At 56.6% G+C, this 530,829-nt stretch overlaps 178 protein-coding genes and 1 non-coding gene across 179 annotated transcripts in view; 94 read left to right on the top strand and 85 right to left on the bottom strand.

The window, feature by feature from the left end:
* Positions 1–2,651: 2,651 nt before the first annotated feature.
* Positions 2,652–4,364, top strand: MFIFM68171_05451 (Developmental regulatory protein wetA; the record flags this gene model as incomplete). Its single annotated transcript, XM_071060871.1, has 1 exon — positions 2,652–4,364. The coding sequence occupies one exon, from the start codon at positions 2,652–2,654 to the stop codon at positions 4,362–4,364; it is 1,713 nt and encodes a 570-aa protein (XP_070916972.1).
* Positions 4,365–5,692: 1,328 nt separating this feature from the next.
* On the top strand, positions 5,693–6,860 carry MFIFM68171_05450 (Aflatoxin B1 aldehyde reductase member 2; the record flags this gene model as incomplete). Its single annotated transcript, XM_071060870.1, has 2 exons — positions 5,693–6,052; positions 6,165–6,860. 2 exons carry the CDS (start codon positions 5,693–5,695, stop codon positions 6,858–6,860), a joined length of 1,056 nt encoding a protein of 351 aa, XP_070916971.1.
* Positions 6,861–7,263: 403 nt separating this feature from the next.
* Positions 7,264–8,193, bottom strand: MFIFM68171_05449 (Short-chain dehydrogenase/oxidoreductase; the record flags this gene model as incomplete). The annotated part of the gene is made up of 2 exons (XM_071060869.1): positions 7,264–7,873; positions 7,976–8,193. The coding sequence occupies 2 exons, from the start codon at positions 8,191–8,193 to the stop codon at positions 7,264–7,266; spliced, it is 828 nt and encodes a 275-aa protein (XP_070916970.1).
* A 772-nt stretch (positions 8,194–8,965) lies between these two features.
* On the top strand, positions 8,966–9,691 carry MFIFM68171_05448 (Glyoxalase bleomycin resistance dioxygenase; the record flags this gene model as incomplete). Its single annotated transcript, XM_071060868.1, has 3 exons — positions 8,966–9,264; positions 9,392–9,423; positions 9,492–9,691. 3 exons carry the CDS (start codon positions 8,966–8,968, stop codon positions 9,689–9,691), a joined length of 531 nt encoding a protein of 176 aa, XP_070916969.1.
* Positions 9,692–11,262: 1,571 nt separating this feature from the next.
* Positions 11,263–12,432, top strand: MFIFM68171_05447 (Proline-rich receptor-like protein kinase PERK1; the record flags this gene model as incomplete). The annotated part of the gene is made up of 3 exons (XM_071060867.1): positions 11,263–11,515; positions 11,577–11,754; positions 11,811–12,432. The coding sequence occupies 3 exons, from the start codon at positions 11,263–11,265 to the stop codon at positions 12,430–12,432; spliced, it is 1,053 nt and encodes a 350-aa protein (XP_070916968.1).
* A 438-nt stretch (positions 12,433–12,870) lies between these two features.
* On the top strand, positions 12,871–16,557 carry MFIFM68171_05446 (Kinesin light chain 2; the record flags this gene model as incomplete). The annotated part of the gene is made up of 1 exon (XM_071060866.1): positions 12,871–16,557. The coding sequence occupies one exon, from the start codon at positions 12,871–12,873 to the stop codon at positions 16,555–16,557; it is 3,687 nt and encodes a 1,228-aa protein (XP_070916967.1).
* A 2,078-nt stretch (positions 16,558–18,635) lies between these two features.
* Positions 18,636–19,278, top strand: MFIFM68171_05445 (Tubby C-terminal-like domain-containing protein; the record flags this gene model as incomplete). Its single annotated transcript, XM_071060865.1, has 2 exons — positions 18,636–18,945; positions 19,004–19,278. 2 exons carry the CDS (start codon positions 18,636–18,638, stop codon positions 19,276–19,278), a joined length of 585 nt encoding a protein of 194 aa, XP_070916966.1.
* Positions 19,279–20,037: 759 nt separating this feature from the next.
* On the top strand, positions 20,038–21,627 carry MFIFM68171_05444 (uncharacterized protein; the record flags this gene model as incomplete). The annotated part of the gene is made up of 2 exons (XM_071060864.1): positions 20,038–20,324; positions 20,415–21,627. The coding sequence occupies 2 exons, from the start codon at positions 20,038–20,040 to the stop codon at positions 21,625–21,627; spliced, it is 1,500 nt and encodes a 499-aa protein (XP_070916965.1).
* A 1,594-nt stretch (positions 21,628–23,221) lies between these two features.
* On the top strand, positions 23,222–24,985 carry MFIFM68171_05443 (Sugar transporter STL1; the record flags this gene model as incomplete). The annotated part of the gene is made up of 3 exons (XM_071060863.1): positions 23,222–23,309; positions 23,367–23,692; positions 23,765–24,985. 3 exons carry the CDS (start codon positions 23,222–23,224, stop codon positions 24,983–24,985), a joined length of 1,635 nt encoding a protein of 544 aa, XP_070916964.1.
* Positions 24,986–28,483: 3,498 nt separating this feature from the next.
* MFIFM68171_05442 (Extracellular metalloprotease) lies at positions 28,484–29,442 on the top strand (the record flags this gene model as incomplete). The annotated part of the gene is made up of 3 exons (XM_071060862.1): positions 28,484–28,735; positions 28,787–29,310; positions 29,364–29,442. The coding sequence occupies 3 exons, from the start codon at positions 28,484–28,486 to the stop codon at positions 29,440–29,442; spliced, it is 855 nt and encodes a 284-aa protein (XP_070916963.1).
* A 1,052-nt stretch (positions 29,443–30,494) lies between these two features.
* Positions 30,495–32,556, top strand: MFIFM68171_05441 (uncharacterized protein; the record flags this gene model as incomplete). Its single annotated transcript, XM_071060861.1, has 3 exons — positions 30,495–30,610; positions 30,691–31,422; positions 31,518–32,556. 3 exons carry the CDS (start codon positions 30,495–30,497, stop codon positions 32,554–32,556), a joined length of 1,887 nt encoding a protein of 628 aa, XP_070916962.1.
* A 615-nt stretch (positions 32,557–33,171) lies between these two features.
* MFIFM68171_05440 (Intradiol ring-cleavage dioxygenases domain-containing protein) lies at positions 33,172–34,586 on the bottom strand (the record flags this gene model as incomplete). The annotated part of the gene is made up of 4 exons (XM_071060860.1): positions 33,172–33,816; positions 33,919–34,061; positions 34,126–34,274; positions 34,357–34,586. 4 exons carry the CDS (start codon positions 34,584–34,586, stop codon positions 33,172–33,174), a joined length of 1,167 nt encoding a protein of 388 aa, XP_070916961.1.
* Positions 34,587–36,239: 1,653 nt separating this feature from the next.
* Positions 36,240–36,707, bottom strand: MFIFM68171_05439 (uncharacterized protein; the record flags this gene model as incomplete). The annotated part of the gene is made up of 1 exon (XM_071060859.1): positions 36,240–36,707. One exon carries the CDS (start codon positions 36,705–36,707, stop codon positions 36,240–36,242), a length of 468 nt encoding a protein of 155 aa, XP_070916960.1.
* Positions 36,708–36,756: 49 nt separating this feature from the next.
* Positions 36,757–37,783, bottom strand: MFIFM68171_05438 (uncharacterized protein; the record flags this gene model as incomplete). The annotated part of the gene is made up of 2 exons (XM_071060858.1): positions 36,757–37,446; positions 37,505–37,783. 2 exons carry the CDS (start codon positions 37,781–37,783, stop codon positions 36,757–36,759), a joined length of 969 nt encoding a protein of 322 aa, XP_070916959.1.
* Positions 37,784–38,427: 644 nt separating this feature from the next.
* On the top strand, positions 38,428–39,098 carry MFIFM68171_05437 (Arsenical-resistance protein 2; the record flags this gene model as incomplete). Its single annotated transcript, XM_071060857.1, has 3 exons — positions 38,428–38,619; positions 38,717–38,831; positions 38,905–39,098. 3 exons carry the CDS (start codon positions 38,428–38,430, stop codon positions 39,096–39,098), a joined length of 501 nt encoding a protein of 166 aa, XP_070916958.1.
* Positions 39,099–39,174: 76 nt separating this feature from the next.
* MFIFM68171_05436 (Magnesium transport protein CorA) lies at positions 39,175–41,621 on the bottom strand (the record flags this gene model as incomplete). The annotated part of the gene is made up of 5 exons (XM_071060856.1): positions 39,175–39,456; positions 39,536–39,646; positions 39,705–40,049; positions 40,106–40,709; positions 40,774–41,621. The coding sequence occupies 5 exons, from the start codon at positions 41,619–41,621 to the stop codon at positions 39,175–39,177; spliced, it is 2,190 nt and encodes a 729-aa protein (XP_070916957.1).
* Positions 41,622–42,101: 480 nt separating this feature from the next.
* On the top strand, positions 42,102–42,824 carry MFIFM68171_05435 (Dynactin subunit 5; the record flags this gene model as incomplete). Its single annotated transcript, XM_071060855.1, has 3 exons — positions 42,102–42,140; positions 42,201–42,439; positions 42,506–42,824. 3 exons carry the CDS (start codon positions 42,102–42,104, stop codon positions 42,822–42,824), a joined length of 597 nt encoding a protein of 198 aa, XP_070916956.1.
* A 228-nt stretch (positions 42,825–43,052) lies between these two features.
* Positions 43,053–44,126, bottom strand: MFIFM68171_05434 (Aldehyde reductase 2; the record flags this gene model as incomplete). The annotated part of the gene is made up of 1 exon (XM_071060854.1): positions 43,053–44,126. The coding sequence occupies one exon, from the start codon at positions 44,124–44,126 to the stop codon at positions 43,053–43,055; it is 1,074 nt and encodes a 357-aa protein (XP_070916955.1).
* Positions 44,127–45,370: 1,244 nt separating this feature from the next.
* Positions 45,371–46,129, top strand: MFIFM68171_05433 (uncharacterized protein; the record flags this gene model as incomplete). The annotated part of the gene is made up of 1 exon (XM_071060853.1): positions 45,371–46,129. One exon carries the CDS (start codon positions 45,371–45,373, stop codon positions 46,127–46,129), a length of 759 nt encoding a protein of 252 aa, XP_070916954.1.
* Positions 46,130–46,933: 804 nt separating this feature from the next.
* MFIFM68171_05432 (Fe2OG dioxygenase domain-containing protein) lies at positions 46,934–47,791 on the bottom strand (the record flags this gene model as incomplete). Its single annotated transcript, XM_071060852.1, has 1 exon — positions 46,934–47,791. One exon carries the CDS (start codon positions 47,789–47,791, stop codon positions 46,934–46,936), a length of 858 nt encoding a protein of 285 aa, XP_070916953.1.
* Positions 47,792–50,841: 3,050 nt separating this feature from the next.
* Positions 50,842–52,827, top strand: MFIFM68171_05431 (Multicopper oxidase; the record flags this gene model as incomplete). The annotated part of the gene is made up of 3 exons (XM_071060851.1): positions 50,842–51,124; positions 51,178–51,658; positions 51,714–52,827. 3 exons carry the CDS (start codon positions 50,842–50,844, stop codon positions 52,825–52,827), a joined length of 1,878 nt encoding a protein of 625 aa, XP_070916952.1.
* Positions 52,828–54,216: 1,389 nt separating this feature from the next.
* MFIFM68171_05430 (Fucose-specific lectin) lies at positions 54,217–55,824 on the bottom strand (the record flags this gene model as incomplete). Its single annotated transcript, XM_071060850.1, has 2 exons — positions 54,217–55,049; positions 55,140–55,824. The coding sequence occupies 2 exons, from the start codon at positions 55,822–55,824 to the stop codon at positions 54,217–54,219; spliced, it is 1,518 nt and encodes a 505-aa protein (XP_070916951.1).
* A 1,477-nt stretch (positions 55,825–57,301) lies between these two features.
* On the bottom strand, positions 57,302–59,569 carry MFIFM68171_05429 (Carnosine synthase 1; the record flags this gene model as incomplete). The annotated part of the gene is made up of 2 exons (XM_071060849.1): positions 57,302–59,391; positions 59,455–59,569. 2 exons carry the CDS (start codon positions 59,567–59,569, stop codon positions 57,302–57,304), a joined length of 2,205 nt encoding a protein of 734 aa, XP_070916950.1.
* A 1,109-nt stretch (positions 59,570–60,678) lies between these two features.
* MFIFM68171_05428 (Nicotianamine synthase) lies at positions 60,679–61,771 on the top strand (the record flags this gene model as incomplete). The annotated part of the gene is made up of 2 exons (XM_071060848.1): positions 60,679–60,969; positions 61,028–61,771. 2 exons carry the CDS (start codon positions 60,679–60,681, stop codon positions 61,769–61,771), a joined length of 1,035 nt encoding a protein of 344 aa, XP_070916949.1.
* Positions 61,772–62,917: 1,146 nt separating this feature from the next.
* On the top strand, positions 62,918–63,517 carry MFIFM68171_05427 (uncharacterized protein; the record flags this gene model as incomplete). The annotated part of the gene is made up of 1 exon (XM_071060847.1): positions 62,918–63,517. One exon carries the CDS (start codon positions 62,918–62,920, stop codon positions 63,515–63,517), a length of 600 nt encoding a protein of 199 aa, XP_070916948.1.
* A 1,096-nt stretch (positions 63,518–64,613) lies between these two features.
* On the top strand, positions 64,614–66,318 carry MFIFM68171_05426 (uncharacterized protein; the record flags this gene model as incomplete). The annotated part of the gene is made up of 4 exons (XM_071060846.1): positions 64,614–65,287; positions 65,353–65,673; positions 65,811–66,040; positions 66,101–66,318. 4 exons carry the CDS (start codon positions 64,614–64,616, stop codon positions 66,316–66,318), a joined length of 1,443 nt encoding a protein of 480 aa, XP_070916947.1.
* Positions 66,319–66,370: 52 nt separating this feature from the next.
* On the top strand, positions 66,371–68,117 carry MFIFM68171_05425 (uncharacterized protein; the record flags this gene model as incomplete). Its single annotated transcript, XM_071060845.1, has 2 exons — positions 66,371–67,443; positions 67,523–68,117. 2 exons carry the CDS (start codon positions 66,371–66,373, stop codon positions 68,115–68,117), a joined length of 1,668 nt encoding a protein of 555 aa, XP_070916946.1.
* A 750-nt stretch (positions 68,118–68,867) lies between these two features.
* On the bottom strand, positions 68,868–69,404 carry MFIFM68171_05424 (Ricin B lectin; the record flags this gene model as incomplete). Its single annotated transcript, XM_071060844.1, has 1 exon — positions 68,868–69,404. One exon carries the CDS (start codon positions 69,402–69,404, stop codon positions 68,868–68,870), a length of 537 nt encoding a protein of 178 aa, XP_070916945.1.
* Positions 69,405–69,934: 530 nt separating this feature from the next.
* Positions 69,935–70,564, bottom strand: MFIFM68171_05423 (HotDog domain-containing protein; the record flags this gene model as incomplete). Its single annotated transcript, XM_071060843.1, has 1 exon — positions 69,935–70,564. One exon carries the CDS (start codon positions 70,562–70,564, stop codon positions 69,935–69,937), a length of 630 nt encoding a protein of 209 aa, XP_070916944.1.
* A 579-nt stretch (positions 70,565–71,143) lies between these two features.
* MFIFM68171_05422 (Capsule polysaccharide biosynthesis protein) lies at positions 71,144–72,234 on the bottom strand (the record flags this gene model as incomplete). Its single annotated transcript, XM_071060842.1, has 2 exons — positions 71,144–71,974; positions 72,031–72,234. 2 exons carry the CDS (start codon positions 72,232–72,234, stop codon positions 71,144–71,146), a joined length of 1,035 nt encoding a protein of 344 aa, XP_070916943.1.
* An 8,081-nt stretch (positions 72,235–80,315) lies between these two features.
* On the top strand, positions 80,316–81,139 carry MFIFM68171_05421 (Malate dehydrogenase; the record flags this gene model as incomplete). The annotated part of the gene is made up of 2 exons (XM_071060841.1): positions 80,316–80,418; positions 80,508–81,139. The coding sequence occupies 2 exons, from the start codon at positions 80,316–80,318 to the stop codon at positions 81,137–81,139; spliced, it is 735 nt and encodes a 244-aa protein (XP_070916942.1).
* Positions 81,140–82,949: 1,810 nt separating this feature from the next.
* Positions 82,950–84,483, bottom strand: tmk2 (mitogen activated protein kinase 2; the record flags this gene model as incomplete). The annotated part of the gene is made up of 5 exons (XM_071060840.1): positions 82,950–83,563; positions 83,636–83,950; positions 84,026–84,092; positions 84,162–84,294; positions 84,371–84,483. 5 exons carry the CDS (start codon positions 84,481–84,483, stop codon positions 82,950–82,952), a joined length of 1,242 nt encoding a protein of 413 aa, XP_070916941.1.
* A 1,325-nt stretch (positions 84,484–85,808) lies between these two features.
* On the bottom strand, positions 85,809–86,429 carry stp1 (Low molecular weight phosphotyrosine protein phosphatase; the record flags this gene model as incomplete). Its single annotated transcript, XM_071060839.1, has 3 exons — positions 85,809–86,078; positions 86,138–86,229; positions 86,291–86,429. 3 exons carry the CDS (start codon positions 86,427–86,429, stop codon positions 85,809–85,811), a joined length of 501 nt encoding a protein of 166 aa, XP_070916940.1.
* Positions 86,430–88,232: 1,803 nt separating this feature from the next.
* MFIFM68171_05418 (SIS domain-containing protein) lies at positions 88,233–89,606 on the top strand (the record flags this gene model as incomplete). Its single annotated transcript, XM_071060838.1, has 1 exon — positions 88,233–89,606. One exon carries the CDS (start codon positions 88,233–88,235, stop codon positions 89,604–89,606), a length of 1,374 nt encoding a protein of 457 aa, XP_070916939.1.
* A 405-nt stretch (positions 89,607–90,011) lies between these two features.
* On the bottom strand, positions 90,012–91,295 carry MFIFM68171_05417 (WKF domain-containing protein; the record flags this gene model as incomplete). The annotated part of the gene is made up of 1 exon (XM_071060837.1): positions 90,012–91,295. The coding sequence occupies one exon, from the start codon at positions 91,293–91,295 to the stop codon at positions 90,012–90,014; it is 1,284 nt and encodes a 427-aa protein (XP_070916938.1).
* Positions 91,296–91,892: 597 nt separating this feature from the next.
* SCL1 (Proteasome subunit YC7alpha/Y8 (protease yscE subunit 7)) lies at positions 91,893–92,979 on the top strand (the record flags this gene model as incomplete). Its single annotated transcript, XM_071060836.1, has 5 exons — positions 91,893–91,899; positions 91,969–92,031; positions 92,157–92,251; positions 92,309–92,521; positions 92,593–92,979. 5 exons carry the CDS (start codon positions 91,893–91,895, stop codon positions 92,977–92,979), a joined length of 765 nt encoding a protein of 254 aa, XP_070916937.1.
* A 2,148-nt stretch (positions 92,980–95,127) lies between these two features.
* MFIFM68171_05415 (Ankyrin repeat domain-containing 50 protein) lies at positions 95,128–96,036 on the top strand (the record flags this gene model as incomplete). Its single annotated transcript, XM_071060835.1, has 4 exons — positions 95,128–95,140; positions 95,312–95,549; positions 95,614–95,779; positions 95,905–96,036. The coding sequence occupies 4 exons, from the start codon at positions 95,128–95,130 to the stop codon at positions 96,034–96,036; spliced, it is 549 nt and encodes a 182-aa protein (XP_070916936.1).
* Positions 96,037–96,734: 698 nt separating this feature from the next.
* On the bottom strand, positions 96,735–97,396 carry MFIFM68171_05414 (Integral membrane protein; the record flags this gene model as incomplete). The annotated part of the gene is made up of 3 exons (XM_071060834.1): positions 96,735–96,802; positions 96,862–96,954; positions 97,108–97,396. The coding sequence occupies 3 exons, from the start codon at positions 97,394–97,396 to the stop codon at positions 96,735–96,737; spliced, it is 450 nt and encodes a 149-aa protein (XP_070916935.1).
* Positions 97,397–100,367: 2,971 nt separating this feature from the next.
* On the top strand, positions 100,368–103,607 carry MFIFM68171_05413 (Ingression protein fic1; the record flags this gene model as incomplete). Its single annotated transcript, XM_071060833.1, has 2 exons — positions 100,368–100,600; positions 100,679–103,607. 2 exons carry the CDS (start codon positions 100,368–100,370, stop codon positions 103,605–103,607), a joined length of 3,162 nt encoding a protein of 1,053 aa, XP_070916934.1.
* A 651-nt stretch (positions 103,608–104,258) lies between these two features.
* On the bottom strand, positions 104,259–105,911 carry utp15 (U3 small nucleolar RNA-associated protein 15; the record flags this gene model as incomplete). The annotated part of the gene is made up of 1 exon (XM_071060832.1): positions 104,259–105,911. One exon carries the CDS (start codon positions 105,909–105,911, stop codon positions 104,259–104,261), a length of 1,653 nt encoding a protein of 550 aa, XP_070916933.1.
* Positions 105,912–107,328: 1,417 nt separating this feature from the next.
* MFIFM68171_05411 (Zinc finger MIZ domain-containing protein 2) lies at positions 107,329–110,672 on the top strand (the record flags this gene model as incomplete). Its single annotated transcript, XM_071060831.1, has 3 exons — positions 107,329–107,531; positions 107,602–108,015; positions 108,077–110,672. 3 exons carry the CDS (start codon positions 107,329–107,331, stop codon positions 110,670–110,672), a joined length of 3,213 nt encoding a protein of 1,070 aa, XP_070916932.1.
* A 1,042-nt stretch (positions 110,673–111,714) lies between these two features.
* On the bottom strand, positions 111,715–113,493 carry MFIFM68171_05410 (Arrestin-like N-terminal domain-containing protein; the record flags this gene model as incomplete). Its single annotated transcript, XM_071060830.1, has 2 exons — positions 111,715–112,243; positions 112,298–113,493. The coding sequence occupies 2 exons, from the start codon at positions 113,491–113,493 to the stop codon at positions 111,715–111,717; spliced, it is 1,725 nt and encodes a 574-aa protein (XP_070916931.1).
* Positions 113,494–114,331: 838 nt separating this feature from the next.
* Positions 114,332–116,281, top strand: DIM1_1 (Dimethyladenosine transferase; the record flags this gene model as incomplete). Its single annotated transcript, XM_071060829.1, has 14 exons — positions 114,332–114,474; positions 114,542–114,615; positions 114,682–114,723; positions 114,786–114,812; positions 114,867–115,054; positions 115,123–115,162; positions 115,215–115,279; positions 115,331–115,379; positions 115,431–115,450; positions 115,506–115,538; positions 115,594–115,622; positions 115,680–115,752; positions 115,811–116,189; positions 116,250–116,281. The coding sequence occupies 14 exons, from the start codon at positions 114,332–114,334 to the stop codon at positions 116,279–116,281; spliced, it is 1,194 nt and encodes a 397-aa protein (XP_070916930.1).
* Positions 116,282–117,444: 1,163 nt separating this feature from the next.
* On the bottom strand, positions 117,445–120,867 carry MFIFM68171_05408 (uncharacterized protein; the record flags this gene model as incomplete). Its single annotated transcript, XM_071060828.1, has 1 exon — positions 117,445–120,867. One exon carries the CDS (start codon positions 120,865–120,867, stop codon positions 117,445–117,447), a length of 3,423 nt encoding a protein of 1,140 aa, XP_070916929.1.
* A 1,539-nt stretch (positions 120,868–122,406) lies between these two features.
* MFIFM68171_05407 (uncharacterized protein) lies at positions 122,407–124,194 on the bottom strand (the record flags this gene model as incomplete). The annotated part of the gene is made up of 1 exon (XM_071060827.1): positions 122,407–124,194. One exon carries the CDS (start codon positions 124,192–124,194, stop codon positions 122,407–122,409), a length of 1,788 nt encoding a protein of 595 aa, XP_070916928.1.
* Positions 124,195–125,834: 1,640 nt separating this feature from the next.
* On the bottom strand, positions 125,835–126,741 carry RPL10 (60S ribosomal protein uL16; the record flags this gene model as incomplete). The annotated part of the gene is made up of 3 exons (XM_071060826.1): positions 125,835–126,064; positions 126,122–126,506; positions 126,697–126,741. 3 exons carry the CDS (start codon positions 126,739–126,741, stop codon positions 125,835–125,837), a joined length of 660 nt encoding a protein of 219 aa, XP_070916927.1.
* A 383-nt stretch (positions 126,742–127,124) lies between these two features.
* Positions 127,125–127,902, top strand: RPL30 (60S ribosomal protein eL30; the record flags this gene model as incomplete). The annotated part of the gene is made up of 5 exons (XM_071060825.1): positions 127,125–127,172; positions 127,224–127,319; positions 127,377–127,414; positions 127,588–127,636; positions 127,804–127,902. 5 exons carry the CDS (start codon positions 127,125–127,127, stop codon positions 127,900–127,902), a joined length of 330 nt encoding a protein of 109 aa, XP_070916926.1.
* A 1,368-nt stretch (positions 127,903–129,270) lies between these two features.
* MFIFM68171_05404 (uncharacterized protein) lies at positions 129,271–131,366 on the top strand (the record flags this gene model as incomplete). The annotated part of the gene is made up of 2 exons (XM_071060824.1): positions 129,271–129,907; positions 129,982–131,366. 2 exons carry the CDS (start codon positions 129,271–129,273, stop codon positions 131,364–131,366), a joined length of 2,022 nt encoding a protein of 673 aa, XP_070916925.1.
* Positions 131,367–132,426: 1,060 nt separating this feature from the next.
* On the bottom strand, positions 132,427–133,386 carry MFIFM68171_05403 (uncharacterized protein; the record flags this gene model as incomplete). The annotated part of the gene is made up of 1 exon (XM_071060823.1): positions 132,427–133,386. One exon carries the CDS (start codon positions 133,384–133,386, stop codon positions 132,427–132,429), a length of 960 nt encoding a protein of 319 aa, XP_070916924.1.
* Positions 133,387–137,138: 3,752 nt separating this feature from the next.
* On the top strand, positions 137,139–139,937 carry VAC7 (Vacuolar inheritance and morphology protein; the record flags this gene model as incomplete). The annotated part of the gene is made up of 2 exons (XM_071060822.1): positions 137,139–138,309; positions 138,514–139,937. 2 exons carry the CDS (start codon positions 137,139–137,141, stop codon positions 139,935–139,937), a joined length of 2,595 nt encoding a protein of 864 aa, XP_070916923.1.
* A 1,594-nt stretch (positions 139,938–141,531) lies between these two features.
* On the bottom strand, positions 141,532–142,817 carry DES1 (sphingolipid delta-4 desaturase; the record flags this gene model as incomplete). Its single annotated transcript, XM_071060821.1, has 3 exons — positions 141,532–142,230; positions 142,288–142,566; positions 142,629–142,817. The coding sequence occupies 3 exons, from the start codon at positions 142,815–142,817 to the stop codon at positions 141,532–141,534; spliced, it is 1,167 nt and encodes a 388-aa protein (XP_070916922.1).
* Positions 142,818–144,843: 2,026 nt separating this feature from the next.
* MFIFM68171_05400 (uncharacterized protein) lies at positions 144,844–146,816 on the top strand (the record flags this gene model as incomplete). Its single annotated transcript, XM_071060820.1, has 7 exons — positions 144,844–145,250; positions 145,307–145,491; positions 145,557–146,105; positions 146,153–146,195; positions 146,249–146,325; positions 146,384–146,560; positions 146,608–146,816. 7 exons carry the CDS (start codon positions 144,844–144,846, stop codon positions 146,814–146,816), a joined length of 1,647 nt encoding a protein of 548 aa, XP_070916921.1.
* A 279-nt stretch (positions 146,817–147,095) lies between these two features.
* On the bottom strand, positions 147,096–148,103 carry MFIFM68171_05399 (uncharacterized protein; the record flags this gene model as incomplete). The annotated part of the gene is made up of 2 exons (XM_071060819.1): positions 147,096–147,265; positions 147,356–148,103. The coding sequence occupies 2 exons, from the start codon at positions 148,101–148,103 to the stop codon at positions 147,096–147,098; spliced, it is 918 nt and encodes a 305-aa protein (XP_070916920.1).
* Positions 148,104–148,779: 676 nt separating this feature from the next.
* On the top strand, positions 148,780–150,163 carry SCJ1 (DnaJ-related protein scj1; the record flags this gene model as incomplete). The annotated part of the gene is made up of 3 exons (XM_071060818.1): positions 148,780–148,857; positions 148,930–149,018; positions 149,080–150,163. 3 exons carry the CDS (start codon positions 148,780–148,782, stop codon positions 150,161–150,163), a joined length of 1,251 nt encoding a protein of 416 aa, XP_070916919.1.
* Positions 150,164–150,558: 395 nt separating this feature from the next.
* MFIFM68171_05397 (uncharacterized protein) lies at positions 150,559–154,522 on the bottom strand (the record flags this gene model as incomplete). Its single annotated transcript, XM_071060817.1, has 4 exons — positions 150,559–151,541; positions 151,641–152,057; positions 152,113–153,853; positions 153,902–154,522. The coding sequence occupies 4 exons, from the start codon at positions 154,520–154,522 to the stop codon at positions 150,559–150,561; spliced, it is 3,762 nt and encodes a 1,253-aa protein (XP_070916918.1).
* Positions 154,523–157,225: 2,703 nt separating this feature from the next.
* MFIFM68171_05396 (ribosomal protein P1) lies at positions 157,226–157,793 on the bottom strand (the record flags this gene model as incomplete). The annotated part of the gene is made up of 4 exons (XM_071060816.1): positions 157,226–157,272; positions 157,337–157,478; positions 157,567–157,644; positions 157,725–157,793. 4 exons carry the CDS (start codon positions 157,791–157,793, stop codon positions 157,226–157,228), a joined length of 336 nt encoding a protein of 111 aa, XP_070916917.1.
* A 739-nt stretch (positions 157,794–158,532) lies between these two features.
* MFIFM68171_05395 (uncharacterized protein) lies at positions 158,533–160,167 on the top strand (the record flags this gene model as incomplete). The annotated part of the gene is made up of 5 exons (XM_071060815.1): positions 158,533–158,746; positions 158,807–159,192; positions 159,245–159,411; positions 159,483–159,882; positions 159,958–160,167. 5 exons carry the CDS (start codon positions 158,533–158,535, stop codon positions 160,165–160,167), a joined length of 1,377 nt encoding a protein of 458 aa, XP_070916916.1.
* A 257-nt stretch (positions 160,168–160,424) lies between these two features.
* On the bottom strand, positions 160,425–160,955 carry MFIFM68171_05394 (uncharacterized protein; the record flags this gene model as incomplete). The annotated part of the gene is made up of 3 exons (XM_071060814.1): positions 160,425–160,475; positions 160,568–160,778; positions 160,861–160,955. The coding sequence occupies 3 exons, from the start codon at positions 160,953–160,955 to the stop codon at positions 160,425–160,427; spliced, it is 357 nt and encodes a 118-aa protein (XP_070916915.1).
* A 785-nt stretch (positions 160,956–161,740) lies between these two features.
* MFIFM68171_05393 (uncharacterized protein) lies at positions 161,741–162,856 on the bottom strand (the record flags this gene model as incomplete). Its single annotated transcript, XM_071060813.1, has 4 exons — positions 161,741–162,250; positions 162,312–162,462; positions 162,515–162,719; positions 162,772–162,856. 4 exons carry the CDS (start codon positions 162,854–162,856, stop codon positions 161,741–161,743), a joined length of 951 nt encoding a protein of 316 aa, XP_070916914.1.
* A 915-nt stretch (positions 162,857–163,771) lies between these two features.
* SCS2 (phosphatidylinositol-binding protein scs2) lies at positions 163,772–164,954 on the top strand (the record flags this gene model as incomplete). The annotated part of the gene is made up of 7 exons (XM_071060812.1): positions 163,772–163,811; positions 163,868–163,938; positions 163,994–164,016; positions 164,066–164,124; positions 164,182–164,297; positions 164,350–164,472; positions 164,535–164,954. The coding sequence occupies 7 exons, from the start codon at positions 163,772–163,774 to the stop codon at positions 164,952–164,954; spliced, it is 852 nt and encodes a 283-aa protein (XP_070916913.1).
* An 822-nt stretch (positions 164,955–165,776) lies between these two features.
* MFIFM68171_05391 (uncharacterized protein) lies at positions 165,777–167,403 on the bottom strand (the record flags this gene model as incomplete). Its single annotated transcript, XM_071060811.1, has 2 exons — positions 165,777–165,878; positions 165,946–167,403. The coding sequence occupies 2 exons, from the start codon at positions 167,401–167,403 to the stop codon at positions 165,777–165,779; spliced, it is 1,560 nt and encodes a 519-aa protein (XP_070916912.1).
* Positions 167,404–168,532: 1,129 nt separating this feature from the next.
* Positions 168,533–171,277, top strand: MFIFM68171_05390 (uncharacterized protein; the record flags this gene model as incomplete). Its single annotated transcript, XM_071060810.1, has 1 exon — positions 168,533–171,277. One exon carries the CDS (start codon positions 168,533–168,535, stop codon positions 171,275–171,277), a length of 2,745 nt encoding a protein of 914 aa, XP_070916911.1.
* Positions 171,278–171,701: 424 nt separating this feature from the next.
* Positions 171,702–173,510, top strand: MFIFM68171_05389 (uncharacterized protein; the record flags this gene model as incomplete). Its single annotated transcript, XM_071060809.1, has 4 exons — positions 171,702–171,861; positions 171,919–172,368; positions 172,427–173,280; positions 173,412–173,510. The coding sequence occupies 4 exons, from the start codon at positions 171,702–171,704 to the stop codon at positions 173,508–173,510; spliced, it is 1,563 nt and encodes a 520-aa protein (XP_070916910.1).
* A 929-nt stretch (positions 173,511–174,439) lies between these two features.
* On the bottom strand, positions 174,440–175,778 carry ecm33 (cell wall protein Ecm33; the record flags this gene model as incomplete). The annotated part of the gene is made up of 3 exons (XM_071060808.1): positions 174,440–174,752; positions 174,818–175,667; positions 175,727–175,778. The coding sequence occupies 3 exons, from the start codon at positions 175,776–175,778 to the stop codon at positions 174,440–174,442; spliced, it is 1,215 nt and encodes a 404-aa protein (XP_070916909.1).
* A 3,052-nt stretch (positions 175,779–178,830) lies between these two features.
* Positions 178,831–180,006, bottom strand: MAG1 (3-methyladenine DNA glycosylase; the record flags this gene model as incomplete). The annotated part of the gene is made up of 1 exon (XM_071060807.1): positions 178,831–180,006. One exon carries the CDS (start codon positions 180,004–180,006, stop codon positions 178,831–178,833), a length of 1,176 nt encoding a protein of 391 aa, XP_070916908.1.
* Positions 180,007–181,964: 1,958 nt separating this feature from the next.
* On the top strand, positions 181,965–183,462 carry MFIFM68171_05386 (uncharacterized protein; the record flags this gene model as incomplete). Its single annotated transcript, XM_071060806.1, has 6 exons — positions 181,965–182,137; positions 182,210–182,838; positions 182,891–182,938; positions 182,995–183,075; positions 183,130–183,264; positions 183,314–183,462. The coding sequence occupies 6 exons, from the start codon at positions 181,965–181,967 to the stop codon at positions 183,460–183,462; spliced, it is 1,215 nt and encodes a 404-aa protein (XP_070916907.1).
* A 1,043-nt stretch (positions 183,463–184,505) lies between these two features.
* On the bottom strand, positions 184,506–184,976 carry QCR7 (Cytochrome b-c1 complex subunit 7, mitochondrial; the record flags this gene model as incomplete). Its single annotated transcript, XM_071060805.1, has 2 exons — positions 184,506–184,764; positions 184,858–184,976. 2 exons carry the CDS (start codon positions 184,974–184,976, stop codon positions 184,506–184,508), a joined length of 378 nt encoding a protein of 125 aa, XP_070916906.1.
* A 1,092-nt stretch (positions 184,977–186,068) lies between these two features.
* On the top strand, positions 186,069–187,457 carry MFIFM68171_05384 (uncharacterized protein; the record flags this gene model as incomplete). The annotated part of the gene is made up of 2 exons (XM_071060804.1): positions 186,069–186,588; positions 186,649–187,457. The coding sequence occupies 2 exons, from the start codon at positions 186,069–186,071 to the stop codon at positions 187,455–187,457; spliced, it is 1,329 nt and encodes a 442-aa protein (XP_070916905.1).
* Positions 187,458–189,496: 2,039 nt separating this feature from the next.
* Positions 189,497–190,387, bottom strand: DOT5 (thioredoxin peroxidase dot5; the record flags this gene model as incomplete). Its single annotated transcript, XM_071060803.1, has 2 exons — positions 189,497–189,972; positions 190,069–190,387. The coding sequence occupies 2 exons, from the start codon at positions 190,385–190,387 to the stop codon at positions 189,497–189,499; spliced, it is 795 nt and encodes a 264-aa protein (XP_070916904.1).
* A 968-nt stretch (positions 190,388–191,355) lies between these two features.
* MFIFM68171_05382 (uncharacterized protein) lies at positions 191,356–192,099 on the top strand (the record flags this gene model as incomplete). The annotated part of the gene is made up of 3 exons (XM_071060802.1): positions 191,356–191,409; positions 191,500–192,011; positions 192,075–192,099. The coding sequence occupies 3 exons, from the start codon at positions 191,356–191,358 to the stop codon at positions 192,097–192,099; spliced, it is 591 nt and encodes a 196-aa protein (XP_070916903.1).
* Positions 192,100–192,333: 234 nt separating this feature from the next.
* On the bottom strand, positions 192,334–192,969 carry MFIFM68171_05381 (uncharacterized protein; the record flags this gene model as incomplete). Its single annotated transcript, XM_071060801.1, has 1 exon — positions 192,334–192,969. One exon carries the CDS (start codon positions 192,967–192,969, stop codon positions 192,334–192,336), a length of 636 nt encoding a protein of 211 aa, XP_070916902.1.
* A 495-nt stretch (positions 192,970–193,464) lies between these two features.
* Positions 193,465–193,554, bottom strand: MFIFM68171_t52. Its single transcript is given in 2 exon segments — positions 193,465–193,499; positions 193,519–193,554. It is a non-coding gene; the product is annotated as a tRNA-Glu (tRNA).
* Positions 193,555–193,733: 179 nt separating this feature from the next.
* Positions 193,734–194,631, bottom strand: MFIFM68171_05380 (uncharacterized protein; the record flags this gene model as incomplete). Its single annotated transcript, XM_071060800.1, has 2 exons — positions 193,734–194,530; positions 194,580–194,631. The coding sequence occupies 2 exons, from the start codon at positions 194,629–194,631 to the stop codon at positions 193,734–193,736; spliced, it is 849 nt and encodes a 282-aa protein (XP_070916901.1).
* Positions 194,632–195,153: 522 nt separating this feature from the next.
* Positions 195,154–196,011, top strand: ARD1 (N-terminal acetyltransferase A complex catalytic subunit ard1; the record flags this gene model as incomplete). The annotated part of the gene is made up of 2 exons (XM_071060799.1): positions 195,154–195,466; positions 195,566–196,011. 2 exons carry the CDS (start codon positions 195,154–195,156, stop codon positions 196,009–196,011), a joined length of 759 nt encoding a protein of 252 aa, XP_070916900.1.
* Positions 196,012–196,548: 537 nt separating this feature from the next.
* Positions 196,549–198,930, bottom strand: MFIFM68171_05378 (uncharacterized protein; the record flags this gene model as incomplete). The annotated part of the gene is made up of 1 exon (XM_071060798.1): positions 196,549–198,930. The coding sequence occupies one exon, from the start codon at positions 198,928–198,930 to the stop codon at positions 196,549–196,551; it is 2,382 nt and encodes a 793-aa protein (XP_070916899.1).
* Positions 198,931–199,555: 625 nt separating this feature from the next.
* Positions 199,556–200,945, bottom strand: GCD7 (GCD complex subunit gcd7; the record flags this gene model as incomplete). Its single annotated transcript, XM_071060797.1, has 3 exons — positions 199,556–199,649; positions 199,709–200,788; positions 200,848–200,945. The coding sequence occupies 3 exons, from the start codon at positions 200,943–200,945 to the stop codon at positions 199,556–199,558; spliced, it is 1,272 nt and encodes a 423-aa protein (XP_070916898.1).
* Positions 200,946–201,534: 589 nt separating this feature from the next.
* NHP2 (snoRNA-binding protein) lies at positions 201,535–202,476 on the top strand (the record flags this gene model as incomplete). The annotated part of the gene is made up of 2 exons (XM_071060796.1): positions 201,535–201,886; positions 201,968–202,476. The coding sequence occupies 2 exons, from the start codon at positions 201,535–201,537 to the stop codon at positions 202,474–202,476; spliced, it is 861 nt and encodes a 286-aa protein (XP_070916897.1).
* Positions 202,477–203,228: 752 nt separating this feature from the next.
* Positions 203,229–204,059, bottom strand: MFIFM68171_05375 (uncharacterized protein; the record flags this gene model as incomplete). The annotated part of the gene is made up of 3 exons (XM_071060795.1): positions 203,229–203,363; positions 203,425–203,729; positions 203,975–204,059. 3 exons carry the CDS (start codon positions 204,057–204,059, stop codon positions 203,229–203,231), a joined length of 525 nt encoding a protein of 174 aa, XP_070916896.1.
* A 1,422-nt stretch (positions 204,060–205,481) lies between these two features.
* Positions 205,482–207,114, bottom strand: NEM1 (Nuclear envelope morphology protein 1; the record flags this gene model as incomplete). The annotated part of the gene is made up of 2 exons (XM_071060794.1): positions 205,482–205,633; positions 205,695–207,114. The coding sequence occupies 2 exons, from the start codon at positions 207,112–207,114 to the stop codon at positions 205,482–205,484; spliced, it is 1,572 nt and encodes a 523-aa protein (XP_070916895.1).
* Positions 207,115–208,770: 1,656 nt separating this feature from the next.
* Positions 208,771–209,422, bottom strand: QCR8 (Cytochrome b-c1 complex subunit 8, mitochondrial; the record flags this gene model as incomplete). Its single annotated transcript, XM_071060793.1, has 4 exons — positions 208,771–208,828; positions 208,883–209,060; positions 209,213–209,238; positions 209,361–209,422. The coding sequence occupies 4 exons, from the start codon at positions 209,420–209,422 to the stop codon at positions 208,771–208,773; spliced, it is 324 nt and encodes a 107-aa protein (XP_070916894.1).
* A 358-nt stretch (positions 209,423–209,780) lies between these two features.
* Positions 209,781–210,667, top strand: PHB1 (Prohibitin-1, subunit of the prohibitin complex (Phb1p-Phb2p); the record flags this gene model as incomplete). Its single annotated transcript, XM_071060792.1, has 2 exons — positions 209,781–210,104; positions 210,161–210,667. 2 exons carry the CDS (start codon positions 209,781–209,783, stop codon positions 210,665–210,667), a joined length of 831 nt encoding a protein of 276 aa, XP_070916893.1.
* A 1,147-nt stretch (positions 210,668–211,814) lies between these two features.
* Positions 211,815–213,785, top strand: REX3 (RNA exonuclease 3; the record flags this gene model as incomplete). The annotated part of the gene is made up of 1 exon (XM_071060791.1): positions 211,815–213,785. One exon carries the CDS (start codon positions 211,815–211,817, stop codon positions 213,783–213,785), a length of 1,971 nt encoding a protein of 656 aa, XP_070916892.1.
* A 318-nt stretch (positions 213,786–214,103) lies between these two features.
* MFIFM68171_05370 (uncharacterized protein) lies at positions 214,104–215,219 on the bottom strand (the record flags this gene model as incomplete). Its single annotated transcript, XM_071060790.1, has 2 exons — positions 214,104–215,110; positions 215,183–215,219. The coding sequence occupies 2 exons, from the start codon at positions 215,217–215,219 to the stop codon at positions 214,104–214,106; spliced, it is 1,044 nt and encodes a 347-aa protein (XP_070916891.1).
* A 1,750-nt stretch (positions 215,220–216,969) lies between these two features.
* Positions 216,970–220,111, bottom strand: MFIFM68171_05369 (uncharacterized protein; the record flags this gene model as incomplete). Its single annotated transcript, XM_071060789.1, has 5 exons — positions 216,970–218,034; positions 218,089–218,251; positions 218,310–218,416; positions 218,474–219,340; positions 219,401–220,111. 5 exons carry the CDS (start codon positions 220,109–220,111, stop codon positions 216,970–216,972), a joined length of 2,913 nt encoding a protein of 970 aa, XP_070916890.1.
* Positions 220,112–220,984: 873 nt separating this feature from the next.
* Positions 220,985–223,212, bottom strand: MFIFM68171_05368 (uncharacterized protein; the record flags this gene model as incomplete). The annotated part of the gene is made up of 2 exons (XM_071060788.1): positions 220,985–223,068; positions 223,125–223,212. The coding sequence occupies 2 exons, from the start codon at positions 223,210–223,212 to the stop codon at positions 220,985–220,987; spliced, it is 2,172 nt and encodes a 723-aa protein (XP_070916889.1).
* Positions 223,213–225,810: 2,598 nt separating this feature from the next.
* MFIFM68171_05367 (uncharacterized protein) lies at positions 225,811–227,173 on the top strand (the record flags this gene model as incomplete). Its single annotated transcript, XM_071060787.1, has 7 exons — positions 225,811–225,847; positions 226,336–226,355; positions 226,450–226,484; positions 226,547–226,575; positions 226,630–226,772; positions 226,825–226,969; positions 227,025–227,173. The coding sequence occupies 7 exons, from the start codon at positions 225,811–225,813 to the stop codon at positions 227,171–227,173; spliced, it is 558 nt and encodes a 185-aa protein (XP_070916888.1).
* Positions 227,174–228,146: 973 nt separating this feature from the next.
* On the bottom strand, positions 228,147–229,789 carry MFIFM68171_05366 (uncharacterized protein; the record flags this gene model as incomplete). The annotated part of the gene is made up of 2 exons (XM_071060786.1): positions 228,147–228,426; positions 228,519–229,789. The coding sequence occupies 2 exons, from the start codon at positions 229,787–229,789 to the stop codon at positions 228,147–228,149; spliced, it is 1,551 nt and encodes a 516-aa protein (XP_070916887.1).
* Positions 229,790–231,704: 1,915 nt separating this feature from the next.
* On the top strand, positions 231,705–233,525 carry MFIFM68171_05365 (uncharacterized protein; the record flags this gene model as incomplete). The annotated part of the gene is made up of 3 exons (XM_071060785.1): positions 231,705–231,839; positions 232,001–232,586; positions 232,648–233,525. 3 exons carry the CDS (start codon positions 231,705–231,707, stop codon positions 233,523–233,525), a joined length of 1,599 nt encoding a protein of 532 aa, XP_070916886.1.
* Positions 233,526–234,654: 1,129 nt separating this feature from the next.
* Positions 234,655–241,034, top strand: ATG2 (autophagy-related protein 2; the record flags this gene model as incomplete). Its single annotated transcript, XM_071060784.1, has 3 exons — positions 234,655–234,828; positions 234,894–240,959; positions 241,017–241,034. 3 exons carry the CDS (start codon positions 234,655–234,657, stop codon positions 241,032–241,034), a joined length of 6,258 nt encoding a protein of 2,085 aa, XP_070916885.1.
* Positions 241,035–242,434: 1,400 nt separating this feature from the next.
* On the bottom strand, positions 242,435–244,171 carry MFIFM68171_05363 (uncharacterized protein; the record flags this gene model as incomplete). Its single annotated transcript, XM_071060783.1, has 3 exons — positions 242,435–243,871; positions 243,924–243,978; positions 244,041–244,171. The coding sequence occupies 3 exons, from the start codon at positions 244,169–244,171 to the stop codon at positions 242,435–242,437; spliced, it is 1,623 nt and encodes a 540-aa protein (XP_070916884.1).
* Positions 244,172–244,618: 447 nt separating this feature from the next.
* MCM2 (MCM DNA helicase complex subunit) lies at positions 244,619–247,389 on the top strand (the record flags this gene model as incomplete). Its single annotated transcript, XM_071060782.1, has 3 exons — positions 244,619–244,623; positions 244,677–247,059; positions 247,129–247,389. The coding sequence occupies 3 exons, from the start codon at positions 244,619–244,621 to the stop codon at positions 247,387–247,389; spliced, it is 2,649 nt and encodes an 882-aa protein (XP_070916883.1).
* Positions 247,390–247,654: 265 nt separating this feature from the next.
* On the bottom strand, positions 247,655–248,627 carry MFIFM68171_05361 (uncharacterized protein; the record flags this gene model as incomplete). The annotated part of the gene is made up of 2 exons (XM_071060781.1): positions 247,655–248,458; positions 248,514–248,627. The coding sequence occupies 2 exons, from the start codon at positions 248,625–248,627 to the stop codon at positions 247,655–247,657; spliced, it is 918 nt and encodes a 305-aa protein (XP_070916882.1).
* A 389-nt stretch (positions 248,628–249,016) lies between these two features.
* RPL5 (60S ribosomal protein uL18) lies at positions 249,017–250,106 on the top strand (the record flags this gene model as incomplete). The annotated part of the gene is made up of 3 exons (XM_071060780.1): positions 249,017–249,019; positions 249,150–249,187; positions 249,242–250,106. 3 exons carry the CDS (start codon positions 249,017–249,019, stop codon positions 250,104–250,106), a joined length of 906 nt encoding a protein of 301 aa, XP_070916881.1.
* Positions 250,107–251,878: 1,772 nt separating this feature from the next.
* MHP1 (Microtubules assembly and stabilization protein) lies at positions 251,879–255,653 on the top strand (the record flags this gene model as incomplete). Its single annotated transcript, XM_071060779.1, has 4 exons — positions 251,879–251,933; positions 252,053–254,096; positions 254,153–254,898; positions 254,965–255,653. 4 exons carry the CDS (start codon positions 251,879–251,881, stop codon positions 255,651–255,653), a joined length of 3,534 nt encoding a protein of 1,177 aa, XP_070916880.1.
* Positions 255,654–256,563: 910 nt separating this feature from the next.
* On the bottom strand, positions 256,564–257,885 carry MFIFM68171_05358 (uncharacterized protein; the record flags this gene model as incomplete). Its single annotated transcript, XM_071060778.1, has 2 exons — positions 256,564–257,324; positions 257,447–257,885. 2 exons carry the CDS (start codon positions 257,883–257,885, stop codon positions 256,564–256,566), a joined length of 1,200 nt encoding a protein of 399 aa, XP_070916879.1.
* An 868-nt stretch (positions 257,886–258,753) lies between these two features.
* MFIFM68171_05357 (uncharacterized protein) lies at positions 258,754–260,819 on the top strand (the record flags this gene model as incomplete). The annotated part of the gene is made up of 2 exons (XM_071060777.1): positions 258,754–259,119; positions 259,173–260,819. The coding sequence occupies 2 exons, from the start codon at positions 258,754–258,756 to the stop codon at positions 260,817–260,819; spliced, it is 2,013 nt and encodes a 670-aa protein (XP_070916878.1).
* Positions 260,820–265,235: 4,416 nt separating this feature from the next.
* SWE1 (mitosis inhibitor protein kinase swe1) lies at positions 265,236–268,822 on the top strand (the record flags this gene model as incomplete). Its single annotated transcript, XM_071060776.1, has 2 exons — positions 265,236–268,010; positions 268,067–268,822. 2 exons carry the CDS (start codon positions 265,236–265,238, stop codon positions 268,820–268,822), a joined length of 3,531 nt encoding a protein of 1,176 aa, XP_070916877.1.
* Positions 268,823–270,509: 1,687 nt separating this feature from the next.
* On the top strand, positions 270,510–271,658 carry PEX19 (Peroxisome chaperone and import receptor; the record flags this gene model as incomplete). Its single annotated transcript, XM_071060775.1, has 4 exons — positions 270,510–270,663; positions 270,720–270,895; positions 270,947–271,504; positions 271,560–271,658. The coding sequence occupies 4 exons, from the start codon at positions 270,510–270,512 to the stop codon at positions 271,656–271,658; spliced, it is 987 nt and encodes a 328-aa protein (XP_070916876.1).
* A 196-nt stretch (positions 271,659–271,854) lies between these two features.
* Positions 271,855–272,858, bottom strand: MFIFM68171_05354 (uncharacterized protein; the record flags this gene model as incomplete). The annotated part of the gene is made up of 2 exons (XM_071060774.1): positions 271,855–272,247; positions 272,424–272,858. 2 exons carry the CDS (start codon positions 272,856–272,858, stop codon positions 271,855–271,857), a joined length of 828 nt encoding a protein of 275 aa, XP_070916875.1.
* Positions 272,859–274,190: 1,332 nt separating this feature from the next.
* Positions 274,191–279,789, top strand: MFIFM68171_05353 (uncharacterized protein; the record flags this gene model as incomplete). Its single annotated transcript, XM_071060773.1, has 3 exons — positions 274,191–277,657; positions 278,359–278,414; positions 278,636–279,789. The coding sequence occupies 3 exons, from the start codon at positions 274,191–274,193 to the stop codon at positions 279,787–279,789; spliced, it is 4,677 nt and encodes a 1,558-aa protein (XP_070916874.1).
* A 307-nt stretch (positions 279,790–280,096) lies between these two features.
* LIS1_1 (Lissencephaly-1) lies at positions 280,097–281,692 on the bottom strand (the record flags this gene model as incomplete). The annotated part of the gene is made up of 4 exons (XM_071060772.1): positions 280,097–280,612; positions 280,665–281,342; positions 281,408–281,576; positions 281,655–281,692. 4 exons carry the CDS (start codon positions 281,690–281,692, stop codon positions 280,097–280,099), a joined length of 1,401 nt encoding a protein of 466 aa, XP_070916873.1.
* Positions 281,693–282,084: 392 nt separating this feature from the next.
* Positions 282,085–283,511, top strand: FMT1 (Methionyl-tRNA formyltransferase; the record flags this gene model as incomplete). The annotated part of the gene is made up of 4 exons (XM_071060771.1): positions 282,085–282,340; positions 282,391–282,461; positions 282,515–282,642; positions 282,719–283,511. 4 exons carry the CDS (start codon positions 282,085–282,087, stop codon positions 283,509–283,511), a joined length of 1,248 nt encoding a protein of 415 aa, XP_070916872.1.
* Positions 283,512–283,852: 341 nt separating this feature from the next.
* MFIFM68171_05350 (uncharacterized protein) lies at positions 283,853–284,376 on the bottom strand (the record flags this gene model as incomplete). The annotated part of the gene is made up of 2 exons (XM_071060770.1): positions 283,853–284,087; positions 284,171–284,376. 2 exons carry the CDS (start codon positions 284,374–284,376, stop codon positions 283,853–283,855), a joined length of 441 nt encoding a protein of 146 aa, XP_070916871.1.
* Positions 284,377–286,717: 2,341 nt separating this feature from the next.
* DRE2 (electron carrier) lies at positions 286,718–287,925 on the top strand (the record flags this gene model as incomplete). The annotated part of the gene is made up of 3 exons (XM_071060769.1): positions 286,718–287,550; positions 287,608–287,815; positions 287,878–287,925. 3 exons carry the CDS (start codon positions 286,718–286,720, stop codon positions 287,923–287,925), a joined length of 1,089 nt encoding a protein of 362 aa, XP_070916870.1.
* Positions 287,926–288,472: 547 nt separating this feature from the next.
* Positions 288,473–290,571, bottom strand: KEX1 (Cell death protease; the record flags this gene model as incomplete). The annotated part of the gene is made up of 3 exons (XM_071060768.1): positions 288,473–289,900; positions 289,964–290,324; positions 290,399–290,571. The coding sequence occupies 3 exons, from the start codon at positions 290,569–290,571 to the stop codon at positions 288,473–288,475; spliced, it is 1,962 nt and encodes a 653-aa protein (XP_070916869.1).
* Positions 290,572–291,448: 877 nt separating this feature from the next.
* Positions 291,449–292,283, top strand: MFIFM68171_05347 (uncharacterized protein; the record flags this gene model as incomplete). Its single annotated transcript, XM_071060767.1, has 5 exons — positions 291,449–291,767; positions 291,821–291,838; positions 291,880–291,999; positions 292,051–292,169; positions 292,227–292,283. The coding sequence occupies 5 exons, from the start codon at positions 291,449–291,451 to the stop codon at positions 292,281–292,283; spliced, it is 633 nt and encodes a 210-aa protein (XP_070916868.1).
* A 307-nt stretch (positions 292,284–292,590) lies between these two features.
* URA1 (dihydroorotate dehydrogenase) lies at positions 292,591–293,679 on the top strand (the record flags this gene model as incomplete). The annotated part of the gene is made up of 1 exon (XM_071060766.1): positions 292,591–293,679. The coding sequence occupies one exon, from the start codon at positions 292,591–292,593 to the stop codon at positions 293,677–293,679; it is 1,089 nt and encodes a 362-aa protein (XP_070916867.1).
* Positions 293,680–296,226: 2,547 nt separating this feature from the next.
* On the top strand, positions 296,227–298,512 carry MFIFM68171_05345 (uncharacterized protein; the record flags this gene model as incomplete). Its single annotated transcript, XM_071060765.1, has 1 exon — positions 296,227–298,512. One exon carries the CDS (start codon positions 296,227–296,229, stop codon positions 298,510–298,512), a length of 2,286 nt encoding a protein of 761 aa, XP_070916866.1.
* A 5,387-nt stretch (positions 298,513–303,899) lies between these two features.
* On the top strand, positions 303,900–306,903 carry MFIFM68171_05344 (uncharacterized protein; the record flags this gene model as incomplete). Its single annotated transcript, XM_071060764.1, has 6 exons — positions 303,900–304,058; positions 304,145–304,211; positions 304,268–304,538; positions 304,613–304,777; positions 304,827–305,005; positions 305,063–306,903. The coding sequence occupies 6 exons, from the start codon at positions 303,900–303,902 to the stop codon at positions 306,901–306,903; spliced, it is 2,682 nt and encodes an 893-aa protein (XP_070916865.1).
* Positions 306,904–310,063: 3,160 nt separating this feature from the next.
* Positions 310,064–313,056, top strand: MFIFM68171_05343 (uncharacterized protein; the record flags this gene model as incomplete). The annotated part of the gene is made up of 2 exons (XM_071060763.1): positions 310,064–310,369; positions 310,423–313,056. 2 exons carry the CDS (start codon positions 310,064–310,066, stop codon positions 313,054–313,056), a joined length of 2,940 nt encoding a protein of 979 aa, XP_070916864.1.
* Positions 313,057–314,086: 1,030 nt separating this feature from the next.
* Positions 314,087–316,057, bottom strand: MFIFM68171_05342 (uncharacterized protein; the record flags this gene model as incomplete). The annotated part of the gene is made up of 5 exons (XM_071060762.1): positions 314,087–315,034; positions 315,083–315,235; positions 315,285–315,350; positions 315,401–315,753; positions 315,829–316,057. The coding sequence occupies 5 exons, from the start codon at positions 316,055–316,057 to the stop codon at positions 314,087–314,089; spliced, it is 1,749 nt and encodes a 582-aa protein (XP_070916863.1).
* Positions 316,058–316,668: 611 nt separating this feature from the next.
* Positions 316,669–318,077, top strand: URA4 (dihydroorotase; the record flags this gene model as incomplete). Its single annotated transcript, XM_071060761.1, has 6 exons — positions 316,669–316,974; positions 317,025–317,318; positions 317,374–317,421; positions 317,479–317,584; positions 317,649–317,725; positions 317,823–318,077. 6 exons carry the CDS (start codon positions 316,669–316,671, stop codon positions 318,075–318,077), a joined length of 1,086 nt encoding a protein of 361 aa, XP_070916862.1.
* A 559-nt stretch (positions 318,078–318,636) lies between these two features.
* Positions 318,637–321,559, bottom strand: SPC98 (Microtubule-nucleating Tub4p (gamma-tubulin) complex component; the record flags this gene model as incomplete). Its single annotated transcript, XM_071060760.1, has 3 exons — positions 318,637–321,078; positions 321,145–321,361; positions 321,420–321,559. 3 exons carry the CDS (start codon positions 321,557–321,559, stop codon positions 318,637–318,639), a joined length of 2,799 nt encoding a protein of 932 aa, XP_070916861.1.
* Positions 321,560–322,184: 625 nt separating this feature from the next.
* On the top strand, positions 322,185–323,719 carry MFIFM68171_05339 (uncharacterized protein; the record flags this gene model as incomplete). The annotated part of the gene is made up of 4 exons (XM_071060759.1): positions 322,185–322,416; positions 322,482–322,771; positions 322,824–322,929; positions 322,983–323,719. 4 exons carry the CDS (start codon positions 322,185–322,187, stop codon positions 323,717–323,719), a joined length of 1,365 nt encoding a protein of 454 aa, XP_070916860.1.
* A 694-nt stretch (positions 323,720–324,413) lies between these two features.
* Positions 324,414–328,483, top strand: MFIFM68171_05338 (uncharacterized protein; the record flags this gene model as incomplete). The annotated part of the gene is made up of 2 exons (XM_071060758.1): positions 324,414–327,409; positions 327,463–328,483. 2 exons carry the CDS (start codon positions 324,414–324,416, stop codon positions 328,481–328,483), a joined length of 4,017 nt encoding a protein of 1,338 aa, XP_070916859.1.
* Positions 328,484–329,068: 585 nt separating this feature from the next.
* On the top strand, positions 329,069–329,772 carry hus5 (SUMO conjugating enzyme Hus5; the record flags this gene model as incomplete). Its single annotated transcript, XM_071060757.1, has 4 exons — positions 329,069–329,103; positions 329,190–329,350; positions 329,419–329,442; positions 329,519–329,772. The coding sequence occupies 4 exons, from the start codon at positions 329,069–329,071 to the stop codon at positions 329,770–329,772; spliced, it is 474 nt and encodes a 157-aa protein (XP_070916858.1).
* A 1,175-nt stretch (positions 329,773–330,947) lies between these two features.
* Positions 330,948–333,320, top strand: ASN1 (asparagine synthetase; the record flags this gene model as incomplete). The annotated part of the gene is made up of 10 exons (XM_071060756.1): positions 330,948–330,973; positions 331,129–331,179; positions 331,247–331,272; positions 331,339–331,365; positions 331,438–331,473; positions 331,528–331,676; positions 331,732–332,724; positions 332,775–333,058; positions 333,112–333,216; positions 333,281–333,320. The coding sequence occupies 10 exons, from the start codon at positions 330,948–330,950 to the stop codon at positions 333,318–333,320; spliced, it is 1,737 nt and encodes a 578-aa protein (XP_070916857.1).
* Positions 333,321–334,290: 970 nt separating this feature from the next.
* Positions 334,291–335,578, top strand: POR1 (Mitochondrial porin; the record flags this gene model as incomplete). The annotated part of the gene is made up of 5 exons (XM_071060755.1): positions 334,291–334,335; positions 334,443–334,565; positions 334,634–334,664; positions 334,860–335,362; positions 335,429–335,578. The coding sequence occupies 5 exons, from the start codon at positions 334,291–334,293 to the stop codon at positions 335,576–335,578; spliced, it is 852 nt and encodes a 283-aa protein (XP_070916856.1).
* Positions 335,579–335,971: 393 nt separating this feature from the next.
* Positions 335,972–337,058, bottom strand: MFIFM68171_05334 (uncharacterized protein; the record flags this gene model as incomplete). The annotated part of the gene is made up of 2 exons (XM_071060754.1): positions 335,972–336,797; positions 336,877–337,058. The coding sequence occupies 2 exons, from the start codon at positions 337,056–337,058 to the stop codon at positions 335,972–335,974; spliced, it is 1,008 nt and encodes a 335-aa protein (XP_070916855.1).
* Positions 337,059–337,466: 408 nt separating this feature from the next.
* On the top strand, positions 337,467–338,970 carry MAP2 (Methionine aminopeptidase 2; the record flags this gene model as incomplete). The annotated part of the gene is made up of 4 exons (XM_071060753.1): positions 337,467–337,509; positions 337,575–338,719; positions 338,775–338,861; positions 338,914–338,970. The coding sequence occupies 4 exons, from the start codon at positions 337,467–337,469 to the stop codon at positions 338,968–338,970; spliced, it is 1,332 nt and encodes a 443-aa protein (XP_070916854.1).
* A 946-nt stretch (positions 338,971–339,916) lies between these two features.
* UPS2 (Phospholipid metabolism protein) lies at positions 339,917–340,513 on the top strand (the record flags this gene model as incomplete). The annotated part of the gene is made up of 1 exon (XM_071060752.1): positions 339,917–340,513. The coding sequence occupies one exon, from the start codon at positions 339,917–339,919 to the stop codon at positions 340,511–340,513; it is 597 nt and encodes a 198-aa protein (XP_070916853.1).
* Positions 340,514–341,352: 839 nt separating this feature from the next.
* Positions 341,353–341,917, bottom strand: MFIFM68171_05331 (uncharacterized protein; the record flags this gene model as incomplete). The annotated part of the gene is made up of 2 exons (XM_071060751.1): positions 341,353–341,604; positions 341,711–341,917. 2 exons carry the CDS (start codon positions 341,915–341,917, stop codon positions 341,353–341,355), a joined length of 459 nt encoding a protein of 152 aa, XP_070916852.1.
* Positions 341,918–342,605: 688 nt separating this feature from the next.
* On the top strand, positions 342,606–343,781 carry MFIFM68171_05330 (uncharacterized protein; the record flags this gene model as incomplete). The annotated part of the gene is made up of 4 exons (XM_071060750.1): positions 342,606–342,681; positions 342,780–342,809; positions 342,860–343,207; positions 343,522–343,781. 4 exons carry the CDS (start codon positions 342,606–342,608, stop codon positions 343,779–343,781), a joined length of 714 nt encoding a protein of 237 aa, XP_070916851.1.
* Positions 343,782–345,582: 1,801 nt separating this feature from the next.
* On the top strand, positions 345,583–348,214 carry MFIFM68171_05329 (uncharacterized protein; the record flags this gene model as incomplete). Its single annotated transcript, XM_071060749.1, has 4 exons — positions 345,583–345,630; positions 345,681–345,849; positions 345,911–346,082; positions 346,135–348,214. The coding sequence occupies 4 exons, from the start codon at positions 345,583–345,585 to the stop codon at positions 348,212–348,214; spliced, it is 2,469 nt and encodes an 822-aa protein (XP_070916850.1).
* A 1,231-nt stretch (positions 348,215–349,445) lies between these two features.
* MFIFM68171_05328 (uncharacterized protein) lies at positions 349,446–349,733 on the bottom strand (the record flags this gene model as incomplete). Its single annotated transcript, XM_071060748.1, has 1 exon — positions 349,446–349,733. The coding sequence occupies one exon, from the start codon at positions 349,731–349,733 to the stop codon at positions 349,446–349,448; it is 288 nt and encodes a 95-aa protein (XP_070916849.1).
* Positions 349,734–351,058: 1,325 nt separating this feature from the next.
* AAD14_2 (Putative aryl-alcohol dehydrogenase aad14) lies at positions 351,059–352,201 on the bottom strand (the record flags this gene model as incomplete). Its single annotated transcript, XM_071060747.1, has 1 exon — positions 351,059–352,201. One exon carries the CDS (start codon positions 352,199–352,201, stop codon positions 351,059–351,061), a length of 1,143 nt encoding a protein of 380 aa, XP_070916848.1.
* A 981-nt stretch (positions 352,202–353,182) lies between these two features.
* On the top strand, positions 353,183–354,979 carry MFIFM68171_05326 (uncharacterized protein; the record flags this gene model as incomplete). Its single annotated transcript, XM_071060746.1, has 2 exons — positions 353,183–353,647; positions 353,705–354,979. 2 exons carry the CDS (start codon positions 353,183–353,185, stop codon positions 354,977–354,979), a joined length of 1,740 nt encoding a protein of 579 aa, XP_070916847.1.
* A 651-nt stretch (positions 354,980–355,630) lies between these two features.
* Positions 355,631–356,685, top strand: MFIFM68171_05325 (uncharacterized protein; the record flags this gene model as incomplete). Its single annotated transcript, XM_071060745.1, has 2 exons — positions 355,631–356,258; positions 356,333–356,685. 2 exons carry the CDS (start codon positions 355,631–355,633, stop codon positions 356,683–356,685), a joined length of 981 nt encoding a protein of 326 aa, XP_070916846.1.
* A 351-nt stretch (positions 356,686–357,036) lies between these two features.
* Positions 357,037–357,814, top strand: MFIFM68171_05324 (uncharacterized protein; the record flags this gene model as incomplete). Its single annotated transcript, XM_071060744.1, has 2 exons — positions 357,037–357,621; positions 357,731–357,814. 2 exons carry the CDS (start codon positions 357,037–357,039, stop codon positions 357,812–357,814), a joined length of 669 nt encoding a protein of 222 aa, XP_070916845.1.
* A 270-nt stretch (positions 357,815–358,084) lies between these two features.
* On the bottom strand, positions 358,085–359,607 carry MFIFM68171_05323 (uncharacterized protein; the record flags this gene model as incomplete). Its single annotated transcript, XM_071060743.1, has 4 exons — positions 358,085–358,648; positions 358,705–358,946; positions 358,996–359,475; positions 359,526–359,607. The coding sequence occupies 4 exons, from the start codon at positions 359,605–359,607 to the stop codon at positions 358,085–358,087; spliced, it is 1,368 nt and encodes a 455-aa protein (XP_070916844.1).
* Positions 359,608–361,131: 1,524 nt separating this feature from the next.
* On the top strand, positions 361,132–363,838 carry MFIFM68171_05322 (uncharacterized protein; the record flags this gene model as incomplete). The annotated part of the gene is made up of 2 exons (XM_071060742.1): positions 361,132–362,271; positions 362,324–363,838. 2 exons carry the CDS (start codon positions 361,132–361,134, stop codon positions 363,836–363,838), a joined length of 2,655 nt encoding a protein of 884 aa, XP_070916843.1.
* A 220-nt stretch (positions 363,839–364,058) lies between these two features.
* Positions 364,059–365,368, bottom strand: MFIFM68171_05321 (uncharacterized protein; the record flags this gene model as incomplete). The annotated part of the gene is made up of 3 exons (XM_071060741.1): positions 364,059–364,531; positions 364,621–365,208; positions 365,287–365,368. 3 exons carry the CDS (start codon positions 365,366–365,368, stop codon positions 364,059–364,061), a joined length of 1,143 nt encoding a protein of 380 aa, XP_070916842.1.
* Positions 365,369–366,221: 853 nt separating this feature from the next.
* Positions 366,222–367,649, bottom strand: MFIFM68171_05320 (uncharacterized protein; the record flags this gene model as incomplete). Its single annotated transcript, XM_071060740.1, has 2 exons — positions 366,222–367,395; positions 367,456–367,649. 2 exons carry the CDS (start codon positions 367,647–367,649, stop codon positions 366,222–366,224), a joined length of 1,368 nt encoding a protein of 455 aa, XP_070916841.1.
* Positions 367,650–369,688: 2,039 nt separating this feature from the next.
* MFIFM68171_05319 (uncharacterized protein) lies at positions 369,689–370,534 on the top strand (the record flags this gene model as incomplete). Its single annotated transcript, XM_071060739.1, has 2 exons — positions 369,689–369,853; positions 369,953–370,534. The coding sequence occupies 2 exons, from the start codon at positions 369,689–369,691 to the stop codon at positions 370,532–370,534; spliced, it is 747 nt and encodes a 248-aa protein (XP_070916840.1).
* Positions 370,535–371,090: 556 nt separating this feature from the next.
* Positions 371,091–372,282, bottom strand: GLE2 (RNA export factor gle2; the record flags this gene model as incomplete). The annotated part of the gene is made up of 3 exons (XM_071060738.1): positions 371,091–371,448; positions 371,509–371,960; positions 372,022–372,282. The coding sequence occupies 3 exons, from the start codon at positions 372,280–372,282 to the stop codon at positions 371,091–371,093; spliced, it is 1,071 nt and encodes a 356-aa protein (XP_070916839.1).
* A 1,245-nt stretch (positions 372,283–373,527) lies between these two features.
* MUQ1 (choline phosphate cytidylyltransferase) lies at positions 373,528–375,003 on the bottom strand (the record flags this gene model as incomplete). The annotated part of the gene is made up of 4 exons (XM_071060737.1): positions 373,528–373,875; positions 373,928–374,663; positions 374,732–374,849; positions 374,904–375,003. The coding sequence occupies 4 exons, from the start codon at positions 375,001–375,003 to the stop codon at positions 373,528–373,530; spliced, it is 1,302 nt and encodes a 433-aa protein (XP_070916838.1).
* Positions 375,004–376,072: 1,069 nt separating this feature from the next.
* Positions 376,073–377,748, top strand: MFIFM68171_05316 (uncharacterized protein; the record flags this gene model as incomplete). Its single annotated transcript, XM_071060736.1, has 2 exons — positions 376,073–376,752; positions 376,833–377,748. 2 exons carry the CDS (start codon positions 376,073–376,075, stop codon positions 377,746–377,748), a joined length of 1,596 nt encoding a protein of 531 aa, XP_070916837.1.
* Positions 377,749–378,539: 791 nt separating this feature from the next.
* MFIFM68171_05315 (uncharacterized protein) lies at positions 378,540–380,359 on the bottom strand (the record flags this gene model as incomplete). Its single annotated transcript, XM_071060735.1, has 3 exons — positions 378,540–378,750; positions 378,930–379,784; positions 379,839–380,359. 3 exons carry the CDS (start codon positions 380,357–380,359, stop codon positions 378,540–378,542), a joined length of 1,587 nt encoding a protein of 528 aa, XP_070916836.1.
* A 2,141-nt stretch (positions 380,360–382,500) lies between these two features.
* Positions 382,501–383,856, top strand: MFIFM68171_05314 (uncharacterized protein; the record flags this gene model as incomplete). Its single annotated transcript, XM_071060734.1, has 2 exons — positions 382,501–383,595; positions 383,689–383,856. The coding sequence occupies 2 exons, from the start codon at positions 382,501–382,503 to the stop codon at positions 383,854–383,856; spliced, it is 1,263 nt and encodes a 420-aa protein (XP_070916835.1).
* A 385-nt stretch (positions 383,857–384,241) lies between these two features.
* On the bottom strand, positions 384,242–385,418 carry MFIFM68171_05313 (uncharacterized protein; the record flags this gene model as incomplete). The annotated part of the gene is made up of 3 exons (XM_071060733.1): positions 384,242–384,304; positions 384,359–384,897; positions 384,968–385,418. The coding sequence occupies 3 exons, from the start codon at positions 385,416–385,418 to the stop codon at positions 384,242–384,244; spliced, it is 1,053 nt and encodes a 350-aa protein (XP_070916834.1).
* A 450-nt stretch (positions 385,419–385,868) lies between these two features.
* MFIFM68171_05312 (uncharacterized protein) lies at positions 385,869–387,230 on the bottom strand (the record flags this gene model as incomplete). Its single annotated transcript, XM_071060732.1, has 3 exons — positions 385,869–385,883; positions 386,381–386,546; positions 386,599–387,230. The coding sequence occupies 3 exons, from the start codon at positions 387,228–387,230 to the stop codon at positions 385,869–385,871; spliced, it is 813 nt and encodes a 270-aa protein (XP_070916833.1).
* An 863-nt stretch (positions 387,231–388,093) lies between these two features.
* MFIFM68171_05311 (uncharacterized protein) lies at positions 388,094–389,317 on the bottom strand (the record flags this gene model as incomplete). The annotated part of the gene is made up of 2 exons (XM_071060731.1): positions 388,094–388,843; positions 388,925–389,317. The coding sequence occupies 2 exons, from the start codon at positions 389,315–389,317 to the stop codon at positions 388,094–388,096; spliced, it is 1,143 nt and encodes a 380-aa protein (XP_070916832.1).
* Positions 389,318–390,669: 1,352 nt separating this feature from the next.
* Positions 390,670–394,007, bottom strand: NAM7 (ATP-dependent RNA helicase; the record flags this gene model as incomplete). The annotated part of the gene is made up of 2 exons (XM_071060730.1): positions 390,670–393,643; positions 393,697–394,007. The coding sequence occupies 2 exons, from the start codon at positions 394,005–394,007 to the stop codon at positions 390,670–390,672; spliced, it is 3,285 nt and encodes a 1,094-aa protein (XP_070916831.1).
* Positions 394,008–394,761: 754 nt separating this feature from the next.
* On the top strand, positions 394,762–395,908 carry IMP4 (snoRNA-binding rRNA-processing protein imp4; the record flags this gene model as incomplete). Its single annotated transcript, XM_071060729.1, has 5 exons — positions 394,762–394,767; positions 394,824–395,067; positions 395,131–395,314; positions 395,374–395,400; positions 395,479–395,908. The coding sequence occupies 5 exons, from the start codon at positions 394,762–394,764 to the stop codon at positions 395,906–395,908; spliced, it is 891 nt and encodes a 296-aa protein (XP_070916830.1).
* A 1,503-nt stretch (positions 395,909–397,411) lies between these two features.
* Positions 397,412–398,692, top strand: MFIFM68171_05308 (uncharacterized protein; the record flags this gene model as incomplete). Its single annotated transcript, XM_071060728.1, has 3 exons — positions 397,412–397,474; positions 397,627–398,253; positions 398,315–398,692. 3 exons carry the CDS (start codon positions 397,412–397,414, stop codon positions 398,690–398,692), a joined length of 1,068 nt encoding a protein of 355 aa, XP_070916829.1.
* Positions 398,693–399,843: 1,151 nt separating this feature from the next.
* On the bottom strand, positions 399,844–401,910 carry TOM70 (TOM (translocase of outer membrane) complex component; the record flags this gene model as incomplete). The annotated part of the gene is made up of 4 exons (XM_071060727.1): positions 399,844–400,091; positions 400,157–400,630; positions 400,684–401,689; positions 401,734–401,910. The coding sequence occupies 4 exons, from the start codon at positions 401,908–401,910 to the stop codon at positions 399,844–399,846; spliced, it is 1,905 nt and encodes a 634-aa protein (XP_070916828.1).
* A 747-nt stretch (positions 401,911–402,657) lies between these two features.
* ABZ2 (Aminodeoxychorismate lyase) lies at positions 402,658–403,547 on the top strand (the record flags this gene model as incomplete). Its single annotated transcript, XM_071060726.1, has 2 exons — positions 402,658–403,376; positions 403,436–403,547. The coding sequence occupies 2 exons, from the start codon at positions 402,658–402,660 to the stop codon at positions 403,545–403,547; spliced, it is 831 nt and encodes a 276-aa protein (XP_070916827.1).
* Positions 403,548–404,165: 618 nt separating this feature from the next.
* MFIFM68171_05305 (uncharacterized protein) lies at positions 404,166–405,621 on the bottom strand (the record flags this gene model as incomplete). The annotated part of the gene is made up of 4 exons (XM_071060725.1): positions 404,166–404,288; positions 404,343–404,705; positions 404,812–405,105; positions 405,229–405,621. 4 exons carry the CDS (start codon positions 405,619–405,621, stop codon positions 404,166–404,168), a joined length of 1,173 nt encoding a protein of 390 aa, XP_070916826.1.
* A 2,894-nt stretch (positions 405,622–408,515) lies between these two features.
* On the top strand, positions 408,516–410,751 carry MFIFM68171_05304 (uncharacterized protein; the record flags this gene model as incomplete). The annotated part of the gene is made up of 2 exons (XM_071060724.1): positions 408,516–409,195; positions 409,254–410,751. The coding sequence occupies 2 exons, from the start codon at positions 408,516–408,518 to the stop codon at positions 410,749–410,751; spliced, it is 2,178 nt and encodes a 725-aa protein (XP_070916825.1).
* A 1,861-nt stretch (positions 410,752–412,612) lies between these two features.
* Positions 412,613–414,229, top strand: MFIFM68171_05303 (uncharacterized protein; the record flags this gene model as incomplete). Its single annotated transcript, XM_071060723.1, has 5 exons — positions 412,613–412,694; positions 412,756–412,890; positions 412,946–412,963; positions 413,030–413,312; positions 413,368–414,229. 5 exons carry the CDS (start codon positions 412,613–412,615, stop codon positions 414,227–414,229), a joined length of 1,380 nt encoding a protein of 459 aa, XP_070916824.1.
* A 2,283-nt stretch (positions 414,230–416,512) lies between these two features.
* MFIFM68171_05302 (uncharacterized protein) lies at positions 416,513–419,105 on the top strand (the record flags this gene model as incomplete). The annotated part of the gene is made up of 2 exons (XM_071060722.1): positions 416,513–416,635; positions 416,706–419,105. 2 exons carry the CDS (start codon positions 416,513–416,515, stop codon positions 419,103–419,105), a joined length of 2,523 nt encoding a protein of 840 aa, XP_070916823.1.
* A 1,093-nt stretch (positions 419,106–420,198) lies between these two features.
* On the bottom strand, positions 420,199–421,551 carry NOP13 (Nucleolar protein 13; the record flags this gene model as incomplete). The annotated part of the gene is made up of 1 exon (XM_071060721.1): positions 420,199–421,551. One exon carries the CDS (start codon positions 421,549–421,551, stop codon positions 420,199–420,201), a length of 1,353 nt encoding a protein of 450 aa, XP_070916822.1.
* A 1,424-nt stretch (positions 421,552–422,975) lies between these two features.
* On the top strand, positions 422,976–424,035 carry STS1 (Tethering factor for nuclear proteasome sts1; the record flags this gene model as incomplete). Its single annotated transcript, XM_071060720.1, has 2 exons — positions 422,976–423,054; positions 423,194–424,035. 2 exons carry the CDS (start codon positions 422,976–422,978, stop codon positions 424,033–424,035), a joined length of 921 nt encoding a protein of 306 aa, XP_070916821.1.
* A 1,356-nt stretch (positions 424,036–425,391) lies between these two features.
* On the top strand, positions 425,392–427,247 carry RAD52 (DNA repair protein rad52; the record flags this gene model as incomplete). The annotated part of the gene is made up of 4 exons (XM_071060719.1): positions 425,392–425,399; positions 425,474–426,111; positions 426,165–426,200; positions 426,253–427,247. The coding sequence occupies 4 exons, from the start codon at positions 425,392–425,394 to the stop codon at positions 427,245–427,247; spliced, it is 1,677 nt and encodes a 558-aa protein (XP_070916820.1).
* Positions 427,248–428,552: 1,305 nt separating this feature from the next.
* On the top strand, positions 428,553–431,044 carry ACO2 (aconitate hydratase; the record flags this gene model as incomplete). Its single annotated transcript, XM_071060718.1, has 2 exons — positions 428,553–428,597; positions 428,654–431,044. The coding sequence occupies 2 exons, from the start codon at positions 428,553–428,555 to the stop codon at positions 431,042–431,044; spliced, it is 2,436 nt and encodes an 811-aa protein (XP_070916819.1).
* A 2,736-nt stretch (positions 431,045–433,780) lies between these two features.
* MFIFM68171_05297 (uncharacterized protein) lies at positions 433,781–435,613 on the bottom strand (the record flags this gene model as incomplete). Its single annotated transcript, XM_071060717.1, has 1 exon — positions 433,781–435,613. The coding sequence occupies one exon, from the start codon at positions 435,611–435,613 to the stop codon at positions 433,781–433,783; it is 1,833 nt and encodes a 610-aa protein (XP_070916818.1).
* Positions 435,614–437,439: 1,826 nt separating this feature from the next.
* Positions 437,440–440,247, top strand: CEX1 (Nuclear aminoacylation-dependent tRNA export pathway component; the record flags this gene model as incomplete). The annotated part of the gene is made up of 7 exons (XM_071060716.1): positions 437,440–437,562; positions 437,639–437,776; positions 437,833–437,943; positions 438,009–438,155; positions 438,212–438,585; positions 438,643–438,937; positions 438,994–440,247. 7 exons carry the CDS (start codon positions 437,440–437,442, stop codon positions 440,245–440,247), a joined length of 2,442 nt encoding a protein of 813 aa, XP_070916817.1.
* Positions 440,248–441,252: 1,005 nt separating this feature from the next.
* On the bottom strand, positions 441,253–442,393 carry LST8 (TOR complex subunit lst8; the record flags this gene model as incomplete). The annotated part of the gene is made up of 4 exons (XM_071060715.1): positions 441,253–441,669; positions 441,724–442,219; positions 442,290–442,311; positions 442,372–442,393. 4 exons carry the CDS (start codon positions 442,391–442,393, stop codon positions 441,253–441,255), a joined length of 957 nt encoding a protein of 318 aa, XP_070916816.1.
* Positions 442,394–449,033: 6,640 nt separating this feature from the next.
* MFIFM68171_05294 (FHA domain-containing protein) lies at positions 449,034–451,696 on the bottom strand (the record flags this gene model as incomplete). The annotated part of the gene is made up of 5 exons (XM_071060714.1): positions 449,034–450,190; positions 450,241–451,076; positions 451,131–451,318; positions 451,372–451,583; positions 451,666–451,696. 5 exons carry the CDS (start codon positions 451,694–451,696, stop codon positions 449,034–449,036), a joined length of 2,424 nt encoding a protein of 807 aa, XP_070916815.1.
* Positions 451,697–453,747: 2,051 nt separating this feature from the next.
* Positions 453,748–455,100, top strand: MFIFM68171_05293 (Interferon-related developmental regulator N-terminal domain-containing protein; the record flags this gene model as incomplete). Its single annotated transcript, XM_071060713.1, has 1 exon — positions 453,748–455,100. One exon carries the CDS (start codon positions 453,748–453,750, stop codon positions 455,098–455,100), a length of 1,353 nt encoding a protein of 450 aa, XP_070916814.1.
* A 2,254-nt stretch (positions 455,101–457,354) lies between these two features.
* Positions 457,355–462,964, top strand: MFIFM68171_05292 (Dim2-associated protein 1; the record flags this gene model as incomplete). The annotated part of the gene is made up of 3 exons (XM_071060712.1): positions 457,355–460,951; positions 461,005–462,835; positions 462,921–462,964. 3 exons carry the CDS (start codon positions 457,355–457,357, stop codon positions 462,962–462,964), a joined length of 5,472 nt encoding a protein of 1,823 aa, XP_070916813.1.
* A 1,272-nt stretch (positions 462,965–464,236) lies between these two features.
* On the top strand, positions 464,237–465,533 carry THR1_1 (Trihydroxynaphthalene reductase; the record flags this gene model as incomplete). Its single annotated transcript, XM_071060711.1, has 3 exons — positions 464,237–464,684; positions 464,826–465,124; positions 465,192–465,533. 3 exons carry the CDS (start codon positions 464,237–464,239, stop codon positions 465,531–465,533), a joined length of 1,089 nt encoding a protein of 362 aa, XP_070916812.1.
* A 1,036-nt stretch (positions 465,534–466,569) lies between these two features.
* Positions 466,570–466,973, top strand: MFIFM68171_05290 (uncharacterized protein; the record flags this gene model as incomplete). Its single annotated transcript, XM_071060710.1, has 2 exons — positions 466,570–466,784; positions 466,901–466,973. 2 exons carry the CDS (start codon positions 466,570–466,572, stop codon positions 466,971–466,973), a joined length of 288 nt encoding a protein of 95 aa, XP_070916811.1.
* Positions 466,974–467,492: 519 nt separating this feature from the next.
* Positions 467,493–468,861, bottom strand: MFIFM68171_05289 (uncharacterized protein; the record flags this gene model as incomplete). Its single annotated transcript, XM_071060709.1, has 6 exons — positions 467,493–468,092; positions 468,178–468,221; positions 468,305–468,448; positions 468,520–468,625; positions 468,721–468,747; positions 468,820–468,861. 6 exons carry the CDS (start codon positions 468,859–468,861, stop codon positions 467,493–467,495), a joined length of 963 nt encoding a protein of 320 aa, XP_070916810.1.
* A 1,417-nt stretch (positions 468,862–470,278) lies between these two features.
* On the top strand, positions 470,279–471,522 carry MFIFM68171_05288 (uncharacterized protein; the record flags this gene model as incomplete). Its single annotated transcript, XM_071060708.1, has 2 exons — positions 470,279–471,146; positions 471,200–471,522. 2 exons carry the CDS (start codon positions 470,279–470,281, stop codon positions 471,520–471,522), a joined length of 1,191 nt encoding a protein of 396 aa, XP_070916809.1.
* Positions 471,523–472,175: 653 nt separating this feature from the next.
* Positions 472,176–473,484, top strand: ARP1 (Centractin; the record flags this gene model as incomplete). Its single annotated transcript, XM_071060707.1, has 4 exons — positions 472,176–472,484; positions 472,537–472,992; positions 473,051–473,365; positions 473,422–473,484. 4 exons carry the CDS (start codon positions 472,176–472,178, stop codon positions 473,482–473,484), a joined length of 1,143 nt encoding a protein of 380 aa, XP_070916808.1.
* A 1,106-nt stretch (positions 473,485–474,590) lies between these two features.
* On the bottom strand, positions 474,591–475,055 carry MFIFM68171_05286 (uncharacterized protein; the record flags this gene model as incomplete). Its single annotated transcript, XM_071060706.1, has 1 exon — positions 474,591–475,055. One exon carries the CDS (start codon positions 475,053–475,055, stop codon positions 474,591–474,593), a length of 465 nt encoding a protein of 154 aa, XP_070916807.1.
* A 3,164-nt stretch (positions 475,056–478,219) lies between these two features.
* CHS2_1 (chitin synthase I) lies at positions 478,220–480,978 on the bottom strand (the record flags this gene model as incomplete). Its single annotated transcript, XM_071060705.1, has 3 exons — positions 478,220–478,940; positions 479,005–480,758; positions 480,826–480,978. The coding sequence occupies 3 exons, from the start codon at positions 480,976–480,978 to the stop codon at positions 478,220–478,222; spliced, it is 2,628 nt and encodes an 875-aa protein (XP_070916806.1).
* A 2,187-nt stretch (positions 480,979–483,165) lies between these two features.
* Positions 483,166–485,751, bottom strand: SLY1 (Vesicle trafficking between the ER and Golgi; the record flags this gene model as incomplete). Its single annotated transcript, XM_071060704.1, has 8 exons — positions 483,166–483,820; positions 483,872–484,313; positions 484,362–484,512; positions 484,567–484,820; positions 484,875–485,260; positions 485,313–485,386; positions 485,499–485,638; positions 485,712–485,751. The coding sequence occupies 8 exons, from the start codon at positions 485,749–485,751 to the stop codon at positions 483,166–483,168; spliced, it is 2,142 nt and encodes a 713-aa protein (XP_070916805.1).
* A 2,251-nt stretch (positions 485,752–488,002) lies between these two features.
* Positions 488,003–492,765, top strand: MFIFM68171_05283 (uncharacterized protein; the record flags this gene model as incomplete). Its single annotated transcript, XM_071060703.1, has 3 exons — positions 488,003–489,467; positions 489,527–489,579; positions 489,646–492,765. The coding sequence occupies 3 exons, from the start codon at positions 488,003–488,005 to the stop codon at positions 492,763–492,765; spliced, it is 4,638 nt and encodes a 1,545-aa protein (XP_070916804.1).
* Positions 492,766–493,335: 570 nt separating this feature from the next.
* On the bottom strand, positions 493,336–494,852 carry MFIFM68171_05282 (uncharacterized protein; the record flags this gene model as incomplete). The annotated part of the gene is made up of 11 exons (XM_071060702.1): positions 493,336–493,427; positions 493,590–493,615; positions 493,690–493,700; positions 493,764–493,889; positions 493,949–494,062; positions 494,122–494,147; positions 494,203–494,226; positions 494,302–494,312; positions 494,374–494,590; positions 494,651–494,679; positions 494,740–494,852. The coding sequence occupies 11 exons, from the start codon at positions 494,850–494,852 to the stop codon at positions 493,336–493,338; spliced, it is 789 nt and encodes a 262-aa protein (XP_070916803.1).
* Positions 494,853–495,667: 815 nt separating this feature from the next.
* On the top strand, positions 495,668–497,190 carry MFIFM68171_05281 (uncharacterized protein; the record flags this gene model as incomplete). Its single annotated transcript, XM_071060701.1, has 2 exons — positions 495,668–496,500; positions 496,596–497,190. The coding sequence occupies 2 exons, from the start codon at positions 495,668–495,670 to the stop codon at positions 497,188–497,190; spliced, it is 1,428 nt and encodes a 475-aa protein (XP_070916802.1).
* A 632-nt stretch (positions 497,191–497,822) lies between these two features.
* GYP1 (GTPase-activating protein) lies at positions 497,823–499,852 on the bottom strand (the record flags this gene model as incomplete). The annotated part of the gene is made up of 6 exons (XM_071060700.1): positions 497,823–498,080; positions 498,152–499,463; positions 499,517–499,603; positions 499,662–499,671; positions 499,739–499,757; positions 499,811–499,852. 6 exons carry the CDS (start codon positions 499,850–499,852, stop codon positions 497,823–497,825), a joined length of 1,728 nt encoding a protein of 575 aa, XP_070916801.1.
* Positions 499,853–500,437: 585 nt separating this feature from the next.
* On the top strand, positions 500,438–503,794 carry MFIFM68171_05279 (Heterogeneous nuclear ribonucleoprotein HRP1; the record flags this gene model as incomplete). The annotated part of the gene is made up of 5 exons (XM_071060699.1): positions 500,438–500,481; positions 500,535–500,846; positions 502,222–502,262; positions 502,333–502,496; positions 502,556–503,794. 5 exons carry the CDS (start codon positions 500,438–500,440, stop codon positions 503,792–503,794), a joined length of 1,800 nt encoding a protein of 599 aa, XP_070916800.1.
* Positions 503,795–504,260: 466 nt separating this feature from the next.
* On the bottom strand, positions 504,261–505,226 carry MFIFM68171_05278 (Phytanoyl-CoA dioxygenase; the record flags this gene model as incomplete). Its single annotated transcript, XM_071060698.1, has 1 exon — positions 504,261–505,226. The coding sequence occupies one exon, from the start codon at positions 505,224–505,226 to the stop codon at positions 504,261–504,263; it is 966 nt and encodes a 321-aa protein (XP_070916799.1).
* A 948-nt stretch (positions 505,227–506,174) lies between these two features.
* On the bottom strand, positions 506,175–507,677 carry MFIFM68171_05277 (Rho termination factor N-terminal domain-containing protein; the record flags this gene model as incomplete). Its single annotated transcript, XM_071060697.1, has 3 exons — positions 506,175–506,970; positions 507,100–507,318; positions 507,598–507,677. 3 exons carry the CDS (start codon positions 507,675–507,677, stop codon positions 506,175–506,177), a joined length of 1,095 nt encoding a protein of 364 aa, XP_070916798.1.
* Positions 507,678–508,337: 660 nt separating this feature from the next.
* Positions 508,338–510,445, bottom strand: MFIFM68171_05276 (Cytochrome P450 monooxygenase; the record flags this gene model as incomplete). The annotated part of the gene is made up of 4 exons (XM_071060696.1): positions 508,338–509,422; positions 509,487–510,091; positions 510,155–510,251; positions 510,322–510,445. 4 exons carry the CDS (start codon positions 510,443–510,445, stop codon positions 508,338–508,340), a joined length of 1,911 nt encoding a protein of 636 aa, XP_070916797.1.
* A 7,489-nt stretch (positions 510,446–517,934) lies between these two features.
* MFIFM68171_05275 (uncharacterized protein) lies at positions 517,935–520,828 on the bottom strand (the record flags this gene model as incomplete). Its single annotated transcript, XM_071060695.1, has 2 exons — positions 517,935–519,894; positions 520,566–520,828. 2 exons carry the CDS (start codon positions 520,826–520,828, stop codon positions 517,935–517,937), a joined length of 2,223 nt encoding a protein of 740 aa, XP_070916796.1.
* Positions 520,829–530,328: 9,500 nt separating this feature from the next.
* ICL1 (isocitrate lyase 1) overlaps positions 530,329–530,829 on the bottom strand; it is a gene marked incomplete at both ends in the record, with an annotated part of 1,972 nt that continues 1,471 nt past the window's right edge. Inside the window, one exon of the mRNA XM_071060694.1 lies at positions 530,329–530,686. Coding sequence (XP_070916795.1) covers positions 530,329–530,686 — 358 coding nt within the window. The remainder of the gene's footprint in view (positions 530,687–530,829) is intronic.

The following is a 530,829-nucleotide window of genomic DNA, read 5'->3' as shown; positions in this document are numbered from 1 at the left end:
CATTCGCGTCGAGCGAGGTGGATAGGGATGAGCAGAGATCGTGTGCACAGGCCGTCGCACCGAAAGACTGACGACCCAAGGACTTGTGCGGTGATCGAGGTCGAGCAGCCGAGTCCAGGTCCAAGAAATCCGAAACGCCCATGCCTAATCTAGAATCTGACACGGAGCAGCGCACCCCATGCCAGGCTACCTTACCAGGAGGCCTTCCGCATCGCAAATCTTTTGTGGAGTCAGCGATGAGTTCCCGGGAAGCCCTTTCTAGGTGCATGGATCGCGAAATTGGAAAGATTTCCAACCGTCAATGCTGGACAACGCACAATGGCTCAACGAAAAGAATCACACGTACACACAGAAAGGGAAAAAAAAAAAAAAAATGGAGAGAAAAATGGCTAATTACGAAAGAGGAAATGAGCATTGGGGATAAGCGGCCAGCGGATCGGGAACAGGCCCAGATCGTGGGCCAACGAGGTTACGGCCGATTCTGACGCAGACCAGCCTCCCGCAGACTGGGGACCCAAAACTCGACCTGGGAGCTCCCCGTAGCTTGACTTTCGTGCTGCATTGAACATTGAGAGGACGGATACCAGTCAATTTGAGCAGTGGAATGCTGATTTCGAGTGTCTCTTCCGATCGCTGCAACCTGAGCCGCTCGAGGGGCAAGGGGAAGCTGCAGCCGCACGGAGGTTCGCCTTCGAGTCAAGTCAACTGGTGCATGACCCATCCGGATTTCTGTGACTTACGGCGTCCATTGGCTGGCTTCTCCGTAGTCGAGCACAGTTCTTTACCCGATCGGGCCTAGAGGGCGTTGAGCTGGCCACTTGCTGCATGGATGCACAAACTGTGGCGGCTAGCAGATGGGGCAGAGGCACTAACTGTCTGGCTGCCTTGATCCACGACTCCATGTTACTTCTCGTGAACTCGACGTTAGTGACCAAAGTGAGCTAGGCTCCCCGCTTATGTCATCCGCAAAGTGTGTGAGATGCCGGCCGTCCTGATTGGTCCATGTTTTCATTCAGGCAACCCTCCCATTGCTCCGGGCGTGGCAATCCCGGCTCACACGCCATCTTCGCCTTTCTGCAGGCGTTGTTGTGCATCGGGGGGCCATTCAATCACGGTGGCCCGCTATCCGCTCGGCCATTGCTTGCGACGTGCTCCCCTGCCGCGGGCCCCTTGCCATCCACCAGTCGTTTTGCTTCCTGCTCCTCCCTGGCCCAATGTTTCTCCTCCGCCCCGCCCGCTCCTTGGTTTCCGATCCTCAATCGAGCGCAGGCCAGAAGCCTTCATCTCTTCTCGCTTCCTCCTTCCTCCTCCTCTTTTCTCTCCTTCGCATCACCAGCACACCACCCTTCCTTTTCGCCCTTTCCCTCTTCCTCCGTTCGTGGTGCCGTCTGCGCGCCGGTGCTGTCGTTGCCCATCATAATTTTTGGCTGAGGATCAGAATTCACCATCGCCGCATTCTCTCGACCTACTGCACAAAAACGCGATCAGAAAAAGAAAAAAAAAGAGATAAAAAAGGAGGAATCTGGAAAGCTCTCAAGCGAAACACATTTTAATCCTTGTATTCTATTTGCGCCATTTCCATTTCGTCGCCGCGGTCTGCGAACCTCGACCTGATCGATATTTTCGTTTTATTTTTCCATTCGATACGACACTTAATTCCCACGAGCAAACGGCCTCCCGAGCGCAGTGGAAAGGACTGCACGACAGGCTTTGTTTTGCACAACGGAGAAGAGCACTCATCGACGCAGTCCCTCGGCCGACGCGAGGAAACACCGCTGAATCGAACCGTGGAGCTTGATTCTTTGAAGGGCGAGTCGTGGTTCCCATCAGACAACACGGGATAAAGCGTGTTGAAACAAGCCCTTGTTGGTCGCAACGTCTTCTTTGACCCGCGGGCAGCACAAAGCCAAAAAAGGGCGACCTGCTTTCCCGGATCTGGGAGCTTCTACGGGAACCATATTTTTTTTTCTCTGGCTCTTGCGCTACCTCAGGCCCTTCCACGGCCCGTCAGTTCTCTGCTTCCCGGCTGATCAATCAGTCAAGGGCGGCCAGCCTGTGTCTCGCCACCCACAAAGCCTAGGTAGCAGGAAGTCGCGTCTCGCACTCCAGCGCAGCCCTCGGCTATCACCTTCCTTCGTCACACGGCCTCGACAACGAGCTCGCTCTTTCTCCTCAACATCTTCGCTCCACCCGGGTTTCGGCATTCCGCCGCTCATTCAGTCATCTACGATCTTTTGCATCCCATTGCCGACATTGTTCATACACAACCCCGGGCATTTTCACCGACTTGATCGTTTTTTTATTTTATTCTTTCTTTCCCCCGCCGTTATCCGGCTTCGGTTTCCGCGGGCAAGCATTTTCGCATCATCGTTTGAATCCTCCCAGAGAGAGACATAGACCCAGCCGCCAAAGTCGAACGTTCGAGCACGTCTTCTTTGCTGCGGCGATTTGCATCAATACTTGAATTCCTAATATTCACACGTCATTTTTCGACGAGCTTCACGTGCGGCCTCGATCGAGCGGGTACGGGCATCGACATACCACACTTCAGGATCGCCAATTCGCTATCGAGCAACGTTTGCAGCGCGTGCGCGACTCGCTGGCACCATAACAGCGCATTCCAAACCAATCTGAGTCCAGATCACGTTACTATGGACGCAGGCGGTCTCGCTCAGATGTCTCACGCTCCCTTCAATTCGGCCCACGGTATGGCAATGCCGTCCGGCCTGGCGTCTCGAAGGGGAGGCCAAAACATCAAGCCGCTTTCTTTCGATGCGATCAAGTCGCCGACGAACCAGGACAATGGCTTGCCAACTCCCCGCACCAGCCGGTCGCACTTGCTGGCCGGCCTCCGCACAGCGCCTAAGTCGGCAACGGCTTCGAGCTTTCCCAACGCCCCTGCCTCCCCCACGACTGTTGCGCCACAGGCACGGAATCGTAACTCGATGGCGCCTGGGATGTATGACAGTGCCAACTTGTACAACGGACCTAAGACGTCGATGCCGCGGTTTGCCAGCCAGCAGCAACCCCAGCAACAGGGCTACAACCCAATGATGGGTTACGGTCAGCAGTACACGGCCGACCAAGTTCTGGCGCCGCCCCAGCTCCAGCTGGACGAGACCATCAAGGAGCATATCGATCCCAACTTGCATGCCCAGCTCATGTACACCAATGCGTACTTGTCGGAACAGCAGCAGCGCTTGCAACAGCAGCTTAGGGCGCTCCAGGCCGCCGCGCAGCAGTTTCAGGGACTGAGTCTCAACGGGCAGGCCCAGATGATGCAGCAAGGCTACCCCACCATGTACCAGCAGCAGCTGCACAATGTCCAGGCCATGATGGCCCCGGCGACGTCCCAGCCGAGTGTTTATTCCGTTTTTGATCCAGTCACCGGCCAACAGACCCTGTACATGGACCAAAGCCAGGCACAGCTGAACGCTCAGCTCCTCAACCAGGCGCAGCTGGCCAACGCCTACGCAAACATGCAGCAGTCCACCGCCGCCACTCCCCGTTTCCAGGTCTCTCCCGCGCCTTCCGACGCTAACAAGACAAGCTTCCGGATCCCAAGCCCTCCGCGTCGATACGATTCTCCGAGTGAGAGCCCCACTCCTCTGCCGCCGCCGAGCGCCAACGCCTTCCGCCGGGGACATAAGAAATCCGGGTCGACGGTCAACATCAACAGCAGCAGCAGCAACACCAACAATAAGGGGCAGCTGTCGATTGCGACTGAGGAACCGCTCAAGTCAGCGGGCCTAAAGACCGCTTCCGTTCCGCCGACACCGATGACTGCTGGGTATGGGCCTGGTCAAGGACGCGCCGGCGAGCACCCTGTTCGCCAGCCCCGCAACCCTCCATCGCTGGATGAGCTCAAGTCCAAGCCGACGTCGAAGCATGAGGGTAGCAAGAACTTCGTTGCTCGCACCCGTCGCTCCGCCATCAACAATCTTGTCCGTGCCGGCCTCGAGCGGCGCAAGGAGGCTCGTAGCTCCGGAAGTATTAGTCCCATTTCCGAGAGCACCGAAGAGCTGATCGAGACGCCGATGACGGACAACGACAGCGATTCTGGCCGCAGCGGCTCTGGCGTCTTGATCGACCGCGACGACGCCGAGTGCAGCTTGCCGAGCTCTAGGACCAGCACTGGCAGCTGGGGCGCTATTGGATCTGACCGTCCGAACTCGCGCCAGAAGCGCGAGCGCGGCAGCATTGACAGCGTCCCTTCGGACAGCGAGGGCTCTCGAGAACCTGGAAGCTTTGCCAGCCTCCTCAAGAACAGCAATCGGGGAATCAATAGCGAGGCCGTCCAGGGACAGCGTAGGGCACCCAGACTCGTTCTCACCAGCGCTGAGAAGCGCAAGTTGGCTGCTTAAATAGTTGGGACTTGGAGGGCACAAAGTCGGAAAACCGCCCTTTTACGCTAATTACGATCATGCCCATGTCTTTCATTCATTGTCCGGCGAGCAGTCTCGCTGGGGGTTGGGGAGCAGCGCCTCTAACACCCCGACGGGGACCCCTCCCTGCACGGCTTTACGAAGTTATTTTTTTTCTGAACCTTCTTGGGATGACCGGAACTCGACATCAGACAATCGGTTTTCGTTCGGGGAGCTGCTTTTTCTCCTTTACGCACAATGGCTGGGTTACTTCTAGTTGCATTTCATTTTTTTGGGAACCGTGTCTTTGTCTTCGACTTCGATTCTCTACGGCATTCGATTCTTTGCCAGCTCGAACCCCCCGATATGGGGTTTTCGAAATTGATCTGCGCCGCGACACCGACCAGATCCTTCGATTCTTACAGTCCTTTACCGATTACTTGCGACAGCCAGGCCTATCTCCTATTTCGGCGACGTCGTTATGCGAGGGAACAGGCAAGGCAAACGTTCGAGCTGTGGGAGACGGTCATCAAGGAAGACATCTACGATGGGTGAGGGATGCATGGATAAGCTGGATACGGGGTTTGGGAGAATGACGATGCAGGCGCACCGTTAATGGTCTGGTCTCCAGTGTGTACAATCTGTCCGGAGAATGAAATCGGGTATCGTTGCTGGGTTTCCCACGGCATGACGAGATCCAGGAGGCTCTCGGATGTGTGGGAGACAACGACAAAGTTGATTCTCCCTGGAAATGGGTCTTGGTAATCCCATCCCATGGACCAGACGCTGCCCCGATTCGTGAGATGGGAGAAGAGCGTGGCTCAAGGTGTCGAAAGACGGCTTAGATAGCTAGCTAGCCTCCTTAGTCTACCATTCTATGTGAATTATATTCCCTGGTCCTTACATCTTTTTTTCCCTCCTCGGTTATGTTTCTCCGAAAGCATTATCTCCGAGTCAGAAAAAGTTGCCGCATGTGGCTTCCGGAAAGTTGGGTTTTGCGGTTCCGCTAACTCCGGCAAACACGGAGCTGCGTGGCGTCCACCGGTTCCTCCCAAAACCTCGGTTGCGAAGGGCTGTTGGGAGACTTTTGGTCTAAATCGAAGCGTGTCTTCCCTGGCGCCTTCATTATAATAACTTCTCGGCCTGAATACCATTCCACCAAACTCAGTCCCCTCACTTCATGCGTGATTTGTCTACATTGCCAAGAGACAAGACAATTGCGTGATTGTACGGTCAGCCCTGCATCTCGGACCAGCCTCAGTCTCTTCAGAGAAGCTAAGAGCTAGTTAGTCGATTCCAATTTCACGAACTCACAGTCCCCCGTAACCATGTCACCCCTTATGGCGCAGCCCCCCAAGGCCCGGGTCATCTTGGGTCTCATGACGTTTGGCCCCGATGAGACAACCGGCGGACGTATTACCGACATAGGCGAGTACAACAAAGTGCTCGACTTGTTCCAGTCTCGCGGGTACCATGAAGTCGACACGGCGCGCCTCTACATCGGCGGCAAGCAGGAGGCTTTCACACGCGAGGCCAAGTGGAAAGACCGCGGCCTGACTCTGGCGACCAAGATCAAGTATCCGACCCAGCCAGGAGAGAACACGCACGACAAGGTCCTCGAATCTATGGAGCTCAGTCTCAAGGAGCTAGGCACTGATTGTGTGGACATCCTTTACCTCCACGCGGCGGTACGTTTTCCGACGAAACCCCCCCCCCCCCAACACTCTTCATGATGCCCTGGTCCGAATAGGCCGGAACTCGGGACTGGTCGACTAAAGAAATACTGTACCAAACGCCCAGGACCGCGCCACTCCCTTTGCCGAAACCCTCTCGGCCATCGACAAGCTCCACAAGGCGGGCAAGTTCGTCCGCTTCGGCATCAGCAACTTCGCCGCCTTCGAGGTGGCCGAGGTGGTCATGACGTGCAAGTACAACGGCTGGGTGCGCCCGACCGTGTTCCAGGCCATGTACAACGCCATCACGCGCGGCATCGAGCCGGAGCTGGTCGCCGCCTGCCGCCGCTACGGCCTCGACGTGGTCGTGTACAACCCGCTCGCCGGCGGCTTGTTCTCGGGCAAGATCCGGTCGACAGACATGGTCCCCGCCGAGGGCCGCTTCAGCGACACGGCGGCGTCGGGCAAGCTGTACCGCAACCGGTACTTCCGCGGCGGCACCTTCCGCGCGCTGCAGGTGGTGGAGAGGGCGGTCGAGAAGGTCGGGCTGACCATGATCGAGACAGCGCTGCGGTGGGTGGTGTACCACTCGGCGCTGAAGGTCAAGGACGGGAACGATGGTGTGATTATCGGCGTGTCAAGCATTGAGCAGCTCGACGGGAACCTGACGGATCTGGAGAAGGGCCCGCTGCCGGACGAGGTTGTCAGGGCGCTAGACGAGGCGTGGGCCATCAACAAGGCGGACGCGGCGGTGTACTGGCACCACGAGCTCAAGTACGCATACGACACGCGTGAGGCTCTGTTTGCGCCGGGGGCGAAATAAGCGCATGTCCGGGGGACAAGGCAAGGATAGGGCGTCAACAGACGTGTTACTAGAACATAACGCAGGCCCCTGGACGCGAGATGGCTGCAACGCCGCAAAAAGAGTTTTGGGATAGATATGGCAGTGTTTCTCTCTATAGCCGCCCGGAGAGTCTTTATACGTTACTTTAGCCAAACCGGATGGCTTGAGCCTCAACAGTACAAACCTCTATCGGCGGTGCATACCCACCACCGACAAGCAACTACCATCATGACTTGTCATTTTTTGGACCCTTTAACGGAGTGACACGGCCGCAAACAGCCCGTGTTTCATCTGAACACCACCTTGGGACTCCCTCCCTGCCCTATTTACCCACAAAAAGCGAAGTGAGATGAGGCGAGGCGAGGCACTATAGGTCGCCCACCTAGAACTTGATCCCCTGCGCCCTCAAAGCGCTCACGAACCCGTCCCACAGCTCCTTCCGCTCAGCCTCGGCCCTCAGCAGCTTCTCGCGGTGGACGCTGTGCACCACCTCGTCGGCGTCCCCGCGGAGCAGGTCGGCCCACGTCTCGTCGGCGTACTGGTCCAGCGGGATGCCTAGCTTGTCCTGGCCCAGCCGCGCCAGGTCCTCCTGCTGCGGGTGCAGCTCCGTCTGCACCGCCGGCGGCATCAGCTCGATCACCCGGACGTGGTGCGTCGCGGGCGAGTCCGGCCCCGACAGCTGGCACCGCAGCGACCACGCCAGGCTGTGCAGCGCCGCCTTGGACGCCGAGTAGTTGGCGCAGCGCGGCATCGGGTGCACGGCCAGGCCCGACGTGACCAGGATGATGGCGGCCGGCTTGGGCCCCAGCGCGATGAGGTGCGGCAGGAAGTGGGACAGCGTGTGCAGCGGCGAGAGGTAGTTGGTTATGAGCTCCGACGTGACGGTCGGGAGGACGGGGATGGCCGAGGTGGTGGGCGAGGTGAAGGAGATGGTGCGTTGGAAGCCGGCGTTGAGGACGAGCGCGTCGAGGGTTGGGTAGGCAGTGGTTATTCTGGAGAGGGGGAGGGAGGTGAATCGCGGTTAGTAATTGTAGGATTGGAGGCAAGCGGAGGGGAGCGGAGGGGTGGGAGGAAGTGGAATGGTACTGCAGTACTTCTTTGCCCAGTCTCCGATGGCGTCGAGGTCGGTGACATCAAAGGCCTCGCCGGCTACTTTATCTGCGCCATGCTTGGCTACCAATGCATCGAGGCGCTCTTTGCGGCGGCCGACGGCGATGACAAAGATGCCGCTCGCGATCATACGCTCGGCCAGCGCGAGGCCGATACCCGATGTCGCGCCCGTGATAAGGACTGTTTTGTAGGGGAAGGGCATCGTGAACTAAGATATCGTGGCGTGTGGGGTATCTTGCAAGCGTCAGTGGGGCAGTGGTGGGGTAGTTAGCTGAATTGGCAGGGGCTCTGGCTCGGTTTCTCCTCCAGAAGAATCAATTGATCGAAGAGGGATGGAGGCTGAGATAGGAGACCGCTGGGGCTGTCCCCCGTGAGACGGGTATATCTACTTGCAGTTGCTTCCGGGATCGAATATCCGCCGATGGCAAGAGGGGTTCCGGCAGATCCGGCGAGTGCATCTCCAGCGCGCGGCAATGCACCTGGCCGTGAAAGCTGCAGAAGACCAGAGTAAAAGCGACCCGGGAAATGTGGCATTGAACCTCAGACGCCGTCCCTCGCACTCTGACGCTCTCGCCCCGAGCAGCAGCGGAGAGAATGATGACCCGCACGTCGAGACGCGCTCTCTTTCCACCCCTTGCAACGAGGAACGCCAATTCCACACGACAGCACGTGCACCCTTTGTTCTGACCACTCACAGTGACAACATGTAGCAGGGTCGTTTCCGGTCCCGGAAATCGTGGCGTTATCGTTTTCAAATGGGTAGCGGCGTTGCCCCAACAGCCGTCATGACGCTGTGCTGGGGGTTGAAAGAGCAGGGCCTGCTCCCGCTTCCGGAATCCTCTTAAACCTAGTGTCAACCCCGGATTCAACGACCAATGCATTCTCCCTTCACGTCCGGACAGCTTCCCACGCCTTTCACCTGAATCAACTCACTTCCGTGAATCAAGTAAGCCACCCCTTAAATACGCTTCAAGATGCCCCTCGGCCACGTCTCCCTGCCCACGGGGCCCTCCAATTACAAAGCGATGCGCGACTTCTACCTCGCCGCCCTCAAGCCGCTCGGCTACACGGTCTTCCTGGAAAAAGAGGGCCACGTCTGCGGCTTCCAGACCTACATCGGCCCCGACTTCTGGCTACACTGTGGCGGCGAGGATTTTACGCCTGTCAGCCCCGCCCTGTCGGCCGACGAGAACCTCAAGACACGCGGCCGGACCCATGTGGCGTTCAACGTCGCCAGCCGGAAGCAGGTCGATGAGTGGTATCGGAATGCGGTGTAAGTTTTTCTGCTCCTTTTCGTTATTTTTTTTTATTTATTTTTATTTTATTTTATTTATTTATTTATGAGACCTGGATGATGAGGGTCGAGTGCTGACTTCTTGGGGCATCGTGTACATGTCTAGCAAAGCGGGGGGTATTCCGAATGGAGAGCCCGGTGAGAGGTCATATGCCAAGGGGTATTATGCCGCGTTCGTGCTGGACCCGCTAGGGAATCGAATGGAGAGCCCGGTGAGAGGTCATATGCCAAGGGGTATTATGCCGCGTTCGTGCTGGACCCGCTAGGGAACAACGTCGAGGCTGTGCACTACAACCCGTGGTGGCTGCAGATGATGAAGGGCACGCCCAGTGTCTTGGCTATGGTGTTTGGGGCTGTTGCTAGCCACCTTGTCTGGGGGTATGCGAAGAGGACGGGGTGGGCATGATGTGTAATGGGACACTGTTTGTGAGAGTTGAGGGCTTCCCGGCCCTTGGGTTTGTTTGGCCTCTGTGAGTTCCAGATCATTTATTTTTACATGGGATCTAGGAGTTGTGGTATGTCAAGATTGATTGGAATGGGGAAGCGGCGACCAATAATTACGGTAAAGAGATAGGCTGAATTAGGTGCAGCATGAAACTTGCGTCTACATGCCCATAAAATCTAATGTACGTCAAGGAAATTATGATTTCTCCCCGGCTCCCTAACCCTTAGAACCGGTGCCAAGCCGAGTTTTCCAAGCTCGCGCTCCTAGGTTGATCCTAAGAGCACATTGCAGTCATACCTGACCTCTAGAACTCCAGAGATCAAGCCTGGTCACCTCGGCTGTAATCGGCCTGGCGGTCTCGTCCTACCTAGTTGGATCCCTGATCTGGGGAAGGCTTCGGTGGAGGCTTCGGAACATACGGTTTCTCATATGCTCCTCGCTTCTGGAGCACCTGACCAAAGCCGCGACTGGCGATAGGAGAGCGAAATTGAGCCATTGATGCTTGCCCGAAGTTTACTTTGGGATGCGACTGTGAGAGAGTGTGGGGGTAGAGGGGTGTGGGGTAGAGTTGGAGCTTGGTTTTCAGGTGTTGTCGGTGTGTTCCTTAAGCGGGTTGCTGAGTAGGAAGGAGACCGGAGGACTGTGTTGATGGTCGTTGGTCCCTGGGTCGGGGTAGAGAAGTTCGTTTAAATTTTCATACCTTTCTGTCCACGAAATACTCACGTCGCCTCCATGGGTCAATTGGACCGTTCCGATACTTACAAAGGACATAATGAAATCCATAAAGCCTTTACCGTCAACAAACGCTTATGACCATTTTGGAGAGTCTCCTTTCTATCATGAGAACAAACGTGACTGAGAAGTTCTCCGTCATAGTTGCTTGATCCCGGCTTTCGCCAGTAGTAGCTAATGTATGAACACCGTGCCGTTTCTAAGCAGCAACTTAGCAACAGCAACAAAACAAGTGCCAGAATGCGAACTCGATCACAAAGAGCAGCATTCTGTGGAGAACAGCCTAGGAATGGCATTGTTTCAATCACCCACTATGAGACAAAGATGGCAAGAAGACGGAGCAATTAGTGGAATTGATCGTCTTCAAGATATCGGGAGTAGATGTTCTGGCATTCGAGTGGATGAATCTCGCGGTGCACAGCAATGCCACAGCGCTCGCTGCCTGGCACTCCGGATCGACCGACTGATGGATTGACGGAATTGGCTCAAAGGGTTTACAGCTTTTTCCGCAGCTGAACGTGGCGTCGGAGTCAGCCGCTACGCTCATTTGATAGCAACCAATGGCCAGCAGCAGGTGGTTCTGGGAAAAGCCGCATCTGGGCGCGCCTCAGCCCTCTTTCTGTGCCCAGTGGCTGATGACAGCCATGATCAATCTCAACGCGTCGCGTTGCCCAGCTGCCTTTTTCTCTTCTCCGCTCTTTCTCGCACCCCCGTAGCTGCGATTCGGCATCTTCTCGTGCTCACGGCCATGCAAAGTCTCAACCGAGACAGCTCTGTGTAGTTTCGACTCGTTTGGCCGGATGCATCGCTTTTCGCTGTTTGTTGCTCTCTCGGCCCTTGCTGCCCCCGCAAGTGCATTCACGCCCTTGCAAAAGTTGAGCAGCAAGCCATGGACTCCAGCAGCTGAAACGGGCACCGCCGACCACCCAAATCGCCTAGGATGGAGTCACAAACCGACGGATGCGCCGCAGCCGCGGTACGGCGAGATGGAACTACTAAAGCGCGATTATACCATGGGCACTGACACCTGCGGCTTCTTCTCTGGCTACTCTTGTACGACCCCCGCTCTCCTCCTTGAGCCGCTGATACTGATGTCGGTGGCCGAGCTCCATAGCCATACCAGTGACTTGCGTCAAGCAGTCGGCTTATTGTACCCACGATGGCGCCGGAAACATGGATTGCTGCACTGGCGACTACTCGTCGTGCACCGAGACCATGTTCTCGGCTTGCTTGGATTTCTCGGCTTCGCAGAGGGGAGCCTGCGCGGGCAGAGGCCCAAGGACCATCTGCTGGTATGTTTGGCCGTGGACTGATGCCAGGGGCGGGAGTTGTGCTTACGATATCCCAGCTGGTCCGAATCACCGTCCTGTTTCACGCTGCTCTTCTCGACGACGGCGACCCCGGACAAGGTCTTCTCCATCTTCCAATGCCAAACAATAGGCGGTCCTGCCACGATCCTCGCGACACCTCCCAATTATTCTGAGACACTTCCGACCATGCCGTCTTTATCAAATACGCCCACATCAACAAGCACAAATCCGACAGAGGACGCCGGGAGTTTTACTCCCGTCGGTGCAATAGTCGGAGGTGTTGTCGGCGGCGTTGCCGTTCTAGGGCTGTTTGCATTTCTCATCGTCCTCTATGTCATTCGTAACCGGCGCCGCAACCAGCCCGTTCAATACACCCATGTGACGCAAAACCCTCAGGGAGTCCTCACGGGTCATCACCCGCAACCACAGTATCCACAATCACAACTGCTTGTTGATAAGCCGTACGACACATCACGACCACAGCAGCCATACCAAATGGTGCCGGCTCATCAGCCAGGATACAACATCGTGCCGCAAAACCCGACTTATCCTCACCAATACCCTCAGACTGGCCCTAATCCATACCCTCCACCGCACGCGAATGAGCTCCCTGTTCAGCACGCGCTTGGAACTCAGGGCCGTAGGGCTGAGCTGGATTAATCCATTTCTGTACTTCTCCACGTGTCTATGTCGGTTTTGAGGTGGTGGATTGGTTGTGGACGGGCAAGCTGGTGCATAGCGTTTCGGCGTTGGGAATCTGTGCGTCCCCTTCTAGGAACGCGGACTTCCAGGAATTTTGGTTAAATAATGTAGCTTGTATCGCTTTTACTTCCAACGTCCCGGGCTTTGCCTTGCCATTCCGTGGTCTCGCGGCCATGTTCAGGCTGCAGGGGTTTGCAGACGACCGACGTTGCAGTGGGTGGTTCTTCGCCGCGATTCGTCAGCGGTTCGCTTCTGCCGGCCCCGCCACGGCGCGTAGACGCCTGAAAGGTGGGCGGGCGTTTAGCTTCAGTTCCCAATTTCCTCCATCGAGACCATCTTGACTGTGTCAATTGCGTCTTCGCTGCTCACGGACAAGGCTCAGACTATGTCTCTAGCATGGACTCTGAGGCCGAGTCCAAGCCGCCCTCTACTCGCGACTGCTTTGAGGTCGCAATCGTCTGTGCTCTGACTCTCGAGTTCGATGCTGCTGTTCTTCTTTTGGACACAATTTGGGATGAGGATCACGGCGGGCGTCTCGGGAAAGCACCCGGTGACCTCAACACGTACGTTAACGGCCGGATCGGAAGGCACAATGTTGTCCTTGTCTGCCCTCCTAAGAGGATGGGCAAGGCTAGTGCAGCTATCGTTGCTTCCGATCTCCGTCACAGCTACCGCAGACTCCGCCTTGTCCTCCTTGTCGGCATCTGCGGTGGTATGCCGAGGGCTGGGGACATGGAGATTCTACTCGGCGACGTCGTCATCAGTGATTCCATTGTCCAATACGACTTTGGAAGGCAGTACCCGGGCGAGTTCTTGCGCAAGGACACGCCTCAGGACAACCTGAACGGCCCCAGCAAGGAAATCCAAGGGTTATTAGCCATATTCAAGACCGAATATGGGCGGAACTGGCTACACGAGAAGACCACGGCGTTCATGAGAGATGTGCAGGGCCGGAGCCCCAAATACCAATATCCAGGAGCGGTCCATGACAGGCTGTTCCAGCCTGATTACCGCCATAAACACCAGGTCTCGCCAACATGCGAATGTAAAAACCACGAGAAGCAGTCTGATGCAGTCTGCAGCGCTGCTATTGAAGCATCGTGCGAGGATCTGGGATGCGATGAAAGTTTCTTGGTGGAGAGGAGGCGGCTCAAAGAACAACGGCCGGTTACGGATGCAGGCCAAACTTTATCGGGCCCCATCATCCACATCGGCCGCGTGGCTTCCGGTGATGTGGTCATGAAGTCCGCCTTAACCCGAGACAGGATTGCAGCCAAGGAAGGTGTCATCGCCTTCGAGATGGAGGCCGCTGGTATGTGGGAGCATGTACCCTGTCTTGTTGTTAAGGGCGTCTGTGACTACGCCGACAGCCACAAGAACAAAAAGTGGCAGCACTACGCCGCAGCAACCGCCGCTTCGGTCGCGAAAGCAATGCTCATGCGGCACATCCCAGTGGAGCAGCCAACCCCCCCAGAAATGGCCAAACGCCAGTGGGTTATGCCGTTTCCTCCTGATCCCGAGTTTGTCGACCGTCCCGACATTCTGGCTTGGATCAGCGAGAAATCTAATCTGCCAGGAGCCCGCGTCGCGCTCGTTGGACTTGGAGGGATTGGGAAATCTCAGCTTGCCATACAGTTTGCACATCGAGTTCGACAGAAATCACACGTTTTCTGGATCAACGCAACCACAAGGCGATCTTTCGAGGAATCGTACCAGACTATTTCTGACAGACTAGGATTGGGAAGACCAGGAGATACAGTTGAAAGCATCCTGCGTCGCGTTTCTGGGTGGCTTTGCCGCGAAGAGAATGGTCGCTGGACGGTTGTCCTTGACAACTGTGACGACGAATCCATCTTCGACTCCAAAGGCCCACACCTGACAACCCTACTACCTCAGGCAGAAACCGGGTTTACGCTGATAACTTCCCGTTCAGTTAAAGCGGTGGAACGGCTTACCGGTAGCGCAAAGAACATATTTACCGTGCCCGCGATGAGCGAAGAAGGATCCTTGGAGCTTTTCCAAGCCAAGCTCAACGATAGCTGCACGGCCGAGGACGGCCATGAAGTGGTGAAGCTTCTAGATTATATGCCGTTGGCTATATCTCAGGCAGCAGCCTATATAAACTGCCGCGCTCCTAGAGTATCAGTGCGAGATTATGCACACCTCTTCCGAAGCAGCGATGAGAGGAAGAAAGCCCTGCTTAGCTGGGATTATCACGATACTCGGCGATATCACGACGCCTCGAATTCCACACTTAGAACATGGACGATAACGTTCGATCAGATCCAGCGGGAAAGGCCCTCAGCCATTGACCTCCTGTCCTTTATGAGTTTCTTCAACCCTCAGGCCATTCCGGAGTGGGTGTTGAAAGACTACAGACTGATCGACAAGGAAAAACCTCCTAGGTTTACATTGGGAGATGCAATATCTTGGTCTGGGTCGTCTTTTCTGTCGCGTATTATCACCCGCTCACTCGCTAATCTGGTGTTGACCAACGGGTTCACTTCTTGGTTTTGGACCCATTTTGAACAAGGCTACGGAGGGGATTGCGCGGAGAGACGAAAGAGAGAGCCTCGGTTGTCCTCCATGGCCAAGGTTTTACTAAAGGAACTGCCATCAGTGGTCTCGTCAGTCGTCTACAGACGCAAGCTCCACAAGGTTCATATAATTGAAGCTACTACCGACAACGCTGATACCGACAACGTTGATAACGCCAACAACGTCGCGTTCAACGAAGAGTACAATGAAGACCTTGATATATTGCTTGGATATTCGCTGGTAGTTACAACTGCAGAAAAGGGTGTGTTAAAGATGCACCCACTGGTACGGTACTGCACCCAAGACTGGCTTTCACGGTCGGGCAGCGCGCAGCGGTGGAAAATCCGGTTTCTCATGGTTATGGGAAGCAAGCATCCTGAATTTTGGGAGGCAGAGACCCGGCGACAATGCAGGGATCTCGCTATCCATGTTCAGCCGATTACTGAAGAAGAGCCCGAGGACCGCTATGTGGCAAGGATCTGGGCCCGCCTCTGCCTGAAAATAGCCGGAATTTGGACAAAGAGCGGACAGATCAGAGACGCGACGCAGCTTTTCCAGAGGCTTGTCTCTGTAGGGGACAGATTATTTGGAGAAAAAGATATCTTGACGCTACACGTTTTGCGTCTCCATTTCATCTATCTTATGGAGCAAGGCCAACTGGAAGAATCCGTCCGCGTAAGCAAACTTCGCTTTGATAGGGCTAGAGGTCAGAGGAGTCTAGCACACCGAGCTAAGAGGGAGCATACGAGGATCCTGAATGAATTACGCCAAAAGAAGGACACCGAGAAAGCCTTTCGGGCTCTCCTCGAGGAGAGACGGCGTACCCTAGGCGAGCATGCCGACGACACGCTCCAAAGCCTGGCTAATTACGCCGGTGTGTTGACGGGACTGCAGAGATATCAAGAGGCCACTCACATTATCCTTCAGCTACTCGAGGAAAATTGGGAGGGTAGGGGTGGCAGTAGCTACATCGAAATCATGTCCGTGGTGGCCGCCATCATAGCGGAAATGGGGTCACGGCTCCGGCGATTTGAGGTAGAACCGCTGCTACGTGAAATCCTCGAAGCCTTCGAACGAGTGTCCGACAAACTTCCTGCCTTCAAGCCCTACGATTTCGCATGCTTCTATAAGAGTCTCGCAGAGTGTCTCGAGGGCCAGGGCAAGTCGGAGGAGGCAGAGCTCGTACTGCGCAGAGGAATGCAGGTGTGGGCAGGACGGTTCCCTGGAATGACGTTTCCAATCTGGACTTTGGTATGGCTTCTGGGATGCCAGGGAAAATATGAGGAAGCGGAACACGAATATCTCGAAAGTATCAAGTCTTGGGGGCATCAGGATTTTGTGGATGAAATTGGACCTTGCCTCACTACCGGCGTTTGGGATTTTGCGCGCTGCCGCAGTGTTGAGAAAGGGACGCAGCTGCTTGAGACCGCGTACAACCGGGTGACTGAGGTTCTCGGCGAAACACACGCGGCAACGATACGAGCACGGTCGTACTACGAGCAATGGGTTAAGATGCACTGCATCCACGAGAACAATCGCCTGTAGAGGAGCGTGGAAATGTCAGGCTTAACCTGTCGACAGCAAAGCGCCCATCTAAAACTTTCTGCTATTGGGACCCTGAGCACTACTGGCCCTGAGCAGCCTAAACCCCCCTTTAGCTCTCCTAGCTGCGCAGGGATCGTTACAGAGTTCCACCGCGCATTGTGATCTGAGGCATCGTTTGCAAACGCTTGCCAGTGTCTAGTACGGGAGTTCCTTTGCCACACGCATCCTTCCATGTACGTTAATAACAGTATGTGCTCATATAGAATTTCATTGGTACTAGTGTTAATTATAAACAAGTTCATTGTCAGTTGGGCATTGTGGGTGTGTAAGACTCGCCAGCCTTCATGTTCACAAAGAACATCCCCGTTCGCTACACGTAGTCAGTTTTACTTGATATTTTTACGTTCATTCCCCGATTAAGGCCTCCATACTGTAAAATCCAACATGGAGCGTAGAGGCCAGGATCATGACGCCGTGTCACGACGGCAATCCTCCAACTTTATCAACCTCTCTAATTCGACCTTGCCTTCCCCTTCCGACCCAAGCGCTACGCTCTCTGCATTATATCACGCTGTTGAGCAAGAGCTCTCTCCCGCAACAGACTCGAGGCTTCCAAACCTCGATGAGGATCTAACTCCCCAGAAACTAGCAATCAGTCGCTGCGAGTTGGCAAAACAGCGGCTGGCCGAGGTCCATGAGGGATGGATGCTCGTGGCACAGGTGCTCTGCCGGTCAGGAGTGATCCCAAATAACGAGGACATCTCAAACAATATGAACGAGTTTGGGGAAGCTATATGTGGACGTTACGCGGCTGCTACCTTTCTCTGGGAAGTTTTGACTGATATGCCTGAAGCCGATTGGTTTGGACCAAAAGCGAAGTTTGACACCACGCTGAGGAGGCTTAAGACGTTGAAAGGATTAGAGGGGAGTGTGCTGTATTGGGGGAAGGTGGTGTTAGACATGATTGGTTTAGTTGATGAGCGGCCGGGAGAGAACTCGGAAAAGTTTTGTGAAGAGGTGATAGGGATGTTGGAGCGGTGGAGAAGAGGGTTACCTAGCCGGCCATAAGGGTCCTAAATAGAGAAGAAGCAAGAAGCGGCGAAGAATACGAGTTTCCAGTATCCATTGGAACATCCGGTCAATGCGGTGAGCTAGTTAGTGAATACCTCCAACGCAATACCCTGCGTTAACATAACATTGTGGCGCTCCGTCCCTTCTAACCACCTGCCGGTAAGGGTGCTTGGGTTTGATCCATCCTGAGTGCTCGGGTTGCTGACGTTCATGTTCATAATGCGAGCGCATTGCAAGCCGAGCTGAGAGATTACTACCTAAGGTACAAAGTTGATGGATGGGGCTCTCATTTCGTTGGCCAGGACTTCAACTAGGGTTCAATTGTACTCACGGGCTCAAATCCTACACATCAACCTGGACTGAGTGAGCGTGCATGCAGGCATCCAAAGATTGAGCATCCCGGCATGCGTCGTTCCCCATTCCTACGCACAACACTGGATATCCCCAGGTAGTTTCAAATGCGAAGCCACAGGCAACCCTGCATATTAGTGTAAAGCTGGGCCTCGGACTCGCTCAGCCCCCATAGGCGCAGCCCAATACTGGCCAACCTACTTGTACGACCCTGTCACATCAGACTGTGGAAGGATTTCAACCCTGCCTATTAATTAGGCGCGGCTCTGCCATTGGGCCTCTCTCGCACTCCGCCTCGAGCATCCCGGCGGCACTGGAAGCCCCCACTCATCTAACCTAAACTCGGATCCAACGCAGCCTTAAACGCTGGGGACACTGAAGATGTTGGGCAAAGGCTGCAGTGCACCGCCCCTGACAGATCCATGTCCTTGGATGGTCCAACGGCAGACGATCCGTCTGTGCAACAACAAAGTTCCCAGAGCATAAGACTTTAAATGGGACGCCTCACTTCGAGTCTTGCTTCTGTCCTGGGACGTCTTAACCATCCCCTTCTTTTTTTTTTAAAAAAAAAAGAAGAAAAAAAAAATTCTTTTTTATCTTGATTCTATAGCCTTGTTGTTCCTATTGTCTGATTGCAGTGTGTCCAGGATCCCAAGATGGCCTCCTACCAACTCCCGCCGCTGCCGCAAAAGCTGGCCATCTTTGATCAATTCGTCCCGAACTCAACCGTGACGCTGGTGTTGAAGGAAGGGCTGCTAAGCAAATTCGACATCAAGGCCCTGGATGGCACGCAGGTCCTGAACGTCACAGGCTCTTTCTTCTCGCTACACCGCCGGAAGACTGTGTGTGACACGGCCGGCAACCACCTCTTCGACATCACCAAGAAGCTCCTCCACATCCACACCACGTTTGCGCTTGAGGGTCCAGGTGGACAACAATTCATGGAGGTCAAGAGCAAATTTGCTCGTAAGTCACCCGCGCTTCTTCCCTGTAGTCGACTGCCCGATTCTAATGGAGATCGCAGTTGTCGGCGCCAAGATCAGGGCAACTTTCGTGAATGCAAGCACCGGCCAGCAAGTGGCGCTCTTTCTCAAGGGCAACTGGTTCGATACATCGGCCGAGATTGTTGACGAGGCCACCGGTGCCACCGTCGCCCGTATCGATCGCAAGATGCTTAATGCGAGGGAGCTTGTATTTGGCAAACAAACATACTATTTGACGGTGGCCCCGGGGGCCGATATGGCGTTGCTGGCGGCCATGTGTATCTGCCTAGACGAGAAGAAAAACGAAAGCAGCTGAAAGCGGCTGACGGCGGGCTGTGTACGGTGGTGTGATGTTGGGCCGGCTGTTGCGGTTGGAGAATCTGGCTTGTTTTGATTAATTATACCCCTGAGCCATTCCTAAGGGCCGAGAAGTTGACGTTCAGAAATACAACACTACATAAAAGACCAGACATAGGAATGCCTGCCATAGGGAAGGTCTCTGCCATAATCACCCTTAGATATTATCATCTTCAGGAGGCAGTGGATAGAGTGACGATGCGAGACGCAACCAGGCGTTGTCATGCCGTCCCCATGGGCACCGTTGTGCGGTTCGTTGTGCCCATCGCTGCTGCTAGGTAATATAATTGCAACGCCGACCCGATATCCACTTTCACTTTGTCGGTAAGTAAGGAACGTAATTCCAAACCACTCATACCTCTGACTTGATACAGAGTGCTAGGTAGCCATGGGTGGAGGTTCGAGCCCCTGCTGCTGTTGCGATCCTGAGTTCAAATGATAGATCTGTCGGTGCGCGGTTGCCACAACCACCAGAGTGTGTGACATCACAGGAAATCCGAGTCAGTTCCCAGCAACCATCGCATTACCATAGTACCTGATCGTTCCACCGCTCAAGTATCCACTCTCATCATGATGTCGTTTCTTTGTAATTACTAATGGTTGCCTTGTATCGATGACCTACCTACTTATTCATCGCCCAACCGACACCCCTAATGCCTCGATAAAGCCATCCCTCCCAACTGCACCCCCATACCCACCAGGCATTTAAGACCCAACAATGTCCCAGGGTCTCAGCGAGCGCAGCTGGCGGGAGGGGATCATCCTCCAGACCGTCACCCGGCACAGTACCAAAATCCACGAGTTCTTCGGCCTGTCACCCTCCGCAAGCCCAACCAACAGCAGCCGGAGCCTCCCAGACCACACTACGCGACAAGAGAGTTACTCATCGGCCGCCACCCGCACCCAAAACATGAAGCTCAAGGAGAAACACCCTACCTTGCGGCACACAATGCAACGCGCCTCGCGGTATCTATCAGCCCTCGTGCAAGTAATCACCCCAATCTGGTACGTTTTGCCATCCCCTCCCTCCAACCCCCCCACCCTCTCTTCCGCTTCATACGTAGGTAAACCCCACATCACTAACCCGGCACCAAGGTTCACCCCAGCAACCTCCCTAGCGACGCTCGCCCTGGCCCTCCGCCTGCTGCCGGCGGCAGGCATCGCCTTCGGCGCGGCGGTCCCGCTCTCCACGGCGCTGTACCTCGGCGCGCTGTCGCTGCACGTGCCCGTCTCGCTGGTCTTCGTGCTCCGCCTGGCGCTGTACCCGCGGCGCACGCGGCGCGCCGCCCTCCGCGAGCGCGACGCCTCCGGCCTCGAGCTGGGATACCTCGCGTCGTGGCCGGCGGGGTGGGTGCTGCTCGCCGCCTTCGCCGGGTTCGCCGCTGCCGAGGGGGGCAAGGTCGGGGCGGTGGCCCCCGCGCTCGCGCTGGCCGCCTACGCCGCGTGGTGGGCCGCCGCCGCGTGGTCCGCGGCCACCGTCCTCTTCGTGCTGGTCATGCTGTTGTCGACGCGCGTGCGCAGCACGAGTCGTACGTCCGGGGGCAGGTTCGCGCCGCTGGTGGGGCTGGTGGTCTGTTGTTCCGGGCTGGGCATGGTGGCGTTTGTCGGGGGGTTGTTGGCTTCGCTGAGGAGAGAAGGGGCTGGTGACGGCGGGGCGGGAGAGAGGATCCTCTCGGCCGGTCTGGCGGCGCCCATGGTGCTCTTCTCGTTCGGCGCCGTGGGCGCGGCGCTGTTTATGGCGGCGTTCATATACGCCGTGTTGCTGCATGAGATGATTCTTGTGACGGGATGGCCGCCGCCGGAGCAGACGGCAGCAGTGTTTTCTCTCATCGAACCGCTTGCGCAGTGTGCGGCCGCGCTGTTGGTCTTGGGACCGGTGGCTGCCACGAGGGACAGTTCCGTGGCGCCGGGCGACCAGGCTATTGCCAACGAAACCGTGATGCTTACTGGCTTGACGAGGATGTCGACGCTCGAGGTGGGGTGCGTCCTCTTTGTACTCCTGATGGGAGGGATGACGGTAGTCTGGCTGATCCTAGCTTTCTTCACCGTCTTTTACCGCCTTTCCCGAAGAGAGCTGTTCTGGAACCCCTCGTGGAACGGCATGGTCACTCCGATAACAGTCCTGGCCATTCTGTCGATATTGCTCGGCAAGGGGTTGGATTCACCATTTTTCCGCGTTAGCGGTTGTGTTCTCATCGGCTTGGGTGTTCTGCTTCTGCTTGTTAACTTGGGATTTGGCGTACGGCTTGCTGTAACGGCAAAGGCGAAGCGAGAGTTGTCGGCAACTGGGGAGATGGAGACAACTTAGATTAAAGCAACCGGCCTAGAGGGATGTGGGATAATTGATTGGCTACAGGGACTGGTCCCTGGACACTCGTTTCGGCACCTCATCTTCTCCACATGCTGATGATTCTCTCGGCGTATTGTTGTTCGGTTAGCTCCTTCAAGTAGTACCGTTCCAGGCGACCTTCGAAGATCACACGCTACGGGGTGGAAACGTATGGGCGAAAGAACATATCGCTGCGCAAGTTGCTGCTTCAGGTATATTTTGCCTTCTGGAATAAATCCACTCGGAGTATCGAACGAAGACCTCACCTCACAGAATGGCGGGGAGCCACGCTCTATATCCAAGTACGAATTATTCCAAATTATTCCAACCATCATTTCCGTATAATATAATCAGTCGTACAAAATAAACAACTGGAGGGGAATACACGCCAATAACGTACCTCCTTTTTCTTTTCTCTCTTCTCTTTTTCTTTTTCTTTCCTTTCTTTTTGTTTGTTTTCTTTTGTTTTGTTTCACCAAGACCTGTTCCGGCTGGCTTGGCCTCCCGTCCCCGACAGCACCTGGTCCCGTACCTCCGACTCGGCAAAGTACGCTCCTGTTGGGTCTCCAAAGGTCAAAGTTTTATTCACCCGGATCGGTAAACCAATCCCTACTGGGTTAACCTTGTATGGCATAGCTCGGGACGGACAGCAGGATGTAAGCGTACGGCCTAGCCTCTGGCCCCGGCGCGGGGGAGGGGGGAACAGATGTTGAATCCCATCGCTCGCCGGTCGTTTTAGAACCGCCTCTTGAATAACCGCTGCCTCGGTATTCCCGCTAGACTGCCGCTGGTCAACCCCGGGCCCTCTTATACCGGCTCGGGATACCAATTCGGGTATAGGCCCGGACATTGTAATGGTGATTGCGGTGGGGGAGCAGGCGACGATCTCTCGGCTGTCGTCATAGAAACCCCACCGGATCCGGTAGCCAGGATCCTCCGCGCTGGGACCGGCACGGGATTTCCGGAGGCAAGCCGTCCCGACGCGGGGCGGTAATAAGCGCTTGTTAGGGCCAGCGGACCATGAATTAGTAGTCTATGTCGTGTGACCGGCGGAGGGACCGAATGGCGACAGAAACGCACCAAAAAAGGAAATGGAGAGGGAGAAGAGGAAGGGAATATGAAGAGATACTAAGCGTCCAGTAGAACCCGTCAACGGCCACCATTTGATCGGGCTACCCGTCGTCTCATACTTAGACTAGTGTTCGCATCCCCTGACACACCCCATCTTCTATCTCTCCATCGACTCCCATTCAGCGAATCCGGAGCCCCTCATTCCCGCCTGTTCCTCCCGCGATCCCCACAAAACATGCGATCCCACACCCGACTGAATCCATGGGCCGTTGCATTGCAGCGTTGATCCCAGAGATTCTGCAAGGACAGTCTGACTAAGCCAGCGAGGAAGACGGCTTATGAATATCTTATTTGCCTCACACGGCAGAGATATATACGTGCCATCACCCCCTTCGTCCCGTATCCCCTAAGGTACCGGCGATTTCTGCCACTCACGCATCCTGATCCTCGGATCCGTCGTTTCCCATTCGGGTGCCACGTTACTGATAGTACAGAGGACACCATGAAGAAGTTCCTCGGGCTCAGGGGTCAAGGCCTGAACTTGGCCGTGGGCACCATTGCGGGAACCGACTTCCTTCTCTTCGGATATGGTACGATGCGCTCCAAAGCCCCTCTTGCCATCGCCTCACTAACAGGGCATGCTTCAGATCAAGGAGTCATGGGTGGTATCCTCACCCTTGATGTCTTCCTCGACGCCTTCCCCATGATCAACCCAAACGCCGGCCCCCCGGGGGAGGCAGGATTGCGCTCGACTTATCAGGGCATCGCCGTCGCGTCATACAATCTCGGGTGCTTCATTGGAGCTCTCATCACCATCTTCATTGGCAACCCCCTCGGCCGCAAGCGTGTCATCATGCTTGGCACGAGCGTCATGGTTATCGGCGCTATCCTGCAGGCCAGTGCCACAACGCTTGAGCATTTCATCATCGGGAGAATTATAACCGGGTTGGGTAATGGCGCGAATACATCAACCGTGAGTCTCGGTTCCTGGTGGCTCGGGAAGGATTAAGCACGAGGGTTAGAGTTGCTGACGTCGAAGTACTAGGTACCAACATGGCAGTCCGAGACGTCCAAAGCGCACAAGCGAGGCAAGATGGTCATGATCGAGGGGGCCCTCATTACGGGCGGCATCATGATCAGCTACTGGATTGACCTCGGCCTGAGCTTCGCCCCTGGCTCCGTAGCCTGGCGCTTCCCGCTCGCCTTCCAACTCGTTTTCTGCATCATCATCCTCATCTTCATCCCCTTTCTTCCCGAGTCTCCGCGGTGGCTAATCCTCAAGGGCCGTGAGGACGAAGCGAAGGAGGTCATCGCCGCGCTTGAGGATGCCGAAGTGACGGACCACATCGTCGAAGTCGAGTTCCTCGCCATCAAGGAGACTGTCTTGGAAATGTCAAAGGGCACCTTTGCCGACCTCTTCACTATGGACAAGAACCGCAATCTGCACAGGACCATGCTGGCCTACTTCAACCAGGTCTTCCAGCAGATATCGGGGATCAATCTAATTACATATTATGCGGCTGTTATCTACTCAGGCCTCGGAATGACTGATTTTATGTCACGGCTATTGGCTGCGCTAAATGGGACGGAATACTTCATCGCCTCCTGGCCAGCCGTCTTCCTGGTCGAGCGCGTCGGCCGCCGCAAGCTGATGCTCTTTGGCGCTGTTGGGCAGGCGGCAACCATGGCTATTCTGGCTGGTGTTAACTCGCGCACGGAGACGGGTTTCCGGATCGCCGGCATCGTCTTCCTCTTCGTCTTCAACACCTTCTTCGCCATTGGCTGGCTCGGCATGACGTGGCTGTACCCGGCAGAGATTGTGCCGCTACGCATCCGCGCTCCGGCAAACGCCCTCTCGACCTCGGCTAACTGGATCTTCAATTTCATAGTTGTCATGATCACGCCGATTGCGTTCGAGAACATTGGATACCAGACGTATATCATCTTCGCCGTCATCAACGCCTTTATGGTGCCGTGCGTCTACTTCTTTTATCCTGAGACGGCCTATCGCTCGCTCGAGGAGATGGATAACATCTTCCACAAAGTTGGTGACGGCTGGAAGGGCGTATTTAGCGTCGTACACCAGGCCAAGATTGAGCCCAAGTGGTATGGCAAGAACGGGGAGTTGTTGGTCGACTATGAGAAAACCGAGGAGCACCAGAGGCATTTGCAGCAGAAGGGAGGGGCTGTGAGGCCCCGGGGTAAAATGGACGGGTCGGGAACAGGGAGCGGGGAGATCACTCACGACGAGTACAAGCCCACTTAGATCGGAAAAAGCGAATATAGATAAGGGAGATGGTGGGGCGGAGGTTAGCAAGCCATAACTCTGTTCGAGATAGACAAGTGTAAATACTGGGTACGGGTTGTTACGCCGAGACAACATGCGCATGGCTATACGTGATTACCTGGTATTGCTGGTAACGAGGGTATTCTCCCTGTGTGTTCGGGGCAACTCTAGTAGTACAAAACAAAGCGACACTTACAGTAGACTAAGAGGCCGTCATCCTTAGGACTCGGTCGGGGCCAGTTCTTCGCTTCCAGCAGGACAGTACTACTAAAGGTCTCGCCCAAAGTCCCAACCAGAGAACGGGGTTCGCGACGCAGAACTCGTCAATCAATTGCGATTCCCTCCGGGCATGGGGAGTAATGCTTCAATCACATATCCATCGGGGACGTGACGTGGGTACTGAGTTTCCCATTGGTATCCCACGGTTCCACGTCGAAGAAAATACTGTAATTTTGCGATGCTCTACCCTTTGCGAAAGCTGACACGGTTAGAAGATCACTACCCGCTCTATGCACGCACAGTTGTGCCGAGATGTGGTTCAGGGCCAGATACGGTGCGGTTGACTAATTCAGGTACTATTTAGTAGCATATCACGCAGACAGACGTCGACCACTGCCCACCGCCAAGCTGAAGTGGCCACGGCAAACGTTCTGGCCGTTGCATGATGGAAGAACCAGCCATGTATGATGTAGATCTCAAAATAAGCGAACTGCGCCTTGAGTGGCCCCGCAATCCAAGCTTGACCCTTTCACTGACGGCCCCTTATTCAGAAGCTCAAAAGTGTTACTCGCGTCACCACCCCCAGCAAACAATTGGCGATGATAACTATTAATTATTAGCAACCCCTGTTGGCATTCCCGGAGACCTTCTTCTAGATGGTTGGCGAGTACCTCCTAGGTCTCAGCATGGGCAAGCCGGCCTGTTCCAGAACATTGCCGATGGTTTTACTTACATCGGAAACAGCAAGACCACCAACATCATAACCGGCCTGCTTGGCACATTCTCAAGATCGAGCACAACCGCACAATTGTCGACATGGAGGCGTGCGCGAACTACACCGAGCCCACGCCCTTCCGGCAGCCCCGGCACGACAACAGTGTGTATCTGATTGGCTCGATCGTGTTGACGACAGGGTCGTGGTCCTTCAATACTACTGCAGACGCTGTACTACGCGCAGCAAAGAGGACTGGGGCGCGGCCGAGCCCCTCCGAGCGCGATTCGCGGGAGACGCTCAAGGCGGGCCGCGGATGCATATCCCGGCATGTGGCATAACAGGAGCTCTATTGATGCAGTGCCGTAGGGGGACATCCTGGTGAGCAGGTCAGGGGCACGGATGGCACGAAATACCAAATCCCGCATAGTGCCCGCCTCGAGGGCTCACTGTTGCACAGGCACCGGCTCTCCAGACGACTCGTGCAAAGCCGGCACTCAACGAACAATACCCAGCCGCCTAGTTCAAACCGACGATTTGTCATTGACGAGACGGGCCGGTTCAGTCAATGTGTTGTGCGCGTTCGAGCACTTTAGAGAATGCGTTCGACAGTCAAGAGTTCAAACCTGAATTTGAGTGAGGGAAGCTGCGGTACTATATGCATACCATTACCGTTGCCAAGGAGGGTACCACTCTTCCTGCTTAGTAGGAAATCCTGGATAATATCAAAGAGAGTAATGGTTGGCTACGAACGGGCGATATATATTTGACGAGGAGAAGTTGAGGGTGAACCCGAGAATGGGAACATGGGCCTATGCAATTTGGGTTAGCCAAGGCGCTGATGGCTTGCGGAGTGACTGTTGGTTCGGCAAGACCTGCCAAAGTTGAGGCCTCGGATGAGATGCTCTCACTTCTGAACACCACACGGCCCATTGCATGTTGGATGACACCAGGCAGAAAAAGGAGGGGGCCGGGGGCGGCAGATTATTAGTTGTCAGAAACCGTCGAGGATAGCCTTGTTCAACTCCAGCCTGCTGAGTAAGTTTTAAGTTGGAGTAACCTGAAACCATGGTTTTCATGTACTTCCCCCGCATTGAAGTTTGCGCCAAAGCTCCTTTGCCACCATATCATGAGACAGCTGGACGGCTTCGCGGCCGGCGGCCGGCGGCCTGGTGTCGGCAACCCAGACGCTAACACAATCGCCACAGATGTAGCAACCTTGCGATAGAACAAACGCTAATAGATGTGTCTGGCATAGTGGGGTGCGCAAATTGAATGTGTTGATTTTCCGGTACGAGAAGGATTCGCATGGACTCGCCCCTGAATGGCAAGTACAAATCAACGTCCAGTGGCTGAGTGCTGCAAGGCCGAACGACCGTTCATCAGGATCAGCTGCTAAAGGCGGCTTGCAGCGAGAATGGGACGCTCGAGAAAGGCGCGGAAAACTCAAGATGGAAGGCGAATTACCGTGAGCGCATTTAGGTGCGTGATCAAGGGGTGTTGAGTCGAGCACCAAAGCAGCAGATTATCGATGGTCCAGGGGGATTCCGGGCGATAGGAGCGGTGAATTCCGAGGGCAACTAGCCGTCTATTACCTGAGGTGAGTGCTTCTGTGAGAAGCTGATATCTGAGTAAGCGCTGCGACCTTGGATCACATAGCCCCCCTTCCCTTAGACCCAGGGCTGCAAACCCCAGTATAACGTCGCAACAGTCTTAGAACTCCTGCCTAAATCATAGCCCAATGGCACTATGCGAACGAGAAACCGAGGCTTTATCTTGGCACTGTCATCTCGGCAGCTGCCCGATTGGGGAGGTCGTAATCGAGTGCCGTGAGGTTCCACCTAGGCTCCGTGGATTCCGGGCTTGGCGGCTCCAAGTACCGGGTAGTCACGGGCACGAAAGCCGTTTTGGTTTTGTAGAATATCCAATCCCGGCGCTGCTTAGATGTCACGTATAGGCTGCCGGGGTCGGTCTGAATTCGCTGGGCCAGCCCGAGGGGATGGCCGGCCAAGGCGCCGACCTTGGACTTTCTGGATCTCCTATTTCCCTCGGCGGTGGCGCAGTTGGACGTTATATGCGACCCAGGACCCAGGCCGAGAATCCAAATGGCCATACATCGGCGGAGAGACGGAGAAGGAAGCCAATGAGAGCGGTCTGCCCGTTGTCACGGACTCGGCCGAAGGCAGACAAACACTGGAGATCCGATCGGGAAGGAACTTGTGAAGTTGACCAAGTTGCCTCCATGGTTCACGCCGGATTGCGGCATGGCTAATCGTGACCCGGGCAGAGGGCCGCGTTCTACCTCGACCTTCCGGAATTTGCCATAGTGGCCGAGAACTCGACGATGTCAAGCTGGCCGACCTGGTCTGTCAGGGGGGTTTGATATGGAGTTGAGGAGTGAAGTAGTCGTCAGCTTGTTCATTACTATATAAGTAGGGTCCACATCCCACACTTTTGCTAGGCGGAGGTTGACAACAGCCGCTTAATCTATTCGAGTAGATTGCCCAGCCTCTCATATTGACCTGCCCTGTCCATCCCTGCTCAACATGCGCTTCACCCCGCTTGCCCTTGCCGCCGTCGCGGCCCAGTCCGTCTTTGCTGCTCCCAGGCAGTTGAGAGACTTCGGTTGTGCTGCACCGGAGCCGGATGCCGAGCACATCAAGATCTCGCAGGGCTTTGCCGCCCAGGAGGCCGCTGCCGCCGCCTCCGGCAACTTCTCCATCCAGACCACGACGACCATTGAGACCTACTTCCATGTTGTCGCCGCGTCGGACACGCTGGAAGGAGGGTACCTCACTGTAGGAGCCAACAACCTACGTCCGGCTCCATAGTTTCTGACACAACTCTAGGACGAAATGCTCACGGCGCAGCTCGAGACGCTCAACGCGGCCTATGCGCCACACGGCATCCAGTTCGACCTAAAGGGCACCACGCGCACCGTTAATGCCGACTGGGCCGCGGATGGCAACGGCTACGAGATGACAATGAAGGAGACGCTCCGCGAGGGTACCTACAGCACGCTCAACATCTACTTCCTCGCGGACATGGGCTTCAACCTAGGGTACTGCTATTTCCCGCAATCGGTCACGCCCGGGTCGACGGAATACATCCGCGACGGCTGCACAGTCCTGTACAGTACCGTGCCCGGCGGCAGCTCCACGAACTTTGACCTTGGCCACACCGCCACCCACGAGGTCGGTCATTGGTTTGGTCTCTATCACACCTTCCAGGGCGGCTGCAATGGCGACGGCGACTCCGTCTCCGACACGCCTGCCCAGGGAAGCCCCACGAGCGGCTGCCCCGTTGGCCGTGACTCGTGCCCGGAGCATGCGGGTGTCGACCCCATTCACAACTACATGGACTACTCTTGGGAGTGAGTACATCGGCGGCTTTTATTTGGCACGGATCTGCTAACTTCTGTTCCAGTTCTTGCTACGAGGAGTTCACCGTCGGCCAGCAGTCTCGCATGATGAGCTTCTACACCACCTACCGTGCCAATAATTAGGTCTCGTATATGGCCCATGATGAAGGATGATATTTACGGCATGGCATTTCGAAGGAGAAGGTGATGATGATGATTAGAGAAATGTAGTGGTGAGACATGGGGATCTTCAGGGGTGCCCAGATTTCAATCCTCTGTTAGTATATAACATTGGCACGGCTAGCGACATTGCTTTATGTATCGGGTCTAGGCAGTCTTGTCCAAGAAAGACGAATAATGACGATATAAATTCAAGATACGGCCCTTTGTTTCAAACCATGCGTGCCAGTCAATCTAAGGGGTTGGTGTCTGAGCGACGGGCAGAGTTGGGTTCAAGTGCTCACCGGTCCCCTTCATTGTCGAATAGTAATTTAACAAGAGTTGCCCTCAGAAACTTGGTTTATATTGATGAGGCTCCGATTCGCCGCGTTTTTTAACTTAGCGCAATGGGGCCGACTATCGTAGAAATACCCAGTAGTACTTATTGGGATGCCTGGGCAGAGATGGGAGCCTCTTACTCCCCTTTACATTTACAACCGTCCAACGCGGGTCGGATTTCCGCAGTCTCCAACTAAGCAGTGATATATCCCGGCGAATAGATGACGTTGTCATAATGTTGTACATGCCGGGTGTCGCAATATTGCCAACTGCTAGCGCTGGGCACAATGTCAACGGTGGCAGAGAAAGACCACTCCAGCTGTCCCTGGCAAGGTAATTAGGTGTTAATTACCCCGTCATATACAAAAAGCTATACTGATACGATAAAGTTATGCACAGTACCGTCTAACAGCACTTCTCACCCACAGTAGCCCAATGATTTTCCCCTCCTTGTAGTGTCTGGTCTGGATTGGGCCTGCTGGCGTGACCATTCCGTTTTGGTTCACGGCAACCTGCCAAGGACAGCCCTTGGGTCAGCGCCGTCCCACGCGCATCCGATAGTTCAGCCTCCGACCACTAGCGTGCTCAGTTCTGTTGACACGTCGGTGTGCCAGCCTCTGATAAACAAACCATGCGATTTCCCCAGCGGGGAAAAGAAAGACTTTTCCTCGTATCATCTGTTTGGTACCCAATTTACGATGGTTGTCATTGCTGACGGGCTGTGGTGGGATCATTCGAAGCCGCCCGTTCTCGCGGCTACATTGACCCTGCCCGTAGACTCGGGCTACCTGCTCCTTTCGGGCCTCACTTCCTCGTCACTATCGCTGGAGCAAGCGCTTGGAACATTGTTGCCTTTGCTCTTCATCACTGGAAGGCAAAAGCTGGACCTGCCAGCGCCCTCGACCTCCAGTACCAGGTTAGTCTGCGGAACTCTGCCGGTGCCGCTCGGACGATATGGGAGGTCTTCCAGATTCATCAGGCATGGTCGACAAAGCGACCGAGGCAGCTGCTGAGGCGGACGTGCTCGGCAGCGATACCAGCCTTTATAGTATCTACGTGTTTTGCCGCTGCAGCGCTTTTCACCTCGAGAGTAGCCAATAAAGCCTACGGGCCGGCTATCGCAAGAGCGCAGCCAAATAACTGTGGGATATGGGACCTGGACTTGTCCAACCCTGAGGATGTCAGCCTCTGGACAGCCAGGGTTCGCGACGATGCGATTTGGGCGTGCAACTACGTTGCCAACTTCTACTCCAATACCAGCCGCGCGACGGTCCGATCAGTGTTTGTTCAACCCAGGCTTCCCTACCGCATCGACACTTCAGCCCCTTGTCCTATTCCGGCTGCTGAGCGATGCATCCTTGGCCCTGGCAAGGCCTTCTCCGTCACCTCGGATCTCTTGGGCTCTCACCAAATGCTGGGGATCAATGCGAAATTGGAGGACCGAATCAACGTACAGCTGCGCTCGACTTGCTCCCCAGTTCGAATCAGTGACCTTGTCCGGGTGTCCAACATCTCTCAAGGCAGTCTCATCGAGATTTCCCTTGGATCTGTCCTTGATATGTCCAACATCACATACCGTTATAAAATAGCAATGGCAGACAATACAGGCATCGGTTACACGTTAAGGTATGTGGCTCCTGGGTTTTCCTCGTGTGATTCGTGGGCTGCAGACTAGAGTCATTAATTCCTGGACCTTGCTCATGCTGATAAGTAATTTTCAGGTCATTTATGGCATTCTCCAAGGGTGCTCCCGTCGTCGACACTTCGAATTGGCGGCCAATCCCAGAGTTCAGGCGGGCCGACGCGGATGTCAGCGTCCACTTCCTCAACCAAAACGACATGAGGTACTCGGCACCAATTCACGACCCATGGTTCTCGGCCAATGGGACTTATAACTACACGTATCAAGGGCTACTTTCCACGCTGGCCGACGCCTATGTCAGCACAATGGTCTGCGCAGACCAGTACGTCTGGTGCAACCCGTCAACTTCGCTGTGCACCCCTCCCGGCGGCATCTTCCATCTGACACAGCACCTCACGCAGAACACCCTGATGTACAACACGGCCCAGGCTGCTACTGCGGCACGGCTCATGGCAAACTTTGGTGCTATCAACACTTTCAATACCCTGACAAGCCTTGGCGCCGACGGGCTATGGGCGCACAAAATGGCCATCGGGAACATATCTCCAGGGCTGCCAGACAATCAGTGGCAGATCGAAGTGCTGGGTTGGTTCCAAACCAACCTCGCGAGGATGCAGGCCAACGTGGTCGAATTCGCTTCCAAGGCAGCCGGGACTGCCCCATCCTCCGGCAACACCGGCAGTCGCAGGCGGCTTACGATGATGCCCATGACCCAGGCTCAGCGCGAGCAGTGCGACAACCAGCTGGTCCAAGCCGTTGGCGAGGTGCAGAACTTCAGTCTTCTCGGAGTCTTGGTGATCGTCTGCGTCAGTGTTATCGTGGTACTAGTAGACTGCTCGCTCCAGCCAATCGTCGACTTCATCGTGCCCTTTCTTGGGCGCCGTTCAGCGTCGACCAGGGATGCGAGACAGGCGGATAGCAAGCTCCATCTTGCACGGATGGCATTGACGAGGGCTACAAAGGGTGGGAATGAGTGGGAGCTCGGCAGCTGGAGCGTTCCGGTATTGGGAGATGAAGCAATGCGGTCCAGCAGAGTGTCTACCCCGGACGGGCTCGCATACTACGTGGAGTCAGCAGAGGTAGCGGGACATCAATCACCCGCGGGTGATGCAACTTAGGGGGCGGTAACGGACGAGGGGGGGGGGAATGGACTGGGGAATCTGGAGAGTCACGTGTATGAAGTTACCCTAGCTCTAGCGCTTCTCAAGACCCTATATTCACGGCATGTCTCCGGAAGTCTCTCGAGCGTCGCTTGCGGTTACCGGGGCCAGGGGTCAAGAACAGCCCGAAGCAGCACGCTAAAGTGTGAGCGATAGAAGTGGCGTAGATGCGGTTACTTACTTTAGAGATCCTCTAAGATGAGAGGTTCCTCAGTTCCTGTTGCCGCTCCCGTCTACTCGTACCACTTGTTTTCGCTCGCATTTAGCAGCCAGGACGTAAACTGGAATCTACCCTGCCAAAGCAAGATTGGCTACAGTGATAAGAGAAGCAGACTACCTTGCATTCAGCATTTCGTCCGCAAATGGGTAACTCAATTGGCCAGCTACTAGCAACTTTGTCTCTATCCGAAGCATCTGTCCAATCTCTTGCGTTGTTTGTTCGAACCGGAGGCTTCGGGCGCCCGCTTACACACGCACACGCACAACACACATGCAAACAAAACAGTCTCTCAAGACCCAGAAACTTTGGTCTCTCCCCACCTAGTAGTCAACCTTCAGTATCCCCGCTCGGGATCACTCGGCCTCCTCCTCGGCCGCCTCCTCCACGACAGCCCTCCTCTTCTTACCACCGCCGAAGCCGGGCCAACCGCCGCCCCAACCACCGCCGCCGGGGAACCCACCGCCACCATTCATCTTGGCCACGGGGCCGTTGGGGTTCATGACGCCGCCGTTGGCGGTCCAGAAGGCGGCGGGGCTGACGGGCTTGCTGCTCTGCTGGTTGATGCCGAAGCGGATCCAGGCGAAGAGGCCCTCCTCGACCGTGTTGCCGACGAGGGCGTAGCGCACGATGGGGTCGTCGCCGTTGGCGCCCTGCATGAAGAGGAAGTCGGCCGTGTTCTGCGTGATGGCCATGCGGTTGCTGTTATAAGGCGCCGCGCGCTCCGCCGCCGTGATGAGCGACTGGTCAAAGTAGATCTGCCCGACGTGCGCCGCCCGGCCCCCCGTGATGGTGTTGTTGGGCTGCTTGGTCGCTCCGAGATACACGATGGCGTGGATGTGCGTCGCCCGCCCCTGGTAGTGGCCCGGGAACAGCGAGTCGAACGACGCCACCCCGTGGCTGTCGGTCGGCTGCACCCCGCGCAGCGTTGTGCCCTTGAGGATGGATGCGTCGTTGGGGTCACCCATGCCCGGGTAGCCCTGGACGCCGACGTAGATGCCCTGTTGTATAGTTAGCATACGTCAGGATTACTAAAGGTTGTTGTTGTTGTTGTTGTTGTTGTTTGTTGTGGAAGATGTGAGGTTGGAGGTGTTTTGACTGACAGTCGCGTTGGAGCTCCAGATGTCGACGTAGGCATTGGGGACCGTCTGACAGGTCTGGTAGTCGACGACTTGGATGGCCAGCGTCAACTTGATGCCGCGCTCGCCGTTCGTGATGTCCTTCCTAATCTCTTCTCCTTGGACGTCTGCGATACCCGTTTAGTGAACAGTGACCTTTTTGGGGGGAGCCGAATCTTCCCCGAGACTTACACAGCGGGCCCTGGTCGACTGCGGGCATCAGCATGCAAGCGCCCGAGTCGGAGAACAGCGTGCTGAGATCCATCCCCTGGGACACCGTCTTGTTGCTCTTGTGGTCGATCCTCGAGACCGAAATGTAATCTCGCGGGCTAATCTCTCGTCTGCGAAGTGGGTTTCAGTTCGTCAGCATGCTCCAATGCGTACGTATCTTCCCCACGCCCTCCCCTCCGGGTGTTGTTTTACTTCTTGGGGACCTCAAGGCCCAGATCCCGCCGCAGCCGTTGCAGTTCCCGGCCATGGATCTCGACCGTCCTCTTGATGAATTCGGGCTCGTTGAACTCCCTTTGACAGTGGCCGAGGGATTTGCGTTCTAAGGGGAGAGCGGCGTGGGCGTACACCTTTTCCTTGCCCGGATGAGCCAGGACCAGAGGTGCAGCCAGCAACAGGCTTGAGAGGATGCTTTTCAGAACCATGGCTTCAGCAGCTGTGACCCGGAATTCTGTCTCCGGCGAGATAGAATGGGAGGATATGGCGGCCAAGCCTAGACCAGAAACGGCGGCTTCAGTTGGGTATTTACGTCTTTCCCCCGGCCTCGGTTTTTGCCTAGGCCATCCTCGGCTCCCTCCTCCGAGGTTGGAGACGCTGGCTGCATACCTGATGGCACCATCAATATCCGGGTCGCATCACCGGAATTCACCCAAGGGGCCGCTGGCATCCTGCGCTAAGCCACGAGGAGCGCACAGAGTATAGCCCTGGCCCTCTGATATAGCACTCGCCTCATATCGCCCAAACACGGCGCACATGGGCACGCAACGCCGGAAGTTGTCCACGGCAAGCAATCACTGGCTTCGGATTAGTCCGCATGCCATTGCCACCGAGCAAGCCCCAGTTGCCAAGATGCTTTTCCCCGGATTTTAATCTCGGCCTGTAACAGAACGTTTCCCCCAACGAGCGAATCGGGTCGGCCGGCGAGATTTGGCTGCTAGATTGCCGGTTTAGCAGGCGGTTAAAACCAGCTGCATCCGCCGTGTCCCATGCACATTGCACCATGACGAAGTCTCACAGCTTTACCCAGATTTTCGGGGGCGACGCGTCCATATATATTAGGTTTAGTGCCACCTTCGCTTCAGTCCTTTCGGCAGTTGGGTCGTGATTTTGAATTCCTGTCCCCCTTCCACCACCCCCCTTTTCCCTTCTCTCCGCTCTTTTCTCCTTTTCTTCGGGTTTCCGCTGCCGTCCTCTCCACTACTTACATTTGTACACGTGCCATGCCGGATTCTGGCTGTGTCATATTCTGAGCTAGTACTGGTTGTAGTCTTAGGTTGTCTGGACCCCCCCCCCCCCCCCAAAACGGCTTGTGCCGGGCCAGCTTTGATCCTGTTGGGCTCGTCGTCCGACCAACTGCAATCTATCCTGGTGCTATTTTTGCGCGTCACGAGTAAGGCGGGTAAAGGCTTGGGTTCGGTTGCTTATCCGAAGCTGCAGTGTTCTGTGTTGTCTCGCCCTCGACATAGTCGGTAAGGAGGCACTATATATCTGCTGACGAGCCATATATTACCGGCGACGTGATTTGCCAGCTCGGAGGGCCAACCGAACTTCATGGTTTCTTCCATCAGACGCAGTTGGCGCCTTCATGGATCATGCAGCTCAGTGGTCTGGGCCTCTCCTTTGCCTGCCGTAACCATGCGGTGTTATCCGCCACGCAGGTTTCCAGCGGAGGGATCACGTCACCAGGTCTCCCCGTTTGGTCGAGACGCAACTTAATTTCATTACTCTAACCTATCTAGAAAGAACCCCACCGTGATGAGGAGGAGCTCTACCGGAAATCCGATGGAAGATCATTCTTATCGGCTTCTGGAATCCTCATTACCCCGACAGTTTTCCTAACGCTTGGAGGCTTATAGCGTTGCCGAGGCGAGATATCCCGGTTCCGGACTTATATTACTGAGGTTCTCAGCCAGAGGAAACCCCCTCCTAATTATACCAAACCCTTTCAAAGACATTAAAAAAAAGAAAAAAAAAAAAAAAAAAAAAAAGAGAAAAGAAAAGAAAAGAAAAAAAGAAAAGAAAAAATTTGGCTACCGATAATTCCGTTTAGCAAGACATGACTTGCCTCCGCCAGATGACTAATCCCACCAATACCGGTCCTCTATGGGGTCGTCGTCGGGAACATACTCAAATGTGCCCTTGGGGGGCTCCTGGCATTTGAGAACTTCCCAGGACTTGGAACCTTCGCCCAAGTACTTGGCAGCGGACTTCATATTCCAACCACGGCACGCATGATTGGTTCTCGGGCGGCTGTAGAACTCCCGCAGGGCCTGGCAAAACGGCGTCGGTTCCTCACAGTCTCCGGCCTCGGTATCCCACTCTTCGAACCAGGTCAGGGAGTCAATACCGTAAGACACCTCGCCGTCCCGCGACGTGAATTTCCAAAATTGCGTCGGATGACCGGCCGGGTCCGTGTCCGGCACCTGGTGGCAGAAGATTTGACCGTCGACCATGGAATGGGCCGCGTCGTCTACGATCTTCATGCTAGCCAACTTAAGCTCAGGGATCTTAGACATGGCCTGAATGCACCGCTTCGTGACGCCCATGTCCTTAAGGTAAACATGGGCGCAGCGAATCTGCTTGTGTATAGATGATTTAGACCAGCTTCTTTGCTGGTATATTCGCTGATACTAGACTCAACGTTTGCAATGCGAATCCGGTTGCAGCTTCGGCCGAGAGGTATAAGAGGCGCTCTGCCAGGGGATTACTTTCCGTTGGAGCGCCGTGGTCAAAGCAGAGCTTGAGGTGCCGCAGTGTAGGAGCGGCACGGGTCAAAGCCGCCTTCAAGTTGCTAGAGAGTTCTTCGTCAATCTCACTCGAGGGGGTCAGGCAGAGTTCAATTGACGCTAGGTGGTCGAATGCCGAAGCCGGGAACGGGCGGAGGTAGCTGACGCCAGGGAATTCGACTGCCCAATGCAGCCGAGTGACGGTCGAGTTGGGGCGACACATGGCCGGAATGAGGAAAGAGAAAAGCCCGCTGTTGGTCTGCGGCGGTGTTGACAAGTCCGTCACGCATTGATGCGACTGGAGTAGGCGCGCTTCCATCGGGTAGCCTGAGTCAGCGACGATGCGGCTGGAACACATGGGCCGCGAAACGAAGGTGTGAAGGTTTGGAAGCTTCTCGACGGCGGACTGGAAGGTGTTGTAAGACTCTGCTACTGCTTTCCGGCGTTCCAGCTCTGCAGAGTCGCGGTCGACGCCTCCAGGCCCGGGGGGGACATTGCGGAGCCAAACGCTGCTTCGGCTACATCCGGAGATGGCAACACAAGGTTTCAGTGTCGTCGTCTTCAAGTGACATATGTCGGTGACCGACGTGGGTTTGTATGCGCTCAAACAGACCCACACTGTAGGATATCTCTTGCCACTCGAGCTGCCTCACGTGTGAGGCCAGGTGCGGACTGTCGCAGATGGAGAGGAAAGACTCGCGATCCGTGTTGAGCTTGGAAATACCGATGCGGTAGAACAGACGCGTGGCGGCGAGCTGGCTGAACGAGTGGCAGGTCAGCCGCATCGCTTTCACATCGCATGGTTCGAGCGCATCGTCCCACAGGATCAAGGTCAGGATGTCAAATGGCAGAGACGTGATGGCTGCTCCAGCGGGAGCGACCTTGGTTGTCTCCATCTCCGACACGATATGACTGTGGGAAAATATTTGGGAAACAGAAACAAACAAATCATGCGAAGAGTGAGTCGGCGAGCTCACTGCCATCTTGGCAACTGCTGCCTGGTGTGAGCGTTGTGTACAGTACTCTTTGGAAAGCGCGTGGGTGGGGCCGGAGGGACCGGTGGGGTGGAGGGGCATCAGACCTTCGTCCAAACAACATTGTTCTTTTTCCTGCGATACAATAGCCTTGCGTTAGGCATCTTGCTGTTCGGGCGAGTCTTCACTTAATCGTTAGGCCTGAATCGGGCCCGAGACAAGATGGTCCGGCGGCAACGTTGGTTGTGGCTATCCAATCTCAAAACGACGTAACTTCTCGTATGTTTGCGGAACTGATTCACGGTTGTCGCTATCGCGACGTGCCGATGGCGCCTACTCAGGAAGCCACAGTTTACGCCGTCTCTATCATGGGTCTTGGCAGTACCGCAGCTGAAAGCCGAAGTGGACTCGCCGATTCCCGAACCCTTACCCACGTCAAAAGCACAGCTGGGTCGCCAGGGAACTTTTTCAGTTTTGGAGTAATGAGACATCCCAGCTTCGTTAACATCTCCCTCCTCCCGGAAAGCCTCACATCCAGCACCCCCCGGGCAGCGCACTCCCGCAAAATGGCGACCAACGCGGCATCTACGGATCCGTCCAAGGCAGACGACACGCCTGCGCCGTGGCACGCAGCGTACCCCGCTCCTAAGTCGGAGGTCACCACCATCTCGCGCGAAGAGGTGCTCGCCATGCTCAAAGCTACTCCGCTGGGCAGCAGGGATTTTGTCTTGGTTGATTTGCGGCGGAATGACTTTGACGTGAGTTGGCTCGTCCTGTCTGCCCACCATGAATCGCAGTTAGGTTTGCGTCTCACTCGAATGGTGGAAACCTCACCTGACACCGTCTTGATCCTAGGGCGGTACAATCCGCGGGTCCATCAACCTCCCGGCCCAGAGTCTTTACCCAACACTGCCCACGCTCTTCACCATGTTCAAGGCGGCGGGCATGCGCAAGATTATCTTCTACTGTGGTTCGTACCCCTCGCGGTACCCTCCTCGTCTTCTCTGAAGCTCTCTCGAGAAGTCTAACGGTTGTGAGGAAAGGATCGTCTCGCGGCCGTGGAAGTAGAGCGACGGGCTGGCTGGCCGACCACATCTCCAGCGCAGGAGACACGAGCATGCAGAGCCTCGCTCTTGCCGGGGGCATCAAGGGGTGGGCAAAAGCCGGAGGTGAGTATGTCGAGTGGATGGACGAGTACAACGCAGCAGTCTGGGAGACCAAGGGCGGATGCGAGTAGGCGCCCAGGACAAAAAAGAGGCCATGTTGCACTCGGACCGCTCCAGTTTTGAATGCCAGCTAAACACGACCCTACCCTATACACTCATCCTCATATCCTCCGAGGACGCGTGCAGCTTCTCGCCACTCTGATTTTCTTTATCAAGCGCACGCTGTCTCTTGAATCGCGCCCAGCTCTCCCTCCAGGCCGAACGCATCTCGCGATACACGGCCCCAGCAATGTCCCATCTATCGGCAAGCCAGATCAGAAGGAAGGAGAGCACATATGTGATGACGCAGACGATGATGGTGGATATCTTGAACCGATTGACCGTCTCGGCTTGCTCTTCAGCCTCAAACAACGGCGTGCCGAACAATGACTGTTTGCGTCGCAATCCATGGTCCCCCCGGTTAGCCGCTCAGCGTCTTGGGTGAAAAATTGGATCAAGGGCGACTTACCGCTGTAAAACTAGGCGGCAGATAGAGCACCGTCATAATGGTAAAGACAATAACGTAGCGGTTCATGGTCGTGGCCATGGACGCTTCGCGTAACGAGGTTGCGTTGAACAGCTGCGCCTTGGTTAGAACGTGTCTCGCCCAGCATTTGGGTTCCGATCAGGCCGCTTACCCCGTCCCGCAAACTTTTGATTTCCTCCGTCTTCTCCGCGATCCTACGTAATAGCCGATCCTCGGCCTTTTGCTGAAAGCTGGAGAGTATCTCCCAGTTCTCCCACAGCGCTTTGTCTTGGGCTGGGTCGTCTTTCAGGAAGTACCGGACGTCGAAGCCCGCGTGCCGGAAACTCCCCTGGAGAAGTCGCTCGGGGTCCATCTCCTGCAAGTCTCGGCCAGTTTCCCGGATGGTGTCGGCAAAGATACGCAGCATTTCAAGTGTCTTGAAGTACAGCCGGGATCTCACGAACGAGGTGTCGAACATGAGGTTGCTGCTTGACTCATCGCTGAGGATGTCATGGAGCTGTTTTGTCCAGTGTGAGCAACGGCTAGAGAGGAGGAGGATCGTGCCATCTTTACCTTGGTATTGACTGAGCTCTCTAACTCGTCCAAGCAGTGCGACCATTCCTTCTCCCAGTACATCAGCATGCGGTGCAAGGCAGACTGCAGGACGTGATAGCCGGCATTCTCCCCTCTCACGGTGAAATGGCGATCCTCCCAGTCTGTGAAGAGATCGTTTGATTCTTGCGTCTCGACTCTCACGGTTTGGAAGTCACCGAGAATCATCACCATGAAGCCTTGCGGGTCCTCGTGGTAGACCCAGCGGCAAACGACTGACATGCGTTGCTCCACAAAGGCCCGGGGTGACGCGCCGGGAAGGCATGGAAAGTTACCCGTCTCCCGATGACAGCGTACGTATGGTAAAAAATTCGTGTCATGATTCTTGTTGGGGGAAAAACATCGGATGGTGTGCTGATAGGCCACGTCGCTGCTGCCGGTCCATCCGCCGAATTCGCGTGCTCTCCCTCGGAGATGGAGTGGTCTCCACCCGGCACAGAACTCTTGCAGGAAATCGTGCACCGTGTCCCAGTTGTCATTATATCTCTTCATGGACACTGCGGTAATGAGGGCGAGACGATCGAGAGGCATTACTCTATCGGCCCAAATTGGCGTTGTGAGGTGCCTGCATCATTTTGTGAGCAAGCGGCAACATGGCACCAAGACCGGCGGAAAAGACGGCCGCTTACCATATCGAACCAGGGCTGCGCAAATCCGAAGTTGATATTCGTGCGGCCACCGAATTCGATTTTTGGTTCGAATCCAGGATGGCAGAGGCTGGCAGCAGCTTCCGTTCGGGGCCATAGAACAGAGGGGTAGCGCAGAGTGCGCCGTCTCGCCCTGGGTTGTTGCCGAGGATCCAACCAGAGTATCTCGGCGTCTTGTGGATCAGGCGGTCGATGTCAAACTGCAGTGGCCATTGTTGGTTCAACAGAGTGATTTCTTGGCTGGTCAAAGGAACCTTGGAGCGCGGCGTCCTCCGGTGCCAGAGCAGCACCGAGGGCCTGCTAGATCTGGCCAACGAGATGACGAGCGGGACCTGCTCGCTAGCCATGGGCATGATCTTGGCCGAGATTTCTTCCTCGAGGCCATTCTGTACTCCCTGGGGTAGGTGCGACAGCAAGACTTCGACGACTTGGTCACGGTAAGTCTCCAGGTTGGATTTGCCACGGCCAAACGCTGCATGAGCGAACTCGTCAACAAGTTGGCGGGCCTTTTCCTTCACTGCAGCCGAACTCGACGTCGATTGCAACTGAGCCTGGCTGCTACCGGACACTGGCAACGGTGGTGTTGGCGGCTCCACGGGCACAACCTCCACTGCATGACCACTGGCGGGTTCTTGCCGAGCTAGAGCTATCGCCCTCAATAAACGGTTGGTCTCCTGCAGCTCGCGGAGCAAGTCGGCGACGGATATGGGCTGGGCTTCATCGCTGGCATCAGCCGGCGGTTGGGCACTGGAGTCAGCCGCTGCCTGAGTCTTGGCTACAGGGGCATTTTGGCTGTCCCCAGTGTCTGGATCTGGCGTTGTGGTCGACATTTCTTTCTGGTCAGGGCGGTGGTGGTGGCAGAGCAGAATTTGTGTCACCAGGGCCGTAGCTGCATCTTTGACGTGACGGGAGAGCGCGACTTTGGGTATTTCGCATCATTTTCTCAGTCTGATGTTCCTACGCTAGCAATGCGCAGTGGTGGCACGGAGAAGCAGATTGGACTGTGGAGGATTCCAGGGGGCGGCGCGGCTGACTAGCAGCTTTCCATTCGGCTGGAAGGGCCAGTGAGGAGAGCGCAGGGCAGTTGAAGAACCCCTGCTGTCTCTGTGCTGTGGGGGCCAAACTGCAGCACTGGCAAGGGTGCGGGAGGGGCGGTTACTCCCGGTAATGGTTGGTGAGGACCCTCGTGCGCCGGGGCCTTGCGGCCGCGACGCGACGCAGAAAGTCCAGAAGCATCACTGCAAAAGTGTCTTGGCGAAACCGAACACTTGATCCAGTCTCTAAAACGTCCCGAATATCTGCGCAGCATCATGTCGAGAAGGCCCCCGAGAGGCGAATACATTGAAACCGTTGGTGCTCATGTCTTCCAATTAACTGGCCGAACTCAAGCTAAATCTCGTTCCGCGCAGGACACGGGCAACAAAGTGGCCCGCAAGGCCACGCTCGTCGGCACCCAGAACATCATGCTCGGCGGCAAGACGGTCATCCAGCCCGAGGTCATGATCCGCGGCGACCTCATTCGGTCGATCCAATCGTCATCCTCGTCCGCCGGCGGCGCGCCGCCTAACAACACAGCCGTCTCCATCGGACGCTACTGCTTCCTCAGCCGAGGCTGCTGTCTGCGCCCGCCCGGAAGGTTGTACAAGGGGTATGTGTCTCTTCCCACTCGGAGCGGATGGCAGCCGCGCGCTAACGTAATCCGTGTCGCGACCAGGGCCTTCACATACATGCCTCTGCGAATGGGGGACCACGTCTTCGTCGGCCCCGGCTCCGTCGTGCAGGCCGCCTCGGTTGGAAGCCATGTGCATATCGGCACCAAAGTCGCCGTCGGCGAGTTCGCCATCATCAAGGACTACGTGCGCATTCTGGATGGCAGCGTCATCCCCCCTAATATGGTGATACCGAGCTTTAGCATTGTCGCTGGCCAGCCAGCCCGCCTCATCGGCGAAGTGCCCGAGGGCGGGCACGAGGCGTTCGAACTTCGCGATCTGTACAAGACGGTGGGAAACAATCCGCAGCCGGCACCATCATGAAGGACTGTGGGGTGCTGAGAAACATATATGATGGGCGACTATGTCGGTGCCGCCTCGCCGCTCTGAGACGGAGCGCCAGCGACATATTCACAGAGCCAAAGACCGAACCGGCGATGCTGAGAACGGATGTGGCTGGTCGCCCATCAAATTGCACCTGAACCTTCAGATATGGGAGAATCGGTGTACTCGATGCGCTAAAGACTGCATGCCCCGTCACTGCGGGAGACCCTACTTCTCAAGCTCCTGAAAATGCCGTGCGTTCTCTTTCACGCTCTCCTCCAGGCTCCGCCATCCACCTTGCTGGCCCAACCTCGCGAGCAGCTCCGCACCTCTCTGGTTCGGCACTTCAGTTTGGTCCCACCCCAAGTCCTGCGGCTTCGCCATCTGGTCGGCATGATCCGGATACAGCTCCTTCAGAATCTCGGCGACTCTGAACCAACTGTACCGCGCGCCGAACCCAAAGATCCGCTCTCCATCAACCACGGGCGAGGTCCCAATCAGCGCGACATACAATCTCGCCGCATCCCGACAATCCACGAACCACTGCGGTTCTACCCTATCCAGCACGCTCACATTTTCATTCTTCCAAATCTGGTGCACCATCCCGGCACTGGACACGTACCCCTGGTTCACCGGATCCAGACACTCCCCAAGCACCGTGTCCAACAACACGGTGTTGAACGCAAACTTGGGCTTCCTTTCCTTCACCCACTCCCACACGCTCTTCTCAAGGATCGTCTTGAGCGCCATAAATCCCGTCAATCCCGGATTTTCTCCATTGGCCCCCTCCCTCGCCAACTCCACAGCCTCGTCATTCCAACAATCCTCGGTCAAGGTGACTTTCCTCTTCGCGTCTGGCGTCCACGCAGTCCACGCAGACGAAGTCCACGCGACAGCTTTCACGCTCCTCTCCCTCACCACCGCCTCGAGGAAGGGAATCTGGTACTCGAGCTCCTTGGCCACAGCAGCATCGACATCCCGGACGCGGTAGTCCACCGGGCCAATGACGTGCGCGATGCCCGACACACCCTTCAAGGCGCCATCCCACGCCCCCGAGGCGGTTACGTCGGGGACTTCGAACAGCTCGAAGCGGTTGGGGCCATGGCGGGCCTCGAACAAGTCGGTGAGGTAGGAGCAGCGCGAGGCGGAGCGCACGGTGCCCCGAACACGGTAGCCTGCGGCGAGGAGCTGGTCGACTATGTGCGAGCCGATAAGGCCGTTGGCGCCGGTTACAAGGATAAGGGAGGATGGGGGGATGAAGGGAGAAGTGATGGTGATGGGTGGGCAAAAGGTGGTAGACATGTTGAGACAGGGGGTTGGTGAACTGCAGATGGTAGATGTTGGTGAACGGATGTTGTAGGTGGATCTGGAGAGGAAGATGAGGAGGATCTTATCCGAGAGTAGCTCTCTTTAAATGCAAGTCTGAAGATGGAGTTTATCTTGGATTTGAAATCTTTCACATTGCGAGAACGGTGCAGATCGGGCGGTTCCCACCTAAACTCCGAAAATTGGTGTGGTAATCAACCGCTCCTGGCGAGGGATCTCCAAACCGCGCAATCGGTCTTAAATGCGAGGGCCCGCAACTTATTCGCTCACCATTCCCTGACCCCGGGGACTGTCCAGAGTTGTGCATGTAATAAAGGATCATACCGCGCTGCGCAGCCACGGAGATATTCCATAGTTGGCTACGGTCACAATATTGTTTGAGAAAAGTAGTGCCATCCTCTCCAATATCTCCATCCTCGTTCTCGGCGTCGTATGCATTGTGAACACTCGATGATTAGCAAGTATTTACAGTCCGGCACGTCGCCCGACGAGAATTACATTATCAATCACTCTGCCCTGCATCCACGTCTTCCTAGCTGTGGAGAAGGTTGTTTGCAATCTCTCTTTGTTCCAGTTTGCAGTTCGGCACTCAGGGCACTGCACCCACATCTCCTAGCAGTGAAGAAGGTTGTTTGAAGTCTCTCTTTGCTCCAGCTGTGCAGTCCGGCACTCAGGATTGTTACATAATCTTTAATGCCATGCCGGTTTCCAAGGAAGCTTCAGGTTGCCAGCGTCAAGAAGCTAATCCGAACAACCCGCTATTGTTCCCTAATTAGTTTGGTTGCGGAGTTGATACGAAAACGAACAGTCAGAGTTGGCCTCAGACTTACCCAGTATGTCAATCTTCAAAACAGTAACAGCGTTTACTAGTCACTACCAGCTTTGGATCTACTTGTTCTGTGCCGGGACCAGATATGCTTCATCCGGTAGAAACCTCACATCTACTACCGCACGGGTGTTACTGCTTACCATGAACAGTGTACCACCATACTCAACAACATTTCATCTGTTTGCCTCATGTTTTTCCTATTCACCAAACCGCAGCCGCCATGTGCCATAATGTCCCTGTATATATAAAGACCCTGCCCTGCCATCCAGAAGCGATAGCCCGATGGAAGAGAATACTCCTCCAAACACAACCTTCAGCATCAACACACACACACACACACACACACACACACACACACACAAACAACCAAGAACACGAAAACACGGAAACAATGTGCTGGTTTCATAGCCCTCGACACTCCTGGTGCAACTGCACCGACCCCGGAGCGCGCGATAAGAAAGGCAAGCTACTTTGCCCGCACCACATCCATCTCCGGGACGACATCGGCCCCGTCGTGGCCTTCAACTACCCCCAGAGGAAGGCGATCAAAGAAGCGGTCCGGGCCGTCCCTCCCGCGAGCGCTTCCTGGGTTCACTGCTCCTCGTACCGGAACGTGTTCGCCCAGGCCGGGTACGAAACGCTTTGCCCTAAGACCATCAGCGACGGGCCGCACGGCCACAGGACCTATTTCGAGTGTGACGGCCTCTGCGAGCACTGCTGCGAGCCCGGCCAGCCGGGCGTCGCCATGCAGCTGGTCCCTCTGCGGGAGAGGAAGGGCACCGACGCCATCGTGCTGAGCAACGCCGGCCGGGGGTGGCAGGAGGTGATCGCGCGCACCGCGTACTGCCTGCTGGACGGCAACGAGCTCGATCCGGAGCTCTACGAGAGGATCTGGCAGAGCGAGCATTCCCGCCACGGGGACGGAAAGGGGGTCTATGTGGACGTGGTGGATCGGCGCATCGGAGGCCGCTGGCAGATCGTCCCCGAGGAGTCCGTCGTCTATCTCATCCCTAGGGATGTCAGCGAGCGCCCGAAGCCGAGTTTTGTTGAGGTTACGGCCAAAGAGGCGGCGAAGGTGGCTGCGGCCGGGTGGAAGGGAATCAAGGAGCTCACCAAGGCGGCGAGCGGTTATGTCATGACCAAGCTCTGAACATGAGGTTTTCGGAGCTTGAGTTGTTATCGGGGAATCTCCATACAACCCCTATTCACAGCACATATTTCACTCCCTATTCACAGAACATATTTCTGGGGCTCGGTAAAATGAGCACGTATCTACTTCGTATGGGTTGGGGGGGCGGGGCGGCGTTTTGATGTTACGCAGGGAACAGCATACTTATCCATACTCTTTGCACCTGCATTGTCGCTCGGGAGGACTAATTTACGGCGGCTTGTCGTGACGGGTTTGCCTTCAGGCAACTACTTACCCGTTGTTCTTTAGCAAGTATGCGGGTCCGGTTATTTAAACCAGGACTAATTAATTACTAGAGCATTGATTTTCGGACTTTTGATCACCAACTTGCAATGCGCTTCTACGGTTGACTTATGAATGTGAAATGTGACAGCCCAGGTAACCTTTCGACTTGCAGATGGTGCTAGGCGTCTCTCATCCCTAGCAATTTTAAGTTGATTATCGATGAAACTTGATCGTGAATGCCTCGATCAAGTGAGACTCGGTCAACGCTAGACTTTGGTGGGTGGCTAATAAGGTTAATTAGTGACTACTTTAAAAGTTGTCACACCGGACTATGTGGCATGGTGTTTAAGTGTTGAACCTCGGCAAGATTGGAAACGAAGGGCAAATGGATAGGGGATATTGATGAGAATTCGAGCGATGGAGCCTCTGGAGAGTCGGATCACCTGACCAGGTCGTCCTATGTATAACCAGGATTGCCAACAATGATATCCATAGACCAGCAGTAAGTGGCGCATGTTGCAGTGCATAGAAGTTATCATGCTACTCCCGGCCACTCATCATCTCCTCGCGTATCCTCGCATCACACACCCCCGGATACTCACACCGGCAGCCAATCTCGTTCCCCCGCCTAACCGTGCGCATCGTAATCGAGTATCTCCCTTGTCTCTGTACCGTCTGGCCATCAATGACATCCGTCTTGCGCGGCCTGATGCCGTGCGTGTAGCCATACCGCGAAGCGCCCGTCATCAGGAGCAACGAGCGGGGCGGGAGGAGCAATTCCCACGAGGGGTGCGTCTGTTCCTCCGCTCTGTCCTCCTCTTTTTGGCTCTGCTCCGCCCCGCCACCTGTTGGTGGCGGAGAAGACCCTGATACCCTCTCGGCGGTCTCCGACGCGCCCTGCTGCACCGCCGCCGCCGACCTCTTGGGCAAGCGCATCTTGCGCGCGTCGTTCGGGCCCGACATCCGAAACACCACGGGCACTGCGCTGCCAAACGAGAGGCTATAGAGAGCCTCGCCAAACATGGAATGGGTGTCAACGTGCGGCGGGATTCCGGCCCCTGGCGGGTAGTACTGGATGGTGAACTGGTCGGGGAAATAGTCCTGTATGGGAAGCCGCGGGAGGAAGTCGGTGATGTAGGAAGGCACCGGGGTAAAATTTGTTTCTGAGGCACCAAAGGTGGTGTAGTCAAAGTGGTAGCCAAAATGTTGACTGATACGTTTCTTGCCGTTGAGCTGTGGATTCGGCTCGGCCGCGTGAAACGCTGCGATCATGGTTGCTTCTTCGAATTCAGTGATGAAGTCGTAGATCAGGGTTAGACCGATATCATCCCACCGCAGAATGTTTGGATTTGTAGTGTCAACGGTGGGAGTGGGTGGTTGTGCTTGAATGACTGCCATGGTTTGTCTAATTGATTTTACTGTTCAGATTCAGTTCTGGCTCGCGTTCATTGTATGACTCGAATCATGAGGTGGGTGAATGTAACAGGATGCTTATGTAATGATTGCCGAATGGACTTAAGGGTTAGGGGCAAAGTCCGAATAAGGTACCGTAGTGATCATAACTAATCCAGCTACGGTAGTAATAACAAGACATCTCTGCCTTTACTAGAGCCAATAATCTCCTTTGGACATGATGCAGGACGGCATAGTGAAATGGTGCAGAAACACACATCTACACCCACATACCCACCAAAAACAAGGGGGAGGGCAAAGACGGCCAAATGCCAGACAGACAAGATAGACAAGACAGGCCAGGCGACACCACCACAAATCAGGTCCCTGCAGCCTAAACAAGGTCAAAACAACATGTGCAGATAGAGCTCCCTCTGGTCAGAGGGAGACCGCTTTGTACGCAAAGAAAGCTCGTCAATTGAGCCTGCAATAGGTATGCAAAGAGTAGTGAATAGATAGTCCTGTTTAAGGGGCAATGGTCAGGACGGCCCTTAGGTACGTATGGTGCAAAAGAAAAATGGGCCTACGGCAAGTTCCAGCGCCCCGAACGCCATCCCGGTAAATGTGGCCATCAACCGGAGCAACTGCAAAGTGCAATACGTGGTGATGTCTAGCCCGGACGAAGAACATTAACTGGCGAACACCCGGCTCCGCGACCTGACGAAGCGAGGGCACGACACCCAGTTCCGCAAGGGGGTTGTCCCCTGGTTCGGTGGCGTACATGGTTGCCATGACGGCCATAAAGGCCTGGATTTAACTGAGCTTCAACTTGTGCGAGGATACAGCAGTGTGGTTAAATCGATGTGTCATGGCTGCCAGACGGCACATTGAACCAAAAGATGCATGTACTGAGCTGAGAAGCCAGGCCATGGTGCATGTTCTCCTTGAGTAATTATGAGCATCCGCCATGACTGGACCAACTTGCTACACGGCTAAGATCACTTAGATACTTCTCTCGCGGCAGCGTTGAATTTCTGCCGGGGTATGGAAACCAATATTAGGGAACAGAAAAACCAAGGTATTCGGAAAAGACGCACGGCAGCATTCATGAATGTCATCATTTAAGACAAGCGGCCAGCAGCTATCCCTGCTTTCTCACACATTTGGCGCCCAGAAAAAACTGGAAGATACCTAGGGTACCTTGTGTTCTGACTGAGTTCTCGCAGCTCACCTCGATAGAATGGACGTCGCATGCCTCCCTGCTATTACGAGCCTGCTCATCTGACAGAACCTGGGCCAGGAGACTGCGGAGAGCATCATGGAATCACCTGGACTTTCAGGGATAGGCTTCCCAGAAACTGGACACCACATCAGTCCCAATGGGAGGCATTTGTACATTTATGTGAGACACATAGCTTGACGCTCTTATACTGCTTGTTAGACATTTCACTGTGATGTCGCGTTCGGCGGATGGCACCAACATTTGTGTCAATTGGCGAATCTAGGGACTACTAATAGACTTCCCACAATCTATCACCGGCCTTATCGCCCCGGTGACGATTCTTTGATGTCTGCATGGTCATGGTGGTCCGACAAATGTTGTTACAGGCCGTCAAGCCATAAAGTGTTCCAACAGCGCCATAGAGGCAACAAGGCAGCAAACGCGTCATCATGCAAAGGAGGCAATTTCGATGCGTTGGCACGTGCTGATGGCTCGCATGGCTATCATTGGTGATCAGGACAGCCCGGTCTCGACTCAGTTTCCCCCTGCATGAACGTTTGGGGCGCCAGAGGTCACGGACAGAGATACGTCGATTGTGATATATATCGGGGATATTGCATCGGTGGCTTGCAGTTTGCGTGTCAACTAAGGCCGGGCTGGCGCATTTAAGCGCATCCTAATTTATGTGTACTTCATTTCCCCATGTTCTCAGGGGCAACCAAGCGCGGATGACGTCGTGGCTATCCCACACATCATCCTCGAGGTGAGGCCAGAAGTTGTCAGCACGGGGCATCAGTTCCTTCTGTTCCTTGACTCCCCCTTGTCTTTTTACTAGCCTCCTAGTCCTTTGTAATTATATTTTAGCTCTCCCTGATTCATCCATCTGACGCCACGCCATGTCGAAACGTTAACGTCAAGATGGTAAAGTTCCAATGTCTGTAAGTACCTCAAGTTTTCAAAGCCCATATCGCGGTTCACTCAGAGGGAGAACTGCATAATTTCATTGCTCAAGAACGAAAAAAACGGTGCCAGAACTCGGCTTCACATCTCGTGTTCGATGCTCATAAACACGCGAGACTCCTACTTACCTTCTTTCTTTTGCTGGCGCTTCCCGAAAGTTGCTCACCGACTTGGCTTGGTGTGCTTGGCGGTGCCCACATGGCTCAGCTGTTGCTCGACCGGAAAGCCGCTCTCGGACGTGATCAACTCTAGAGCGTTCAGCCCTGGAAGACTTAACCGGGATCCCTCTCCTCTTCTAGTCAAGTGCTGAGTGTACGCCCCACCGGCTGGTGCATAATTTGACGGATGCTGTGCAAGTGCCGGATCCTCCATGCTCCCCTATCCACGCTCGGCAACAACAACAGCAACAACAATAAATTTTGATCATGCGCCAATACTCGAACCCGCAGGCGCCATTAGCTATCCGAAAGGCTCCCCTATTCCTGGTGCCTCACTTGGAAATTTAAAATTGTTTCAAGCGTGCCCAGTAGCGCACAAAATTTTGTCTGTGACTTCTGGGCGTGGTGAGCCTTGGCGCAAGGATCGACAAGCCTCACTGGGGCCTATCAAACGCCACTCCGGCAAACGGGTTAGCTGAATGTGATGACACCGACTGATTGGGATCCACTTGTGAATCATCTAGCACAAGGAAGGATGATCAGCGCCAACAGGCGAGTTATTGCCCTTCTCGGAAAATACGAGAGTGGAGCCAGCACGACTTACACTTATATACTGAGGAGGTTGGGTCTCGAAGCTCTCAGTCGACCAGCCTCGCCCTCTCAGACCTCGCGTGTACCTGCAGATGATTACCTGTTCCTGAATCCAGGTACCCGGTATGCGTCACCAAGGAGCCATCCAGCGGTGGCTGGGCGTTTTGCTCGTTACTCTCGTTTCTTTCTCTCTTGCATCACCCATCATCCCGACTCGCAGTGTCCAAGCACGCAAAACCTTTGAGCTCACCCTAACCTGGGAAGTTTACGCCCCCGATGGACGGGCGCGAGAGATGATCCTGGTGAATGGCCAGTTCCCGGGCCCAACCCTCGAGATCGACCAAGGTGACGAGGTCGAAGTCATCGTGCACAACAACCTGCCGTACAACAGCACGGTGCACTTCCATGGTACGTGCTCGAATTGCTGGTGTCTTGTGATAGCCAAGCTAACACCTAGTCAGGCATCACGATGGCCCTCACCCCCTGGTCTGATGGCGTCCCTGGATTGACACAGCGCCATATCCAGCCCGGAAGGTCGTTCAACTACAAGTGGACGGCGACTCAGTACGGCAGTCACTGGTACCACGCCCACCAGCTGGGCCAGCTCGACGATGGTCTATACGGAGCCATTATCATCCACCCCAAAAACCAGCCCAAGCCGTTCAGCCTCATCACGGCGGACGAGAAGTCCCTGCGGGCTATCGAGATGGCAGCAGCGCACCCTCAGCCGCTCTTGCTCGGGGACTTCAGGCACACGACGTCCTACGAGATTCACCGGATTACCAGGGAGGCCGACATTGAGCTGACGTGCTACGACTCGATCCTGTTCAACGGAAAGGGCAGCGTCGAGTGCTGGTCGCCTGAGAAGATCAACTCGTTGCTGACGCCACAGCAAAGAGGAATTCTGCAGGCGGGCGGTGCCACAAACTTTACTCCCAAGGGGTAGGTTGTAACAAAAGAGCCCCCTCGGTCGGAGGTGATAACTGACGCGCAGTAGATGCATCCCTCCCGAGGTCATCGCCGACGTGCTTGCGGCTGGAAAGGAAACCGATGTATCAGCAATCCCACCCGAGATCTTTGACGTGTGCATTCCTAGCACGGGGCCCAAGGAGGTCATCAGCGTCAACAGGACAAAGTGCGAGAAGCGCAAATGGGTCGCCATTGAAGTCATTGGTGTCTTTGGCCTCCTAACGACCAGCTTCTCCATCGACGAGCTGCCCATGTACGTCTACGCCGTCGACGGCGAGTACATCGAGCCTCAGCTGGTGCACGCCATCACCGTGACCAACGGCGACCGGTACTCGGTGCTTATCGACCTCACCAACGCCCAGCCGGGCGACTACCCCATCCGCGCGGCCTCGGTCTCCACGGTCCAGCTGATGGCCGCCACGGCCACGCTCTCGTACCACATCGAGAATACCGACAAGGCCCCCATCACAGACACCACGCCGTACATCCTCGACAACGGTCTGGCTGCCTCCCCCGCGACGGTCTTCTTCTCTCAGCTCGCCCAGCGGCAGTTCAACCCCACCGAGACCCTCCCCCCCCCTGGCAGCTACAGCCCCGCGGCGACGTACAAGCTCATCATGCGCATCTCGGGCAACACGTACGAGTGGGCTCTCAACACCACGTCCCTGCCCTCGTATCACACCGACGCGCACACCAACAACCTCCCCGTCCTTCTCTTCGACCCCGAGCCGTACCGCATGGACAACCACACCATCACCACCACCAACAACACGTACATCGACCTGATCTTCATCTCGGCGACGGCGCAGCAGCCGGCGCACCCGATCCACAAGCACGGCAACAAGATGTTCCTGCTGGGCTACGGCGCGGGCACGTTCCCGTGGGCGTCGGTGGAGGAGGCCATGGGCGAGGTGCCCCAGGCGTTCAACCTGGTCGACCCGCCGCACCGCGACGGGTTCGCCACCCGGCCGGCGGGCACCGGCCCGCAGTGGATGGCGGTGCGGTACCACGTCTCCCAGCCGGGCGCCTGGCTGCTGCACTGCCACATCCAGGGCCATCTGCTGGGCGGCATGTCGGTCATCATCCAGGACGGCATCGACGCCTGGCCGACGGTGCCCCAGGAGTACTTGGAGTATGCATGAGTGTGGTCAACTCGCACCTAGGTGGATTGATGCCTAGCGTTTATTCTTAGTGTATAATGTTTCACTTTGGAGGGAGGGTTTTTTTTTTTTTTTTTGGCAGTTGTATTCTACATTGTGTTAAATACCCCCCTTATATTCTTAATGTGTAACACTAGGGCAGCAATGCAATTTCGGAGCGAGATATTCATCTGTTTACACGCCGGTGTCTCTTGGTATATTACTACAAAGTCCCGAACGATGTGAAACTTAGATTAGGTAGCTAACAGTCAATCAATCGTGTCCTTGCACTGGGGATTGGCATTTGAGGTCTTGAGGTGGTTGGTCTAAAGCACTACAAGAGTAACACAACTTCGAAACATTGAAAGCCCTGGGTGTCAGGTGGGGGGGACGGGAATGGGGAGTGGGGGTGGGGGAGGGGGAGGGGGAGGGAAGGGTGTTTAAGGTATATAGATAAGCTTTGGGTTGCAGGTTTCCAACAGGAACCACTACAGCGCATCGAGCAACTCTCTGTGGTGTAGTGGTTCACTCTCTGTGGTGTAGTGGTTCCGGGAGGTGCGGCTTCCGATAACCTCTGGTTGAGCGGGAATGCTCCCAGACTGTCGCCGGGGGCACCTCCCATTTTTTGGAGCCCACAGGTTCGACCCAAAGATCAAACAGCGCCCCTGATTCTTTTAGCTTCTCGCACGGCACTCATTTTCTCTCCGACGTGGTTACGACAGTAGGTTGCAGCCCACGGCCAACTTTAGGTGCAAGAGCCTCATATTGATGACTAAGGTATTGTACCTTTGGCAAGCTTCGGTACTACGTCATTAACAGTTCATTTTCCAAAATTCTCGCAGCTCTTCTCATTCGCTTCATTCTGGTTTTTTTTTTTCTTCTTTTGTTTCATTTCTATCAGTACCTATTCTCCGCCTAGAACGTCCATTGGCGTATGGTAAAAGGCTCTAGGGCAGCCAGACGGAAGTTCCAGAACTGGAATTACTCCTTGACAAATCATCACTGCTTAGGTAAGTACACCAAGTTGGTGTTGTAAAGGCTTTCACCTGCTCTTATCCAAAGATCCCCATTCATAATTAAGGCCCATCATCAGTTCCTAATGCATGATTTCGCGTAGTAGCTCCTCCTCAAACCCCAGGGGTATATTTGAACCCACAAAAAGTACTAACAAGAAGGCTGCGCCCAATGCAAAGACCGTTCAGAATCCGGGTGCCACCAGTGGCGACCCAACGTTACTCCAAGCGCGTTCCCAGCGCGTTTCATTCCAATTCCGCCCTAGATTACGGGCACTCAAGGCCTGGGTATCACAGACCGTGCTCGGTAAACACCTGAGACGGCAACCACACCATTTCCCTCAGCCCACCTACCCTAATCTACTCCTTTCTCCTCATCCTAAGGCATCTCGGGGATATTTTCATTCGTTGGCAGCTCATTCCGATCCCCAAACTCGGGCAACTCGCTCGCCCGGTTCGGGCTCCCCATCTCCCTCGGTTCCGGCGGGAGAGCCGTATCGTCGGTTTCCGTCGCCCAGTTCGCCTCGCCCATCCCGCTGCCCTTCCCGACCGATCCGTCCCGGCTCCCCAACACAGCCGAGTCCGTCGAAGAAGAAGCCGCCGCGGCTTTTCCCTCCTCGTCCTCCGCCGTCTTCTTCCTCCGGCGCAGGATCCAGAGCCCCACCGCCTCCGCAGCAATCAGCAGCACGCCGACCGAGACGCCCACCCCGATGCCCGCCTGGGCGCCCGTCGACAGGCCCGACGACGCGGTATCCCCGGCGCCCTCGTCGGCCGTCGTCGTGGTATTGGCGGCCGGCAGCGGGCCGGCGGGGTCCCAGTTGCCGTTCCGGTAGCGGGCCTCGACCAGCCGCCCGCCGCTGAGGTAGTACAGGCGGATGGCGTTCTCGCAGGGGTCGCTGGCGACGGCGAAGTCGGCGTTGGGCTCGTCGGCCAGCGGCCAGAACTCGCCGTCCTGGTCGGACTGCGCGCCCCACTCGCCCTCGGTCGCGCCCCCGGCGAAGGCCGCGACCGAGTGCGGCGCGCGGTCGGTGCCGATGTAGAAGACGTGGCGCGTCAGCCGCCCGTCGACCGCGATGCCGACCGCCTTGGCGTTGCCGTCCCAGGCCCAGAGCCGGAAGGACGGGTTGGACGAATTTAAGTTGTCGTAGGGGAGCGAGGTCGAGTTGGACAGGTTGGTGCTGTTCTTCTCCCGAAGTAGGGTTGGGAAGGTTGCTTGGAAGAGGCGGCGGCTGGGGTTAGTTTCGGTGTTCTTCATTTTGTCTCATTGCCTGGCACCCGAGGAGCCTGATAGCATCCACTTACAGATGTGCCATGCCCCGTCAGTGTTGAGGCGCATGAGCTCCATGTTGGCATCATCCTTCGGGGTGACGACTGTGATGTTCCGGACCCCCAAGGACATGGAGTGGATTGCCATGTTAGATCGGCAGGTGTCTGTCGACACGGTTCCGTCATAGGTCCAGTCCTCGATTGCGTTAAATCTGAGGGACTGGAGCCTGTTGGATCGGTCATGAAATAAGACGCGGTATCCTTCCCGCGCGCCAAGTAGGGCTACCGAGAGGCCGGTCTGAGCATGCGGGGCCGGGGTTCCAGATCGATCCGAGATAACTAGACTCTTCATATGCCAGTACCTGCCCGTCCGGAAGTCGCATGTGTAGACGGCGTTAACAATCTCATCGTTGTTGTTCTGGTAGAACAATGAGGCCCACGTGGTCATCCCGTCGAACCAGCCCGTCGCCGCCAGCGAGGTGCCAACCTTGGGCGCGTACGTGGTCTCGAAGGCGAGCGGGGGGTCGGCGGGATAGAGCGGGGTGTTGTTGCTGTGACATAGACTGTAGGTAATGAGCCCGGTTGAGGTGTTTTGCATGGCGAATGACGGGCCCATCTCGGCCCACCAAGCTGCCATGGAGCTGCACATGGACGGTGTGGGCAGCATCGATAGCATTGCCCACAGGAGCAACCACGGCCGCTGGGTTGGGGACTTGGCCATGCTGCCGGCACCGAGAATCTGCAACATCAGGCGCAGCTTAGGACGGGTGGCTCGAACGAGTACTACTGCCAAGGGACTGGAGTTAGACAGTGTTCAGTCAGAGAGTAAAGAGGTTGCAGAAGGAAGCTCACGAGGAGAAATAGCATCACCCGGTGGAAGTCTAGCTCGGCGGTAGTTTAAGTCTCGATTTTACCCCCGGGGAGGCCCATCCCGTACGGCCTCCATGTCTAGAGAGAGGGCATGAGCTGGCCGGAATATCGCAGCCTGGCCGGCCAAGACGGGTCTCAAGACTTTGTCGGCCGCGCGAATTCAACGTCGGCAGTCGTAGAGGTCGGGGGTGGCGCGCCGAGGGCTTCCCCGCTCAGGGGCCCGGCACCATCATGACCGACCACCAGCAGCATCACAAATCGGACAGAGACGCCGGCAGAAGAAGCATGGTGGGGATGAGTTGCATTGACGAGATGCCAGATTTACAGAAACACGGCGGCGGGGTCTCTGGCCATGATTGGCGCAACGATAACATGTCCCGCCACTGCGGCAAGATTTTCAAGATCTCGCAGCAGAGAGCAGTAGTAGTGACCTCCGGGGGGGTTCCGAGAGACGATCTCCTCTTCAATAGGAATACAAGTCGGTGCAACCCCCCCTTCCACCTGGCATGGACGAGAACCGTGGGTTCCGCATTAACGTCCAGAGCGGCAGCTATTCCGCGATGATCGCGACCAACAGGCGGCCGTCGAGCCTTGCTGAGAGAATCGATAATGCCCTGTCAAGCCGCCAAGCTCGCGGGAGAGGAAACGGGCCGGTGACATCCCACGCACGGAACCTTTTCTCGAAGTCGCATCGCAGCTAGAAGAGCTGTAAGCTGACTCATGCCCAACACATCTACAGGCGGTCCTACTATCGAAGCTCGGTCAGTGGGCGGCTCGCGGTGTCAGCCCCTCCTCTTTGAACCTGGTTGTGCGGAAGACGGTGAATGAGGTCGTAATTAATCAATTGAAGGCAACACTACCAATGGCCTGCACCTCACAGTGCCGGCTACTCGTTCGGCCTAATTAGTGCCCAATATACTCAGCTTCCACTTACCATTAAGAGCGAGATCCTATACAGGCTGTGGTGCTTGCCAGACGAACGCTTGGAGGGCTGTCCGGGTATCCCTTTCATCCTTTCAACGAGATGAAGACCCCGACGCGCTGATGAGAAACTGGACAGGAAAAGATAGCTTACTCCGTTGCAGTTTTTGATCGTACTATAGTTTTTCAAGTCATCATACTCGATGGGGCTTGCATACAAATCTAAACCTGAATCTATCTAAGCCCGGTACCTTCCCAGCCATTTAGAACTCCGCTACAGAGATCAGAGTGAGGAAATAATATTAGTAAACTGGCATCCATGGCCATTCAATGGCCCAGAGAACGGGAAAGAAAGAGAGAAAACATCCAACGCCACAACGCTGCAACGCTGCAACCCAAACTCCACGCTAAACTTTCGTCGCAGAAACACTCGGCTCTTCAACATTGATTATAAAACTCCGAAGCACCTCGTTCCCCACCTCGATCGCATCCCTCCTGCTCACGGTACTGCGAACCAACAGATGAGCCACATACGTCCTCGCCCCGTCGGTAAACAACGAAATGGCCTCCCCGGGCCGGCAATAATCAACGCCGAGCACGATGCTGCCAGCCAGATCCGGACGGCGGCGCTTCAGCTCCTCGCAGGGCGCCAGCCCGGACGTCCACCTCACAATCCCTTCCTTGGGCGCGGGCACATAGATAAGCCGCGACCAGTACTGGGCTCCGTGGGTCCTCTCCCCGGCACCATGATCGAACGGTCGAGCCGCCAGCCTCAGCCTGTCGGCGTCCCCGACCGCGGCAAGCATATGCACCGCGAAGAAATCGACCCCGTAGGTGTGCCTCGACGGCACGGTGACGCGGTAGCCCGGCGGGCGAGCATTGATCTCCAGCAGGCGACACGTCGGCTTCTCGGGCGGCGGCGCGGTCTCCTTCCGGACCAGGTCGATGACGCCGTCCCCCACGTCGCGGTACTCGCACCTCGAGTTGACCATCCTCGCCTCGACGTGGAAGATGCCGGTGCGGAAGCCCAATCGGACGAGGATGTCCCGCAGGGTGGACCTGGCGATCTCCTGCTCGTCGGCGGGGAGCGCGGACGGGAGGGTCAGCGCCTCGGGCGAGAAGGTATCGTCGACGGTGGCGTCACGCGAGTCGGCTCGGCACGGCGGCTCGTCGGCAATCTCGCAGAAGAGAATCTGGCCGTCCAGAAGCACAAAGTTGACGTCGATTTCCGGACCCTCGAAGAAGGGCTCGATGACGGCGGCGCTGCCGTGGCGGGAGGTGGCTTTGCGCACGGCGGCGGCGAGGTCCTCGCCGCTGGACACCTTGGAAACGCACTCGGAGCTCCAGCCCTTTGTGGGCTTGACGATCATGGGGTAAGTCGGCGTGAACGCGGGCTGTTGGTTGTTGGTTGTCGTACTGAACAGGGCTTCTAGCTCCTCAACGCTAGATACCCTTGCTGTGTGACCCGGAGAGTCTTGCAGGAGCCGAGAGCGGTATTTGTCGACGGATGTTTCGAAGGCCGATACCGGGCTGGCTGGCAGGCCCAACGCTTCGGCGACTTTCGCAACTGCAACAAAAAAGTTATCGGAAAGCGTGAAGACGCCGTGGATTGGCAGGGGGTAACTGGCAATCGAGTTGATTATGCGATCGACAACCTCATCATCCTCCGTCATGTCGGTGACGAGAAAAGCCTCCCGATGCATCCTGTTCTCTTCAGTGTCGGCCTGGAGCCAGTGGCCTTCCTCGTCGACGATTACCAGGTCTAATCCCAATGCTTTCGCTGCACGGTAGACGGGTCCACCGGCAGTGATATTGGGTCTACCTCTGATCAGCGCGACTCGCTTACGGGCAATGGGCTGCGAGATGAGCCAAGGCGCATTGTTCAGGCGGTCTCGGAGCTCGTGCGTCAGTCCCAGCAGGTGGCGCTGGAGGTCTAGAATGGATACAGAAGCATCTAGGTCGGCCCATTGCACAATGCCCGCAGCTTGATCAATTAGACTGGCTAGGCCTTCCTCGGAATTAACGACAGAATTCGATTTGAAGGCTGTGTACTTCTTTAGAGAATTGACGGATTCGTGGATCTTCGAGATGGCAAAAGGGCAGTCCTGAAGACGGAGGCGGAGGAAGTCGGAGCGACTGGCGTAGCCGTCTACGGTGGGGAGAATGGCGGTAAAGACGGAAACGCCAGCGGCAGCCCAGTTGGCAGGGCCGAGGCCGACATTGCCGAGAGCGTCGATAAGACGAGTCGGGGTTTCTGAGGCTGACCGGTGCCCAATGTTGCCGTTGATGCCGTTTGTCCCGTTGGTGCCATTTGCACCATTGGCGCCATTCACACCGTTGACACCGTCCACGCCATTGCTACCGCTAACGCCGTTGCGCGTGGGGGCCGGACCGTACGAGCTGCGCAGCGAAGACGGGAGGAGGATAACGTGGGCAATGGAGTAGAGGTCGCAGAGCCGAACAACCTCCCAGAAGAAAGGACGACAGGAGCAGCTGTCTAATAGCAGTTCACGTTAGTAACATATTCCAATCCCATATGGAAGACGTCGGTCCCGCATACCATTTAGCGGCGTGGGTGAACCCTCCCAAGAAAGCGAGATCGGATCTGAGAACGAGCCGAGGGCAACTTTCGACGACCGAGTGGTCACCTGGCCGGGAAGCACCCCCACGGCCATGGCGGGTTGAGTTATGATGATTGGGCAGTGGTCGCGGCCGTGATGGTAATCCGGAGGGATAGCGTGGGTGGCACCGTCAGCCAAGCAGGTGGTAATTGTAGGATTAGGCTGGGGGAGAGTGGGATGTCTGCTCGCGAGGTTGAGACTGTCCCCAGGAGCGATGCCCAGCACTAAGTAAGTATCCGTGAGGGATGGCAGAGGAGAAAAACGAAGTTGGGTGTGTTGGGGAAGGTTGTGAGCCGGGGACGGGCAATCTTGTCTCGCTTTGTAACTTGTAAGTTGCACGTCGCTCACCGCTTCGGGCGGGAACGGGATGGTGCAGCAGCAGGACCAGAGTGTGCGCCATCGGGACAGCCGTCTCCGGAATTAGATGACACGAGACTTGAGACGGCGGGACCTGGCGGGGATTGGCAGATGACTGGTTGATTGAGCCGGAGATTGAGAACCTTGATGGGAACCCCAGCAGATGGATCTGATAATCTGATAAAAAGACATGCCGGTCCGCTGGACCCACCGGGAGGGCCCCTGGAACCGCCCAAGGCCGCCTTTGGTCCGCTTGACCGTTTCTTTGCCTGCGGCTTCGGAAAAGAACCCTGCGGGCCAGGGAGCACCTTGATGGCCCAATACGGCCAAGCGAGCCAACAGAAGCAACAGCAAGCAGCCTTTGCGGACCCGCGAGGCCCCGCGAGGCCCCGCGCCGCAGACGAAGTCATCTCAGAAAAAAAGGGCGCGTGGCATGGAACGCAAGGCAGGGCGGAAACAAGCAATATACCAGCCCCAGATGGCCGTAACTGGCTGTAGATATAGGTAGACTGGATGTCGCTGCCAGTGTTGTTTTGCTGCCTCACTGCTGTCTCGGTGTTCGTGTTCACCTTGCTTTACCTTGGCTTACCTCGGCTTACCTTGGCTCGCCCTTTCTCGCCGTCCCGATCTGGCCTGCGCTTTCATCTGCTCGAGCTTGCCGCGTAAGCTATCTTTTACGTGTACTGTGCCGGTCTCCTGACACCTGTCCCGAGAACTCACGGCCCGAGCCCTCCCCTTCAAATACCCCGAGCCTCGAGCCTCGGCTGCCCGAGATCCAAGGCAGCCACTCTCTTGCTCTTGCTATCATGTCTCTCCTCTCTTCGTTCTTGCGCCTGGGTGGCCCTCCCAGAAAGATGGACTCTAGTCCCTGCGCTTTCCAAGATTCCCTCACCATTGTCGAAAAGGCCGATGTTGTCCAGGACCAGCTAGCCGATGCCCGGTCAGAAAAAATCCAGCGCCTTGTCCGGAGCATTGCCGATACGCATTCAGAGCTGCTCAAGCTCCCGCATTTGAGGCCGGGGAAGGCCATCAATAAACTACTGGGGAATCTTGTCTCGATATGCTCCGAGATCCACGACCGGGGTATCGTTGATAAGGTATGCAGGCTCCAAATGCTGACGGTCATGAGGGATAGCGACTAACAAATGCCGCCAGGTGCTAAGCCATGCCCGTGTCCAAGCTGTGCTCCCTTCGCTACGGCAAATCTGCGCCGAGTCAGAATCATGCCTCGAGCTGCACTGGGCAGAGCACATCCTAGACGGCGAGGGGGCTGATGAGGTCTTGAAGCGCCTCAAGAGCTTTCCATACTATGAAAACTACGAAGAACTTACACGCCTAGAGCTCTGCGCCATTCTGTCAGCGACCAAGACAGCCCCGAGGAGGGTTGCCTTCATCGGCTCGGGGCCGCTGCCGCTGACGTCGCTCTGCCTCCTGAACTCGCTGAAAAGCGATACGCTGGTCAGGAGCATGTTGCCACTGGGCTCCGACTCGGCAAAAGATGGCGTGCCAGTCGTGCTCAACGTCGACTGCGATGAGGCTGCTATCGCGGCATCGCTAAGTCTGTGCATGGCTCTGGGCGAGCCGGGGCGAGGCATGGAATTCATTTGCGCCGAGGCGACATCGTCGGCCAGAGATCTGGTGGAATTCGATGTTGTCTACATGGCCGCTCTGGTCGGCGTATCTCAGCTCGAAAAGGAAGCCATCATCCTCCACGTGGCCGAGCGAATGAGAAAAGGAGCACTGCTCGTTGTGCGGAGCAGTTGGGGTCTCAGGACGTGCCTTTACCCCGAGGTGGACTTGGCAACGGAGAATCTCTTGAAGCGCCTAGAGACGTGCGTCGTGGTGCACCCATATGGCCAAGTCGTCAACTCGGTCATTGTCGCAAGGGTTAGGGGGTAATACTGGGGATAGAGAGGGGTAGGATCAGGGTCCGGTTGCATTGCACGCCATCCAGTGATACCCATTAGCCAATTGGCTGGGTTCGGTATTGCACGGCCAGATAGATTATTCTCGTTGGCCGAAATCGGTAGTGACCTTACATCTCAATTAATTTATTCGTCATACCACTTTGCTCTCCCTGGCAACTGTATGACGGACGTCGAGTACACGGTCACGATATGGATATCCCAGACAACACGTTGCCGAGTTTGCCAAACCAATCAAGATAATCGTCTGGAAGCCTAGGGTAGGGACATATGACCCAGGATTTCTTCCTCAGCCTTATACACGTAAGCACACGGAGGAACTCGGTCAGCCGTGGGATGCTGCGAAGAGGGGTACTGGTCTTTCGGCTGTGGCCCGTCCATGGTGGTGTGCGGGCGGCTTACTGCCTTACCCTACCCTCGGAAACATCCCAACTCTAATCTGCGGGGCAGCGTCACTTTTGTCCGAGTGACCCTTAGACGGGCGGCGTTTTCTAAGAACCAACATACAAAGATTGGGTAAGATATCGACCCCCAGGAGTGCAACCGACAACAGCCGGTGCGCCGCTGAGGGTCGGTTTTTGGGGGATACGAGTTGCGGCTGGGAGAACCGCCGAATCACGGCTGGAGAAACGAGACGGAATGGGATGATATTGGTATCGTGACCATGGATCGTGCTCTGCAGCTCCGACCGTGGCGCGGATACGAGACGAACATGATCTGCGGACTACTACACCCTCACCGGAAATGGCGGCTCGCGGCTGCGTATTGAAATATCATGATAGACGCAACGTTGAATTCCGAAGTGCAAACTCACCAAGGAGGGCTCGGCCCAGCCGGATCTGTTTACTGGCGAGCCCAAGCACCAGGTAGAATCGTGTCTATTCTTAGATTATAGGAATATGTGATGCTAACGTGACTGTTGGAGATGACCGTGGGCATCTCGAGGCCAAACATATAAACCGCCGGTATCCATGGTTCCCTCCGACCTAAGTTCCCTCTCATCATCACCATCGCCAGGCTCATCAGACTTACAACCAGCGACAGAACCAAACAATCAATCGACCACCCTGCCACTTATACCATCACGAACCCGAAGACACCAAAAGAAACAACCATCAACATGATTGCCAGCCTGAAAACCCTCCTTCCGCTCCTCCTCGCTCCCTTGGCCCTCGCGGCGCCGCAACCCGAGAACCTGAACCACACCCCCCGCCAAGCCGTAGGAGAAATCCTCCCCACGCGCATCATCTCGCACGACCTCGCGTGGCAAGTCCCCAACATGTGCCTGCGCCCGGGTGCGCGGCCGTCCGCCCAGCGGCGGATCGAGTCGGGCAACGAGGCCGGCCGCTCCATCCTCTTCACCTTCACGTACCCGGCGGCAGCGGCCAGCCGGCAATGCTGGCTGGAGCTGGCCATGGTGCCGCCCACCACGGTGGTGCCCAACCCGGGCGCGCAGCTGGACGTGTTCCGGATGTGGGCCCCCGGCAGCTGCGAGGGCGGTGCCACGAGCAATAACCGGGACGTACAGCTGGGCAGGCTGAACGTGCCCGAGAGCGGGACCGCGAGCTGGGGCGTCGTGTACAATGCCCATCTGACCGGCAGGGTACCGTGCCCCGCGCCGGGGACGACCGAGAACGTGGAGATTGCGGCGGTGGGCGAGCCCGGCGAGGTTACCTTCAACGAGGGGACTGGGGCGGGGTTGAGGATTCGGTATGCTTAGCGGGGAGGAGATGTATGAGAAGAGAGAAGACTCGGAAGCGGGGAGAATTGCAAAGAGATGAAGGCTGTGAGCTTAGCACACGTGCCTAGATGGCAGAAATATTACCTAGGTACCTGATCTAGCACTCTTGAATGTTTTCTATGCCAGATCGCAGTTAATCTATCAGAACCCTTTCTTAGCTTGCTCCTCGAGCTCCTTAAGCCCTTGCCGTAAGCCGGTATTTTGACTGCCGGGCCTCTAGAACTTGGCGTGAACCGAAAGTCTAGAGTAGTAGGTAGTAGAACTGTACTTATTTAATCACTCAAAGTACCTATATTAGTACTGGTCACGGCGGAGACGGATTATGATACTAGTCTCACAGCAATACCCACCTTCCCAGTTCCCCTGGCTCGGTTGATATGGATAACAACGGGAACAAACAGTGAAAAATTACAGAGACAGATAGACATCCCATCAATCGAGTCAATTGTGGCTGGGTGGTGGCATGCTTGACGTACCTTATGTATCAGGGAATATTTACCTAGCACCTGTATCTTTTGGCCCAATTTCGTTTAACAGGGGCCAGAAAGCCACACCCCATAAAGCCCATTGTTGGTGCAATGCCTCTGCAGGCCCCCCGATCTTCTATACTATCTTCTCTATCCTGAAGTTGCAGAACTGCACTGCAAAATCAATCCAAAGTAAACGTTACAGTCTGTATAGGCACCTTAATCCTGACCTTAACCCGAAGCCCTAACCTTGAGTCTAAGGCCTGATTAACCCTAATCCTAATGCGGGGAGGCTGGCGACGGCCCTCGCATTCCCCGCGGTTTTCTTTGTGGGAGTCGTGAAGTTGGTGAGAATAAATCGGGTTCAGTGACAGGTGGCTGGACCAAGAGTTTTGGTCCGCCCCGAATAGGTGCGATCAGCGGACCTGGATAACGTCCGGTGGTGGCTGTGTAGGAGGGATGAGAAAACCGGGACCCCAGCGAAATATTCGGCGGTCAAAAGCATGCCATTCTCCCTGCAGTGCCTGCACCAAGGCTACAGCATCATACACCAACCATCCGATCACCAAGCAACGCAGGCCGCTGCATTGAAGCGCCCTCCGATAAAGATGCCGGTTGAACCGGCTGGATACGATGATGTGAACCCGTCAATCGGTGAAAGACGAGGAAGCGGGCCGGCACAACCAAACCACGGACGCCAGGAGCGCGGTAGCTTCAACGCACCAGAGCCGGCCCTTCGTTGCCCCTTTGTAGACAAGCCCCACGAAGCCGCAGTGCCACCAGTACCAGCGCCAAGGGGACTAGCACGGGGATTTAAACTACCAAGGGCAAGGATACGGCCAGGGCTCGCGGCAGCGGCAAAACCAGTGCCAGCGCAGACAGAACCAGTGCCAGGGCCGTACACCTCGATCAGCTACGATGACTCGGGCTACGGTTCTCTAGCAGCCAAGTCGGTAGCGCTGGGTACGCTCAACGCCGTTCAAGAATTGGATGAGCCGGTGCATAATGTGGCAGGTGCATCCCCCGACGCAGAAGCCCAAGATGCACGCACCGTATTCTCGGATGCTGCCAGCCTATGTCAGCACCCAGACGTAGACAAGTACATCACCGCTTTTGCCAACGAGCTCGCCTGTACTATCCCTCCAGAGTTCGATCCAAGCGACCCCAGCGGAGTCTCGCTGGTTTTCGACCGCCTTCTCAAGGAGTTTGCAGTCTGGTTCGGTCACGAGAGCTCTGGTCGTATTCAGCGGCAGTTGATGTATTTGGTCTACAGATTCAGGTGGTTTGTCGCTCAAGTACCTTTCCATGTGCGGCCGCTAATACTGACTGACCCGTCGACGAAATTAGCAAAATCATCAAACGCCTGCAATGTAAGCTGCACGCCCAAGAAGACGCCGAGTTAGAATCGGCCGCAGGGACATGTGGTGGCGACCCTTCACTCGACACAAACCCCGGCATGGGCCTCTATGAAAAAATGCGCTTGATGTGGGACAGAGAGTCAAACACGTTCGGTATCCGCAGCAACGATGACGATCATGACATGGATCAGGCGGCTCCGGATTCCCTCGATGATTTGGATGATCTGCATGATTGCGATGAGCTCGACACCTCCGAGCTTTCCATGTATCACGAGGTCCTAGCGGAGGCTCCGGCGTATCAATGGCTTCAGTCTGCCCTTCGAGTTAGGGGCTCCCTTCGAGTCCCCGGTGCGGATATTGCGGTCGGCTACCACCACATTGGAGACCAGATCATCAAGGCCGCCGGGAACCCCGGGAAATTCAGCCGGAAGGAGGCTAATGAGCTAGGCATGCTTTCATTGTCAACTGGGACCCGTCTATCTTCGCCCAGGAGCAGCAATACGACGCGCCGTTGAGCCGTGTCCTAGCGCACTCCATCACTTTAACGGGCCACGGTAACAACCTCCAGGCTGCAACGTGTGAGAATTATCTCAAGCAGACGTGGCCGGAAACAGGCCCGCAGCTTCTCTCCCTTATCCAGGAAAGTGCTACTAAAGGCGGATCCGAGCGCTGTGAAGGTAGGTTACACCCAACTTCCCCTCAAGACTTTCTAACCCAGCTAATGCGGGACAAACCAGTTCTGTTACGCGATGAAACGCAACTGACCGCGCAATTCCGAGACCACAAACTGGAACTTTACGTTACTGGAAATGTCTTCGCCGTGTCCGAGATCGCGGAGCAGATCTCCTGGATGGCCGCCGCTCTTCGCTCGTCGCCGGTCGGCGAGCAGGCCGCCTACAGCATCACCCGCATCGCTGAGCTGATCATCGGTAGGATCGTTCCTGGTCCCGGCTGAGTCACTACAAATGGCTTCTGCAAAATTGAGTTCGACATAGAAATGCTCCAGGATGCGGAACCTTGCAACGGTGGGCAAGTGCTGGCGTGGAATGTTTAGGAACCCCGTCATCGTCCGGGGCTATCCAATTCCATGCCGGGCCGCGTCCGAGGCCGACACGGGGCTCGAGATTCCGCTGGGAATGATAGCGGCACTGACAAACTGCCAGCAGGTTGTCAACTTCGCCGGCATGACATACCTCAAGGGATTCGCGGCGATGCTAGCCGCCGTCCGCGTGGTTGGCGATGTTGTGTTCTGGCACCTCTGCTACAACCCTGATGGGAAGTACATCTCGTACGAGGACAGCCGCGTCTCGAGAATAGGTGAGGCCCGGGCTCTCTCCATGGGTGCTTTGGAGGGGTGCCGTCATATTGTGGGGTGGAGCGACAATGTCAGGAACGTTGTCGGTGCTCCGGATGCGGACTACGGCATCGAATGGACGGAACTTCCGAGCCCAAACTCGACCCATGTTCTCGAGAAAGTCACCATTTCTGGCTCGGCCATTCCGTTCATCACGCCGGGCGCCAGCTTCCTCGTCGGCGTCAAAGACAAGCCGCTCCACCTGGGCTTTGGCAAGGGCGACGACTACATGGGGAACTTAATGACCATCGGCAAGCGCTACTTCGTCTTTTACGACAGCGAAGAAAGACGTGCCTGGCTTGTCGACGGAGCGAGTGCTGTTCTCCACCTCCTCCGCGCCTGTCTCAAATTCTACGCCGAGGACGACCGTATAAGCGAGTACTTCATGTGCAGCGACGGCGACATCGAAGAGGCGCGTCCTAGCGTAGCCCATACCGGAACCAAAGCTGCCTATGACGTCCTAACAAACATCAACAACCAAAACCTGCCGCTATATCCAAAGAAGTCGGTTAAGTCGGAGGAGAGGACAACCAAGCTCGGAAGCAAAGTCGATGCCGACGTCACGACAATCAAGACGACGGCTTCCAACTTCACGCTCAGAGAGCGGGTCGAGCAAATCTGCCATGTGCTGTTGCAAGCTACAGCCTACCATGACGACATAAGCACGCAGTCCGGTTTCGGGTGGCGTATCAAATCCTCTCTGCGGCACCAGGTTGAGGGGTTCGAGTATGTGTTCCACCCAAGATGCCTGAATGCCGAGAAATCCCACCCATAGTTCCAACTGTCTAACCTTTTTGCATATCAGATTCATGGATGTTGCCACCCGACACGATACCCTGTGGCCCAAGGTGGCCACCATACAGGCCATGAGCGTGGGTTGGGTCCATCTCGTGCGGGCCTTGCGCGCCGTGACGCTTTTCGGTGTCGGCTTTGGCGAGCTATTTCGGCCGGTCCGAAGAAACGGCCAACTACAGGGATGCTGCGGTCCAACCGCCTCGGTGCCCACGGGCAAGGATTTCCTGGCCGTGTACGGGGCTGACTTGCAGGATATGCTGAGGACCGGTTCCAAGCGGAGAAATCCCTGGCGCCTGGTCGGCAATGTCCACTGGCACTCACCAGACAGTGTGGCATTTGAGTCGTGCAAGTGCCAACACACCAGTGCCCAGAAATCGGAAGGTTTTGTCACGCAAGAAAGCAGCGTCGGCAGCAAGCCTAAGCTCCCCGCTAAGCCGGCGAGGTTGAAGAGGTTACGCGGGATGTTTGTACACGGCGACCAATCTAGTAATCAGAAGAGCACAGTCTTGCTGCCGCGGTGCAAGTTCTCCTACCGGCCACATTCCCCCAGCTATACGGCCGAGGTCTGCGGAGCCCGTCACACGTGGTATCCAAGGGTGCGGTGATCTTCGGCCACTGCTGGAAATTCCCTTTGCGGTGGAGCTTGACAAAAGACATCCCGCCAGTCGAAGGCGAACCAGACCCTTCCTCTGTCGACGAGGTGTCTGGTCTGATGTCCGATAGTGGAATTGGCACTAGCATTGACTCTGTCCCAACGCCGACCTCAAGATCCTTATACGGCCTGGGCAGCAATGTTGGGTTCTCCTACAGTGAAGGCTCTGAATCTCCTTTAGACGGGCATCCACAATGGTCGGATAACTCTGATAGTGAGGGGTGCTGAGCAAGCATTTCTAACAATTCCCCAAATTGGTTCCAAGAAACGGCCAATTGACCTCTCGGAAGGAGATGGGCGTGATTCTCGACCCAAGCCCAAACGTGTGGATACTAGTGGGGACACGTCGGAGTCATAGGAAAGGAATCTAAACACCACGGTGTGTGAATGGATATACCTAAATGTATTATTTAGTGAAATGGGAGAGCAATTCCCAAGAGACTTGGGGCCCCCAGCCAGAGGGCGGAACCGTTAGGGCGGCGGCGGCCCGGTTCTCAAGAGACAATCAGGGCGTCGTAAAAGTGGAACTTCATGTCCACAACACGTTTCTGAGCCTCCTGGTTGCCGAGTGCATTGACAATATAAATTCCAGTAGGATTCATGTGAAAGCGGCCTTCGTTATGTCTTCAGTGGTGCTCCAGGAGCAAGCACTGTCCCCTATTTACAGTGAACTTGTCGTCTCCTTTCCCAGACCATGATTCCCTCAACCAACCAGCCCATCGGCCAACATGGCATCAATCAGCTGGCAATGCCGGTTCGCGTTCGTCTCACTCATCTCATTGTCATAATTCAGCCCATACGGCCAAATGTGCCCGCCTCCGCAGTTGATCTTGGCGTTCGCCCCGTCCCACGACTGCAAGAGCCTCGTCGCCGAGGGCCAGTTGTTGGCCGCGCATCTGTTGTTGAAGGCCTGGGTTGTGCCGATACCGAGCGTGTGCGAGATCTCGTGGAGGGCGGTCCGCTCGTTCATGTAGGAGCGGTTCTTGCCGAACCGGATGTTGCCGTTGAAGTTCCCGTCGGCCGTGGCCACGCTGGGCACGTACTGAACCGTGACGGCCTTGTTCGCACGAGGGGTCAATCTGTTGTACCGTGCTACGGCCAATCTCATGGCGGATTCGATGCGGGCATAAGCGTCGGCTTCATCAGATGTCGGGTTCGTCGACTTTTGCATCCGCCAGGTGATGGTTGCCGAGACGAGTGTGGCGTAGACGCCGAGGAGTGCAAGAAGAAGGACGCGCATGATGGGCACGGCGCTGTGAGCCTCACAAACACGGACTGGAGCGTGAGGTCACCAGAGGCCTCTCGCATATTGCCATGGCAGGACTCACTGCGACTATATACATGCTATGTGGATACTGCGGAGTTATACTCACCGAGCACAGAATTTATCATAAAGTGACAGTATTAACTGGGTGAAATCCTGGATTCGTGGAAATTCGTTGGAGTTTCGGGTGCTTTAGGCTAATTCGGACGATGACACCTACTGGGGTAGATGGTCACTTGGCCTCGGTTCTCTCGATGCTAGATGGCTCGCGTTGGCTGGTGCTTGGGATCCTTTTTGGCGGCCATGCTGCCGACAGCAGACATTGTCTGCCGTGTTAGCTAGTGGTGGACTTGTGACGTGCCCTGGTCTACAACCCAGGAACCAGACTCCTTCCGCCAACCCTTTTATCAAACTCCCGTCTATCCTGGACCCATATCTATACAACAATAAAATCAATCAACTAAAACCTCTCCCCTACCCGCCCCTCTCTTCCCCAACTTTCCCTCTCATAGCTTCGCCTCCTTCAGCTCAATAAACAATGCGTCCGCCGTTGCCATGACGTCCCCGTCCTCACCTTCAACCCTCGCCTTAGTCCAGAACTTCCTCCCGTCCCGTTTTACCATCCCTGCCGTGACCAAGACGACCGTCGGCTTCTCCTCCGTCCCGGTCCTGACAGGCTTCAAAAACTTTGTATTTAAATACCCCGTCATGATGGGAATCTCCCGTATCAGCCCGCTGCTCTTGTTTACCGCGAACACCTGGCCCATGACCTCGTCCAGAAGCGTCACCACCATCCCGCCGTGGCAGATGCCCTCCCACCCGTTGATCATGGGGCCGAGGGCGCAGAAGGCCTTGACTTCTGTGACGAGCTCGTTGGGGTCGGCAGGCGCAGAGTAAAAGGTGATGTAGGCGGGCATGGCGTCGGGCCGGTTAAGGGTTTGCGAGATGAGCGTGTCTAATGTGCTGCCTTCGGGCTTGTGCTCGCGCGTGACGGATTGAGCAATCCTTAGGTTTGGTGATGCTGAGAGGTGAGCAGCGCACCAGGGAATGGCCAGGAAGTAGTCGACTTGGCGGGCCGAGGCCATTTCGTTGGACTTTTGCAGGTTGGTTTCCTCGTTGTTGTATTTGGGACTCATGATACTCATGATAATGGCCTATGTGTGGCTCGGGACTATGGGTGGATTTGACATGGTGAAACTTGATTAGAGTAGGTGAGTATGAGATTTATTCTGCTCGACGGCGGGTACATGCATGTGAAATTTACTTCGCTCCTCTGGTGTTCCACTTGCCATAAAAGCAGAATCCACTGGGTCCCACCGTTCCATCGTCCACGAATGCCGACATCCCCGCCGGGCCATTGCCGAGGCTGCGTCGAGTAACATTCCACAACCTGGTCATTGACCAGAGAAGTATTTATCCATGGTCATTTGTTCGCAAAATCGCTGGTTAGGTAGAGTATGAGTCGCTAATTAAAAAGAAAAGAAGAAAAATATACAAATATAAGGGACCCCTTTTCAGCTTGCTCTCTCATTGTAGGCATCATGGCTGCGGACCCAGGGCACGGGGTTATATCCCTCTTCCAAACGGACTGTCCCTTGTATACCCATTTGTATAGTGATATGCATACGGCGCGCTGCCTTGCGACGCTCAAGTCTAACTAATCCAAATGACGGGTATCACCACACCTCTAGCCATCTACTATTACGCCAAAACTTCTAGCCCAGGGGGAAGTTTCCGATCGCGCCGTCCTCCCCGCCATCGAACAACGCATTAGTGCCGTCCAGCGCAGCAAAATGCTCGGCGTACTCCATGCCCTTGCGCCGCTCAAACTCGACTCGTTTCCAGTCCCACTCACCCTCCTCATCCAGGTCGCCCAGATCCTCCGGGGTGCCAGTCCCCGTCTCCCCGCCCGTCCAGCCTTCGCCAGGCCGCTCGGGCAGCAGACCAGCAGCCTCGATAACCAGCGCTGGGTGCACCGTGAACCGACCGAGCTTGAACACGTACTTGCTCACGGCGGTGGCGATGACGTACTTGGTCCAATCCTCGACGGGCGCTCCGCTGCCGTCGGCCTTTTGCATGCGGTTACGCGTCGGACCCATGCGCTTGCCATCCCAGCTCGTCGGCCGGACCTTGCCTTTGACGACGAAGTGCGTGACAATGTACATCCACTTGCGGTCCCACGACAGGATCCGGCTCCACATCTCATAGCCCTGCAGGGGCGCAATCTCCTTGCGAAAGCTGCAGAAGACGGCGCCCAACCCGATGCCGAAAGTGCCCTTGACCAAATTCCCCTCCTTGTCGCGCACCCGCTTGTTCTTTGCGTTGTCGCCGATGATGGGCAGGCCCGGGCCGAGGAGATGCGTCACAAGATGGCTGCGGCTGACGTCGAGGTCGGCAAAGTAGGTCGAGTTGCTCTTGTGGATGTTGTAGTCCGTCTCGAGCAGCGACGTCCGGCTCGACGACAAGCTGTAATGGAACAGGGCACGCTGCGGGAGCTTCTTGGGTCGGTGGAAAACGTGGTAGATGAATGAGTGGAAGATGCGGACCTAGCGAGCAAACGGTTAGCAAGTGTGCGCAACAGACAAGAAGGCTAGAAACGCACAGTCCATGCCAGCGGCAAGCTCTTCCAGTTGAGTATCAGGAAGAAGACTAGCAAGATGCGACTCGTCCGACCCCGGCCCGTCAGGAACCGTGCCAACAGGGTGCGCCATTCGACGTAGAATGCCCGGTGACCGGCGTAGGCTAGCGACGCTACGCTCATCGGCACAAAGACCGGGTAGAACAGGGCGAGGGTACCGACAGCCATTGTGTTGGTTTTCGATGGAACAATCTAGGGCTTCTTGCCCCCTTTCGGCGCGCGACGCGCAACAGCGAAGACACGATTCCGCAAAGCGCCCAACAGGAAGACGACGAGCACAACAACCCAGAGAATGACACTGCGACCGACGCAAAAGAGTGCGCCACCGCACTTGGAAAGAAGGAATGACGAGGTATTGGGGTTCACGGCCGAGAGAGGCATCGCGCCGGATGATCCTGATTGCTTTTTATATCGACATTTCCCATTAGCGATGCGATCGTGCCGAGTCCGAGTGGGCTGGATGCGGTGGAGTGCAAGGGGCCATCTGTGGACTGTCCGGTTTGTTGGGTGCCTGAAGGGCCTGCCACAAGGCAAGCCTTGAACCGATTTATCAGCGGGGCCAACCCTGTCCTCGCAACTGTCCAATTCGGGCTGCCCACCCCTTTTGATCCGAGCCGAGGTTCGGGGTTCGACGACACCGGCGCCGGTGTCAAACCGTTCTCCGACTCCGATAGCTGTTTGATGCCATTGATGGCTCTGATGATTCTTGCCCATTTCGAGGGAGATTGTATTTCCTTTTTGCGTTGAAAACGAGGAAAGCAATTGGCATCAGCAAAAGCGCCTCGGCCTCGGGCCCCGCGAGTCAGAACCGGCAACCATTATGGAGGGTTAGGGTCATAGTTATATCCGCTTGTCAACAAACCCCTGAAGGTCTCTCTTAACCACCACCTGAACCTTGTCCGCGGTCACTCTCGATATATACAAGGGAACTGCGCAACCGATCCCTCTCGGCGCAGTCGCTTCCTGTCTAATACATTGATTGCGCCTATATAAACTCACCAGTTCAGAAAGAATTTTCTTTACTGCTTTAGCTAGTAGTCTACCCTCGGTCACCGCTGACTGGGAAGCCGAGTGTATGTTAGCACTTTGCCCGTCGCTTCACTGCCTTAGTAAATACCGTAGTTTCGTTCTCATTGGAGTGACGCATGGGTATCGTAACCCTGCTGGGGTTTTACATCCCAATCCCACAATCTAAGGTAACAATAGACAACCCATCAGTCTCCACAGCCGAATCTATTTAAATGTCCATTGAACTTAAAGAAAAGACCAAAACAAGAATACTTTCTAGATTACGAAAACTTCTTCCTGGACTGCGGGTTTATATATTCAAATGCAACCGTAACGGTGGCCCCAACTTCAAGGAATAAGGCGGCAAAGGAACGATATGAAGGGGTATTTAAAAGCAAAGATAGTGATACGAGGTCCTTTATTCTCACATTGGATACACTGTTGTTAGGACGCTAAGATAGGATTTTGCAGTATCATTCGCACATTCTTCCGAATAGAAGGACCCTTAGCCGAACGAGCCTCCGTGAGGACCTCCATGGGCGGGTCAATGACGAGCAAAGTAGCATACATTTGTTGGTTTTGGTGGTTGGCATCAACTTCTAAAAATGGTTTAGTAAATCTACATACCTCAGAATTACTCAGGCGGCAACCCCGCCCCCTCACGAAAGGAAAAGAAAAGAAAGAGAAGAAAAACATCGCGTGGAGCTTGCGCCATTAAACGCTATCTTTAGTTCCCCGCAAACCCAGATTATTCTAAATTCCGTAAACCATCCCGAGCCTGAATATCTCACACAGATGATATCGTAGCCAGGCCGTTAACTAGCCCCAATTTTTCAATCAACTGGAGAGATTTGGGGTTTGCGATACTGAACTGAACACTCTAAAGGCAGGGACCGACCCAAGCTCGGAATAAGGACGCTAATGAGTAGAGCGTACTCACTTGATTTGGGAGGGACAAACAACGAGACGGCTCAAACAATGTGTCATCTGGTTAGACTGTACATCATCACTACGGCAATATCAGGCAGCATTCCCAGCCCCAAAACGTATCAGCTTCTAGACCCTAGTGTCTGATTTGCGGTTCCAGCTACACGTAACTTTCCCAATCCACACAGAATTCCAACTTGTCCGGGTCCCGGGTTGAAATGATCCGCCCGTTAATTATAATATCTCGTCATCACAATGCAGGGGGGTTCCCACCTGACCATACTCTCGGATGTCCAGTCAATTCGCTTGACTATCCTGATTCTCCGCCCGGCCGGCGTACCGCCCTTGACCGGGTGACTGTAGACTCCCCATAACCAAAGACAGCGAAGATTCACTGTCGCGGCAAGACCATCCGTGGCGCCCAATTCCATCACACCCGTCTATCATGAGCCACATTGGTTGGCCAAGACGCCACTCATCCATACTGTGCACATGCCGCATCCAAGGCCCAGGGATAGAAGAAGCAAACATCAACTTAGCGCGTGGGAAGTCCGGTTGATACGACACCGCCACGGCTGTTGTCTCAGCCAGCAACAAGCTCAACGCCACAGCGCCATCAAGCCACCAACCAGGCAGCCGGCACGCAATCCCATCCCCATGCTATCTTTATAGAAGCCATCCACATTATCCAATGGCTTGGTTGGTGTAGTCCCTACATCGTATTTTGCATGGCGGCCATGAGACACGACCAATACCAAACCGACAATAAGCGCGGGCGAATCAGCTTGACGTTTTCAAACCCTAGTTTTGGGATACTAAAAGATGCCCACATCCTAACAGACTCCGTCTCGCCCTAGGCCGAGAAAATGGGCCAGAGTCCGCGCTGGTGGTCCCAGGATATGTGCCGAGCTCCGAATTGCGCCAGGAGCCCGCTTTTTGTCACCAACAGGCCGCAACTCAGCTAGCGTCGCCGAGGTAGATAATCAAATGGGTGTACACCCGGGCACCATGAAAGGAGGCGTTTGTGATGCCATCGGGAGCTGCCACCGGCTAGCCTTCCAAGAGGCTTGGAATCCGCTGGCCAAAGGAACTAGCCGCTGTGAATCCCGTATGCGCTTATGCAGACACTCAGCTGCATACCACCGCCGTGGCTAACCCAACGGTTCTGCAACACGTAGGATGATACTCCAGGCTCTTCTAGATGCCTTCAGACCTCCTCACTATCCTCGACATCCAGCATGGGTGCCGTCTCATCAGAGTCTGGGAGATTGTAGGGATGGCGATCCCAAGCTGTTGGAGCCATGCCATGTCATCGCTCTTACAATCTCCATTTCTCTACCAAGCTTGGAAACCAGGTGCATATGCAATGTTAAAGCGCCTGCATGGAAGGCAATCCTCCAGCATCCTGCCATCCCATGTCTTCGTCGCAGATTCAAAGTCTACTGTCTACCCTGGTCAGACAAGCCAACAACGTTTGACTCCACAGCCACAGGCCCGGGTCGCGGTTTCTCAGATAGATCCGGCCGGCGCAGCCGGAATTAAGGATAACTCAAGTAAGGTACAAGAAAGCCGGCGAGCATGGTACTGCCGGACTGGAAGTGTAAGCAGATGGGCGATCCATCCATCCCCGCTGACGTGGCTACCGGGTTTCTGGGAGGTCTCAGAGGCAGAGGCATGCACTAGTCGCAGTGTTTGCTCGCAATGCCCGTCGGATGCGTAACCGGCATGAGACCAGCGCATCAGTCCCAAGTCCCCCGCGTCGTAGTAGCATCCTGTCGTGAATCGGAAGAGTCGTGGGCTGCAGTTAGGCAGTCTTGCAGATGGTTCCTACCTTGCGTCACACGTCCGGCCGGACGAGAACAACGACAAGCCACGACAGAAAAACCGTTGGACCCGCCCTGGAGCATGAGGCTTCCCATTGGCGAACCGGCGCGAAAATCGACTATGGGAGTCCACGATAGACGATCGTCGCGGCCAACGGGCCAATCCGCGCCGGGGCCCGCGGAGGCGAAGGATCGGGAGAGACGCAGCACATGTTGCAGCGCTGCAAAAAGGCAGGACAAAGCAAGGCCCGGGAAAGACGCAACGAAGCCGTCCGCGGAAATGGGGTCGCTTGCGCGGCTGTGCGGCAAACCCTCGCCTGCGCCTTTCGGGATGGGGAAATGGACGGTGACGACAGAAGCGTACGATATTTGCAGACGAACGCGCTTCTAAGCGCCGGGCGCACAGGTTGCAATCTCCCATTGCCGCAATTGGCCGGATTTGCGCCACGGTCCCGCGGGTGGGAACGCGACCAGCCATTGAGATTCCATGCAGAGATGGAATAAAATTGATTACCTGCGCAGAGCCCTCATCTGGATTCTGGTGCTTCCGGCCATCGCGAATGTTACACTACGTTTGCGAGAAGGTCGCAGTGGAAGTCGGGGAGGTTGAAGGATCCTCCCGTGGGACTCACGCCGGTGTCGGCCAAGCTCTCTGCTCGAGTGTATTGGGTCAAGGGTCGGGAAGGTTGGTGAGCTGCTGAGGGCCCTGTGATTTCCAAAATTTCCATTCAGGAGGAACGTTGCACTGGACGGATTGAGCCGGCGCACATGGGTCCCCGGGGATACTGTCAGTGCCCAACACCATCGGATATTTCCAAGGGAACAAGAGGTCTGTGCTTCATGGGCTGTCAGGGGCGCTGAACATCACCCACAGACTTGAAACGAAACGAAACAAAGTTTGTTGATCCGGGGAAAATGTTTCGTTTCCTCACGGTGGCTGACATCGGACCCAAAACCAGCTGCCCGGGACTCTACACTATTGATATCGGGGATGCAGGGGCGAGGGCCCCGTCGCATTGGGGCGCAAACATGTTTCCGTTCGTAAGGTGGCAGAGTGATCCTCAGCCAGCAGCAGTGCTTGATGGGCTGTCCTACCCAGACGGTCACTTCCATGTGTAAAAGATTGTCGAGGCCTGCATGCAACGAAGCCAATCCGTGGCCACCACCTCTAGAGAGGCTGCAGGCTGAGTGGATGTAGTGTAAGAGCCTCGTGTTGCGCCGTGGTCATTGCGCACAGGTATCGGACCATGGCAGGCGAAATCCTGCTGCATGGGACAAGGCTTGGTGAGTACAAAAATGTTGTTACCGCAATGGATCTTCTGTGCCCGCTTCCCACAGGGGCGGGCTGCGGAGGCAGGGGTAAGCTTTCCACCTTCGGGTGTGTGTTTTCGTGCTTCATGGCTGCCACACCGGGGCAAGCGGCTCCGACATCTGACAGTGTCCGCCTCACGCGTACGATTTTCGGGGAAATGTTGGCAGGCTGGAGCCAGGGCTTTGGATGACGCCCGTCTTCTAGCTATTTTCAGTAGTGATCGTGATGATCAGAACCCGCGGCCCTGGTAACGTTAAGGTCTCACCCAGCCCAGGCCCCCCCGGGTGCGAACACCACCATCAGAGCGACCAATTCATGCGACCACGTGGTGAAGATCAGAGTCCTTGGGCTTCCTCAACACTGCTACGGCCTTGGAGAAGGGAGGATCCGGGCAGGGATCAATTGGCATGCTTGAGGGCAAGATGCAAAACTGCCAACCCGGTCTGAGTTTCTTCTCTTCCAGGAGCCTGTTCTGTCGCGCATGTGCCGTCTGCGGGGCGCTTTGGCTGCAGGGAGATCATTTCTATGAGACAGCAGCATGGTGTTCGCCCTCCAACCCCGCAGGCAAGCTGTTTCAAACCTTTTGCCGGGCCTCGACGCAGTTGAGGAATGGGTGGGAATCTCGGGCGTCAAAAGGAGAGTCAAGATTCGAGTGCTCCATCCCACAGCTGGTACGAAGCTTGGGCCTGGGTACGGAGCAAGTGTACTGCGGGAGTGGTAGCGTGGCAAGTAAGCTAAAGCTGCACGTTGGACTCCTGTCAGCAGCACGGGCCACACAGCTCCAATCCTGCAGGGCACCTCGAGCTGCAGTGTCCCCACCCGGAACACCGTCGGTTTCCTTTTCATGCCTGTCAGAGGCAGAGAAGCCTCGATTGGCCCGGTATTATCCGCAGCACCTAACTTGGAGCAACGCCAGCGCAATCATTGTGGATAAAACATCGCAAATGCTCGGGCGGCGTCGCTGGCAAGCCCCACCTCCTACATACTATGTAAGGTCGCAACTGGACGTGTAAGGGCTCGAGCGGCCAGGCGATCAGGCTATGCCGAAAGGGCACAAACCTCCCATCCTGTTTAGGCAGTTGGCCACTAAATTTCACCGGAAAAAACACGCCAAGAAGCCAAGCCAGACGGGTTAGCCGCGCAAGGTTTCAGTGGATTAGTGTAGGTCGTGGACTCCCAGTCGCTACAACGGTCCTGGCCGTGCGCTCCCAGCTTCCCACTTCGACTCCCCAAGCTCGTCCCCGCCGCCTTGGGTTAAGCTCATGTTGATAGGACATGATCTGGGGATTGCCTGAACCATCACCACTCTCCGTCGGGGCAGAGACATGTCTCGGATCCCACGTCTGGGATGCACAGCACGCCGCTGGATTTGTTGGGAACCCGTGGTGTCCATACCACAGTAGAGGTTGGTGAATGGCAGACCACGGTATACCCTACAGCTTCCATGACGCTGAATACCTGAACTTGGACACACACAACACACACACACAAACACAGAGAGACAGAGGAATTGCTCTCGGCATCTCATAGCCGAGCAAAATTCTGCGATTTATTTCTTATATATACATATATATATATTTTGGCTCGTGCTTACCGCCGTCGGCCGTCCTGTCATCTCGCTCGCCGTAAGTGGGCAGTGCCTCTGGGGCAATTGTGTGCTCCAGCGACGCCCGTCTAGGAGGCCAAGCGCCCTGCATGGTAACCCTACAATGGGCGATATTGACGGGAGATCGAAATTGCCCCGCCTTCTCGGTTCCCGTCCCAGATGCTTCTCATGACAGGTTCTTAAAACGGCCCGCTAAGCAATAGGGACAGGCATTGCGCGGGTAATGAATCTCTCGCGAGTCGCCATGGGGAAGAAGGGATGCAATATCGATTCCGCTCAGACCAAAGCCGCTTAAGCGGACGGCAAACGCACTCTCCTGTGCTTCCTCGGCCTTACACGCCCCAAGAGGCTGCAACTGAACCACAAGCAAGCAAACGCATCAGAAACGTGCGGGAGCACGGCAGGTATCGGATACTGCATACAGAGTACAGAGGGTACCGAACACTTGCATCTGGGTTGCAGTATTGAACACCCCTGCCATCCCAACCATCCCAGCCATCCTAGCCATCCTAGCCATCCCTACACGCAGCCTTCCCGCAGGACATTTGGTCGGGCAAACGACTTGTACGCCTCCAGGCTGCACGACCCCTGCCACTTCAGACGCAGCACCCCTCGACAATCTAGTGCCTTAATCAACGGCTCCCGCCTGCCGCCGCTCAAGCCTCGACACCCCTGTCGATGGACCATCTCCTCCTCCCCTCCCCAGCCAACGGGGATTGAGACCAAGAATGGCCTTGAAGTTGTTCTCAAATGTACGTATCCTCGTGCCGCCTGTACCTTTCCGCACCCTTGCGCAGTCTGCATTCCCCCACAGCGCTGCTCCGTTCAGATGGCCGTCTCTCTTTCATCCGCAATTCCGCTTCTCGATTCTCCTAAGCGAGAGTGTGTGCGTGTACGTGTACACACACCCACCGAGGTACCTGGGTCAAGGCAACGGCCAACATGGTGAGACTTGGGCCGTTTGCAAGGGTACCTGATCTTTGCTCCCGTATGCTCCTCGAGCTTTCAATTTCCTTCTTCGGCCTCAATCCTCTCCTGTTCAACTCCGCGAACGGGGAGGGATGTACCAGTGTACAAACAAAGCTATCCCTGTCAAATACCTTGCCTTGGCTTCCCTTTTTTCCTTCCTGCGCCTTTCTCCTGCCGGTTCGACCTCGCCTACCCCGGCCATCGACCTGCCTCCGTCATCTGAACCCGAGCCCCAGTCACTTGTCCACGACTGTCCCCTGCCCGTAGACGTTGAGCCACAGCCTAGCCTTGCTGGACCCCGGATCTGACCCTGCCGTCTCTCATCATCCTACCCTGCCCCGTCGAGAAGGATATAAGATCTACACCTCCCTGCCGGCTTCACCTCGACCATCCCCACTCCACATCTAGCCCATCTTCCTATATACAACTTTGCCGTCTTTTACTCTTTTTGCCTGTTTGGGTTTCTACCATCAGTCTATTTCCCTTCGACTCCTGTTCACTTCTCGACGACGTCTGCTCTGGAAGCATTTCACATCATTAATCCTTTCCCGCCTATCTTCGCCTCTCCGGTTGTGTGATCATAGCGAGGCCCTCATCAGACGCCATGGTTTCAACTAGCTCGTTCCTTGTCGCCGCATTGGTGGCTCTGGCATCCGCCTCTCCGTGCAAGCCCATCACCACGCCTACTCTCCCCAAGGTCGGAGGATGTAAGTCTGGCAGCCAATCCTGCCCTTCCCAAGTCAGGGGTAAAGGGGGGAGGAACAGCCGAGAACGTTTTTGGTTAACAGGTGTTTAGCGACCGAGCTTCCTCCGCCAGCTGCCAGCCTCACCCTAAAGAAGATCGCCCTCGGCCATGGCATCCAGAACTACACTTGTGAAAGCCCTAGCTCCAAGGTCAGCGGAACTGGCGCCGTTGCCGTTCTCTACGACGCCACGAGCTTCTATCCCGGGACAGGGAGGACGAGTTTCCAACAGAAGGTCTGGGATAAGCTGCCGGAAACGCTGCTGTGGCAGAAGCCGCTACCGCTGAACAAGCTCGCCGGAACCAGGTTCGGCGCCGACGCGACAGAGCCGTTTCCCCAGCCGTCGAAAGATCTGCATCTCAACGGCCTCCCGGGCATCAAGTTCCTTGGCTACCACTACTTCGACAACAACAGCATCCCCTTGTTCGACGTCAACACGGCGAAACTCAAAGCCAGCGTCGTCCGGCTGAACGGTGTCTCCGCGCCCGAGGGGGCTGATAAGGGCATTCTGAGAACCGGCGCAGTCGACTGGCTAGAGCTCGGAGACAGCGGCTTCGGCCTCTCCGAGGGCTTGAGCATTGTGTATCGCGTCATCACCGCCGGCGGTGCCGCCGAGCCCTGCTCCGTCGCCGGCGCCGGTGTGCAGAGCGTGCCCTACACGACATTCTACTGGTTCTACGGCTAAACCGCGTTGAAAAAGCCCTTTTTTTTTTTTTTTTTTTTTTTAATAAAAAAAAAAAAAAAAAGACCGGATTTGCCCGCACGCTGGAGCAGCATGCCAGAGCGGTGGATGATTTTGTGGAGGATCCTCTGTCCGGACCACCAGCCAAAATTGGATTTTTGGAGGCGTGCCGGCGGGATGGATTCGGCCAGCTCCTTTCCGTCCCGGTGGTTGCAACCACAGACAGATCCCGTGCTTTATTTTTAAACCAGCCACTCACGCCTCATCTTACCTTACTCATCCCGTCTTCACACATCACATCACCACCACCTTTCTCGTCCTTTTTTTTTTCTCTTCATCCACTCCTTCAACAATCCCGCCGACGCTTTGCATTAGTTTTACTTTTTCTTTCTTCTCTTGGCATGGCTCTGTCTGGCTAGGCGGGCCTTTTAGTTTTTCTTCTTTTGCTCGGATATACCCTTTCCGACGGCTTGACATTCACATGTGGGACAATATGGACGGGAGTCATGTATATGGCGGGAAAAGCCTTGGTCATTTTATATATAGACGGACATTCATTGGATTATACTTTGTATACCAACGCCATCCCGTCTCCCATCGTTGCCTTGTCGCCAATTGCCATGTAGAACGTCTACTTCCTCCACGCCTAGAGACTTAACGACATGTCGTCGACACGTAGGTGCTGGGAGTACATGGCTACTTTGGGTTTCCATTCCCCTTCAAATCCTTCAACAAGTCCCACGTTAGGTATTACGTCTCGGCCCAAATCAGCCTTGGGCTTCTTTCAAGCTTAAAGTATAAAAATACCACGCTCCCAGCTGGAAACGGTTGAACACTCACTCCACTAACCACACTCCAATCTCTTCATTTACCAGGGACGCTAAACAGAGTCCGATTATAATCCTCAAGCACCACAATTCCCCGCCACAGATTGTCCCTCCTTGCATGCCGCCAGGGTTCCCTCTTACCCTCCCACATAACGCTGAACGCCACATTCCTTCCCTTAACCCCCTTGTCCCGCACGACAGCACATTGGTGATGCGGTCTTCAGTTATCTGAGAGAAGTATTGTTCTTCTTATCGGCCAGTATTCTCCCTCTACTAGCCTTTCTCTGGGGTAGGTTTGTATACGGAGGGAGGGGGGGGGGGGAGTTTGGTTGGGAAGGCGCTGAGCTATACAAAACATTTCCACAAAATCTGCCAACAGCACCTGTGAAAGTCCTACTCAGCGAGTGGGATCCCACAATCAGAGAAGCCGTTCCAGCCAAAAGCCCATGTGTCAAAGATACCGGTTAGGATATAAAGAAGCCACTAACACTAACCGTTGAACCCAAGCTAGGGGACCCCTATTCCTTCTACCATGCCACCTAGGCGCAAAGTCTTCTGTCCCGAAAATAATATCCTATCCATTCAATTCAAACGCTTTTACTCAAACGCTCGTCCAGGGGTCCCTTAAAAGTCTTGTACGCCATGTAGGCCGCACACACATGTTCGTAGTCATTACGGCCCGTGCTGCAACTCCGCTGCTCACAGTTTCTCCTCCACTGCGAGAGATACCCGCAGTACCGCGCGTAGAGGCGCCATTTTGACTCGATCCAAGCCCTTTCCAAGCCCAACCACCGCCTCCGCTTCCGTGTCATCCCCATCTTCGTCCCCATCCTCGGCGGCTGCTCTTCCTGCTGCGGCTGCTGCTGCTGCTGCTGCTGCTGCTGCTCGTCGCGCAATCGTAGAATGTCAAGAGAGCAAACCAACTCCGGCATTCCCCCTCCCCGGCTGGCCTGCTCTACATCAGCCGCCGCTGAGGAGGCAATTCCTTATCTGCCTCCCAGTTCGGCCTCCAAGCCCTGCATCTGGTGACCGTACTCCTGGGGCCGGGGGTCTTCGGCGGTCCACTGCTTCGCGCCGCCGCCATCTGGAATGGGCACGGCAGCGTGAGGGGCCGGCGCGCCGACCTGGTGGCCCGCCGAGCCCGGCACGGTCCGGACAAACTGCCGGAAGCGGAACACTTCGTCGAGGATCATCTTGCGCATCTCGCCGACGTCCTCGACCACCTCAAAGTCAAAGTTGAACGTGTTCGGGCAGTCGGGCTCGTCGCTCGCGTCATGCCAGATGGCGAGATAGGGGTGCTCGAGGGCGGCCTCGACGCTGATGCGCCGCGAGGGGTCAAAGGCCAGCATGCGGTCGAGGAGGTCGAGCGCGTCGGGGTTGGCGTTGGGGAAGAGAGACGGGAACGACTTCTTGGCCATGAAGGGCAGGTTCCGCACGTATTCTTGCGCTCTAGGCGAGCCGATGCGGGACAGCGTCTCCTCGTTGGGCGTGCCCAGGATGTGCAGGATCTGGTTCAGCTGGTCGACGTAGTCGCGGCCCTTGAAGAAGGGCCGGCCGCCGAGGAGCTCGGCGAGAATGCAGCCCACGGACCAGACGTCGACTTTGGGGAAGAGGGTTTGGTGTTAGCATACCCGAGCGGCAGTCACGGCGGGAGAGCCGTCAAGAGACGTACTGGCTTTGGTGTAGTTCTGGAAGCTGAGCATGATTTCGGGCGCGCGGTACCACCTCGTCGCGACGTACTCGGTCATGTACCCGGCATTCTCTTCGGGGTCGATCGAGAAGCCACGCGCGAGGCCGAAATCGCAAATCTTTAGCTCGCAGTCGGCATTGACGAGCAAGTTGCCCGGCTTGAGGTCGCGGTGTAGCACATTCGCCGAGTGGATGTACTTCAGACCGCAGAGAATCTGGTAGATGAACGACTGGAAATGAGCATCGGTGAGGGGCTGGCCGGATCGGATGATAGCCGCGAGGTCGCACTCCATGAGCTCTGGCAACCGTGCTCGCGTCAGCAGGCATTTTCTCTCGACAATAAGACAAGACCAGAACAAGGGCGGTGGCGTACCTTCGTAGATGTAGGTCTCGTTGAAGTTGTCCGGTCTCGGGATATCCATGTCAAACAGGCAAGTGATCTATTCCGTTTCGGCCAGCCCAGGTCAGCATCGTGCGCGAAGAGGGAGACACAGCCTTGTCCGTCTTACGTTGCGGTGTCCCCTGAAGTGCTGCAGCAGCTTGATCTCGCGCAGGGCGCGTTTGGCCAGAATCTTCTTGCTAAAAACATTGGTGACCTTTTTGATGGCGACGCCCTCGTTGGTATGATTGTTGACGGCCGCGCTGGTGGAGGAAACGAGCCTTGGTCAGTACACGCTCTCGAACAGTGCGGACGACTCGAACGGCGGGGCAGCTATACCAGACAATACCATAAGCCCCCTGACCAAGCTCCTTGGTCACAGTATATCGCTCGTCGACGATAAAGTCTTGGTTGAAGACCTTGAAGATCTTGCGGCCCTGGAGATCAGCCATGGCGACAGTTACACACACGCTCCCTCTCTTTCTTTTTCACTCTCTTCTTTCACGAGCTCTTTGGCGGCGAGTTTCGGTGGCTAGGCCCGAAAAGTGTGGAGGCGGGGAAAAAGGAGGGGCAGATAAGGAGCTCGTTTGCGCTACGCAGCACAGAGCTGAAACTGCCAGGCAGCAGAGAGGGAAAATGGACAGGGCGGTGCAGCTACGGGAGAAAGAGGCGACCGGCTCAGAATGAAACAAGCGCAGGGTACACGGTACAATACCACAGTAGGCTGGTTCAAGGTATTTAACAGTGCAGTGTCCTTCCACCCGGGCGGTCCCCTCTGCGATGGAAAGGGAGGACACGAGCCGGGGCAGGAGGATAGAGGGGCTGAGCTTGGCGGCACGCGTTGGCGTGACAAATGGAAGCGAACGCCCCCAGGAAGACGGCAGGGCCCAGCCTGACATTCACCATCTCCACAATCGCCGGTTTGGTGGCTGTTGACTGGCCCGCTGCCCATGTCGCTCCTACAGCACCGTCTGGTATTGCCACACTTGGAGCGGCCCCCGATTGGCGGCTCCAAAGCTGACATGCAGTACTAACTCCCATCTGGCGCTTCAGTACGCGCGCGACAAGACTTGGAGCACAGCCGGCGTCCTTGGGTAAAATCAAATCCTGATCCAACGAAGATCGGCAAGCAGTAGGGATACAGCTACTACTGTCCAGGTCAGTCGAAGGCTGGGAGACGCTCATCACTGCCGCCCCACCGGCAACATCGACTGGAAAAGGGGACGCCTCGAATTCCAAATCCCTCCGCAAAACAAAAGGCTGTGTTGGCATTGGATGAGGACCGAAGTGCGACCCACATGTTGAATTCACCTAATCAGACTGGACCGTGATCAATTTACCTCGCATCGCGGATGCGCCGGGCTGCCTGCCGCTTGCGGCCCACCTACAGCAGCCGTAGGGCTAATAGTTGCTGTGGTGCAGAGCCTGGGCCATCAAGACTGGCCAAGCAGGGCATAGGCAGACCGTGCTTGTAACTATCCGGTTTTTGATATGAGTCCAACACAGAAGTGCCTCCTGAGGGCTGCCCACTGGACGACTGAACCAAGGATGGTATAAAAACTTGCTTTAACCCTCGATCCAGCCGCAGACCGTCGGAGCTACTCTGCACCCTGGAATCAGTTTCCGAGCATCCTCGTACATTCGACTTGAGCTAGACGATGGACATACGCCTGTAGCATTCCATAGAGGCAGCAAAAACCACATCTGTGTCGACCCCCTCCATACTAGCAGAGCAACGTGAATTTCGCATCCGGCAGTCTAGCATTGCTTTGATGCATCATAGCTGAGGCTCTACATCGGGGAAGACATCCTTCAGGAAGTTCATCGAAAAACGGGTCGCCTGCTCATACGCCCTCTCGAAGCCTTGGTTGCCGCCATAGTACGGATCGCTGATGACTTCGGCCTTGCCGGTTCCCGAGTACTCGCCAAAGAGCATGACCTTTGCCTTGCAACCGGGCTTGCGCTGCTGGATGCGCTTGAGGTCGTCAAGGTTGGACCTGTCCATTGCAAAGATGTAATCGAACTTGTCGAAATCGGATGCGTTGACCTTTGAGCGCCGTTAGCCTTGGCCACACCTCGCCAATTCTGAGCCGGCACCTGTCATACCTTACGTGCCGTATGTATATAGTCTGTGATTCCGTGTGTCCTGAGGGTTGCCATCGTCCGGTAGTCTGGCTCCTCACCAACGTGGTAGGCACCTAGTCGTCCAAGTGTCAGGTTCAACGAAGGATTATGCATCGGCATTCTCGAGCGACCTACCCGTCCCGCACGAATCAATCGTATCAACGAGGTCTGCGTACGGCTGTTTCCTCGCCAGCGACTGGAAAACGCCCTCGGCCATCGTCGAACGACAGATGTTGCCGAGACATACGAAGAGCACCGAGATTCTGTCGGCCATTGTGGTGTTTGAAGCGCGATTTGCGGCTGCCAAAGTAGAAAAGAGACGATGAGAGAGAATTTGTGGGAACCAGTTCCGTCAGTCCATAGTCTATCCCATCTAGAAGATCCAAGCCAAAACGCCTATTCAGAATTGCTCGACCATGACATGTCCCTGCAAAAGCGCGGGAACCCAAGCAGATGTTGGTCGGAGGCATGAAGAGGGGCAGACCCGATAACAAATCTCAGATGAGGATCAAGGGTTAGCGTTCAAAAATCCAAAATCGAGAATCCGAGGCAAGCGACTTGGACCGTGCACGTATGCAATTTTGCACACGTGCACGGTCCAACAGGCGTCTAGTATTTATTCTCGCCCATCCTCCCAGAGTCTTCCTCCTCTTCTTTTCTTTTCTTCTTCATACTTACCTTGATTGGGTACACCTGGATCAAGAAGCAGGGGTACCAGAGCGATAGGCCTGCATTGCACATCGTGGAGCCGGTCGCTTTGAATTGTCCTTCGGGGCCGTTCCGGTCGTAATTTTTGATGTCCAAACCTATTTCTCTTTTTCACTGTGTGCTCGGCGTTGTGTCGGGCCATGGAGAAGAAGTGGCTGCTTTGCTTTGTAATTCACAATTATTAAGCTCTCCGAGCTTGAACCGAACTGTCTCAGATTCGCAGGTTTCAAAGTAGATGTACCTGTGCTGCAGATCCAATGTTGGAAAGTCCCAAATCTGCAGGCTGCGAATCTCCCGGGGCTGGAAACGATTTCCAGTAGGTTACTCTTGTCAAGATCGTGTTCCACAACATCAACTCCGCAGCTTGGCTGGCACAAGCGGATATCGGCACAGCACGTAGGGATGCCATTCTCAGCGAAATCACGCAACGTTGTGCAAAGTGCTAAGGCCCCAAGCTGTCTGCGCCGGCCCTGCGTCTGCCAGACGCGTCTTGCGGGGCTGTTCGGCGTGGGCGTGGGCGTGGGCGCGGGGCGTTGGCGGCGTGCATTCGCCACCAACCCAACACCCAGAACCCCGCCATCCATCACCTTTGATTCATCAGCAAGCACTCCATCTCGACCGCCCGTAGTGGATCACGGTCGATCAATCCGAGATCAATCCGGGCCGCCTGAGGTCGCAGACAAAGCAAGCATGTCTGGGGGAACCAGACGTAGGTTAGCGCTCCCTGTTATTCGTTCAAAGGTGGTAGGTCTTGATTTGGAGGTGGGGGGCGAACCCTGGAGATCTCGGGAGCCGAAGGAGGGTTCAACCTCGACGGGTTCCTTCCGCCTCGGCTTAAGAGAGATGGAGTTGCGGTAATAAACATGCCTGCGTTCTGCCGCCGCAGTTCCCATCCTTCTGGTCCTTCTGTCTCTAGTTAATTGACCTCGTCCCGGTCCCTAGAGGCGTAACTCCTTAGGTTAGCTATCTCTTGCTCTCCTTGCCACAGTTCAACCCTCCACCTCGAATCTCTTCTCTTTCCCCTTAAACCTCTCGCGGTTCTCGAGCATCCTAGAGACAGCCAGACAGAGCTCCATAGCAGATGTGCCAGTAAACAGTTGGGGTGGGTTGTCTAGAATTTGTCTGGTTTTTGTGTGTGGCGAAAGTCTATGGGGCCCTTCTAGAAGAGAGAGAGAGAGAGAGAGAGCTCCGACCTGGTCACACCCTGCCGGCAACACCCGACCTACACTTATAATCCGAACCGCCAATCTTGGGACACGAAACTGACGACCAGACGGCCAGATTCGGCTCCACTTAACAGACACAGCCGCTGGAGCCCGGCCCGGCGGCCACGAGCGGATCAGAAAGAGACAGAAAGCGTTGCGCAAGAATGGTTGAACAGCGGGCACACCAGGGCCCTGTGCAGAACAGCGAGGTGTACGTGCTACGCCAGGTCACCCCCTTCTCGACCATCCCGCCGCTGTCTCCGCCGTCGCCCATCACCCCCGCAGAGGAAGATGACGAGTTTTGCCGCCCCATCGAGACCTTGACTCTGACCCAACCGGCCATCGCCGCCTGCGACAAGAAGCTCGCCATCGAGAAGCGCCTCTCCAGCGCCATCCACGTTCTCGCCACCGAGACGGCGGCCCTGCAGAACGTCACACAGCTCTACTCGGCCGACCGGTTCGCGCGGGAGGGGTTCAACCGCGCCGTCGACGCCATCACGCGCCGGCAGGGCGACCAAGGGCGCAACGGCAAGGTGGTGGTCATCGGCGTCGGCAAGTCGGGCCACATCGCCAAGAAGCTGGTAGCCACGTTCAACAGCCTGGCCGTCCAGGCCGTCTTCCTCCACCCCACCGAGGCGCTCCACGGCGACCTGGGCCAGATCTCGCCGCACGACACCCTCCTCCTCATCACCTTCTCGGGCAAGACGCCGGAGCTCCTCAACCTCCTCCCGCACCTGGACAAGTCGCTGCCCCTGATCCTCCTCACCGCCCACACCCGCCCGGAGACGTGCGAGCTGGTCCGCCGCCGGCCCGACACGATCCTGCTGCCGGCGCCCGTGCACGAGCTCGAGACCAAGTCGTTTGGCGTCTCGGCCCCGACCACCTCCACCACGGTCGCCCTGACCGTGGGCGACGCCCTGGCCATCGTCGCCTCGCGCGAGCTGCACGCCAGCGTCGCCTCCGTCTTCGCCCGCAACCACCCCGGCGGCGCGATCGGCGCCGCCCTGCGGGGTCCCCCGCGCGAGGACGTGCGCTCGCTGGCCGTGCCGCTGGGCGAGGTGGCCGAGCTGAGGCCCGGCGTCGACCGGCGCGTGACGGGCGCCGACGTGCTCAGGGCCGGGTATGCGAGCCCGTCTGGGTGGGTGAGGATTTTCTCTCCGTCTTCCTCTTTGTCTTCTTCTTCGTCTTCTTCGTCGTCTTCGTCTTCTTGTTCTCGAGATGGGGATGGCGGCAAGGTGATCTCGCCGAGGAAGATTAGGCGGTTGGGAAACGACGACTTGTGCCGCGGGGTGGAGGAGGAAGGGATGGCGTGGCTGGCGACGGCGACGAGCGAGTTCATCCCCGTTGCCGCCGACACGAGCGTGCAGAAGGCGGCTGAGTGGATCAGGGGCGTCAGGGGGGCCGCGGCTGCCACGGGCGCCGGCGGAGGCGGAGGCGGTAATAGCGGCGGCTATGGGGAAGATGCGATTGTTGCGGTCATGGATAGGGGGAAGTGTGTTGGTTTGTTGGAGGTGGGAAGGCTCTTTGAGGAGGTGTGATCATGTGTGCATTTAAGGAAGGGGGACGGTTGAGCTAATTCGGATTGGGAGGCAATCTCTTCGCAATTGGCATAGCATATGGTTGGCGTTATTCAGCGAGGCGTCGAAGGCGAGTCTACTCTTTTTTCCTTTTCCTCAACTTAAATTTTCAGCGAGGCAGTCGTCTTTTTATCACAACTGGGAGCACAGGGTAACAGCGAGTGTTTTTGAGAGGAGACATTGCAGCCATGAGTCTTTTAGCATTTGGCATTTTGGGGTAGCTTGGGTGGGATGATTGGTCGAGTTTGTACTCTGTTTGCTCTCCATGCTTGCTACGCAGTTCTGCAATATCGACTCGTACATACTTTGAATATTTGGCAATTACACAACGCTGCGCACGGTGTGCCGGCATCTTGACATGCGTGTTCATTCCTCATCCTCCTCGTGGTCCTCGTCCTCCTCCTCGCTGCCACTACTCCCTGATGCACTTTCTTCTTCTGACTCGGCTGCTGACTCCGAATCCGAACCTGACGAGGACGAGGACGAGGACGAGCTGCTGCTTGAGCTCGAAGACTCAGCTTGTTCCCCGTCCGGCGCTGTCTCCATCTCCTCGTCCTCGGATTCCTCGCTCGAGCTGCTGCTCCCTTCCGAGCCGCTCTCTGAAGAATCGGATTCAGACGAGCTGTCGTCATCGGTGTCGGCGCCTGTCCGTGATTTGGCGTCCCTTAATCTACGCCGCTTGGCAGGTTGCTGGGATCCTTCGCTGCGTCTGATCCTGCCGACGCGGGCTTCTTCCTGCGCGGATGAGGAAGAAGTAGATGTGGCTGTTGTCGTGTCGGCAGACGCCGTGCTCTCGCTGTCTGACAGCTCCTCCAGCACTACCTCGGCACGAATGCGTTTGAGAAGCCGCTGCTTGACTTCGGGCGTGGCGTTGCGGAGCACGTATTCTACCTCGTCGATGTTGCGCTTGCCATTGGCGTTGCTGGAACTCCCGTTCTGTCGTCTTTGTTGTTGCTGGAGGTGTTGCAGAAATCGCGATATGGTCTCCTCGTATTCCCTTTGCTTGCTCTCCTTGTCCGTGGTTGACGCGGGGAATGCGCTAGCCCCCTGCTCCATGTCTTTCTTCTTGATGTCCGCCGCCGTCTCTCGTAACCGTGCTCGCACGAATCCTTTCAGGTCTCGGATGTATTCGTAAAATACCGGAATGTCAGAGGACGGGATCTTTTCTCCGTCAAAAACGTATTTGATCAGGAGCGTCTGGTGGTTCTTGTTGAATTTCCACGAGTCCCGGGCTGTGTGCCACTGGCGGAGGTAATTGAGGGAAGGCTCAAGACTGAAGTCGGCTTTAGGCGCGTTGCTCGCCTTCTTAGCCTTCTTCTTGGTCTTCTTCTTCGCCGGCTCCGCCTTGGTGTCCTTGGTGCCGTCGGCGAACGAAACCGACTTTTTTAGTGACGACGGCGTCTGCTCCTCTCTCCGTGGCTTCTTGTTCGGGGTATGTACAGCGGCTGGCGGCTGAACCGTAGAGCTTGGGAGCTTTCTTTTGAGAGCGCTCGCCGGACTTCCGTTTACACGGGTTTGGTGGACATTAGGGACCTGCGCAGAGGGCTTTGCACTGGTGCCGCCTGAGCTAGGGATAGGCCCGTCGTCGGGTGCAGGTCCCTTGAGCTTGAGGCCCAATCGCTTCCATGCTGGGACACGCTGCGTGGACATGGCGACCAGCGAAGGGAGAGAAAGGGAGAGGGAAAGGGGGAGGCTCTCGGGAATGGAGCCACGGTTACGGGATTCCACAGAAACGGAAACCTCGGAGGGCCAAGCAGCGCGGTTCCCTTGCTCTCGAATCGTCAATAATGTCGGACGTCCCAATGGCGCTCCGGTGTCTTCTATTGGGTGTCCCCTGCTTGCTGCTTCGGCGCAATTGATGCCGCCCGCAGCAAATTTCTGCCCGGAGACCTTATCGCTACCCAATGCAGGGATGCTTGCGCCCGATAAGCGCAATCGGACAGTGGGGCATTGGGGGTGGGTGACGTGAGCGGGTGTCTTGGAAGGCTAGGGCCTGCTTGTGCGACTGGCAGCCTAACATCTGAGGCAATCAGCTTCAGCCCAGCTCCTCAGCCTGGACTCTAGGCAAACCGCAGCAACGCGTCAATCGCTAGTGGAAGCTCCCAGCCCACCAACGAAGCTCCGCCGGCTGCGCAACAGCACATTCTCTCCCCAACACATCAAACAATACGCTCAACTCTGCCAGGCCTCGGTTGCTCTGCTCTGAAGCAATACTAGAAAGGCTTCGGCAATTTATCGTCGATCAGAATGGCGGGTGCGTCTACCCCCAGCTGCCCAGGCACCTTCGAGCTCCACTTTGGCCATCGCTAACACCCATCGGCAGGTAACGCTGGCTACGACAGACACATTACCATCTTCTCGGAGCAAGGAAGATTGTTCCAAGTCGGTACGTTCGAATGCGATGGACCAAAGATACTGCGTCGGCGGTTACTGGTGGACAGGACCACCGAAGGCAGGCTGGTTGGGTGTGCTCAGGCCCATGATGCTGATGGCTGGACCTTGTCGCCGCAGAATATGCTTTCAAGGCTATCACAGCTGCGAACATCATGTCGATTGGTGTCCGGGGCAAGGACTGCGCCGTAGTTTTGTCCCAGAAGAAGGTGCCGGTACGACGTCCCTCGCATTCCGCTGCCCACCTGACGCAAGCTGACGGGCGCAACTAGGATAAACTCATCGATCCCTCCTCGGTCTCGCACATCTTTCAGATCTCGCCGTCAGTCGGCTGCGTTATGACAGGTTCCATCGCCGATGCGCGCGCCTTCTCGCAACGCGCTCAGTCCGAAGCCGCCGATTTCCGGTACAAGTTCGGTTACGAGATGCCGTGCGACGCTCTGGCAAAGCGGCTTGCCAATATCAGCCAAGTGTACACCCAGCGGGTATGGGACAAGATTGCTTCTGGTCTGGCTCATGGAAGACGGAGCTGTCATTGCTGACCATGCCTTTCCAGGCTTATATGCGTCCGTACGGCGTCGCGACGACCCTGATATCGCTCGATTCCGAATTTGGCCCTCAGCTGTTCAAGTGCGACCCCGCCGGCTACTATATTGGATACAAGGGCACCTCAGCCGGCCCGAAACAGCAAGAGGCGCTCAACCATCTCGAGAAGAAGTTGAAGAACAAGGACTGTGCGCCCGGCGATTGGAAGGATGTCGTGGAACTGGCCATCACCACCCTCAGCACGGTCCTCAGCATGGACTTCAAGAAGACTGAAATCGAGATTGGCATCGTGGGAGGGCCGCGTCCCGATGGCAAGGAGGGGACGTACCCAGGTTTCAGGACGCTGACAGAGGATGAGATCGACGAGAGATTACAGGCGATCGCGGAGAAGGACTGAGGCGGCGGGATGAAGGGAGTGCCGAGGAGATGATGGCTGGCCGGCGCGACCGATCACTAGGCTTACGATGGCCATTCATCCCGAATTGTTGAGGTCAAGGTCAAAGAAAGGGACTGCGGGAGGGAACCCGGATATCAGCTATGGTGAGGCTAATATCCCCGCATAGCACGTTGCTCGCATGTCACTGTCTGTTCCTGCCATAGAGTCAGCCTGCAGCACGCAGGTAAGAGTCTTCGAATAGATCACGCCCAACGACAGCCAAACCCAATGTTTCATCCAGCGATTGGGCCGCAAAATCTGTGTAGATGATGAGGGTATCCGCGGTTCCTGGAACTGCCATTACCTCCCAACCCGGACCCGCAGGTTGAGCGACGACTTTTTAAGTGCCAGAACGCGTGGGAAACCCCGGTACTGGCGGTCACTGGGTTGATGCTGCATAAGCTGTCCCGGTGGCTTTTCGGTTCGCACGATGTAAGGATGCACCTGAAATCGTTCCCCTCCTGCCGGTTCCAACCCATGCAAGCCGCAAAACTGGCCGACAGCCTACCCGGGACTGTGGGATCGGGTTAGACGCATGAGGCTAAGGCAGGGAATGTTCAGACGAAGAGGGGTGGGTGGACGGGTGACTCCTCAGAGGCTCGATGCGGATCGAGGAAAGGGCCCTGCGAAGCTGACATGCAGCCTCTTGGAAGCAGTCTTGGCGAGGTTGTCGATGGCCGAACGGGCACAACTTCACCGCAAAACCCCCTCGCAAAGCATTTACTGGACGAGCCCCGTTTTCCCGGCGTCCAAAACCGGGAACAAGCGCAGGATTAGCGGAGGCCGTCCAGGCTCTCTTGGAGACAAGTCGAACAGTTCCGATGCGATTCCCAAAGCGTTGTGCTCTTCAGCTCGCCCAAGAGAGCATTGGAGTTTGGTGAACCGGACAGCTCGGGCCGCTATTGGTCCCTGGCAGCCTGAGCCACACAAGCTGCCTCCACGAGTACTCCCGATTGGGGTGCTCAGTCCTCGATGGCGGCGCTGAAACGCTCGCCAAACTTGCCGTTTTGGTGACCATCCCGGTCCGAGACGCTCTCCACCTTTGCTGCACGGCGTGTCGGTGGGTGAACTAAAAGCCACGCGAGAGGCTCTTGGGGTGATACCTCCACTCCCCAGGTGCCTGCGCAGACATGCGCCTCGCTCTGATCAGCCGGGCCCCTGGATGTTCCTGGCGCTGTGTTACTCGGAAATACCAGTACGTTGCGTACGTCGCTGTCCTAAGATCAGTCCGAGTAGCATGCGCAGCCAAAAAAAAAAAAAATCCCCAATACCTTGGCGTCCTGTCGGGGCAGCCCTGCCAGTCGATATGCAAGAGACTTGCATACGTCCAGCCTGACCAGGGCCCGTTCCTCAACCCACCGTTGCAATCGTGGTCCCGTTGTCCTTCTCCCTCGTGTCTCGTGCCTGATGGCGCTCGTTATTGGACCGGGGTTGCATTCACGCTACAGCTAGGTAAGGGCCCTGCCAGGCTCTCCGCTTGCTTCGGTGGCGTCCGGCTACTCGAAGTTGACGCTATGTCTTCCTCCTAATGTGACATGGTATCCGCCCGCACGCCCCGGGGCCGGCTGATAGCTGCAGCCCGGTATGCCATTTAGCATAGATCCGCGTTGTTCTGGGTGTGTAAGTGCTGGTCCTGTCTAGAGTCGGTGATGTGGATCCAGTGGTTGCGAGGGCTCGTCAAGTTCCGTCCTCACGCTCTCCCCCATGACACGGACCGAACAGATACGTACCGCCAGGAGAACTTTGCTTCGGAGTCCTCTCTATGACATCTCCCCCCCTTCTCCCTTCAACGGTCTTGCGTTAGCCATGGCGAGCTCTACAAAAGGAGTTGGGGTTCGCCCCCCGAAGTTCGCCATCACGACCTTCAAGCCATCACTACTCCATCGGAGAACGCCAATCTCTTCTACTTTCAGCCCTGCCGTTGCTTGATACTTGCATAGATTGCATATTCCTCCCCTCCAGCTTCCCTTCTTGCCCTGTGGTATTTCGTCACTCTTTATCCACAAACCCTTTTCCTAGAGGACACTCCAAGCACCGCGACTTAGGTCATTATCTGTGTTATCTTCATAGTTGTTTCGGGTCTGCGGAATCAAAGTCGAGCAAAACACCATGGCCGACGGACGTGAGTAACAAAGCCCACCCCTCCCCTACTCTTTCACACGCCCCCTACCAGCCCTAGCCGCCCGCTGCCCTGAGACAGGCTGGCAGTTTAGTGTACTTTGTAGGGCGTTGCCCAGAGACGCCACCCTAACAGGCGGTCATCCAAGTTCGGACTAACCCAAAAGCCGGGCAGTCAATGAATACCGCACGGCGCGCGTGGCCGAGCTGCTCTCCGACTTCCGAACCCTCCAGTACTACATCGCGGCCGCGCCATGCGACCCGCCCGACATGGACGACTACTACACCGAGGGGTGGGCGGCGCTTCGGCAGTGCGCGCTCGACGGGCAGCACATCCTCAACTGCGGTGCCGACGTCACGGTGCCGTCCGCCAACGGCGGGCCGGAAGAGCAGGCGAAGGCCGAGCTGAAGCAGTGCGTTGGCAGAGTCTAGTTTCCCGCCATCGCTCCTTACCCACTAACCGTTTGGCGCCTCCAGAGTCCATCTCGATGCGTACGCCCGCCGGCACGAAGGCCAAAAGATCTATCTCCGGCAGGCGGCGGCTCAGCGCTGGATTGAGTGGCGGGACCAGATCCTCATGGGTGGCAGGCCACACTCGGGGAACCAGTCCCAACTCAGGGCGTGCGACCAGCAGCTGCGCGCTGTACGTCTCTCTATTTCCCAACCCCCCCCCCCCCCCCCCCCCCTTTTCACTGTTTTCTTTATCACGTCGCCGAAACGATGTCCGATAGAGGAGGAACCATCGTCGGCTAACAAACGTCCAAACAGGAATTGGCCAACATCACCGACGAAGCCATCTATTCCGAGCTCCAAGTCTCCGACATGAGCATGGGTCGTTGGACGGACGAAGATCCCAGCCTGCGCGCCGTGCAGCGCTGGGTGCGATCCCGGAGACGCTAGACATGACAATGACCTGACGCACCTAATTTTGCCTCTCCTATACCCGCCGGCAACAAAACAAGAAGAAGTTCGATTCTCGTTCCATCATTCGGGTAATGCATGGAATATTTCCCCCTTAATTACCACCCCTAACCTTCTGTTCTTTCGTTTCCCATTCCATCCAAGGATACCACTGCATATGCGGTACGGCGTCGTGAAAAAGCATGGGGTTTTCTTGTTTATCTAGACTTGGGTTAGTTGTGTTGGCACGGTCGAGATACCCTGGGGATCACACGCACGGAAAAGGGGAACTCGGGTATTTCTTATGTCGACTTGCGCATTCATCAGACGGCGCGGCGGGCACGCTTCTGTCGGTGTACAAATAGTTATGAGGGCGTTTGTGTTGTGTTGATACGAAGGAGCAATGGGGATATGAGCAGAAAGGAAAGGGCAGCAGCGTTCTATAGAGACTGCCTGGAGCAGGGGCCATGATGAAGGACGTGAATGCGAAATTGCGCCAAGTATATTTCCACCTAGATGGTTCGTGTATGTGTTGTACCACTCCGGTCCAAGAAGGACAATACAAAGTGAAACGCAACAACTTTCTAGGAAGGATAAGCGTGCTGGCCTGACTTGGACCAATAGCCCAAGATGCGATACCTAGCTTGGTATCCAAGATGCACGGCACGTAAAGCTTAGCCACGAGGAAACCCGCCCCCTCACGCATTCTTACTATGCACACACAAGGCAATTCCCCCAACTGATAGGACCATCCCGATCATCGTGTCTTGTTTGGGTCAGCATCAACGTATATCATCCACTTACGTCTGCGCTAGCGGCACATACCTCGACTTATAACCTTGCCCTCAACCCACCACTCCCCGACAACGGTAAACAAGAACGCCAGCGTATTCACGATCGGGACCGTAAGGCTCAGTTCTACAGTTTAAGTTCAAGGACACCCCTCTTGTCAGCAAAACGCCGCAACCCCTTACAAGGTGAGAGTAGTCGCAATCCATTCCCCCAACAACCCCCCCGGCCCGGGGACCCATAACAAACAGAGGGGGGGGGAGACAATCCAGCGTAACATACCAGCCTTGCCAATCAACAAGAAGAACCACACGCTCCCGGTGAGGTTCAGCACGAGCGGCACCGCATAGCGCGGGTTACGCAGCAGGTCGACGACGGCCAGCACGCCGGCGTAGAGCCGGCGCCTCCACCAGCTCTGCTGGACGGCGGGGCGCTCGAGGACGGGATGGGGCGGCGGGCGGTGGTCCTTGGCGGCACGCCGGATGAAGGGCGTCGTGAGGCCCCAGGCCAGCCCGACCAGCAGGAAGGACAGGATGTAGTTGATCGCTGGGGGGCGGGGCTCCGCCGGCATGGTTGTTCAATCCCACACCACCTACCTACCCAAGGTAGGTAATCCGTACCGTACCGTGCTGGGGTCTGTTGGGGGGGGAGTGGGGGGGCGAGATGGGGAGGGGGATGGGGGTGGGAACAGCGAGGTGGGCAATGTGGTGACTTTTGTTGTTGTTGTTTTTTTGCCACGGGTTTATTTTGGGGTTTTGGGGGGGGTCCTTTCGAGAGTGTCGAAAAGGGGTTTCCGGATGGGAAAATCGACGGCCTCCCGCTTCCAAAACAAAGGCGGTGAGAAAAGCACTTTTGGAGAGTGCGACGATACCTCTAAGCCGGCAATATGGAGCTGAAAAGGCAATATTGCGGGGCCCTGTTGAATATGGGTGATTGCTTTTTTCAGCCTTACGATGGGGTGAGAGAGAGAGAGAACCACGAAACGCCCTCTGTGGTCGGACGATGCGTGTCGTTTGGCTTTATCGATAAGCTCAATCCTGGCGATCGTCTAGGCTATTTTTGGGAAAGTGGGCTGCCAAATCAGGCTAACCTTCGCCAATCGAGATCTATTTTCTGGTCTCAGATCCCCAACCCAGAATATCCCATCAAGTGTCTCACTCAACAGTACTGTGCGCTGGCAGCTTGCTGAGAGTGGCACTTTCAGGCAAAACGGGCATACCGTTGCTGAACACATTCGGGAAGCGATTATAGGAGTATTTTGCCACTTAGGCTCACTCTGCATCCGACGCAGGACAGTCGGCCCGAGCCTATGGATCGGCGGTGCAAGTATAGGCTTTGCTGCTACTGCTGACATTGCCCTCGGTGATGTCCGAGATCTGGCAATGCACACCTTTCTGCGTTATCGATGCGCATCCACAGAATGCAGATTTCTATCCTATTCTGCCTTGGACTTGATGCTCGGCATATTGCGAAGATGCTAGATTTGTCAGGCATTGGTAAAGAGTGCTGGAGTCTGTATTGCGATCTTCGATGCAAGATACCTTTGTTCACAGCTGAACGGGCCAAAGGCGGCGAAGCCGTTACCAGCGGCATGCATTAGTTGACGAACGCCCAGCATCCTCTCTCTCACACTCTCTCTCTGCCTCTGGATTGTCGACCCAGCCTACAAATAACATTGGCCCCCGCAGCAATGTGTTGAGGACAGCCACCAAGGCCATTTTACGGCGTCCATGTCTGGCTTAAGATACAGCACTGCTTGTCACTTTCGTATCGGTGTTCAATATGGATGCCCTCCACTCCGCAACTTCGTGATTCTACTCTCATCCACTGGTACTTTGACAGCGAATGCTTGGCTAACGCCCAAAACGATCAGTGGGGTTTGAGGCTGCGCTTGATCTTCTTGGCATTCGTCACTTGATCCGGACGCCGATGGACAATGAACCTGATCACGATACTGATCGTTACCTTTCGAATTCGTTACACCTATGAGTTTGTTACAATCTTGGCCAGTTGCTGATCGGGAGCGGTTCCGATGAATCGGAACAGCGGGACCGTGCGACTTAGGTCCCCAGGATGAAGATCGGCTCGGAGGTTTTGCCGCTATGTCCACCCCTGCCCTATATCCTCTGGCGAGATCAGCCTTGGCAGAGAAGTCTCAGCCTCCCCTGGTGATACATGAAATCTTATATGTCTTTCCTCTTCCTTCTTTCCTTTTCACTTGCTTGGTTACTTCGAACTTGCTCTCTCCGCGGTCGGGCGCTCAAGAAACGCTGCCTCGTTTTACATGCCTCAAGGGCCTGTTGCGGAGAAGCACGGGATGGTCGCTGGTTGCTATGGCGCTACGAGCGGCTAGCGAAACAATCCAGCGTAAGCGCGAACGGCCGAGAAATAACGTGACCAAGTCCATTGAGGATTAGGTACTGTCACCTTTCCAGGGTTGGAACAGAGGTGCCTAAAGTCCGGCAACTCCACGCCTTCCGATGCGCGTAAGTGTAAACTTTGTGCCTTGGCCTTCGCTTTGCCGTCCCAAGTGGAGAAGGGAACGCCAACAGAGGTGGCTCAGCGCCCGTATGGCTCGGAACCGATTACGAGTCGCCGCGCGCCATCGATCCGCAGCACGTAAATGCACGGGAAATTGATGTTTCAGATCATTTGAGAGCTATCGCTCTTAGTGGTGTATTGCGGAGGCTGGAATATAGAGAGAGGCTATAATCGCTTGGTTGGTAGAGTACCACGCTGCACGGTGGATTGCAGGCAGGGGTAGCTAAGAATCCAGTTTCCTACTGCAACCATCTGCTGTGGAGTTTTCCCACGACATACCTCGAGCATGCTATGACTTCAAGAAGGTTCTTTTCATCCACGGAAATCCTTATCTTTTCTACAATTGGATTCGAGGAAGCAATGGCTTAGGCCGCGTTGGAGGCTCCATGGGTTGGGCGCGCCAACTGCTTCGAATACCCCACAGAACCGACCTGGAAGCCCTCGGATGCGGGGCACAGGCGCCCAGCCTCGCAGTTTTGAGCGGATTCCAGCCACCCGAACCCCGGGCCTCGATTGCGACACACGCGTGGTCCAGGGCTGGGATTGGAAACCCACCCAGCCACTGCGGACGCGAACCGAGCTAGCGGGCGGGTCGGCTGCAGCTTTGCGCACATCAATCAACAGGGAAGCAAGCAATCCCACTTGGCATGCAGCGGCCATCTCTCCCTGTGCTCCTGAGCCACTCGCAAGCCAGTTTGATTTCCATTGCTGCTCTGCTGCCCATTCTCCCTCTCTCTCTCTCTCTCACACACACACACACACACAACGCTCTCTCTAATCTCCCCTTCGCTCTTTTCGTCATTGGCGTCCATTGGGCCCATCTCTTTGTTCTTTTTGCGTGTTCTACCTTAGTGCTTCGTTTTCCATTGTCCCGCCCAACAGCTGCCGACCGCGGGGTAGCATCCCGTCAGCAAACAAAGACCAAGACCCCAAAGTAAACAAAGCCGAGTCGGCTGCGGGCGCCAGGTCATGAGAGCGCCTCGAGCAGCAACACAGCCAAAATGACGACCAAGTCAAAGACGCATCCTCTCAATGGGATGCACACGTCCGGCATCTTCTCGGACATGAGCGTTGACGGCCCTGAGGTTGGCACTCTGGTGGTGGTGGTCGACCGGGCCAAGAACCTGCCAAACCGCAAGACAATCGGCAAGCAAGATCCCTACTGCGCTGCCCGCCTGGGAAAGGAAGCAAAGAAGACGACCACCGATATCCGCGGCGGCCAGACTCCCAAATGGCAAGTTACCGACAACCACAACCCTGGAGCTCCACAAGTTTCATCAAGCTAACATCCGGGACTCGTTGCGTTGCACAGGGACCAAGAGCTCAGGTTTACCGTTCACGACTCACCGGACTACTACCAGCTCAAAGTGTCGGTGTTCAACGACGACAAGAAGACGGAACTGATCGGCGAGGCATGGATCGATCTGCGGGACATCATTGTCCCAGGGGGCGGGCAGAGCGACCAGTGGCATCAGCTCGGATGCAGGGGCAAGTACGCCGGCGAGGTTCGTATCGAGATTACATACTACGACAGCCGTCCCAAGCCCGAGAAGCCAGTCGTCAAGGCAAAACCGACGCCGACGGCTGCTGAGGCCGACGCCAAACTTGCAGCCGCGGGGCCACGGACCATGCCCAAACGCCGGCCGCTGCCTTCAGATCCAGTCACTGGCAAGGCATCCGCTACGCCTTCGCCGGCTCCGGAGCAAGCAGAGGCGCCCGCCCGACCTCAGCCGAATCCTGCACCCACACCTACCACAAGCCAGTCGTCTCTTCAGCAGGCCGAGTACAGCCCGGCTCCTGCAGCGGGCTCGCCAGCCTACTACCAACAACAGCCTGATCATTATCCGAGGCGCCAGCCAAGTGAAGAGTTTGGGGCGTCGTCCCGTCGGGTGGATGCATTGCCGCAGCAGTACCGGACCCCTGAGAAAGCTGAAAAATATCCGGTGCAGCCTGACGACCAGGGCTACAGCCAACACTACCAGCAGCCTGCTTATGATCACTACGACCCCAAGCCCCATGATCACCATGGCTTCCCGCAAGCTGATGACACGATGGGCCTCGAAGATGACAGACCGCCACCGCCCCCGGCCCATCGGAGCAGGGCCGGCAGCAATTCTGTCGTGAATGCGGCGCTCCAAAACGGGTTTGAACTTACGGCAAAGGGAACACCCCCGACGATGCGACAGGATGTCCTAAGGAGCGAAGCCCATCGGCATTCCACTTCAGGGTCTTATCCTGGCCGACCAACGTACAAGGGCTTCGACTCCGCCCCGGCGGGGCTTATCGGATACTACAATGCAGACCAGCCCTCACCCCCACGACATCACTCGTACGACTCGAGTTACGATATGCAGTCTCGGACCATGCAGGCGACGGTAGAGGATGTTCCGGAATCACCGGAATCCATGAACAACGCAATGAGGAGAAGTATGGGTCGCTTGCCCTCGTCTCAAACTCAACCTCAGTTCGACCCAGACTACGACATGGCTGCCAGTCCCGCGCCGCTCAATCTCGGAGGGAAGGGTAGCACTAGGTCGGCGCGTTACGTTCCAACCCCGCCCGATCAACCAAGGCATCAAGGTTCCAACGGGCACCAGATGGCCCCTTCCGAAAGGGAGGCGCCGGAATACCCAGCAAACTTTGGCAGGCACTCTGAGCCTGAGCTAGTATCCCATGGCTCCCAGGTGGATAGCAGAGCCTTGACGTACCGGGGCGAACCAGACGACATCTCTAATGACTTCACAGTGCCTCCAGTGCCTCCGTCGCTGGTGCCCGGCATTGACCCTAGCCTCGCTCGCCAAGTCTCGGACCGCATCAACCAGGATCGGAAGCAAGTGAATCAGACACGGCAATACGCACAGCAGGCGATCATAGAGACACCACCCAGGGGCAGATCCATGGACTATCGGTACGATCAGGATGGCTCGCAGGCAGCGTACAATGCTGCGCCGCCGTCTCACAACAGAAGCCCCGTTACCTATACCAACGGGCCATCGACCTCGAGCGTTAATGTGGTCATCAAATCCCGCGCCTTCTCTCCGAACCCTCCGATCCGCGACGCAAGCCCCACTCCGCATCACCAACACACCATCCGGCGCAAGTCTGTTAGCCCACAGCCGCCGCCGCCCGACACCCGCCGGTTATCTGGGGTGCCGTTCGGGCCTGACTCGTACGACGCACTGAACCCTTGCGTCTCGTCCACCGGAGCAAAGGACGCCGCAACCTCCCGGCCAGAGTACGACGAAATGAACGGCAAGATCATCACGCACGACGGTCGCGAAATCGACCCATCGGACCACCTGCCAATGGAGAGTTGGGCACCGGAACCCGATGCCAAAAACGCCAAGCAGGGACAATCAGTCTCCCCTTCGTCTCGCCCGTCCCTCTCTGGACCTCAGCCTCAGCCACCGGTAACCTCGGGCCGCCGCCCGCTGCGCATCGCCGGCCGACCGCAGTCCATGCTCCCCAGCTCTTCCGTCGCCGGCGGCGGATACATAGCGACAGACCATGTCGAGCAAGCAACGCCCTCCCCTCCGGCCCCGCCAACAGGCCGCAACCGCCTGCAAAAGAAGGCTGCCTACCGCACATCCACCACAGCCCTCCCTGCCCTCCCCGCCCCAAGTCCCGTGGTTCCGATGATGTCGGGCGCGAACGGTCCCGGTCCCAGTTCCAGCGCCTTCCGCCGGACTAGTGGTTCCGGCACCGGCCACGGCACTGGCATAGAACCGAAACCCCTCGCCCCGCTCCCACCGCACCAGGATAACTTCACCCCGCCCAGACAGATCACTCGCTCGGCGACGTTTGATTCCTACTCGGGCGGGAACGAGAACTACGCCCCCGCCCCGAGCATGGACGTGTACGGCCGGAGTCCCGGCAGCCTCCGTGGCGGACCTCCGATCCCGGCTAAGGTTCCGCTTGCTCTCCCCCCGCCGCCGTCGCATAACAGTGGAGGGGTTGGCACCGTGTCGGCTACGAGCGGCGCCTTGCAGTTACATAGTAGCAGCCTGGTGAGGAGGAGCGGGATGGGGATGATGGATGACGGGTATGACGGGTATGGGCATCACGGGGGTGGCGGTGGGGGCGGCGGCGGCGGGGGGTTGTCGTCGCTGGAGGAGGAGCTGAGGCAGATCGATATCGGCACGGGGAGATCGTCGCGGAGGCATCATGCTGCGGCGGTGGCGCACGGGAATGGTTATGGCGGGCATGGCGGGTATGGGTATGCGCATGCGGGGGGGTATTGAGCTGGAGCAAAGGGTAAGTTTGAGATGTCTTTCTTGAATCTTAGGGGATGATGTTTATGACGAGGATGAAGATGGAAAGGTAGGTAGGACAGGGGTTTAGGGGCTGCTGCGTTTCTATGCCCAGCCTTGTTTCTCATTTTCTGCCATTTGTGTTATACGCAGTTTACGGGGCCTGGCATGGTGTGGGTGGGCGCATTTTGATTTGAAGTTAATTTTTGTTCTCGCTTTTATCTTCTTTCTTCGGCTCGAGCTCGAACTGCTTGCTGGTACGCGCAGATACAGCGGATGGATAGGACGACGGAGATACCCAGTGTATGGATAGAATGACCATATCTGTCAATGAGAATGAAGTGATTGTTTGACTTGGATGGCCGCGGTCGTCTGAACGGTCGCTTACATACTTGTACAGAATAATGCGAAGGGACAAAGCCAGTGATTCGACGATGCATTCGACATCTATCTATGGGTGGGTGGTATCATTCCATGTGCAACCACAGACAAAACTTAGATTTTCTGCACCCTGTTGTTTTTCCCCAGACCTGAATAAACGCCGGCGCAATGCAAGTAAACATGACAAATTCCCCTCCCCTTTCCTCCCCTTTCTCCCCTTCCCGCTTCCTCCCATTACGAGACACACACACACACACACAGTTAGAGGGTCCCAAACATCAAGCTCTCCACCATCCCGTTCGTCTGGATCGCCATCTGGGCCTTCTCGACCTCCTTGGAGACCTTGCCCAGCAGGGCCTGGAACTGGCTGGCCAGCTCGGCGCTGCCGCCGACGTGCTCGCCGTAGATGTCGAGGAGGAGGAAGGCGACGTCGACGCAGATGCTCAGGTAGCGCGGGTCCGCGATGTACTTGCTCACCCAGCGGAGCAGGGGCAGGACGGTGACCTCGTCGCGGCCCTCGAGGGCCTCGCGCAGCGCGGACCGGTGGCGCAGCGCCACCAGGAGCGTGAGCGCCGTGACGGGCTGGTACTCGGCGCCCGCCATGTCGAGGACCTCGTCGACGGCGGCGGCGTAGCGGCCCTGGCGGAAGTTGCGCTGCCAGGGCTTGAGCCGGGCCCGGCGCGAGCGCCGGCCCGCCGTGTCGGTCGGGATGATGACGTCGACGCTCTCGCCGAGGAGCTCCATGGCCTTGTTGGTCACGGCGGCGCGCTTGCGCTTGGCCTTTTGCGCGTCGAGCCGGTCGAGGGCTTCGGTGCCAACGTCGCGCGCGGCTTCGACCGCGGCGCGCTCCCGCGCCTTTTCGGCGGCCGCGCCCGACAGCCGTGTGCGCAGGGAGAGCACGCCGGACTGCATGCCTACGGCCAGGTGCCTGTCTTCCTGCGAGGCGCCGGCGGCGATGACGGACAGTGACAGGATCGGGCTGGGGTATTTGGAACCGGCTACGACGTTCCAGTCCGACGTCTCGAAAACCTTGACGTGGCCGTCTAGGCTGCCGCTGACGACGCGCCGCCCGTTGGAAGCGAGCGAGAGGCTTGTGACTGTCTTTTGGTGGTTCGTGATGAGGCGCAGGGGTTTTGCGGCGACCAGGTCGAGGACGGAGATGGCGTTTCCGGCAGCGGCTAGGAGGGTCGTTCCTGGCGGCAGAGGGAGCACATCTTCGACTGGATCGGCGTGCTTGAAAGTCATGACGGAGCCACCGGGGGCTCTCGCATCCCACACCCGGACCGTCTCGTCGTAGGAACCCGAGACGAGCAGGTTGCTGTTGCCGCCGGGCATAAACGAGCCGCAGCGCACGTAATCCGAGTGCCCTGTAAACATGCGGCTAGGGTCGTTTGACGGCAGATCCCACAGCCTGACCGTCTTGTCGTCGCTGGCGCTCATAAGGGTGGTCAACTCGGTCGGGGACCACTTCGTCACCCACACAGGCTGCTTGTGCACATTCCACGTCTTGAGTATCACAGCTCTCGTGCCACCGCCCACGTCAAACACCTGCATCCTGCCCGAGTCCTCGCCGGCGACCAGCACCCTGCCATCAGCCCGGATCTCGCCGCAATGGGCCTCGCTGTCGAAGCGTCCGATGGTCTTGAGCGGCTCGCGCTTGCGTATCGAGAAGATTTCGACACGCGGGCCCGACGTCACGGCGAACAGGTCGTTGAGTTTGGTGGCTGCGACCAGCGAATTGGACATGGCCGCGCCGGCGGCGGCGGGGAAGCTGATGTGCGAGATGGGCCATGACGCCGTTGACGTGTGCGACTTTTGGCTCTTGAACGACCTCCAGTATCGCTGCTCCGCCGTCACGGGGCTGGGCCCCGAAGGCAGCTTCAACTGCGCCAGGGGGAGCACTTCTGCTGCCATGTTTCCTGCTGTTGTGCTCCGACCTTGGCGGTTGGTGTGTGGTGCCTTTTCGCTCTGCGCCGTCGCTAACTTCACCTACACTGGGGAACTTCACTTTTTTTTTTTTTTTTCTGAAAGCTGGGCTTGCAGCTCCCGGCCGAGCCCCACCTGGAAGCAGATTGCAGCCGGGCCTCATCCCATTGGATATTCGGAGAAATCTTACCCCGCCTTTCCGGGTGAGAAAGCCACCTTCAGGTACCCTTACATATGTACACTCCTACGCAGCAGGTTTATAACAAGGGAGGGAGGCAAGGGCCAGGGCGATCTTCCAGCCAGGTCCGCAGGTCGGGTCCAGAACCCGTAGGAACCAGCCCTGGGCCTTGGTCTGTGCAACATGCATCGGGATCCGTCTTCTCATTAATGATGGATGCTTGAGCCAACTGCTGCCCAAACCTCGACATAAGGCATAGGCACCATAGGTCTCAATGCGTCCACTGAACGCTCTATCCCACGGATTTGACATATTTCATCTCTCGTCCCCAGTAGATAGCATACGTGCCGCTTTCCTAGACCATTCAGGCTCCTCTCACTTCTCTGTTCTGCACCCGTGCGGCACAAGTTCCGCGAAATGGCGCGGGGGGGGGGGGGATCGATGCTGGAGCGGGAAGTGGGAACGTCTCGGGGGCCAGAGAAGCGGCGCAGCGAGGCACGTCACGTCGCAATCCTACCATAGCATAGCATAGGGCATTCACACAGGAAATTCTTGACTATTTATCTACGTCCAAGATATTGCTACAGCACCGATTGGCGGCCCTGGCGGGCGGGCGTTCGGGATGCTGCATCCCCAACCGCATGTCGACCTGGATCTGGACTTGCAACCCAACGAGGCGCGATTGGCGGGCTTGGGACCAGCCCCTGCTGTGCTGTGTCACAACGTCAACTTCACTCCCGCACCAGCATCCTCTGCGATCCCGAGTGCCAACACCCCACACGAACAAAGGGCCTGGAGATTTGCGGCTTCCTCTGGCGGTTTCGGCGGCATTACACACCATCCCATGTCTTAAGCGACCCTGGCCGCGTCCAGTGGGCTTATCCGGATCCTCTCCGGCCTTTGTTGACAGCAGCTTCCTGCTCCGCGACACTGGCCGGCGACCCTTGCCACGCCGACCGAACGCGTGCTTCTCGTCGGATATTTTTGCCTCGACTTCACCTTTCTCGATTCGCTCCCGTCCCATCTTTTCGCACGACGATCGCACAGAGTCCCCTTCAATGGTGTGTGTGTGTCTGTCTCGCTCACTCCCGCGCGCCACTCGATTCCTCCCGACGGCGCCAGCGTTTGCTGGCTGCGACTGACGATAAGTACTTTGCAGTCTCGCTTCCACATCGCCACGAGTCCCTTTGCGACCAGCAGCCCCGAAGGAGAGTAGACAAGCGTACCATGCCACCATCGCATCCTAGTGCCGGTGCGAATCCCCGTCCTGCCACTGCCGGCCAACACATCCAGATCGCTTCCTCCAATGCCACAGCGAATGCCTTCCTTGGCGGTCGTCAGCCGGCATGGATGACTGCTGGAGGCGTGAGGAAACCGCCCTCGCGCCCGGGTGCGACTCGACCACCGGCCTTACAGGCCGCCCAGCAGCAGTAGGAATATCTTCTCTCTAGTCTCCGGTCTTGGATGGAACTCGCTAACCCGGCTTCGATATATATCTAGGCCCGCACAAGCCGTTCTACCCTCACCCGCCCCGAGCGACGAGCCCAGCCCAGCCCTTTCGAGTACCCTCGATAGCCCCAATACCATCCCCGCCTCGCTCCCAGATGCGCAAAATATGACGCCTACAGCCGCCCCGTCAACTGCACTCGCACTCCCCGTCACTGAAGCTCGATTTGTTGTCGAACCAGTCACCGACGGTCCAGATGTGCAGGACATGGCGAGGTCCGGACCTGTAGGGCCAGATCCCGTCGCACACAACCATGCTCCCCCCCTCGTCAATCGCCCGCTCCAGCCTCTCAGCGATGGGATACAAGCTGGACAAGACGGAGAGCGCGGGGGTTCGAGTCTTGACGGCGCTCCGCCGCCATCCGTCGCTCGCGTATCGCTTCCTCCATTCAAACGGCGACGTACAGAGTGAGTCAACGATGCAGCCCCTACAACTTCTGCTCCTGTTCCGAGCTAACACTCCGCTTAGTCAGTCGTCGACCTCATCGCCCTCCAATCCTCTGCTCGCCGCTATCGATAGCCATGTCCAGGCTTTCGGCGGGGATCTGGCGCTCGAGCCTACCATAGAGAGACCGCGGATGATGCTTCTCCGAGAAGCGTGCAAGCATAACGACTTGTTCTTCATCGTCCTCCACCAACTGTTTTCTGTCTGGTCGCAGAACCCACAGGACGCCCATCCGGCTATTCCACAGAACCCGTTAACCATCAATACCGCTTTTGCCATCCTCGAGATGATTCTTAAGAAGAATCAAGCGGTCTCGGCGGCGCACCAGCGTTGGTTTGCTCAGTTTCCCTTTCCTATCGGGTCGGACCAGTGGAAGGCGGGGCCTGCAACCAAAGTCGATCAGGTAGCCGCGTTTCTTGGTAAGCTGGTTCGAGAGCATGAGCCTCTGAGCCTGTTGACGTTGAATCGGGGCTACCCGTATCTGGTGGACGAACTGCACACTCGTCTCGAGTGTTATTCCCCAGTCTTGCAAATGATACTCTTCACTGCCTGCCGGAGGAGGTTAGGCGTGCCAGACGGCGACCTTGGCCAACAGATCGAGCAGGCATTTCGGGACGACCAAGGCCGTCACCGCAGCGAGTTCACCGGACAACAAGTTCGTGCGCCAATCACACAGCCGGGTGAGATCGACTATCGGAATGCGAACTTGATCAACTTGTATAGGCAAATCGTCGGGACGGCGGCGTCTCGGGCTTCAGCCCGACAAAGCCTCCAGAATCCCCCTGTCCAACAAGCGAGCGTTGCTGATCGGCCCGCCTTTACCCCTTACCCCACGGCAGCACCGTTCCCAAATACATACCCGAACCCTGGGGTACAGGTTCCGTCGCACGGGACGATGCTGGCGCATCCTTACACAGCCCATCCGGGCCTGAACGGGACAGCCGCAATGCAGACGGGGTCTTCGAGCGGGCCCCAGATGCCCGCGCAATATCAAACAGTGGGAGTTGGCGGCAGCGGCGCTCAACCACCAAGCATTTTGGCACAGTACCAGGCCCAATACCAGGCATATCAGCAACAGATGATGTTCCATGCACAGCAGCTCAATCAGCAGCAGTATCTGCAGCATCCGCAGGCCATGGGAAGCTACCCCACGCAACCGGGCCACTCGGCTGCGTCACAGGCTCGGCACGGAGTGACGCAGCAACCTACTGGCCAACATATCCAGCAGATGCAGCAGATTCAACAGGTCCAGCCCACGGGATATCAACGACCTTTGCGACCTGCCCCTCGGGGGCTGGCTCCCGGGCCGCTTCAAGCCCCCAATATACCACCAGCGCCCCAAATTCACCGGGCCGTTCTTCAACCCCAAAGACTACCGCAGGTCAAGGACCCCCTGTTCCCGCCTCGAAAACACATAATCACGCGGCCCGAGTGGCCGTATGACCCATCGGACAAGAAAGCAATCATGATGTCGTTGCATCAGGCACACGTCCGTAGCCCGAAGCGGGTCATGAGGGATGGTGAGACGGAACGGTTCTACCAGGCTGTGAAATCACTTCCCGTGAAGCCGACACCTATTCCCCCGAAGAACACCATCTACGAGTTCCGTTTCGAGGTGACTGAGGAGCAGCTTGCCTTGGCCGCGGCCAAGTCGAACCAGGGCGGCCTCGTGCCCGTGATTGAGCACTTCAACGGTGCGCTTAGATGGCGTGTCAGGTGCTGCGTGGTCCGAAACTCGCCCAAGCCCCCGGCCGAAGATCAATGGGTAACACTGGACGTCAACTGGCCGTCCAACATTTTCATGACGCTCAATCAACATGCTCTGGACATCCGCAGGCAGGCGCACAATGGGAGGGACCTAGCCACAGAGATCACCGGCTTCATTGTTTGCGGCACCAATGTTCTCAAGATCGGCATACCCGAACCAAAACCCGGGGGCGCGCAGAACCGCTTTGTGGCTGTCGAGATGCTGGAGACTCTCAGTCACTCGAAGATTGTCGACATGATTTGGGCATCGGGCGTGATACCCGAAGAGGAAACGCTACGGATCATCAAAGAGCGGCTAACTAGCTCCTCCGATGACGAGGTTGCCTTTGAAGCTCCTGACCTGTCGATCGACCTGGCCGACCCATTCAGCTCAACCATCTTCAAGATCCCAGCAAGGGGGGCGCACTGCACGCACATGGAGTGCTTCGACCTCGAGATCTGGCTCAACACGCGACCGTCCAAGCCAACCATCAAGTGCCCGCACGGGCAAGTCAAATGCGACTGCAAGACGGGCGAACCCTCCAGTCCCGACAAGTGGCGCTGCCCGATCTGCTCGAAGGATGCCAGGCCGTACAGCCTGCGGATCGACGGCTTCCTCCTCAAAGTCCGCGCGCAGCTCGAGGAGGAGGAGAAGCTGCACACCAAATGCATGCACGTCAAGCCCGACGGAACGTGGTCGGTTATCCTCGAGGACGATGACGACGGCGGTAGCGATGCCGAGGAAGGGCCGCCGCCGAAGCGCAACAACGGCAAAGCGCCAGCTGGCCACCCGTCCGCTGCTAATAATACTACCGCAACCGCCGCCGCGGCCGCCGGCCGCCGGCAGGAGGTCGAGATCATCGAGATTGATTGAAAGTCGCTGATCTGTCGTCGATCCGCTACTTGGCTCGCTGGGACAAACTCATGCCTATTCTTCTTTCAACCACCACCTACGCTGCGGCCTGCTACTATTACTACTACTACTACTACTACTACTACTACTACTACTACTACTACTACTACTACTACTACTACCGCGTTTTATTAAATCGAGCCAATTCACCAACCAGGTTCGGGAAGGTTTAGCGAGGGGGAGAGAGAGAGAGTGGGAGCAAAACTAAAAGTTCTACCATCATTGCGGACGGCGTTTTATGGGATCGCATCATCACTACCCAAACCGACAGATAGATGAAGAAGCGGATTGGTTCGTGGGGATCCAGGAACCGGGGATTTCAGATCTGTTGGATTGTTGTCATGACCTGTACGGCACCCCAATTATACCCTTTGGGGGATTCTGCTGTTTTTTGTTGTTTTCTGTTTGGCGGCCTTAGCGGTGGGTTGGGGGGGGCGTTTTGGGAGCTGAGAGAGGAAAATATCGGGGCTCTGCTAGGAGTCTCTTTCTCTTTTTTTATCCTTCCTCTTTTTTAGCTAGTACCTACTGCCACCCGATATTCTGATGTTTAGCAAGCGTTTTGTATGTATCTTCGGCAAAGGAAGCCGGCGTTGCGTTAAGCGAGGATGGGGAGAGCGGGAAAGGGAGCAGCTCAACTGAGCAGAGCGGCACGGTGGCATTGATGCCTCTCAACTACCTGATTCTTTTGAGACTTGGTGGTGCCTTTTCCTCTCATCTAAGTGAGTCTGGTGAGCTGTGTGTGCATCTGTGTGGCTGATGCGCCGTCTCTAGGGTGGAGATAGATGCATTTGGCTGCTCGAGCGAGTGGTACATACCACAGTGTGTTGGGGGATGATGTCCAGCAGATGGAAGAAAATGTACGGGTATGATTTGTGTAGCTTCTAGACAACACCGACGACGGAAATAGTAGCTCAACCGGCAGCAAATTTCTATGAACACCAACTGCTCATTTACAACAGACCCCCTTTCCCCATGTCTCTCCTCTTTGAAGTAATCAGCTATCCTAGTTCTTCTCGGGCAATGTGCTCGGCGAATTCTCATTGGTCACGCCGCTATACGCCGGCCTTGCCGTAGGAGGGATCATGGGCCCCGTCATCTCCTCGGCCATGGCCTCCTCGTAAGTGGGTGGGGCATCGTCATAGGGCGCTTGTTCTTGCCCCGGTTGGAGCTGGGACGGGTAGAGTGCGTCGGAGGCCTGTTGCTGTGGTCGTTGTGTCGGACGGGGCGGTAATGCTGGTGTCTGCGTCTGCGGCCATGTTTGCGGCTGTGGTTGTTGTGCCTGCTTGGGGGGCCGGCTGGTGGTCGTCTTACCCCGACCTTGACGGATCGCTTCAACTAGGGCGGGTGGGGGTTCCATGCCGGAAAAGACTTGTATTGTGCTGAAGTGGAGAGGGAGGTGGAGTTCCTGGGGGATTTCGGAGAGGTCGACTTTCGATCTGCTTCTGTGACCGAGGAAAGATACGCTGGGGGTGCTTTGGGCGGGGGGTCTGCCCCAAGCTAGGCCGAGCTTGACTTCGAGTTGGTAATCGCGACTGTCTCAGGAGTCAGCAATCCGGATGTATCAGCGGAGCCGTGTAAAAATATACCTGAGATTGCATGTTACAAAGCTCGGCATAACCGTGTTGGGTAGAGGCATGTCGCTCCACAAGCTGTCCGGTACGACAATCTCAGTGCCGACGGCGTCTTCGGGGCGAGATAAAGGAATCGAAAGGCCCTGACGAGACATTATTACCCAACGGCTGGCTTCCGTGTTGACAAGATTCTGGCATCGGACGGTGGTCTTCCCGATGAGGTCGATTTGCATGGCAATTAGGTAGACTTCTGCGGTCGAGGCTACCAACTTCTTGGCTAACAGTCGGAGGGGTATCGGTTTGTTACATGTGAGGATGGCTGGGTGAGGGAGTCGAGCACACATCTCGACGGAAGGGGCTGATGCTGTCGCTGTCTGTGGCTGCTTACTGTCGGCGGTGCCGTCAGCCGACGGCGGGGCGAGGTTATGGGCCCCATTCACGGGGGATTGCGGCGCACTGGAGCTCTTGCTGCTGAAGAAAGAGGAGCGCTTCTTGGGTTGGGGGGCCGGGCTGGGGCTTCTCGGATGAAAAGTGAAGGGTCGCCGGGCATATGCCTCCTGGTTTGTCTTTGGCGGCCTAGGGGGCTCGATGGGTAGAAACTTGAGGCCAATCTCGTATCTCCAATTCTCCTTGAACAAGCCTGGCCGTTGTATCGTGACTTTGACGTAGTAGCGGATCTCGGCCTCTCCTGGGAATCCAGTGAAGCTGGGAGGCAGCGTCTTGGTGACATGCGAGTACATCAGTTGCCTGGTTCCGTCCATGACCCGGATGCCTCCCAGGCCGAAGAGGCCAGCTCCCGACGCAAAACCGCCAGGGTTCATGACGCCCCCAATCTTCGCCATGGCCTCCGGGTTGCCGCACGCGTTGTTGAAAGGGAACTTGAACTGGAATGGGAAGCGATGCTGGCCAGGGTTGAGGAAACAGGGCGAGGCCGGCATAGGCGTGTTCTCGTCCGGGAAGACCTGGGCGACCTTGTACAAGATCTTGTGGTTTTCGTGGAGCGTGTCGCCGTGCGGGCCGCGGTCCCTGGTCATGCCCATGCCCGGGTGTTCGGTCGGGATGGCGAGGGCAGTCTTGGACTCGCCCTCGAGCTTGACGATGATGGCGCCAACATGTTCATGGCGACTGAGGTTCAGCAGCACCTGGCCCCTGATGACGTCCAGGTTGGTGTAGAACTCGGGCGGATTGTCCAGCGCTATCCGTATCGACATTTTTGACGGGAGCTTTGAGGGGTGACTCGATTCAGCGGGGCCAGGGTTGAAGGGACGACCATGGGTGCTAACTGGGTGCCGTGAAGAGGGTGGTGGAGCGAGGATGTATCATTAATAAACAAGACCAGTTGGCTTGAGAGATGCTACAGCTAGCTGCAAGGAGCGTTCTGTCAGGACCACGAGGACAAGAACAGCAGAGGTTACCGTGCAACGCTGCCAGAGCGATTGACCAACAAAATTCGAGAAGTGCACAGGGACGTCTGATGAAGCTGTTGGATTCTGCCTTCCCTGAAGAGCTCCGCCGCAGAGCTAGCGCGGCCTGTTACGTCAGTCGAAACATGGCTCTCCGGGGCACCCTGCAGCTTCTGGCGAATGCGACATGAATTATCACCGGGCTTAGTCTTGTAGTGTATGTAAACGCGTTTCAGGTTGAACCAACTATGGGACATGATGTGCCGCGCGACGGTCCAACGTCTATTGCAGGTGCAGGCTGTGTCCCCCGTAACCACCTGGTGCTGTACTGTACGGTACTGTGCCTACTGTTTCCAGATCCGTGTTTATGCGGGGTGCCAGGCCCGCAGTGGAGGTGGACTGTTACCCCAATTCTTTGGCAGGCGGTGTGCTTTCTCGCTTATCTTATCACCACTGGCGGGGTCCCTTATTTTCTGCCATCCAAAAACCAAAAGAAGAAAAAAAAAAAAAAAAAAAAAAAGGTTGGACGTAGTGCAGAGAAGCCTCGGCGAGGGAGTGAAGAACGGTTGCAGCTATCAAGACTAATCGAAGAGACGCACTGAATCACCGGCACCTACGTAGATATTGACGAGTCGAACCCTATACCATGCCCAAGGCCGCCAAGCAGAAGCGGGCTGGGGCCAGCACCGGGCCTTACGACCGCAAGCAGTCGAAATCATCGGCCAACACAAATATTTTCCGCTTCGACAAGGACTTTGGTCAGCATATCCTCAAGAATCCAGGCATCAGGTTAGCTTGCGGGCATTAGACAAGACAAGTTTCCGCGCGGACGTTAATCATGAGCAAAATTGGCCAGCGATGCCATCGTCGAGAAAGCGTACCTCAAACCCACCGATGTCGTCGTCGAAGTCGGTCCGGGGACCGGCAACAGTGAGCAATCCCATGCCACTTTCGCCTACGGCTTGCCTATGATGGCTGACGAGGATGTCCAAACAGTCACGGTCCGCGCGCTCGAGAAGGCAAAGAAAGTGATAGCGAGTACGGCGCATCCAGCACAGCTCTCCCGGCAGGCACAGAAAGGCTGACCAGTCACACAACAGTCGAACTCGATCCTAGGATGGGTGCAGGTCCGTACAGCTTCCACGTTGGGTACCTGGAATCAATCCGCTGATGCGACTCAGAGGTCACCAAGCGCGTACAAGGCACCCCCTTGGCTAAGAAGCTCGAGGTTATACTAGGAGACGTCATCAAGATGCCCGAGATGCCGCCCTGTGACGCCCTGATCTCCAACACGCCCTACCAGATCAGCAGTCCCCTCATCTTCAAAATGCTCTCCATGCCGAACCCACCCCGCGTCGCTGTGCTCATGGTATGTGGCCGGAGAAAACCATCATACCGCGTCAGCAGTTCGGCCACTGACCGCCATCACCCACTCAGTTTCAACGAGAATTCGCCAAGAGATTAGTTGCGAGGCCGGGTATGTCCCATTGGTCAAGAAGGCGTCTAGCCGCTGCTAATTATTAGATCAGGAGATGCGCTTTATTCAAGGTTGAGCGTAAACGTAAACTTCTGGGCCACATGTAAACACATCATGGTACGGCAGAGAGCAGTATTTCCTACGGCGACAAGGGCTAACCCATTGCAGAAAGTCGGAAAGCAGAACTTCAAACCACCCCCCAAGGTAGAAAGCGATGGTGAGTTCTCAAGCGCCCTCCGCAAACGAGCAACTACTGACGACTCTGAAGTTGTTCGGATAGAGCCACTTGTATGAAGCCTACCTCTGTCAGCCTCGAGCCGGGATCCTAACCATGACTGCTCAGCTCGGTTCCGCGCGGCCAAACATTGCTTTTGAGGCACGTTTCCGGCATGATGACAAAGCCGCTTCCCACTCGCTAACAACTGATGCAGGAATTCGACGGTCTTTTACGTATCGCATTGTGCGTTGTCCAGCACTCTTTGGTCCGAGCCCTGGCGGGGACAGTGTGCTAATCCAGCGCCAGCAACCGGAAAAATAAAACCTTACGAGCCGCATTCTCGATAAAGGAGGTACTGGCAATGTGCGAGAAGGCTAGTAGCTCCCCACCTCTAGATTCCCGCATTCATAAGTCGCTCACAGTCAGAATAGAATTACAAAGTCTACTGCACCCTACACAACATCCCCATCGACGAGAGCATCATCGACGACGCCAGCGCAGAGGATGCAAACATGGGCGGTGCGGATGTTGAGATGGACGTTGACGACAACGATGAGCCTGACAAGGATGGCGACGACGGAGAAGAATGGGGCGGCATCGACGACGAAGACGAGGAAATGCCCACCTTCTTCAAGGAGCTTAACGAGGCTCAAGCTGCCAAGGAGACTGCGAAAACGCCGAGCAGGAACCCCAAGTCCAAGGTGGCGCTCGTTGTCCGCGCCAAGGTCAACAAGGTCCTTAGCAGCACGGGCCTGGGGGACAAGAGAGCCCGGCAGTGTGATCAGAATGATTTCCTCAAGCTTCTTATTGGTAGGTTGTTCAGGGCGGATTATGAGAACATGTTGGTTGCTGACGTGATTGATTCGATAGCTTTCCATGAGGAGGGTATCCATTTCTCCTGAGGTCCATTAGCATGATGAGGGTAAGGGAGGCGTTGCTGGCGTTCTGGGACTTAATCTTTCTCCAGCCATAGAACGGAAGATGGTGTCATTTCTCATACTTTGAGTGCTGGAGCCGAGACCCGTGCAGATACCAATATGATGTGATGATTGCTAAGAGGACATCCATATGCGCGACCTCGGGGATTCTGGTTCATCTGCCAGGGGCTGAGTTGTACAGTACCAGACCCTTTGACGAGCGGGACGACTCTGTTCGAGCAAATTAGTGCGCGAACCATGAGTCAACCGCTCCATTTGAAGTGTACGAAGGCTGTCGAACCGGAGAGAAACGAGATGACCGTGCCACGAGCAGCTCAGCCGTTGATCCTTTTGGTTGTGACTCACTCGTGCTGTACTGTACGGTGAGGGGTTTCTCGTGTCATATCAGATTCAGGGCTGTAGCGAAGACGAAAAGGTGGGATTGCAAGGCTCTCGTTAGGTCCTGGAAACTGAGGCTACTCTTCAGGCATGCATCGGGGTCTGAATAAGTGGTGAAGCGCATTGTCCCCATGGAACCAGCGGCAAGTGTAGACGCGGAGGAATTAAAAGGAGAAAGTATACACGGCGACGCCCTCTCAGTCGACAACCCAAAAGAAGAGCCAGTTTGGATATTTCGAGATTTATCAAACCAAGCGTCTACCATCTTTCCTGCCAGTGACTTATACAGATACTGAGATCCAGACCAGCCATCTTCTCAAGCTATTATCACACGCCATGGTCTCATCATAATACAATTACAATAAACGGCCAGCCGTACTTTCAAGTGAGATGAGAATTATTCTATCAACCCCGCAGGTAGTTGCTTAGTAGAGAGTATACGCCGCTTTCCCCAGCCCACATCCAGGCCGATACAGAAGTCGCTATCTCATCCCGCGCCATACGCCCCAAAGCCCACCCAGCCTCCCAAGCAAAACATCAGATAGATCGCTTGCTAGCCGCCCCATCCATCCATCCATCCATCCATCCATCCCGTACGAAGCCAGGCAGGCAGCGTATGTGCATGCATGCAATGCGTATATGCAACAACACCAACAATAAAAATGACAATTGAAACCAGATGAAACTATACGGAAATATCCAAAAAGAAACGAAAAAGAAAAGCATGCTGGGATGTCCCAACTTCTGTATCAACCCCATTGCGTATCCAACAACCCCCCTCCGCCCTGGGACGACCCACTCCCGGCGGTGCCATCCTCGTGAATGCGGAAACCCATCGGTTCAACGTCGCCCATCGTCACGGGCTGCTTCTGGCCCTTCCCGGCATAGGCCACTTCATCCTCGGTGGTGGGCAGCGGGATGACCTGCCAGGGGCCGGGCTTGCTGGAGTACTCGCTCGGCGCCTGGCTGCTGCTGCTCGCCTCGTCGGCATCCTCGGCGTCCCTCTGGCTCGACTGCTGGTGGTGCTGCTGGCTGGCATCCTCGTCCTCGTGGATCTCGATGTCGTCAATCTCCTGCGACGACGCCGACTGCGTCTGGGGGTCCATATTCTCCCCGTCCGACATGTGGTCCTCGATGCCCGCCCAGGGGATGTCCTCGGGCCGAGTAGGTTGGGGGGGCACCTGCATCTGGATCTGCATCTGCATCTGCGCGTGCAACAGCTGCTGTTGCTGCTGACCAAGCCCGCTCCACACCGTCCCCCCCCCACCGCCTGGCCCATCAGCATCCGTATCCACCCCATCCAGCTCATCTTCTTCCTCCTCCGCCTCCCCTTCCTCATCCTCCTCGTCCTCATCCTCATACACGTCAATATCCAAATCCGCCTCGTCCCCGTCCGTCCCGAACCCAAACGACCCATTATGTTTCTGCCTCTTCCCCCCGGCCCCATTGTACTTCCCGATATCATCGCCCGTCATCTCGCTATCGTAAGGATCCGTCGACGACCCCCTCCCCTCATCCTCATAATCGCCATCGTTCATCTCCTCGTCGTCGTCGCCGTCGCCATCTCCGTACCCGCCCGTCCGCAGCACCGCAGCGGCAGTAGGCGGCGGACCGCGGCTGCCGGCGCGGAAGTAGCCTTCGCTGTGCGGGGTGGCGTAGTAGAAGGGCGTGGTGCGGCGCTCCCGGTTGGGCGGGTCGTCGTGGTAGCCGTAGGGCCCGCCGGGCGCGAGGGAGGGGGAGCGGCTCATGCTGGTGCGGCTCCAGCGCGGGGTGTTGCGCGGCGCCAGGGACGGGGAGCGGGTGCCGAAGCGGCGCTTGGGGACCGATGTGGTTGCGGAACCGTTGAGCCGCGGGCTGGGGCGCGGCACGAACGGGGAGGAGCGTCGTTCGTAGGGGGTGGCGCTGGCGGCGTGCGACGAGACGCGCCGGCGGGATTGGGCGGGCGATAGCAAGGCGGGCGCGACGGGGGGCAGCGAGCCGGCGCGGATGTGCGGCGGCCAGGAGCCCTTGCGCTCTCGCTGGACCAGGGGCGACTGTGCGCGGGCGAAGCGCGGGCTGTTGGAGAGGATGGGCGACTGCACGCCCGTGAAGAACTGCGCCGATGGCTCTGTCGATGAGCGCCTGGATGACCGCTGCTGGTGGGATTGGCGGAGGCTCATGACAGAGCTGTTCGCGCTCGGTGGTTCGTCGAGGCGGTCGTTCCATGCCCAGCAATCTTCCATTGCGTCGGCCTCGGGGACGTCGCCTGCGCTGCTCTGAGAGTCGGGGTAAACCCTGCTGAGCTCGCGCAGCTTTTGCCAATTCCAGCCCGACTCGAAAGCGTGATAGCCCAGAGGATGGTCCTGGAGATAGGCTTCGGGCTGTGTAATGTAGAGGCGCTGCGTGCCCGTGGCTTTCATGACGACGCTGGATACGAGGAATGTAAAGTCCCACAATGCCGGCGTCGCCATCTCGGCCGGTGATAGGAATCGGAGGCGCGAGTCCTTGTGAAGCTTGCGCAGCGGCACCCAGGCTTGCCTCAGGCCGAGGAATTCAGCCAGGGGGGAGTCGGGGGCATATCCCGATCGCGCATCGAAGTTGGCCGAAATGCGCAGGACATCGTCAAAAGCGTTGTGGATGGCAAGCTGAACGCTCCGAGCATCGGGTCCCCTGACCAGAACCGTCTTGATCAGGCCACGGCTCTTTAGTCTCTGGTCGATGACGCGACCCGAGGCAAAAGCCCTCGGCAGGAGCCAGTTTGATTCCGGCCCCTGTCCCACCCATTCCATAAACTTCGGCGACTGAGGATCGGGAGTCGCTCTGCTGATTGTGTTGGGCAGCTGTGTCCACTCCTCAACAGCAGAACCGGTCGACCGGCGCTGGGTTGGGAAGTTCCGGGCCTCCATCCAGATTCCTTTGAGAGGGAACGGCAGAAACACCACCTCGAGCTGCCAAGGCTTGGTGTACGAAGGCAGCGCGGCTGCCTGCAGTTGGTTGACCTGGGCTTGCAATATCTGCAGCTGACTGTACACCTCAGCGCGGTTCGAGGCCTGGACTGTTGCGTTGGTCGAAACCGAGACGACGCTGGCCGTGGCGTCGTCGGCTGCGCCGTCATTCCGGATAGTCCGCCTGCTGCTGGCGACGCTGCCATTGTCATTCAGCATCTTCTCCACCTCTTCTACACGCGACTCGAGTTCGGTAACACGGAGGTCGGTGTGCTCATGCTTGTCATGACAGTCATCATGGCCGGCAATGGAGAACGACGCGTTCTCGAGTCTTTCGAGTCGTTGCTCGTGGGCTTCAACCGTGTCCGCTAACTTCTGATATGACCCAGCGTATGAACCCGCCATTGAACGGCCCTGCGAAGGTGAAGCTTTGGGAGTGGCATCCCCAGCGTCCCGGGCGGGAGAATCCGCGGAAGGATGTCCCAGATCCTGGATTGTCCCGGAACCACTCCCATCTTCGTTATTCCGTTCCAGAACGCGCGATTCCGCTCTGAGGGCTGAGCCACCACTTAGTGTCTGTAGCCCTTTTCCGGCAAATGGCCTGAGATACCTGGCCTGGCTAGATGCGGTAGTAGATGTCGGCTGCGACGACATTAAACATTGGGCAGGAATGGGTGGGAGCCCATTGGCGTGTCCTGGCTGGGACTGGATCAGGTCTCCCCAACTGTTAAACGTATCTGGCATTGGACTGTCCTGTGCCGGGCGGGCACCTTCAGCAGGCGAGGGATTGGCAGCCTCGATCCGAGGCACGGTCACGGAGGTCTGGAAGTCCAGCAGATTGAAATCTAGTGACGATCCAAGGCTCGCAGGCATGTGAAACGAGGCAAGGCCCTGAACGGGACTCAGAGGCTCCCGGTTAACCCTGGGTCGCTGGTTCTCCTGTCCTGCGACGCTAGTGATAGGCTGCGGCTGCGCCTGTCCAGATTGCACATCCTCATGGAAGCAGGCGTGATGCGAGCACATACAGACCTCAGCAAGAGCAGGCGTTGCGCTGTCATGCAACGTATTGTTGAGTAACGGCCGGCTCCAGAACCGGCGGCAACCACAGCGCGGCAGGGTTTGGTCTGTGTAGTTGCAAGGCCCGTTCGGCAGGGCCGGCGCGGTTGCCCGCGACGTCTGGCCATCATTATAAATGTCGAAGACGAAGGAACTGCCGGCAACGGGGGCATCGAAGGGTGTTGTAGCCATTGGCGTGTCGGGGGACCATTTCCCGGCGCGATTGAGGTTCGCCCGGGGTCGGAGTTGGGATGCGATAGTTTTGCGACGGCGACGGCGGCGACGGTGAGGACGACGGGCGGGATCGAGGCGGGCTCCGAGTGCGACCCAACACCAGGCTCGCTGGGTCGCGATCAGAGAGCAGCGGCCTTAGTACATGATACTACACGCGGTCAGTCATAAGCCGGGATATATATCAGCCGTCGCAATCGCGGCGGCACCGGCCGAGATGCTGGAGTCGCAAAAGATGCTTGCATATCGTCACGGAGCAAGAACACCGGGGGGGGAAGCTGAACAGGAAGAACGTCGACGAACTCTTTATATAAATCTTTTAAATTAACTTCGGCTCGGCGTCTGATATCGGCGGACAAGATCTGACCGAAGGGCGTGCAGTTGTAGACAGGTGCAAAACGGCGTTGCGGAGCGGTTGTCGCAAAAGAAAGTGAGGCGCAAGGCAGCACAACCGACACCGAGGCGGAGAGGTTCGCGGAGGTCCAGGTCGGGAGAATCGGGCAAGGTGCAAGGCGGGGTGCGGGAAACTGGCCATTTTCGCTGAGAGCTTGGAGGTGTGGGACAGGCATCCCTGCCCACATCCCTGCCAGAACCTGTGGGGAGCGCAATCACCTCCTACGCAGTACCGTAGGCAGTCCGCAGTAGTGTAACGAGGTCAGGCGAACGAAACGATGACTCGACCATGCGCTGCGACGTTCCCGTCGACAGGGATTGCGGGATACTCGCTTCAGTTCTTCCTTCGGTTCATCGGGCTTGCATGCAGCTCTTCTGACCCTTTTGTTTTGCCGGAGGAAGACGTTATCGCGAGACGATTGGGCGCCTGTTTCGAGGCGACGCGTTGGACCGCGCTGGACCGCGCTGGACCCGCCCGAGCTGCTGCGGAATTGGCTGACACATCCCTGTTTGTTTCGGGGCGTCGCATTGCTGGAGTCATCTCATTGGTGCAAAACCACTTTAACCCCTGCCTCTCTTGATCGCGTCGCCCATGTAGCGCGGTGAGCAGCTTCACCTCCCCCTCCACACAATCAAGCAGCAATCCAGCGAGAGCCGACTCCGGCAGTGACTTGCAGCAGCCCAGCCCCCTTGCCCACCTGGTTGTACCCTTACCAAAAACGGAGCCGGACCGAAGGGGACTGACCAAGAAGCTTGTCTGGAACAAGGCTGCCACAAATGAATGCGCCAATCCTTTGCCGCGAGAACGGCGTTCACAGCCAGTCAAGCCGCGAGGCGACACAGATGGGGCTGAAGCAAGCTTGGTATAAGTGGTGGTGCTTTCTCATGTTTCCCAAAACCCCCGCTGAGCATCTAAATCAAAACGTCTAAAATGATATGCCTGATATGCTGGTATGCTGACATGCTGATATGCTGACGTTGCTGTAATGAATATCCAGTCAACCCAAACGCCCCGCTTCCTCTGTGAATCTTGTTATGACTGTCATAATAATACAACGGCCGCTCCTCCGACGCCGTACGTCGACAGGAAACAGATGCGCCAGTCATCTAAACCTCGCCCCAGCTTCCCATCGGCCCGGTGCTTGCGATGATGCTGCCCGTCCCCACTGATCCACCAATATCCCAGTAATGGCGGGATGACGGGCGCGACGACATGCTACTCCTCCTTGCCGACCGCCGGGTACTCTGGCTGGCGCAGCTGCCGGGCGGGTGCCTCAACGCAACAGGGCTGGGCGGCACCGTCGCCTTGAAAGTCCGCCGCTCGGCAGGGCGCGATCGGTGGTACCCATGTGTGTGCGCATGGGACACAAGCGGGTGGTGTTGACGCACCCGTGCCGCCTTTGCTGCGACGTCCTGTGTGCTAGAGGTGGCGAGATGGGATGTCCCCGACGAGAACTGCGGCGAAGCCTGGCGGGACGAAGTAAACCGGGACCGCAGATAGCGAAAGACCAGCCGGATGTCAAGGTCCTGCTCCCATTCCTGCTGCGTAAAGGTTTGCAGTCCATCGCTCGGAGTCATGTCGACCGTGGACGGTGCCGAGTGCGTGGGGTGTTCCGATGGCCGCGCACCATGAATATCGGCCGACTGGGCAACCGTAGGCTTGAATTGCGGCATGGACAGGACACTGTCATTCATCCTCTGCACGCCGTCTTTTACATCGGCAGGCGCCTCTGGTATGACTGGGAGGCCGGCATACGGGAGCGGCATGTGCTGCACCCGAGCGTGGGTAGAAAAGGCACCGGGGTGCGTCGACATCTGGTGCACCAGTACGCCGAGCTCCCTAGCTATCCGCTCCAGCATATGCAGCTGCCATGCAGAGTCATTCCATGACTCCTCGTCGTACGCAGATGCGGGGGAGGATGCGTCCACCCCAGATGCCTTAGGCGTGGACGGGAGAGGCCCCTCGTCTGGAAGCGCTTCCCCGAACAGGATCGCAAGCAACTTGTCGTCGATGCCCATCAGGTCGCAAATGACCTTCCGCGCAATCCGGCTCAACAACCCGCCCTTTGCGTCGCCCGGTGACGGGCCGTCTTGGTCGTGCCAATCCGTTGCACTGACGTTGATATCTGCTGCTTCTTGGTCTGCAACGCTCTTTTCCACGGCCTCTTGCATCCTGCTGACCTCTGGCTGGTTCTTGCGAAGAGATGCTTCAGAGTACCGCCTCCGCCTCGTCTCTTTCCTAATGTCTTCTAGCAGGAGCTGGCTCTGTTCTAACCGCCATGCCTCGATCCTGCGATTCCGCTCCAACTCCTGGGCCTCTTCGTTTTCGAGTTGTAGGGTAGCCAGATCGAAACTCTCCGTCCTCCGCTTGACGCGGTTGGGGTTGAACCTTTCAAAGGCGTACAGTCGCTCCTGTGCCTCGGCGCCGATCCCCTGGGCATCGAACCTAAACGAGCCCAACCCGTCATGCCCAGGAAGTACTGGTTCCGCGTGGGCGGTTTCCGGCTGGTTGTAGGGACTCGTGGCGGTTCGAAATTCCGGAAGATGGCTGTCGAGGCTGTCGAGCTCAGCGTCTTCCTCGGCAACGCTCTCCACCAGGACTTCCGAGCGTGCGATCGAGTTGGCGGGCTGCGAGTTGAATTCGGACCGTGCGGCGGTATCCAGGCTGCCCAAATCACTAATCCTTGATCTACCCGGTGTTATTTGGCCATCCTGAGTCGAGCACAGGTATGAAGTTGTGGTTCCTGCATCGGTGCCTGGTGTGAAGAGAACCCATGTTTGGGACTCGTTTGTCTGCGGAGCGGCTGGGGGCGAGAGAATCGCAGTCTCCCCATCTCCTGATTCGACGCGAGCTACCCGTTGTGGGAGCTGTCGGGTTGGTTGATGGAAGGCCATGATGCTTGCCTACCAGCTTTCGGGTTATGGAAGGCGGAAGTGGCTGGGACAACAAGTTGCGCCGGCGGCCTTTGATTTGTTTCTCAGTCGTAACGACGGAAGTCCGGAACTAGGAAATGAGCTGGCGACGAGCGATGCGTTTTGACTGGCGCACTCCGTGTCCCGAATATCGCTCCCAGAGGCGGTGAGCAGTTGTGGCTGGGGTCCTGCTCGAGTTGCCAGGCGCCGCTGCTTCCGATTTCAAGGGTTCGATGGCGATGTCATTCAGCCCCAACTGCACGGCGCTGACTGCAGCCTCGTGTAACACGTCGACGCCTTGAACTGCGGCAGAAGCTGCAATCCGGGTCTGACGAAATATATGCAGGAATAGAGACAGCAGGGAACGAGACGGGAGCGGCCTCAGAAGGGCTGGGCAACCCGGTAGATTTGGAGGAGGGTGCTGCAGTCGAGGGCGATCCCGCTGCGACTGCCAGCGCTGCAGCACGGGATCTGGTTATTGGAGGGGGAACACAACGGCGGGACGTTAGTGGCCAGATCTTGTATACTGTACCCTGCCCAGTCGCTTGACCCCACCGCCCGCCTGACGCCCATTCACAGCTCGCCGTTACGTTCGGATCACTGACGAACAAAACGCTTGAGGGTAACGATATCTACTTGCGGTTGTAACCGACGAGCTTCTCGTGTTATCTTGTGAAATGGTCGTTAACATTTCACAAGCCTAGTCCGTCTGTCCCGCTTTGGCAGATGTTGAGCCTAGCTGCCTTGAACTAGTTAACCCCGCCCGGGTACTTGACAGCTGGTTTCTGGCGTTATCAGAGGACAGGCAGTCCCGATAAGTCCCACTTTCACGTCACCTACGTCGACGATCCGAATCGAGCCGAGCAACCGTAAGATGGCTGCTCGCCACCCGGATTCGAAATTAAGGAACCACAGATGATAACGGGCAGCGTGATACTTCCTGATTTAGATCCAGATTACATTAGCCAGTCGCAATCTGAGTGACGACGTGATGTTGCTAAGGCTGCAGTGTCAGGCAGGTATATTAGCAGGATCCCGATGACTTCATCCTCTGAGGATCCGATCTATCAAACGACCCGCTAGCTGCGCATCCTGCATTCAAGGCGCACGCCGGATTCCAGTCTCTTGGAAAGGCGGGAAGACAACGTCACGTCGCAACTCATCCGGGACTTTCCTGCCAACCGGGATTGAGGGCAACATCCGGACGCATATCAGTTATACAGAACTATCATCATCCGACTGCGTCGCGGTCTTAAATACCGCCTTGTTAGGAATCCACTTCAAGAGGCCCAGCCCTCGCTCTCGCCGGCGTCAGCAGGTCAGGGTCTCAACCTGCATAAGCCTGTGCAACCCTCCATGTTGGACCATCCAGATTTGTCATCGGACAAACTGAAACATTGCCTCACACCAACGTCGCGGAACTCGATTTCTCGAAGCGTAAAAGAAAAACCACACTTCCTGTTCCGTTGTCCCATTGAGAATCCATTTGGATGAATGGTTCCATTGACTGTGCCAAACCGAGACCATAGTGCTATTGACATGCTCTCGCTTCAGCCCTAAAATGACCGTTTACGCCACCCTCAAGCCAAATAACCATTCCTTCCTCCTCCCCAAAAGACACTTTAGGCGGTGAAAGCATCCGGGTACATCTTCATGTTCTGCTCCAAGTTACCGCGGTTGGTAAGGAACTGGACGTAGGCACCATCCACCCTCACGCGGCCAGCGGCCTTCTTCTCCAGGTACTCCTCGCGGCGGAGGGGAGTGAAGCCCCAGTTCTTGGAGATGATGATCTTTTGCCGGCCAGGGAACTTGTACTGAGAGCGGCGCAGAGCCTCGAGAGCGATGGCACGGTCTGAGATATCGATTAGCTTCCCCGTGTCCCAAACGAGACAACCATCAAGTTACTCACTAGAGTCACGAGTGCGGACACTGATGAGGATCTGGCCAATGTTGACACGGGCGACGATGCCGTTGGGCTTGCCCCAAGCGCCACGCATACCAGTCTGCAGTCTATCGGCACCGGCGCAGGACAACATCTTGTTGATGCGGACGACGTGGTAGGGGTGGGCCCGGACACGGAGGTGGAAACCTTCCTTGCCAGCCATCTTGACGAGGTACTTGTTGGCGCAGATACGGGCGGCCTCGAGGGCCTCGGAGCTCAGCTGCTCATACTCGTTGGAGACCAAGTGGACACAGAGAGGGAAGTCGTCGACGGTCGCACGCTTGCGGCCGAGGTCGAAGATGCGGATCTTGGGGTCCGGCACACCACGGTTAAACCGCGACTTAGGGTACGGCTAGAGAGACGACGAGTTAGCGAGTCCCATACCCATATAATAGCTCGTGGGAAAATCCCAGCGGCAATATGTTGTCCTCCATCCATCCGCACAAGCCATTCCGGATGCCACGAATTTCCTCTCGAGCCAGAAACAGAAAAATCCAGCAGAAATTCCCCATCGTCTTGATTTCATGCGCATGCCTACTCACCTTGTTCTTGCAGTACCGGTAGCATCTAGCAGGACGGCGCGCCATTTTGACTGATTTGATTTGGCGATGTCGTATGTGGGTGACGCTTGATGTTGGGGGGGGGGGGAGAGGGACAATTGGGAAGCCTCTGCGTTTTTGACCAAATCGAAATTCGCCCCCGATTACCAATCCGGATTCATAATCCACCCGGGGGGAGTTCGGTTCGCCCGGGAAAAGTGGAGAACTTAGGGCTTTGGAGGGAGTGCGCGCACCCACACTCAAGCCAATGAGAATTGAGCCCACCTTTTGCGGTAGGAAGTGCACCTGCAAGAATAATTCGGACTTTTGCGCTGCTTCCTACTTCGAGCGACCTTCCTGCCAACGACGTGGACAATCAACACCAGGCGCCATCTTTGAATTCTCCGTCTCACTAACCACAGCACATCGCAATGGCACCCAAGAAGTCCAAGTCCGACGCCCAGTCCATTGGCGCCAAGGTCCGTCTCAACTCACAGTTTTGGGGGGTGTCTTTGCTGACCACGAAATAGCTTGCCCTCGTCATCAAGTCGGGCAAGGTTGTGCTGGGCTACAGGAGCACTCTCAAGGCTCTCCGCAGCGGAAAGGCCAAGCTCATCCTCATTGCTGTAAGTCGCAGCGTTCATTGTGCGGCGCAAAACACGCATATGCTAACCATCTCCCAGGCCAACACTCCTCCCCTCCGCAAGTCCGAGCTCGAGTAGTATGTTCCGCCTCAGGTTCACTAGATAGAAGGGATACGGCCAAGCACCTGCCGGAGGACATGCAGAGGGCAGCCCGGCCCAAACTGTGCTACCGGCCAGGCGTTTCCGCCCAGTCCCTGACATCGAACCACCCGCAGGTTGGCAGGTGTCCAGAGCTAACAATCCGGTGCAGCTACTCGATGATGTCCAAGACCTCGGTCCACCACTACGGCGGCACCAACGTAAGTCTTCCTTCATAACACCCCGAGACACTTTCAAACGGATACAGCGGGATCTCCTCCCTGCTCCCGGCCACATAGACCCTAGGTCTTGCGGTCTACCCAGAGAAGAAGTCTCGCTGTAGACTTCGGAGGGTACCTGTTCTCATGCTTACTCTGCTGTACGACAGATTGAGCTCGGTACCGCCTGCGGCAAGCTCTTCCGCTGCTCCACCATGGCCATCCTGGATGCTGGTGACAGTGATATCCTCAACGACCAGCAGGCATAAGTTGTGAGACGAGGAATCAGTTGGCATTCACACGGCGTTCGGCTTTGAGATCGGGAAAATGGCATGACGACTTGGCGATATCCGGCCGAAAAGGATTTTTACGGCCACCTTCGACAACCGGGTTTGCGTCAGAGGTGCGCACTCCGTAGACTAGTCGTAGTTTATGACAACTCGGTTTTCTAGCCTGCTCCGGCTTCGCACCCGAATATCCTGACATGGCATGAAGCGTGATCATTTTCCGGTTAGAGGCATGAAGCAGCGGCGGGGTTGGGTAACCAAATACCGTCTGAGCCTGGATGTGCAAACGATTTACCGACTCGTGACTTTTGTGAGGGGACAAGGCGGTGCTGGCATGACACTTCCCAGGAGCTTACTACTAAGGTATAGGTCTCATCTCAAACTGGAAAGGATGACCTTGCCGGGGTCACAACACCTGGGTTATGCCTGGGTCAGCGTGCATTGAGCGCCAAATTGTCGTAATCAAACGCGAGCCGAATACCCTCCCCAATCCCTCGCTACGGAGAACCCTACCGCGTACGGAACACCCGCCCGCGAGTTGGGGTAGCCAGAACAGGAGGGTAGAGTGCGTCGCTACAGGCTGCATGGTCTCAATACTCGGGAAACGTCCATGGAAATAAAGAGCCATGTGTCCACATGGGATATTTTCCAGCCGTCGCAGCTCAACCGGGCAATGCGATTGCTGCATGATGTGTTAGCGGGAGCTGCTGCTTGTTTCGGCAGATCGTCGAGTGAGGAAACACTGGAATGCTCGAGGCGAAGGCTCAACCGCAGGGCCTTTGGTGCCATCCATGTCGCCGGGCCGCCCCCGTTTCTTTCATCGGGCATTAAATAAAATCAAGGGACAAACGACCAGCGATATTATGACTCCTGCATGCCCATAGCTATGCAAACCCAGAATTGGTAAACGGGATAACTCATATAGTACGGAGCCGGTTCGCGGTGCCTTTCAAGCATCACCTCAAAAAAGTGACCGTTTGCCGGTGCCCGGAAACAAAGTAACACCGCCTGGCAGACATCCCTGCGGCTGTTGGGCTGAGAAAGGGGCCTGCGTTGGCCGGATTGGTTGGACAGGTCCATCCCTGGTCTCGCCGTTCCCCTGCTGCTGTCGGAGTCAGGGCCCAGCAACGCCACTGGCTCTCAAATAACACGGCGCCATCAACGCCGAGCAAGGTGGACCAGCAAATATCCTCTCCACATTACTGTGCAAGACCGCCGCCTGACCGTTGTTCTTTTGCTCAACAACAGCGTCCAAGTGACTTCGGACAGGATTCGTATCACGCCCTGATTGCATCGCGCTTTTCATTTCGCCGACCAGACCATCTCCAGGCAGCCACGCCGCAAGCCAAGATGGCTGCCGTCGTCAAGAAGCCTCCGGCAACAGGTCGTGAGACGCCAACAGGGACACCGCAGCGCCCGACCCCCCGAGCCTCGACGCCCTCATCAGCCAGCAGCCCCGGAGGCTCTGGCGTAACACGCACCCGCTCCGTCCGCACGGGGACGCCCGTCTCGGCTCGCGCTGCCGCGTCGCAGAGGCGTGAATCCCTGTTGGGCAACAGCAGCGCGACCAGCAGCAAAGGCAACAGCTCCGTTGATATGGAGCGCGAAGAGGCCATCCGGGCCGAGTCGGTGGCCATAATAGACGACCTTACGAAGCGGCTAGCCGACGCCGAGTCTGCGTCCGAGACGTACAAGCGGCAAGCCGAGGTGCTGCAGAGCAAGCTGGACGATGCGCTCAAAGAACAGGCCAAATTGGAGGAGAAGGTGCACGAGAACGAGGAGCAGATTGAATCTCTAACCAACGAGAAGCGGGAGGCTGCCCGGCAAAAGCGCGAAATGGAGAACATCTACGAGGCCGAGCGGAGCGCCATGATGAAGGAAAAGGAAGAGATGGCCAACCGCGAGGAGGAGATGCAGACCGTCATCCAGAGGCTCAAGGATAGCCTGGCGCAGAGGAACCTCGACGAAGACCGGCCAACGAGACAATGTAGGTCTTTTCCCTCTCATTTTCTGCATCGCCCATGGCTGCGACCCCGCGAACTCTGGCTGACCCTCGAACAGCGGTGAACAGTTCGCCAAGCATCGACAACGGGAGCTTTGCCCCGCCATCGTCGATCCACCGCAGCGACTCGCGCAACAACTCCAAGCTCTTGCTGCAAAAGGACAAGCTGATCGAGTCGTTGAGGCTGGAGCTGGCCGAGGCGCAAATCAAGCTGGTCGAGTCGCAAAATCAGGGCGGCGGCCGGCTCCAGGAAGTCGAGCGCCAGCTGATGGAAGCCCGCGTGGCTAACGCCCGGCTGATGGAAGACAACGAGAGCTACCAGTTGCTGCTGCAGGACCGTACCCTCAAGGGGGACTTTGCGACCAGCGATTTCAGCTACTCGGGCGGCGCATCCGCGAACCAAGACGCCCTGGCCGCGCTCGAGGGCAGGACAAACGGAACCAGTCTGGCCGACGAGCTCTCGGGCGTCGCCGACAACGACCAGCACCAGGAGCACGACGCCGAGACGCAGCGCCGCCTCGAGACAGAGCTCAAGAATGTCAAGGACCAGAACAAGGCCCTAACCCTCTACATCAACAAGATCATAGAGCGGCTGCTGCAGCACCAGGGATTCGAGCACATCCTCGACCAAACAAGCGACTTCAAGGCCACGCCCAACACAAACAAGGAGCTACCGCCGGCACCATCCAGCAAGCCCGCATCCGGGCCGTCCCTCCTCCAGCGCGCCAAGTCCATAGCCATCGGCGGCGGCGGCGGTAACAAGGACAACACCACCAACACCAGCGCCACAGCCACCACGACCGCAAGGTCCAAGCCTCGCCCCATGACCTTCATGCCTGCGACAAACTCTGCCATCACCAACCCGGACACGGCACCCAGCATCCCCATCGGCCTGACGCGCGCATCCAGCACCCGCCGCGGCAGGCCCATGAGCGACCAGTACACGTCGGGCATCGGCGCTGCCAGCATCGTCAATGCAATGTACAAGGGCCCCGACGGCCCCCTCTCTCCGTCTCTCCGCTCAAGCCAGACCTTCTTCCTGCCGCAGGGCGCAGGCAACCGCGCGAGCAGCGGCGCCAGCAGTTCGCACACGACCGCTGGCGGCGGCGGCGGCGGTGGCGTGCCGGGGAACTTCCCGGGCATGAAGAGCGAGACGAGCAGCACCAGCGGCGAGTCCATATCCGGTTCTGCCGCGGGGGTCGGGACCAGCGACGTCTCGACGCCGCCGAGCCAGAGCCCGCCGCGGTCGCACCACGAGAGGGAGCGCGTCGGTGGCGCCACGTTTGCCGGCAACAAGCCCCGGCCGCTGAGGCTCGTGCAGGAGAACGCCGAGGCCCAGGCCCAGGCCGCCGCGGCGAACAAGAGGCAGAGTTGGGTCGGGTGGGCCGCAAGCGCGTTCGGGAAGAAGGACGATGTCGGGAATGCCGAGGTCATAAAGGAGTGATGCCCCTCCCCCCTCCCCCCCGCCCACTGGGTTTGGTTGAGTGTTGGGATGTAAGGGTAATGAGGATGAGCATGAAGGTTCATTGGGAAGGAGGGGATGGCTGGTTGTTTGATGCCCTATGGTATATATAACGATGTTTTCTCATTTTGTGTTTTTTTGTTCTTCCGGTGGAAGGATACGGATAGATGGATGGATGAAGATCACGTTTGTTTCTTGCATGCCCTGGGTTGGCCCCGTTGAGCCGGGCGAGCTGGCTGGAGCTGACTTAGTTCTTGCCGTTCATCCGCTTTCTGCCTGTCCTGTCTTTCTGGGATCCGTTTTTTTACCTCCGATTGGGTTTGAAATGATCATGTCTTCTGATGTAATGGTGTCTGATACATGGAAGGAGCCTGCTGAGCCACGGATGATCTATATACGCCCTTGGTATTTCTGGATGCGGTGGTCATGATGTACGGAATAGAGGCTCTAACTCCTTTTATGTCTGCTACCTGCTTGTGGATTTTCCGCTTTACTTGTGGACCCCGGCGTAATCGGTTCATTCCTCCCTCCGGTTCCCATTGTCGAACGTGTACTGGTGTATACTCCCCGCAAGAAATTGGGGGACAAACAGTACGTATCTGCGTTTAGGAAGATGTACTTGCCCTCTGGAATGAGGGTGTATTCGAAGGATGGTTGTCAAATGTGAGGTCAGAGAGGCGTGATATCACACAGTCGATGCTGTGGAGGTAGGTGCCGATGAGGTGAGTCCAGCACGACCATCAGGAACCTCAACCCAAGAATAGGGGGAACGGGGGACTAGAAGTTCTCTTCGCTGTTTCCATCTCCTCTCGTTTCCTCTTCTCTATTCTATTGTCCCTTTCTTTTTACTCCCTATCACCATCAAGGGATTATAAAATTCTCGTTCGCCGTCTATAACCAGAGTGAAGAGTCCATCTAGCAAGGATACCCTCACTCCACCCGTCCGTCGTCTAGATGAACATCATGCGGTATTAGGCGGCCTCGGCGCCGGAAGACGTCTCTCGCATCCTGATGCGTCTTATCTTCCTGTCCCTCCTCCATCTTACTCCCTTTTCAACTCTACATTCCTCCCCTTGATGCTCTGCGCCTCCTCCTCTGTCAAACAGATGCCAAAATACTCCCTCAACGCCTCCACCCTTTCCGCCTCGGTAACACACTTCTTGACCAACTCTGTTCTCCCGCCCAGGTTCCTCTTCACCTCCTCCTTTACCAACATCACCTTCCCGACAACCTTGGAACTCCCATCCACCCCCTTCCCCCTGAGGAACCTGATGGCCAACGGCGTAAATGTGTGGAAGCTCTCGGGCGACTGGGAGGTGTAAAAGCTGATATTCCCAAAGTCGGCCTCGGTGAACTCAAACTCATCATGGAAGGCAAAGAAATCCCTCCACTCCTTCTCCGGCCCGTTCCGCACTTGGTAGATCCACACCTTGTTCGCCTCGCTGGCCCGGTGTCTCTGCTCGGGGATGAAGTCCCTCACGAACCTGATCTCCTGCGAGCCGACCGAGTTGTGATGCACGAGCCCCTCGACGAGCGGCATCGGCATCGTCATGCCGTCCCCGCCGAAGCCGGCGTCCAGGGGGTACCGCGTCCCGCCGAGCGTGACGATGTTGAGCAGGTGCACCCAGCCCATGTAGTCCCCCTGCGGGACGCCGTCGACGCGGGGACGGACCCGCACCCCCACCAGGTAGGCGTCCTTGAAGCCCACGGCGCGGAGCACGTGGTTGAAGAGGATCGAGTTCTCCATGCAGTAGCCGCCGCGGCCGCGCCGGTTGGTCACGATCTTGGTGAAGACAGCCTGCGGGTCGAGCGTGATGGCATGTTGGGGGGAGTAGTGGATCGAGAGATTATCGTAGGGAATGGCGGTGATTTGATGGATGAAGAGAGTTGTGAGGTAGGCGAGGTCGAGGACGGGGTTTGCGGAGGGGTGGAAGGATTGGGACAGGCCGATGTAGTCAAGGTATGAGGCTATCTGAGAGGGGGAGTATGCGGAGTCCATCATTCTTGGTGCTGAGACTTGGGTTGATTGAGGGTGACAACTCGACTGCTCACTTAACAGTTGCGTTCGAATCATCCACAGATAGCGATCTCCTCTGGATGTTTTCTACTTTAGTTACCCTACTTTTCAGGTTCTGCTGCTGACTCACACTCTGCCCCGAACCCCCGGCGGGGATGGCCGGCCCCGTCATCGGAAGGGCGTGAAAGGTTTCATTTTACTACACATTTACAATCAGGGTATACTCTTCAACGCCGCGGAACTGAACGGGATTTTGATGATGGGGGTTTGAGCGTGCCTCTACGGCTCCGAAGGAGAGAGTTAACGATCACTCGAGTCGATAAACAGCAAATCGGAGCTCTCTGGCCAATGCTTGTACCGCAGGAGCAAAATTGCCCCGTCATGTCTCTTGGCGGCTCGTCAGGGGAGAGACAGACAAGGAAAAGGAGAGAGCAGGCGAGTAAAGGGTGAGAGCCGTCATTGTGACTGTTGATGGTTTCCAATGTGGTTCTTCAAGCGTATTGGCGGAAGCAGTCAACTGCTAGCTGTTTCTCGGTCCCGGAAGAGCCCATTGCCGCGGGCTCTCCGAACAGGACCCTTCGAGTGATATGAGCCTGAAGGGCGTCACGCGGCAACTGGTACCAGCCCGCCTGACTCCTGTCAACCCATCACCGTCGCCCACGACTTCGCTGTCATGGTGTTTGTGGGTTGGTCCAAAGGGAAGACGCCAAAAACCTAGGGTCGTCTGGCGATAGGGGTCCGTCCCCTAAGCAACTTGGTTGGCGCTCAGCCAGTGGCAGCTGCGGGTTCCTGCGCATGATCAAAGAAGTGAAATGACTCGGGTAACCCCAGAAAAGCTTGGAGTTGACCGACGCACCCAAAACGGTTCTCCCAGTGTTGTAGTACTGTGCAGGTAACTTATCGGTCCAGCCTTTTTTGTGCCCTGTCTTGAGTCTGCTCTGCCTCTGCTGACTGATGAGAGCCGCGGGCGGTGACTCGATACATCCACACAGCGTTGGGTGGATGCATCGCTCCAACCAATGCGAATCCCCGTGGGGATTTGCCGCATCACGGGGCCTTGGCCGGCCGCAAAAGATCGGTTCCCACCTTCACCACGTGTCACGCAGCCGTTGGCAAAAGTCTCAAATTGGCGCTTTTGCGTGGTTTGAGATTTTTTTTTATTATTATTTTATTTTTATTTTTATTTTTTAACCTTTCACGCCTGTGCCTCTGAAGCTAGAGGAAGACGGGTGAGGCACTTGTCCTGCGCCGTTTCCCCTCCCTGTTTTTGCGCGAAGTTGTCGCTCTAGTGTAAAGTAGGACCAAGAGTGAGAGGTTCATTTTTTTTTTTATAAAAAAAAAATTGGAAAAGAAAAACCATTGCTTCCCAACGAGCGCCGCACTGTGCCCCTGGAAGCTGACAGGGCACCTGCATTCTCGGCGGACGGCTGTCCCTAGTGGCGGGTACTTAGGCCCTTGCCGGAACGGTCGGGTTCCCGGCGAAACACATCCTTCGACGGAGGCTACGGCTTCTCAATACGGAGACCGAGGCACAGCTTCCAGAATCAAGTTTGCGACGAGGCAGTAGGGTGGCACCAAACCAAGCAAAGCATTTCTCGGTGCCGATAGGCAACTGGGACGAAGGCTGACGGGCTGTGGGGCATGTTGCAACGTACCGCCGTCCACTTGGCCGTTTATGAGAGGCTGCCCAACTCCCACAAATCCGATAAGCCTCTACCTTGGATCGCGGGGACGTTGAAACCCAAACCCGCTTCTTTCGCAAACTCTGCTTCGTCCGATAGTCATCATCATGGCGTTCGGACGGGGCCGGCAAGAGACTGTCTCGGCCAAGGCTGATCAGCTTTGCTGATTGTGGGGTATGAGACAAGATCAACGGTCATGTACACTACGGTTCGACCAGCGTAAGGGTAGCCAGGTAAGCTTGCAACGAATTGTCTCTCTTGGTTCCTTGGACTCGCTGGGCGCCGTGTTGCCATTGTCAGTCTCATTGGCAAAACATTGGCAAGACCGTGATCGCGAACGCGTAATCAACAGCCATTGGCACCCTGTCAATGCCTCTTGCGCGGGCGGGGTCCTCTTCATATCACCAAAGATTGAAGCGGGTTCTCCGCCGAAAATATCCGTATGCAACTGCGGCCCGCAAAGACCGTGGATACACACGCCTCCAGATTGCCGTCGCCAGCCAGCCTGCAGCCCGTCGTCTCCAAAACCCGGAAACAATGAATAGAAATCTGGAGCTGAATCAGGATCAAAACCTCCCGCCACGGCCACCGTCATAATTGACTGTGCCTAGCAGTCGATGGAGAGCGACAAGGGATTGCCTCCGTTCCAGGTAGATTAGAAAACACCAAGATCACGATATTGTGACTGGAAAATTGCGTCACTGTTTGCTGTCGGCAGACTCTGTGGCTCCTGCAGGCGATCCATATGGCGATTGGTCTGCTGGTGGATTCGACGGATGTATCGTCTTAACAGCGGCGTTTGGCCTGGGATAAAACTCTTTTTTTTTTTTCTTCTTCTTTTTTGGCCCAAGTGAGAGTGCCAGGCTTTCGGATTTGGTGGGGAGGAAATTCTGGAATTTGGGAGTCAAGTGGGGGTTTGGCTATTGTCACAAGACTTGTGGTCTGATGGCGCTACCTGAGGGTACTTGAGTCATCGGCTCAAGCCAGCGGGATCGGACACGAAATTCTCTCACTTTTCGTACCAGGGCCCAAGCCAACGTATTGTGTCGCGTCTCAGGGGCCCAGGCGGGATGGCTGCCGGGGCGGTTTCTCCTGCTGGGCTCGATAATTCCGCCCTGCCAGGCGTCTGTGCACGCACGGAGCAAGTCTTCGGTTAACTTAAGGCTGTAGAAATGTTCTCGCCGCTTCCACGGCCACAGCACGCTGAGATAAGGCAGTGCACGCTTTACAAAGCAGTTGCACAAGGCAAATGCGGGACACATAACGGTAATTGGGACCGGAACTTCAAGAGGCTAGCAAATACCTGACTAAAGGCAGCCCCGACTGTGGATAGGGTGGGGATGGAAGTTTGGAAAGAAGGCTTCTCGATTCGGCTGAGAGCGGTTGCTCCGTTAGGTCGTTTATTGCCGCTCCAAGCCTGTTCTGGCAAGTCTCAACGCCCAGAATCCCCGAAGCGAGAGTCTAGCCTCAAAAACGGTGACAGCGGCCCAGCGGCCAAGCGGCCAGCGCACAATCCCTCCCCACTCTTTTGGCTCTGCTTGCAACACATTTGCACGGGCAGCAGCTTGGGCGGTCTTGCACCTGGACCAACGACATCATTCACTTCTCTGTATCCCTCCACTCCACACTCCGAGTCCCTCCTCCCGCGTTGCCCAACCGTTTCCCATCAACAAACCCGCTGCCTTCGCGCTCCGTCAAATTAGAGGCGCCTGATAGCGCCGGCCATCTATCCGTCCACTGACATACCGAGAACCCAGCTTGGCCTTGCTTAGCGTGTTTGTGCATGCGAGGATTGTCGAGGGAGGAATCAACAATAACCCACGCCGAAACGGCACCGCCCGGCACGACGCACAACGCAACCACTGCCTGACCACGCTGGGCCGCACCGTTCCTGCCTGCGACAGCGCCATTGCATACCGGGTGCCGATTATCATGATCCACTGGATCCCGCGCGGCAGCCATCTTCCCCTCAGCTAAGACGAGGCGTGGCATGTGTGGCAGCGATCGAGCCTCCATTCTCCTCCCTCCTGCACCCCCAAGCCGACGCATGCAGACATGGACAAGTCACCGAACATATCAGCCGGCTCGTCAGAAGCCCCCGGCAGCAATCAGAATGCACATCCCACGCTATCCCGCGAATCCTCTGTGAGCTCAGCAACAATCACCCAAAAGACCGACTCGTGGCCGTCCAAATTGGCATCGCAAACGTCCGCCACGTCCACATCGTCGTCTGCCGCCGCCTCGCCTCTCCCTTCGCGAGAGCCATCTCCGACTAGGCCACTGTCGCGGACTGCTTCACGAAACTCGTCAGCGAATTCTGGAATCCGCTCCCGAAAGAACAGCCAGCAGGATCTGAGTCCCTCGCGACTGTCAAAACAAACCAACCCAGCACCCGCTCCCACTTCCAAGACGCTGACATCCGCCAATACCCCCACTCTCCTGCCGTCTGTCTCAGATCCGAACACCAATGTGGGCGCGCCCGTCAAGTCGCCTACTTCCATGGAACATCTGCGAGAATCGCCCAGGTGGCCCGTCTCCCCCAGGTTACGGTCCCCGCCGCCCATCCTCCATAAGCCGAATATCGGGGCACCAAGGAGGTCAGAATTGGAGGCGCCGCTGATCAGCCTTCAACGCGCAACTCCGCCCCAACCGTCACCCGACGTGCATTCCGATACCGACACCGATGACGCTCACAATCCTTCGGGCTTGAGGACACCGGCGCGCGGAGGGGGCGGGAGCACCTCGACATTGGAGACCGTGCAGGAAGTCAGTCCGGTAGGATCTCCCAGAGGACCGGCGGAGACGATTGAGGAGAAACTGGACGACAGTATGGTGTCGGAAACGTCGCAAACAGATTATCTCGGGCTTGGCATCTCCAAGGATGGAGCGGGAAGGGCAAACACCCAGAATGAAAGCGGTAGCGAAAGCGGGAGCATCAAAGCGGAGCGGCGGAGCGGGACTGCAAGCGCGCCGCCTCTGACCACAAGGCGGTCGAGCACTAATATCAAGCCGAGCATGCCGAAGACCAAGACGGGTGAGACGTTGCAGAGCATGACGGTCGAGACCGAGACGGTGACGTCGATCCCGCAAGCTGCGCTCGCACCGGCAACAGGAGTGCAAGGGTCGGCCACCAGCCTACGCACGAAACCGAGCACGGAAACGATCCGGCCAAAGAAGGAGAAGAAGAAACCGCCACGGAAGCAGCCCGCCGTGACGGCTGGCAATGGTGAGCCACCAAGTTCAGCTACTTTTCGCCCCAGATTACGCCATCATCAGTCGATGGGATCAGTCTTGCCAGCGAGTGAGCCGGGTGTTTCGTCCATGAAATGCTACGGCCACCATGATAATGTAGCAGATTCCCGGGCAAGGACCCGGAGGCAAAGCTTGGTCATTTACCACATGAGCATCTTACTGACTAGGCATCGCTTAGCGTCGTCCAAGGCGGATATCTTCGAGGCCAAGGTAGCCAGCGCCGTCGAGGAAGCCAACTCGTCCGATTCCGAGGAGACGTTTGTCTACGATTCTAACCCTCCAGATGGCCGCGAGCGACCCTTGAGATTCCACTCGCGGACACCCAGCGCGACTTCGATGGCCAGCCAGATTGACCGCAACGGTATGCGGTCGATTCATGCCGTGATGGAGAGTTCGGGCCCGCCAATGCTGGTCAAGAAGAGCATGAAGTTTGTCAACTCATCCAACAGCAACGTAAATAACGAAAATGTCATCGTCGAAGACGACGGCAAGGGCACCGGGAGGAGCACTGCCGGTTCCGCCCGGGGGACTCCCCGTCATCACCACCACTTCGGCCGTTGGGGCCGCAACGGGGCCAGCAACGGCCACCCCTCTCTTTTCGCCGAGCACTCTCCATTTAGCGCATCACTAACCCCGGGAAACATGGGCTCTCGACATTCCTCCGGGCCCCCCAGCCCTCGATTCGTCAACCGCGGTATCGGGGCAAACGGCAAGCGGGGAACCCACCTTTCAGTGGGCTACGACCTCGACGACACGACTACCGGTGCTGACGATGAGACGACGCCCCTGATCCAGTCGGCAACGATACGATCATCAAGGTCGGGGAGAAGCCGGAGGGGCATGCACTCGCTGCGGTCCATGGAGGCCCAGACATACCGATCGCCGCCTTCGGTCCTCAACCGGTTCGCCAGCTGCCTAGTATTGACGGTGATGCTCTTGCTGGTGGTCTCTGGCGCTATAGGGTTCATGTTTGCGACATCGCAGCCGCTCACGGACATTGAACTGGTGTCGATGGACCACGTCGTCGCAAGCCAGCAGGAACTGATGCTCGACCTCACCATCAGGGCGCACAATCCCAATGTCGTTGTTGTCGCGGTAGATGCTGCCGACATCGAGGTATTTGCAAAGTCGCCTCACGCGGGTACCGACTCGGAATGGTGGCGGCACACGCATCCGGGCGAGATTGGACCCCCGCCTCCACGCAAGATTGGGGAAGGAGACATCGAAGTGAGGGAGGCTGCGCCAGAAGAACCGGACAATTCGCCCAACATGCGACTGGGCACCATCACGGGATTCAACAGCGCCCTCTCGTTTGAGGGATCCTTCTTCCACTCGGGCATATCCTACTCGAGCGGCGAGGTCCGCCTCAAGAACCCCGGAAACGGCACCTACGGCGGGCCGGAAAGATGGGAGCGCATCTTGGAGGACGAGTTCCAATTGATTCTGAAGGGTGTGTTGAAATACACGCTCCCCCTCAGCCAGCGCGTTCGGACGGCCACCATCACGGGGAGGACCACGGTCAAGCCGAACGCAGCGAACGATCCGGCATTACAGCCCAACTCGACAGAGACGACTGACGGCGACCAAGTCAAGATCTCTTAATTGGTTTTACGAAACGAAACGAAACGGAACTAAACGAATCATGAAGCACGGGCATGATAATATTATTACCCCGTGCGTCCAGCGACTAGACCATCTTTCCCTTTGTGTCTGTGTGTGTGTGTATGTGGAAAATATTGCGTTGCTGCACCTCTCTTGGCTTGGTCATTACACTGGCAAATTGGTTTGGTTTGGCTTGGTACTGGGATGGTTGGTTGGCTGGCTGGGGTTGGTCTTCTCTCTGTATATTCTTGAGCGTTCTCTTTTTATATTGCATGGCACTCTGGCATTATGGACAAAATATTCCCCTCGGGATGGAGATGGAGCTGTGGAGCTACGGCAGGAGTTCTTGCTTGCCGGCGTTCGTTGGGATTTGGGTAAAAAGACCTTGGCCCCTTTTTCATCAAGAACTAAAGACTCGAAGAAGCGATTTCTCATTTTATTTACGCTCTTGCCTTTTTTTCCCCCTTTCCTTCTCACGTTGTATGGACTCCGCACTTGACCCCGGCCCCTACGTCCTTGCCTGCCTGCCCCCTTCTCGAAGAAATAGATGTAGGGTGACCCAATATTTGCGACCTAACCTAAGCCAAGGGTTCGTGGTGGGACGGCCATATGTTTTCACTCCCCTGTTCATTAATCTACGGCGACTGGTCTGGTCTGATTTTTCAATGATACATGGGCTCTGGCTTGGGTATATCTTTCTTTCTTTCTTTTCTTTTTTTTTTTTTCTCTTTTTTCGGCCTTGAGTTGCTAAGATGATCGTGGCTTGCGCCAGGACGGGACGGATAACAAGGTGGTTCTTTTAAAATCGGGAGACGGAGCACTTAGAAGCAGGAACCGGAACCCATACATGGTAAGGATTCCGAGGTATTCTAAGCTGAGCTAAGGAATCTGGCGGGCAAAGATAGCGTTTAGACTTTTTGTATTTCTTCATGCCTCCTCTCTTTTCTACACCCCACCCCCTTTTTCTTGCTTTCCTTCCCTCCGGCCATTCACATGGCAGTATTTGAAGACTCCTATCTGTATTCTGATCTCATACCCATTGATCATGGCTTAATCCGAAAATGTAATCTGAGACGACCCGCTATCTGTGCTCCCGGGGGAGATAGACAGTCGGAAGAGACAAAGTTGGAACATGGCGTTGCCACTATTTCTACCGCCGAGTTATTGGAACGATGTGTACTTATAGCAGTAGCCATAATAACGATGGCTCTGTTTCTATCGGACGCTACCAACGTATCATGCATTAACGGGGAATGGCAGTCGGCAACATCCCAAAGTAACTCCCCGGAATTCACCGTGCCTATCCAACTGGACGACCTGGATCTATAACTGCCACCGTGTATTCAACTGTCCTCTGAATACACAACAAGAAGTTGACTTGTCAACGCAAATGGAGACCCCACTAAGACGTTTGAAACGTGAGCAGTCATTGAATGCCGTCCCGAGAAAAAGTTGATTGCGTGAATTATCCCATGTGATTACCATACCACAAAGCAAGCATTATACACAGCCATCTGATCCAACTCTATCTATATGCTTCCCAACCTAAGATGCCAAAGGGTATTTGCGATCGAACACAAAGATTACTACTCATCTAAGCTTCAACCTCATCTTCCTTCCAATCGGCAACTTTAGCAGTCGCCGTCCCGCCGCCCACGACTCTGCCGCCCTGCTTACGCTTCACCCGACACCTCATCCCGACCTTCTCGTCAAAGATGAAGCGCCACAGCACCGTCACCCAGCTCTCATGCTGCGGCAGCGGGGCATAAAACTCTTTTGCGATCTCATGCAGCTTCGGCAGCCGCGTCCAGGGGATGGCGGGGAAGTCGTGATGCTCATTGTGCAAGCCGACGTTGTACGTGAAGAAGTTCAGCGGGCCGTAGTAGCTGAACGTCTCGGGGATGGGGATGTTGTTCGTCGGATCGCGGGCGGTCGGGGTGATCGTCTCGTACACGTAGTGCTCGGCGATGAAGTGCCCCGCCGTAGGGTGCAAGGAGCCGGCGAGGAAGGAGGAGAGGAGGAGGTACAGCAGAGAATTGACACTGAAGTAGCCCGGGAGGAGGTAGACCAGGACGTAGTCGAAGGCGAGCTGGACCGCGAGGTTGACCCAGTGCACCCAGGTGAAGGGTACGCGGTAGACAGCCATGGGGCGGATGGCGTAGAAGAAGATCTGGAAGGTGCAGAAGAAGGCTTTGCCGAGGATCGAGTCGAGGAAGACGGCCTCGAGGGCGGTGGGCAGGTCCGTGTCCAGGCCGTCGACGCCGAGAGACTTGTGGTGGGTAAGGTGATATGGCTAGTCGAGGTGTTACCGTCTGCTTTTCATTCTACAAGACATATCTCTATTACATACCCTGAACGAGGCGCTATATGGGAGGCCAATGGGCAGGTTGGCAAAGATGGCGAACAGCCTGTTGGCCAGCGGCGACCTGAAGGCGAGATTGTGCGAGATCTCGTGGATGGCGAGGAAGAGGTTCTGGTTCGAGGTGGCGCCAAAGACGTAGGCGACTGCCCAGAACTTCCACGACCAGAAGGACGTGTCGCGCAGGAGGTGGGCGAGCAATATCTGGAGGCCGACAACACCGGCAACAACGTATTTTGTCAAAGGCTCGGGACCGCAGAGTTTGGTGACCTGAGGAAGGGATTATCAGCTACACGGGTCATGAGCAAGGGCCAAAGAGGCGCTGAACTCACTTCTGGATGGGCCTTGATGATGGCTAGCCGTCTTGTTCGGTGCGGCTCTTCCGTGTAGGTCCAGAAGAAGTCGTGGTACTTTGCGTCGTCGACGGCCGCGGTGTTTGTGTCGGAGCCGGCAGTGCCGTTGACGGCGACATCTTTCCTCTTGGAAAAGCCATTGGCCGCTGCTGGCGTTGAGCGAGCCATGATAACGAGTGAAGCGGCCGAGGAATTGACAAAGGCCAAAAGCGCGGCTGCGAGGTTGTGACCTGTACGCCCCTTGGTGCTGCAATTTCACGGCGACCCTGGCGTTTCGCGGCTACGGGCAGGCAGGCGGGGCACTTGATTTCAGTGGGGCAGTGGCCCATGCTTCAAAAGGGGCATCGTTCCAGAAGCCTGCTAAAGTGGCCTGTCTCTTGCAAGGAATGGTGCCACCCAATGCGACGGCTGCTCCCAGCTCTCAACATATACTACACATTCGCATACTCATAATTATCTCGAGCAGTTTTTCTCCAGAGCCTTGCCAAACTTGAATTTCTTGTGGGAGTCTCGGGTGTTAGTATACACCCCCCATGCCTTGGCACTCTTACAGACCTGTGCTAGGTTGTTGGCTCTTGGAAGACAACACTTACGATTGGGCCCACGCCAGTGCCGGCACGCCCTATTTGATGCGCAGCCTTTCCGCAATTGTCGCGCTTGCTGACCGTGTCGATCATGGTATAAACTCAGTCTTGCCTGTCTACTTTGTACTTCTTGAATAACTCGACCTCGGTCGGCGCAAGTCGAGAGTTGTCCGGGATACAATGCTTGTGCCAGTCCTGAGAGTATCCCGTGCTGGGCGTTGGTTAGAGCGTGGGGGACATGTTGAGCAGCTCTCACTCACCAATTGGTCAATGAGGAACAAGAGACCCGATGTTAAACCACCAGATTAGAGAAGCGATGCGTTCTTATTCTAATCTGAAGGAGAAATCTAACTACATGTGATTTCGCCATCACAGCTAATCTTTCCGGAAGGAAGGAATCGCAGCGACGGATCTAGATACCCCCTACTTTGTCTGGAATAGAATGAGTGGCTCTGTGAATGAGCGTACTCGTAATCAATGAAATATCGACTGTGATGAGAGTAGCCAAAGGCGCCTTATCGTAAGGTGCATCCTTGTTGGGGATGTTCACAGCAATCAAACGCATGATATCTTATGCTCGCGTTTCAGAGCTCCGGAGACATATCAACAAACTGAAGATAAACCAAGTAGTGGTGCGATCAGCATCGAGTTTTCATGATCTACACTAAGCATCGCTAACACTTGAGAACAACTTAGGATATCCTCATATGACTGCTCAAAGCGCAACAAGATGACCGTGGGCTCGAGATTCACTAACATGGTCCGTGCGGTTACCATCGTGATAGCCCCTGAATGATTATTGACATTGCTCCTTTTCCCGCGCTGCTCGGTCTGCGACACGACATGACCACCAACCTCAGGCATCACGACAAGGGATTGCAGCTGCCTTGGTGGATGCGTCCGTGATACTTAGCTGCACCTTCCTGACGGCCGCATCTAGTTCGTCAGTGGCTGTTCACCTCTCAGGGGCCCGGACCCGCGTGCTCCTTCCTAGTTCTTCACCACTCTCGATTCGTTCGCGCGAGCGAGGGCCAAGGAGCGAGGGCCACGATAAATTTCAGCAGCTCTGGTGGAATCTCAACAGCTAGAGCGAGGGGTAATCACAAAAACCCGCTGGCCTCTCGTCACCAAGTCCATCTTTCTTCTCTCCATCAATTCCCAGAACCTTCGAATCGAGTCGACCGCCATCGCGCGTTCGCTTTCTTCGAGGCATCATTCCCAACAGGTAGGCGAGCCCAATCTCCCTCTTCCCCGTCTTGTTCTTCTCCCACTTCCACTCCTCATCGCTGGCCATCGCTTTGCAAGCGAAACACAACTCGCGACCAGGAGATCAGAGGGCTAAGCGACTTTCTGCAGACCGTGATTCACCTCTTTGCATCTCGTCGACAAGGTAAGCATAGTCGAGTTCTTTTTTCTTCCCTTCTAAAGAAAACAACAACGCTAGAGTCGCCTTTCTTTCCGTAGGAAAGAATCAAGCACCAGTTATCCGTTCCCTGCCGCTGTATTCCCCCTCCCCGTTCAAGTCCCTGTATTTCTCGGACGGCTGCCGAGCCAGCAGATGTTTCTCTGGGCTTTCCTGACATAACGGTTCCTAGGCATCTGTGATAAACATGTCAGCCTGGGAGACCAACGACTCCGGCTGGGGCGGCGGCGCCGTTGCTGCGTCTGCCTGGGGCTCCATTGACACTGCCAGCGATGGCGGCTCTCGCTGGAAAGACGGTTCCGTTGCCACCAACAATGGCGGCTCTGGCTGGAAAGATGGTTCCGTTGCCAGCAACGGTGGCCGCCCTGGCTGGAAAGATGGTTCCGTTGCCACCAATGGCGGCGGCCCTGGCTGGGAAGACGGTTGTGTTGCCACCGACAGTGTTGGCGACAAGTGGAACAATGGCGACGCTGCTGCCACCAGTCGCGATGACAGCTATGGAATCGAGAGCGCGCACGTTGGTGCCAGTGGTGGCAATGGTGACAATGAAACCTTCGGCAACAATCGTGCCTGTTTCAACTGCGGTGAGCCCGGGTAAGACTCCTGTTCCCTTGTATATGCGAGTCAGCTTTACTAACAGGTTGTTGCAGCCACAACAAGGCCGATTGCCCAAAGCCTCGTGTTCTGAGCGGCGCCTGCCGGCGTTGCAATGAGGAAGGTCATTGGAGCAAGGATTGCCCTAATGCTCCGCCCATGAAGTGCAAGGAGTGCGACTCTCCCGACCATATCCTCAAGGATTGCCCCGAGCGCAAGTGCAAGAACTGCGGCGAGACCGGTACGTGCACCGTTTTTTGATGCCTCCAGTGGAGAGGAGACTGCTGACAATGGTTGGAACTTGAGGCCACACTGTGAGCCAATGCAAAGCGCCGCGCAAGATTGACCGGAGCCGTCTTCCCGACATGTCCACCGAGGAAGCCTGGGCACTCATCATACGCGCTGTCAAGGAGCGTGACATTGACGATGTCAAAGAAGCTATCCAAATCTACGTCAAGTCGTCCCCGGATGCCACCTATTCAGAGCTTGAGCAAGCCTTCCGCGCTCAGAATGTTCAGCTGTGGCTCATCGCGATTGAGAAGCCCAATCTCGCCGCAACCTTAACCAACATGGATCTCCAGGGAAATCTGGGCAAAAAGTACACAGTCACGTACCGCTTCCAGTGGAACCCGCCTCGCCCTCGCGATCGAGAACTGTGGCCCAAAGACGTCGATGAGAACATTGAACGCCTCAAGGATGCAGGCGAGGTTGTTGACGGCGGCCTGCCCAAGTGCCGCAACTGCGACGAGGTTGGCCACATCACCAAGAGCTGCCCCCAGGAGAAGATCGAGAAGGATATTGTCCCTGAGATCAAGTGCTACAACTGCGAGCAGGTCGGACACCGCATTCGAGATTGTAAGTTGCTGACTACCCCGCTGTTGAAGACGACGTTAACAGCACAGGTCCTACCCCCCGTATCGACAAATTCGCTTGCAAGAATTGCGGGTACGTCTTGAATCCCCTCATCTGGAATGGAGAGTGGACTGATGGTCGCATAGTAACTCCGGACATAAGGCGGCTGACTGCTCCGAGCCGCGCTCGGCCGCTGATGTTGAGTGCCGCAAATGTGGCGAAGGTGAGTTTCTGTTTCTCTGCTGGTCAAATGGTCGGGTTCACTAATGGGTTGATTCAAGTTGGACACTTTTCCCGTGACTGTCCCCAGGGCGGTGGCAGCCGTGGTTGCCGCAACTGCGGCCAAGACGGCCACATGGCGAGGGACTGCACAGAGCCTCGTAACATTGCCAACGTTCAATGCCGGAACTGCGACGAGTACGGACACATGGGCAAGGACTGTCCGAAGCCGCGTGACAGTGAGTCTTGTCTTTGGCTCGATGAATATATGCTAACTGATGGACAGTCACCCGTGTCAAATGTAGCAACTGCCAGCAGCTCGGACACTTCAAGTCCAAATGTCCCAATCCACTCGTCACTGAGGATGGCGACGGAGGCTTTGGCAATGGCGGTGGCGATAACAGTAGTTTCGCCGGCGGAGATTCTAACGGTGGCAACGCTGACTGGCCGTCGGCTTCGGTCGAGGGCGATAATGGCAATAACGACGACTGGTAAAGGGATGATCAGGATATCGGCTGGCTATCTTCTCGAGGGTTGGGTTCAATCTTTGCTCTTTTGACAAAGCCATCAATCGCCTACTTGGTTGATAATGATTTGGCGGTCACTTCCTGGCAGCTTTGTCTTCGTAGGCAAGCAAGGTGGAGGATGCGCGCCCTAGATAGCCCATAGAGCCGACAATTGACGTGGATTTCATAGTTGGGGCTTCCAGGAGGCGTGAAAAGTCAACTTGAACGGCAGTGGGGAAGCGCGCAATGGGGAGAGCACAAATGGCTCTTATTTGGTCAAAACACCGATGACATGTGGCATGGTGAGGTACCAAGGCTCCCCTGCCGGCGAGGCCAGATCAACCTCGCTCCACGGGCCGGCCTCTTGGAGCCACCTTGGCGTGTCACGGCACATTTCGCATCCGCCGATGAAGTGCGGCCATATGAGGTTCAGAAAAGCTAGGTCTTCCGTCAGCCATCATTCGTTCTATCTCCGTGGGGAGAGAGAGAGAGAAGGAGGCGGATAGGGGTACGAAAGGGGAAACCAACACTGATACATCCTAATCCCCCATCCCTGCTCCGGCCAGCACCGGACGTGCTCGTAAACGTACCACCTCCCGCCGGGCTTCAGGTAGCCGTACAACTCGGCAATGTTGCGCTTGGGGTCCGGGATGCTGCACAGGCAGAGGACGGTGAAGATGCAGTCGACGCTCTCCTTGGGGACGCGGCCCGACTCGGCCAGGGACTCGATGCCGAAGGGGACGATCTCGTACGTGTCCTGCAGCCCGGCCGCGGCGATCTGGGCCTGCAGGAGCGGGTGGATGGTCGGGTTGGGCTCGACGCCGTAGATCTTGCGGATGTCCCCGCTCTTCCCCAGGCGCGACGCCGAGAAGATCGACACCCACATGCCCGAGCCCGGCCCGACTTCGAGGACCGTGCCCGAGATGGGCGGGTGCGCGGCCGCGGTTGTCCCCGCTGCTGCTCCTTCTCCTCCTGCTGGTTGCGAGGAGATCATCTGGCCGCGCGACACCCGTCCCGAGAGGAGAGGGATGACTTGGCTCTCGGCGGCTTCGCGGACGAGAGGCCCCGCGTGGGACCAGAAGCGGCCGAACCAGAGGGATTGGAAGCGGTCCCAGGAGAAGAGGGCGCCGAAGTTGAGGGTGGTGATGATGGAGAGGAGCGTGCCGGGGAGGAAGGACGCGGCGAGGAGCATGAAGCGCCAGGGGAAGAGGAAGGCTTGGAGAGGGTCCAGGAGGCGGTTGAGGAGGGATGGTGGGGAAGGGGAAGGGGAAGACATCTTGGCTGTTGGAGTGGTGAGTTCGTTTGTCCTGTTGAAGGGCCAAAAGAGGGGGGGAATCCGTTCACGGTGGGTGGGAAACAGGATGAATTGGCCTACTTATACGAGAAGAGGGGAAGAAGTGTGAGTGAGTGTGGCGAGGCTAGCGAGAGCTCTTATACCTGACGCCTCAGTTCTTCTCGCACGTGGAGACTCACAGTCGACTGTGGGATTGGTCACTTGTCAGGGGTAAATGTTTGCGGATGAATGAGTGTTGAAGAAGGGTTAGGGTTATGCACTGCAGACTTGATGTCCTCGATGGCAGTCGATAAGAGCTTTCTTGGCGGAACTTTATCAGCGGGAGCCAATGGTATCTCTGCGATAACTCGTCACGACGCCCGAGTGGTCACTCTGACCACGCTGGCTGCTCCGTTTTGAGAGCTTCTTTGTGACGGCCGGCAAGCGTGTAAGTCTGCTTTCCTCTCCAAGCAACAGGCGCTGTGTTGGCCCCGTCCTCCCGTCCAGCCGACTTCTCCTGCTTTCCACTTCTCGTCGCTCTTTACCGGCTTGTTCTACTATACCATCGAAGCACCAGTTAACGAGACGACGTTCCCTGTCGAGAGCAATTGACATACATCTGAGAGTCGCAACTGGACAGCCTGGCCATAGCGGCCGGCGAGGAGACGAAGCAGGCACCATGAAGTTCTACAAGGCCATCCTACTACCACTTTTGGCGCTGGCACAATTAGCATTTTGCGCCGAAGACTACTACAAGGTACGGATGAGAAATAGAAACTGTTTGCCTTTGCCTGCGCTACAAACTGACACGGCGACTCTCCTTCCACAGATCCTTGGCATCGACAAACAGGCCAGCGACAGACAGATCAAGTCGGCCTACAGGCAATTAAGCAAGAAATACCATCCCGATAAGAACCCGTGAGTCTACCTTCTGCTCGCTCGTATCACAGTGGCACCCTTCTAACGCGCACACACACAGCGGCGACCACACCGCCCACGACAAGTTCGTCCAGGTCTCGGAGGCCTACGAAGCGCTCAGCGATGCCGAGAGCCGGAAAATCTACGACCAGTACGGCCATGAGGGTCTGAAGCAGCGCAAGCAAGGCGGCGGCTTCCAGACGCACGACCCGTTCGATCTCTTCAGCCGCTTCTTTGGCGGCGGCGGCCACTACCAGCCGGGCCAACGGCGCGGCCACAACGTCGAGGTGAAAGTGGGCATCTCGCTACGCGACTTCTACAACGGCCACACGACCGAGTTCCAGTGGGATAAGCAGCAGATCTGCGAGGAGTGCGACGGCACGGGCGCGGCCGACCGCGTCGTGCACACGTGCCAGTCGTGCGGCGGGCGGGGCAGCAAGATGGTGCGCTCGCAGTTCGCGCCCGGCATGGTGACGCAGGTGCAGATGCAGTGCGACGTCTGCGGCGGGCGCGGCAAGACCATCAAGCACCGCTGCAAGGTCTGCGGCGGCGAGCGCGTCGTGCGCAAGCCCACCACCGTGTCGCTGACGATCCAGCGGGGCATGGCCGACGGCACGCGCATCGCCTACGAGAACGAGGCCGACGCCAGCCCGGACTGGGTCGCCGGCGACCTGATCGTCACGCTGACCGAGAAGGAGCCCAGCCTGGACGACAACCCGGACAAGGTCGACGGCGTCTTCTTCCGCCGCAAGGGCGACGACCTCTTCTGGCGCGAGGTCCTGTCGCTGCGGGAGGCGCTGATGGGCGACTGGACGCGCAACCTCACCCACCTCGACGGGCACATCGTGCGCCTCGGCCGCAAGCGCGGCGAGGTGGTGCAGCCCAACCACGTCGAGACGGTCCCCGGCGAGGGCATGCCCAAGTGGCACGAGGACGGCGACAGCGTCTACCACAAGACCGAGTTTGGGAATCTGTATGTTGAGTACGTCGTGGTGCTCCCCGATCAGATGGAGAGCGGCATGGAGAAGGAGCTCTGGGCCCTGTTCCAAAAGTGGCGGGCGAAGAAGGGGGTTGATCTGCACAAGGACAGCGGGAGGCCGGAGAAGCCGGTTATGCATGACGAGCATGTGCATGAAGAGTTATGATACTTGCAGTGGGCGGCTGTTAAAGGTTCAAATAGGGTTGTATATCAATGACATTTAGAGGTTCAAGAATCTCTCTTCCGGGGTGGAAGAGGTATCACGCTTCTCTCCCGTGTGGAAAACGTGACACAAGCGATCGTATATTTCGTAAATCTCATGGAAATATTACTGAAGCGCACTCTCCTCGCTTCGTTGCCGCTCTCAAGCCTCCAAAGTCCAAAAGAGAAAAAAAAAAAAAAAAAAAAAGAAAGAAAGAAAAGGGAAAAGCTGTGTAGACATAAGAGAATAAAGCATGCAAATATCATGATCTAGCGTAGATAAACGTGAAGAAGCGGAGAGAACAAGCAAAGCCGAAACAAAAACAAAAACAGGTCATAAGTCGTCAGCCGTATCACTCATCACCAGGCATACTCCCCCTCTCGCTCCCTCTCCCACGGATATTCCTTCCTTCTCCTCCTCCGTTTCCTGTCCTCATCGTAGCTGTCATCACCATAGTCATCGTAATAGTCGTCCCTCTCCCGACCACGAGTCCGGCCCTTCTCACCTCGGTACTCCTCCTTCCGCCTACGACCGCTGCTCTCGCCCCTCTCATCTTCCTTCCTCCTCCTCCGTCGTCTGCTATAGCTGCTATCCTCCTCCGCATCATCCCACTCCCGCTCCCTCTCTCTCTCCGCATCCCGGTCCTTCCGTGCACCTCTATCCGAGACCCTCCCGTGCCCACGCCCACCGTCGCCGCCATCGGTGTCGTCCGCGTCGTCTTCGGGAGCGCCCTCCAGCAGACTCCCGCTCAACAAGCCGCCAATCAGGCCCATCCAGCTACGCCTCCCCTCCAGCACCCCAGTGACGTTCCGCACGATCCTCTCCACCGCCTCGGCATCCGTCCCCGCGATGCCCCATTCCCCGTGCATGTTGAACCCGCCCGCGCCGCCGCGAGGATTGCGGTAGGCAAAGTCCCCGCGGCGCGTGTGCCACTGGCCAGCGCGGGATGTGGACGACGAGCCGTCGAGCGGCCGGCCCTGGGCGTCAAAGCGGTCCGGGAGGAGCTCAATCACGTCTTCTTCGTCTTCGACGTCTTCGTCGTCGTCGTTGTCGTCATCGCTCTGTTGTGAATGGCGGGTGGAGATCAAGGGCCGGTCGGAGGAGGGGTCTGAGTTGCGGCGCCGGCGGGACTTGGACTTGTCTTCCTCGCCTGCCTCCGACTTGGCGGCTGCTGCTTCCTGCTCCTCGCGATGGCGGCGGAGGGTTGCCGACGATTTCGGAGAGAGGGGAATGAACGTGACGGATTTGGTGGTGCGCGGGGTTTCTGGCGAGGACAGTTCCGAGGTGGCTGGAGTGATAACCCCGGAGGAAGGGGTGGAGGGAGCTGAGCGGTTTAGACCATCTAGATGTCACAATCAAAAAGAGTCAGCTCGCTGTGCCGGAAGAGAGTGTCCCGACGAAGCGATGGTCTCTCAAGGGGTACTACCGAGAGCAGACGCACCCGTCTTGTCGCCTTCTGCGGAGCGAGCTGCGGCGCTTTCTGGCTCTGGGTTTGAACGACCAACACGAAGAGCTTCACTCACATGCTCAGGGCCCGCTGGATTTCCCGGTGGAGGCATGTGCGGAGGCATCTGGGGAGGTACCTGGGGAGGCACCGCCGGTGGCACCTCAGGCGGGATGCCACCCATCGTTGCCGCCGAGTTTGGAGGCGGACCGGGCGGTGCGAAACCCAGATCTGGTGGCCGATACGGTTGGTATTGCTGGTCGAGATTGGTGGTGGCGATGTTGGGGTGTTGAGTGAAGCCGTTGGTCTGAGCAGCCGGTGGAGGATTGTAGAAGCCACCGGACGCGTGAGGGGGCGAAGGTGCCCGAGGGCCGTAGTTGTCATATCCGTTCGCTGACATCTCATCCTCGTAACCTTCTTGGTGCATTAGCAGATCATACCGCGGATTGAATGGAAAAGAATTACTCACGCCGCCTATCCCGCTCCCTCCCCTTTTCTCTCTCCCTCTCTCTCTCCCTCTCTCTCTCCCTCTCCCTCTCCCTTTCCCTCTCCCTCTCCCTTTCCCTGTCTCTATCGCGGTCTCTATCTCTCCTATCTCGCTCCCTTTCCTCCCGCGCTCGCTCTTCCTTCTCCTTGCTTTTGTCTCTCTTTTCGCTAAATTTCTTGATGCCAATGGCCGCTGCGCCAGCAGCTGCGGCGCCGGCAGCCAAATCCCTCAGCCTACTCGAGCTACGTTTCTTGTCCGCTCCTCGGTCATGGTCCGTCTCCTCGTTATCCGCGGCATAGTCATCACCCCTCGTACCGTGACCATGGCTCCTCCGACGTCTGCGGCTCCGGGCCTCCTCCGCCGCAGAGTCATACCCCGCTGCCGCGTGCCCCGTCTCGTCGCCGTACACCGGGTACGGGGGCTGTGCGTACAGGGGGTGGGCCCCGTATTCAACCATGCCTAGCTCAGGATCAGCGGGGGAAGGGTCACCGTCGGGGTAGATGTGTCCGGACCGTGTCAAGCTTCTGCTCCTGCTGCGCCGATGATAGTCGCGCTCGTCGCGTGAGTAATCTTCGTCGTCGCTGTATTCACGGTCACGCCGTTCGCGCTCGAGTTCGTCCTCCTTCTTTTCCTTGTGGCGGTCATACAGCTTCTTGGCGCCCGCGCCCGCAAGACCGGCCGCGACGATCTCGGCGCCGGTGCGCAGACGCGACCGAGAGCGGCTCTTGCCGTCGCGCGACTTGCTCTTGTGGCGGTAGTGCTGCACCGCCCCGACCAGAGCCGCGGCACCCAGGCCGGCCTTGGCGAGGGACGAGGCCCGGCTCCTGGACCGCTTACGGCTGGGTGACCGGTCGCTGTCGCTGGTACTGTACCGGCGGAGGGCACGGCCGCGGCTCATTTCTTCTTTCTCGATCTTGTTGCTCTGATAGTACTTAGCGGCACCGGCAGCTGCAAGCGCAACGGCGGCAATGCCCAGGCCGGTCTTGAGGCGAGAATGAGGCGGACGCGAGCGCGAGCGGGACCGGGAGCGTTCTTTCTTGTCATCGTCTCCGAACCGCTCCTGATAAGCACTATGCGCGCGCCTTGCGACCTCGGTACCGAGGGCGCCAAGCGCGGCGCCAGCAAGAACCTTACGGCCTCGCCGCTGGGGCAGTTCACCGTTGGAGTCGCGGCGGGAAGCGAGAATAGCAGAGATACCTGCGCCAGCTAGGGCGCCTTCGGCGAGATGGCGCTTCCTATGCGGGCTGCTTGATGCGCTGCGATCCCGCCGGGAAACGGTGCGCCTAGCGGCAATGAAACCATCGTCGGACTCTCCGTCGCTGTAGGCATCACGGTGGTGATGGCGGCGATGGTGATGGTGGTGATGTCGGCGTCCATCTTCATAGTGCGCAACCGCAAGCTCCTCCTCGCGGCGGTCTCCCCGGTAAGGTCCGACCTCGCGGATCTCTTGATGGTAATAGCAGTGCTCGTCAACAGTCGGTTGGCGGGCAAGGGCGACTTCCCTAGCATCTGGAACCTGCTCCCGAATGACGACAGTCGCGGGCGCTGGCGCCTCCTGCAGGATGATCTTTTGCTCGGGAGCACGCTGCCGAATGACGATCGGGGCGGGCGGCGGAGGAGCGGGCTCATAATACTCGGTTTCCTTGCGCCAGCGCTCAACGTCTGCGGCCCCGCCGTGGTAGCCGTCATCGCGGCGCTCTTCGACTCGGCGCTCGATGCGAACCTCGCCGCCGTGCGAATCCCTGCGCTCGATCCTCTTCTCGATACGCACGTCCGTCTCCTTGTCGTCATCCCAGTACGAGCGACGCTCCCAGTCCCGCGGGGTTCTTGGCGAGTACACGTCGCCTCGGTCAACGACTTCTTTGCTTGTCTCGTACACGACCCTCCCGCGATCTCTATCGTCGCTGCGGTAAAAGTCATTGTCGCGATCCCGCTCCACAACCTGTCTCTCGACCACGGTGCGAGTCCGTTCGGGGTAGGGATCATCGCGCTCGACGATCCGCTCCCGTTCCACCACGGTACCGCGGTCCCCGCGATACTCAACCCGGTCAACCCGGGTGTAGTGGTCGTCCCTGGGCTCGCGCTCGCGCTCGCGCTCAACGACCTGGCGCTCTACGTAGGTTGCGCTGTGAGGCGACGGGTCTAAGGTAGATCGGGGGCGCTCAGGGATGTACAGGCGTTCGACCCGACGGTCCACCTCGACCACGTCGTCGCGGGCATAGCGGCTGCGGCGCTCGTCATCGATGATGTCGACCTCACGTTCAACCCGCTCGACGCGATCTGGTCCCACTTTATAACGGCGCACCGTAGTTCTCTTGTAACCCTCGTCGTCAGAGGGGGATGTGTCCCGCTCCCGGGCGTAGGACCGGGACTCGCGGTACACCTCGGGCATGGTAGTTTGCAGGTGTCGTCACACCTTTGGTGGAGAGAGCCGTGAGAGGTAATTCAGAATAAGCTAATGTAGCCGGTAAAAAGAAAGACAGTTCGCGATTCTGGGTATCACGGAAGACAAACTGCGCAAAAATGCATAATAGTGGTGGTGAAGATGTGCAGAGGAGGGTTCCAACCGAGAAGCGGGGTGGAAAGGGAAGGCTGTGCGAGCAACTGGTTGGTATAAGAGGGATGGAGGAGGGGGGGGCAAGGGGGGAAGGGGATGGCTGGGCGGGAGCGTGAGAGAGACGAAGGAAGCCTTGGTTGCTTCGGCGCTGACAGACCTTGGCCTGCATGCGACGGGGTGCATTACGTTATTACTCGCAGCACAGGATATGTGCATTTGTTAGTGGGAACTAACTGGGGCGCAGTGGATGACTTCCTTCAGTTCTCTCACCGTGGTCGCCTGGTCGAGCTGGTTGGCTCTGTCGGCGTTGGCCAGGAGCGCGACGGACAGATCCTATTTAGTCCTAATTTGGGGAAACGAAACATGCCCGAGCCAACCTTGCCGCCGAGACCATGTCGCGCACGACGGGGCCTCTAGAAGCGGCCTCTTTGAGACGATACCCAAAGTGTTGAGCGTTGTATGGGTTTGCGCCGCTCTCAGCCGGACGACGATGCAATTCCCGGCGCTTCAGGGCCTTGGCCGGAGGGAACACTTGTCTAACAAGCCCGCCACCATTCCCGTCGACGAGGCCATTGAGGGCGCCAGAGCGCACTGCTGCCCAGCAAATGTCCAGTGTTTGTGTTACTGTCAGGAGACTGGTTCCTCAAATGACCCACCGTCGCACTACCGTCAGTCAGGCAATTACCTCATGGATCATCCGAAACTCGGGTTCATCAGGCTTCGAGAACGCGGACGCGAGAAGCAAAGGCCACGAGGCTTTGAGGCTTAGAACCTTCTGGTCCCACGGGCAGTCTTTGCCGTCGGTGACCCACTGTCGAGTCCGCACAACCCCGAATGGCACCGAACAGCGGGATCGGGAGGCCATTTCACACACAGCCCTGTGACCCGGTCACCAGCCGCTGCAGTGGACCGTGGAAGTCGTGAACGACTTGCCGAGCCCTGGCTTGCCACCACCGCTGAGGACTGGTGCGCTTAATACCGATCATGCAGCACGCGCTCTGCCTTTTGGGCCGGTGGCTTACGGACACAGGTATGTCACTGTTGAAAGTGCTCGTGTCCGTGAGGCGCACATTCTGCCAATGAAAATAATCAGCAACGCTTTATACAGACTGCTTGGACGGCATTTGCCTGTCTGCAGTGTAAATCACCCAGCGATCGACCGGCGCCTTGCCCCTCCACCACGGTACTCAGCCGAGTCTTCTGTCAACCGTCATCATCGACGGAGGCCCTACTAAATAACCGTGCGGCGCAAAGTGCTTGACTGGCGCGCTATGCATGACCGACGCATGTACTTAAAACTACATGCAACCCAGGCGCCATCCCAAGCCAGAAAACCTGACGAGGTCGGATGACTTGCAGAAGCTACGAATTCAACCCCGCTGAAACTGAGTATGAGCTAAAAGGTCATTTCGTCATCTAGCCCCACTACAGTAGCAGCGAAGGTTAGCGCGCCAAGATACCTAACATCTCTCTAAGAGGACTTCCAGTGACCTGAGAAGCCTAATAAGGCGCCCCTCTTCCATCGAAGCACGCGACACTGGGGAAGTCTCAAGAGAATTTCTCGTCAATAGTGCTAGTAAGAATAGGTACGGAATCAGTTTTCATGCGAACAAGAGTGTATGCAGGAAGTGTCCTCTTTTGAGAGAGGCCGCAGCCATGGGCCGTCTCAGAACTCCAGCACGGTCGTGGCAGAGTGGCAGCCTAGCCGCACCCAGCATTCATACATATATTAGACGCCACCATCCACCATCCCGATCTGTTTGGGCCGGCGCTTGCCAGGCCCAGAGGAAGCGCCAGCATTGGGAAGACGCCTCGGGGGTCGGCCGGGAAAAGAGAGGGGCCAATGTTTGTCCTCGGGCATTGGGCTCTCATGGGATGACGCCTTTTATTGTCTAAAAAGACACTTGCCGTACAAGACAGAAAGCGACGGGCAACACACCCGAAGCTGTCTGCCGTCACCAATCAGCCACAAATGTGACTTCCCGAATGGGCTTAATGCTGTGTATTTGTATGAAAGTCACTTCACGCGGCTCACGTAAAGCACGGCTATCTGTACCCCTCGATACCTACCCATCGCCACAGGGCTTCTTCATCCGGCAATGCAGGTTCAGCCAAGCATCCAGGACGACCCTTGTAACAGTGAGGGGAAGCGCAGACTGATTGACGACATCACAGCGCAAGTCACATCGTTTGGAGCGCCCCCGTGTAGAATCGCCGGGTCTTCGTATTGCTTTGGCTGAGGAATTCGCGATAACCGCCCAAGATAGCGTGTCAAGGTCCCCAGCTGACCGTGAAGACATCGCCATCGATGCCATCGATGTCATGGGGCTTGCCGACTGCGAGCTAGCCATGCCGGAACCGCAGCTGCTCAAAAGCGCATCTTCAAATTCCATGTAAAGCTACGCCGATGAACCAGGACCCCAGATATCAAAGCCTCCATCCCTCGTGTGTGCGATATGCCGTCGCAGATCCATGCAAGTTTTGGAAGTACAAAGGGAACCCGAGGAGTCAAAAGCACGCCCTGCCCAAATAGACACCTTAGTCGAAGAGACCGAAACCCATGTCCTCGTCTGACTCCTCCTTCTCTGCAATGATTGTTAGCGCCGTGGTTGTAGCGACGGATCTGAAGCCGACAAGGGGAGAACTGACCCTCTTCCTTGGCCTCCTCCTTGGCCTCCTCGGCAGCAGCGCCACCAGCAGCAGCAGCGCCGCCAGCCGCGGGGGCGGCAGCGGCACCGCCGCCGGAGCCGACGGCAGAGAGAAGGTCCTTCACGTCCTTGCCCTCGAGAGCCTGCAATGCAACAACATCCCAGTCAGCCATCACATCAACCCGAACCCCCTTCGTCCGTCTCGAATCGCGTGTCTTCGGTTGTTCGTACCTTGGCGAATAATTGGGCCCAGATAGGCTCAACATCGGCGACGTTAGCGGCCTTGATGAGGGTCTGGATCTTGTCGGCCTGTCCTGAGCGTTAGCGTTCCGTCCTTCTCATCCAGACCCCGCGCACATCGCCCGAGCTTCGAAGAAGTGCTTTCTCACAGTGACCTCAACGCCGTCGTCGGCGAGGATCAGCGCCGCGTACGACGTCGCAAGCTCAGCGGTAGACATTGTGAATGTGGTTTGTCGAGGCGCAAGGTGCTGAGACTCGAGAGGACTTTTGTCGTGGAATGTGAAGGTCGAGCTTGAAATTCACGAGAGCGAAAAATAATTAGTTGTGGGCGATTCGAAAAGAGAATAGCGTGGCCCTACAGCTGGCGGCTGTGGATGACAAGCAGCCAGCTGGCACCGCCTGCCAGTAAGAGGCACCTCAAAAGAACAATGCGCAGCACTTCTGATTGGTGTAATCTACCGGAGACAGAGCGCCTCAAAGCCAAGCAGCGCTGGGACATATCCCTGAGAGCACCCCTTGTAAACCTCCCCCACCATCCAGCTCCCCACCACGCGGGCCACTGACGTCGGGAGCAGGGACCCATGGGCAGAGTTGATTCGACCATTTTCATAGCTTTCTCAACTCCCGTACAAACAAGCAACCGATACACCAATTTACTCCGTGCCCGACTTTTACAATTTTCTCTTCTTGTTGACCGGGCATTCCGATTCAGCCTCGTAAGTTCCCTCGCCTCGTGGCCTCCTGTGCTGGCCTTTGGTGGCGCAAAGCGGCCGGCTGCAGATCGGCCTCGAGACTTCGGTCCGGTGGAAGGCGAACACCTTGTCAAAAGGCGTAATAAAGCCGTATCCCCTCCATCAATGCCTCGCCAATTACCCGTGCACTGCTTTTTATCACCGACACTCGCTCGTTCCTACTAAACCCCCCTCCCACGAGCAACCACTCATCACTGTGCCAAAGATGGAGACGCCGGCTATGCCAATGCCCAATGACGCGCGCGAGCGCCAAATCTTGGACAAGCTCATATTTATCCGCGACGAACTGCTGCTTCTAAAGATGGACCGCACAAAATACATCAGGACTCAGGATGTCATGGTGCACTATGATGAGCTGTTGGAACAGGTCAGGCAGCTGAACGAGATTCGAAAGGGCGAGCACAAAGGGGAGAACCGACGTAAGCGGACGGCAACTCCGGAGGTACTCCCAGACAACCGTACACTAATAACCGTAACAGTGGATAAGGTCCTCGAGAGCTGCTTCCAGCTCATCTCCCTCTTCTTCATGACTATCGGGCGGACAACCGAGGCGCCGGCTGCGTATGCGCTGACGTCGACCATCAAGCGGCTACTAGACCACCTCACCGAAGCCAGGCTCTTCTCGCCCAAGGACCTCAATAGCATAGCACACACCCTCGGAAGGCTCGACGTCATCCTCAAAAACGCCGATTCGGAGCATTCGCCATATCTAGTTGAGCTACTGGCAAATAGGGAGGAGCTTTGCAAGAGAATGCTGGTCGATCTGCGGAAGCAACTAGACCAGCTTGAAGAGCCGTTGCAGGCCATTTACGAGAGACTTATCTCCATAATGAGGTCCATGTCGCTTGCGAACACCAAGCCAAAGGTAACGACTCCGAAGCCCAGCCGGGGCCGCATGATGCTGACGCATAGCATAGTTCTCTACCACAGAGGTCCAGAAGCTAAAAGCAAAGCTCAAGGAGATTGACGAATCCAGAGTCAATGCCAAGTTCGTGGACAAGGAGGGCAGGGAGCTTCGCGGAAGCGACGTTGTGGCAGAGTTACTGGGACGGTGCTTGGCTTGGTCAGACATCGTGCTGGAGAGGTTAGTTATCTTACCCACGTGCGCGGCACCACCACGGCACCATCATGATAGCTAACACCGCCCGACCGCAGGAAGGGAGTGATCCCCGAGAGCTTCAGATCCAAGTATGATGTCCTCATCGGCATCCGCAACGACCTCGAGAAGCTGTCCATCACGCAGGCCTGGTCCCTGCGTGAGACGGACCTCTACGACTTCCAGCGCCAGCTCGACAAGATTGACGAGGAGAGGGTGGACGGGAACTGGCTCGACCAGGACGGCAAACCGGCCGAGCTATACGTCCAGCGAACGCTGCTGTACCTCATCCGGCGGAGCTACGGCTACATTTACTATCTGATGAACTCGTCCGAGCCCGTTTCGGAGGCGTTGCTGCCCATCTACAACCAGCTTCAGACGCTGAAGCGGTGTCTTGTTGAGGTGAAGAATTCTGGGGGGGTGGGGTCGGTTAGGGAGCTTTATCCGTATAGCATGAAGGTGTGTTTATTTTTCTTGCCACACTGGGGTCTCGCCTGCTGCAGATTGCTGACTGACTCGATTTGGCCGCTTCAGCTAAACTCCATCGACAACATGAGGGTAGACGGCAAGTTCATGGTTGGCAACGATATCCCCGAGGGCCAGGGAAGCGTCAGCGAGCTCTTGGCCGAGTGTTTCGACCTCAGCTATGAGTTGAGAGTGGCGGCGGAGGAACTTGAGGATCAGGACCGTGATTCTCCAGCTCCCGATCCTGCCGCTGCTCAATCAACGACTGAGGGGAGCTAGAGGTGAAGGGCGGGAAAGGCATCTGAACGAGTGTATTAGTTTCATGCGGCGTTTTTGTGTGAGCCAGTTTTACCACACAGCGGGGCATTTTGACATATATGGCGGCAACGCTGGTTTGCAGTTCCACGAGGATGGGCATGCTGGGAGGAGATAATTTTGATATTCGGTTTGTATTCAGCAATGTCTTCTAATCCACTTTGTTACCTTCCTCGCTTCGTGCCTCCAAATCGCCTCTTAACTTGCCCTCCAACCGGGAGTTATTTCTTCACTGGGTTCCGGAACGCGCACAGAAGCGGCCACATCTGAGCCTAATAGGTTACACATAACCTCAGTAAGCAAAACCGGCCCGGTAGTAGGGTGACTAGGAGAGGGGGAAAAAAGGGAAAAGAAAAACACCCACATTTTCAACATCCCATACCCCGGACTTGGCGTATATGTCCTTCTTAAGGATCTCCTTGATCTCCTCCCTGCTCTCGGCGACAACGACGATGGTGCTGCCGGCGAAGCTGAACTTTGACGGGTCGTCGCCCTGGGGGACCTCGTTGAGCACGGCGCCGCCCATCTGGTACAGCCCCGAGTCCAAGGCGGGTTTGAGGCCGTCAAAGTGTTGGCTTTTAAGGGGGGGGAAAACCGTCAGTAACTCAAGCTGATTGGGATGGCAACGGAAACTTGTGGGGGTGGAGGCAAACTCACGCGCGCACCTCCATTCTCTTGCCGTGCACGCCGGGGAAATCGGGGATCACGACGAGCCACTCGAATTTCTTGGCTGCTGGGGTTTCCGTCGCCATGGTGCTGCGCTGGATTACGGTTGCGGGTGAGGGTGGGGGGATCTTGGGGAGGCGGAGGAGAGCGTTGCTGCTTCGCGAGGGTGAGCTAAAAGGGCGGTAATGAGAGAGACGCAATACTCTGGTGGAGAGATTGCGCAGGTGTGAGGCCATAGGACGGGCGAATTGCACGACAGTGAGATGGATATCAGAGGGTTAAGCGATATGTAAGTGCGGTTCCTCGGCCGGACGATTTAGTATGTCCGATCGGATGACCAGTAACCAAAGCGGCAAATTGACGGGCGATTGAGAGCCGATACGGAGGAGGCGGGAAACCGTTGGTACGGCGTCGTCAACGGGCCCCAATGGCCCTGTAATACGCTGGAGGTGCGGGGGCCGCTATACCGGGAATGTCACATCGTATGCTTCATTTCGCCAGAGCCGGCCGATGTTCTTCTCATAATGGGACATGCTCCAGAGGTGTCAAAAGAAGGGCGCATGGTTTCCAAGTTTTCCACGCGCCCTTGACAAACATCGGGCTGTGAACCATGCGAGATTGTTGCACAAGATTCCTAGCTATTGAGAATCTTGGTCGGGAGGGGTCAGATAATCCCCGCAAAACACCACGCCAAAGTCAATACCCACCGCCCAACGCTATGATCTCGGAATCAAGATTGAAAACGAGACAGAAACTGAGCGGTTCAACTGCTCGTATCTTTAAACCTGACCCGCGTAGAGCGACTGCCTACGGGAACCCAGCCGTACCCAACCTCCCTTACCCGCGCAACCGCCCCTGTGACCATGTCCTCCTAGTTCACCACCAGCACGGCGCTAGGTGTTAGCCCAGCTTCTGCAAGAGTCTGCCCAAAGTCGACTCCGGCCTCGAACGTCTTCCTGGGAAAGGTCGTTGAGAAGCTTGTGATGGGGGACCCGACTTCTGCCTCGATTTGCTGGGCGACTTCGAAAAGTGTCGTCTCGCTGGGGTACGTCTTGAGGAGGTTCCCTTTCTTAGTCTGGAGCCTTAGGCGTGCAACGGCGGCGTTGGACCCAGATGCTGGAGCCGCTGCTGCTGCTGCAGCCGCCGGAGCGGCCGGCGCGGTCTGAGCCCAAGGCGATCTGCCCTCTCGCAGAGCTTTAGCCTCCTCCTCCTTCCGCCGACGCTCCGCCCTGTCGGCCTCGATTTTGGCTTTGATGCGCTTCTTCGCCTCAAGATCTTCGAGCTTCTCCTGGCGCTTCTTGGCTGCCTCTTTGATCTGCTCCTTACGCTGAAGCTCCTCCTTGATGTCCTGGGACTCCTTGGTAGACTTCATGCGAATTTGCTGCGAGAATTGGTGAGTGCATGTCGATAATGCATCAAGAAATGCAAATGCCAAACCGTACCTCATTCCGCCGAGCTTCTTCCTTGTCTTTGGCCGCCTGGCTTTCCCGCTTCTCCTTGAGCTTCTGGCGAAGCTCTTCGAGTCTGGCTTTCTTTTCCTCCTCGGTCAGCGGCGCAATCTCCTCAGTTGACTCTGAGAAGTCGGTATGATCACTGCAACGGGCGTCAGTTTGAAGCATGCGGGCGGCAGGGGGCGGAAACCGACGTTTTAGAGGCATGGAAGGACGCCTGGTCATGGTTTCTAAACCTCTTGCCGCACTCGTTGCAAACGAGCGACATGGCAGTCTCACCGGTGGGCATGGAGGGACCGGCCTGCTCCTCGGGCCCGGCGGCGGCGGCGGCCTGGCTAGCTTGCAGCTCCTCAAGAGGCTTATCTTGGTTCTCCTCAAGCCAGTTCAAGGCCTGCTGCACTGTGTTGCGTGTTAGTATTTGTAGGTGTCATCGGGAAATGTGTTTACTGACATCCTCCAGTCTTCTTGACGGCGAGCTCGGCACGGGCCTGCTCAAAGCCCATCTCGAGCAGAAGATCGATATCTGACTTGGTCATCTTGATATCACAAGAGTAATCGTGGTAAATCGCAAGGACTGTAGCGGGGCCTAAGCAGGCCGGATTCGTTGGCTGCGATCGACCTAGTTTGAGAAGAAGAGGTTTTGGCGGGGGCGACTGGTCCCAAGACTGCTGTCGTGGCACTGCTCTAAAAGACGGGAATCAAGAGGATGAATTTAAGTTTTGAGAATAATCCTAAAACGAGGTGCTGTTTCGTCCCGCTAGCATTCTAACCTAACGACCTACTTCCCGCTGGATTACCAGGTGATCTCAAGTGGTTCCCAGCGGCTGTTCAGAGCTTCGCTCGCCCCCAAGTTCAGCGTTTGAGGCCCGCCTTCTAGGCTGGCAAGCGCACGTCATTGGCACTTTTGGCAGCAATGCTTTGCTCGATGCTGATTGGCTTCAGCTTTCGTCTCCAAGTCCCGTGCAAGGGTTCGGTTGCTCTGTTCATCCGCGGCGAATTCCGCCTCGGCCGGGTCGGGTCAATCGTCACTAGGAAAAGGCCGGGCCCCACAGGGTTGCGCTGTTCCATTGTTTTGCGCTGGGGCTGTTGCGCTGTAAGATCAGCACGGGCCCACGAACCTGGGTCCCCTAGCAGCGCACTGGGCAACCTGGCCAGCTTTGCCGTCAGCGTGCTCCGTTGAATGTCGTAAGACCTGACAACACTCCTACCGTGGGATCCCATTCTGCGACAGGTTTCGCTGCTTGGCCGCTCGTTGCCCTTCTTCCAGCGCCACCGCCGAGCGCCAACACAAGCTACTTTTTCGAGCATCCGCCTGCCCGGAAAGCTTCCCTTGTTTTCGCCCCAACTGCGCAATCCCGTCGGTCCTGTTCCGCTCCCTGTCGAGCCCGCAAACGATTCTTACGTCGATCCAAAACTCGCCCTCCCGCTGCAAGTTTGCTAGTTCAGCCACCATGTCCGTCGAAATCGACCCCCTGGAGCTGGGCTTCCGCAGTATGTTGTCCTCGATTACCGTGCTTTCCTAGTCCACCGCTCGGCTAACCGGTCAGGGCCCTTTACTGTGGAGGTTGCGCAGATCCTCAAGATCAAGAACCCCAACACTGCGCCCGTCGCCTTCAAGGTATTGCCTGGGAGCACCCGGTTCCCCTATCCCACACTCTGCTGACGGACTGCAGGTCAAAACCACAGCTCCTAAGCAGTACGTTCGCGACCCGCAAGTGTCAGTCCGAGGCGTACTAACCGGTTAGGTACTGCGTCCGACCAAACTCGGGCCGCATCGAGCCCGGACATGACGTCGAAGTGTCGGGTTAGTCGTCGAGTCCCTCCCGCCCAACTCGCCCCGGCTGGTGCTGACCTCCCGCAGTTCTACTGCAGGCGATGAAGCAGGAGCCCCCGCTCGATGCCCGCTGCCGCGACAAGTTCCTCGTTCAGTCTGTTACCATCACCGGAGACAAGGAGTTCACAAATGTGACACAGATTGTGGGTCACGCGATCCAGATCTTGTCGATGGGATACTGATTGGGTTCTGCAGTGGGATTCAGTAGAGAAATCGGCAATCCAGGAGAAGAAGATCCGGGTGTCTTGGCTCCCGCCTGCGGACGAGGGACGCTTAGAACCTGTCGCTACACCCGTCCGGCGATCGCTTACCAATGGGGTTCGTGGTTACCCTCGGTCTCTTTTGTACTGATAATCGAAGCGACCAGCTAACAGTCACAGGGCGATGGCACCCCCGATACCGCCCCCCCGGCATACTCGTCCCCGAACGAAGATACCATCGTCGATGAGACCGCTCTTATGTCACAGCCCGAACCGAAGGAGCTCAAGGAAGAGCCCGACGCCACTCAGGCGACGGCATATTCAGTCCCCGCAGTGGCGTCGACCGTCAAGTCAGCAGCTACCGATAGATATCAGGAATTGAAGGACAAGCTCGCCAAGGCAGAGGCGACGATTGCTTCGCTGAGGGACGAGGCTACGAGTGGCCTGAGACAGCGGAAGGCTGCCAGCTCGGAGGAGAAGAGCTCGGCGCCACGCCCGGAGCTCGCCCAGGCCCAGCGGCAAGGCACAGAGGGCGTCCCTGTGCAGATTGTGGCCCTTCTCTGCCTCACCAGCTTCCTCTTGGCGTACTTCTTCTTTTAAGGTCGTTTCGTCTACTTGTTGCCCTGACAGCGCCTGAATTTTCAACCACACTCCTTGTGACAGGGATCAAACGCACTCGGCCCCCCAGAAGCAGACCGGTGTTCGTTGTGTTATGGATAGACGTGCCTGATACGTTTTTGTTTGTGCAGCTAGGCTGGTGTCTTGGTTGGAGCGACGGAACGGGCCCCGGAACGAACAATACCACGTGTGAGAGGAAGTGAGGTGGCTTACGATATATACGTAATTGCCCCGTGTTCTTGGACGGGGGAGCGCATGTCCTGCCTTTTTTTCCTTTGTTGTTGTTTTTTTTGTTATTTTACGTTAATTCATTTTTATATTTGTTTTCATCCTTTACTCTCTGGTGAATTGATATTGACGTCTTTTGCGTTCAGGGACTGGGAGCCTCTTTGTTGTACTTTAATCCTGTGATACTGTCTCCCTAGCGATATGAAGGAACCACGTCCATAATCTCACGGCTACTGAGGGATACATCCTCTTCAGTCGAGCCACGTGGTTCCGGGAGTTTTTTTTTATAATGTGTATTGTACAATTGACGTGCCACGGCACCGTGGAGCCTCTGTGCTTGATGACGGGGCATGGCGCTGTCCAACACACCTTAGCCCCTTGCAGCAACCCCTGTCAACTTATCCCTTGGCTCTCTGTAATACAATTGCCCCTGACGAAAGATTTCGAACGGCATGAAAAGAGATTAAGGGGCACCGAGACAAATTCAATCTCTACGTTGATATGTACAGCTTCGAATTATCTAAAACTTCTATGGACATTTTTGGTCGAGGACAGTCCGGAATGTTGGGGTGGTGTCTACAACTTTGACTTAGTTTCCTGCTTCTGCATTGTCTCGGCAACAATGCGGCGCTGGATCTTGCCGGTCGCCGTCTTGGGCATAACATCGGTAAAGTAGACCTAAAGAGAGGAATTAGTTACTCCACTGTTCTCGAAGAGACCGGCAGCAAAATGAATGAGCACGCACCTTCTTGGGCACCTTGAACTTGGCTAACTTCTCAGCCACCCACTGCTTCAGCTCCTCCTGGCCCAGCCTGTGTCCGGCTTTCAACACTACCGCCACCCCGATATCCTGCCCGTACATGTCATCGGGAATGGCGAAGCTCACGGCCTCTGACACGGCGGGATGCCGTGTGAGCACATTGTCCAGCTCGATGGGCGAGATCTTCTCGCCGCCCTTGTTGATCAGCTCCTTGATGCGTCCGGTAATGACGACATAGCCGTCCTCGTCCTTCTTGCCCTGGTCGCCGGTGCGGAAATAGCCGTCCTTGGTAAACGAAGACTTGTTGGCCTCGGGGTTGTTGAGGTACCCCCGCGTGACGTTCTCCCCGCGGATGCAGATCTCACCCTCTTTGCCCTGGGGTACCGGGTTGCCCGCGTCGTCGAGGATGACGACTTCGACACCCTGGCCTAGGCCGACCGTGCCGGGCTTGCGCTTGCCAGGAGGCAGAGGGTTGGAGGTCATCTGGTGGGCTGCTTCGGTCATGGCGTAGGCCTCTAGAACGGGGGCGTTATATGTCTTCTCCAGAGCGTGGAAAACCGTCGGCGAGAGGGGAGAGGAGCAGGAGCGGATGAAGCGGATTTTGGGCAGGGGGTTGGGGGCTGGGTTCTTGAGGAGAATTTGGTGGATGGTGGGCACGGCCGTGTACCAGTTTGCTTGGTGGGTGATGAAGTCGCGCCAGAAGTCGGACGCTGAGAATTTAGGAGGGACAACCATTGAGCCGCCAGAAAGCAAGGGAGCAAGGAGGCCGCAAAGAAGTCCGTGGACGTGGAACAGGGGCATGACTAACATGGTTCGGTCGGCGGCGGTGAGCTGGTAGGTCTGCTGGATGTTTGCCATGGTCCTGGTCAGGTTCCGGTGGGAGAGGGGCACGACCTTGGGTCTCGAAGTGGTGCCGCTGGTGTGCAGGACCAGGGCGATGTCCTCGGGCTCAGGTTTCAACACCGGCTGTTTACCCTTGCCCTGAAGTTGGCCGAGTTCCTTGACGTCGAGGGCGATCTCCATTTTAGCTGCATCCCAGTAGCACTCGGCGATGGCGGCATTGAACTTCTGTGCCGCCTTTACTGCCGGACTCGCCTTCTGATAGGCACCTCTGGGGACTAGGACGATGGCCGATTTGACATCCTCGATGTAGAACTCGAATTCATCTTGCTTGTAGGCAGGGTTCAAGGGCGCAGCGATGGCGCGCTGCCAAGATGCGGCTAGAAAAGAGACGATAAATTCGTAGGAGTTGACGGTGGCAATCGAGACCGGAGATCCTTTAGCAATGCCGACTGCAGCGAGCTTCTGCTGGAACGAGGCCACCTCGGAGGTCAGGTCTTTGTAGGTGATAGTCAAGGCTTGGGGCTGAGAGGGCACGATGACGGCCACGGAATTGCTTGCGCCTTTGATGGCGGATTGGAGGGTCAAGCTGCCAGTGGCCATGACGTCTGTGACGGCAAGCAGTGTCGTGTGCTGGTCAAATCGTTGAGGCGGATGGGGGAAGGATGCGGGAATCACAACTTTGGCTGATAGCAACTGATCAATAATGGGCAGACGCTCAAAAATGGCAGGCTTAAGCCTAACGTCACGGAAGAAGTGCAATTGGTATCTGACCCCAATACAATGGTACCTTTATGTGAGTAATAGATGATCGACCGAGTGTTGAGAGGGCTCCGAGCTTGACGCTACCCTGTGATTGTGTCATCCGAGCCACACTTGAGACAAGTGGGTCTGTCCGGCAATCCCCAGTGTTGGCCAGCTACCCTTATATCCCAGACTCGAAGAGCTGTCTATCAATGCCTAGCTTACTAAAATTGGCCATACTGATCTTCGCTCGGGGCAAGAAGACGCAGCAGCGGCAGTCCATAGTTTGGATAAGAACGAAAGGGACCGTCGCTGCGTGTATACCATCTCTTCTTCGCTTCATCTGGGCGTTGGGAAGCCCGTGCGCTCTGTGTGTTGCAAGCCCCAGGACCGAACTCGTAAACTACATTATTCCCGAACCGCTATAATCTTACGTAGTAGCCGAGGTAAAAGACTAAGAGGAACGTAGAATGAAATAAAGAAGAAAGAAGAAGAAGGAGAAGAAGAAAGAAAACAGGCTTGTCCATGTAGTCACCGCTGAGGTTGTAGATATCTAGCTGTATGCAGAGCTTCCGTTCTGACCGGTCAGTATAAGCGTTATGAATAAGCCATATGTGTGATAACTGAATAAAAGCATGATATCTAGGTATTGGGGGATAAGAAACGAAGAACCCAGCGCAATACTCTGCGTTGACGTGGCCATATGAAACCGAACAAGCTTTATAAACAAAGCTCTCGAATTATATCGACTAAACGTTGTAAACAGACGCTGCATGAATTCATAATGAACCCATGCTCCCGACTGAGCAGAGATGGAGCTGCCTTGCCAGTTTCCACTGCCCCGGATCCCGTCGCTGCTGTGTTCTGGTGGGGCATCGCATGGGTCATCCGATAAGATAAGGATTTCAAGTCGCGCGACCCAAGCGATGGTTGCCTCTTGTATTCCATGAACCACGATTGAACACTGAAGCAGCACAGCCCCGGCAACATGTCGTCAAAGAGGTACGCCTTTGTCCCGATGGACGATGAGCCTGCTGGGATGGATAGAAAACACGACAAGAGGGACCGCAAACGCGACCGGTCTCGCGATCGGTCAAGGTCACCACGCCGACACAAAAGCAGACGCCACGATGGCGACGATACTTCCCGCCGCCGCTCTCGATCGCCGCGGAACGAAAGCAACAGCGGTTCCAAGACAAGTAAGGGGGATTCAAGGCGCGAGGATCCCAAGATGGCCGACCTGCGGCTTAAGTCTCGCCAGGGATATCTTGCAAAGAGAGAGGCCGAGAAGCTCGCCCTATTACGGAAGCAGGTTGCAGAGGAGACGGCCGAGCTGAGGTCAGGTGTGCGTCTGACCGAGCGGGAGAAGGCCGAGTTCGCCAAGAACCGCGAGATTCTGCGCCTTGCCGAGGAACGGGCCCGTATCGACGACTACCAAGACGGTTATCGCCTGCCTGATCAGTACGGGGTGGACAGCAAGAAGAAGGAAGATGCTCTCTACAAGCGCCACGTCGAGAGGGACGAGTTCGGCAACGAGAAACACATCACCGAGTACGAGGAATGGGAGCGGGAGCAGACGGTCAAGGCGAAGGCGCAAATCCAGAGCCGTGAGCGTGAGGACGATGGGGAATACGACTTTCTGCTGGACGAGGACGCTATCACCTTTGTCCGCGACGCCGCTAAATATGCACAACCAAACGATGGCTTGACACAGGAGCAAAGGATTCTGAAAGAGAAGATCGACGCAGCCGAGAAGGCACACAAGACCATTCAGGAGGTTCGGAAGAGTCTGCCCGTGTATGCGTATCGCGACGCTTTCTTGGATGCCCTCAAGGAGTACCAGGTCCTGATCCTGGTTGGTGAAACTGGGTCGGGCAAGACCACGCAGATCCCCCAGTACCTACACGAGGCCGGCTACACCAAGGACGGCATGAAGGTGGCCTGCACGCAGCCGCGCCGAGTCGCAGCCATGAGCGTTGCCGCCCGTGTTGCTGACGAAATGGGCGTCAGAGTCGGGCACGAAGTCGGTTACTCGATCCGGTTCGAAGACTGCACCAGTGACAAGACCATCCTCAAGTACATGACAGATGGTATGCTTTTGAGGGAAATGGTCACATCGCCGACGCTCGAAGATTACTCGGCCATCATGATCGACGAGGCCCACGAAAGGACAGTACACACAGACATTCTGCTAGCACTGATCAAGGATCTCACTCGCGCCAGGCCAGAGTTGAAGTTGATCATCTCGTCCGCAACCTTGAACGCCGAAAAGTTCAGCGCATACTTTGACGATGCGCCTATTTTCAACGTGCCCGGCCGCGTGCACCCGGTCGAGGTTTACTACACGTCGGCGCCGGAGAGCAACTATCTCGAAGCCAGTCTGGTGACAGTTTTTCAGATCCATGCGACGCAACCCGAAGGCGGCATCCTCGTTTTCTTGACCGGCCAAGAAGAAATCGACCGCGCATGCGAAAGAGTAGAGGAGATCAAGCGGAAACTGGGAAGCCGAGTACCTGAGATCATTGCCCTGCCTATTTACGCAAACATGCCGTCCGAGTTGCAGGCAAAGATCTTCGAGCCCACGCCTCCTAAAGCGAGGAAAGTCGTTTTCTCAACGAATATCGCCGAGACCTCGCTGACTATCGACGGCATTGTCTATGTCATTGATTGCGGCTACGTGAAGGAGAACACCTTTAGTCCCGTCGGAACCACCGGGCAGTCGACCCTGGCGGTGGTGCCGTGTTCGAGGGCGGCAGCAAACCAGCGGATGGGCCGAGCCGGACGTGTACGGCCCGGCAAGTGCTTCCGCTTATACACAAAGTTTGCTTACCTTTCCGAGATGGATGAGTCGCCGACGCCTGAAATTCAGAGGACATCGCTGTCCAGCGTCGTCCTGCAGCTGAAGGCGCTCGGCATAGACGATCTCCTCGGCTTCGATTTTCTCGACCCCCCACCGACAGAGCTCTTGATCAAGTCGCTCAACATGCTCTACGCGCTGAGCGCGCTAAACAGCGCCGGCGCCCTGACCCGGGTCGGGAGGCAGATGGGCGAGTTCCCAGCAGAGCCCATGCTGGCCAAGGCGCTCATTGCAGCGACCCAAGAGGGTTGTGTGGAGGAGGTGCTGACCATCGTCTCGATGCTCGGCGAGGTCGCCACCCTCTTCTTCCGGCCGAAAGACAAGAAGGTGCACGCCGACAGCGCGCGGGCCCGCTTCACAGTCAAGGACGGCGGCGACCACATCACGCTGCTTAACGTTTACAATCAATGGGTCGACGCCGACTACTCGCCCATCTGGGCCAAGGAGAACTTTCTGACGCAGCGGTCGCTGACGCGGGCGCGTGACGTCCGGGACCAGCTGGCCAAGCTGTGCGATCGCGTGCTGGAGGGGTCGACATCGTCGTGCGGCGGCATCTCGAACATGCAGCCCATCTTGAGGGCACTGACGTCGGCGTTTTTCCTGAACGCGGCACGCCTGAACCGTGGCGGGGACGGGTACCGCACGCTCAAGAATAACATCACGGTGTATGTGCATCCCAGCAGCGTGGTCAAGTCGATTGACCCGCCGCCGAGGGTGATTATCTATCACGAACTGGTAGTAACATCGCGCGAGTACGTGCGGTCAGTAATACCCATTGAGGCGAAGTGGCTTTCTGAGTTCGGTGGACATTACTATGATAAGAAGGATGTCGAGCTGTTAGAGGCGAAGAAGCTGCCCAAGGAGAAGAAGCACTAGGCTGTATACCCGGGGAAGTAGCTAATTGAATAAGAAACACCCCTATAAGCTCGTTAAGATGGTAATTTGAGGTATAAGTAAGGATTGCCAACTTCCAGCCTAAATAAAACAATTCTAACTACACTCTTGTTCTTCTTCTCTTCCTAGAAATGTTGGGTGGTTGGGTATACTATAGTTATACTACCAATCCGGATATACGGTAGATAAGGTACCTGGTTCGCTAAACTTGGGGCTCCAAACACGGCTGGACCCCCACCTTTTCCGCACTCTTCAGTGGCTCCTTTAGCTCGACTTCCGGCCTTGCGAGCAAGGCTGAGCTTCTGTCCTCTGGTTACTTAGCCAGAGCGGTTTGTCGGCAAGCTGTAAGGTCCTCGCCCACGACAAGAAATTAATAGGTGTAGATTCAGAGATTCAGATCTTCACCATGGCGGCGCCGCCTCCGCAGCCGCCGGCGCGTAGCGGCATGTCGCTGTACGCAAACCTGCTCGATTCAGGAGACGGCTCGGCCTCCATCTCGCGCGACCCCGTGTTATTCAAGGACGAAGCCAAGGACGACACCCCAGCGAAGAAGGCCATAGATCCAGGTATGTACTTGCACAGCGCAGAATTGCCTGGGCAAGCCATTAATGAGTATATTCTAGCCCTGCGGTTTCAACCTATACGCCGACCTCAGGTCAAGCAACCAAATAAACCAAAGCCAACCTTTCCCAAGGCGCCACCCACCATCCCGGCCGGAGCAGCGGCGGTAAGCGGAAATGCAGCGGCACCTGCGCAGCCCCGCAGCAAACTCGCTGACTGGGCTGCTACCGAAGAGGACGAGTACCTCTACGGCACTGGCGAGAAGCGCCAGCGCGGCGGGCGCAGGAAGAAAAAGAAGAAGGCCGAGGATATGCCGCTCGAGACAGACTGGGACGAGATCTACGACCCGGCACGACCGACAAACGTGGAAGAGTATCTCCGCAGCGAGGAGCGCATACGGGAGGTACAGGAGTGGAAAGCGGCGCTGTACGCCCATCGGCGGCAGCGAAGGAGATCAAGTTCCGGTAGCGATATGCGCAGTGATGAGGAGGAGGACCGAGGGCGGACGGGGAGTAAGCTGCCCTGCTTGAGGAAATATCATGCTCTATTCGATGCTAATCGGCTGGACAGACCAATTCGCGCCTCCAGCATCCCTCACCTTTGCCCCGCCTCCACCATCACCACCCCGTGCGGTTGCCACCATCCCCGACGATGCCACTGGCGACGATGCGTACGCTCGCCGGCTGGCAATGGCGGGTATGGCAGCACCACCTCCAGCAGCGTCACCGACCCCTCCCCCACCACCACCTCCTCCTCCTCCGCCGCCGCCGCCACCCCCTGGATCCGAACCAGCAGCTCCCCCACAAACAACCACCAACGCCGCCACCATCTCTCGCGCGCCAGTCCGCTACGAAGCGCCCCCAGTCCCGGCAGGATCCGCCGCCGAGATGGACCTCGACACCGACGAAGAGGAAGAAGAAGACGACGGCGAGGTAGATTACTCTGCGATCCCGTTGCCGCCCTCGAACCCGGACGCCTCCCGCAGCGAAGCCAGATCCACGCGGCCCGGCCAAGCGGGCTTCGCCCAGCGGCTCATGGCCAAGTACGGCTGGACCAAGGGCACCGGCCTCGGCGCCTCCCAGTCCGGCATCACGTCGGCGCTGCGCGTGCAGGTCGAGAAGCGGCGCCGGCGGCCCGACTCGGAAGGCGGCGGGTTCGCCGAGCCCGGCGGGCGCGGCAAGATCATCGCCCCCAAGCAAAAGCAGCTTGCTGCTGCTGCTGCTACCAAGACAAGCAACGTGGTCGTGCTGCGCAACATGCTCGACAACATGCCCGACTTGGAAGCCGAGATCGAGGCCGGGCTGGGCCAGGAGATTGGGGAGGAGTGCGGGGAGAGGTACGGTAGGGTGGAGAGGCTGTTTATTGATGTCAAGGGCGGCAAGCGGGTGTTTATCAAGTTTACTGATGTGGTGTCGGCGTTGAGGGTAAGTTCTCCCCCTTGTTCTGCCCCCTCCATCCCCCCCCCCCCCCCCCCTGGGGGGGGGGGACCTTCCCGACCTTCCTATTCCATTCACTCGAATATTGAATGACTGTGGCCTAACATTCCGTACTACAGGCTGTTAATGCGCTTGAAGGGAGGATATTCAACGGGAACACAATCGCGGCGGGATTCTACGATGCCGACAAGTTTGAGGATGGGATTTATGATGAATGAGAATCGGGCAAGGTGAACGACTTGGCGCTGGTACATCTGCGTACAAATTATCTGTAAATATTATCTCGCACACGCCATCTGATATACCAAATTGCTGTCTAGGTGACCAAAAATCTCATAGACGTATATCATGCGCGACCTCAATGCGTGCATGGCCAGTTATACACTGTGGTAACCCATGCCGTGAATGCGTAGAGGAGGGGTAGGCAACACGTCTGACAAACTCACAGGAGAGATTCGATCCGTTTCACTACTTCACCCAGGTACGACACCGGACAATTCGACAAAACACTCTGCGCCTATGACTATTACAACGGTTCTAGGAAACTTGATACGGAAATAGACAAACAACAAGTAACAAGTAACACGCAGCACGCAAGATACCCACAACTCCACCTCTTCCACTCATCGGCTGAGTTTTGTCCGCAGTAGTACTAAAACCTTACTTCTGGAGCAACCCAACACGAAAGATCTCCTGGCCCGGGAGCCAATGAAGCCGGATCTGCCACCTTCCCATTGACAACTTGCACACCACCCGCCGCCACGACTGGATGCCTGCGAGTGCCCCCTTCCTCCCTTGCGCCGAACACATTCCAAACAAGTAAAGCGAAGACTGGACGCAAAGGGAGGCTTCGAATCACAGAGATTGGCAGGCAAGGGAAATCGGTTTTTGTTCAGGTGTCTGTATAGAGCGAGATATTAAGTCTATCGGATGGGTTCCGGTTTGTAGTTGTGGCGCGTCATGGCTGTGCTGGCGGCCCAGACCGGCAGCAAAAGAAAAACTCCAGACAGTCCGTATCAAAGAAACTAGAGAGAGTGTGTGATGGGCGGGCTTGAGCCGGCGGTATCCGTGCCAAGACAACCGACTTGCATTGTCCCGACCTAGCAGTAAAAACACCGTAGGACGCCGAGGGGCATGTTTTCCATCATTAGAGCGCCGAAGCAATGGCGGCAACAGCGACAAGGCCGAAGAGAGCCGTGTTGAGGGCGACGCCGGCGGCACTGTTCTCATCATCACCATCACCGCCATCGGTACCATTGTCGCCATCGGACGTCTCGGAGCTGGTATCCTCGTTGGCATTTTCAACGTCGCTGCTGCAGGCATAGGTCCCCCGGACATGGCCCTCACCGCCTTCATCCCGGGGAGCAAGCGGAGCCAGAGCCTCGCAAGACTCAGAGATATCGTTGGTGCTCGCGGCGTCAAAGGCGCCAGCAACCAAGTCAAGCGCGGGGAATGAAATCCTGGGAGCGTGTATTGTCAGCAATCCATGGCTACTCAAGCATAATAGAGACAGTTTACAACTTACTCATCAAAGCTACCTCGGAGCTTGACAGCACCGCCAACCTCCTCGAGTCTGGGGAAGGCGGTCAACCTCGCCAGTTGGGTATTGTTAGCAATGAGCAGGCCGCCGCCGATAGTGGTCAAGACGGGGAACGTCAGGTTGTTGAGGTTGCCGTTGCTAACGAATGAGATGTCGCCGGTCTGAGTTGAGGTGAGGTTCGGCAGGCTGAAGGTCTCAAAGAGATTCTGGTCGAAGCTGGCAGTGCCGTTGACAGTCCTCAGCAGCGGCGCCGAGAAACTGCTGGCGTTGGCAATGGCCATCTCGGCAACCCAAATCAGGTTGGGCAGCGACACCTCAAGCTCGAGACCATTGTCCTTGATGTTGAGGTTCTCCTCAATGGTGCTGAACTGGAGATCGACGCTTTGGAGGCGGCGGTTGTTGTTCACATCGAACCTCCTCACAGTTCTCAGGTTGAAGGCGCTCAGATCCTCGAGGAAAGTGTCGCTGAGAATGACTTCATCGGCCGTGGTCAGGGGTCCGAGGGTCGCACTATTCAGCACGCCGACGGATATCCACGAAATCGATTGGACCGTGGTGAGCGCCGAGAACGAGACGCTGCGCAGTAGGCTCAAATCGTTGAGCGTGAATGCGCCTTCAATCCTCTCAATAGTGTCACTTGACACCGTCTCGATCCGCGAGTTGTTGCGGACTGTGACGCCGCCGGTGATGACTTCGGGACCGTTGAGTTGGATGCTGCCGGCAGCCTCGCTACCAATCACCACGGTGCCGCTGACCGTCTGGCAGCCAGCGAGTTCGGTGGCTTCGGCCTGGCTCTGGATAGTCGTAGTGGAGACAGTGCAAGTCCGAGACTGGGCTAAGCGGCAACTGGGTTAGCCTCCGTAGCTTGTGTATCTGGCTCTGTATTGCACTCACCTGCGGCCGAGCCGATTGCCGCGAGGGCCGGAATGAGATGCTTGACAAGCATGTTGTCGACTACTATTATTCGGTCAACGCGGTTAGAATGCTGATTCTGCAAAGTACCGGAGGTGAACAAGAAGGATAAATGTGCAGTGGAGGTGGAGCTGGTATTTGTAGCGAGTCAATGGGCCGCTTCGCAAACCCAGCAGAAGAGACAGATCTGGGTAAAAGATTCGACAAGTCGGTTCGCGATAGAGGGCGCTCTCGCACGCGAATCCCGGGCCAAAGAGCTCTGCCTTCTGCCTGCCTAATCTACTTTCTCCGTCCTTTCCCGGGGTTTGCGCGTGAGGGTAGGTGTTGTGGACGGTGGGATGGGCCGGTTTAAAGCGACTCGACTCGTCAAACGCCGTGGCTTCACGTAGTTGAGCGCCGCAACGCTCAGAGCGAGGGGCGACGCTCTCCCAGTCTTCTTGCCCCGCCAACGTGTGTGTGTATGCGTGTGTGTTTGTGTGTGTGTGTGTGTGTGTGTGTGTGTGTGTGTGTGTGTGTGTGTGTGTGTGTGTGTGGATGTATGGGCGTTGTGTGAGACCAAGGTTCAAATGCCAACGCACCTCTTCTTCAATCGAGCGGCGGGCTGCTGGAATGTCTTTCGATGGTAATTGTCGACGCGGTGACGAGAAGAATCAAGTTTCAATTCGGAATGTGGAAGGAGAGTGAGCGAGCGACCTTCGTTGGACCTCCTGCTCTTTCTCTTCCAGAAGGAGAGTAACGAGTGAATCGAAGTGAAACTTAACGAGAGGAGGGAAAAAGTGATGTAAAACGGGAAGGAGAGCAGTCTGTCCAAGGGGTAGAAAACGCAGCAGAAACCTGCAAGGAAGGGGTAATTGGAGCTAAATTACTGCCAGGAGGGCCGTTCTGGATACGGGCACGCCCCTGCAGTATCGGTGGGGAACTGCAACCACACTAGCAACGCCCCAGTGGATGCCCGCCAACCGCCGATTGAGTGCCCCCGTCAATCAAGCTTCTCGGGAAACACAAGGTCGACCGTTACTCAATTGCCCCGATTACCTGAACGCTGGGTATTCCAGAGAGGCACAATAAGACTCTCGCGGTTGATTTGGGTACGAGCCGTTTATCCCTCCAACTCCAAACAGCACGATACAAACGGTCGATGCCAACACCCTCTCTCCGGTTCACCCGTACCTGGCTGAAATGATGGGGTGGGCCCTCATCACCTCACAGGGTTAGGACGGTGTCACTACCACAGTCCTGTGGGCTAGGTTGGGTTGCCCTTGGACCAGGACACCCCTGCTCATCGGCCAACTTCCAAGCTTCGCCGAGCACGCCCTCCTTTTTCCTTGGGCGGCCGGCGACGTCGATGACGGTCTTGGCTGGCCAGGGGCCGATCTTGCAGCGGCGAGATTGTCCTTCCTCGGTCCAAGCACGAACACATGGTCTCGAACAAAGAGTCCGTCGGACCATAAAACTCGTTGTGTCGTTGGGCTTTGAGCCCACCGTTGTAGCGGTATCAAAGTACGAAGTAATAGCATTGAAAACTTGCAGGATGCAGGATGCAGGTTGGACATCCGAAAGGTGCTGATCCCACCCAAGTTTCCTGCTTCTCGATTTATGACGTTGTCACCAACGGAGAAACACACGGGATAACACCGAGGTGAAACGCCCTGATGAATTGTTTACCTTGCCTCGCCCACGATAAGCCCGTCGCATCGACCAAATTGCTCGGAGGCCCCCGAGCTTAAAAATCAGAAAAATGAGCGATACGGCCGAAGCAGTCCTGGATTGGTCAGAGCGAAGGGAATCACTCCACCTTGTGGGTTTGATTCAGCGCGGATTCAGCGCGATTGATGGGAGGCGGTCCCCACGACAATTATCACCATCCCACTTTCTCCAACCCCCCGAGACGCATGCGCGGCCATGAACTGTTGCAGGCTTGGGATGGCAGGGCTCCTGCCAATCAACTAGTGGCAGGGCACGTCCAAGTCATTGGCAGCCGTCCCATCTGTGGGCGGGCAGCGGGTGGCTTGCCGCGCTGCTAACGTACCGGAATCTTGATTGCGAATCTCGTGTGTTACGCTCACCCCGGCCAGGCTCATTCCCTTTCAAGTTTGGCCCTTTTTGCCCCCTTTAGGTTTTCTGCACCATTCTTTCTCCAAGTTGGACATTCTCGGTTGTCGATATGAAACAGGACACCGAAACATAACAAGGGCCCCTCTTTGCGATATGTTTCCTCCTGCCGCACTGGGCCAGCCTGGAAAAGTCTACGCAAGCCGGAGATTTCTTCCTTCCATCCACCGTAGGACGAGGTTCTTCTCTTGTGCTTTGTGCATGACCCTCCACGCGTGCCATCATCGTGACAGCGCAGCACATGTGCCTCGTGTTGTCCATCAATAGCTAAGACTTTGTGCGCATTGCGATGCTCTGCACCTGTGCAACAAAACGAGGCATCACAGCTGGCAGGTTTTAGTGCTTGCGTAAGCTTCTTTGCCATGCATCTTCTGCAATGGGATCTTCCGTGCTCTCTGGCCTGTGTTGTTGATTCGGGTCTTTAACCGACAGATGCCATACCAAACGCTTATGTCTTCCGTAACCGCCTTCCGACAAGGTCCCATCGCGCAAGTCCAGTTAAGGCATGTTTCCTGGGCGCTGTCGTGGCGACCAGAGGAAGAAACTGGGAAGCTATGATGATAGGTCCGCCGGGTGACCATCGTGCAGGCACGTCTTGCATCCCCGAAAAGCACGCCGTCAAAGGAAGCTGAAATTCCGGTTTTGTTGCAGGAAACGGGGAACTAAGCCCGTATTTGTTGTTGCACACTGGGGGGCCGCTGAAACATACACCACTTCAAACCAATCCAGTCTCGAGAAATTCGTTGTCGAGCTTACGTATGTCAACCAAGGCAGGCCGAAACGGACGACCTTCCAAGACCGACAGGGATTGCCGGCAGTGGCGGAAGCCGCTGCATTGACGGTAAGCTTGATTCCTAGCGACACCACCCCGACTGGGCATGCCATTGGTGGCTCTTACAGGAGCTGCTAAGGAGGGGCACAAGCATCGCGAGGTCGTCAGGATGCGGCGAAGGGGGGGACAAACGCTGCCCCGCTTACTCCAGCGTGCTGATATCCGTCTCTTCAACCCTCCACATGTACCACATGAACAAGCTCCGAAACGGCGCAAACCTACTGCTAATCTCCTCCATCTCCTTCTCGCTCATATACTTCCACTTGCCGCCCTTGGCCTTCAGCTTGGCCACATCCCGGCCGACAAACGCTGCCATGCCGCGCTGCACCCCGAGGTCCCCCAGCGAGAAGACGTCCATGCGCTTGAGCGCAAAGCACGCAAACATCTCGACGCTCCATCTGCCCAGTCCGCGCACCGCCGTCAGCTTCTCGAGCACCTCCTCATAGGGCGCGTCGGCGAGCATCTGCGTCGTCAGCTCGCCCGACGCGAACTTCTCGCCCAAGCCCTGCAGGTACTCAGCCTTGCGCTGCGAGAGCCCTGCCGTTCGGAGCTTCTCGATCGGGGTTGCCGCCACTTGCGACGGGTGAGGGAAAAACCGTCCCGTGGTTGCGGCATCGCCACTGTTGCTGCTGCTGCTGCTGCTGCTGCCGCCGCCGCCGCCATCGTCGAACAGGGCCACGAACCGGGCCTTGATCGACTTGGCCGCCGCCCCGCTGACCTGCTGCGAGATTATGCTGCTAGCTAGCGCCTCGAAGGGGTCGACCTGTTCGGCCAGGCCCTCCGGAGAAAAGATGCGGCAGTGGTGCTTCTCAATGAGCGGCTTCATGCGCGGGTCGACCTTGATGAGGTGGGCACAGGCCTCCTCTAGGATGTTGGCCGTCGTCGTCAGAATCGTTGGCGTTGGTGTTAGCGCGTGACCCTCGCGGAGCTTGGACAGCGAGACGGCGGCGACAGGCTTTGAGGCGATGATGCGCGAGGTCTTTGGGGAGCGGAGAAGGGCGTTGGTGCGACTCGGATCGGCCAGGCGGTTGACTGCTGCAGGGCGAGGTTTTTGTGCCGGCGTCATGCCGGCGCTTTGCACTCCCTCGGCCATGAGCTTGACCGTGTCAGGTGTGGGAGTCTCTGGCGGCTCGAGATCGTCCTTGATCTTCCGTCGGCGCGGAGTTGACGGGGCTTCCCCTGGCGCTTCGGTTACCGGGACCTGCGCTGCCGCTTTCCGCTTGCGGGATGGGGCTGAAAGGGCCGTTGGAGGTGCTAAATCCGCGACTTCGGCGTTGCTCGCCATCGCCCTAAGGCGGGCAGACCTCCGTGATGCCATGCCACCGGTTTTGGTTGACGACCAACGACGCGGGAAAACTCCAAGTGCCGCGGGTAGGTGTTTCAAAGCCACAGATGCTTGACCAGGAAAGTGGGCCAAGGCCGATAAGTGCGATAGATTCCTTGTAGAGAGTATCGTAAGGCGACGCGCGAGATGGAAGTTTAGTGACTGGTTTGGCATCCCCTTGGGATGCCAACCAGCTGAGGCTGTAGGTGATTACGTGAACAAGGCCGAGCCCCAGGATGTTGACTGGTTACTAGTTATTTGTAATCCGCCGGCTTGGGAAGACGAAGGTTGGCAGGGTTGCAAGATGGCGCCTTTGGCTGCCCAAAAGAAAAGGGGTGGGGGGAAAGGGGAAGGTTCTTGGGAATCTTACTTCACCCGCATTGCGAGGGTGAAACGCCCTTTAAGAAAGTGGGACGCGCCCTACAAGATGTCATCGCGCTGCTGTCGCCTGCTCACGTGGAACAGGGGCCAGGTAGGTGAATTCAATTGGAACAGCACCTGCATCATCACGCCAGTTCGAATCCCGGTGTTATCTTATGCCAAGGTTTCCGGAAACGGGAAGGTTGCGCCTGAATTGAAAGCCATGACAGGCTAATGGAATTGAGCCAGGCTATCAGCATCCCCTTTGTCCACTATCAGGTGTTACCAGGTGTTTAGCAAAGGTATTCCATTTAGTGCAACTTAACAATCCTATTGTGACGGTTGTGGCATTCAACAGACCAGTTTGTTTTCTTCAACCCCCAGGGTTAGTTCCTAATTTTTCGGTTTTCTTTTTTTGTCCCTCCGCCCTGGAGGAGGTGTGCCAATACTGTTAAGGCACAGAGGGACAAGCGAAGGGGTAAGCCCAACGGGATCCATTAGGATTAGGATCCGCCAAGGTAAGGCCCAGACCTCAAAACCCAGGGTATGAGTGAGACAATGTGCACATGGAAGTCGTGATTTACACTCCACTGGAGGGGTAGCTGAAGCCTAGACTCGCAGTCTTAGATGCTGGCAATCGCCGTGCGTAGTGTAGAGGTTTTGGAACAGAGGGGGGATTGGTGGATCAGTTAATTAAGGTACCCATCCCTGAGCTCTGCAGTCGCACATCGGAAAGCGAACCACGATAGGTGTCGCAGCAAATTAATCCGAAGCTGCGGGAAATGCATCGGAACAACAGTGTGGCTGGAGTTGCAACAATTGGATCCAATCTCGTATCAAACGAGATGGAGGTCTCGGCCCGCTGATATTCCGTCTGTGAGAGAAGTATATGTACCTATCGCCGGGTAAAGCAGCTAGCCTTGGGCGCCACAGAGCGCGCGCAGTGCATTGAACTGATTGAACATGTTAGAATGCTGCTTTTCACCCAGCGTCCGCTCTCTTTGAGGTTACTTGGACAGTGATTGCGCGCTGCGATATTGGAATCGCGTGGGGGTGATGGGTAGAGGGTGTCTTGTGTACGAAGTCGAAGTGGACTTGGGAAAGCTTCTGGTGGGCTTGGCACAGTGGAACTTACCCCGGCACTCTCCCCTACCGAACTAGGGGTGGCTAACGCAACTGAGACTGGCTGCATGGTTCCAGTTCGCTTGTCTTCGATTCTCACCCACCTGCGCCCGGGCTTGCGAAAGGAACACGGCCGTAGAGGGACACAGACGACGAGCAGCGGTCCCTTACCTCTACCCACCACGCGCCCCGCAGCAACAGCAGGCGATATTCACCAGCTCAGGTTTTGCATCCATCATTACTTTCAGCATCGCCCAGTGCCGCCCAGTGCCACCCGGTATCGCCCCCCCCGTCACGCTTGGCCAAGGCTTATCCAAATTTCTTGCGTGGCCCGCTGAGCTGTTCAGTTAGTGTGCCACACGGTTGGCGCACCCAGCACGACAGTGAGGGACGGACGCGCGGTCCCGTATCCTGCCGGTTGCACCATCAACATCGTCGGGTGGTGCTGAGGACCAGCGGGACGCTTCAGAATGCTCCTCCCTAAAGGCGGCGTCAGCTGGAAGGCGGCTAGAGCGAGCCTGCCGCCTACGAGAGCGATATGGGTGCTCTTGACCAGATCTCGGTTTCTCCTGCTTGTCGCCGTCGCCGGCACGATACTATTACTATGGCGCGGCATCAGCACATCCGCGCCTGACTTGCAAAGGTAAGAATTGCCCCGCGGCCGTCGTCGGCCCCGTGGCCTCCGGATGGCTAACCTGGTCCGTGGTTGGTATAGTTTCTATTGCTGGGGCCCGTCAAAACCGCCTATGGATATGACATTGGACGAGCAAGCAAAATGGCAAGCCCACCTCCATACTCCGGTAATATTCAATCACCATGCGCCGCTAAAAGTCAACTCGTCAACAATCCGGCATGTCGATCTAAATCCCATCAAGTCTACCACCAATGCCGTCGCGAACGAGGAACGAGTCCTCATCCTCACGCCGCTCAAGGATGGTGCTCGATACCTCTCCAAATATTTTGAACTGATCGCAAAGCTCACTTATCCCCACCACCTGATCGATCTTGCCTTCCTAGTTGGCGACTCTACCGACGACACGCTTGCCGTTCTCGCGGCCGAGCTCGACCGGATTCAGAAGAGGCCCGACAACATTCCCTTTCGGAGCGCCCTGGTGGTGGAGAAGGACTTCAATTTCAAACTCAGCCAGGAGGTCAAAGAGCGGCACTCGTTTGAAGCTCAGGGCCCCCGGCGGAAGGCTATGGGCAGAGCTCGGAACTACCTCTTGGCCACGGCTCTTCAGCCCGAACACTCGTGGGTGTACTGGAGAGACGTGGATATTGTGGACAGCCCCGACAAGATCCTTGAGGACTTCATTGCTCATGATCGGGACATCCTCGTTCCCAGTATGGACAAGCTTTGCATGGGATTTTTGGAAGAGGTGCTGACCCGGTACAGACATTTGGTTCCACCGTTACGAGAACGGCCGCGATATCGAAGGCAGATGTGCGTTTAGATCTACCGTCGTCTTATGTTTAGCGCCTCAGCTGACTTTGAACTAGTCGACTACAACTCATGGGTCGAGTCCGATAAGGGCCGCAAGCTAGCTGCGGGTCTGGATAAGGACGTCGTCCTCGCCGAGGGTATGGTCGCCGGTATAAACTTGACCTGCTGGCCCAACTGACGGTTTTCTTCAGGCTACAAGCAGTACGACACTGGTAGAACCCACATGGCCAGGATGGGTGACTGGCGCAACAACAAGGACGAAGAGATTGAGTTGGACGGCATTGGCGGCGTGAACATCATTGTCAAGGCAGATGTTCACCGATCCGGTGAGTAGTAACCCGTCTCATTCTTGAAACCCGAGCTTACACGGTACAGGAATAAACTTCCCATGCTATGCATTTGAAAACCAGGCGGAAACAGAAGGATTTGCCAAAATGGCCAAGAGGGCCGGATATGGCGTTTATGGCCTTCCCAACTACGTCGTCTGGCATATCGACACCGAAGAGAAGGGAGGTAATGCATGAATTTCTGGGCCTTAGGTTTATTCGCCCGGTAGATTTCACGACGACAGGAAACGCTCCGCTCCGAGGAAAGCAGGGTATATTTTGTACGACAGCCCACGACACATACCGGACCATCGATGTTGGCCAACTTGCGAGACAGGCGTTAGGGGAATTGGGTTGGAATTTTTTTTTTTTTTTTTTTTTTCTATTATTTGGAATCGACAAGCGTTATGAGCCCGGCATCTGGTATCTGAACCTCCTTTGACCTTGCAGTTAACGAGACCTGCCAATCCATCTCTTCGCAGGTCCTCGGCCTCTGACGGCTTGGGCATGCATTGTTTCATCACCGTCATTCGTGTCGAGGGAGCACCTTGGATGATCAGAGACGGCGCTTCTAGCTCCATTAATTCGGATATGTCGGTCTCGTGGTATGGTTGGCTATGACGGGCTGAAAGCGAATACCCCACTTCTGGATGTCTAAGCGAATGTTCACTTATTTGGAAGCGCCTGGGACGGTGACGGGTCTGCCGCACGGGCTGCCTGGGCTTGTTTACTCGCTGGACGCAGGGGGAGGCTGTGCTCTTTTTCTGTCGGGCGTGGATTCCAACGGGTTCTCGATCGGGTAGAACTGGAAAGAGCAGGATTAATATCTACTTGTTACTGACTACAAGCAGAGGCTGCTTGTCATTTGTACAAGGAAATGGCGTAGGAGTGTCAACATTTATCAGTTAGTCTCTTGGGGTTTAGGAATCTTGCAGCCGCCGTGACCCTGGCTTGAGTAAGCTCCCTTTCACTTGGAGCACTGGGGACTCCCGAAAGCACCTACGCCCGGAAATACGGTCTTGCATAGGTTGAAGACGTAACAAAATCGGTGAGCGAGTCTTTTTTGATTGAATGAACAACCCAAGGTCTATACATACAGGCCGGCTCGCCTCCTCGCTGGCGGCCTCCAGGTCCTCCCGAGCCCCTACCCTCCTGCCATTGTGTCACGCTCCCTAAAATACAGTGCCCGACAAACAGGAAACTCTATCCTTTCCACGCCATCCCGCTTCTCAAACCACCGTCTAATGCTTCTTGAGGACGGTCAGGGCGTCGAGGTCCTCCCGCTCCTTGGCCTCGGCCTGGAGCTGCTCGAGGATGGGTGTCAGGTACGGGACATCCTCTTCGGGCTTTGTCCACTCCGACTTGGGCAGGATCTTTTGTTGCAAGCTGAGCTGGGTGGCGCGGCGGATCCGGTAGATGCGGTCGTAGCTCTCTTTCGGCGGCAGGCGATGCAGCGCTTTGAGCACGGTCTCGTTCTCTTCGACGATCAGGTCGTCGGCGCTGTTTCCCCAGGTCCATGGTGGTTAGCCAGGATTGGCTTCCCTAGAGGCCAATTGGTCGGCCGGAGAGGTGTCGAGGGCGTGCAAAACTCACCGGAGACCCATCTGGCGATAACCGGCGGCGTTGGTGTACCAGCCGGCCAGCGGCGTCAACAGCTTCTGCAGCCAGGGCCGCTTGACGACGGAAGAGATCAGGGAAGGTGCGACAGGCATGGTGGCGGTTGGAGATTCTTCGCGGAGACGTGGTGGGCTTCGAAGGTTGACCTGTCACCAAATTGCCGCGAAATCAGACGGTGCTGCGAAGCTCTCCCGGGAAAAACCGTTGTTGCTTGTGTTTCTGCCTGAATAATAAGGTTTGAGAGCACAGCAAGCGCAGGGCAATCAGCCGCGAATTCGCAGGGATGATGAGGTAATGGCGCAGAAGCCAGAAACCTGCATTGGGTCGCCGATAAACCCCAATTGATAACGCTGAAATGCCCTTGCTCACGAGGAAATCCTGTAACGTTTTACAGAGACACAGGACCGAGACAGCAGTTTTTTGCTCGATTAAACTGCGGGTCCCGAGACCATAAGAAGCTTCAACCGACACAAATTTTGCGACTTTTTGAAAGACGTTTGCATCGAGCCCCGCCGGCAGCGTTCCTAGGCCGGACGGAACGGGTATCGCAATCACAATCACCTCGGTACAACCGTACGCGGCACCTCCGTTGCCAGCCCTCGTGCTCACGATTGTTGCATGACTCGGGAGGAGCCAACCCACCAACTTGGTTCCAACAGTGGGACGCATCGTTGGCAGACGCCTCTAAAGTCACCGAGTAGCTGACATCCGAAGCCGCGTGCAGCCCGTCGGTCGGCGCTGGCCGGCACCGCTTGGCTACTACGTCCGATTGTGCAATCCCTCCCGCCGCCAAGAACGTTTTCCTTTCAAGCTCCTCCGCCATTCCCGCTCGCAACCCTCGGCACCACTTACCTGGCAGCTCATCGCACACTTCCGCGCAGAATCGTACGGGCGCGAAACACGATACTGTATCAACACCCGAGTCTCCGCACCCCAAGTCCATGAACAGGGAGAACCGCTAGGAGCAGTCACGATCCCCTGCCTGTGCGGGCATTTTCCCCGCACACCGGCACGAGAGGGAATCGCAGACATAATCGCACCCGAGACAACCCCTCTAAATAAGGCAAAAAGCAGCCACACAGGAACACGAGACCAACCGGACAGAACACCGCCATCTCGGAGACTAAACGCCGCTGGAGGACCCGGCGGCGCACCCAGCCAGAGCCGTGCCCCTCCCCGAAGGCGGCATGTCTCACAACGAACACCACCTATCGCCACACGGACAACCCGCACCCGCATCTCCGGCAGAATATGGGGTAGCGCTGCCTCCATCCCAGGTATCTCAGGTTCAGTCGGCGGAGTTTTCAAGCCAAGGGCCAGGGTCGGTGAAGCCAGCGGTTGGTGAGACGATGCCGGACCCGGGCGAGCTCACACTCTCGGAGAAATGGGCTGTTCAGGCGTCGGATCCGCAGTTTAACGCGCTGTCCGGTGCAGTAGCTGGCTTCACATCGGGCGTTGTTACGTGCCCGCTAGACGTCATCAAGACTAAGTTGCAGGCACAGGGGGGCTTCATTGCGCAGGCCGCAGAGCATCGGCACACGAGGATTTACAAGGGCCTGTTCGGGACAGCAAGCGTGATATGGAGGGAAGAAGGGCTGAGGGGCTTGTACAGGGGTTTGGGCCCCATCGTAATGGGATACCTACCGACCTGGGCCGTGTGGTTCACCGTCTACAACAAGAGCAAGAAGCTGGTGGGCCAGTACCAACGTAGGTCCACCCGAGTCCTGCGAAGACGGGCAACCTCGAATGCTGACGCGAGTACTGCAGAAAACGACTTGGCCATCAACTTCTGGTCATCCATCATCGCGGGGGCCAGCAGCACCATTGTCACCAATCCGATTTGGGTCATAAAGACCCGTCTCATGTCGCAGACGAGCAGGCACGACAGGGCCGGCTTCTCGCTCGGTCCGAGGAGCCCCAACACCCCGACGTCGCGCCCAACACTCCACCAACCATGGCACTACAAGTCGAGCTGGGATGCCGCTCGCAAGATGTACACGACCGAAGGCATCCTTTCCTTCTACTCGGGACTCACACCAGCGCTCCTCGGCCTCACGCACGTTGCCGTCCACATCCCCACGTACGAATATCTAAGGAAGAAATTCACTGGCAAGGCTATGGGCGCCGCAGGCGTCGACGGCCAGGATGAAAAGGAACACTGGTTCGGTATTCTATCAGCGTCAATAATGTCCAAAATCATTGCCAGCAGCGCGACCTACCCGCACGAGGTCATCCGTACACGACTGCAAACGCAGCGTCGGCCGACGCCCGGCCAAGAGTACATGGAAGGCCTAGGAGGCGTGGCGCAGGGGGTTGGAAACGGGGTGACCCAGTCGCAGCTGCCACGGGGGCCCAAGTACCGAGGAATCGTCTCGACTTTCCGCACCATGCTGCGCGAAGAGGGATGGAGGGCTTTCTACGCCGGCATGGGCACCAACATGATGCGTGCCGTGCCGGCCGCGACGGTTACGATGCTCACCTATGAGTCGGTCATGGGTCACCTCAACCACGCCCGTGCGAGCGGCAAGAAGAAGCTACAAGGCGAATTCGGACGACCCGAGTTCTCGGGCTCATAATCACGGAGCGTGGCGGATACGGTTTTATTTTGTAAAGCTCCGTTGGGCCGCGGTTTGGTCTTTAGAAGTCGATGCGAATCACCACCTCTCGTCTGCGTTACCCAGGACGCACTCTTCTTAAACAACCCTTCCGACTCTGCAAAAGGCGCAAGAGATCTTCAAGAGACAAGCCGGCGCCACCAACGGCGCTAGGAGTAGAGGCGGGAGGGAATGAAAGGAAAAGGCAGGATTGTCTAACGTTTCCCTAATTTTGTTTTTACTCTCGATGCGTAATACCCGATTTCGAAACGGCGGCCGGTGTAAGTATAGACTGGGGCAGTGGACAAGCGATCCAGCAAGCGGCAAAAGAAGCAACGAAGGGTTTTCTCTCATTGATCATCCATGGGTCCCGGGCTGCATTCGTCTTTTTCTCGGGTTGGACTGGGCAGGCAGACAAGTAACATCTTACATCTACTGGAAACGCCAATTTTCTACTACTGACTGGGTTTCTGTTTGGTTCTTACGGGACTGCATCTACATGGCCGGCGATGAGGACAGCCGGGGATTTCTTTACTGGGGCGCTCTCTCTTTCTCTGGCTCTCTCTCTCTCGGTTTCGGGGCGGTTGGTTTATTGTGCTGCATTTGCACTCGGCTTCGTTCTCTGTACGGAGTATATTGCATACATTACTGAATACTGAGGTGGAAGGGGGGGTGGAACGGCGGGGTGGAAGGGGGATGGAAGGGGGATGGAAGGAGATGGCTGGGGGGACCGCCTCTGGCCTACTGGGGGTGAGGTGATGGAGTGAAGTGTATATAGGGATGAGGCAGAATAGGAGCTGTGAATACACTACTTACCACAATCACTCAGAGACAAGGATTTGAGGGTGTTGGCTCGGTTAATCTTTTTTGGCCTCTTGACGAGAAATGGCAGGCGGGCCAGTGCAGCCGAAAGCGGCGCTTACAAGAGCAAGTACACGATAAAAAGCCCTCGGGCCTGGGATCACATATACGATACGGGATTGGACTCTGGCCGATACTCTGAACAATCGATCATAGCTCCCCCAGGATGCTTCCAGCACTGTGGGTGACGTCGCTCAAAACAAGGTCCTTTGTTTGGGTGGCGTGACATTTGGGACGTCCCAGAAGCGCACCCCCTAAAATCTGAATTTCTGCGGCAGGCCTCGCAACCAGTCTGTCGGGACTGACACCCCATCGAAACAACCTCCCCCGCCAGCGCATCGCCCACTTAGATTGCAGAGGGATGAAATAAAGCGCGCAACATGTTTAATGGTCGCATAAATGCACGGGTATGCAAGCCGTCTCCTGCCGCATTTCCAGTAGGTCGTTGTGCTGACGGGCTCTGCAGACGGCCATGGCGCCGATGGCGGCGTTTACAATGGCTTGTTTGTTGCTAGTGTAAGTTTTGGTTCTCCGTCGATTGGCCTGTCATGCACAGTGAGCTGATCTGATTGATGTTGCAGGTATGCACGCTCTTCGATCCGCGCTGCGAGGATGAATGCGGTGGGTTGATGTTCTTTTGTTTGCCTTTCATGGCGTCCCTTGCGAGATCTTTTCCTACCGAGTTGACGTCGCTTACATAGGGAGCGGGGATTGCCATGAATTTTACTGCCCGACAACCGAGCGTCTGGGCATGTCCTTACGGGTGGGCGAGATGCTAACGATCCGCGATAGAAGATCACCCACGAAGCTGAGCATCAGCAGCGGCTGCGGGAGGCGGAAAAGAGGCGGTGATGGAGCGGCTGATGACTGCACAGGGTTTTACGGAGAAGCTGGTCATGGTTGGTCTGCTTGCGATGTGAGTGAAAGTGAGAGCAAGCGTCTATTATTGCCATTGCTAGACGTTGAGACTGGGAGTCAACTACCGGCCAAGGAAAGAGTATCCATTCCAACCGCTAGTTACTGGCAGAAAAAGTAAACGCAAAAAAGACCATGTATATACACAACGCTCAATTAGCGGTTCTTCAAACGAGTACTCCCCCAATCGCAACAAGGCAGCAAAAAGGAAAAAAAGCCGAACCTCCCGAGCAGCATCTTCCGGTTCACTCCTTCTTCTCCTCGGCCTTCTCCTCCCCGTTAGCGCTCTCGGGCGCGAGCTCGGTAGGCTTATCTTCCCCCTTCTCCTCGGCCTCCTTCTCCTTCTTCTCCTCCTCCTCCTTGGCGGCGTCCACGGCCTCGTCGACCTTCTCGGCAGCAGCGCCGCCGCCGCTCAACCCCTCGACGATCTCCTTGACGACGTTCACGGTGGCCTCGGGACCGCCGGCCTGGGCGGCGAGCACCTTGCCGGTCTTGTCAACGACAAACACGCCGCGCGTAGTGCCCTTGGGCGCCTTCTTCAGGCCGATGGCGCCAATGAGGGTGGCCTGCGGGTCGCACAGCAAAGGGTAGGGCAGCTTCTGCTTCTCCTTGAAGGCAGTGTTGGCCTTGGGTGAGTCGGACGAGAGCCCGTAGATGGTGAGGCCGCTCGCCGAGGTGAGCTCCGAGTAGGCGTCGCGGAAGAGGCAGGCTTGTCGGGTGCCTGTGGGCATTTGGGAAAAACACGGATATATCAGGCTGGGGGTGATTACAAATAGGGGGGGGGGGGGGTTTTTGGATGAGGTTGGGTTTCACTTACACCCCGGAGTCGAGGCCTTGGGGTAGGTAAACAAGGCCACGCCGGCCTTGCTCTCGTCGACGAGGGCCTTGAGGGTCGTCTTGGCGCCGTCGTTGGTCTCAATCTCGCCGCCGAAGCCGTCGAGGGTGATGATGTCGCCGACGGCAGGCTTGGCGGCGGCGTCGCCGGACGAGGAACCATTGGCGCTCGCGGTCGCCTTGGTTACCTTCTCCTTGACGGTCTCCTTTACCTTGGAGGCGGTCTTGGCGACTCTGGACTGCTTCTTTGCCGGAGGCGGCGGCGGAGGCGGCGCCTTGCGCTTGCGGAGCTCAACGGGCATGGCGGGCTGAGGCTTACGCGCGACTTACAGCTAAGAGAGGGCTCTAGGTGGAGGCAGAAGAGAGGCAAATCAGGGTCGCCAACAGCGTGCGACCAGGGTACAACAAAAACGAAGAGCGGACGATGAAATCTGGGGGGGATGGAGGGAAAGAGATGAAGTCGAGAGCTGGGGTCGATGCGGCGAAGGTAAACAGGACGTTGAACTGGTTGCGCAAGGAGCCGGCCAATCACAACACGCGATGACCTCGAGAGGAGGCCGGGCCAGGGGGATGGGGGAAGGGTTGCGATGGAGCTCCGCCTGCGGCAGAGCACGAGCATAAAAAAAAAATAAGTCGGTGGGAGGGTGGTGTGTGTGGTCGCCCAGGTAAGGGGTGACCTGGGACCGCTCGGTTCTCCCAGGGCGCAGGCGAGTATCCCTAAACAGACACGAGAAACGGAAGAGCAGTCTGGCTACATCCAGGTCGTTCCGCAGCCACCGGTAATTGGGTCCATCAGCCGCGGACGGCGATCCAATATCGGACAATGGAACCACTCAACCACCCGCCGCTGTTCCTCGAGCTGCCGCGCTCGCCCCCCCCCCTCCTCTTTCGCCAACTGCAGGCCCTGCGCAGCCCTGCGCAACCCGGCGCCCGCTGATGACTCTGCTGAGTAAAGTCATCAGCAAGCCTGTCGCAGCCAAGACGCTGAGAGACCGTGCAAGTCATGTGAGAGGGTGTAATTTCGGTGTTGCAGGAGGGAATTCTTTCCGGAACCAAAGAGACGTTTCCCCTTCTTTGGGGGATGTGGTCTAAGCCATCCCTGTCGCCGTTCGAGAAGGCTGGTCAATGCGTTCTCGAGCCGGCTAAACACCGGCCCGGTGGCTTGGCTCGCCAGCAGTCGGGAACCTGGAGAGTCGAGGCCAACGCCGACGGGACCATCTCGTCGTTCCGACCTCGAATCCGTCCCGCACATCCGCTACCAGCTGCCACCATGGCGTCCAAGGCGGCAGCGAAAGCTGCAGGCGAAGCAGTCAGCATCACAAAAGTGAGTTCTCATTTGCCAATCGCTCAATTGGCCGGTGTTCGCTTCGCTACGCCGCCCTCGGCTCTCGACGAATTCTAACGCCCTTCCCAGAAATACACGCTCCAATCGACCGGGATCTGGGAGCGCCTCCGCCGTGCAACAGCCATCGACCCCAACCGGTCCAACGGCGTCCCTCTCAACCCCTACAACCGCAATCCCGCCCCGGGCAGCAACGACCCGCTCAAGTACGACGACCCCGTCACCATCCCGGCGGGGGACATCGCCGACAACCCGTACTGGAAGCGCGACGCCCGCCGCAACTACCCGCGCGCGAGCATCGTCGGCCAGGCCCAGCAGGTCGCCCTCCTGACGGTCGGCAGCGCCGCTGAGCCGAGGGTCGAGCTGATCGGCGAGGAGGGCAGCAAGGCCCTGGTCAAGGCCGAGGAGGACGGCAAGACGGCGGGGCTGGCGACCTACCTCGAGAATAGCGGCGTCGAGGCGGCCAAGAGGGTGCTCCAGATGACCGGCGGCCTGCCCCCGCTGCCCAGCGGGCAGAGTCTGGCGACGGGCAAGTGGGATGTGCACAAGTATGAGCTGGACGAGGAGCAGTCGTACACCGAGAAGTGAGTTTTTTTCGTGGCGCTCTTTTTTACTCTGGTGTGGGTGATGAGCTAACGAGATTTCAGCTACCCATGCAGATCGTTTGTATAAACGGGGTTGGGGTAGATGGGGAGATGAGAATGAGACCTTGTACATAACGACGGCAAGAAGACGAGGTGTATAGAGGTGTGCATTCATTTTGAGAGTTGACGCTCTTCCCTTACGCCGGATCCGTGCCTATTACCCGTTTCCGCTCAACCCCTATGCAACCGCCTTAGCGCCTCGAGCTCGGCTATCACGGATATTCACACAATCCACCCTACTCAAGTCTCAGGCCGCGTCCCGTCATACCTCTGCCACTTCCCTGCCCCTACCCGACACCCCAGGATTATGAGTCTCGCTATCCCCATCCCCCCTCTGCCCTTCCCCAACCATCCGCTCGATGATCTTTGCCCTCCCCTGCGCTCTCCGTAACCTGTCGTCAAAGTCATTGACCGCCTCGTCGGTGTTCTCAGTCGACAAGCTCTCCGTCTCGGCGAGCGCGTACAGCGCCGTGACATGCTTCTCCAGCCGGGGGTTATGCGGCAGCGGCGGGAGCTCCATCCTGTCACGCTCACCCTCCACCTCGACACGCTCACTTCTCCCCTGACCTAATACCCCAGACCTTCCGGCGATTTCCCCACCCCCTTCTTGAACACCCGTAGAATCTGAAGAATTGAGCGCCGGACTACCCGTTGAAGTCTGCTTTGCCTCCTTGGCTCTCAGCCGGTTCGCCCACACAATGGCGCGCCCCTGCAGCCGGCCGGCCTCGACAAACTTCTGGAAACCCCGCTCGAGACCAAGCTGGCGCCCCTCGGTGCGCCCTGCCACGAGCCCGTCGGCGTGGCCCTGGTTGTAGCCTTGGGTGTAGAAGTCATCTTCAAGGGTGAGGAGGGTGTCGAAGGGGTCGTCAGTGGCGGTCGAGGTGGAGGTGATGGCCATGATGCTTGTCTGGGTGACTAGTGTGTGATTGTACAAAGGTTGTGGGTTGGATCGTGTATGTGGTGCTCAAAACGTCAGGTAGTATCAAGACGGGCAGATTCTGGGGGTAGTGAGAGGTGAGAAGGTGAGTTGGTTACTAAGGATCGGTGAGCTGTGAGCTAGCGGGGTCCAGGTTGATTTAAGGACGGTTGAGGCGACGGAGCGCGGGGTCGATTTTTCGGACCCCGCATCGACGCCGGTGGCGGACGCCGACTTATACCAGCCCTCGACCAGAGTCGCTATTACTACCTACACAGGAGTATTTCAGGGGGGATGATATCGGGAGTGTAGAGGTCCGTCTGAATTTTTTAGAAAAAAAACACTTTAAAGCTAAAAATTAGATGGTAAAGGCTTGTGAAATATGGTAGTTACAGCACAGACAATCCCGCTCTTCTATACTCACACCACTCACCAAAAACACCAAAAAATGATGTCCAACCCTTGGATCATCTCATTCTCGGATACGGGGAGTCGAACCCCGGGCTGTTGAGGGCACTCAGAGCTGAAGCTTGAGAGTCAACGATGTTACCGCTACACCATACCCGATCTGCGTCGTGTGTGGCTCCGACAGGGAATGCTTGTTGGATGGGGCGTGAGGAAAAGAGGTTTATTTACCTAATGCTAAGCAACGGGAGCCCACAGCCAAGCGGAGAGCCAAGACCTTATCCGTCTACAATACACCACTCCCTTCCCTCTCCTGTTCCCCAAGGCAAACGAGCAACCATCTAGTGCAGCATCACCATCCCGCCGTTCGCACAAACCACCTGGCCCGTACACCAGCCCGCCTCCTCGGAGCACAACATCCCCACGATGCCGGCCACCTCCCTCGTCTTGGCGGGCCTGCCCCCGCTCTCCCTGGCGTCGCTGACGACGTCGTCCTCATCGACGCCCTCCCTCGCGCGCATCAGCGGCGTGTGCATGACCCAGCCCTTGATGCCGGCCAGGAACTCGGGCGGGTTGGCGGCGTACATGGGCCCTTCGACGGGGCCCGGGTTGACGGCGTTGACGGTGGCGCTCTCGGCCAGCTCGCGCGCCCACGTGCGCGTCATGGCCTCGAGCGCCGCCTTGGTGCCGCCGTACACCGACTGCGTGACGAAGCCCGTCGACGACGAGACGGACGAGATGTTGACGATGCGCCCGGACCGGTCCGTCGGCAGGTACGCCTGCGCCGCCTGCACCACCAGCAACGGCCCCAGGACGTTGACCCGGTAGGTGGCCTCGAAATCCGCGATGGTGACGCGCTCGAGGGGCGCGTTGAGGGCGATCCCCGCGTTGTTGATGATGATGTCGATTTGGAACTTGTTGTCCGGGCTGGAGAAGTTGTTGCGGGCGGCGGCGATGAGCTCGGATGGCCCCGAGGATGTGCCGACGTCTGCTTGGATAGCGACGGCGCGGACGTTGTAGGCTGAGGAGAACTCTGAGGCGAGGGAGTTGGCCAGGTCGGTGGAAGAGGGCGATGTGTAGTTGAGGACGACGTTACAGCCCTTGGACGCGAGGTTCTTGGCTACGGCCGCGCCGATACCTGGAGAAGAGTTAGCCATCGAGAACTCGGTGATAAGAGAGGGACGGACCCCGAGAGGCGCCGGTGATGATGGCGAGTTTGCCGTCGAGGGGTCGAGACATTGTCGGATACCACGATGTGTGCTTTGCTGATGTCACTGCCCGTGCCCAATACGCAAAAGTACGAACGAGGAGTCTACAGAGTCAATTGGACGTGATTTGCTTAGATATACATATATATACACACACAGAGGTAACTCGGTAAGAAATCCCGCGCCCGAGGTGTAAGTGACACCTCTCGGGCGGTTTGGAGAAGCACAGTGCCCCGCATCTCCGGCGATGTCGGCCGAGCTTCGGGAGGCGCTGCCCCTCCATTTGCGCGGCTACAGGGACCCCACATGGCAGCTCCACAGCGCAACGGCTGCGGGACAAGGCTATTCAGTTTGGACTCGGGGCCCACCCCAGCCCACCGAAGCGCTCAACTGCGGTGCTTCAGCGCGCTCAGCAAACCAAACCCAACATTTTGCCGCGGCAGCCTTACACAGCACCGTAGTCCAGGCATCCCCAACTCAATCAATTGAAAGGACGAATCCTCCCCCACTACCCTCCTCCCCCCCTCCCTTTCTGCCCAGACAGCCCGCCGCAATGGACATCCGCCTCCTCCGCGCGTCAGACATACCGCTGATTCAGCACGCCAACATCGAGAACCTCCCCGAGAACTACTTCCTAAAATACTACCTCTACCACGCCCTCTCGTGGCCGCAGCTGTCCTATGTCGCCGTCGATGCCTCGCGCCCGCCCAAGACGCCCTACGACTACCCCAAGATCGTGGGCTACGTACTAGCCAAGATGGAGGAGGAGCCCACCGACGGCGTGCAGCACGGCCACATCACGTCGCTGTCAGTCATGCGCACCCACCGGCGGTTGGGCATTGCCGAGAAGCTGATGCGGCAGAGCCGTACGATCTGGCCCCCCCCCCCCCCCCCCCCCCCCCCACCTTTTTTCTTTGGCCCCTGATACTAAGACAAAAACCCCATCCCCCATGGGGTTTCCGCAGAACTGGCCATGGTCGAGACGTTTGGCGCGCACTACGTCTCGCTGCACGTGCGCGTCTCCAACAAGGCCGCCATCCACCTCTACCGCGACACGCTCGGCTTCAAGACGGAGAAGACCGAGTCCAAGTACTACGCCGACGGCGAGGACGCCTACTGCATGAAGCTGGACCTGTCGCTCATCCGGGAGCAGCTGCGCGAGGAGGCCGAGGGCGAGGCCGAGGACAGGCAGAAGACCAGGGAGGGCGAGAGCAGCAGCGCCGGCGACGACGCGGACGAGCCGGCGCTCAAGAACGGCGGCGACGAGCCGGCCGACGAAGGCGAGGCCGTCGGCGATGTCGGGCGGGACCCGGCCAAGGGGAAGCCGGGCGATAGTAAGATCAAGGTCAAGGTCGGGAGGGGGCTGGGGGTGGGTGAGCTGGTGGAGAGAGTCGAGAGTAAACACGCATGAAAGGTGGTTTATAGACGGCGTTATCTGCAGGTATTGGAAGGGGGATCATGAAAAGTTCTTTTTTTTTTTTTTCTACTATGTAGGCCTGGGACAATACGCCGTTATGGTAGAGGGTCTGGTGTCACAGTGAGACGTATAGAATTTGGGGGAATTTCCCTGTATGAAGCGTAGTCCCAGGCGAAAGACGGGACTATGACTGCGAGGGATAGAAGTCTAACTTCACTCATGCTCGGCACGATGAGATCGATGGAAGTACTGAACAGGGTAAGAAGTCTTACTTCACTCATGCTTAGTACGAGGAGAAAAGTGGGAAAATTTTGGTTTTTACCGCCCCATGTTCAGTGCGGTGAGTAGGTGAGTGGAGGCGAAGGAATCGTTACTATCATGACAGGCCTTGCTATCCCATTCGTTTACACTCATGAGCTTTGCTCATTGCGCGGTTTCCCACTGCCCAGCAAAAAAAGACCATTGGTATATATCATCCAGTAACCCCCCAAAACAGAAACGGTATCATACAATCATTAGACAACGCATAAATCAGCACCTCGCCCTTCTCGTCTCCTCCTCCGCCAACTCTCTCGCAAACTCCTCATCCGCCTCCGTCCTCAACGCCTCCATAGTCGCCGCCAGCGCCTCAATCTCCCTCTCCATCGCCAGCGCTTCCTCCTCCTTGCTGGAGAGCTTCTTCTCGAATTTCCCGCTCCCGTCCGCATCACTGTACGGCGGCGACCCGCCACCACTTCTGCTCCCACCCGCCCGTGCTGCCTGCTCCAGGGCAATTGCCTCGTGCAGCTTGAACAGCTCGGCCTCCTTCACCATGAGTTCCGCTTCTAGGTCCGAGGCGGCCTTGTACTTATCCCCCGAGGGTCCCTGGTGGGTGTTTGTATCGTTATCGGCATTGTCGTTGCCACCTGGCCAGGCACCGGGGGGTATTCCTCCGGGAGGAGGAGGCGGCGCACCACGGCCCCAACCCCATGGGTGATTGCGGAAGGGATTGGCAAAGTCCGTCACCCCCGGGAAAGGGAACATCGGATTCGGCGGCGGCGGCGGCGCGGGAATGGAATCGCCGTGTGAGACCGGGAAAACAGGAGGAATAGGCGGGACGGCGCCAAAGGGTGGGAAATGGGGGTGGTGGCGCTGCTCCCGCCGCATCTCCCTCGCCGTCTGGCGCATCTCGCGCTTGACCTGCCTCCGCTCGCGCTTCTCCTCCCTGCGGCGCCGCCTCTTTTCACGGCTGAGTTGTCGGCGCTGCCGCTTCTGCTCCTTCTTAAGCCTCTTCCATTCCCTCAGGAGGTCTTTGACCTCTCGCCGGAGTGCGGCGATATGATCAAGACGCTCGTTCCCGCTAGGCGCTGCGTTCCGCGCCTGTTTGATCTCACCCTTGATCTGCTTGACCTTTTCCTTGGTGATGGGCTGCTCCGGGTGGTGGAGCCATTCCTGGAGGTACTTCTTCGTGACGGGCAGCTGCGCATCCCGGAGTTCATCATAATCCGGCAGAGAGCCGACAGTGGACTCGGAGCAGCATGATGAGTGGGAGCTGGTGCTGGACACAGAGCTCGATCGCGATCGATGGCGGCTGTCGTGAGGATGAAATTGATGATGCCCCCAACGTCCGCGGCCGCGCTCTGGCGCGTCATGGTCCGCCCCGGACTCGCCATCTTGGCGCGCTGACGAAGGTTCAGGTTGAGGCATTGTCTGAGCGCGAGGAGGATTCCACCAGCTGTGTCCCCGTCCCCAAGCATGATGGCCTCGGCCGCGCCCGGTAAAACCTCCACAATGCCCTCCGCCAAACGGCCACCCGCCAGGATAGCTCCGATAACCACAACCACCTCTACCCCCCCGGCCCATGCCCCTTCCGGGTCCAAAGCCGCCACCAAACATCGACCGCCCATTGATACTGATCCCATTACTATCGGCAACGATCCCGCCAATCCTCACTGACCCCGTCCGGCCATCCGCGACGAAGCTATCACCAATCGTCACCCTCTCACCATCAAGGCTAATCCCGCCCCAACGGAACCCGCCTCTCCCTCCTCCTCTCCCTCCGCTGCTGTTGCCGCCGCCGCCGCCGCCGCCGCCGCCAAACGGATTGAACCTCCCAAACCGGGAACGGGAAGAAGCACCCGGAGCCGGTTCGGCAGTGGCGGTTGAACCCTGCTGATCAAAGCTTTGGTCCCACGCGCCCGGCATGTGCACCTGCGGCTGCGGCGGCTCGTCGGCCGGCGGCGAGTTACCATCACCATTAACGCGGATGGTGATGTGGCGCGGGCCGAAAAAGCCCTCGTTCCATTCGCGCACCGTCGCCTCGATATTCTGCCGGCGGCGGGCGGCATCGGCGTCGGCGTGGTCAACAGGGCAGCGGATCTGGTCCAGCTGGGCTTCGGCGTGGCTCCGACCAGAGGTCTGCGAGCGGGTGTCGTCATTGTTGTGATCGGACTTGTTATCGCCGCTGTTGCTGGTGATGCCCTCGGCGCGGAGCTTGCGGTCGATGACCTGCTCGTTGTTTACTGCCGAGTAGTGCGGCATCAGGTAGTTGGCAAAGGTCTGCCAGTCCTCGGGGCGCACATCGCGCACGGCAAGTTCGCTGGGGTATGGCAGGTTGTCTGGGGTCGAGCCATCCCTGACGGTGATGGGATGGATGATATGAGGCTGGCTGAGGAGGGGAGCTGGGCGACTCTCAAAGTACGCGGCAGCAGGTGAGTTTGCGGCATGATCAACTTCGCCGGCGAAGTTGGAGAGGTGAGAGCTCCGCGGGGTGAGCGGGGGGGTGTAAATCACGTCGCCATTTGTAGACGAGGTCGACTGATCATCGAGGGTATGCGAGTCTCTCCGGCCAGGAGACGGAGCTCGGCCGGAAGTGGAGAAGATGTCTGTCTCGGTATAAGGGGGAGGAGGCACGTCCTCAGGATGCGAAGGCATAGCGCGAATATATCAAGTCCGTTGCTCAAAGTCAGATTTAGGGTCCTTATGTCGTTCAGGTTCACAGGAGATCGTTGGTTTAGATGTCTTATGCCCTCATGAATGGCAGCAACTCTTAAGCAGGAGGTAACGAGAAGGGCTTGCTGGGACAGGCAGGTGGGGTGACGCGGATATATTGCGGGCTTATTCTTGAACACGCCATGGCGACGGTGGCAGCCTGGACTTCGCCCGTGGCCTCAGAGTGAGGCGAGCCTGTGAACGGTAGAGTAGGCTCCGGGACGCCGCGGAAGCTTAACGCCACCACATGTTGCCCAGGCAGGCCTCCCATTTGCCCAGGGCCACTGATCAAGCAACTTTAGCGAGCGGGACCCCGGAGGCTTGGCTGACATCGCCCCCTTCGCCGGGTCTTCGCTTGTTCCCCGCATCTTTGTTCCACGCAAGCCTGCGCCTGCTTACGCGGCCCCATGATGCTGTCATGCTGATTACTGAACAACCTGTCATTTTACTGGGCCGCGAGCATGCGGATGCGACTGGTCTGGATTCGGGTTGCAGGGACCATTACAAAGGGCTGCCGCGTTCTTCAGTCGCGGCCTGGAAGTACGCTGGCCTGCTTGCACCCTCAGCCTTACGGTTCGCCAAGCTGCATCGAAAAACCTATATCCTCGGTTTTATAGTGGTCGGCAAGGATACTGGCGAGGTGGTGTCGGGTTTGAGGACCCCTGCGGTAGACGTTAGTATGGGAGTCACAGCGTACTTGGGTGGATGCCCCGCAACGTACAGATTCGTCAGATAGACGTCGACGAGCTCGGGTGGTATATAGTCGGTGACGGTGTTCTCAACATCGAGGGCGTCTACTTCCGGGCCATTTGCATAGCTCACATAGCTGGAAGGATTGCCCAAGTCGCCCCTCGAGACTTCGTCGGATGGGTCCTCTGGACAGAATTTGTAGACCGGGCTTAGAGCGATGACGGGCTTCAGGTACTCGTGCGCCGCCTGGGCAGCGATGCATGATCCGCTGTCCACAAGCAGTCCCCCGTTCTGGTACACGGCTTTTACACCGAAGATGACCTTGTTGACCCTTGGTATGTAAGCCATCAAACCGTTGCTCGCTAGATTGATCGTATTGACCCCAGCACCATTGAGCTTCTTCCGTAATGTGGCGTACGGAGCTTCGCTCCCATGGGTCGGAGGCTCTAATCCGGCGATAATGACGGTGAAGCGGCGTTTTGAGGCCGCCTTGATCAGGAACTTTTCGACTGTTCTGGACGGCTGATACGCCAGCACAAAATCACCCGGGTGGATCTGAATGTCCGCAAAGCTCGCAATCTGGTCGTCGGCCTGGCCTATCTCGTCCATGATCTCTTCGATCCCGTCCATGACCTCGGATCGTAGTGTATGCACGCTCGCTGGCTGCGCCTGAGACAGTGGGGTGGAGGCTCCTGTCATAGGAGATTCGCCAGCGTCCGCTACCGAGAGCAGGTTGAACATGGACTTGGAGACTTGCAGGCCTGTCGAGACTGACGGAGGCGGCCGGATGGGGAGCGTTGGTTGCCTCGGAGGGTGGGGAGGCGGTGCGCTCGGGGCTAGGCTTTGGATGTCGGAAGCTGCCTCGCTGCCCAAGTCATCGGCATTCCGGTCTTCAGACGCCTCGTCCCGAATAAGGCCCAACACGCGCCGTACAATGTTTCCAATCACTGGTTCATGCGGGGCAGCCCGAGCCAACCTCGACCCCGCGCTCTGGATTCTGGAGAGAAGCTGATCGACGTCGTGCCATTTCGATTTTGCTACGACCTGACGGAGAATATGCGCAGTCGCCTGGGCGCACTCATCGCCTTTGACTTGTCTTCTCTTGAGGAGGCTGTGAAGTACAATAGGGTTAGGTGTGTGAAGGAGAAGCGTGGTTGAAAACGGACTGACAAGATCAGCGATTCGATCGAGGCCTCGAGGGTTTGGCCCTTGAGGGACTTTATCAGCTTGTCCAAGCTTGGCGTGTAGGTTGCTTGTGACGGCGCCATCGCCTTGGCTTTGTGTGTGGTGTGATGAGGCCGGGAGGTGGAATCGGAACTGGAAGGTAATGCCAGAAGTTTGAATTACCCCGCGTCACGCACTACGGCTGTCGATAGCCGGAGCAAAAGTTCGGGACTGACTGTTCTCTAATTGCTGTCGAAAAAAGGTCCTGCATGAGAGGTTGTGGGCAGAGGCTGCTCAGTTGTTGGGTTTGTCCAGCATCGAATTGGCTCGATGTGAGTCAATGGACGCATTCAGAGCTTCCGACGCCGAAGAAATTACAGTGGGGTAATGCAGAGTGCCCCGCACTTCCCGCAATCCCTGCTGCGGCTAAACATCGGGCCAAGGCCAGTTTGGACCCAAGGCTGTTACAATTGGTCGACAAATTTTGGCCCGCCAATTCTGAAAATCTGCGAGAAAGGTGCGACTCGGTGAAGCGACGCGAAACGCTGTGATTGTTCCTGCCAGGCACTCGCTCCTCGACCAAGTCCCTTCAAGAGCCACATATACTATACGTAATATATGTACTGGGAACCGACTCGGTCTTTCTGATACTCGCTACGCCCAGCGGATCCTCTCCAAGCAACACACACCACAATGGCGGCCGAGGACAGGGTCGAGGTCGTTGACGACAAGAAGCTGAAGAAGGACAGGAAGAGCAAGGACAAGTCGGAGAAGAAGGACAAGAAGGACAAGAAGCGCAGTGAAAGCGACGGCATCCGCAAGGAGAAAAAGGACAAGAAGAAGGACAAGGCCAAGCAGGACAAGCTCGCGCGCGCTCTCGACGCCCACCTACAAGCCGATGCCGCCGCCTCGTCCGACCTCAAGGATGACGAGATCGAGGTCGACCCCGAGGATATCATCAAACCGGCAGAGGAGCTGGTGCCGTTTGCGCTACCGCTCGCCGACGACAAGACACACAAGAAGATTTTCAAGCTGATCAAGAAGGGTGCGTCAACATTTGCGGACTGCAAAAAGCGTCCAATCTCTTTTTCATACACAAAACTTACTGACCGTCATCCACCTGCAGGTGCCAAGCTCAAGTCGATCCACCGGGGCGTGAAAGAGTGCGAGAAGGCCATCAAGAAGTGCCCACCCAAGACGGCCGCGTCAGGTGCCATCGACGCCCCTGGGCTGGTCATCATCGCCGGCGACATCTCCCCGATGGACGTCATCATGCACTTCCCCATCCTGTGCGAGGAGCACGGCGTGCCCTACCTGTACATCCGCTCGCGGGCGGACCTCGGCGTGGCGGCGTGCACCAAGCGTGCCACCAGCGTGGTCATGCTCAAGCCCGAGGGCAAGAAGGGCGGCAACGACAGCAACAGCGGCAACAAGAAGAGCAAGAAGGACGGCGACGACGCCGACATGGACGACGCCGATGACAAGAAGGTCAGCCCAGAGGACTACCTCGAGGCGTGGAAGGACCTGGTCAAGCTGGCGGAGAAGCAGTGGAAGGTGCAGGTCCAGCCGTGGGTCAAGGGCACACACCCGCTGCAGATCGCCGAGAGGGAAAAGGCAAGGCAGAACCGCTCCTGAAAAAAAAAAAAAAAAAAAAGAATTGGGATGCGGATTGCCCTTTTCCTTCTCATCTTCGGTGAACACAAATTACCGGGCAACTCCACCCATCAACCCATGGTGGCTGTGGACTGCTTGCTCCGGCTCGTCGATGATTCCTCCCGTCCTTAACTGACGCGGCCATATCCCTATTGGCTGAATCGTGGACATTGCACGGCAACCGTTTTGCGGTCTGTCTCAACATCAAATGCTTGCTAATTACCGTGGAATTACCGTGGGCTGGCTTTTTGCTCCTGTTTGACTTGGGGGCTCTCTTGTCTAGATGAATGGCGTTGAGAGGCTTGGGCTCTTTGCATGAAACAAGGGACGTGGTTTAAAATAGGCTCTCCCCGTTTGTAGGTATCGAAAATCGGAGAAGTTGTTCTACTTGGCTCAGTCATTGTGTGCTCCTCGCCGTCCATGATGGGGCCTCGATGCACATATTGAGCAAGCCAGAGGTAATGCTGCCATTAATGCCATGGATTCATTTGGGATGCTAAAGCCGCAATATAAGTACAGTTAAGGAAAGCATGAAGGATTGAACCACCCATCCCGTCCCGAGATCACTCTATCTGGGTGCCCTATCCAACCTCGTCCCCTTTCCCCTTGCTCCCGTTTAATCGGACCTGAAGGCGTTACGGCTCAGGGGGGTGCCCCGGTTGGCGCTGGCGCTGCAAATCTGTTGTCAGTATTCAGCCAGATACCTCTTGACTGGCATGATCGGGTATCGCTCACTATTCAAACGGGTTCGTGCGAGTTCCCCACCAGGTCATGAACATCGACAGGCCGACAGTCTCGAATAGCTTGGCCAGGACACTGATGCCGACCGTCTCCAAGGAGCGTTTCTCGACAAGGAGCTGGCTGATGAACTGTTGCGAAGTGTTAGTAAACCCTTGCACCCCGATAATGGTAGGACCAACGGGAACATACAGTAGGAGCGCTGGTAGCCGCGAAGATCAGACCGCCGAGGTACGCCGCGCCCTTGTAGCTGAGCGTTCCGGTGGCGTTAATGAGGGCGCCGACGCCATACGACTGCAGCGCCGAGCCGATGAAGGCGGTGCCCCACGCGACCGCCGCGCCCGTGGCTTCCCGTGACCGGAGGAACTCTTCCTTAGTGTTGGCAGTCTTGGCGCGCTGGTAAGTCTGGCCGAAGATGGGCGCGATGACAGCCAGCTCGGCGGTTTGGTTGAAGATAGTGCCGAGGGCGATAGCCGAGGGCTTGACGGCGGGGAGATCTGCGGGTGGGCGTTAGTGTTTGAGCGCAACGTAGGTCTGAGATTTGCTTTATGAAATAGCTGATGTCCATCTCCAAGTCAATTCGCCTCGACTCTCTTGAATCCCAATAGCCAGAGCAACCATTGGCATTGATCTCCGTCGCTGCCGGATGAAGCTCGACCTCGTCAGGTTTATACACCCAGCTCAAGAGATCCGAGGTCCGAGGGGGAATTGACCTGGAGATGAGCAGCGTCCGCATCAAAACCAGCAGTATCGGAGGGACACTGGCGAACCGCGACCAAAAGCGGCAAGTTGATGCAGATGGGTGCGGGGAAGGCTCTCACTGACATTGCAGAGACATGATGGATGTTGACTCGAATGTAAGTAATTTGGGGATTTTAAAGCCGGAGAGACAGAGGATTCGCCGTTCGATGAAAGCAATTTGTTTCGTTGTTTGGTGTGAGATCTACAGATCGAGCAGAAGGCAAGATATGTGCCAGCGGGGAGGCGGCAGGTTTATAACACGGCGGGAGCAGTCCCCTGGACCTGCCTTTGTGCGTCACGGGGTTTGCAGCAGGAAAGAGAACACTTCCGGGCCTCCACCTGCTATGCCACCTGAGCTGTAGAGCTTTCCACTCGCGCTACATCATCGCATCGTAGCTTCCACAGGCGGGCGCCTTTGAGGGGCTGCGTTATGACGTCACCACATCAACTGGCTGGGCAAGGAGCTGCCCCACCTTAGCATCAAATACCATCCCAGTTGGGAAAAAGAACGCCTCTTCATACGCTTCCAGCAAATGCCGGGTATTCGAAACAGGTCCTGTTTTGGTTAGGGATTCCAGCTTTCACTGGGCTCGTGGGACAATGCCCCCATACCTGACGCAATTTGAGACGATAGCTTTTATCTCGGGCCGGACGCCCCGGCGGCACCCTTCGGTTGAGCGTAAGGTACAGACAGAGTGTCTTGCTTGAATAATTTAATAATGCGAGAACCCCTTTCAGCGATTCCCCACTGCTGCCCGGTCTCCAGCCTTCTCGGCAACTCGGGCTTCACAATACGTGTGGAACACACTGCCGTTATCAAGCAAGTAGTGTCAGGCAACATCAAATCTGGGCGGGGGCGGCCGTAGATTTGAGCTATCTGCGAGGACAATCACGTTCATCTTCAATTTAAATATTGCTATGATTAGACTCCCTTGCCTGCCGTAGTATGAGTACATTACAATTGCCATTGAAATACGCGAGATCTATTGGCACTCCTCAATCGAATTTGCCCCGGGTTAGGGTTAAATTTCCGATACGACGGCTTTGGCTAGAATCTTGGCATCGATTTGTCTCCTGTAGCATGACGTACTTCAGCGAGCTGTCCAACCCGGTTCTCTCCTTCACCAAGATCTCAGCCCCAACCCCCTGAACGGAACCGGGGAGGGCTTCGGATAGGTACCGGAACAAGAGGCAGCGAACAACGCCATCGCCGTCGATGGATACAATGTATATTACCACAAATGTATAGTGTACCAACCCCCTGCCCCTGTCCATCCCCTGGTCTAATACGACAACGGATCGAGAGAAATACCCCTTGCAAACAAAAACGCTCAGAAACTCCAATGTAATGATACTCATCGCTACCCATGAGCGTCATCAATTCGCCATGTAAACAGAGTTGGACTTTTATAATGCTTCCCTGAGAACAAAAAGAAAGAAAAGAAAGAGAGAAAGAACAAGCCCTGGCCGATGCGGATATCAAATAGCCCCTCCGATTGCCACCCCTATCAAGCCATGTGCTGCCCGTCTTCTCCGCCGCGAAGAGCTAGGAGTGCGCGGACATCAGAGACGTACTGCAGGCCTTCTAGGAACGGTATCAGATACATCAGGTCACTGTCAGTCGGGTCGCTAATCCAACCCTGTATGGGGATCGCATTATCTGGTTCCCGGTGTTAGCAGAGTGAGCGGGATGCAAACAGGACGAAAGAAACATGACCGACCTTGGTGGAACATGTAGCTAAGCGGGCTGTTATCCAGTATCATGACCTTGCTAAGGTCGGGCTCGACCGAACTGAGGTCCTTAATGAAGGCGCCGTGCCGGAAGGTGCAGTGCTGGCGGTAGTATCGCGCCGAAAAGTACTTGCGGTCCGCCTCGAGCCAGTCGATGACCGGGTCGGCGTACTCCTGCACCGACGCCGTGAACACGACCAGGTTGTACCACTTGCTCACGCGCCGCAAGAACTCATCGCAGTGCGGCCGCTTGTGCACGTAGTAGAGGATCGGATGCTGCGGCCCGATGCTCGCCTGCCCCCCCACGCCCACGTATGTCGTGTTCAGCCGCACCTCGACCATGTGGCCCGAGCTCATCCGCCCTCCTTTGGACATGCTGTGTATCAACGTCTCGTCGAGGTCGAGGATTAGTGTCTTTTGGTGTTTGACGCCTGCCAGGTCGGTCGTGTTTATGTATGACGGTTGCCGCCGTGGTATCAGGGGCCGCGGCGGGGCCGGCGTTTTGGGGTACTTGGTGAGAGCGCCGACTGGAGACGTTGGAGACTTCAGCTGGGCCGAGATGTCCTTCGCGGCATCGGAGCCCCCGTTCCCTCGGGAACTGGTCGACTTTGCTTTCCTGTGTTTCCGCTCTCGCAAGGCCTCGTCGGAATGGAGCTTTATTTTTATTGACCGCCGTGCCGGCGCGATCTCGTCCGAATCCTGTAGCGACTTTGACCGCAAGTGCTTTCCGCTTGTGCCTCGGCTGACGCCCTGCTTTTTACGGTCCGGGTCCGACTCGGATTCTGACGATAACCCTGAGGACGAGGACCCGCTCGAACGGCCCAGACGCCCTATCCTACTCCCCCGCCGGCCTTTGCTGGCCGTGCCATCCAGGCCCTGTTGGCGCTTCTCGGACGCGGCTACCTGCTCATGATAATCGAGAGCCATCCTCTTGGCGTTGCCTCCGTAGAACCCAAACAGTTTCCTCAGCTGCAGTAGGGGCGCAAAGTTGCCGTTCACGTCGCAGAGGCAGGCAAAGAGGTAGACACCGGGCGCCGCCAATGTCGAAAGCATCCATCGTATAGAGTCGACAAAAGCGTTTGCGATGCGTTTAGGGTAGAACACCCACGCGGAGCCCCGCGGGCTGGGCTCTTTGGCCTCGGGCTGAGCTATTAGAGGCGCCGTCTCGCCGATCGCATACTCATGGCCGCGGTCGTCCGAGGACGGGCCGTCGAGTCGGAAATCGTCTGGTTCTGCCGTTAATCTTTCCTTCTCGCTGATCTCGGCTAGCGCGTTCTCGGTCTGGTTCTCCCGGGGCCCGTCCGTTTCGGAACTGACTGCCAAGCCTATGGCGCTGAGGGAGTTTGTTCTCGTCGGTCCTGGGCTCGGCGGAGGAGACACTCGGGCCGAGATGATATTGAGGGAGTTCATATTGCCGTCGACATCGAGAAGGCCATGTAGGATGGGTGCGATCGCGCTAGGGAGTGAGCTTAGGATCGGAAGGATGGGGCTCGCCTCGGGGCTGGCAAGATATCGTCGGTGCTGCAAATTGGGGCCCAGACGGCCGAGACGCAAATGCTATGCGCCTCACTGCGCACACTCCTTGTTGCAGGACTCTTGTTTGTATGTGTGTGTTGCGCAGGACTCCCCGGGGGCAGGGACACTCGGTTGGGGACGATGCCGCCGAGAAAATGGTGAGGGTCCAGAGGCGCGGGTGACGGCTACGGCCGGGGTCGTGTTAAGTACCAGAGGTGACGGGCGATGTCATCTGCCTCGGTCCCTTCAAAATTTGGAGGCAGATCAGCGCAGCTTCCCTTCGTTTTCCGGACAATAGCGATGGCGGGGAGGGGTTTGACAAGACAGGGCCAAGTTGCAGCGCCGTGGGTTTTATTTTTTTTTTTTTTCACATTTGCTTTGCTAAAAGAATGACCGGAACAATGTACGAGTCCAACACTTTGTCAATCGGCCGGTGCTGGCACGGCGGGCAGAAACGCGGCGCTAGTGGAGAGGTTCATCAACCAACCCTGGCACGCCCAACAAAAGACCCCCTGTCGCAGCAACCAGTGCCTTCACGTGCCGCTCCCAGCGGAGAGACGAGCCCAGATCCAGCGCTCCAGCGGGGAACCACAGCGTCCCAGCGGCGCCAAACTCGGCCACCGCTATTGTTTTTCCATTGGCTCGTCACCAACTTCCACTCTGCTGCAGCAAGCAACATTGGAAACAGTAGTACTTTGCGAGGTAAGCTCCGATCGGAATGGACTGGGGGCACCCACCAAGCAACCACACAATTCCAATCTGGTTTCCGCCGAATTCCATCCCCACTCGGCCTCCAGCCCAAGTGGAAATCGAGTTCTACAAGCTACCCGACTCTCCCCGGCTCGCTGGTAAAGTACAGCACAGAACCATGTTTCACAAGGCTGTTAGTTACATGCCACCACGACGCTGCAACCAAGCCTATCGAGTCTCTGGTTTCATCTGTAGCCCTGATACTCTGATACTGTATATAGCACTCTAGCCCCAGATTCAAGCGACTGGTAAGAGGAAAAGAAAAAGACCAAAATATGAAAGGAAGGAGGGGGGGGGGGGGGGGGGGGAAGCATGAAAGGAGAAATAAAAGCAAATGAGAAAAAACGCTCTGGATCTTAGGTGAAAGAATCTAGGCAGGGCTGATAGAAGCCCCGTCCAGAGTGTACGACTGACATTCTATGTGGGTTACGGCATGGTGAGGCGTCATATCATCCCCTCCTCCCCTCCCAGAAAAAGGCTCCAGCGGAATGAACAAGGCCGAGATGGAAACCGACGAGTTAGCAGTTCCCGGCGTGTTCCCGATATGGGATGACCACTTACCCACGGCTTGTTCTCGGGGTCGTGATTGACGGCATGCTTACACTACCTTCTCGGCGTTGGATTCGCGAATGACCAGGCACAAGCCCCACAAGTCCACCTTGAAGAGGCTGGTTGCGGCGAGCTGATGGACAGAACAAAAAGAAGCAATGGGTCTATCGTCTCGGGTAGGTCATTGATGTACAGGCTCGTCTATTTATCACACGGCTCCCCTCCAGATTCCTCATCCTTGTTGCACATCCCTTACTCCTCCGAAGCACCAAACTCGGCTCGTCCCGCCTTCGAGTTGAGGTACTCATTCCTAGAAATCCGTTAGAAATACATACTCTCCACGGTGCAGCCAGCAATGTCATACCGCTCAACAGCCCAGTTCATGATGTAGTAGCCGGCAATCATGGGAGGCGCCCAGTAGAGGACCTGAGTACTGAAGCGCCTCCACGTGTTGAAGATGGCGTCGTGGGCAGCGCCGGCGAGGGGGTACTGGCGGTTGGGGGCAATTCCGTATGAGATGATGCCCTTCTGCTTCATGCCACCTGTTGGAATACCCGAGTCAGACTGAAGCTCCGGAAATCCTCCGCAGTACATGCTGTCGTCGGTTTCCCACCCCCTCCACGTGGAAATCCGGCTCTTGCTAGTCCTATCCAATGCTTTCCACCATCGACGGTTCGCTTCGTGGGTCACTCACCAAAGTTGCCCCAGTTGCCGAGGTAGCTGTAGAACGGTTAGCACGACTCCCCACGAGGAATTGGCAGCGCAATGCGCCCACGAAGGGCCATTCGGGAACCTGGGAAAAGGCGCATTGCAGGTGCCAACGATGACACGGGCCGACTGACTTGTCATGCTTGCCGATGGGGGCACCGCCGCCGCCACCTCTGAGAATCTGGGTAGGGCGCATTGTGAATCGGGGCTCGAGACAGACGCGTGATGGGTCGGTCGATTGTTGGCAGACGCAATTGAGGTCGGAATAGCTCGCGGGCGGTTTGGCAGGCGAAAATGGATCACTCGACAGAAGCCGAGAAACAGCACCCGGAAGCGGCCTAGCGCACAGCCGCCGCAAACTTGTGGAAAAAGCTTCTGTGCCCGGGCCGCCATGTGCCCCGGTCTTTGCTAGCTGCGGCTCCACTTTTGCAAGAGCTCCATCCATCGCAGGCGTGCGGCAACCACTGCAAGCTCAACCCACCACGGACATATCGATTTGACCGCGTTCAATTACCTACCATAGCCCAGCAGCCACGTCTGTTGAGCGGAACAAGATGGCAGCCAGAGGACTCGGGTTCATCTACTCGGCCGCAATCCCGGCGGCCCTCGCCGTGGGCGTCATCCAGTCGTCCATCTACGATGTCAAGGGCGGCTCGCGGGCAGTCATCTTCGACAGGTTGAAAGGTGTCAGGGAGGAGGTCGTCGGCGAGGGCACACACTTTCTGATTCCGTGGCTGCAGAAGGCCATCATCTTCGACGTCCGGACGAAGCCGCGTATCATCCCGACGACTACCGGCAGCAAGGATCTACAGATGGTCAGCTTGACGCTGCGAGTGCTGCACCGGCCGGATGTGCAGGCATTGCCCAAGATCTACCAGGTTTGCCTCCGCTCTTGTTCCATCCTGATTGGCGCCTCACTCACCATTTCCCGCAGTCGCTCGGCCAAGACTACGACGAGCGTGTGCTTCCGTCGATCGGCAACGAAGTGCTCAAGTCGATCGTGGCGCAGTTCGACGCGGCAGAGCTCATCACGCAGCGCGAGGCCGTGTCGCAGCGGATCCGGACCGACCTGCTGAAGCGGGCACGCGAGTTCAACATCGCCCTCGAGGACGTGTCCATCACGCACATGACGTTCGGCAAGGAGTTCACCAAGGCAGTTGAGCAGAAGCAGATCGCCCAGCAGGACGCCGAACGGGCGCGCTTCATCGTCGAGCGGGCCGAGCAGGAGCGGCAGGCCAACGTCATCCGTGCCGAAGGTGAAGCGGAAAGCGCCGAGACCATCAGCAGAGCGATCGCGAAGGCGGGCGACGGCCTGATCCAGATCCGTAAGATTGAGGCGAGCAGGGAGATTGCGCAGACGCTGGCCAGCAACCCCAACGTGGCGTACCTGCCCGGCGGGAACAAGGGAACGAATTTGTTGATGAGTGTGGGCAGGGCATAGGCGGTAGGGACGGCGTTGGCGACGGAGAAGAGGGGCGATAACCGGGACGAGGCTGTATTATAACTCTACGACTACTGTATTTCTCCGCTTCGGCTTAGCATGAGAATGCGAGCACTGGATTCCAGCTTGCACTGTGCATGGGAGTCGGGGCAAGTAAAGACATGAGCTTGCATTGCCCAGCAGAAATTGCAGGCGAGTTTGTGCTTGTGATGACCGGATTCTGTCTGAAGGTCCGGAAAAGGCAAGATACCTAACTGAATCGCGGTATGTACGGAGGTACATGTTTTTGCAACCGTCTCGCAGTGGATAAGGTACCTTATGTCCCGAAACTGGAGTTCAGAGAAGCTCAGGTGCATCCAGCTCCCGCCCCAATCGCAGCTGAAAGCCCAGAAATAGCGGGGCTGCAGGGGTTGTAGGGGCTGTTCAGCGAGGCTGGCAGCTTCAGGGCAGCCTGGTCTTGGCACTCTCCTGACGTTTAACACGACGCAGAGCATCCTGCAAGGCCGCATCACACAAAGCCGCCCCCGACGCAAAAGCATCCATATACGGCGTTGCCTCGACTTGAGCATCATACCGCTTTCCGTTTGCCTCGCCATCTATCAATGTTGTCCTCTCGAATGCTTGAGGATTTTCCAATCGCAGTCACTGGCAGTAGCTCCCATCTCAACCTGATCGCTCTCGCTTGTCGACGCTAATCGCCGCCGTGGGCTACAAAGCATCAGTCATTTACCAGCTGACTCACTCCGAGAAATCACAAGCTGTGTACGCTCGTTTCCTGGGTTTGTCTTAGCCCTTGGCTCTTGAAAACCATCATCCCAGCTCCAGGCCGCTCCATACCCTACACGCCAGCCGCGGGAAAGAAACACCCTAGGTGCATCGCTTTTATTCTTCACTTTCAGTCGGTGACCTCACTCGCCCCTCGCCTCCTCCGTTTCTGCCTGTCTTGGGCTATTCAATGCCGGTTAATGCGCGCGGCGTGCGTCTACTTGCATTCAACCTGCGTCAACCCGTCCCCCCGCGCATCGCATACTGCTATCCGATCCCACTTCCATCCATGATTGCTGGTTGACTTTCTCTGTGCGAACCAACCCTCTTCTTGCGACACACAATCCGCGCCAGGAGCACAGCCAGTCAGTCCACGGACGCAATGGAGGCCGTCTTGCGAAACTTCAAGATGATCCCCTGTCCGGCGGGGGACAGTTGTACGAAACCCGGATGCCAATGGCAACATAGCTGGGAGAAGAACCCTCCTGCCACGTCTGGATCTGAGGAGAATCAAGACGAAGATGGCCCACGGAAGCGCCGAAAGGTCGCTTCTGAACCAGCGTCTGCCCCGACAAAGCTCGACCTTTCGTCGGCCAAAAAGCCGGTTTCACCCCCGCCTTTGAAGCGTAGAGCCGCGCTGCCTACAAGTACACCTAGTACGGCCCTAGCATTGCCCAAACCTCCGCCATCTTCCGTCGCATCAACACCAACCAAGCCCGACCAGAGCATCGCCTCGCGGGGCGTTACAAGCCCCCGAGTCACGCCCCGGAAGCCTGAAGGACTCAACCCCCGGCATCTGAAGTCGGCAGCGCCCGCTACCCACGACTTCCGGTACAAGGCCCTGAAGCTGCTCCACGGCCAATTCCAGAGGCTTAATACTGAACTCAAGAAAGACGCAAAGGACGACGAGAAGAAACTGGTGCTCTCCGATCAGGAGTTGATCTGGCTCGCCTTGGACGAAGAGCAGCGCATGGCCAGCGACAAGCCGGCCATCTATCAGAACGTGATCAAGAACCGCATCATGACTTACAAGCGGATGACGCCAGGCCAATGGAAGGACGAACGTGCTGCCGAGCTCAGAAAAAGGGAGGCCCGTTCTGTGGCCGGCTTGGCAAAACAAGCGGCCAACAAGTCAGTCCTTGGCCCTCCCAAGGTGATCCAGACCGGTCTCACGGCCCAGCAAGAAGTCGACTTCCTTGTCCATCTTTACACGCCCGTCGATAAACTCTCCCAGTGGGGTTACGTCCCGGTTCCTCCCAGCGACCGGGAAATCGCTAAAGCACGCGAAGGAGAGGCGGCGTCGTTCGGATGGGAGGTATGCGACCGGTGCTCGACCCGCTTCCAAGTATTCCCTGGCCGGCGTGAGGAAGATGGAGCGCTCGCTTCCGGCGGTCAATGCATCCATCACCCGGGGCGAACGTATTTTCCAGAGCGTGCTCCTGGCGACACAGGCAAGCCGGGGAAACGATACCGGTGTTGCCAGCAGATGGTGGGTGACTCACCGGGCTGTACCAAAGGCGACACCCACGTCTTCAAGACCACGTCTCCTTCACGTCTGGCAGCTGTGACCCCATTCGTTCAGACGCCGCCGAATCCTCTGACGCCGAAGGACCGTGCCGTGTGCTTCGACTGCGAAATGGGCTACACGGTCTATGGGATGGAGCTGATCCGTCTCACGGCAACAAGTTGGCCCGACGGCAAAGAACTCCTAGACGTGCTTGTCCGGCCTGTCGGGGAGATCTTGGATCTGAATTCACGGTACTCGGGGGTATGGCCCGAGGACATCATCAACGCTGAGCCCTTGTCTGCCAGTGAATTGAACACCCAGGGAGAGAGATATGAGCCGGAAGACGAACCAAATGAGGGAAGAGACGAGGAGGAAGAGGCACGGTCAAAGACGAAGAAAAAGATGAAAATCGTCTCATCACCAGTTGTGGCTCGCGACCTCCTTTTCTCGTTAATCTCTCCCGAGACACCATTGATCGGCCACGGCCTGGAGAACGACCTAAACGCGGTCCGCATCGTGCACCCAACGCTGATCGACACTATCCTGCTCTACCCCCACCGCCGGGGTTTGCCGATGCGCCACGGCTTGAAAATGCTCATGGAAACACAGCTGAACAAGGCCATTCAGGTCGAGGTGGATGGCAACGCGAGGGGCCACGACAGCGCCGAGGATGCGCGGGCAGCGGGAGAGCTGGTGCGGCTCAAGGTGCAGGAGAAATGGGCTGACATGAAGAGCCGCGGCTGGCGTCTGGTGGACGGGCAATTTGTGCCACCTGGCGGCGAAAAAGGCAGCCTCAGCGAGAAGTTCCTCGAGGAAGGGGGGCTGTCTAGCGCGGCAGAGGCCTAGGGAACACTGGTTGGAATGTCCCCCTCGTTCGATGTTTTCCGACTTGCCGGCCTGCGATTGATAGACAGCTGATACCCGTATCACGGGTGATGCATTCCCTTAGTTTTGGGGGATGTCCCTGCCCACCTGGGTTCACGTAGTAGGCTTCGGTCTGCATATAGGCTTTACAGCGAATAGGTTAACTAGCAAAAGAACCGCAGGCGTGGATGGTGCCTGCATATTACCGGAGAGTATAGAAGCCTCTGGCAAATGCCATGACGATTTCAACGAAGCAGAGACAAACCGGAACCCCCCGCCCCTTCAAAAGCAGTACCATCCCTACCACCCATCCCCTCCCAACCCATTCTCCCTCTCCCACCTTTTCCTCTCCAAGTCCACGTCCACCCACCATTGATGCGTCACCTCTCTCGTTCTCTTTTGTTTTCTAACTTTCCGCTTGTTCCTGTCATCACTATAATCATCATCATCATCGTCATCATCCTCCCTGATCCCAGCAACCCCCTCGTCCACCTTTACCTCATCCTCCCCCTCCTCCCCCTCCGCCCCTTCCATGTCCTTTTCCTCCCAGGGCTTCGGTGTCATGATGTAATGTACGCACTTCACGTCGGCGTCCCGCCAGAGCGCGTCGTGCACGCCGGGCCAGCGCATCGTCTTGAGCGCGTTGTACACGTAGGGCAGGACGGCCCAGCGGCCGCGGAACAGGTCGCCGAGGAGCGACTGGTCGGCGAAGGGTAGGGCGCGCGTGCGGTCGGGCCGGTCGAGGTAGGCGCGGATCTCGCCGAACACGGCCGCCGACGGCTGCACCACCACAAGCCCGCTGTTCAGCTCCCCCAACCCGGTCCCGTCCCCGTTCCCGCCCCCACCCCCGCCTCGGGCTTCCGCCGTGTACGCGCACGCCGACGGCGTCCAGCTTTCCGGGTAGTGCGCCCGCCGCAGCGGGTTGCACACGCACGCCGGCGCCGCCGCGAACACGGCGCCCCCGTCCAGCGGCACTTCCATCAGCTCGTCCATGTTGGCCCGCACCAGCATGTCGGCGTCCAGCTGCACGACGCGCGCGTACTGCGTGAGGCCGAACGCGGCGAGCTTGGCCCAGCAGTCGAGGAAGCGCGGGTCGATGGGGCAGGGGTGGGGCATCGCCGGGCGCAGCGGCTGGATGGGCTGCGAGGGGATCCCGCGGGCCGCGAGGGCGGCGAGCCCGGATTGCGGGAAGGTGGGCGTGTAGAGTGCGACCAGGGGGTATTTGGATCGGTGTTTGTGGACGAGCGAGTAGTGGAGGGTTAGGAGGCCCGGGAGGTAGGAGAGGGACGTGATGAAGCAGGCCCAGACTTTGGGTGCTTGTCAGTTTGGGGTGGGAGGAAGATATCGGAAAAAGGGGAAGGCGGTTGGAGGGGACGTACTCTTGTCGGACTCGACCGCCTTCTTTCCATCGGACATTTTGAAGTGTTCTTGAGGGTGCAGTACTGTGTAATAACGGGGATGGTATATAATAAGGGAAGAAACAGCGTCCTGCTCCTCTGTAACTTGAGAGTGCGATGGTTATAAGATGTAGCGAAAGGGGACCAGAGTTCAATTCGTCAAACAGCACGAATCCTCATTCCTCGTCGAACCTTGAACCGTGGGACATGACGTAGACGGTCGCCCTGGACACGATATAAGGTGAGGAGCAACTGTGATCGTAGAGAGACGCTTCTACCAACCTAGTTCTAGCAGAAAGCACCTCGAGCAAGCGGGACTGGCGCCTGCCACCCCGCAATCTCCAGTGACGTCCCTTATACCAGCGCTATGACGCTTGACTTAGCTCGGATTGTTGTCGATATCCCGGCCGTTGGCCAACTCTGCGTCATGTAGGGACCCGAACCTGCAACCCGGTGTATTTCTGTTGAAACCCGACCATTGTTGTCACAACAGTGGGCTTGGCAAAGCCCACTTGGCTACATTAGCGTAGTCAGTGTAGATACTGGCAAAGTCACTGTCGAAGGTGGTAACATACTTTGGGAACTATCACTAATTTATTAACGAAGATTAATCTACTAATGGCTATTTGTGGATAGTTGTAGCCGAACTATCTAAACCCCACCTATCCGCCTGATATAAACAAAAAGTCCGCATGCCAGGAAATTACTATGAACCAAAGTTCAGAATACCCTTGTCTTGGAGCAGAGCCCTTGGGACCGCCTGACGACATCAATGATGACGCCGGCTCGACAAAGAGACAAAGAAAGGCCCGACCTTGGCTGGGCTAGGCGGAGCTAACCCTTCTTCTGCCGTTCGAAAAGACTAGAAAACTACTTGGTTCTTTTTAGTCACCTGGACTGGCACATTGACGTCACCACGAGAGTTCATGACGGTGAGGTCAGGGTGGATACGAACCGCTTTGTCTATGAACAGGGCTGCCGCAGTGGCTTTAACCGAGCCCTCGCATATCGAGATGTCAGCTTTTATTTTACACCATACACTATCTTCTGTCTAGATAGATATATCGTGACCCATTTGCAAGCCTCGAGGCCGCCCACTAGTAGTAGTAGTAGTAGTAGTAGTAGTCAATTCATACGGTCCACCCATGCCAAAAGACGCCGAGCATCTCTCCCGCTCCGATCTACAGCCATCAAGAGGGTGCCGCTGATCCATGCCCAGCTGGAAGGCCGCCACGAGGGATGACCACGTCGTCACGCGTTTTCAAGCGGGTAAAAGTTAAAAAGGAAGCGAGGGAAAAGGGGGAGTGTTGCGGTAAGCGGTGCGTGGTGCGCGGTGCGCGGTAGCTAGGGCTAGAGGTAGAGAGGTATAAGGGAATAAGAGGTAGGGAGGGACAGGGAGGTTAAACGGGGAAGAAAAGTGTTAGTTGGGTAGGTGATGTGCCGGACGTGATCCTCCCGTATCTTGCTTTATCTATACCAACCGGCCAAGGACGCCGACAACGCCCAACCTCCCTGGGGAAAGGCGCCGTAACCATCGTACCCGGCTCGCAAGGGACCGAACCAAACGCCGGAACCTGCATGGTGGGGACCGTGGACTAGGCCCGTGGCGTTGCTATTCCATAGACGCCTGCCTGTTCCTGTCCACGTCGTTCCGTTCTCATCATTCCTAACTCGAAACGTTTTCATGACCCGTCATCCCCACGTTCTTGCACGCCGAGATGCCGAACAACGCCACAATACGACCCTCCGGCTACGCAGCCCTCGGCTAATCAGATCCGCTGGTAGAACAGCAGGTACGCGACCTTGTTGTCCTTCATGCTCTCCTTGTGCTGCTTGGCTTTCTGTCCGTTGGTGGCGGGCGACGAGGCGCCATTGACGACGCTGCTCCACTTCTTGCCGGGGGTTGCTTGCTTCCAACCGTCGTCGTCACCGGCGTCCTCGTCGTCGATGCCGACGAATCTGTTGCTGGCCCCAGGGGTGCCAGCCTCTCTCCGGCTGTCCGCCAAGCCCGCCTTGGGCGCCTCCTCCTCTGCACCGCCCTCTGCGACGTCCTCATCACGCACGCGTCTGATGACCGTATCGTCGATACGTATCCACTCGCGGCCGTCCTGACGCCGAACATCGACAGTGTAGTGTCCGCCGCTCGCGTTCTTTCCGTGATGGTAGACGACGGCGATCAGCCGGTACCGGGGGGTGCCCGAGTTCTCGGCAAGGATGCTGTTGCGCTTCTGGCGCGACAGAACCTCCCGCGGGAACTCAAACTCCAACGGATACCCGACCTTCTTCCAGATCTTTACGGTGCCGCCGTAGCCCTCGGCGTCGAATTGGAAGCGCTTCAGGTGCAGAATGAGGACCGGAGGGACAGACTCGATGAACACCTGCTTCGTGGCCCGGACATCCTTGCCGTGAGGAGAGTTGAAGTCGCCGTGGAGGACCTCCGGCCGCGTCAACCCCTTCAGGGCATCGATGATGTTCCGAATCTCGGGCGAGCCAATGTCGAGCTGAAGGGGTTGGTACGGCTCAAGCGTGACCGAGTTCTTATTGCCCGGGACGCGCAATTCGGAGCGGAGCTGCCCGCCAAAAATTTTGGTGATGGGCGACGCCGTATGGGAATGGCCAGAGGACCGCGTGACGGCCGAACGCTGGCGTGGCCCAACCTCGAGCCAGTCATCCCCCCCCTCGGCCGGGGCATTGGACGTGGGAGACGGGAGAGATGAGCTCGGGGCGGTTGACGCAGTCGAAGCGGGCGCGGCACGCATCACCTGGGCGCATTCGTCGTGGAGCCCCTCGAGGAGGAATCCGAGGAACTCTTGAGCGTCCTGCTGATGACCACGCTGCGACCTTGTTAGCGTTGGATTTGAATCTGCAGTTTTGTGATGGCTACGTACTCTCATGCTTGCAAACCGCGGAAGCTTGCGAATGGCATCATAAACAAACTCGGGAGTAAACGGCTCGCCGTATTGTTCGTATTCTTCGCTCTTGAGCCGCTTTTTAAGTTGATCGGCCGACGCGGCAGAGTCGATCACCTTGAATTCACGCATGAACATGACCCTATTTGTCTTGTTTAGCTCATCGAAGTCCAGCGTGGCCGTGTTTGAGCACAACTCACATGGCATCCACCAGGGGGGTGTCGCTCTTAAAGCTGTGGGCAGCCTTCTTGCTCACTTGATCCAAGAAGTCAAAGAAAGGAATGCAGAAAATGAGAACTTGCAACACCTAGGTGGAGACGGTTAGAAACGGGACATGGCTCGATATGCCGCAACGGGCTCTCACCGAATTCATATAACACATATTTCCCGTATTCACCAACCCTCGCGGCTCCAGGAATGCGAGCTTTTCCGGGGCACCTGGGCGGTAGAGCTGTAGAGCCTCGCTAAGAGAGCTCGAATTCGCCTTTGCAAAACTGCCGACTACTCCGGGTACGCTACTGGACCCGGCCGCTGCATCACCGTTAGTTTGGACTTGGGCGGCGGCGGCGGCGGCGCTCGAGCCCGCAGCAGGAGCAGGCTTTGCGAATAAACCTGTCCATAGTTTGGGCTTTGGCGGAGCGGGTGCAGGCTGGACGGCATCGGCCGTCATTTCAGCCGTGCTGTTGGCACCATCCACGGGTGTCGCGCGTGACTCAACTTGTACGTCACCAGGAGCAGCGGTTTTAGCATCAGCAGAGCTCTTCTCGGTTGCGGCGGCGGCGGTAGGCTTGGTTTGCTTCGAGGCGCTTTTAGGCAAAGCAGGAATCACTGGGACCGCAGGGACAGCGGGGACCGTCGAGCGGGCGGTAGTGGGCGTGGCCTGAGATGGCTGCACTGAGCTCGGCGTGGTCGGCGATGTGGATATCGCATCCTCAGATGGCTGGTCTTGCGTCGAAGGAGTCTCGGACCGGGGAACGAGAGTCTCGGACGCAATGTTAGACTCTGATCGCGGGGTACCGGTAGCGCGTTGCTCGGCCTTCCCCTGCTCCCGCTCATGCCTGTCCTCGACGGCAGCGTTCGCTTGTGCCTCGGAAGAGACTTCTGCGCTCGGCGTGTGTTGGCCGTGCGGCAACTCGACGCCCTCGGCGTCGGCACCCAATAATTTCCTCCTCCTCCTTAGCTTGGATGTGCGCTGGGGGAACGGGGAATCGGGAGATGATAGCCAAGGCAACTAAATCGGAATTAGCGTTAGTACTAGGACGAGTCCGACAAGAAGCCATGGCGGCCTTACCGGTGGTCGAAACGGCTCCTTCTGGGGCGCCGGGGATAGGGTTGGAGAGGGTTGAACCTGAGCTACGGAAGGCTGTGGGGGGAGGTCTAGTTCGGGCTCGGTCACTTGCTGAGGCTCGGGTCGGGGTTCGTGTTGGGGCTCCGGTTGTTGTGATGGCTGCACTGGCTCTGGGGGTTGAGCAGCCTCCTGTACCTGCCGGACTGGAGGGGTCATAGGAGGAGGCACAACATGGGAGTGAGTTGAGGACGGAGTGTGCGGCAGCTGAGGAATTGCACTCTGCACCGGCGGCGGGGGAGCATGGTACGGCGACGACACAATCGGGGAATGCTGGGCGAGCCGGGGATAAGGCTGCTGCATCGGCATATGGTAATGCTGCATGGCCGGAGGCGACCGACCGTACCCGGCGGTAGGCGGATAGGGAATGTAGGCCGGGCTGGGGATGGGGCCGTTCTGGTACGGCTGTTGAGGCATGTAGTAGTGCGTTCCGGCGTACGGATTGGCCATGGCGCCCATGTAGCCCGAATACATGGACGGGTGGTTGACCATGGCGGGCTGCTGGTGATGATAGTGGTGGTGGTGATGGTGGGCAGGCGCATAATGTTGCGGTCGGCCTCCGCGGCGAGGTCCAGGACCTCCCGGGGGCACGGGGCCCATGTCGGCACCGCTCTGCACCTGCTGCCCAGCCGGCAGATGCCCGCGAGTGTTCATCATGCCGGCCTGGGGTGCGTGGCGTTGTTGCGGTAGCTGCTCACTTGGATGTGAGGGCCACCGCGGCGAGATGGGGCGTGGCGGAAACCCAGCCGAGGCCAGGATCTAACGGGTGTTGATAGAGCGGGTCGGCCCGTGGGCGTCGGCGATGGCGACGCTGATCGTTTGTTGTGTCCTCTTTCTCTTTCTTTCTTTTTCTTTTCTTTTATTTTTATTTTTTTTTTTATTTTTTTATTTTTTTTCCTCTCCTTGGGTTGTGCGGGCGCGGCGACTGTTTTGTAATCGAGTGCTGCTGCTGACTAGCACGAGGGCGGCGACGGCCTCTTCTCCTGATGCTGCCACTACCACTGCCACTACTCTTCCTGTTGTGCCTCGATCGGATCGTGTTGCGCAGTCCCCGTCTTCGCTAATTACTGCCCTGCTGTGTCAGTCGCCGACCTGGAAAGCGACAAGATCAGGATGCAAGCGCATTGAGCGGTCCACCGCCAACCAACGCGCAATCGTGTGCCAAGAGAAGGCGATATTGGAGCTGCTGGGTTTCGGCCTCTTGTGACAAAATTTATGTCGGTTGCTCTGTTTCTAAACCCAGGTTGATGCGCTTGGCTCGGGCGGCAAAAGCCAACTCGGCGCTCGGGCCACCCTGAGAGGCAGAGCCAAGGCAAGGGGCCTGTTGTCATTTGTCATTTGTCAGAGACTCAACTCAATCCCAACCCTGTCAACGACACAGGTCAACGACTCCAAATCAACAAATTTACAACTAATTTTCCAGTAATACAGTTGCCCATTCCATTGCAAAGTAACCGGCATCGCCAAACTGTTTTGATCATGATGTGCTTAAGCTACGGTGCCTCAGGCCCCATCCTCCAAATCCCTTCGCTACTCGTCCCTAAAGAGCCATCTGCCTCCGCCGCGCATGGCCTCCCGCCATCTCTCTTCCACAGCCGCCCTCTCCATCTTCTCTGCCTCCAACTTGCTCTTTTCGATCTCCTGCGTGCTTGGGAAATCTGGATTCCAGTAGCCTGGGGGCGACGGCCTCCGTGCATATCTGTGTCGGTGCCTCCCGTAACGGTCGGCCAAATCCTGGGTCTTGGCTTTGAGCCATAACTCTTGTCGCGCCTCCTGCGTCATTTCAGCCAGTCGATATGCCTCGTTTCCGAGATAATTCTTCAGCATTCTGATGTCCGCCGCCCGCGAGAGGATGCTTCGCCCACCAGCAGTGAGTTCTGACTCTGCCATGGCTCGGAATTTCTTTCCGCAGCAGTTGGGGTCGGTGCACCCGGCAAGTTCTGCCCGCTCCCCCTTGTTACGGACGACCTCGTCAAAAGCGTACTTGTAGCCATCGTTATGCTTTGGGTTGATCTTGAAATCTTCCACCCTCAAATCAGCTAATCTTCGGTCCCGAAGTCTACTGGCTCTTGGTGGGTTTGCCTTGTTCTGGCCGCGTTTTGGAGCCGGTGTGAATTGGCCGGCTGTGGCAGCCGGAGACGCCCCGACAGATGGCGGGTTGTCGCGGTCGTGACGGGCAGGTCGGGGAGCTGAAGCTTCCCGTTCCGGAGAACCGTGGTTCAGAAGCGAGTGCAGACGGCCGCGCGCCGGCGACAGATGCGATGGCAGGTCCCGGCCTTGTCGTGGCCTAGGGGAGGAGAACGACTCGAAAGTCTCCTCGGCAACGTCCGCTATTCCGCCGTCTAAAGTCCAGGCGGCACTGATGAATTTTTTGCGGTCTGCATGCGTTCTCATCGGTCTCTGTGTAGGCGACCTGGATGTGGTTGAACGGCCCTTCTGGATCTCTGGAGTCTGGGCTGGCGCATTCAAGAAAGTGTTGGAATCACGAGGCTTGACGTGCTGAAGGTTCGAGGGTGTTTCGTCCGCGTTTGAGAGTATTGGCCCTTCATCTGAAAAGAGCTGGTGCGCTAAACGCCGCTGTTTTCGGGGTGTTGGCATGACATCCTGTTCTCCGTCGAGATCGATGCTTTCATGGGGAGAGAAAGTGGTAGCTTCTCCAGTGACCACCGGGTCTGAACTGAGGTTCTCACTCTTTATCCTGCGAGCCGGGATGGGTCCCTCCGCTTCATCGTCATGGTGTTTCCGTTTGCGCACAGCTCTTTCCGAGACAATGATGGGGCCATCCGAAGAGGGTTCTTTTTTGATCATTGTGGCTGCTGTGTCCATGAACGGAGATATCGACGGCAGCCTACAAGCTCCGCTGATCCCGTCCAGCGTCTCTTCGTCGACCGATGCGCTTCCGTCGTTTGTTCCCGCCCCGGTGTGGTGCTGTGGCACCGCCGCAGTCAGTGCTGATGATGTTCCTTTATGACCCGTTGGTTTTGCAACAGTATCGTCATGTGAGCCTAATCCTGGAGTGGATTCGAAATCCGGCATGAAATCCAAGGTAGAAGCTGTCCCGCCAAAAACGGTGTCATCAATTCCGGTCGGTCTGGGTTTGGCAGCTTTGCTTGCAGAGTTGGTGGCGGTTGGCAACTGATCGTAGGCGCCTCCATTGTGCTGCAGCTTCTTCTCCAGTCTCTTGACCTTGGCCTCCAGCGACTCAGCGTACTTGACCCAGGCATCCTGCGAATCCCGGTATTTCCTCGCTGCCCTCTGCGTTTTCCCCCATCGTTCGGTCAGCGCCGCGTACTGCTTGACCAGTCTCGAGTACCTCGTTTCCAGATTCGGCTTTTCAAGGCTTTGTTCTGGAATACCAACACTTCGCGCGCCAACCTTGCTGTTGGTGGATATTTCTGCAAGTGCAGGCCGTGTGGTCTGTGATACATGGTCGGCTGGGAGAGCGGTCTTGGCATCATGTGGAACATCACGATACTTCTTTCTAAGTTCTTCCAGTTTCCGGACGAGTGACCGATTCTCCTGCTCGAGTCGGTCAGCCCTCTCAGCCGTCGCTTTCAGTTGACTGAGTTCTTCGAGAAGAGGTGCGTGGCGGTCCCGGTCCCTTTCTCGAATCTCTGTATCTGATGTCAATTGGCGCTCCACCACCAGTGTGTGATAGAAGTTTACGCACCGGCAGCTAGGTCTTCCTCGACGGTGTCACAGACGGCCTCCAATGCGGCTATGAGTGCTGGTCTCCCTCTGCGAGCCCAGTAATCCATTTTCAGCCTTGTTGTGCAGGAGAGGAAGACATATAGAAAGGACGGTGCCTAATCCGCACAGTGTCGCGTCGTGTCGTGTCTCGAATTAATCACTACACGGTTCGTGCCGGCCAAGCTACGCGCCTTATCACATGATACTGTGGGGTCCCCCAACTCTCTTCCCAGTGCGACATTGACCCCCTGCATGATTGCCTCCTGCACCAGTCGGATTTGTCTCTCAACAACATCCAGAATGTCGTATTCGGCCCCAAAATGTGAGACCCCGTCACTGCGTGGCGGAGCGGATGCCTTTCCTTATTTTATTCCTCAGAGGATCCCGCTCAGGCAAGCAGGCTTTATCCCTTTACTGTTTGTACCCCTGCCGCTTCAGATGTCGCCGGCACTCATTCCGCTCTGCAGAGTACATCCTTGCTATCGCAAACCAGTCAAATAGGAGTACGGACTCGCCGAACCCTACGTATGAGTTGTCCTGCGGCCGGTTGGTCCTACAAAGCGGTCTGCATTTGTCATGTGATGGAATTGTTGGATCGTTTCGTTAGTCTCTTTCGTTCAGGGGCTTACCAGCCTCCATTAGGGCACTCTGCCGGGTGCGGCTGGCGCAATATGGGCAACCAGACTCCGGTGCGCCCAGCCGGCCCGGTAGACATCGATGCGAAAGGGGAATCTGCACAGATCCGGTCATCTAATAAGCAGCAGACGCACCATTCCAAACTCATCGAACCGTGATTGCCCCTCGGTCAAATGAGCCGGTTTGCGCTCCCGCGCGGATAACACCTTCCCGGTCCACAGTCGACTCGGGCCCCCCTGACCTTCTGATGTATGTGGCTGAGGTGGCCGCTGCATTCTCGACTCCTGAGTCGGTGCTGAGTTGCAGCCGAGAGAATATGACCCTGATCAATAGGCTGAAGAGCCGTCGTGCTCCGAGTTGCAACAGGGCCGTGCTTCAATACGACTTGATATACTCGGTACTCCAGAGGGCCTTGTGTGACCCAGGGTCGCCAGCTTCAAGAAAAATCACGGATGGCGCTAGTGCGGCACATCGGGCAATCAAACAGGCTGGCCAAGAAATCATCTGCGAACATGCTTCCAGCGGGGTTCCAGAAGACATCCCGAAAGGGTGATGTGGCCTGCTAGCGAGCGGCACCCTAGGATAAAAAGCCCGGAACTGAACCAGAAAATCGCTCCGGCTCGGCCGCTCTGGGGCGATGCCAGGAGCGTCCCTGAGATCTCCGCGATCTGCTTCCGTAACAGGCCCCATCCGTGCGAGGAAGCATGAATCTGGGAGCAAGAGTTTCGCCGGCAAAGAAGCCGCAACGGTAAGAACCGTCACATCGCACGTGGCCAAGCTCAGATCAGTCGAGCATCTACACTGCCACACGCGGTAGGCAGATGCATCTGATACGTGAAGTATCCGAGTCGCCAGATCCTAGATCCAAAGGCACCGGGATGAGGCTCCGCGCCAGCTGCTTACATGGACTGGCAGGCTTGAGCCACGTATCAGGTCCGCATTGGCTAAGGTAACTGCAGTTGGGGGACTTTGTTGTGGAAAGACGAGACAAGTTAGTTGGGAAACGAGATGGGAACCGTAGCTCGGACGAAAAGCAGATCCACGCATCAAATGCAGGGGGCTATTCTGCCTACACATTTCCTTGGGTCAGCACCGCCCACTCCGGCCGTGTACCTGAGGTTGAGATACCACCATGACTCGCAGGTAATCTCTGTAAGAAAGTACAAATGTCGAGTTCCAATGCGAGTAGAAGAACTCGATGCTAGTAGTTACAGTAGTTACAGTAGCTACAGTAGCTACAGCAAGGCACTTGCATCTCTTGCGGTGCGGATTGCCGAGAAGAAAACGGGGAGCACGCCTCGGTATTGCTAGACGCAGAAACTGGAAAAGGGATACCAGGTGCAAGGTGCTAAGCCGTACCGAGGGGCGATTTGCGACTTCGCTCAGTTTTTCTCACGCTCATGTTGCAGAGCTGCATACAACCGAGAATACCTGCATCTTGGATCGTTTCCTCCTGCTGACCCCGGCTCATTTTCCAAGATCGACTACTGACGCCGTGCCACACAAGCTTGTGAGGCTGTCAGATGCGCTTGACAGCTAAATTCAGGCGAAAGGAGCTTGTGGTGTAGCAAGAGTGCCCCACATAACCGCCCATCCAGAAAATTTCAACCACAGCAATTCCATTTCTGAGCCCGCAGACTCCTTCGTTCGTCTTTTCTTCACCTGCCAATACACTTACCTTACCTCCCTTATCTAGATCCGGAAGAGTACTTAGCCTCGGGTGCCCCTCCTACCGGTCCCTACCTCCTTCTCCCCAACAACTCACATCAATCAAGACGATACTGCAGGGCGGTTTGTGTTGCACACGGCACCCTTTTACAGGTCAGTATTACCCCACACCAAGCCCCCCCCCCCACCTTAGATTTCGCGCCCTCGTGCGCAAGCCCTCCAATACCAAAACACAATTCAATTCCCACCCAGACCTCTGGAATCTCTCATCGCCGCTTCCCACATTTCCACCTTTGCTGACCCATCGACCGGCTCGCGCAGACCTTTTTCGAAAAACCACAACCACCGACCACATCTCCACGATGGACTACAGCTCTCAGGGCCGGGCCTGCTTCACCTGTGAGTTTTGCCCGCCGCAGTTTCCTCGCTCTGGCTTCTGTTTGCCCCGCCGCCGTGATCGCAGTGCCGCCACCCCGCCCACTGTTTCGGGGCGGTTTGCGCAATGGTGCATTGTTTCCCTGTTTCTGGCGGTTCTCGCCTGAAAACCCTACCGAGGCAAACCCTCCAAACACGCGCGCGCCCACAGGCACACGCACACACAAAAGACACTTGTTTTCCAAAACACACGAATTCCGTGCCAGTTTTGGGGGGTCGCGAACGCCGGCGCATCGCAATGCCATCCAATGTACCTTTTATGCCAGAACCCGGCCCGTTCCAAGAAACGCTGGAGGATTGGTCATCCGCGGCGCAAAAGACAGACGGAGAGCGCTGAGTCCGCTGCGAAGGCCTCCGCTGACGCTTGGAGACCCTGATCCCCGCACTACATCACAATGACACGACCCTGAGTATTGAGTTGGGGAGAGACCATCTGACATAAGAGATTATAGGCGGCCAAACCACCCACCAGGTATGCCACTACCGGGCGAGAGAAGGACAAGACAGAGTTCTGGTGGTGAAGTATTGCGATGTGTGTCTTCAAGCGACTAACAGCCTGCTTCTAGGCGCGCGACTGCCCCAACAAGGGTGCTGCTAAGTGGTAAGCCTCACTCTCCTCTAGAGCGTAGCCCTCTACTGAATTGCTAACGAACCGATTCACAGCTACAACTGCGGTGGCGAGGGCCACATGAGTGAGTAGACAGTCTTGCGTCGCTCGCGCGGACATAACCTGACATGGTGTGCAGGCCGTGATTGCCCCGAGGGTCCCAAGGACACAAAGACTTGCTACAGGTGCGGCCAGCCGGGCCACATCTCGCGTGACTGCCCGGCGACTGGCGGTGGTGGCGGCGGCAGCGGTGGCGGCCAGGCTGGCGCTGAATGCTACAAGGTAAGCGTGATAGGCCGTCAAACAAGAAAGCGGCTAATGTGATGGGACCTAGTGCGGCGAAATCGGCCACATTGCCCGCAACTGCAGTAAGGGCTCGTCCTATGGCGGCGGTTTCAACTCCGGCTATGGTGGTGGTGGCGGCGGCGGCTTCGGCCAAAAGACCTGCTACTCATGCGGCGGGATCGGCCACCTGTCCCGTAAGTTGTCATGGAACACTTAAGACTCCATGGACTCCGTCTAACCCGCGCCCAGGCGATTGCGTCAACGGCAACAAGTGCTACAACTGCGGCGTGTCGGGTCACCTGTCGCGCGACTGTCCTAAGGAGTCCAGCGGCGGCGAGAAGATCTGCTACAAGTGCCAGCAACCTGGCCACGTCCAGTCTCAGTGCCCCAACAACTAAGTTGAGGGAATGAGGCGGCTACAGTTACCTTTTTACGACCCAGCTCTTTCGCCAGTCCCTCAGCCTTATTGCATTTGCTCTTGCTCAATGACAGAGGTGGAAAGGGAGACAAGGGACTGCTGACGGGCAGTCCCGAGGGAAGTTGACGACAGGGGGTTGCGCCATACACTGCCTTTCTAGTGGGACAGGTCTGGCGCTCGCGCGCTGGAGTTCCACGGGTTGTATTGCTGGTATCTCGGTGGCCATCTGGATACCCTCTCAGTTGGCATGACCTTGCCCGATTTTTCTCGCATTCCGGGTCAAAACCTTGGTTCCCAGGGTCTCGGCTTTTCTTTTCTTTTTTTTTTTTCCTTTCCTTCCATTTTCACAATTTCATAAAAGCAACTCAATTCTGAAGGCATTCACGACCACGGATCACACAACCAGGCAATGGAAAAGTTGGAACCATCTTGGGGCGTCTGGGCGGCGACGGATCACCTACACAAGGTTTCCTAAGTCTCTCACATTATAGGGTTGAGCGGGCTGCTTGCTTTGCCGCCGCTTTTACTTTATGCACCATGCATGATGCGGCTTCTGGCTTCTGGCTTCTGGCTTCTGAATTTTATGTCACGGTTTTACGACTAGATCATCGGACTGGAATGGGTTTATCATCGAGGTCCCATAGAAATGATAATGGTCCGGTCGGCTCAATGAAACGTAAATTTGCTGCTGCTCCGAGGGCCAAGTTACGCGTATGGAAACCGCAATGCGCCTTTCTCTAAATGAAATGCACCCTGGTGTAGCCGCTATGTTGCGAAACCCAAAAAAAAAAAAAAAATGAATCCCCGAGGCCGATATACAATAGCCAGTTAGCCAGAAACAAATTACCGCCTGCCTGCCTGCATGCATGCATGCTATGATGAATATGTACCATACAATCCACCTCCCATTTCCTTTCCCTTTCCCTTTCCTACCCCCCTTGGGATTTGGTTGCCTACAACACAGCCTTGGGCATGAATTTCATGGCCTGCCTGACACCCAAGTCTCCCAGGACCTCCTCGGCGCCGCCGAGGATGGCGTCGAACTTGTAGGTGCGGTTAAAGTTCTCGATGACGCGGCCCATGCCGGTCTGGGTCAAGCCGCGGCCGCCCCAGATCTGGACCGCCTCGTCGGCGACCTCGTGGGCGGCGCGCGTGGCGCTCATCTTGAGCAGGGCGATGGGCCCGCCGAGGTGTTTGGCCTGCTCTGCGTAGGGCATGTGGCACATTTGGTAACTGCAAGAGTGTCAAGAGTCAGCGGTCGTTGGAGGGACATCTTACAGCGGGCGTGCGCGGGGAGAGGGGACAAGGACAAGGGGCGGGCTTACGTGATGGTCTCGAGCCACGACTGGTGCGACTCGCACAGCGCAATCATCTTTGCCAGCTTCTGGCGGATGACGGGCTGGTCGATGAGGCGCTTCTTGAAGACGAGACGCTGGTGGGCCCACTTGAGCGACTCCTCTACCACCAGGCGCATGTACCGGACTGTGCCGCACGTCATGGTCCACCGCTCGTGGTTGAAGTTGGAGAGGATCACGTAGATGCCCTTGTTCTCCTCGCCGAGCAGGTTTTCGACGGGCACCTTGACGTTGTCAAAGGTGATGTATGTGGTGCCGGCTGTCGGCGAGTACGACGTCTTGATGGGCTTGGTCTCGACGCCCTCGCCGCGCGGGATCAGGAGCACGCTGAGGCCCTTGCCTGTGTTGACGCCCGTGACGAAGTAATCGGAAAAGACGCCGTTGGTAATCCACTTCTTGGTGCCGTTAACAATGTAGTGCTTGCCGTCGGGCGTCTTGACGGCCGTAGTCCGTAGGCCGGCCACGTCGGAGCCGGCGAAGGCCTCCGTGATGGCCAGCGAGATCTTCTTCTTGCCGCTGAACACCTCGTCGGTGATGCGCTTCTTCATGGCCGGGTCCTTGCAGAAGTTGAGGATGCAGGTAAGGCCGATGACCATGCCGGCCATGTTGCCGTCCTGGAAGCCGCGGCAACCCGGACGCACGCCCTCCTGCGACATGATCAAGTCATGGAAGTAGTCAAACTCCTTGCCGTCGACCGCGCCGTCCAGCAGGTTGACGCCGTGCAGGTGCTTGCCAGGCCCCATGCGCATGTGGAGCACGCCGGCCTTAGACATGCGATCAATAAGCTCCTGGCTGACATACTCACCCGTGCGCTCCTTCTCGAGAGCCTCGGGCGTGATGTACTTGTCGGTGAACTCGCGCATGGCCCTCTGCAGGCGCCGGTGGCTCTCCTTGTAGTAGGGCGACTTGAACTGGGGCGTCAGCCAGAGCGGCTCGGCGTAGGGCACTGACGACAGGCCGCCGATCTCGGGCGTGATGATGGACTGCTTCTCGCCCTCGATGGTGCCGATGGCCAGGTCAGAGTACTTTTGAAGCACCTCGTGCCTGTGCAGGTTGTAGAAGGCCACCGTCGCGTCCGTGCCTGCTACCTGGCGCAGCACCGCCTCACCGCCGGGGTGGGCGTCGAGGAACTCGGAGACATCGTAGACAACGGTGTCGATGATGAACCACACGCTGTCCTCGGTGTTATGCTTCGCGACCTCGGCGCGGGTGAAGGTCTTGGAGGGGACTTGGAGAGGCATGGCTGCGGTTAGAAGGGCTGGACAACGATGTGGCGGAAGGAAAAAAGACAGATTCAATTGAAACCCCCGCTGAGCAAGACAATGAAGCATTTATTTGGTCCTCGGTAGTCCCGGGCCCGGGCTGAGAGAGCAAGGGTGTCCGGCCTTGTCTCCGGGCATTTGGGGTTTGCTTCGGCTCCTCCCCCCCTGGTCGACCTCGGCTCTGGAACCTGGGGTCTGGGAATGTGGGACATCGCCCGGCAGGAGTAATGCGATCGCCGTGATTGGTTAGGGGCCGAAGGCCAGCTGAGCGGCCGCAGGGGCTCAGCTCCCTGCCGTCTACGGACTCTGAGCGGAGCATGTGATTGTTGCGGAACGCGGTCAGCGGGGTGATGGCTTTCCGGCTTCATTCACGACTGGAAACTCGACAAATTGCGCGCCCGCCTCTCTTTCAAGCTAATGCATCCTTCTCATGTCCGTTGTCTCCATTGTCTCCATTGTCTCCATTGACTCGTATTGATGAGGAACTCTGGCGACCGTCATGCTCGATGGCCTAAGGCAAGCTGCCCCGTCCAGATTTACCCTGCGCCCAGCACCCAGCGATTGTCGTCATGGTTACCCCCCACCAGCCTGTTGACAGCAAATGCGAGGTCAATCGCCATGCTCCTACAGCTTGGCATATAGAACGTTATTTTCGCCGTTCTTCTCCCTCTCCCCTCATTCCTGTTCATTTTTTCTACATATTAGGTTATTCGCTTGTTATGGGCCTAAATGTCGAAATTGGGGTTAGGGTTCTGTATGGCAAGCCGGCCCGGTTGTGAGAACTTTCTCTCCCCTTTTCCAACCGCAGCCCCTCTGACCCCGCCTCAAGCTTCAGGTGGCGAGTCAGGTCGCTTGCCATGGTGCTGCTGTCGGGTCTCCGACAGCATCGGTAGGTTACTGGACCCTACGGCTAGTGGGATATTCCGCTACCGGCCATTCTAATGAGGTGGTGTCGGGCCCGGGCACTCTGATGAGGGACATTTACATCTCGTTCCATCCCTTCCGTTTTATATTGTTGCTCCTTTCCGCTCTTGCAGTACCTTCTCTCGACTGGACACTGGAGCCTGAAACGTTCTGGTCCCGGCAACAAGCTGTTCCGGATCCGATACCCGCTCCTTCAAGGTCTAGATTTGCTTGGCTAGAATCGCTGGCTTGTTGAATTATGGCTTAATAACTCGCTCGCGTTACGCACAAGGCCAATCCCTTTTCTGTCTTCGGAGCCTGGTACCTATCTTAGATCTCGGTTCCGGTGAGTTCCTCTCGTTCCCCAGCCTTCCGCATACCTTCCCGGAAAATCAGCTGGACAGACGGCATGGCCAGCGGAGCCGCTGTCATTGGCCAGTGGCCAGAGTTGGAGACACGAGGCCCGAGACCCAGTGGTGTTGCCACTTCAGCGCCAACATTCTGGCTGCACAGCGACAAACGGGAGTTTGTCTCATTCGGGAGTCCCAAATGATTCCCCGCCTCTTCCGGACACGCACGTTGTTCTAGATTGTGGCGCCTAGCACAGATAGACGCTCTGTGTACCTTCTTGCGTGTAGGCATAGCTTAGGCTCTTATCGGCTTATGGCCATAGGTTGCTCGGGAGCCCACACCACCATGACTCTCCGATCAAAGGCAGCCATTATTATGTCCGCCCCGTTCCGCTGGTTTTGTCCCCGGCTGCAAGCGCGCCCTTACTTTGAAGCCTATTAGTCTAGGTCCGGCGTGCCGCCCCTGGACCTCGTTTCGAGCGCCGTCGATATAAACCCGAGGTTTCGTCCACTCACCAAGTCTACTCACAACCTCCATTTGCGCGCTCACCACTGGCCTCAGCCTGGAAACGACTCTTCGTCCCGTTCTATTCACAGCTCCATCTTTTTCTCTACATATCAGTCTTCCTGCAGCCACCAACATGGATGCTTATTCAATGTCTGTTACCAGCGCCGCACGCAAACCTTCATCAAAGATATATCAAGATCTAAGAACAGCTCGGCTCTACAGCAGCGGATCACCCAGGAGAATGAGCATCATGGATAGGGTCCTGAAGGTATTGACACTCCGTTACTCAGTATTTACTTCTGCTTGATTGCTTGCGGTATTCGAATCACGGGAACTGCGTGATTTTGTGCAAGCAGGCATAATGGAATGATGCGGAACTGTGCTGGGGGAGATAAACACAAGGTTGTTGCTCACATTTATACACTGCAGCTCGAGGCACCCGATCCAGCCAGGAAGCCACACATCTGTATTATCGGTGCTGGCTTTGCCGGGCTCAGATGCGCCGATGTGCTGCTCCGCAATGGCTTTCGGGTCACCATTCTTGAAGCCAGGAATCGTCTGGGTGGCAGGATATACCAAGAAAGACTGCCCAACGGCCACTTAATAGATGCCGGCGCGAACTGGATTCACGGCACAACTGACAATCCAGTTATGGATTTAGTCCGGGAGACGAACACAGCAGTTGGCGTCTGGGATAACCGCACATACATCTTTGACGAAGATGGCCAGCTCCTTTCAATTGAGGAAGCGGAGAAATATTCGACCTTGATGTGGAACATCATTGAAGATGCATTTGAATACTCAAACAAGCATGGATCCGAGATCGACCCCGACAGAACGTTGTTGGATTTCTTTCAGGAGCAGGCGGTGAAGAGGATACCGGACACCGAGGAGGACCACGAGGGACGAAGGCGCATACTCCTTCAGATGGCTGAACTCTGGGGCAGCTTTGTTGGGAGTCCTCTCGGCACACAGAGCTTAAAGTTCTTTTGGCTAGAGGAGTGTATCGAGGGTGGTATGTTTGCAGCCGGTTATCTCGCCTCCCGCCAATTGCATACTAATCGCAGATGTGCTAGAAAACCTCTTTTGTGCGGGAACATACCACAAGGTCTTAGAAAAGGTCGCGCAGCCGGCCACGGACGGCGCAGACATCAGGTATCAGACATGTGTCTCCGAGATCCACGGCAAGTCAACGTCACAAAACGACATGGTCCGAGTCAAGACCGCGGACGGCCAAGTCCTCGAGTTTGACCAAGTAGTCGTCACCTGTCCGCTCGGCTGGCTGAAGCAGAATCTGCAAGCCTTCCACCCTCCTCTGCCCGACCGCCTGTGCAGAGCCATCCAAAACATCGGCTACGGGAATTTGGAAAAGGTGTACCTCTCGTTCCCCACCGCCTTCTGGCTCACCCCCTCTCCGGATGGCGGCCGGACAGTCCAGGGTTTCTGCCAATGGCTCGCCCCGCGCTACGCCCCGTCTTCCAACCCAGAGAGGTGGCTCAACGAGGTCGTCGAGCTTGGCTCCCTCGGCGGCCCCGGTGCCGCCCACCCGACTCTGCTCTTCTACACCTACGGCGACCAGTCCCGCCACCTGACGTCCACACTCCGGTCCCTCGCCACTGCGAAGGAAAGATCTGATTTCCTGTTTGAGTACTTTAAACCGTACTACTCCCGGCTACCGTCCTACGAGGAGGGCAATCCGGATTGTCAGCCCACGGCGTGCTTCGCCACGGACTGGTCCGGGGATGCACTCGCGGGGAACGGGAGCTATGCGAACTTTCAGAAGGGGTTGGCAGATGGGGACAAGGATATCGAGACGATGAGGGGCGGCGTGCCGGGTGAGGGACTGTGGCTTGCCGGGGAGCACACGGCGCCGTTTGTGGCATTGGGGACGGTGACGGGGGCCTACTGGAGCGGGGAGGCTGTCGCGAGGCGGATTGGCGGTTGTTACCGTTGATGGGGGAGAGGATGGCGGAAGGAGGGTTAGGGTCAAAGTTCTACGTTTTACGTCGTGATTTGGGAGATCAGCGTCATGGTTGATTCATTCTTTTTTCTGGTTAACCTTACTCAGCCAGCTTCTCTGCCCGCTTCGTTTCGTCAATCGGGGCGAAACCGAGGGCTTGGTCATCTGATGTACTTTTGAGTAGAGCATTGCCTGTTCCAGCTTGGTAGGATAGACCGCAAAGGCGCTTGCGCGTTGGCTTTCGTGCTCGGCTCATTGTTCAACAAGGCAGCAACAGCAGCAGCAGCAGCAGCAGCAGCAACAGTGTGCCTCCAAAGAAGTGGAAAATGGAGGGGCGGGCAACGTCCAAATGACTCTTATTATTAAGGGCGGAGCTGTCCCTGCTCGCCACGTTGTGTTTGAGGTTCACCCGGAAGGCTGCAGCGCATTTCATGACATCCACAGATGGCGTGACGGTTCCCTGCCACTGAAATGGTTGACTGGTGGACTGGTGAGAACAAGGAAGCTGAGAGTCATGGCGGCAGCGCTGCGAACCGTTCAAGTACCCTGAATGTGGGGTAGGACTCATCCTTGCAGGTCCATGCCCCATGCTACCAATAAGGCCAGTCAGTTGATTGGAAGGCCCTGTCCAAATGCTGTCACGGGTGTTCGACCTCGCCAACCCTTGCGCCCCTGCACCTGCATTGGTCGCTCACCACGTCAACCGCCGACTGGACCGCATCGGTGCTCAAAGCCCAGTGCTTCACTTCCTCCCTCTCCATCACACAACTTCACCTTTTGTTGTTTTGTTGTCCCCTGAACCAGTGTTCCGGAGGGGAAGACTAGCTCAGTTCTCCTTTTCCCTTTTAATTCTCGGCTTTGCCATCACTGGAAACCGCCCGGACGGAGCCTCGATTTCCACCATGATGCGCTCTTCAACATGACCTTCCCCGCAATCCCACCCCGTCCCCCGTGCCTTAGCCCTCAGACCACTGTTTAACGAACGCCGCCGCCCATCCACCTCCGTCTCCTCTTCTACCCCAAGTGGCTAAGGAGTCGCAGCCGTGCCATCGCCGCCCCGACTCCGCCAACTTCCATCTTGCAACTCGGGCGGCCGATAAGCGATAACGAAACAGCCCCCACCATGGCGTCCTTCTTCCAGTCCTTCCGCAGCTCGCTGATGCCGAAGCAACTGCTGCGGTTTGCCCTCGCCCGTCTGGATATATTCGATGCACGGACTCTCGACTTGGAGAATCTCGACTTTGCATTGGGGCGGAATACCGTCCTAGAGTTTCGGGATGTCGGTCTTGTGCTTCCGGTACCGCCCCATAACTAGCTATGCAGCGTGCGTGCCATTCTCCGTGGGCTGACAATCCTCTACAGAAACTTGAGGGGCTGCTGGGGCTTCCACCAGCCTTCTCGCTCCAAAAGGCCAAAGTCCTTGTTCTCCGCGTCACGATTCCTATGGACTTTTACACGAGCCCGATCACAGTTGAGGTAGACGGCGTGAGCATCTGCTTGAAGGTGGCATCCAAACAAGAGAAGGACGAGCAGCTTAGCGGGAAACGGAGGAAAGACACAGGTGCCGCTGATGTTGTGCCGACAGCTGCGGATCTCGCCCAGTCGTTCTTGGAGACACAGCCGGTGGAAGAGAAGAGGGAGCTGGAAGAAGCCTTGGTAGCGGAGACGCAGGACCTTGGGGCTTCCGTGGCCATCAGCGAAGCGGAGAGCGACGATAGCTCGACGTTCGGCACCGGCCAGGCTCTGTCACTACCCGCCTTCCTAACCGATTTCTTGCAGGGCATCGTGGACAGGACGCAGGTCCATGTGCGGGGCGTTACGTTTCAGGTCGATGTTGAGGTGCCGGTAGATGCTACGCCGGCGGCTCCTGAACTGGTCACGTTCCAGTTATCGATGGACAACATCGATGTGGAAGGTGTGACTACCCCGGGGCAAGCAGCAGACGGTAGTCCCACAATCGTACCCAAGGACGGCAAGCGGCATATTCTGCTGGACAACATCCGAGCTTTCCTGATCTCCGAAGCAAACGTATTCTCATCATTGGCGCCGTCTCCGTCGATGCCTTCTTCCGTAGCCTCGCGATCGCCAGTGACGACCGAAGCACCCACTTTCCCAGATCTGTCAGACAGGCCGGAGAGGAGCGTCAGTTCCGGTTCCATAGCGGATTCGGATGAGCTTGCGCACAGCCGATACCCGCTGCAGGACAGCGAGGACGCCTTTAACATCCCATACGATTTGGAAGAGAACAACGACCAGACGGAGAGCGGGGAAGCTACGGAGCCGATGTCGCCCCTATCGACCCCTAGAGCCTCTGTTTACCGAGAGCCGGTTCATCAAGACTTAGTTCAAGGCTCTCTACATCAAGACCTATCCGGAGGTTCCGTCCGGCAAGGTTCAGGTCGTGACTCTGTTCACCAGGACTTCTCCCCGCTCGCCATTCGCGACCCTGCGAAATCAGCGATTGTAGAACCCGAACCCACAACCTGGTCAGCTTTTGAAAGGGAGGCGCAGTCGGAACCCTTCCTCCGTCCGCCTGATGGTTTCTCGCTGTCGAATACGCCTTCGCCCCAGGCGTCCATCCACTCCGTGTCCACAAGCGGCAGTTCTGGCGGCACAGGCGCAGAGGATTTGACACAATCACACCTCTACAGCCATGAGGAAGCTGCGAGCATGTATATGAGCGCTTTCTCTCAGGCTGCGTCCGGTAAGCTGCGCGGCGCCATGCCAGGGTCATGGGATGAAACGGACGAGTTCGCCGATGCTGAGTCATCCTCGCACGAAGACGTTGCCACACCTTCCGCAGTAGCCCCTGCAACTCTGAAGCTGCAGGAACAAGGTAGTTCTAGTGTGGAAGGTAAGAATAGCCATACCATTGGTGAAAGCTCCGTGCAGCTCCCGTCGACCTATCGGCCCGGGTCTCCCGACGACGAGATTCATAGAGATTCCGGTGGCAATGGTATTGGCTTACACACACAACCACCCTTTGCTCAAGACGACCCTGAGCCGCAACAGGACGACATTCCGACGCCTCGTGGGCCAACCCGTTTAGTGAAGGAAATCTTGTCACTGAGCTCAATCTCCGTCTACCTCCCGTCGACACACAACCACATCCAAGTCAGTGCTCCCGACCTCGGAAAGTCTATACCCCAGAACCTGCCAGGAGCGTTCTCGGTCCATTCCGCGGCCTCCAATAGCCCCAACCTCGTTCCCGTAAGCGAACCAAACACCGAGAGCGCGCCCGTTGATAAATCCATCGAGGTTATACTGAAGCCCGTGGATGTCCGGTTTGACGCCTCCATCGGCTTCCTGTTGGCCATGGTAGTGTCTCGTCTCATCGAAGCGGCGCAGGGTCACTCGAGCGAAACCGTTGATCCAGCAGCTTCGGAGCCCAATTCGACGACTCCAGAGATCAAACTCACCGTCGAGAAATTATCCGTGCATTTCCTAGAGAAACTTGCAGGAGTTGCCGATACTCCGGAGAGACTGTTCCAGAAGCGGACGGCTGACTTCAGCTCTGATATACTGCTCCAAGTTAGCGTGGTAGACCTCCGTGGCTCGATATCGACCTCGGGCTCACAGACAGAAACCAATGTCAGCATCGAGAAATTCAGATTCGGGTATGCGAACGACGATATAATCTCGTTCGATCGTTCAGTCCGGCTGTTCGAATCGGTAGCGAGCACTTTCCCAACCGCCGGGCACGATATTTCAGTCAAGGCCACGTCGGGGCCTGAGGCTTCACGGGTTGAAATCAACACCTTACCCCTCCACGTCAAGCTGGATCTCCCACGACTGGACGAAACCTTCAGCTGGTTCGGAGGGCTGAGCAGTTTTCTGAACATGGGTTCCTCGATCACGTCTAACACTTCGAGAGGCGGCAAGACAGCAACTCAACCGGTTCAAAAACCGAAAGGCGTTCGGTTCGAAGCACCCATCAACCCCGATGATCGAGTTGCGGCCAAAGAGAACAAGACCGACTTGCGAATCAACGGCATCCTACTGGACGTTATTGGGAGGGATTGCAGCGTCGCTCTAAATACTAGCGCTCTTAAACTTGTCAACAGAGAGAAAGGAATTGGCATCCACCTGAGCAGGATACGACTGTCCGGTCCGCACATCAGGAACTCGAAAGCCGACGCCCCTATCATCGCCGAGATAGTGGATACCAGGCTCGATTACGCCATGCTGCCGCGAACCCAGGATCTCGAGCGACTGCTCGAGCTGATTACCCCTTCCAAAATCAAGTTCGACGAGGATGAGGATGAGATCATGGTGGACACGCTTCTCAGACAGCGAAGAAAAGGGCCGGTGCTATCCTTGACTATTGGCAAAGCCAGGGTCGATGCGGGCAACTTACAGCAGCTCAGCTGCCTACCGGGTCTGGCTGATGACCTGGCCAAGCTTGGGACTGTCGCCAAGTACCTCCCTGAAGATGACCGGCCGGGCCTGCTGACCTTGTGTCACGTCAAGAGCTTCGAGGGCCATATCGAGTTCGGTGGACGCTTCGGTGCTGTTCAGGCGTCTCTCGCAGACCTCGAGGTGGCGCATATCACGGTGCCTGCTTTAGTAGCCGTCGCCGTCGGTGCGGCCGCGGTCACGCGAAATAAGATCGAAGAACTCGTGGGAACCGCACCAGTACCTACGACTGCCTCCTCCCAGAAACCACCAGTCATTATGATGCGTTTGATCGACGACATCGAGCCGGTCCTCAAAGTCAATCTGAATGGGCTGAGCGTGGAGTACCGGGTGCCCACCATCATGGACGTGCTGGATCTCGCCGAGGATGCTACTCCCCAAGATTTCGAGGCTAGCCTCGCCGCCTCTGTTGCAAACCTGGGCGACCAGGCACATGCTGCGATCAAGAGGACCCCTTCAGAATCGTCCACGGTAGAGCAGGCCAGAGTCGCCAAGGCCATCAAAGTGGATGTGGCCTTCCGTGATTGCCTCATCGGTCTCAACCCTCTCGGCATGCCATCTAAGCTTACCCTTGTGCTCACCGATGCCCATCTCGAGGTATTACCCGGAAAACGCGATACGATCAGCGTGCAGGCCACTTTGAATAAAGCGTCTGTCCTTCTGGTTGATGATATCGTGATACTTGAGTCGACCGGAGCTCCGTTTGCCTCAACCCGGCGCCCGCAAGTGGCTCCATCTGCTCAAGTCACCGAGCTATGTGGCAAGGGATACGTCAATATATGCCAGATTTCCTCAGCTAGAGCCAAAGTGCAAGTTGTAAAGGACGCAGAAAGCGGGACGCGACTAGAACTCGAGCTACGCGACGATCTCTTGGTCCTCGAAACCTGCGCCGACTCGACCCAGACACTAATCGCTCTGGCCAACGCGCTGAAGCCACCCACGCCACCGAGCAAAGAGATCAAGTACAGAACGTCTGTAGTCCCCGTCCAAGACCTGCTGGCGTCGATTAGCGCCGAAGCATTCGGCCAAGCTGAAGGGGACTATGACTACGACAATGACTTTGCGATTGCCGACGAGCTGGCCGGTCGAGTGCCCGACGACGCTGGCAGTGAGGATGACTTTTACGGTGGGTCGAACGACAGCCCGCTTGATCTTGATTCGCAGTACTATGAGGAAGGGACTGTCCAGGAAGAGCTTTTCGACGCCACCAATCCGTCGTTAGTCGCCGGGAGCACGACAATCGAAGACACCCACGATGGTGTCCTCCTCAGCATTGGTGCTAAGCGCAGCAGCGAAAACCTTTCTATCCATGACAGCTATTTTCAGCCAAAGTCCAACGTCTCTGGCGCGGCTCACCGCTGGAACTCCAAAATGAACACGTATGATAACTCCAACGACTCCAATGTCCACCGTAGCCCCTTGAGGGTCGCGGTTCGTGATGTCCACGTCATCTGGCACTTGTTTGATGGCTACGATTGGGCGCGCACCAGAGAGGTCATTGCCAAGGCGGTTCAGGATGTGGAGGCAAAAGCATACGAACGACGGGCTCGGGCAGATCGCCGAGGCGGCTACGATCATGATTCCGACGAGGACGAAACAGTTATTGGAGACTTCCTCTTCAATTCCATCTATATCGGAATTCCCGCCAACCGCGATCCTAAAGAGCTGACCCAGGCCATCAACCAGGACCTGCAGGACATGGAAACAGCGTCGGTTGCTACCACGGCCGTGACTGCCACTACAGTTCGCGCGCCCGGGCAGCGCCGCCGGTCGAAGAGCCTCAAGCTGAACAGAAGCAAGCGGCACAAGATCACCTTTGAACTTAAGGGGGTGAACGCGGACCTGGTGGTCTTCCCGCCAGGCTCAGGGGAGACAGTGAGCTCGATTGACGTTAGGATTCGTGATCTCGACATCTTTGACCACGTTCCGGAGTCGACCTGGAAGAAATTTGCCATGTACGACTTCGACGCTGGGGAACGGGAACTCGGCGCCAGCATGGTCCATCTCGAGATTATCAACACGAAGCCCGTGCTATCCACGCCGGCCTCGGAGATTGTCCTGACCGTCACTGTTCTTCCCTTGAGGCTGCATGTCGACCAAGACGCGCTCGACTTCATCACTAGGTTCTTTGAGTTCAAAGATGATTCGATGCCGATCCACGCATCGCCAAGCGACATCCCCTTCATGCAGCGAGTCGAGATCAAGGACATCCCGGTCAAGCTTGACTTCAAGCCGAAGCGGGTTGACTATGCCGGGCTGCGCTCGGGTCATACAACCGAGTTCATGAACTTCATGATCCTCGAGGATGCCCGCATGGTCCTACGCCACGTCATCCTCTACGGCGTGTCCGGTTTTGACAGGCTAGGGAAGCAGCTTAACGATGTTTGGATGGACGACGTCAAGAGAAACCAACTGCCGGGCGTCCTTGCCGGTCTGGCGCCGGTGCGGCCTTTGGTCAACGCCGGCAGCGGCTTTAGGGATTTGATCGAGATCCCGATCCGAGAATACCGCAAAGACGGCCGGATCGTGCGGAGCGTCAGGAAGGGCGCGACGGCCTTTGCCAAGACAACCGGAACTGAGGTTGTGAAGCTAGGCGCTAAGTTAGCTATCGGGACGCAGAATGCACTACAAGGGGCTGAGGGCCTCTTCGTGCCCAACCAGGCCGGGGAGAGCAGCTCGGCGGGGGCTGACGATTGGGAAGAGACCGAGTATGGCGGGGAGGGCCACAGGAAGATTAGCCCCTACGCGGACCAGCCGCTGGGCATTATGCAGGGCGTGAGGGACGCGTATGTCAGCCTAGCCAGAGACCTGTCGCTGGCTCGGGACGCCATTATCGCTGTGCCCGCCGAGGTGATGGAGAGCCAGAGCGCGCAGGGGGCAGCGAAGGCGGTGCTGAAGAAGGCGCCGACCATCATCTTCAGACCGGCGATCGGCGCTACCAAGGCCATTGGGCAGACGTTGCTCGGCGCGACTAACTCGCTAGATCCGCAGAACAGGCGGCGGATGGAGGCGGTAAGTGATATACGATCCCCGTTTGGTATCTTGAGAATTGGGCTAACGACGTGGCAGAAATACAAGAAGTACTAAATGTGTTACGAAGGAAGGACCTATTGATGAATTGACAACGATCGCAAGTTGTCTAGGAAAGATGCAAGTGCCGGAGTTGGCGGACAGGCCATGCACAAGGACATCGGAGGCATATATTACGGCCGACAGGGCTTGGCCGTCCTGATTTCGTTTGTATCACAGGATTACGTCTTTTTACTATTCTTTTCGTTTTCTTTTCACACACCGAGCTTTGTTTTTTACCCGCTTCCCGTTCGCAACCCACATCATGAGACACGGCGCTGCAGTACATCATCGTTCCGCATCAAGTTCTGCATTTATTTAGATTGGACGGCGCCGGGCGGGGGCGGCATATATATTGCATGGCATCAGTTACCTTGGGCGTGGAGCTAGACAAGCAAGATGAATGGGAAGTAACTTTGGGAGATTGACTGGATTACGTTTATTGATCATTGACTGTCTGGTTGGGTTGGGTTGGGGTTATGAGTTTGTAATGAGGTTGGCATGAGCTGAGATAGGAATAAATACCGAAACGTGAGTGTCGAGGTGAAAGCGGTGATGTGTGGATGTTGTATCAGAGCCAAGTTTGGTATCAGCCAAGCGAATCTAGATACGCTCTCACTCCACGCACAGAGTCACATCCGGCCGTCCGTCAAACTGATACGTTTTACGGTCGACCTGTTGTTTTTCTCACATCTATAGAAGCTCACACCGATACAAACGTTTCGTTGGTCCGTAGCAACAGATGAAAAACCCATCTGTGTCTCCCCCTCATCTCTGTGTTTGTCTCATCATAAATTCACCCAGCAACGTATATGGAAGCCCACGCCCCGATAGGGAGGGAATGGCAGCTAGCGGGCGGTTACTCGAGCTGTTAAATTACCAGAAACGAGGAAACAGAAGACCGGCGGGGCCCGCGTTGGGGGGTCCATGCCGATAGAAGGACAGGAGTAGGCGGACACGCAATAGAGAATGCTAACGAGAGAGACAACAACTACGCCACGGCAAATTGGGAATCAAAAGTGTCAACACACATTTCCCCTCACTTTGGTAAGTTAACTTCTGGAATTAGCAAGTTCCTTTTCCGGACTACAGCTGGTCAACAACCGCAAGGAATTCATACTTTCAAAACCAGCCACGACGGATCTCAGGCGTGGGCAGAAGAAATACAAAACCGTCTTGAAAAAGCAATGTATCCTCCCGTATGGTACGGTCAAAGCGAACCCGAATTCCCCAAGCCATAATCACCCGTGACGGAACCTTTGACCCAACCAGCCGAACCAATGAATCCCTACGAATACAGCCAACCCAGCAACCCTCATCACACGCTATAACCGAAGAACCCAAACAGCAACTAGCCTCTCCAGCCCCGTGTCCAGTCCCAACCCCCAAAATACCGCTAGACGCCGCCGACCCAGATTTCAGTACCCGCTCTGCTCCTCCCTAAAATCCTCCCGCCCGGCCGCCTCCCCAGCCTCTTTGATGGCCTGATCATCCCCCCTCAGCTTGGCAAAGTACTCCTTGATGTCCTCGGCGCCGACGGCCTTGCCGCTCTCGGCGAACTGCTGGAAGAAGGGCATAAGCTTGTCCTTGAGGTGCTGGTAGGCCATGACGCCCTCGATGGCGCGGACGCGGTCGACGTTGCGCAGGGCGCTCTCGCCGCGGTCGTAGAGGCTCCCGCCGCCGCCGCTCCCGGCCGTCGACGCACCGCCGTTCTCGGACCCCCCGCCGTCCTCCGACACGGGCGGCTCGTACGTCTCCTCCTCCTCGAGCAGCTGCGGGTGCGGCGCCAGGAGCGGGAAGCACGACGCGCAGTGGCAGAGCTGCTCGCGGAATGAGTCCTTGAAGAAGAGCGAGAACTGGCCTTCTGGGGCGGGGGGGAGGTTGGGGAGTTTGCACGAGGGGGGTTTCTCTTTCTCTGCTGCGGGCTCGGAGTCGGCTGAGGGAGTCGACGCTGGGGGAGTGTCGGCGATTTCGGCCTCGCTCTTTTGGCGTTTGGAGGCCTGAGAGTCGATTTCGTCGTCTTCCTCGGCTTTGCGTTTCTTAGACTCTCCGTTGTTGATAGTCTCCTGAATCGTCTCCTGGATCATCTCCTGAACTGCGTCACTCTGCTTGAGGAAGACGGGCGCCAAGAACCCAGGAGTGCCAGCGTATCTCTTGATCCAAGGATGCGCGTCGACACACTTGTAGCAGAGAAACCCTTCGAACTCGTCTTCAGCCGGGAAGCCCGGAGGAGCAGGGGGGTCTTCATCATCCTCGACCGTCTCGCCGGGTCCGGCGGCGCCATCCTGCGGCGCCGCTTCGGGGTCTTCTGCGATGGTCGGGAGTGAACCATTTGTTACGCCGTCCCCGGATTCGGCCTTGACTTTATTTGTCGTCGTATTTTCAAACCAGTTGGGACCCAAACCGACGACGCACCCAGGATGCCACCAATCCTCGCCGCATCCGCCCGTCTCGTGCGTGCCCAGGCCTAAGCATTGGAACATGGTGCCCTTCTGTTGAAACGGATCGTAGTCACACTCGCAGCCGCAGAACCGATTCCGGAAGTTCTGGTTGTACTTGTTATTGGGGTCCGGTTCCTCAGAGTGTACGCCGCCTTTCGTGTTCGTCTTCGGGTCGATGCGCAAGCTACACGGGCTTGACTTGGGGTAGCGGGTGGTGCCGCAGTCGCAGGTAAAGTTTCGCTTGGTGAAGATCTCGACGAGCGTGTGTTCGCCGTGGCACTGAACGGAGCACGCATAGCAGACGCCGGCGCCATCATAGGGGTCCGACGGGTTTGCTGGCGGCGGCTTGCACGTCAGGCATGCGAAAACACTCTGGCGGAGCGGGCCCAGAGCCTTTGTGCAGTTCTCGATACTCTAATGCGATGTGTTAGTCACGGTCAACGTGGCTGGGCCGAGGACGTCGCACGTATGGCAGGGCTTCTCGCGCATCAGCCTCGAGCTGCATCTGGTCACGAAGAAATCTGGAAGCAGGTGTCAGATATCATGTCAATCTAGACAATTCGTGGCTATCCAAGAAACATACTCGGCGGCGGTGTGTGAGTCGTCCGACCGTTGCGAGATGCTCTCGCTGCGCGCCTTGGTGCGCGTGGCCGGCGGCGCGTCGGCGCTTTCAATGGTAGAGGCCTGGGGTGCGGACGCGGACGCGGAATCCATTGCGGCGCACTGAAGAGACGGAATGCCGAGTTCTAAGTCAGGTGAATATCATCGAATTCGGTTCTGGTGATGGGAAAAAAGCAAGTAGAATCAACTTGCGCTTGTCTGCAAGTCGGAGCTCCCATAGGTGTACGAAGTAATGGCTGAAGCTGGGGGGCGAAGGGTATCTTATCGCGCTGCAGCCCCACCTTCTGAGCCAGCAACCACTTTACGCGAAAGCCCCAATCAGGTTTAGCGGCATCGCGTAGACGCGTCTGCTTTAATCCGCGACGCGAAAAGCAAGGGACAGCAGCAAGCGCTCTCGCCAATTCCCGCCCTGACAATTCCCCCCGTCTCCCCCCAAACCCTGGCTGTGGTCTCCCTTGTTCCGCAACAACCACAAGTCGCCAGTTGTTCCACTCTTTTGAAATAGTTTCCTGTACATTCCCCGTCTAAAAATCGCAAAGCATGAGGTACGTTCGGTTGGGCGTCAACAGCCTTGATCTGTACTCACCAAAGGATTTAGTTCCCCGCTTCGAGATCACCCTTCGTCGGCCAACCGAGGCGTGACGCCCGGCAGGGCAGGCCGCAAGCGTGCACGCACTAATGGCGACGATGCCACGTCCTCAGTTGGTCACGCCTCGAGCCCGATCATGCCGTCCTCCCCTCCCGCCTTCAACATCGCCCACGGCGGCGATGATGACGACGATATCGAGGAGGAGGTTGAGATCCAAGACGACATTGATGACCTCGACGAAATGGCCGAGGACGATGTCGATCTATTCCGAGAGGGCTTCGAGCGGGATTACCGCGATAGGGCCGACGATGTCTACGAAGGCATCGACATTGACGACGAGGGCGACTATGATGCCATGAACCTGGGTGAGAGGCGGCGCCTCGAGGCCCAGCTGAACCGCAGAGACCGGGAAGTCGCCCGGAGGCAGCGCATTCCTGCTGCATTCCTGCCCGGCGAAGACGACGATCGCGACATCGACCTCACCGCTCAGCCCCGACGCCGCAGGCATCGGTACGATGAGGACCCTGATGAAGACATGGATGCCGACATCATGGACGAAGAGCTCTCGCTCGAGGCCCTGCACGATGTCAAGGCTTCGAGTCTGACCGAGTGGGTGTCGCAGCCAGCTGTGCAGCGGACCATCAAGAGAGAGTTCAAGGCGTTCCTCACGGAGTATACCGATGACAGCGGTTCTTCGGTCTACGGAAACCGCATCCGCACCCTTGGTGAGATCAACGCCGAGTCGCTCGAGGTCTCTTACGAGCACCTCTCCACCTCCAAGGCTATCCTGGCATACTTCCTTGCTAATGCCCCGGCCGCGATGCTGAAGCTGTTCGACGAAGTCGCCATGGACGTCGTCTTGCTGCATTACCCGGACTATGAGCGTATCCACTCCGAGATCCACGTCCGTATTTTTGATCTCCCGGTTCATTACACCCTTCGCCAACTCCGCCAATCACATCTCAACTGCCTTGTGCGAGTCAGCGGCGTCGTGACCAGGAGGTCGGGCGTCTTCCCTCAGCTCAAGTACGTCAAGTTCGACTGCACCAAGTGCGGCGTCACTCTCGGTCCGTTTCAGCAGGAATCAAATGTCGAAGTCAAGATCACGTACTGCCAGAGCTGTCAATCTCGCGGCCCCTTCACTCTCAATTCGGAAAAGACCGTCTACCGAAACTACCAGAAGCTCACTCTCCAAGAATCTCCGGGCACGGTCCCTGCCGGCCGTCTTCCCCGCCACAGGGAGGTGATTCTGCTCTGGGATCTCATCGACAAGGCTAAGCCTGGCGAGGAAATCGAGGTCACGGGCATCTACCAGAACAACTACGATGCTCAGCTCAACAATCGCAACGGCTTCCCCGTCTTTGCCACCATCCTCGAGGCTAACAATATTGTCAAGTCGCACGATCAGCTTGCTGGTTTCCGCATGACCGAAGAGGATGAGCATGAGATTCGACGGCTGTCTAAGGACCCGCATATCGTCGACAAGATCATCAACTCGATTGCGCCGAGCATCTACGGCCACACAGATATCAAGACGGCGGTTGCCCTCTCTCTCTTTGGCGGCGTAGCCAAGACAACCAAGGGCGCCCATCACGTCAGAGGCGACATCAACGTGCTCCTGCTCGGTGACCCGGGCACTGCCAAGTCCCAAGTTCTCAAGTACGTCGAGAAGACAGCGCACCGCGCAGTCTTCGCCACTGGCCAGGGTGCGAGCGCTGTCGGTCTCACGGCTAGTGTCCGTCGGGACCCGCTGACGAGCGAGTGGACTCTAGAGGGTGGCGCGCTGGTGCTCGCCGACAAGGGTACCTGCCTGATCGACGAGTTCGACAAGATGAACGACCAAGACCGGACCTCGATCCACGAAGCCATGGAGCAGCAGACCATCTCCATCTCCAAAGCAGGCATCGTCACGACTCTCCAAGCACGCTGCGGCATCATCGCCGCCGCCAACCCCATCGGCGGGCGGTACAACTCGACCATCCCTTTCTCCGCCAACGTCGAGCTGACCGAGCCCATCCTCTCCCGTTTCGACATTCTCTGCGTGGTCCGTGACACGGTTGAACCTGAGGAGGACGAGCGCCTGGCGCGCTTCATCGTCGGTTCTCACAGCCGTAGTCATCCCATGACCAATAACACGCAGGCGACCGCCACCAGCGCGACCGGCGGCGAGTCGATGGAGGTAGAGCCCGACACAGAGGCCACAACGGGTACCGACGCCGCTGCAGGCCGTAACAAGGAGGGCGAGATCCCCCAGGAGCTCCTTCGCAAGTACATCCTCTACGCACGCGAGCGGTGCACGCCCAAGCTGTACCACATGGACGAGGACAAAGTGGCGCGGTTGTTTGCCGACATGCGGAGGGAGAGTCTGGCCACGGGAGCGTATCCCATCACGGTATGTAGCGTCCTCCCTTACTTTGCTAGACATAAACGCGTTGCTGACAAATCTTTGTGATCCCTTTAGGTCCGCCACCTCGAAGCCATCATCCGCATCAGCGAAGCCTTTTGCCGCATGCGCTTGTCCGAGTACTGCTCGTCGCAGGACATTGACCGGGCCATTGCCGTCACGGTCGACAGCTTTGTCGGCAGCCAGAAGGTCAGCTGCAAGAAGGCGCTGGCCCGGGCGTTTGCAAAGTACACGCTGGCCAGACCTGGCGGTGCTGGTGGGAGCCAGTCGCAGCGAAGGGGCGCGGCTGGGAGGAGGCAGGCTGCTGTGACTGCTTAGTCGATTGCTCTCCGTTACCATTGTTGGCTTGATTCTGCGGCGTTTGTGGTATGGTTTTGTGTTTGGGGAGAGGCGTATTGGGCACCTGAGCAATGCTGTATGCGTGGGAACGGGTGGACAAGGTATGAGAATAATACATGGGCTGTAGTTGCATTTTGGGTTGCCCCATGAGTGAAATTCTCGTATGCTTATATCGTGGTTTTAGTCACGGTCTAGACATGATATATCGCAGTCCATGTGCTACCGCTAGGGCAGAATGGCATGGTCAAATCTTTGGCTTGGTCCCCTTGAAGTTTGGTTTGATGGGAATCTTGGGATGGTTCCCCGCCAACGCAAGACCAGTGATCTCCTCGAGTGCTTCCACAGCTTCATAGGCCCTCCCGAGGGGCACCTTTACTGTCCGGAAACCGGCAGCCTTGGCCGCCTTCAGGTTTTCTCCAATGTCGTCTAGGAAGACAATCTCCCCCTCGCTGACCCCCTGGGACCAGCCGAGAGCCTTGCCCCTGTCCGTGTCCGCATTCGCCTTGGCAAACTCATTCACTTTCTCAAGCGCGAGCTTGTAAATCTTGGGGTCGGGCTTCCTCAAGCCAACATGAGCCGATGACACAAAGACATCAAAGAGGCTGCGCACGGGGTCGTCGAGGAAGTCGGTCTGCGAGTACTCGTGGTCGGGTGGGAAGATGACGGTGTTGCTGAGCGCAGCCACAATGTACTTGCCGCTTGCTTTGAGAGCCTTGAGAGCCGGATACATCCAGGGGTCTGGCGACCTCGCGGCTGCCATCATGTCGAAGAACAGCCATTCACCGTCGATGGCGGGGACCGGCGGCACTTCCTTGGGCAGGGCGGGGTTCCGGGCTTGCTGGGCCTTGTAGAAGGCCTTCCAGCGGGCTGGATCATGCAGGTCTCGGTTGAAGCCGGCGAAGAAATCGGCGTCCATGGGGATGCGGCCGGTCTCGAGACGATGCCAGAAGCCGTCCGGGGCTGTCTTGGAAATGGAGTAGTTGACCCATCCTGGCGGGATGCCGAGGCTGAGCTCGTAGTCCAGGATTGATTGGAAGGGTGACTCAACCTGTTGGGTATGAGCGATAGGACATCAAGGGTCAAGATGGGCGTTGCCAGCATACACAGACGCCTCCAATGTCGAAGAGGATCACCTTCGGCCGCTTCGCCGGGAGTGATTGCGACATGTTGTCGATCGCTTCCAAAACGACCTCGACGGGAAATTCCTCCGATAGCATCCCTCGTCACGAGACTCCACAGCGGTGATATTGCAATGATACATTAATCATAGCCATATGAACGGATTCTATGTAGTGTAGTCTGATGGTCTCGTTTAAGACGTCCAGCGCCAGCGCCGGGGCCGGGCCGCCAGGCTTGGAACGAGGGACTGGAACCTCGGCTCGGCTGCCCCTAAGTGCAAGCCCCCGGGGTGGGGACACAGCAACTTACATAATCACTCGTCGCCAACCCTGCTCTCTCACCACCCTCGTCCCCCACCCCAAATTCTCCTTAGGGCTGTGGGGTGAAATTGTGCCCACGAAATATTCGTGTCGCGAATTTCGCCTTCAATCTACAACCCGTGAGTCGACCCTGCTGAGTACGCACCACACAGCGACAAGCAGTCAAAATGGTAAGTTAACAGCCGCCGCCTCATCGTCGAGGCACATACAGAAATGGATATCGAGAGTCAATGCAAGATGCTTCGGAAGGGGGGATTATTCTGAAGCGCAAATTGCTGACTCGGGGATTTCGAACTCCAGGCCTTCCACAAGCTGGTCAAGAACAGCGCGTACTACAGGTGAACAGAACCCAGTGCAAGTGGCAGAGAGGTCCGACGCTGACTGGTTTGCAGCCGCTTCCAGACCAAGTACAAGCGCAGGAGGCAGGGCAAGACCGACTACTACGCCCGCAAGCGCCTGATCACGCAGGCCAAGAACAAGTACAATGCGCCCAAGTACCGCCTCGTCGTCCGCTTCTCCAACCGCGACATCATCACCCAGATTGTGACCTCGGAGATCAATGGAGACAAGGTCTTTGCTGCCGCCTACTCGCACGAGCTCCGTGCCTACGGCATCGAGCACGGTCTGACCAACTGGGCCGCTGCCTACGCCACCGGTCTCCTCCTCGCCCGCCGCGTCCTCAAGAAGCTGGGTCTAGATGAGTCGTTCACCGGCGTCGAGGAGCCTGATGGAGAGTACACCCTCACCGAGGCTGCCGAGACGGATGACGGCGAGCGCCGCCCCTTCAAGGCCTACCTCGACGTTGGTCTTTCCCGCACCTCGACCGGTGCCCGCGTCTTCGGTGTCATGAAGGGCGCCTCGGACGGCGGCATCCTGGTTCCCCACTCGGAGAACCGCTTCCCCGGTTTCGACATGGAGACCGAGGAGCTCGACGCCGAGGTCCTCAAGAAGTACATCTATGGCGGCCACGTCGCGGAGTACATGGAGACTCTCGCTGACGATGATGAGGAGCGCTACAAGAGCCAGTTCGTCAAGTACATCGAGGACGATGTCGAAGCTGACGCTCTGGAGGACCTCTACACTGAGGCCCACAAGGCTATCCGGGAGGACCCCTTTAAGAAGTACGAGAGCGACGCTCCTAAGAAGAGCAAGGAGGAGTGGAAGAAGGAGTCGCTGAAGTACAAGAAGGCCAAGCTCACCCGCGAAGAGCGCCAGCAGCGGGTGCAGGCTCGGATTGCCGAGCTTCGGGAGGAGTAAAATGGGTATTTTTTGCGAGGAGATTGGTCTCATCGTCCGGGCTCATGACTGCTTGTTCTTTAGGAGTTCTCGTGCACATCCGGAGGGGCACTTGGGGGTAATGACCAGGGTTCATCAAAAGACCAATCACCTTCCGACTATGCACAGGCTGTCCAGATCCGTGGAGCCGCTCCGTGACGTATGACCGGGATACCGTACATACCATACAAGAGCCGCTGGAAAGCGCTTTGTGTACTCAGATCTTGCTGTGCATCAGCGGAATAGCCTGGCTGGTACATCCAGGCCAGTTCCGTGCGTGACCCTGCAGATGACAATTGGCCTGCCAACTCGCAAGAGAGCGAGCAGGCGTTTCCATGGCCGATCAACATGGCGCAGCACTGTCTCATACTGCAGTATGCTACCCATACTGGAATCCGTGGTGTGGGAAGGCCTTCCGGTGACCCAATTGCAATCCACCAAACGGGAGCTATTAATGGTGAGGTCATGCGGAGAATGCAAGCGTGCGAGCTTGCCGGATTTGGACAGCCTGTTAAGCATAGACCCAGGCTCCTCCAGCACCCTCCCCAAGCTGGAAAAATTGACAGGGAGGGGCCCAGCAGGAAATGCAGCCTCCCGCTTCCCGTAATTCATTCCCGGGCCAGAAGTGGTAGTTAGCGTCGTTGAACTCGGGCTTGGCTATTTCGAAACGCTGTGGTCTTGCCCGGGAAGCCTCGGAGACGGAGGCGTTGGGCGAGCATCGCCAGTCTCGAAGTTCCCCAACATGCGGTATTCCAAGGTTCGGTGCTAACAGAACACACCCCTTGCGGACCAAGTCCGGGATACCATGTTCTGCAGTTAGGCCCTGGCTCGCGCACCGAGTCAACGGTGGGCTGAAGAGCGCGCGGTGGGAGGCACTTTCCGTCTCTGGCCTGTTCTGGGATCGCAACTCTTGGCTGACCGAAAGTTCGCCGCCCTTCTCCATCGGCGCTCCAAGCCCGCCACCTGTTCGTGGCCGGTCATGCTGAGCGACGGGCGGTTTGCGGTGTCTGATCTGCAAGGCCGGACGCCGTGAGATAATTTGGATCTTGGCTTGCTGGGCCGGGCCCATCCACCCGAAGCGGATTTATTGTATCCTTATCACCCTCACGGCGCCCCTCCATTATATGATAATCATTAGCAGCCGGGTTTTTGGCTCTTAGTGAGCACCTCTGTCCAAGACGTCCGAGACGGGCCGCCACCAACGGCTTGCTCCGCTCCCAGCATCGCAGTGTCGTACCGTACAGTACATACCTACCTTCCTTTCAGCGGTGAACAAGCGACACAGCCCAGCCCAGCCGCGCCCTCTCTCGCAAATCGGCAGTCCTTTGCAGTAATTGATTCGGTGCCCGCGTAACATCGTCGCGGGGCCTATTGGGAATCACAAGCACGCGCAGCACTACACACTCTACATTACACACTACACACTACACATACCCGCGTAACAGCACCATTGCTTTGCACGGCGACGTTGCTTCCCGTCTCTCAAGGCCATGGCAGTCTTCCGCGTCAGCAGATGGCATCAGTGACAGAGCCGCACCAACAAAGGACTTATCAAAGGCTTTGAACTGCAGCACGCGCCGAGCTGTACTGGGTCTCGACGTCAACTTTATATCCCCGCTTCACCTGCGTCCCAAGGGGAGCAGTCCCCCCTTTTTGCGGTCGGCGTATCGTCCGAGTCGTTCGGCAACATCTACCGCCAGACCGGCACTCTTTGCGCATAACCCAACCGTTTTGCGATCAAGTACCGAGTCAAGATGGAGCACCTTCACAGCCTTGACGTGAGCTGGATGACCCACGGGAACCCCAAAGGTTCGCAGCCCCCAACCCAGTCAGCATCTGCACAAAGCTTGCGAGGCGATTACAGGAGGAACATCGGGGTGCAAAGTTCTGCAGGTGCCTAGCTAATGCAGCTTGACTGACCTCTCTAGACAAATTCGCGAGAAGTCCAACGGCCCGGCCGAGGTCGCTGTCGGGCTCTGGGCGCGACTCCCCAGTCTCGAACCAAACCCCGAATCCCCCCTCTCCGGCAACGGTCAATGGCAACCAAACAGAACAGGGGAACCTGCCCGGGTTAAATCGGTCGAATTCGGCGAGGTCAAGTTCCGACGAGAAAAGGCAACCGTCCACCGCGCAACGGCGGGGTTCTTGGTTCTCCAACATCTCGTCCAAGTTCAGCTCCGGAAGCGGCGCCGCGCAAAGTCCACCGCAAGCCAATAACGCCTCGCCAAAGCCCGCCGAGCTCTCGGTACCCAAGGCCAACCCGGCCAAGAACGCCGTCCTTCAGCATGCCTCCAAGCCCGAGGGCGAGGGACCCTACACGCCGGCTCCCCCCCGGTCTTCGCAAGCCGGCATCCTGCAAGTCTTTCGGAGATTGTCTTCATCCAACGGCAACTTGAGCCCCAACTTGAAGTCGCACAACCACGGGCTGGTGGCACGACGCGTGTTGAATGTCGATCACCACAGGGAACGCTGCGGCATCACTGGGCTAAACCAGGCCAAGCTTCGGAGGGTGGCCTTTTGCGTCGACGTGGAAATTGCGCCGATGCCCAGGTATGCGGATCAGCCCGAGGACAAGGAGAGGAAGGCGGACAGGGCAACCAGGGATCGCAAAAAGAAGATGAAGGAGAAGGGCGAAGGCGAGGCGCTGAAGCATCCCAAAGCGGTCGAGGCTCAGAAGGAGGCGGACGGCGAGATCAAGGCGACAGGCGAAGAAGTTCCCAAGGAGCCCCAAAAGGAAGGGAGCGGAACCGGAAATGACGCGAGTGCGAGCGTCGACAGCATCTCGTCCGAGAAGACCACGCCTGCCGACACCAAGAAGAAAGAGAAGAAGAAGAAGAGCGAGGAGGAGAGAAAAGCCCGGAAGGAAAAGAGACGGAGGCAGGCCGAGGCCAACGGCACCATTCCTATGGAGCTCTACTACGACAGCGACTCGTCATCTAGCGGCACTCCTCCCCAGCCCGGCACACCCAGGACCCAGACCACGCCCACCACAAACCCAGTGAGGATATACCGGCGGTGTTGCCAGCTCCGGGAGACCCCCATCCTTAGAAAAATTACCGAGCAGCTCATGGACCCGGCAAACTGCTCGGCCGAAGTGGGCATGGTGGAGAAGCTTGATCTTGGAGGGTACTGGATGCAGCTGACGGATCTCATCACGCTTGGCGACTACCTGGCTGTCGTCCCGGTAAGGCAAGTAATACTGGAGAACTGCGGCTTGACCGATGAAGGCCTCCGAGTGATCCTCGCTGGCTTGCTCGCCGCCAAGAAAACCAAAGGCAGGAAGCGTAGGCCGCTTACCGAGCCGGACGGCCTGGCGGAACAGGGCGGAGTGGTCGAGCGACTGGTCTTGAAGAACAATAAGATCGGACCCGAGGGTTGGAAGCACATCTGTCTATTCATCTACCTCTGCCGTACCCTGAAAAGCCTGGATCTGTCGGGAATACAGTTCCCGCGCCCAGCCATCCCAGCCGCGTCATCAAACGGCAGCCCTACAGCGACAGCGCGCCAACCGCAGGGGATCGCCCAACTGTTCTCCAAATCACTTAGTGAGAGGCTTGGAGGATCTACGCTCAGCCTCCTGAGCCTTGGCCAAACCGGCTTGAGTACGGAACAACTGGGTGCTATCATTGATGGCGTCATCAAATGCGGTATCAAGAGACTCGGCCTTGCCCACAACGACATCAACGCTGCAGGCCTCGGTCATGTTGCAAGGTTCCTGGCCAGTCCATTCTGTGAAGGCCTTGACCTGGGCGGCAACGATCTTCGAGACGGACTGGCTACCCTAGCTGGCGCTCTCGTCGTGGAGAACTGCCCGCTGTGGGCGCTGAGTCTGGCCGACTGCAACCTCACGCCGTCGTCCTTGTGCCAGCTGCTTCCAACACTGGTCAAGCTCGGTCACTTTCGGTTTCTCGATTTGTCGCATAACCACGAGCTGTTCAGCTCCAACCCGAGTGCCGTTGGCATGCTGCGAAGGTTTGTCGTTCTCGCCGCTCCTCTTATCCTTAGCTAACCCCCCGTTTTCTGTACAGATACCTGCCCAAGATGGCTTGCCTAAAACGTATCCACCTGGCAGACTGCGCTCTGAGCCCGGAGCAGGTCATTGCCCTTGCCGAGATCCTCCCCGAGATTACAGGCCTTGCCCACATCAGCTTCTCCGAGAACCCCCAGCTGGTCGAGCTGACGACGAACGCCAAGACGGAGGAGATGCAGGAAGAGGCGTGCGCGCTCTTCGCCTCGCTGCTGGCCGCCGCAAGGGTGTCGACCAGCCTGGTCGCCGTCGAGATCGAGGTGCCCAGCGAGCAGTCGAGCGACCTCGTCAAGGCCATGGCCAAGCAGACGGTCGCCTACTGTCTGCGCAACATGGAGATGGCGGCCGTGACGGCAGCGCAGGCGCAGGCCGAAGTGCTCGCCAAACCCGAGCCCCAGTATCCGGACGCGCTGCAGCGGCTTGTCGGCCACGACGTCACGCTGTCGTCCGATCTGGACTCCGATGTGGATGCCGCGCCCGATGACGACTATGTTATCGGTGGCACCGCGGTGGTCAGGGCGCTGGCCTGCTGCTTGAAGAACCGCGGCGACGAGTCGAGGCGGCAGTCGCAAGAGTTTATGGGGGACATGGAGAACGGCGTGTCGCAGCCTCGGCCTGCCATCCCCAGCGGCGGCAAGGCCAAGGAGACGTCCAAGCATCTGCTGCTGAGCGCCAGGAAGATCAGGTTGCGGCTGCAGCCAGCGATCAACAAGGCCAAGGCGGCGGCCAACGACACGCATGCTTACCGTATGTTTTATCCTCACCTCTCACCCTCTGCACTCCTCTTACTAACCACCAATTCCCGCCGTTCAGACCGGCTCATGTTCCTCGACAACACCCTGAACAACATCATCAAGCGCTTCGAAGACGAGTTCCCCGACACGCGCGTGTCGACGTCAGTCGACAGTGGCATCGACGTAGAATCGCTCGAGGACGCTCGAAAACGGAAGAAGATACCCAGCGACTCGGGCGACCTCGCCAACTCGACCACCTCGGCCCTCCTCAACTCGTCGGACAACGAAGACGCGCCGCAAGAAGAAGAGACGGCCATCAAGTCCCCCTCCCTCTCGCGCTCCAACTCGATGCTCTCGTTGTCCTCCAAGGCCCTCGCCGACGAGGAGGGCCGCGTCCTCCGCGCCGGGCACAAGTTCCGCGCGGGCATCGCCGATTCGAAACTCTACGCCCAACTCCTGACCTCGGCGGTCGAGATGGTGGGCGCGGACCCCAATCACATTCGTGTGCTGCACGAGCTGCTGGAGGAACTCAACGACGAGGAGCTGAACCGCGAGGTGGAGGAGAAAGGCGTCGTCGGGGTATTCAAGGAGAGGAAAGGGGAGATCTTTGCACGGCTGAGGGAGGCGGATCCGGTATATTGGGATCAGTTTGTCGAGAGCCAGGAGATGGCGAGGAAGAATGTTATGCCTACTGAGAGGGGAGGTGGTGGTTGTGAGAGGACAGCTGCGGCGGCCGGGGAGGTGGTGGTGGTCGAGGGGGAGGATTAGCAGGGGTGTTATCCTATCTGGAAGCCTGGATGGATGGGCTGAGGTGGTGAGTGGGAGATATGTAACACCTGCGGCTATTCTGTATGGAAACATTAGCGAGCTGAGTTGGGGAGGGGAGGAGTGCATTTTCTGGGCGGTAGCGACATATTCTACTTCTACCGCGAGTGAAGAGAAGTGGGCGTTGGGGTTCGATTTGGCCAGTTAGCTTTTACGTGCGTTTAGACGGAGAGCCCTTCGTTTGGGAGTCCTTGCAGAGGTTATGACAAGTTCAGTCGGTCCTCCCGGTTGGAGGACACGCGCCGAGTTGAAACACGTGTTAGGCGTCGGTAACATATACTAATTCAAGACTAGCTAGTGTAGAAGGACGTATCTCGACTTCTGCTGTTATTCATTGCCAACGTTTAAGGGGTCTCTACGAGTTATGCAATTCTGTACTCGGTTGCCACTCGCTCTGTTGCTTGCTGTCTCCACACCAAAGCAGCATGAACAGGACAAAATACTGAAGATTATTTACTGCCTCAGCTAGGAGTATAAACATCATGGCATAATAAGTCACAACTACCCGAAGCCAAACCGACACTGTTTCCGGTCCACTCTGAGCTACAGGGGCACGCGCTAGGATGTGATTTAGCTATACACCCCACAACGGGATGCTGCGAACGTTGCGTATGAAATCTCAGAAACTTGAACGCCCTTGCCATGTGTACAAGGATATCATAGTTAAGTAAAATTACAGCCAAAATTTCCTCTTCATCAACGCCATGTCCTTCAACAAGCACCCGCCGAGACTCCCTCATTATGCATCATGCACGCATAAACCCATAGCAAAACAACTCGTAGTTATACAGCGATGGAACCGGAAAAAGAAAAGGGAAGAAGGAGAAAGCACAGTACCACCAACTTTCCTCCCTCACTGCCCAGACGACCCGGTACTGCTCGCCGCACTGGCCGGCCTCGGCGGCAGCACGGGCAACATGACGCTGCTCCCATCCTGCCTCTGCATCGGCACCCCGCCCATAAGCACACTCTGGGGGATCCCGGGGACGGAGGGAACTTCGGGCGGCACCTCGTCATCGTCGTCGTCTTCCATGGCGCTACCACCATGGGCCCCGACAAGCTCCCTCAGGTCGGCCGTCTCGGCGGCCTCGGCAGCAGCCGCCGCCGCCGCAGCAAGCTGCTGCTCCGCGGCCAGCCTCTGCATCTCGTCGAGCCTCCGCTTCTCCGCCACATCCACCAGATCATCGTCGTCGCTCCAGTAGGGGTCGTCGTCGGGGAGGTGGGGCATGGCGAGGCGCTTCCAGAAGCGGAGCTCCTGGCGGACGGCGCGGGCGTCGACGCGGCGGTCCCAGCGGGCGGCGTCGTCGTCGTAGCGGGCGCGGAAGCGGCGCAGCATCTCGTTGGCGCGGCCGGCGTGCGCCTGCATCTCCCAGATCTGCTCGCGCAGCCGGCTGTTCTCGGCCCGCGCCTCGGCCAGCTGCGCCCGGTAGCTCCGGTGCCACGCCGCCACGTCGGCCACGTGCCGCGCCTTGTACTCGTGGAACTGCTTGAGCATCGTCGAGAGCACCGACGCGTACTGCGACAGGAGCGCCGCGTTGGCGTCGCGGCTGAACTTGGCCTTCTCGAGGGCCTCGGTGAGGATCGAGAGGAGCGTGTCGAGGTTGGGTTCTTGGGCTAATCAAGCGGGGAAAGGGGGGCGGGAGGGGTTGGTTATCTTAGTATTCTTTTTTTTGGGGAGGGGGGAGGGACGTATTGATGGTGACGAGGGAGAAAGTGGAGCAGTGAGAACGGCATACCCTTCACGTCGTCAGCGGCCGAATTGATCAGCTCTTCGTTCCCTAGCGATTGCGCCCTCGCTCGGCTGCGCACACGGCCCACGCCGGCGACGACTTCTTCCAGGGTCCGCTGGTTGTCGGCGAGCTGGCGGCTCAACTCCTCGACCATGCCGTAGATGTAGTTGAGCTCGGCTTGGTGGGCGGCCGGCGTGGGCAAGCCGACCATACCGGGCATGTTGCCGCCGTTGATGCCGTTCATGGCGAGGAGCTGCGGCTGCGGCGCCGGCGGCTGCTGTTGATACTGCTGCTGCTGTTGTTGTGACTGTTGCGGCTGTTGTTGTTGATGTTGCTGCTGCTGTTGCTGCTGCTGCTGTGGCGTCGGCTGTGGTGGTTGAGGGCGCGCGGCAGAAGACGAGTTCGTTGGGTACAGCAGCGGGTCGTGGAATGACGGAAAGTTCATGGTGTTACGGTTTTCTTGTTGGGGCTGCAACAAAAGACTCCGCACGCTAAACGCGCCAGGCTGCAGACAGGGGCCCTCCTGGTCAGCGGCTGTTGGACGTATCGCGCGCAGTCGCAAACCGGATTGGCGTTTCTTTCTTGCTTTGGTGATGGCCGATGCAGGATCTACACAGTAAGTTCAGCGTCTCTTTTTTCTTCTACTCTGCCTACGCATACTTCAGCCGCGCCCCCAAGGTTCCATTGGGTGGAATTGACGCGAGCTGCAATGTCGGGTGCAGATCTCTTCCACACAGCAGCGTTACTGTACGGTACCGTACAGCTTAAAGTGCAGCACTCACTGCTCGACTGCGAACATTGATTGGCCTAATGACTCCACTCCTACGGCACTCTCCCAATCCTCGCTCTTGGCTTCTTCGAGTACGCTGTTGAAGGCTGCTGGTGTTCAGTGCTTAGTTCAGTACAGTAAACAGCACTTCAGGTTGTATCCGGCAGCCGGAACCCGGAGTCATATACGGGTTAGGGTTGCCCCGGCGCTCTTGAATCCCTTGTTGCCAGAAGCGGCCCGAGCTTCTGCCGCCTCTCTCACATCTCGGTTCTATTGACAGCCGGACTCACCAATGGGATACAGACCGAGAACCCTTTAGGTATTCATTTCCTTATACCTTACCTTTCGAACCCGTCTTGGCTGTGCCTGGATCTCATCGAGCTTGGGAGGGGCTCCCGCAAACCCTCAACCGGTCCTTGCTGCAGTACCTTCCTTTCTTTCCCTTTGATACATTAGCAATGGAAGCTACGTCCTGCCCGTAGAAACCAACCCTTGCCGTCTCAACTCTCTCCACCGAAATTGCCACTGGAATCATTGGGCAACCATGTCGACGCCAACACCAGGAAAACACCCCCTGACGCAGCAGGGTAGGACACCGTCCCAGGCCCAACATGGCGCTGCCGCGACTCCCCCGGTCTCAACACCCTTCTCGGTAGCCCAGGCTGCCATATCGCCCCACGGGCCGCGATCCTCGCCCCAGCAAGTCAAAAAATCCCCCGCTACCGCGACCATGGGCGGCCACCCGTCCAGCGCGGCCGTGACTTTTGACACCCCCGCTATGGAGTCCGCCCTCGGCGCCTTGCATATCGGTCCCGGCCTAGACATGGGCCTCCGAGCCCTCGGAGCTCTGGGCAGGGCTTCTGAAGATGAGAGAGCGAAGCGGCTAGACGACGTCATTGGCGTCCTTAGTGTACGTTGACTCTAAAGCCTCGTTTTACTCCGCGCCATCTAACTCGCCCGAAGCGGAGCAAAGGCTTGGTGAGCGAGGCCGGTTTGGAGAGGTTGGCAAAGAAGCTGGAACTTGAGTTTATCTGGGAGACGTCCATGGGCAGCGACGAGAAGCGAACGCTCATTGTGGCCGGTTCAGCTCTTGAGCTGCTCATCGAGTTCTCCAACAACATCGTCCAGTCGGTATCTTTGAACTTTCCCGACTCAGCCGAAATCGTCAACAAGCATGCCAAATCGGCTGGCGAGATCTTGTTTAAAGACCTTCAGCTCGGCGAAAACCAGAGCCCATTGACAAAATCGCTCGAGAGTTTCGCGGCCAACTTCGAGCGGCTCGCCACGCTCGACAAGCTGAGCACTAATCCTGGGCTTAACCTGTACGAAGCGGTAGCCGGCGTCTACGAGAGTTTAAATCGCCTTCATTTGTGGGAACTACAGAAGGTTCGAGAAGACCCTTCACTGAGTGGCAAGAGCGACGCGTACCTCGAGAACCTCGTCATCTGCACGAAAAGCGGAAAACCAGCCATGAATGCCCGCGGCCGGCTGGGCATGAGCTTCGAATACTGGAAAGAGAGCAGGCTCTGGCCGTCTCCGAGCCCAGAGGTAGCTACTTGGGCGGCCGAACACAAGCGGACCTGGAGCATGCTCATCGATTGTACCGTCCCCCTTGTGGACGTAGGGGTCAGCCCGGTCCGCATCTCGGACAAGTGGATCGGCGTTGACGTCGAGAAACAACCTCACCCGGACGAGATGCACACGGGCGGCTCCATCATCGACTGGCTCGAGCCAGAGAGCACATTCATCCCTACGCCGGACCAGCTCAAAGGCGAGACAATGCAGAATGAGACGCCGCTCCTCGGGCCGCGTCTTCCCGAGGCCGTGTTCCGCGCCACCTTCGACCCTCCCGTCCACCTCCCCCTGAGTCTCTGGCAGCAGTTCCAGCAGCTGGGGTGCGGCGCGGGCGATGCCACATTTTCCGGTACTTCGTTTGACGGCCTCGTCATTCCCGCTCCGCCCGGCAAACCGTTTTACCCCGCCGATGCGAGAGTCGTCACTTGCGACAAGAAGACGTTGTTCGTTATGCCGGGTGAGTCGACGGTGTCGTTGAAGAGCCACGCCAACACCCTTCACGTCGACAAGGTCGTCTGGAGCAAGACCCTGACCGAAGTGACGTTTTCGCATCCACAACAACTGGTCAGCATGCTCCCGTACCTGCGGCAGTACGTGTTCCTGGCTACGTTACTAGAGAACAGCTTCAAGGAGCAGTCCGGCCCTCCCGCCCAGGCCAACGGGAAGAAGCCTGTAACCCAGAAGGCTACAAGGACAACCCAAGACGACTTTGACGTCTTCATGGCCCAGGCGGCCGAGGATACGGCGCGGGAGGGCTTGGACAATGAAGCGACCCTGAAGATCGACGTGGTCCTGTCGGGCCTCGATGTTCCCCGCCTGCAGGTGCACTTCCCGTTCCGGGACGGGGTCGCTAACATTGCACTGGAGATCCGGGAGAATGGCCATGTCCATGTCGAGAGCCAGAACGTGCTGGACGAGAGGAACATGATGAGGCCCGACGGAAGGCAGAGGCGCGTGGAGGACATCGGGGCAGTCTTGGAGAACTTTGAGGACCTGGGCAAGTGGGCCGAGTTTATCAGGACTAGATGGGCATGATGATTTGCACATGCTAAAACCCGTTATGGGATGACAATATCTGCTGTTTGGCAGAGCAGCCCCTTTCCTGATAGCGATATCCAATACCACTGTCCAAAACGACGGCTTTTTTTATTCCATTTTTTATTTTATTTTTTTCCTTAATGTGTTATGGTTAAACGGTATTGAATGAAGGAGAGAGACGTTGATTTTGCAATGTAATACTCTCCGTCGGCTGTTGTATTTATGCGCGATTCGTATTCATCGGTTTGTTTCCCTATGACAAGGCCGTGTCTCTAGGTAGAAGAGGAGGGGAATTGGAGTGGTTCTCCGACTTTGGAACGTTGGTATCAATAGAGTTGTTTGACCTCACTAGCATAATTTCAATCGACAAGACTGTTTAGCTGTCGGTTGTGAGCGACCCTTGATCTTGGAGTCTTCGGGCACATTCTCCCGTAGATCAGCCGTTCGTTAAACCACCGCATATGCTAGGGAATGTCGAGGCAGCTAAGATTGGCCAGCGGTAGGTAATGCTGTTAACACACAGCCGTCGAACGGTTGTCAGGCCGGGGACTAGGTGCCGTGGCAACTGTGGCGGTTGCTGGTTGCAGCCCGTTATCCGGTGATGGGGAGAGGAAGTTTTAGCGTAACGACGAACCTAGACGTCTGTAGCTATCTGTAGCCGAATCGAGTTAACCAAATTCATCTACGACGTGTAGTAGTTGAAAATCCCCAGCCATCCCTGTACAAGGTGGTCAATCTCAACAAGCCCCTATGTCTCGTCAATGGGGATGACCAGTGGTGTTTACGTCAGTAAGGCGCCCTGCCTTTACTCGCTGGAGTGTGAGAATTGGAAGGGTCGGAAAGCTTCATTCATGGGTGTTGTGCGAGGGACGAGGCTGGTTCATTACGTAGATCGATTATTCTGCTCAAGCTCTCCGAGTCCCCCATCGCTTGCCAGAATTTGAGCAGTGACGTCTGCTGTCTTCGTATTTCAGGTGACCTCGGTAACGTACCTTATCTATCGTTCCCCGGTCGTCGACGTCAATGTTGACGTAAACGTTCCAGAAGCTATCTTGACGTCTCTACCATTACTCCATTGTTTGCATGTTTTCGGTAATTTGAGGAAAGATACCAGATAGCAAGGGTCTCGATGGCATTAGCGAGGCTCAGCTTACCTTGATCAGCTGTACACCGGGGAGCGAACGCGTGAGCGTCAAAGTTGCACGGACATGACGCGCCCCATGCTCGTATTTTGCTCGGCATGGCTCGAGCGTGTGAAAGAAAACAAGCGGCGAACGAACTTGTGACTGATCACAACTAAGAGTGTTTCTTTTGCTAGCCTGTACCTCCCACTGCGGGGAAATGAAAACACTTCCTCACCTACTTTCTCGGGGAAGGTATGCAGGAGGTATGCAGGAGGTGTGCAGAACATGACGCACAGGTCCTCTATATGCATTGCAAAGAGCTTGATTATGCAATACAATGCCCGTTCAATGGAATATGCGTGTCTTCCGCACTACTGTCTTCCTCAGTTCATGGAAGCATTGCCGTCACCTTCGTGCTGCTTGGAAATAACAGCCAAGGAACCTAGATTCCCAGATCAGGACTTCGCGCCTCACCGGCGCAGCGACACCACGAACACGGGACCAGTAATCCTGATTGTGACCGTGACCTGATATCCACTGCCAAAACCGGGCGTGCCGATAAGATATGTAATACCGTGTGGGATGAGGAACCACTCGGCAGCAAGCCGGGCGAGCGTGTGCCACGCACAGACAAGCACCGATCGCGTTCCGCTGTCGTCCAGTTCGTCCCTTGGCTTTGGGGGGAAGAGGGCTTGCCCAGGCGTTGGGCGCATGACGCACGGCGCACAGGAGGGCAACTGCACTACACAGGAGGTTTGGGACAGGGGATTCTGGCCACAAAGGGGAACGAGCTGGCGGGGAAGCGGCGAGACGGACTGGACAAAGTCAACAGGGAGCCTGCCAGGAGGAAAAAAAAAGAGAAAGGAAAGAAGCATGCTTGTGTGCCGATCTTTTTGCTCCGGCGTCCCTGTGGGCCGTGGTTGTTCAGGGTCTGGGGTCCAGGTGCGGTGTGTTGTGTGTGGCCGTGGGATGAGTGGTCGAACGCGTCCGAACCAGGCCGGGCCTTGGAGCGCCGGAGGAGGGGAAGAATTGGCTTTGGCCGGGGCTTGTCTAGTGTAAAGGAGGGGCGAGGGGAGAAGCCGCTGGGTGGAGCCCACTGGGGAGAGGGAAAAAGGGAAAGCGGGATGGAGCATGAAGCGGTAATTTTCTTTTTGGATTTTTGCATTGCGTGTATTTTCGAATTCTTGGTCCGATAATCACTTTGTTACTCGCCTGATTCGGGATGGTCGAGATGAAGGAGGATGATTCTCGCTCTGCTCGGTTTGTTTGTTTTGATCTCTTCCATTCGGATAAAAGTAAACAAAACAACTGGAAATAGAGGCAAATCGGAGGCAAACTGGAGCCTGCTATAGCACATGGTTCTTTCAGGGCATCATCAAGCACCGGCATTGAGAATGATGACAGTTGGCCCGTCTTTGTGGCAAGTTTCGTCTTTTGGCGAAGGTGGCGGTGGCAGTGGGCGCTCTGTGTGTACTGCTGCCGGTCATCAGAGGTGGTCAGCATCGGTCTTTTTTTAACTTCTGGGGGCACAACACACACTCTTGTAACCCCAAATCACTGTTTTTGGCATGTGACGGCGACGAGAGAGACGTTTCAAGTGGCAAGTAAGCCCGAACCTGCATTCTGATGAGTTCACTCCTCACTGGGGGAAGGACAAGCACACGAGTGATGCATTTCGCAATCTTGGTACATCAGCACCCAACGGCATTCCAACCCCCTTGGCATGGAAGTTGGTGCGGTGTGAATCTAGCCTGCCTTGCATATCCCCCACGCCACCAACGTCTTCCCCTGACCCCTGCGGTTTATTGGCTCGGGACGGAGCTCGAAGACAGACCCAGCACCATGGATGCTTTTGGCTACCATCGGGGAGGGGAAATTCACCGCTCAGAGCTGCAATGAACCCACTTCGAGAGAACGTCTTGGTTCGTCCGAAGCGGTGAGATATCCAGACGTAATAATGGGGATACAAGACCATTGTATGAGTGTTTGGGTTGCTGGCATAAACCGATACAGTTCGCTGCCCGACCAGCCACAGAAGACACGGCAGCGGCATTGCATCGCACCCTCCACTTTCCCGCCTTCCCACTTTCCCGCTTTCCCAGATTACGGTGCTGATGCATCCTCCGGGCGACTTCAACTATGAGCGCAGGCGCAGGCGCAAGACGGGTGCAGCCTCCAACCTTCCACACAACACGCCACCCTGGACAAGGCCGGGTGGGTACCACAAGACGCCAAGAAGCAGGCACGGCAGGGGCCCCCTTGCCACGGCGCGTCTTTGGACGCGTAAACGCGTGTAATCCAGCCAAGTAAACAACGGCCGTCCCATCTTTCTTGTGCGCTGTGCCACTTTGATCTGCCCTCCTTGAAGTCCCTTTTCTTGACTGCACACCGGGAGATCTCGCCAAACGCCGAATCTGTTGCCTCGTCCAAAGCTCCAGGCCATCAGCGATTCTGTCCCGACGTTGGCTACAACTTCTTTCCTGCGCCCGCCAGGTCAACCGTTCTTCAGCGCATGCCCGCTTCATCATTGCGTCAATCCCTGCTGATCGCGTCGCAAACCGGCACCCTGGTTATCGCACTTTTCCCCGCCTGTCGCAAACTGCCCGATATCCACATCCACCTTCACGCTCAAACTCCAAACACTGTCTTTTGGCGATAAGTGCATGGCAAAGGACAACTAAGCCAGGAGCGCTGGAGGACGATTTGTGGTTGGAGACTAGGCAGTTGCGACCGAATTGCAGGATGCCTGACCGACGCCTGATCTGACGTGTCCACGCGCCCTTCATCTGCTGTTGAATCGTCCCGTTCGAGACTCTAAGGCAAGAGCGAGCCCTCTTCTGCCTGCAACCCGTCTCGACCTTCCCTCACGCACTCTTCTCGTCTTCGAGCGTCGACTGGCTTCGCCTCTGGAGAAACACGCGACGAGATATACCTTGCCGACATCATCCCTGGGCCCCGGCCGCACGCTGCGCTTTGTTGTCGCATTAGCTGGTGTTTTGACCTTGCGCTTGCCTGCGCCGTTGCTCCGAGAGCTGCACTGTTGTTGACCTGTACTCGATATACAGCTGCTCGCGCCTCGGCTGGTCTGCGATCCATCTGCGACCGCCTGTTCTTGATCCTTCCGCGCGTCGAGCCGAGACCCGGAACTTGGTCGCAACTTTTATTATCGGTCGCCGTTAAAAGGCTGCGGCGTGACGAGAAGGGACCTTTGTTCGTCCGTAGCACTAGTAGAGGCTGCGAGTTCTGGTCGTGAGTTGGCGCGCTCTTAAAGTTGCGAAAGGGGACGACGATGCCATACTCGAACGGAAGCGGGGGCACACTCACACTGCCCTCGCCCACCCACGTTCACCACGTCGATGTTAGCTCCGCGGTCCGGTCGCTGCGGCGGTCTCTTTCTCGGTCACCATCTAAGTTCAGGCTGTCTGCGGCCGCCGCATCTCCCACGCCAGCCACTACTTCCATCTTCCGCCAGCCGCCAACGCCGTCGTCGACCGTGCAGTTCGACCGGCCCGTTTCCAACTCGATCCCCGCGACACCAGCGGCTCCGGCGGGTCCTACTTCACCCACTTCTTTTTCGGCACCCCAGTTTCCCACAGCTTCCGGTACTCCATTCGCCAGGCCGAGCATCAAGCTCTCCGTGCGCTCGACGAGGTCGAAGCCGCTGACCCGGCCACTGTCTCGTTCACGACTATCGCCAAAGAGCCCATTGAAGCGCGTCTTCGGCCCCGCGCCTGATGCTGGTAACCCGATTCCTCAATCCACCTCCGACCCCGAGGCCCGCGGCCAGGAAAACGCGACCTCCGTCGACTGCCCTATCGCGCTGAGCCCCACGTCGCGCCGCAACCTTGAGCGGCCGTCGCGCCACTCAGTGCATCTCGACATCTCGGGCTCTTCCAAGAACGGTGTTACCAAGTTCCTCGAAACCAATAACGACCCGTTTCCTGCAATTTCCGTCAGCCCGCTCAAGCGGAGCGACGCAACCATGAGTCTGGGCCAGACTAGCTTCGGTAGCCCGGTCGCAAAGCGCCGGAGTCTCCACGGCATCTCCAGTCTCGGAACCGACTCGACATCTTCCGACCAAAACCCTACGCCCACTCAGGCCTTCGACATCCACGAAGATGCGGACCGCGAATATCAACTGACCGGCTCCTGTCCCTCGCCGTTCAGGGACCAGCCTGCGTCTCCCATCCCGTCTGTCCTGCCCAAGCGGTCGTCGTCGTTGCGGAAGAGTACGTTGCAGCAGCGCCATGGCGACAGCCGATCCTCTCTGGGCCGTCGCGCTGGCGAGAAGCAGCTTGCGCAATTCGCCAGCGAGGCTGCCACGCCGAACCGGAACAGGCCTCGTTTGTCACTCGATCAGTATGTTCCGCCCGAGGAGCGTGGAAGCCCCTTCGTGCAGGCTTCCTTGGTAAACCCGACAGCCCATCCTGCGCCGCGCCCAACAAACCAGCCTCATCCGCTATCACGGTCCCTGACCCAGTCCTCGTCGGGATCGAGCCTGATGGACGACTCTCCGACTCATATCCCCGTCCATTTTGGTCAGAGACCGCGGGTTCCACCCATCTTCTCAAAGTCGCTTCCTCCTGGATCGCAGCGGCCCACGAACGATTCCGAGTCGGTAGCTACGCCCCAGTACAAGCAGGCCAAACCGTTACAGGCGGCCTTCATGTCGACGGGCTTGGTTTCCAAGATGAATCGCAACCCAGAATTCGGCGCACCGAAGCACCCCGGAACCAAGATTGCCGCTATGCCCGACACCCCCTGTAAGAAGCAGCCGTACAATTCCAACACGTACCCGCCCCAGCACGGCAGTGGCGGGCGGCGCTCTCGGATTTCTTTGGGGAGCCCTTCGACCCCTTTCAGCTCCGTGGCTGCTCCCATGGGTGGGGGAAACTCGTTTGGAACCCAGGATAAGTCCGGCAGTCTCTTCTTCCAACAGGTCCGTTCCAGCCATAACAGGAAGGCGAGTCTGCTGAGCCTGGATGGGGATGAACTCGCGGGGCCACACGACGATCTCCCCCCGACTCCGACCAAGAACTTGTTCTTCAAATCTGTGCAGGCTCAGGGCACTCAGACGCCCAGTGCATCGCGCGCTTTCGGCTCCTCTACCCCGGCCTTCGTCTTGGGTGCCGACTCTGATTGTAAGTTTGATACCCTACAGGGTGCGTCGAGCAACGATGAGTCGGGAGAAGTCGAGCGACCTGGTGGTGCTGCTGCCCGCCCCTCTACTCCTTTCTCGGGAAGCTCGCCGTGCCTGGGCTTTTCAATTCCTTCGCTGGCCGGGAGTCGCACCCAACCTGCGGCGTTTACCACTCCCGCGCCGACAAGAACCTCACCAGTCTTTGCCACGGTCAGCAATGTGGCCAATCACTACTCCAAGACTGACCCTGTCGCTCTAGCGAGCCCTCTAAACACGAGAATGGAGAACCCATCGCCTCACACTCCGCAGGACTCGGTCGACGAGTTGATGGCACCCCCCGACCCGAGTTCTTTGTCAATTTCCAATCTGCACGACGGCGGCAACGCCAAACCAATCCGTCCTCCCGCGACACCTACCACGTCGCAGACAAGACAGCTGCTCGCGAGCTTCGCCGAGCGCCGGCTGAGCATCACGCCGCAGAACGGACATGGCCCGGGCGATGTGGACGAGTCTCTGATGGACCGCTTCGACAGGGCAGAGATCATCGGCAAGGGCGAGTTCTCGCAGGTGTATCGTGTCGTCAAGTCGTCAACTCCTAGCACGTTCATGACGGCATTTTCGACGACCCCACGGACACCTTCGAGCCCAGATGCCGGCAAGGTGTATGCTGTGAAGAAGCTCCGGATCCCTTTCCATAGCGCCAAGGCGCGTGAGACGAAACTTCAGGAGGTGGCTATCTTGCAGACCCTGAGCCACTCTAGCAAGATCGTACAATTCATTGATAGCTGGGAGTACCACGGCCAGCTGTACATCCAGACGGAATACTGTGCTGAGGGCAGCCTCGACCGATTCCTTGGAGATGTTGGACAGACTGGCCGGCTGGATGATTTTAGAATCTGGAAGATACTCTTGGAGACAGCTCAGGTGAGTTGAAAATTGCTAGAGACTGCTGTGACGTTCGCTAACTTATGTTTTTGTAGGGATTGGCCGTAATCCACAATGCTGGCTTCATTCACCTGGACCTCAAGCCGGCCAACCTCTTCATCACCTTTGATGGCTACCTCAAAATTGGCGACTTTGGCATGGCGACCCGCTGGCCAGCCGCCAAGGGCATCGAGGGCGAGGGCGACCGTGAATACATCGGCCCAGAAATCCTACTCGGCCAGTACGACAAACCTGCCGACATATTTGCTCTTGGCCTGATTATCCTTGAGATTGCCTGCAACGTGTTCCTGCCCGATAACGGCCCGGTTTGGCAGGCGCTGCGGAGTGGTGACCTGAGCATCGTTCCCGCCCTCACCTGCGGCGAAGCGGGCGCGGTTGACCGTGATGCTAACGGTGTTCCCATTGATCACGAAGCTGCTATCTCCCGTACCTCGGGCGGCGCGGAAGTCGGGCTCGGCATTAACGAAGATCGTCGTAGCTCGTTCCCTTTTGAAGCGATGACGCACAACGCCAGCAATCTCTTTGGCACACAGAAGCGAATGGAGCTCCGGGACCCGCCGTCCTTCATGCTGGATCCCGAGGACCCGCACTCGCTAGACAACATTGTCAGGTGGATGATCCAGCCGGACCCTGCTGATCGCCCTACCGCCGATCAGCTGCTGGCCTCGGAACCCGTGTCTTGGATCTCGAGCCGCAGGGTTGCCGGCGCGACTGTCTACGAAGGCAACTGGGGCCCGCAGATCGGTCCATCAGTGGAGGAGCTTGTCGACACCGAGATGACCGATGTTTGAGCCGCCAGCTCGACATCCTCAGCGATCTTGGAGCATCAATCTCCGCTCTTGTGCGTCTATATGGCTCGAAATGCTGGATATGTCGCCACCTTTGGCGCGGCATGACCAGGAGCATATGTCTGTCTAAGTTGTATTGGTCGGCTATCGTGGCTGGATATCCGCCAAGGATGGGATATCGGGGTCATTTGGAATTCGTTGGGTGATAAGGGTATGGGTGGGGGTAAAAAGGCCGCGGTTCTGAATTTGAGCATTTTACGACGATTCGGATTCTGACATGACGGCATGCTCGGCTTGACGAGTCAACGGAACGATCCCCACGTCACCTGGATGAATACTGCATCTACTGGCAGTTTCGGGGTAATACTTTACGAAACGCTCCCTGGATTGAGGGCGCACTCTACTCTGGCGGCAGATGCCGGAGAACATGTCGACCTTCGAGCCCAACCTCGGAGCTTGGTGGCGACGGACATTCTTTTTCATTTCCCTTTGTCAAACGGCAATTTCCTTTGTCAAAAACGGCGGTTGACTCAAAATCTGGCCTTTCAGGATGGGCGAGGCGCAGATACCACACCTCGGCAGCGGGAGAGGTGGTAGACGTGTACTGGAAGCGGTTAATACTGGGGAAGGACGGCGTTAGCTGGCGGACGGGGTTTCTCGTCCGTTGCAGACGAGGCATTTTGGTCCAGTTTTACACGGATGGTCGGGTTATAGATGGCAGCGGTTTGCTTGCTTTCAGCATGACATGCATTATCTCTGTAGACTCGGCTGTTGTTCGCTAGCACTTGGGACATTTGTATTACATATGATATGAGAAGAGGGCGGCATCGATATTGCATCTATCATCATACTTCGCTCTTTTGTAGCCAGTAACCTCTAATTACGAACTCGGTTCAGATGTACTCTGTATAACCATTGCAATGGAATGTTCATCATCCAACCCCCTCTTGTCTCTAGATGATTGCGCACATGGCCTCTGGGATACGAAGGCAGAGATGAAGGTCATGACTTGGGAAAAGCAGAGCGAGGTAACTTTTCGCCTTTACGTTAATTACCTAGGCAATTAGAAGGGCTGGCCAATGCGGGGCAATTAAAGGCTACCTGCATACATACCATACCTACGTAGTAATAACGTTATCTGGTTCAACGCTAGCCCTTGTTTGCCAAGTGGTAATTGGGAGTCTGTGAGTCTCGAGAAACCGCACAACCGAAATGACAAGGCCTGTCTGGCCCACCTCGGCTGAGTGGTATGATATGCGCGCCGGAACATGTTTTGGTGATGGGCACTGCAGTGCATTCGATATCACGGCACTCATAAATAGCCCAACGCGGGATGCCGCGGATGAAGGCCGAGATGGAACCGGTTCTTGGTGGCGGGGTATGGAGACTCGGCCGGGGTTCGTTGCACATGCAAATTCCGATGCGTCCCCTGATTTGGATTTGGGGTAGTGACTTCACTCATCAACCACCGTTACAATTCCCATTGCGCATCTAACGGCTTCAATTCGGCATTCCCCGACTCTCACCCCACAGGCGTCTCACATCCCAACTGCGACGTATAGTGGTTGTTCACCTTGCATCAGTACCCGCGCGACCGTTCACCTGAGGCTTGTCCGACGTGGGGTTCCCACCTCGGTACACGCCCCTCCCTTGTTCCTTCACCAGCACACGAACTTTCAACTATTCAGCCATGGAATCCAAACCCAGCGATTCGGGAAAATCAACAAAGCAGGATGTAGATGAGGTGGCGCCGCCCGCAAAACCCGAACTGAGGAAGACGGCGACGGTGGAAGATGTGGATGATGTGCCGGACCCAGATGAGGACGATCTCGACGACCTGGATGGCAAGTTCTTGGGTGGCAGATGCGCAATGAGGCGTCGCAACTAACATGCGGCTCAGATATGCTGGATGAATTCTCAGCTGTTAAAATCGAGCCTAAAAAACCAGAGACGGCACCTTCAGCGGCCAAGCCACCTGCTACCAGCGCGAGTGAAGACCCAGTTCTGTCCGAGGATGAATTTGCAAAGCAGCTTCAGGCGGGCATGGCAGATTTACTGGGCGAGTTAGAGAGCTCGGTAAGTGGGAGCTTTCGGCATAGTAAATGACGCCACTAACCATACCAAAAGCCCGAGATGCAGGCGCAATTTGAGAGCATATTCAAGGAGTTGGGCGCGGCAGCATCAGCAAGCGCAGACCAGGCCTCGAAGGACCCAGCTCCTTCGGGGCCCGGGCCTAGCACTTCAGCAGGAGCTTCCGCCACCAATGCCGAGGCCTCATTCCAGGAGACCATCCGGCGCACGATGGAGCGCATGCAGGCGTCGGGGGACCAAGCGACAGCCGCGGCAGCTGCCGAGGGCTCAGACGACTTCATGGCGGAACTCCTCAGGCAGATGCAGAGCGGCGGTCTCGACGGTGGGGGCAGCGAGGAGGAGTTCTCTAAGATGCTCATGGGCATGATGGAGCAGCTCACCAACAAGGAGATCCTGTACGAGCCCATGAAGGAGCTTGACGAGAAGTTCCCCGAGTGGATCGAGAAGAACAAGGACACGGTGTCCAAGGACGACCTGAAGAGGTATCGGGAACAGCAGGCCCTAGTGAGGGAGATCGTGGCCAAATTCGAGGAGACGACGTACTCGGATTCGAACACAGCAGACCGCGAATACATCGTCGACCGGATGCAGAAGGTGAGTTGCGCATGACCTCCCAACCCAGTCGATCGGTCCCTAACCGCCCCGTCAGATGCAAGCCTCCGGGTCGCCGCCGTCAGACCTCGTAGGAGACATGCCCTCTGCGCAGGACGCGCTCAACATGCCGGACGATGCGTGCAATCCGCAATAGCTTGGGAGCAAAAACAGCCGCTCCGCATAATTAGCTAGGATCCCTTAGCCTCCTCATACATTGCCAACGAGTGATACCATAGAAATCTAGCAAGAACCCACCCCATAAACGCCAGTAATGATGGTGCCCCAGAACTCCGACCAGTGCGTAGTGATTATACACCGCCCAAAGATAAGCGTTTTTTTTTCCAGCCAGATTAGGACATTTCCACATCCTGCGAGTGATTCGACACACCTCCCCCCGGCAGCTGCCATTGCTGTTGCTGCTGCTGTGAAATGAGGTCCATAAACAGGCCATCATAGTCCTCATCATCCGAGAAGTGTGGCGAAGACGACATCTTACCGCGACCCTCCAGCACCGACACAAGCGCCTCCACCTCGGCTTCTTCGTGCTGTTCCATATCATCCACCATCAGCGCGTCCACGTCCATATCCGCGTCGCACCCCATCCCCCGCATCCGCTCGTCCTTCCCTTGCTCTTCTTCGAGCGCCTCCACCTCGTCAACAGACCAGAAAAAACACGCATCCGGGTCCCCGGCCAGCAGCCTCTCCCGTTCGCGGTTCAGCCGCCACCACTCGAGCTTGAGCATCTGTATCGGCCATGTCAGCAACCAGCAATCAACCAGCCGACCAACCAACCAACCAATCAATCCATTGACCGCGGTAATATATAGATGGGTAGAGAAAGGGAAAAGGAAGGGGAAGAAATAACAGAAGGAAAAAAAGAAAAAGCAAAAAAGAAAAAAAAATATTGAAAACAACGGACCTCATCCTCCCCGCCCCGCCGCTCCCACCTCTTCTCGTCAGCCCGGTGCCGCACGTTCTGGAGGAACAGGCGGCGCCGGCACTCCTGCGCGTCCTCGCGCCGTTTGAGCGCCGGGTTGGGACGCGGGTTGCGCGTGGCGAAGCGGAACTTGCTGCTGCTGCTGCTGCTGATGTTGTTGCTGTCGCTGTTGCTGCTGGGGAAGATTGGGGAGGATTGCGTCGTCCCGCGCTGGAAACGACACGGAGAGAGCGGGTAGTAGTGATATTGTTGTTGTTGCTGTTGTTCTTGTTGCTGGTATGGTGCTGGTGGCGAGGAGGCGGTTCGGATTGGCGAGGACGAGAGCGGCGAGGGGATTGCTGGGCGGTTGTGGTGGAACGAGAAGGCTGGCTTTGGTGTTCCTGGCGTTGGTGTTGGCGTCGGCGGGGTGGGTGGCATTATCGCGAACATCATGGGAGATGGGTCTGGATATCTTGTTAAGTGTGGATGGAGGAGAGCCAGAAGTTCGAGTTTACGAGGGCTATGCTGTGATCAGAGACTCTCCACAAGAGAATGGCTGGTGGGCGCGGCGATGCGGGTCAATTGGGGAGGACGCGACGAACCCGGACGCGGCGCGCTAATGGTAGCGCGGTCACGGCGCGCCGTGATTGTTTAATAGCGACATTTGGCGCACAGATCAGCTTGTAATTACGGGGCTGGCGTATCGTAATTTCGGGGAGCCACCACCATTTCACTACGGTAGCCCATGAGAAAGGGTTGCGCAAGATCTTGGCACTGCTGAGGGGCTACAGTGGGTGACGCCGTGTGCCTCAAGTAAACTAATGCTTCGTCTTGTCCGCGACGCCTGCCAGAGCAAGTCTTGTATGATTACATAACATTTCACTGTGCAATTCGAAAATTGTAACTCTCTGACCGCGGGGGAAGCACTGAGCCCCCAGACGCCGGGACCAACATCTCCCAATCGTAGATAGGTCCGCGATTCAGTCGGCCAAGGTCACCAGCGACGGAGATGTCCAAGGAAAGGAGAACAACACGCGGTAGCTGTTGTGACGCATCAAATCCAGTACAAGTAGTGAAGAAATGTTGATAGCAATGGCAATCGCAGGTTTAACTAGCCCCCATACAGTGGCTCCGTGTCTCTGTAAAACAGAGATTCCCATGCGATTCCCACTGGTGATCATATCTTCCGCTGTCGATTTTGCATGGTTGATACTCCGATGAGGCCAAGGGGAGGTAAAGATGTGGCCCGACACAGCGCCACAGCCTCGTCTTTCGACAAAGTCGAAAGCCAAATGAGGCTCTAGTCCTCCACTCAGGTTGAGAGGCTGACAGCCACGACACACATGGTTATTGGGCAGCAACCCGTTGCAGCCGTATGGCATTCAGCTGGCCCGCCGCTCCATTCTTCCCTCACGACTTCGCATTTTCTCGCACAGTTGCTAGTCTACTTCTGCACCGACAGGCTACGAGAGTTTTTTTCGATCCGCATCCCCTCACTTGCAACGCCCACAGCCCAGGCGGCGTCGCTGGAAGAAGGGCCATCCTTCGCGCCGTACTCTCAAGCCCATGCGACCTCGCCATCGCTCCCTCAGCTTTCCCAAACCTTCTTCACTAGCCCAGGAGTTGGCCCTCTTTGTATCTCAGAAGACGTACGATCCTCCATGTGAGATTAGCTGATACAACGACTCACGATCATCACAGGCGGCCGAGGCCTCTTCCCGCCGCCGTCCGCTCGTACCGCAACAAACCTGTTACTTAAAGAGCTTCGTAATGGATACTCTCAGCATCATCGCGTCCACAATCGCGATCCTCCAAGCCATCGCTTCGACATATAAGGCCATCCAACACCTCAGAGGCCTCCCGAAAGCTTTCGATGAAGTGAATCGGAGTCTCCCTCTCGTGGAAGACAGTCTGGTCGTGGCCCGTGATCGGATCCGCGACGTGGACCTAGATGAATCAACAAGAAGGGCCATCGAACCCGTCATCAGTAGCTGCCAAGAGAAGGCAAAGGCGCTGCTTGAGATCTTCCAGAGAGTGGATAAGGCCAAAAAGGATGCGAATGGTTCAGCTCTCGACACCTACCGCGCCCGTATGCTCCGCTTGGGCAAAGGTCACCGGGTAGAGAACCTGATGCAGGACATACTGCGAGGCTTGCAAGCATTAGCCATCAATCAGTCGCTCAGGGCGGCAACACACGCCCAGGTGGCCAGATTGGAGAGAGCCATCTCTGTGCTATCTCAGAGGAGAGACCGCGAGACTCGGAGAATAGCTATCCTCCAGGCACTCCATGCCTCGCCCTACCGAGACAGAAAGGACAGGAACCCAAAACGGGTTCCAGGGACTTGTGAGTGGTTCGTCAACCACGATCTTTTTCGGCAGTGGCGAGAAAGCAACTCTTCAAGCATGCTCTGGGTGTCCGCAGATCCCGGTTGCGGAAAGTCTGTCTTGGCAAAGTATCTGGTGGAGGAGAAGCTTCGGACTACCGAATCCAGAACAACCTGCTATTTCTTCTTCAAGGACGATTTTGAAGATCAGAAGAGCGCGAAAAGCGCCCTTTGCTGCATCTTACACCAACTCTTTACGCAAAGAGAGGTCCTTTTCTCCGACGAGATCCTTAAGGGGTTCGAGGCTCACGAATCGCATCTGACCGGCTCATTCGGCGATCTCTGGAATGTCCTTGTTACAGTATCAGAGGACAAGAATGCCGGCGAGATAGTCTGTATTCTCGACGCCTTCGACGAATGCGATCAAGAGCGGTCCAAGCTTGCCGAAGCTTTATGCGATTTTTATCGTACCAGGAATGCTTTCAACTTGAAGTTCCTCGTCACAAGTCGGCCCCATGGCACAATCCGACGGGATTTCCAGCCTCTCGATATACCAGGATTACCTGTTGTCCACTTGAGTGGGGAAAGTGACGACGAGATGCGCAAGATTGCCCAAGAGATCGATATCTATATAAACGCCAGGGTTCAGGACATCCGAGCCATTCTGAAACTCAGCCCCGGGGAGGAGAAGCAGCTCTTGGAAGGCCTTCTGGGTGTCGCGAACCGCACTTACCTATGGGCTCATCTCACTCTAGATTTAGTTCAGGGCGATATCAACATCGATAAAACCCGAATCCACCAGATCGTTTCCTGCCTTCCACCAACCGTCGATGATGCATATGAGAGGATCCTGAACAAGAGTAATGATCCCGAAAAGGCCAGGAAATTGTTGCATATTGTCGTCAGTGCAACACGGCCCTTGACCCTCGCAGAAATGGCTGTAGCGTTTACTCTCCAACAAATCCACAAGTCATATAAAGACCTGAATCTCTCACCGGAGGAGCGATTCGGCGAGTATGTGAGAGACCTCTGCGGGCTATTTGTTACCATCATCAGCTCGAAGATCTACCTCCTTCACCAGACCGCAAGAGAATTCTTAGTTCAGGATGGCGGTTCGAAAGAGCCTTCTTCGGAGCGTCACAACAGTCTGTTAAAGTGGAAATTCTCACTCCAGCCACAAGAGTCCCATCGCATTCTTTACCAGATCTGCGTCTGGCACCTACTCTTTACCGAGTTCGAGACGCACCCTCTAGACGAGAACAAGGATTTATCCCAATACCTTCACGATCACGTGTTCCTTGACTACTCAACCAAAAACTGGGCTCTCCATTTCCGAATGTCCGGTATCGACGGTCACGCAATCATAGATTCACTGCTGGCAATTTGCGATGCGAAGTCAAACCGTTGCTTGACTTGGTTCAGAATCTACTGGTCGACTACACAGATGGACTTTCCTCAGGAGTTCACAACCCTCATGATTGCGTCCTATTTCGGACTTGAGCCAGTCGTCAAGTTACTCTTCAAGGGAGTCAATGTCGATGTCAATTCCATAGACAGCACGCATTGTCGCTCGGCACTCTCTTGGGCTTCAGAAAGCGGATTTGATGGCATCGTGAAACTGTTGATCCAGGGCCCCAGATTTCGCTTCAGGCATCTCAAATCGTCGTTTTGGAAAAGCACAGTCAAACCACCGTTTTGGACCGATACAAATATCGACGTGGGAGATAGATACCGTCGAACACCGCTATCATACGCTGCTTGGAATGGTCACATAGCCGTTGTCAAGCGGCTTGTCAAGGCAGGAGCCCGCGTCGACTCAGAGGACGACATTGGGGGGACGCCAATATCCTATGCCCTTTGCAGTGGACATGAGGCTATAGCCAACCAACTAATGAAAGGAGCCCCGGCCGATTCAGTAGATTTGATTAGTCGGAGATTACTCTTCTCCGCTATCGCAAAGAGTCATAAGGCTGTTGTCGAACGGCTACTTGAGAAGGGCGTGAACACTGAGGTGGTTGATACGGATGGCTGGACACCACTCTATATCGCTGCTCGTAACGGAGACGAGGCCATTGTGCGGCTACTACTCGGGAAGGGTGCGAATACTGAGGTGGTTGATACGGATGGCTGGACACCACTCTATATCGCTGCTATGAAAGGAGACGAGGCCATTGTGCGGCTACTACTCGGGAAGGGTGCGAATACTGAGGTGGTTGATACGAATGACTGGACACCACTCTTTACCGTTACTCGTAACGGAGACGAGGCCATTGTGCGGCTACTACTCGAGAAGGGTGCGAATACTGAGGTGGTTGATACGAGTGGCCGGACACCACTCTATATCGCTGCTATGAAAGGAGCCGAGGCCATTGTGTGGTTGCTGCTCGAGAAGGGTGCGAATACTGAGGTGGTTGATACGAGTGGCCGGACACCACTCTGTATCGCTGCTTGTAACAGACACGAGGCTACGGTTCGGCTGCTACTCGAGAAGGGAGCAAATACTGAGGTAGTCGATAAGGATGGCCAGACACTACTATGCATTGCTGCTAGGAATAGATACGAGGTTATTCTACGACTGTTACTCGAGAACGGAGCGAATACCGAGGCGGTTAATAGGTACGGCCGGACACCACTACATTATGCCGCTTGGGATGGACACGAAGCTATTATACGACTGTTGCTCGAGAAGGGAGCAAATATCGAGGTGGTTAATATGCATGGCCAAACACCACTATATATTGCCGCTTGTAAAGGACACGAGGCTATTGTGCAACTGTTGCTCGAGAACGGAGCGAATATCGAGGCGGTTAATACGTATGGCCAAACACCACTACATATTGCCGCTTGGGATGGATACGAGACTATTGTGCAGCTGCTGCTTGAGAAGGGAGCGAATATCGAGCTACTTGATAGGTCTGGCCAGACACCACTAGGTATTGCTGCTAGGAACGGACATAGGGCTGTTGTGCGGCTGCTACAATCCTATGGTGCTCAACTTTCCCAGACGATGTCGGTTTGACTTCCACCACTCTGGCCACTACCGGCTCTAGATGCTGTTTATATAGCGTTATCTGTGGCAAATCGAGTCAGCTGGAAAACTGCATAGTTAGGTACTTGCATCTATTGAAGTCTGCGATATAAAAAACCCAGCGGGTTAGCAATCATTGTAGCATCATTTTGTCACGCAGTCTTGAGCATAATCGCCAAGGAACTACAGGATGTGGACATTGGGCAGAATGGTTCATCTGCAAACAGGCTCCATCACATAGCCGGTCGAGATCTACCCCCTTCATCCTGAGCCTCGATTTCTCTAGGTCGCCATGTAGCCACATAGAAACGAGGGGCCCCGAGAGACCAGTATATCATGATGAGGCGGGCTCCGCCGAAATTCTCAGTGGATGCATCGTGTCTTCGGTGTTGACATAGCAGTGTTTTGAGGTGAACTACCCAACGACGTATTGTGCTCTAAAAACTGGCGGCTGAGGGGCTAACAATGGGCAGGATGCTTGCCAGTTCCGACTCACAGGACGGCAAAAACCCCACTCACTCACATCAAGTCCAACCGGTTGCCTGCCCCTTCTGTCATGACCATATTGTCAACATTTTCTGTTCAGACTGATTGCTCAGACGCTTTCGGACTTTGCCAACACGGATGGCCCCGCCACCTGCAGTGAGTGCTCAGGTTGAAGCCGACGCATAGCAATTGACCATTTGTTCAGACACCAGCTCCTCGATTCCTCGCATCAAAACGACCAAGTACTCAGAACTCCCAAAGCCAAACTCCAAATCAGCAACATGCAAATGTGCCACACCAGTTTCATGTCACTCCACGATTTTCCTCTACCTCTGCTTCGAGGCCATCCTCAACCCAGACGAGAGCGGCCTTCACAGCTGCGGCCTTCACAACACCGGCCTTGGCTACCAAGCCCCGAGTTCCCAGGACTCGCTCTACTCAGGATATCATCGACAACAGCTCACCCGTCTCGGATCACAATAACTCACCATCTCGGTCACCCGATACCCACAACGCCCTCCCGGAGCCAATCGAGTTCGGTTCGCCCATCGCGCCTCAATCATCACCGTCAGAAGAGCTCGAAACCTCCCGCTCCTCCAAGCGTAGACGCATCTCAATAGCTTCATCCGCCCCCAACACCGAGACCAACCCAGAGCTAGCAGCGATAGCCAGCTCACAGGCCCAAGACTCAGACCTCAAGTCTCTCCCGGACGCCCTCTCATCAGACGGCGACGATCACATCGCGTCTTACCACTCCGAAGAATTAGGAGAAGACAACGAACTCGAAGAGCACGACAACCAACCCATCACCGTCTCCTCCTCCTTCTCCTCCTCCTCTTCCGCTTCCGCCAATTCACCCTTACCAACAATCGGAAGCGAGCTCCCCTCCCAACAGCCAGCTCTCTCGGACTTTGAACAAGCCCAGGCCACCGATATCACCGATGTTACCAAACCTAATACTATTAACAACAACATCAACAACAAACCAGCCTTCCACCCAGCCCCCCGTTTCAAACACCCGGGCCATACCCACCCCAACTCCCACCCCGACCACGAAGACAGTGGGGGCTACCTCCCGGATATCTTCTCCCCCCGGCGTCGCGGAGAAAAGTACCTCGCCGGCGGGCCCGCCGCTGAGCTGCGAGACTGGCTGGTGGAGGTGAAGAGTGGCGTAGATGGAGAAGACGGACAGCAGCTGAAGGCGCCTGTCTCCGGTTCCGCTGGTGGAGGGGCGAGGGTGGTGGTTGAGCAAGTCCGGCGTGGGATGCCGGGGATGACGATGGTTTCCGGGAGTGAGGTCAATGGCGATGATGATAATGGTGCTGGTGGTGATGGCGAGAAGAAGGGGGCGGGAGTGAGGGTGATCTTGGCCGGGGAGGGGATTGTCCAGGGGTTGGGTGGTGGTGCGGGTGCGAACCGGAGGAGGGTTGTCCCCGGCGCGGTGGTGGCTGTTGCGCCGCCTGCCTGGGAGGTTGAGCTTGATGGTGAGGGGAGGTGGGCGGTGGCCTATCGATGGGAGGTGTGCGAGTAAAACCGCCACCTTCAGACTTATTCTGTGTGCTCAACTCTGAAATATAACGTACTTTCGTGGAGTGGTTCCCTCATGGGCTGAAGAGGAGGTTTAGCTTAAGACGTTTCCTGAGACTTGGCTTCTACATCATTGCTCAAACAGCACCGCAATCAGATGGTTCCGTGGTAATATACATTAGATTATGACGACTCTATATCTCTATCGCTGTCATAAAATCATGCCAGGTGTCGGATATCAATGTACCTTCTCGTCATGAGACAAGCGCGTTGTCCTGGGCCGGGCCGCTGCGGAATCATTGACAGCATTCTCAGTTGGCGAATATCCTTACTTTCCCCTCTGCCCCATCCACGCTGCCCGTAGCAACAACGCAGCGAATCTGGAGGTTGCTTGCAGCACCCGCATCACCGGGTTTCTTTGGCGTACTCTGCTCACCATTAGTCAGAGCCGTGCCATTCGCGGGGCCATCTTTCACGACGCCCGGCGCCCATCTGACGCAGCTGACAAAGCCTTCGTAGACGCCGCTGAGCACCTGGACGCACTTAGCATCCTGGCTCAGATCCCAACACCGGAGCGTCCTGTCATCTGCGACCGAGATCAGGAACTTGCCGCCCGGGTGGAACACCAGGCCCCGTACCCAGTTGTCGTGCCCGGCCAAAACCTTGATGCAGTTGCCCCGGCCGTCCCAGAGCCTGATCTGCTTGTCCCGAGAGCCGGTGGCCATAAACTCGGCCAAGCTGCTGGCTGGCGGTGCCTTCTCTAGCCCGGCGAGGCGCGCCAGATAGGGGTATGACGCGGGAGGTGCGAATGCGCAGCACAGCTTGAGCTTGTATTAGCAAACTTAGGATTTAAGGGGCGGAAGATAGGGTAAAACCTGCATTAAAATTCTCATGTCCATACAGGGCCAGCTTGCATTCTGGATCCCGACCGGATATGTCCCACAGCCGAGCTGACTTGTCCGACCCGGTTGACAACAGATAACGCCCGTCAGACGAGGGGCATACAGCTCTCGGCCAGTCCGTGTGGCCCTCGATCGTCTTGACACAGAACCCGGTTGTAACATCCCACATCTTGAGCGTGTTATCCTTGCTGGCGCTGACGAGCAGATTCCCAGCTCCGGAGGTGCCCGAGGGAATGAAGCGCACCGAGCTGACGATGTGGTCGTGGCCGGGCAGTGTCCGGATGTTTTTGTAGCCGTCCGACGGGTCCCACAGCTTGATGGACATGTCTGAGCTGCACGAGGCGAGCAACGTGCTGCCGCGAGGGCCACCAAAATCGACGTCCAGCACTGCCTTGGTGTGGCCCTTGATAGTGCGTTCGAGTTCGCCCAGTTCCCAGTCCCATATCTTTATTGTGTAGTCTTCGGAGCCGGAGGCGAGAGAGCTGAAGACGGGGTGGAAGGCGACGCAGGTTACGGGCAGGCGGTGACCTTCGAGGACGTAGCGCGGCGGGGACTTGGGCAGCCAATTGACCGGGTCCTGGTTGCGGCGGGAGGATGGCGTACAATTCTCGAGCTCGGCCTGCAGCGTTGAATTCTTGGCCTCGAGATCCAGGATCTGCGATACTATCAGGGGCCTGCGAGAGTGAGGACGGTACACGGGGTTCACAGTTGCCTACCGACCTTTTTCTGCAGCCTTATGACACTCGTCCACTTTTTCTCCAGCAGCCCCTCGTATTTCTTAGCCTTGTCGGCGTCAAAGGCATCTTCGCCGAGTCCGAGCTCGGCCCGGAGGGCAGCAGCAGTGTTGGGCAGGTTCTGCGAGGCGAGATAGGCGATGATGGACTTGTGCCTGTCATGGTGAGCAAATCAGCTGCAGGTCGCGAGGAGAAAGCAGAACAAAAACACGAATGGATCTGCAGCCACCTACAGCTCTTCAGCTTGCCGGGTCGTCAGAATTTGCGCCATGCTGGCTGACATGATTCAGAGCATCGGCTCTGGCGTCCACCGGCCTGGACATGGCAGCGATTTATTGCATCTCTCAACCTTCCACCGCCCTGGCTTGGCTTGGCTGAGCTATGATGGATCCTGTCTGCACCCTGCATGCAGATTGGTGGGGCCGCGCAGGGGTAGCTCTCCGCTTGGCATTTTGTAAGTCGGGTTCACTCAGCTGCCATTCAAGCTAAGGTTCGATAATTCTCCGTTGGATCTTCGAGTCGAAGGAGTGGAAGTTGGGCAATTGTAACGGCATTCTTTTTCTTTCCTTCTATTTATTTTATTTATCCACCCCAGGATATGAAACGGTGATACCCGTGTGAGAGTTTCTTCAGAGCGGTGAGCCGTGGGCTGTGAGCTGTAAGATGGTGCTGGGTATGCTCACGAGGCCTGTCCTGCGGACCCGGCCCAGATCTGTACCGCGATTGGCCTCATATAGCACCGCTTCCAAGGCCTCTGACCCTTTGAGGATTCTATTCTGTGGCTCGGATGAGTTCAGCTGTTTCTCGCTGCGGGCGCTGCACGAAGAGCACAAACGAAATGCTGACCTGATCCGGTCAATTGACGTGGTTGTCAGGCCCAGCAAGCCAACAGGGCGAGGATACAGAGTCCTCAGAGAAGGTAACCTGCTCACTTAATATCGGCATTCACGATCTCTGACGGCGCCCTAGTTCCCCTCCGGACTCTTGCGGACGAACTCAGCCTCCCCATTCATGTGAGAGACACTTTTACAAGCTGGGATGTAAGTTGATACTCCCGACTCCTAAGATCACCTCATATACTAACACCCCCCAGATGCCCAAACCGGATGGCTCCCCGATCAACCTAATCATCGCCGTCTCCTTCGGCCTCTTCGTGCCTCCTCGCCTCCTCAACCTCTCTAAATACGGCGGCCTCAACGTCCACCCTTCCCTCCTCCCTGAGTGAGCGCTCCCCTCCCTGCAAACATCTCCTCTTCGACAGCACTCCTCCAGTCTAACCCTATCATGTTACCCTCAGCCTCCGCGGCCCGGCGCCACTCCACCACGCGCTCCTCAACAGCGACTCGCACACGGGCATATCCATCCAGACGCTCTCGCCACAAGCCTTCGACGCAGGCGCCATCCTCCTGCAGACCCCGCGGCCCGGCACCCCCATCCCGCCCAACTGCACGGTCGCCCAGCTCCACGACACGCTGGCGCCGCGGGGGGCAGAGATGCTCGTCGAGGTGCTCCGGCGCGGGCTACACGTTGCTCCCTACCCCGACCAATCCCCCTACCACCAGCACCATCGCCGAGATTCCGTAGGCGGCGAGCAGCTACGGCACGCCCCCAAGATTACCTCCGATGACAGGCAGGTCCGCTGGAGCGGCGCCACCGGCGCGCGAGACGTCGCCCTGCGCGGGAGGGTGCTCGGCCCGCTGTGGACACACGTCCTCGTGACCGACCGCCGTTCCGGGCCTGGTTCCAGTTCCGGGTCCGGGTCCGGGTCCGGGTCAGGGTCAGGGTCGAGAGGAGAGAAGACGGTTGAGAGACGGGCTATCCTGGAGGAGTTATCCGAGGCGGGGGCGGCGGGGGATGTACGACCAATTCAAGGAGCGACAGTAGGGGGTTTTGTAACTTGGGTGCAAATGCCTGGAAAGAAGGATGTGGATTTTGGAAAGGACGAAGTTAGGGTGCAGTATCATGCAGATGGCGATGCGGTTGTGGTGCGCATGCCTGATGGGTCCTTGCTGAGAATCGGGCGGATCAAGCTTGAGGGGTCGACCTCGAAGCCCGCGAGACAGGTACTTGCGAGTATCGGCTCCAAATGAGATACCAGAGGCAGTTTGTGGGGCATAGGAGACTCATTATGTACCCAGGATTGCATGTATATTCACACTCACGCGAATGCACCGAGACAAAGAAATTGCGTCAAATCGGACTGGGTGCCCGTGAATCATAAATTCGCAGTACTGTACAGGCGGTGTGCCAACCGCATCATAAAATGCTCTCGAAAGTATGAGCATGATCCTCCGAATCAGGTGTGGTAGTCAGATAGAAGGCAATTCCCATGCCAGATGTCCAGCCAGAAACGTCTTCCGCCAAGGACATGGATTCCCGCAATGCATTTCGCAGGTGACCGCCTCACTCGTGGAACTCGCCGTGCCCGCATCTACATGTTGTGCGGCTTGTCCTCGTCAATGCTGGCCCCGCTTGAGGAGCCCTCCGTCTTCTCATCCTGGTCCTCGGGCCCGTGGAGCGTCTCCTCGAACACGGGCTCAGGCTCGTTCACCTCAAACTTGGTCTTGAGGTTCTCGAGGCCCAATGACACGCCGCTGCTGTTGGAGCGGCGGCGGGCGTTGGTAAAGTTGAAGCCCTCGTCAACTACTTCGTCGCCGGCGTTGCCCCTGGAGAGTAGTGTGTTAGCGACGTGAAAGCGGCACAAGTAAGTGCGGATGCCGGGTGGCGAGAGCCAGAGAATGAATCTTACCAGTTTGCCCTGCCAGCACCATTTTTCTTGGTCTTTTTGGGGTCGGCATCAGCGAAGCCGTGCTTGCCAAAGTATTTCGGCACATGCTCCTGGGGAAGAGCCGTGCCGTCGGCCAGGCCGGCGTGGTCCTTGTCGTTGAACTTGTGGGAGCGAGTCACTGCGAACAAAGCGAGCACTTGGTTAGTAGACGATGGTGATGATGTCATATCGGAACCATTCCGTGGAACGCGAGACTTACTGTTGATGGTTTGTTATGGATGAAGGGTTGGAGGAGAGTGTGAACGAGGTTGCTTGGGTAGACTTGTTGGTAGAGGTCAGCGTCACACGAACGATGCGGGGTCGGTGGTGTTGGTAGGCTGGGGGGGTGAAGGAGGGGTTGAGCAGCTGGAGCTGGAGATGCCTACGTCTGATGTAGTTGATCGTTGATGTCACAGAGATGGCTCAGAGGTGAGAATCACTTCAGCCGGTGTCGTCGGTTGGATTCAGCAACCGCCTGGTTCCCGGTGATGGAATTGGGATGGAGAGAATCGATGGATGACGGATTCGTCGATGACTAATGTTGGTTCTGGTCATTGAAGGAAAGGGTGACGAGGCAGAGGATGGGAGCTCCCTGGCTTTTAAAGGCAGCATCGGCGAGCTCCCAAATGCCCAGAGCTACAGCTGGCCACTCACAACTCGAATTGATCAGGCGAGCAGCTCCAAAGGGAAAGAACAAGGGGGTCGGGGAGGGGTGCTGCAGTGTCCCGGCAGCTGTGGGGAGCAACGAGGCGTTGGGGGGAGTCGCGTGATCTGATGCAAGAGAGCATGAGACTGGGCTGACTTGCACAGAAGCAACTCACTTCGACCGTTCATTCCGTGATCTGCACCGCGAGACAAGGGATTAGCTCCCAAACCTGCAAACTCGGTCAACTATTCAATTTAGCCATAGTGAGATTTTCGTATCCTTTTTCCTTGTTAATTGATGGCTGTCCAGAACCAATTGTGCTGAAGCTGCGTCTTTGTGAGCTGCTGGCCTCGCCCGCTCCGCCAATTCGAACTGTGGAGGCGTCTGGATGCGTGACATCAGCTTCCCCACTGCATGTCTCAGGGACTCCTGGTCTCTCGGGTCGCCTGCACATTGCGGGGTATGGAGTACGGGCCTACTGTAGGTTACACTAGCGCCCATGCTCCCGCTGGCTAGCGCTGCTAGCGCTGTTTGACCGGCTCTGCATCAGCTGAAGTCTGCTCCCTGGTTTCTCTCAGGATCGAGCCCAGGAGATACCTCGGCCAGATGAACAGCAATAGACTCCATATGGAGGATTGAATGTGAAATGTTTCTGGGATACGCATAGAATTGATTGGAACTATAGGCTCGAGCCCGTGTCAGATACGATCGGGCAGCTAGCCCCACAGCTCGGTTCAAATTCTAGGGTCCATCACGCAACGTTCGGTGTGTTTCCATTCAGCTGCGCCCAGCTGTTCACTCCAAGGGTCCAGAACTCCGTAGAAAAACCAAGCCGGGCCGTAACCAAATGCAACTGCAATCAGGGTAGGGAGCATGGGCCCGATTATCCATTGGCAGGTTGTCAGAAGCGTTATTCGACAGTGTAAGTGACTGAGTGGCCATATTCCCTAGCCGTTGGCAGCCCACGCCCATCTTCTAACACATTCCTCCAATACCCCATGGTATACTGCCACGTATACTGTTCTGAATGTCTTGAATGTGTTACCTGCGGTGGTTAACCCTCCGCTGTTCGAAAAGTGGTGATGTACGCTCCCAAAAATGACATTCGCGGCATTGTCAACACCGAAGAAGCCCTTGCCCGCTCACCTATTGCTAGCACTTTCTCCTGTTGCTCACAGGACGCTCATTAGAAGATCTATTATAGAGGCCGGAGGACCGCGGCCCTGCAAGAGAAGTGTGTCCTTTCCAAACGATGCTCAAAGTGAACGGCTACGTCGCTCGAGCGCTGGAGAGCTGGAGATGAGAGCTTCTGCTGTTACTAAGCTTCGCCGGCTAGATTGATGCTTGACATCGAGTCTACTTTGGCTGTGAAAGGTAGAACGTACGACCTGAGTGCTATGGGAAATGTGTTCCCAAACTTCGCAATCCGCGCTTGCTGTGTATTGCGCAATCACATAGCTTTCAATTGCGCGGCGCGGCGTGGCAGTCCACCAGCAAAGCCGGCCGACATCGGATGGTGCGGCTATCCAACACTAACATAAAGAGAGGTTGTATCCCTAACCAGATTACTCGCCACTGCAAGTATTCCATTCCTGGAAAACTCGCACTGTCTAAATCAGACCAGCGATAAGCGTTTGTGGCGACGCTTGGTAATGCAAACCGCTGGGTCGCGGGGCTATCTCCGCTGCAAAAGTGAGCAACTCCACGGAAATTCTCACCATTATCAATCAGGCATGCATCAACCCCACCTCTTCCTCATATCTCGACCACGGCCAACATCACGCTTTCAAACCCCAAACCATCATCGCACCCCTGACCCTTTTCCTCTGCTCTCTCGATTCACCAATCGCACTTTTTCACCCGCCAACGGCGCAACCGCAAACATGTCCCCGGTCCTCCTAGACACCACTCCAGACTTCATTGACCCCGCCATGGCCGCCGCCCCTCCATCCACATCCACCACCACCACCGCCGCCACGCAACGAACCCTCCTCCTGGCGCCGCCCTCGCTCGCCTCGCGCGAGGACCGCCTCAGCACGCTATTCGCCACGTACCCGCGCGCGACCACCGACCTGCAGATGCTGGACCGGCTGGCCGCGGGGCTGGTGACGCTGCCCGCCGCGACGTACGACCTGGTGCTGGTGCTAACGGACCCGGACGGCGGGCGGCGGGCCGAGGCGGCGGCGCTGCTGGGCGACCGCGCCGTGTGGGCGCGGCTGGTGCCGGCGATGAAGGCCGGGGGGAGGCTGGCGAGCGAGGACGGGAGCGCTGGCCGGGAGCTGACCAAGGAGGCGGTGCTCGCCGGCCTGCTGCCGGCGGAGGGGGACGGGTTCACGAAGCCCGAGTATGCCGAGGAGGAGGTCGTCCCGTTGCGGTTTGGCAAGGGGAAGAAGAACGGGGTGAGCACCGCGAACGGGGTGCAGAATGGGCCGACGGTTGGGGCAAGGAGCTCGGCCGGCCCTGCCGTGGGCGCGGTTACGGTTAATATTGGGGGGAAGACGGAAGCCCTTGGGATGGTTCCGCCCGCTGCGACGAAGACGACGGCGGGGGTTGGATTCGTGGATTTCAGCGACGATTTGGACTTGGATGCCGAGGACGACGACGATGTTATTGATGAGGACACCCTCCTGACCGAGGAGGATCTGCGGCGGCCGATCCAGCAGCCCCCTGAGTGTCAGCCGCAGCCGGGGAAGAAGAGGCGGGCCTGCAAGGACTGGTATGCGTTCCCGCCCAGTTTCCCCTCGCAGTGGCCGGTTAGCTAACACTTTCACAGCACGTGTGGGCTGGCATCGAGGCTCGAGGCTGAAGACAAGGCGCGGCGTGAAAAAGCAGACAAAGACCTGGGCTCCATGAAGCTCAAGTCTGAGGACCTGAACGAGCTCGACTTTACCGTCCAGGGCAAGACTGGTTCTTGTGGCAGCTGTTACCTAGGCGACGCCTTTAGATGTTCTGACTGTCCCTACATCGGACTGCCTGCATTTGTATGTGCCTCGCTGATACATAAGCCTGATGGAAAGAGAAGAGCGCTAACACAATGCCATAGAAACCCGGCGAGGAGGTCAAGATCATGAACAACGCCGTCCAGCTTTAAGGCGGTGGCAGCCGATGCCCAACACGGCGGCATGGATCGATCCATGATACGATGGCAAGACGATTCGAGAGAGGAACGTTGAAGGACGGATCCCTGACTTGCTACTGCTAGAGAGAGTCTGGTGGTACGCGCATCTACCTTAGACAGCACATGTATTGTGTGATTGGGATATCGAGGAACCCGGAGCATCTGAAGGTGCTCTGATGCATTAGTAGATGCCGTGGGATAGACCCGGCGCGATAAATCATTCGCGTCAACAGACTCCATAAACTGGGGTGCTAATGACTGGACGAATGAACATCACATGTCAAAGCACAGTCTATCGCGAGCACCCAGTAACTGCGCCAACCGAGACAGGATATATCCACCCGAGTGACTTGTATTTCCAGCGGAACACTAGAAGAACCAACTCCGAAATACTCAAAAAGAATCCGCACCCACTTACGCCGAGTCCTTCTCCTTCACCAGCCGCCCATGTGTGTAATGTATATATGATGCATTTCTCGCCAATACACCCCAAAGCCGTTATACCCAACTTCGAGTCCACTCACGACGAACCTCCATTTGCTTTCTCGTTCTCGTTCTTGTTCTCCTTCCCCTCCTCCTCCTCGTCGTCGTCGCTTACCCCTCCCAGGCTGTACCTCGTATCCCGCTCCTCGTACGCCTCAGCCGCCGTTGCCGTCATGGGTGTTTGCACAGTCAAATCATCCAACTGGCTCTCGTCAAAGTCGCCCGCTTCCAGATCCCTCCGGTTCCTCTGACTCCTAAACATCGCCAGAGTCCTCCCCCGCTCGCTGTTTGACGAAGGCCCGCCCGCCCTTCCGACCGGACTCGCCTCTCCACCGCCGGGAAGGTTTTGGTACCCCTGCCTCCGCCTCCGATCGCGCCAGACGAAGAACAGCCACAGCGCGGCGGCCACCGCCACCACGATGAGCACGACGAAGCCGGAGCGGCGGTACGCCTCCCACTTGGCCTTGTCCAGCTTCTCCTTCTCGGCCTGCTGGTCGGCGGTGCCGTTGCCGGCAGCGCCGCCGACGGTGGTCTCGGGCCCCTTCTCGCCGTCCAGCCGGCTGTCGGTGGGACGCCCGCCAATGTTGGTGATGTCGACGCCCATGAAGCGGTCGAGCATGTCGCGCGAGCGGCGCGGGTGGTCAAAGGGCACCATGTGGCTGGAGTTGTAGAAGACGACGTACGTCAGGTTGCGCGCCTCCTGCCAGAAGCCGGCCGCCTCGCCCTCGAAGGTCCAGTCGCGGCGGGGCGCCCACGTCCCGGGGGAGAGCTCGAACCCGCGGCCGCCGTTCCAGGCCATGTTGCTGATGAGCGCTTCGGTGCCGAGGTGGTTGCAGATGAGGTCCTCGGCACCCGAGAAGAGCATGATGGGGATTTCGGCAAGGAGGTCCGGGAGGAGGTCAACCGAGGGCCGGGACTTGACCGGGTGGAACTTTTGGTGGACTTGGCCGTTACATTCCACCCAGCCAGTGGCTTTGTTGGGGCTGACGTGAAGGGCGTCAGTGACGTCTTTACGGCGGAGATACGGCGTAACGGTAGCGAGGTCTGGGGGCCAGTTCATGCCGCACGATGGATATGTGTCTTTGAGGCGGACGTCGTACATGTTGTAGCATTGAAGTTGGTTGTCGTTGCCGCGGGTGGCCGTGTATTGCAAAATGTCCTGGAGGATCTTTTCGCAGTCTTGATTGTCGACGACGCCCTCGCTGATGGCGAGCTGCTTCTGACAGATACGGTGCTGGACTTCGAGCTTGTTGGCGGCGTCGCTTCCCTTTTCCACCAGGCCCTTCTGGTAGGCGAATTGGAGGTAGGCGTCATACTGCTCGGGCGGCGAGATCCATCCGTTTCCGATAAGGAGGCCCATCAAGTTCCATTTGTGTTTCGTGGTGGCAAGCTTGTTCCGAGCCAGGATGTGCTTCGCGATGTAGGGAATGTGCTGGCCGGCGTAGGACTCTCCGGCGATGTAAATCTGGAAAAAGAGGAGTCAGAAGGCCCAAGGCACAAGGAAGGTATATACAAGGTTGCAACCTACATCGTCATGTTCGTACTCTGGGAACAGGGCGTACCACTTCTCCAAAAAGGTGATGAACTGGTCGGCCATCTCATCCAGCTCGCTCACGTAGGCGTTGGTGTCGGCGTAGCTGTAGCCGGTGCCCACGGGGTTGTCGACGAACAGGACATTTGCGAACTCGTTCCAGGCGCCTTCATTGTAGACGAGCGTGTCCTGGTCCTTCACTCGGTAGGGGCCAATCTCCATCAATGCGCCGTCCTCCGAGCTGCACCCCGGGCCGCCATTCAGCCAGATGACGGTCCGCTGCTTGTTGGCGATGTGCTTATTTTGGAAATGCCAAAAGAAGAGGTTGCCGTTGTGTTCGGGCGTAATCTCGATGTGCCTAGTGTCAGGAGCACCATGTCAGCTTCGGTTTCCATCCGGGTGGCTTGCAGCCTTTGAGAGGGCGACGCGTACCCAGCGTGCATCTTTACCAGAGGTCCCTCAGGTGCGCCCGGTAGCGAATGGACAAAATAGTCGCCGGCTGCACCGTCGGCGACGGCCAAGGTTGCCGTCCATGATAGAGCGAGCGCTGTAGCGATGGCAGGCAGGCGCATCCAGCCCGCAAGAGACGGACCAAGAAGGGCCATGATCGCCGTTTGCGCGGGTCGCAAGAGACGACCCGACAGCAGAATATTAAACGCGATCGAAATAGAGTGGCGGCAACTGCTGTCTACCTAGTTCGGCCGACCGCGATCATGGGAAGTGGTATAGGCGGGAATAGCGGGCGCGAAAAATCGAGGTTAGTAGTTAAGAAAGTGAATGCAAATGCAACGGACAGATATGTCCCTTCTGCGGGAGGACACAGGCGGCTGACGACTGCTAACGCTTGGCGTCCGCGGTTTAGCCTGGCTCGGTATGTCAGAGAGGAATCCTGCCACAGCAGTACTCAATTGGTTTCGTCAACGGGGCAGTTGGGAGCTTGCGGCTTTGGTCAGTCGTTCTTTTGATTCTTTTACCATGTGGTTTTGCTTGTCCAAGGCTAAGTAACTTGGGATGCTCGCCCGGCGCGCAATCAGAAGTCGAGCGTGTTTCACCGTGCTGGGCCCGTCCAACAAAGCTAAGCCGCGCCACACTCCCGAAATAGGAGTTGAATAGAAACACCCCAAATCCTTGAGACGCCGTCGCTTCTGCCTGGGGATGTAGCTCAATGCTTCGCCTGCGCCTTAGTTTGAAACATTACGGTAGGCCAACTCAGGTCTTGATAGGTACCGAGAGGAGGATGGACCGGCCGGCCGATTCTCCCGTGGCCTCGGCGGGTCGGAAGTGGGGTTCTGATCTGCCCGGCCCGTTCGCTAGGCGTTCTTGGCATCGGGCCCCAATTATTGACAGCAGGAAGCTAAAATTTGGTGATGGATGAGCCCTGTCTATATACACCACTCTCCTCGATAGAAAGGTCCTTTTGCTTCTGGCATTGCTGTCTTAGTGCCCGTCCAAGTCAAACCACCAAGACGGCCCCGTATCACAATGGCGTCTTCCACCAAAACGTACATTGTCGAGCATCTTGACCCTGAGCTCGGACCCTGGTCAGAGCTCGAATATCTTGCCATTGCTTCAGAGTCTCAAGCTGCCGGTGCCAAGTTTTGTCTCTCATCTCTTCCGCCGGAATTTAATGTTCCAGACCGCCTGAAGACGTTCCCTTCCTTCACGGCGGAGACCAAGGGTGTGGAGGAGCTGTACGCGAACGACAGGGCACGGGTTTGTCTGCTTGACCCGGCCGCTGCAAGCGACCTCTCCCCGGAGGATGGAGATAAGTTTGACGTGTTTCTATTCGGTGGTATTCTTGGTCAGTCACATACTTGCCTAGGAAACTCTGAACATCTACTGACAAGACCACAGGCGATGATCCTCCAAGAGGTAAACTTGACGGTAGCCCTTGAACAATTCCATCCTAACAGCAAGAGCAGACAGGACCTCTGAGCTGCGTAGGAAAGGGTTCGAAGGCCGGCGACTTGGCCCAGTGCAGATGACCACCGACACGGCAGTGAGAGTCACTCGTCTTGTCGTCCAGGGCAAAAGTACGTGGGTTTAGTTGGTCACCGTTTGTGGTTCAAGCTAACATGGCCCAGCTCCGCTGGACGAAATTCCCTACCTAGACTACCCGGAGCTCAAGTTCAATGAGCATGAGAGCACTGAGATGCCGTTCCGGTACGTCAAGGGCGAGGAGGGAAAGCCCGTCATGCCAGAGGTGAGTTCGTTTCTGGCACCTTCACATAGTTCGTTCACGGCTCATAAGACGGCGCAGGGTATGGTGGACCTAATCAAAAAGGACGCCGACAAGGCAATTGATGATTTATTTTGATCCACCCGCAGGGGGCGAAAAGCAATGCACTCTCTGGTTCATCTTTAGCATTGCACCGAGCGCGCTTGATCCTCGGTAACTTATTGTGTGATTTTATCCCCCTTTTAATCCCCGTCTCTGTTGAGCGGGGTCTTGCTGCTGGTGCTTATCTAATCGCAAAATCCCCGCGGCAGCAGCAGTCCAACACTCTCAGAGCTATTACCATCAGAAGCTCTTAGATATTCGCGAGTCCAGCAGCCAGGGAGTTTCATGCTCACGAAATCTGCATTAGCATCGACAGTATCCCTTCGAGTGACTTACGCTCATCATGGCTGGTTTACCTCCCCCATTAGAGATCCACCCGCCCCTGATCAACTCGGCAAACCCCTGGGCCACCACGCTCGACGATCTGAGAAGCCTCTACGCCAGCCGCTCCACAGGTGCAGTCACCACACGAACCTCTCTCATCAAAGGCTTTGACCACGACCCCGCAAAGCACCAATACATCTTCTTTGATCCATCCACTCACAATGCATCTCCAGAACCGGACCAGTCGCAAGCCGGCCTCGCCCAAAACGCAAGCCTCAACTCGCTTGGCTACAGCCCCCTCCCATTGGAAACCTACCTGAGCTTCATCAAGACGATCTCCGACGAACAAAAACACCATCACCACCCCCAGCAACAACAGCCCACCGAGTCCAGCCCCAACCCAAGGAAAGGCTTCATCATCTCGGTAACCGGCACCCCAGACGAAATAGCCGCCAGCTACAAGCTCATCGCGTCCGCCGCTCCGGACCTCCACTTACCCCTAGTAGCCATGGAAGTCAATCTGAGCTGCCCCAACATCCCCAACCACCCGCCACCGGCTTACTCCCGCGACGCCCTGATCACCTACCTCGAGCAGCTCCACCGAGTGTTTGCCACCGCCGGCCCGGGCCTGCCGCGGATCCCGGTCGGGCTGAAGACGCCGCCGTATACCCACGCGGGGGAGTACGAAGGGCTGATGGCGGCGCTGGAAAGGGCGGCGGAGGAGGAGCCGGGCGGGGTGTGTCCGGTTAGCTTTATCACCGCGACGAACACCCTCGGGTCGTGTCTGGTCTTTTCTGCGGAAGATGGGGAGGCTTCGTCGTCGGGGGCGCGCTTCGCGTTGCCTGGAGCTGGGATGGGGGGGATGGCGGGTGCGCCGCTGCACCCTCTGGCGCTGGGGAACGTGTGTACCCTTCGGCGGATGCTGGATGAGCGCCGTGACAAGTTGGGTCATGTTAAGGTTATCGGGGTGGGAGGGGTGTTGGACGCGGAGGGGTATCGCAGGATGAGGGCCGTGGGGGCGTATGCGGTGGGTATTGGGACGGGGCTGGGTTTGAAAGGGGTGGGCATCTTTGGGGAGATCGAAGCGGGTTTGGGAGGGCGGTGGTAGTGACTCGTCGTGGTCTGACTGCTCGGTTCGTACTCGGCTTGGGTGTTCCCGGAGAGGAGCGCGATGGGAGACGGACGACAAGAGTTCCGCACTCCTTGAGTTGCTTAGGCCACAGTCCTTTACGCCCGCTTGAATATGGGTCTCGCTGGCGTCCAGGAGTCCATCCCAAGTAAGGTATGCAGTTCGGATGACCTGCACGTGTGGCGCGAGGGAAGTTCTGATCACCCCGTTGCTTCAATCTCCTTTGGCTCCGTCGTCTCCATTCGTGGCGATATCTCAGGCCAATAGCTCCAATGACCGGGAATGACGGCGCTGGTAGCGAGCTGGAGGATGCCAAATTTTCCAGCAGTGGAAATGCTTCAAACTGAGATGGTGAAGGGGCTGATACCCTACCTACCTTTTTCAGCCAACAAGGGTAGCCTGGGGCTCAACACCAACATGCGAAACCATCTCCCTTCATGTTCGACATTGCTACCTTAAGCTAGTTATTCTTAGCTTGGGCGACCTCGGAGAATTCTACCTGACGCCAACGGGGACCGCCAATGCTAGGCAATCACGGGGATAACCGGGTAGGTCTTCCCAGTGTATCGTTCCCTTTAAGCGGCGGGATCGCCCCTGGTTTGACAGTTGCCCGCATCTGATGGAAATTTGGTCCTATTCAGCCTGAAATCAAGAAGGGAGATCCAGAAGGGCATATGGTGAAACGGTGAGCGACGTTACCGTTTCGCGGCTGGAACGGGCAAACGGTGGTGGTCTCCTGTGGTAAGATGATCACTCTGGATTCAGCGTATGGATGGAAAGTAGCAATCCCGCCCATAAACTGCTGACGGCAGGGTTGACGGAGGAATTCGAACGCGGATCCTACCAGTGATGTTGTCAGTTTGGGTCGGGGGTGCACCTGGGATGATGTTCTGGAGATGATCGCTGTGGAAGCAGGACAGATCTGCTTGAATTGCCCCCCGACCTCTCACTTCAGTGAGGGCCGCCTGCGTTCGGAGACCCTGCGGGGGCCCGCCTTACCCCTCTCAAAGCTCCAGGTGTGCTGGCTGTTCAGGCTCTGAGATGCCGCAGCCCAGTGTGCCTTTCCCTGTTGCTGCATGGATAAGCCGCCCCAGCGGCAGCCTTCCGAGACCTTTTGACGTTATTGGCGGACTTTTACAGGCAAATTCTCCAGGAATGGAGAAGTTGTGGGGATCCTGCGGGGAAGCCTGCTGGCGTCTCCGATCGCGTGCACCCCTGCTCTCCCTATTCCAGACCTTGCAAACGCTCGGCCTGGCCCGAAGAGAACAACTTCGATAGACGGATGGGCGGCATGGTGAGCTTTATTCTCGGCTGCTTTCCGGTATTATCGATCGGTGCACCACTCGCGGGCCTTGGGGCGAGATGGGCCCAGGTTGCTGGAATGCGACCTTGGTAGACAAGCGGCCTCGGAGCTGGCCATCTCGGCACATTTCAACGGCCTGAACCATCTCAGCTACACCGTAGACCGCGCTGGGGAACGTTTGACAGGTCGACTCCACTTACTATCGAGCCAGTCCCGCGCCGTTCCCGCCCCTTGTCAAACGTGCTGACGGAGAGTCCGTCGAGCATCCAGCAGCACTGCAGCCATCGCATCGTCCGGGTCGGCTGCATCTGTTCGAGCCGTCTGCGTAACGGTCAAACGAACATTCGGCGAAATTTCGATTTGCCTTGGCGTAGCTGCGAAAGACAATATCCACCATCTAGTGCCTTGCAGAGCGCTTCCTGCCTCCTGATTTCCGGGATCTGTTCTCCCAACACCATGACCCGGTGGTCCCCAATGTGGTGATATACCCGCTGTTTATCGCCGCATCCCTCTCGCTTGCCGGCTTGACCCGCTCCGTTTCGTGCTTCTTTTTCCGGTTGCGTGTCCCGGCTGTTTTGTGAGGCTCTGATGCCGGAACAGTTGAAGGTATTGGTGCAACCCGCCTGCTCCCAAAGTCGACCGCCTTTCTCAGCAATCCCGAACGCTCTCGGTCGATCGCATTATCGCTCAGTCGTTTAGGATACATCTGGCTTATACATTCCCTCAACCTGTCCTTGCCCGGGGCCTATGCTCCTGGAACCAAGCTGCCAAGACCGAATGAACAGAGCGACCAAAGAGAGAGCACGCCAGAAGCGCCGACGAAAGTCCCAAGATTGAGCCTCCCATCACTCACGGTGCCCATCTACGCGCAATCACGTCATAAGCTCCCAGGACGCAATCGTGGAGCTGGGACTTGCATGCCATTGGCCCTGACACAGAAGGCTCTTTGCCCCAACCACCGCTTGTGTCCGGCGAAGTTTCGTCCGCGGGATGCAAACAACCTCTCGAGCCGGGGGACCAAGGCCATGCACATTCGGCCTCGACGGCACCATTCTGCTTGTTCCTGGCCGGGTTTTGGAGACCAACGGCGTGGGTAGGAAACCAACCATCCACCGTGCCAGCTAGGATACGAGGCGACTGCTCGCCAGTTCGGGAGAACCCAAACACAAGCCTAGCTTGGGGTCGTCACTACGACTATTCGAATAGGATCGGTGATAGCCGCCATGGCGACGGTACAACATTTGGAGCCAATGCCGCCGCCGCCGCGGCCACAAAGCATGAATGGCAGCACGTTCACGAAGGAGGTCGATGTGGGCAGGACGACACCACCAGTTCCCCAAGAGACAACTTTTTGCAGCAGCCCGCGGCGAGGAGACACTAGGATTGTCGTCATCATGTATGGCCCTGGTCAGGAGAAGATTGTGTCTGTCTTTGCCGAGGTTCTGGGCAAACCGCTACGCTTGAAGAGATGCTTTGGAGACGTCAACCAGGAGGACCAGGACCTGGTCGTTGGGCTTTCGTCGGAGAGCGCGAAGGCTGATATCGCGGCGCGTGACAAGGCATCAGTCATAGCCATCAACTCTCACTGTACCACCTTGGGCATGCCCCCTGACGTCTATCTTTCGGCCCAGTGCGATTACGAATTTCTTTACACCGAGGCGCCTTTCTTCCGGAGGGATCTGGCGCGCTTCGTCTCCCACGTTTTGGGGCAGCTGTGCCATCACCAGTCCCTCATGGCGAAGCCGCGAACATATTTCATCTCGACGACCTTCCCAGATGTACACGCGGCACTTCCCAACATCGATATCCTCACCGTGGGCTCGGATGCCGTCGAGATCAGAGTCGACCTCCTAAAAGAACCGCTCCCCGGCGGTGGCCACTCCGCGATACCCAGTCTTAGCTACGTCGGCGAACAAGTCATGCTGCTCCGGCAGAGGACCGAGCTGCCCATCATATTCACGACGAGATGTACCAAGGAAAACGGCCGGTTTCCGATGGATAACCCCGATCTGTACTACGAGTATCTCTACCGGGCCATCCAGTGGGGTGTCGAGTATATCGACGTTGAACTCTGGCTCCCCGAGCCTATCAGGAGAAAGTTATATGAACAACGAGGCAACAGCCGTATCATGTCCGCCTTTCACGACTTCTCGGGAACCTTCAAATGGCCCTCGAAACGGGCCGAATCAATCTTTCTCGAATCGCGGCGCTACGCAGACATTGTGAAGATGATTGCCATTATCAATGATCACAACGAGAACTTTGAGCTGGAGTACTTCCGGTCCAAGATAAAAGCTGAGTATCCTGACGCACCGCCGCTGTCGGCCGTGAATATGGGCGAAACAGGACAATTTTCCCGGACGTTGAACAAGGTCTTCACGCCAATCACACATCCACTCTTACCCATCATCGCGGCTCCGGGGCAGATGAGTGCCGCAGAGATCAACCAGGCATTGGCTTCACTAGGGCAGCTGCCCAAGAAGAACATGTACGGAATCACCAGCCCGTCGATGCGCAGCGCGACGCCTCAAGCGCCGTTTTACGAGAAGTGCTTCAACGAGTTGGGTCTACCCCACCAGTTTGCCGTGGTGGAACGTCAATCAAAAGGGTCTGGCTGCATCGAAGCATGGTGCAATCAGAAAAGCTTTGGCGGCGCTTACCTTAAACCTGCCGTTTCCTTCACGAGTCTGTTGGCCAGCGGCGGCTTCTTCGCATCCCTCAACAACGGGGCTGGACCGATCCTCAGCGAGGCTGCCCGGCTCATCGGCATGGTGGACACGATAGTCGTGCGGCCGAGCTCCTCCAGCTATGCAGTATCAGCACCGGCATCGATCCCATCGAGCCCACCGCGCCACCCTAATGGAGACTCATTCGGCGCCTTTGCCCCGATGCAGTCTGGCCTCCCGCCTAATACGACTCTGGTTTTTGACAATGCGTCATGGAAGGGTATTCTCAGTACGTTGACCCGCGACCTTGCGCCCTCGGCATACTTTGGATGCGCCGCGGTAGTTCTCGCCTCATCGGCCGACGACGCAGCCAGTGCCCTCTTCGCTCTCAAGGCGCTGAAGGTCGGCAAAGTCTATACCGTTGGCTTCAAGACGCCGCCAGCGTTCGGGAAGGATCTTCTCATCGAACCCTTCACCAGCCTCGAGAGCATCCAGAGGGCATGGACGGTCGGCTCGAATGGCGCAGACGTGGGATCAGGGACGGGATCGCCTTTCGTGGTGGTAAGCGCCTTAGGACCCGAGAAGAGTGCACTTGTTACATTGCTGGTTCGGCTCTTTGGCTCACGGGGCACGACCAACTCTCGAAAAATATTTCTGGATCTGGCAGACCGTTCAGTTACGCACAAGGAAGACCCGCGCATCGCTGCCGAACAGAGCGGGTTTGCTGCGTACGGCGCTGCCGACGTCACGGCCTTCACGACGGTTGAGACACTCCGGCTTTTGGTTGGGCAAAACGTTCCGTACAGCTTTGTCCGGCTAGCCAGTGGCCGGGCGTTGTTCTGAACGGTCGGCATCGTCTCATGGTGGAGGAGCAAACCCCAGCAGGGCGGCGTCGGCACTGGTGATGGGAGGGGGTTCTGTGCTTCATCGGGGTCATCAGAGGTTAGCAGAACGCCCTCATCCAACAAGCTGGTTCGGTATCGTCTTGGGACAAACAGCCCTCTAACCCGGAACTACTGAGAGACAGGATGTGCATGGCGACGCCGACACGAGGTTGTGGGACAGTGCAGTGCTAGGACAGGGGCATCGGTGACGCCGGATGCAGGCCCGGCAACCCCAGCTGAGGAGTCCACAATAGGGGTGAGGCGGAATATCTGTTTGGGTCTGGCGGCTAGGGTATGGGGCGGCATATTGCATTTCTTCTTGCGCGTAGGTGGGATCATGTGTTTTTGGTTGGTTTTACGTTTGGGAGCGCGTGCAGAGTGTGGTGGTACCTAGATACCTAGATCCTGGGATGCATCGAAATAACGATCTGAAATGGGACCGGGTTCATTGCCCGGATTTCTGAATCAGCTGCATGCTCACCGCTCTGTTGACATCCTCGGTGGTGCCTGTCAATATCACCCTCCCAGCGGAGTATCGGCTATTCCTCCCGATGGGGAATGGCAGAGATGGCGAGCTGCAGACGGATGGGGATAGTGCCACGGCTTGTGCCACGAAGGCGGGAGCAAAGCCCGTTGGGAAATTGAGAAGCGTAGAAAACAGAGTGGGAGGCGGGATGCTGGGCAAATATCGAGAACTGGACTGCCGGGCGGTGACTCTGAGGTGTCTAGTAGGAAACCCGCATCTTTCCTCTTGTTCGAGAGAGAATCGCTCATTTGCGGCATGGCCCGGGATGTTATTCGCATGTACTGGGCGATTCATTGGTTATTACCAAGTAGATGTGTATGTGGTTTTCTTTTCTTTCTTTTCTTTTTTTTTTTCCTTTTTCTCGTCCACTCCGCCTTCTACCTATCACTTACCCTCCTCCTCCTCCTCAAGTCCTTGTTCCGAGCTTCGGCAGTGTAAATGTACCCCCTCAGGCGGGGCGATCTAATCCGGAGCCTGAAATGGTCGGTTTTTAAGGTACCGCTAAAAACGTCCCTCTTAGTTCAAAAACCCATCTCTGATCCTTACGCCTCTTCACGATGATGATGCCATTCCGGCAGTTGAGCGACGCCGTTCACTTTATATATATATACTTCTTCCTCTTTCTGTTCTTTATACGACGAGTCAGACTGCCCTCCAAGGAAACTGGAAACAGTTGTGAATTGTATAGTGGTCTTCAGCGTCGAGCTGCGAGGACTTCGGTTCAGACGAATGGGATCCGGGCCTCAGAGGGAAGCCTCTGCATAGCTAAGTATGTATGTATAGCATTGCACGGCCAAGAGCCGGCCAAAACCGCCCAGTTGGGTTAGCCTTGCGGGCGATGCACCACTCGTTCCTGAGGCAGGAGATCTCAATCCGCGCGACCGGCACCTGGCTAGCGGGAAGTGGAGGCGCCCGCCGTTGCATGCGCAGTAGTTCGATCGGAGGGTAGTGCACGTGTACATTGTGGAGAGGTTCGGAGACGATGAAGGTGGGCCTTAGGGGAGAATACTTGGTTTCATGTCTGTTTACTGGTCCCAGCGAGTCTCCAAGGTCACGCTGTCGACAAGGTCTAGGGACACATAATCTAGATTTGGCGGATGACGAAGGAGTCGTATCGAAAGATCATGGGTTCTCCCCGGATACGGGGGCAATGGCGAGGTAGGAAAGGGAGAACGCGTGGAAGAAGTGACCGCCAGTGCAATTGTCTTTTGGCCCTAATCGAATGTCATTTCACAAATTGGTCTGGCACTCACGCACCGTGTTTTATTTAGTATGTTATCGCGTCGAGACACGCATGTGAGAGCTGTTCAATCGTGTTGAAGTTGGTGACTTGAAGCTTGCTGCTGCTCACAGATGGAAGGCGATCATGTGGGCCTGATCGTCACTTCTCGGCTCTGCCGGGACAGGCCCCCGCGGAACCGAAAGTAAAGTATGCGGCTCTCGACCTCAGATGAAGCACCGGACGGAGATGTTTCGGTCCGATAGGTGCTACGGGACGGTGGGCAGCAAGTGGGGAGGAAGCGAGGTCAGGGAACAGGCGGTATGGGCGACCTTGGCGTTCGGCATCTGGAACTCCGTATGCAAGATACATCATTCTACTACGTTAGTATAGCATTAAAAGTGGTAGCAGCCCGTGAACTGCCAGATTCTCAACGGGAAACAAAACCTGGAAGAGGTTAGCACATGGCGAGACCAACAACAGACAGGGCCACACACACACGCGCACACACGCACACACACACACACTGCCCTCAATGACCCAGCCCATCGCCTCTCGCAACAGTGGAGCGTCAGTAGCGTTAATCCGGGTAGGCCAATGAGTTTATACATTACTGTTGTTAGAGTCCCTTATTTTGATAAACCCAGGACTACCTACCTTAACCGTTCCCCCCCCCCCCCCCCCCCCCCGCTGGTCAGACTCGCGAAGTTGCAGCCCGTACTGGGTCTAGTACGCCTGCCATATGGACTCGGTTCAAGCTCTGGATTGCCAGTACCGCTCGGCTCCAGATCCTCGGGAGTCAGCGACAGCATGGAAGCGATCGCATAGTGCTTGGTTGGTGTTTAATATGACAGCGCAGGCCTAAACTGGAGCGCTACGCCCCTGCCACCATCATCGAGACGAGGGGCATGGAGTGAGCGGACAGAGCAGTCAGAGGTGCCGGGAGGCTTCTACACCGAGATGCAAGGGTTAGCGGCGAAGAGCTGGAGTCGACCTCGGGCATCGATGGTCCGTAGTCGCCAAGGATCGTCAACCGGGAGTGGAGATTACAGGGGAGGGGGCCCCAAAGGTCGAGCTTTGCGGGGTGCAGGGAAGCAGCTGATGATTAGTGCGTAAGCGAGCGGCGGAGTCAACGCCCATTTGCAAGTTTCTGATTCCCGAGGAGGAACCTCGGCCGACACTCGGCCGTCAAGATAGCTGACGGCGTTGGAGATCTTGAGGTGAGGGGTGCATGGGTGCTGAAGTGCGAACCACGAGATCGATGTCGTCGACATAGAGGTTCATGTCGCACAGTCTGGTTCCGCATCTAGCCGGGACAGGATGTGAGGGCTGGCATAAAACCCGGGATACAGGCCTGATATTGAATGCTGCCGTGATGTAGCTGGCTTGATTGCTTGGACCATAAAGACGGTCCGTGCAAGACCAACGTCCTTGGAGACTGCAGGGATATGATTGGTGCGGCAAACAGTCCGTCGGTTGGATATTGCAACTTCGACTTGTCGCAGCAGGACTCGGCATGTATTGCCTCGCCCGCGAGTCTACATGTACAAACCGCCACCGATGGCACTTGCAAGCCAGAGCCTCAAAGGCCGGAGGGACGCTGGCCTGGGATGAATTCCCGGGTGGCCTCCGGGCTTTGGGATAAGCAAAAGACGACACTCCCGGATTGTCGTCTGTGGTTGAACCAGGGAGTGCCTAGTTTAAATAGCAGTGCAATTCGAGGACATGGTTGGGTAGTGATTCTTTGGAACCGGATATGATACCCAAATGTTTCTGTTGTGATATAACAAAGGGCAATCATCTCGCGTGGATGTTGTGTACTTTGTAGGCCAACAACGGAGACCCTCTCTGCAGCGTCCCTTGGCGTCTAACTGCTTGAAGTGGGCCCCGATGCCTGCGGGAGACAGGGGAGGGTCAGTCTTGGTTTGTTCGATGGATTGCCCAAAGAATCATGATCGCCTTGGGAAAGAGCATATAAACCCAATGCACGTGGTCATCAGCTTGGCAAGTCGGGTAAATCCACCATATCCTTGGATAACATGGCCATATCTAACTGCATTCCTCTGGATGTTGAAGACAACGAGACATGGAAGTGCTAGAAGCAGTGAAAGAAATAGATAAATAAATAGTAAAATTAGAGAGAGGGAAAAGCAGAAAGTGATGGTGAAAAATGAATGCGAAGAAGACAAGAAAAAAGAAAGGACGTAAGAAGAAGAAAGAGAGAAGAAGATAATGCAGTAATACTCTGTGTGAGCGAAGCGGAAACTCGTTGAATATAGTTAGACTGGGTCGGTCTATCAAATGATACGGTCGATTTATCCAAATGTCAGCTTGGGGGAAGATGTCTCCGGGCATTATACCATTTTCGTTTCCTGTCAAGGAAAACAAGGTAAACGAAGGCTCGGTTCATGGGGTCTGGCGCACGCCACAGCAGCTGCCCGTTCCCCACCCAGATCTCGGAGCTCCTTCCCTCGGCCCAGAACCCCACACTTCAGTAGCAGCAGCAGCAGCAGCAGCAGCAGCAGCAGCAGCAGCAGCAGCAGCAGCAGCAGCAGCAGCAGCAGCCACTTCCGCCGTCTCCCCGCACCATGGGTCGTCCATTCCCGTGCGATTGACGGGATTGCACCACTATAGGAAGGGTACATCGCGGGCGTGACGGATGCACCTCTTCTCTCGTTTAGCATGACAGCTTCACCTTGCCCTGAACCCTCAATATGGCTCGGTGAGTCCGCTGGAGGGGGCCCATTTGTCGTTTACACCCACCCAGCCCCCGTTTACCCTGTCCGTCGGAGGAGCTGCGACCACTGCAGTATGCCAATCTGGTGCATTTGAGCCCCGTCTCGATTGACGAGGTGGATAATGTCCCATGACCTGCCAGCCCCCGGCCTGGGATGAATGGAGAGTCTGCCGTTTAAATCCAGGACAGGGCCAGCACCAATTGCCCCAGAGGAGGCACCGCTGCCCCTTTCATACCCGGCTGCTTACCCGCATGCCGCGTCGCCTTTGGAGCTACCCGACATTCCTCTACTTCCTCCGCCAAACTGGCGGGGTTTGACCGCGTTCCACGGAGAAGTCGCCCCATCTCATCCTGTTTGACCAACCCCCGGCCTGGCCAGTTCCTTACGCGGCCCATGGTCGAACCCGGAGTCTCCATCTCGACTCACTGACACCCCCGGTCGTGTAACGCTGCCTGCGGGCCCTCCAGCGGGAGTTGGCGCTATCTGGTTTAAGCCGTTCACTCGCCGTCGCGAAACACCCGGCACTCAAAAGCGAACAGCCGAACACAGTCCTCTCAGAACTGCGTCTCAACAACTTGGTACTGTAGGTATCTAGATGCGCCTTCCGCCACGCCAGAGCGCCGCCGTAGCCCAACGTCGCGACCGGAAGCGGAACCAGCAAGCAGTCTTTCGCCTGCGTCGACAGCCCATGCGGTTACTACGGCTCTCGTCTGGCAAGGACTGCCTCCCCGCCGCATCTCAGAAGCATTCGCCGAGAGGAGCCATGCCCAAAAGGAAGCGGTGACTGCGGGAATTCACAGCTCTCTAGGGAAAGCCAGCACGCGAGTTACCACCCTTCCTGTCCTAGAGGCCTTCCGGGCAGCATGGCTCAGGCTTTTGAGCCCGGGGCCGTGGCAGCGCTGCCCAGGATGCATCCACCACCCATGTCTCGTCCGCAAGTTAGCATTGAGCGACTTCCAACGCGCCGCCCAAGTAACGAGCCGCGGGAGTCGATGAATTGCAAGTCATGCCGAAAACGCAAGGTACGTGAACCTTGCCGGCGACGCCGAAGAGCGCTGAGCCCTGCCATGTTGAAGCTGGGTAAGCTTACGCTAGGCTGGGGATATAGATCAAGTGCAACCGCCTCCGGCCCGCTTGCGAGGCGTGCCAGGTCTTTCAATGCCCGTGTATATATGGTAGGTTGATTACTTCGGATCAGCCTCTCCCCCAGTCTGTTCACACCCGGTCACAGATGCTGTCCCGAAGAAAAGGGGTCCAAAAACAGATGTCTTGGAAGCATTATTGAAGCGAGTTGATGGACTCGAGGCACGGTTGAAGGACAAGAAGGCGGAAGCAGACACGTCAATGTCCGATAGCGGGCTAGCCAATGCCCCCGAGGGATCCGCATCAACCCAGCCAGCATCAAGCTCCATTTCAGATGAGAAGCCGTACCGCGCTTCAGGGAGCATCGATCTTGGCCACGAAGCCGCTGACTCAGTCATGTTCTCCCCTCCTCAGCCCAGGTAAGAGCCTCGAGTTTCCGGTCTCGATTGTATCCTCTCTCGCCAGCCTAACAAACATGGTTTCTGGGGCCCAGCGAACCATCCCCTAAGGTCCACCCCGACACCCTGCTTGACGTTTACTTTACTCGCTTCCACGATAAACCCTTTCACATCTTCGACGAGTCCACCCTAAGGCAACGCCTCCAACTGAGCCAAGTGCCTGGTTACCTAGTCCACGCCATCTACGCAGTGGCAGCTAGGTAAGTGCAGATTCCATGCTCGAGGCGCCTGTCGTTGCTGACCCGGCAGATACACGCCTCATCCGAGCGGCTACCAATCCGCGGTAAAACTCAGCGAAGAATATGCTACACAAGCAAGGTTGGAAATAGACACGGATGAGCCATCTGTGGATGCGCTACAGGCCCTGGTGCTTCTTGTCACAGCATTTACCGCATCAGGGAAGGGCAAGAAAGCATACATGATGTTGAGTACGCCATCTGCCAATGCCCGTCCCGCAAGCTGGATAACTGACCTCTTCTCGCTAGCAAATGCTGTCGGAATGGTCATGGCTCTGGAGTTACACAGGGAGATGGATGCCAATGCTCGAGTCACCTCCATCGAACGGGAGACACGCCGAAGGCTATTTTGGAGTTGTTATCTGCTCGATCGATTCTTGGCTTGCGGTTCAAAGCGCCCTTCTCTCATCTCAGACAGGGCCATTCTCTTGCGGCTACCATGCTGGTTCCCCAACCCTGCTTCACTGCCCATCGAAGGGGAGTTTTTCCAGAGCTATACGAACCTTCAGCATTTGCAGGGCAGCGGGAAGAAGTCGCAGGGAAGTAGCGGGATGCTGGTTGACATCTGTCGCATCCTCGGGACGACGAACCAATATTTGGCGGCAGGCGGCGTCAAGGGTGATTCACACTTCCCATGGCACTCGCTGTCAAACCTCTCCAAAATCCGTCAGGATTTGGATGTTTGGGCTTCGGGGACAGAAGACGTCTTCTCTAGCCTTGAGTCATTGTTTGGTCAACCGGACTCTACGGTGCTTGTGCTGAGCAAGCTAGTCTACCACCTGATCCACTGTCTCATCTATCGCCCATTTCTCCCCATAGACCTTGCAGAGCTGGCCGGATCGGGGCAACACCAGTCGTGGCAGATTGAGGCCACAAACATGTGTTTCCTCCACGCAAACGCCATCGCTGAGCTCGTGGAACTCGGCAAGCAGACAGCATCCATCGAATGGCCCGCGTTCGTGGGCTATTGCATCTGTACAGCCGGCACGGTACATATCCACGGGGCACATTATAGCAGAATCGGAAGCGCTGCTGAGATGAATGTGTTCAGCTCTTCATCCGATTTCTTGTCAAGGGAGATGCAACAGTTGAGCGAACTGCGATATGCGTGGGCGAGCGTTCAGCATCAGCGCGAAACGCTTCAGGGCATCTATAACGCACACTCGGAGCTCGTAAAGAGTCTTGCCCACAGTCCAATGCGCTATTCGCCGGTATTCCACCTGGAAGATTTCTTTGACCGGTACTCGAACATTGGGGGCCCAGGAGGACAGACGTTCAGTTTCGACGCGGCGAATCTCAGCCTTTCTGATGTCGTTGTGGACTTTACAGCCGACTCGTACACAGGCCAAGGACTTTACGCCCCGCGTCTCAACAGCGCCGACCCCGGCCCATCTCGTCCGAATCTCAAGAGAAAGAATACCGCGCCCTCCGGCCGCTCGAGGGCGGAGCTCAAAAGCCTTCTCTCTCTCAACATGAACGCCCCTTCGACCCCCTCGTTGCCCACGCCGTCAAGCACCAGCCGTCCCCTATTCTCACCGGCCTCGTTACCGCCCCAGCCGTCACCGGGAATACTTCATACTCCCGCCGCTCTCACGTCACCTCATGGAACTCATCAACAGAACCGGCAAATAGGCATTCCTCATGGGCCAATGAACGGGGGCTCCGCCGCGGACGGGATTGGAGGCTTCTCGCTTCGTAGTAACTCCAACAATCACTCAAGCGATCTGTCTCATGGATTGTCCAGCATGAGCGGCCCATTCAACCCGTCCTTCAGCTTTGGCCAACTTCGTGGCTCGACACCCGTTCCCAGCGGAGCGTCGCAGAGCTTCGACCCAATGTTCGGCGGAATCCCAACAAATGCCTTCTCCAGCCCTGCGCCGTGGCATGGTGAGGAGAGCGGAAACAACAGAGGAGCCGGCGTGGCGGCGAGCCCAAAAGATACAAGTCCAAACGAGAGCACAGGCACGACTAGCGCAGAGGAGAAGGACCCGTTCCTTAGTCTGCTCGAACAGTTGGCTGAGAATGAGTCGGTTCTGGGTGCAGGGAACGAATTAGATTTCTTTCTTTCCGGAGCGCCTAATACGGGGTGATAAACAATCTAGGACGGATACATGATGACGATCGCAAGTTTTCGACGGCGACAGCCCTTGATGGTTTTATCGACTGACAATAGCGAGTTGATGTATTTGCAAGATACCCCTACGCGAACCATTGGGCGGCGAAAAGGAGGTCAATGATTTGGAGTTGAGGTTTGGTGTTCATGTTGGCGAACCTCTGGGAAGACAAATGATCGATATCTAGGTCCTTGTTATATCATTCGATAGGCGTATGGTTGTTTGGGGATTCGAATATGCTTGCAGCGGGAGGCAAGAGAGGATCATTATCACTGACCCAGGCCCAAGTCCCCCTGCTTCTCAGGATGGATCGGCCTCCGCTGGTTTCGTCTGCATGACTTGCCACAAAAACGATCCCTTGGTGCTCACCAACACCCTGATGCACCTTAGCAAGCCGAATCGTCGTTGTTGTCCCAGGAAGGTTTTACGAATGAACGCACCGGAAAACCTATGGTTGCGGAAAAGTGGACGGGCAGGGTCAGACTGTAACGTAATTGGTCAGGCGCGCAACTGAATCCGAGGAAGTCCGAGAATGGAAGATCAATACATTAGATTAATACATCGATCGGCAGAGCCAGCGTACCCGACACGGGAAGGCGATTGGCCATTCGACTCGGTGTTCCCATATGCATCCTCTGAGGCTGTGGTTGACGCAGTAAAACTAAATTTCCTCCAAACCCATCTCATCTCTTCTGAAAAGCCATCGTGTACACCATCTCAAAAGTTTCATCATGGCGTCAAAAAGACAGGAGTCGGATCCGGTCATTACATCGTTTCCGCTGGTGCCGCTCACGACGACTTTCACAGCAACCGACACCCGTTGCAGCGGCATCTACTTACCTTCAGGGTCGATGGTGTTTATGATCGGTGACCAGCCATCATGTTTGCCAGCTGGCTTTCCTACTGCCGCCACGGATTTCTACTATTCTCCAGGCATCGCGTGTCCAAGCGGGTATTGGACAGCGTGCCATGATACCACGGGCGTATCGTCGATTACGACCGTGACCTGGTATGTATTATCGGGCAACGCCTTGGGATATCGAGCCACCTCTGAGACGGTGTCTTCGCAATGACTCACTTACCGAGACCGTTTTGGAACATACTGACATCTGTGTTGGTTTAGTTGCCCCACTCACGGTGATATCTCGCTGTCCTGCGTCCCAGATCCCGAATCGCTCTCAGGGGTATGGGAGTCACTCCAATGCACATGGATTGCCCCGCAGACTGCGACCGTGATCCAGGTCACCGAGTCGGCAAACAATGACAGAACGTCGGTGGTGGCTAGGACTGTTAGCAGTCCAGGGGGCATCAACGCTTACGGCATACGAATGGTCCACCAGGCGACAGACCTCGCAGAACCGACGACGACGCAGCTCGAGACAACGACCCCGCCAGAGACGACGCCTTCCCCTGTAACTACACCCACCACTACGTCAGATCCCGTCTCTGGTCCTGGTCTTTCAACCGGCGCGACGGTGGCGATTGGCGTGGTAATACCCGTCGTGGTGTTGGCGGCATTGATAATAGGTATCGCTTGGTGGTGGCGGAGGAAAAGACGGCTTTCGAGTCCGGAATACGCACCGGCATACGTACCGGCGGCACCTGTGGCCTTGCCAACGGAGCCTCAGCCAGAGGTGCCGATAAAACCGTATCCCGGCGACATACAGCAATCTCATGAGCTACCATATTTCGGCTATCCACCGGCCGTGGAGATGCCAAATAACAGGGCGGCTGCCGAGTTGCCAGGGGAGTGGGGCCATGGACGTGGTACATACTAGCGGTTCAAGGAGAACGGAGGAGCATGAAGGAAAGGCATGGTGAGCACAGCGTCTGGTGAGTTATGGGACGGAGGGAAATACTACTTGGCAGCGGCAGGGACGAGAAGCTGTGGATTAGCCTACAGAGCGTTGCCATAATGCAGCGGGCGTTCTCCGGTTTTACAGTACACACAACCACAGCGCAGTAATCAGTGGACAGCGGCTCAAGGGCGATTCGACATTGCTAGCTAGGTACAGGGGCTCAACTTCTGAACCGGGTGCCGTTCCGCCGGGTCAAACAGATTCGGAGATGTCCGATTAGATCCTCATTGCGCCTCATTTCAACCCTCCGGGCGCCTTTCTGACCCGGCGGTGGCGGCTACACATCACCACGGTCCCAAATGTCCACGGATCCGGTCAGGCCACGGCTACGGCGCCAAGGCAACTCAGACGCCAAGCAGTCCCTTCTAGCCGGGCACCCGGGGCCCGCATCGACGCAATGCATGATTGGTCCACGACAGGATGGCGATGTCATCGCACCGCAGGGCTGGGAAGAGGGCGGCCGTGGTTGGTCTCCTACTCCCCTCCTAAGAAGATAGTACTGCTCGAGGCTTACTGCATGCCATCGGCAGGTAAGCGAAAATCCCGCGCACTGGTCCAGCGAGTTGATATCGCCCGTCTTCGTCCATTCAAAAAGCTTCGAGGTTACATTTTACCCACCACTGGAAATTAGCTGCTTACAGGCGGAATCCTTGAAGCGGTGAATTGACTTGGGGTTCATGAGGATCCGCCGGGAGCCCTGCGAACCGGGCTTCATCTTCTTCTCTTCTCTTCTCTTCTCGTCGTGACTGAGGGTTTTATTTTATTTTACTTTTTATTTTTTATTTTTATTTTTAGTTTTATTTATCTCTGCCCCATATGTTATACATATCGTCGAGAGAGCTCGAGAAGAACCGTTAGACCCCACACACCACCCAAGCCCCGTATTCAGGGGCATCCACTTTCTTGAGTCATGACGCTACGAGACGGCGTTCCTGGCGGTTTCATCTGACAGTAGATTGAGACGGACGGAAAGTATCGACATCAGACGGCCAATACAGCCTTGTGGTAATAAGCAGTTCACGGTCTCTGGTGTTGTTCGTCTCCCTCGACGTCGCTCCGCTGTGCATGTCTGCCCCGGGCTCGAGATGGCATTGGTCTGTCGACACAACAATCACCGGAACCCGAACTTGCAAACCTCTTGCCGCCAACTGTGTGCTTCAACGCGACGAAACATGGCGGCATGTTCAACATTCAACACCGTCTAGCTATAGGACCGAGTAACACCGTCGGACCGCCATCGCCGACCTCGGGGACTAGCGAAAGTCCCTACGCCCACCATGTCGTCCCCCGGAGCGCAGGATGTTGGCTTTCCAGACCGCGGGCCGGCGGTATTTGCCGTTGCGACAGCGACCCTGGCACTGTCTTCGCTGTTTGTAGCCGCTCGGATGGTTTCGAGAATGGGGATTCTCCGTAGGACGGGCTGGGACGACTACATCATGCTCTTGGCCTGGTTCCTTGCCGTTTTCTTGAGTCTGTCCATCGACTTTGGAGCCAAGCGGGGTCTGGGCCGACACGACAAGGACATCGACCCTGGCGACCGGGCCGGGCTGAGGATGTGCGAATATGTTTTTTCCATCCTCTATGTACGTTTGCGCCAGGTTTTGCTGTTTTGGCCGTCTGTCTGACTTGGCGATAGAATCCCGCGCTCATGGCAACCAAGACGTCCATCCTCGTCTTTTACCTCCGCCTGGCCAAGAACACGCAGAAGATTTTGCGCTTGGTTTCGTGGGCCGTCTTGGGAATTGTCAACGTTGCTGGTACCATCCTTACTTTTATGAACATCTTCCAATGCAAGCCTATCAGCGCGGCTTGGGACATCAACGTCGCCCCTATCCAGTGCATCCCACTTCTCACCGAGTTCATCTGCTCGGCCCCCGTGAACGTCACGACGGACCTTGCCATCTTGGCACTCCCCATACCGGTCCTCACGAGCATGCGGCTACCCCCCAGGCAGAAGACGATCCTGGTTATGACCTTTGCGCTGGGGATCTTTGTGACGATCGTCGACGTCGTTAGGATATACTACCTCCAGCAGGCGATCGAGTCTGCCCCGATAAGCGTCTCCTCGGATCGGATGGCAATGTTTGGCCAGAGCTCTGAATTTTCGTGGAACGCCTCTCTGTCGTTGATGTGGTCGGCAGTCGAGGTCAATGTGGGCATTATCTGCGCATGCATTCCGACGCTCAAGCCGCTCATCATCCGGATTCTCCCAGCCATGATCATCGACCCGGACGGCACGTGCAGGAGCAGCACCGGGGCTAGCCAATACCCAAGCGACCGGACGAAGCCGAGCGCCACCGATGACAGCCAGCCCGCTACTAACATGACGATCACGGCCGAGCCGCCGGCGTTACATGTCACCCCGCCAGACGGGAGGATGTCGGAGGAGATATCCATCCGGGACTTCTTGTCCGGCGCGCCCGTGAGCCGGCCTTCGACCGATCCGAGTATGAGACGGAACCCCTCCATGCTCATGCCGGGACATCGCGATTCCACGTCCGTCTACTTCGGTTTTGTCAACATGAAGCGGCCCAAAAGCATGTTAAAGACGTCGGCGCTCGAGTCGTTCAAATACTGCACCGTCGTCAGCATCCTCTTCTTCCTCTGGGGTTTCTCGTACGGCCTCCTCAACACCCTCAACAACGTTGTGGCCGACGTCGCCGACATGTCCGCCGCCCAGACACTGGGCCTCACGAGCATCTACTTTGGGGGCGGCTACTTCTTGGGGCCGCTCTTGGTGGGGGAGTGGCTGCTCCGCCACGACGAGCATCACCGCTCCCGGAAGAAAAAGGACGGCAGCGGCGTTCCATCCATCGGCGGCTTCAAAGCGACCTTCATCACAGGCCTACTAATCTACGGCATAGGAACTATCATGTTCTGGCCCAGCGCTGTTCTGGCAGCCTACGGCGGCTTCTTGGCGAGCACTTTCGTAGTCGGGTTCGGCCTCGCCGTCCTCGAAACAGCCGCCAACCCGTTTATCGCGCTGTGCGGACCGCCCGAGTACGCCGACGCACGTCTCCTCCTCGCGCAAGCCGTCCAAGCAGTAGGGAGCGTCCTCAGCGGGCTGCTAGCCACCAGTGTCTTCTTCGTCCGCCTCGACCGCTCCGACGCCACCCCGGTCGGCTCGACCACGCTCATCGACGTCCAATGGACCTACCTGGCCGTCACCCTCCTCTCGGTCCTGCTCGCCCTCTTCTTCTACTACATGCCGCTCCCCGAGGTGTCCGACGCCGAGCTCGTCACGCTAGCGTCGGCCCTCCCCGTCAACCCCAAACAAAAACTCCCCGCGGCCGGCGGAAAAGTCTCCCTCCGCACCTGGGCGATCCTGCTCGCCGTCCTCTCCCAGTGGACGTACGTCGCCGCGCAGGAAAACATGTCCCTCTTCTTCTCCCAGCTCCTCACCTCCTTCACTGGGCCCGGCCGGTCGCTCTCCTTATCCATCCCCTCCTACCTCCTCCTTTCGCACACCGCCTTTGCCATATCGCGCTTCCTCGCCGCGCTCATCGCCTACCTTTCCTCCTCCTCCTCCTCCTCCTCCTCCTCTTCTTCTTCTTCTTCTTCTTCTTCTTCTCGCCGTCCCAATTCCCTTTCCGCGTACATCCCCGCGCCGCGCACCCTCCTCCTCCTCTCCGTCTCCCTCTCCACCCTCTGCGCGCTCTTGGTCGTCGTCCTCCCCCTGGGACCGGGCGGCGGCAACGCAAACCCCAACCTGGCCGCCATCCCCGTCATCCTCTTCTTCTTCTGCGAGGGCCCCATCTGGCCGCTCGTCTTCAGCCTGGGCCTGCGCGGGCAGGGCGAGCGCACCAAGCGCGCCGCCGCGTGGTTGACCATGGGCGGGTCCGGGCCGGGGGCCTGGCCGTTTGTGGGGTACGCCATCATCCAGAACGGCGGGGGGGTGCGCCTGTCGTTTGTCGTGGTGGTGGCGTTGATGGTTGTGGCTGGGGGGTATCCGGTGTTCTTGGGCGGTGTGACGGCCGCGAGGGGCTTGGTGGATCCTGTTGTTGGCACTGCGGCTGCGGGGAACGGGGACGGCGGGAGGGAGGGTGATGTTGAGAGGGCTTCCGGGGCATGTGGTGGTGGTACTGGTGGTGGTGGTGGTGGTGCGGAACAGGGAGGGAGAAGCGGCGAGGGGATGCTGTTGGGGCTGGGGTCTAAGGGTAAACAGTCTCAGCGCGGATCGTGTCATGGGGAACAGGCGCAGGTGCAAGCGCAGGCGCATCGGGAGCCGTGGGAAAACCAGGAATTAGATACGTCCATTTTACAGCGTTGAAGTCGTCGAGCGGGTCGATCAGGTCTGGTGTTGGCGGTCCGTGGCAGATATCTGTCCATTGCAGTGGGAGAAAGGTGTTGTGGGCTTGGGTTTTTGTTTTTTGTTACTGGGATTGATAGATACCCTTCGGCGGGCGGATAGGCAAGCTTGCTTGAATAGAAATTCTTTTGATAACCTCCATGCATTTTTAAATCGCCAACTTCCTCACGGACTTTCCAAGTGGAATAAAACTACACAAAAAGCTCACTGGCTATTTCCCTCCATGGTCGATGGAGGTCATTAGCCAGCTACGAAAAACCCTTTCAGATTTTTACTACCGAAACCACCTTACCCTCACGCGGGCGGGGTCTCTCTCCCTCTGTGAGGAAGGCTGCTTCTGAAGCAATTTTTCTTTTTCTTTTTTTCTTTTTTTTTTTTTTTTTTTTTTTTTTTTTCTTAGGCTGCTTGACCCGGGGCTCGAACAGTGGTGTTCTAAACGAGCTCCGGGGACCTCCCAAGCGATCGTTGACCAATCGACCACTTGGGGGGTCGGTGGGAGGTCATGCGGAACTTCTATATCAAGGGCAGGTGAAGCACAGCGGTCCAGATGGCACACTGTGGAACGGGTCGCCAACATTTCGCCTCTTGGGGAACGGGCGGTTGCTAGGCAGTGAGGACATACCGGATGGAAGAGCATTTGTTGGCCTTCCATTACTCCCACATAACCACATATCGTCCTTTATACCATTTACTAGAATCTTCTACTGCTAGTGCGGTAAGTGTTTGGTGTTGTGGAAAACAGTGGTGGGAGTGGTGGAAGTGGTGGGACTGAAGGGCATATCGAGCGAGAGAGAGTATTATGGAGGGTGTCCAACAAGTAAACGGCACTCGCTCTGATCTGAATCATCACGTCTACCACCCTATTCTACATACAACATTTTCCTCGCAGTATACTACATGCCATAGAAATATCCAAGTTGTACACCCATGTTTTTGTCCCTCTCGACGCCTGACTGTTCGAATGTCTAGCCCACGATCCAGCACCACCAGGCTATGCTTCCATTCTCCCATCATGCTCAGCAATTGCCTCCTCAAACTCATCATCATCCTCCCTCTCATTTGCCGGCGCTGTCCACCCCGTCCCAGCCTGCAAAAGCACCACCAAAATACACACCGCAGTAGCCGACTTGTACAACACCTCCAGGGCACGCTCATATCCGAGCACAGCCACCTGTCTCTCCGGCCCGTTCAAAACCCCGTCTTGAAAAACCGCAGCCGGGCTGCCGATCAACACGCTAATCAGCTTCTCACGCGCCTTGTCGAGCCCCTCGCCACCATCGAGCCGTCTGAACCCTTCAGTGAGGGCATCCCGCAGGGTGCGCGTAAAGATGCCCCCGCCAATGGCCGTGCCGAAACTGCCGGCAAAGCCACGGAAGGTGGACAGCAACCCCGTTGTGATGAAGTGCATGTCGGGGTGCGACAAATGCAGCAGGTGGGCGAGGGTGTAATTAAGCGCCGCACCGGTGCACAGCCCGTTGAGGAAGACGACGGCAATGTAGAGGCCGGTTGAAGCAGCTGCGTTACTCACGAAAGCGAGAGCGAACAGAGTGACGGCGAAAAACAACAGTGTTAGCAGGGCAGGGAGCCAGAAAGATCCAGCGCGGCGGATGTGTATCGCTCCGACAATCAGACCGCCTAGGCCGAAGCCAAGGTTCGTGGGGATGAGGACCGAGCCGGCAATGGCCGGTGAGAGGCCGCGGACGGCGAGGACGAAGATGGGCGCGTAGAAGAGAACTGTCCAGCGGGAAGCCATAAAGCCGAGTTGGGAGATACAAGACAGCAAGACACCACGGGACTTGAGGACTGGGATGGGAATGACGGGGTCGCGGGCGAACGATTCGACAGTTAGGAATATGGCGAGGGTCACCAGGGAGAGCCCGATGGGCAGAGGCTGGATGGTGCCTGAAAGACCGTAGAGGAAGAGGACAATCGTCATGGTCTGAGTGTGTTAGTGTCAGCGTCTCTTGCTGAGCAATTGCCGACGTACCAGCGTGGCGGCACCCGCATAATCAACACCGGCGAGCTTCTGCAAGGTCGTCTTGTTCTTGAAATTCTCGTGGGTGGCCATTGTTGGGATACTAAGGCTGACGCCTAAGCCAGCGAGAGCGGCCATTGGAGCTTGAGCGCCGAAGAGGAGTCTCTGTGCACGGTTAGGCAAGGAGATGATTGTCGACTGGACTTGTACATACCCAGCCAAGCACAGGCAACAGGGCACCAAACACTACGGCACCTGCGGATACGCCAATTGTGAACCCCTGAGCACATTAGCTGCTGGGCGTCTCGAAGAGCGTGTAATGCAACATACCGCGTTAGTCAGCCCGATCCATAACCCTCTCCGCTTCTTGGATGTAAGTGAAATGACTAGGATCATGCACAGTGTCATGATGCCTCCGCTTCCGATCCCTAGCAAGACCCTACCGAGAATAAACACGGCAAAGGTGGGTGCCACGGCCGTAATGACGGCTCCCACGGAGAAACAAGTGGATGACAGGAGGACCATGGTGGCAGGTGAGAATATCATAGCCAGGCGGCCGGCAAGGGGCGCTACTGAAGACACGCTGATCATGTAGGCACTGGTGAACCACATGGCGGACTCGTAGGCATCCAAGTCGGCAGCGATGGTCGATTGAGTCGTCGAGATGCCGCTCATATTACTCGCTACATGAGATTAGTACTAGGGACAGAGCTGGGCATGCGAGGCCGCACACTGGGGGGCAACACCAACAAACCCACCTTGCAGGAAGATCAGCACCCACATGCTCAGGACGATGCATGTCGCCCTCTTCCAGCCGAGCGGCTGGCCAGAGGCGTCTGCGGGCTTCGGCCCGGCTCCCGGCGAGGCATCTCGGGCGGTTAAGGAGCTGGCGGTCTCGGAGTGGAGCAATGGCGTATCCTCTGCCGCAGTCGTCGAAGCTGCCGAACTGTCGGTGTCGCCCTGCCGGCGGCGCTCGATGTCGGCCATGGCTCAACGGCTTCCGAGAGCTCCGGTTGCGTGGAGAAGAGGAGGGATTGGGCGGACAATGCGATACAGGACAGTTGGAGAATACAGAAGATACAGCCAATGGACACTATAAACACAGTTTATCCGAGTAGTCACATTGTGCCGTGCTTTGGAAAGGAACGAGTGATGAGACAAGCATCGAAATCCAGGAACGTCATTTCCTGGGTTTGATTTGTAAGTGAGCCGGGTCCCTCGGCGTGTTCCTTCCGGGTCTGAGGCATCGGGTTCTTTGAACCACAAAACTCTCCGCGAACATTCAGAACTCGTGACCTGTGCCGATTCGAGGCACACCGTGCTCACTCGAGTTGCCATGATAAACAATGAAGACGCAGGATGAACCTTGGAGGTTGTTGCCCTCAACCCTAACCCTGGGATGCAGTACGAACCAGTCCCTGCCAAGAGGCCCAAGACATCTCTCCATCTCAACTCCACAGAGAATCTCCCCTCGATGATAGCTACTTTGCTCTTCTAGTATCGAGCTACTTTCTCAACATCTAGCCGTCTATCTGACGCGGTTACACATAACCTAACCGGATACCACCAAAGCCGCTCCCCCTTAACCGCCGCCCAACATGCCCCTAAAAGACTCATACATACTCCCCGCAGCTGCCGACATGCACGTGCATCTGCGCAACGCCCCGGGCCCTATCTCGGCTCTGGTGACGCCTACTATCCGCAAGGCCGGCATCGACACCGTCTTTGTCATGCCCAATCTAGCGCCCCGGCCCGTCGTGTCGGTTGCCGAGGCCCTTGAGTACAAGCGCCACTTGCAAGCCCTCGACCCCAGTGTGAACTATCTCATGTCCTTGTACTTGCACGAGAGCATCACTCCGGACGAGATTCGCAAGGCCAAGGAGGCGGGGATTGCCGGTGTCAAGGTGAGTGCTTGAGAAGGGTGCTCATGATCCAGTTAACCGACCTTCTCCAGGCCTACCCCCGTGGAGCCACCACCAACTCGCAGTGGGGCGTCGTCTCGTTTGAGCCCTTTCACGACGTGCTCAAAGCGATGGAGGACGAGGGGATCGTGCTGAACCTCCATGGTGAGGTGCCTAGCAGTGCTGCTGACGGTGTGACCGTCATGAACGCTGAGGCGAGATTCATCCCTGTGCTCAAGAGTCTCGTCGACAAGTATCCGGGGCTGAAGATTGTCCTCGAGCACTGCACCACTGCGGATGCCGTTGAGGCCGTGAGGTCGTGTGGCGACAATGTCGTCGGCACCATCGTAGGTGGCCCAAACCCCCTTGTATCTGAGGGTCGCGATGGTGCTGACCACAAAGACCGCTCATCACCTTTCCCTGCTAGTCGATGACTGGTCCGCTAACGTGGTACGTCCTGCCGTTCTTTCTTTTCCCAATCTCACGCTCATACTAACCGCCACCCAGCACCACTACTGCAAGCCATCGGCCAAGTCACCCGAGGACCGCCGCGCCCTCCTCAACGCCGTCGTCACCAGCAACGGCAAGTTCTTCCTCGGCACCGACAGCGCCCGTACGTCCCTGTCCCCTCTGTGCCCTTCTTATCCCACTCAAACTAAACACTAAATCCGTCTCAGCCCACGACATAACCGCCAAAAAGGGCAAAGGCAACACCGCCGCGGGCGTCTTCACCCAGCCCTACGCCTTAGGCTACGTACGACTTTCATTTTCCTTCACATTTTCCGAGCCCCTTAGACACGGCCGCTTTTTTATGCAGACCCCCAACTAACCCACTAATCTCAACTACTCAGGTCCTCACCGCCCTAGAAGAAGCCCTCCAGAGAGGGGACATTCCCGAAGCTTCCCTGGCCGACGGTAAGGATGAATCGGTCCTGCGTGGTTTCCTGTCCGAGTACGGGCGGAAGTTTTATGGCGTCGCGCCCGCGACACAGAAAATTCGTGTTACACGGGGTGCGGCGACGGTCGAGGAGTCGTTGAAGGATGAAGGGGTCGAGGTGGTACCGTTCCGTGCTGGGGAGCGGACTTGGGGTGTTGAGTGGCTTTAGCGCTGCGGGCGTTGTACATGGGCCGGTCGAGTGGCTAGGGGGCCTGGCTTGGGTTAGGGTTTTGGCGAAGAGAGGAATGGATTGGAAAAGGGACGAGGACAAAAAAAAAAAGAAGGGGGGGGGGGGGGGTGTTAGAGACGAACTGATGGAAGGATAAACTGGACGACGGACAAAAATAAAACAGGTTGCATGGGCATGGCGGGGAAACAAAAGCAATGAATATGAATGACCTATGATGCATTGGTTGACCATGGTCATTTGATACCTAAGGGGCCAGCAGATGATCAGAACTATGCTCACATCCTCTCCCCATGATAAGTGCAGCCAGCCTCCTGAACACCTCAACTACCTTGTATGGCGTAAGGCATCATAATCCCATAATCCTCAATCGGATGACGATAATTCGAAAATCATGGCCACACTATCATCCATAACCACCATCATGGTCGATACCAATACAACTCAAGACAAAACAACACCGCTACCCATCTTCGGAAGATATCCTCGCGCACTTCGCCGGTGTGCCAGGTGGCGTCGTCTGCCTCTTGTCCCCGACTCTCTATGCCCGGGACGTATTAGCTGCCGCCGCCGCTCCCTGCGCTTGCACTTGCGCCTGTGTTTGCCCCTGCCCCTGCCCCTGTCCCTGTTGCGACTGAGCTTGCTGCTGGACCTTCGCCTTCCTCCTCACCGGCTGATACACATCGTTAAAGTTCATCGAGACCCCCAGGAACCGCATATCCACATCCGGCTGGTAGGCCAGATCGCCCAGCAAGATCTGCAGCCGGGTTCGGAAGCTCGTGCCGAGCTGTCGGAGTCGTTCCTGCAGCGCCGGTAACTCGGAGTGAAGGCCTTCCTCGCCGGCGGCGCTACTGGCGAACGGATCATCACCACTGCCGCCGCCGCCGCCGCCGCCGCCGCCAAAATCCCCAGACAGCTTGTTATGTCCCTTGTGCCGCCGCATCAGCCCCACCGCGTCGGCCTCCTGGCGACGGGTAAAGTCCGACAGCGACCAGCTGTACAGCCCGTCGACACAGTCGCGGAAGAAGAGCATGGTCCGCAGCAGCTCGCCGAGCTGGACCATGTACGAGTTACGGTCCTCGGCCTCGGCGGGGTCGCGCCCGGACTCCTTCAGCGAGTCGTGATACTGCCTCCGCCGGGCGCCAAGGAGACCCTTGTGGGTGATAGAGGTGAGGTATTTGGTGTGGGCGGTGATGAGGTCGTCGAGGGTGCAGTCGTCCTTGCGGATGTTCTTTTGCAGCTCGGTCCAGCTGCTCTCGATCACCTCAAACAGGATGTAGTACTGCAGCTGGCCGACAAAGTGCACCATCTCGGCGAGCACGCCGCGGGTGCTCTTCCATAGCTGGAGGACCTTCTCGTCCGACGTCTGAAGCACGCCCCGCGAGCCCGTCATGCACTTGCGCCAGGTGGAGGCGAGGGCGAATTCGACGCGCTTGATGCGCCAGAGAAAGTTGAACACCTTGAGGTACTGTCTATTGCCCCACTCGGTGACCACCACGTCGACCGGGGCGTCGATCTTGTACTCGAGCGTGAAGCAGTCCCATCCCAGGTCGCCGTGGCTGAGCTGCAGCATGCGTGCGTCTAATCTCCTGAGGACTTCGTCGCTGTCGTACTGAGCGTTTGAGCCCCTGATGGCATGCTCCAGTTGGGCGGTCAGCGTGTGGCGGTACTGCGCGCCGGCCGGGCGGTCCAAGTTAGCCGCGAGGGACTCCATAAGAAGCGCGATAAAGTCGCCTTGGCCGAGGAGGATGTAGTTCTTCAGCGCTTGCAGGTGGTCAAATACGTGGAACCGAGTGCTCATGAGCTGCATCAGGCGTTGCATTGTCGTCTTGTACGCTTCGTCGATCCATTTCTCAAGAGTCGCCGTGTCGCCGTACCTGAGCTCCTTGGACGATGTCTTGCTATAGGCGTCAACCCATTGGCTATCACCACAGCTGTGGCGGATGAAGTTCAGTGACTTCCCGATCAAGAACACTTTCTGCGCGAAATCGGCCGTGATGATGCTCGGTACCATGGCCTCGACAAGCTCGTACTTGGAGTTCCACACGCTGGCGTGGCCTTTGGCCTTGCTTTTCTCCCGGTCTTCGTCGCTGAGGCTCTGCTCTCTCACGAAGAATTCCAGGTGCGGGTCTGACAACTCTCCGTCGTAGATCCAGCGTCGCAGGATGTCGTAGAACGGCCGTGTCACGTCTCCAAGTAGCCGCTCCGCAAACGCTGCGACGACCGGGTCTCCGTGGGAGATAGAAAAGCCGTGGATCATGCTAATCAGCTGTCCCCCCAGCTTGCTGTTGCTCTCCTCTGCGATCAGGGACATGAGCCGCAACCCCATGGTCGCCTCGCGGGTCCACACCACACAGCGCTTCAAGGTCACGCCAGCCTTGCCGATGCCGCCACGGGACGCGGATTCATTGACAGCAGAGAGTGCCCGTCGGATCTGCCCTTCGAGCGTGGCCACGAGAGTAAGATATGACCGGAGTTCATTGCTGATGGCGGCGCGCAGACTCTGGCCTAGTAGGCCCTTTGCGGGTGACTTGACAAAAGACGCAAGTCCTTTGTACAGTAGAGAAGGTTCGGCTAGATTATGTAAGAGGGATACTATGGGGGATGGTAGAGTAGACGGTAGCTTCAGGATCGTATCCTTGGTAAAGGGCAGCGTCGTGGAAGAGAGTCCTTGGAGGGTGAAGGGTAAATCTCTCAAAAGGCCCATTTCGGAAGGCTCAAACTCGCTGGCGTCGTCGGCTAGCAGTTGAGACTTCAACGAGACATCCCTTGCGGCCTTCTTGGGCGAACTCTCGGCTGTTTCTGAGGATGGTGTCTCGGCCAGGCTGCGCTTCTGCTTTCCAGTGGGCAGCTTCTTGAGACCCCCCGGGGCAAAAGCGTCGTTGAACACCTCTTCGTCTTGTGCCTGAACGGCTGATGATGCTCTGAGCGGTCTCTCTTTCTCGGCCGGCTTAGGCGGGCCTCGTTGAGGCGGCTGCTGTGGCTGCTGTGGCGGTTGTTGCGGTTGCTGCGGTTGCTGCGGTTGCTGCGGTTGCTGAGGCTGTCGTACAGGGCTCAAGGGCGGGGGCTCGTTCGGATCTGGCGAGTCGGAGAGCTGGTAGAGCAGATAAAGGATTGCCCACTTTTGGTTGAGGACGGGCAGCGAAAGAAGCCGTGTGTAGAGGTTTGAGAAGCGCAGCGCCTGGCTCGGATTGCTCTGGATGAGCCTCCTCTTGATGAGATCGGAAGCATGGTTTACGTCGGACGAGATTGCCGGAGAGTTAGGGCTGGAATAGGAGCGTCAGTGGCTGGTTCTGTTGTGCACATGTGGGGAGCGGTGCTCACCGCTCGAAAATGGACCGAACCAGCTCGAAGCAGGCATCATGTCTCTCCTGGGCTGCTTGTTCGTCGTCGTTTGGATCGCTGGGCACCAAGTGCGTGATCAGACTGTCGATGGCATTCGAGATTCGATTCCGCTGCGCCATGGCTGCATGGTGCCTAGATCTGACTGCTCGGGCCTGCCGTGAGGATTTCGGTTCTATCTGCGCTTTGCAAACGCTTATTGCATGATGTTGCCGAACTCTCTGGGGGCGCCTTGGGAGGGGCGACGCGACGCGACGGCGGCATCGAAGTGTAAAAGAGCGCCAAGAGAATGCCCTGCGGTCCAGGGACAGGCACAGGGCTGGATTCTCAGGGCGCCCCGGTACCTCGATGTTCACCTGACTTCAGTGTGCACACAGGTACCCCGCGGTACCCGCCCTGCAGTCAAGCTTCATTCAGGCGTTGCTAACGTTACCGCCCGCTGCCGCTGGGGGGGCTCCGCAAAATTCAACAACGGCCGAAACCCAAGACCGACCACCTCAGTTTATACGGCCGACGATAACATCATCCAGTTTGGCAGCGCCACCATGCCCGGTCCATCGATTTGAATCAAGAATGGTGATCGCATGAGCCCGGGCTATATTTTGATGCACAATTCAATGCGGGTCGGCATCGCGATTGTGCTGCATCCGCGCGCGACTGTCCCAACGCCTGACGTTCGCGCTCTCGCCGACCGCATCCCGCATCACCTGCCGTGCCCGCCCTCGGCCAATATCGCGAGTCCGCACCATGGTCGACATCAACCCCGCCGCCCTGAGCCGGCCATCCATCAGCCTCTCGACACCCATCCTCTCCAACAAGTCGATCAATGTGTCGGTGCCTTCAATACATAAAGCCCCCAAGACCAGCCAGCTTATACCCGCTCGTGTCGATCTCGAGCCCATCTACACCAAGCTGAAAGCCAGCATTGGCGCAGAACAATGGTCCACATACAAAGAATCCATAACCAACTTTCTAATCGGTACGTGCACGCCATGACAACCGTGCAATAGCCCAATTGGGCAGCAGTGCTAATGCTATTCCCAGGCCGTCTTAACCAGGCCGAGTTCAGCGAGCGCATCGAACCCATACTCGCGTCCTCGGATGGCTACAAGGAACACCTCCACAACCAGCTCATCGCGGCCATATACGGCAATGTCACGCGTGAGATGCCCGACCAGGGCCTTGCGCCCTGGGTCAGCGCCAATGACAAGCCGTCGACGACGGCCGGGAGCAAACCCGTATCGGGCGATGCGACCGAACGGAGGTTAAAGGGAGAAGTCATGCAGCTCCCGGCGCGGGATAGGAGGCGGATCAAGGACCTTGTCCACAACGACGTGAGTCGAGGGCGCATCGGGCTTCTGTTGTGCTCATGCTGATCTTTGACAGTTTGACCCGTACGAATCCATGGCCAGTCTGTTCACAGACCCTGGCCGGATGAAGCCCGCCAAGACGACCGAGGTACCGGCGAGTGCGGGCGGGCTGAGCCGAATGAGCATGTCCACCACCAACCCCTGCGCCGAGCATCTGGCTAACCTGCGCAACCAGACTTTGATCTTGAGATACGGAAGCGCTTCGCGCAACCATTGGCCGTGGAGTCGGGCGAGTTCCCCGACGTTAGCAACATCGAGGCGCGGATGCTGCCCTTCTGCTACGAGGCGGGCCTCGCATCCGGTCACGCACCGGATGCCGCGCAGTTCATGTCGATAGCGACCGAGACATTCGTCAAGGAGTTTATGACGTCTGTATTCAGCCGCACCAGAAGCAATGGGCCGGGGGATTCTGGCAACGCCGGTTTCGGCCCCAGCAGTAACTGGATCCAAACACACAGGTACCGGCGGCAGCTGCGGAGGGAAGAGGAAGCGTTCCAGCGAGGAGAGGTTACACGCGATAAGACCGGGCTGCTGCCCGTCGAAGCTAAAGCCGCCAGCGAGCGTGGCCCGCTGGGCATGGCAGATCTCCGGCTTGCGCTCGAGATGGGCGACTGCGGGTTGGCCAACTTCCCCGTAATCATCAAGTCGGTGATCTACGGCTACCGAGAAGGCGAGCTGGAGAACTGGGACGATTATACTTATGTGGACGGCCGAGAAAGAGTGGTCGAGGAGGACGAAGATGTGGCGATGGGCGGAGTAAATGGGACCGGGAAAGAAGCCGAGCCACTGCCCAACGGAGTCGACCACGGCGACCAGATGGACATTGACAGCGATATGTGGTGGGAAGGTGCCGACCCGGGAGATGGTGACTTTCTCAACGGGGTTCTGGACTCGTGCCTGGCGGTTGGCTGACACAGCAGGGGGATTTAACGAAGCGATTAATCTATTTCCGGGGGAGTTGTTTGGGGGCTCGGGGGACGGCGTTTATATCAACTGGGCGGCGGCGATTGGATTGTTTATACTGGGGCATTGCATCGGCACTGGCATTTCTTGGACGACTTTCGCTCGCAACGTGCCCTGTATACTTTGGGTGGACTCACAAAAGGGGGCGGCGGGCACATCTGGCGTCGAACTTGGGGACATGATTCTGCGTGGCTTGGAGAGAGGGCTTTTGTACTGTAATTTTACGAGCGATACCCGAGAAGCCCTCGTGAGGACGGAGCTTCATTACTGTTTCTCGTTGGATGCGCAGTTATATCCCAGCGTCTAGGCGGCCAGCGTACAATTTATGGGCATCTAGTATCAAACGGTGTGTGGGCGGTTCAGGTGCCACGGAACAGGGGCGTCGCGCGGTTGTGCCGCCAAGCCAACCTCAACTGTAAGGCTTGGTGGGGCTCTCCACGACTTACACCGACGCGAACGCGTTTGTCGGCGCGTCGTCTCCACTAATATCAATCATCACTCACCCCTGGCACCATACCAACCTCATCACTTAACCCCCGACCCCCCCATCCGCCCACCCTCTTCTAGACTTCTGAGGATAGGTTCTTAGGAGAGCACTAAATATAACAATTTCTAGATCAAAAGCCCTCAATTAGCAGCCGCAATGGCCTCAATACTTTCTTTGTCTCCAGCGCCGCGTCGTTCTCGCAGCGCGACGCCCACCCCGACGCGCATAACCACCCAGAACCCCTTTGCTGCCCTTTCGGACAGCAGCTCCGAAGATGACGAGATCCTCCGGCCACGCGGGAAAATTGCCTCTAGAATGCAAGTACGGGGTAACGTAGAGCAAGAATCAGAGTCCGAGGCCGACGACAACGCGGCCGTCGCGCGAAGCAGCTCACACGGGAGGAACGGTGGCGGTTCTCCCTCAGCCGCCGATCAAAATGACAGCGGCGACGAGGATGACGATGAAGTAGCCGTAACTCGTCCCAGGAAGGTCGTAGCCCGCCGCCAGCGCAGTTCGACGCCCGAGCCAATGCCACAGGAAGCAGCTTCTTCACCGGGTCTTTTCATCTCCCCGGAGAAGAACGCACCAGCATCTCCTGGGCTCTCTGTCTCGCCATCCAAACCTCGCTCGCCGTCTGCAGAGAATGCACAAACCAGCCCGGCCGCATTAACCAAGAATCCCCGGTTCCTCGCCCTCGTCGCCAAGAAACGCCAGGAGCGGTTGGCCAGGGAGGCTGAAGAAGCTCGCAAGAAAGCCGCGCGCCTAAAAGCAGCTGGCTACCATGATGATGACATCGTGGATGATGATGACGACGAAAATATCACAGACGATGAGGGCGGCCGGAAGCTCACACAAGAGGCGGGGGCAACGCGCCCAGCCCGCAAGGCTAGCAAGAAGGCTCTTGAGGAGATGAACCGCGAGACGCAGCGGTTAAGCCGGAGTCTGCAACTAGCTCATGAAGCAAAGGTCAAGAAAAAGATCACAAAGGCCACCTTGTTCGAACGCTTCAACTTCAAGCCCGAGGGGTCAGCGGCGTCAGCTGAGAAGCCCGCACCGGCAAGCTCGAGCCGTGCCCCGACGCCTGGGTCAGTCCACCAGAGTGATGCTGAGATGAAGGATGCCGAGACCCCACCCAGTTCGCTCCCGCCGGTTGGAAAAGATGCGATTGCCGCCGACAGTGTCCCGGTAGCGGCTGAGTCCGCGCCTGAGGAGGACGAGGATCTTGTCACCCTGGAAGAAGCGTTCGAAGCAGCCGCCGCTCGCAAGAGACTCGACAAGGGCAAGGGCAAGGGCAAAGCAACCGCAGCCGACCTTGACGACCCAAAGCAGTTCATAACGGATCTCCCACGCGTGAAGCGTAACCTCCGCGTCAAGCTCCCAACCCTACAAGCCAACACGGCCACTGTATCCTTCTCCCTAGACGACGATGACGACGATCTCCAAGTTCAGCGCGCCAACAAGAGCAAGATCGATGCCATCTTCGAGCGGGTGCCCCTCAAACAAGCCAAGGAGCCCCGGTCCCTCCAAATCCTCCGCAAGCTTGCGCACCTAGACGACCCTGACAAGAAGGCTTCCGCTCCTGCAGGCAAGCAAAAGAAGCAGCAGCAGCCGGCCATGACGGTCGGCGAGCTGCAGGCGAACCTCTTGCAACGCGCTCGGGCCCAGGCGAAGCTGGAGAGGGACAGACATCTGGAGATGCTCCGCGCCAAAGGCATCCACGTCCAGACGGCTGAGGAACGAGAGAAGGAAATGCAGCAGGTCGAAGATATCGTGGCAAAAGCGAGGAAAGAGGCCGAGGAGATCATGCGCAAGGAGCGCGAAGCGGCCAAGAAGGATCGCAAGGCGAGGAGGGAGGCTGGAGAGGATGATCCGTTGGCGTGGGATGATAGCGATGATGAGGAATATGAAGAGGGGAATGAGGAGCAAGAAGTTGCCGAGTTTGAGTTGTCTGGGTCTGAGGAGGAGGGTGAAGGCGAGGATGATGGAGAAGCTGACCCTGCTGACGGCATGTTCGATGAGGCTGCCGAGAGCACTGAGGAGTCCGAGGCCGACGACGCTGAGAAGCAAGCTAGCGACGGCGAGTCGGATGAAGATAAGCTGCCCAACCCAAAGCAAGCCCGACGTATGCCGAGGAAACAGGTCACTATCCTCTCTGACGATGAGGACGATGCGGAACCCCTTGTCAAAGCTACCCCCCGGCCAAAGGCGAACTACCCCAAATCGCCGTCAGTCAACAATGCCGATTCCCCCAGTGTCCCAACATCTGTCCTGCGGTCAGCCACCAAGACCTTCATTCCTGGCCTTCCCGTCGCCGGCCCTGCCGGCCTCGGCCTCACCCAGATCTTCGCCGGTACCATGGACGATAGCCAGATGGGAACCGGCCCTACAGACTCCCCGTCACAGCCGCGGCCCACCTTTGATGTGACCGCATTCCCGGGTTCGAACTTTTCGCAGACTGCTCAGGAGGCGGCAGAGGACATGATTCTCGACAGCCAGCCGTCGGCGAGACGGGAAACCCAGGATCCTGAGACCCAAGCCGTCCAACTTCACTTCTCGCAGTCTCAAATGCATGGTTTCGACACCTTCCTCGAAGAGAATCAGAATGCCACACAAATGTCAGAGCTTATCGAGCCGACACAGGACGGCGGCTTCCGGAATTTCTCGCCTCTTCGTCAGCGCTTCGTCGACGCCCCTATTTCGACTGTCGCAACGGTCCCGGCGGGCCAGAGCCAAGCCGTCGCAGACCAAAACGAGTCGCCCCTGGTGCGGAGGACCGGCAAATTGAGGCGCAGAGCTGATATCGTTCCCGCATCGCCCACACGCCGTGCTGCCCCCGATGGCGAGGGCGACGTGATAGAGGAGCTGGAGACAGACGAGTTCGGCTTCGGTACCGTTTCCAGCAACGCTTTCACCGCCATGAAGGAGGCCGCGCTAAAGGAGAAGAAACGAAAGGAGGCGTTCGACAAGAAGAAGAGCAAAGCCCGCGAGATGATCGAGGAGCAGGCCGAGGAGTCGGAGGACGAATATGCCGGACTTGGCGGCGCAGACGGCGAAGACAGCAGCGATGATGACGATCACTCGGTTAAGGAGATGATTGACGATGAGACGAAGAACAACGAAATTGACGAAAGGAAGCTGGCTGCATTCTACGCGTAAGTCTACCATTGCCCTCTTTTTTCTAATCCCCCAAACTAACAACCAACAGCGACCGCGAACGCGCCTCGGATGAGAAGGAAGTCGAAAAGCTCTTCCACGACATCACAACGGGTATGCTCCGCCGCAAACGTGCCGGCAACTGGGATGATCTCTCGGACTCCGACGACGGCGGCGAGGCGCGCCGCCGCATGAAGCGTCGGCAGTTTGCCAAGATGCAGCGCGCTCTATTCGCGGACGAGCGTATCAGCAAGGTGGCCGAGAACCCGCGCAATCAGGCGTTCCTCCGGACCATAGAGGACCGGGGCAGCGACGACGAGATGGACTTTATCTTTGCACCGCCGCCAGCCGTCGAACGCCAGGACTCGCAGTCATCTACTTCTGTTGCCGGCGGTGTTACGATCCCCGCCAGCCAGCTAATCCAGGCGACCACTCGCAACCCCCGGCGCACCATCAAAGAGGGCAAGAAGCCATCTAGCCTAGGCGAAATCCGCGAGTCGTTGTCCAATCTCCTCGAAGAGCCGCTCAACTCCTCTGTTATCCCCGCCACCGAGGCAACCTCCTCCAGCGAGGACGAGGACGAGGATGATATCCGTCCCCAATCATTACACAGCGGCAACAGTAGCAGCAGCAGCAGCAGCAATAAGGAAAACTGCAACCCGCGCCGAAACCACAATATCGTCGACCGCATCAACCTCAAACGCAATGTCTCCACCATGTCCTCAACCACCACCTCTGCCAACAAACTCGCCTTTGCTACCACCTCTACCAACAGCAGCAGCGGGACGTTCAAAGTCCCCGCCCTCCTCCGCCGCGCAACCACAAACTCCCTCCTCTCCACCTCTTCGTCCTCTTCAATGACCTCCAACACCTCGACGGCTCGAACTGAAGAGAACATGAAGATCAAGAAGACGGCCTGCAAACGCTCCGGCGTGAGCTACCTCGCGCGGGAGAATGAGCGGCGCGCAGCGGTGGCGGAGAAGGAGAGGCGTAGGGAGGAGAGGAAATGGCGCGGTGCGGAGGGGAGAGTGAAAGCTGTAGGGGGGTTATTTGGCAGTGGGAAGTTTGAGTAGATTTTCACGTTTTCATGGGATGTTTATCCGTTCTATGGTGTATCCGGAGTTGGGTTACCTGGCTCGTGATTGTTGGATGGGATGGGGGGCTACTTGGGGGGTTGGTTTGGGGGTTAGGGTATTAGACTGTCATGATCCAAGCGGGCTGTACGGAGGTATCCATTGTGGTTGAAACTAAGGTTTTTAATAAGACATGGTGCAAAGACGCCCATTTGTCTCAATCGTTTTGTTGGTTTAGTGTTTTCATTAGGTGACTAAGGTAGAGTAGAACACTGTAGAAAGAATTCATTTCCTAGTGTATATTAACGATTTACGATTCAAAGGTTACCTGCGGGTAGCCTTACTTTAGACCTGCGCTACGGAAGTACAAACATAGTAGACCCACTCTAAAAGTGGGACGGAACTTTTTTTGTGCAATCGCTCCTGTCACAGCTCCCTCCCGCGACCAGCTCCGAACCACCCTCCTTCCCCACGTCCTCGGCGCCAGTTGATTCCCGCGACCAACGTGGAGACCCTAATCACCGTCTTATCGTAGGCGGCTTCATAGATAGCTCAATTCGATCGACACTCGGTAGCACAAGCACCATGTCGCTGTGCCAGAATCGTCTACAGGAGGAACGGTACGCCTGCTGCCTGTTGCCTGCTGCCCGCCACCACCAGCCTCTCTTCCTCTGATGCCCATGCTAACTTGACTGTCGCGCTCTAGGAAGCAGTGGCGGAAGGACCACCCCTTCGGCTTCTATGCCAAGCCTCAAAAGAACGCCCAGGGTGTGCTCGATCTGAAGGTCTGGGAATGTGGTATTCCCGGCAAGGAGAAGACAATCTGGGAAGGCGGCTTGTTTAAGCTCACCGTGACGTTTCCCGATGGTACGCCCAGCAGCCTAACAGAGAGGCGGTTCAGTGAACGTTAGCTAACTGCTCATCTGCCTGCGTAGAGTATCCAACGAAGCCCCCCAAGTGTAAGTTGGATCGACCCCCCTCAGTGCGCCTCTCGATCGGCACGGTCACACGACTAACATGCGGCTCTCCATGCAGGCAAATTCGTGCCCCCGCTCTTCCATCCCAATGTCTATCCATCTGGCACCGTCTGCCTCTCCATCCTGAACGAGGAGGAGGCATGGAAGCCGGCCATCACGATCAAGCAGATCCTTCTCGGCGTACAGGACCTCCTCAATGATCCCAACCCGGAGTCACCGGCACAGGCAGAAGCGTACAACATGTACAAGAGAGATCGCGCCCAGTATGAGAGACGGGTCAAGCAGATCGTGCGCGAGAATGCCGCGCCGTAGGAGCATCGTACGGCTCCGGAGCTCAATGTCTAGATGGCGGAACAGGAACTAGGAATCGGATTACGGAGTTTAGGGATACCAAATGGCGGTCGGTGGCACAGCATATGGAGTTTGACGGCACGATTCATTCGGATGATTTCCCACGGCGAGCTGCAGAATGATGGGTTTCTGGGTGGGGTTGGAACAGTTCGCAATGGGATGAACGGCTTATTCGACGGGGGTTGACGCGGCGGGCAGCTCCAGCGGATAACCTCGCAGCGTTGGCGCTTTTCGGAACATAAAATCAAATGGGATCTACCCCGTGACCTGCGCCTCTCAGTGCAGTGGTGCTGATGCGCACATTTTCCTCCAGGTTGTTCGACCCCCCCTGGCGGCAACCTCGAGGTTCATCGATTGGCGTGACCCCCACCACGAAAGCTGGGGGTAAGTGGGTTGACATTAGGAAGCTAGTGGACGGGGAGTTAGCGATGTCGTGCCGCGAATGATCAATTAGGTTCTCATGCACTCCTTGCAGCGTCGTTCCCACGCAAGTAGCACCTCACGTGGACTCAGGTCGCGGGCTGTCCGGCTGAGCGCGAGCCTCGCCCAGATCTCCTTATCAGCCCGGTTTAGGTAATGGACGGGGCGGAACCGAAAGCTCACTGATACACCAATCAGCGGTGGGCCCGACATCGGCTTGAAACGGTGACTTCGGGTACGCTCCGCTGGAGCTCTCTTTGCAACTCGGCGGGCCAACTAGGCCTATATTGATTGACAATTGTAAACTAGTCATGACTGGGGAGGCCTTGTTCTGTGACCTGGACCCTCTAAAATCCGCGGCAATCTAGGGGGGGCGAGACACGGAGCATATCGACTCGGCCGAATTTGGACTCACCACACAATTTTCCGAGACGTGTGACTCTTCTCTCTCTTTTTTCCCCTTACACACACATTCTTGCCCATCGCATCCCACTCGGCCGTCTGTGACATCCCGCTGTTGTCGACAGATACCCGCGCCTACGCCCAAATCCTCGTCTCGACGGCTGCAGCCAGTCGGGCCAGCCAGAGCTAAGTATAAAGACACCTCGTCTCTTCGCTGATCTTGGTGATAGGCTCCGCTCTCCAGCGCCGCAGCTCCCTCTCAGGTCCCATCGATACATTGCCTCCAAGAACGATCAACAGAACCGAGATACAAAATGTGTGGCATCTTCGCCTGTCACAGGTCAGTCGCCCCATATGTTACGCTGCCGCAGCTTTTGTTCCTGTCCGTGGGATGAAATGGAGGGGCAGCCATTGGTGCCCCGCTATCGCGACCTCTCTTATCAGTCTATCGCGCCAGACAATTTTGCAGCGCGCGGCTAACATCGCAAAAAACAGTCACCCGGACGTCGCCAAGTTCAAGCCAACTGCCCTCAAGCTCTCGAAGGCGTACGTGCCTCCAAATTGATCCCTGGATCTGAATTGGGACGGCCCAATTGACTCGCTTATCTGGCAGAATCCGACATAGGGGACCTGATTGGAGTACGTTGCCACTCCCCTGAGTCATACGAGATGGACATTTTTGTGTCGCTAACACTCTGAGCACAGGCGGCAGCGTCACTTCTCACAACACGAGTACGGATCCAATCCTGGGCCCCAAACCAATCCCTACAACACCGAAAGAACCATAAACTGACAACGTCGCAGTTCTGTGCCATGAACGGCTCAGCATCGTCGGCGTTGGTGGGTCTCACTCTGTGTATCTGGCCTCGAAGGCAACTTCTCACCCAAAAGCAGAGAGCGGAGCTCAGCCACTCACCAATGCCGATGAGAGCATTGTCCTCGCCGTCAATGGCGAGATCTACAACCACCGTCTTATCCGAAAGAGCTTGAAGCAGCCCTACCACTTCAAGACCACCTCGGACTGCGAGGTTATTATTCCTCTGGTAAGTGTGCGCGGGAGGGGAAGGGTTGCGGGTTTCGGTTCTAACCATTGGCTAGTACATGGAATACGGCCTCGATGCGCCAAAGTACCTCGACGGCATGTTCTCATTTGTCCTCTACGACAAGAAGTTGGACCGCACGATAGCCGCCCGCGACCCCATCGGCATCACGACCTTTTACCAGGGCTGGTCATCACAGCAGCCTGGCGCCGTCTACTTTGCCTCGGAGCTCAAGTGCTTGCACCCCGTCTGCGACAAGATCGAGTCCTTCCCGCCTGGACACATCTACGACAGCGCGACTGGCGAGCGGACCAGGTACTTCCAGCCGACATGGTGGGAGGGCTCACGGATCCCCGAGGCGCCCCTCGATCTGAAGCTCCTGCGTGAGACGCTCGAGAAGTCAGTTAGGAAACGCCTCATGGCTGAGGTTCCCTATGGTGTCCTACTCTCGGGTGGCCTCGATTCGAGCCTGGTCGCATCTATCGCCCAGCGGGAGACCCTAAGGTTGAAGAAGCTGGCTGAGGACGCCAACGGTACGGTCGATGAGCAGGGTGATCCGGACAAGGGCGAAGGATTGGTCGGCATCGACGATGAAAACAAGCTGTCGACCATGACTTTCCTCCCGCAGCTCAACTCGTTCTCGATTGGCCTGCCGGGATCACCCGACAACAAGGCGGCTCTGGAGGTTGCAAAGTTCCTTGGCACCAAGCATCACGTCATGACCTTCACTATTGACGATGGCCTCAACGCACTCTCAGATGTGATTTACCATCTCGAGACGTACGATGTGACCACCATCCGCGCCTCGACGCCCATGTACTTGCTCTCACGTAAGATCAAGGCGATGGGTATCAAGATGGTTCTCAGCGGTGAGGGTAGCGACGAGATCTTTGGCGGCTATCTGTACTTCCACGGAGCCCCTGACAAGGCTGCATTCCACGAAGAGTGCGTCCGCAGGGTGAAGAACTTGCACCTGGCCGATTGCCTTCGCGCCAACAAGTCGACTTCTGCCTGGGGTCTTGAGGCCCGCGTACCCTTCCTGGACAAGGAGGTGAGTGAAGCGAGAATGCGCAGTCATCGCCGAACTAACGGCTCCGATAGTTTCTCGAGCTCTCCATGAACATCGATCCCAAGGAGAAGATGATCACCAACGAGCGGATCGAGAAGTACATTCTCCGGAAGGCATTCGACACCTCGGACGAGCCTGGTGCCCAGCCCTACCTGCCCGAGAAGATTCTCTGGCGGCAAAAGGAGCAGTTCTCGGACGGCGTCGGCTACGGATGGATCGATGCTCTCAAAGACAACGCAGAACTGCAAGTCACTGACGAGATGATGAAGAACCCCAAGCCCGAATGGGGCGACGATATCCCCGACACCAAGGAGGCGTAGGTTGAGCTCAAGTCCCAGATTTCGTTTCGGGAAGCTGACTGGGTGATAGCTACTGGTACCGCCTGATGTTCGACGAGCACTTCCCGCCGTCTTGCGCCTCAACGGTCATGAGGTGGACTCCCAAGTGGTCGAAGCAGACCGACCCCAGTGGCCGGTAGGTTGATCCACGCACAGGTTTAAATTAAATAATTGCCTGAAGACTGACAATCGACTCCCAGGGCAATCGCGATCCACAAGGACAAATACGCCGATGCTTAACGCAGTTACCAGTGTCTGTACATACCAGCTTTGGGTGGTCCCACATACCATCTTAGGCGTTACAATGTGTTGGGATGTTACCGTATACTTAGCCGTCTTTGAATGGGAAAACAGGTGTTTTTGTTCGCTCGAAACATGTGATTTTATGTTACGGTCTCGCCTAACCTGAGCTTGATCTTGTGTATCCCCCTGTTGCCGCAATCATGGTGAGGGCCCGGTTGCAGCTGCGTGAGGTCCACCCGAACACATTTATCCCAACTAAGTGACTCATTGCTGCGGTGTGTTAGGAAGAACCGCAGCCGAGTTGCGGTGAATCCGCCGATATGCGGAAGAGCAACGGACCTCCTGCGGAGCGAGAGATTGGAATCCCGAAAAGGTGTCGTGGTTGAACCATCATGCATAACGAACACGCTGTAGCGACGAATCAAAGTGTTACACACGATGGGACGTCCCCCTTTCCCAAGTCCCTGGCTCGGGCCCTTTCATACGGACAAGTAAAACTGAAAGACAACCAGAATACTACCCGACGTAAACGCCGTGGTAGTCTCGGGAATCAAGGGCGTTACGAAGAGAGCTACTCTGGCTGCTATATCTATTTGTCGTTTCCGGCCGGGCAAGAAATAACAAGAGAGAACCTGAGAGACACAAAGACCGAAATGTATGGTGCGGGTTAGGGTTAAGTACGGGCCGCCGGCAACTGCCACGAAAGCACCCAGGCCCACGTGGTTTCAGAAATGGCCGACAGTTGAATGGCTCGGGAGCTGCTGCATTGACAAGCTTGCCGAAGCGCCAATCAGCTTTGCCTAGCAAATTTCTCGTAACATCGCTGGCCAATTCCGACCGTTTCCTTCTCAACAATTCCCCAAGAGTCGGGTAGCTTCACCACAGCCCATATCTCTCCGTTCGCACCCACATTCTCCTTTCCACCCATTTCTCTCGACACTCAAATCTCTACACACCAACAGCCAACATGTCTGTCCCGGCTTTCTCAGATATCGCCAAGGCGGCGAACGATGTACGTGCGATCCAGAGCTCGAGCCCGGCTTCGGTTTCGCGGAAGCGGCATTTGTCTGAGCCCGCGACTGAATCGCCAGCCACGTATCGCTAACTCTGCGCTTCCAGCTCCTCAACAAGGACTTCTACCACCTCTCCGCCGGCACCCTCGAGGTCAAGAGCAACACCCCCAACAATGTCGCCTTCAAGGTGACCGGCAAGAGCAGCCACGACAATGCCACCAGCGGCGCGGTACGTTTCAACGAGATCCACACGAGGATGTCTGGCACGGTAATGCTAACTGTCGGCTTCGACCATAGATTGAGGGCAAATACACCGACAAGCCCAATGGTGAATCTCCCTCTTTTCCACTGTTAAAATACGCGCAAATTGGCCCCCGGCGCATCGCAGCAATGCCGCAGCTCAAATGCCGAAAGGCCCTGGGCCCGGTTCGGGGACCGGAGTTCTACGGCGCTCCCGTTTAGTGGACGGCAGTGTTGCGCCCCGCTCGACCCGCACAGGTGCTAATGTGTTGGATGCGCGCAGGCTTGACGCTCACCCAGACCTGGAACACCGCCAACTCGCTCGAGACCAAGGTCGAGATGTCGGACAACCTGGCCAAGGGTCTCAAGGCCGAGGGTATCTTCAGCTTCCTCCCCGCCACCCAGGCCCGCGGCGCCAAGTTCAACCTGCACTTCAAGCAGCCCAACTTCCACGGCCGTGCGTTCTTTGACCTCCTCAAGGGCCCCACCGCCAGCATCGACGCCTTGGTCGGCCACGAGGGCTTCCTCGCTGGTGCTTCCGCCGGCTACGACGTCCAGAAGGCCAAGATCACCGGCTACAGCGCCGCCGTCGGCTACCAGGCCGCCACCTACAGCGCTGCCATCACGGCTACCGACAACCTGAGCGTCTTCGCCGCCAGCTACTACCACAAGGTCAACAGCCAGGTCGAGGCCGGCTCCAAGGCCACCTGGAACTCCAAGAGCGGCAACACCGTCGGTCTTGAGGTCGCTGCCAAGTACCGCCTGGACCCCGTCTCATTCGTCAAGGTGAGCTCTTCTGCACCTTTGCAAAGCTGCGGGGAGGGGAATTTAAATGCTGATTCATGGAAACAGGCCAAGATCAACGACCGTGGTGTCGCTGCCGTCGCCTACAACGTCCTCCTCCGCGAGGGCGTCACCCTCGGCGTTGGCGCCTCGTTCGATACCCAGAAGCTCGACCAGGCCACCCACAAGGTCGGCACCAGCTTCACCTTTGAGTCGTAAGATGGTGGCATTCCGGGGTGAGGCGTTGGATTCTGCGTTGATGTCTAGACCGGCGATTTGATAGTGATCGCGTTGAGGTGGACATGACACAGCGTCGGTGTATCAGTCCAGAGAGTTTGTGTTCAGGACATGTTGCACTGTACATTAGACTCCCGAGCACCTGCATTATGCTAATTCGTGCAATATGTGCCGTTTTCGGTTGTGAACCGTGGGTGATATAGCATGGGATTTGATTTGACTGATTATCGTACAATAATTACATTGTACAGGAACTCTCTTCAGAGCTCTCTGTCACTACCTTGCGCTACACCTCTTGATCAATCTCAAGAAGAAAACCGATGCCATAAAAGATAAACCAGCAAATTCCGATCCTTAATTATCGGGTATATCTCGTCACTTCGCCTTCTTTTCCCTCTCCTTGCCCTTCTCCTGTGCCGGCGTCGTACGCAGCCGATCAGAGACCGAGTTCACCACGATGGTCCCCGCCACCACAACAGCGAGTATGCCCGCGACCGCCCAGAACCCCGCCATCGCCCCGGGCTCCGGCTCGAGCCGCACCCCTTTCCTCTCGGCCATCCGTTCCGCCCGCCGCTCGTCCCCCCTCCGCTGCGCGCGCTCATGTGCCTCCCTGTCAAAGTGCGGCACGTCGTCGCGGTGTCCGTACGGATCCTGTCCCGGGCCCATGCCGCCCGCCCCAGCCCCAGCCCCAGCCCCCGTCCCTGCCGAACTCCCCGGATAAGGGTCCCCGGTAGGGTCGGCGTTGGGGTTGGGATTGGGATTGTTGGGGTGCGGCCCGGCGCCGCGGCTGCTGTCGGTCCCGTACCCGGCGCCCGCGGCGCCGTAGTAGCCGGTGCTCTCCTCGTGGGCGGCGCGGCGCTTGGCGCCGTGCGCGCCCCACCCGCCGCTGCGGAAGAAGCTGGGCGGCGGGCCCTGGAAGGTGCCGCGGCGGCGCGACGAGAGCCCCGACGCCGGCCGCCCCCCCGCCGGCCCCGTGCTGTGGTACGACCCCCGCGGGCCCTTGTGCACGTGCCCGTGCCCGTGGTGGAAGTGCGGGTTGCCGTGCAGCGGCCGGCGCATCACGTCGCGGTCGTAGCGGGCGCGCTTGTCGGCGTGGCCGAGGACGGCGTAGGCTTCCGAGATGCGCATGAAGCGGGAGGGGGAGGAGGGGTCGGATGGGTTGTGGTCTGGGTGGTGGCGTTTGGAGAGGAGGTAGAAGGATCTTTTGTTGTTGGTTGAATACGGGGTTAGTTAGGGATTAGCTCCAGGAGGGATTGGAGAGAGGGAAGAAGGAATCGTACTTTTTAATCTCCGCCGGGGAGGCGTCTGGGTTGACGTTTAGGGTTTCATAGTGGTTAGATGAGGGGTCGTCGGCGCGGAAGGCGCGCGGGGAGGTGTGGAAGAGGCGTTGGCAGAGAGCGGGTTTGGAGAGGCGAGAAGAGTACAGCAGCGCCGCACCGGTAAGGGTGTAACGGAGCGGCATGCCTCATCCCGAGAGCTGGCTACATGTCCTAGAGAAGTGGTGCTGATAGGGATAGCATTGACAAGGAAAAGCCAAAAGACTTGTCGGTGTCTCGAGGCCGTGGCCAGAGGTGGAAGTTGAGAATGGGCTCCACCGGAAGCAGAGCCGGTGACGAAATCGATGAGCGAGAATGCTCTCAAGTCGGAAGAATGTGGCGCGTGCTTTTACAGCCACTGCTTGCAGCGGATGCCCAGCTGTGGCACGTTACCCCGCGGACGCCACAACGCTGCCCCGCGAGTGCCTGATGCACCCTCGATAAAAAAAAGGCTGAGGCGGGGCCGCATAAACCAAACACAAGAGACAACTTGGCGGTTCAACCCTCCAGCTCCCTTTGCATCTCAATCTTCCAGTGCTTTCAGTGAAGTAAGCATGGCGGCTAAAGCTCCCACGGATGAGCTCAGCAACTTGAGCGGTAAGGTGGCAAAATCGACCCGGCACCAAGCAACCCATGTCTATTAAAGTGCTAACCACCGATAGTGGCCGACGCTGACGGCAGTAAGCCCAAGCCCACGTCATCGGCTGGGACCAACGGTAATCTCAATCACGATAGCGACGATTCCGAGGACGATGCCGAAGAAGCTACGGCTCCTGCCGCTGGAACGGGCGCTGCTAAGAAAAAGAAGAAGAGAAAGCCCAAGAAGAAGAAGAGCGCCAAGGAGCAGTCGGATCCTCCCCGTGTCTTGATCTCGCAGCTGTTCCCCAACAAGCAGTACCCTAAAGGCGAGGAAGTTGAGTATGTCAACGAGAACCGCTACCGCACTACTAGCGAGGAGAAGCGTCATCTCGACAACCTCAACAGTGATTTCCTGACCGACTACCGCCATGCCGCCGAGGCCCATCGCCAGACGCGCCAATGGGCGCAAAAGAACATCAAGCCCGGCCAGACGCTGACCGAGATTGCCAACGGCATTGAGGATTCTGTTCGCGCGCTTACCGGCCACCAGGGCCTCGAGGAAGGCGACGCCATGGTTGCCGGCATGGGCTTCCCCACGGGGCTGAGCATCAACCACTGCGCGGCCCACTACACACCCAACGCAGGCGACAAGATGGTCCTACAGCAGGACGACGTCATGAAAGTCGACATTGGCGTCCACGTGAACGGTAGGATTGTCGACAGCGCCTTCACTCTGGCCTTCAACCCCCGCTACGATCCCCTCCTCGAGGCCGTAAAGGCCGCCACCAATGAGGGCGTCAAGCAGGCGGGCATCGATGCTAGGCTGGGCGAGATTGGCGGGGCCATCCAGGAGGTCATGGAGAGCTACGAGGTTGAGATCAACGGCACGACCTTCCCAGTCAAGCCCATCCGCAACCTAAACGGCCACACCATCCTGCCGTACAGCATCCACGGAACCAAGAGCGTTCCGATTGTCAAGACCAACGACCAAACCAAGATGGAGGAGGGCGACGTCTTTGCTATCGAGACGTTTGGTAGTACCGGCAACGGCTACGTGCACGAGGAGGGCCAGGTGTCACACTACGCCAAGCGCCGCGATGCGCCCAAGGTCGACCTGCGTCTGTCCTCGGCCAAGTCGCTGTTAAATGTGATCAACAAGAACTTTGGCACATTGCCGTTTTGTAGACGATACCTGGACCGCCTGGGCCAGGAGAAGTACCTGCTCGGGGTAAGTTGCGGCGTAATATGAGTAGAGGCCGGCATTTTTGCTGATGATGCTGTAGCTGAACAACCTCGTCGCGAGTGGCATCGTCGAGGATTATCCGCCGTTGGTGGATAAGAAGGGCTCGTACACGGCCCAGTTTGAGCACGTGAGTAATCCCGGCATCGAACCAAATGAGCTGATGACTGACGAGTCCATAGACGATTCTGATCCGACCTACCGTGAAGGAGGTTATCAGTCGTGGGGAGGACTACTAAATAGTCTGTTACTGCTGGCAGTGTAGAGTTGTCATGCATGTCATGTCTTCAGTAGTTCTTCGTTCTGAGGAATAAGTTGGAACAAGCAATTGCATTCAAATTGTGGACGCCGATCCGGAGCACTGATGAGTGACACGATGGAGCCGAAGTGTGCCGGGCCCGGACCGACCAGCACAGTGCCCCCGGGCCAGCTTACAAACGGGCAGACTGTGATAAATTCCGAGCACGCCGGGCTATGTCCGCCCCCGATGACGATAACTTTCCGGAATGTTCTGTTATCTGTGACATTTTTAGTACCACCACTGCCGAACTAATCGTCATTTGCTCTTCCGGTGATGCACGGGCCCAAGCAGTAACGAGTAAGTGAAGCCAATGGCTATGGCAAATCCATGGATTATTGTACGCTGCGTTTCTCCAGCGTTCGGAATGTCCCCACAAGGTCGATTGCGTTCGAGGCCGCGCCTGGACGATCCGAAAATTTTCATCATAGCCCCACGCCGATTACCGCTTTAGGCTAGATTAGCGAGTTGGTCACGAACAAGGGTTCGCCACTCAAGTTCCGATAAGATTCCGCGCGTTAGAAATCCTAATTCTTTTCCATTGAAAAAGACGCAAAAGCCGGCCTCCGTCTGCTGGGTGTTGGGAACTGCTTCGCATGTGCCGCAGCGCTATCCACATTCACTTCCATCGCCCAGGAACAGCACTCAGCTTCCTGGACTAGTCTCGACAACGCGAAGGTCGATTGTCGAATCTCGCGCTGCTTCTATCACTTTCGCATTCAATTGCGCCAAAGAAAAATCTGGTCGCCGAATTCCTCCACCCCGTCTGCCGAAGTACGCGGCCGTTAACCGGAGACCCGGACGAGCGGCCAAATTTACCACCAGACCTCGATAAACACCCCCCCCCCCCCCCCCCCCCCCAAAAAAAGCCTAAAAAACCAACAAAAATGAAGGTCTTCTCGAACAGCGAGACATTCAACTACTCTTGGGAGGAGGTATCGACCGCCAACTGGCGGAAATACTGCCCATGGAATCAGAAATCGACGCACGTGGTCGCCGTCGACACGCTCAGCCGGACGGTCGACCCCGACACGGGTATCTTGCGGACAGAGCGGCTTATCACCTGCCGGCAAAGCGCTCCAGACTGGCTGAAGAGTCTGATGGGCGGTAGCATGGATGAGTCGCAGGTGCTGGAGACATCGTACGTCGACCCGCGCCAAAAGACGGTCACGATGGTGTCGGCCAACCTCACGTGGAGCAACCTCATCAACGTGCAGGAGACGGTCGTATACCGCCCCGTCAACGATCACCAGACGCGCTTCGAGCAGTCGGCCCAGATCACGGCTCTCTGCGGCGGCTGGCAGCGCATCAAGAACAGCATCGAGGACACCCTCGTCAAGCGTTTCCGTGAGAACGCCATCAAGGGCAAGGAAGGGTTCGAGGCGGTGCTGGCCATGAGCAGGAGAGCCTTTGCCGAAGAGCGCGAGCGCGAGCGCATGATGCTGATCCAGGCAGCCGGAAACATCCGGATGGCGGCGGCATAATGGCAAACCATCGCCGTTACCCCGACGGGCGTGCATCAGAACAGCAACGACACCATACCAATAATGAGGAGGCTCCGAATAAAGCAACAACAGCTTGCGCACCCGAGGCAACAAAGTAGGGGGGCGTAGCAGCACGACCAACCACGAAGCGGACACATCAAAGAAGCGGCCAGTTTTTTTGGAGCATTTCGGGCAGGGGCCCCACCTTGCATTTGGCCGGATACGGAAAAACGGTTCATCAAAACAGCATAGAGGCGGCGGTCTTTTGACGACAGCGGGGTGGAGCTAAAGGCGTCATGGTTGTTTTAGTTTTTTTCTACTATATTTTCTCCTGTACAAACAGCATGGCTTGCCTCAGCTGCTGAGGATTTGGTTTTCAACACGGAGTCTTGGGATAAATACCCCCTTTGTTGTGCAGTTGTGGGGGGAGCCCAGTCGTGTCTCTTCGACTCTGCCCCTCGCTCCTCGCGTCTATTAGAGGCAGGAAGCGATAGATTTGTTTGGGGCTTTACATACCGGAAAGAAGTAGACGCTGTTTCGGTGGGATTCCAGCCAAGAACAATGGATGATTAGAGCATAAAGAGGCTTGGAAATTTGGGTAATCACGAAGAGCAAGAATACACTCTACTCTCCAGTGCACACAAAACGCAACCATCATCCCATTGTGCCCGTGAATATGGTCCTGTACAAACACCTTCCACCCGTCCATGCCGGATCTAACCTTTTCAATAGTTCCGGTCTCGAGTAGTCTATCCGCCAACCAAGTACAATAACCGGAAAAGCACATTCCCCCCCCCCCCCCTTCTTCCCCCCAAAACCACCAAAACCTCCAATGAGTATTAAGATGTAGACGACGACTCAAGTCTCTCTAAACACCTCCTACGGTAATATCTCAACGAGCTCTTCGTCTCACCGTCCAGCCGCGCCTCGCCCGTCCCGCTGTCGTCAAACACTCCATCTATAAACGTCACTGCCTCGCGGTAGCGGCGGAAAAAGTACAACTCTTCTGCCGCGTGCAAGATCTCTTGTGCTGACGGTTTAGGCAAGGGTTCAGGGGACGGTAAGAGGGGGAGAGGGATTGTTTTGTGGATCTAGAGTTTGGAGCCGAGGGTTTGTGATGTTAGTCAGTACGCGGGGTAGCTAAATATGGGGGGAGGGTGTTGATGGTTTAAGGAAGCCGGGCAAGGGGTGATTTACGTCGCCGTTTTCGAGTTTGGGCCGGTAGGTTTGTTTGAGGGTTTGGAAGGCTTCTTCTGAGAGGGCGGTGCGCTCCGCGCGGCTGGGTTCGGCCTGAGGAGGCGTGCCGTTAGAGGCCGTCGTGGGATCGGCCGCTTCTTCAGGCTCCGAGTCGGAAAGGTCGAGGCAGAAGAGGAGAAGGGGATCGGTTGCCTCGCTGGGGTCCATGATTCGATTCGCGTCCTTCTGGAACGGCTTTGACTGGCTTTTAGAAAGAGATAGTATGCCGGCTTGGTTTAGTGAGTTTCCAAAGTTTTGATCGGGCGTAGGGAACAATGATGGGAATGAGATTTTCACAAGCAGAGTCCTTTGGTCGGTCGTGGTACTCTGCGGGGCGTGTGGGCATTGCCTTCTCTGAATCTAAGAATTATGCCGAAGAAGGAGTTGCGCAATCTCAGACAAGGTACCTAGTGACGAGTGTGAAGCGCCGTGGGTTGTGACATGACTTCGGCGTTCCACTGCGGAGACTGCCTAAGCTTGCCCCGGACGGTACCGGTCGACCTCCGCTCCGGCATTACCCCGATCTCCGCACTAGCCAACATATCTGCCATCTGCCATCGTCTACTGACCCTGCGCTCCTAGGAGAAATTAGTATAGATCGACAGCCTCATCTGAGTGAGTTTTTTGCAATATGCATTCGATCATCCAGAATCTGACAACTTGCTCAGTCGGTCGCTCCGGCTCAGTTTCAGGGGTTGCGGGACCCCGCCTCCGGGCTGACCAAGCTGCCATACATAACAGTGCGCAACCAGCTTCCGGCAACTAGTACTGTTGGAGCGGGGTTCCTGTCTAGATCTTAAATTTCTGGTGTCTCCATTTCTGCTGTTCAAGACCTTAACTTGAGCCCTCTTCCACCATGGACGAGCAAGTGAATCGGTTAGTTGATAAGGCCTGGAACACATTTCTCGAGACCCCTGAAAACGAGCGCCTCTGTGAGTTCGTCGTCTACGCTCTCTTACCTGAGATAAGGAGGCCTTCTATCAGCTACAATGTCTGCCATTTTGGAGCACGGCTAACCAACTTCCTCCAGTAATCGCCATAGGCGGCATCCCCGGCTCAGGTACGCTCCCTTTCTAACCCTCTCAAACTCCTGCTCACTCTTTTCGCTAGGAAAAACTACTCTCTCCAAGCGCCTCACGGCGGCTCTTAACGCCCGCCATGCCTCGCTCTTTCCAGATCGACCCACTATCGCCGCTTTTGTCCCCATGGATGGCTATCATTACACTCGCGCCCAGCTCGACGCCATGCCGGACCCGGCCACTTCCCACGCCCGCCGGGGAGCTGCATTCACCTTTGACGGAGAAAGGTTCTTGAGATTAGTACAACAGTTACGGGAGCCGCTGACTGACGAGACGACAACCATCTTTGCCCCATCTTTTGATCACGCCATCAAAGATCCGAAGGAGAACGACATTCCTGTGGAGAGGACCCATCGGATCGTAGTGCTGGAGGGAAATTGTGGGTTTGCCTTTCTTTGTTAATTCCGCCTTGACATTTCTATTCATCCTTGCTTTTCCTTGAGCCTACTTAGCAGAGACACATCCCTTTCCCACATTAAATTCCTGTATAGGTACAAGCATCACCGCCTTCCTCTTACATTATCTTCCATATTTCGCCTTCCTCCCCGTTTCTTGCTTATCCCTCTCAAATCCCCCCCCCCCCCCCCCCACAACAACATCATCATCACTCCCAGCTCCCCTGTTCCAGCGCAGCACAGAGTATAATCCCTACGACACCCACCATCTTTAGAAGAGAATTGACAACGAGGACAGACACCTTACTCTCCACTGCACCATGGTTCCTCGCCGCCGCCCTCTTCCATCTAAAAATCTTCATCAGCACCCCTCCATCAACCGCCCGCACCCGTCTCGCAGCTCGGCATCTCGCAGCTGGGTTAGCCTCCACTCCCGCCGAAGCCGACCGCCGCGCAGTCGAAAACGATCTCCCCAATGGCGAGGAAATTATCCGGCTTCGAATTCCCGATGTGGATGTGGTCATTGAGAGTTTGGAAGACAACTCCTGGTTGGATTGAAAGGAATTCATTTGTCTACTACTATTCTACGTGTTCGCCGTTGATTATATTACCTCTGCCAGCCGCCATATAAGTCCCCTTGTTTTGCCATAGACCTAGTCCTAACTTTGATCGAGGAAAAAAGGAGAAGAGCGAGGCACACGAAGAAGATCGGAGACACCAGTGATTCAAGTTAGGTATCTAGCTAAATATCACCCGATAGGGGGAGGTACATCATAAGAGGTTTCGGACTGGCTAAGATAATTGCTTTAGTATTATGCGCTCTTGGGAAGACGCTCTGGATATTTTAGCATGTGTGTTGATTGAATAATGCATATGGGGAAAATTTTTTCCCAACGTAATACATGCGTTGACATGGCATTATGAGACCTGAATGTTCCGGCATTGAGAGCAAATTATAAACGCGACGAGTGCGTTCACAGGCCCAGTTAGTGTAGCCTCAACTCTTCCCGATCACAAACTAATAATCGTGTGTGGACCGTGCACAGGAGAAAGCTTGGAGTAAACAACGGTGCACGGTCCATATCCCGTGCCCCTGAGGACAATAAGGACAGAAGGGACTCAGCAGTCAGTCATAATCCTTGAATTGGGACGACAGTTACTCCCGTCTTGTTGCTCAGAAGCACAGGCCATATCAAAGGGCTGCTTATGTTGTTGATCTCACATCCCTCATATTCACAAGCCGCCATGTGAAGGAAAACATTGCCAGAACCTGCCTGTCATGGGTAAATGAATCTGAGAAATGATGAGTGCAAGTAATGCCGGGCTTCCATTTACGTCGTAAACAGCATGACCATGGTTCTTTTGTTTCGTCACGGCCATGCACCTGAAGTTTGGCCTTGGTGTGATAGCTCAATAGACGTCTGTTATTCCAACTTAGATCTGATATACTCAAGCCACTGCAACTAGTGCAGACAGACATCTGGTTGTCGCTGTCAATGCCGCTGACTTTGTAATCCGGAGCGTTCTGCGCGGCAGCGCCAAGTGTACCCGCCTTTGCCGCCCTGAGTCCCAACCTCTCGTCAACGCGGGTCCCCGACTCCCGACTCCTCGGCTCACGACGACGAGCATTTCCGCTCTTTTTGAAAAGAAGGTTTGTGCACCGAGCCATTGCGGATCCGCCTGCAATGTATAAAGAGGCACAGGAAATTCTGCATCCACGGACTTCCCCTCTCACCACAACATCCAACAACAGCGTCGATCCTCTCGAGTCACCAAGAGGACCAGCGCATCGTCACTTTGATTTCCGCTTTCAACACCAGGTATTATCTCTACTCGACACTAGCTCAGCTTGCTGAGGGCCAGACTGCTTTTCAGCTTGGCCAACAGCGAGTGCCGGTGGCAGCAGTCGATCGCATCGATCGCACCTGAAGCATCTCCCAAGGTAAGCCGCAGTCAACCCCCCATCAAACCACGTTCTAGCACGATCTAACCTGCAGTCCAGCTAAAGAGCTATCTCTACTTTCGCCAATCGTTATCGGAAGGCTTCCTAGAGACGTCATTTTACTTGGTAAGTTTCTTACTGAAAACGGCAGTCGCGACTGGTTTGCAGCCTCCATCATCACCTCATTCTGCAGGTGGCTGCTGCTTCCCCTGCTACAAGTCCTTCACTCTCACCTGCAGCTCGCCGTCCACCTTAGGCTTCATTTCATTGGGGTTCCTTCGTCCTCCATCTGTCCATCCATCCCCCATTGAAGACCTTCCTTCGTCAATGCCTCTCCAGATCCTAACTAGTTCACCCAGCGGCTCGAACTCAGCCAACTTGAGAAATCGATTGTCCGCCTGTGCCAGAATCGTCACCATGGGCAGTCCTACCAACGTTGAATCCTCTGCCATGCAAGGCATGATGGTAGGTGCTGCATTAAGCCAGACTACATTTCGGCTGCTAATACCCATCAGGATGATCTCGGCATTGCGCGCTTAGACGAGCTTCCTCTGGATGAACGCAACAACAATCGCGACCGCCACCGCCGCAACCATGGTGGCGGTGTCGAGTTTCGTGGGCGTGAGCGCCGCGGCCGTGCTACATCCGTTGCGGTGGATGCAAGCCTCGGTAACTTGTGGAACAGTACGTTGATTGTTGACTGCTTGTGTGCCCAGTATTACTGACAGAGGTTGAAACATCCCAGACGCCATTGCATCTGGCGCCTTCGACGACGACGATGCCGCTGCAGTGAGAGGTCTGAGTGATTTGGGTGGTGGCAGACTCTACGACGCGACTCACCCTCAGCGGGGAGCACCCACGAGGAGAACCACCGCCATGAATCAGACCTTGGCAATCCTGGGTTACGGAGGCAAGAGGTTTGTTTCACTATCTAAGTCTCACCGCCACGAACCAATGCTGACTGTTCAGATCCAGACACGTGCCCGCGGCTACGCCTGCTCCCGCACCTTCCTTCTTTGCCTCTCGTCAAGCCAATCCGGGTAGAAGTTGGGCCTCCTATATTCAATCTCGAACTCCGCTAGCTATCTCGCACCGGCGACCTGTTAAACGCCAGTCACCGGCGCTGGCTTCAAGCCCCGTCCAGGCTTCCCCGGTATCTGCGCCAGTGCCGTCCGTGCAACTCGCCGAGCATGTCCAACCATCGACTCTTGGGCTTGAGAATGTCGTATTCACGGCTTCTGTCAAGTTTTTGAGCAGAGACATTAACCCCGCGCTGCCTGCCGTGGTATTTCTGTCCGCAGAGCCAGAGCCAAAGTTGGGATCATTCATTGTGCTCGTGTATAACAGAAAATTCTGCGAGTGGCCAATTTCGGCGTGGAATGACTACAGCACAGGAGCTGATCTTGTGCTCGGTGTCCGCTTCATGGACCAAGGTGGCACATCCCAGGGCTACGAGTTGTCCTTCAACAGCCAAGATGAGCTGATGAACTTCATGACTTCCATGCGCTCCCTGAAGGCAGGAGAATATATGGGAAGGGTTAACGCAGTTTCTCCTTCGGCAGTCAAGCCAGCGGACCCAAATATCGCCCCTGCGTCCGCTTCCGTCCCGGCCGCTGAGTCCCAGGCTACTGCTGCTGACCTCATGACTCCCGTCGTCGGCGGCGGCTCTGGCCCATCTCACGGTCCTCGCGAAGGTCCTGTCAAACCCTCTATTCCTTCAACCAAAGCTCCCATCGCTGAGGCCAGCTCTGCTACCCTCCTGGCCGCGGATTGGGATGCCACCGCGGCCACTCCAAGCACCAACTCCGACATGGTTGACGGCCTTATCCAAGAGGGTACACAGACAACTAAGGTTGACGGACTTGCTGAGGATCCTCTCATCGATCTTGATGCCGAGGATGACGTTGTTGTCCCTGATCGGGCCCCGTCCGAGGCCGCCGAACTGTTGTCTACGCTTGGCCCGTACGAGTACGAGAATGTTTCTATCAGTGGCGCGCCCGAAGCACAGCTGTCCCGCGAACTAATCATTACCACTGCTCGCAGCCTCTTGGGTGTTTTCCTCCTCCACAGCATGGGAGGAGATACCAGAAACGAGCTCGCTGAAACGGTGGATGGAATCAAATCAGGCATAATGGAATTCATGGTCCAACGCGCCACAGATATGGGCATGAGCCCTCAGAAACTGCATGAAATGCAAGACATGATCAACGACGTGTTCGATTCGATGCGTCCGCCATCGTTGGAGAGTTCCCGCACAGGTGGCAACAAACCTCGAATTCAATACACCATTGAGGAATTGCTGTCTCTGCGGCAAGAGGCCGCGGACCCTCCCGCATCGTTGGCTAACATCTTTCTGCCGCTGAGAACGCCCGGTGTGCCGCGCGGCGGATTCCGTGCGTCCCATGTACAACCTCAGCTCGAGAGGTCTGCGGGTGCGATGGACTGGGTTCTCGGTCACGCTGCGTCGCCCGTACCAGGAACCCAGAGCGGCCAGAGCAGCCCAGCTGCCGCGAGCGCCAAACCCGCGCAGAATTCCGGGCTCAAGACCTCTCGGTGGGCCGCGGAGGGGGAACAGGTAAAACAAGAGAACTCGTTCACGGGCCCAGCTTACGAGAGGCGGGGGGCCACGAGGAACCACGTGCAAGACCTTGCGGAGCTGGACCCTGAGGTGACGGTAACTTCCGGAGCTGAGGTCGTGATCAACCACTTCTTTCCGGATTCAAATCGCGACGAAGATCGGATTGGCCAGGCGGACTCTCATGCCGCCGCCCCTGACGGCGCTGCTGTGGCCGCTGATAACATCGAGACTTTGAGAATGAGAATGTCTCGCCTGTCAATCCGGTCAGACACGTCTCAGGGGTCTCGCCCGCCCCAGCGATCGGCTCTGAGTCTAGTTCAGGCCGCGTCTGAGACGGCGGCAAGATCATCAATCACGGGCTCGATACAGCCGCAGCCGACCCCGAGACTGCGGGGACTCGGCGCGTCCCGACATAGCGCTGGACCTGGCCCCGCCAGCTCTGGGAGGTTCAACTTCCACCTACCCCAGTAATGGGCATCTGCCTGTTTCTACTTTCCTTTTGGGAACATTTCCTCTTGCTCCGATTTCATTGGGCATTGCCACTACAGGGAGCTTGTTAGAGATTTTACGAGTCATGTATTTGGGAGACGAGGCTCTTGTTCGGTTGTTTTTTCTTCATTTATCTCGTTTGTTGGGCCGGCATCGCGGATCAGAAGCCCAAACGTCTGGATCACCGGCCACCCCGTTTGGGAGGCCGGCTATGAAACGTAACCATGCTTGGTGCAAGTCATTTCTACACGGCCGGTGGTCAAGAATCAGGAGCTTCCGCATAGGTATCGTAGCTTAGCGCGGAGTTTGGGGATTTGGTCAGTTCGCGGTTTATGACTTTAGCATCTGGATCACGGCCGGTCTCTTCGGAGCAGGTTGCTGGCCATATTTGACGGGAGCTATTCTCCCGGATTTGGTGTGAATAAGGCGGAGGTCTTGCGCAAACCTGCGCAAGGTTGGGAGATGTTAGATGTAGTGTAATAATAGACGTGTTTGAGTATAGGTGTTCTGTGGTGTGGCCTTGCGGGATGGAACTTGCCATTCACTCATTTATCAGACCATGTATGCTCGTAGAGCGAGGCGCTCGGGTGGGATGTGGTGATGGGTTGGTTTTCGGCTTCAGGTTTGACTGTAATGGCCGATCTACCTCAAGTTTCGCTCGTTCCAATAAAAAAAAAAAAAAAAAAAAAAAAAATAGCCCAACGGAGAATTGTGCCTCATCAGATTCAAGGTTCAAAGCTATCTTTGTTCTAACCAAGAGTAGATAAATTTGCGCGAGGCAATCCGCGAAATCTGCTGGATCTCCAACCTCGCCGTCGCTCGTTTGTACCGGCAAGCGACATCCAGATCAGAAAAGACCACGGGGACGGAATTCGTAATGATTTGTGCAACGTGGACAAAGACATAATCTTAAACGCCCTCCCCAACCGAGTTCATCAGCATCAATGTCTGGGGATCTCAGATGCAGACCTCTTATCATTCTTTTTTGGAGCTGGAGGCTTTTAATTCATCACATTAACCACACGCGAGAATCAGGTAGCTAGCAATTTGGGAGATGCAATTGATGCTGTGTTGTAAAATCCCCGCACGTAAAACGCCGTTTTAGAATGTGTCATTCCGTGTCCTCATCGTACATGTCCATCATCACCACCATCATCATCACCATCTCCGCCAATACCAGCATTCAACTGGAGATTCTTCACGCTGGTTAGATTTATCTCCGGGCATCCTTGGGCGTCTCCTCCAGCCCGTCTTTGCCCTGCCGGCCGATGCCGCTCATGTCGACCTCGCCCGACGCCTTGGTGGCAGGCTCGCGCAGCCCCGAGGTGACGCCGTCGCCCGTCGAGACGTTGCCTGTGGCTGCCGATGCGGATTCGCCCGTGCTGGCCGTCGTGCGGAGGTCGGCGGATTTCATGTCGGACGCGGCCGGCGGCTGCTCGGGGAGGGGCAGGTTCGCCTTGACCCGCTCGATCTGCTCGGCTTTGGACTCGGTGGGTGCCATTTTGGTTTGTTCTGAATGGGGAGTGGTGGTTCGTTGGTTTTGTTTTGTTATCATTGAAGATGGCAGGTTGGTTAAACTTACCGGTTGTGAATAAGTGGGTGGTGGTCGAGAAAGGTTTGGTTCGCTTTTCCTCGCGGCTCTGTTGGATGACTTGTGGTTTGGAAAATGGTGGTGGATTAGTGAAAGGTTCAGGCTCTCAATTGACTGACTAGAGGGTTAAATACGTCTCTAGAACCATCTCTGAGCACTCTTGGGAGGTGGGTGTCGATGGGTGTAAACGATGATGTCATTCAGTGATATCATTCAGCCCCACTGTCCCGCTCTTGGCAGGATGGGTCCGATCTGCCCCTGCAAGCCCCAACAGCCCCGAGATTTCATTAAACCTTGGCCCGCTCACAGCTCTGCTTCATCTATTGATCGCCCCAATGGTACATGTATGAAGCATAGGCGCATGATTGTGGGCCTGAGATCAACAACGATGTGTTGACGATTCAATTGTCAAGGCAACGTCTCATATGGTCATAGAATAATCAAGTACTCTAACTAGTAATTCCTCGATGCCAGCAAAACCTTGGTGATGCAGAGGAAGGGGCAGTCTCATCCGGAAGCAGTGGCTCAGTGCATGAAGTCGTCAACAAAACGCCTTTTCGTACTGTAAGAAGGGTTTCTATTTACCGTAGGTAATATAGAGCTTATATGACCTCTATTCGAGAATATTATGACGGGAAATTGAAAAAGAAACAAGCAAAAACTAAAGAGAGCTTCGATATTACCTACTACGTGTAATGAAATGCTCTCTTTGTCAATGCACTGCTATCATCACACTCGAGTTTGAGCTTTCCTAGTGCCTACAGCCAACGGCATAACCCGGGTAGTCTCCCATGCTTCTTCAGCGTTTCTTGAGCGTGCACGTGGTTGGCAGGCAAAGGCTAAGTTGCCTAAGGCTACGTACGATATGGATCCCCTTGCCAGCCGGCGCTCCTCTTAATTTGGTAGAAGTCTGCGCACAAGATTAGAAGTATTGGAGTGAATCTATGCGTGTTTGGTTCTCGTGAGAATCAAAACAAGATGAGGTAGTCTATATCGCTGCGGGATGGAGAGATGGCTTTTCAAACTAAGGTACCTGAGGGAAACTTAAAGCGGGTATCCGTGTCCTACGAACACACCGTAGCCACCCTCTCCAAGCTAGGCCAAAGGCGACGATGAATGGCCACAGGAAAAAAAGTGCGGAAATGGATCGCTGTGAGCCCAAACATGCCCAACTGTATAAGCTAATTAGAGTACGATCTAAAAAAACTTTCAGTGGGAGCTATCTGTGCTGCGTGTTACTCGTACTTTGGAATCGTCGGAAATGCCACATGTGCGAATCGGTTCAAGGCGATACTGCTGCCAACAAAATACGGATCCTGCCCGATAAGACTGCCAGGAAACCCAATGTCAAACGGAACGATGCTCTCCAGATGCTTGATCTGCTTGTCCGTCAACTTGATACTCAATCCGCAGATATTATCGTGCATGTCCTGGACCTTGCGCCCGCCCAGGATGGGAAACACGTTCGGAAACTTGGCCATGACATACGCCAGCGCCACTGCCGTGATAGATTCGATGCCATGCTCTTGAGCAACCTTGTACAAGGCCTCGCTCATCTTGACTTCATCCTCGGTCTGGTTCGGACTGGAGAGGGCAAAGGTGCGGAGATTCTCGCCCCTTGCCTTGCGTTCCTCGAGCGCCTTTTTGCTCTGCAGCTTTCCACTGCCGAGAACCCCCCACGGCGCGAGGGCCATCCCGAAAGTGCGGGCCATGGGAAGAATGTCACGCTCGAAATCGCGCCTCAGGACGTTCCAGTGGCCTTGGTAGATGCTGAACGGCGTCTTGCCCGCCTCGGCGGCGTACGTGTTGGCCGCGCTGACCACCCAGGCGGGGCAGTCGGAGGCGCCGAGGTACAGAACCTTCCCCTGCTCGACCAGGGCGTGCAGCGAGTCCATGAGCTCTTTGATCGACGAAGTGTAGTCCCACCAGTGGACGTACAGGAGGTCGATGTAGTCGGTTTGCAGCTTCTTGAAGGACTCACGAACGCTAATGTGAAGATTCTTTTTGTGGTTGCCCGAGTAGTTGGGAGTCTTCCCCGCGCCAATCTTGTACACTTGGAAGTCTTCCGTGAACTTGGTGGCAAGGACAATGCGGTCTCGATTGCCGCGGGATGCCATCCATTCACCAATCCAGGTTTCTGACTCTTCATTCTGATATGAATTTGCGGTATCGATGAAGTTACCACCCGCATCGACGAAGGCGTCTAACAATTTGAACGAATCTTCTTTGGTCATGGACCCCATGCTCTCGGAGAGAGCCTGGCCGATAGAGAGGCCGCCGAGGCAGAGCGGTGAAACTCTCACTGCTGCCGTAGAAGAGAGAACCCGGTATCGGCCGAGCTCGGTGGCCGGCTGAGGTGCTGGCGTGAAGAAAGACATCGTAGTGCTTGATGATGGATGGTAGTCCAAGCTGCTGGTGCTGAGTGAATGACTGAAGTTCCATACTCAGGTCGGCAGCCCATCTACCTCTTATACTCGTTGCGTTACTAATGGAGCTGCATCTACAACGAGCGCCGCGTCATCATCAGCACAAAGATACTGCTGTTCTGGTTAATGGACCCCAATCGACTTCCGGAATCCTCGAACATGATTGGTTCGGTCCGGACTATTGAGAGACTTGTTGGTGTTGAAAGGGGTTACTCAGATATGCTAAGCCCAATATGAATCAATGCATTACATTGGATTGGTAAGCTGCGAATCCTATGCCTCGTCAACGTCGGGGCCTATTCCGCAATTCCGTACGTGTGAGGGCGCAGAGAAGATGGTTGGAGCAAATTGGCTCGGCAACGGGAGGAACGACACATCCCGGCAACTTCAGGGGATCTCGATTTAGGTGTGAGATGTGTGGCGGTGTGGCGGTCTACTGTGGATTCCGTCTCATCTAGTCGAAGTGGTCCCATGTGAGTTCGTCGTGTTAGCCCAGTTGGCCGGAAGCTGACGTTCATCTGAAAGTACGCCTAGTCAACGCAAGTGATCCACAATGGCCGGAACTCAGTGTATACAGATCGCAAGATATCCTCTGTAAACCTTGTGTATGGTGCAGACGACATTAGAGGCACTCATGTTCATGAATTTGACACACGACGGCCGTCAAGGCGCAAAGAGCATAACCCTAACCCGGACGAAATGGTAACTCTAATTGAATGAGCCGATCGGGGCCCGGGGTCTCCCGACGCGCCACGCGCGACGGGACCACTTAAGAAAAAAAAAAAAAAAAATTACTTGTGTACGATGATGCCGGTTTACAATTTCGACAGGGGTTTTGCGGGTGCCGTTCAACGAACATACAGGCCGAGATTTATACACCGTTCCTGAAATGTTCGAACAAGGATCTCCAATGAGCTACCTCGACCGAGAAGGATGCTGAAACCGACTTTTACTTCCCTCGTCGCCAGGCCGCTCAACCGGGGTTGGACATGTGCCAGGTGTCGCAGCCAGCTTTCTAGACCGAACCTCTCCCGGCCACCAATTTCACGGCAGTATGCCGGCGCAGCGGGTCCGTCATCCGCCGCCCCGAAAACGAAGCCGCGGCGACGGACGGCAGTGTTCTTAGCGACCACCGGCGGAGCGGCGACCGCTCTGTTCCTATCAGCCGGGGACGACATCAAGAATGGCTATCAAGCGATCGAGAGGACGGGGCGGGTGGCCTCGGCGCTTGTTCTTTGCATCAATGACTACAGGACGATCCTCAAGCAGCGTGAGAGTATCGAAGACGCAGAGGAGAAGGAACTCGTCCTCAAGGCTTGCCACAAGCGATGCGCTGTGAGGACTCTAAGGGTGTTGGAAAAGAATGGCGGCATATTCATCAAGCTTGGACAACATCTAGTGCGTCCTTTTCTTGGAGGATAGAGATTGAGCTCAGCGCTAACCGGATGTTTGCAGAGTGCAATGAACTACCTTCTTCCGGCGGAATGGACGACAACCTTCATACCCCTGCAAGACAGGTGCCCCGTGTCCTCATTTGAATCGATCGAACAGATGTTCAAGGCAGACACGGGAGAAGAGTTATGGGATTACTTCTCCGAGTTCTCGCGCGAGCCCATCGGCGCCGCCTCTCTCGCACAGGTGCACTTGGCTACAATCAAGGAGACAGGGCAAAAGGTGGCCGTCAAGGTCCAGCATCCGGGCTTGAAACAATGGGCAAGGCTGGACATGTCGCTCACCAGCTTCACCTTCTCAACCCTCAAGCGTTTTTTTCCCGAGTACGACCTCGAGTGGCTATCGTCCGAGATTGAGGTCTCGCTACCGCAAGAGCTAAATTTCCAATGCGAGGCCGCGAATTCGGTTCGTACCAAGGACTACTTTTCTCGTATCCCCGAGCTACCGCTGGTCATTCCCGATGTCATCTGGGCCAAGAAGCGTATCCTGGTCATGGCCTGCGAAACGGGCCGTCGCCTCGATGACCTTGAGTATCTCGATTCGAACGGAATCGACCGCGACGAGGTATCTGCCACACTGGCCCGGATATTCAACGAGATGATCTTTGGAGAGGGTGCGCCGCTACATTGTGATCCCCACGGAGGCAACATTGCAATCCGCAAGAACGACTCACGGCGGGGAGCCAACTTTGACATCATTCTGTACGATCACGGCTTGTACCGGGACATTCCCCAGTCGTTACGGCGCTCGTACGCAAAGATGTGGCTTGCCGTGATCGACGGCGACATGGAGCGGATGAAGAAGTACGTGGGCGAAGTTGCGGGCGTTGGCGAGGATAAGTTCCAGCTGTTCGCCTCGGCCATCACAGGCCGGGATTTCAGCGTGGTGAGCTCGTCCATCATGAAGCCCAAGGACCCGAGCGAGCAGAAGACGATGAGCGGGGCGCTGCAGGAAGGTCTGCTCGTAGATCTGGTGCAGATGCTGGGCCAGGTGCCGCGCATCATCCTGCTGATCCTCAAGACGAACGACCTGACGCGGAGTCTGGACGAGAACCTGCAGACGCGGCAGGGGCCCGTGCGACAGTTCCTCATCCTGGCGCGGTACTGCATGCGGACTGTGTTCCACGAGCAGCTCGACGAGATCCGCCAGCGCGGGTCGCTGTTCTGGCCGCCGAACGCGCTCCGCGTGTTTGCTGCATGGCTGGGGCTAGTGAGGGTGCACCTGAAGCTGGAGGCGTTCGAACTGTGGATCGGCGTCAAGCGCGTGTGTGGCTATTAAATGGGGCGGATAGACTCGGGCGTCATAGCATAGAGAGATACCTCGGCATCGTCGGTTGAGCGAGCACTGTACATATCGCCGTTACTCTATCAGATCATGAGCACCTATCAGGTTTCGTGGTTCGAATAGCCGGTTTTTGCACGCAAGAACTGCAGAGACGCGCATTCCTTCTAGGCTTCCACACTTCACCAGCCGTGTAAGTGGTTTCACCGAGAACCGTCAATCTGGCCACTGGAACTGACACGCCGGAGAGTTGCAAGCTCCCAATCCGCAACCTTGCCGTTGTCCATTTTGACTTGACGTGGCTAAGCCTCAAATCTGGCGTCTTCGGTTGTCCTGATGTCCGAACTGAGGTACCATAATCCAGAAGCGGAGAATCCAGTATTGCGTTGGTCCCGCTGTCAGCACTGTTGGGACTGGCGCCAAGACCGGGTTTGCGCTCTTACACAGGCAGACGCGCCCATGACCGACTCAGCCACTCCGCTGTTTACACCCGTATCAGACTTATCCCATACTTCCCAACCGTTCATGCAACCGTTGCTTCCTGGCAACTTTGATCTCAGTCACGAGCCTAGAACCTCTCTATCCATCTTGGGAAATAAGAAAAATTTAAATAAACTAAGCACACAAAGAAGAAGAAAAACCACCGGAATGCTCGCCTCACTCAAAAACAAAACCGGCCGCCGCAAGCCCCCCGTCACCTCGATCCCACCAAACAGACCCATCAAAACCACCTACCGCTCCAACCCCGTCCCCATCCCGGACGCCTTCCTCACCGCTCCGGCCCCTGACTCCGTCCCCATCATCACAACCCCAATCGACTGGTCCTCGACCCCGATCCCGGAATACGACGGCGCCTACGCCGTCGTGCTCGACAACGTCCTCTCGCCAAGCGAGTGCGCCACCCTCATTGCGCTGGCCGAGGCCAGCGTGCCCCCGCAGGGCGAGCCCGGCGGGGAGCAGCGCAACGGGCCGGACGACTCGTGGGGGCCGGCGCTGGTGAATGTGGGCTCCGGGTTCGAGGTGCTCACGCCGGATTATAGGAACAGCGACAGGATTGTATGGGACTGCCAGGAGGTGGTGGATCGGATTTGGCAGCGGTGCCTGCAGGCTGAGGGCGAGGAGGGCGAGGCGATGAAGGAGAGGTTGAGGGTGGTGGAGGGGAAGGAGAGGGGTGTGACCGGGGGCGGGTGGAGGGAGGAAGGGGCGAGGTGGGAGTTTTTGAGGGTGAATGACCGGATGAGGTTCTTGAGATATGGAAAGGGGGGCTTTTTTAGGCGTGAGTTTCTCTCCTCTCTTGTTCCCTGGTTATCTTTGAGTGAGACTGGGGTGGGTGCTGACCGGGTCTGCTAGCGCATTGTGACTCGTCGTACGCCGACATCAACGATCCGTCGGGGATGACCAGGACTCTGTTCACGGTCCATGTGTACTTGAACGACTCCAAGGCCGAGGCCGAGGCCGGGCAGCGTGCCAAGTTGGTTGGCGGCGCGACGACGTTCTATTCCAATGACGAAAAGCGGAGGCTGGATGTCAATCCCAAGGCGGGACGAGTGCTCATCTTCCAGCACCACCGGCTCTTGCACTCGGGGGATGACGTGAAGGCCGGGGTCAAATACACCATGCGGACCGACATTCTGTACAAATATCTCATGGACGAGGAGCAGCTTTCGGAGACGGAGTCGCAGTCGGAGTCGGAGTCGGAGTAGGTACGCAAAGCTATCAGACGGGGGTGGAAATAGCTGTGAGAAGGTACATCACTGTTTCGACCGTTGGTACGGGCCAAACAAGCAGGAGCAAAGAAATACAACGCAACATTCTGGATGATGGTCCATATATTCCCTTGCAATCCCAGGGACCCGACACTCTGGTACCTGACCCCGGGAACGGCCCTCATTTGCCAAGCATCGAAGTGGGTCGTTCTCAACCCCCGCGTCCCGTCTCGTCTCACAACTCATTCCACCTCCCAATCTCACTCACCCACCTCACAGAAACAACAAAATTTTATCACCTAACCCTTTACATATGACCTCTCATACCAAATATTCTTATTGCTCAAAATGCCAATCCCCGATTTCACCTCCCCCGTCCTCTTCCCCTCCTTCTCCGCCCTCCCTCTGACCACCACCACCACTACCAATCCCCAAGACGATTCCCAGCCCGCCACGGACCCAGTCCCAGACCCGGTCCCCGACCCGGAAAGAGACTGGTACCTGCTCGCGCAAATCTCGCAGAACATGACGCTCACCAAGCCGACCCTCATCTGCGCCGACGCGTCCTCGCAGACCTTCGCGCTGGTCTTCGACACGCCGCACGACACGCTCGACCTCGCCGCCATGGGCCTGAAGCGGGGCTGCACGGCCGTGGTGCGGTGCGCGCGGCGGACCCCGCCCGACGAGGAAGGGAAGAAACAGGGATTCGTGCGGATTGAGAAGGGCCGCGAGGCGGCGGTGCGGGTGGTCCCAGGGCCTCTGGAGAGGGTGGTGGCTGTTGGGCGGCGGTTGAGGGGTGAGCAAGCAGGGGAGGAGCAAGCAGAGGAGGAAAAGGAGGATCGGGGGTGTGAGAGTTGTGGGAAGAGGGAGGGGCGGGATGGAGGGGCCCTGATGAGATGTACGGGGTGTGGGGAGGCGAGGTATTGTGGGAAGGTGAGTCTTATTGTTTTCCCCAATTGCTCTTCGGTTCTCGATAAATGTCGGATGTGGTTTTGCGGGGAAGGTGGGAGCTGACAGCTAGGTTGAATTGTGATGGTGGCAGGAGTGTCAGGTCAAGGGATGGAACGAGGGCGGGCACAAGGCGGATTGCAAGATCATCAAGGGGATTCGCGCCATTTGGCCGTGATCGGTTGAGACATGCTGCCTTAATCCGAACTATCGATACGATGCTCGGGATATCGACACGAGAGATGGCCGCCACTAGTAACGGACCACCACCACACACCGCCACTACTTCTAATGACTTACAATCACCCGGCGGTGGTCATGAGCATGAGAGAAGAAAGTTCAATACAAGATCGACGGCAAAAGAAATCAAACGCCAAAGACAAAATGCCACCTGGCCCCTAACCAGATATCAGCGCACCAAATACAGGAATACACCTACATCATCCCATTATACCCCCGTGCTTATCCACCCAAACGTTCCCACCGCCGAAAGCAGTATCACCACCGTGATAATCGCCGCCCCCGCCTTATCCCCCGTTGTCGGAGGCGCGAACTCGCCTTTGAAATTATCCGACCCGGAACCGGCATTCGGATCCCCCTGGCTGGTCCCGCCCGTGGTATTCGTCACGGGTGGCGGGACCTGGTCAATCAACAACGACGACACGGCCCCGAGGACATTCATCTGCTGCCCCACCCCATGACTCCCATCATAGGCCTTGGTGCTCCACTTGAAGCCGCAGGTCCGCCCGTTGGCCTCGCCCGTGCACGTCGAGACGGCAGCCTCGGTCGACGTTTTCAGGACCGGGAGGATTTTAGGGGCGGTAAAGGGCGCGACGCGTGTCGCTGTCGCGAGCCACCGGTGCAGGTATCCTTTGAAACTGAGCATGTCGGTGGTACACGACATATGCTCCTCGCAGGCGACTTCGTAGGCGATGTTGTCGGGGAAGAAGAAGCTGAGGGTTGCGTCGACTAAGCCCTCGAGCCGCTGTCTCCATACGTCGCTCCCGTTGGTCTGTTTGGTGCGTGTTTAGTCTGATGGCCGTGCTTGGGCCGAGGGCCGAGACTCACGTAGTTGTACATGTATGCGGCGCCCAAGAGGAAGACGCCATTGTTGTACGAGAATTGGGCGCGATTGATGTCGGAGCAATTGTGCTCGACGTGGCCGCCGTCGTAAATGTTGTACTTGTCGTCCATGAAACCGACTCCTCTCATCCAGTCCCATGTCTTCTCTGCCCAGTCGGCATACGTCTTGTTGCCGGTGTAACGAGCGAGTCTCGCGCCGAGGTTGAAGAAACAACCGTTTGCGATGCCTAGTCGCGGTCAGTGTTGTCGAGGCCCGGAAGAGACCGAATGACTCACTGTTCTTGTAGTTGTACCCGTTATTCGACCATGGGATCTGCCATCTCAGCCCGCCATTGCAAGCCGCATCGTGCCGCTCGGGGTCCGCCTGCGTGTGGAAGACGGCCTGGGCGAGGGCTAGCCATTGTGCTTGATCTTTCGGAGGGTTGGGGAAGTTGTTCTCGGCGGCCGTCATGGCCGACATACCCCAGAAGCCTTGGTCGTCGTTGCCCAGTGATGCCGTCACGTTCGGCGGCATGAAGTCTCGGTCGGGCCCGACCTGCCAGAGCATGGCCTGCATCACCACGTCGTTGTACGAATCGTCGCCCGTCAGTTTCCAGTAATCGATCAGCGTCCCCCATAGAGCCCCTGCCTCCCACCAGTAGTAATCACCCGCAGGGGGCGGGCCCGGGAGGATGCCCGGCGTCTGTCCTGTCTCGTTGCCGTGGTAGTATTGCATGAGATCCCAAGCAATGGTTGCTGCGGTCTCTTTGATATCGGCTAGCAGCCCGGTCAGTGCGAGTTGACTCGTGATCCAAAACGCGGCTCACCCGTTGTCGCGATGCTGTAGGCGGCATTGACAACGCGAGTCCCTAGTAGGGCGGCTGTTGCCAGCGACAGTAACGGAGTCATGTTAGGAAGATAAACGAGCGGTCAAAGTTGGTGCAAAAGAAGGAAAGAAGGAGGTCAGAATCTCGGAAAAAGCGCGATTAGCTGGCGACCATGAGCGAGAGTATGGAATTGCGTCTGGCCAATGCCAGGTTGGATGATATGGGGGTTGTGTTCCCGGATAGCAGTCGGGAAAGGGAAAACTTGGAACGGGAGGGCGCCTGAGTGCGGGTGCTGCGCGTCTATCTTCTCTCCGTAATACCCGGCGGGTGGTGTGCACGGGTGGGGTCAGGTACCAGACAACCGATTGATAAGAGACCCGGACGGGACAGGCACGGCAAGCCCCAGGTAGGCTTCAAGCAGGCACTACTTTGCTGATCGCTGGAGACAGCACTAGGATGAAGCCATTGCGGTGGAGGCAGTGCACGCGGTCTGATCTAACACCAGCCGGATCGTTTGGGGCATTATTACTCCCACACTTGGTGGTCTGATTATCTTGGGCAGCCGGGGCAGCCGGGGCAGCCCATGACGTGATGATTCAAGCTTTCGATGGACGGCCATGTGCTTGGCTTTTGAGCTCGTCTGGTGCGACTACACGTAGTGTAGGCCTTGTTGACGATCCTGGCACCCACTCACTGCCTTTCATCTTGGCGACCAGACAAGCATTGCCAAGCCAGCCATCCCGCCCGTGCCCCTGGTTCGCAGCTGTGGAGACAGGTGCAGGAGCAGCTGCAGGAAGGTTTCCATTGAAGAAAGGCAAAGACGAATGTCCTGGACATGTGTGGGATCAAAATGACTCGTCGAATAAAATGAGCGGCTTCAAGAACATAATTCTCTTGCTCAAGGAACCTCCCCTCGCTTTCGAGTTTCTACCATTTAACGATACGTGTACAGTACAGTTCCTTTAAGTATGTGCACGCCCGGCGAGGCAATCCAACCCGGTTTGTATTCGTCTGTGGGATTGTAGATACTGCGGTGATTACTGCTAACTAGTGTACGCACCGTATTGCGCGTTTAACTTGGGCGAATACGCGAATGTTCGCTGCAGCACCATCGAAAACGGTGCATCTTAGTCAAGGCACTGGTGTCATGCCAAGCGATCTCCAGGTCTCCTTGGCTGGAGATCAACCCCACCTGTGCAGACATGGGCCTCGATTACAGGGGACACTAACCCCGCGACCATGGACCGTGATGGCTCCAGCAGCCGTCAAGCAGAGGAAGTGCCATGGCAGCGTGCCAACTGTGTTGAGGAATCGGATGCAGGCCAGGTCCGTACAATGCATTGCGAACCAATAGGCGAGAACGAGCTGTCTTTTGGCCTTCATGCTTCACGGCGCACCAGCAGGGTGTTACAGCCGTAGGTATTTCGTCCCGATCGGCCAGGTCAGCGATGACCGTCCATCACATCATCGGGCCTTGGCGTCTTCACTCTCGCAACGGACCACTTGGGCGTTTAGGCTCAGTCAGCCTCAACCCGCTCGCTGCTCATCTCTGTTCTGTTCGGCCCGCATCTGATCGCCGGGCAAAGCTCTCCTGCCGCTGAGAAGCATGGCGTCGTGGGTTGGAATGCGAGCGACGGCGACACCGGCGCAGGTCGATGCCGTCGCGCGAGCAATCCGGAGCACCCCAATCATTGACAATCATGCCCACCCGCTCTTGAAGCCGGATGCTCTGGCCAAGCACCCCCTGTTGGCCATCACCACCGAAGCAACCGGCGACGCCATCCACTCAGCCACCACGTCTCTTCCCCACCTCCGCGGCGTTCGCCAGCTGGCCACCCGTCTGAACTGCGGCTTCACCTGGGAGTCGGTCGTGGCCGCCATTGAGGAGAAACGGCTCGAGTCGCTCGAGGATTGGATCGCCGAGTGCCTGTCTGGCATTGAGACCATTCTTGTCGACGATGGTTTGGACGACGAGGACGACGCTTATCCTTACTCGTGGCACGATGATTATACGCGCAGCAAGTGTAAGCGTATTGTGCGCATAGAGAAGGTCGCTGCCGACATCATCCGCCAGCTAGGAACCACAACCGATACCTCGACCCGGACGGGCACCGCCGCCTTTGACGATGTCTTTGACCAGTGGATTCGGGAATTTGACGGACACATCGTGGCCGCCATTGAAGATCCCGACGTGGCCGCCTTCAAGTCGGTTATATGCTACCGGACGGGACTTGATATCGCGAGCGAGGAAAATGAGGCCGCCGCCCGGGCAGCCTTCAGCGAGATCATGGCCAACTTTGCGCTCCTGGGCTTTGAAAGGCTACAGGTGAAAAGCCTGAACGATCTTGTGGTGCATCGCACTGCGAGGCTGATCCACAGCCTTTACAGAGAGAAGAAGCCGATCCAGTTCCACACTGGCCTGGGTGATAACGACCTTGCCCTCGCAAAAGCTTCTCCATCCCACCTACAGGAGTTCATCCGTGCCTACCCAGCCGTTCCCGTCGTGCTTCTGCACGCCGGATACCCCTTCACCCGCGAGGCGGGGTACTTGGCATCGGTTTACGAGAATGTCTACGCCGACATTGGCGAAGTGTTTCCCTGCGTTAGCCAGGATGGGCAAGAGCGGATTCTGCGTGAGATCCTAGAGCTCTGTCCTTGGTCTAAGATTATATGGAGCACCGATGGGCACTGGTTTGCCGAAACGTATCTGCTTGCTATCATGCAGATGCGGGAAGTGTTTGAGACAGTGGGTTGTCCCGTTCTCCATCATCACTGAAGACAGGCTTACCTCCTTGCAGGTGCTATGCGACTACGTCCGCAAAGGCCACATGGGCTGGAGGGCTGCCGTCGATCTTGTTCGAGACGTCCTCTTCAAGAACGCTAACAAGCTGTATCGTCTGGACCTGGACTTCTCGGAGCTCGAGGAGGAACCGGGAGCCCTCGCCGGCTCGTATCAAACCGACGCCGAGGTGCTTCGCGCATTCTTGAGGAACCAGCCGGCCCCCGACTTTGTGAGAATCTGCTGGAACGACTTTACCGCGACGCAGCGGATGCGCATGATCCCCTTCCGCAAGTTTGTATCCCTCCTCAACGAGGGCAAGCCGACCGACATTAGCATCACCAAAGCAGTCTTTGGTCTCATCCAAAACGATCGTCTCATACCCAGCGTGTCTTCTACAGGCGAATACCGTCTTCACCCGGATTTTTCCTCGCTCAAAAAAGGGCCGATCGAAGGTCACATCAGCATGCACGGCGAGTTCCGCGAGTCATCCGGTGCTCACGTCGCGCTCTGTCCCCGTAGCGTCCTCCAACGCGCCGTCGAACTCGGTGCGTCAAACGGCCTGTCCTTCCTCCTAGGTTTTGAAATCGAATTCCTCCTTGTCGAACGCATCGAAAGAAGCAACACGGCCACCACCACGAACCGCTACGCGACCCTCACGACCGACGGCCACGCCTGGTCTGTCAGCCGATATTTTGCCAACCCCAAAGTTGCAGCACTCCTTCGGGACATGGTCTCGACTCTCGAAGAGATGGGCATCTACGTCGAACAACTCCACGCCGAATCCGCCACCGGCCAGTTCGAGCTCATCCTGCCCCCTTACCCCCCAATCCAAGCCGTCGACACCCTCCTCCACACGCGCGACGTCATGTCGGCGCTCGCCACAGCCGCCGGGTTCCGGATGAGCCTCCACCCCAAGCCCTTCACGCAGGCGTGCGGCACCGCCGCGCACATGCACATGTCCATCGCGTCGTCGTCGGCCGAGAACGAGCCGATCCACAAGGCCGACGTCTACCTCCCCTTCTACGCCGGCATCCTCAAGCACCTTCGCGCGATCGTGGCCTTTACCTACAGCAACCCGGCCTCGTTCGACCGCGCGGCGGACGGGACCTGGGCTGGAGGGCGGTGGGTCACGTGGGGCACGCAGAACAAGGAGACGGCGCTGCGCAAGATTGAAGGATCCCACTGGGAGCTCAAGTGCCTGGACGGCCTGGCGAATCCCTACTTGGCCGTCGCTGCCGTGCTCTTCTCCGGCATCAGGGGGTTCGTGGACAAGGAGGAGATGACGTGGGGCGATTGCGAGATGGACCCGGCCAAGCTGACGGCGAACGATCGGAAGGAACTGGGCGTGACACAGATGCTGCCGGGGAGCGTGGAGGAGGCGTTGGCGGAGCTGAGGGAGGATGAGGAATTAATCGGGGATATGGGGCCGGAGCTGGTGGAGAGGTATATTGCGGTGAAGGAGTTTGAGCTGAATTTCCTGGGGGAGATGGGTGAGGAGGAGAGGAAGGAGTGGTTGATGGAAAGGTACTGACCGGGTCTGGGTGGGTGTTACTTTTCTAACCCCGAAGGTTGCTCACGACATGCCAGAGAATGACTGTTTCAAAAACAGGTTTGGAATAACTGATGATTTCCATGAACGAAAAAAGAAAAAGAAAACGCCTCTAATGATGACTGCAAGGATTGGTATATCAAAAACCCTTCCAATGACAACCCATAAAAAAAATTGCGCCAGTGTACACCGCAAACCAGACCTAGTCATCATGATCCCCTTTCCTCCCCAGCATGCCCTCGCTATGTCCAGCCCTCCTCCTCCTCCCCCTGACCTCAGCAGCCCAGTCACTCAGCCGGTACCCCCAGTGACCCGCCACCAGCGCGCCACTGAGCATGTTGACCACCTTGATCAAGAACACAAAGAAGCTGTCGCGCGTCTCGACGATGTTGAGCAGGATTGGCTCGATGTCGTACTTGAAGAAGATGCCCGGGATCATGTTCTCGGCGATCTCGCGGCTCTGCTCGGTGACGGCGTACTGGTTGGTGAAGATGGAGGTCGACCCGTATTCGTCCGGGAACCCCACGCTGTAGGTGGTCGGCACGACGGAGAGGAAGTACTGGAAGCGCATAAAGTGCGCGCTGGCCACGTTGACGGTCTGATCGAGCGGGTTGACGAGCGAGGGGAGGAAGGGGCCAAAGGAGAACTCGGAGATGATGTGCGAGAAGTTGAACGCTGTCGTATGGTCACTAGTCAGCTATTTGCCGGTCTCGAGTTGGAGGGAATGGGCCGAACAAGGAGGGGAAAAAAAAAAAAAAGCTCACCATTGTGATCCAGATGGTCACCGACCCCCATATACCCATGCCCCCGCGCCGTGATGTGAAAGTCCCCCTGCACCTTATTCAACTCCAAGCTCCCGTAGATGCGACAGCTGTCCGGCTCAGCGCCCCAGAGTCTCGGCGTCCGGCCCCACCTGGCCTTCTTCTTCCCCAGCGCCACGATGTCGTGGATGTGCTCCTCCCCGAAACCCTCGTCGTGCTGCCCACCCAGGAACCCCTCCCCGGTCAGCAGCCGGCCCTTGGCGTCGCGGCCGAGGCGGTGCATGCCCTTCTCGTTGACCCAGTGTGTCCAGACGGTCGGGTCCCGGCTGAGCGTCTCGGCGGCGAGGATCAGGTCGCCGGCGGCGTCCTGCACGTGGACGTGCAGGTCGGCGCACCGCATGCGCAGCACGATGTCGAGGTTGATGTCGAGCCCGCGCGAGACCCCCTTCTCCACGGCGAACGTGTGCTGCTCCGTCCCGCGCCACCAGCGCGCCAGCTCGGCCCACACGAGCACCAGCGACACCAGCGCCATGGCCACGGTCCACTTGCCGCCGCCTGCGGTGCGCGTGACGTATTGCGGTTTGGATTTCGCTAGAAAGGGAGGGGGAAAGATTAGCGTCGTGCTATGCCATTGGGCGGGGATCTTCGGGATGATGGAGTGGGACATACGGAATGCGTCAAATGCGCTGACGATGCTCCCCTTGGCGCCAAAGGCGTCCTCGTCGAGGTGGTGTTTCTCGAAGCCGTTCATCGTGACTGCCGGGCGGGCGTGACCTCGCTGAGGAGGCCACTGCGATGGGTAGTCGGTTCGTGACTGGTCTGTCTAGTCGAGTGTTTTCGAGTCTTTTTCCGTCTGTTCTCTTCACGAGCCCTTCGTAAAATCCGACGGAGATAGTCGTCGTCTCGTGGCCACGCTGTTCGCTGCGCCAGCCAACAGGTTCAGGGCCTGGTGCCCGCCGCGGGCCGCAGCTGCGAGATGCTCGTCCCCCGGTTGGAGAAGACGGATATTGAGAACCAATTTCCGCCGGCGTCAACAATTGGGTGGTACATAGACGGCCCAAGGAGTGCGAAGCGAAACAATCCTATAGAAAAAGAAAGGCAGCAATTGGATATGGTGGCGTGCAGCGGAATCAACACCAGCGCATCGCGAAATCTTGAGGACAGCTTGACCAAAAACCCAGGGCCAGGCGCAGCAGTTCGGGACCCCTGCGCAGGACCCGCTCGCCCATTGGATGAGATGCATGCTCGGCTCAGTGGGGTGTGCATCGGATTGCAAGGGAGGGGTGGTAAGCAAGTCCGGCGATGAACACAAATACGTCCATTGCATAGTAGTAACCCCCAGCTATATACGTAGCTCTACTTATCTCTTTCTTTCTTGCGTATTTTGCCGTTTCGTCTTGCTTTCGTCTTTGCTCTCCGTCCCGCCCTCTCTCTACTATTCCAAACAAACTTTGGTGAAAGAGGAGGTCTGCCATCATGGAGCAAATGGGCGTGGATGGGAATCTGATTCTATTCTTAGCTCGCTGTACTTCTATTTCACTACTGCCTACCATGCAGGCTTGGCCACTATGGACATTCTACTCATAGCCGCAGAATCATGCTGATCATAAGTTCCGCACGGTTAGCCTCCCTCTCAAGACTCCAGAGGCACCAGGTTCTGCTTCAGAGGCACCAGGTTCTTCTTCAGAGGAATCAGTTTCTTCTTCAGAGGAATCAGGTTCTGCTTCGGGGGCCGGCCCCTGCATTCCATCGTTGTCATCGTCGAACGTATAGTGCATCATCCGGTTTGCGCATGGCGGGCCTCTACACACCGAGATGGTCCTCCGCGTTGAGTTGAACACGACAAACAACACCGTCCCCGAGACCATGGTATGTTGGCACATGCCGTTCGGAGAACCCTCGTGGTCCGAGAAAATGGCCATTATGTCCAGTACCCCGAGCTTCCGGCCCTTGGTCTCGGTGACGAGGCTTCTCAGGCGAGAGAGTTTGGAATAGCTGCTGCCATCCCAGCACTGTTCCTGCACCTTGCGCCGAGCTGCGAAGGCTTCGAATGACTGGAAGTGGTTCGTGTGTAGCACAGCACGGTCGTCGAGCTGCCCACGGTGGACAAATATGTGTTCCGGCCCCTCGCCTGGCCCGAGCTCCAACGACACCGTACACCCATGACGATCCGAGACAATGTAGTTCTTTGAGATGTGTCTGGCATACGACTGACACAAGGCATATGCCCCGTCTGTGGACATGCAGCCAAGAAGGTGCCGTTGCAGGCAGATAGAAGGGAGATAGTAATTCCCCGCTTGAGGGTAGAAATCGGCCACCGAGGAGAGCCTGTTGGCCGTCACCACCAACCCATGCGAATTCATACCATTGCCTCCGATCAAACCCGCCTGGGTCACCATGAAGATAACCGGCAACCTCTCATGGGGCTCGTGGTGGATCTCGAGGCAGACAAGGCAGTTTCCACTGCAGAGGGGTAGTGGTGCGTTCCAGGAGTGCGCAGTAATCGCATCGTTGCCTGTAGTCGCTGGAGGAAAGTAAGCACTGATGGTCTCATCCACTACTCGCGTCCCCTCGGCCCCGGCGGCCGAATCAGCGCCATGCTTGAGTACTATCAGGCGGCGGAGAGTGGCAAGTTCGTCTTTCACATTGAGGGTAACCAGGTCTACTAGAGGGATTCCCGAACCGGCTGCCATGCCGGTAAGTTCCAGTAGCCCCTTTCGCCAATGCGCCTTAATCCCCGGCAGGTAAACCTCACGGACGAGAAATTCACACACCCGCCTTGCCACGCGATTAGCCCGACCGCCCCGCCGGATTATTTGGATATTTTGATCTGCTCACCGTGGCGGGAGGCCGCCAAATAACTGTGTATGTTGGACGTTTAGTTTGATCGTTTCGCGAAACAACTTTCCGTAGGTATAGCCGCGGTTGAATGGGTCCCCGTCCAGGACGGCGCCTCGGTAGCTCTCCCTGCGGACATGGAAGTTGACTTCGGAGATGCGAATAGGGTCCCCTAGAGAGCCCCAGCCGCTCATCTTGTCGGGAACGGCTAGATCGTCTTGGTCGAGTTGACCCCCGCGGCCGGGACTTGACGTGAAGATGGTGGATAGGAAAGAGTAATTGCTGGGCTCGGAATGGGCACCTGGTACAGAACAGACCTCCGGACGCCGTATTGGAGAAACGAAACACTTGTTGGCGGTCTTGTCTGAGTTACGCAAACTACAAGATGGGTCGAGAAGCGACGGCGGGGGCCATGGAGGCGGGTTTCGGGGCACAGCCCGTGACACACCTGGCCCCCGGAGATATCGTGCTATTGGAGATCTGGAGCAATAGAGGAAGGAGCAGATACACCAGGTTCACCTTTGTGCTGCCATCGTCCATCAGGAAAACATCGGCAATAGATGCAACTCGACCTGGAACAGCCCGGTGGTCCGGTCATTCTTGCCTTGATGCAAGAGGAGCTAGCGAGAGGTATCATTGCCCCGGCTTGTCTTAACCCACGCACTTCCCTACGGCTACTGTTGTTCTTGCCGCGTTTGAACCACCTTACGGATTCCAGAGGGAGACGTCCGACTGGAACTTGCCAACACTGGCTATCCTGACGAAGCATACGGGCGGAACAAGGCGCCCCCCTTGCTCTTTTCTCGTCGAGACCTGACGTAGATGTCCAGCTAGCGCGGTGCTGGATTGTGACAGCGAGAGAGGCCGTGTTAGACACGTCTCGGCATGCCGCCTTCGTCGCTGTTCGAGCCACGAGATGACATCATGATGCGGCCGGCAGGCTAACCTTTTGACATAGCAAAACACATGCTCGACATGTGCTTCACCAATCCATCCGGGTTATTGACTCACATTGACGAGTCTGCGGCTCTGCGGCCTTGGCAGCAAAGAAGCCTCGGGAACACGGCCGACCCACCTGCTGTGCGAGATCTGAGGCAGATCCGCTGGCGTCATTCCCGTCAGATCCAAGCCGAATTGTAACGCTAACCCTAACCCTACCCAATTGCATCTTCGTCGGCTCTTGGAGACTTCCCAACCCGTCTCTGCTGTGGAGTTTTGAGAAGTGATGTGAAACTGAAGAACCAGCCCGTTCCCGGTGCCGGTCGCAGTTATTGGAGGCCTGAGCCGGGGAAATCATGGCATATGAATCGAGATCGACCCTTCTCCAGATGAGGTGGGTTCCTGTCGAACGACCGACCTTCTCAGGTGACCTCCAAGGTTAAGTCTTTCTCCACGCTGAAGATGCAGAAATCTCCAGAACGAGTCGCGCTACGGTAGTCGGCAATTCAGGCCCGAGATTTGTTGACACAAGCGCTAAACCGCAAGGGGCCACAGTGGGAACTGTTTAAGGTTGACCGCCTTCCTGCGGGCAGGGCGTCAAACGGCCCAAGCTCCCTCAACAAAGTGGGCTTGACCGGCGGTCGGAGCTGAGCAATTGACCAGGGCAAGGGGGACGACTCCGGTCCGTTGGGAAATCCAGTCACCCAGAGAAGACGAGGGGGTGAGAAACCATTGACGAGACGGCGAGCGTTGGAGATTCATAGTTGGTATACAGAGGCGCTGGCGCGAACCGCGGAACGACCGACGCATGCATCAGCTCATTCATTGCGAAACGAGCCGGAAAGTACCGAATCGCTCCGTTGCTCCATGTGGCTTGCAGAAACGCATCGTCAAAAGCTGTCTTTTGTCACACACATTTCGATGCCGGTTGACGCCAAATTAGGCGGTCCACCGTATCAGGGAGGGGGTGGGTGTGGACAGTGCATGCTTGCTGATCGGGCGACAGCTCCCGTCCTCGCAGCATTCCCAAATCGGAGGTCCGGGATGTGACTTATACCCAACCCTCCTCTGGCTTGAGTCTCCCCTTTGCCCTCTCGTTGCCCTTTGATCCCGCTCCCCCTCCATCTCCCACTCCATCTCGCACTTACGGTATTATCCAGCCTCGCAGTGCTCAATTGCGCCGGGGCTCTATTAAAGTGTTAACCATCTCCCCGATTGAGGAATCGTATCAAACTCATCAACGCGACCATCCAACAAGCCACCCCTAGAGCCTTTTGCGCAACACGCAATCGCCATGTCATCCAGACTTACAACCCCCGTCTCCAAATTCACCCGTTCCCTCAGCACAACCCCGTCAATTGGACGGCCCTCGCATGTCTTCAACAATGCCTCCAAAGCCGGCTCAGGCGCGGGCAGGAAACGGCAATCGCCCGTCGTAGCAGACGAAGCAGCCGCAGATGTAAGCCACTTTCCTCTTTCATCCATCCATCTTACCCATCTATCCATCTGCCATTCTCATCGTCCATTCTCAATAAAAAAAACCCCTCCAAACTAACAGAAAACAAAGCAGCACTCCCGGCACCACTCGACAACGCCAACAACCACCACCACCCCGCACCGCCCCGTCACCCGCAGCGCGCGCACCATCCCCTTCATGCAGACGTTCCACCACTCGGCGCCTAAGCCGTCGCCCGCCGTGGCCGGGGCCACGGCCGAGGCGGTGGTGCTGCCCAACCTCTTCCTGCTCGACGCGGCCGACCAGTCGCGGTACGACCCCTACGCGCACATCCGCGTGCCGCTGCTGCCCGACAACGCCTCGCCGCCGGCGTGGCTGCGCCAGCCCGAGGTCCCCGACGCCCCGCTGGCCGCGCCCGAGATCCTCGTCGTGGCCCCCGACCCAGCCCGCGTGGCCCCCGCCGCGCTGACCGAGGTCGAGGGCATGGGGGTGGACGGTGTGGAGCTCAAGTTCGCCCACGAGCTGGGCCGCGAGGACGAGCGGACCGAGAGCTTCGAGATGGGCCAGGGCATGATTCGGGATCTGTGGAGGGGCATGATCGAGGATGTTTTTGGCCCGCCGAGTAGTAGTAGTAGTAGTAACAGTAGTAGTAGTGGCGGCAAAGGCCCCGCTGCTGCTGCTTAGGTGGCGACCGGGGGGGGGGTTGCCCTCCCGCGGAGGGCGGCCTGGTGATGATTTGACGAAAATTGTTCGGTCGTTGACGGCTGGTTTTCTATTTCCATTTTTTTTATCGCCCTATCTTTCTGCTAATCGTTCCAGAAACGGGTAACGGGACGTCAGAAAATTGTAGCATGAGATATACATGGTTGTAATCTGCAACTTTCATAAGGCAGCTCCGCCCAACGCTCAACCGCGGGGCGTTTGAGATGGTTTTAACAGCATATTGACATTGACATTGGCTATCTTGGCTATCTAATTAATCGTATCCTCCCAACGACCGCTATGACCTTGCATGAGTGAAAGTGGTTGTCGTGACTTTATCCCACAATAGGTGGCCATCCCTTCCTAACGGCCCCCCCCTTCCCCTTCCCACACCGTCACCCCGAGTTTCGCTACTAATCTCCCTTGGTATCTTTTTTTTGGTACCTGTTAGACAACCAAAGCCTGCTGAAGCTTAACCGGATCCCTTTCGTTACACCTGCATCCATCCCGATCTCGGCTCCATCCATCAAATCCACCACTACTTCTTCCGCACACTCGGCCGCGGCTTGCACTCGTCACCCTGCACCGGGTGCAGCATCACCTTGGTTGGGTAGTTGGCCACATTGCCCTGGTAGCCCTTGGACCAGTCGTAGCTGACGGCGTAGGCGAAGATGGAGCCCGTCTTGTTGAACGTTGTTGCTGTGATGCTGCCTCCTACATTGGGATATCCCTTCAGCCGGTGCTTGGCGTCCTTGTCCCAGAAGTGGAAGGTGCCGTCGCTACCGGCCGTGCTGAAGGTTCCGTGTTGGGGGTGGAACGAGATGTCATTGACGGCGTAGACGTTGGTCACGCTGCCCTGCGGCTGGTCGCGGTGGCACTTGAAGGAGAAGTTGAGGCTGCGCTGGTGTGAGCAACGTGTGGATGAGAGAGAGAAGGGGGACGTTGTGGCAGCTTACTTGGAGTCCTTGTCCTCGACATACTGAATTGCGCAACGGCCCTCGATGCTCCCGATGGCAAAGCCTTGTGAGTCGGTGAAGCAGCTGACGACCCGCGTCTGCCACTTGAGCGGGCTCTGGATGGTCTTGTAGAACTTGGCTGGGTCCTTGAGATTGACCACGTTGATATACCTGTCGGCCGTGCCGACCACGAGCAGGTTGTCGCGCACGTCCATCGTGTAGACCCTCTCCTGGCAAGTGACCGACCCCGCGGGTGTGGGGCTCCGGAAGTCCCAGTACTTGATCGTCTTATCCCACGAGCCTGTGACCGCCATGGGGGTGCCGTTGTTTTCAAAATATCGGACGCAGCGGACGGGCTGGTCGTGCTGCGCTACCTGCACCGTCTGTCCCGTGTTGAGGTCCAGCACCTTGGCCTGCTTATCGGCGGCGCCAGAGATGACCCTTTGGCCGTCCTATCGAGATGTTAGACATGGGAGGAGGCGTCTAGTCCAGGCTACAGAAGATCCCGCCAACCTTGAAGAAATCGCACGAAAAAACCGGGCCGTCGTGCTCTATTACCGCCTTCCCTTGACCCTGGCCATTGCTCAAGATTTCGTAGATGCGCACTTTCTTGTCCCAGCTCGCCACGGCCAGGAAATCCTTGGGGTCCGTCGGGTTGGGGTTGAAGGCAAGGTCCGAGATGCTGTCCTCGGGCGGGCTTCCGAGCTCGACGTCGTTCTTCAGGTCTCCGAGCGTGTTGCTGGCTGTCGCGGCCGCTCCGAATAGGCCCGCCATCTTTGCGGTGTGCGCACTTTATTATGGTAATTGCCTAAGTCGTCCCTTTTGCTGGTAGTATAAAGGCACGCGGCTTCGTCATTCAAGATCGGGGAAACTGGGGTGTCTGTCGAAGAATTATTTGAAGCGAATGCTCGCCCAACTCGATCTTGCACGCGGCAACGAGCTTCGAATTCGAGTGCGTGCCTGGCTCGAGACGCTAAACGCACCCCGTCCGTAAATCCACAAAAAGCGCGGACCATCCTACCAATCCGCCCCACATCCACATGCAATAAAAATTCTCGGCAAACTCGATTGGGCTTCCTCTCCTCTCTTCTTTTTCTTCAAGCACCCCTCGCCCAACAAATCGCTATTCGAAGCTCACAACGGAGAGGGCATTGCTCTTTCGCACACCAAAAGCTTTGGGAGAAAGTCCTCGGACACCCACCTTCTCTGGAGGTGGTTGCGGAAACGCGCCGCCATAGAAGCACAGCGGCTGATCTCGGCCGCCAGTTCCTTGTCTGTCAGTTCCGCCCGGCCCATCATTCCAAAGTCGGCCGCCTGCTTTTCTGCCGGTGATCGGCTGTCCGTTCCCGGGCCAGAGACCACATGGATGAAGATATGAGTCCGCGCTCTGGCCGTCTGGGACGAATGTGTCGCGCCGGTGGTGGGTAACTGGTCGATGGTGGGCTGCCGCTGGTTCGGTCCGGGCCGGGAGCGTCACGGCTGGCTCGAGAGATTTCGTCATGATGTCACAGAAATGCGATTGCTCGTCCTCTGAAAGGGGTATCGAGTTACTCGACGGGGCTCATTCTTGGTGCGAGGGGGGCTTCAACATCTGTGGTATTTCCATCCTTGAGGCTCTGCAACCAGCGTACAGCGGGACAGACGGAAACTCTAGGCTTCACGGGAGGCCCATTGTCCATGCTGCTGGCTGCGGGTGTCTTGGTGATTATCGCGGGCAGTTCAAGTGATGATAAACCATTAATAGAGTCAAGCTCTGAGGTGGAGCCGGCGTAAATCGTCGCGCGACCCCGTTGATGACTCGAAAATGCGTTATGGTATCTGATGGATTGTCCAATGATGGTTATTTTCTGTTATTATATAGTTGACCATATTCTAGATTTGACCACGTCTATTGTGATATCCTCTACCGGTTTCAAGGCCTGTTGAAGCCTCTCACTACCCCCTTTTTGCAACCTTTTGAATCTCGGGGTTATTGGTTGAATTGTCCTTAATCGGGCCCACGACCGTAGCATCCTGGTTTTACCGCTGCGATGCCTCCTTGGTCTGTTGCTCTTCTTCTAGTCGCTCCCGCTCCTTGTGCGCCGCTTCGATATCGGCCTTCATCCCCTTGGCTCTCTGGCGTGCCTCGTAGAGGTCTCTGCTCTTCATTATTCTCTGCACGATGGTTCCGGCGTTGACGTCCTCGAATTCGTGATGTCCAACTTCCCGGTAGATGCCCATCTCTTTTGGTGCAGTGTAGACGTCGTCTGTGAACGGCATGAAGGATGTTGGCCCGTGATAGACGGCATCGGGCGTCCCCCATGGAAGCGAAGTGAGGTATTCCTTGGTGGGAGTGAAAGGGGCACCAAACACAACGGCATTGATATACTGTATGATGTCAGCAGCAAACTAAGTGCAGTAATTTCTGGGGCCATCCCACCCGACACTGGAGAACACAGAGCCCCCGCTCATAAATGTTCATGATTGGGTAGTTGACTCCCTTCCACTGGTTGATCACATGGTCGTCGTGGACGCCAGCGACAACAAAGGCAGGGCCGTAGTCGGCGCCCTTGCCTCGCCTCTCGTTTATGGCCTGCTCCGAGTACCAGCCGTCGTTCCTTGCCAACTCTTCCTCGGCCCCGGTCACCAAACGCAAGAACTGGATGTGGCCGCTCGAGAACAAGTCGAATCCGCCGTCCACGTAGATGACCCGCTGTCCCGGCTTGGGCCCAATGCCACCAACCAGCTCCTTGAACCCGTCCTTGGCCGTCCAAAACCACACGTTGGCGCCGGGGTTCTTGGCCGTCTCGTCGGTCGCATACAGCTTGATCCTCTCCAACATGGCCTCGCCATTGGCCTTCCGCTCAGCCTCGGTCCCGGGCCCTTCTTCGCCAGCAAGCGTCTTCTCGAGTGACTTGATGAAGTGGCCCCTAGTGCACAGCAGCATGCGCCCAACGAGGTCGGTAGTGGAGATGCTTGGCGTCCTCTTAACCACCTTGAAGCGGTTCGCGGCCTTGACGAAGCGGTAGCAGTCCTCGCCGCTGCCGTCCGAGGTGATGTCATCGCCATGGACCACGTACTTGCAGCCAAAGTGGCTAATCCAGTCAAGCTGGGTCACGTAGGGGGCGTAGGGAATTGACTTGGTCACCCAGCGGCAGGCATCTGTGGCCAGGAGTCTAGGGGCAAGTTAGTGCATGATGATGCCTAGGTATGGTCGAAAGGGGGCTGCTGCTGGGTACTATACCGTTCTCGTAGATTCATCACCGTGGGTCCCTTGTTTTCGAGGATCGCCTCGTCGGAATGGACTCCCACGTAGAGCTCATCGCCCAGTTGGCGGGCCTGCACGACGGCACCCGCATGGCCTGCATGAAACTCAGTCGTCTAGAATTGTCGAGCATTAACTGGTTTGGACACACCGTGATGGAAGAAATCGAAACATCCGTCAACCCAGAGTCGTCCTTCGAGCAACTCGGGAGCGGGGTCGCCGGGCGGAAGAGTCTCGTCCGTGGCAGCCATGTTTTGTGAGCTATGGTTCTGTCAATGAGGGGCCACGCTCGAGCACGACCGGCCCGAAGCTTGGACGAACCACAGAATAGGCAATCTCGGTGCAAGATAGGGGTTGATGTACTTTTCGGGACGTTCAGAGTAAACAACTGACTGTGACGATTCGCAGCAGTCACATACGTACCTCTGCAAATGATGTCGCTTTAGTGGGGGATTGTGGCTAGGTTCCGTTAGCTCGGTAGGTTCAGTACTGTCCTGCGTGAACCCCAGAAGGCCTAGAACCACAAGCTTGCAGCCGAGGACCACGGGATTCGGGCATCATCGATCGGTGCCCCTCTTGTCCCCCCAACACCCCCACGCCCGTGGACTTCCGCAGGCTACATATACCTAAATAAAGCCGCTGTGGACCTCGGATTAAGTCGATCTGAAGATGCGGCATGGAAAGCAAAGAGAGGAAAAGAAAGGGAAATAGAAAGAATTAATCACTCGCGTAGCCTCAAAACCACTCGCCTCCAATTCACTACTACCCGAATCAGCAACACAACCCACAGCACAGGTCGGAGATCACTCGTTTCAGGCGGCGCGGCTTCTTGGGACGGACTCGCACAAATGGTTCCCGGACTTGACAGGCCCATGGGTCGGACAAGCGGGCAACGTCACTGGCGGCTGAATCTTGCAACATGCGGGGCACATAAACAGCCAGCCAGTGCTCATGCCGCCACGAACCCCGGAACCTATCACTGTTGGTGTGCTGTTGTGGATGGATGACAAGGGTGAAAATAGATCTGGGCAGGGACGTGCAAACCCCTGAATATCGATTTGAGCACGGGCAGGGTTTAAGAGCGTCATCAAGGCCCGGCTCGTTGTCCTCGCGCTCATACCCTTTTCCCATTCCCCGTCACCGTCAGCGCTGGCCGATAACTCACCCCGCCGTCTGGACCCCTGGGGCTTGCGGGCTTCCAGCGCCTCGGGAACGCTGCCAGCGCCTCCTGCCGGATTCGGGGCGCTAAAACGGCGGCAGCAAATGAGGGCGTTGCATGCTTTGCCCTGGACAAGGTAGGCCAACCTAAAAAAGCGAGACATGGGAGCCACACCGACGCAGACGGCCGCCCCTTTCTTCTCGTCCCTCTTTGGCGGCGGCCGAAGCAACAACAGCAACTCCAACAGCAACTCCAACAGCAACTCCAACAACACCACCATTCCCGGCAACGCTAACTACACCGAACCCCCGTCGTCGCCAAACGGCAAGTCAGCCGCCAAATCCCGGCTAGCAAACAGCCCGGCCGAGGCTATTGCTGCCGGGGGAAGTCCCCGACAGCCCAACGTGCTCCACAAGGACCGCAGGCCCTCGTTCAGTCGCAAGCCGTCCTTCACTTGGACCTCGCCCGGCAAGGGCAGCAAGCCCCGCGCGAACTCGTCGTCGTCTGGGAATGGCGACAGAACCACTGGTCATCGTCCTCCAGCAATCCAGCTGTTCTCCGATAGCCCCGTCCCTCCGCTCCCGGACATTGCCCTCGCGACCGCTGCGAAGCTCTCCCGCGAGACCGAAACGATAGTCCAGTCGCCCGCCTCGGCCGAGAGCTTCTCTTTCAAAATGCTGAGCCGCGGCGCCCCGACGCCCATCAACGGCTACCCGGCCCAGCTGGCGTCCTCGGCAGGCATGAACAGCCTCGGCGCAACGAGCGAGCTGAGCGTCGTGCACCAGCACATTCAAGAGACAGCGAACAAGAGGATATCAACGCTCGACTACCTGCGCAAGGCGTAAGACTCCTTTCCGGCTCTCACAGTCAACCCTCAACTCCCAAATACTAACACGGATAATCTATCGAAAACTATAACAGCCACGAAGGTCGCATCTACTGGTTTAACACACTGCTCTTTGACAAACCCGACCTGCAGCGCATGCCCTACTACCACGATGCGCGCAAGCTCGCCCGGCGTGCGACTAACTACTTCACGCTGGGCATCTCGCTGCCGGCCGTGATCGACCTCAACTCGAACCATCCCGTCGAGTTCCTCCGCAGCCTCAACACCCTACTCACCGAGTTCGACTCGTTCCAACAACTCCACTCGGAAAACGGCACCACCCCGTCCTCCCTCACCCGCGCCGCCCGCCTTCCCCACATCTTCCGCCGCGCTGGCGGTGGCGGCGGGTCCGTAATGCCCAAAGGCCGACGGAGCAGCAGCGCAACCGGTGCCACCACTACCACCACCACCGGACCTACCGCCACGGCCGCCACCACAGCGGGGGGAGGGGGCGGCGGCGCAGAGATAGGCTACCCGCTGGAGCAAGTAGAGAGCAACGCCACAGCCTTTGGGACCAACGACATCGGCATGGGCGTAGGCGTGGGCGTGGGTGTGGGCGTGGGCGGCGCTGCCAACCCCAACGATCCGGTCACGGCCACGTCGACGGCGGGGCCGGGGATCATCAACTTCGCCGCGTCCGAGGTGGACCTGCTCCCGGGGGAGGAGTACACGCACCTGCTGACGCCGAGCCTGCCGTTCGACCCGGACTTCTTCGAGACGTTTGCCACGCTGTGCGACGTGCTCATCGACACGTACACGCGCCTGCTGAGCCTGGTGCCCACCCCGCGTGAGTGCGGCGGCGCCGTGGCCGAGCTCTTCACCAAGGCCGACGGCAAGGTGCGCAAGCTGCTGATCCAGGGCGTGCTGAAGGACTTTGAGGAGTACGGCCGCGCCGGGGTCAAGAGCGAGGTGGCGAATGTGGGCAAGGTGGTGTTGAGCGGCCTGATGTAGTCTCTTGCATTCTAGGTGATTGCGTGGGTGCCTGGCTGGCTGACAGGCTGCTAGACTGATAAAGGGGGGGGGGGGGGGGTAGTAGAGGGGGAAAATTTAGAGGAAGAGGGTCGGTCCCCGTGGTATTTGTTTGGCGGGTGCGGATGGGGGTGGGTGTGAGGTTCGGCGTGTGATCTTGGGGGGAAGATGGAAAGGGATGGATGGCGTTTGGAAAGGCAAATCTGGCTTGGGAAGATATCCTATCATTTTGTGCAGGTCAACCGGGCGGAATTGATGTTTATCTGCTAGGACAATAATAATACCGCCTTGAATAACCGCAATATGACTGTCACCGTCAATACTACTGCCGTTCAAGGAAAGAGCGTAAAAAAGCTAACCCCGATTATAGTTACCATAGCAGAAACAGACCGTATACAAGACAGACAAGAGCCTGGCGCGACGCCGATATATATGAGTAATATAGTAGAGAGAGAGAGACTGGATTAGGAAACAACAAGTAAATGATAGACGGTATGCGAAATGAAAAGAGACTGCCGCCGGTGGTTTTTAGCGTGGACATTGATCGAACATAAAGCAAAGGAAATCAACACGCTCGCCGCCCAAATATTAAGACTTAAGCTATAATCTCGTGCTTGTGCTCCTCAAAACATCGCCTACCCCTGCGCCCAGATAAATGCAAGTGGTAGCTGCCGCCGCTGCTGCTGTGGCTGGCGGATCTGACCGAGAACGATTTGAGGTTCGCTGTTGATGTTGGCGTCGGCGGCCTCGGCTTGTCCTTGCTTCGGTCTTTTTCAGATGGCGCCTTCTTGCCGTATGGTGATGTCGAGAATGTCGGAGAGACGGATCGCGATCGGGAACGGGCTCTGGAACTCACGAGCTGGATTGGTGAGCCGGATCGTTTCCCTGTACCGCCGGACTTCGGCCCTGATGAGGAAGGGGCCGAAGAGGATTCGGCCTTGGGGTCTGCTGGCTCCGTCCTGCTGCCGACGGCGGGACCCGCTGCTGCTTGCCGTTTTGCGTGTTCTTCTGCGGCTTGTGCTTTTGCCATCCCCTCAGAGAAGGATCTGGATTCTGTAAGTTCGGTTTGTTCTTTTGTTGGGGTTAATGCTGCGTGCCTGGTTCCTGTTTCCTGCGTCGTTGTTCTTGTCGTTGTTGGATTTGAAGTGGAAAGGGAAGTGGACATGGCTTCCTCCGAACCGTTCTCGTCCTCGTCGGATTCGTCATCGATCTTGTCCTCAACAACCTCACGGACTTTCACCACAACCGCGCCGCGCCCGGCGCTCGATTCTCCTTCTGCGCTGTCCTGCGTTGCACCTTTTGCAGTTGCTGACTCCTGATCACAATCAGCGCCGGATTCTTCGTCCGTGTCCGTGTCAGAAGACTCTGCTTCCTCTTCCTCCAGCTTATCCGGGTTGGGCTTGAGGCCCTGGCGGGGCAGCTTGTCGATTTCCGCAATCTTGTCGGCCAGCGTCCTCTGCTCCCCTACCGCTTCGACGGGTGGCTTTGGAGTGACAGACCCCGGGGGAGGACTGGCAGGCTCGTTACGGTACCTCTCTGCCTCTTCCTCGGCTCTTCGTTCGGCCTCTGCTCTCCACTGGGCCTCTTCCTCCTCGGTTCGCATCCAGTAGCGGCCCATGGCTGCCTGGTTCTCTTGGTGTCTTCTCATCTTGGTCGGACTCTGCAACATGGTCTTCGGGGCGCTCTTCTGGGTGCCGGGGTCGAGTGGGGAAATGTAGGTCAGGGTGCTCTTGCTCTTGCGCTTTACCGGGAGAAAACGGCGCCCAGGGCCGACCTCGACTCTGTGGATGGTCGCTTTCGCAAACCGGACGGTCGCGCCCGGAGACATGGGCCTGGAGACGGGTGACATTGGTGGCGACCCAGGAGGAGAAGACGTGCCGCCAGAGACGGGAGATGCTGGAGGCAGCCCAGGGCTAAGAGGCTCTCCCGTCTCGGGGTTGACGAACTGCCTGGGGCGTTTGTAACCGTCCGGGCTCGAAACACGAAGGATCGACTTGGGCATTGGCGGCGTGGTAGACCTAGGCAGCTCGTGTAAGTAGCATACATCTGCGGACAATAGCAACTAGTTTTACCTTGGCTTGTCTTGAGCGCCCGGGGGGTTCGACTGAGCCTGTGACGTGCTCTTTGCAGCTTCCGCGTTGTCCGAAGTGCTCTTGTTGTCTTTCTCGGGTGAGATACTCTTGCCCGTCTTGGAGGTCCCTGTTTGGGTTTTCGTATCCAGGTTTATGGGTGTCTTTGTATGTCTTGTCTTAGTACTAGCCTCCTCCTGGGCCTCCGCGGGAATCGAGAACGAAAATCTTCGAAATGTGGTAGAACCTCTACGTGCCTTCGTTTTCATGTCGGTACCGGCGTGGCTATGCCGTCGCGGTCTGGTGGTGGTGGTGGTGGTGGTGGTGGTGGTGGTGGTGCTGTTGCTGCTGCCAGGAGACGCCTGGGATGACTGCGGAGCGGTTGAGGATGTCATGGCCGCTTTGGCGGTAGCAATTTTGGTCGGAAACCCAGCCCAAGAGAATACGGATGAAAACGAATCTCTTCTCTGTGCCTGTCGGAGGGCGTCGTGCCTGTGCCTCAAGTCCTTGGCGTCCTTGGACATGGCGCTGTCCGGATCTAGGAGGAGGAAGAAAAGAAAGCGACTGGGCAAATGACAACGTCATCAAGAAGCGTTTAAAAGCAAGCACTGGGAGAATTGGATCGAGCGCAAGACGCAATTGCTCTCACAACAGAATCAACATGAACCAAGCAGAAGCTCAGCATGTGTCGCTTGAAGCTGAGTTCGGGCATGGAAGTTGGGCCACAACCACACCACATCGCGATGGATGCGGGACCCAATCACGACGGCAGGACGCCAGACATGCAGCAATCTACTTCCGTCTTGCCATCTGGCATCACTCGATGACGGAGGGCTATTTACCCGCGGGAGCGCGAACCCGGATGGGGCATCGCGTCTGCGCGTATTTTGCGAGACGCCTCTCGAGAGACGGTGGTGATCTCTGCAGATCGGGAACTCGCCGTGTCTTCCACGACAGAACGTACATCGCCTTCAAAAGACCGGGTGCAGCAGCATCCATGGCCCGGAGACACGAGAGGGCCATTGTGAGGGGGTCGTTATCCAGCCATCTTGTCTTGGCCGCGGGGGCGGAGGGCCGGCCCACGGATATCCACAGGACAGCAGCCATACGGGCAAGCGCTAAAGGGCTGACGGTGAGTTGGCAGTCGCATTTGCACGTCGCAGTTCGACCGCGTGTCAAGATCCGTGAGGACACCGGGTATATATGCCGAGCGTGTTGGCTGCTGGTGTCTTGGGTCGCAATCGACTCGGACACGGGTTTGTTGACATATTGACGCCGGGGGGCCCGGTGGACATCCGGCATCCACGTGGAGCATCGTCCGGCGAGAGCCCCAGTGGCACCGGTGCCGGCGAGGAACATTACCTGTCTGTGAACGATGACAGCCTCTGAACCGAAATTCGATTCGATTCGATGATGGTAATAATGACGGAAGACGCCCCTGATTGATCCTTTGCAAGCGTTCAGGACCAGCGAACCCGTAACTGGCATTCAGCTGACCAAACTGGCCCAGTTATTCCCCGGCGGCCAGCCCACCGCTTAAGCCGATCCCGATCACACTAGATCGGGTCGCACGGGGCGGCAGCAACGCGGGGGAGTGATGGATCCAAGCAGCCGGCGAGCGTAACCGCATTCTCGGATTGTGACGCTTGCCCTTTCTTTACCCCCCTCATTTATCTAGATGTGGGGCATCTGCGATAAGCCTGTAATTGGGCGACTGTTTCCTTGCTTCCCGCGCCTACCAGCGGCTATCTACGGGCCAATTGCCATCAGATCTTGAATGGATTCCGCTCTGAACATCAGGGAAAAAAAATTGCTGGCCTTTTCTTCTCAGGAAACATCATTGCCGCTTGCCGTCGCGTTGTGTCGGGTTTGCGTGGATCGTTTACGCGATAAATGCATCAATTGGGCTGGACAGAAGCCAAGTGAAATGGTCGAGAGGGTCAGGAGACCTACCCACTTGGAGTCTCAGTCTTGGACGTGTTGGCTCGATGGGCCGGTTCGCGACTCGCTCCTCCTGAACGCCGTGTCGGCATGTACCGAAGTCCCACCGCCTTATGAATCAGGAAGACGCTGCCAGAATACTAAGAATCCCCCTTCCGTGCCACGCTGTGGTTTGGGCTTCCGGTCTTCGGAGGCTTTGGCAGGATCCCATTTCATGAGTTTGCCGCAGTGCGACATATGCGGCACCCAAACATGCCGGCGCCCTTGCAGCGGCGTCTTTCAACGGGCCGGACGTTCCAAGTCAATTCTCCAACGTGATTGGATAAAGTTTGGCCAACGCCGGCGCTTTGCCTGAAGAACCGTGACAGAATGTTCCACAGGCCCTGCGCCCTACCATCGACGAGGTGGATTGCACAGGGAGTCTCGATGTGACCTCTGATTGACCAATTGGTCACCTGCGGCGGCGGTGTGCCGAACCCGCAGTCCTTGTACCCTGGAATCCCACGGACCATAGTCAACGTTAGTCACATTGGTCACTTTTAGACATTTAAAAGGTCGGCCCGCGTCACCTAGTTGTTGTACTCGGTCCTCTTTCTCCTATTGTGTATTCTCACTACCTTGCTTCCGCATCCCTCCTTTGTCCGGTGCGTGTGTGTGTATGTTTCCGAGGCCCCCTCTGCTCTAGACCTAGACCATTCCCCCCCCCGGTAATCCACATCCTACGATGGCGCTCCCCCAGAAGCGCCCCGCCGAAGACCTCACCTCGACCGCGCTCGAGCACAAGATGGCCAACGGTCACACCAACGGGACCAATGGCCATACCAATGGCCATACCAACGGCACCAACGGCACCACCCACCTCGCGCCCCTTGACGCCTCGAAGCTCACCATCCAGCGCGCCGACCCCACCGCCCGCGAGGTGCCCGATGAAGCCACTGCCTGCTCCGGCAACGAGACGATCTGCACCGACCACATGATCACCGTCACCTGGAACCACAGCAGCGGCTGGTCCGCGCCCGAACTCAAACCCTACGGGCCCCTCAGCCTCATGCCCACGGCCTCGGTCCTGCACTACGCAACGGAGTGCTTCGAAGGCCTGAAGGCCTACCGCGGCTACGACGGCAAGCTCCGCCTCTTCCGGCCGGACCGCAACGCGCAGCGGCTGCTCATGTCGACGCTGCGCATCTCGCTGCCCGGGTTCGACGCGGCCGAGGTGGAGAAGCTCATCGTGGCGCTCATGGCCGTCGACGGGCCCAAGTGGCTGCCGCGCTCGCGGCCGGGCTCATACCTGTACCTCCGGCCGGCCGTGATCGGCACGCAGCCCCAGCTGGGCGTGCAGTCGCCCAAGGAGGCGCTGCTCTTCATCACGGCCAGCTTCATGCCCCGCATGGACGCGCCCCCCGGCGGCATGAAGCTGCACACCAACCCCGAGGACATGATCCGCGCCTGGGTCGGCGGGTTCGGGTACGCCAAGGTCGGCGCCAACTACGGCCCCAGCCTGCTGGCCACCCAGGAGGCGCGGGCGCGCGGGTTCGGCCAGATCCTGTGGCTCTACGGGCCCGAGGGCTACTGCACCGAGGCCGGGGCGAGCAACTTCTTCATCGTGTGGAGGAGCAAGGAGGGCAAGCTGGAGCTGGTCACGGCGCCGCTGGATGACAAGCTCATTCTGGACGGCGTGACGAGGCGGAGCGTGGTCGAGCTGGCGAGGGAGCGCCTAGCGGGCGAGCTGGATGTGGTGGAGAGGAAGTATACCATTGATGAGGTGCTCGAGGCGGATCGGGAGGGGAGGTTGATCGAGGCCTTTGCGGCCGGCACGGCGGTATGTACTTTCTCTCTCTCTCTCTCTCTCTCACACACACACACACACACACATGAACTCAATAGGCTCTTTGCTGACGCCATCTGGCCACAGTTCTTCATCTGCCCCGTCTCGCAGATCCGCCACCGCGATATCGACGTACACATCCCCATGGGCAAGGGCGAGAGCGGTCAGTACACGGCCAAGATCAAGGGCTGGATGTCCGACATCATGTACGGCAACGAGCAGCATCCTTGGGGCGTTGTGGTCGACGAGCAGTAGATTTCGTTTTTCTGGGAGCATTTCTTTTCGTTGCATTGCGTAGCGTCTAGCGTTGAGCAGAGCGCACGCCAAAAGTCATTTCGAGAAGCGGCGTTTGGGAGGCTGGGTTGCTGAGCATCTCATGGGTTAGCGGCATGAGCGCATATATACCTCTAGAATGGGTAGAATTGTGCATATGCAAATACAGCTACGTCGTATGGCTACCATCTTCATCTGTACTGTTTCGGCGGAATATGTGGTGCAAGGCTTCCCCTTCACTCTCCTCCAACCCCCTGCCAAAAAAAAAGGGAGATCACAACATGCCTGGTAGAACATCCCCAATGAAATCCAGCACAGACGGCTCAGAAGCGCGACCAGAGAGCCACCGCACATCCCGTGGCACTTCTCACGGCTCATCGATAGATTGAAAGAAAGCGTGCAAATCCGGCAGCGTAGCTTTTCTAAAATCCTGGATCCGCATTAGCAACAGCTCATGTCTCAGACCTCTCGGGAAACAACTCACCTTCTCAATCTCCTTCATCATCCCCACCGCCTCCTCGCCAAGCTCAACAACAACCTCCTCCGCCTCCGCAATCTCTGTCTCAATCGTCTCCCTAAACATCCTGAGCAAGTCCGCCTCGTCCCCCTCCCTTTCCCCACCATGCTCATCTCCATTCTCGCCGTCCACGGGGCTGGGGAAGATCGCCGTCAAAACACCCTTCACTTCCGCCTCGGCAACAGCCCACTCCTGCCAGAGCCCGCCTACCTCCTTTTCAAACTCTTTGACCTGCTCTTCGGCCCGCGCGAGCAGCTCCCCCACGCTGTTTTCCTCATTCCTCATGGCGGTGGTGCCGTCTGGCCCTGGACACCGCTGCTGGGAACGGATCGTGAACTTGTCGAGGGGCAAGGAGAGTTTCTTGATGTTGGCTTCCGTTTCGGCGAGGAAGGACTCGTCCGGTGAGAGGATGGTGTGGTTGAGTTTATTGGTGAGACGGGTGTGGGTTTGGGAGAGGTGGGCTGTGGCGAGGCGGTGGAGGGATGTGGCTGTTTGGAGGTAGTGGTCTGTGTGTGCAGTGGTGAGGTGTGCGGTTAGTTTAGTGAGTAAGTTTGGGTTGGAGTTGGTTAGACCTACCTTTAAGCTGCTTGACCAGGTTCTCCGGGTCCGGGGACGGTGATAGGGAGAGGACTCTGGCTGTGGTGGCAGCATGACTGTTGATTCCCTTGGTGGCTGATGGCTTTTCTTGGAACGCGGCTTCGATGCGTTTGAAGAAGGGGGCGATAGAAGGTTTGCCATGAAGTCGCTTTTCGGCCGGGCCGCCGGTGACGGAAGGAAGGGGTGCGGCTTCCTTGGGCGGTGGAAGGAGACGATCACGGAAAGACTGAGCGGGTTTTGGCTTTGGATTACGTTCAACGGACGACGAAGAGGGCGTGATGTTGTCGGTACTGCTGGGATTGGTTGGTCTCGGAGATGGCAAGTGCTGCTTCTTCTCGGACAGAGCAGCTTTGTCGCTTCGGGATTTGCTCGACCGTAGTCTTTTGGATAGGGGTTCCTCGGGATGCGGCATATCTGTGCTATGGCGCATGACTAGAGGGATGCGCGGATGGCTGCTTCAAGTTCCTAAGAATGCCACAGATTGGTTCCGGGTGTAGCTGATAATGCGAACCATACACCAGGTTTGGGTGGAAAAGATAGATATGGTACTTCACTGAAAAAGTTGGGGGGTGGAGGGGAGAGAGGTGCTAGAAGGAACAGTGCGACACTGCTCATTTATTTGGCTCTCGAGAAGGGAGGTGCGACTGAATCCGTCGGCAAAAGGTGCAGTCCTCATCTTCCAGCTTAGCAATCCCAAATAGTTTCCTGAAATCTGCGCTACCACATCTCTGAATCACGCCGCACATGCTTTTCCCGTACGTTCTTTGCCGACTTGACGGCCATAGCCCCTGATCTTGCGTCCTACCAACCAGACAGGTTCCCATCACTCGCCGAACCATCTTCAACTGTCGGCCTGCGGAACCACAAAAGAGACTAGCCTTTAGAAGAAGAAGTTCTAAAAGTCGGCATGTCAGCGAAGCAGATTACGGTTTGAACGGGACAGGCTAAGACTGACTCGGTGGCTGCCGTTGGAGGTTTTGGCCCGAGTGGCCGTGCCGGCCGGTCGGGAGCCACATCAATTATGATGGGCTCTGGCGCTGGCCGGGTCGTTGCCGCAGCCGGCGGTGGCGGCGATGGTGGTTGAGGTGATGGTGGTGGTGGTGGAGGAGGAGGACACGACGGAGGATTCCCATGCCTACAACCACTTTTCAGTCTTTCTTTCTTTCCACTTCCCTGAGATGTAAATGCTAACCGGAAGCTTCTCGTATATTGAATTCTGACTCTGGAGGGTGAGGCCGGGGAAGAGGAGTGTGGCTTTGAGTTGCTACTGCTGTTGCTGTTGCCGCTACCCGTGCCGCTACCGCTCCTACAACCGCTTACGCAGCTGCTACTGCCCTCTTGTTCACTCCCGTGCCTCGTCACATCATAAAGGAAAACCATTATTAAACCTACGACGAACAGCAGGGGGACCAGCTGTGCAGCGGTCGACACCTGGTTAACAGACGCAGCGGGGACTCCGTTCCACTGAATCGATAGTTCAATGCCGGCGACGAGAACGCTCGCAAGCCCAAGGCCACCGACTGTCTCAATCTCGCGCAGAATAGCCAACCGGAGCTTGCTGCTATGGTCAGCTCCGGGCCGAATAGGTATCTAGTTCTTCTTTAACGTACTTGGCTCTGCGTCTCCGCCTCGACCGCTTTTTCCCCATCACCCGTGCCTTCATGGCGCCTACCAGTACACCCCCGGCCAGGAGAGCCAACATTAGCAAGATATTCAACGCCCTAAACCCGCCGCTTCTCAACTCGACCGGACCGAAGGCGAAGCCAACCTGCCGTAGCTGTCGACATCCGTCAAACTGTTCTCTTAACGCTCGATCAATAGACGCAGAATCGACGCCTGTGGTCCAAAACCACAGATGCAACCCAATGACTATCACGACGAATAAGCACCTGACGACAGTGGCGATACCGAATCCGTCCCCTTGTCGACGCGGTCTTAGTTTCGGGTGTATCCAGGCCACAAGATCCGTGGTGTGCCGCGGCACGAGGAGATAAACGGTTCCTGACACGAGCAGTAAGGCTATATACACCTCGGCTGCATGGAGATGACCGGCCGTCGCCGTCATGGCTAGGCCGAGGAAGATGACAGAAGCCAGTATCAACTCGGCGCCGCGCAAGGTTCGGGCATGGCGCTCGCTGAGCCGCTCGCCAATGAGGACGGCATACCACAGGAGGTAGACAGCTGTGCGGATTCCGAGGCCGTACGTGTCGGGGTTGCCAGCGATGGTGCATATGGCCGACATGTTGGTTGTAGTGTGCTCACATTTCCCTTACGTTCGGATAGGGACGTTCAATGACAAGGGAGCATGTTTTCTCAAGACCGGGAAGGGCGATATAGCGCTCGGGGCGGACAAGTGTTCGTGCCCATGAGCTGTCTCGAGAGCACATGAGTTCCAGTGGGAACTGCCCGATATGTCCAGCCAGTTAATGTTAACCAAGTCAACAGGTTATACAATCGTATTCCTCTTGCGTCACGTTAGCTCGTTCGCCTTGGCCACACAATTCCTTGCCTCGGTTTAGTGTTTGTTCTCGCGCAACTGCCTCCGCCTTATTCTACGCATGCTTTTGTTGGCGGAGCTGTAAGCGTCCAGTGGCGCCATGCAGTGGCTCGTGCAACAAGGTAATCATGCCCGAGCCTTGTCATCGGAGCAACATCAACGCACCCACTAACACAACTACATCCGTACAACGGAAGCCGTTAGAGAAACCGACTGGCCCGCCTTTGGAACCGGTTGGGGGAACGGGTGCTCCCGTGGCAGCGCCCAGTATGCCGTGAAAGCAAAACGATAACGTGCGCTTTGCAGGACTGGGCATGATCGGTGACTTCCTGGTATGCCCGTTTTCTCAAGACGGTGGTAGAGCGGCCCAGTGTGTTTGCCCGCCAGGGGACTTGCTAGATGCTTATCATTCATGCCCAATGTAATGCTTAGAACGCTGTAAAAACTACCTACCCAAACTCCCATGCCAGCCTCAACGCCAAAAGAGTCAAATAGTCAGGCAGCGCGCTTCCGGTCTTCTCCATTTCCCAATATACTTCTCCTTTCCTTAGTTCTCCTCCTATCCCGAACCGAGAGTACTTTTCCACCCTCTTCCACTATTTAGCGTACTACGTCTTCACGCCCGTCTCTCCCTCGGTCACCTCAGCCGCCCCAACCTTCACCTGCACGGGCACGTTCCCCGCCAAACTCGCCCCCGTCCCCTTCCTCTCTCTAACGGCCCTCTGCCACCTCTCCCGGTCCTTGATAGGCTGCCCATGGCCGTCGAGGCCCAGCACCTCCATGATCTCGGGCACCTCGGCGTGGTCCCTGGTAGTCTTCATGCGATGACACCAGGTGACGACCTTATCCTCGCCGTCGTCGTCCTCGCCCTTCCCGTCCAAGCTGGACTCGCTGTCGCGGTGGGGCTCCTCGCGGGAAGCGCCCGCCAACAAGGCCCTCTGCACCTCGGCCGAGGTGGGGCTCGCCAGCTCGCCGTCAGGGCCCCAGCGCGCCAGCCCGGCGGGCTCGAACAGGAACTCGCCGCCGATCTGCCTGTGGTCGCCGCCCTTGAGCGCCAGCCCGCGCGGGATCTGCTTGAGGCCCTGGACGATGCTCTGCACGCTGCTCTTGAGCAGGTGCTGCTTGGTGTAGGCCGGCCGGCTGCCCATGGCCAGCGACCGCACCATGCCCAGCTCGTCGTACAGCTTGCGCGTCGGGTCGGCGTAGATGGGGAACGGGCAGCCCGACGCCTCGGCGTACATGTCGATCAGCCCCGGGTCGCCGCACCCCACGACGGCGATGAAGGAGGGGTGCGGGAGCGCCAGGAGCGACGACGGAGTGATGGCGCTTGAGATGGCCCGCAGATATTCTTGGCAGTTCTAGTGTTGTCAGAAAAGTTAGCAGATAGAACTCGTGGATTGGGGCTGTTTGGGGGAGTTGTTGCGGGTTAAGTTGCTTACGCCGCAGAAGAAATGCCGGACAAAGATGATGAGCACCCGGCGGGCGACGTGCCGGCCCGTATACAAGCTGCGGAAGGTATGGGATTTGCCGTGGCGGTCGAGTACGACGTACTTGTCGATCTTGCGGAGGGTTTCCGGGGTCGGGAGGTCGTGGTTGCTGTCGACCGAGCCGTTGAAGTCGAGGGGGTTGATCTCGTCGTCGTGGTCTGTCACGAGCGGCGGAGTGGCCCGGCCAGGGCTTGTCGTCTTGGGCGGATCGGCCGTCTTGGGCGGATCGGCCGTCTTGGACGACTCGGTTGCTGTGCTGGGCCGAGGCGGGGCACCCTCAGGCGGTGCCGGCTTGGCGTCGGAGTTGGCTCCGTTGCTCGGAGCGGCGGCGTCCGGAGATGCCATTGTCGATACCCTTGGTTAAGATGGTACCGGAAAGTGATGGCTAGTAACGTTGAAATATGCTCGGAAACCACTTGACACAGTAGCTTTTGGAGTTTAAAACGGGGGAGGTCTGGGGAGGCCTTGGCAACTGCAAGCTGGTGTCCGGAAAGATGTGGGATGTGACGGGGAGCGTGGCAGTGTTTAGTGATGGGGTCACCGTTTCAGACAGTGGCGGGCCACCACAGATCCGTGCTCAATTCGTGTCACGTTTGTTGGGCAGCAACGAATTGGAGAATCAACAAACCAGAAGCCGAGGAAAGCCATGCGTGATATATGTTGATGCAACTGATTCAGATGAGCAACAGCGTTCCGCGATCCCCGGCTTCTGAATGCGACTCTGTCTAAGCGCCGCTGCCGCTGCCGCTGCCGCGTGGCGCCCCTGGTGTTTCATCCCTAGTGCCTCGATACGACCCGATACTCGCCCTACCAAATTAGACAACAAAGCTGGGTGGAACCATATGACTACGGGGCAGGGGTAGAGCGCCTAAATCACCCAATTGTTCACGCGCTTCGATGTCTGGGGCCTCTGTAGTAAAATGAATGAATGCTATCTCTGTGACTGTCCATCCCGTCGGTCTGTCAGTCTGTCGGTCTGTCTGTTCGCTACAACTTTTTTGTTTGACGATCAACTGCGCTCAGTAACGAGTGACTAGACGGCGGCTGGCGACGTCTCAAGTTTAGACATCCCTAGTCCCGGTCTGTCAAGTAAAAAATGCCTTGCTCGGGGTAAAATGAGTGACTTCCCCGGCCCTATCTGCTCATCTCCACCGCTAGGTCTGCCGTTGGAGTGCCCAAGTGCAAGTATAAGCCACCTCCTCATCAAAGAGGGACGATTGGCTTCCTTGCTGGCTGTCTGCTCGCCTAGCTTCACATCAGAACCCCCTCTCCCCCACCCCGTAGCGCTTCGATGTTGAGCAAAATACCCTAACAAATTCTGAGCAACCTTTGTACCATCAACCCGGCCCGGAGGGCCGATCGAGCGTCTGGTTTCTACTAGCAACGGCGGGCAGGATGGCCAGGATAAACGCTTGGTGCGGACCATCATGCTGGGGACGGCCCAGGAGCAAGCACTCCCGCCAGTAGAGCGGGTGTCGTTCCTGGCGAGTATCTCCCCAACTCTTTTTTGCCCGTGAGTCCTCTCAGGGCCGCAGGCTCAGGACCGAGTGCTCGGCAACATTGTGCGCCCGGCAAAGGTCCCGAGGGCCGAGGCGGGCAGGCACGCGGGCAGCTGCTCCTAGGTTTTGGTGCAGAGTCGGTTCCTGTCCCCTAGTTTGCAGGGAAAACAAAGCTAACCACCGATTCTTCTTGAAAGCTCAATCGAAGCCCGATCCGATCTGACTCGCGAAAGCAGTGCTGACGCTCTTCTCGTCGTCGTCGAACCGCCGCCCATATCCATTGCCAACACCCATGCGTCCGCCACTCTCGACGTACTGCTTGAGGCGGTCGCTCTGGCTGTAAGATGTCGGACGGGACGAGCCGATTGCGTCGCTGAGGCCGGCGCCGAGACTCGCCCCTCCTTGGCCGACCCCCTTGCTGCCAATGACACTAGCGCTGACGTCTGTGAACTCGCTGTTCGCAACGCTCTCCCCGGCGACGCTCTCGGCGGCGCGGCCACGGCCCTTTGTGCCAGGGCGACCGCCTGCATTCGCGCCGGGTAGGCCGGGCCACTGCTCCGGGAGGAAGTTGGAGAACATTTGCGGGTAAGCCGAACCCAGTCCGGCACCGCCCAAGGCGGAGCTGTGGATAGATGAAACGTCGTCCGGAATGTACGAGACCATCGAGCCCGTCTCGTAGTCTCTCACCGAGCCGTTCATGCCGCCGTAGCGGTTGCTGGGATAGCCGGCGGCGACATGTTGGCTCTGCTGGGGGTAACGCGGGGATCGGAAGCTCGTCTTGGGCCGGCTGAACTGCAGAAGCGACGTCTGCAGGTTAGTGAGCGGCCCTTCCACTAGGCAGTCCCGGTCCTTGAAATGGACAAGGAGATGATGCCAGAGCTCGTGCTTGGAGAGGACCTTGGGGTTTCCGATGATAACCAGGCCATACTTTGCGCGAGTGAGCGCAACATTGAGACGGCGAGGGTCCGACAAGAAACCGATGCCCTGGTTATCGTTGGAGCGGACGCAGGAAAGCACGATGAAGTCCTTCTCCCGGCCTTGAAATGCATCCACGGAAGCAACCTCGACCTCCTTGTAGCTCTCTTTCTTGAAAGTTCCCGTGTTCTGCATGGTGCTGACAATGTAGCTGCGCTGGCCTTCGTACGGAGTGATGACGCCGATGTCGCTCGGCTTCACACCCGCCTTGAAGAAGCGTGTCACAATCTTTTCGACGTGGGAGGCTTCGGTGCGGTTGAGGTAGGATGTGCCGGATGCCGAGATTTCTTCCATGCCCAGGTTTGACCAAAACATCATGGGCATCTCGGCGACCGGCCAAGGGAAGTCCACATCCTTCCGAAGTCGCTCGCTCACAGTAACCCCGTTCTGCAATGATCCTTCGTAGAACATGTTGGACGGGAACTCGGAGAGGCAGGGGTGCATGCGATACTGCACATTCAGCCGGATCGGCGTTAAGTTCAGCTTGACCAGTCTCTCAAAAAGCGACTGATTCAAACCCGCCTTGGCGGCCTTCTTGTTCATGATGACAGGGCCGAGCTGCTTATGGTCGCCAACGAGCACCACCTGCTTGCATCCGAGAACGAGAGGAATCATGCACTCGGGCTCAGCGGATTGCGTGGATTCGTCGATCAACACGTTCCGGAACTTCATCTTGGACAGCCTCGGGTCACCGGCTCCGACACAGGTGCAGCACACGACGTCGGCATTGTTGAGAATCTCTCGCTCAGCAGCACGCGTGAGCTGCTTGAACTTCTTCTCATCCTGAGACGACAGCTCGCCCTGCTCGGCCTTGAGTTGGGCAAGCTTGCTGAGCTCAGTATTGGTGTCGTTCATGCGGACCTGTTCATGAAGGGCCAGGAAGCTGACAGAGGACTCGACATCCTCGCGTGATTTGGCAGTCAAGCGGACGACTTTCAGGCCGGTGCGATGGATGCGCTCGCACAGCTGGTCGACAGCAACGTTGGATGGTGCACAGACGAGAACCTGGCTGTTGTTCATCTTGGCCAGATGGTAAATGATGGTGGCCGAAGTGACCGTCTTTCCGGTACCCGGAGGACCTTGGATCAAACTGAGGGGAGTCGACAGCACCGTCTTGATGGCTGTGACCTGGCTATGGTTCAGCTCCGGCAGGCCCGGGACATGGAACTTCTTAGGCATCTGCGTCTTCATCGGGGCGACTGCGACTTCGTGGCCGAGGAGCTTGTGGAAGATGTAGCCCGAGACGCTAAACTCGTCGACGGCGAACGTCTTCATGGCGAATTGCATGCGGTCGTACGAAGTGGCTTTCCAAACGTAATCAGCCGAAAAATGCTGGGTGCATTCAGTCGGCACAGATTTGTCGTTGCCCGACTTCCGCAGCTCGAGCGTCACCTCGTCTGACTGATTGTTGGGAATCTTGATCACATAGCCCACGCCTTCCCACGGGGCGCGCAGGTCGCCTTTGTACTTCAGCCTCATTTCGTCGCCCACGGCCAGCTTGACATCGCCCGACTCGATCTTTGGCAGAATAAAGCTGGCCAAGTGCTTGTTATTCAGCCCGTAGTCCCAACGTATGTGCAGGTTGTCCTCTGACTGCGCCTCCTTGAGCTTCTTGTCGTAATCCGACTCCATTTTGACGAGCGGCCCAAAGACGTTCTGGTAATGGTACGGGTCGTCGTACTTGAGTAGGACGGGATGCGGGTCGTCATCAGCGCCAGCACCCTTCTCCAGGTCAGCAACGGTGGCACCTGGCGTCTCCTTCCACATTTCCTCGAGCTTCGCGATCATGGGCGGCGTGAGGTGCCTGGCTCGCAGCTGCTCGGCGTCGGTCGGGGGTTGGACGAGCCAGTTCAGGAAAGATCGGTCTTCGATAAGGGGCTGCCACCGCGTAATGTCCCAGCTCATGTCCTTGGATGAAGTGTTGGCGGCGCAGGGCTGACGACAGAGCAGAACGACCACGGTATCGGACTTTGCCGGGATGAAGCCCAGCATAAAGACGTTCTTGGTTCCGCAGTTGTAGCATTCCAATACCGTGTCCCCCAGGGACGACTGTGGGTGAAGCTGGACCTCCTTGTGCCGCGCTCGCACGAGGTGGTTGACAATGTGGGAGGAGCTGGCATTGCCCCGAGCGCTGCAGAACCACTTGTTGCAAGCAAGACATTTCACAACACTGGCAGGGGAGTGGATGCCGCAGTATCTGGCGAAATCAGTCAGCGGGGTCCCCTTAGCATTCCAGGCGAGTGTACTCACGCGCAAGCGTGGGCAGGCAGCTCCTTCTCCTCTTCCGGAGCATTCAACTTGAGGCCCTTCATACCGTCGACAGGAACGCTAACCAGGCTCTCCTCGTCATCATCGTCAAAAACTTCTGTCTCGTTATCGTCGTCATCCTGGCGGCGTCTGGCATTGCCCAGACCAGTGCGCGCACCGCGCCCTCCGTAAGCTTCGTAGAGTAGGCTCTCGTCCGGGTCAATGTTTGACAGCTCGTCGGAGCCGCCCGCCTTGATGGCGGCCGCCGAGTCGGAAACGAGGTGGTTTCCGAGGTGGGTGAAAGCGGCATCCATTTCGCAGGGATAGATGGGAGCAGCGGCAGCTAGACACCGGGATCGGATAGTCAGCAGGCGCTAACATCACGAAAACGGAGGACAGAGGGTTTGGGCGGATCGCGTTGCATCACATCGCATGACCAAAGACCGGTGCTGTGGCAATAACGGTGTTGTTGTATGGGCAGTAGAAAAGGACGCTCATCAGGGCAAGAGGGAGAAGGGGGGGGGTTTACCTAAAATCAATCACCACTGTCAAGAATATTTTGTAGGTTTAGAGCCGCGCGCGGCTGCGGCTTCGTCGCAGTGAAGGTGGAAAGAGGAATGGGGAGAATGAAACGAAGAAACGGTCACATCATCGCTGGTAGGAATAAAAGCGGCTGCAAGCTCGCTGGCGGTTGCGAATCGTGGTTGTCAATAAGTGTTCGCGTTGCCGTCTCGTCTTGCCTTGCTGCGGTGATGGTTTGCGATTTTTGGTGGAATGTACTCAGTGCAGTGTTCGCGCAACGAAACAACCGGGGGCTGACGACGAAAGCGGAAAGTGGCGGAGAAAACGGTATAGCGGTCTGTGCTGTAAACTTTTTTTTTTTTTTTCCTCTAATAACAAGCCCCGCCAACCCAGTGCTGAGGCCCACCACCCTCAGCTGTCACTCGATCTTATCTCTACCTAGCCCTGCCCTTTCAGCCTTGCAGGGGAATTTTCAAATCTTTGGCGCCAGAACATCCCGCGTACGGTCCGCATCGGCTCCTGCGCTCAACGTCCACGGCGAGCAAGATGATTGTGGGTAGTCAATGTGTCTTGCAGTTAGTACCGTAGTCGCTAATTTTTATTCGCAGCGCAAACAAGCCCGCCAGAGGAGAGATTACCTCTACCGCAGAGCCCTGCTCTTGCGTGACGCCGAAGTCAGCGAAAAGCGGGCGAAGCTGAGGGCCGCCCTGGCATCCGGAAAGCCGTTAGACCCAGAGATTGCAAACGACAAGCAATTACGGAAAGACTACGCCTATGATGTCTCGCGGGATGTCGCCCAGGACGACGCCGCGGATATAGATGACGAGTACTCGGAGCTCTCTGGCGTTGTGGGTGCGCAATTCCCAAGTCTCGGCAAGCAATATGGATGGCAACCACTGACTCCGCTTGCCCCAGATCCGAGAGTGCTGGTGACGACGTCGCGTGACCCTAGTTCCAGATTAATGTCCTTCTCCAAGGAGATACGGCTGCTGTTTCCGACTGCCATCCGGCTCAATCGAGGAAACCTTGTCCTTCCGGAGCTTGTGCGATCGGCGCAGAGCGAACGTCTCAGCGATATCGTCCTCCTCCACGAGCATCGGTATGTCAGCCTCATTTTACAGCCAGCCTTAGCTAGTAGTTGCTAATTTCGGTCGCCAGCGGAACACCAACAGCCATCACCGTCAGGTAGGTGCCCTCGACATCACATCTGCGGATTAGGGGTGGTCTTGTGTCCATTTCCGTGGATCTCTGACATTTTCTCAGCCATTTCCCTCATGGACCGACGCTTATGGCCTCGCTACACAATGTAGTGCTGCGCGCCGACATCCCTCGGTCAATAAAGGGGACAGTCAGCGAGAGCTATCCCCACCTGATCTTTGAAAACTTCAAGACACCACTGGGCCTTCGGATAGTCAAGATCCTAAAGCACTTATTCCCCCCTCGAGATCCCACCGCCAGCAAAACAGCAGGCAACCGAGTCATCACTTTCGTGAACCAGGATGACTGCATAGAAGTTCGTCACCACGTCTATGTCAGGACGAGCTACAACTCGGTGGAGCTGAGCGAAGTCGGGCCGCGCTTCACCATGCGACCGTTTTCCATCACCATGGGCACCCTAGAGAACAAGGATGCCGATGTTGAATGGCATTTGAGCCAGTACACTCGCACGGGTAGGAAGAAGAACTATTTCTGAATAGTTTGCTGTTGTCGGGTAGGCGACGTGCATATCAAGAGCTTCTTCGAACCGGCGGTTTGCTCTGCGGAAAAAAAAAAAAAAAAAAAAAAAAAAACTTGAATAGGTCCAGCGGAGTGAAGCGGGCCGTACGGTGCGGGGCATGTGAAGGCCATATAGAACGCGGAGCCGAAGAAGAGGGAGCGGGATGTGCTCTAGAGCGATACGGTCGGTCTAGGCGGATTTCCCGGGACCCTAGTTTGGGGTATATGGAGGTTTGACAATGAACACATCCAACCTTCACCCTCTGGCCCGGCTGTTTCTATAGATGAAGAACAAGACTCGTCGGAAGAACAGCTATGAGATGCGACAGCATAGCTCGCCACATTGGCAGGGGAGCACACTCAAGTCAAATCTCACAATTTACGCAGCGATGGCAGTAGACAGGCGATTGGCCCCGGCAAACCACCATAAAATTGGATACACTAGGCAAAAAAGAGTTGCGCAACCCGACTGAAGCGGACTTGACCAACTATCTGCGAGATAATAAAAATGGATTTGGTAACTGGGGACTGCGGCGCCAGAGCACACGCGGCTAAGGCTAAGCCTTGCAGGTGGCCGCCTCACATGCAAGGGATGCGAGACAAGGGGTGGTAGGGACTTGCAGATCCGGCCCCAGCCTCGCTGGGTGACGCCATCAGTTCGCCTCGAGACAACAAAAATATGCAATTGATGAACCTTGCATGATGCTAAGAACTATGCAATGATGTCAATGAGCCAACACTGCCTATCCTTTCTTACCAGCAAATAACTGCGGTCAATAGATCGGGCATAATTAGTCTCTGTCCTCCGAATACCGGGCAGTGAGTGCCGGGCCACCGCCAGCAAGGCACCTCATGATTTCCAGATGAGAGCTTACTACATAGCAACCAGCTAGTGTATGTTGTCCCATCGGCGCATTGAATGATGTCTTCATTGGAACCGTGGCCGCCATACCGATTTCGTTGCTTAGCTGAAAGCCTAGCCTGTCTGTTCTGATAAGCAGATAACTACATGTTTCTCGGCTAAAGCTCATTAGCAAGCCAGCTCCAAACCACCGGATCACGAAACGAAACAACCCAATGTGCCTCGCAGGAGTGGAGTGGCTGGGCCTAGGAGCAAGGTTCTTCGCCGAAAAACCGGGGCGCTGTTGCGGAGAGGAGGGTACCTTAACTGTGGGGCGCGGACTCTGAGCTTGGCTGAAGAGAACTCCACTGAAAAGCGCGCCAGCCAACCAGCCACAGTTGTCGTCGTCCAATTCCTGGCAGTAGGCGAAGGACCTGGGGTCGTGCAAATCTCACAAAACCTGCACTCCTGTCGCTCACCTCCACCGACTCGGTTCTTCCTCATTGTTTGACCGAGATCAACCCACCGGCCGCGCCCATTTATCCGCATACCGTGCGAGAAACGTGGATAACAATCGATTTCAATTCCGACAACTAGAGCTTTCAATCTAGTAAAACCGACTTGCTTGCGTCAACAGCCATGTCCTACAATCCCTACAATCAGGGGCCAGCGGCCGAGTCAGGCTATGGCTACAACCAACCAGTGAGTATTCCCAGAGTCGCACTGGGCGTGGCCGAGTCCTAGGCAATTGGCCCTGCCCGCCCGGTCGCAAGCAGTGTTGTTGCGCGTCGAGGACAACGGCTATCCGCCTGAATTCAATCACATCTGACGAGCTGACGCGGACCTCTCGGCAGGAACAACACGAGATGCAGTCATACGGGCAACAGCCGCAATACGGCCAGTCCCAGCACCAGTATGGGCAACAGCCCCAATACAGCTCGACCCAGGCGCAACAGGACCAGTACGGGTCACCATACCAGCAGCAAGACCCATACGGATCTCCGCAACAGCAACAAGGAGGCCCTGGCGGAAGCGTCCTTACGCAAACTGAATTCCTTTCGCGGGTGAAGGCGATCCGGAACGACATCCAGAGCCTGACGACCGACATCCGGAACATTGCGACCCTGCACCAGCAAGCACTCGCCAGCAGTGACGGCGCAGCGCAGCACCAGCTCGACGATCTCGTACACGCGACGCAGATCAAGAACACGTCGATCCGGAGCCAGATCCAGACGCTCAAAGCCGACACAGAGCGCACGACGGACAATAGCTTCGGCATCAAGAAGCGCCAGTTTGAGACCCTCAACAGTGACTTCAAGGACACAATCCAGCGGTTCCTGCAGGAGGAGAAGCAGTACAAGGAGCGCTACCGCGAGCAGATTGTCCGCCAGTACCGAATCGTCAACCCGAACGCGACCGATGACGAGGTGCAGCAGGCAGCGAACGCCGACTGGGGCGATGAGGGCGTTTTCCAGACTGCGGTATGTTTGCCATGCCATGCCTTTTTCCTTCCGCAGAAGTCCCTAATCTGAGATGCCCCAGCTCCGCACCAACCGCTCGGGGCACGCCTCGGCCGTCCTCGGCAACGTCCGGGCGCGGCACAACGACATGCTCAAGATTGAAAGGTCCATCATGGAGCTTGTCGACCTGCTCAACATCCTCAACGACCAGATCATCCAGCAAGGGGTGGTCATCGAGAACGTGGCGCAAAAGACGGAGCAGACGACGCAGCACCTCGGCAACGCCAACACCCAGATCGGCGAGGCCGTCAAGAGCGCCCGCCGCGCCCGTAAACTCAAGTGGTGGTGCCTAGGCGTCGTCGTTCTTATCGTCATTGCCATTGCCCTAGGCGTTGGTCTCGGCGTAGCGCTCACAAGAAACACTGTGGGTGGTGGTGGTGGTGGCGGCAGTGGGCAGTAAAGGACTCTCAGGCCAAGGTGAAGATGAAGAAAGAGGATTTAATCAAAGTGGCTCTGTCTCGAGGGCGTTTAGGGTTGTTTCTTTTTCTTCTCCCTTTTTAATCAGGCATTCCGTTTCTTGCCTTACTCACGTTGCAAGCGGCCGCCAGTCATCTTGTCATTTCAAGGTTTTGCGTCTGTCAGTGATGTAAAGCAACGCAAAATGCCACAACTTTGTTTTGGTCTCACGAGCTGTGTGCCGTATTATAATTACCTTAACTCTTTTTTTTTTTTTTTTTTTTTAACCTTTTGAGAGAATCTCAGGATTGTTTGGAGGGATTTTCGACATTTGGTGGCTCTGTTCGCCAAAAAGGGAACGTCTGGACCGGAATGAATCTCTCCATGTTGTACGGCCACTGCAGAAGGAAATCGTTTCGAGAACTCAGCAGCGCATCTACGTCGGTCATGAGTCCGTATTGGTGGGGACTTGGGTTGTTTATAGAGCAGGGAAAAGGAAGTTGAAATTGAATTCGTATATACCAAGGCAAAGTTCCTCAATGCCGTCATAAAGAACAAACTTCATCCCTATTCAAGAAGTAATTGCCACACATAGAATCGTATTACAGAAGAGCCGCTGTGCCTGCATGGTCCCTACAGAGATAACAGGGTCTCAGCTTGGGAATGCACCTCTGATCTGCCCCTTACTCTATCCATTGCTAGACTGAGGTGAATCAGGGAGCCCACTTCACTGCGATGCCATCAGAACTAAACCGCAGGAGCCCTGATGTTTGAGGGAAGTATTATTAGCTACGTATATACAATACACGCGCAGATTGCCCCAATCCAGACACCCGCGCAAATAATACCCTCCCGGACGAACCGATATTGGATCACGGCAAGAAAAAGCCTGGCCCCTCTCTGAGGGCCACCATGCCGCCGTCGTGTGCGGCGCCTTCCTTGTAACCACCCCCCGCGTCTTTTCCCCGGTCGTACATGAAAAACAAACCTAAAGCCCCGGAAGACGAAAAACGAAACCTGACACCTCGTGGTGCCGCAGACTTTGCTGCGTATCATTCATTTTACACGTCAACCCTGTGGTCCATCCAGCTCTGCAGACGGCTCAGTTGACACTTTCCAAACCTCCATCCTGCGCTCACAGTACCAGCGTGACGTTTACCGCATCATACCCTGGCCGGCCATGGCCTGCCCCATGCCCAGCTTGCTGGCCAGCTTGGGGTACTTCTCTTGCACCTGAATCTGGGTTCTCGTAGCTTCCGCATACGAAAGGGCGTTCACAAGCTCACCCTCGGTTCTAGCGAGCTCCGCGGCACGCTCAAAATACTTGAGCGCCTCCACCACCTTGCCCTGCTGGAGGAGCAGCTGGGCCATGGTGGCGACGGCGATGTCGCACTCCGGGTCGACTAGGGGTTGCGGTCAGCCAAATGCTCCAGCGGGAAACGACGTAGAACAATCCGCATGGACTTACTGATAAGGGCCTTCTCGCAGAGCTTCTCGGCTTCAGAGAAGTCCTGCTTCCACTGAAACAGCGCAAGTGACTTGTTGATCAGGGGCAACACGTTCATGCATGTAGGCTTGGTCTCCCTCTCGAGCTCGATCGCTGTGTCGAACTTCTCAATCGCCTCCTGGTACTTGCTCTGATCGAGGAGCAGCTCGCCATAGTAGTTGTAGACGTCGGGGGTTTTGTCAAAGTTCTTCATGCACCGGCGGAAAGTAGCCATCGACGACGCAATCGATCCCATCTTGTACTGGGTCACGCCGAGCTGGATGTGGGAGAAGATGAAATCACGGTCCAAGTCGATCGACTTCTGGTAGTCCTTCTGCGCCTCGGCGAACTCGCCCTTGATGAAATGAAGCTGTGCGCGGTGGTAGTAAATGTCGGGGTCGTCGGCGTTCTTGGCGAGGGCCGCGGCAAAGTCCTCCTCAGCTTTCTCCGGGGAGCCTAGAGAGAAGTAAGTAACTGAAAAATACTGCGTACACGTCCATCAATCTTACCGAGTTCTAAATTCATGCTCGCCCGCTTGATATAACTCTGCGTCATCTCGGGGTCCAGCTCGATGCTCTTGGAGAGATCTGCCAATGCCTCCTCGTGCTTGCCCTTGAGGCAGCGGAATGTGCCACGGAGGTTATAAGCGTAAGCCTCGTGCTCACCGAGATCACCTAGCTCCAGGGCCTTCTCGAAAGCCTCAGCAGCCTCCTCATACCCTGGTCCGGTCTTGCTGTCCAGCGCCTTCAAGCCCTTCTGCAGTTGGCCCTTTCCGGTCTCGTCCGGCAGTTCTTCCGAATCCTCCAGACCCACCGGACGGGGCTTGGCCCTGAAGCTCTGGATGTAGTTACCGACGAACGTAGAACTCGGGAGCTTGGCAGGCTTGGTCTGCAGAATCTCTTTCGCCCTTGTCTCGGCGAACTTCTTAAGCAATCGCTCCACGGCCTGTGCGCTCTGTTCGTTCCTAAATCCGTCGATGATGCAGCTGGCAGTGAAGTCGAGAAGGGCCTCGCTGTACTTGCCCAGGTGTTCATAGGCGTTGGCACGGCGGTTGAGCGCCTTGACGTACTCGGGGTTGAGGTTGATGGCCGCAGTGCAGTCCTCGACAACCTTCTCCCATTGGCTAAGGGCATTGTAGCAGGCGGCGCGGTTGGAGTAGTAGACCGGATCGGGCTTGCAGAGGATGGCCTTGGAGTAGAGGCTGATAGCGGTTTCAAAGTCCTTTGCGCTGTACGCCTTGTTGCCGGCCTCCTTTAGCTTAGCAGCATACTCCTTGCGCTGAAGCTCGGAAAGGCCCTGGACTGTGGTTTCGTCAATCTCCGGTAGCTCGTCGGCGGCTTCGACAGAGGCAGCTTTGGGAGCTGAAGAGCCGGCCTCGGCCGGACTTGCCGACTCGGTGGCTTTCTCGGCTTCCGCTTCCTTCTCAGCTTGCTTCCGCTTCCGCCTCTCTTTTTTGCTGAGTTTAGGTGATGTGTCCTTGGAATCCCGGACGAGACCAATGTCAGCAAACAAAGTCTAACGCAGGGCCGGCAGCTCCGCGGGAGAGGGAGAGGGCTCACCTGGCTCGTTCGGATGTAGTAGACAGCGCCGGCACCCGTGACGACGACAGCCATGCCGGCAATGGTGTATACAATCGCTTTGTTTTCGGACACCCAGGTTGAAATACGGTCCCACAGCGACGAATCGGCCGGCACGGGGGTCGTCCCCGTGGGACCTGCAGGAATCGTGGGAGCCATAGCTCTGCTAATTAGTGAGGGATGATCGGAGTACAGGCGGGAAAAAGATGGAAGATGCCGATATTAAGGGATAGGAAGATGTTGTGAACCGACGCGGTCTCCGGCCGATTCGATGATGCAGGTTGCATCAAAAGGTCGCGGCGGGCAGTTGCTCAACCGAGAAGCCTGCGCAAATGGAGGAAAAAAAAAAAAACTTTGGCACTGACGCACCCAATTGCACCAGCGCGGTGGACCTTGAGCTCGCTGTTTTTCCGGAGCCAGCGCTAAGCGTAGGTAGGAAACCTGGTCAAGGCCCAAGCTCTTTTTCTGCCTGAGGCATTATGTGGATCGCTAGGCCCCTTCACACGCCAGGCCGTACCACTAGAACTTCACAGCTGTAGCGGCCTATCCGCTAAACGCAGGGGGACGCCACGGGCGATTCCGCCCCAAAGGTATCTTCAAGCCACGGGGCAGCGGTACAACTTGAAGCGATAGAATGTTGTAATATTATCAAATGGGAGGAAAGGATGACACTCGCAGCGCCTGGGAAGTCTACACGGCTACTTGATTCACGTTTTCCACCGACCAATCGGTCCCATCATCTGGCGGCCGTCCCCTATGGCTTCAGCCACAGATGACTAAAACTCAAAAACCGTTCAGCGTTTAAGACGGCAGTCTCTCGAGCAGCGCAGCCCCGGACAGGGAGCAAACACGGTGCTTTGATACAACCTATCTCCGTCCCACGTAGAAGTAGACGCTAAGCTCAACATGGCCGACAACTTCCAGCTCTTTTCTTCCCTTCGGCATGACCCTGCGCTGACCCAGGTTGCCTCAAGCGGTCCGGACCATGCCGCTTGGAACCGGGCGAACGCCTCACCCCTTTATATGCTTGACTACCACCGAGACCGCATGCTCCGGGCAGCAACCCACTGGGGCTGGGATGCGGCCGTAGAGGTCCTCAGGGGCGACGCAGGGCTGAAAAGGCTGGTGGCCTTCATCATGAGCAGCATTGGCCATGATCAAAAGGCCCCGCTGAAAGTGAGGATATCTATTACCAAAGAAGGCCAGCTTGGTATAGACGTCGGCCCGGTTCCGGAAACACCGCTGGCAAATCTCTTCCCAGATAAGCTCCCTTCCCCTAAGCAGACCCCAAGCCACGAGCAAACGGGGACTATCCCACTCAAGATACCTGAGTACGAAGTACTCGTCGACGGCCAGGGCACATCCCGGTCGGAGCACACGCACTTCAAGACCACGCGACGGGCCGCATACGACGCGGCACGGCAGCGGGCGCAAATCAGTCTCCCCGACAAGAAGGAGGTCCTCCTCGTCAATATGGCAGACGGCGCGGTCATGGAGGGCTCGGTCACGACCGTCTATCTCTGGCGGAACGGGAAGTGGGTCACGCCGGCCGTGAGCCCACAGTACAGCCCGGGAATGGGGAGTGGGGGCCAGGACGGCACAACGCGAAGATGGGCTCTCGAGAGGTATGGCTCCCATATGGCTACCAGAGCGGCCTGAATATAATATCGCTAACCAGATGCAGGGGGCTCGCTGTTGAAGGCACTATCCTAGCAAACTCGCTAGCAGATGGTGAAGAGTGCTGGCTGAGCAATGGCGTGAGGGGTTTCTTCTTTGGAAGAGTCAAGTTGAGCTGATGTCGCATTATTACGATGGATAGGTAGTTAGTGTTCTGTCGCGGCCGGGGGCTTATCGTCTGGCTCCCCAATTTGGGGAGAGTGTCTTCAGACTACAGAAACCGCCTTCTGAACTGTGGACTACATGAAACCTTTGTCTCACGGTCTCACAGCAGAGCAGTTGCTTGGTTATATAACCTTATCTTTAGAAAAGAGCATCCTTTTCTCCTTTTTCTCCTTCGGCCACAGAACAGCTATGTTATCGCCGATCAGAGAGTTTACTCATGGTGTAACCGTAAATGTTCCTAAGGGGTCCGAAAGCATCAGGTTTTGCAACAACGATTATACAGCATTCGCGCAGTCGGTTGCCTCGACGTCTCGTGGAGTAATCAAGGCCTCCTCAACGAGCAGAGCAGTGTCTTATGGTCAAACACAATGCAGTCTATTGCATACTCTAACCTACTTCTACAGCTAACACTACGAGGAAGACACAGCAACGGCACCCTAACATCTGCACAACACCGAATTCGTCATAGCCATTCCCGTATCAGGACAAAGTTAACTGCAACAGGGGTCAAGAAGTTCTAACATGCACAGACTGGTGCTCTTCGAAGTCCCGTGCGATGGAGGGAAGGAGTTTCAATGACCAAGGTTTGCAATGCCTTCCCGGTCGTTGGATGGTGGAGCAGGGGGAGGGTCAATATTCTCAGACTTCTCAATTTTAGGGACGGCGCCAAAGCGGCTATTGCCTTGATCCCAGATCTGTACACTAATGAGTCCTACTCCAGTATCAAGGACGGGCCAGCCTGTACTTACCGCGTAAATAGACTTGAGGAAGGTAGCGCCGAGGATGTCAAAAGTACATTTACCTCGAGACTGCACGCCGCCGTACCAGTATCCGTCACTGGCTGGCGCGAAGAGAAGATCATGCTTTTGGACCGCAAAATGGTTGTCGCCGACAGCGATGCTGAAATTAGGTAGCTGGTCAGGTTTTGTGCTGATTGGGATGATGAACGCCTGGTCGTCATAGCTGTAAAAGGCACCGTTGATCTGCCCGTATAAGACATTGCAGACCTCGTCTGAGACCAATGTAATCGACGTGCCGGTATCAGCAACCGCTTTGTTGCCACATGAAGGGATCATCTTGCCGTTGACTATGGCATACTCGCTGGGGAACATCTAGTAGCCCTGTGAGCTGTCGATGGCAGTCCAGGAAATCTCCTGACCAGAGGCCTCCACGAGGTCCTGGTCGATCCAGCCGAAAGTAAAAAAAAGACTTTGTTACTTCGGCCTTGTTGCTGTAGAGCGCACAGGTGAACAACTGGGCGTCTTTAGGGAGGATATGGTGATGTATCATATTGTCGAAGAGCGGCCGTTGGGGATCCGGTTTGCCCCGCTGCCGAACGGTGTTGAGCTGACGAAATGCCAGGCCAAGAACGCCGGCCGAACTCTGGAGGAATTGCAGTGACGAGTTCAGTGCAACTTGGACGGTCTGTTTCTTGATCTCAAGGCCGCCAATTGAGACAATGTCGATACCGACGATGCCTGAGGCCGTGCTGCCATCACCGTACCGGATCTCCTAGGTCCTGTCCGCCTCAATGATGAACGTCGATGAGCTTGCAGGATGGAAGTTGTTTGGCTTTACCTGCGTCGTTTCCGTGTTAGCATCGCCAGTCATCGGATAAAACGGGCATGGTCATACCCAGAGATCGGCTGAGCCCGTGTCAAAATACAATAGGAGCTGCTGAGGACTGGAGCCAATCGAGACCTCGCAGAGGTATTCGAGGTCGTTTTGCTGGTCCTCGGCAGTCAGATGAGACGGGGAGCCGTCCTTGTTGCGTTTGTAAAGGCCAGTCCAAACGGCGGGGAGAGAGCCGGGAGCAGGCCTGCCCGAAGCCCGAGCAGTGTCCCTGGTGAACGTCTGGAAGTAGGGCCCAGGCCGGGTGGGCTGAAACCCATACCGATTTAGTGCAGAAACGTAGGATTTTGTGCCATGGCGCTGGTACTTATCGTTCGGGATAGCCCACACCTTGGACAAACCAAGTACAGAGCGTAGCTCTGACTGAGCCTCAACGGCGGACTCCACGCTGACCATGCTGCACGGGAAGAGCTGGTGCTGGAAATCGATGCTAAATGAGCAAGTTTGACGGGTTCTTTGGGAATGAAGGCGAAGGACGTTGAAGACGGACAGAAATCCGAGCCCCTCTAGCATTAAGGGGGAATGGCACGGACAAGTGCTTTCCTTTTTTTGAGAGACGGAAAGAGCCACTGCCGCATGAGCAGACGTTATGTTCTAAGTGCAACGGTCTCTTAGGGCAGAAGCCCCTTCGGGCCGCTCCTGCTCTGTCGAATTGAAACGAGGAAAATGAGAACGGAAGGATCTGGACTCAAGCAGCCATGGCGATCGACGGCACTTCTTCAAGGGCTGGAAGAGAAGGCCAGAACAGATAGCAAAGCTGAACAAGAGGATATATATAGCTGAAGGTAAATAGTTCACTGGCACAAACAGATTCTTTCTACTGGTGTGTCGAACATGTTTCCACCGCTAAATTTACGATTATCATTGTTAGGTATCTTTTGTAGCGCTGTACCGACAACCCGAATTGTCTTGAATGTGTAAGTCTTCGCTTAACGTTTTAAGGTTGAGAGGGGAGGGGGGGGAATATACATCTCTACGATGGCCTTGGAGACCCGGAGACTCGGATACTCTAATAATCACCGAATGGTTAGGCCGAGAGGCTCAGGTGGCTCTCGGACCGAGCGCCTTGAACCGCCTAGCTACCTTGCATGATGAGATTGTTTGTATATTGGTGAAGTTGTATTATACTGGTGGCGATGTCTCTGGCGCCTTGCCATTGAATGTGTTTTAGGTGTTGTGGTTGATGATGTGGGACTTGGAATCATGATGCTGACGGCGGGTTGAGCGGAATCGGGTCTCCCACATGCGACGGGCGCATAGAAACGTTACTAGTATGGCCGCCATTGCAGACAGGCTGGCGAATGCTACAGGGAACAAGAGTCGCATCTGTTTATCAAAGGGGCAGTACTGTACCCCAAGCCCCGTTTAATCCTGCACTATCCGGGGATCTCGGCCCATTGTTTGGGTAGCAGTTAAGGGCAGGGGTTCTGCCATAAATGAGTGGGGGTCACTTGGACTTCCGTCTTCTGGTTCTGGACCGCGCCGTCGGTAAATTTGGCTGCGGGCACTTGTTCCGGCAGCCCTGCCAGTGAAGAACGGCAGTGTCTCATCACTGACGTCGGTCAGGGCATGGAAGAGCGGGTGGGGCCTCGCTGCAAGCATCGATTGCGAGTTTGTGACCGTCTGCCCCGTCATACAGTCTCGTCAACAAGCTTCGCCTCGACGGAGATCTCTGGAGAACAATGAGCACGGCAATCATGATACGGCCCGGACTCGAAAAACGCCAATCAAAAGCGGCAAGCGGCGGGGAGCAGAGCCCCCAGTCAACGTTATGCTCTGCAGCGTCCCGTGTCTGCTTCTGTAGACAGCAAATCAGATGACGCAGTAGAAACAAGCACAGAAATGGGCGCACCAGGCAGCCCTCGAGTCGCTTTCTGGCGTACTGCTAAAGAGTCAGCCGGCATATATGCCGCTAAAGCCAGCGTTAAAGCCTCGGTGGCACCCATCCGGCGGGGAGACAAGAAAAGTGATAGTGTCCGTTCAAAGTCGGGAGCTATCGTTAACCTCGCATCATTGGGCCTATCTGGGAATCTCTCTTGGGGGAAGCCCTGAAACCCCATTAGCGGCTACAGAGATTGACAGAGTATCATGTTTCAATTAGGGAAGCCGGAGGAAGCAGCTGGGGGCAAAGCGTCCTAGACCGTATCATGGGTTCTGGAGGTGGCGTGTGCTTGCGGGATGCCGTTGCGATTGGTTGGGCTTTCCCCGAGCAGAACCGTCAGTCAACAGAGTTTAACGCGTCTTCGTACGCGATCATGATGGCCCAGATAAGCGGGAAGTGTTTCGATTTGCTAGGCAGCTAAGGCTGCTGTGTATCACCACTCATTCATTCCCATCTGCTCGCGAGATGCGTGGCGAGCATGACCACCAGCGGATGCTAAAATCCGATGCTGTCAGTCCGTGATCCTGCGCCCGTGTTGAACGCCATCGAGGAAACGACTGGCTGGGCTGTAGAAGGCACCGATGATGCGAACTGCGAGCTGCTGGTTACGGGGATAATGGTGGATGAGGTGACTCGACATGGAATTGGTGGACAGGAAAAGGTAGAGCTGCTGACGCTTTCAAGGTTGTGTTGGGGCATCGCAGCAGGCCTTCGACAACGGGCCACTCAGAAGCCGGGAAAAATTGCAGGCTCGAGCGACTTCGCTGCGAGTCCGGGCCACACTCTGCTCCCCAATCCCAATTCAACCTTCTTTCCCGCTAGGACGAGGGCCAAAAAAAGAGCGACGCCATCTTTCTCGCGCCTGCCTCGCTGATCCACTGGCACTGCTCGAGCCACAGAGCCCACCTCAACTCAATCCTCTTTTTCCTGGCCTTGTCCCGTCAAGAGCGTGTCAGAGTCGCCGCTTTTTGCCTTTTGCCATTCGTCGAACCCGAAGCACGGTCGCTTTCAGAAAGTCCGGACAGCCCTGCCTGGACTTGCTTCTGGCTTGCCAACCCGGGGGTTCCCATCCGGAGCGAAGCTGCCACTTTGGCTGTTTCTCTCAAGTCTGCGTCCTTCATTCTCGGCCTGCAGTCACTTCTCACCCCCCAGTCCTGACGTTTGTGCTGTCTAACTGGCCTTCTCATCGGTCGATTCTGCACCGCAGGACGGTCCGGCCGCAGGGCATTTCTGGCTTTTCCTGCAGGCGAGATAGAGACCCAAAAAACATCCGAGAGGCTCGACATCCTCCACTACAACGCATGTTCGAGCGGCTCCGACGTCATCGCGGCGCCCTGCACCCTTTCGCCCAGCTGCATCCGTCCATCTCCCTGTCAACCCAACCCTAAACCGGGCCCGCCTCGATACGATGGCCGGCATGGGCGCTCGACGCAGGAAGATCATCGGCCACCGTCGCCGCTTGGAGGACGAGGCCGAGGACGAAGGCGGTCTCGAGTCTCTGGCGGATCTCGACGATGACTCAGTCACCGACGGCTCCATCGCCAGCGATGAACACGATGCCGCCGACGACAGTGATACGAGCAACATCGACGATGCGTCGCCAACGTCTCCCAACGCTCGGAAATCCTTGGGCAACGGCGCTGCGAAAACTGGGTTCCGTCGCCCGGCCGGTGCCGTGCCAGTCAAGAGCCCGGGCTTGAAACCAGTCCAACCCCTCATAGCCGATGCCGACACCATGCTCGACCGACTGTCGCTCGCCGAGAGGGACAACAAGGCAGACGAGATGAACTTTGACGACATCAAGCCAGCGCCGCCGGCTAAGGACGCGGCCCCGATTGTTGTGAGCTCAAGTTCGGCTGCGCAGAAACAGCCGCGACTGCCCCAACAGGAGATAAAACGGCGGGAGCACGAGGAGTACAGGCGGAAGAGGGACGAGGACCCGACATTCGTCCCAAACCGGGGTGCCTTCTTTCTGCACGATCATCGGCACGCTGGTCCCGGCCCAAATGGTTTTCGGCCCTTCCCTAGGGGAGCTCCGGGCCGCGGGCGAGGGCGAGGGGCTTTTGGAAGCCATTTCGCCCCGATCAGGTATGAGAATCTGCCCCTTCCAATTTCACTCTTTCCCTATGCTGACCGCTGCTCCCAGCCAAATGCACAACATCCCAGACCCGACAACAAATGGGGTATGGAAACATGACATGCACGAAGCAGTAGCTGGACCGCAACCCCATCGACAGCCTCGTTATCCGCAGAACAATGAAGGCCCGGCTAACGGCAACGGCTTCATCTCCACTGCGCCAGCCAGCAAGACGGTCATCAACCGAGCCATGTCGACAGATAGGCACATTGGCAACGCAACGATCCGAGTGTTTATGCCGCCCATGAACGAACCCAAACTCTTTCCTGGCATTGCGCTGAAGCAGTATACGAAGCTGCCCGATCACCGTCCCCCCCTTCGTCGCGACAAGCCTGTTCGGATTTCACTACCGGATCACGACCCACCCGTCATGCCCCGGTACATTTTCCCAGCCAGCGACAGATCCTTCATCTTTATCCCACGTGCGCTGCGCCCTAATCAACAACGGAGCCGGGGCAAAGGTCCTCGATCAATACTGGGCTCAGGACCCTTCTCACGGGGAACGAGTGTCTGGGGTGGAAGCGCTTATGGGAGCATCTACTCGCCCAGCATTGCACTCAGTCGCCGGTCATCGATTGCCCCTGACATTGGCCGCGAATTCATGCTCTCGCCAACCGGTTCCACCATCTCACGGCCCCCTCTCTCGGTCGAGACTGCGAGACCTGTCGTCCGCCTACCTCCGTTTGCTCAACCCCCGGTTGCAGCTATGCCAATGCCCGCCAAGCCAAACGTTTCCGAGAAGGCGGTGCCCACGGCCGAGACGTCGATCAGCGAGCTGCCGCAGCCACAAACTCACCCTCTCCCTCAGAAACCTACCTTCCAGGAAAACCGACCAACCTCGATTCCCATGCATCAACCCCGCCCTCAGAAGACCGTCTCGGTCGAAAATATCGAGTCGCCTGTTCAGCAGGCACCAAGCGTCCCTCCCTATCAACAAGCCTTTCACCAGCAAGTTCCGCCACAGGTGCCTAACGGCTTTACCCAAGACTCCCACGTACGCAATCCTTCTTATCAGTCTCAACTATCGTCCACACCTCTATCGCAGATTCCGGAGCGCGCCATCCACGCTGCTCCTTTCCAGCCGAACGCATATCCCCAGCCAGGCTTCTATGGTCAGCCGTACCCGGCTATGCAACCACCTCAGGGCTTCTATTACCCCCAGGCATTTGGAACCAACATGCCGCCAAACGCGAACGCTCCCGCCTTTATCCCAGTGACACAGCAGAGTCAGCCTGGGCCGTACGCCCAACCTGCTCAAAACGAGGCACCCCCCCCTCAGCCCAGCGGTCAGGGCGCATCTTCCCAAAATCTAGTGGCCCAGGAGATGAACGGCATGGTCTACTACTACGATCCTTCACAGCTTCCACCCGTTCCCGGTTACCCTCCCTTCCCCGCTGCGCAACCCTATGCTCCCGGCGTGGTGGGCATGGGCGGCATGATGACGCCGAGCCCGGACACATTTTACTACCAGCAGCCAGCGCCGGGGGTGGTGTACTATCCTCAGTAGCAGCGAGGAGTAGCATTGACATCTTCTTTCGGGTACATTCTTTCAGAAATCATAATGTCAAACGTGGACAGTGGTGGATGACAAACGATGACGATAAGTTGGTCATGGGGCGGGCAATGTCGGATGAAATGGCAGTGAATGAATAGGAAGCGGAGTAGGTGGGACAGGTGGAGGGCTGATTGGGACGGGCGGGACACTGCTGTTGGGGGGATGGAAACGAAGAGGGTGGAGAGGATAACATTGCGAGCTGGGAAACGAACCATGCCGACGGACTCTTATGAGACCCCACCTTTTTGCGACGTTGTCAGGAAGGAGATGATGATGACGGATGGGTGTTGCAAGTTACCTCTTTAATTCAGAGTTGACGGTTCGGTTCTGAGATACCAGCTCGTTCTGTTATCTTCACCCACCCAAACAAACCACAATACCCTTATCTACCTCCCTTTGTTCTTTTTTCGTTGGCTGTGCGTTTTTCGCTACCTAGTTGGGTTGGTTGGTTGTACAGACGGTTGGGAGTCGTGCCCTTACGTGTGCTTTTACCCCATCTCGTCGGGGTGGATAGTAGCTGTTGTTGGTATGGTTATGAGATATGGGAGGGTAGGAGCCGACTGGGCTGGATGAGAAGGGTTATAGGCAGGTGTTGGGTCTTGAAGCGGGGTTGATAGCGGGACATGGCACTCTCTGAGATTTGCTCTTTCTGTTCTTTGTTGCTCGTACTAGCCCATGTGCTTTTCTTTTGTTGTTATTTATTTTCTTTTTTCTTCTAATATTTCATCCACGCTGTGGGTTGGGTTGTCTACCTAGGTATTTCTGTTTTGCATGGTGTTTGGGAGTTGGGAACTTTTCCCTTTCATCTTTTACGTATTTTTTTTTTTTTTTTTTTTTTCCCCGCGTGGTGTGATTTCTTGCTTATTCCCATGCCTTACTCTCTATTAAAACCATTGTCACGTTCACTAGGTTATCCATCTAGGCATAGCATTTCCCTTGGTGGTGGGGTTTCATCTAGTCTTTTCATTTGTCTGAAGAGAGGTGGAGAGGAAGGGGGTTCGGTCAATCATGGTGGTTAGGTTAGCTGTTTTATCAGTCAAATCATAGGTGGCGTTGTCTTATTTTAGCCTTTTCTCTTGACTGTATAGTAACCTGCAGAGGACCAAAAGCGAACAGTTGTTATTTGTAGATGTTGGTTCTCAGTAGTGGTGGTGTTGTGTGTTCATGCTAGATTTATGATCCATGATTGCCGTGTTCCTTCCTCTGAGAGAGTTGCTCAGCAAATCCTCATCACGGTTCCCGAGACTCGAAGGCTCGAGGACAACGTGGCCTCCAAAGGATGGGCTTTAAAGTTTATTTTTATCTTTCTATTTGGTTTACAAGGTTGTTGCCTTCAATAAGCGGTTCCTCATGCTTTTTTCTTTTATGTAGCGACCGGCTGGTCGGGTGCGGTATCCGAACACAGCCTCCTTGGTGCCAGTGTTAACTTACTGGTAATATGGGGGCCACAATCTCCGTAGATATACCGTCTTTAATTACGTTCAGCGAAGTGGCTCCAGCCTTCACGAGCTAATATGAACCCCTTGTTTCATATCAGGTTCGGATATTCCAAATACGATGTTAACACGTTGGGTTGTCTTCAACTGCAGTTTTGTCGGACCTTCCATTTTTGTACATTTCGGCTGAGTGGATTCGCTCGTGGCAGGAGTTGATGGCGCTATAAATGCATGTTCATTTATTAGCATCCAGGAACTGGGTTATCTTTCAGGGGCTTCGCCACTAGTCAGTCTGACATTGTTTCCACTCGGAGCATTCATTCCTTCATTTTTATCGGCTGAACCAGCTCTTCATTCAGAATCAGTTGTCATTTTTGATGGCTCTAGTTAATATTGATAATGCCAATGGCAGCGGGCATGGCGGCGGCGACAAGTTGGGGATCTCTGTCTTTTCTGGAGGTACGCTGATTGGTTAGATGATGCACCCCGGGTGCTTTCACTGACACCACCACCTTACAAGGCACTGCGGCCAATAGCCTTGTAGATGTCTTCAATAAGATCGCGGAGAAGAGTCAACGCAAGCTGAATTATATCATCCCTATCAGCGACAATGGCGGCAGTTCATCTGAGCTCATTAGATTCGTCGGCGGGCCGAGTAAGCGATGCTTGAGAATGCTAGAGATAGCTTTGGCTAATATCTCGTTTTCTAGGTGTGGGCGATATTCGAAGTGAGTCGGGTCAAGCCGGATAAACCAAGCCCCGAAAGGCATCATCCTCTAATTAGCTGCTTCAAGGCCGTCTTGTCCGGCTCATCCCCAACCATGACGGAGACCAGGAGCGGTCGGCGCTTAAGCTACTCTTTGAGCATCGGCTTGACTCCGATCCCCTGAAGGCGCGGGCTGAATGGCTGGACATTGTTGAGTCGCAGTCCCTGCTCTGGGGATTCATCTCTAGCCCAAAGAGGGAGCTTATCCGTTCGGTTCTCAACACGGTGAATCTGGAGATCGTTAAGAGGGCCCGGCCACCGAACGTTTACAATTTCGCCGGCGCAAGCATTGGCAACATGTTTTTGACCGGGTAGGTCTGCGGAAGAACTTGCCATTCACATTAGAACGCCATTTAACGCCTACAGGGCCCGCATCTTCTCTGGCTCCTTCGAGTCGGCCATCTACCTCCTCTCCATGGTTTGCTCGATCCCCCCCTGGGTTGACGTGCTCCCGGCCATCAACTCCAACTTCACCCACCACATCTCGGCGGGGCTTAAAGATGGGTCGACCATTGCGGGCCAGGTAGCCATCAGCCACCCGTCCGAGCCCACCGCGGTCCCCGACGACACCGAGGTGGCGCCGGCGCTAACGGCGGCGGACCACGATAGGATTGAAGACGCCAACCTCCCGGGCAGCCTGCCGGCCCTACGCCGGCCCAACATCGCCTTCAGCAAGGACGAGGAGGAAGACCTCCCTGCTCGGATCGAAAGATTGTGGTACATCAACCCGTACGGACACGAGATCTCGCCCGTGGCAAATCCCAAGGTGGTCGAGGCACTCGCGGCAACGAGCACGGTTATTTACAGCATTGGCAGCTTGTACACGAGCATCATCCCCAGCCTGATTCTCCGTAAGGTCGGACAGGCGATTGGTGGACCGCAAATACGGCACAAAATTTTGATCCTGAACAGCAAGCTGGATCGCGAGACGGGCCCCAGGACGGATCCCATGACGGCGAGGGACTTTATTGCCGCCATTGCGAGGGCTTGCGTTGAGAGCCGGTCGCCTCAGCTGGTGGGCAGCGACGAGATCCTGGGCCGATATGTTAGCCATCTGATTTATCTGGAAGGGGAGGGCACGCCGCTTGTGGAGGTGGAGGAGCTGAAGAGGTTGGGCATTAGGTGCATCAAGGTCAAGGGGAAGCCATCCGGCACGGGGAGGAGGGCCATGATTAAGTACGATGAGGCTGCGTTGGGCAAGGCGTTGGAGGCGATCATTGACTCCTGAGGGACAAGGCGCAATGGCAATGGGCCCTGGTGCTCGAGGCGTCATGGCGGCATGATGCAAGGCGTGTGCTAAGGCGTCTGTTGTTATTCTTTGGTCCGGCCGGGGTCACAGCGGTACATCAAGCGTAGTTTTCTCAAGGTCTTCCTAGAGCTCGCATAGGACTTTGCATAAAGCTATTAATAGAGTGCATTCATAGTCTAGAGTATTGCCCCGTTGATGGCCATGAAGATGGCGAGAAGACGGTTGAAAGCTACCGGTGCCAAAGATAAGCAGGGAATTATCGGGATCCATTGCTTTGAACTTCCGGTCGCTGTATCACCTCAACCTCTTTAGGTTTTTATGTCCCAAAACTTTATCCCGCAGTACGACACTGCCGCGGTTCCAGCGAGAAGGTAGCACCGGACGGGGAGCGAGGCACGGAACACCGAGCCATCATCCCCGGAAAGCGTCAAAAGATTATGGTGCAGATTGCATCCAGCGAAACTGCCCTGGACCTAACACAGATCGGCGGATCGGGATTTTATTGAGTTATGTGCGTCGGTCAATTGGTAGAGCGGGGTGGTGACCGGGGGACGGAGCTTGTACCGAGAGGGGAAATGGGAAATGAACCGAGTATCGCGTGCAAAGAGCAGCAAGTAAGCAAGTCGATGCAATGCAGACGCATCGTGACCCGCTGATTCCCGAGAACAAGCGCGCCGTCATCTGACCGTCATCGCCCGTGGCGGGCAAGAAATGCACACGTAGGACCACCCTGCCTCTTTAATCGGGCGATCTGGCCGGGACGGCCATCTGCGGGACCATCTGCGGAGGGCTGGACGCAAGCGGCCGCACCGCCCGTAGCCTGGGCTGTAATCTGGACGCCAGTGACTTTGGACGGGTGGATGAAGATGACCACATCAGGAGCACGGTTCTGAATCAGTCCGGCCGCCGCCCAACCTGTGCCGATTGCCGGACTGTTTTGGTAATCAAGAGTAGAGAACGCGCCATGCGGCTATGCAACCCTAACCTCGGCGCATATGGAACGCCGTCGGCCAGAACGACACGACGACGACGTAATCCCCACGCCTTCTGTACATACAAAGCAGACGTGTTTTGCCCCCCTGGCTAGCCTTGGACTGCTCAGCCGGCTGCTGATCAATGGGATCCGATGAATCGAATGCAGAGTGCAGAATGCGCAGTGGGGAGCTTTCCCGTTGACACTCGGCATGGGGTCCTTTCCGCTTGGCCCAGATGCAAGCCGACCCCATCGCCCCACGCCACGCCCGCATGTGAGGGGGGGCTCCAGCTTGTGTTGTCCCGCACTAACAGCACGCGGTATCGCGGATTTAAGCACCAGCGAGGCTCCATTTAGCAGCGTCACTTGCAGCGAAGATCAAAGGCCCTTTACGCAAGCTACGGCAGGCATGCAACATCGGACAAGGCAACCTTGAAAGCCGAGAGAATCGCCCGGTGAGCTAATCAAGAGCCTCGAAGTGGCCCCGGCTGGCTGACAATTGCCTCCCTCCCGAGGACGCGCCACACAAGGTAAGCCTAGAGAGAGGGCCACGGACAAAGGCGTGTTGGCTCCGAGGTGACGAAATGCCCCCAGACGACGCCTCCGTTGCCTGGCAAGACGATTGGCTCGCCGGGCTACCGAAGTGCTGTTAGCGAGCTCGGGGCGCCTGATGGGCCCCAGGCCTGGCCCGCGCCTAACGCACTTGAGGTATCGCTGACCGCTTTCTGTTAGTCCCATTCACCGCCAGCTCGCCTCTTTCTCCCTTTTGCCTCCCACTTTCACTTGCGAGGCGCCCGTCTGCCTGGCCGCATCCCTAGCACATTTAAGTACGGCTACACCATACCCGGCCGGCGGCCGCGACCTGCACCTATTGAAAGCAAGCAAACTCCATCTTCGTGCCTGAGGCCTCTGCGGTCGCTGCCTCCCCTCCAACGCTCCGACCATCCCGCCTCCTCACCTCACCTTTCCAAACTCAAACCTCTCCTCTTCATCCTGACATCCCGATACCCAGCGCTTCCAATCTCCAACGCAGCAATCCGCCGCCTCATCCGCTACAACCAGGGAGGCTAGCATCCTCTCCTGAGCGAGTAGCAGAGCGAGCAAGAGCATCGCCTGATAAGCAGCATTTGTGAGTTGTCGCCCGCACGCTGAAACCAATCAGCGGCTCGCTCGTGCCGCATGCTTCTCCGCACCCACGTCTTCCCATCATCACCGTCGTCATCGTCAACCACCGACCTTCCCATCTGCTGACCGGTACTTCCTCTCGCACTGCAGTCAAATCATCAACCATGGCGTCCACTTCACAGGTCACGCCAGATACCCTTGTCACCATCAAGGTGAACGTGGACGGCACCGCTCGCCGGTTCAAGCTACCGCTCCGCGATGTAGGCGTCAATGTGCTGGAGAGCAAGGTAGGTGCATCGTGCCCATCTCGATGAGACGCCGCGCTCTGCCGGAATTACACTGACAGCCTGGTGACAGCTGCGAACCATTTTGGATATTCCCGCCAGCGCCGAGGCCGTCTTCGAGCGATACTCCGACTCGGCCGGTGCGTTCATAGTTTTGGACCGAGCCAACGCGGCAGTCTACAAGCAGCTCTACCGCGCTGCCAAGGCAAAGCAAAAGCTCAAGCTCCGCATCACTGTCAAGGAGACCCCAACCGAGGAGACCCCAACCGAGGAGAAGACAGGCCCCAAGCCTGCCTCGGTGGAGGACGATGTGAGCGACGATGCGCCCCCGTTCGTCGGGCCCAGCGATAATGAGCGAGAAGCTGAGAAGCCGGTTACTGATACCTCCTCTACCACGCTCCCCGCGCAAGCGAATGAAGTGAAGGTCGAACCGGCTCCTGAGGAACCTGAGAAGCCCGCCACCTCCCTCGAAGAACTCCGGTCCATCAAGGAAATGTTGGAGGAGCGCCCTGTTGCCACGGAGGAATGTTCCCGGCCGACGCCACCCAGCACCTCACTCTTTACCGCGCCGATCGCTTTTGGAAGCTGCCCTGCGCTTCGCGGTAACTACGCCGTCTGCTGCAATAGCTGCGACCAGACCATTCCAGATGCCCATTACCATTGCTCGACCTGCGACGATGGCGACTTTGATCTCTGCCAGGAGTGTGTTGACCGGGGCACCACATGCAATGGCCCCAATCACTGGCTGATCAAAAGATTCGTCAAGAACGGCACCATCATCAACAGCACGACCGAGCGCCTCGCTCCCAAGCAGAAGCAGAAGGCTCAGCCGTCCGAAGCATCTGCCCAGGCGCCGCCTGTCCCAGAGAGGATCATCCCCGTCTTTAACGACTTCCTCTACTCTAGCATCCGCACGTGCAACTGCTGCGTGCAGGAGTTGCCCGAGGTCGACTTTGTCCATTGCACTACGTGCGAGGACTACGATCTCTGCAGGACCTGCTTTGCCAAGAACCGCCATGGCCACCATCCCAAGCATGCCTTTGTGGCAGCTGTCGAGGGCACCAGGCTGGAACCCGAAGTTTCTCGCCGCCTCACGGCCGGCCGTGGCCAGCCCCATAACGCCATCTGCGACGGCTGCGACGAGAACATCAAGGGCATCCGCCACAAGTGCTTGGACTGCCCCGACTGGGATTACTGCTCTGGCTGCGTGGTGAATGCTTCCTTCATCCACCCTGGCCACCGTTTCGTTCCCATCTATGAGCCGCTCGAGTATGGCGCCGACGCTCGGCTCCGGGCTATGGCCCGGCCCACCCATGCTGGAATCTGCTGCGACGGCCCCCTGTGCACGACGGCCCGCGACACGTCGACATACATCGTCGGCGACCGCTACAAGTGTGCCGTTTGCAATGACACAGATTTCTGCGAGGCGTGTGAGGCGAGCCCTGCCAACACCCACAACCGCACCCATCCTCTCATCAAGTTCAAGACGCCTGTCCGCCATGTGAGCGTTACCACCACTGGTGAGAACGACAAGGGCCGGCCGATGCCTACCATGGGTGACCGCGCCCGGTCTCGCCCGTCTGTCACGAGCTCCCGGGCTACCGAGACCAGCAGCTCACCGGTTCTCCTCACCAACGTCCAAACCGTGGTCGACGTCAAGCCGTCTGAGCCACCCGCCCCCGTCAAGGCCGAGCAGGAGAAGGAGATCGAGGTGAAGCAGGAAGTGGTTGGGGAGAAGCCTCTTGCTGCTGTGCGGCCAGTCTCTGTCAACGACCTCGATGCCGCGTATGTGCGAGACACTGTGGCAGATGGCACGCTCTTCGGACCCGATCACGTCTTCGAGCAGACCTGGACGCTTCGCAACACCGGCAAAGTCGCATGGCCGGCAGGCTGCTCTGTCAAGTTCGTCGGTGGAGATTACATGGGCCACCTCGATTCCAACCACCCCGCAGCAACTCGGGACGTCGAGTTTTCTTGCGAGTCCACTATCTGCTACGCGTCTCTCCTCCCTGGCGAGGAGTTCGACTTTACCGTGCTCCTCAGAACGCCCCATCGCAGCGGAAGGTTCGTTTCAAACTGGCGCCTGACTACCAAGGACGGCAACAAGTTCGGCCACCGCCTCTGGTGCGATGTTGTTGTCGAGAAGCCCAATGTGGTTCTCCCGCCTCCTGCAGTTACCGAGCCCGTGAAGCAGACCGATGAGAAGGAGGTTCCCAAGGCTGAGCCGGAGACTGAGCCTCAGCACAGCCAGATGATCTTCCCCAAGCTCGAAAAGGAGTCACCTATTGCCAGTGTCCACCAGGAGAGCAAGACTGAGTCTATCTCCGCCCAGGAGGACGAGTATGAGGACTGCGTGGATGATGAGTGGAACGAAGATGAGTCAGAGGAGGGTTTCCTGACAGACGAAGAATATGATATCCTGGACGCCTCGGATGAGGAGTCCCTCCTCGGGGGCCGCTCCAAGCAAAAGTAAAGAAGCAGCCCTCCGCGCGGTCCAACTCCCCCCGTCATTGGGTACCTGATCGGGCGTTAGAGTGAGTTGGTGGTTCATGAATGCTTGGGTTGGGGGATTTCATCTGGTTGGTTTTCGGTTTTTTGTTTTCTGTTACGGGGAACGGCTATGATTTTGCGCTCTTTGTGTCTGTTTGACTGATGTAACTGAGTCTTTGCGTTTTTCCTCTGGAGTTATTTCTCTACTCGCAACTAGTATCGGCCTTTCTTACAAGCTTTGCACGAGCTAGGACTCGGAGTAGGCGGTGCATGGCTCGCCTCACTTCTCTCGAGTGACAAGCAAAACGTTGGCTTGGTACGCAGAAATCAACATCTACGGTGGGCGAAGCACGTCGCATAAGCAGCCGTCTTGATTGGATTCTGCTTGACAGCTGCACACCTCATCCCTTCGGGATGACGAGGCGCGGGCAGAAAAATGGTCCGTCAGCTTACAGGGTGCTGCTGCTCCTTTCCTCTTGTTGTTTCTGGTCTTTCTGGCTTTTGCTGGTTTGCGGACTTTTCCTTTGCCGAACACGTCATTGCTTGCTGTTCAGATTGATGTCCACGTAGCTAGCTGCCGCTTAGGAGCTTTGCGAGTTAGGTCGTTGCCTATCAGGCCATTGAATGGCAAATCGTTCGTATTACGTGTTATCGCCTATGATGTGATGTGATGTAATGCTTTACTGGGGTGCCACCCTTTGATTTCCCAGCTCGATCAATGAGGACCTATGCAAACAAACGAAACGAAACTAAGGAAATATTTCATTCCCCGTCCCTCGAAGGAGGCGACTGTCCCTTCTCGTCTATCCTACCTGCAACGTAACCGTAGTTCTACACCTCCCTCTCCCAAGGGGTTTGCTCTGCAGAGTAGCGGGTCGTTTTTATCTCATCTGGCACAGATATGGATACCGAGACAAATGCAGTTCGCTTTCATCAGAGATACTCTCTGTCTAGGTAGGTAGGTAGGTACGGTGAGGTATAAGACAAATGGCGCTATTTCTCTCCTTGTCCCTTTACAAGCCAGAGAGGTATGGATCAGACCTTTCCCAGACAGACAAGAAAAGACAATTATTCGCCTAGTCGAAGGTTGTCTTCTTCCCCTGGTGCGCTACTGCCGCACCTGTCAGGCGGGCGACGCTGATGTCGTTGTGGTAGTTGATTTCCTTCTTTGGCTTTTCCTTCCTAGCGGTGGTGCCGTCTTGCCCCTCATGGTTACCGTCTCCATTTCTGGCGTTCGATTTCTGGTCCTGGTGGTTCTTTTGCTTTGCAGCGCCCTTGCCGAACCGTTTGTGGTAGCGCGTCTGGTCGTCCTCGGCGAGCTCGATCTTGAGGTTCCGCCCTAGGAGTTGGTTGACCCACCATTTACGGGTTCGTGTTCGGGCGGGTTCCTTGTAGGGTTTTTGCTTCTTTTTAGGCTTAGCGTCGTCGTCGTCGTCGTCGTCATTGTCGTCACCGCCGTTTCCATTTTCCGCGACGTCGTTATTGTTCGTAGCTTCCGGGCCATCTTTTGCTGTAGAGTCTTCCCCTGTGGGCGCCGGCCGCTCTCCGTCCACGTCCATGAAATCCTCCACACTGTCGACCGTCTCGCGCACTTTGACGAACCCCTTGACTGCCCATTGCGCTGCCTCCGGCTCCTCAAAGTTCACCCATCCGTAGCCTTTGCACTTGCCCGAGTCCTCGAACGTGGCCACTTTGATCCAGCGGATCTTGCCGCATTTTTCAAAGTGAGCGTGGAGGTCGTCTTCGGTTGTGTTGAAGGAGAGGTTGCCGACGAATATTTTTGTGCTGCCAGGGGACTTTTTGTTCGCATTGCTCTCTGATGTGTTCTTTCCAGTGCCTGCATGACCACCCACGGCATCCGCAGCAACCTCGGTTTCCTCCTTCTTCGGCCGCCCCTCGAAGCTCTTGCTGTCCTTGATCAGCAGCTTCCGCCCGTTCATCTCGGTCTCGGAGAGCGCAATCGCCGCCACGTTGGCCTCGAATGAGGTAAAGTCAACGTAAGCGAAGCCGCGGTTCTCCGTCGCCGTCTTGTTGGGTGCTTCTGCGGGTTTCTTGGTAGTTGGCATATGCACGCGCGTTATGGCGTCGTCAGTTATCGAACCGCCCGAGTTGTCCACGAGCCATTTGCGCAGCTCAGCCTTGGTTACGCTGAAGCGAAGGTTGCCGATCCAGACACCATGGGGGGAACGCTCCTTCTTCCTGCTGCTCTTCGTTCCGCCCGTTTTGCCATCTCCTTCATCATCGCTCGACGCTGGTTTGGCGGGCAGTGCCTTGCCTTTCTTGAGCGCGCGACGGGCCTTCTTGGATGGAGGCTCGGGGAGGGAGAGGTCGACCTGGATTTCGGTGATGGCCGACTTGCGCTTCTTTGAAGAGAAAGAGGCGGCTTTCTGTTCTTCTGTAGCGGCAGGCGCCGGGTCTTTTGTCGCCATGGTGCTATGTGCCACAATTGGTCTGGGGCGATTGGGGCTTCACACTGTCGACGGGTTCTCTGGAAGGGCTCACAAGATTTTTTTTCTTTTCTCCTTTTTTTTCTGGAAAATTTACTGGCGATAAGCGATAACGTTAAGACACTGCTCTCTCGTGGCAATGCGGGGGCGGGAACAGCCTCCCCGCCCCGCTGCGTTCCCAACGTTAAATTAATTGCTTCTGAGCGACACCTGCACCGAGCAACCCCCCATCAATGGTTATAATAATCCTGTTGAGTCTTAGTACGCTAGGTGGCGGACGATTCCCAGTGTAGTAGGGTTACTATTGTTTCCTTCCGCTCTCCCCATGTATCGCAATGCTCTGCATCAGATCTAGAACTAAAGGGTCTCGGGTCGCGGGAGTCCACAGGCGGGGCATCCCCACTAGGTGACCTGACCCGAGCTCAGGCGACAACTGCGCAAAGCTGCCCGAGCTTAATGGAGGGACTGGGTAGATTCCTGGATTCCATTCTCACCGTGCCGGTGAAGCACGCATTCTGATGCTACCAAGGCAGCTTTCATCGCCAATGCCAGCTCTGTTGAAGCTGGTTGCCGAGACCGTGGATCCAGCGCCACCGGCTGACGTTTGCTTCAATGGGGTAGCAAGGGAGGTTCCCTCGGACACGCGGCATGATTCCGGTTCTGGGGTTGCCCTTATCCAACTGGCCATTTGCAGTTCTGCACGAGCGAACTGAGTAATGACGGTCGAATCACCGAGCTAGGTCCCGACGGCTTCGTTGTCATTGACAACGCCCGAGTGGAGCCATGTTAGTCGGCACCCGAAGCCACTGAGATGCGGCAAGTCAGGTACCAATCCTTTTGTGCCTCAACCCTGTGATGCTTGGGCGGGTGAGTGCGACAGGACAGAGGCTGTCTTTCATTGACCGCTCCCGTCTTTCAGGAAAAGAAATGCCAAGTGGGCTGGCTTGTCGCCTAATCGTTCAGCCAGCAAGCCGACAGGTGCAGGTGCCCCTAGAACATGCGTTGCCGCAGGCAATCTAGGCCGGCCCCCTGCCCATTGCAGCTAAAGCAGCTAAAGCAAGGGCGCACAAAGACCCAATCCAGTTAGCCCGCTCAACCCCAGGAGCGCAGCAAACCCAGTAGCGGGCAAATTCCTCGAGACAGTTCGGTTCCACTTGCGCTCACTTGTTCTTCGAACACCCATCACTCTCCGACTGGCCCAGTTAGGTACAGTCCAGTACTTGAGGAACCAGGGTCGCCTGGGATGCTTTCCGCCGCACCTCCTCATTTTTCCCACCACTCCACAAACCTGCGCCGCAACCCTTCTCTTTTCTTCCTTCAACCTGAGCAATCTGCGAGTCGCTGAAGTCTCTGGCCATCCGCGCGCCCGCAGTCACCAGGCTGTTTTGAAAAACTCCCCGTCGACAATGAACGTCCTTTTGTCGCCGCAGCCTCCGCTCTTTCCCCATCAATACGAAACCGGTCGGCTCCCACCGCCACTATCCGGTAAGCTCATCTCCTCTCATTTCCCGGCTCGCCCGTTTCGTCAGCGGGCATCGGATCACCTGCGTAATCGTACGAAGCAGATGCCGCCATTTTGCGCTATGCGGGAAATCCGGGATCGTGTTTACTGACGCTTTCGCAGCTACACCTTGCAGCATGGCTTCAAGGAAGAGGAAAGCCGATGACGAGAACGATGAGATGTCGGTCTCGCCGCTAAGCTCACCAGCGACATCTTCGAGACAACTTGTGAGACCAGCGAAAAAGGTCCGAGGCGGAAACGACATAGCCGGGCGGCCGCTATCTCTCCCCCGACTCCTCGAAACCCTCGACAACACGCAGCTGCGGACCGTTCTTCAGAAGATCTGTGAGCGTCATCCGGATATCGGGCAGGAGGTTGTGACGAGCGCGCCACGGCCGTCAGTCGCCTCAGCGCTCCAGGTTCTGGGAGAATATCAGGAGAGATTGCGGGCTGCGGTTCCCTTTGGCCAGTCAAGTTCTGACTACACATACTTCCGAGTTAAGCATCCCCTGACTGCGCTCGTCGACGCCCTGTCCGACTTCACACCGCAGTTCCTCCCGCCGGTCGAACAGCAGACAAATGTCTCATTACAATACCTGGATGCTGCGACCAAGGTGATACATGACCTGCCCGACTGGGAGAGCCAACAAAATCGGCACCACAAAGACAACGCATACGACGAGATTTCGGGGGCCTGGGCGTTGGTGATCACGGAGGCAGCCAAGAGGGGAGGAGGATTCATTTTGCACACGGGCGGATGGGACCAGAGATTGGCCAAGCACAACCAACAGTCGGGCGGGAAACTGGAGCAGGCGATGAACGCAATGGCGACCGAGGTTGGATGGATAGGAAACAATCCGAACGGGCCGCCGCCCGGCCCGTCCGGCCTGTCGGACCCAAACTCGATTCTTAATCAGCTCATGAACGGCACCTACGGCTCGCCTGTCCGAGTCGGCCCCTTCTAATAGGCATCACATTGAGCCTGAGACAGTCTGGTCAGGACACACTGCCCGTACGGGTGGCAGCGACATTACGGAGACATCACGAACATTTCTTTCTTTTTTTTTTTCTTTTTATATCTTTTTCCTTTTTTTCGACACGAGGCATCGGGTGGCTGGGATAGACTTTTGGGGGACTCGGTACAGTGTCAACGGCGTTATGTCTTTCCATACCTCTGATATCCATCGTCATTTCCTATCAACATTCACTCCCGGTTGCGTTGCCGCCCTCATTCCCATAGTGGAATGCGTAAGTGGTATAGTGCATTTTAACGTGTCGTTTTTTTTTTTTTTTTTTTTTTTTTTTGGTTGTAATGGATTTTCGCTCTTTGTATCTCTCGCTCATCGTATCGTATTGGGTGGTGATTACTGTAGTTGGTGGTTATGGTTCTTGAATCGCTTGAATCTCACCTGTACATACAACAGCGGATGCTTTATCTCTGTTCTGGTCTCAACTCGCCTAGCAACACTTGGCCGGCGGCATCTCATCCTGATCGTGGTGATACCCCGCGTGACCACACACTTTGTCACTAGGTCTTAGATAGGCGATGGTAACTAAGGGACGGTGTCTCTTGTCGTTATGCTTCACCGAGAGGGCTCATGGGAAGAACATGGCGGATCGCCCGTCACGCAGGGATGGGGATCCGAGCGCGGCTATCAAGAACGAACGAACAGTACAAACCCCTGATCGCCAACTAAAACAGCCAGAGATCGTATTTGCTCTTCGACCTCTAATATATGGGATCGACGTTCAGGTCTTTAATGCTGACCTGTGTTGGTTTCTTGGGTTTGCGCATTTACCCGGTTTGGCGGTCTTGTGCTTTCAACTTTGGAACGATGACGACATGGTTGTTGCAGTCTTGGTTCTGTCTTGGTCGGATATATACCCAAGGGACCAAATCCAGGCCAAATTTTATGGAACGTAGGTTTCTCAAGTGCATTTGTGGGTTTACAATCAAATGCGCGCCTTATTTTACCAGAGCTGAGATATGGGATTTGAGGGCCAGCTCTGGGGCCTGCCTAAATTGGTAGTACTATTATTGCAGGCAGCCGACCCTAAATAATAGTGGGGTGAGGGGCAAGGTCCCAGGGCGCTGGGGCAACGGCCTCGCAACCCACGTGACAGCCTGTAGTAGACGTGCTCACCGCGTCTCTGCTCACGCGTCACCACTAAAGGCACCAACACTGCAAGCACACTTAAGACTTGCTCAAGGCGTTTCCGGCACCCGAATCGATATCTCTGATCCAAATACTTAGGCTCGTTTCCTCATATCCGCCCTGACCAAACCCATGAAAGAACTGCGTCGTTAATTCAGGTTCAGGATGCCTGCGTATGCTTCCCAACCGCGTGTCCAGCGCGTCGTTCATGGATACGTAGAGGTGATGCTAACGTGCCATGACTCAGCCCCGGTGATCAACACACGAGCATCGCGAACCCATTCCAGGAACCGCAACAGCGTATTTCCGAGTACACGGCGAAGGAGATTGCCACGCTACAGAGCCGATTGGAGAAGCAGCTCGGGCCCGAATACATCTCGTCGCGTGCTGGGCCTTCCGGACAAAAGGTGCACTACATTACGGCAGAGAAATGCATCACGCTCGCGAATGAGGTATTCGGCTTCAACGGATGGTCCTCGAGCATCCAGAATATCCAGGTCGACTTTGTCGACGAGAACCCTCAAACGCTCAAGATTAGCCTCGGCCTGTCGGTCATTGTCCGTGTCACACTGCGCGACGGAACATACCATGAAGACTTGGGGTACGGGCACATCGAGAACTGCAAGGGTAAGGCGGCCGCGTTTGAAAAGGCGAAGAAGGAGGGCACCACCGACGCCCTGAAACGCGCGCTGAGGCACTTTGGCAATGTGCTCGGTAATTGCATCTACGACAAGGCATATTTGGCCAAGGTCACCAAGATAAAGGTGGCACCCTCGAAATTTGACGAGAACTGCTTACATCGGCACCCTGGTTTCGTGGTCAAGAAGGAGGTGACGGAGAGCGATGCTTCCAAAAGTGACAATGCCGCACCGCCACCGCTCGAGTGTAAGTGAGGACGAAGCCATTGATGAGAAGTGCATGCTAACTTATGAGGACAGTACCATCTGTAGACTTGTTTGAGGACTTTCTTGGCGGTAAGGGTTCGAGATTACACATTTGTTAAATCCAGCTCACAGTATAGTGCAGAACTCGACGAGGCAGACTTCAATATATCCGAGGAGGGCCATCCCGATGAAATCGTCCTGCCAAACTCAGTCCACGCAGACTCAAACCGGTCTAATCTGAACAGTAAGAGCCACGAGCAAACAGGAAACAGCGGCAATAGCTCCATGCAGCCACCGGCGCGACCTCTAGTGAGAGCGGGCTCAACAGGCAGCATTCCCCCTCGACAGCCGCCACAAACGCCGAATCAGCAATCCGTGCGGCCGAACGCCAACCCATATCCCGGAGCCCAAAACCATGTGCCGCCTAGCGGCCCGCGTCCTCCACAACAATTCAACCAGAACCGGGCGCCTGCTCAACCTACGACTAGCAACACCAACCCCCAAACTCACCTGACCCCTCCGTCAGCCGCAGGTAACAACCCTGACGGCGGCGGCGAAACCGGTGGCTTCTTCTCAGCGCGAGCGGTTAGCCAGCTCCCTGAAAAGTCCCTCAAAGAGGGCAAGGTAGCCCCCAAAGCAGGCCAGGTGTTCAACCCGCGCCTCGAAAGTCCGTCGATCCGCAAGACGCCGGGTATCGACCATACAAAATCCAAGCCCGTCGCCCGAAATGGGCAGCACGTCCCGCCGGCGGGGCACCACTCTGATGACGGCCACGGTCCTGGCGCCAACAATAGCGGCGCAGGAGGAGCCCGACCTACGAACATAGGATCTGCGCCAGGACTGGGAGGGCAACCAGCTGTACCACGCCCGGTTGTCGCCGGCAGTGGCCCTCCGTTGGCGAGAGGAAACATGGTTAACCCGCAGCTGGACCAGACCAGGCGGATTGGGGCGCCGGGCTCGTCCAGTCCGCTTGCAAATCGAGGACAGTATAAGCCGCCGACTATGATGAAGAGGCCTGCAGCTGATGGACCTGCTGCGTCTGTCGAGGGAAGGCCGCCGTTGTCGGATAAGCCGAGTAACGTGCCTGTGAACGGAAATGGAGGTGCGCCGGAGGCGAAGAGGCAGAAGACTTCGTGAAAAGGCATGCCTGGAAGGGTTTTGGGATGATTATGCTGCGTAAAGCTAGATATTCTCTTAGGAGGCCATTATTTGCTTGCCCGGTGACCGCTGGATGATTTAGGGGCGGCGCCGGTTGCTCTCGGGGCGTTTCTCGTGTTCCTATCACGGTTAAGACGGGCTGGCGTATAGCGGCGTTTGCATGACATGGGCATTCCGTATATCGGGCTTTTCCTGGCTCTGAGGGAGGTAGATTGACTTAAGTTTTAACGGCGCAGGTTTGGTGGCACTGTGTGTGACGAGCTTCCTAGGTGTGAGAGATGTCAGTTGGAACCAGTCTGGTTCTTACTTGGAACGACCCAAATATCGAGGTCCTCGCACATTTATCTGCAGACGCTGCGTGCTGTCTTTATACTTTCCTATCGTTCTTGGGAAGGTTCTACATGGGCAAGGTCTCTTCCGGTCTTTGAATGACCTCGACTCCAATGATTGGACCCGATATGTCCAAACGATCTTAAGTGCGAGCTAACACCTATGTATGGAGTAGGTCTCTGGACTTACAGATTCCCGTCTGCACCCACCCTTTTAACATCAACAATCATTCCCGCACCTTCAACTTCTAATCTGGAGCCCGGTTTTGCGCAGTTTGCTAGTACGGCCGCGAGTAGGACATGAAACTGCTACAACCCTAACCTTAACACTTCACTCTAACAGCTGCGACGTCCAACGCAGCATCGCCAGACACATAGATCCGCTGCCAGTCTAGCGACTCGGGCTTGGAGGCGAAAATACGCCAGAATCCCTGCCATGCATGGCACAAATGGAACGTCCCTGAGAGTCGCATCCCGACAAACCGGTAGGATATCTACACGCACGCATAGCGGTTTTGATTAACATCACCGGAACTGTGATTGGTTGATATGACGGGTGATCGCTGTGGGACCCTTCTCTTGTAAGTCTCCGTGGCCGGGCCTGTCACCTGTCACTTCGATGCATGTGCGCTTCTGCTGGTTACCTACAGGTACCTAATGTATGGTACACAGTATAGCAGCTTGTTTCACGGAATCGTCATTAGACGAACTCAATACAGAACAGGCAAGACAAAGAAGACCCCGTTTGAATACTGTGAGCTTCGAGAAATCAAATGCCTTCACAACCCGGAAGACGTCGTAAACTGCGGGCTTCCCCAGGTTCCCCGGATTTTGACAGGCCGCAATCGGACCCTTGAAACGACCCCGGGCGATTGGCGCAAAACCAATATTTTTTTCCTCGAGGCATCACCGTGAACCCCGCCAACCGACTCACTTGGCCAGCCAGGGAGCAACCATGAGGCCAATTGATCTCGCCAGCCGGTCAGGCGTAGCCCTGAAGGTAGTGTACTTATCGGCCACCGATGAGCGCCCCGAAATGCTAATAAAACCCTTCAGAGGGCCGTCCAAGCCCAGCAGCTTCGCCGTGTCGGGAGCACGCGACCTTACTCCAACGGCCCCCTGTTGCCGCCGACGTACGAGAAACTTTACAACAAGTACTCGGAGGTCCGCCGGGTGCTGGGCGTGCAGCGGCTGACGCTCGCCGAGAAGATCCTCTACAGCCATCTCGACAATGTCGAGGAGTCGCTCCTCTCCAACACCAACGGCGGCCGCGACATCCGGGGCAAGGCCAACCTCAAGCTCAGGCCCGACAGGGTCAACATGCAGGACGCCTCGGCCCAGATGGCCCTCCTGCAGTTCATGTCCTGCAATCTATCCCACACCGCCATCCCGGCGAGCATCCACTGCGACCACCTGATCGTTGGCGAGCGCGGCGCCGATGACGACCTGTCTGCGGGTATCAAGACGAACCAGGAGGTCTTTGACTTTCTCGAGTCTGCAGCCAAGAAATACGGGATAGACTTTTGGCCGCCGGGCGCGGGCATTATCCACCAGACCGTCCTGGAGAACTACGCTCTCCCAGGCCTGATGATGCTGGGAACAGACAGCCACTCTCCCAATGCGGGCGGTCTTTGCACCATCACCATTGGAGTGGGCGGCGCCGACGCCGTCGAGGCCCTAGTCGGCGCTTCTTGGGAGCTGAAGGCGCCCAAGATCCTGGGTGTCAGGTTGACTGGCAAGCTGAGCGACTGGGTGTCTCCCAAGGACCTGATCCTCCACCTCGCCGGCCTCCTTACCGTACGGGGCGGCACCGGCTACATCGTCGAGTACTTCGGCCCCGGCGTCGAGACACTGAGCTTGACGGGGATGGCCACGGCCAGTAACATGGGTGCCGAGATCGGCGCTACCACCTCCATCTTCCCCTTCACCGAAGCCTCGAGCCGGTACCTCAAGGCGACCCGGAGAGAGAAGGCTGCTAAGACCGCTGCGCTTTTCCAGAGCTTCCCGGGCGCCGGCGCCGCTGAGGATGCCTTCTTCAAGTTCAGAGCCGACGAAGGTGCGCAATACGACCAACTCATCGAGATTGACCTCTCCAAGCTCGAGCCGCACATCAACGGCCCCTTCACCCCGGATCTCTCGACCCCGCTGTCCCAGTTCAAGGCGACAGTGCAGGAACAGAAGTGGCCCGAGAAGCTTTCTGCAGGTCTCATCGGCAGCTGCACCAACAGCTCGTACGAGGACATGACGCGCGTCGAGAGCATCGTCCGGGAGGCCGAGAAGGCTGGCCTGAAGCCCAAGGCCGACTTCTACATCACCCCCGGAAGCGAGCAGATCCGCGCGACGCTCGAACGAGACGGCACGCTCGAGACGTTCACGGAAGCCGGGGGTATCGTCCTCTCCAACGCCTGCGGCCCGTGCATCGGGCAGTGGAAACGCAGTGACGGGGTAGAGAAGGGCACCGTCAACGCCATCCTCACGTCGTACAACCGCAATTTCCGCGGCCGCAACGACGGCAACCCCGAGACTATGAATTTCCTCGCGTCGCCCGAGATCGTGACGGCCATGGCCTACGCCGGGTCGACCACCTTCAACCCCATGACCGACTCCCTCACCACGGCCGACGGCAAGGAATTCCGCTTCCCGGCGCCGCGCGGCCTCGAGGGGCCCGAGACGCCCTTTGACCAGGGCAAGGAGGTCTTCCGCGTCGCGTCGCAGCAGCCGAACCCGGACGTGCAGGTGGCCATCTCGGCCAGCTCGGAGCGGCTCGCCCTGCTCGAGCCGTTCAAGCCGTTCCCGGAGTCGGACCTGACGGGCCTGCGCGTGCTGGTCAAGGTGGCGGGCAAGTGCACGACCGACACCATCTCGGCGGCGGGGCCCTGGCTCAAGTACAAGGGCCACCTGCCCAACATCAGCGCCAACACTCTCAACACGGCCGTCAACGCCGAGACGGGCGAGGTCAACGCGGCGTACGACCTCGACGGGACCAAGCACACGATCCCCGAGCTCGCGCGCAAGTGGAAGGGCGAGGGCCGGCCGTGGCTGGTGGTGGCCGAGCACAACTACGGCGAGGGGTCGGCGCGCGAGCACGCCGCGCTCCAGCCGAGGTACCTCGGGGCGAGGATCATTGTGTGCAAGAGCTTTGCGCGCATCCACGAGACGAACCTGAAGAAGCAGGGCGTCGTGCCGCTGACGTTTGCCGAGCAGGCGGATTACGACAAGATCGCCGCCGGGGACGAGGTCGCGACGGTGGGGCTGTACGACATGCTGAAGAATGGCGGCCAGGGCGAGGTGAGCTTGCGGGTGACCAAGAAGGGCTCCGGCGAGGAGGTCATGATCCCTGTGAAGCACGCCGTGAGCAAGGACCAGGCCAAGTTCATCCTTGCCGGGAGCGCATTGAATATGCTCTCGAGGGGCGTGCAGGCTTCTAGGTTGACTTTTGAGGTATGAAGCGGGCGAGCTTGCAGCGTTGATATTGGAGTTTCTGGATCATTCATGAAGATGATTGGGCATGGTTTGGTAAAACAAGAATATACCTTATCTCATTTGAAGTCTGCTTGCAGTTTTGCGAGAGACTTGCCTATAGATAATTTACGCGGTATAATTACTTACCCACTGCAGCTGCGCGATCAGGAAGAAAGGCTGATGAGACGGAATACAAGATGAGATTAGAGCCTGCGCTAGCGACCTACAGGGTACATACTAGCCCACTTCCCGGTGTTTTAGGTATGTTAGGCTGCTGGTGCGCACCTATATACCGCATCGGAATTGAGGTTTCTCACGCTGCTCTGCCCCCTGTAATTACTCCAGGGCTAACTTGGCTAAGCCTAGGCGAAGCCGAAACCCACGCACCGCCCCAGACTAATCAACGCCAAGGTCGGTGAGCTTGGTTCAATTGTTTGTGATGAGGTAATTAGAATCCATCTCTCTCTCGTACAGTGCACGATTACTCACAATCTCGCTTGCACTCTGTTATATTCCTCTCCAAAGCCTCCCAATCAAAGATTTTTAGGTTCCGATTGCTGACAATGGCTGCTTTTGGATTGTGATTGTTACTGGGCCTTGCAAGGCATGGTTCTTGACGAGGTATTAGTGAGAATGCCGCAGCCTTGTTTACCACATTAATTCATCAATTAGGACAAGGCTGCGTCTTAAATTATGAAAGACCACAAACGCAAGAGGTGGTGGCAATACTTCAGTACTACCAACTCTCCCTCCTTGCGCATTTCTAGGGATTCAATTTCTTAGCGTTACTTAAGCGCTTGGAGATTTCGAGATTGAGGCACCTGTCGTCTCGCAGTTTGATGTTCTTCCTGTTAACTAATAGTCAGCGCAAAACTCCCATTGAGCGCTTGGCCCGAAGCTCTGATGAGGGCTCTGACGGTTACGTTTGAATGGCGCTGCGCGGACTAGTCGAAGGCTCGTCTCCGGTCTTTCGGGTGGGCTTGAGCTCATAGATGTGTGGTGCCGATGCTCACTCTAACAGAGCGGTGAGGCTGCTGCCAATGAGGTAACTTTCTGGGTTTACAGCAAATTACTTACCTAGTAGTCGATGCAGGGATTTTCTGTTAATGACGACGGCCACCTTTAACCGCTTTGCCTCTATGCTTTGCGCTAGGCATCAATGAGATAATGCCTGGCTGGATGCCATCAATCCATCATGATGAAGACATCGTCTATGCTACACGCTATCTCGCTTTCCCTACTCTTGTGCAAGTGAGGCCGCAGCAGCTAGTGGCTTCGGGTGCTAGCACAAAGAGTAAGTGTCACCCGGTTAGCTTTACACTACCTAAACGGCGATTATAGGATGATTTGCGTTAAGAACTGCTCTGCCGTATCAATTTCAGAAGGGCTGAGTGAAAGTTAGATGATGGATTGCGACAGAGACTTTCGGGTCTTGCGGTGCAGCAACGGAGGGGATGCAGCGGGAAGTCGCTATATCATCCCTTGCCGACAACGGGCCCTCTTGCAAGATAATGTGAAGGAGGGCGATCAATAGCTGCTTTCGCTTGGTGGTAAGCGCTATTGCTACCGTCTGCGTCGCAAAGCCTTGACCTAGGTCCAGGAAGCTTACCTCCCGAACCCAGGCTTGCCACTGTTGCCTGTGCTGCCGCCGAGGCCGGCCAGTGCGGCGAGCAGTACCGGGTCGTCTAGGTAGTGAGGGAGGAACGTTGGTGGTGCTGTGCTTTCTGCCGCCTCGAGCACTGGCACACTGAAAATGGCGGCTCTCCCCTCACTCTGTTCCCAGTCACCAGACGCGCGCCCACGACAACTGCTTTTACCCACCCATACTAGTTGGGCACTAGATATAGAAGTTCTTGCAAGCCCAGCCTTGAAGTCCCCGGGAAGAAGAAATAACTATCAAGCAGTACAATGGGGAGGTCCGTAGCTCCGTAGTCTTCCCAGCGCACATCCCCATCCTCTCGCCCTGAGAAGTCTCGGGTTCGTGCCCGGCCTAGGAGTGAAGCAAAACCCTCGCCCATTCAGAGGAGAGTTTCCGTAGTAGTGCACCTCCACGTAGGAGAATGTCGGGCGGGCAACACGCTGCTGTGGTTAAGTAGCTCCAAAAGACAAACCCAGAAGGGTTTCTTGTCCACATAAATAGTTGCCTTCTGGGCCAAACCCGGCATTTCCAGTACAGACATATGGCCGAGCCTTACTGACATTGCCCACGGTGGAGCTGACTAGAATGTCAGCCGCACCTGGGAATCCTTGTAGCTTTGTCCCCGTATGTAATCTCAAAGTTGCAAGTTATAACATATCCATTTTTACATATATACATATTAACTGAGGGACCGACAACCAATTGCTGTATTCTCGAACCCCGGGTTACTCGCCCGGTTTTCGAGCCCCCATATAAAGGTATATAAGCAGGTAGTACCTTTTCCGAGCACAGCCCACCAGCTGGCCAAGAAACGGCCCTACCGAATGTTTTGTGCACGCTCCAACGCAACAGCGGCAGCAGCAAAGCGATCAGTCCCGAAGTCAAAAATAAACACCGTCTTCTTTGCAAAGAAGACAATACGCTTAACATGCAAATGAGCCCGTCCCATCCATGTCCGGTATATCCTCCTCCTCCCCTCGAGCCCATGTCCATTAGCCGTCCCGCACCGCAAAAATAATATGCGGACAGTGCAGAATCTAACACCCATCTTCCCACTCCATTTCTCTCAATCGCTACGAACTCTACCTCTTCCCGCCCCTCCCTCCCCTTTTCTGTACTCCAACCCCAACCCCTTCCCCACCACTCCCACTACCACTCCCACTCCCACTGCCACTCCCACTGCCACTGCCACTGCCACTGCCAGTCACATTCCCGCTGCCATTTGCTTCCCGGGTATCGTCTTCTCCCGGCAGCCCTAGGCCCCTCAACCTCCTCAACGCCCTCACCCAGGCCGGATTCTCGGCAATCTTTTCGGGCAGCGTGTCCTCAAACGCCAAGCCTTGCCCATTCGTCGTCTGCAGCTGTGTCCGGAGACTGTGCGCCGCCCGGCCAAAGTTTGCCTTGCGTCTCCCGCGCGCCTCAATCTCACGCTGTTTCCGCAACAACCAGGCCGGCGAGTGGTGTTGTGGCCAGTGGACGCGCGGGTCGATTTCGAGGTACAGGGGTTCGTCTTCTGGTTCTTTGGAGGCTTCTTTCGGCTGAGTGAGGCGTTGGTTTTGATGATGGTGGTGGGGTTGGGTGGTGGGAGTGGCAAGAGGGATGTGGACGTTGGGAGGAGGTGCGGACGCGAGGGGTTGAGAGTAGATTAGTGCGTCAAAGAGGGACGGGTTGATTTCCTTTGGCGTTGTTGTTGTTATTGTTGTGCACGGGGGGGATGGCGGTGGCTTGGTGGCCGGGACCGGGACCGGGGCCGGTCGGATTGGGAAGTGGATGGTTCGCGGGGTTTGTCCGGAAGGGGCGTCGTTGCTGGTAATCTGTACCTCCGTCCTTCTGTCAGACAGGAACTTTTGAGACTGCCCGTTTGGAAAGTCCGGGATCCTCGGCGTCTGGCGGGATGCGTCCGACGATTGTGGCTCAGCTCGAGCCACTGGCGGAACTGAATTGCTTATCTTCCCGGTCCAATAGTCCTTTATGCCCTCATTAAGGGCAAAACTTGAAGCTACTTCTCCTTGGCTTCGGTGTGAGACGCTCTCAGCGGATCCGTTCATTCCAGGGTTTGACTGGTCCGGAGACAACTTTGGAACATGGCCTCCTGGACGATCAATGAAGCGTAGGTTGGATAGTTGGGTTGGAATCTTCTTCACACCCAGTTTGTAACTGGGCTTTAAACCTGGTTTAACAACTCTCTTCTCGGGAGATTTCACCAGACGCTGGAAGGTGGATGCCTGGCGATCTAATCGCGGGATGGAAACCTTGGCCGCCTTGTCTCCTGAATCAGTTTCGGCAGTCGACGGCCTAGACGGTCCGGTTCCATTCACTCGGGCTTTCGGGGAATGTCCTGGGGAGGGTGAAAACCGCTGTCGCTTCCTTGCAGGCTCACCATTCTGGGAATGGCCCGGGCTAGCGGGGGGTGATTGGACGGATGGGCGGGGCGCCAGAGGCGGGTGTGATGGCGGCGACATAGTCGGCTCCCCGCGGGACGGTGGCGTGCCGTCCTTTGGGGTTGGCTGCTGGGGAACGAACTGCGGCGCGTTCCCGTTCTTGGTAGTTTTACGCATCACGATTGGCCGGTCCTTGCCACTCTCTAGCAGGAGCAGCTTCTTGGACCTTAAACTGGAATCGGACATTTGGCGAGCCGAGCTAGGGCTACCTGACAGTGCCGGTGTCGGGGGTGCACCATTTGTCGGGGCAACATCCTGACCGTGGCTGGTCTGGGAGACGGTCTGCAGATGTGCCCGGCACAGGCCCTCGCGTCCGTCGATTTTCGCCGAGCATCCCGGAAAAGGGCAGACAATGATGAGCGGGACGGGGTTACTGCGCTGGCTAGTGAAAGAAGATGCGGCAGTGGCGGGAGTGCTTGGGGAAGGAGAAGTGGCAGCAGCGGCGGCAGCGGCAGCGGCGGTTGATAGAGCCATGCCGTTAAGGAAGGATGCTTCTTTAGCCGTCGTGGGTGCGACAGGTAGGAGAGAGGCGGCTTGCGACGACGAATGCGACTTCTTGTCATGGTAGTAGCGTCGTTTTACCTGGGCCTGGGCAGCAAGACAGCGCTTGCAGACCCAATTTTTGCTGCCGGCTTCGGTTAGTGACGGCGGGCTTGAGACACGGGACCCAATTGAATAATGTCGAGATGATGGATAGTAGTAGTAGTAGGAGCAGTAATTAGTCGTAGCGGTAGCAGCAGGCGGAGTAGGGGTAGTAAAATTGAGATAGCAGGACAAGTCAAAGGTAAGCGCGAGGCCGAGAGGAAATACGGCTGAAAGGGCGAAGGGAAATGGGCTACAAGTGGACAAGTGGGGGCCTCTTGGGCAGCCGTCCTGTAATATGGCTGCGCGTGCATGATGTGGCGGTCCGAGTCCATGTAGCAGGGGATAGTCGGGATAGGGGAGAGAGGATCTGACGGCAGGGTGGAGACGATAGGGTGGGAGTGTGAGTGAATAGAAAACCTACGTGGGCGCTCGCGGATGGGGCCGGTGGCACGCGGAATGATAATACCTGCGGCAGACAACGCATCCGAAGAGCGCTTTGTCGAGTGCCTCTCCCTCTCTGCAGCGTCGACAGCGCGGTGGCATGGGTGTCGACTACCGAGCCGTCTCCGCCTTGCGCAGCTACTAGTAGAGCCCTGTAAGTCGTCGGCCATGATTAGCATCGCTACACCGAGACGGGCTGCTGAAATTTACAAATAGCTTCGGGAATCGGGACGGGGCGCGGTGTCTCAGGTCTTTTCAGTTTTATCTTTGGTCATCATCCAGCGCAGCAGCAGCGGTTTCGTGGTTCTGCCGTGGCCGACAAACTAGGCGAACAAGGTTTTTTTGACACCGTCCGAGGGTGAGCGCCTCGTTGCCCCAATGTCTACCACAGCCTTTAGGTACGGTCTCGTAAAATCAATGAAAAACCGAACCCCGGGAAGTGGTAGTGTCGTCGACGCGAGTCTCCAACAATGTTTGATATATCCAACCACCACGGGCCTCGTGCTGCCGGCGGTCTCGAGGCAGCACGTGGAAGGCGAGACGAGGCGGAGGACGCGCCAAGGCGCAGCACAGCCGTGCCACTCAGAACCACAATACCAGAAGAGCATAGGGCCGTCTGACCTTTTACCAGTTTTGCTCATCACTGACACCGAGAGGCAAGGCCGGGGGGAGTAGAAGGAATGAAATAATCTGCCCACTCACCTGGGTCGCTCTGGGGACGCAGTCTGGGACCGAGTCCTATCGCCGCTAGCTTGGCCCGCTCGGCCACGATGCGAGCCCTCAGCACCTAACGGCAGCCCGTCCTGGACTCGTCTGCGGCCATCCACCTAGCTGGGCATGAGAGGCTCTGTCTCATGAAGGGGGGTCTTGCTCCCAAACCAGCCAGGCCGCGTTGTTTCGTGGCTGCCGAAGGCACAAATGAAGATGATTGTGTTACCGAGAAGGAAACGTGGGGAAGAACAACAGAGGGAAAACGCTCTTTGGCGGGCCCCTGCTGTTGGTAGCGGTGGTGGACCGTGCACCGTGCGCCGTGCACCGCGACAGGGCGACAAGGCAGTCAGGCAACGGCAGAATTGCCCCAAATTCCCGCCTAGCACGGGGCCCCCGCCTACTCCCAGCAGATTAGCGCGCCAAGCGTCGGTCGCGATAACAGGTTGCCCGTTTGCGATAGTCTACTTTTTGTGGTATCCGCGGCGAACGAGACGCCATTCCCCAGCTGCGCGCTGCCCGACCTACAACGCCAACAGAGACACGGCGCGGAGCATCTGCGCGCAATGGACTTTCTCAAGTCGGCTGTCGCCTCGGCGATGGCTAAAGGACCCCCTTTTCCCTACACATTTGGCGACAAAGTCGACCTGGACCCCTCCATCTGGACCCTCTACAATGGCACACGACGTGTGAGTCCCCGGTCGCCAGCTACAAGGCTCCTAACCCGCCTCCTCAGACATCCGAGCTAACATTCTCTCGCTGCAGGAGGACGGCTCGAACTGCAGCATATTTTCCTTCGACATCTCAGCCAACCGATCTGCCCTCCCGCTGGCCAAGAACGCGCTGAAGAAGCTACGAACACTCCGACACCCGGGCGTCATCAAGGTGCTGGATACGGCCGAGGTAGGGCACCTGGTGGACATGGGTAGAGCCTCCGGAGGCTGATGTGTTTGAAAAAGTCAGATTCGTACATCTACATTGCCACTGAGCGCCTCGTACCCTTGCGCTGGCACGTCAAAAGGAAGAGTTTGAGTCCCGAGACGGCGAAATGGGGCCTCTACAGCGTTGCAGTCCGTATCCCAAGAGGCACCCCAACTATGGGAAAAGGATTAGCACGGCTGACGCGGAGTTGCAGAGGACAATCAAGTTCATCAATGACGAAGCCGCATCAGTCCATGGCAGCTTGAAGGTTGCCTCGGTCTACACAACTGAAAGCGGCGAGTGGAAACTTGGCGGTTTTGAGGTGCTCAGCAACGTTAAAGACGACGAAGCTGTGATCTATGTAGGTTGCGGCTCTCTTGGTCAGCTCGGCACATTCGGTTGCTGACCTTGGACTAGACCTATGGCAGTCTCGTGCCAGACTCGGGAAGGTATACGCCTCCCGAATTAGCCAAGTCGGGCTGGGATGCCCTCAAGCGTAGTCCTCATTCGGCCGTGGACGCGTACGACTTCGGCGCCCTGATCTTTGAGGTCTTCAATGGCACATTTAATGGCGGCGACCAGGCTGGGCAGACCAAGAACATCCCGCCCAGTATGCACTCTAGTTACAAGCGCCTTACCAACGCCAACCCGAAAGCGAGGCTCAGCGTCGCCCATTTCCTCGAACAGGGCCGCCGGAATGGCTCGTTCTTTGATACGCCTCTCATCAAACTGACAGACGGAGTTGAGAACCTGGGAGTCAAGACAGAAGAAGAACGGGAAGCCTTCCTGGAGTACGTGTTTGATTTTTTTCCAAGCCCGTGGGCTGTTGTGTGCTGACGGATGCTCAGTGACCTGGACCAACTCACAGACGACTTTCCCGAAGACTTCTTCAAGATGAAAGTCTTACCCGAATTACTAAAATCTGTAGAGTTTGGTGGTGGGGGTCCGAAAGCGTTTGGTCTTGTCATGAAAATTGCTACTAAATTGTCAAATGAAGACTTTGATGCCAAAGTCACTCCGGTGTTGATTCGGCTATTTGGCAACCCAGATAGGGCCATCAGAGTGTGCTTGTTGGACAACCTACCTCTCATGATCGATCGGCTGTCTCAAAAAGTGGTAAACGACAAGATCTTTCCTCAAATAGTAAGTTCCGCTGTCGTCTCCCCCGGAAACGTGCTCGGTGTTTACAGAGGACTTAGGTTACTGGGTTTACCGATCTCGCGCCAGTAGTACGAGAACAGACACTTAAGTCCGTTCTCACGCTCATCACAAAACTTTCGGATCGGACCATCAACGGAGAGCTACTCAAATACCTGGCGAAAACAGCCAACGACGAGCAACCCGGCATCCGCACCAACACCACCATCTGTCTCGGCAAGATCGCCAAGCATCTTGGCTCCTCGACAAGGGCCAAAGTCCTGATAGCAGCCTTCTCACGCTCGCTCAGGGACCCCTTCGTCCACGCGCGGAACGCCGCCTTGATGGCGCTCGCTGTAACGGGCGAGTACTTCTCAGAGGAGGACTGCGCATTCCGCATCCTCCCGGCCGTCTGCCCCTCCTTGATCGACAAGGAGAAACTCATCCGCGACCAGGCCAATAAGACGGTCGACATCTACCTCCAGAAGATCCGGAAAGCGGCCGCAAGCATGCCGGATACCGCTCTACCGCCCGAAACCGCGGCGGCGGGCGGAGGCGGTCCGAGGATGAGTACCCCCCAGCCAGCCGAATCGTCAACGGCGTCGTGGGCGGGCTGGGCTATCTCCTCATTCACAAACAAACTGTCCGCGGCGGCAGGCGAGATACAGGCTTCCTCTACCTCGCCGACTCCCACTCCCGCAAACGGGCCGTCGCGTGCCACGACCAAACGCCCCTCCATATTCTCTACCTTAGGCACGGCCAATTCCCAGCAGCGTCAGGCAATCAAGTCCCCTCCCACTTCGGCACCACTCCCGTCATCATCCAACAAGGAATCCTCGTCTTTCTTCCCGGACAACGATGACGCAGACGACGGCGGCGACGCATGGGGGGACATGGATGACATGGATGACGACGACGGCGACGGCAACGACAAGAACAACAGCACCGGCCAACCAGAGGACTTCTTCACCGCCGCCGAGGAGCCCAAACCATCCAGCACCCGCCTCCCCAAGCGAACGGCAACCCCGACATTGACCACCAGCACCACCACGCCCTTTGACGACGGCTCCGAGCCGGATTTCGCAGGGTGGTTGGCGGCGCAGGCGGAGAAGAAGAAGAAGACCATCGGCGGCGGCGGGCTGCCGAAGGGGTTGGCCAAGACGGGCTCGACGAGCACCACTACCGCTACTGCTACTGCGAAGAAGACGCCGGCAGGGGCGGCGGCGTCCAAGGCCAAGGCGGGGACGGTGGCGAAGAAGAAGATCGATATGAGGCCCAAGGAGACAGCTGACGACGATGGCTGGGGAGGGTGGTGAGAGTTTCCCTAATTGAGGGAGTAGTAGGAGGCTGAATCGATATGGATTACCTAAACTTGGCTTGGGGAGGGTTGGATTGGGAGTCGTGGGAATGAGTGAGCGAGGATGGTTGGTCGGTTGGTTGGTCGGTTGGTTGGTTTTGACTCTAGGGCATAGTTGCGCGGCGTTTCTAACTTCATCTTTCGGTTTTATTTATTTAGAAGGTGCGATAATTCTGAGCGACGTGGATTTGACGTGCACGGACATCAATGTCCGATTCCAAGTACTTAAATTATATGTATGCGATTTTCGAGATGAAGGTGCACCGTACTAGACCTAGTATCGCACCTGAATCAAGAAAAATAAAGCGCCGCAAACTTGTTCGCATTCAAGGCAGGCAAATTCTCTGGCACATGGCGGAACTTTATAGTCAGCCGATAAAGGTGGCGCTTCCCATCAGGTGGAAGTCTTAGCGGCCTGTTAAACAAAGAACAGAAAGTCCGTTGCTTCCTCACCTCAAAAGTACTCCAAATCCTTCCGCTTCGGCCTCGGTTTGGGAATGTCTATCGGTGCTGAACGCGGGATAGGGGAAAGCCAAGGTACGATCTCCTCTTCCTCTTCCTCTTCCTCTTCCTCTTCCCCCAATCCACAAAGCTTGTAATTGCTGTCCTCCGCCGCCCCATCAAACCCCTGGTCGGTGTCATCCTCCGAGTACGGCCACGGCTCCGAGTCTGGCGTGTGCTCCGTTTGTTCCGTCTTATGAAGTGGGAATGGAAATTCTTCTTCTTCGTCTTCTTCCACCGCTCTCGCGTCTACTGTACGCACTAGCTTGACCGCTTCGTGCTTGTTCACCTCAGGCTTGCTCTTTTTCGGCCAGTGTCTCGCCTCGGGCTTGTTAGCCTCGAGATATAGCCTCGCTTTCGGCCGCTGCCGAGGCTTACCTGCCTGCGTCTTGTGTTGCTGAAGCTGATCCGTGTGGGCTTGGATGCAGTTCGACATTCCGCTGGCATGCTCCGGGGACTCACCCTACCGAGCCTCGGAGTAGTCGTTGAGTGCCACGCAGACGGCGCCGCGGTGGTGGCCGTTGTACTGCCGGATGATCTGCTGGCTGTGCAACTCCCACAGGCGTGCGTAATGGTCGCTGCAGGCCGTTACGAGGTAGGCACTGTCGGCGCTGAAGGCGCAATCCCATACCCATCGCTGGTGGCCGGTGAGGGTGGCCTCGAGAGGGAAGGCCTTGGGCTCCGAGTCGGGCCCGGCGGGCTCCATATCTTTGACTTCCCAGATCTTAGCAGTGTGGTCGGCGCTGCAGGTAGCTAGCTTCTTGACATCGGGCGAGAGAAGAATGCGCGTGATGTACTCTTTGTGCGCTGAGAAATGTGTTAATGGGACCAGCTGGGTGCGATCAAAGGCCTGGATGAGCTGCCAGACGAAGACGTTGCCCTGTAAACAGTCAGCCCTGCAGCGTTGTGTGGTAGTAAATGAATGAAGGCATACCGCATTGTTCGCCGCGCAGAGAAGAGTGCCATCACTGGCCACAGTGACACTGGATACCGACACTTCCTCTTCCGGGATGAGCTGGTGCGCGCAGGTATTCTCGGCCAGGTCCCAGAGCCTGATGCTGCCGCCGCGGTCACAGCTGATAATTTCGCCCTGGTTCGGATGAATGACGACATCATTGGCCGGCGACCCGTGGTTGTAGCTCCGCTGGATCGTGCCGCTCCGCGTCTCCCAAATCTTGACAGTGCCGTCCTCGGAGCTGGTCACCATCCATTTCCCTTCGCAGTGGAATGCGACGCCTGTGACATTGCCAGTGTGGCCCTCGAAGACGAGAAGCGGCGCGGGGTTGGTGGACCGGATATCGAAAAGCTTGACGGTGTGGTGGCCGGCAGCGGCGAGGTAGCGCTTGTCGGGGGAAATGCAGAGTCGGTTCACTTGTGAATCCGGATGTTGAATGGTTCGGGAGCAGATCCCGGATAGGGCCTCCCAGAACCTGGAAGATTCGTGTTAGCCGGGATTGCCTCCGTTACGGCGCTGCGAAGCGTGTTTCGGCGTCGGCATACCTTATCGTGTGGTCGTAACCAGCTGCGGCGACATTCAGCAAACCGAGTCCAGGAATGTAAGGCCCCAAAACGGAGTTCCTACCTGTGCAGAGAATGACCGACATGTTCGTGGCGGCTATAAGCCCATCATTAGAATCGTGCGGGCGTCAATAAAAGCGATGGTCTGCGGCAGCATCCCCCGGTGTTGATTGCTCGAGAGTGTTCGTGCTCGCGTTGTCGGAAAGTGGCATTCAATTCCCAAGCGCCGGAGGCTTTCTCCATCCAACGTAATGTGGGGCAGAAGCACCCCACATTTGCACCGTGGGGACAGTTGCGGTTCCTGTGGATCCAGCTGAGGTCACTTAACATGAAGCCCCACCGAACCTCATTGCGGGAAAGCCTCAAATCTCGTCGAAGACACAAATGCTATTTTCCTTACGCAGTACCTTGGATCCTCGGAAGCTCGCTTTTGAATTTATTCCAGCAATCTCAAGATTGGACCTCTCGCTGACTGCAGCACTGTTTCCGTCCTATAATATCATTATGTTATACTGCTGAATACGGGACCCAAGCACGTCGTGTGTTCGGTAGGCATCGTCACGTCACCTGTCGAATTTCATGCTTCCTAAAAGATGTTTACTTGCATTCTCTCTCCAATGGCCGCTATGATTCCCAAGTTCAGCCACGGACTTCAGATACGCATCTCTACCATATCTCGCACTCCTCATTGCCAATGTTCCAGCTAGATACCTGCACCGCTTATTTACCTTTCCCGTACGCCGGTTCCGGTTGAGACCAAAAAGGCGCCTGGTTTCGTAGATGGGCGAGTTTTATGGACAATCCAACCCTCTATCGTCCAACCAGAACCCTATTGCGCCTGGTCTAGGGGAATATTAGTGATCCGCATTTCGTAAACGAGTGATGACCCAGACCCTGTGTTCCATTTTTCATTCGCAATCGAGATACGCGGGCAGTGGTTGTCACATGTGTTCTTGGATCCGGTGGCGTCCGCCCAGCTGCGGAATGAGACCTGTGGCTTTCCGATCTTGTGTCTACCTGGCAGCAAATATTCGACGGAATCGAGCGCGCACAGGATCGATTGCTAGCTCGGATGCTAGATGCCCGACATAGATAGCCGCACTGCGAATCGGAACCCCGTCGGGATACAACAGAAGCCAACGGTAGGCTTGCAGGATGCCTGACACCATATTAGGTAGAGTGTGGACGTATATCGACTGCAGTTGCTACCCATGTTGACTGATCAAAGAGTCGCAATAAAGCGGGCACTAGTATGAATCCCGGACTCCCGAGCGACAACCACGTAATCATCCCGGCAACGCTCAAGCCGCGCAATGCAATGAATCCGATCAACATTTGTTGTTTGGTCGATGTAGAAGGATGGAGCCAGCTATGTGCCGCCGTGATGTACCTGACTTTCGAGGGGAAAAGGACGAAGAAAAGAAGAAAAAAAAAAAAAAAAGAAAGAAAGAAAGAAAGAAAGAAAGAAAGAAACAGGCAAGGGTAATCATTGCCAGGCTGCGAGCAAACTTGAAACCTCCTAAGCGCCTCATTGCCATATCACTCCCCAGCGACATAGGCTTCCAGTCGCCGCGCTGATCCCGGCTGCAGTCACTGCCCGGAGGTCCAAGGCTTCTCATTATATGGCTCGAGATGCCTAGCGTACTGGCAACTCATCGGACAGCTGCGAAGTACGAGGGAGCCTCAAACAGAGCGCGAGGTTGGCTGTCGAGCACGACAACATCCAGATCACTTCCGACAGAGGGGCTATGAGTGTGGGCAGGGTCGCCATGTATAGCCTGTTCCCTGACAACGGTAACAGCCCCTTGATGGAGTTAGCTTCATTCAAAGTCGACGGTCAAGGAAGAGCGCCATACCTTCGCATGCTAGCACTACACGCCTCGCAGGTGACGGGTTCATACAATGCACCCCCGATCATACAGCATCCGCAGGATTCTGGGGCGTCTGGTGTAGTAGGCATTGTTATCGCCTATCGGGTGAAATGCTCTGTCGAATAATTGAGGATCTTCAGACAGATTCGGCAAGGTGCAAATGCCCACTAGATAACACGTCGGGCAGAGGGCATCGAGCGGTCCGGTCACCTTTTATGGCCATGCGAGAGTCGTCTCCTTAGGAGCTTCACGCTGATGTTTAGCATGGGACACTAACTCGCCGCCCGACGCGATTGCGGTTGGCCATGGCCGAGTGCCTCGGGCTACCACAAAAGATCAAGCCAATAATAGAATCACATTCAGAGGAAGCGGAGGGTCTGCTGATCATGGTATCCAGCCAAGACGGTGACACTTTTTGCGGATCCTAAAGTAAAGACTTAGAAAACAATATCGCGTTTACGGCGGTCAGCTTTGTGAGACACTTGGGGACCTTGAGGTGCTGCTAGCAAAATCAACGGCGAGGGATCATCCTCGTTCAGAAACGCCCCTATCCTTGACGCTTTGGGGAGGGCATCTGCTTTTCAGCTGTGGTTGACTTGTTCAAACATGCGAGTCTCCCGAGATTCGTCCGGCTGTTGTATGGTGACTCTACAAGGCCTACTACGGAGCACCAAGCTCAAGCCGAGATCACCCATCTTCCTGCAATCACCCGCCACGAAGACTCCGGGCGTCACGTTCATAGGACGCCACCATTCTTGGCTACCGCCGACGAACATTTCCCGCCCTTCGACAAGAGTACGAGCCGTGTCAGCGGCTATCCGCATGTATCTTCGGACAACAATGCCAGAACCAAGCCCATGTCGGGTCGCGTCGATGCTGGACGGCTCTCCCCATTCCCTCCGCTTCCTTCGAGCGTGCTATCACACAGTAAATTGACGAGTTCAGACTGTCCACATTGCCTGTTCACTCCACCGATACCTTGGCGGGTACACATGCAGAGGTCCGATCGCGCTGTTCCAGAGCTCTGGGAGCCGCTTCGGCGGGCTTATCAGTGGCACATGTGTCGTTGCGGGGGGGAGCGTTGCGTGGGCGGAGACAACTGCCCCTGATATCACCGGTACCGACTCGGTCTACTAGGGCGACGAGAGGATGTTTTTTTGAGGCATGTACCGCCCGTTTTCCAGGAGTTTGGAACGATTGCTCAGGCGCGGTTGGTAACACCATTTTGTCGTCAACAATCCCTGCGATGACTTGTGGCCATCTCCAACCCTTTAACACGAGCTGATTCCGGCGGTGCTGCCACCACCGTCCTCGAATTCCATGATGGCTCCCCAACCACCATCAGCACTAGCGTTTCCGAGATGCTGTTATGATGCCTCTTTGGAACGCGGTGCGACAAGTTGGATCCCTTGCCTCCGCCCAACCCCAATAAACGGCGCCAGCGCATTACCCGAGCCAGGACCCTTGAAATCTATGTTCTACAGGATAAGCCTGTCATGTACTATCAACCCCGTGGCACATGCAGAAGTTTGATATGGTTCGGCAGATACAACAGGTTGCTGCTGGAGTCGCCTCGGGGTTTCTCCCTTGCACCTACATTCCGATGGTAAGTTAGGGCAAATAAGTCTTGCCCAGGGCCAAGGCTCTTTGGTATATCTGATTGACGAACGCACCGTTTCCCGTATTTCTCTGTAACACACAAAAGGCTTGCTCTTGGAAGATGATCCACAAACACTGGTCTTCAACTCCGTCCATCCGCGGACGGGTGGTTTTTTTTTTTGTTCGCAGCTGAAGCTCCAGACATTTTAGGAGCAACTGCCGCACTGGTGCTGGATGGCCGTCACACCGGTCCCCTCTTCCAGAGCCGATGGGTGGAAAGCGGCGCAGAAAACAGAAGCGGAGTGGACGATGGAAACGAGGGTGGCTTGCTTCTACAGTGCCGGCCGCGTCGAAATCCAACATCATCCCACGACGGCGTTGACTGGACCCCCACCCGAAAGGATTTGGCAACCAGGTGTAAGTGACCTTGCGTCATCCAGCTTCACAGTCTTTGTCCGGTCTTGGGATCATAACGTACCAACCATCCAACCGAGTCCTTCGTTGCACGCCCGGAAGATACCTCCGGTGGCACCGTGTGCAGACACATCCATGCCCAACACGTGGGCTGCCCAAGTTGAGCATCATCTTGACGACGGCGTTTTCCCAATGAACGCCAGAGCCCCCCCGTCGTGAGACGTAATGTGGCTCTGTCATTGGAAGGTCTCGGTCATGTTGGATCGTTACTCGGTGGGGTTTGCACGCCACGGCATGCCCTCAGGATGTGAGCAAGATCTATCATATCAATTACCTGAAGAAATCGCAGGTACCGTTCAGTCAACTCCTAGTCTCAGACATCCAAGTAGTACAGCGCCAAAGTGGCTACCCTACCCAGTAAGACAGGTGGATAGATCTTCCGAAAGGTCGAGGAACAACCGGACCACCGAGACGACGAATATCCCGCTCTATACCAGGGAATATGCTTGTTCGGCGGTTGTACCCACGCTCGTCTTTGTCCGTCTTAATTTCGAACCCGCTTCTCACAAGTCACCGAGACGTCCAGTCACCCGATAACCCAATCATCCCGCTTCTCGAGTCTTCTTCGAGAAACCCCTGTCAAGCTGGAGTTGGAGCCGATCAGGTACCCTCCATTAGTAGTTGTCCGATCACGGGTAGATCACACTACCCTACCAACACGTAACCGGGTGGAGGAGCGGGTTACGTACCCAGACATATGAAACCCTAGCCTTTTGGATACCGTATCGTAAGATGCTGGTTGAGTTTGGGTCAAGTTACATGGTAGAGGATTCGGCGTTCGAAGTCCGAATCTTATCTACCAGGCTCCTTTTCCCTTGATACATCCAAAGTTGGGAAGAGAAACCAATCATTGCGTTGATAAGGGTCTTGGGCATCGTGTAACCCGTCTCACTTTCGCTTTCGCCTGACTCGTGCCCTTTTTGCACGTCCATCAGGCATCGACCTGTGCGCTTACGTCCGAAGAGTATCGGGATACCTTCTCGGGAAGGAGGGAGGTTCTGAAGCAGCCGCAATGTACTAGTAAGCTGATCCTTGAGCAGCTAATGGCAAGGGCACAAGCCGACGTCCCTGTCGCGTGACCTCATGAGGAGGTCCCCCGGCGATGACCAGGAAAGAAGGTTTCCTCTTCCCGAAAAGGAAGCCGTCCTGCCTGTCGTAGTTGGGTGACAGTTGACCCCTGCCCTCTTCCCCAGCGATGCCGTCAAGGCATCTCATAGTAATTGATAAATCCGCCTTCTTATGTTGGCACATCTTCAATTTGACAGCAATCAAGGCTAAAACAGAGGTGACGGCGAACAGGCGGTGGGTGACGGAGCAGTTCTCCGGGACTCTCCCGAGAACCTGGACGATTTTATGTACTCCAGTATAGCGGTAGTGGAGAGATTAAGAGCTTGTATCCTCTCTTGAACCAGCCCTAGCGAACATATAATTCTATAAATGTAGCATTCTTGGCATGGCGGTTTTTTGATCCGTCAATTCTGCTCCCTCGACGATGGCAGTAGGAAACAGTTTGTGGGTTACCTTGAAACGCCCGACAAGCGTAGACAACCTCCCGAGTCTTTGCATTTACCCTCGTCGCTCTCGATAGACGGTAAGGTGGGCTCTAAGGGACGCGCGTCACCCGGCGCGCAAATACCTGCACAATGACTGTTCAGAGTCCACAGCAGCTCGGTGCTACTACCGAGCGGTAAACTGGTCGGTCTACGACCACGCAGGCGGCCTCCTTCACATCTCACTCCAATGAGACTGGGTACTGGGACAGGACAGGGCAATCGATTGTTCTACATAACAATATAAACCATCTTCCCAAATTTGTGGGCGTGCGTGGAGGAAGATAGGGGGAAGGGAAAAAAAAAAAAAAAAAGGGGGGGGGGGGGGGGGGGGGGGGGGGGGGGGGTCAAGCCCACTTAGCAGCATCATCATCTTGAAGACACAGACAGGACCAAGCATAGAGAATTTAGAGAACTCTAGGTCTCGTAAAACTTTCTCACACCTTATATCACCTACATCCACGACAAGACGACCGTACACGTTTCACGTTCCCTGTGACTAGTTCGTAACCTACGTCTATCTCTGTGCTCGCTCAAATCTTCACCATTGGCATAATTCCTTATCAAGAGCAATAGCAATAGGCACAAAAAGCACTGCGATCACGTATTTACGCTGGCCTAACTCAACCTCCTTAGCTAGTGAACCCCTTTGTCTTAACTCCATCCCACCCATATCTAACTCCCCGTCCGGGCACGGCCACAAGTACCGGAACAAGCAAAGTTGAAAAAAAAAAAAAAAAAAATTTACTGAAATGACTGTTGTCCCGCCAAGAACAAGGCTGACCACCATGTGGTCGTCTTTCATTCGGCAGACCAAAGGCAGGATGCCAGAGATAGCGCAAGAGATAAATGACCGGGAACAAAAGAAAAAAAGAAAAAGAAAAAAAATGAAAAAAGAAAAAGAATAGCGAGTCCGCAAGAGAAGCTCAAGTGCCCGGTTGATCCCAATTCCCCATCCAGATCTCAATGAGCGAGTCTCGTTCCTTTCCCCAATACCCATGTCCGTCGCCGTGGAAAACCCTGCTCCAGTGATCTCATCCCCATCCATGTGCTAGAGACGTTAAGATAACGATGCGATATAAACTATAACCATACCAGGAACGCCTTCCAGGTTTCCTAGGTTCCCGCCCGTTCAGAGTATGGCTATGTAATAGCTAAAATGAGTCGTACGGAGCAAAATGCGGGCCGGAAACAAGAGAAAAAGAAAAGGTATGACTGGTGCCTCCAAGCGCTTAGCTGAACGTGGGAGCGGTGTAGATGAGGGTGCCCATGATCATGGCACCCGCGGTAACACCCCCAAGAGCTGCGTATCCGACATGCTCTGCAATGCGCAGTAGCCGAGCCCGCTTTGCAGGTCTCTCTGGGATGTGAGCGATCGAGGCACTCTCATTTTGCGCCCGGGAAGGCTCTCCATTCCGCTCCTCCATGCCTGTAGATGAAGCTGGTGATAGGGCACGAAACGGGATGCTTGACTCGGAAGCACAGACGTCTAGAACTGGGCCCGAAGACGGAGCTGTGAGGCTTGCTTTCTTCGCCGTAGCGGCCCACAACTCCTGCTCATCAGTGGCATCCGAGATGAAATCTGCCTTGCGTTTCCGCTCTCCTGTTTCGGAGGGCTGCTGGCAGCTATCGACTATGTCGGATATTCCGACATGGGTTCGGCGGGAGCCGATATCACGAGTCGCGCCCAAACTCGGACCCGAATCGATGGGGGTGGGAAGAAGGCAGGGTGTCGCATCATGAAGGATGCCTTCAGTCCGCTTGAAGCAGGGCTCTGGAGGCGGCGAGATTATTGCAGGTTGAGTTGGGGCGGACACAGCATCGTACTCTTGGCTCGAAGACTCTGCCATTGCCAGGCCGGAAATGGGAGGGAGGTGTGGGCCTTTCTCGACGGGTTTAGCAACTTGCTCTCCTGCGGGACCAAACCGGTAACTGTGAGACTCGTCCTCGTTGCACAGAGCATGCACCGATGAAGTTGGCCGTATGTTTGTAACTCCCTGCGCAATTAGAGAGAGCTTGTTTCTCTCTCGGGCCATAAAAAATTCGGCTTTTCCCGTGCTGGCACCCAGAGCCTCAGCTGTGGTCGTCGTCGAGCGCGCGGGAGGGAACGAGTAGAAACTCTTTGACGGGCTTGATTCCCGTGGTTGAGACTCGGCGGCCGGTATACTTTGTGTTGGCGCCTCTTCAGACCGATGCCCGGGAACTGGAGATTTGTATTCATTGAGGAGCCCCTCAATAGTGAAGGTATTCTTCCCGAGGGTCTCGCTCGGTTTGGTCGCCGGTGATGGCTCGATCGGGAAGGCCGCGGAGTTGCATAAGGGGAAAATCTCAGGGTACTCAGCGGCATGAGAGGGCGGCGGCATATCCTCCCAAAATTTGGCGACGTGGTCTGGGAGAGGTCAGTAGCAGGTAAAGCAAGGCAGGAGGAGGGATGCCCACCGTCAAGAGGATATCCAATGCCGAAGCCGCCGTCATCTGAGCTGTACTCTTCTTCTTCCTCCACATCCCCCTCCACCTCCTCCTCCGCCTCCTCTTCATCCGCCTCCTCTTCCCCATCCTCTTCTTCCTCATCCTCCTCTTCTTCCGCAGACGTTATGTCGTCAAGCTCGCCGGTATCCTCCTCATCGTCGTTCTCTCCATCCATTTCGGTGTCCAAAAGAATCTCAGACTCTCCCTCCAGATAGTCCATCTGGCTATCCATGCCCATATCGCTCTGGATGCTGTCATCATCACTATGACTCTCGACGTGCTCACTATCCATGGGATCTTCCTCATTAGGTAACGCGGTGTCATCTTCATCTGTCTGTTGGGGGTCCCTATTTCCGAGGTACGGCGTATCTTGGAGAAGAGAGAGTCTGTTCACGATGTGCGGCACCGACGGAACGTCGCCGTCCAACGTCCCGTCACTTGTCTGGGGAACAGGTCCACCGAGCTCTGAGCTGCGGGGGGCCGAGACAAGGCGCTCACCAGCTGGGATTCCGAGTCTATTGTCCTGGAGTTCGAAGACACTGGTGGTGTCGTCATCCTCAATACATATTGGGGACGTGGGCGATGAGGAAAGGTCAATGACACCGTCGGCCTGATTGTTGTTGGTTGATTTGGCGCCGTAATTCTCGGTGAGGTCGATAACATGCGATGACATGTTTCTCGCTGATAGAGGCGGAATGGGCCCGCGGGACCTCTTCTCGTTGGGGGTGTTGTCGTTGTCATCGATATCAGAACTCTCGTCATCCGAACCGTCAGGCACCTGGAAGGTGTTCGTGCTATACTCGTCACTGAAAGAAGTAAATTTAGTTGTTGCTGGCCAGGGGAAACAGGAGCGGCCTTACCGGTTGAAGTAGGAAAAGCCGACTCGAACCGTGGTCGGAGAGAATTGCTCCGTCCCTCGCATGATCGGAACGCCGAACGTGAGGGTGTCCGAGTCCCTCAGCTCAAAAAATTCCATCTCGGCTAGACGTTTGTCGTTACCGTTCAGAAAAGTGCCGTGGAGCGAACCCAGGTCCCTAACTTGCACCTTCTGCTTAGATGTCAGTTGTGCATCGGCAAGCCAAACAAATGTGTTGTACACACCTTGGTGTCGACGTTGACAGCAATCTCAGCGTGGTGCCTGGACATTACTGGGCTATCAAACCAGGCATTGTCTTGAGCAGCGACAAAGCCCTTGGAGGAGACTTTCGAGGCTCGTCCGATGGCAATCGAGGATTTGCCGCGATTTAATATGATACGACGCTCTGGGAATGGCAGGTTGGGGGGCGAACAAGCGCCTGCCGACAGACTGAGGGCTACTGAATATAGTCAAGTCAGAGCTGTGCACGAAGTGGGGGGAAGCCTAAGAATGGAGTTGGAGTTGGACGGGAAACAAACCGTAACCTGGAGAGTCGGCGCCGGTAGCCATTGTGGAGGTGCGACCGAATATCATCCGACTGTAATGTGGGGTGCGGCGATGAGAAAACCTAGGAAAGACGATGTCGACAGCTTGGAGGAGAGGAGGAAACCGAAGAGAGGAGAGCGGAGGGTCCGTTGCCTGAGAGGTCCCACGTCAGACAAAGCTCGAGCCAGCAAGGTGCTCTTGGAGGGCCCCAGGACCGGGGAGAAAAGGCAAGGAAATTGACGGTTGCAAGAGAACAGCCTGTTGAAACCAGCTGCACGTACGCGTTTGCCAGTTCTCTCCAGAGCTTTTCCGAATAGATGCAGAAAGTCGATTCGACTTCAAGTGGCCTTCGAGAGAAAGGAAGGAGCAGTGATGGTTGGTTCGGGCAGTGCTGAAGTCCGTCTCGTCTCGGAAGGTGGGGCTGGGTCGAGCCAGCTTCACACGGATCAGGCAGACAAGGTCCCTCGATAAGCTGGCAGCCTGCCTTATCGCGGTCGTGGTTGGAGGGGTTCAGAATTGGAGTAACCGGTCGGTCTGCAAATTATAAAACCGAGGCAACAACAGAAGCGGTCATGAGGAACTGCGGTGGTGAGTCGGCGCGGCCCAGACATGCGGTCTTTGATAAACCCGACCCAATGATGGTGGAAGTGGTCATGGGATGAGCTTGAAGCACTTGGCCGGCGGGGTGCGGGGCTGATACGCGCAAGCTAGAAGGCATCCTCCTCTACCATTGAAACTACTAGTACGTGGAGCGAAGAATGTATACCACAACAACAGGGAAGCCTATGTTCTTCACTTAGATGTTAAATATTGCAGATGTTCATATCGACAGCATATCCCAAACCTCAAGAAATATCTCAGATACTAGTTGATATCCGATCCAGACTGCTACCAAGCTACATCCGAACAGTCGACAGCCGTCTCGAACCGATATCAGCCCTAACCCTTAGTGTGGGGGATTTTGGCGCCGGACGTTGGCGCCTGACGTCGTCGAATACCCAACTGCGCAGCGGCTGCCACTGAGCACTACCGGCTAGCCTCCCAATAATAAATACAAAACTATTTTGGATATCGCTCCGTCGTGGCATGATGCCAGGGGTTGGATGCATCTCAAGAACATTGGTCGCCCGGAGGTGCCGTAGGCCGGAATGGATATGTACACTTCCATTATCCCCGTCTCACCTCTGCGGGCCGTCTGTGTGATTCTGCGGTATCCAATACATCTAGCGTCCCTTTGCATACTTGCATTTTCTTACACGCAATGTGCCTATCCCGTAACCTATATTTTACACTATATTGTTCCTGGGGTTGTTGGTTTGGCTCTTGAGGATGTTCTGCTTGCCTTACCTTATATAGAGCTATTGACCCCGCGACGTCCACATGCCACTCCGAGAATACCTTTCTGCTTGGGGCTAGCGCAATATGCAAGCACTCAAAAGCCCTCAGGGATCAGGTGTGAGCTGCCCTGGCCAGGCTCCGGTCTCCACTTCTGCTTGCTGCCTTGCCGGGCGGACATCCATTTCCCCATTTCTCCCCGCAAGCCCTGTGTGCTCAGTGCTCGACCCCGCTGTCGGGTTGAAATTGCCCCTGTGGCGCCTTCATGCGTCACACCTGATCGTCCGCAAGGTCGCTTCCGCAAAATTGGCACTGTATTCTGTTCTACATATTTTTCAACGGTGCTGTTCTGGGGACTTGAGGGAACAAACTTATCATTATTATAGTCTCGGTAACCACACCGTCCAGGTCGACAAGCCAATCTCGCCTCCCCTCCACAAACTTGTATATATATATACTCCCCTACCCACCTCGACACGTCGTTCCCGGTGCCCATGGAGGTTTTGTTGCCGACCAGTTCATCATTGCAAGAGCCTGTTTGCTCCGAAATCTGCCGGAACCCATCGTTGCCACCTCCAATCTTACATTATCAATCCACAGCGACTTGAAAACGCGGTGAAGGAGCAACCCGGGAAAACACCACCCGACATCTCGCCTCTGTGGTATTATTTCCTTAACACAGAGAGAACCGAAACCTACGGTCTTTTTCGCACAGAGTCGCGTTGATACGACAACAAAATATGTCTGACCTCCGAAGAAGAGCTCTTGCGGGAGGCAAAACTGTGTCGCGGAAGGCACGGTCAAAGCCGGAATCGGGATTCTCTTCTGTGAATCACTCCCCGAATGGATCTCCAGCGAACTCACGCGCGGGTTCCCGTGCCAACTCGCGGCCCGGTAGCCGCTACGCCTCGGAGGACGAGTTTGCGAGCGACTCAGAGTTTGATGATGTCATGACGATGAGCACAAACTCGGCATCAGGCGACGGCGAAGACGACTTCAGCAACACCTGGGCGGAGCGGCTACAGGACCGCGTCACAGAACTCCAAGACCGCAAGCGGAGCAGCGTGCAGGGGCGTGAAGCGACGCTCAAAGCCTACTCGCACCTCCTGAAGCATCACTTTGCGCACCGGCAGGTTGCTCGGTCCGTCGCTGAGATCATGCCCATCTTTTTGAGGAGCATCAGAAGCGGAAGCAGTGATGACGAGCGCTTACTGGCTCTCAGAGCCTTTACCCTCACCGTCCTTACCTCGCCGTCGGAGACCGTCTTTGATGATGCGCTGCCGATCCTAAAAGCGGCTTGCCACGATGCAGAGGAGGCGGACATCAAAGTGGAAGCAATTTACGCGCTCTGCATTGCCGTGACATATGGAGGAGGATCAAGCACTGCTGCAGAGGAGATGCTCGACTTCTTTATGGAGATTGTGGAAAGCGACGGGCAGTCGGTTGGCGCCGGAGACGATGGTGCAGTAGTATCGGCTGCACTTCAGTCCTGGGCCTTTGTTGCCAGTTATATGGACGATCTGATGGAGCAAAGCGAAACGGCAATCGAAGCCTTCATGGACCAGCTGGACAGCACAGATGCCGATGTCCAAACTAGTGCCGGCTCCAACATTGCTCTCCTTTTCGAAGCCGCACGCGACTACGAAGAAGAGACCGGCGAGCGCGTTAACTTGCAGTATAACCAGCACCGGATCATGACACGGATGGCTGAAATTGTCCGAGATTCGTCAAAGGCCGTTTCCAAGAAGGGCCGGAGGCAACTCCGGTCAAACTTCTCTAGCATTGTCACCTCTCTTGAAAGGGGCAAAGGACCAGGATACTCGACAGCCGGCCGCTCAGGGCCAAACCCGCACGTGGGTGGCGCGAGGACAGATGACCAGAGCGATTTTCGGGAGTTTGGGTATCGCGAAAAGATCCGCATCCATAACCAGTTCGTCATCATCGACACTTGGTCCCTCCATGTGAGAGCTGAGCTTCTCAAGATCATCCTCGGCGGCGGTTTCGCCACTCACTACCTTGAGAACCCAGTTATCAGGGACGTCTTTGAGAGCGCCGAGGTGGAGTATGTTGTTTCGAGCCCAAGAAGGAAGTGAGTAGACAGAGAGAGAGAAGGAAGATATACAGGCTATGAAGGGAAATACAGTACGCTTTGTTCCGAGACGAAACGGCGTTGAGCGAATAGAACTATCACGCACCGATCCTAGATTTCAAAATGTATCTATCTCTGTAGTTTGCGACGAACCATTCGAAGCGTCTTTGATGTGATGACCTCTTTATTCTGGTGAAGAAGTGCGATCCACTGGAGTGCACAGCACGATGTGTTGCAACACCTAGTCTCGTATATCCCCCGTACCGCAGCGGCGGGTCGACGGAGCCCCAGAGGGGGGAATCGGTCGGGCTCGCATCTTTGGTGGCGACAACTCAGAGGCACTTCCGTCAGATGACGGCGCCGTTTTGGTTACCCAGCGTTACAGTTGAGATCACAATGTGCGGCTTTAATAAGTGCGCCATTAGCAGGTATATCCTCGTTTTCGTGAGACAGGGAACCAGCTCCTCATAGGCGCCTAGGCTACCTTATTGTCCCACGGGCGGCAAGGGCGGGGACATCGGGATTTGAACTTGAGGCTACCGCAGCTGCTTAATCGGATCTAAAATACCGGATTTTATCTCGAGAATCGGGGATGTCGTTACAAACAGCGAGAGCTGCGTACCATAGCTACTAATTAATTCATCGGGACAAATCAGACAAATGAACAGTGCGATTGGGGACGTTCATCCGGTTCCTCAGGCAACACAACATCATCCAAATGGTGGATCAAACGAGGCCATCGGCTGGAGGACAATCAAACTTGGCTGTGGCGGAAGAGCAAGCTGCAAGCCTGGAAAACGCACCCAAAACGGGAATTCCACGTTTGCCTTGTCGGACCAGGTTCCGCAGTAGACTGCGCGAAAGATGCTGGGGATGGTTGGCGGGATTTTGGGCGCTATTGGGTGACGGGGGGCAGAAGTGGCAGAAGTGGCGCACCTGGTTTCCCAAGAGATCGCCCCAGTGGGGGGCCTCCGTCCCAAGGAGGAGCAGTCGTTACCTAGGCAGGGCCAGGCCAGGGTGGTTCGAGGGTTCGAGGGCCTAGCAGGGAGCCACTTTGGAGGTTGGGCCTTGGCGGAGCGCTATGTCAACAAACCAACCACCAACCTCCCCGTCACCTCAAGCCCGCCTGCTGTGGTAGCCCGCCGTCCCGTCCGCGCTCGGCTTGCCTGTCCTCTGGTGTTGTGCGACAAGACGAGTGCGCGTTGCTTGTCGATCCAGTGCAAAGGGTTGCTCTTGGGTTTTCGACACTTTTAATTCCCGTTCTTTCGCAACGCTGCTCCGCAGTACCTACGGTACAATCGGCATCAGTGTCTGAGCCTCGTCTCTTCTGCTCCGCCGTTTCTTCGCCTGCACGTCGCTGCAGAAGAGATCCCAGACTCCCCGCGCAATTGGCCGACTCCGTCAAGCACCGCCAGCACATCAAGCAATCCCGCCCGCTACTAGACAACAACAAAGCCTCCCATAGGTCCTGCTGCGCTTGGCCGCCGGAGGAAAGCTGTGTGAGAAAGGCAGCGGCCGAAGCAGCCAGAGACGCACGAGAAAGATTCTTTCGCTGCACGTATCCTGGAGATTGGGAGAAGCCTTGGGTCTCCTCGACTGTCCTCGGCGCACCTCTCGATCGCCGGCCGAGCATCACCAACAGAGAGAGTCCCTTCAACCCCTGTGGCTGCAGCAAAAATCGCAGCATCCGAGCGAGCCAAGCGCAGACCAACGCTGCGATTGGGTCCCCGTCATCACAGCGAGCTGCCCCGCTGCCGGTGACCTTGGCTTTCCGTTGCTCCTTCAACACGGAGGCCATCTTGCACCGCCTCTCGGTTTTTTTCTCTTCATCTTTTTTCTTACAGGTCGCTTCGTCGCCGCCCGTCGCCGCCCATTGTTTCGTGCGCCCGCCGCCATCCCGCTACCAAGTTTCTATCAAACCGGTGCTGGCTCTAGGGCGCGCTACCCCAGCTCTTGCCGGAGAAACAGCTGGATTGATCGCCTGCTCCGCGAAGCCTGTCTATGGGACAGCTGACTGGTCCTATCCTTCGCGCATCCAGCAGCTTTTATCTTACTTGATGTGTCCCCGGACGCAAACTACTCGATTCCGTGCTGGCAATTAGATTTTCCTTGGCCAGCTTTTCTCCTATCGCCTCTTATTCCCGCCAGCTCACTCGGAAGGGCCGGCGAGGGACCCCGTGGAAGGGACTAATTGGACAACGACTGAGGGGCTGCTGGTACCTAACCAACACAGCCGCCCGCTGGCTCTCGACACCACAATGGTTGTTGAGAGTAAGAAAAGATCCGCGCCGCCGCTACCTGCGCCCACCGAGACCAACTCGACAATCCTAACCGCCGCCCCAAGCGATGTTGGAACCGATGTGTCGAAGCCCGGTGACGATTTATCGTCCTATTCGCTCCCGGATGACGGCACGCCAGTCACCATCAAGACAGGACACCGGGCTAGCAGGTCACAGACGTCGCTGCTCATAGAGTACTTTGAGGGCGGCAAGGCGAGCAACAGCTCCGTCTCGGGTGATCAGCGCAAGCCGAGCGTCCGAGTCCGCCTAAGACCGAGCAGTAAACACCGTTCCAAGAGCGGCTCCTCGGACAGGGACCGCATCGAAATCACGCAGACCAAATCAAGGAAAACGAGCGCCAGCCGCCGGTCTGCTACCACCAGCGCACCTGCCCGCAGCGAGATGGAAGGGCCTTCAGCACGTAGCGGGGATGTTGAGGACGCAAGCTCATATGCCTCGGCCACCGAGGAAAGCAACGTTAGCCGGAACCCAATTGACATTGAGATCGACCGAAGTGGCAACGTTCGCCGCCGCCGCCCAGCGAGCCCCTTGATTCCGGCCGCCGATGGCAGCAAGGCTAGTTACCAACCGCCCACAATGAGTGAAATTTCCGCCATCCCCACCGACAGCTTCCTCGACGGGTCGGGCGCTGCCACCTCCTTTGGAATGTCGGAAGTCAAGAGCTCTCGGAGTAGAAGCCCGTCTCGCACTGCCCACTATCTCGCTGGCGCTGCTGCAGGACTGGGTGCTGCGGCGGCAGCGGACAAGCTCCGGAGCAAGAGCGGCGACAGCCGTGATAGAGAGAGAGTGATCGTGTCGAAAGGCCGAGACAAGGAGAAGGAGCGCAAGCACAGCAGGTCGAGCAAGAGCCGGACAACTAGCACCTCCAAGGAAGACCGATATGAGCGTTCAAGGTCGCCCCGTAGAAGATCCAGCAAGGGTCACCCCGAGTCTCTGGCCTCGGTGGCAGATTCTAGCGTCGTGTCATCGGCTCTTTCGCCGGGCCATCGGTCCATGGATCAACACTCGATCAGGTCGGCAACTTCCAAAGCTTCCTCGATCAACAATCCCAAGCTATTGGAGACGGTCGAGGACGCCATCCGTCGTCTCATTCTGCCCGAACTCAATGCCCTGAAGCGGGAACAGAGCAGACACAAGAGTCGCCGCGATTCGATCACATCCAGCACGACGACGGTGTCTAGGGAGGAGTATGCGAATGACAGGCGACGTTCCGCCGGGACGGACAAGAAGAACCTGGTAACGCCTCGAGACAGCCTGAAGAGTACGGAGAGTCGTGGTCGAGAAGCTCGGAATGAGTTCGATGACAGCAGCGCGCTTAGCCACGAATCCATCGAGGACGATCACGACCCCGATGACACTCCAATGCGAAGCACTGACCGCCTCAAGGCCGCCGCTGCTGGGGCTGCATTGGGCGCGGGAGCTGTCATTGCGCATGACGCCCTTAACTCTCCTTCGGACGACAAGCAGCGCACGAGGAGGCGACGCAGGGCCGAGATGCGGAGCCGCGCTTCCGATCATGTTCCTGAGGACGAAGACTCGGACCCTCTCACACCACCAGCGCCTCCAATGCCGTTGATGAGTGACGTGAACGCCTCCGATGTGACAAGGGCATCCATTCGGTCTGCCGACACGGACAGGCCCCACTCAGCCACCGAAGAGCTTAGCCCCGGCCGTGACCTCTCCGACGGGCATCCATCCCCGGGGTCGACACCAACCCCAACCAGGACGCCCATCACACTGCAGTCGCTCGGGGCACAGCACGCCAACGTGTCACACGGTGACCTCAAAGCGTTGCCTCGGCAACGAACCGGGGAGCTGGACGAATACATCATTGACGACTATGGCATCAAAGTGCCTTCGCGCCACAAAAAGTCGGAGGAAAACGACGAGTATGACGAGGACAGCTCCGTCCCAGCGTACGCGCCGGAGACTCCTTATGACTACTACAGCACCCAGGATGTCCCTCCTCCACTAGTGTACGTCCCATACCAGCCCGAGCGGCGCGGTCTGAGCCCGATCCCGAGTGTTTCGGGCTACACCGAGGCCTGTAGCGAAGCGCAAAACCGCGAGTCAAGAGCTACCCATCGCACCACCGACTCAATCTCATCAGCGGACAGGTCGCCTCGGCATGATGGTTCGATGCATTCCCGAGCCAGCCGCGAATTTGTTGACGACGAGCGAAGCCTGAGAAGCTCAGGAGTCGATCAGCAGAACACCACGAGCGCGACTAATAGCGAATTTGATCGAGTCACATCTGGCCAGGCTGTCCGCGCCGTGGCCATGAATCCCGATTTCGTACACCCTGCCGGCATTGAATCAAACGTGGCCTCGCTCGTCGATGGATCGATGCTGGATGGCTCTGTCATGACCGGCAGCTCCAGCGCGGTCGGGAACCAGCATTACAACGCCCGTGAGTCCATGGCGACGCTCGAAGAGGAACAATCTCGCAACCCGGGTACCCCAAGCAAGCGGTCCGTGGCGAGTCGAGAGTACGGAGATGAGCGTGCTGAGACACCGGCGTCCGCGAGCCAGCAATCCCGTGAGTTTGTGGAATACGAACTGGATGAGTATGGCCGGAAAGTACCTCGGACTGCCTACCAACAGTCTCCTACCGTGTCCGAGGCCGCAATCGCCAGCGCGGCGGTTGGTGCTGCCGCTGCCGCCCTCAGGGCCCAGCATGGCAAAGGACAACAGGTCGTCGACGATGACGAGGTGGCTTTCCAGCCAGCCGGTGTCCAGCGCAATCAGTCGTTCAAGGAGCGCACTAAGAACGGGCACCGCCCGGGTCTCGACGGAACACCTAGCGCCGAGAGGCTGGTCAACAATGACGATCAGCCCAAGATGGGTTTCAGCAGCATGCCCGATCCCAACGATCCGATGCCAGAAATAGGCTGGCAGGATGATGACTTGCTGACCAACCCATCCCTTGTGAACGGAGAGGGCGGGCGCGATCATGAGGATCACTGGCCCGGAGATGTCACGCCGCGGCAGCAGCCGCAACATCGCTTGGATGATGTTGAATACCAAGGGCTGGATGGCGCGCACCAACACGACAGCACACATGACCTAGGTCTCGCAGGCGCGGCAGCTGGCATGGCCGCCAGTCACAATCACAGCCGGCAGCCGAGTGGGGAACACGAGGAATGGTACCGCACTTCGGAGGACAAGAAGCGCGATACACTAATCACCAACCCCTATGAGGGATCCAGCCCCATCGCCAACGACGCCCTTCTCGGGGCTACCGGCTTTGATAGCTCGGGGTTCGGCGACGTCTACGGGAACCACAACCCGCTTGGTCACAAGGTTGACGAGGGCTACATCTCGCAGGGCCCCAACAAGACTCCGGACCTCCAAGGTATCAAGGGCAAAGGCGTCGACTTTGACATGGCAGCAGGGGCCGCTGGACCGGGCGTTGATGATCCATTCTACACTTCGAAGCACGCTCGCCACCTCAGCGGCATGTCTCAGGGAATGGGCACCCCTCTATATGACGCTGCCACCGGCACAGGAATTGAGGGAATTGAGTCCAAGGATATCATTGCCCTGATGCAACACGTGAGTATCGTGGCTCTCTGAATATTTTGCAGGTCACTAATATCGCCCGCCAGTTGATGGTCCGAGACGCCCAGCGAAGTGCGCGGGACACTGAGATTTTGGTGACCCTAGTCCGCTCGGCAACCGAGATGAGGAACAACTTTGAAGACATCAAGCGGCTGCTCGCAGACACCGAGGATGTCATCATCACCGAGGTTAAAGAAAATACCGAGAAGACGGTCCAGCGGGCCATCAATGGTCCGCGACCTTACCCCGGTAGCGTCGCTCGCTCCATCCAGGGCGGGTCGCAAGCGGGCACCATCAACGGCGACGACGTCAACGCCAAGAAGCGGAGCATTTTCCGACGTGCGCTGAAAGGATTGAGTGCTAAGGGGGCGAACGATCTCAGCAGGATCGAGGACATGCTCATGCAGCTGCTGAACGAAGTCGACGTTCTCAAGGCGCAAACCGCGCGGGGCAACATGCACGGAAGCATGAGCATTCAGGGCGACCAACCGTACGACCCTTCTCAGCCAGAGATCCAATATGAGCAGGACAACGGGTACGAACCCGAGGGCAATGCCGGAACTTCGACAGCAAGCCATCCGTCTCAGTCTGGGCATCTCTCGATTCAATCCCGCGGAGCATCTGCCAAGCCGGGATTCGACCGCAGGGTCTCGGCGCACAGGATAAGTACCGTGCCCGAAGACAACGAAGAGGACTACGACCATGGGCACATGAATGAGGACCTCCATATGATGACGCCTGCCCAGGGACAGCGGAGCGGCTCGGTGCCCTTGGCAACTCCACCCCCTGCCATGCCGCAGACGTCCATGAGCAACGAGAACACCCCTCGAACGGAAGAGAGCAAAAAGAAATCGGGCAGGTCGAGTTGGTTCCGCATCCCGAAAATCTCTCGGTGGTCTGAGACGACAGCTTCCAGCGGAGTCCCAGAGTCGCGGCACAGCAAGCAATCCGGTAAGGATGAAGGCAGCGGTTTCCCCGCCGGCCCGTCCCACTCAGGATCGCTGGATCATTACCAAGACAATTACCAGTTCTCCCCCCCTCAGCCGATCCAGACCGACAAGCTTCATACGGGGTTCTCGGAGCAAGACCTAACCCATGGCATGCACGAGAACGGCGAGGCGCAATACGGACAGATGCCTTCGTCATCGGCCGCACAGGCGACCCCTAACTGGATGACCATGACACCCGAGGATCCCAAATATAGAGCCCACCGCGACTCGCTAAACTTGCAGCACCCCCAGCCGAGGCAAGGCCAGACGGAGCGCTTCAAGGCGGCGCTCGAGTCGCAGGCCTTGGGCTTTGACTCTCCCCTGAGCCCCAAGTCAGCCGACTGGGCCGGGTCAGCCACGAGCCTGAACCGATTCCCGCAGCAGCACCAACACACGCCCAGCTACGGCTCGGAACACCACTACCAACAGCAGTGGACTTCATCCCCGGCAGCAGCGAACATGACTGCCACGGCCGGCGGCCCGCCGCCCCGTCCGCCCAAGGAGGCGCTCGACCCGCAGCAAACACCGTCGTCTTCAAGCCCGGTCATGATGCGCGGCACCCCGCCGCCGCAGAACAAGCGGCTCAGCAAGCTGCAGAAGCAGCCGCCGCAGAACAACAGCCACCACAGCGTCGAGAGCGGGTACGGCACCATGACGCACGGCGTGCCGACGGCGAGCTACATTAGCCACGGGGAGCGGACGAGCAGCCCGCGGCTGGAGAACCGGAACCTGAGCGTGGCGTCACAGTCCGGGGCGGTCACTCGGCGGCCGAGCGGGCCGAGGCCGATGACGCCGACTGGATCGTCGGGAAGAGGAAAGAGCGGGTTGGGCGGGAGCCCGGTTAGCGCGATGAGCGAGGAGGAAGGGAGCGTGGGGAGGCGGAAGAGAGGTATGTTTTTGTGATGCGGGGGGAAGGGGACCTGGGTTTTGCGAAGATTGGGCGGCAGCAGCTAACTGTGGCGCGTTTTGTTTAGATACGTTTGGGTCGATGGCGTCGCAGGAGACGGATACTTTCTAAATCGAGGGTTGATGGCGTTTTTTTTTTTTTTTTTTTTTTTTTTTTACGATTATGGGTGGTGTGTGGGCTGAGTTAAAGCAACACTATGACGGACCCGGGCTGCTGGCTGGTCTGGTAATTTATTATCATCTATGATTGAAGATGCTGCCCCAATTTTTTCTTCTTTTTTCTTTTTTTTTTTTTTTTTTTTTTTTTTTTTTTTTTTTTTTAATTCATACATTTTGTTTTAACTGCGGGAGGCATGTTGGCCAAAAATGCCGAGGGCGTGGCTTTGCCCTTGCCAGGTATGGATTGGATTAGGATCACTGTCAAGGATGGGCGAGCGGGAGAGCGAGAGAGAAGCAATATGACAAAAAACAAAAGTTGGAGGAGCAATCTATTACGGTCGAGTTGAAGGGGATTTGCAGGATGGGGGGTGGGTTGTGGCTTGAGGATGAGGCAATGGGTGGATGGTTCGGTTGTTTTGTTCACGACCGGTATGACACAAATATCTGTTTCTGCTTTGCCGCTTTTGGTCACTCAGTCTTGAATTTTCGGCAGGGTTGTTTGGCGTGGGGGTTCTTGGTTCTTTTCTATCTAGTTTTTGATCTTGTAATTAGTTGACGACGCGGGGGGGAGGGAAGAGAGGGTCTTTACGAGCAGGCATTGTGTTGGTAAATGGCGAGCAATTGCCCATCACGCTGTTGGACGTTTTCCGTGTGTTACTGTTTTTCATTTTGCAATGGTTTCGAGACAATTGCATTGTGTGAGGTTTGGGATGAGCGGGCTGCTTGGTAGAATATAAGCAAGTGAGCGAGTTGGCGTTATAACAGCATTCTGTTCATGGTGTTGGCGTTAACTAGATAGTAACTGAGCACATATCCTGTATACCGTAATCATGGTCTTACCGAGGACAGTTTCAGCATCGGTGTTGACGCCGGTGCGCGGCGTCTTGACCGCTGGGGAGTTAGCCGCGGCCGAGTGCTCGGGCCCCTGGGATTGGGGACCGGTGGGGACCGGCGTCGGGTCTGCAACCCCCCACTCCGCAATCGGTGGCCGGGCCCAGCAAAAATTCGAATTATCAACCGATGCATCTCGTTAGTGGCACTTCTCCGACGTTGGGGCCAGATAATAATAATAGGTTGTGTGTGGCCTGTTCACTTTTGGCTTCACACTTTGCAACTGAGAATCCAGTGAAACAAAGAAGAGGGGAAGAGAAAAATAAAAACAAAAGAAACAAAAAATAAAAAAAATAAACCATTATTGGGTGATAGCACAACAACAACAAAAACCATGGCGCCGACATCGTCATCCACCACCGAATCCTTCGTCATCAAGACGCCGTGCTCGAGCGCCAACATCGGCCCGGGCTTCGACGTCATCGGCCTGGCCCTGTCCATGTACCTGGAGCTGCACGTCACCGTCGACCGGTCCAAGACCCGTTCCGAGCACCCGCTCAACTGCCGCATCACGTACGAGGGCGAGGGCGAGGGCACCGACGAGATCAGCCTCGACCCCGAGGTCAACCTGCTCACGCGCGTGGCGCTCTACGTGCTGCGCTGCCACGACCAGCGCAGCTTCCCCCTCGAGACCCACGTGCACATCAAGAACCCTATCCCGCTCGGCCGCGGCCTGGGTTCGAGCGGCGCCGCCGTCGTGGCCGGCGTCATGCTGGGCAAGGAGGTCGGCGGGCTGAAGCATCTTACGGAAGAGAGGCTGTTTGATTTTTGTTTGATGATTGGTGAGTTTCCCTTCCTCTCTCTCACTCAGTGTTTGTGCGTGTACGTGTACGTGTACGTGTTCGTGTGTGTATGTCTGTATCGGTATTGTGACGATGGTTCTGCTCACTGTGGGTTTGGCGTGGCTGACGCGGAGAAAAAAGAGCGCCACCCGGATAATGTTGGCGCGGCGCTGTTTGGCGGCTTCGTCGGCACCTACCTCAAGCCGCTCAAGCCCGAGGACGTGGCGCGCAAGGAGATCCCCCTGAGCGAGGTGCTCCCCGCGCCAGCCGGCGGCATCGACACGGGCGTCAAGCCGCCTGAGCCGCCCGTCGGCATCGGCCACCACATCAAGTTCCACTGGGCGCCCGAGATCAAGGCCGTCGCCATCATCCCCGAGTTCGAGGTCCCCACGGCCAAGGCGCGCCAGGTCCTGCCGGCGGAGTATCCTCGGCCAGACGTGGTGAGTAGCGCATCTGTCTTGCTGCCTTGTGGGCTACGTCAGATTCGGAAGCTAATGGCGAGGGCAGACCTTCAACCTCCAGAGAATAGCACTCCTGCCCGTGGCGCTCGGCCAATCGCCGCCGGACCCGGAGCTCATCTACCTCGCCATGCAGGACAAGCTGCACCAGCCGTACCGGCAGACGCTGATTCCGGGCCTGACCGAGATTGTCGAGTCCATGACGCCCGCCACGCAACCGGGCCTGCTGGGCGTGTGCCTGTCGGGCGCCGGGCCGACCATCCTCGCGCTGGCGACCAGCAACTTCAAGGAAATCGCCGACCGCATCATCTCCAAGTTCAAGGAGAACAAGATTGTGTGCAGCTGGAAGGTGCTGGAGCCGGCCGACGGCACGACGGTGGTGAGGGTGTAGAGAGATGTAGAGCGAATAGACAGTGATACCCGTTGCATGTATCTTTGTGCGTGCTTATTTGGCTACCGTTTGTGGGAGTCCATGTGTGGTGTAAGTGTGACAAATGGCGATGCCTGTGGGTAATCTCGAACGGCATCGACGAGGGGCTTACGGAAACTGCGGCGTGTTCCAAGTGCTCATGCGACACAAAGGGCCATCAAATGATCTCGTGCTTCGCGTCACCGCCTCCATCATGCCCCGAAATACGGGCTCTGCCCAGTCTATCGGCAACCTCCAACCCGAAGCCCTGGACGGACCTGGAATCTCGGTGGGAGAACTCACGATCCTCACGATCGAGCCGATCTGCCCCACATCGCCTTGCCCCTGTCGTTGATCCGGCTCGCCCCCTGTCATCATGCCCCTCCAACCAATAAGCCAGGGGCCGCCCCAGTCCAGACCCCGGACGGCGCCGATAGCCAGCCGAATCCTTGATCACACCATGTTCGTCCGTTGCAGCAGCCCAGTTCGTCCAAAATCGTGCGATGCTGCCAGCACCGGTCTGCGGTGCGTAAAACTGCGGCCCAACGCCATTGGCTGCCGGGCTCTTGGGTCTGATGCTTTTCGGATAACTGGTAGCACTTATGGCACGATTCCTTCCCCAGAATGCCGTGTTCTGACCCTGTGTTTGTTGGGTGACGATGGAGTCCAGGAAGGGGCACGAACAAGACCCGGAGACAGGCAAGGCCTGGTCTCTTCGAGGATGGCCAAATGGGCAGATGAAGACTCATCTCGGTGTCAGAGAGGACACTACGCCGGCTATGTCGGTCCCCCGTTGTTCCTGTTGCCTGCTGTCTGGGTTGTGATATAAGACCACCTGCCCTTTGGTGTTGTACATACATACATTCCATCATTATCAACATCTGCATCAGCATCAAAACAAACTGGGCAACCTCTCCCATCAGTGTATCATTACCTGCCAGCTACATCCCACCTCACTTACTTTCGAAGTCGAACTCACCTCCAACCACCCAAAACCAACTTTTAATAATAATAAAAAATGACCTCCCCCATCCTCACCCGCGGCGCCTTTCGAATTGCAGCCCGGACAGCCTTCCGGCGGCAGCAACAACAACCTTTCAGCATCATCCACTCTCTCCGCTCCTTTGCTCGCTCCTTCGAGCCGCATCCCTTCGAGCGCCTCCCCGTGGCAAGCAAGTCGGCCCCGGCCGACTGGGGCCGCATCGTCAAGCGTGTTGGCGGGCAGGCAGTCATGTACGTCCCCTCCCTTAGTCTTCCTCCCTTCACTCTCTAGGAAGTTCCATACCTGCGTGATGATGATAATGGTGACGACGAGGATGATATGATGCTGACTGGTTTGTCCGTGACAGCTACTTCCCTGGTATTTTTCTGCTCCTCGGCTGGCCCTATTTGCCGAGGGTTCTGTTGGATGAGAGGATATAATCATTTTTGCCAGGGCTTGTGTGAGAGAGGGAAGGGTCGTAAGATAAAGCATGGAAAAGGATAAAGTTTGCTTTGTCGGCGTTAACGGGGAGACATATCAAGGGGCATTCTGGTAGGAAGGTGGGGGGTGGGGGGATGAATTCTCTTCTGTTGTTCATATTGGCGATCGCCGAGGTCTGGAATACAATACGGCATTGAGGTGTAGACACAGTTAGCAAGTGATATAATACGCTAAAGTTATGCGTCTGCTGGTAACACGCCAGTGAATACAGACAGACCAGATACCGTCGACTCGCTGGATGAGCCTGAGATAGAACACCTCCAACGCCGAAACCCCCCCAAACAATTCTCTTGTTCATTCATAAATCATGTCGTTGACCTGCCACTACCGCTGCCGTTGCCGCTGCCGCTTTTGGAGTTAGTGGCCCTCCCGGTTTCCGTGCATACACGATGTAGCTGGTGTGGTTGACCTTGTCAGTGGAGACGGACCCCCGGGCAAAGGAGAGAAGAGATAACTCACTAAGGCCAATAGGCATGCAAATTCCGGTTCTTGATATCTTTCCTCACGTCCACCAGGAACATCTGCACCTGTTCCGGCGTCCACTTGAGCGCCTTGGAAAATAGTCTCGTGACCATGCCGCTCAGCCCAAACAGCAGGTTCTCCATCTCGAAGGCGCCGATCAGCTTCAGCCGCTGGTCCTTCGGCCACGGGTTGCAGGGCATCTTGTACACAACCTCGGTGACGCACTCGAAGCCGCGGTCCTCGAACCAGCCCTTCCAGCGCAAAGGGTCGTCGATCGGAGTCCCAAAGATCCGCGTGCTCTTGGCCAGCGCGTCGGAAAACTGCCACATCGGGCTACCCTCGGGCACGCTATCGTCGTCACAGCCCAGAATACCCGTGACGCATTGGAACTCGGCCCAGCCGCCCGGTTTGAGGTGGCTGTAGATCCGGTCTATAAGCTTCGGCCAGTCCCGGATGGCGAGGATCAGGTCGCGCGCAAAGATAAAGTCGAACGAATTTTGCTTCCATGTCCACGGCTGCTCGATATCGTCGAGTTCGAATCGGCAGTTTGGCGGTACCCATTCCGGTTGCGTCGGCGCGATATCAACTCCCAATACCTGCATGCGCGGGGGGAGGTTAGACTCCATTAGAGACGGTAGAAAGCGCCATTGCATTCGGCGGGTGTCAACGGGGAGTTCGCACATCAGCAGATGGATACATGTCGGCAACGTCGATGGACCATATCCCTGAGAGAGTCAGCCACGTTACACCACTATGCATTGCCGCAGCCGAGCTGCGGCTCCCATGTCCCAACAGCCAGCAGACGTACCCGTTCCGCAGCCCAGATCCAGGATCTTTTGCGGATTCTCCCCAATCGGCGCGAGAAACCGATTCTTCTCGAGAAGGGCGTAGTATTTTGCATGGCACATGTCGATACGGTCCAGTTCCACATCGTCCATCGGCATGCCGTACTCTGCCCCATGTGTTAGTGATTTGATCGCATCTCGATCCACCCCGCACAACGGTTGAGATTGGTCAACGTGCCTTCTTTCCCGTATACGGCATAGACCCGCCCGTCCTCCATCTTGCCCTGGAGCACCGACGATGTGATCGATGTCAACGAACTCCCGGAGCTTGCCACCTCTGCGCCCTAGATGAGGGAGATATATGTTTTAGTCGGCGGCTGCTTTTATTTCTCTCCCCCACTCCACCAGCGATTCTCGGCAGCATGTGGATAAAACACACCTCATCATCGGCGCCATTATCCCAACGCTAATTGCTACAGGGTTAGCCACACAAACATTCAAACGAACTTGGCACAGCGCCCCGTCTACACCCACGTACCTCGTCTGGCTGGATGAAATCGGTCCGTTGGGGTTCGGTCATGTTGGGGTGGTCCTCTTGGAGGAGGCGCGAGACCGGAGCAAAGAGACGATGTCGACCTGACGAGTGCTAGGTAGGAGAAAAGCACAATCGCGAGAACCTGCCTCCCACAGTGTTGATTGCTTTTGGGTCTCCTCGGCACGGCCATAGATGGTGCCTCTGCCCGTTCCGCTGTGGGGCCGCTGACTGCTTGCGCTACTAACCGAGGGACGAGCTAAAGACATAGCGTGTACACGTACTGTACATGCTGGAGAGCACTGTACCTCGAAAGGACCGCATCCGTCTACAGCTGAGAAGCTTGTTCCGGCCGCTGTAGATGTGGGGTACTGTACAGTACCTCCGTTGTGGACGGGACCCCGCCATTCGTCGAGCTTGGGGCAAAAAGAACTAGTGTCCCGGCGCCGTCCCATACTGGCCTGATTATTGGACGGTAACCAGCAAGACGAAACAAGGGATACGGTGGCACGGTGACACGGTATATGCTGCTCTCCGTCGGGCTATTTTTATGAGCGATCACCAGCCACTGAACTCGGGATCGTCTCGTCCACCACGACATGCGCGAATTCAGTTGCTCTGGTTCGACCGCCGACCGGACCCCCCTTTCTGGGAGACGCTGTGTAACCGTGTGGCGCATGGGCCCCCATTTATCCGAGGGCTCGTTTAACCGGACTTGGAGCAAGTATTGAGCAGACTGCATAAGGTCCCCCCAACCGCCTGCAGGCAATGGAAACCCCGGGTCCCTTCTTCAAGCTCGCCAACTGCATGTATCCAATGTCCCGGTAATGGAAGCGCCTTGGTAGATTCCGCCACCGCGGCATTGTCCTTTCGTTCACCCATTTCTCGCCACTTGGCTTTCTTGCTCCGTGCTCAGAATGGCCCAGAGAGCAAAAGACATCCAAACCTTTTTCTCGCAAGCGCATTGCGGATCATTGCCCACGTAGGGATATGGCTCGCTCGCCGAGACCACTCTTAGGAATTATGCGGTTAGTGGCCGGGAGGGTACCACTGCGTATGGAACCGACCAAGCAACCAGTACATAGAGTACATCTGCGGGGCTTCTACCACAGCAGACAGGTCTCCCAGGATTGGGGGACCGTCCACTCGGTAGAAAGCATCTGAAAAAAACTATGTCTGACGACTGGCAGGCATCGGGATCGCTCTTCGCCTCCGCCTCGCAAAGATGTCGAGAGGACCTCTATGGCTTTGACCGAGTCTCGGCCACGTGGCGTGAAGGAGCGGCGATCGACGCTAGGTGGATGCTGTTGGTGATAATGTTTTGGAGCAAAGCCCTGGTCACTTTTAGCTCCATCGCCCGCATATAGGATGCTTCTCCGCTCTCACCCCTCCTCAAACCGCGCTGTCGAGGACAAGTTGATTCTTTCCGCGTCGTTCTTCATAATCTATTTGCACCGTCGGAACCATGGAGGACACAAACGCGGCTCTCCGGGCCGCAGAGGAGCTCGTCGAAGCTCTCAAGGCGTGCCCGCGGGCTTCCAAGGCGGAGCATCTGGCCTTGCTGGACCGCGTTGATAAGGTGCGCGGACTCCTCGAGACGCCGTACGACGTGATAGAGAGGCAGCAAGAAGCCATGAGCACCGCTGGCGCCATGTACACCTTGATCACGACTGGCGCTATCAAGAAGGTCCCCAACGAAGGCACTATCACTGCCAAAGAACTCGCCGCCTCCATCAACGTGGACGTATCCGCAATCCAACGCTTGATGCGTGCGGCCATCGTCTCTGGCTTCTTCACCGAAACGGCCCCCGACACCTATGCCCACAACGCGCTTTCGCAGGCGTACCAGGTCGAGGCGCTGGGCTGCTTCTTCCTTCTCTGTTATGACTTCAACAAGATGTCGACGATGCTTCCGGACTACTTCAGGACGCACGCGCCCGAAGACTTGTACGACTTGAGAAAGTCGCCCTTTGTCTTCAGCATCGGCAAAGAAGGAAAGACATACTATGAGGCCCTGGACGAGGACGCCGAGAAGCGGCCTATTTGGAACGCGTGCCTCCAGGCAATCGAAAAGAACATGCCCATCTCGGGCATGTTCCCGTGGGCTTCGATCAAGGAACAAGTGCAAAGGGAGCCGGAGCGGCCCTTCTTTGTCGACGTTGCCGGTGGGAGGGGCCAGGCCATCCTAAAGCTCCAGGAAGAGATCCCAGGGACATTCGGCGGCAAGCTCATCCTGCAAGACTTGCCCGTTGTCATCGACACGCTGAAGCCGGAGGATGTTCCCGGAGCCGAGCTGATGGCTTATGACATCTTCACACCGCAGCCAGTCAAGAGTGAGTCCCCTGGGACCGCGAGAGGAATCGGTCCACTGACAGTTCGATGACAGACGCACACGTCTACTTCATGCGGCGGCTGCTGCACGACTTTTACCCGCCGGTCTGCATCGACATCCTCAAAAATACCGTCTCGGCCATGGGCCCGGATTCCCGCCTGATCATCTGCGACATGCTGGTGCCCGAGAAGGTCGAGGTGGGCCGACTGAAGGAGCTGTACTGGCTTGACATGAACCTGATGGCCATCAGCGGCAAGGAGAAAACGCTTGCCGAGTTCCAGCAGATGTTTGATGCCGTCGGTTTGGAATTGGTCAAGGTGTGGCCCTCGGAGATCGGCGCGACGGTGCAGCTCGAGACCCGCCTGAAGCGATCGTGATAGATGCCAATCATGCATACCTCCTAGATAAAGTTGAACTTGAGCCGCCCTGGATGGGGACCTGGCGGGTGACGAAATGTATGTGAAAAGTCGATATGTGATGGTGCTCGTAGTGTAGTACCAGTAACAGCACCCTTCGTTACTAGCGGTCAACGAGTTGCCAAGGGAAGACGGGGGAAGTTCTGATACCGGTAGGGAAGTTGCCAGTGATCGTGCCTGGAGTGGCCCGTGCGGCAGCCACAATTCAACGCCAGCACCAAGCTGGGCTTGGGCCAATGCGCGGCCTGCAGGAACGCCCCTTCATCTGAAGATCGCGTCGGCCGCGTGGATTTGGAGCTCCCGCCAAAATCCTCAACCAGCAGACGGGAGGCGGCAATCACAGAACAGGGGCGTGTCATTGCTGCAGAAGACAAGCGTATCGGCGTCCGGTTTGGTTTCTGCAACGAATTTAACGAGCCAGACGCGAGTCCCGGCGCTCCATCGACGATCAACGGCCAAGATACCTCGGAACGTCCCAGCGAGCGAACTTACCGCCTGGCACTAAGGGCTCGTGCTGAGACACTTGCCGGCGAAAAACCACCCAGCAACTAATAAGCCACAAGTGCCGTGCACTGCATGTTGAGACGGCAGCCTCTTCTACCGCCCTAGGAAACATGACCGACTCGCTGCACAACGCGCCTATTGTGCTCGACAACGGGTCCGGCACCATCCGCGCTGGTTTCGCCGGAGAGGATGTACCCAAATGCCACTTCCCGTCGTGGGTAGGCAGGCCGAAGCATCTCCGGGTACTGGCTGGCGCGCTAGAGGGCGAAGTGTTCATCGGCCAAAAGGCGGCCACCGAGCTGCGGGGCCTGCTCAAGATCCGCTACCCGCTCGAGCACGGCATCGTTACAGACTGGGATGACATGGAGAAGATCTGGGCCTACGTATACGACGAGGGACTGAAGACGCTCAGTGAGGAGGTGAGTCCCCCCTACTCCAGCAGGACCATCCGAAACTGACCAACCTCGGCAGCATCCAGTGCTCCTCACCGAGCCGCCCCTGAACCCGCGCTCCAACCGCGACACGGCCGCCCAGATCCTCTTCGAGACTTTCAACGTCCCTGCCCTCTACACCTCCATCCAAGCAGTTCTGTCCCTGTACGCTAGCGGTCGGACAACGGGTGTGGTGCTGGACGCGGGCGACGGTGTGTCGCACGCCGTGCCTGTGTACCAAGGCTTCACGGTGCCCAACAGCATTAGGCGGATCGACGTGGCCGGGCGCGACGTGACCGAGTACCTCCAGACGCTGCTCCGCAAGAGCGGCTACGTCTTCCACACGAGCGCCGAGAAGGAGGTGGTACGCCTGATCAAGGAGGCCGTCACGTACGTGGCCAAGGACCCCCGCAAAGAGGAGAAGGAATGGGCGGCGGCCAAGATGGACCAGGCGAGGATCGCCGAGTACGTTCTGCCGGACGGGAACAAGCTCAAGGTATGCGTGCCCTTGGCTCGGGTGCAATGGTCTGGTTACTGAAATCCTCCGGCTACAGATTGGCCCAGAACGGTTCCGTGCGCCAGAAATCCTCTTCGACCCCGAAATCATCGGCCTCGAGTACCCCGGCGTACACCAAATCGTGGTCGACTCGATCAACAGGACCGACCTCGACCTGCGCAAAGACTTGTACTCCAACATTGTGCTGTCGGGCGGCAGCACCCTGACCAAGGGCTTCGGAGACCGGCTTCTATCCGAGGTGCAACGGGTGGCTGTCAAGGACATGAGGATAAAGATCTTTGCGCCACCGGAGCGCAAGTACTCGACCTGGATCGGCGGAAGTATTCTCGCTGGTCTCAGCACGTTTAGAAAGGTCAGTGCAGGTTAGGGTCCTCACGTACTGACCATGTTACTGACTCAATTGGACAGATGTGGGTTAGCATCGATGACTGGCACGAGAACCCCGACATTATCCACACAAAGTTCACATAGGAGCCTTTTGGTTGAGGCACAGGCAGCGTAATCCCAACCCTGAGCCGTCGGTCATGTGTCGGGATCCCATTAGTAGCCGGGATCTTGTCTATGGTTAGCGCATTCGTAATATAAGGGGCAAGATGAAGGAAAAGAAAGATGTGAAGCTCTTTTGGCCGAGGCCAGAGGAATAATCGGCAGTTGAACGATGAGCGTGGTGTTTAGGGGGGCCATCAGGGGCTAGCGACGTGGATGAACTATACTAAAGAGAAGCTTGCCGCGCGCGTTTTAGAGAAAAACGAATGATACCCGGGGGTTTTGATTAACGGATATTGCGTTCCCATCCCGGTTTTTGGGCCTTGCCTTTGAAAGAAATCTATATCGCGTGCCGCGTGGTTTGATCTCGTGTCCAAAAACAGGTTGAGGGCGAAACTTAGCGTCGTTGGGATACTGACACTCATAGAAGAGTTCATCAAGAGGGAGGCGACAAGAAGTAGTGCAGCGAAGCAAGGACTGGAAATATTTTCATCGACAGCCAATACATATAACTATCTTGAGTGCGAAGAAGTAATAGTAAACAAAGGATCCGTTGCCAGCCATGTCTGCCATCAATCTGCTTGGGGGGTATCAAAAACCGCATGTTCACCAGAAACAAACGCCTGCCACCGTCGCGGAACAAATCCTTTTTTTCCTTCGATGGGATGATGGGAAGAACGGAGTGACCTTTCCCTCATATCACCGCCCAGAACCGCGACTTTTGTTTGCTCTGAGGCCCCAAATCCCGATTTCGCCTGCCTGTCCGCCCACCCAGTTCCGCGGTGTCAAGAAAATCAGAAAGAAGAGAAACTTTTTGAAATGCTCCACCCATATCATACCATAACCCATTGTTGAATCTTTGTCGTCGTCGCCGCTGGTGCAGTGGGAGTTACCGCCAGCAAAGAGAGAGCCGAGAAAAAGGAGATCCTCCACCTTAAACGCCATGCTCTACCATCATAACGTCCCATCCATCCACCCATCCATACACGTAGGGAAAAAAAGAGAAAAGAAGTCATCATTCAAACCAAGCACCACCGTAATGAATCACAACACCATCCACCAAAGCCAAAAACCGTTCCCGATAAGCCATCTCAGCGCGACACAGAGCCCCTCAGACGACCCCAGAACGAGCCGGAAGAAGCCGACGACTCCTGGCTCTCGCCGCCGAGCGAGCAGCTCGAGTCCCGCCTATCTTTCTCGGCCGTGCTCGTGTTGTTGTTGTTGTTGTTGTTGTTGTTATTACTAACAATGTTGCCCGCGCCGCCCCGGCCGACGTAGCCCGCCGTCGCCGCCCGGTCGCGCGCCTCGGCCCGCGCAAACTCCTCGTCGAACGACAGCACCGGCCGCTCGCTCGCCGGCCGCGCGTTGCCGGCACCGCCGCGGCCCGAGTAGAAGCGGCTGCTGCTGCTGCTGCTTGCTGTTGCTGGGGTGGGAACCCCGGCTGGAGAGGTTGTCGCGGGGGCACGGAAGAAGTTGCCCGCGCCGCCTCGGCCGGAGTGCGTGTAGCTGTTTTGGGGCACGGTTGGGTGGGGCTCGGTGATTGTGTACGAGGCCATCTTTTGCTGGATTTTTATTTTTTTTTTTTTTTTTTTTTTCCTTGTTGGCGGGGTTGGTTGTGGTTGAGTGGGTGACTCGGGTTCAGGAGATGGGAGGTTATGGGAGGTTTGGTGGTGCTAGGTTGGTGTTGGTTGTCGTGTGGTGAAAATGTGAAAGGGTCAAGACAAAGACACCACTTGAGTGGAGTATTGATGAGGAAATTGTAATGGAATTTCAATTTGATTGTTTGTTGTTTGTTTTGTCTGTCCTGTTCGATTGTGCGAATTGGTGTGACGCTGGTTTTACATATCCTCCATGTGAAGCGGTCCGAGGTGAGAAAACAACCGACTTATACACGTCTAAGCAGCAGCAGCTCCTCCAGCCAAAACCAAGCTCTCGCGGTGGCGCGAGCGTTCTCGGCGGGGAAGCCGCATGACCACGATGCCTCGCGCTTGCATCTGGAAATGCGCCGGCTGTAGCACTCCCCTCGAGTGTAGTGGCAGGCGCATGGTAAAATTTTCCAAGTTGCAGGCAACTCCCCCCAGACGATCGATGGTAGGGGGATCAGCTCCACTGAACAAGCTTGAGGCGATGGCGTCAGGTGGCCCCAGGGCTCATTTCCGGGCTGACCTCCCGCGCTGACGGGCTGAAAAAGCAGTGCCGAGAGTCCAGTGGTACTTTTCTTTACCTGATGAAAACTCCAAAGCCGTCACGGGACGCACTGTCGGCTTATTTCTTACGCGATCATTACCCCATCGTTTCTTCCCCGCCCGGGTACCCTTTCGCTTGTAAATGCAGCAGTTCGCTACTTTCCATGGCCCGACATGGGTTTCTACACTCATGCAAGGCACCGCGACGGCTTGCTTCTTTGAACGAATTCGTGCGAGGACTGCACTGCTGCAGCACCCCGGCGTTCGCGATTGAGTTGCTCGCCATTGATCCCCTCTGCCGACATGGGTCGACACCCGGCTTTGCACCAGGGCGTTAGACAGGGGTTTTGTGACGACATCGCCCATGATGACGACCAACGTCCAAAGCCCCTAGAGGCTGTGTAGGGTAGCACACGCGTACTGTACCGCAGCTTTCAACAGTGCCTTGGCAGGAGTTAATAATTGGCCGTCCAGCAGAATTTGCACGTCTCGTGGGCTGTAACCAAGACAGAACCAAGAGTTTTCTTCGGCACTAGGAAAAGTGTGGATTTCCGTCGAGAGCCTATGGAACCTCCAAGCTCGGTAACCGCCGGGCAATACCCCTTGTTCCAATGGCGTCAACCCCAGATTTTCAGGGATCATGGGGTCGTGTTAGCGAGTGTTACCCTTGACGTCGGAGGCTTGCAGTCTCAATTGCAGCGTCCCATATCACCTAATCGTGGCCGATGGGAATTGAGCTTGGTGTACGGTTTTGCTCACGGGCCCCTACCAGCTGGTAGGTTCTGCGCTTTCCGTCGGCCGCTAGCCAAGGATATAGAACCCAGAGACTGTTCTAGAGCGTGCTGCTGCATGGCCGCACAAAACGCTGGGCAGCGATCGTTCGCCCTCTAACAGGCGTCAAATCAGCCAAGACCAGAAACCGCCCGCTTCACAGCTGCCGCCCTGTATCTCAGCCCCCCATATCCCTAGCACTAAGGGGGGCCTTCGCTTCCCGTTGTCATCTGATGCTCTCCACGTGCTCGCTTTTAGAGTTTTATGGTTCAGAACATGGGGCAATGCCAACCAGTCAGTGTTCCTGGCGACTATCGCATCTCGGCGAACTAGTGTATTCCCACCCTATATTGGCGGGTGAACCTTCCGGTGGTGCTGCTAGAGACTCACATCTCCCATGCCTAGCACAACGTTGCCCTCGGCGGTCTATTCTCCATTGTTGTAAGAGTCGTCGCACATTTACTAGGGGTAGCCGGCAAGAAATTCAGTCTTTGTTTCACGTGGATAGCTACCCTAGATGCCGAAATATGACTTGGATGTAAACTCGGTATTGATCGCATCTTACAGGTTGTATAATGGTGTGAAGTTAGAACCTGCTCTCCAGCTCTCCCGGCGCAATATGGGAGCATAGCTGCAGCTTGAGCATGAAATGCAGAGAAAGATAAACCCGTGGAGCTTGGCAGGGAGAAAATGAGCTGACCACGCAACCAACTGAATGTAAAAAGAATAGCTCAATTCAGGGTATCGTGTTGTATATAAACTTCTTTCTGCTTTTCATCACTTGTTTGCCACACCCACATAACGGAATTATAAGGAACAGAAGAGACCCGAGTGCAACAGTAACCCCAGGATACTTTTCCCAGTCTGAGATGTATCACGCACCTTGCTATATACATTGTGTATCTCATTCTGCGTAGGCTCTTGGTGCAGATAGGTTGAGAATTCAGAAAGCATATCACTGTGATCCAATCTATAGAATTTTAGATTCTTCACCTAGCGAATGCTTCAATTTGATCTCTTGCTTTTCACTTCCATTTGCCCAACTCATACTAGTCACAGCCGCCTAATCGAGCCAAAGATCCCAGGCCCTCCCTTGGTGAGTCCGCTCACGCAGCCACCACAACGGACACAGAGGCGTCCGCATATTCATCCGAAGCTGGAACCCGTGGGTATTGAAAAGCGAGGGACCATGCCCGCTCTCGCTATGATAAACCAAACCAAGTAGGCGCCAGTTTAAGTGTTGTGCCAGCGACTTCCTATGGTCATTTTTTTTAGCTCTCATTTTCCCGTTATGGCCCGTGTTGGGCCTTCACAGATCCAGGGTCCCGTACTAATCATAGCCCAGTGATTGCCAGTTAGCTAGCTAACTCGCTAACTAGCGTTACTCGCCTTCATTTTAAACCAAGGGGTATTATATATATCTCTCCTGACACATCACACAATATACACACGCTCCTCTCTGTCTTTTCACCGCCTCGCTCTAAGCCATCCACAACACCTCGCCAAACTCGACAATCATCCGAACCCATGCGTGCGAAGACGGGAGTAACAGAGGAGACGAGGCTAGACATGAATCATAAAATGGACATGATACAAACCCCTCAAGGGTAGGTAATCTCGCTGGTGGCTCACGAAGAAACACACATAGCAAAAAAAAAAAAAAAAAAAAAAAACGAAACAAAACCCCCCTTCCCTTGCCCAGCGCTGGAGCCTCATCATTATCCCCAGAAAATGATGTTGGGAAAAAGAAAATCCTCTACACTTTACACCCCCCTAAACATCCTCACGATCAAGAACCACAAGGCGCCGAGGAACTTGAAGCCGGAGAGCACGGCCACAGACCAAAGCACGACACTCAGATAGATGGTGGCGCGGGCGCTCTTGACCTCCTCCTCGGTCTGGCCGTTATCAGGGACGATCTTGTCGAGGCCCGCGGTGGACAGGACGACGGCGGCGAGGGCAAAGTTTGTGATCATCCAGATCAGCACCACGACGGTGCGCACGCCGCGGTAGTAGTCCATCTGCTTCTCCTCGATCTGCGCCGGCGTCGGCGCCTTGACCTCCTTGGCGGGCTTCTGCGAGAAGACGCGCATCTCGCGCTCATACTGCGCATTCAGGTCGCCCTCGTCGGGGAGGTCCGTCTTGCCCTGTCCGTCCTTAGTGTTGACGCTGGGGAGCGCGTCCGGCTTGTCGTCGCCCTTGGTGCCCCACGAGATGTCGTGCGTGTTGCAGAACGCGTACACGTTGAGCACGTTTGTGTATGTCGGGCTGAGGAGCATGTACTGGATCAACGACGTGAACATGTGCCAGGGATCGAACATGATGAGAGAGGCGACGAGCCAGATGCCGTAGGTGGACATGACGGATATGATGAGAGTGTAGAAGACTTGGTTCTTGAAGAGCGAGTCGATTGAAAAGCCATTTGTTTGGAGGTCGGTTTGGATGGCGTCAACGGCAATGTAGATTGCTGCGAACATGAGGTAGCTGGGAAAACGAGGTTAGGAATGATGCTGAAGCAGGGAGGAAGGGAGCAAAGGAGAACACGTACACAAACAGAATCGCCCAGAATACAACCATGGCCATGTAATACGGCCCTGACCCCGCCGGGCGGTTGCCCATCGATAAGACGAAGCACGTCATAAGGGAGACGCCGTATAACCAGGTAAACACCACGCTCAGAATGTTGCCCACTTCACCCAGCAAAAGTTCGTCGCCCAAGCTCGTCGTCAGGATCTTGAAGACGAGGAAGAAGTTGCCGATAGCGAACCACGCAAAGATCATGTTGACTGTGTTGAAGACGAACTCGACGAAGAAGGCAATCTTGCGGAGGAAGGAGTGGTCAGAGCGGAAGAACTGGTGGAAGTGCACAATGGCATAGACGGCAGCGAAAAAAGACCCGTTCAGCCAGCGACGGCGCTGCAGAATCAGCTCGGTGGCCGTGTCTGGCACGTCGGTCTCGCCTGTAGCCGACTTGACATACTGCAGAATCCAGTGGCAGTTGCGCTTGGTGACGAGCTCGAAGCAGAGGATACGGTCTTCGGCGAGGTACATGTTGGCCGTGAAGATGCCGGCGCCGGCGCCGTGCAGTTTCTCGCCGGCAAAGTATTTCTCTAGAGGGCCCTGGCCGTTCTTGTCGTTCTGGAGCGCGATATACCGGTAGGCCGAGAAGGCGCCGGGCAAGACAGAAATGAAGCCGAACGCCGATTCCAGGGGCTTGTCCAAGATGTTGCTCATCTTGTACTCGAAATTTTGTGTCGCGACCAGCGGGTTGAGGAGGTTCTTGCCGCCCGTGCCCAACATAGCTTTGATCTCGCCGCAAGCACCGGCGCACATGGGCTCCAGGTCAAATGCCTTCCACAGGTGGTAGATCGAGTTGCCGCCGGGCTTGGTACCGGCGTCGATCAGCACGCAAATGTTGGGGTCCAAAACGCGGCCAAAGGCCTGGAAAAACCAACGGTGAGAGTTGATCTTCTTTTGGTTCTTCTCCTTCAAGCAGAACAGCATCTGGACGGGCTGCTGCTTTGGGATGAGCTGGACAACGTCGTTCTTGATGGCCATGCCGACCTGAGTCGTATACTCGTAAATGTGCGCGGTGACGTCCTTTCCGTTGACTTGCTGCTTGGCGATGCCCTCCTGGTACACACCCATACCGGCCAGGAGTGCCCTGGTCCGGGGGTTGATCTTCGCACGACCGTCGCTGACGACGCACACGACAATCTTCTTCCAGGCGTCCTTGCCCCACGTCTTGCTCTCTGCCCGTTTGCACATGTACTCGACGTTCTTGAACACGCCGATCATGGTGCGCGCAAATAGAATCTCGTCCTCGTTGTACATGGTCACTACGATGAAGAGCTCGGTGTGCCGGGGCTTGCTGAAGAGCTTCTGCCGGAGGGTGAAGTTTTGCTCGTAGAACTCGGATGGATCGCATGTAGCGGCTGAGTAACGCATGTGCGTGAACTCATCACGCTCGCCGTGGGGCAGCTGGTTCAGCAGCTTCGGGGGGATCGGGCAGTCGAGCACCAAGTTTCCACGGTACAGCAACACCTGCTTGACCGTTTTCCACCTCTTGATCGGCGCGTTGTTGGTCGGCGGCTGCGGGTTGTCGTGGTAGGGGTCGCTCGCGCCGACTTGTGAGTCGTTGTGCGTCAACATCGGCCGCCTGTCGTCGTCGTAATATCCCCCTCCTTGGCCTTGATCATATCCCTCACCCTGTATCGGGTTCGGCTCGTACGGCTGGTTGTAGTATGCATCGTGGTGCGCCTCGGGATTTACCGAGTATCCCCCGAGGTTGTCTACGGATTGCTGCGGTTCCCGTCAGTCCCAGTCGCAACAAGCATTTATCTCTCACCCCATAACAAAGCGCACTCACTGCTGTCTGCATTTGTAACGCGTCGCCCGGACTGTATCGACCGGGGCCAATGGGTATGTCCAGCTGCGAGTGGCCGTACGGGTTGTCCTCGAGCTGGTATCCGTGCTGCAGCGGGTGCGCTGGCGACGGCGTCCGGTGCGCCCGATGCTCCATGGGGTGGCTCTCGTAATAGTCGTCGTCTGAACGATGGGGGCCAGGTTAGCACTGCGGTTCTCAGGATCGGATCCCATCCACATGCCCTCCCAACGCGCTACGAACCAGAAATAGGAAAGACCAGAGCGGCATGCGCCGCGGGATCTAACAGCCTAGACCGCGCTGACTAGAAAGGCTTGTCCTTGCGCCGGGCAAGGAATGGGGGATGCGGCACAAGAAAAGCTCGCAGAGACAGGTCTCGACGCCACAGGGAGGAAGAAGCAGAAGTCGGCCCTGAGGAGCTAGCGGCTTGGGTGTAGGAAGAATGTGATACTGGGGAAGAAGTGGGGGAAGGGCGGGATGGGGAAGCTCAGGGGCAGAAGATAGGTGGACTTGTGGTGAGGCCGGCCCACTAGGATGAGATGACGAAGGGATGATAGACGGAGATATTGACTTGCCTAATCGATTATACGACATGTTGGGCTAGTGGCCGTCAACGGCGGACTTGGAAACAGATGGGAACGGGCCTAGGATGTTTCCACCTCGGTTGAACTGCGCGTCTCAGAGTCGCCCAAAGGCCAAAAGCGCTTTTCCTCGCGCTGGAATGTGGAGGTCTGCCCTCCCTTCGCCGCTTGCCGCGCGGTCGCCGGTTGTCCAGCCCGAGAGGATCGACGGTCGGCTGGCTGTGTAAGGTATGAGACGCCCCTTCTCGCGCTCGGCGGCGGGATATGCGCACTCGGTCGGTATGCCGCAGGATCGGAGATCGGGGAATCCCAAAGAGGCGTCTGCTGCTTGCCAAGCGCAGGTGCTTGGGCGCTGTTGCGGAGTGTGTCCTGGCGAGTGAAATCGGCTGTAGAACTGAGTCGCAGTTTCACGCTGGTGATTTTCGCGCCAGGCGATGGGACCTTAATGGGCGGGCCACAGGGGTGTGTCGAGGGGCAACCAACGAATGAAGGGGCTCAGCGTCCCAGGAAAATGCCTGGCAGTGCGTGGTGTTTCAGGGCCCAACTGGGGAAGGTGTGACGTCGGCAGCCGGCAAACTGTTTGCTGATTGGGTCTGGGGTGCCGTCCAGGGGGGGTCGTAACGGAGGAACCAAGGCCTGTTCACTTTGTGGAGTTTCTGGGTTTCGAGTCTCCAGCGGGAGCGATATTTGTTTTTTCCCCACCAAAGATCAACAACCATTGAACCACTTCCCTTCCCTCCCCTTGAGCCTTTTCCTAGACAGACAAAGATTGGTGAGTGCGGAGGGGACTATCAAGATCAGCGACCACCCCGGCCACGACAAAGAGTCAAGCTAACATATCGAGAGGGGACCCAACCGAAAAGGGAACCTCGCTCCATGGACACGGCTGGGGCTGTGCGCCTCGGAAACCACAGAAACCGGAATCCGCCTGATCCCTGCCCGTTCCTATGTGTACACCACTTTCAACGAGCCGTTTGCCTCGCACTTGAGCCAGAGCCGGCTCTCATGCCATCTACGGAATACATACATAACACCGGCTGCCGCCAGCGCCATCCCGCCCGGCGTTTTATTTGTGGAACGGCCCAGCAGGCATAGCTGGCCGTCACTGCGATTTACTTGGTGGCCCTCGACATCTGCGTGTCAAAACTATATTAAAAATAGTGCGGTTAGTTAGTTTGCCTTGAATCAAGCTGACAAGCCACACAGGCGACGCAGCGTGTGGCCACCCGCCACGCCGGCGCCCGCGACGCACAAACCTCATTGCCAGTGGACGGATGGTACTGTACTGTCCGTAGGACCCGCATAATACTTGCGCGTCTTCAGTGTTGACGGTTTGCGCAGTGTATGCTGCGCCCCGTAGACTCACCACGTAAGCTCTTGAGGCGTAATTGACGGCACGCCCGTACTACATTGTAAATATGTATGTAAGTTACTGGGCCGTCTTCCGGAAAACGGACCAAACGGCTATCCGGCACGTGGAGCTGCTGTTAGGTTTTCCGAACCCCCCATGCACATGCAGAACCGTTGAGCGGAAGGGAAAGGGGCTTGGCTTGGCGGCAGCCGCATCAGGACTGACATCTCGCCTGGTTTCATCGATCTCAACCCACAATGCCGTTATCCGGCCCATTGATTTCAGGGTCTTCACGTGTTTCTGGTTTAGTAAGCTCGGCCCGTCAAACATGCCCAAATGCGTTTCGGTCTATGGCTTAGTCGAAGATCTCGCGGACGGAGCATGCAAAAGCAGCTAGGACATCTCCCTGCCAAGCTTCTCTAACTCCTCCCTAATAAACTGTCCCGCATTCACCAGCTCGCTCGCCCCATACACGACCCTCCTTTTGGCGCGATCCCCCGCCGCCGCGCGGGCTGCCCACTCCTGCAAGTTGCCGTACTCGTCCATTGAGCCGCCGCCGACCATAAACACCATCGCCTCCGAGAACCCCTGTCTCCGTTGCCCGAAACTCGCTCCGGTTCCCGGCGACTGCGCGCTAAGACCCGAGCCCGGCAGCCCGCCCGGCGCCCCACCCGCTGCTGCCCGCAGCTGCGATGGCTGCGGCATCGTCCCGCGCGCGTTGGCGCTCCGCGGGTCAAAGTAGAGGTAGTGTTCTGTCTTGGCGATTGCCGACGAACTCGCACCCGAAGGATCCATGATGGATTCCGTGATCTTGGTCACCGTCAGGTCCCTGTCGACGGGCAAGAAGTTCTTGATCCCCCCGAGAAGTGAAGCAACGTTGGATGACAGGGCGCTTGTCGGAACGCCTGTCTCCTTGAGCCTGTCGGTCAGGCGGGTTGAGATGGCCGAGAAGCGGTGGAAAAGGTCCGAGGACCCGGACTGTTGCTGGCTTGCAGACCCTTGGTTATTGATGGTTGTGAGCTGCGTCATCTTTGTGGTTGCTCGAACCCTGATTGAGGCAATTAGCAAAGCGCCTCCAAAGGTAGACCGTAAGACTCACTGTCGGATGTATGCCAGGCATGTCTTGTCACATCCTGCCGCCGTCAACGCCTCCTCGAACTGCGCCCATTCTTGTCGGGACACGTCCTGCTCTGTACTGAGGAACCAAATGATGAAGAGGCGCAGCTTGTCCGTCGGCTGGCCCTTGCCCGCCACCTTGATCAACTCCAGCATCTGCGCCTTGGTCTGCTTCGTCACGTCCTCCTCGAGTTGGAAATAGTTGTCCAACTGCCGATTTTGGATCTCTCCCAAGACTGCGGCAAGGATGTTCATGTGCATGTCCAAGGTCGCCTTGCGCTCCCGGAGCTCTGGGAGCAGGGTAATCGCTGCCTTGAGGTGCTGTGCACTAGCGCTTGTGTCGTTTTGGAGGTCTTCAAAGTCGCTAACTCCAGTCTTTTTGGTGATCGCTTCCGCTTCCTCCTTGTACTTGGTGAGTTCCGCGTCTATATCGAGTCAGCATGGAGTAGCGGAACAACTCGAGTTACCCTTACCGATGTCCTCAGCAACCTGTGGAAACGGTAGGCACGCATTCTTGGCCCAGAAGAAGTCGTTGGCGGCCAGGTCATAGCTTTTTTTCGTCGTCCCTTTGGCAGGGTTGTTGGAATCGATGGGAGTCTCGATAGTGATACGATTCAACTCCGACTGTAACCGCACTTAGCATGCTGATTTCTCCATCGCCGGTACAGCTGGACTCACCTTGAAAATGTCAAAACATAGGCTTTGATATGTCCAGGAATGAGATAGCATGGGTATGAGATCAACATTGCGGTCGAGGATGATTAGTACGGGTCGCGATGTGGGGGTCCCTGCAGCTGAGGTGGCAGATCGTGTCTGTGAGGAAAATAGGTTGTCTTTAGAGTTGAGGATGTGATCGCGAAGCTTGCGGTCGAGTTTGGCGGCAATCATCTCGGCCGCGGCGCCCCTTGGACAGCGGATAATGGGTATCACTCCTAGGCAGTGTCAGACTCGGGCGGGGGAGAGGTTTGCTAGCCTCGGTACCATACCTGAAGTAACCACAACGCTGAACAGGCCACTGACGATACGGTCGATCACACGGTCCAACTCCTCGTCTTTTGTCTTTGCACTGTTTAACGCCCAGTAGGTGTGCTCCTTTTGCATCCCGAGACTAAAGAGATCCGGCTCGGTGACAATGAAGTTCAGGTATTGATCGTAGATCTGCGAGATCTGCTCCGAGGTCCCTGCAGCAGCTGTCTGCGCGGCGAAGTCTTCCAGCAAAGGTCGCGGTATCGAGGAGAGAAAGTTGACATAGGCTGAGCTGTAGAGCCCCTTTTGGAGATCGTTTGTTATGGCCTGAAGGTTCGCAGGGGTGGGCTCGACCAGATATATCACTGGGACGTCGGGGATAGCAGCCCTCTGGGACGAGATATGCCTTTGGGATTTAGCGGTGGAATGGAGGTAAAGGGGAGATCAGCCAAGCTCACATGTACATCGTCACCCCCATTGACCTGAGGTCCGAGACCTGAAGAACTGGGCTGATGACATCGCGGCCAAGATCCTGATTTGAGGGCATATGTTAGCTCTGCCGCTGATGGTACCTAGGTTTGGGCTAGTGGCCGTTCGCAGGCCAGTAGCCTGCAGGCTTCAGATTACCAGTGTCGGGGGCTTACATCAAACACGAGAAGCTTCCAGATGGGGATCCCGTCTTTCGATATAGGCGCCGAGGGGGCGAGGAATCCATTGGCATGGGAATCATCGTTCTCGCTCGGTTCGAGAGCTTCGTTCAAGTTGAGGATCTTTTTGATCGAGACTTGGGCCACTGTTAGTATCTGGTGGGGCACCAGAGACGACCGGCAGCATCCGAGAGGAGGGGAGGAGCATACGAATCTGCTTGTCCCGCAGCGAGCTGCCCCGCGCCGCCATGGTTGACCCCTTACTTTCTGGCTTCAAGATGGCAACGGGATATCGGACTCTCGGGAGCTGCTTTACTGGGGCCGAATGCGCGGGCTTTCAGGGTTGCTTTGCGCAGAGATGCGGGGTCCAACTCTCCAGTCAAAGAAGACGCGACGCCGAGCACTAGCTTCTTGGTCCCTTAACCAAAACAAAAGCGCTGCGTTGTCAATTTTTTCTGGGCAAAACAAAAGAGTAGCCCCCTTGGGTTGTTGGATGCTCTGTCCTCAAGTGTCGGCCACATGTTCGAAGCTTCCCCACATGAATTCATGGACACCTTTGTGTCCAGTACCTTGGTACCTGTGGGTCTTTGAGTATCAATCGACTTCGCCACACGCACGGACCAGCGTCAAGCCAACCTGCGGCAGGTCAGCCCTTTAATGACTGCCGCGGCTGATTTGCGAGACCTAGACCAAGTTTTCTCTTTCACATCAACAGACACGCGGTGACTTGTGTCCATCCTCCTTCCACCGTTCGCACGCCCAACCATCACCAGGATTGCCGCGCTGGGTGCTGCATGCTCACGCGACGGTTCTCCTCTGCTCAGTCCTCATTCCCAACCTGGTTGTATAGGCATTTTGACCAGAGCCGTCTCGTCGATTGCTCCTCCTTAGCGCGCCTGCGGTCGCCTGTTATCTGGTCATTCTGCAAAATAGCCCTGCCCAACTCCTGTCTAGATATTACGCGGGAAAATGTTGTAAGGAGCCGCTGGGCAGCGATCGTGTCGCCTACGAGGGAGGGCGGCCATGACGTGGCTCTGCGACACAGAGCGGAAGGAAGTGTGCTACAAACCAAAGCACGACTGAAGGGTATGCATGAACTCACCCGCCCCCCATCTAAAGCTTCTGACGGCAAAAAATGTGTGTTCGCATCCTCATTTTGAAATGCATGTTCAATCGAACAGCCTGGACCTCGCAGCGCACACTATCTGCGAGCCGAAAGGTTGTGAGAGCGACGGCGAAAAATGAGTTGGATGACGAAGAGAACGGCCATTCGGCTACAAGTAACCCTGTTTAAAAATCCTGTCACGAGAGAAACTGCAGACAGACGGCAAGGGGAGAGCACGGCAGCAGACAGCCCAGCCATGTGAGAACAAGACGGCCAAAACGGCCATCAGCTTCAGGCAAGACGAAGCTCTACCTGCAGCCACTGGCAATAATTATCAAATGTCACCACCGCCCAGCCAAGGGGGTCCAACCTGACAGCCCCTGGTTAATTGTCCCATCAAAACCCAGATTCCACCCATTCCTGGTTGCCATCTGGGAGACCGGCTCTTGGTTGCTGCAGAGGCGCCTGTTTGGCGGAGGTTGCGGGGGCGGCCTGGGCTGCGAGCGGTCACTAAAGAGGGGTTTGCTCCAGCGCCCTTCAGGGTGATCCTCCCCACCACCACACCATCGGCCACACTTCTGCCGCCAGGACTTTCGCCCTCCAGCCGAGGGCAACCTGGAATCAGTCTCTGTGGGACTGATTGAGGTGGTCGGGGACGCCTGGAAATGGGCAGGAACGCGCAGCATAAGGGGAATGGGAGACGCGAATGCCTAAATGCAGAACCGGCTGGTCAAGAACATTTCAATCCGTCTTAGGCCAGGCGTGGGTGTTTGCTCAGGCGGACGCAGATCACCTCTCGAAAATCTTGGCCACACAGACCCTTCGATTCGCAAAACGCAAAGCCCCTTATCCGACCCAGCCAAAGTCAGCCTTTGACCGATGTTCGAATGCGAGGGCACCCGATTGCTTTCTGCACGTTAACCATCAACACCATCTGCTGGGCTGCCTTAAGACCATTTTATCACTTGCTCACGCCATGGACTCCTGCTGCTGCCGGTTGCTCTCCCGGGTTGAATGTTGGATAAGGAGGTTAGGTGGCTGTCTGGTTGTCGTCTGTCTGTGGGAAGGCGACTCAAGCTCGCCATCAACTGTGTTGCACGCCTCGAATTGCATCGTTTTGTCATGGGGGACTTTTTGGCTTTGCAGGCTGACCCATTTCTGCTTTAGCTCGAGCACTAATCCGAATTCGTCGATCTGCCCCACCCCACCATTTGCCGCCCCACAAAATTAACGGTTAATTGCAAACTCCGATTTCCGCTCCTCTTTACCCCTCTAATTCGAAATACCGCACTTAACTTCACGTGATTGTTCGGTTAATTGCACCAAAAACACCTCGTTACCTGCACGTGATCCCCCTTTCCACACCCGGGCGTTTCGCATTGGGTGCCGCTGAGCCATGGATCAAGGCCATGGGGACAGCATAGGCGGCTGGGCCCCCGGAGGCTTTGCTGGAGAGGCGTGGGACCATCCTTTTGGTGGTTCTGCCCTCGCCTTCGATCAGGGTGGTAGTGCCGACAACGGCTACCCGAACCCGGACTTCCTCAGCGACGCGCCAGTAAGCCACCAACTGGCGGGGGCTGATGCCCAGCCCGGTCTGTATCGCCAGTTTGGCTACTACGACCAGGGAGATGCTTGGTCAACCCACGGTGAGGCGACTGCCGCGCCGTATGGCCAAGACGCAGCCCTGCATCCGGGTTACTATGCCGAGCAGCGTCATCCGAATAACGTCAACCAGACGGTTGAGAGTAGATTTGCTCTCAATATCCCGCCAGGAAACGACTTCCAAGCTCAGCTCGACAGCGGCGCCACGCCAGAGACCAACGCTCACGCCTTCGGCGGTGGTGTAGTCAACGGGCCTGGTTCTGTTCCTAATGGCTACCCCCAAGCATCGGTCCCGCAGTGGCAAGGACCAGTTCCAACCGGATACGGCTCCGGCCAACGGTATGAGAACCCGATCGGTAACCCGCAGGCAGCGAACCTCTCTGCTCCTGTCACCAGCGGCTCACCCTCCCCTTTCTTTTCAAGCCGAGCCTCGGAGACGGCGGCGATCCCAACGTATCAGACAGAGGCTCAGCAGCAAGTTCCGGTCAACCCACGCCCAGCCCACTCTCATTTTTCCGCGGTTCTCAGCGGCCAGCCGCAGCAAACACAGGCCACTGCTGCGCAGATACCGGTTTCCGTTGCTGGCAGTCCCCTTACTGCAGCGCAGCGGCCGGCACAGAAGGCTCAAGCGCAGCAATCTCAGCGGACACTACAGCAAGGATCCCAGCAGCCCGACCAAGTTGAGCGCGCAGTTCAGCAGCCGGCTATTCACCCAGCCGCTGGCCAACTAGTCTTTGCTCAGGAATCAATTAGCCAGGTTCCGCCAGTTCACCAGCCTCAATCGTCGTCGGAGATCAAGGCCGTGGCTGGTGCGAAACATGCTCGCGCACCCGAGTCTGAACCTCCTCAGGCAGTGGCGAAGAGAGCCAAGCTATTGGCGCCGGTGGTCGACAACCACGCTTCTCCCTCAGCGCAGTCCCAACCCGAAGCCACGCCCGATCTAAGTTGCACCGTCAACTACGAGGATGCCAGTCTCCTCACGAGCGCTCAAGGCCGCAAGGAATCGACCTGGCCAGGGGTGCCAAACCTTGTCATCGGACCGGCACCCGTACAACTCCAAAAGGGTACGCCGACTAAGAGATACGTGACGCTGTCGACCAAAGGAGGCAAGGATCCTTTGTTCCCAAAACTGTGGCGAGGCTGGACCCCAGCTGAGAGCCTTGGAAACCATGCCGATGCGTACCAGAAGGCGACGAGCGACTTAGATCGCCAGCGGGCTGATATTCGTCTCAAGATCGAGATGAAACGGGCAGAGACCGGTGAGTAGCGTGCCTGCCATTGTACGATCGCATGCATGAGTACTGATATCAATTGCTAGAAATTCCGGTTGACTGGTGGAAGAAGGTGTTGAAGGATAGACTTGGCGGCGAGGTAAGAGGCCGTGTTCCCCTTTGTGCATTCCTTCTGGGTTATATGCTAACTCTGCGGCCGCCAAAGGCAAAGCAGCTTGAACCTCCTGCGGAGCCGATGTACACCGGTATCAAGGCGGCTGAAACCCTGCGGCTTCATCCCTCCCATGCCAGCAACCAGGAAGTGGCAGCTGATGCCTATACCCCCTTCTATTTTATGCTGCTCGATATGACTCGCGATGTCAAGAATGCCTGGAAGGCGAAGGCGGAGGGGAAAGCCTCGGACTTGGACCCTGACCTGATCAAGGCACAGCTGGAGCTTGCGATTGTGGAAGGGCTCAACGTCGATACCTGCAACTTGTTGACAAGGATGAGCGGGCATAACAAGCTCCCTGCCAGCTTCAGCAACTTGCTCATCCGATTGATCAATCTGGGCGAGACAAACTCGCCTTTGGTCAAGGCTATCCTGCGGCTCTTCACACGTCTCACCAAGGTGAAGCTGGAACAACTGGAGACATGGAAGATAAACGGAATAAGAGTCAAACTGGAAGCGCAAGGCGACGATGAGGCGAAGGCGCTTATTGCTCAGGTTTATGAAACTGCAAGGCGCAACAGCGGCGACGGGAGTGGCAGTAGCAGCGATTCCCCCGCCGGGGCCGAAAACTCGTCGGCGAAAAAGAAAGCGACTCAGGCGCGCGCCGTTTCAAAACAAGAAAATTCAGGAAGCGACTTGAAAAAATCTCTCTCTACGTCCAAACCGACGACCCCGGCCACTGACAGCAAAAAGCTCTCGGCGACATCATCGAAAACAACGACGTCGGCTAACGAGCTCAATAAAGCGGCTGGCAAACCAGCCCAGAAGATGGTTCCTACCTCTACAGGAACCAAACGGCCGCGGGAAGATGATGCTAGTGCTAGTGATTTGCGCTCATCCAAGAAGCCAGCGACTGACGCTGCAACCTCCGCATCAGCGGCTGCGAGCAGCGTGAAGTCCTCATCGACGGTTTCGAAAAACCCCGCCGTGAAACCCTCCACAGCCGCACCGGCCCCTGTTCAAACTAAATCCCGCTCTGGACTTTTGCTTCCTGGCAAGGCGCGTCCGGCCACAAAGGCCACGCCAAAACCCGAGCCCACGAAGGCCGAATTGCAGAAGAACGCGGCCAAGACCGATAAAACGCCACCGTCACAGGCTACCGCCAGCTCTATCAAGCCGGCTAAACCCAAGCCTACGGAGGCGGCCAAGGAGACCACTTCCACCAGATCGGCCTTTTCAGCATTGATGGCTGAGATCGATGAACCCAAGAAAGTAAACAGGCTAGAACCGCCCTCCAAAGTCTCGCCCCCCCCCGATCCGAACGAGACACCCGAGCAGAGGGAGCGTCGCCTGCGCAAAGAGAAGCGCAGAGCCCTTGGCCTCAAGGTTGCTTTCAGGAGCGGCGACGGGCTGGCCGAAATCCGGGAATTCACCCGTCACCCCGAAGAGATCGCTGAGCAAGAGGGCCACATGGCTCGCAACGTTAAGACGGATGGCCGGTACAAGAACAACGAGGAAAGCGAAATGATGAAGAAGCTTCACGGTGGCAAGGGATTTAAGGCTAGCGAGATCAATGACCGGGAATGGGAGGAGCCTGTTGCCATTGATTTTGGAGACAATATTCCGAATGCGAAGCGGGAGCAGACGTACGATACACGCGGCGGACTCAAGACTTTCGAGACGGACGAGCAGAAGCTCATCAGGGAGCGAGAATCGATGGAGCTCATGGCCATCTACCACAACCCGGCAGACATTCCGCCCAACCCAAGATCGCCACCTTACGAGCCGTCGCTGTCTGGAGCTGGAGCTTCCGGAACCGAAGTCCTCTTGCCACCTGCGACGCCGGAACGCGAGGAAATGATGCAGCGCGCTAATGAATGCAGGCAATGGGGATCGTACCATGGCTCGCGCGCTGCCCTGGGCCGCCTAGAAGCCAAATCCCGCCCTGACTATGCCGACTTTACGAAGGCGATGAAGTCCATCAACTCGATTGCCGACTCGTACAATGGACACTCGGCACGTCAGCCTGAAGTCCGCGCCCAGGCACCCGTTCAGGATGCTCGCACCTGGTACGATCCCGCCGTGGCCGCGCGGCGCGATCAGCAGACGTACGAGCTTCTCACCTCGGACCGTCTCAAAAACTGGAACGATCCCAACCCGTACGATCCAACGCGTCCCAAGACGGACCGGCGCGATCCGGTTGACAATCCCGAGGTCCAGAAGGTGCTCGACTCGCTTGAGGCAACTGCTCGGCAAGTGCAGCGAGAGCACGCGGCCAAGACTGCTCAGGCAGCCTCGGCTCCCCAACCGACGCAGCCAGAGGTCGCTCAGCCCGTCGCCGTCGCCGTCACCGCTCAGCCGGCGCAAATTGCGGCACCCGATCACTCGGCAGCTTGGGCGCAGTACTATGCTGCTCAGCAACAACAGCAGCAATCCTGGTATGGCCAGCAGCAGAATCCGTACACGCAAGCCGTCAACCCGTACGCCGCCCAAGTTACTCAGCCGCAGCCGCAGCCGCAGCCTCAGAACGCAGACAGTAACAACCAGCTCTCGAGCATACTGGCGGCTCTCAGTAGCCAGCAGGCCGCTACTCAGGCACAGTACCCATCTGTCGATCCCAACCAGATCCAGGCTTTGATGGCGGCGCTCGCCGGCAGCAGCCAGACTCAGGTTCAAGCCCAGGCAGCGGCCCCGGCTGCCGCCGATCCGCAGAGTGCACAGTACCTGCTCGACATCATGAAGTGGGCGTCGGCTGCACAGAATCAAGGCCAGTCGCAAGGTGGCCAGCCCGCGGCGTCATACCCATACCAGGACGCATACGGCCAGAACCAAGGCTACGGCCCGTCCCACCCAGAACGCGATGGCTACAGCCAACCCCACCAAGAGCGTGATCGTGATGGTTACGGCGGCGGCCGCTCTGAACGTGACCGCGACCATAACCGCGACCGCGACCGGGATTGGGACCGGGATCGCGATTACCATCTCCACAACCGCGGCGGCCACGGTTCCAATGCCATGCGCCGGACGAACAGCAATAACAGTAACGACCGGGACGGCAAGATCCCGGACCATCTCCGCGGCATCAACCGCAGCCTGATTGGCACCAAGCAGTGTGCCTTCTGGGCCAAGGGACAGTGCGCCAAGGGAGACAAGTGCACTTTCCGCCATGACTAGAGGAGAGCAAGACTCTCTTATTCCCTAGCAGAATGGCATGTAGCTAGTATCTTTGTACAAGTACATTTACCGGAGCGGAGCAGCAACCGTTAAGTCTGGAAAGGGGGGTTGGATTGGGTTGGTGAGAGCGAAAGGGAGAGGAGGAATACTGCTGAACTTCTGCTCACGGGAAGCATTCAATCATATTAGACATCAGACATGGCGGCGCGGCATGTTGTAGGGCATGGCATAGCGGTGTGGTTCGGATCATATTCACATCCATGGGAACGGCGCCATTACCTTATTTGGTGCAGCTGGGTTACGCTGCTTACCTTGTTTTCTTGTTAAACTAGTCTAGTTATTCCACTGGAATCTGAATCACACGGGAACATTAATTAATTACTTTGCCAGCCCGGGTTGAGGCATGTTGACATTCCGTGGCTGCTCTGTCTGGTCATCTCTCCCCCTGTTTGACAGGCGGCGGACATCTTCAACCCAGGCCACATCCTCCCCAGGCATGAAATTAGCACCGCAAGTAGATCAGATGATGGACTAGTTTGATTGAGCGGTGATAGCTAAGATACCGAGTGGTTATCCGACAAGACTTGACTCGCGAGCCGAAGAGCCCAGGTTCAGCCTCTGCTCGATAGCTTCGCAGATGGTAGGCACAGCTGCCATGGCACCTATATTTGGTCGTTGTCAGCGGTACTGAAATATCGAGTTTGGGGATATTGGTCGGGATAAAACCAACCATCTGGAAAAGGCGGCTGTTAGCATCTCATTCCGGAGCTATTTCGACGCGAGCAGATAAGTACGAGAGGAAATGCTCTAGGAGACAACTTTACCTCCAACATCACCACACGCAAGTGCCCTGTTGCGGGTTACCGAATTAGCTAAGCTCCAGGCCAGTCCCTGGGAACGTCAAGGCCAGTCCAGCCAACATACTTGCTAATCGGCTGTGGCCAGAAAAGGGTCAGCAGCCGGTAGGCACAACAGTAGCCGGGCGGGTGCTAACTCACCGTGAGGACCTGAAACCACCCCGTGATGGGCCGCGCACCCCCGGCCATGCCCAAGTCCTCCTTTACACCCCATTCGTCGCTTAGCACGCGTATTTGCTTGTTTGTGATCGGATTTCTCCACATGGCCTAGATCAGGAATGTCAACACGTCTGGCGGTTCTGGACGGGCAGGGGAAGAACGAGTACAGAATTCATGGCTGGAGCAACGAGGATGATCTTCTTCCTCATGTCGATGCTGGAATCCGTGTCCCAGGCCCGGATGACCGAGGTCAAAAGGTTGTCGGCCATGCCGTTGACTATCTGTGCAGGGTCAAGCCGATGAGCGTTCAGGGCTCTGATTTGGTAGGGACTTTGCGAACCTTGGCCAACGTGTTTGCGCTGAGGGCTGCCAGAAGTTAGTTCGTCGGACTATTGAAAATGCTTTGGAGTGGGTGACTTGCGTGCTACCACGAGCATATCAGCCCCTATTTGGTACATTCATCTGTTAGCACCAATATAGCGAGCATCCTCTCCTCTGGGAACGTCCGAGGATGACATACACCTCCGCAACCTGCGCCAAAAACAGTGGTCAATCAACCCTGCTAGAAGACGGCAAAGGTAAGGAAGCAGACTCAATATGCAGAATACTCGCCCCGCGCCGCCACGACTGGGGGCCCCACTCATCCTGGTCCCGGTAGACGGCGTCGACGTTGGGCAGGATCAAAAGCGATGATACGGTGGGCTGCTCGTCGCTCTGACCGTTGAGGAAGTGGGTGGCCGGCTCGGTCAGGACGATGCGAATCGAGAGCTGGCCCTCGTAGCGGGCTAGCGCCTGGACGATTACCGGGACTGGCGGTTGGACGAGTCAGGAATTGGGAAGATATGTGTCCATAGGCGCTGGGAACTTGCTCTTGATGGTCGCTACCGATCCCGAGGCCCTGAAATTGGTTGTGAGTTTGGGGAACGATCTCGTCTCTTGGGGAAGCGCAAAGCCGTACGCCAGGAGAAGGTGCTTTTTCCCGTCATTGCGGGCTGCGACGAGCGACTCAATCGAGTTTGACTGGCCGCGTGTGTAGTGATTGTCATGGTCACTGTTGACGGATTGCAGCATCTTGAGCGGTGTCTGTGGGCCTTGTATATGATGATGAATTGTAGAGTCACAACTTGGGAAGCTTAAAAGACGATGAGGGATAATGATGAGAAGAGCTGAGGTAGCTTGTGAATATTAGCGGAGCCCAAGTGCAACGCATACAACCCATTCTTAGATAGTTTATGCAGTCCCTAAGTATCCCTACGACCTATATGATCCTAACTTTGCCTTGAAGCCCATGTAGTCCTCGAGACGGCTTTGTCGCCGTCCCCCTACACAATCCGCTGGAATGGTGCTCGATTGGCTTACGATGCCGTGACGTGCAGCTCTCTCTGCCCCTCACTTGCGACGCATGGGTGCCACTACGTCATACGTCATTCCCTAACCCTACAGACTGGTGCTCCTTGCGAATATAAGCGGAAGGAAAGAGCTAATGCAAAGCTCTGGAATCGCAATTCAGCCATGACGGTGACATGGCCTGGCGGCTCCGGCCATTTTGATCTCCTCCAACCGGACTTGACCTGTTGTTAGATGCTCGGTGGGTGCTCTCTCTGGACCCAGACTTTCTGGCCTCGCGGAACGCTACCCTAGCAAGGACCAATGAAACGCGTCCCTTCAGTGGGCTGACCTGCGCGTCAGAAGGAAGCTCTTCACAGCGCAGCTTTCCTCACTAACAGCAGCTCATTCTGCTCTCCTGGAAGCACCGCGAATCGAGTTGGACCCCTCCAATTCCCGCCGCTTCAAAACCCATTTATCGAATTTCCCCCGCATTCCGGTTTGGAAACCGAACCCATTGTCATTTGACCGCACTATCTATCCATCAGAGCTTAGGGACAATGGCGACTCCTACGCCCACGACCGGCACCGCGACGCCGCTCGAGCTCGACCCGGAGCAGGCCGCGCTGAGCCTCAAGGTGTCGCTTGCCGACCTCTCAGCCAGGGCGACGGCACTGTACGCCCACAAGCAGTACGAGGACGCCGCTGAGGTGTACGCTCAGGCCGCCGAGATGCAGGCTGAGATGAATGGCGAGATGAGCCCCGACAACGCCGAGATCTTGTTTCTTTATGGGCGGGCGCTTTTCAAGGTTGGCCAGAGCAAGAGCGATGTTCTGGGGGGAAAAGCACCGGATGCGAAGAAGCAGACCAAGCCGAAGCCCGCAAAGCAGGCCAAGCCGGCCGACGGCAGCGGTGCCGCCAGTGCGCAAAAGAATGGTGCAGGGGAGAGTGCGGCGTTACCGGCTGCCGTAGTTGCCGAGACGGAGACCAAGGTGGGCGAGGCCATTGGAGAGGCGGCCGCGAAAGAGGTGTTGAAGAAAGAGAAGGAAGCCCCGGGCGCTCAGCAGAAGAAGCCCATGTTCCACTTTGAAGGGGACGAGAACTTTGTCGACTCGGAGGAGGAGGAAGAAGGAGGGGAGGAAGATGACGCCGGAGAAGGCGAGGGCGGAGAGGAAGAGGAGGAGGATGATCTTGCCGCAGCCTTTGAGATTCTCGACCTCGCACGCGTGCTCTTCAACAAACGGCTCGAGTCCATCCAGGCTGAGGACGAGGCGCAACAGGGCAAGGGCAAGGAGGTCGCCGCCGAAGGCGACTCTGCGGTGGTCAGGCACATCAAGGAGCGTCTAGCCGACACGCACGATCTCCTCGCCGAAATCTCGCTCGAGAACGAGAGGTATGTCACAGCAGGTCGCGAAGGACCGTCGCCCATCCTTCCCGACACAGGCTGACATACCACCTCCTTTTTTCTTCTTTCCTCCAAACAAACAGGTACCCCAACGCGATCACCGACTCCCGCGCTTCTCTCAAATACAAAGAGGAGCTCTACCCCTTCGAGTCCGAAATCATCGCTGAAGCGCACTTCAAGCTCTCGCTGGCCCTCGAGTTCGCCTCCATGACCAAATCCTCCGACGACAAGGATACCTCGGGCAGCGAAACCATCGACCAGCCCCTCCGCGACGAGGCAGCCGCCCAGCTCGAAGCCGCCATCAACAGCACCAAGCTCAAGCTGCAGAACAAGGAAGTCGAGCTCGCGACGCTGCACAACCCGGACGACAACGAAGCCACGCGTCGGCAGATCGCCGACGTGAAGGAGATGCTCGCCGACATGGAGCAGCGCCTGGTCGAGCTGCGCAAGGCGCCCCTGGACCTCAACTCGGCGCTGGGGATCGAGCCGGCGTCCAAGGCGGCGGCCCCCGCCGCCGTGTCGGACGAGGTCAAGAAGAAGGCGACCGACCTGACTGGGCTCGTGCGCAAGAAGAAGCGCAAGGCTGAGGAAGAAGACGACGGCACGCTCGAGGGAGAGGCGGCAAAGAAGGCGAGAGAGGGCGATGTGAATGCCAGCGAGAGGACGACTATGGCGTAGGTGACACGTCTGCTTGCTCGGTTGTAAGAAAGATTTTTTCTTTTTTTTCTTTCTTTAATATTGCCGCGGAGGAATGAGGAGAGCTCTTGGGTAGTCGCATGGGCAATGTGCGTATGTATGAGTAGCTGAGCCAGTTTTTCTCTTTTCAGTCCTTTGGCGGGTGGGCGCATTGTGGGAATCAGGAAATGGCTTTGAGTTGTACTTCTCGCTCGGTAGTAAAACAGTACTTAGGAAGTCTTGAATTCGTCTGGGATACAATAGGTACATAAATCGCAACCGGTGGCAGCAGCAGCCTTCTTTTACTCTGCGTCCTTTTGGGGAGTGTCTTTTCGCAGTGTGGAATGTATACTGCCGCCTATGCCGAGTCCACTTTTTGCAGCGACCTACATAACTGAGTAGCTGTTCTCTACTTGTTATCATACCAGAAATGAATGTAGTATCTTCTTTTCCTATTCTCTTCTCTTGACATTTCCGGGTATTAGATGCTAACCTGCTGTGCTCTGTTGTGCTGTATATGAAAAGGTATCCCCAATCATGCAATTCCCTGTCTCTTTCTCCCATGTTGCAAAACCTAGCATGCCTAACCTAGAAGACGCATTAAAAAAAAAAATAAAGGTTGTATTATGCAATAGCTAGAGCTGGAAATTGGCGCTCGGCGTTCGCGGCTCTGGGCCGCGCAGGTGCGCCGACGAGCCCTTGAACAGGCTCTGCCAGATGTAGGCCTCGCTGAGCAGTAGTTCAATGTCCTTTTCGGTCCAGTCGCGCGTCGGCAGCGACTGGAGGAACATCATGATCTCCTGGAAGTCCATCTTCAATAGCTTGTCGGACCATTTCACCAAGAAGGCGGCGCACACATAGAGGTGGAATTCCGAGAAGCCTTGTTCTTCGGCCTGCGGCACGAAATCGGATGAGTACGGGGGGGTGAGAAAGATGTTGAGTTGGGAGAACGGGGCCTGCTTACCATGTACGTGTCCCACATCCGAATCGTATTCTTGACGCTGATTTCCCGCATCAGGAGGCAATTCATCCAGCGGAAGCTGAACTGAATAAACTCGACATTTTCTTTCTCGAGATGCTTCGCCAAGTTGGCGTCTATCCTGGCGGTGAGGTCCCGCAGCGCAGATACCTGGCGCTGGATCCCAGGCTGTGCGACAATATAGTGGTCCTGTATCCCGTCCAGCAGCTTGGTCAGGCACCAAAACGAGTCGGCCTCGACCGCGTCCAACACCGGCTTAGGGAGCTGGCCTGGGTCCATCCCCCGCTCAATGTCCGGGTCGGTGATGTACGTGCCGAGGAACACCTGCCAGAAGGGGGTTACCAGGTCGTTGATGCCCTGCACGTACCCGCTCGCAGGGTGCCGCACTGCCCAGACGTAGAGGATGCGCTCGAGCGAGCGCTGCGTGGCTTCGTAGCCGTAGAGTTCGATGTGGGGGTTGGTCCGCGGCACGTCGATGCTGATCTGGTGCCAGATGGCTTCGTCTAGCCCGCGGCCGCCCCTCCCCGACGGAGTCGAGGGGCCCCCTCCCTTTTCGAAGGCCTGTCGTACACCGTCGAGATATTCTTTCCTCTTTCTTTCCAGCGTAGCGACCCTCCTCTCGCTGCTGGTCGGGAGGTAGCTGAGCAGGAGTTGCCACGTCATGGCGCGGACTTCTCCTGGCACGCCCGACCATGCTAGCGCCCGGAGGTCGGACAGGGGTATTGTTGATGCTTGCAGTAGCCGCTTGAATTTGTTTATCCTTGTGATCCTCGAGTTGATGGCGTCAATCTCCTTGGGGGTGGCGTTTGGAGGTATGGATGGGTGGTTGATTAGGTGGAGCGCATTAGCTGGATCGCGCAGTATGTCTTTGTACTGCGGCCGTAGTATTTTGCCCTCGCTCTTCTTGGGCATGGGGTATATCGATGCCGGCCGCTCGATGGCGATGTCGGCGCTGTCCGAATTTCTTCGTGGGAGCGCAACGATTGCGTCGTCGTCATCGTCGCCAAGTCCGCTATCAGTTTTCGCCCTGCTCTGTTCCGCCCTCCGCCTCGTCCTTCTCTTCATGTTGGATAGACTCGGCAATCCGAAATCATCGCCGTCGTCCGACTCGTAGCCGTACATATCCTCGGCATCGTCTGCGGTCCAATCCTCGTTGGTGCTCGACAGGAAGCTTATGTACGATTTAAACGGTGGCGACGTGACTTTGGAGCTGGTTTTTCTGGACGGGGAGTTCGTTGCCGGTCGGTCAGTCGCCGACGGCGGGGTCCTTGGGCGCGAACCCGACCCCGAGACGGTCCTACTGTTGCAAGTCAGTCGCGCGCCGTGCCAAATAGGTGGATGGAAACAAACTGGAGCATGTCGGCATGGGAATAGGCCGCGCCCACAACCAGGTTCGGTGTCTCTCGGGGAGGGGCCCTCCAGAAGGGCGAGGCGGAGCTGCGAGGTTCAGGTCAGTTCGGTAGCAAGAATGAATGGGGAAAAGAGCCACACGTACTCGGACCTGTCTGTGGTTCACGCAGGAGCAAAGTTAGCCGTGCTAGAAGACGACACATGGTCGAACATGGCCCATACCGACTTGCACCATCTCCTGCTGCGCATCCAACATCAGCGGAACGCCTTGAAGAGAGCGATTCAGCTCCTTACCTGGGGAGGGGCCTTCTTGCCGCCGGCGGAAGAAGAGAACATCATGTAGTGCTCGCGAAGATGCCTTGAAATTGCATGTCTGCTCGGGCTATGGGCTATGAGCTATGGTATGTGGACGTGGTGTCGTTGTCGTGGACTGCTCCGTCTCACGAGCTGGCACCCGGACCAGCTGCTTGCCGGCCTTGGACAGTCGGCCGACTGCTGCTGGAGACAAGTCGATACTCTCCACTCTCCACAACCTGCAGTGGCGCTGCCCCACTCTGCCCGGCAGGGGGCATTGACGCTTGGACAAGGCAGTGGCAGCGGCCCACCCCGACGCCGAGTGAGAGGACCTGCGCATCAACTTTTGAGCGGCGGCTGTCGCTCGCAACCTGCAACTTTAGTCACCACTCAACCATAAACATCGCCATCAACCGCGCTTCTTGCTTCCTCTGCGCGGCTAAAAGACAGTTGTCTGGAGGCGTTTTTTCTTTTTCTTTACACGTTTCTTTATTTTTCCCCCCTCATCTACGTCCGCCTTCTGCATTGCAGTTCTTTGACTGCGCGACCATTCAGCAGGCAGCGACATCGCGTTCCCTTCCCCGACGCCCATCCCCGTGATCACAGAAACCCAGATACCAGCCCACCATGACGGAACCCGAGAACTTCGACGACGAGCTGTTTGCCGACCTGTATGTCCTGTCCCACTGACTCTTACACCGAGTATATGTTGACAACCGGACAGCTACAACGACGATGAGCCGGCCTCTAAGCCGGCGGCCGCGCAGGAGCACGATCAGTATTCGGCCGTGCAAGCCGCTGCCGAAACCAAGAATGACGATGCCCAAGACGCAGGTCAATACCAAGACCACAATGGGGGTGACACGTCGCAGATGCGATACGAGGAAGAGGTTGAAGAGGATGATGACGATGACATCGACTTCAACCTCGGAAATGGGCCATCTGCCGTGGTGACGAACCAAGATGAGAAGCCGACTTACAATGCGCCGCCTGCACCGGCCCCCCCGGCGAAGGGGCCGAATGCAAAGGAAGATGGGTAAGTTGTATTCTCTTTCGTTTGGATCACACGAGACTCTATGCAATCACGTAACCTCCGGTCCCGGATCTTGCGAAGGCAGCCATCTACGGCAGCAGTGGGTGATGCTCTACTGGCCTCAGTAGATCTGTGCGGACTGCAAGGGTATATTGGCGACTTCGGTGGTGGCGGGCTCAGGACGCCCGGAGGGCAAAGGCTTGAAGGCTGGGCCGTGTCTTGGTTTGAGGGCTCCCGGGCAGTGTGTTGGCGAAAGAGTGATTTTGGACCTGCCTCCGAGGGAGTGGGATCCGGTTCAAATCTCGGACACGGTGTGGGAAAAAAGAAATTGACCGGAGCGAGAGAATCTGCGCGCAATGCGCAATGTGCGGTATCGAGCTTGGGTTGGGAGCTGAAAGAGGGGGTACTGGACCCTGCCAGGATACACCCACACACGCATACAAACACACACATACACAGAGAGAGACACACACGCACCCCGATAATGCAGCGCCGACACGATAGATTGGGAGCTATGCTCCTGTCTTCTATAGCCCAGCCGCAGATAAGCTTAGAGCACCCAGAGACCGCAGGTCCCGCCTCGATGAGGAGCGGTGGCTCCAGTATCTATGTCGGTATTTGGCAGCGAATAGCGCCGCACCCAGGGAAGACAGCTAGCTTGACGATAGGCAAGAGCACGAGAAAGGAACAAGAAAAACAGTTCGACACAAATCATCGCTGGCATCCTGCGCTGCACCTTACTTCTCACTTGTGGGAACTGCTGTAGCGTTTGCTCCACGTCAGGCTCTCCAACAAGTTTCCATCGGACAACAATCGCTTCCAAACCGCCAACATGCCGCATCAAACTCCGCCATGGTCCACCGACCGTGATTATCACAAGCCATCACCGGCATGGGCAGAGGATTACATCGCCATTGAGTCGAGCGACAGCGACGAATCATCCGGGACCCGGATGTCGTTGCCAGCACTGTCGCGTACAACCATCTTCCGCGCCTCCCAGGATGACAAAAATGATGGGGATCTCGACAGTGGTGTGCCCCGTCAGGCGCTCACGTACGGGAAGAATGGAAGGTCGGGAAACAATCAGCCTAGATGAGCAGCGCCCTCGGAGAGCAGCATTGCTGTTTGCTTCTCACGCGCATTGCCAAAAGCTGTTGATGTCTGGCTTTGCTGCCCTCGCCAACGTAATTGACAGGATGATTTGCCCTGTTTGGGCGCGCTCCAAGGCGAGGCAGTTGCCTGACCGCCAAATCAACCTTACTCCTGGCCCTCTTCCCATGCACATATCCATACTCAGCTTCCCTTCGTGGAGACGGACTGCCAACGTGTATTCTGCGAGATACCGGAACGACCAAGCTAACGCTGTCTGTGCCTATAGAAAAATGTTTATCGGAGGTCTCAACTGGGAGACTACAGACCGTACGTTTCTCTTGATATTAACGGCCCCGGCCCAGGTGTTTTTTGAGCGGCCAAGCTAATTTCCGTCTAGAATCGCTCAGAGAGTACTTCTCGCAGTTTGGCGAAATAGTCGAATGCACTGTCATGAGAGACGGCGCCACTGGCCGCTCCCGTGGCTTCGGCTTCCTCACTTTCAAGGACCCTAAGACGGTGAACATCGTCATGGTCAAGGAACACTATCTTGACGGCAAGATCGTGGGTGCCTCTGAGTCCCCCATCCGAATCCCAACTTAGCCTCACTAACATGCTTCTAGATCGACCCCAAGCGAGCCATCCCCCGCGACGAGCAGGAGAAGACGTCCAAGATCTTTGTGGGCGGCGTGAGCCAAGAGACGACGGATCACGAGTTTCGCGAGTATTTTGCTCAGTTTGGCCGCGTCGTCGACGCCACACTCATGATGGACAAGGACACGGGCCGTCCGCGCGGCTTCGGTTTCGTTACGTTTGAGAGCGAGGCCGGCGTCGAGGCGTGCCTAGCCGCCAACCTGGAGATTCACGGTAAACCGATTGAGGTCAAGAAGGCCCAGCCGCGAGGGAATCTCCGCGAGGAGGAGGACGCGGCGCGGCGGGGCGGCAAGTTTGGCCGCAAGGGACAGGGGCCCGGCAACGGCATGGACGACGGATCCGGCGGCAACCAGGGCGGTATGGCAGGCATGGGCGGCATGGGCGCCGCCGCGGCGGGCATGACGCCGCAGGTCATGGCGCAGTATCTGCAGCGCATGCAGCAGGCCTTCGCCATGATGCAACAGCAAATGATGATGAACCGCAACATGAATCCGGCCATGAACCCGGCCATGATGCAGCACATGATGCAGATGCAACAGATGCAGCAGATACAGCAGATGATGGCCGCCCAGCAGGGACGTGGAGGACCGGGCGCCGGCAATGCCATGGGCGTGAATCCAGCCATGATGCAGCAGATGATGAACCAGCAGGGTGGCGGAGGCGCGCCTGGAGGCGGCATGGGCGGGATGAGCCCCGGCGGAAGCCAGCAGGGAGCCGGTGGTGGCGGGCCCAACCGTCCCGGCTACAACGCGTACGAGCAGCAGCAGTTTGAACAGCAGAAGTATGAGCAGCAACAGCAGCCGCAAGCGCCTCGGCGCGGCAACCGTGGCGGTGGCGGCGGTGGCGGCGAAATGCACCAGCAGGCCTACAACCAAGGCTACATGGGCGGCGGCGGCCAGGGTGGGCCGACTAGCTGGGAAGGCATGTACGATGATGTCCCGCAGCCGATCATGAACCAGGGCGGCGGCGGCGGATTTGGTGGTGGCGGTGGTGGTGGTGGTGGTGGTGGACGGGGTGGATACCACAAGAATCGGGGCGGCGGTCATCACCAACAGCAGATGCAGTCGCCGCAGAGCCCTATGGACCCGGCTAACGCGCCGCCTGCGAACGCGCCGACCGGGCCCAAGAATGCCGGCAAACCAGGGGCGAATTATCGCGGTGGTGGACGCAGTGGGAACAGGGGCTTCCACCCTTACGCGAGAAGCTAGAAGGAAACCCTAGGTCCAGGACGAATCCTGATGCTGGGGTAGTGGAGGGTGGCGGTTTCATTACGCTTTGGCTTTCAATTCGGCTCAGGGGCTTATCAAGATCTTGTCTTTTATGTTTAATGGGGTGTTTCGCTGGGGTTTGGCGGAGGAGTGGGCGAGAGGACTTGCCTTAGCGATGCCGGAGGATGGTTACGAGGGCGGTTTTACCATGGGGTTTATCCTGAACATATGGAACTAGGGATGTCGTAGCGGCATGTGTATGATATCGCGACTTCAACGCACAAATTGATGCTTTCTTTCCGCCGTCTACAGTAATTATCGGACCACCAAAGGCCTGGGATCTAGACGCTCTCCCCTTCACCAGGCGCGTTGTCGAGATCGGGTATTAGATCTCATGGGCCTCGGGAGGGTTTCTCAAGCCCATCATCAACAGCGTAACCAACAGATCGTTTAGCCCCTTAGACTCTCAATCGTACAGCTTCGTGAACCCCTCAGCCGGCGGCTGCAACCAGTTCCTCTCGTCATATTTGTAACCCTCCCCGCCCTCGATAACATGAAACGTGTATATGATCCTCCCCTTCTGGCTCAGATTCTTCTCGCTCTTGTGCAGCAAGTTCCCGTGTATCAGCACCAACGAACCAGCCTTGACCTCCCCGGGCACATACTCCCGCCCCGCTCCCTCTTGGCTCTTCATCCCTTCCCCGTACCCATCTCCCCTGGGGAACCTTGCGCCTTCGTTCGGCACCATCTCGGTCCCGCCGCTGTCCCCGCCCTTCCTGACCAGCCTCCTCTCGACGGGCGCCCAGCGGTGCGAGCCGGGCAGGAAGCTCAGGCAGCCGTTCTCCAGGGTGGCATCCTCGAGGGCGTACCAGAAGCCGACGACGCTGGGGGGGTCCGTGTACAGGAAGGTGCTGTCCTGGTGGGGGGGCACGGCGCCGCCGATCTCGGGCTGCTTGCAGATGACCATGCTCTGCAGGCAGCGGGGGTCGGTGAACCCCAGGGCGCGGGCGACGGCGGCGGGGCGCGCCCGCATGCCCGGCACGAAGCCGCGCGGGTCCGAAGGGCGCGTCGCGAGCAGCGCCGCGAACGGCGCCGACAGCCCGTGCAGGTAGTGGCCGATCTTGTTGACGGCCCGGTGCTTGGGCCGCGTCAGCGCCCCCGTCGCCCCGTCCACCGCGTCCTCCTCCAGGAAGAAGCGGATCTTGTCGCCCGACGTCAGGAAGTAGGCGTCGCCGACGTGGTCGGTCCCGTCCTCGCCCCCCGTACGGAAGCTGGTGAGCGGGTGTGTGGAGAGGTCGAGCGTGTCGAGCAGCCGGTGGGTCTCGGCCAGGAGCGCCGACACGGTCGAGGGCGGGAGCGCGTCCGGGACGATGAGGTAGCCATCGCGGTGGAAGGCGGCGATTTGGGAGGGGGTGAGACCCTCTGTGGACATTGCGGGGGTTGTTTGGTGAGTTGAGTGCGCGGTGATGGAAAGGTTGTATCGTCTCGGGCGAGAGACCCTGACACTGACAGGAGGTTGTTTGTCCCGTGTGAAGCTTGGATGTTGAGTGAGTACAGAACCCCGCTGTATCATGAGTTGAGTGTGAGGGAGGAGGGGTGAGGTACCCCACCGGCATGGGAGGTAGCTTTGATAGAACTGTTCAGCTAGTGCGACAGCTGCTAAGCAGCTGTTCTATAGCGCCAAACAGCTCTCTCCCCTCCCGTTACACTGTCTGGCAATTCTTTCGACGGTTTCGAACAAAATGCAGATATATTCCTACGGTCCTCGCCTCGCTCTTGCTCCCTGGAGACAAACCAGAAAAGGACGCATCTTGTATCCCCAAGGTTCGGTATTGGCTCGGCCAGCCCGAACATGGAAAGAAAACAAATCTTGTTCCCCGCCCCTGGCCGTCCATTGCAGAACCCAACGACTAGAATCTGCCGATCGAGATATACACAACCTTGCCCGCGTCTCTCCTCCCCACCGAACCCGCATCTCCATTGTCCGGAGCATACGAACCAAGTCGGAAGAGGCCGAAGTTGTAGGCAAAAGAAAAATCGGACTAAATCGGACTAGGTAAAGGAGGTAGGTATCAGGTAATTGGAGAATACCAAGTTCCGTGACGCCAGAGAGAATGGTAGGTAGGAATGGAAACTGGGAAAGCAAACAAGAAAAAACAAGTGAAAACGGGATATTGCCCAACGCCTTGAACGCCCTTGACCCCAACCGCTCCATCACTGACTGGTTTCCAAGGAGCCCCTCTTAGTCGTCTTCGAAACGACGCCGTATTTGGTGGGTTTACTGTGCGGCCGCGCGACCCGTGGCCAGGCTGAAGAGAGAGGCGCATCACAGGCGCGAATTTCTTTTTCTTACTCGCAACCACTGCCGGAAGAGCGCCTCTTACTTCTTCAAGACGGCATCATACACGGCCGTAACCCCGGCCACGGCCGTCCCCACCAAGACGCCCTTCCAACCGCTGTACAGCGCCCCATTGATCCGCGCCACCGTGTCGGGGCTAATCAGCCCACCAAACGTCACCCCCTGGGCATAAACCACGTACGTGGCCACCGCCTTGACGAGACTGAACGTCAACGGGTCGACCGCATACTCCTGCTGATGGCCATGCTTGGCCGCCGGGCGCCCCCTCCCCCTCGCGGCGCCGCCGCCGCTGTTATGCGCGGCGCTCAAGTTGAAAAAGTAGCCAAACACGCCGGGGATGACCAGGCTGGTCAGCATCCAGGTCAGGGCGGGGCCCCAGAAGCCGGCCGTCACGAGGGCGAACATGTCGGGCAGGTTCACGGGGTAGTCATCGGTGCCGAGGAAGGCGATGGCGGGGATGGTGAAGGCGTACCGGTCCGGCAGGATCTCCTGGCGCAGGCGGTACAGCTCAAAGAGGGCGATGGAGGCGAGCACCGACTGCACCGTCGACAGCCACTCGCGCGTCGTCTGCGTGGCCTCGGTGATGCCCGACTCGTGGTAGAGCGACGCGACGCGCTCGCGCACGGCCACCGTGCTGCGATCGACGGCACGCGCCACGTCCGCCGGTGTGGCCGGGAGCATCTGCACGCGCGAAGCGGCGAGCGTGAGGGCCCGGCCTGGGGTGCGGACGAGCGCGGTGGCCGTGGAGGATGCCGGCTGTTGTCCTTCTTGTTCGTCGTCCTCTTCCTCTTCGTCTTCTTCTTCTTCCTCTTCCTCTCTGTGGATTGGGGGAAGATGGCAGGGTTAGCAGTTCGCTCTTTTGTTTACCCGCGGCGCGCGCCGCGTGCGCGCGCACGGAAAGGGGCGGGAACCCGGGAGCGAAAAAAGGCGGGCAAAAAAAACTCACTCGGCGGCGACGATCTCCTCGGTGGGCTTGGTCGACCTCCGCCGGGACGGCTTCATCTCGGGGGGAGGCGCGATCTCCTTCTTGATGGGCGAACCACCGGCGCGGGCGCGGCTCTTGAAGTAGTCATTGAACTTGGGGTTGGACTGGTATTGCGTCGCATGTTCCGAGAGGTACTCGTCGAGGACGAGCTCCAGGTCGCTTTTCCGAAGTCCTTCGTAACTATGCGCGGGTTAGATGCTGGCTGCGATGGTATCACGACGTTGCATTGGAGATGGCGATGCAGATGGAGCTTATGGGGGTTGGTGGTGCGCGGGAGCTTGCAGGACAAGCTTGAGACGACGCGTGTTTGTAACAAGCACACGACGAGTCCAAAATGCGCGAAGCGATAAAATGCAGCGGGAACAGGATGGAGAGAAAACGGCAGCCGTCGAGTATCTTGTTTGTCGATAGCCCAGATAGCTATGCTTCTGGAATCAGCAACGTGAAGGCGCAACGTACTCTTTCAGCCCAATCGTTTGTGCTAGCTCAACGAGGTCCGACTTGCGCTGCCGCGCCAGCCAGCTGTTTCCGCCCGACATGATTTGCGACTTGCGTGCGAGACGTGGTTGATGTCGTCGGGGTCGCGTAAATGCGGCGACTTTGATGCGATGGGTTGCGCGTCGAGGCTGCCAAGTTCAGAGCGAAAGCTGACGTGTGAGGATGCCGAAGCTGGGTGGAAACTGTGGAGGGGGAGGGGGGGGGGGTGTGGGAGATGGAACAGTGCGTTGTTTATGTTTTCATGAGCGTGTTGTGGTTGGGAGACGGGAGACGGGGGACGGGAGACGGGGGTCTTGGAGGGAGCTTGGCGCTGTGGGGAGCGGGCAAGACCGCCAGCACATTAACTAAGTGAAGCTTGGTAACAGCTTGGGCGGGCGATTCCCCAAAAACGGGGTTTGTTGTTACCTTGGCGCTCTCAGAGAGAAATGGGGTGGCTGGGAGCAAGCCGGCCCCAGGGCCCAGGTGAGGTCATCTTTGGACAATCTTCCCCTCGACCAATCAGCACACATGGCACTTCACCATAACCACTTCACAATAACCACCTCTCGCCTCACCTATTAAATCGGCTGCAAAATCTCATTCTCAAAATATACTAAAATCAGACAGGGGGAGGAAAAAGAAGAGAAAAATAAGGAGACGAAGGGGAAAAAAAAAAACCTGAAAGAAGAAAAAGAAAACCAGAAAAAAAACGGAAAAGCCAATCATGACAACTCAGGGTCATTCACAAACCTCTCACACCCCCTCCTGACAATCCTCAGCGGAATGTGCTTGCCCCCGTGCAACTTGAGCGTCAACACCGAGTTCGCCTGCCTGAGCGTCTCCCGACTCTTGGCCTGAGCCTTTGCATACACCTCCCTCCTTTCAGCGGGGCTCATGCGCTCGACCTCCTCATCGCTCGCCCACTCCTCCACAGCCAGCTCAATACTATACTGTTGGAAGATGACGGCCAGCGCCGCGTTCATCTCCACCATGGCGATCCTCCTCCCCAGACAGGACCTCGGCCCGTCACTGAACGGGATGTAACTGCCGCGCACCGGCCGGTAGAGCGATGCGCTGACGTCGCTCCCCTGGAACCCGCCGTAATCGCCCTTGTCGTCAATGTCCTCCTCATTCTTGCTCTCCGCCCCGTTCGTCGTAGCAGTGCGGTACCACCTCTCGGGCACGAATGCGTCCAGGTCCGACTCCTTCCCGCCCCCCGGGGGTCCCGGCCACCACCTCGGATTCCGCTGCGCGCAGACGGCCAGGAGGCTGCACGACAGGCCAGCGTGGAGGACGTGGGTGCGCCCGTCGATAGTGATGGTCTGGTCGGCGTCGTGCGAGACGACCTTGGGGATGCCCGTCACCGGGGGCATCATGCGGAGCGTCTCGTAGACGCACGCGCCGATGTGGCTGGCCATCATGGGGTTGACGTACTTTTCGTAGTCCCACTCGGCCGGGTCCGTGGTGCCAAAGAGCGCGTCAATGTCCTTCTGAAGGCGCCGCTGCGTGGCCGGGTTGTTGGCCAGCTCTACGAGGGCAAAGTGCAGCGTGTTGGCTGTTGTCTCGTGGCCCGCCACGATCATGATGAAGGCGTTGCCGATTATGTCGCTGTCTTGGAGCGTCATGCTGCTCGACGCTTTTTGGCCGTATTTGGATTGCACGAGCTGACCCATGATGTCCATGCCTTCCTTTCCGCTGCCACCGCGTCGGGCTTCTTCAATCTTGTCCCGGAGAAATTCGTCCATGTACTGGAGGTAGTTAACCTTGGCTTCGTAGACCCTTCGAAAGAAGTTGAAGGGGAGATATTCTTGCAACTATGTTAGTGCCGTCGCTCAATATCGGCCATGCAAAACAGGGAGGGGCCGACGCACTGAGCAACACTGTAGGCATAATAAGGATAGTCACTATCCTCTCCAGAGTGGCCGCCAGCGAATCTGCAAAGGTCATGGTGTGCCCCTCGGGTGGCTCTAGGCTACCATACTTGGCCATCTTGGGATCGATGTCCCTGGGCAGCCTCTGACCCGGCCAGAGCAGGCGCAGGCCGAAGCCGACGTAGCCAATGATGTTGAGCGCCCACGTCATAGTGTCGTGCTCGAGCGAGGTTATCGTCTTGGTCGTGCCCGTCCGCTCACCGTCGGGGCCAAGGTACATGTCGAGCATGCCCCTGGTCTGGGCGATGGCCTCGGCAAAAGTGTGGGCGGCGTTCTTCTCGTTGAAGCTGGCGCTGGTGACCTTGCGGTGCATGCGCCAGAGCGCGCCCTCGGTGGTGAGTACATTGTGACCAAACATGCTGAGGACGCCGTAGCGGGCCACGTCCTTGGGGAAGGCGTCACGGCGCTGCGTCATCCGGTGGATTACCTCTGGATGTTGGGTGTACAGCAGCATTTCGCCCGGGGACACAGCTATGAAGCTCTCGGTCCCCAGACGCTCAAAGTACTCCTGGCCGGTGCGGTAGGCCCAGTCTGGGATCATGACACTGGGTTTGCCAATGTCAGCATGCGAGACAATTGACACAGGGCGCGGAGTGGGCGGCACTTACAACAGCCGGTCCTCCCATACTGCCTTGGGGAGCAGTTTAATCAGCGGGACCCATAGCCGAAATGTGAGCTGCCATAGCAGGTTGATGGGAGACCAAGCTAAAGGATGCTCTCGTTAGGGAGTCTGGAAAGCGAGCGATACTGAGCTGGGGCGGGGCCTGGTCCTTACGGAGAACAATATAGACAAGCCCCGTCTTGCGAGCTTTGAGGATATTCCGCCACAAATTAGAAATGTAGGTGTACACGGCGACAGCCGCGGCGGCGCCAATGGCAACGAGCACCGGCAACGCCATTGACGCACTAGAGGGATTAGCGAAGCGGCTACTGCTTTGTCATTCGTGCTAAGGTTGGAAGCCGGTCGAGACGCCGATGCAGCAGACACAACGGCCCGCCGTCCACTAAGGCAAGCGATATCCGTGGTGAAGTATGCACAGTACAGGACCACGGCAGCAACGCACAGGGCAATGACAGCAAGGAGGAGTTGACAGGACAAAAAGCAGCCGGACGAACCGCAACCAAGGCAGTCCAATGGAATTCGGATGACGGCAAAACGCCAGCCAAAAATAAAATAAAATAAAATAAAATAAAATAAAACAAATAATAATAATAAAACGGGTACAAAATAAGAAAGGAAGAAAAGGAAAGAAAAGCCAAAGCAAAAGTCGGGGGTACCTTATGTCAGAATTCATGGGTGGCTACACCCAGCCCTGGGAACCATACCCCTGCTGCAGGGCAGAGCCCACGTGCATGAAACAGAAACGGGTCATCGGACTGACATGGCAGAGCCATTCTGCGTCGTCGGTCGTGCAATTGCGAGCCGGCGATTCGGCAGTCTAGGCCCTGAAACGAGGAGAGACGACCGCTTGGGCGACTGAAAATGGCCGGGGTGGAGTGGGTCCTGCATTGTGGTGTCGTACTGTGAGCTGTGATACGTAAGTTATGGATCTGAAAGTTCCGATAATCCAAAAGTTCCCAAGCACCTGCTCGCTTTCGTAACCGGATACCACACGCCCTCCCGGGGCTAAAAAGGACGCTCGCCCGCGAGCACGAGTCCCGGATTAGGATGACGGTTCTTTGGGCATTGAGCTCAGGCTTTAGTATCCTTTGGTGGTAGTCTATGCAGTAATTATTATAGTACAGGAGTTGTTTACGCAACAGGACCCCTGCGACGTTCCTCGACACTGAGTTACCTTACCCATCCCGCCAAATCCACCCCAAATTCCCCACGTAGACATGCACATCATCGACCGGGGCCTACCACGGCCTGTCTTCTTGACAGGTGGACGGGACCAAGCATATTTGCTGCTGCATACGAGTATACCAGTCTAAGAATCCTAAGGCCGCATACGCTTCTTGGTGAAAACGGACTCGGAATAAGGTAGCCACAGATGCGACGTAAGAGGCGACATGGTTGGATGCCCGGCTCCCATCTACGTAACCTAGTAACAAGTGGGGGGAGAGGGTGCTCCAAGGTGTGGGTGCACAAGAACTTAGACGGGAGCAAACAGACGCCACTGAGGGTACTAATGTAGTAAGAATAGTACGCCTCATCTTTGTACATGCGGCCGGACTACTTAGTATTGTACCAATCTATAGGAGGCCTTACAACGGATCTCCCACTTCCTTTCCTTGCTCAGTAACTAAGGAGCTTAGCAAACTAACTACTCTTCAATTCCGTTCCATTCAACCAAATTGCATCAAGAACAAGACACTTCACCTCCCCCTATGCGGACAGCTGCAGAGACAGCATGCTCACTGCCATGAGGACCAGACATCATGAAGAAACGACACTGCACCTACGTCAACTAGGAAAACTCGTCAAAGAATGTTGCAACAGACCGTGCACGAAACAGACTTACAATCCAAAGTTGGAAGAGAGCGAGGACGGATGTGTCACCAACCACGTAAGCCACACGCATAACTTGCTAAAAACCGCATCTTCAAAAGCCACGGGTTCGACGCAAGAATCTCCATAAACCGGCCCAACTAATACCTATCTTTCTTAGAATTTACCCGTGGTGCTAGTCACCGTTTATCACATCCATCAACAATTACTACGAGGCCTCATCATGCCTTGCGACCAACACTTACCAATAAGCAATGAAGCCTTGTGGCCGGGCCACGTAAGGCGGGAGTGAGCATGACTAGGCAACGCAAAACCACCGAGACGGGGGAGCCGTACTGACGCACGAACACGCTTTGCGGCATAGGACTTGCCTCCCCAAACCTTGGCCATTCTCAACCTCACAAGCCCTTAGGCCATGTGTTATCAGCAACCCCATCACATCGTGACTATGTGCGCCTTCTCCTTGGTTAGTTTGGCGCTTACTGCTAACCTTCGAGGTTCGGCATATGAGCTACATCCCTCGGCTTGGACCTGTATATACTTTAGTCGTGCTTGCCTTCCAGAGGATGCTAGGAATGTTGTCGACTCTGTCACGGAAGGTATTAACCGCCCGACTCTTGAAATGGCTGTAATGGACGCGCTACAAAAACAGGCCTGGTCTACAAAGCACCTCCGCGCTAATTTTGTCAGCTTGTAGATGGTGGGCCGTTTGGTATAATCGTCAATAACAGTCTCGGTCTCTAGGGGCGGGAAGCCTAGCGGGGTAAGAGCGGTTGCGGCCTCATTGTTCACGTCTCCTTGTTGGCCTATCTACAGAGATGATACTGGGTATATTTCCGCTCGACGTCCGCTGCCAAGCGGGTCTGGACGACACGGCGGTCCCACTCGAAACCCTTGACATCCTGTACCTTCTAGCGCCCAACAGGAGGTGGAATCCGGGTGTCGGCAGAACGTGAGATTAATCGTGGATGAGTAGCTTCCTGTCTTTTCCGATTGAGAGTATGCAATAGTACCCCAGCGCGTTGAGGCATTGTATACTGCGTTCTACCGAGCGACCAGCTAGTTGTTCCCTCCGAAGGTGCTGGTGAACGCCTGGCGTGCTCTAGAGCGGTGATGTAGGTTTGAAGCTGCGTAGGAGAATGTCGCCGTCTCAAATACAATGACGGGCTAGGCGCTCAATGCCAGTTTCTGATACCTGTTGTAGACGTTGTGGATGCGGATCTTTTCCCGAGAGGTGTTGATGGAAAGGGTAGCTTTCATGTTGTCGAAACCGTAAGGCTGCCGCACTTCAAGTTCCCTATCTTTGATTAGAACGGCCTCTTATTGTAGAAATGCGACGGGGCTAAGCATCGGCCGCGACTTCTTTTTCTTTTGCTATGTACATCTCCGCTGCCGGCGCCTTTCGCCGATGGCTTCTTGCGGCCGGGGACGTCTTGACGTGGGTTTATCCACTTCCCCTAAGTTCTTTGTCAACAGATACCAGAGCTCGTAGTCCCTCTACGGGCTCCTCTTCTAGGGAGCTTGTCCCACGGTTTGGACCGCAATGATCTCCCACGGCTCTTGTGTAGTCAGTATATGCTATAGAATGTTCTTGTACCGTGCCCCGTTATCGTTTATGTTTATCTGAGCAATGGCGAGTAATGGAGTGCCGCTTTCTGTGAACTTACTAGTACAAGCGAATCTGAGCGGGCAAGTACTAGAAGTTTACCCCTAATAGATAGCTAACTGTAGAGAAGGGGAGGAAAACAAATTTTAAACCAATAAAGGAAGAGAAAAAGAAAAGAAAACAAAACAAAACAAGACAAAACAAACAGAGAGAGAAGAGAATAAGATCCTGACTTGGCAAGCTCCCCTACCACAATGCGGTTCCTAGGACATCATTACGTGAGTTCTGTCAGCTGCGTTCCTTTGTATTCAATCTGTCTCTTCTTTTCCAGCTGTAGGAGATAGATTCTTAAATTTCAGTTCAACGAGTGTACTTCCTATAGCCTCTGGCAAGTTCTCTGTACGCGTAATAAAAGAAAACTGAAAGAAAGAAAAGGGTTGGGAGCTTCATATCATGCTAAGTATAAAGTGAAGTACCACTACTCCCCCATGGGTGCTCTGATGCTACGCTGCGTGAACCGAAGCCAGAGCCCCATAACCGCTCTACTACAAGCCGCTGTGGGCCAATGGCGCCTCAGCAATCGCAATCCCCCCCCGGGGAGATTTGAGGCATGATATACCACGAATACCTGCATGACGTATTGATGAGAACCTGATTCTCCTCGATCTTCTATCATAATATTTTTTTTGTCGAGTCGGTCAATAGCATAGGTAGATTAATAGCTTTACATAATATGACCATTACCATTTCTCACATCAAGTCTACTAGCATGTACATACCAGTAGCCTACCCAGGTCTTGATGGATTCCAAGGTGGCATAAGGCCGCATTCCTCGGACGCAAGCTCTTGTTTTCATTTGCCAGCTCTCTGAGCTCCCTCCGGATTAATCTCTTGCCTATATGTCGCTACTATGGATCAGCCCTACTGCCCGGGTAGACTCGGATCCACAGGCAACTTCAGGATCATCCCATCCGCCTGCAGCTCAAGGCTCTTTCGGGTCCGCACACTACGCGGGATCATGATCCGAAGTGGCGAGTTTTGTATGGTACCCCGCCAGTAGGCATGATCACCTTTGGGCTGTCGACCTGATGGTTGTTAGTTGAAGCCGGGCATGCGAGTCATGGAGGACTCTAGGTGGAGTAATTGCAGGAGTTTCGCCTCCGAGACTTGCCCAACCACCCCCAGTGCACCGAAGTTTCTGCGTCTGCGTCTCTCACAACAACTTCTGTTTTCAGCAGTTAGTACAGTTCTAAGCCAATGATTCGTGCTTCACCGCGAGGGGAAAGGCAAGAAGCGTGCATTCCATAAGACGATCCCGTCTTTCCATAGCTCCCAAAAGTCTGAAGCCGACCGCACGCATTCTGTTTCTCCGTATAGAGCAAAAACCACCTCAGCTAGCGTGCCTCGCCCGGACGGCCGCCCCAGCCGCTCATCTCCAGCTGGAGCGGAGGCCATTACCGTCCGATCATTACATCAGGATGGGGCACAATGACCAAGCACAGGCCCTCGCTCCATCACACAGTGCGCGCCCGGACCGTCGTCTCAAGGCCGGGGATGGGTCAAGCTCAAAGCTCAAGCCTGGAGCTGACATCCGAAGAAAGCAAGGACCAGATGGGAAGCGCATGCAAGGATGGATAAGTGTACGTGTAGACCTGAGCTCCGGATGCCGCTAGGTCGTCTGTCGCTAGCCTTGATCCCGGAGGGTTCAGGTTGCAACAAGCTGGGCCGATCTACGATCTTCTTTAGAACCCAGATATAAGTAACTATTTGCGCTATAGCCCTACCATTATGTCATCTGACACGCACGCAGTGCCTGAGGACTGACCGAGTGATGATGAATGACATCACAAATTTGAGCACATCAGAATATTGAGAGGAGCTCTCATGGGAATTCAGCTTCTGATCAGTCTCCTGTCACGGCAGAGGCTGTTCGTCAAGACTAACCCCTCGACGTCCTTTAGGAACAACCCTGAAAATGTCCCAGATGAAGAGAGCAGGTCGGAAAGTAGCAGAAACAGCGGTAGTCCAGTGGTTTCCAGTATATTAGTCCGGGTAAAAAGAAGGTAATAGATAGCGCGTGATTTTTGGTGAGAGTCTCGCACACCGTCTGATATGTGAGGTTTCCGGTAGGATGGGTCCGTCGACTTATAAGCTGATACACGATGTAGAACCCCAGCTATTCAAGCGGTAATGATAGAAGCCCGATCTTGTTTAATTAAGCTCTCGTCGCTTCTCAGGGGAGGGAGGGAGGGGGGGGGGGGGGGGGGGGGTTTTTAAGGGGCAATTTTGCTCTAAGGAGCTCTCATTTTGGTCCATAAACAGACACATATATGGTGGTTTGCAGGTTGAAGGGTGGAAAAGGAAGGCGCGTTGTAAGACGCGGTCACGATGTAGGGAAATAGAGTGTGACAAGACACTTCGACCGTGAATTTTTGACTTGTTATTGTCTTGGAATCGAAAGAATAGATCGCAAATGTACAAGTGGCCTTTCAATTTTTTGCGATGCCTGGCCGCCCGATGTTTGTTCACCGGGAAAGGTTACCGTAGGTAAATAGTCAAACCATGTATCAGTTCCCCAATCCCCAACGCCACGCAGGTCGGCAATGAGTAACATGTTGATCTTTGTAAAAGAGCAAAACGCCTGACCATGGCCCACATGACAGATCCATTCTGACCGGAATGAAACAAGAACCACAACGCTCGCAGAAACACTGGCATCGCACATCATGTAAATCACTTACCTAAGCATGCACGACAAAGGCAAGAAGAAAGAGACAGAGCAATCCACATGAGGCAAGCCCAAAAACGAAGACCAGCAAAACAGCACGCAACCCGAGAGAGAAAAATGCCAACGCTCGTTTCCTTAAACTTTAACCTCAACCTCAACCTTGCCCTTGGTGCATATCTGCCACGGAAAGAGAATAGTGCCCCGGAACCCAAACCCCAGAACGCAACGACCGCCGCCAAGCAACCCAAATAGGAAGTCTAAGGGGTTAGAAAGAAGAGAACGAGAAAACGTTACAGAACCATATAATACAACGAAGTAGAAGAAGAAGAAGAGAAGAGGAGGGGAAAGCAGAAGACGCCCATCGACCGGCCACCTAGTCTCGAGCCCCGTCCAGTCCAGCCCAGCCTATCCCACGCCGTGCGTGCAAGCCCAATGCCACCACCTATTACCATTCCCACGCCGTATCGGGCTCTGCGCCGCTCCACGTATGATTGGGACTTGTTGCCGCGACTTTTGTGACCCGTGGCTGGCATGGCCAGATGATTTGAGGGGAGGAACGGGGAAGAGGGTGTGGGAAGATCTGGAAGAACCATTGCCGCTTGCCACCGGTGCAATCTTAACCATCCGATAACCAGATCTTCCCTCCAACCCAATCTGGTTCACTTCGGTTAGGTTCAGTCCAGTCCACCGTTTTGTTTTCTTCCCTCCAAAACCCCCCAGACAAGGGAAAGTGAAAAAAAGAAGGAGAAAGGAATGAAAAATTGCTGAGAGAAAAGGAATTGACGCCGCCGAATCTTCCTCTTTCCCCGTCATCACCATTGAATGATGATCATGATCTCCTATTTAACGAAACTGCCTGATACGCCGCAAACTCATTAAGACGCGAAAAACAGAAAAAGGAAAAGGCATATGCAATGCCATTCCGCTTTTCTTCATCTTGGTGCTCTTGTGATGTCAAATGTCATGCATGAATGTGTCCTGTGTGGTGTGTTGCGCTGAAAGAGAAAGAGAGAGTTGGAGATTTTAGGGAGTTAGGTTTGAAGAGAAAGTGATTACGGGATGCAAACGTCTACTAATCTACCCCCCCGGGATCGATGGACTTTCGGGAGAAATGTTCGAGCTCCTTCGTAGCTTTGCTCAATGGTTTTCGGCATCATCGTGATAAATCATCACGCTGGATCAAAACGAGGGGAAAGAAAGGAGGGAGTTTTTGTGCGGTGTGATCCATGATCGTGGCCTGGTGATAGGTAAGTGACGCTGATGCCGATGATGGCTGGCAAAAAGATCAGGACTTGGAGTCCGCAACCCAAGGCCAGCGGGAAGGCGCAAGCAAGGAAAAGGGTGTTGTAGGTGTGTCGGTTGGTCGGCGATCTCGCTTGCATCCGCTGAATGCTCAACGTGCAGAAGTAAGAATGAGCGGCCGGTCGATGAATCGATGTCGCTGTGTTGCCCGCCGTCTTTTTTCATTGATAGGGCAGATGCAAAAGCGGGCAAAAATAGAAAGGACCCCAAGCAGACGTGGTTGGGACGGTAATATCTCCCTATCCCCTCACCGGGAAGGAGATTGTCAGGGGCAGAAAACCCCCGACCAAGGGGCGGCTCTTAACGAGCCGGATAACCCTCGTACTCATCACCCGGGGCCGCCGGTGCGGGAGGACCGTTCACGCCTTCAGTAGCAGGAGGCGGCTGCATTCCGCCGTACAACTGACGACCACTACCCATCTGGCTGTACAAGGTCTGGCTGTAGCTGCTGACGGGAGTGGCAGGGACGGCAGCAGCAGCTGATGTCGTCCCAAACAAATCCGAACCAGGACCCGAGCCCATCATCTGCATCGACCGGGACGGTCCGACAGGGGTGCTCTGATGGCGCATGTGCTTAGCAGCGCCAGCGGGAGGAGGACCGCCGTGAGTCGGCTGTTGGTAATAAGACTGGCTGCCGTAGCTCTGTGGGGGGTAGTAACTGCTGGGGTTGCTCTGGGTACTGCCAGCAGTGGTGTGGTAGGCGGTGCTGTCGTGGCGATAGTCACGGCCGTTATAAGGTGGGGCAGTTGCGGTGTTGTAGCCGCCGGGATTAGCGCCGGGGTAATAAGGAGCGTATCCGTTGGTCTGCTCGGCGTAGCCTGCCGAGGCGGACGGGGCAAACGGCATGGTCGACCACGGGAAGCTGCCCGCGTCGGAGAACGCGCGTTGGTGGGGGCCACGGGCACGGTATTCGTCGTAGCTGTTGCGCGTGGCCTCGGGGTTGTAGCTCGGACGAGGGATGGGCAGGGGCCCGGTGGGGGCGCTGTAATCGTATGACGTGGTTGAGGGGCCGGCACGCTCGTCGTTGTTCCGAGCCATGGCGTGCATGGGACGGACATCGGGGAACGTGCGGTCAGTCGTGCGAGGCGGGAAGCGGGGCTCGATGTCGCGGTCGGTGTGAGCGCCCCCAAAGCCGCCAAAGCGGGCCCGCTTAACGGTGCGGTCGCCACCTTCACTACGGCGATATCCGTCGTCACGCGGGTAGAAGGTCGTAGGCTGGCTCACCCGGCGAGCAGGGAGCCCCAGGAACCCCTGGTTGGGGCTGTCGAGGGCGAAATGCTCGCGGACCTGGCCATGAAGGGCATTGCCGAGCGACTGGGCGCGACGGTGGCTGGCCGCCGACCTGGATTTGGTCTTTGGCTTGTTCTTTGGCTTTGCGTTCTCACCAGTGATGTTGGGCAGGATCTCAATGTCCGGGACCTGGGTGAGGCGCGGGTTCTTCCCTTGCATCTCCTGGCCGATCCGGGCGACAATCTGCTGAACCTCGTAAGTGGTGTAGCCGCTGCGGCACAGCTCGAGGAGCCACTGAGGCACGGGGACGGCATTGCTGCTGAGGATGGGCAGGTCCTCGTCGTCGTCGTCGTGGTCCTCGCCTCGCGGACGCTTCCTAGACGACTTCTCGTCCAAGCGCTTCTGCTCACGCTTCCGGACGGCGAGGGTCCAATCTACCACGATGCCGTCCTCAGTCTGTCCGGTGCGCCTATTCTCGTTGCTCCATGCCTCGAGACGGAGGATCTGGCATTCAACCAAGCCGCAGAGGCGCTTGTTGTACTCGGCATTGTTGCGGTAGCGAGCACGCTGGTAGTGTTTGCGACAGAGACAGATCCAAACATTGTCGGGAATGCTGCGCGTGCAGTTCTTGTTGCGCCCAAAGAGGTGGGACATGGCCTTACGCCAGTTGACTTCCTCACCTTCCCGAGTCAAGGTGCAGCGGTCCATGTACTTGCAAACCTTTGGCGCCATAAAGTCAATTTCTCGCATCAGCTCGTCAGCCGTGGCGAACAGGCGGGGGACGGCACTGGCGATGAGGGACGGATCGAGATAGTAGCGATAGGCGACTCCGGGGGCGGTTGCGGTATGTGCGGGAATACCAGGAGCCGCTGGAGCTGGGGCGCGGGCCGGGGCCGGGGCCGGGACCGGGACCTGGGTTGCCGAGGCGGACGGAGTGGCGCCCGCATTCTTGGAGAGATCCGGAGCCGAGATGGCTCGCCGATGAACGCTCGAGGGCGAATTGTCACGGGACGACGTCAGATCAACAGGGCTGCTCGTCTCATTAGTGCACAGATTAACACCCCCATCCGGGACGAGAATATCCTTAAGACGTGAATCGGTGCGTGGGAGTGTGGTGTGGAAGGGTAGTACGAAAGGGGAGGGCAAGGGAGAGCGCTAGGCTGGGAGGATGGGAGTCAAAAAGGTAGGGTTGATGAAGAAGTGGGTAAAGGCGTGAACAACAGTTGTTTGCTGTTGTGCGCAGCCGGTTGGCAATCAAAGGGCTGGTGGTGCCCCATTGCGAGGGACGGGCTCGGCAACCGGTAACCGGCAACTGACAACTGCCAACTGCTAACTTTGACCGTTGTCGATCCGGATCATGGCATCCGCGTCCCCTGGTGAAAAGTGGGCCGCGTCGCGTTTGGAGCCCCGCGGGACGCACAGACCACAGGTTACTTGGCGCATGCTAAGCTTTCTGAAATCGATCTGAAAATCCGGGGAAGGTGCGAAGACCCGCAGCTGCAGAGATCGGTAAAGTTCCCCGAACTTGTGGGGAATTCAGATCGCGCGCGATCTGAACGTTCAAGATATGGTGATGGTTGAGATCTTGCTGTCGTGGCAGCCAGGGGCAATGCACTCGATCAAGACAGGGGAGGGGGGGGGGGGGGGGGGGGGGGGGGGGAAGAAAAGAGGTGAAGAAAAAAAACAATCTGCCAGACTGACCTTGCAGTGCCTGATCGGCCACCCTGCCCACGTCGAATTATGACCGCGTCCGTGGGCGACTCGGGACGCTCGTCGGCCTCGAGATCGATGGCGACGGGCCGGCCAGGGGCAATGGTCGCTGCCGACGGCTCGTAGGTTGCCGCTTGCTCGTTTTCGGAGCGGCTGGGGCGATCCAGGCGGCGGGAGCCCGCCCGAGGCGAAGGCTCTCCGTCGGCCGGATCGGGCTTGATGGGCGCGGCGGGGCCGACTTTGTCGCGGGCCATCTTGTGGTCGCTGTTCTCGGCCTTGTAGTTGTAGTTGTAGTAGTTGTTCGTGTTGGTGGTGTTGGTGTCGAGGGAAAATTCGGTAGGAATCAAGTTGGTCAGCGGCTGAAATTCGCTGACGGTGGAAAGGGAGGAGATTCGCGAGTGCGATCCAGAATTTGTTGAGGAGGAAGTGTATGAGGAAGAGAGGGAGCTGCGAGAATTCGAGTATTTATGGCCCGGCGAGTTCGGGCTGACCGGGTGGCTATCAGTCGGTGATTCACTGCCAAAGGTGGGGCCCGCCGTTCCAGGACTTGGGATGGATTTCGTCTCTATTGTGAAAGGGAGAGAATAACCGTTGGCATCCCAGGGCCTACGGTTCCTGACAGGTGACCGGGACCCACTGCCTCTCCTCGCCGGCGTTCTTTCAGGCGACGGCGTGGGTACCGCCGTCGAAGAGGCCGTCGTATCGCCGGTAGCAGAAGGCGTTGAGCTGGCAACTGAGTCCCTTCGCTTCAACCCCGCCCCCGCCGAGGAGGCGTTCAAGAGTGATGTGACGTTCATTGTGACTGAGTGAACCCGCCAGCCCGCCAGGGCCCCAGCCGATTGCGCTGGTGACGCAAGACCGGATCCTCAGGCGTTTGACCGATGTGCCTGAGGGTCAATTTCCCCTCCTTTGAGGTCCAGACGAAGGCTCAGGCGTAGATGACCTTCGTCCTCGTCCAATCCCAGCAAGGCCACGAGGGACCACGTCGAACTTGGAAGTGGCGTAGCTGAAACAATCTCTTCAAAGAAACGGCCCACGGAACAACCGTGGCCGTTACTATCGCTGCCGCCCGATATCCTGTGGAGTGGCCGGTTCCCTTCTGGCAACACAAGACTGTCTGGCCTTTCCCAGAGAATAACAGCACAGCAGTTCGGCGTCCCCGCTCGCAATCGCGACTTTATTGTTGACAAACAGCACCGCTGTTTTGACTATCCCCAAGTCGGTATCTGTCCTTTCAATAGCCGCAGATGTTTTCCTAATTCGCTTCAGGACCTCCGCTTTTCAAAGTTCGAGTCGCAAGGCCTCCCTTGAGTCGACCACGTCCGCCTCCACATATACCCGGCCCGGCAGAGGAGTCACTAGAGCGACTGTCGCTGATCCAACTTCTCCTTCCTCGTCCCGACAGCCTCTCGCTCGGCGTTCAAGTTCGAAACCCAGAAGCACCCGACAAAGCAATCGATCCTCCGTTTTCGAGCACTCCAACGCCGGTATCGTTGCAATGTCGTACAAGTCGTCGGCAGAGAGTGCTCGTCAGAGCACACCCGTATGGTGAAGCAGAGAGCCGGGGGCAGCTGTTCCTAAGCGAGTCCCCGCAAGACAAGGTAACGGGAGATCCTCCAACTTTATATGGGCCCACCCACTGACCTGGAAGAGGCCCAGCCAGGGTCGAATAGCCGAGTCTACGGACGGGATCGACGTTTGAGACTCGCACTGACGGTCCCACGGCCGGCTCGATGGCACCCGAAGCGACTGTGATCCAGCAACCGGAACAGTAAAGTAACTCGCTTGGCTCGCCAAGGGGGGGAGAAACATCTGGCTGTGGTAACCCTGCCAGTACTTTTGTAACCGGTATGAAACCCAAGGAAACAACCCGAAGTCTCGCGGGTCGCCCGCCAGCTAGTACTGGACCGGAAGTATTTTTTTATAAAAAAAAAAATATCGACGGCCAGTCGGTGGTCCTTGTCGAACTTGGATAGATGGCGTGAAGAGAGTTCGGCCGAGTCGATCTGCCCGGTGCCGGTTCCGAGTGTTATGACCAGATGCCCCAAGACCCACGTCGCCTACTCGTTAGCTGCTCGTTAGCTGTGGCTGTATAAGGACAGAAAATGGGCTGGCTTTAATCTCCAAGCTTTTGCTCTGGGAAAAGGAGAAGACGTGGACGCAACTCAGCTCGAGCGAAGAGAGAAGGAACGAAGATAGGATGACTGGAAGAGCCCGGGACGAAGAAGAATGATGGAATCAGAGTCAGGACGGCCTAGGTACCGGGACATACTCTGATGCATGAATCGACGACACAGTCTGAGAACAGTGTACGTTTGGGCTCAATCAGAAGGTTGAGAGGAACGGGATACCCAGGCTGTGAAAGCCGGGGGCTCCCTTGCAAGACATCCATCTATGCCAAGGTCCCTGGGGGATGGGGGGGCAGTTGTCGGCTGCCCAACCAGGGTGAACCAGGAGCCATGGATTATGAATCCGGGGCGGGTGTGAAGGCAGAAGGTCTCAGGAACGGGCAGGAGCCAGATCGCCGCACAGAGATGATGGCAGGCTTGTTGGACGTTGAGTTTCCACTGCGGCGTGGTGCGACTGCCTCGCATTCTCCTTGCATTGAACAGGGGTTAGCGGATGGTCGACGTTGTGAGCACCCCCACATGAAGTTAGGAAAGAGATCCCTGCAATCCGACCACCGTGCGCCCTCAGGCCGCACCCAATGCCTGCTATTACCGTAGGTACGTATACACCAGAAAGTTAGTTTGACGTGTTTGTACACATGAGTGGCTGATGCCCGCCTTAAGATTCCTGAGACCCTGGTCCCCCTAATACACCGATGACTTCTACCGAGAGAACATCGTAACGCAAAGATGGCGTCAAGCGCTCGTCTAAACTAACTCCCAGACGCGATCTTCGTAAAGGTAGGGAGCTCATCCCTGTGCAGTCCAGGCCAGAGTAAATACCGGGGTTACACACACAACACAACAGACACACATCCACACAAAGGGAATGGGCCGCTCTTGCAGCCCGTCTAATCCTCCAGAGGAGAGGAAAGAAGGGGAGGGTAGGGGGTGGTTGGGGGAGGTGATGAGGCGCGGCACATGCGGAGGGATCGACCAGCTGAGACTCTGGGATCGAGCGTGAAACGTCTCTCGGGAAGCCCCAAGGCCCGAGAACGGGGCGCGCTCTCGGGGAGCCGCACGGGTCGTCAGAAGGCGGTCGAAAATTCCAAAGTTGAGGAACGCATCGGGAAAGTCTCTGTCTTCCACAAATGCCCGCTGCAAGCTTGCTGCGTGTCCGATATTTCTGCCGGTTTATTCGGAGAACCAGGCTGGCGGGCCTGGCTAAGGCAGCTAAAATAAGGAGAGGGTATGTGTAGCGTGTGGTGCCGGGATTTACTAGCGTAGCATCGCGCGCACACATCCGATGTGCTAAGAGATCCAGTTCCGGTGGTTCTTCAGATGTCATCAAGCAAATGGTGGGCTTGAGCGACTGCTAACGCCAATTAGATTGAAAACGGCGCCGTTGGCGTGCGGCTAATTTTGTCACCAGCCAAGGTTACACGGTATGAACCGCCACGCAATGGTCAGAACGGTTCACATGAAGAGCGGCATGTCGATATGGCCTGTATGTACCGTAGCCTGAATGCTGTGCTATTGTTGTTGCTATTATCGTTGTCGTCAGTCGTCGTCGCCTTCGTCGCCTTCGTCGTCTTGCCGTCGGTAGACGTTCAAACGTGGCGGTTCAATCTGATGGCGCCATGTACTCTACTTGGCCGTGATGCTTCTCAAATTGTCCAATCACATCGGGTTCCTTGGGACATAGCAGCCGGCGATCTGTCACAGAGATGCGACAGTGGTACGTGGATGGGCAGAGCGGAGGCGCCTTCACTTGTTGGCCCGGTTGCGCACGGCTGAGTGTACGTAATTGGGAAGCCCCGTCTCGTCAAGGACGACAATGGAGAGCGATCGTCAGGAAGCTGTAGCCCCCTCGGTGACTACACCATCCACCGGTCACGCATCCCTACATTGCTCACAGATAAACAAATGCATGGTGATTCATTAAGTAGGACGAACGCCTGTAACGCGACAAATCTGATTTGGGGATCAGCTTGCGATTGGTTCATGGAAGGTTGCTCCATGTTTCAGAAACTACGCTCTTGGCGGGGCTCCGAGACGGGCATCAAGAACAACCCCGGAACCGCTGGGCATGCGGGTAGCAGTAGGCAGACTGCTCGAGCTCTACCCGAGCACCTTGGCGAGAAAGCCCGAAAATTCCGTGCTGCGTCGAGACGATTCGAAGGAGGGACGAAAGGAGAACCGGCGAACCAGGGATACACCGTTTCGACCCCATCTGATTGATGAAGACTGGGTTGGACCAGGATGTGAGCAGATGCAGGTCGAATTTATACGTAAGTTGAGCCCAGATTCCCAGGACGATCCGGATAGGTTTTCGAGTTGAGTTGCGCACCGCCCAAAGGAAGCAAATGGGTTCTGATGAAGACGGGAACTGGGTAGGGAAGATCGGCTTGGGTTAGGGTTCGTTGCGAAGGGACGCGCCGGACCGCTGACCCACTGCACATGAGAGTTCCATAGTAGACGGAACCCCGGAAGTTGGCTAGTAAAACACTTAACATCGCCCTCGGGCTTGTTCAAAATCTCTACACCCGGATACCTCTGTAGTCTGGCTGCAGAGCGTACCCGTCCAGGTCCTCCGGGGGTCTCTCTCAGTGCCGCTAAGGAATGCGCCAACTATATGGCTAATGGGATGAGCTCACACGTGCAGCATCAGATGTTCCCGTCAGAGCTGCGGCCGAATTGTATTATAAAGCCGCCTGAGCTCCCACCACGCCCCTGGGTTAATGTCATTTTAGCTCTTTCCTCCGTCTGTGTTTTCCTTGTAGGTTTAAACCGTCGCCCGCACCAGGCGATGGGCTCCGCAATATCGCGAACGAGTGGTTTTGATACATATCACCAGACTCGTCAAATGCGCCCCGAGTGCTTCCCCGTCGCCACCTAAAGCCCCCGGACAGATGTCCATGGGGGCTCGGATCGACGCCGAGCACTGATCAACAGATACCATCCATGTACTAACCGCCTAGGACCATATTCCGGATTGTCCCAGTGCCGCTAAAGCCTGGGGAGACAAGGCCGTCGAAGGCTCGGTCTCGTGGTGGGACTCGGATTGCAGCTCCGGTCTCCTAGTAGCGGACGGGACATCAAATGCTCGCAGATCCAGATAAATTTCACGGAATAAATATAGGATTCCGATCCGAAAACGCTATGACGCAAGCATGTAAACTTTCCACACGATGGGGTGAGCACACAGACTTCGGCCAACCCCAGACGAGGTATCTTGGAAATGGGATAAGTCACCAACCGAAGGACCGTGGCGGGCGCGAATCCGGGCAGCAAAGAGAAGGGAATGGCCAAGCAACAAGAGCTTTGGACGGCACCACCGTGCAAAAACCACATATTGGGGGCCAGAAAGGGGGAGGAGTGTTGCTATGCGATAATACTAGCACATCTCGGGTAAGACCAACGGGGTCTAATGTCGGAAAGCCGTGAGGCCAAGGTCTTTTGGGACCGGATGGCCGTCTCCCCGCCCCGCTTCCTCAGCTCTATCAACTGACATGCTGGGACAGGATTCCACCGGGACGTCACCCCGGCCGCCAAATAGCCTGCACTCAGCCATATCTCGACGTTGCGGAATCCAGTTCGCGGACGGTGCCGCTGCCCGTTTGCCGCGCTAAACATATACGTAACAGTCTGGCAACCGCGCGTTTGTCCATCCTTCCCAGGCTCGGGACTAACAAAAATAGATCTAAGCACCGAGGCGAGGAGGGATTTCAGACGATTGGCGGCGGCAAAGCAATAAATACCACCTCAACGTATTCTATACATCTTCTCGTGCCAATTGCACAGGTAAGTAATTCCCTTACGGGAAGCTGCAACCAAAAATAAGCGAGCTCATCACTAATGAAAAGGTCCCAGCAGCCAACCTTTGGTACCTTATGTGAGTCGATGATACCCTGGCCTTTAGGGGTTTATACTATATTCGGCTCTAGACTTGGTGAATTAGCGGATACCAATACAGTGCAATTGGGTTCATTTTGCACTGAATTATCCACATCCTGATTCGAGCCGCACTGACAGGAGAGTTCACTTTCCTATGGCCGCAGCCTCTGTAATTGCGCCGGTCATATGTGGATGAAGGACGAGTGCAATCCCTGATAGGGTGAGTCTTGCAGACCTTGTCTTTCTGCTCGTCTGTTGATCATCAGTCACTGACACAATGTGTGGGGTTCTTGAAGCCTACTCTATCGATCCATCGCGCGCTCCTACCATGCACGCCAAGAATAACATCCCACCGTATCACCAGGCACCGACAAAAAGGCCAGGAACCGTGCCGCTGTATGTCCCACCAGTTCGGATTGTTAGTTCTAGGCACCGATAAACGTCCCTGGGACGTGGAAAAAAGGCGGTGCCGCAAAGAAAGACAATCTCACTTTTTTGCCAAACCGACTCGTGCTTGCGCTCCTTCTTCTCGGACCAACAGTGGGTTTGACCACGCGATCCGTAACGATCAGATCGGAACAAGGTCAACGGCGCGGCCCGCGGTGACATGTGGTGTTTCTGGCATTCACTGGCAGTCAGTTACCCTTCCCCTGCACATCGGGCAATGCCAGCCTCGGGTCGCACGACATACCCTACGCCTGTTTCAGACGCCGCTCAAAGGCTCAAAGCGTTCTGCCGATCTACTGTAGCTCGCTGTAGAACGAGTGGGCAGCTTGGTATGGCGGGATTATTGTGCACAACTGCCTAGGTAGTGTGCACCCAATGCAGGTTCAAGGCAGCGGTCATCCGGACGGATCTGGGACCTCGGACCTTTAGGCATTGCTTGCTTCCGCGTTTTGTTACGCCACCACTACACAACTTATCGCTCTTGGGAGTGTACATACATCGCCCGATGACCCGAACCAGTCGGAGAGACACACACGCAAGAGTGACCTTGGCACTGTGGCGGCACCCAATTGGACACCCCACTTTTTCAGCTAACAACGTTATTCACACACAAGGCTGAGTTCATCCCATTCCAAGTTTGGCTAAACGCAGCGGCGTGTCTTTGGCTGCTATCTCTTCGCCTCCTGCAGGGCTCGTCTAGCTCGGTTGTATGCAGGCAACGCATTATGGGCAAACGAGAAATGGAGGAAGTAAGGAAACGAAGAGAGCCCACCAGTCCATTTCCCAAGATGTCTTTACCCAATCAGGTCCTCTCTACAGCATCTGGTATTGCCAAGCCCAACTCACCCGTCTGATGCAACAACCGGGACCGGAGCCGGGACCGGGTCGTCAAACCTCGTCCGTTCATTTAGCCCTCTCTGGTTTCACTGCATCCGATGCGGTCGTGCCGCCGCTCGGCGCTTTTCTTCCCATTGGACAAACATGAGCTGAGTGGTTGTGGTTTGCGGTTTGTGGTTTGTGATGTCCGCGGCATCGTCAAACGGGCACCTAAGTAAGCGGCCTTGTGTAATAATTAGTAGTACCCGCATTTGCTTTGCAAGCCGCTATGTTACCAACGGCGTGTGGACAGTTCCGTTCCTGTGGGCGGGGCTAACTGCGTAGGGTCGTGTGCTTTATGTTGGTATCAACGGGCGGCGCATGGCGGGTGGTTGTCTGACGTGGTCGCGAGGATGGAGCCCAGCTGGGAGTGCGGCGTTCTGTGGCATATTTGTGCCTCGCAGCTCGCCGCCGCAAAGTTGGTGGCTGTTGGGAGCCCTTTCTGTTGTCTTCCTCACCGATGCTGTATCCTCTGCACTACGGGATGCGGCATGGACATCGGAGAAAATTTGCGACTATTGTGGGACGTAGGATGCGGCCTGCATGCACCTTTTGTGACACCGGAATTTACGTGCTATGGTAAGTAGTATCCAAGGTGGCAAGCATCCAGCGTACCAACACCATCCGTCCGTCCGAACTGGATAGGATTATGGTAACGGTGCCTCCCCAAGCTGCCGAGCCAAGCTCGTGGAGTTTCCACGCTCCTCTCGTTTCCTCATTGGCGGAGGAACGGGAATTGGGCGTTCCTGGTGCGTATGGCTGTGGTACGCGGTACGGCCGGCTTCTGGGATGGGCCGTGGGCAACACGCATGCTTGTTGTTAGCTTTCTTCGGACGGCAGGGGGGATTCAATAGCTGCAAGGCACAAAGTCCGCATGAGTGAAACTACTACGCCAAGTCTTCGAGGAGGCGATCCTAGAAACGCATGAGAGATGCTAAATGCTGAGAATCCTGGGACGGTGGCTCGAGGGATATTGCGATATTCATCGAACATACCTTCGGGTCCGAAGGTAGAGGAACCAGTCCCAGTTCTTCAAGTTATGATGCAGCTCATGTCTTAGGTCTTATCTGATGTGGCCAGCAGAATAATTACTTGGGTATATGCTACTACCTTTAGGGCTTACTTGTATAAAAACTAACACATTGACTTCTCCAACGAGGCTCATTCCCGCAGATCAGGCCTTAGCAGGACATCGATCCTAATCCTCCAAACCAATTCCACACCATCTCCGTTACCATCACAGCCTGCCAACCTGGACCGCAGCGCCACTGCCGATCTCAGCAAGCATGTAAGCGGCAGGATCAGACGGCCCACTCCGGGATGACAGGCAGTTTCACCATCCCAACGCACCACCCCAACGGACACAAGAGTGCTTACCGCATCCTGCGAGAACAAAAATAACTTGAACTTCATCTCGTCGAGCTCATACCTGGTCGTCTGATCTCACCTCTTCGTGTGTCACTAGTAAACATGGGTCGCTGGACGAGCCGGCCGAGCCGGCCTCGGAGTTAGATACCACTAGTTCCGGAAGAGCGTATAGAAAATCTCGGTACCAAAAACGGCCCAAGAATAGACGCCTCGTTTTATTCTCCACAGGGGATCGGAGCCTAGAAACGCACAAGGCGCCAGTGGACAACTTGCAGCGACCCCGGGAGTTTCAGAAGCACGAGGCCAACGAGCACATTCGTGGACAGTAGTACTGTCTTGATCCCGGCCGGTAAGCGAGTAAATAGGCACGGATTCAGGGATTACCACACGGATGTAATTCAAGAGAGGTAGCTCTTTGATGGAGGGGGAGATTCGACCTGTCTTGGTGAGAGCAAGACGCTATAGCCGGCCTGAAAGATGTCTTCCCTTGTACCGGGTTCGTTGGTGGCTCACCGGTGCTGGCAATTTTGAACATTGGTGGCGTTAATAATATCCAATTCGGATAATTTTAAGGTACTAGGATGATAACTGTTTGATCCAATGTCAGCAACTAGCTAGCACTGGGCAACAGTGTCAAAACAACCCCCTTTTTTTGGTTAGTTGAGTGTTTAGAGATGGCATGAGATCCTCGAGCCATGACTTTGTAGAACAGACGGCAAGTCAGATGAAGCGGAGGACGAGGACTTGTTCACGAAGACGAAACTATTAATGAGATACCCAATTCGTCTCGAGGACAACGACGCAACACGACAGGGGAGAAATGACATACAGGAAACGTCTGCAACCATGCAAGTAAAACTTGAACAAATTTAACCAGACAAACTCGATAAAAAAAAAGAAGGCCCCCTACTAACCTCTAAAAAGTTCTAATACACACAAGCTTACTCGATAGAGAGACCCTTCCCCTTCCCCGTCATCCAAACCCTCTTGAAATATATACACAATCCCCCTCTCGGCAGGCATCCTTTTCACTCCGACACCAGCACCATCGCTGCAACCTAATGAAACTGATCCTCGGTGACGCCCTTGCCCATAGCGGCCGTGCTCGACACACCGCCCGTGACCATCTTCTGCAGCTCGTCGACGTACGTAGCGCCGCTCCACTTCTGGTGCTTGACGACGTCGACACCGAGCTCCATCTCGGGCTCCTGCACGAGCTCACCGTAGGCGCGCATGCCCTGTCGCGCGTACGCACGCGCGAACCGGTCGCTGATCAGGGCCGTCGTGTGCAGGCCCGCGAGCGTGATGAACTGCCAGCAGTAGCCGAGCGAGGCCAGCCGGCGGATGTACGTCTCCTGCTCGTCGCGCGACATGGCCGTCTTCCAGTTGAACGAGGGCGAGAGGTTGTAGGCGAGTCTAGATTTGGGACATGTTAGTTTCATGCGGTTATGATAGTGGCGGTGGTGGTAGTGGGGGTGGTGCTGCTGCTGCTGCTGCTGCTGCTGCTGCTGCTGATGATGATGATGTTGTTGTTGTTAGGGGGAGGAGGGTGAAACTGA

The sequence above is a fragment of the Madurella fahalii genome, assembly GCF_045866475.1.
Source record: "Madurella fahalii IFM 68171 DNA, scaffold_2, whole genome shotgun sequence".
In the NCBI taxonomy this organism is placed as follows: Eukaryota; Fungi; Ascomycota; class Sordariomycetes; order Sordariales; genus Madurella; species Madurella fahalii.
Note: the sequence above shows the minus strand (reverse complement) of the source record. Positions and strands in the feature narration are given on the sequence as shown.